This window comes from Canis lupus, chromosome 11 (genome assembly GCF_048164855.1).
Source record: "Canis lupus baileyi chromosome 11, mCanLup2.hap1, whole genome shotgun sequence".
NCBI lineage: Eukaryota > Metazoa > Chordata > Mammalia > Carnivora > Canidae > Canis > Canis lupus.
In genome coordinates this window covers 24,307,242-24,855,445 of record NC_132848.1, presented here as the reverse complement: position 1 = coordinate 24,855,445, position 548,204 = coordinate 24,307,242, and the positions used below count along the sequence as shown (strand labels likewise).

Below are 548,204 nucleotides of genomic sequence, written 5' to 3'. Positions count from 1 at the left end.
GGGCGTCGGGGGCGCCCCCTCCCCTCGGGGCGGGCGGCAGGTTGCGGGGTGGGGGCCGGGGCGCCTGCTGCGGCCGCGGGGTGCACGGTCTCCGCTCGGCTGGGGCTCGCTCCGAGGCTGCTCCCTCCCTCGACCCCCGCGCCCACCCCTGTGCCCCCGTCGTCGAGGGCGACCGCCCCTGGGGGGGCAGCGCTCCCACCGCCCCCGCCCCGGCTCGCACGCTCCGGGGAGAGGAGGGGGCCTGCCCGCCCGCCCGCCCTCGGAGGTCGAGACAGGCCCGGAGACATCCACTTGGAGCCAAAGAAATGGAACTGCTCAAAGCAGAAGTGTGCCCTCATGCAGCCGGTAAATGCCTGTTGAGGCCCTACTGTGTGCCCAGCGGGGCGATGCAGCGGTGGATGGACCAGAAAAGAAGAGATCATGAGGATGGATTAAAAACAGAAGTTCAGGGGATCCCTGGGTGGCTCAGTGGTTTAGCGCCTGCCTTTGGCTTAGGGTGTGACCCCTGAGTCCCGGGATTGAGACCCCCCGGGATTGAGACCCGCATCGGGCTCCCGGCATGGAGCCTGCTTCTCCCTCTGCCCATGTCTCTGCCTCTCTCTGTATGTCTCTCATTAATAAATAAATAAAATCTTTAATTAAAAAAAAACAGAAATTCAAAACAAATGAACTTTTTTTTACCACTCCCCAAAAGACAATGGTGTGCATGTCAGAGGACAGCCCCAGGATCGGCATCTATCTGGAAAGCTCCCTGAGGGACGATGCCACTTCGCAGTCAGTCCTGGCCAGGGCAGCCCATCTGCCGGCTGACCTCTTAGCCAGCCAAGTTCGATGCCCTGAGTATTCAGGGCCGGGGGCTCCGCAGGACAGCGCCGGGTAGGCAGGTGATGGGCTGGGGGCTGGAGGAGCATCACAGTCCTTCCACCCCAGCGCTGCTCTGGCCTGGCCTGGGATCTACACCTGACACCAGTGGGCCTTTGGGCCTGGACCCAGACCCCTGCCCGGGAGGCACAGCTGGAAATAAATGGCCCCTCTCAGCCCCAGGCAGGACGCTTTAAGGGAAGAAAGTTCAGCAAACCCCAAGGCCCATCTCCTTGACAACCACCAATAAGAGCTCCTTTTTTCTTCTGCTCTCCAGGCCCGACTCAAAGACAAGACTTTCCTCTTTTTGTCCCTTCTGCCCGCCTGGGTCTGCGCCTAGCTTTCCTTTCCACCCCAGCTCCCTTCCCTGCCCCCAACACACACACACACACACACACACACACACACACACTCCCCTCCCAACACACCCCGTCAGGCACAGACACATGCTCTCACCCCCCCCCAACACACCCTCAGGCATACAGACACATGCTCTCACACACACACCCCCAACACACACCCTCAGGCATACAGACACATGCTCACACATACACACACACAGTCATACACATCCTCACAGATGCACATTCCTGCACACACACTCACATGGCCTTCTGTAGATAATCACTGCAGTTCTGGAAAGTTAAATCTGTGTCCAGCCACCCATACTCCCAATCTGACTTCATATCACAAGTAACTCGTGGCACTGGCCTGGTGGCTGAGGCAGAGGGTCCCCAACGTGGGGTACCAGCTATGGCTGTCCAGGTAGAAGAGGCAAAGGAGGTACTACTCTCGGATTCCTCTAAGCCTTAGCCTCATCACTCCAGACATTTCCTTCTAGCTGGTAGCTTAATTTGGGACACCCTCCCCCTTATCTTAAAGGCTTTATTTTGTCCTCCTCCCAATTGTGTGGTTTTGGGTTTCGGGGGGAGAAATCTCATTTAGAAACACACATTATCCTGCCCATCAGTAGCAAGGGCAAGCAATGTGAGTTTGAGGGTGAGATCCTTTTGGAGGGCTCCACCTGACTAGAAACAATGTTTTTTTAAGTGCCTGTGCATCGGGGGCACCTCACACCTGGCCAGGTGCCTCCCAAGCTTGATAGCAGCAGGCTCTGTGCCTCTTGATCAAGGGGAGAATGGGCACAGGGTGATAGCTTTTCTCAGACTGTGGTTCCCACAATCCAGGGGCCGCTCTCACTCATACTAAGTTCTTGTCCCCAGCCTGCCCCCAGGAAGGTGTGCAGATGGACAAAACATTGTTCCTTTCAGGAAGACATCGTGGTCTGTGCAGAGGAGCCAGGAAACAGGAGACAGGGTGGGATGGGGATGGATGGAGAAAGGACACACTTGTAAGTTCCCACAAATGCACGAAAGATGGTGGCAGAGAAACAGGTGGTTACTTCTGCTCCTGGGGTGGTCAGGGAAGCATCCTAGATGCCAGAGTTGGGCACAAAGTATAAGAAGGAGATTTTCCTGATGCTCAAGAGAATGTGCTGAGGTCCACTGAAGAAGGTGAGGATCAAGGGGTCAGTGTTCTCGAAGTACCTTAAAAACTGTAAAGCACTGGGCATGTGGGATGGTGACATGGTGGAAAACTGCCCACAGAGATGGTGGCATCTGTGAGGTGGGCCTGCCTGGTGGGGTGAGAACATGTATGCCTGGACTCCAGCAAGGGGTACCTCAGAACTTCTGGAAACTGAGTCAGGAGACTGGAGGCTCAGGGATGACTCCCACTGTCACTTTGGGATGGAACACTTCATGGTTCCCCATCACCTTCCAAGCAAGCCCGGAATACTTTGTGTAGCTAACAAGGCACCCACGGCAGTGCCAGCCTCATGTCACCACGGGGGAGCAGGGCCCCAGAGACATCCTGTTCCCACACCCCTTGGCCTCCCTTTGCCGGGAGCACCCTTCATGTCCTTCTTCACAAAGCTCCCCCCTTCTCCTCTGCCTACACCCTCAACTCCTGTCCTGTAGCCGGGCGTAGGGCCTCCTCTGGGCGCCCCCACACCTGGGGGCTGCCCCAGCAGAGTCTGGCTCACCTTGGGCTTCCCGTCTGCCTCTTCCCAAACTGGGGGTTCCTGAAGGTGGGGCTCACCCCCCATCTGCATCCACGGCCACAGCTCCCAGCTGGGGCCTAAAAAATGATTGTTGAATGAACAAACATAGAAAGAAGACAGACATCACTTAACCAAGAATTCACACCACTTCAGGGAGTGGGTCAAGATTCGTTGGCTATCTGGTGGGGTTTCGGGGAGTGAATCCAGCTGCCCACACCCTCCTGGCCCCATCCTCTCTGCCCTATGGGGTCACTGGGCAGGCTGGCAGGACCGCCGTCCTCTGGGGCCCTTTGGCTCCCCCTGGTGACGCCTCATAGAAGTCCCAGGAAGAGAGGAGGCTGAGGAGCCTTCCTTTCAGCACACACAGCCTCTACGCCCTGGGTGTTCCTACTGACCCCAGTCCTCAGCAAAAGAATACCTTACTTTATTATTATTTTTTAAGATTATTTATTTATTTATTTGACAGAGAGCCGAGCAAGTGAGAACACAAGTAAGGGAGAGGCGGCAGGGGGAGAGGGCCTGAAGGAGAGGGAGAAGCTGGTGCAGGAGGAGCCAGATGCGAGCCTCCCTCCCCGGACCCCGGGATCATGACGTGAGCTGAAGGCAGACACTTCACTGACTGAGCCACCCAGGCTCCCCAAGAATACCTTCCTTTAAAAAGAAAATTTCCTCGAGAAGAAGTCTCTCGATGAATCACAGTTGTGAAAGCTGTTTGAGAAAATAAAGTCCTCTACAAGCATAAAATGTCATTCCACAACTTTTAGAGGCTTTGTTTTCCTTCTTATTAAAAAATGGGGTTTCATAAAAATCCCCGTTCGTGTTGCACACTTTTTTTTAATAGAGAGAGAGGGAGGAGCAGAGGGAGAGGAAGAGAAAGACTCTTAAGCAGGCTCCATGCCCAAAGTAAAGCCCAATACAGGGCTCAATCTCACGACCCTGAGATCATGACCTGAGCTGGAATCAAGAGTCTGACTCTGACTAAGGCGCCCTTGTGTTGCACCCTTCTTTAGACCTTCAAGGAGAATCTCTCTTGCAATCCCTCCATGACCCTGGGCCCCACAGTTGGGTTTTTTGGTTCGAGCCCCCAGCTATTAAATGAGGGTCTCAGCCCCCAGGACCTTGGGCATCTCAGTTCCAGGTCCAGAGACTCCTCTGAAATGACCCATCTGAACTTGGGCACACAGCGTACGTATCCTGACCTCCCTGCTGCCTCCTCTCTTACATGTTACTATAGCTACCATGTATATAGAGTCCCTGAGTACCTGGCACTGTGCTCAGACGTCCTGTGCTTTGTGTCATTTCATCCGAGAGGCCAACACTGCCATCGCCCCCACTCCTACACCTAAGAAAACAGAGACTCAGACCACTTGTCTGAGACCACAGAGCTAGCAAACGGCAGAGGTAGGATCTGAACTGAGGTCTGCATGACTCCCGAAGACATGCTCTTAACCATTACCTGCTAGTAAAACCCTCTCAAAGGCTCGAAGGGCATTAGGGTGCCCCTCTCTGTAAGGCACAAAGTTTTACTTTTTTAGTTTTGATATTGAGAAAACTGGATTTTGCTTAGTGGCCAGACTGTAACAGTTTATAATTTGTGGGACTGATTTTAGGTACCAACCAATTTTATGTTCTCTCATCTTTCTAACAGGTGCAAAAAAATTTTATCCCCATGTAGGATGGCAGTACCTCACTTTTTTTAAATTAAGATTTTATTTATTCATGAGAGACACACAGAGAGAGGCAGAGACACAGGGAGAGGGAGAAGCAGGCTCCCTGCAGGGATCTCAATGTGGGACTTGATTCCAGGACCCTGGGTTCATGACCTGAGTCGAAGGCAGATGCTCAACCTCTGAGCCCCCCAGGTGCCCTGGTGTCTCACTTTTGGGAGGGGGTTGTGTAGAAGTGGAAAGCGAGGGGTTGTATGACTCACTTGCACACTACACACCCCATGCAAATGAATCCCAGAGGTAGCCCAGCCCACACTCCTCATTTTACAGGTAGAGAAACTGAGGCCCAGCCTCACAGACCTGCTGCCTCCCTCAGGCCCCTCTAATCCCCCTGGCCAGGTCATGTCCCATCAGGACTCCCTGCCCCTGGAGTGGCACCTGTCTTCTCTCCTCACTGCCCACATCAAGTCCTGTCAGCTCTGTATTCGTGATCTCTCCTCACCATCCCTTCAGCCACTGGCTTTGTGGAGACAACACCAGCTCTCACCCAAGTGACCCCACAGAGGCTCAAACTCATCCCTCCAGGCTAGCTGGAATCAGCTCCCCAAAGGCCGACCTGACCTCCCCACTCCCTCCTTGCTGCCTACAGGATAACCTCTACCCAAGACCCCAGGAGATGGGGCCCTGCAGACCTGTTCATCCTCAACCCTCTGCCTGGTAGACTGTCATGCTTTCCCTCCACTCCATGCTGCCTCACACCTCTGAGCCACAGCCTGTTCCCTTCCCTCCTCTACCAATGCCCTTCCTGATCCAGATGCCCCGTCCTCAGAATTGCCCCGTTTGGCTCATGGCTTTGGAGAGTAAATCCAGCTACTCACTTTCTCCTGGCCATCTCCATCCTCTGTGCCCCATAGGGAAGCTGGTCAGACCACCATCCTCAGTGGCTCTGAGTGGGTGAGACCTGAGATTCTTTGGCCCTCATGATCCCTCACATGGGTACTAGTTCAGCTTTGAGATCTGGAATTTATTAGTTGATAGATCTGTCTCCTCCTTAGGTCAAGATAAGCAGGTTAGTTAGACTTTCCTGGTCATCTAGTGTCCTTTCCAGATCCAAGACCCAACTGTGAACAGGTGACTCAGGATGGGCCAGTCCTTGTATCCCATGCCCCCAGCCACATAATTGGTCTGGTCAAGGACTTGTGACTAAGCCAAGACAATCACAGTCCTTCTCTGGGAGTCTCTACATGGGCTGGTGGATGTGTCTACTTCCTATGTGGGGATGGAGCAGTAAGGATGGGTGTCCAGCACTGCTGGTCACTGTGGTTCTGCCATGGGGTAGACAGCTGGCCTGAGAGAATGGATCCACCAGAGGAGAGAGATGAGGAGGGAAAGAAAAGAGAGAGAGCAGAGAAGGAGAGAGGAGGGGAATGGAGGGACCCAACAGTATTTGAGGCCCTGGTTGAGTCATCCCTTCTGCTCTTAAGACAATTGTGTTGGTTTCTGTCTCTTGAAGCCAAAAGAGTCCTGCTTAATCAATGCATGGGGGTTGGAATGGACACCATTGACAAATGACACATCCAGGCACTGCTCTGAACACTTGACATGTATTAATTCATGTAATTCCACAATCACCAGATGAGGTAAGGGCTATTATCTTCATTTGCTGGTGTGGAGTGTAGCCCAGAGAGGTTAAGTCACTTGCCCAAGGCCACACAGAAATGAATAAATGGATGAATGAATGAATGAATGAATGAAAGAATTAGTGAGTGGGAAATGTTGCCCTTGGTCACCCAGTCAATAAGAATCAGGATGAGAGGAAGCTGTGGGCTCCTGATTCCCTGTCCAGGGTTCCTTGGCCCTCCCTCTGACCTATAATCTTAGATGATCAGTGGTAGAGTAGAGGGAAGAGCAGGGCATTGGCAGATCAGGACCTGAATCCATGCTCTGTCGGTTACTTGCTGTGTGGCCTTGAGTAAGCCACAGCACCTCTCTGTGACTATCTTCATTGGCAAAACCAAGGATACCTACCTCACAGAGTAGGCTTGAGAAGCTCCTAAGATCACGCTCAAAGTCCCGGGTACAGAGTCGGTATTGAACACACAGTGGCCAGATAGTCCAGTCATTCAGAGGTTGCTTACTGAACACTTGCTTGGTGCCAGACACTGTTCTCGGTCTTGGGAACACAGCAGTGAGCAGGCCAGGCTGGATGCCTGCCCTCATGGAGCTCACCATCCGTGTGAAGGAGGCAGACAACAAGAAACCAGAAACCAGAAAAACCTAAGATAGTGATGAGGGCTTTGCGGAGAGCTGAGGCCAGGTGGTGGGATACAGCTGACAGTGGGGTGGGTGCACTGTAGGCAGTCAGGGGGGCAGTCAGCGAAGCTCTTTCCCAGGAGCTGATATGAGGACCTAGATCTCAAAAGGAGTCACTATGTCAGGATGAGAAGTCTGTCTCAGAAAGTCATGGAGTGGACTTGATATTTAAATTCTCTTAGAATTAATTAATTAATTAATTAATTAATTTAAAGATTTTATTTATTTATTCATGAGAGACAGAGAGAGAGAGGCTCCCATGCAGGTAGCCCAATACAGGACTCGATCCTGGGCCTTCAGGATCACACCCTGAGCAGAAGGCAGATGCTTAACCACTGAGCAAACCAGGCGTCCCAGGATTTTTTTTTTTTTTTAAATTACAATGGAGCTCCCTCTGAGTCCCTGACCAGGATGACCTGCCAGCAATATTTAAACAGCATTGTGGGAGAGGTGCAGGGTTGGGAATGCTTCAGATGCAGGCACGAGTGTGTTCTCACCACATGCCTGGCAAAGAGCTGATTTGCACAGGAACAAACTTTTACCTAAAATTAACACTTTTTTCATGTTAAGAGTTATATCTGTTCAATGCAGGAAAGACCCAGAGAGGATGATAATTAATCTTTTGCTCGATTCCTTTCAGTCCTTTTTCTGTGGGCATTTAAAAACATTTAAAAAACAAAATTAAGATCATGTTACACATACAGCATATTTTTCTGACCCCTGTGTTTGTTTTAAAAATTTAAAAAGATTTTATTTACTTATTCATGAGAGACAGAGAGAGAGAGAGAGAGAGAGAGAGAGAGAGGCAGAGACACAGGCAGAGGGAGAAGCAGCCTCCATGCAGGGAGCCCGATGTGGGACTCGATCCTGGGCCTCCAGGATCACGCACGCCCTGGGCTGAAGGCAGACCCCCAACCACTGAGTCACCGGGCGTCCCTGTTTTAAATTTTTATTCAAATTATTTTTATACAGGCATACTTTACCTAAAAGAAAATGTGCCGGTTTAAGTGCATGGTTTGTTGAGTTAAAATTTTTTTTGTAGTGAAATATACATAACATAAAATTTACCATTTCGACCATTTTTAATTTTGCAGTTCAGTGTCGTTAAGTGTATTTACCTTGTGCAACCCTCATCAACATCTATCTCCAGAACTTTTTCATCTTCTTCAAATCTGTCTCCATTAAACACTAACTTCCCATTCTCCCCTCTCCCTGGACCCCGACACCCACCACCTACTTTCTGTCTCTATGATTTTGGTCCCTCATGTAAGTGGAATCATTCAATACTGGTCCTTTTGTGTCTGGCATTTTTTACTTAGCATAAGTTTTCAAGATTCATCTGTATTGTATTATGATCAGAATTTTATTCCTTTTTAAGGCTGAATGATTTTTTTTTCCCATATAGATAGTACATTTTGTTTACCTGTTCTTCTGTGGCTAGACATTTGGGATGTTTCTACTTTTGACTACCATGAATAATGCTGCTATGAACATAGATGTGCAAATATTGGTTTGGGTCCCTGTTTTCAGCTCTTCCGGAGATTTACCTAGAAGTGGAATTGCTGGATCATATGGTAATGCTATGTTTAATTTTCGAGAAACTGCCAGAATATCCCACAGACGCTGCTCCATTCAGTGAGTTTTGATGAACGTACACACCTGTGTAATTTCCACCACAATCAAAATAAAGAACATTTACCACATTCCCCAAATCCCTACTTGCCCTTCCCATCGATTGCCCTAACCCCCTGACTCAGGCAACCCCACAGCTCTGATGTCTTTGACTATGGATTAGTCTCACCTGTTCTAGAACTTTGTAAAAATGGAATTGTGCACAGGAGGTACTCTCTCGTCAGACTTCTTTTGCTCAGCATGTTTTCTCAGTTTCATTCCACACACAAGGTTTACAACCTGTTGTCTCTCATTTCATCCAGAATCATGAGCATTAAAACTGGCTAAATAGTATTCTGTTGCAAGGATGCACCATACTAGGCCGGTTTAAGCTGATTCCAATTGCTTGCTGTTATAAGCAACACTGAGTGGAGCATCCTTGTACCTAAGTCTTTGCCTGTGTCTCTGATCATTACTCTGAAATAAACCTGGAAGTGGAATAACTGGGTAGAAGGGAATCAACAGATTTTGTCTCCTTATATCTATTGCCAATTTACTTCTCAGAAAGGTGTTACCATGACCTGCCAATTTTCACCTCCTCAGTGTCTCTTGAACCTGTGGACCCCTCTCCATATCTTCAATCTCTTCTGTCCTTTGGGGTCACTGCCCAACACTCTTCCCTGGGCTGCTGCCCAAGATGCTACCTGCCTGAGCTGTAAGCAACCCTCAAAACCCAAGACCATACAGTTCTCCAAGGAAGAAAAACCATCAGGAAGCCTGGCAAGAGCCTCATCGCTGCGGAAAGAGTAGGATCCTTAATTCTAGGTACAGAGCGAGGACCCCATTGGTGAATTAGGGGATCACTAGTCCCCTTCTCTCCCTTCTGACAAGCAGTGCCCAGCAATGGTCTAGCAGAGGAGGCCCAGAGAGTATGTCTCTGGACTCCCCTCAAACATTTTCTTTGGGCTGATTGGTGGCAGCGGTGATATATGGTCAGGAGGCATTGATGCTGGTCAGCGACATCCCAGGGTGGGTCTCCTAAGGTCCAAAAAGAAGTCAAGGGCTCTCCATCCAGAGACCTACAGCTTTCCCACCCTCGGGGCTCTCACCCCGGTTGACTATTTAATGACAGGTGCTAGCCCTTCTCTGGTCCCAGACCTGGTCTAGTTCAATTCAAGAATGTCCCTAACACAAAGGAGGAGGGGCTTGTGTGACCACGATAAAGGTCTCCCACAACCACCCACGCCGGGCTGCAGATGGCTGCGACCGCCCATGTACAATGAGCCATTATGGCATTCTTGCCTGGCAGCCTTATCTCTCAGGAATGTTGGGGGAGTGAAGAAAATTGGCCTGAGAGGCCTTGACCAGGGGACCTGGGCTCTCTGGCTCTGCCCCCAAGGTCAGCTGAGCTCTTTGGTAACTAGTCTCACAGGGCAGGTCATGCTGATAGTGACAATGGGCGTTTGTGCAGGACTTTACAGCTTACCAGACTCATTCACACCCATCATCTTGTTTGATCCTCATAGTCAAAGGCTGAGATCAGGCGTTTCATAACCTCCATTTTGCAGATGGAGAAACTAAGTCCAAGAAAATTAAGTACCTGCCTCACTGCCACCGCCCCCAACCCCAAGCTGTGCTAGTCCTATCTAAATTGTTAGAAAAAGAGCTACTCAGTTATGCTAGTGCTCAACAGAGATGGAGGAAGATGCCTTTCATTTGGAAAGAAAGGATGCCTGATGCTAGAGACACAGGAAGAGATATGGCCTCTGCTCTGATCAGCTCAGGCTGGAGAGGGAGGCTCTGGCACGTGAATGTTGCAGGAAGCAGCCAAGACTCCAGCCAGAGGGCCCTGCTTCCCAAATCCACCCTTGCTACTCTCTGCTATACTGTAGGTCTCTTGCAATGGGCCGGTTGAACGGTTTTAGACGGGGATGGAAACAACTATGTAACTGACTGTGTGCCCTCAAGGAAATTCCTTAGCCTCTCTGAACTTCAGCTTCACCATATGTGAAGCGAGAATAAAAAGCTCTCATCACGGGGGTCCAGTGAGGGAGAGACGAGATGACACATATAAAGTTCCTGGCATGGTTGTTGGCATACAGCTGGCACTCAATAAATACTAATATAAATTTTAGATAGGCTAGAGTGCCAAGAAACATATGTAAAGAAGAGTAGGGGGGGTGCCAATCTGGGTCGGATGAGGAGCATGGCTTGCAGATGAGGAGCACGGTTGCAAGTAACAGAATGTTAGTCTGGATAACTTACAGTACACGAGACCTATTGCAAGAAGGGGGGCACCTTTGAAAAATAAGCGGCGACCTAAAACACAGGCCTCAGAAGGAACAGGATGAGGCAGCTTAAGGGTTCAGGCAGCAGGAACTAGGGCCATGCTCTCCAGCCCAGGATGAACTGGCTTCAGAGATCTCTGCCTTTGTGTCAAGATTCAGGTTCCCAGGAGTGAGTCTAGAGGGTGAAGCTGGGGCCACGTGCCCATCTTGGGCACGGTGGGCTGGAAGCCTTGTCTGATGAACTCACCAGACTGCAGGTTGTAGGAGGCTGGGGAGTTTCCAAAGGGGCACCGCAGATATCTGCTCTAGGAGAGAAGTAAGGAGAAAAAAACCCAACCTGTGCTGAGAACCTACTGTGTGCCTCCAGGAGGGCTGTTTGGAGGAGGTGGCATTGACACTAGGCCTTGGACAGTGGGGAGAACGCTACCCATGAAGGGTGTCGGGAAAGGAAAAGGGAAGCTGTCTTCTTCCTCTCAAGAAGGACCTGCTGAAGGACGCCACCTCCTTTGAGCCTAGGGGACAGTGGCATTTTTGGCAGTCCATTTCTGGTCAAACCAGGGACTGGGCTTTACTTTCCTTTTTGGGTTTTTGGTGCTAGATAATCAGTCCAGTGAGATTGATTTCAATTCTTTCCAATTTCTTCCAGTGAGAAGAAAGTCACATCCTCAAACCACTACTATGAAATCACTGTGCTTTTGTTTGGGAGACGTTCTATTAGAATGACATGCAATCAGTCATTCAACACACGTTTACCAAGTACCCACAGTTTTTGCTGAGCTGAGCAGAGCTGAGCTATGCTGAGCACTGTTCTTGGCACAGTTTCTGTCCTGTGGGACTTCAGACTCCAGTCAGGGACAGAAATAAGTAGATAGTTACCTCTGAGAGAGATACTTGGGGCTTGTCCAAGGGGCAGTTTTAAGGTAGAGGAGGGAGGTACCAAATCAGCAGGCCTGGTAGGATGGGGAAGAGGGCATGTGTGAGGGTAAAATTTCACCAAAGAGGTAATTCGGGTTCTGTAGGATGAATAGGAGTTCGGCAGGTGGCTGGTGACTGAAGAGCATTCCAAACGGAGGAACAGGTGCAAAACATCCTGAGAAAGAGACAACTGCACATATTTCTGTAGGCCTAGAGGCAAAGGCGTGGACAAGGAAGGCCACTCTGGTCTGATTTCATCCTGAAGGTGGTGGGGGGCTATGGGAGGGCTCTAGGCAAGGGAATGGCCTGGCAGATTTGTGTTCTGGAAAGATCCCTCTGGCCTGGGTAGGATGCTGTGAATAGGGTTAAGGCATTTGTTTAACCCTATCCTGAGTCTTCTTTGCAGGTGGTTCTCTCTGAAAGCAAAAGCCCGCTACTCTGGGGAGTCCAGGGGCAGATCCCCTTGGGAACTACCTCACTTTAATCACATCTTGCCTTCTTGGAGAATCGCCCCAGCTGTCAGCCTTTATTAAGGGCTCTAGGAGATCCTGCAGCAGAGATGTCCTATGCTTTTGCTTCATATTGATTTGACCACATTCCCTCACCTCCTTTATTTTAAACATGAGGCACCTATTAAGCTTCTTCGGGACATTTTTTAAAGAACAGCATAGGCCCTTTTTGACCACAAGGGTTTGAAAAAACTGGTTTCAAGTAAACTTTGGGGTCCTCACCACTGTGGACCTTGGAGCCTCTAGATCCCCAGTTGTTCTTTGCCTTTTGGCAATAAGAATCCAATCCAGGGGCTCCATTTTGAACCCAGAGGAAGGGCTAGGAAAATCCGGTAAAGGCTGGAGCTGGTCACCTTTCCAGCTGCTACCATTCACCAAATTCTCCATACCCCCAGCTGGTCACAACCTCACTTCCGTCCTTAAACACCCTTGCCACAAGGTGTGACTATCTCCATTTCCTAGATGGTTAAACTGAGGCCCAGAGAAGCTAAGTGGACATGGCCAAGGTGTTTTAGGGTAAAAACACTGCAGGGTGCGTACCCAGGAGCAAACATGGGTGGACACTTAAACTATTCTTTAGCTAACAGGGTAAAGAATTTGGAAATGTGAAGTTGAGTGCGGGAAGGGGATGGAGCTCAGACCCATCCCAAGCTTCCAGGTGGCCAAGAGAATGAATTCTTGAGGGACCAGAGTAAATGTGCAAATGTGAATTGGCAATTTACAGAGGAGGAATTTCTAAAGCAGAGGGTACTGCTGGAGAAAAAGAAGTCTGGCTCCACTCCCATCAAAGGGGTCACTAGGTCAAGGGGATTGGCAAAAAAGACAAAGGTCAATAACACCCAGTGCTGAAGAGGTTTTTGGGAGACGGGCAGTCCAGAACACTGCTATGGGAGGTAAATTGGAGCAGCATTCATGGAGGGCTTAGCTCCTTCCTCATCTCTAAGGTGGGGGATTGACTGGGAGGGCACACAAAGGAGACTCCTGGGGGTGTTGGAAGTGTTTTATGTCTTGGTCTGGGTGAGATCACGCACATATATACCTGTGTAAAATGTACAGAACTGAATAGTTAAGATTAGCATGTATTGTGCAAATTCATCCAACTGTTGTTAAAAAGGAAAAAATAAAATGCAACAACCTTTGAGACAACAGTTGCACATCCAGGAATCTACAGAAATACTTGCTATAAGATAAAGAAAACTGGAAAACGATCTAAACAGTTTTCAGTCCGGAAATGGCTGAGTAAATCATAACACGGACACAACGGAATATTAATATGCAACCATTGAAAAGCTTCTGGAGAAAACGTTCCTGCTACACTGTAACAAAAGCAAGTTTAAAAACAGGATCGGCTTGGGGAGCTGTGTTTGCAAAAGCACAATTAAAAATCAGCTCTCTGCCTGTGTGTGCCTAAAGAAGTCTCAAAAGAAGAAGAAGAAGAAGTCTCAAAAAGCGACATCTGAACGTTAAACAGCAGTTTCTAACACACTCCAGGGTTAGAAGGGCCCCAGTGGGAACTTTTACTCTCAGCTGTGTACCCATACCTATCATGGAAGAGTCCTGCAATCGCCATTCCTTGCTTTTGCGATCAACAACCAAAAACTCGTAACAATAAAATGAATCTGTAGAGATGCCCGGCACATAGTAGGTGCTCAGAGTCTTTGCTGAAGACAGGGATTCAACTGTGGGCTCTAGGGTCTCATCCCTCAGTTGGGGGTGCGCTGCGGGTGGGCCACACATGATCATGACTGGGTCTGGATCCCTCCCCTGGAGGGCTCTGGGGGTGGGGCGACTGGAGGGGTTGGGGGGCTTGGATGCTTCTGGAATGGATGCTACAGAAGCTGGAAGCTGGTGGTCGCATTTCCCTGGGGGGATGGCTTTCAGGCCAGAGCTCTGTTTGGTTGGTCCCAAGTTTTATTTGTGGGGAGATTAAGGAAAAATAAAGCATTTAAAGCAACTCAGCCCTCCTTTCTGTCCACGGAGGGTGAAGGGTGGGGGTGGGGGCGCTGCGGAATCGCGCCCCAGGGGGCACAGAAGCGGATTCGGTGCAAGGGTCCTCGCAGCCTCCGCCGCCCCCACCCCCACCCCGCCCAGCCGAAGACTTTTTTGAAGTTGATCAATGAAACCTGTTTTATTTACGGGCCCGTTGGGGCAGGGTGGAGGGGTGAGGGGGTGGGGGGTGGAGGGGGGGTGGGGGTGCTCCCCGAGGCTCTCGCTCCGGGCGCATAAAGGAAGAGTGGGCGGACTCGGGGCTGCGAGAGAATGGAGGGAAAATCAGAGTTTCGTCTGCTCCCTGGAAAAGAAAGGGGGAGAGGGGAGGAGGAGGAGAGGCGAAATCGTGGATTTGTTCAATAAAGAGCCCGCGGAGGGAGAGGGCCGCTCAATCCTCTTAGTCCAGACAATGTAGGGCCCGGGCCCGCGGATTCCACCTCGGGATGGAAGGGCCACGGGCTGTTTAAATTGCTACTTAGGTTTCCAGCTGTTTTACCAGTGATTTGCCCAACTTAATAGCTCTTTAAGGCTTTAAACAAGAAAATAGCTCTTCTCACGACTCAAAGGAGCGGCCCTGGTTAGTTCAGACGGCGCCCATTGTCTGAGGCTTAACCTTTCCCTGGGCCCGGCCCCTCCCCCTCGGCCCAGACTTTGTCCGGCGCTCCGAGACTATTTATCCTTTTAACATGCTGGTTTTCTGGGCCTCCGTCCAGAGGACTTCTAAATAAGCACTCATTTGAGGGGACCGCCTGTCTGCGGCCTTTGAGCTTCCCCCAACAAATTCATAACAAATAGTGAGGATAATGATTAGGGCCGTAGCGCCTGCTTTGCGAGCACCTACTGTGCGCCAGACCTCGGGCGCAGCGTGTTTCTTCATGCATCCCACTTCGTTCTCAAACTTGTCTGGGCAGGAGGTGGGTACTCTGCACCGACGGCTGTCTTATGGATGGGGAAGCCGAGGCACAGGAGAAGGAATCACAGCAGGGTCAGGGCTGGTCTGATCTCCAGGCGTCAGACTCTTCATCAGCACCCTGCTGCCGGTTAGCCCTGGAAGCTTGGCCCGGGGCAGAGGGGACTCTTGGGGGTGTGGGGGTCAGGCCTGGTGCCTCTGACCATGGGCACTTAGGGGCGGCTGTGGGGCCCAGTTTCCAGGGAGGCTGGAAGTGGGGGAGGGGCGGAGTGGGCAGGAGAGGAGGGGACCATCCGGAAGGTGGGGGGGGGGAGGGGTCTGACCTCAAGGGCCTGTGTCCAGAACCTGTCTTTAACTGCGTGAAACCAAGTCTCCATCTACCACGATTTGACTCTAATGTGCTATAAACAGCAGTTGTTTCTCCCATCACGAAAGCCATACGCATTCATTGTGAATGTGAGCTACCAGCATCATCATCACCATCCCTGTTATCATGATGGAGATCCTTGCACCTAAGGGCATTTCGGCGTGCTGTGTTTCCTTCAGTCCTATATTTCACATGTGTATACATAATCTTGATTGCAATTACACTATGCCCTACTTTGGATATGTATGCTTTTTATTTTTTTTCTTGAAGATTCACCAAGCCAGAAAGCTTTGATGAAGACTTGTCGATACTCCCTGTTGACCCTATGCCCTTTGCTTCTTACACCAGATTATACACTGTAGATTATGTGCAAGGGCTTATAATTGTGTAAAGGAAGTTATTAGAGAAGGACGGGAGACCTTTACAGGTGAACAAAACATAGAGGAAGAAAAGCACCCAGATAAGGTGCGCGTTCAAATCTCAGTTGTTTGGAAGAGGAGACTGTATCTGGCCAAACCATAGGGGGAGGTGGGGCTGGAGTCTGGAGCCTCAAGGCCAGAATCAGTCCAAGGCCTTAGCTTTACTCCTGCAGGCAGTGGGGAGCCATGGACGATTTCTGAGCAAGGGCTATGAGCAGATCAGTGCTGGATGGCCCATACCTAAGATACCAAGAGAGGCGCCTGGGTGGCTCAGATGGTTAAGTGTCTGACTTCAGCTCAGGTTGTGACTCTGAGGTCCTGGGATCTAGCCCAGCTCAGCAGAGATCCTGTTTCTTCCTTGCCCCTCCCACTCCCCTCCCCTCTGCTCCTGTGCTCTCTCTCTCTGTCTCTGTCTCTCAATAAATAATAAAATAAGATCTTTTAGAAAAAAGTATATGTATAAAAAAAGCATTCAAAGCAACTCAGCCCTCCTTTCTGTCCACGGAGGGTGAAGACACCAAGAAAGGCAACCCTGGGGTCCAGCCTGCCTCTTGGCAGAAAAACATCCACTTCTCCAACAGAGTGGAAATTGGCTTCCCGACCTCCCTTGGCCACAGCTGGGGAGTGAGACCCAGCCCTGTCTTCCCCGGGGTTGGGCCATGCTGGAGGCCCCTGTGAGACTGTGTCTCTGGTGTGTAGGAGAGAGGGGTGCACAGAGATCGCTTCTCATCGGCCCCTGCCACTGCAGACTCTCATAGATCAGATCGATTCGCTGTCATTTGGTGAGTAGGTTTAAAAAGGGTCATTCTCTTTCTGTCCTCTTATTTGACAGATGAGGAAACCGAGGCCCAGAGTGGGGAGGGGGCATGTCAAGTATAGCATGGTAGGTAAGTGACAAAGGCAGAACTGGGAAAATTTTCTTACATTTGTACATTTGTACCACAGTTTGTAATACCCATTCATTCCTATCCTGCTCCTCTCGTACTTTTCTTCTTCTTTTTTTTTTTTTTGTAACACACTTAACAAAACAATGTAAATATTCTAATTCTTGGTGTCGGAGAAGGTACAGGGACACAATCGTTCTCACACACAATTGGCTAGAGGATAAATTGCTGTAACCTTGCGGGGAAGGCAATTTGGTAACATATATCAATGTTTTAACGCAAAGCTCCATCACCGAGCAGTATCACTGCCAGTAATTGTTCCCACAAATATATTCATATATGTATGCAAAAATGTCTGTACAAGGATGTTCATCACGGTGCTGCTTTTTATACCTAAAACTTGGGGGAGGGGACCCAGCAACTCTAAATGACTATAAATGAAGAGTGGGAGGCACCTGGGTGGCTTAGGTCATGATCCTGGGGTCTTGGGATCGAGTCCCGCATCAGGCTCCCTGCATGGAGCCAGCTTCTTCCTCTGCCTGTGTCTCTGCCTCTCTCTCTATGTGTCTCTCATGAATAAATAAATAAAATCTTTAAAAAATGTTTTAAAAATGAGAACTGGTTAAATAAATTTTGCTATGTCCAACCATGAAGTATTACACAGCCATGAAAAGGAGTCGACTAGACCAATTTGTATTTCCACTAACAGTGTTTCAGAATGAGTATTTCTCCAGGAGCGTGAGTGTTTTCAATCTTCTAAGTCTTGGTTAATTTGACAGGTTAAAGAAAAAAGTGGGGATCCCTGGGTGGCGCAGTGGTTTGGCGCCTGCCTTTGGCCCAGGGCACGATCCTGGAGACCCGGGATCGAATCCCACGTCGGGCTCCCTGCATGGAGCCTGCTTCTCCCTCTGCCTGTGTCTCTGCCTCTCTCTCTCTCTGTGTGTGACTATCATAAATAAATAAAAATTAAAAAAAATATTTAAAAAAAAAAGAATAAAGTGTCCTATCATTTTTTGCATGTTTATTAATTATGAGGTTGAACATTTTTCATATAGCTGTTGCTCATTTTAAATCTTTTTTCTGGGGATTTCCTTTTCATATATAGCTTTTGCTCCTTTTTCCTGCTAGGTTTTGAGTCTTTTCCTCACTGATATGAGCATTTTCTAAATTAAAGCAATTAATCCCATGAAATGTCACTTCGTGTGTAGCTTGTGTCATGGTTTTATTTATACTTTTTTTTCTTCACTCAGAAACTTAAAATTTTTATGTCGTCTTACTCTTTTAATTTTGATTTAAAGATTTTATTTATTTATTCATATCCACCCAGGGGTTCCCCCCCCCCCCATCATTTTGAAGCCTGGAAGAAAGCTGGTCAATATTCAATTATATTTTTGGTCAGCCTTTTTAGAATTTGATTTGCTTTATAGATAATTTACTCATCAGTATATGTGAAAATGGGTTTAAACTTATATTTTTCCTTACATGGTCTCCCAACTGTCTTTATTCAATATTCCTTCCGTTGGTCATTAGCTGGAGAAGACACTGTTATCATGGTCTGAGCTAATTTTATGTAGGAAAGATTCTCTGCTCTCTCTCTGCTCTCCATTAATCATGCATTTTAATATTGGAGAGGGCTTATCCTCATCTTTTTGAAAATAATCTTTGGATTTCTCACTCATTTATTTCCTCAAATGAAGTTTATTAGGCCTCTGGGTATCCTGCTTAGAAAGATCTTTTTCCCCCTAAGATTATAAATAACTTCACCTATGTTTTCTTTTAGAGCTTTTACGGTTTGATTTTTTTGTGTGTGGTTTAAATCTTGAATTCATGTGGAATTTATTTTGGTATAAGGGGTGAGGTAGGGATTCAATTTAATTTTTTCCATATGGTCGACTACCAGTTATCTCAATGCCCTGCTTTGACTAATATACCTCTTCTCTCTGATATGAAATGCCTCCTTTTCTCCCCACATGCTGAATTCCCACATGTTTCCACAGATTTCTGTTCTCTGGGCTGGACTGAGTGTCTATTTCTCTCCCAGTACTAAACTTTAAAAATTATTGTACTCTCATAATATGTTTTAACATCTGGTGAAGCCAGTCCTGCTTCATTACTTTTGTTTTTCCTTAGAATTTCCCTGGCTAGTCTCACATGTTTATTTTTCCAGATGAAATTTGGTATCATTTTGTCAAGTTCCACAAAATAAAAGAGAATAAAAACCCAGTTGATATAAGGATTTTCTTATTAATGAGCATAGTTTTATTATAGGTTATTTTTATTAATCCTTTGCCATTCACTTGGTTGTCAGCCTGTTTTTCTCCCTGTCAATTTTTCTCCAATTATTTTAATATAGTCAACCCCATTTTCCTTTCCCTTTTGAAAAAATCTCCTTAAAAATTTTAAAGCTTGGAAACATCCCATTCCTCCAGAGATGTGGTCAATATTCACTTATATTTTTGGCCAGTTTTCCTAAGATTTGATTTGCTTTATAAACCATTTCTATTTTCAGCACATGTGAAAGATGGGAGGCCTGAGTCTAAACTTATGTTTTTTCTGTGCTGCCCCTTCATGGTTCCTTGTCTCCCAAAGACAACGTTATTGAATATTAAATTCTTTTACGTGATAGGGTTCTCCGTCTCCATTCTGTCCCATCCATGCCTGCTCTGAAATTTAATCCAGGGATTAATCATCAATTCTAGCATCTGAGAGGGCTGATTGCTTGTGTTTCTCAAAATATTCTTTGGATTTCTCACCCTTCTATTTCCCAAAATACGCCAGCCTGCGTGATTCATTTGGCCCCACGAGAACCCTGTGAAATCAGCAAGAACCATTAATTCCTCCAGCCGTGCGTCCGCTCTGGGCTGCTGGGCTAGGGGACAGACCAGGTGACATGGTTGTCATAGCTCTGAGGGAACAAAAGCGTTCCTTGAGGATCTGAAATTCCCCCCAGGAAGGGACTTGTCTGGTCAGCAGCAACTTTGGTTGTTGAGTTTGACACAAACAGGAAGAGAGTGGGGATGTGCTGCAGCCAGCATCCGATCCTCAGCCTCGGATGATCAGGGGCTGTCACCTGCGAATCTTCAGTAAGAGCTGCCACCCACAGCTGTGAGTCAGCGTAGGGCGTCAGAGAGGCAGACAGGGAGCCCCATCTGGGCTGGAGCGAGGGTGCGAGGTGGGCTGAGGTCCCCGCACCCTGGAGGCAGCCCCCCACCCTCGGGGACGGATTCGACTTTGTCTGTGTGACCGCAGGTGCTGGGGGTGTCTCCCCAGGGCCCAGAGCATCAGCCTGTGTCCCTGTCATCACGGGGGTGGCGATAGCCCTTGGCAGCAGGGCTTAGGGAGCTTGGTTCTGAGATGAGGGGCCAGGCCCAGGATCCCTGTGAGGATTGATCCTTCATTAGCAATTGCCATCAATATGTCAATACCAGCAGCCCCTGAATGAGCTGGACGGTCGGTGCAGATGGGGTCTCAGCAGACCATTACCTGCCAGGACCTTCACCCAATCTGGGGCCATTAACTCTTTGGGGGAAACGGACCGGATGGTGCTGGAGGGTCAGAGGGGTGGCTACCAGGTCACAGGCAGAGTCAGAGGGGACAGGAGAAATAAAGGGATACTTCCCTCCCCAGTCCTCCCCCAGGCCCCGCCCCGGAGGGCCGCTCTGTCTAGGATCTGGGAGACGTTGTTTATTTCTCTTCTTTATTTTTAGCTTTTATTTTGATCAAACTTCTACAGGCAAGGAGTTCTACAAGGTTTGCGAAGAAAAACAGCAAGTGTCCTGCCTCTGTCCCCCACTCTCCCATATGCCCTCCTGGAGGCAACTATCGCGCCTCCTTTATTTTGGCTGTCAGCCTTAGCAGCTGGCTTCTCCCCCTGGAAGGTGAAGACTTTGCCGTTCCCTGCCTCACCCCTCCCCGCACACACCTGCCCAAGCACCTGCCCGCAGACTGTCAGCGCGCTGCTCGCCTCTGTGTCCCATAATTTTTTTTTTGGTAAAGATTTATTTATTTATTTATTTATTTATTTATGAGAGAGAGAGAGAGAGAGGCAGAGACACAGGAGGAGGGAGAAGCAGGCTCCATGCCAGGAGCCCGACGTGGGACCCGATCCCCGGACTCCAGGATCGCGCCCTAGACCAAAGGTAGGGCCACCCAGGGATCCCCTGTGTCCCGTAATTAAGAGCCTGCATCCCCAGCCGCCTTCCCGGGATCCAGTCCTCCTCCCGCCACTTGCTAGCTGTGGGATCCTGGACAAGTTACTCGACATCTGGATTGATGGGGGTGCATCTTGAGGAGCTGGAACTTTCCATGAGTGAATTCACGTAAAATACTTGCTTCAAATAGGGTCTGATAGACAAGGCGCTCCATAGTGTTAAGAGGAGAAGGCTGGATCGATGACACAACCTCTCTGCACAGTGGTCTCCCTGACCCAGCTAATAATTGTCTTGTTCCTCCTTTGCTTGGTTTTCTCTTTCCTCCTCCTCCTCCTCCTCATCCTTCTCCTCCTCCTCCTCTTCTTCTTCCTCTTCTTCTTCTTCTTCTTCTTCTTCTTCTTCTTCTTCTTCTTCTTCTTCTTCTTCTATTTATTTATTCATGAAAGACACACAGAGAGAGGCAGAGACACAGGGAGAGGGAGAAGCAGGCTCCCTGTGGGGAGCCCGATGCAGGACTCGATCCCAGGGCCACTTGGATCACGACCTGAGCCAAAGGCAGAGATTCAGCCACTGAGCCACCCAGGCGCCCTAGTTTCCTCTTTCTTGATTTATCCCCTCCTCCAGTAATCTCCTGAGGAAGGAAGAGTATAAGGGAAGTGCGATTGATTCTCATTTTTCTGAGCAGTCATTTTAATATAGTCACCAGACAATTGACTCAGCCTATATGGAGCCATCACTCCTGGGGGAAATACAGGGTCAGGTTCCTAAATGTCCGTGGTCATACCATTTTCATCCACCGATCAATGACTAACCTTGTTTTATACATGTTTTATGTGAACTTTCTGTCTGAAGACCACTTAACTAATAGATGTTGTAATTCATTAACATTGAACTCATGGCCAACAGCCACTACACACCACGTCCAAATGAAGCATGTCTAACACACTTATTTTTTCTATAAGGCATGTCACTGTCTTCTTGTGCTTAGAAACACTGGACAACTTTTTAGCACTATGCTTGGGACCATTTTAAACAGCAATATCACCAACAAAAAGCCAAAAAATGTGAAATGTTGCGTTTAACAGACTGCAAAAGGACACTTATTTATGATCTGAGGGCTGGAGCAGAGTGTCACTGGAGGTGGCTCATTTTTTTTTTCTTTTGCCACTCTGTGCCCATCTACAAATGACCACAAATGCACCATGAATATCGATTCTGAGGTTACAGCAATTTTTTTAGTGAGTAGGTGAATTTGCAAAATTAGGAATCTGTGAATAATGAGGGTCAACTGTAAATGTCTCAAGACCTCACATACTAAAAATATCTTCATTCTATCCTCACACGGGATTAATAGCTTGTCTGGGGAAAGAAATCTAGCTTGGAAATACTTATCCCTCAGCACTTTGCAGGCATTGCTCCTGTGCCTGCTGGCAGCCTCTGTTGTCAAGAAGTCCAAGGCTTTTCCTGACCCTCATGGGTGGCCCTTTGCCTCTCCCTGGAAGCTTGTGCTTTGCTCCAGCGTCTCAAGTTTTCACGATGATGTGCCCTGGTATAGATTTCTTTTTATGCTTTGCCCAGAGGGGTACTTGATGGGTCCTTGCAATCTATACATTTAGGTTCTTTTGTTTTGAAAAGTTTCCCAAATTGTTGACGAATTCCTTCCCTCCATCTCCTGTGGTCTGTCTTTCTGGAACTTATTTTAATTGGATGTCATACCTCTTGCTCCATTTTTTTCCTCCTATATTATGAGTCAGGATTCTTCAGAGAAAGACAACCAACCTATATCCGTATCTGTACCTATACCTACACCTAGATCCTACTGGTTCTATATCCTACCATCTATATCTATCTATATATTATTGGTTCCCTCTCTCTCTATCTAATCTATCTTTACTTACTAAATTATGGAGGCCGAGAAGTCCTGTAACCCGCCGTCTGCCTGCTGGAGATCCAGGCAGGCCAATACTGTAGTTTCAGAATCCGATGGTATAAGTTCTAGTCTGAGGGCAGGAAGTCTGTGCCTCAAGGCAAGTCATCAGCCAGAGAGAGTGTCTTCACTCCTTCCTCCACTTTTCTGCTCCATTCAGGCCCTCAACGGACTGGGGACACCCACCCACACTGGGGAGGGCTGTCTGCTTTATTCAATCTACTGATTCCCATGCTTTTCGTATCTGGAAACACCCTCGCAGATGCAGAAATAATGTTTCGCCAAATATGGGGTCTGCTGTGGTCCAGGCAAGTTAACATACAATTCACTATCACACCTCCTATATTTCATCCTTGTCCTTTGCTCTACTTTCTGGAAAATTTCTTCAAATGTATAATCCAACTCTTCTACTGGGTATTTACACCTGTACTACATTTAAATCTAGGGGCTTTTTAAAATTGAAGTAACATGTTCCATGTTCCACGAGTTTCAGGTATACAGCATAGTGATGGACAAGTCTGTACATTTTTTAAAAGATTTTGTTTATTTATTCATAGAGACACACAGACAGAGGGGCAGAGACACAGACAGAGGGAGAAGCAGGCTCCATGCAGGGAGCCCGACATGGGACTAGATCCCCTGGGTCTCCAGGATCACACCCCAGGCTGCAGGCGGTGCTAAACTGCTATGCCACCAGGGCTGCCCGACAAGTCTGTACATTATGTTAGGCTCGTCACAAGTCACAGCCTGGTACAGCCTGTCCCCAAGCCTTTTGGGGATTTGTGATTAAGTCCAGTTGGCCTTCACTTTCATCACCATTGTTTGGAAAAGTCCCTTTACCGTTCTTTTCATAGGGGTTTGGGAGAGAAAAAGTAGATATAGGGATTGTTGGATTCGCCACCTCTACTGAAAGCCCAGTTTATTTCTTTAATTGTGTGTTTGGCTCATTTGCTGTGAATTTCCTCAGGATAAGGAGTGGGTCCAGTTCATTTCCAGGTCCCCTGAGTAAGCATAGGACCTAGCATCAGTACATACTAGTTTGATGTTTTAGAAGAGAAAAGCAGAGTTAGCCTGCTCATGAGATCTCAAGCCAGGAGATCTGAGTTCAAACCCCAGTTCTGCTACGGACTTGGTGGAATTGAACAAGTCATTTTATTTCTCTGTGCCTCAGTTTCTCCATCAGCAAAATGGGTATACCTAGGCTGCCTCATGAAGTTGATATAAAAGAGAAGCAAGAAGAGCTGTATGTGAGCTCTGAGTGAGCATCAAATCACTTTGGAAGTTAGTTAATGGTAGTACTAAAAGTAGGATGATAGCATTAGAAACGAGCAATAGTGAGGGAGTACCGGATGAAGTCAGGAGAGCTGAGCCCCATGTGGGGAAGAGAGATTACTTAAAAATAAAATATTTTTTAAAAATGCAGCTTCTGTCATACAAGGAGCACTTACTATGCTCTAGGAATTTGCTAAACACTGTGATTAGTGTATAATGACATGTATAATTTTATTTGATTGTTACAACAATCTTACGAGGTAGGTTTATTGGCATCACCTCTGTTTTATGTTCAGAAAGTGGAGACCCCAGGTGAGCGATCAGCCCAGGTCAGGATGCTGGGCAGAGGTGGGGAGCAGCTTTGTCTGACTCACTAGCTGGCCTCTCTCCTCTGAGCTTTGCTGGCGTTGGGGCCTTTGGGGCTTGTTTCGTTTCTGTGTCTTGTGACTCTTCATGGGCCCTGAGGCCACATGTCCAGGGACTGAGAGGCCACCTCCGATTATAACTTGGGAAAGTTTCCTTTCTGACCCTTATTTTCACTGGTTTTATATCACAAGTGTTTTAAGGTGTTTTTTTTTTTTTGTAAAGTTAAAATACACTTTCACAAGGTTGGCGGATCTGATGCAGACTTTTAGACACTGTTTGGCTTGGCACAGCTTCCAAACGTCTCCCAGCCACTGTTGCTCCATATTTCTTTTTGCCAGGACCAAGATCAGAAATAACTCAACTGTGAAAAAAATATATAAGCTTGCCAACAGCCCCTGAAGAAGATGAATTGCTGGTGGGTTATTTTTCCCCCTTGAGTCAGAAGTGTGAAGGTAGGTGGGAGAAGGAGCAAGGCTTTGAAAGACCTGTGTATATTTAGGTACCAGGATTAGTTCCATTTTAAGAAAGATGAGCTCTGTCAGACAGTCCAGCTTATTGTCTGCCAGGCCCCTGATGCCCGTCAGCCGGGCCTTCTGGTTGGGGCTGCTGCGGTCCACAGGCCCCAAATTTGGTTGGTGTGATTCCAACTGGCAAGAGGTATTTTCATTTTGTGGCATTAAAACTTATTATTTTGCTGGTCAATTTTGAAGCTTTCTGTGACCATATCCTGCTTGAAATGTGGTCCTCTGGACCAAGGTGGAGCTGTGATTAGCAGTGAGTGACGTACAGACATCCTGCACAAATGCCATCCTTTCTCCCAGCATGCCAGGAGACTATAAGACGGGCCTAGGCCACCGGTTGTACTTGCATAGCTGGAGCAGATTAGACATCATAATGAGGACTCATTTATTGGTTGTCCAACTACCTGCACACATTTCTCAGGAGCCTTCACTAGTTCATTGTCCACACCAGGAGGGAGAACTCTGAACTTCCCTTCCTCTCAGCCCTCGAGGAGCCCATGGGCTTGTGTGGAACATAGCAACAACAAACCCACTGATAATTACAGTGTGACATTGTGTTAGAAGAACAGACTGAAGGCGAATTCTGGAAAGTTCTCAGAAAGAACTTCTGTTTCTGGCACTCTGCCAGGTTAGATACCTTTTGCAACTCCCCTGATTATAATTAACACATTGGATAAAATATATTTTTAAAGATTTTATTTATTTATTTGAGAGAGAATGCACAAGGCGAGAGGGGTAGAGAAGGAGAAGATTCTCTGCTGAGCAGGGAGTCCTATGGAGGGCTCAATCCCAGAGTTCCTGAGATCATGACCTGAGCCGAAGGCAGATGCCTAACCAACTGAGCCACCCAGGCGCCCCAAAATATTTTTAACATTTATTTATTTATTTATTTATTTACGATAGATTTACTTATTTATTTATGATAGATTTATTTATTTATTTATTTATTTATTTATTTATTTATTTATTTATGATAGACATGGGTGGGGGGCGGGGACACAGGCAGAGGGAGAAGCAGGCTCCATGCAGGAAGCCTGATGTGGGACTCGATCCCGGGTCTCCAGGATCACACCCTGTGCTGAAGGTGGTGCTAAACCACTGTGCCACCAGGGCTGCCCAACTTTTTTTTTTTTTTTTTTAAACATGGCTGAGTTGATATGGACGTAAGTAAATGATAAATCTCCAAAACAAAGTGAGGCTGGGAGCTTTTACCTCCTGTCTCTGTAGTTGTGTGCGATGCAAGGAACATGAGGTGAACACTGGGCACCTCTCAACAGGAGGACCCACTAGAAGACCTCTTAGAGCTGGAGTCCAGAAGGACCACATCCAGAATAGAGGAAAGAAGGTAAAAGTAAAACCTCGCTTTGCGGAACACAACAAAAAGAAAACTGCCTCTTCTGACCTTGACATTGAGTTGAGAGAAAAAATAGCTCTCTGGAGAATTTGTAATCACAAACTGGCCCTCCCGTGATTTTCAGTTTGAAGTCACACTACTTGTGTGGTTCAAACAAAGCCAAGCAGAGAATTTAATTTAAAGGGGCCCTGCCTGGTGGTGCCTCCAGTCAACTGGTAGAGGCGGATCCTAAATCTCTCTTGAGGAATTCAACTACACGTCAGCCTTATAGAATATCCACAAATAAAGCTCCAAAGAAAAAGGAACAGTGAAAAACAGTAGGCTTCCCAAGGAGACGAAGAAAGCAGCAGAAATAAGAGACAGTAGAAATAGATCCTTAAAGCATTTAGATTTGAAATGATCATGTGCAAACTACACACAAGTTTAAAAGAACTATTTTTGTGTTCTTAAGGAAATAAATGAGAAGTTTGAAAATATGAACAGGGAATAAGAGACTGTAATGAACAGCCCAATTTGGAAAAAGAACCAAAGAAAACTTACAGAGATAAGAAATAGAATGCTTAGAATTTGAAACTCAATGGACAGATTGGGCAGCAGATGAGGTGCAGCCAAAAAGAGGATTAGTAAACTAGAAGAGCCAAGGGAACTATCCAGAAGAATAGAGAGGGCCTGATGTACATCTATTCAGAGTTCTAGGACATAGTAGAATAGGACAACAGGCTGTACGTAGAGATAATGCTTGATAACTTTGTTGAAATGTTGTAGATACCAAACCTCAGATCCAGAAGTCCACGAATTACGCATAAGGTAAATAAAAAGAAAGTCATATGTAGACACAACAGTAAATTGTGGCACTTCAAGGAAAAAGGGAAGATTTAAAAGCATCAGAGAAAACAAGATTTTCACCAAAGGGTCAATAATTAGATTTGCAGCCGATTTCTCACTATCATCAATAGAACCCAGGAGGCAGTGGAATGATATCTTCACTGTGGTGAGAAAAAAAATACCTGTCATGTTAGAGCTCTATACCGTCCTTCAGGAGTGCGAGTATAATAGAGAAGTATTCAGACAAATAAGAACTATGAGATTTTACCACTGAAGGATCCTTCCAAGAGAAAATTTGAAATCAAATGTACTTCGGGCAGAATAAAGATTATTACAGAGAAAAGGCCAAATATGTAAGGAAAAATGGCAAAGATACTGGAGAATATTTGGAGGGAGGGAAACTAAGAAAAATATGGATGGTATGACTCCACAATAATAAAGTCTAATTTATGGGAGGAAAATACAGGCTAGTACTAAAATACTGGATGACACCATGTAATTTTGGAGGAAGTAGTCAAAATTAAGATTTTCAAGTCCCATTATTTGGGAGGAGGGCAACTATACTGATTAAATGTAGACTTCTTTAACTGCTTAGTGTTAAAATAGCTAGGAGAAGCACAAATAACTAGTCATTGGATGTGTAATGACTGAACAGAGAGAAAAATGAGCAGGAGAAAAATAAGATAAAAATCGTAAATGATTGAAAGGAAGGTGAGAAAGGGGCCTGGGGGTGGTGGTGGCAGGGAATGTTAGAATGAACGGAAAATACATGATAAGACCACAGAAATTTTTTTAAATTTTTTTAAGACCACAGAAATTAATCTAGATTTATAGTCTCAGTAATATACATGGAAAGACTAAACTCCTCAGTGAAGAGATGACTGTCAGACTGGCTTTGTAAAATATCTAGGTTATGTTCTATTTATGAGAGACGTATCTCAACCTTGAGGACCCAGAGCTGTTGAAGGTCCGAGTGCAAAGAAATATCCTAAGCAAATACTAACTCAAAGGAAATTGCTGTGGTTGTATCCATGTGAGATAAAAGTAGACTTGGGTGTCCGGTGGCTTAGTCAGTTGAGTGTCTGGCTCTTGATTTAGGCTCAGGTTATAATGTCAGAGTCATGAGATCAAGCCCCACATCGGCTCCAAGCTCAGTGCAGAGTTTGGTTGTCCCTCTCCCTCTGTTCCTCTCCCTGCCCTTTCTCTCAAATAAATAAGTAAATAAAATCTTTAGAAAAAAGGTAAAAGTAGACTTTAAGAGAGAAGAGCATTATTAGTGATAAGATAGTCATTAGACAATGATGGAAGGTTCAAATCAACCAGAGGACAATTATCATAGCTGCAAGAAATATAAATAAAAATGGAAAGAATAAGACGTATGGACACACCCACCTTCCTGCTGGGATATCTTTAGGCTACCTCAATGGAGATACAGAAAATTTGAAGAACACAATCGCAAGTTTAACGTAAACATATGTAGATTATGGAATCCCAAACACATTATTTTTGGGCTTGCATAGAACATTTAGAAAGCACGCCAGCCTATGTAGCTGACCTCAACAAATTTCAAAGATTAGGGTTGCAGACTGGATCTCCTGGGAACTGACATAGAGATTGGGGTGCAGGAAATGTAGGGGGCAATGGTCCTGGGATTGGCAGCAGTAGGAGGGAGGGAAGGATGCAGGCTGGGTAGCAGGAAATGCTGAGCTGTAATGTAGCACCAACGGAAGTCTGAGACAGCTCTGTGGAGAGCTCTGCAGCAAGGCGGTCCTTTGGAGGGTCCTTGGTTGGGGTGAGGGCCCCACTGATTTAAATGCAGGTCACTATGTTGGAAACCTCTGAGCTGTTGTGTTGCATTAAGGACATTTAGATTATGACTTGGTGAATGAAGAGGCCATGTGGGATCAGCAGGTAGCTTCTGTGACATCTGAACTCCCATTCTGGGGAAGTGAAAACCCTGGGGTCTTTTGACTGAAGGTGTGGTTTCAATACACCCACACAAAGGAAGTAGACTCACAAGATTTGTTACTTCCCAATCTCAGAACGGGACCACAATGAGCCCCCGAAGGACAGCCCTCGTCTCAGGCCTACAGCAAACAGAAGACAGAAACGGGGTAGGGAGCCCCTATTATCTATAAGGTGGTTGAGCAGAGGCCACTCATTTTCTTTTCTTTTTTTTTTTAAATTTTTTTAAAATTTATTTATGATAGTCACAGAGAGAGAAAGAGAGGCAGAGACACAGGCAGAGGGAGAAGCAGGCTCCATGCACCAGGAGCCCGATGTGGGATTCGATCCCGGGTCTCCAGGATCGCGCCCTGGGCCAAAGGCAGGCGCCAAACCGCTGCACCACCCGGGGATCCCATCATTTTCTCAGGCTCAGCTCTGAGTGGTCCTTTTAAAAGATGCCCCAAGAAAAGCAAGGCGGGAACTTGTGGCAGCCCCAGTCTTTATCTGAATATCCAGACTCTGGGTGAGATTGGGGTTGTCTCACCGCCAGATGCCCGGGCAACAGCTCAGATGGTGTTTTCTCATCACAGTTGCCCCTGGAACGAGGCATGGCCTTGGTTGGGCAAGGCAACCCCAAAGGCTGACCGTGACGGGCCACCCTGTGGGAGCTCCCCAGCAGCTGGGGCAGTAAGTCCTTCACCCCTGCAGGGGGACCTGGGCAGTAATTGCAGCATCCAGCACAGTTTGTATACAGATCACAATCCAAAAAAGTCAGAAACAGACAACCAGAAAGATAACTAGAAAAAGCCCAGACTTCTGGGAACTTGAAAACAGACACCTAAAACAAACTCACAGGCCAAAAAAGAACTCATAACCAAAATTAGAAAATACTTGGTACTGACCAATAACAAAAATATTTGTATCAAGCCTTGTGATATGTAACCAAAGCAGTACTTAGAGGAGAATTTTGAACCCAAAACACTTGTATTGGCAAATAAGAAATGCCCAAAATTAATCGTGCTGAGCATCCAACTTACAAAGTTAGAGTGAAAACAGCTAAATAAACCCAAAGGAATCAAGTAATTAGGATAAAAACAGAAATTAATGGAATAGAAAACAGACATAGAGAGGAGAATGACAGGATTCTTTAAGACTAAAAGTATTAGATTTCTTACATTAATTAAGATAAAAGACAGCACAAATCAATAATACGAGGAATGAAAGGGCATAATTATAGATGCAGCATAGATTAAATGGATAACGTAAGGATATTGTCAATTACTTTTATGCCATAAATGTGAAGTCTTAAAGAAATTGTCAGATTCCTAGAAAAATACAGTGTATCAAAATTGACTCAAGAAAACCTGAACGGTCCTGTAATTATCCAATAAATTAAATTAGTAGGTTAAAATCTTCCTATAAAGAAAATTTCAGTGCCAGCTGGGTTCATAGGTGAATTCTGCTAAACACTGAAAGCAGAGTATGTCAGCTTACCCAAATTTCTACCCCAGAGTGGAGAAACATAGTCAATTTACTTGATCTTGATCATTAGGTAAAGACAGTATACTAAAGAAAAATTTCATATTAATTTTACTCATGAACATAGATTGAAAAATTATTTTAACACATTAGCATGGTGAACCAAGATATAGAATCTTAGCTTTAGAGAACAAACTGATGGTCACCAGAGGGGAGGTGGGCAGAGGTGGGGGAAGGGGGGCAAAGGGGTAAACAGGTAATGGGGGTTAAGGAGTGCATTTGTGATGAGCACCAGGTGTCGTATGAAAGTGCTGAATTACCATAATGCATGACTAAAACTAATATTACACTGAATATTAACTGGAACTTAAATAAAAACTAAAAAAAAATATCAGCTCAGCTAATTCAAACTTAATAATTGAAAAAATATAGTACATCATGATTAAGCTGTGTTTATCTTATGAATGCAAGGTTGACTAATTATTAGGGAATTATTTAACATAACTCAAAGCATTAATAGTTTTTTTAAAAAGATTTATTTATTTATTTATGATAGACCTAGAGAGAGAGAGAGAGGCAGAAACAGGAGGAGGGAGAAGCAGGCTCCACACCGGGAGCCCGACGTGGGACTCGATCCCAGGACTCCAGGATCACGCCCTGGGCCAAAGGCAGGCGCCAAACCGCTGAGCCACCCAGGGATCCCAAAGCATTAATAGTTTTAAGGAAAAAACCACAATCACCTCATTAGGAGAAAAAGTTCAATACAGTGCAACATTCATTCATCATAAACATTTCTTAGAAGACAAGAATTACAGGTTAATGTCCTTAACCTGATAAAAGAAACATATCTATCTATCTAGAGATGCTATCATACATAATAATGAGATCTTAAAAGTATTAACTTTAAGATCAGAAACAAATCAATGATGCCATTGTTGTAACACAAGTAAAAGGAATTAAAAAAACCCCATAAAGGTGGAAGGAAGAAATAATACTAATACTATGAATTAATGATAGGATCATCTATATGGGAAATCCAAAAGAATCTCCCAATAAATTATTAGAATCAAGTGTCTAGCAATTTTGTTCAACATATAAAAACACAAAAAGTCGATTTTATATATTTTTAAAGATTTTATTTATTTATTTATGAGAGACACCCAGAGAGAAGCAGAGACATAGAGGGAGAAGCAGGCTCCATGCGGGGAGCCGGATGTGACTGGATCCCTGGATTCCAGGGTCACGCCCTGAGCCGCCCAGGCGTCCCTCCTCCTGCCACTTAGCCCTTTGCTAACTCAGAGGCTCGAGGTGTTATTGCACGTGGCCATAACGGATCCCGCAGCATTGCTGTACAGCATCGTGTATCTGGGATACTCCACCCTGCTGAGTGGTTCCACTGTTGTGAACATTCTGGATGGCTTCCGATCAGGGCGCTAGGAACAATGCTGCTGTGAATATCCTGGGATGTGCCTCCTGGAGCAGAGGTGCACCGTCTTCCTCAGTACCCACCTGGGAGCAGAACTGCTGGATCACCGAGGGTTTGCATCTTCAGCTTTTTGAAGTAAGGCCAAAACGTCCTCCAAAGCGATTGTATCATTATTAGTGTGTGGGAAAGTTCTCGTTATAGCAAATCCCTGCCAACCCTTGGTTTTGCCACAGGTCTTTTTTTAAAAAAAAACAACAGGCAACCCCAGGCTGCCCTGTCACAGGTCTTAAATCTTGTTGAACTGGTGAGCGTACAGCGATATTCCTCAGGCTTTCATTTGCCTAATTTCTAATGTAACTGGTCATCTTTTCACATGTTTATTTATTTTTTAATATTTTACTTATTTATTCATGAGAGACACAGAGAGAGAGGCAGAGACACAGGCAGAAGGGGAAGCAGGCTCTCTGCAGGGATCCCAATGCGGGACCAACTCTGGGACCCCAGGACCACACCCCGGGCCGAAGGCAGGCGCTAAACCGCCGAGCCACCCAGGTTTTCATGTGTTTACAGCCCATCTCGGTTGCTACTTCTGTGAAACTCGTCTTTATTTTTTGACAATTTTTCCATTGAATTGTTTATCTTATTGGTTCTCAGGGATTCATAATCTATTCTGGAGAGCAATCCTTTGTTGGTTATACATGTTGCAGGCATCTCCAACTCTGTAGCTTGTCTCTGTCCTCTATGGACTTAAAAAAAAAAAAAAAAACTTAATGTAGTGAAATTTTATCAGCTCTTCCTTTACCTTTCTTTTTTTTTTTTTTTTTTAAATTTTTATTTATTTATGATAGTCACACAGAGAGAGGAGAGAGGCTGAGACACAGGCAGAGGGAGAAGCAGGCTCCATGCACCCGGAGCCCGACGTGGGATTCGATCCTGGATCTCCAGGATCGCGCCCTGGGCCAAAGGCAGGCGCCAAACCGCTGCGCCACCCAGGGATCCCTCCTTTACCTTTCTACTCAAAGTCATAAAGATCTTCTCTTTCACGTCTTCTTGTACAAGTTGGCTGCTATGCGTTAGTATAACACATCAGATCTGGTATGGTGTGAGGAAAGGATCTATTTTTTCCACATAAATACCCAATTGTCCCGGAGCCATTTCCTCAGTGATCTAAAATGCCAGCTATGCCATAAATCAAATTTCTATATATGGATGGCTTTGTTTCTGGGCTCTGTATTCAATCTATTTGTCTATGTAACACCTTAACTCTCTCAATTTTTATAACTTTGTATTATAATATCTCATAGAGCAAGTCTTTCCCTTGTTCTTTTGCTTCAGGAGAGTCTTAGGTATCCTTAGACCTTCTCTCTTCTACACACATTTTTTTAAAGATTTTAACTATTTATTCATAAGAGACACAGAAAGAAGGCAGAGACATAGACAGAGGGAGATGCAGGCTCCTCGCAGGGAGCCCGATGTGGGACTCGATCCCAGAACTCTGGGATTACGCCCTGAGCTGAAGGCAGACGCTCAACTGCTGAGCCACCCAGGCACCCTGATAGGTGATAAATCTTGAAAAGCAAAGCAGGGATCCCTGGGTGGCGCAGCGGTTTGGCGCCTGCCTTTGGCCCAGGGTGCGATCCTGGAGACCCGGGATGGAGTCCCATGTCGGGCTCCCGGTGCATGGAGCCTGCTTCTCCCTCTGCCTGTGTCTCTGCCTCTCTCTCTCTCTCTCTCTCTGTGACTATCATAAATAAATTTAAAAAAAAAAGAAAAGAAAAGCAGGGCACCTGGCTGGCTCAGTCAGTGAAGCATCCTATTGCCGATTTCTGCTCAGGTATGATCTCAGGGTCCTGGGATCGAATGCCGCCTGGGACTCCAAACTTAGCGTGGAATCTGCTTGTCCCCCCTCCCCCTGCTCCTTCTCCTGCCCCTCCACTCTCTTTCTTTCTTTCTTAAATAAATAAATAAAATCTTCGGGGGGGGGGGAAGCAAGGAAATCAATGAACGACAAAATTCAGAGTAGCAATAACTTGAGAGGAAAGCAGTGCTCTGTTTTCTTGATCTGGGCGGTGAGTGGCTGAGCGTTTTATTCTTATGCTTTGATAGATCTTGTATACTCTTTTGCGTGTGTAATACAGTCATGATTTTAAACATTGAAAAACAGCAAATCTAAAACCAGGACCATCCTCATTTCTTTCAGGAAAAATATAATTGAAAGGGAAGAATGCAGAGGGGAGTCCCTCCTGGGGCTAGATCTAGAGAGTGGGGAAGGGACAAATTAAGATTTGAGCTTTAAGTATGAGCGGTGCCCCCTTGCAGGAGGAGCATGGAATCAAAGGATTTAATCCAGGGGCTCCTAGGTGGCTCAGCGGTTGAGCGTGTGCCTTCGGCTCTGGTCGTGATCCCAGGGTCCTGGGATTGAGTCCCACATCGGAGTCCCCGCAGGGGGCCTGCTTCTCCTTCTGCCTGGGTCTCTGCCTCTCTGTGTGTGTGTCTCTCATGAATAAATAAATAAAATCTTTTTAAAGAAACAAAAACACACAATCTAGGTGGAGCCTTCCACCATCCAGGGATGACAGAGGTGGCACTGAAGCTGGTGCAGCTCTGTGATTCTGACAGTTTCCCCAGCAGAGAAGGTGGGAGCTCACACAGATCCGGTGCAACAGTGGCCATCAGGGAACCGGGAGTGTCACTGGATACAAGGTCCAGACACTTCCGCTCTTCATAAGAGTTGAGACCAAACAACAAATACCATCTACCCGTAAAGTGCCAACTTCAAATGCAGGAACAGGTAGTCCCACCTTTTGGTGGGATGGCCCCCAAAATGTAAGCAGGTCCTAGGGGTCCATGCCCACTCTGAGTCTTCTCCCTGTCGCCACAGCTGGCCCTAGGGGTTGGCAGAGCTGGGTGGCATGGGGCACCACCACCCGGATGGCTGAAATAGAGGGGCCCAGGCAGTGGGAACTGGATGGGGAGACTGAGAAGGGGATGCATGGAAGTGGCCATGACCGTGAATTAGACTGGAGATGAATGATGCTCCCACCCCTGACACTGGGGACTGGAGAGGAAACCCAAGTTAGCCAAAGTGGCTTGCCTCTTCCTCTCCTGCCCTCCCCATCCCTCACTCTTCCCCACATGCAGCAACTCTGCTCCGCCATTGCCCTAACCCAAAGTTTGCCAACTCCTACCATAGTGGCCTGACAGGTGCCAAAAAAGGACAAAGTGAGCTGAGTGTAAGAAACATATGAACACACGTTGCTTGCACACCAGCCCTTAGAAATTGCCTTCTCTCCCACGAAGAAAGTTGTCTCTATTTTTCTTCAAACAGGCAGCCTTCTCTGCCCAGGGGTCTTTCCTGCTTTGTCAGGAGCACATCAGTGCAACCCAAGATGATACGGGGGGTTTATTCTTATGCTTTGATAGATATTGTATACTCTTTTGTGTGTGTAATACAGTCACGATTTTTATAGTTACCAAGATCAGAGACGCGGTGGGGAGTGATGTGGCCCGTGCGTGTTCCAAAGGACAGCTGCGACAAGGCTCCAGCCAATTTTTGTCATCCTAAAAGGTGGGCCTGGGGGGAACTGACAGGGAGTGGTGACAGTCTGGGTGTGGGGTTAGGGGGACACAGAAAAGTTGAGTTTGAGGCTTAAGGGACTGTGCAGTGGTGCCACTCGCCGAGGGGGAAGGCAGGAGAGGGGCTCTGGATGGGCTGCGTCTGTGATTGGCAGTGGGACATCCTTGGAGGTGGTTGGTGGTGGGTCCGGCTCAGCAAGCAACCCTACCATCTCTGAACGATGGTGGGACTTTAGAAACAAGGGGCATGAATTAATACGGTCTCCCAGCCCTGCCTCTGCTCCTATCTTACACTGACATGTGGCCTCGGACAAGTCATGTCAGCCTTTTCTTCCACAAAATGAAAAGTTTGAACTAGTCAGTGGTTCAAGGATCCCTTGATTATTGTCCTCCCATCCCAGCCAGACCCCACGGTGGGAAAGGTCTGTGTTGTCTAAATGTTGGGCAGAAGCTCACGATGTTGCCCGGAGCCTGGGATCGCACGCCCCAGGCCCGACATGAGCACCCCTCCCATGACTTCCCTTATGGGCTCACAGCTCATCTTGGGGGGATCCAGGGAGTAGAGACCTCCTGACCCCGATGGTCCCCGATGTCCTCTGTTCTGCTGTACTTGGGGGTGCTGCTGACCATCCTTCAATGCGTGGGACAGCCCTCAGACAACAAAGGATGATGACCCAAATCTCCATAGTGAGGTTGAGAAACGCTGCTTTATAGGGCATCACTTCTGGGGAGTCCCTGGTGGTCCCAAGCACTAATGCCTCCTGAAACCCAAGGGCCACAGGAAGGTGGGGGGTTGTATGTGGGGGGGGACAATGGTGCTGGAGGGGATGGAGCTGTCCAGCCCAGCTTGTCACTTCAGACAGAGAGGATGGGCATTCAGTGTTGCCAGGTTTTTTTGTTTTCCAAAAAAAGCCTAGAAATATCTGAACTTGGGTATGAAATCTGTTTTTTCTTTATTTTTATGTTTTTAAAGATTTTATTTATTTATTTAAGAGAGAGAGAGAGCAAGAGCAGAGGGGAGGGGCAGAGGGAGAGGGAGAAGCAGACTCCCTGCTGAGCAGGGATCCGCTGCAGGGTTAGATTCCAGGACCCCGGGGTCATGACCTGAGCCAAAGGCAGCCGCTTCACCGACTGAGTCACCCAGGCGCCCTGAAATCTGGTTTTTAAATGCTGGCAACCAGTTATAATTTTTGAAAAGCTCTGTGTAGGTTGAATAAAACTGCAGCCTTCTACCTCTGTGCCTGGCCCTGGCCTCACCCGGACTCTTCTTCCTGCTGGCCTCCGGTCCCTCTGCGCTGCTGGCCTCCTGTCCCTCTGCGCTGCTGGCCTCCTGTCCCTCTGCGCTGCTGGCCTCCTGTCCCTCTGCCCTGCTGGCCTCCGGTCCCTCTGCGCTGCTGGCCTCCGGTCCCTCTGCCCTGCTGGCCTCCTGTCCCTCTGCACTGCTGGCCTCCTGTCTCTCTGCCCTGCTGGCCTCCAGTCCCTCTGCTCTGCTGGCCTCCTGTCCCTCTGCCCTGCTGGCCTCCGGTCCCTCTGTGCTGCTGGGCTCCGGTCCCTCTGCGCTGCTGGCTTTCGGTCCCTCTGCCCTGCTGGCCTCCTGTCCCTCTGCACTGCTGGCCTCCGGTCCCTCTGCGCTGCTGGCCTCCGGTCCCTCTGCCCTGCTGGCCTCCTGTCTCTCTGCCCTGCTGGCCTCCTGTCTCTCTGCCCTGCTGGCCTCCAGTCCCTCTGCCCTGCTGGCCTCCTGTCTCTCTGCCCTGCTGGCCTCCAGTCCCTCTGCCCTGCTGGCCTCCTGTCTCTCTGCCCTGCTGGCCTCCGGTCCCTCTGCGCTGCTGGCCTCCTGTCCCTCTGCGCTGCTGGCCTCCGGTCCCTCTGCCCTGCTGGCCTCCTGTCTCTCTGCCCTGCTGGCCTCCAGTCCCTCTGCTCTGCTGGCCTCCTGTCCCTCTGCCCTGCTGGCCTCCAGTCCCTCTGCTCTGCTGGCCTCCTGTCCCTCTGCCCTGCTGGCCTCCTGTCTCTCTGCCCTGCTGGCCTCCAGTCCCTCTGCTCTGCTGGCCTCCTGTCCCTCTGCCCTGCTGGCCTCCGGTCCCTCTGTGCTGCTGGGCTCCGGTCCCTCTGCGCTGCTGGCCTCCGGTCCCTCTGCGCTGCTGGCCTCCGGTCCCTCTGCCCTGCTGGCCTCCTGTCTCTCTGCCCTGCTGGCCTCCAGTCCCTCTGCTCTGCTGGCCTCCTGTCCCTATGCCCTGCTGGCCTCCGGTCCCTCTGTGCTGCTGGGCTCCAGTCCCTCTGCGCTGCTGGCCTCCTGTCTCTCTGCCCTGCTGGCCTCCAGTCCCTCTGCTCTGCTGGCCTCCTGTCCCTCTGCCCTGCTGGCTTCCGGTCCCTCTGTGCTGCTGGGCTCCGGTCCCTCTGCCCTGCTGGCCTCCTGTCTCTCTGCCCTGCTGGCCTCCAGTCCCTCTGCTCTGCTGGCCTCCTGTCCCTATGCCCTGCTGGCCTCCGGTCCCTCTGTGCTGCTGGGCTCCAGTCCCTCTGCGCTGCTGGCCTCCTGTCTCTCTGCCCTGCTGGCCTCCAGTCCCTCTGCTCTGCTGGCCTCCTGTCCCTCTGCCCTGCTGGCTTCCGGTCCCTCTGTGCTGCTGGGCTCCGGTCCCTCTGCCCTGCTGGCCTCCTGTCTCTCTGCCCTGCTGGCCTCCGGTCCCTCTGCCCTGCTGGCCTCCGGTCCCTCTGTGCTGCTGGGCTCCGGTCCCTCTGCGCTGCTGGCCTCCGGTCCCTCTGCCCTGCTGGCCTCCTGTCTCTCTGCCCTGCTGGCCTCCAGTCCCTCTGCTCTGCTGGCCTCCTGTCCCTATGCCCTGCTGGCCTCCGGTCCCTCTGTGCTGCTGGGCTCCGGTCCCTCTGCGCTGCTGGCTTTCGGTCCCTCTGCCCTGCTGGCCTCCTGTCCCTCTGCGCTGCTGGCCTCCTGTCTCTCTGCCCTGCTGGCCTCCAGTCCCTCTGCTCTGCTGGCCTCCTGTCCCTCTGCCCTGCTGGCCTCCTGTCCCTATGCCCTGCTGGCCTCCGGTCCCTCTGTGCTGCTGGGCTCCGGTCCCTCTGCGCTGCTGGCTTTCGGTCCCTCTGCCCTGCTGGCCTCCTGTCCCTCTGCGCTGCTGGCCTCCTGTCTCTCTGCCCTGCTGGCCTCCAGTCCCTCTGCTCTGCTGGCCTCCTGTCCCTCTGCCCTGCTGGCCTCCTGTCCCGCTGCCCTGCTGGCCTCCTGTCCCTCTGCGCTCTGCGGGCACAGCCAGCCTCCCATAGGGGCCCCGCAATGGCCGGGATGCTGCTGCCCCCCTGTGGCCACAGTGGGGAGGTGCCGGCTATGATGGGGACGAGGGGGTTTGTAACTTTCCAGGGGACCCTTCCCAGGGCCCAGGCTGCTCCCCTGATGGGTGGACGCTGATGGGTGGTCCCTTAGACCAGGCTCTGATTCCAGAGCTTCCCTGCTTGAATCCAGGTCTGGTGTGACACTGGAATGTCACTCCTCCTCTCTGGGTCTCTTTTCCCACCTGAAAAGCTGGGATAGAAGCAGGGGTTTTGCGAGGTTACAGGGATATCAAAGTACCCGGTACCGTGCAAGGTGATTGGTGTGTGTGCAACCCTTCCTCGCTCAGTCTCAGTCCACGTTTGAGGAGGCTGGCAGGGCCTGGGTCAGGGTTGGGTCCCTGTGAGTGCTAACAATGCCCAATGTCCTGCCCTCTGTGTAGAGGATCATCTGAACACCCCCCCTTCATTTGACCCCCCACCACCCGGGAGGCACATGTGCCCATCGTCGACAAGTTAGGTGACCTGCCCAGGGGCTATAAAACAGTGGCCGGGGTGGGGAGCTGGATTCCAACCTGCCCCTTCTTCCACCACGCTTATAGAGAAATGCATAATTTCCCCAGTGTGGGGGGGGGGTCCTTCAGATCCCCCTCCAGGAAGGTCTGCAGATACAGGGAGCGGCCAAGACGCAGAGAGGGAAGGGCCTGGCCTGCGGGTCTGGCCTACTGAGCCCTGCTGGTGGCCAGGGTTGCATCACCATCCCAAAGGGAGGCAGAGCTGTCCTGGCTGCTGCATCCCTGAGACGCAGGTGGACAGGGAGTCTGGTTTGCCTTCACTGTCCAAATCATTCTGGCTTTAGTCTCCCAAAGATGGGCCACCGTGGGAAAACTGAGGATGCCCAGCACTGCTAAGGGGTCTGTGTCTGTGCACATGCTGATGAAGGGAGGGGGGAGAGGAGAATTATAACACTCAGATCAACCTAGGTCTGGAGAATGTCCAGTCTGACCTCTCACTGGGCAGGAGGAGATGGTGAGTCCCAGGTGGCCCAGGGACCACCACATCTTAGTGCAAGATCCTCTTCCCTCTTGAAGGAAGGTGGGCTCATTCAAGGAAAATGGGAGTTGGGTGGGACAGCAGAAGGTGGTCTCTGGCAGACGGTGTTTGGGGACTCCATGTTCTGTCTGCTTATCTCTTTATTTAAAAAATATATTTATTTGAGAGAGAGAGAGAGAGAACAGCAGGGGGAGAGACAGGGGAGGGAGGGAGACCAGGCTCCTCTCTGAGCAGGGAGCCTGATGATGCTGGGCTCCATCCCAGGACCCGGACCCTGAGATCATGACCCAAGCCAAAGGCAGACGCTTAACCGACTGAGCCACCCAGGCGCCCCTGCTCATCCCTTTAGATGGGAGAAGAGCACCTCCTGTTGATCTAACTCCCAGCAGGGGCAGGGACCCCCTGAAACCAGCCTGGGGCCGTGTTAGGGAAGGTGTGGGGGGCCGTTTCTGCAGCCCTGCAGGGGGTCAGCCAGGGACCCCGAACGCTCCTGCCTCCTGGGGCCTGGCCCACCTGGGTGCCTGTCTGAGCCCCACCTCCTCCTGCGGTGGGAGCCACCCCACCTTTCTGGACTTCATCTGATAAACAGCAATCACATCCTTCCTCGCAGAACTGGCAGGGAGGGCAGTGGGAACAGCGTGTGCTCTCTCCTTCCCATTTCCCAGGACATGACCATGCTTGCAATCAGGTGGTTTGCAAGTTGTTTAATCTCAGCTTCCTGTCTCCAGGCACCACAGGGGCCTCGGTTATCTTGTTGGTCACCATGTCACCAGCGCCTCACACAAGGCCTGGCGCTTGGCATGCATTTGGTGATGGACACAGCTGTAGAGCGACACACCTCCGACAGGTAAAAACGTACCATCTGTGAAAGGCACGTGAAACAGCTGTTGAGGGAAACTTCTGGCGGGGGGGGGGGGTGAGGGGTGGGGTGGGGAGAGGTGGGAAGAGCAAACCACCCGGGGGTGCTCAGAGCACACCTGCGTAGGCTGCCTCAGGCCCCAAGGACCAGAGCCCAGTGGCATCAGATGCACGTCTCCCCTGCGCCCGGCAGGTGGCACCCGTCCCTGCCCACAGGCCCGCAGGCGCCTGCTTTCGCGGTGGGTGGCAGCTGGGGCATCCCATCCCCGCCGCTCGTCTGCTCACAGCTTCCCGAGGGCGCAGGGGACTTCTGCTCCTCCTTCGACGCCTGCGCTGCGAGTGGAAGCGACTGCTACTGGGCGGCCAGCCTGGCCCTCTGTTTGAGGAAGGTGCTCCAATGTGACCTGAATGTTGCAATGAGGCTGGGGAGGCCAGACAGGAGGGCTGTGGGCAGCCCAAGGCGGGAGGCTCCCTGGGTCCCATGTGCCATTTGTTAAAAATGAACAGATGTATAAATATATAAAATCATGTTTTTGAAAGGTAATGAGCGCACAAAGGAGGAGGGAGGAAATCCAAGCTTACAGAAGGGCACCAAGCAAAGACTCAGTCTCCCCATGCCTCCCCCCACCCGCCAGCTCCCTACCTAGAGGTCCCTCTGTGGCCCTGGCTTCTTGAACGTTCTCCCAGAGGCATCTGTCTACCCAGACCTGTGTGCTTGCATGCAAGTGTGTGCATGTGTGGAGGTGTGTGCACACAGGGCCACAATTGCGTGGGAAGAAATGGTCCTATCTCGAAAAGCCCCTTATCCAGAAAGGTTTGGGTTCAACTCGAGAAAGACCTTCTTGGCAGTTGGTGCGGGTAGGGAGCAGGGTGGAAGCTGGATCCCCAGCGGGTGCTGCAGGGCTTGACTCTCAAAGCTTGGGGACTGCACTTTGTACTTTGCAAAGCACCCCCCTCCTTTTTATGTTATGCTCAAGATTGGGTTTGGGGCTCCCAACAGCTCAGTCAGGGAATATTACAATTTCCTCATTTCATAAATGGGGGCCAGGGCCAGAAGGGCAAAGGGACAGCTCTAGGCCACACGGCTGGGACCCTGCGGGCAGAGGAGAAGTTGGGGTGCAGGGTTGGGGTGTCCTGATTGCCTCCCCCTCCCCCCACGATTTTCCGGCTACCAGTGGTGAGGTAAAGGGCAGAGGACTTGGGGGCGCCAACCTCTGTGATGGGCAGGTGGGCAGTGATGGGCAGGCAGGTGGGCCCCGAACTGGCTGCCCACACCAGGGCCCTCCCAACTCAGGGGTTCCTAAAGCCACTTAGCGACCAGCCTTCAAAATATTTCCGTCTCCTCCTTCCTCCTCCTTCTCCCTCCTCCCTCTTCCCCGCCTTGTCAGGAATCTGTAAGAAGAGTGGAGAGCGGATGATAATTGCCCCCCACGGAACTCACCTGCCATGAAAGGGTGTTAAATAACACGCAATTTACATGTCTTCCCTGTAGGAAATTATAGAATCAGAGCTTTCAAATTAGCAATAGATTTTTCTAATTGAATCTATTTCCCGTACGGCAGGTGAAGTGAGAAATGATCAGATAGTTTGGCTTCCCCTGCAAATGGACCACCAGACAATTGAAGGAATTAAATGCTTATTAAAAGTGCAGGTAAAATTGATATCATATTTCTGGGAAATATGTCCGTGGAATGATGTTACAGGTGCATTTGTGTCCATATGATCACTTTTGTGACAAGACAAAGGGTGTCTGTGCTCAAGAGGAGAGGGGACGGATCTGGGAGGAAACCCGGGACTGGCTGGTTGCCCCTGGGCCACCTCCCCTTTCTCCAGCCAGTTCTTGGCACACAGCCGGGCTCCAGGATTTGGGCCTTGCTCTGGTGTGTCTTTCTGAGCTTGTTTTTTTTTTTTTCCATCTATGAGTGGTAACCACAGATGGTGATGGAGTCAGGAGTAAGTGAGACAATGCATGTGAAGCACCTAAAATGGTGTTTGGCATACAATAGGTGCTCGATAACATCAATATATCTTCGACTCATCATTATGATGTTCGCCTTGTGTTGTGTGTTACTGCGTAATTACTCACCACATCAGTGGCTTAAAACAACACGCCACTGTTGTGTTAAGATCACACAGATGTGTGATCTCGTGCTTTTTGTGGGTCAGGGGGCTGGGTAGGGCTTAGCTGGGCCCTCCCAGCTTCAGAGGCTCCCACAGATTAAAATCAAGGTGTTGACCAATGTCTGCAGCCTCATCTGAAGGCTGGACCAGGGAAGGATTTACTTCCAAGCACACGTGGGTGTAGGTGGGATTCAGCTCCTCCCTGGCCGTTGGTTGGCGGCTGCCCTTTGGCTCCTTGCTGTGGTGGGCCTGTGGTGGGCCGCTTCTAAGAACACCCCTGCGGACTCCCTTCAGCGTGGGCAGGACCTGTGAGTTGGTTCTAACCCATGGGCGAGGGCAAGGGTGATGAGATGTCACTTCTGTGATGAGGTTACACAAGATTATGACTTCCGTCTTGCTGGCAGACTCCCTCTTTTGCTGGCTTTGAGAAGCGTGCTGCCGTGTTTTGGGCTACCATCTTGGAAAGGCCCACATGGCAAGGAGCCAAAGGGCCCTGTGGCGCACATTTGGGTACAGAGGACTGGCACCTCGGCTCAGCTGGCTGTGGTTCTTTGCCTGTGGGATTACTCAAACCCACATCTCTCTTTTTTTTTTTTTTTTTTTTAAGATTTTATTTATTTATTTGAGAGACAGCACAAGCAGCGGAAGGAGCAGAGGAAGAGGGAGGTGGATAAGCAGATTCCCCGAAGAGCAGGGAACCAGCCACAGGACTTGATCCCAGGACCCTGAAAGCATGACCTAACCGAAGTCAGATGCTTAACTGACTGAGCTATGCAGACACCCCTAAAACCACATTCTTAACGGGTCTGGGCTGTTAGTTGTACTGCCAGACTGGGTTGTTGTCACTTCCCTTGGATGTTTTTCCAGTCCTGGGCCACCTTCAGGCGCAGGGCGCTCAGACTCCCAGAGTGTTTCCTCTCTACCATGTGCCCTGATCTCTGAAGCTCTTTGATGCCAGGAGTCAACACAACATAGGAGAAATGTCACTGCAGGAATCACCAACCCCAAATCTAACTCCCCCACCTTACTCATTTAGAAGTTGAGTGAAGAATCAGAACTTTTCCACCAAATTTAGAGTTTGCAACATCAGTACTTGAAACATTGGCCTTGGTGCAGAAGAACTGCCACCAGAGGAATTGCCACCATGGCAGAAGCCATGATGGACGAGATGTGACACGGCGGAAAAACCATCTGAAAGATGAAACCCCCAGTGAAAATGCCACCGGGCAAAGTACTGATCCCTGTGAAAATAAGCTCAGGGAAGTGAAAATGAAAACAAAAACAATAAACTAGAACCAGTTTAGCCACACATGAGAAGATCAGTCAAGAGACTTAATTTACGGAAGGAGAATCAATCTGGAAAATCTTACGCTTGCAAATTGGTCAGTGAAATTCTGAAAATGTTTTTACTCATAAACAAGAGGTCACAAGGCTGGGCCAGGCATCCTGTTGTCCCTCATGGTTCACACTGTGTCCCCACCAAGCGCCACGTGGACCCCCAGCATGAGGGGCTCGCGGAGATGTGCACGGGTTGTGTCTTGCATCCAATAGCAGTGCCAACCCAGGCACTATTCCCCTTCCTAGATAGAGGGACCTGATGGCAAGGACAGGTGAGCCCCCCCCTCAGGGACCCTCAGGTAGGGGGCCTGGAGTGTGGTGCTTAGGGCTGGGGCAATGACCAGGTGCCCAGGGCAGAGGTTCAGGTGCAGAGACCCTATGGACCTGCCCTGGGCTCACCCTGGAGGACCTTCGTCCTTGGTCCACCTGGTCCTGAGCGCAGGAGCCCAGAGTGGAGGTGTGCAGGTGCCCGGGGCCCAGGGGACACAGGGGGAGGGGGCCCTACTGTGCTCTGGGCTCCTGGGGTCAGCCCTGGGGTGGACAGCTGAGGCTGGGAGATTGGCGGGCAAGGAGGGAAGAAGTCTAGGAAAGAGGGTGAGGAGAAATGACTATTTATTGAGCACTTACTGTGTGCATGGCGCCCATGTCTGTTACCTACTACAGACTCATAACAATCCCACGGGGGAGGCCCGATTGTTCTTTGTCCGTTTTACACACGAGAATGCAGGCTCAGGGTAAGGAACTCTCTGGTCTAAGGCTGCACGATGGGCAGGCTTCAGGCCCACGTCCGTCCGTCCATCTGTCTTCTGTGTCTCCAAAGTCCCCGTCAAGCACGTGGCCTCCTGGTCCAATCTTCCCTCGGGATCCTGTCTTATGGATTAATCCCCTCACCCCACATCCCCCAACTTTCGCTCTCATGAAAAGCACCCTTGTCTTTCCCTTGGAAACGCTCCCCCTAGGGAAGGGCTTCACTCCTCTCTGGCCCTTTGTCCGGGACCTCAGCCTCCAGGCTTTCCCAACCTGGGCCTGGCCGACCCCCACCCCGCCTCCCCTCCTGGGCCCCCTCTCAGGAGGCCCCGGTGAGGTCATCCCTGTGTCAGCAGGAGCGGCACAATAGGGCCGGGGTCTGCTTTCTGCTGAAGAGGGGGACTCGGGGTGGGGGAGAGAGGCAGGAGCCTGCAATTATAGGTTCTACAATGGGGCGCTGTCAAGGGGGCCTCCTCCAATTAGAGCTGCGGCAGGGGGTTGGGGGAAGGGGAGGGCACAGGGGGCCGGCCAGGCCTGCAGGATCAGGTCAGGTAGGCTCCAGCACTTATTGTGTGTCCATCCGTGCATTCATTCAGCCATGCGTGCACATGCTCACACACACATTCATTCAATCTGTTAGTGTAGTCTGGGCACCTACTATGTGCCAGGCACTGTGCTATAAATGGGGACCCAGCAGTGACCCAGCAGATAAGGCTGGGCTCCAAGGGAGCAAACACTGGGGCAGGCAAGACATGCAACAGACAGATAAATACCCATGACAGACAAATGTGTGTGTCACATTCACGAGCCAAGTGCCACCATGAGAATAAGAGAGCATGAGATCACAGAAAGCAGGCGGTGGATGGGTGAGGGGCAGTATTACTGAGGTGGTCAGGGCAGGCTTCTTGGAGGAGGTGACATCTGAGCTGAGACCTGGAAAGCGAGGCATGGTCAGCCCTGCCACAACCAGAGGAGGAGTGCTCCAGGCAGGGGACACAAGAAGTCCACAGGCCCTGAGTCTGGACCATGCCTGGTTGTGTGGGGACCAGACACATGGCCTGCGTGGTAGGAGGATGGGGGTTGCGGGGAGAGGGGAGAAGAAGGGGGGCTGCGGGGAGCTGTGGGGACCTGTGGGGTACCGGAGCTGGCTCTTGTCGGCTCCCAGGAGCCATTGCACACAGCTGTTCCCAGCTCAGTGTGTAGGCTGGTAGCTTGAAATGGACCGTAGGGGGAGAGTTGACACCCTGGAAATCAGCAAGTGCTGCAAATCAGGGCTTTTCCCCCCGGGAACAAACTGTTAAAAGTTCACCAGCGCCCGCTGGGGGTGGCTGTGAGGGTCCCCCCCGTATTGTCATGGAGAGCCAGGATTTTATTCCCATGTATTTTAACCTGATTCCCACCCCGGGAGCGCCAGGGGGGCTCCTGCCCGCTGCACACAGTAGACTGAGGCTCAGGAGGGGAAGATGTAGTCACGGTCATCCGCTGTGCTGACCCCCTGGCCACCGGCTGTGGGGTGCCCCTGGGAGCCCAGGCTTTTCTCTTCCAGGATTTGAGCACCTCACTCTCCTCCTTTCTGAATTCAGACTCTCCAGGGACTCACACGGCAGGTGCATCCCAGTCCCTCCCATGCAGTGGATCCAGGCCCGGGTGGCCTCACCGTCCCTTGGCGACGGGAGCCACATAATGGCCACTGACCCCTGGGCTTCCCCAGCAGTGGAGGGACTGTGTGTGCAGGGGTGTGTGTGCGTGCACGTGTGTGAGAGAGAGAATGCACAAGCATGTGAACGGGTGAGCATCTCTTTCCAGCTATTCACAAGTTCAAGGCGTGAAGTCTTAGTAAGACCGGCATCAATTCAGCTCCTGCTGTTTGCAGACACCCCCTAGACCTCTTCATCTACCTTTACCCACTCGATCTCCACAAAGAGGGCCAGCAAGGTTAAACAGACGAGCAGGTCGCTCAGCTGGGACATGACACATGTCTGCCTGACTCCTCACCTGGGCTTTTCCCACTTTGCCAGGCCTCTGCCCCTGCCACCCTCCTTTGTAACCCCTGCACATGCTGTTCCATGACTATGTCTCATGCCTACAGTACTTGACAAAGTGTTTTCCCAGGAGGGCTCAGGGGACACATGACAGCAAGCACAATGCACTTCGGCTGAGCACTTACTACGTTGCTATGAATGGCCACCTCTCAGCCCCCATCTTGGGCATGGCTCTCTGCAGTCCTGTGACATGTGCCTGTGAGCAGCCCCGTTTGACAAATGAGGCTCAGGGTGGTTCGTCAGGACCCTGGGCCTCCAGGAGGTGCCCTGGCTCTCAGGAGCCTGGGCCCAGCTGCTCCCAGACCGTGGGCTTCAGCCAGGACTGTCTCCTCCTACCTGCCGGGTCCTGGGGCTCAGGACATTCAAGGGGACGTGAAATGGGCCTAAAGGGGATTCTAGGCAGGAGACCCTGGGAGGGGCCTCAGAGAGGACAGAAATTCCTTGTGGCTTCTTCCCATCTGCTCAGTCTGAATGATATACAGCATCATTCATTGGCTCAGACTGCATTTCAGCAGCCTGGAAGGAAGGCCCTGGAAGGTACGGGGGCTCCACTGGAGCCGGAGCCCTGGGAAACTTGAAAGCCCCTACAAGAAGGAAGAGCCAGTTAGGCCAGTATCCACAGCCCAGTGGGAGGGATGGCCACCCTGACTCCACCTGAGATGTGGCCACGGGGCTCCTGGCCTCCTGGGCCACACGGACACTGGGATCAGCTCTTGGGGAGCCCCCGGGGAGCTTCTCTGACAAGGCACTGTGCACGTCTCCCCCTCCTCCTCCTGCCTGGTCGTTTCCAGCTGCCTGGAGAATCTGGGGTGACCTCAGTTTTCTCTTCTGAATCTGACAAAGGCCAACTAGCAGGGTTTACAGGGGTGGAGGTGACAAGTAGAAGCACCACTGCCCCTCCTCTGGACCCACAGTTCCCAGCACTGATGATGACAGTGACGGTACCAACAGTGACATCTGCTGAGTTCACATGATGTGCCAGGTGCTCTTTAACACTTCACCTGCCCTGACTTGCTTAATATAAGGTGGGGCTTCTGATTAGCATTGTCCCATTTTACAGGTGAAGAAATGAAGCCGGGGCACTGCAGGGACCTGTGCAAGGTCACACAGCCGGTGGGTGAGTGGCAGGCCTGGAGGTGCCAGCTCCTGGATTCTTCTCACAGCTTCTGTTTCTCCCATGGGCAGGAGCTCCTATGCCTCACCCACTGGCTTGAGCACAGGGCTTGGCACGAGGGCAGCTTGGTGAAGGGATGAGGGAAGGAAATGAGTCGCTGGGGGAGAGTGTTGACAGTGAGTGAGGGTGGGGGAATGTTGGGAGCACTGGGGGCGGGAGGGGGCCAGTGAGGCCGGTTAGGATAGGGAGCAGGGAGCTGCTGGCCCTGCCCTGCGTTTCTGCTAACCTGCTCCCCCCACAATGTGGGGGCAAAGTGTGTCCCTCCACCCCCACACAGCATACACCGCCATGACCACAAATGGAGCTAATCAAGCTCTGGGGTTTGGGAGGCAGCGAGGAGCCCTGGGGACCGGGGCAAACACACCCGCCAGGCACCTGGGCGTCTGCACCCTCCCCTGCGCTGAATCTGCAGCACAATCTCTCCAAAGCCTCTGTTTGCAATGTAAACAGCCAGCTTCCTGCGTGCAAGCGGCTGCCTGGTCCTGCCTGCCCTCCCTCCGTGCCAGCCAGATCGGTGGGGGGTCCCCTTGGCTTCCTTGGGCCCCTGGGCCCCTGGGCAGCTGGTTGTTTTGAACAGAGCTTCAAAGGGGGGCCGTCTGTGTGACACCAGTGACTGCTGTCAGAGGAGCTCCGCCAGGACTCAGCTGGGGCAGTGTGACCAGCTCCGTGTTGAGACATGTCAGTCCGGAGGCCTCAGAGGGTGGGTGGGATGCAGGCTCACCAAACGAGGGTGCAGCACAGGCCATGGCACGAAGGTGGGTCGTGTAGGATCACATTCATAGGAAATCCGGGGACTCCACGGTGGGCTGAGTCCCTGCTGCTCTGTCCCGGCAGCTACATGGGGGCAGGTCCTTTATCCTTAACTCCCTTCCCATTCTTGTTGGTCAACACCCAACATACACACGGCTCCTCCCTCTCCAGGCCTGGTAACAATTCAAAGGGCAATCCACTTACGCCCTGGGAGACAGGCATAGAAACCCTAGTTTACAAATGAAGACCTAAGGCTCTGACAGGTCTTCCTGGCCTCAAATGATGAGGTGAGCCTCGAGAAGACATTATGGCCAAGCAGAGGCCCAGTTCAGGCTCCTGGATGGTAGGGCTGAGGCCCGGGGAGAGGAAGTCTGACCCGGGCTCCCTACCCCCCACCCCACCCCATGGCCATGACCTTTACTCATCTTATCTCTTGGAGCAAGGACAAGGTCAGGAGGAGAAAATGCTGGCTTGGGCACCAGGGTCTCTGGTCCCAGTTCTGCCTCTGGTTGTGTGTGCTCCTAGATGAGCTGCTTCCACTTGTTTGCCCGTCTGCAAAATAGGGATAACCTTGGCTTTGCTAGGGGGCCCTGGGAATGGCATACTGCTATCTCCCACACGTTTCAGACGCTGGCTCCTTCTAGCCAAAGAGATCTCTGCCCCTGATGGACATTGTGGTCATTGTTCTCAACATAATGGAGAGCGGCTCCTAAGTGTGAAGAACCAGGGGGCACGGAGAGGTGCCCCGCGTGGACGGAGCGTGTCTCTTCTTAGATCCACCGTTCCAGCCCCTTGGGGACCCCCTCTTCAAGGTCTCCTCTGACCTTCTGGTTGTGAAGTCCAAGTTCTCTTACTGAGGCCCTCCAGTACCCGGGCCTGTCCGTCCCATTCTCCTTTGGCTTCCCTGGCTGCTCCTCCCTATTCTTTCTTGCATGCTCCTCTAGAACGCCGGGCTCCTCTGCGGCAGCCCTGACCTCTCTTCCTTTCTAGGCATCCCCCAGGCAATCTGGACCATCTCCTGACCTTTCGGTCTACTTCTGTCCATGCCAGTTCACCCCCACATCCCTGATGGCAGCCCAGGACTCTTTCCCCTGTGGCCACCACCCTCTTGCCTTCTGTCCCTCAGGCTCCAGATGTTTCAGACCAGCCCCTTCCTCCTCTCCCAAGCTGGCTTCCCTCCTTCGATTCCCCATCTCACCCAGCAAGTATGCTGGGCGTCCTGGAACCCTGGCCAGCAGTTTCCTCTCCCTCCCCTGCCCCCAGGGGCTTGGGTCACAGTTTACTTTCTTATTCCTGTCTGCATCCACTCCCCACTCTTCCTGGATCACCCCCTGGCCTGTCATTACCAGGGTCATTGCTCAAAACAGGGACCTTGTCATGTCTGTCCCACCTGGTGCTTGGAAGTCCCCCCACCTGCAGTCAGGGTCCTCTCCCCCGGGGCCTTGCCCCTCATCTCCCTCCTCTTCACCTGAAGCCTATCTGGCTCCCTCCCATCGCAGGGTCTTTGGGTTGGTCCGACAACCGCGGGACACACCGGCGAGGAACACCTTAACCTGGGGGCCCGCCAACCTCCCACCAGTAAAACGAGAAGCCACGTGTTCGCGGCTGCCCCGCCCACAGACCCCCGGCTCTCGGGGATTGGTCAGGCTCACTCCGCGCTCCACGGCCCCGCCCCCCGCCGCGGCTGATTGGTCCAGGCTGGGCACCTGACCCAAGAGCGGCCCAATGGGATTCCCGGCCGTGAGTCTGAAGGGGACCCGGCGGGCCGGGCCTTGGGGTGCGCGGGCAGGTGCGCACGAGCGGTGCAGGGGCCGAGAGTCACCGCCGCGTGGGTCTTCCCCTTCAACACACGTGTTTCTCGACTTTTGTCAACGCAGCCCCCTCCCGGATGCCAGCCCGGTTCCTTACACTCCTGGGGCGTGTTCCGGTTGCAGAGGCTGCGGGCGCAGGTGGCCAGGTGTCCCGCGGCCCCGCCGGCCGGGCTGTGCTGCTCTGCGGCACCCCTGAAGTGGCAGGCGGAGACCCGACAGGAGGGGCCGCTGCCCTTGCCGCTTCCCGGGGGCCTCCACCGCGCACAGCTGTCTCCCTGGAGGCAGGGCAGCAGGAGGACAGGCAGAGGCAGGGCCCTGCGTCTGTCGCCTGCTTTCAACTGTCACCTGCCGGACCAAGAAGAATCCGTTTGGCAGAGGAGGAAGCGAAGTGTCAGGGACTTGAAGGGGGTGATCCTGGAGCCAGAGCTGGGCTCTCGTCCAAGCCTCCTGGCCAAAGGTGTGGGATAGAGATTCCGAAGGCTACTGGCATCTCCGGGGGGATCAGGTGTCCCTGCCCAGCCCTCGGCTGCCGCTGGGGCCTCAGAGTCAGGATGGGGGAAAGAGGTCCAGCCTCCAGGAGCCAAGCACCGCTGTCCTGAAAGGCCAGGCGTGTGCCCACACATGGAGAGAAGCAGCACTGTGAGCAGATGGACGGTGGGGCCCCGAGAACTTCCTTAGACCTGAGCTCCCCACTCCGGAGCCTCCTTAGCCACCGAGTACCCCTTGGGCTGACCATCAGCCAGGCGTCTTCTGGGGTGGGTGCTGTGAACGCGGAGAGGGAGCTTTGACCTGGCTGGAGAGCAGGACCCGCCGAGGAAGTGCTCACCCTTGCTGAGCACGAGGGCCCATGGGGGTTGAATGGAGAGCATTCCAGCAGAGGGGAGGGATTCCACAGACATCCGGTTGTTACCTGGTGGGTTGACAACTTCAAAAGAGGCAGACTGATCCCCAGCCTCAGTTTCCTGATCTGCAACGGGGAGGCCTGGATCCCCAGCACTGACCCTCTCCTCCTTCTGCAGCCACAGGCCTGGGGCTGGGTGCCCGCCCTGCTGGCCTGGCGTCTGTGCCTGAGAACACGCGGCAAGCGGCCGGAGGCGGGTGTGTGCCAAAGAAGCTGCTGGCGCTCCCTCTGGCTGCCTCGGGGTGATGAAAGGAGCTGACGGCTTGGCAGTGGCTCCTGGGGAGGCAGCAGCCAGGCTGGCGGCTAGGCGGTGGGGCTGGTGGGAGGGGGCTCCCAGGGAGGAGAACAAAGAGCTGAGGGTGCTGGGCTCCAGGGGCATCTCAGGGGGGAGGAGCGGGGTGGGCAAGATTCTGGGACTGATTTGGAACGGGTAGCCCACAGGGAGGCCACGGCATGGGGGGAGGAGTGGGCATAGGGTGTAGAGTCTACCTCATGGCTGTGTGAGCCCAGGCAGGCCTCTCAGCCTCTCTGAGCCTCGAGTGCTGTACTGCACAACTGAAGCAGTAATGCCCGCATTGCAGTTCACTGCAGTACTCTAGTGCTTGCAGAAAGGTGGGGCACACAGTAGGTGCTCAATAAATATGTGTGGAGTCAGTGAATAAAATAGAGTTGATGGAGGATGGAATTAACTAATCTGTTTTAGCACAATGCCTGGCACATAGTTCTAAATAAGCGACGGGTGTGTTATTGCTGTTGTGATTATTTACCCCCGCGGGCAGAAGACTGAGCCAGAAGGGAGTCCCAGAGGCAACAAGAAGGAAGTTGGTCAGTGTGTCTGGAGAACAGGGTGCAGGGTGGGGCGTGGGGCGGCCCTGGAGGTGTCCCCAGGACCAGGACATGCAGAATTGAGGGCCATGGCCAAGAGGCTGGACGCTGTGTTGATTGCAGTGGGAGAGGCCTACATGGCTGAGGGTGAGCTGGATCATCGTAGGCACTGGGAGGCTCTTGGCGACCATGTTCTGGCCTGAGGAGAGGGCAGGTGGGACAGGGAAGTAGAGGCAGCATGTGTGGAAGCCTTTTTCAGGAAACGTTGCTGAGAAGGGGAAAGAGATGGGTAGTAGCTGGAGGATGACATGGGAGGGACAGAAGTCTTATTTGTGACAGCAGGAGACATGAGCAGGTTAAAAGGCAGGTGCAGAGGAGAGGGTCCCCTGGTGGTGCTCAAAGATGTGGAGCAGGGAGTATTGGCTACAGGGGTCCCAGGGGCTGGAGGGGCAGTCTGCGAGGGGGCTTCAGGAAAGGCTGCAGCTTTGGGTTTAGGCTGGGGGTTTCGTGGCTCAATGGTGCAAAAAATGGCCATCCTTGAGGTGGGGTTGGTTGAGGCCCCAGAGAGCTATGAAGAAGGGGCTGGTCTCTGGGAAGGGAGGATGTTGTGCATGGACACCACCAGGACTCCCTGGTCAGCTTCAGACCTGACCTGGCAGGGAAGTGACTGCCTCTGTGACACACAGCAGGGCAGAGAGCTTGGGAGGGTTCTTCACAGTGGCTGCCCGGGGTCCCATGCAAGGATCTAAGGCTGTGTCCCCGGGAACACAGGAGGGCATTGTCATTGATGAGCGATGTCTGCTTTGGGCACCCAGGGGGAGGTGGAGGCTGGAGCTGTTCTGGTGCGGCCCTTCTGGCTCAGGCAGCCGCGGGGAGCCAGAGGCCGGGGATGGAATGGGCCAGGACTGGGTGCCACCGCAGCCCTCTCAGGGACTCAAGATGTGACCTCGGGCAAGTCCCTTCTCTCCATCCCTGCTTGTCATAAGAATGCCACCTGTCGGGATCCCTGGGTGGCGCAGCGGTTTAGCACCTGCCTTTGGCCCAGGGCGTGATCCTGGAGACCCGGGATCAAATCCCACGTCGGGCTCCCAGTGCATGGAGCCTGCTTCTCCCTCTGCCTATGTCTCTGCCTCCCGCCCCCTCTCTCTGTATCATAAATAAATAAAAAAAATTAAAAAAAAAAAAAAAAGAATGCCACCTGTCCGGGTGGTTATGAGGATTCAGAGTATAACGTGTGTGCTCAAACGTAGCGGCTTCTGGCCTCTCTGAGTGCACTGCAGCGGCAGGACGTGCAGGGGACCGTGGGAATGGCAGTCAGGAGGGAGGCTGACCGAGTGAAGTTTCATCGGGGTGGTGGCCTGGGGACAGCACATGCACACACAGCCTTCCTTTCCCCTAGGCTGCCTGCAGAGCATTCCATCAAGGATGGGAGCGTGTGCAAGTTGAGGTCAGGGCACTTGCAATGCACCTTTGGTGAGTCACTCACCGGCTCCGACCTCAATTTCCTCATCTGTAAAATGGGTGACTACCCTGATGAATTAGAGTAGTGAGGTTTACCAGCAGTGCCTATGGCCTCAGGCATCAATAATCCCGGATGCGGAATCACAGGAGTCTGTCTTCAGCACCCTCCCCACCCCCACTCTTGACCCTCCTCTTTAAGAACTGTTTATTCTTTCCTTTCATCTGGGGACAGAATATTCCCTCTCCTATGTTTCCTTTGTAATCTGGACCTCAGTTTCCTGTTTGTACAGTGGGGAAATTAGGGTGAGGCTGGACTAGAAGGGCACTGAGATCTCTCCCTACCTAACCTTTGAGGACTCTGACTCAAATATGTTGTTAAGGTGCCCATAAGACTTTGGACACCTCAGACTGGGTGAGGGGTGCTGGGAGAGGGGGGCTTTCAGCAGGAGAGAGATGGGGTGGGGCTTTGGGGTGGCTCAGAGGCTGGCTCCAGGGAGGTATCTGGGTGGTAGGAAGCCCCAGCCTCGCCTGCTGCTGGACCCCAGTCCTGCCCGGCTGCCCCCCTGGCTCTAGATCCCCTCTGCTGGCCATGGGCCGAGCGAGAGGGTGGAGCAGTTACAGTCCCGAGGTGGGCCCAGGAGGGGTAGTTTGGCTGGGCAGGTGCATCCTGGGTGGGATGGGCAGGATGCAGACTTAGGAGCAGTGGGGAGACACCAAGTGTTTCCACGCAGGAGAGGCTCCATGACGGCAGTGAGGGGGGCAGGGAGCTCAGGGAAGGCCGTGGAGGTGGGAGGAGTTGGGTTCGGGAGGCGGGGTGCCAGCCGCTTCAGGAGTGAGGGACATGAGGTGGGGCCCAGGGGTGCCTGGGCTTCCGGGCTCATTGCATTAGAAAGAGGTGCCCACTCACGCTGGTACCTAGGGCCTTCACCTCCCAGCTCCCTGCTCCCTGGGGCGTTCATTCCAACATCTGGCCCACCTGGGAGCCCTCCTGTCTGCTGGATCCTGATTGGGCACCTGTTCAGAGACCCAGGCCTGTGTCCTGAGCATTTTATCCAAGCCTTCCATGGGATTCTGGGTGTGTCTGGGGGCAGCAGTGGTCTGGATCTGGGCTCCCAGAGCCAGAGACAAGACCCCACACTCGTTCTATTCTTGGGTCCTAGGAGCACCCTCTGCTCCAGCACCAACACTGACCCAGCTCTGGGGTCAGACAGTCTGACTCACCTCCAGTGCTGCTGCTACCAGCTCATAGGGATGGGGTCACCTGTGTCCCAGTGCCCACAAATCCAAGCTGGTTTTGGACAAAGTAATTGGGATAGGGCAGCTGTCCCAGACAGACAAAGACACAGGGGATCCAGCGGATGCCAGAGCCACCCCGAGAGAATTCTGGTGAGCTCCAGCAATGGAGTCAAATGTTCCCAAGGACAGAGAGCCGGATTTTCGGGTCTGGTTGACGGTTGACTCCATCCTCACCAGGACCAGGCCAGCCAGTACTTTCTCCTCTTACTCGGTTGAGGATGCAGAGCTTAGGGATGTTTGAGGAGATCCTAAGCTCAGCTGGAGGGGGATGTTGGCAGCCTGCAGACCCCACTGTGTCCCAGTCCCTGCCCACCACTCCACACTGAGCTGGTGTGGGGTCATGAGGATCGAAGGAGGAGACACATGGTAAAGTGACCAGGACTAGCTATTGTTACTATAGCTGTAGGTCATGGAGTCCTGGCCTTGCTACCTCTGGGGTCGGGCGTGGGGAGTCTCTCTGCCATCCTTGTATCCCCACTTCACACCATCTATTGCCCAAGGGATCCGACCAGGTGCACCAGGCCCGCCCTTCCCTGGGGCTGAGCTCTGGACTCTGGAGGTCCTGGGTCCCTCCCTCCTCTACCCCAAGCTCCCTTTGGACTCCTACCTCCCCGTCTTTGCTTATCTCGTCCCTGCCCCAAGAGTCCACTCCCTCTTCCCTTCACCCTTGTCACCAGGCCCTCCCCAAACACCTCCCCTTCTCTGCCCTCTGGGACCCTGTGTTCCCCCAGCCTGAGCTCCCTTCTGCTCATCAGTGTGTGGTCATGGTCAGTTTCCAGGCCCTACACTCTCTGACTCGTTGCTCAAGAGCAGGGCCAGGGCCAGGGTCTCTGCCACTCTGGCTTTGCCTGGCCCCAAGGAGGTGGCTATCACGTCTAGTGCAAGTTTATGGAATATGAGCCACCTCCTGGCCTGCCCCGTGTTGCACCCATTTTTCAGAAAAGGGAGTTGAGTGTGGTATCTCAGGGCTCACAGGGAGCGTAGGCAGTGTAGGGACGGAGCCATGGGGCAGGCTCAACTTCCCATGCTCTCACTTCTTTGATATCCAGGAGGTGGGAACAAGTGGTGGCCAGGAGAGGGATCAGAGCAGTGGCCAGGACCCTGGACAGCTCAGCAGAGCCCCGCAGCCCCTGCCGGAGCTGTGATGGTACCTGAGGTGTGTTGGGGTCTTTAGAGGACTTGGAAGGAGCTGGCCTGCCAACCCAAGTGGGGCAGAGTGGGTGGCGGGGAGAGCAGGTGTTCCGAAGTCTGAAGATTGGCCTTGCAGTCTTTAACATACACTAGCTGGACGGGTCTCCAAGCCTCTCGGAGCCTCAGTTTCTCCATCTGTAAAATGGGCTTCATAGTCTTCCTTCACAGGGCAGGTTGCCCCTAGCTGAGGTCCCAGCCAGGCTGTTGTGAGAAATAAACCAGCTTCAAGGAATCTGGAAAAGTTCTCTAAAAACAATAAAGGGCTCACAGGCAGCGTGTGAGGGGCCGTGGCACGGGTGCTGGGATGCTCAGGGGTGCTGACCAGAGGGTTGGCAATGGTGTCAGGAGGTGACACCCAGCGCCTCCTGCACCCTCCCTGCCCCAGGAGAGCTGTGAGCTGCAGCATCCTCCTGGCTCTTGCAGCCTGCAGAGGGTGGCTGCTCCTGGCTGCGTGTGGCTTCTATCCAGCTCCTGGGGACTCCAAGCCTGGAACAGCATCACCTGGGGCAGAGGACACCATTCCTGAGGCATATCTTGGGCCAATTTTCTAGTGACAAATGCCTTTCCCTCCAGGTTGGTTGGCCCAGAGCCTCCCTGTGGCATGATCAGCTAGCTAGTGTCCTGAAGCTCCCTATACAAGGCCCTTCTCTGTATCCGGCTGTCCGGGTGATGGCCCAAGGGCCGTATGGGGGGAGTGTCCTGGGATGGGGCTTGGGGGGGACTCGTTTGGAAGGCAGCCTGGCTGGAACCTCAGTCAGGGGCAAGAGGAGGGAGCTCCTGGGGTCCTTCCACCTCTTCTCATTTCATCTTTGACCAAGCGTGGGAGCAAGCGATTACATCATTTTTCTCCCTAAGCGGAGAAAATTGAGGCTCAGGGAAACATGAGAATGTGCCAAGGTCCCAAGCAAGTTGGCAGAACTGGGTTAGAATCCAGATCCTAGACTTGGTATCTGGAACCGTGAGAGCGTTAGCAAGCACCACTAGCTGAGCGCCAGCTGTGTACCAGGCACTCCACGTGCACCGCCCTCTTGGGTTGAGATTGTTGTATCAGCTTTATAACAATAAAGACTGAGAGGCCGAGTTTCAGAGTCACGAGCTGTAAGTGGCAGAGGTGGGTTTTGAACCAACGATCAGGGCCTGGTTCAGGAGTTGGGGGCAGTCACTGCAGGTTGTACCTGAGTCTGAGAGGAGGCGGGCAGGCCTGGGCTCCCCAACAGGGCATGGCCTTTCCACCCTGGGCCCTGGGTGTAGATGAAGGGCCTGGGTGAGGCCTGTGTCAGACAGCTGCGTTGCACTTGACCTGTCTCTGGGCTGTGTCAGGATCCAGACAGACGTGGGCTGCCCGGCAGAGACCTTGAAGGTTATAATGGGGCATAGGTGGGGGGTGCAATGCCAGGCTTCATCCTTCCAACCCCAGGGAGCTTCTCCCGACCCCTCCAGCACATACTGGCGTCCCCTCTCTGAGATCTTCTGGCCTCCCCTGCCAGGGTGATTGCTGGGGCCTGACACAGTGCTGGCATGTTGTGGGAGCCCAGCGACTATGTGCCAAAAAATCATACCCTGAACATTGGCTGCATGCCAGGCACCACGGAGTACCTAAGGAGGGCCCGAAAACCTAAGCTCCTTTGTCACTGAGGCATGAAAGGTCCTCCAGGGCACCGGCCTCACCCATGCCTCTAGCCCATCCCAGCCCCTGCCCTACACGCACCCTCCACTCTGCTCATACCCCTCCTGAACACTCTCCACTCTCCATGATATTGGTGATCATAGAAAGGTTGGAGGCTACAAAGGGTCCTATTAATCAAGGGAAAAAAATCACCCATAATCTTATTTCCACGGTTATTTTGCTGGACATTCTGCCTACATTCTTTTTTTTTTTTTTCTCTTTCTTTCTTCAAAACAGAATCAGGAGCATTCTTGTGTGAGCTACTTCACTGGCTCATGGGATGCGTGCTGAGCATAGACCTCATTTTCCTGCCACATTGCATCTCAGCAGCATGATTTGGTTGCTTGTGATTCTCCAGGCATCCTGTACTTTTTAAAACCAATCCCCTCTTGCTGGGCATTTAGGTTGTTTCTGATTTAGGACGATTTTGAACAACTGCAGTTACTGCCTCGGGACGCCTTCCTGGAAAGTGAATTTCTTGGCCAGTGGATGTCCTACCATGCTCTCTTGAGACTCCTGAGCCTTGGTACAGGGTGATCCCTCTGCTGGGCTGTCCCTCTCCTATTTATCCTCCTCCTGAAATCTAATTCCTCTGATGTGCCCACGTAGCCTTCTTCTGACGTGTCTCTGGGCTGCACCTGCTGCCCTTCTCTCTGTCTTCAGCTGCCCTTTGTTTGTCCCTGGTGTCATGAGCATCTGTCAACCTCCTGCCTCCCTGAGGGCAGATAGCCTGGCATCTTCTCCTTCTCTCCCCAACACATAGTAGGCTCCTGGGAAATGCTTCCCAGATGAACAAGCCATCCCCTGGCTGGTTTAGCAGTATGAGATTGTGTGGTGTTTCTATTAGTCTCCATGAACAAGTGCCACTGTGTTATTAAATTTTTCCAAAAGCAGAATGTCTGCTGTGTTTGCCAGTTGGTTGCTCTTTTAGGAGTGGGTCTACCCTGCCCATCCTGTATGCCTCAATCCCTCTTTCAGAGCCCATTCACTGGACACCTACTGCACCAGAGGCCCTGTGGGATACAGTGCTGGGGCCCGGGGCGAAGCAAGAAGCAACCTGGACCAGGGTAAGTGTGGGTCAAGCTCAGAGCTCAGTGCCTGGGACTGACTGGGTGGTGCAGGTAATGGCAGGCCCTTTAGGTGGGGAGCTCATGCTTTGCTCCAAAAGAAGTGCTGAAGTGTCAGGCCTTCAGTAAGTGCTCAATACGTGCATGTCCCAGGGAGGTAATGGATGGTGTCTGGGAGCTGAAGGGAGGGCTGGTGGGATTGGAAGTGGTGAGGAAGCTGGCTTTAGAGGATGAGTGTCACAGGAATTTCTCTGCTCTCTCCACAGGGACCAAGACCAACAATTCTCCACTGTCCCAGACCACATGTCCTCCAGGGTCTCCTGAGGCCACTACCAAGCTGTGGCTCTGTCTTTGGCAGGCAGCAGGTGGATGGACCACTTTCCTTGGAGATGATGTGCTGGTGAAGCCTGCAGCCCTAGGGTGAGAAAGATGCTCCCTGCTGGTTCAGGAGGCTGCTTTATGCTCCACGGGGTTGGGCAGCCCCGCTGGAGGAGCTGGGTGGCTCTGCGTGCCACGAGGGGTTTGAGGTCAGTGGATCTCATCCTCCATTTGCTCGGTAGGTACCAGTCTGGCGCGCTGGTCACAAGACACCACAGGGCATTTTGTTTGAATGAGCTCAGGGGCCCCGTGGCCTGCTGAGCGTGGCCCTCAAGGCCCTTCCCGACCTGTCTTAGGGCCTGCTTGCATCCTTAGGGAGTCTACACCCTCCTGCCCTCCCTGCACATCTCCTCCTGGGCATCTGCAATTCTACCGTTGGGAATGCCCATCAGGCCATCTCCCCAGTCCTTCTTCCAGGCTCAGCCTCAGGCCCTCTTCCGGGAAGCCCTGCTCCGTCTCCCAGGGTGGGCATCTCTCCCTCCCCCAGCCCACACTCGGTTCCAGGCGGGTCTCTAGGCACATCTCCCCTCTGGCTTTTCACTGGCCATGGCTGGATGGCAGGGGCTGCATCTGGGTGCCCCCTGTATCCCTGGCCACCTCCAGGTTCCCAGGACGACACAGGTGTCCACTGGATGTTGCAGCCCCCTGAGCAGTGGGGCTGACAGCAGACGTGGGCCACTGAGCAAGCCTTGCCCTCGGCAGCAGGCCTGTGTGTTTATCTGACTGCTCCCACACTCTTCTCTTCTTGACTTGGGGAGAGCCTTCCCTGGGGCCCTGACCTTCACTAGGCAGGCACACCGAAGCTGGGCATCTGCAAAGGTCAGCGTGGACCCGAGAGATAGAGCGAGTGATCGTGGGGGGTGGGGGTCCTGCCTGGGGGCGTGAGGGCACTGGGGAACCCGCTTTCCAGAACGGACCCTGCGGGGAGACCGAGTGGCGGCTCCCGGCTCTTGAGGAGAAGTCTAGGGGCTGCCGGCCGGGTGTTCCAGCTGCCCTGCCCGCATGCCTGGCTGAGTTTGTTCTTCTAGCCTGGCCTCTGCCCCCTACCCCCAGGATGGCCCCAGGCCGCAGTGGAGAATTCAGGTCCACAGACAAGGAAGAGGAGGCAGATGCTCACCTGAGGTCCCCTCAGCCATTCTCTGTCCCCCTTGCTGGCCTCAGGGCCCCAGCAGGGCTTCCTTCATCTCCCAGAGTGGCCCCTCCTGCTCCTCTGCCCGGGCAAATGAGAAACCTGACCGAGGCATGCCCCTGCTCAAAACCTGCTGTGGCTCCCCACTGTCCCTGATAAAGTCCACCCCCTTAGGCAGGCATCCAAGGCTCTTCCTGATGGGGCTCCTGTTCCTCCCCTCCCCCACCCTCCTTCCCCTCTCCCCCCACTTCCTCTCTCCAGTCCCATTGAAGCTGCCATTCCAAACATGCCAAGGCCTTTGCATGCACTGTTCCCTCTGCCTGGAATGCCTTTTCCATACCTTCTCTCCTTGGCATACACTTTTTCAGCTGGGGTGTGTCCACCTCCAAGAAGCCACACCAGGTAGCGGTCCCTGCTCCTGCTCCTGCTCCTGCTCCGGCACTGGTGCAGGGGATTCTCCTGGGTCCCTGTCTGCCTCCCTCCTGGACTGGGCTGTCCCCGAGGGCAGGCCAGGCCCCAGGCGCCCACACAGGGTGTCCTCATATTGAGTCTGAAGCCTGGAAGAATGCAGGAGTGGGAGCCACCGTGTGATGTGAGTGTGTTGGGGGAGGGGACCCATAAACATTGTTGGGGTGCCTTAGATGGGCCTCTGAGGGGCCACACCCCCCTTCTCACCTCCCTCTCTGTCTGGGAGGTCCAGGCCTGAGCCGTGCCCTGGCTACAGGCCCTGTGGACGCGGCCCTCCACCCGTGGCAGGGCCTGGAGGTCACGGGGGCCTCTCAAACTCCCCAGGGTGGGACCACCGCCTGCGGGGGGTGTCGCTCTCCCCTCTCCCCGACAAGGCAGGACCTTCGAGCCGGGGGCTAGGTGCTCCGTGGCCTTGACCCGCTTACCTGCCCCGCTCCGGGTCAAGCCTCCGCCGGCCACCGTCTGTACCCTGGGACTGGGGACCTGGGACCCCGGGGAGCAAGAGATGGGGGCGCAGGCGGCGGAGCGGGGCCTCCGCAGCCTGCGAGCCGGGGGGAGGATGGGGGGTGGGGGTCCGGGGCCGGCTGCCCCCGCGGCCTCGGGAGGGGGTCCGGGCCGGAGGCGGGGGCCGCGGCGCCCCGGAAGGAGCCGCGCGCGCCCCAGCAGCCGAGCCCGGCGCGGCGGCCGCGGATCCGGAGGTGAGAGCGCCCCCGCCCCGCTCCCCGCCCACCCCGCGCGCGGCCGGGCCGGGGCCGGGGCCGGGGCCGGGGCCGGGGCCGGGGCCGGGCCGGGGCCGGGGGGCGGGCCGGAGGGGGCGCGGGGCGCGGCGGGGCGGCCGCCGGCTCTCCTCCGCAGCGCGGGCCCGCTCCCCCGCCCGGCCGCCCGCCCCGCCGCCCCCCGGTGCCCGCCCCGCTGCTCCCCGGTGCCCGCGGCGGCGGGATGCGGGGCCCGGGCCGGGCGGGGGCCGAGGGCCGAGGCCTGGCGGGCGCGGCGGGGGCCCCGGCGGGCGGGCGCGCGGGGCGGGGGAGGCGGGAGCGAGCGGGGGGGCAGGGCGGCGGCGGGAGGGGCGCCGGGGCGGCTCGGAGCGGCGCGGCGGGCGAGGGAGGGGGCGGCGGGGAGCCCCCCGCCCCCCGCCCCCCGAAGGAGGAGTCTGGCTCCCACTTGCTGCCTCGGACGCGCGGCGCGGCGGCCGCCGCCGGAGGAGCCCCCGCCCCTGCGCGCCTCCCTCCCCGCAGCCGGGCCCCTGCCTCCCTCCGTGCGCGCTGCTGCTCGCGGCCGCCGCGGCCGCCGAAGAGGAGCCCGGGGCCAGGTAGGGCGGGGGCGGGGGCGGGGGCGGGGGCCGGGGCCGGGGCCGGGGCCGGGGCCGGGGCCGGGGGCGGGGCGGGGGCGGGCGCGGCCGGGACCCTCTGGGGCGCGGGGTGACGCCCGCGGCGCGGCGCAGGGGCGCCCGCAAAGTTACTTTGGCCGCCCGTGGCGGGTGCGGGCGCCGGGCCGTGTCCCCCCGCCGCCGGCCGGCCGAGCCGGGGAGCCGGGAGGGGCCGCGGCCGGGGCGCTGGGCTCGGACCGGGGCGAGGGGCGGCGAAACTTTTCCCCGGCTCGCCGGTCTCTGCTGGCTGCCGGCGGAGTTGCGGGAGGAAGGAGCGGACCGGCGGGGCGCAAGTGATGATGAGGGTCCTAACAATAGCAGCCCCCGGTCGCTGAGAGCCTACTGTGCGCCGCGGAGCCCCTGCCGGCACTTGGGGGCGACGGAGGGGGTCACTAATGCGGGGCTAGTGGCCACTTTGGCCGGGCGTTGCTGGAAACTTCATCCACGCATGCATCCACGCGTCCATGCGTCCATGCGTCCACACATGCATGCATCCATCCCTCCGCTCTCTCGTTGCACACACATTTGTTACTATCTGCTCTGTGCCTGGTCCAGAGGATTCAGCGGCTAACCAGGCAGGTCCCAGCCCTCACAGGTAATATTTCCATGCTAAGGAGCAGTTCTGTCTCTTGTGTGTTTATTCTGGGACTTGTTATAGGACAGTGAATTCACTCACAGCCTCCCCTGGTCCAGGTGGAGACAGAGGAGGGTCAGTCTGAGAGCTGATGTGTCCAGGCGTCTGTGGCGGACCACGGCTGGGGGGTCCTAGACCCACCATCTCCCATTCCCTTACATCCTCTCTCCACTCAGGCCGGATGGCCAGAGGCTCCCATGCGGGACCTGGCCCCCAAGTCTGTCCCACTGACCTCCGGGAGATGCGTTTCCCCCCACGCTGGGTCAGACCTCTCCCAGTTCCCCTCCAGTAGCTTGGTTGCCTTCCCTTCCCATCTCCAAAGTCCCTGTTGACCCGCCCAGAGGAGAGCTTGTTCAGTGCCAAACAATTATGAAATTAAACTGGGGAACAAAAGTGGGCGGGCTGGTGGATGTTTGAGCCGGTTGGAGAGGACTTGCATGGTGGGGGGAGACTTGTTAGTGGGGACCAGCCACACGGGGAGCCTCAGTACCCTGGCTGGTCTTTGCAAAAATAAATAAATAAGTAAATAAATAAATAAATACACCAACTTCATGAATAATTAGTCACATTGGCTAAAATGCTCTGGGGGATGTCATTGAGGCCACCAGCCGACTGCCATAGCCAAGTTGGAAGTCGGGCTTGGTCCATGGGAGCCAAGGCACTGGGAGACCATTTGGGGAGGGGGTGGCGGATTTGGCTGGGCTGAAGCAGGCTTCTGGCGGTGGAGAGCACACCGGGGCTTGAAAGCCAGCCGGTGGTGATTGGGAGGCATTCTGGAGCTGGGCACGGTGTACAGGGGACCGTGGTGCGGGAGCCATGCATAATAAACTGTGCTTCACGAGGCTCGGCTCCCTGCAAATTGGCTTTCCAAGTGGCAGCCCCACAACACTTGTAAAATCTTTTTTTCTCAAGATGGGTTTCTGCGAAATGGTTACATCTGTTTGAGTACTCACTCGGTGGAGGTACATTAATTGGCTGATGGCTAGTCGAAAGGCGATAATCCAGTCACAGAGGTTTCATCATGTATTCGGAAGTGGTTCGGCGTGGGGCTGCCTCTCTATTTATTTCTCCACCCCAGACATTTCGCAGGACCTGGATTGAAGTAAATCTCTTTAATGTTGATGCAGGTAGGCTCAGAGCGTCATCCGCATGCGGGGTTCCAGATCTCCGACGTACTGCTGTGCGTGCACGTAGAGTCACTCTCGGGCACCCCAGCTGAGGCCCCGTGGACTGTGTTTGTGGACAGAACATGTCTAAGTTTGGGTAAAAGACCCAGGCTTTGGCGTCTTTCTACTAGTGTGTCTCCACCTGTGTCAGGAATGCGTAGACCAAGATAGAGAATAACCTTTCAAGCAAAGCCTGCTTTTAAAAATTTTCCCGGACCACCCTTGAGACTACGAAATCTTCATCCGATGAAAGCAATTCAAGTTCATTTGTTTTCCTTGAACTTGCTGCATTTCCCTGGCAGTGACAGCCCCTCGTGTGCGCACCTAACACAGGACACATCTTTTTGCACTCGGCTGAGGAATTAAGGATGGTAGCAGGATTTCACTAAAGGGTGGCACTCAAGGAGAAAAATCAGCATTCCAGGCCCAGACTAGTGGAAAAAAGAACTACCCCCCCCCCCCAAGTGCCATCATCTTTTAATCTATCGACATGATTTTGTTTTTCCAGTTTCAGGCCTGCAAACTGATCATGAATAGCAGGGCAGAGGAAAATGATCGGCCAGGCAAAGACTTTTAACAAGTAAATATTATGCACAGAAAAACATGCAATTAGTGGAGGTTAGTTAATGCCTTTCAAGTTGCGGCCGAGCTGCAGTTAGGGGTGGAATTTCTGCGTTATCCCTGAATTGTCTGTCAAAATCTTTAATGTGACAATGTGACATGTCGCTCCCATCGCCCCTCCCTCACCGCGAACAGAAAAAGGGTCTTTTCAAGCATCCCCCCCCCCTCGCCCCCCGCATTCTTCTTCTCTCTGAGATCTCTCTGTTTGGCAATTGGTACCTTTGTCTGCCTGTACCTCTGGATCCAGAGACCCTGGGGAAAGGGGCTCCCCAGGTGCAGGAGCCAGGAACTGGGTTCTCAGGCTAGCTCGGAGCCCACACATCACAGTTAATGGCATCCTGAATGAGGCAGGCTGCTTGTGGGGTCTCCCTCCTGGCCAAACGTCTCACGCCCTCTGGGATCAGACATGCCAAACACTTGAGGGGCCGGGAAGAGAGGGGTGAAGGGTGTGTTTCACGCTGTAAGAGCCATTTAGACTATGCTTGGGTCTCTCTGAGAGCAGATCCCTGCAGCGGTGGGTCCTGGGGTGTGGACGTCCCCATGGAATGAGACCACCAGCTAGCCTCCAATCCAGACTGCCACTGGAATTCTTTGCCTTGAGCCCGAAGAAGTGAAGAACATGTTAAAGCAAAAGCAACCCCAAGGGAAAAAGAGAGATCCCTTTTTTGGGGGTGGTGTTGGAGGGAAGGTATAAATAGTTCTTTGGTTAATTTGATTCACTGTGGCTCTCCCTGGTGATCTGGCCATTCTGCTGCCAAAACAAATGTTTTACTTTATTTTGACTTTTTTTGGGTCCTAATGAGACAAAATTTAGTTCTGTCTTATTTCCATTTAAAACAGCTATGGCAGAGGAGGACAGCCCAACCTCATGAAAAAAAAATCTTAACAAATTGAGATGATACGTTTCAGTTTTGAACTCAGATACGGACTTGAGGTATCCTTCGGTCCTGTCATGCCTTTCCGTCAATTACCCTTTGGGGGCTTGCTTGGACGTGAACTTGGGCACCTTGATGTCACCACTTGGTCACACATGATACATAGAAGCAGCTACAATGGGAAAAGGAAGCGTCCCTTCTGGTTGAGGGTGATACTCAATGAGAGCATCAGAGCCAGGGTCCCTCCCTCCACCACCCAGATCCCTACCTGAGAGTTTGCTTCTCCTGAACACCTTCAGATTTTCATCCGAGAAGGATTTGAGACTCAGCATTGGTGCACATCAAAAGGCTTTTGACATGGCCCATGCTAATTTCATCACTTTAAGGAGCAAATGATGCCTATTTCCAATTTCTAACATTCCCGTCATTTCCCCTTCATTTCCTTCCTTTGCATTTTCTGATAGCGCCACAGCCCGCAAAGCTGCAAAATACATTGCTCCGGTTACCTGAGAAGTGTGAGTGAGTACCTTGTGCCCTGTCTTTCCCCCTTCACAACGAAATGGATTTGGCGTTGCAGTGTTCATTTGTTTGTGGAAAAGGCAAATGTTCCCTCCCCAACCCTAGGCTCCCTGCACAAAGTGGGGAGGGTGGGAGGGTGGGGCAGGGGTGGAGAATTGAGTTTTGCTGTTTGTGTGTGTGTGTGTGTGTGTGTGTATGGCTTTCTTTTTGTCATTCAGGCAGCACATTAGTTAATTGATCATACTTTGGAGATTTAATCCTCAGTCGCAAATTCCCGCATGATCACAAAAAATACTCTGATCATAAAAATGGCAAAACCTCGATCTCAGACTTAAGTGTAGAATTGCCATAGTGCCGATTTGATTATGCTTCAGTGACATCTGTTTAATAGATTTCCATGAGAACTGTAAATCCACATTCACTTTCTTTGCAAATTGTATTTGAATGCTGAGCAGCCAAGACCCTCTTGCTTTCCCCCACTTTCCCGGCCAGGTGGGTCCCAAACCCCCATGACTGTTGAGTGTGACTTGACGTGTATGTGGAAAGGAGATTCAAAATGCTGATTTTTACACATTTACCTCTCGTTTCCTTTTGTGTGTGAGTATGTCTGTGTGTATGTTTGAAACGGATCTGAGCAGCTTCCCATTTCAACTCCGCAGATACGTGAATCTCCAAATGCTTTATTTTGAAAACTAGGACATAGCACTTTGCAGAAGAAAAATCATTCCACTCACTATTATTTATGTGATTGCTGATCTGCTAGATGGATAGAGAAAGCACCAAGAATTATAATAATTTATGGAGCGGAGCGCTGGTTTACAAACATATTTCCCAGCCGGAGCTTTGTGGGTTTCTTGGCGTCTTGGGCCTCGTTTGGTGTTGTGGGAATGGAGAATATTCAGAATCTGAAGACCAGCCGGGTGAACCGACTGCATTCGTATCTAAAATTAAAGGAATAAGTGAGCAGCTATTTGTGGCAGACAGGACATGATCCACTAAGCAGCACTCTTCATCATTCTGAAATAAAAGTACATAATTGGAAAATGAAGCGGCAGCCAGCGCTTGGGGGGTGGGCGGCGAGGAATTAGAAAGTGTAATTTAAAATCATGTAGTCATAATTCAAAATGGGCCCAGCTAAAAGGTTTTTAAGTGGTAAATGCTTTAAAGTCACTCGTGGTTGATCCTTTTTCAAGGAATATGTCTAATTTTCGCGATATTTGTGCGCTCCTTCGTTGGCTTAGCCCATCACTCATTCAGCGTGGCTGCCGATACCAGCTGCAGGCAGGCGCTCTCCGTCCTAGAGACCCACGGCCGGCTGAGAGGCTGGGTACGCGAGAGGGCTGGCATTTTCAGGGTGCAGTGGACTGGGCCCGGTCCCCTCCCACCGCCCCCTCCCCTGGGGGGAAGGAGGGCTGTTTGTTCTTTTTCCTTTCTTTTGAGTTTCTCTACTTTATTATTATTATTATTATTATTATTATTATTATTATTATTATTATTTTTATTATTATTATTATTTTAACCTCTTGGTGACATTTTTTGGGGGGGTGACATTTTTAACTATTGACTAATCACTTGCAGATTTTCAGGCATGAGCAAGACAAGGAAAAAAAAAACAATTTAAAAGTGACTTTTGAGCTTGTGTGGAAGCATGGCTTGTGAAAGGATTAGCCCTCCCCGCCCTTTGCTGTTTTTCTGTTAATGTTATTTCTCCTGTATTTGGCTTAGGGAGGACTACTTAGGTGTTAGCCTGGCTGCTGCTTTTTTTTTTTTTTTAAGATTTTATTTATTTATTCATGAGAGAGAGAGAGAGAGAGGCAGAGACCTATAGGCAGAGGGAGAAGCAGGCTCCACGCAGGGAGCCCAATGTGGGACTCGATCCCGGAACTCCGGGATCACACGCTGAGCTGAAGGCAGGCGCTCAGCCGTGAGCCACCCAGGCATCCCATGGCTTCTCTGTGACATTTCACCACATTGCAGTAAGTACTCGACAAAAGCCTCAGTGAGCTGGCTTTCTCTCAGCGCTGCTCTGGGTGATCGGTGGGGACAGTCACTGGCACTCTGGGCTGACCCGTGGGGGTCCCCCCTGCACTCGCCATGTGGAAAGATGAGGAGTGGGACAGAGATGGCCTTAGGATCCTGGAGAAAGCCCTCTAGGTGTAGGGCTTCTTCAGCATACCGTCCTGGGGAGACAGTTGGGGCAGGTGTTTCTCTGGGACTGCAGACAATACTTGCTGTGTGGTCACTGGTCCTCTGAGTTCCCGACCCAGGACAATAGTGTCATCCTAGCTTCACGGCTCTAGCTGCAAACATGCCAATGACAAGAAGAGAAACATGGGTGCCTTTTGGAGGTGGGTGCCTTCCCGGCCTCAGGTTGGCTTTGTTGATGGGGACCTTTACCCTTTATGAGATTTCCAACTGGGGATCCTTTTGAGACCCAGAGAGGATGCTGGTGATAAAGACCAGCAGGGGACAACTGACATGACCAGGACTGTCCTGGGTCCACCCTGGCTTTGAGGAACCTGAATCGGGTGGAAGTGGATGCCTCAGGCCTCTTGGCAAAGGAAATATCTATCTTTGATCTGCACATCAGCAGTCCCTGGCGGTGCAGATGCTCATGGATTTCCCTCACGTATCTGTTGGACATATTTGGGCTGCCGGAGTGACCCAAGTGTCTCCTTTGCAAAAAGCCACCTGCTGTTAAGATGCTCTGTATAAGCCAAGGCCTTTTGCAGTCTCCCCTTTCTGGGCCTTTGGCACATGCTGGCTGGTCTCACAGTTTGGTGGGGACCTTTCAGGACCCAGAGGCCCCATTCCCTCTCCTTCATCACGACGGGGTTCTGAGCTGCTCTTTTGATCTGTCTGGCTGCTCCTGGGCCCCAAGGCCTTTGTGGATCAGTTACACATCTGAGTCATTTAGGTTGCAGAACAGGGCCCCCCTGGAGTGGGGGCAGTGGGTGTTTCAGGGCTGGCCGGTGTCCTGCAGAGTGCCGGGTGAGGCAGGTGGTGAGGAGCTTGCCTCGAAAAGCTGGTCAAGGGCAGGCTGTGCTGGATGTGTCCGATCACAACATCCTGGGCGGTGAAATAACTGGGGGCTCACTCAGTAACGGGAAGGGAGGGAAGGGGCCAGGAGCCCGGCTTTCAGGCATGGGAGGAGCGTTCCTTAATTATCTGAAAATCAGAATCTCTGTTCGATTCTCCGAAGCTCTGTGCAGAGCTCCTGGGTTTCATCAGAACTTTCTAACCACAGTGGAAGAGACAGTTAGTGAGCACCTACTATGTGCTGGACCCTCAGCCAGGGGCTCTCGCAGGTCCCAGGTCCTATAATCCACCCAGTGGTTCTGGGAAGGAGGTTGAGGGTCCACGTGTTTGTAGAGGAGACACCCAAGCTTCGGGAGGTTAAAGCTGCTTTTAAATCCAGGCTGTGAATTGTGAGGACTTGTGCAGTTTCTCTCATTCATTCATTTGTTCACCAGTGCTTTTATTCTTTGGCTTCTCATTCAGCTCAGACATGGGATCTGTGGTGAGAGAAGACTGGGGGGTTATGAGTGGAGGCACCTGGCCCAGTCTGGGGAGGTCGGGGAGACAGGTGTGTGCCTGGAGGTGGGGTGGTGCACGGCCTTTCAGCAGAGGGAACAGCGTGTGTGAAGGCTCAGAGGTGGGGTTGCTGGTGTGCCGGGGGAAACCTGGAGTGGTGAGCTTGGCCTGAGTGGTGAGACGGAGCCCGGGCACCCAGTGTGGCCTCCTGAGCCGACCTAAGGATCTGGGGCTTTAGCCCAGAGCAGTAGGATGCCTGTGCGGACATGCGGTGAGCACGAGGGAATGGCTTGTTCAAAAGTGCATTTTAGGACCTTCATTCTGGAGCCTGGCCTGGCGCTGGCCTTGACGATGCATAGGAGACCTGACAAGGAGTCGGGCCTCTTTTCTACATACAACCTTTCCCTACACCTGGCGCCTAATGTCTGCTTACCGCTTGGTGCCAGGGCTGACGTCCAGGCTCCTCTTTGAGACCCTGGCTTGACTTGACCCATGGCATCCGAGGACCAGCTAGTGTGTGTCTTTGAGGGGGAAACAGAAAGACAAATCACCCTGTGAGAGAATCAGACTCGAAAAGGGAGCCCTACAAATTGGAGGCAGTCTTTCAACCCAGAAATTCCAAGAATTTTCAACCCTCCCAACTGGGCCGATTGGGCCTTTATGGAGAGACAGGCACCAGGCTCATTTCTGTCTCCTCTGTTAGCCTGAGAGGGGGCTATTGAGGCAGCAGAAGCACAGAGAGGTTAGGTGTCATGCCCAGGGTCGCACAGCTAACGCTCAACACTGGAGACTGAATTTGAACCCACTGCCCCTGACCTGAAAGTTGACCTGACCATTCTCCACTGCAGAAGCCCCAGTGGCCGAGAACAACAATAGGAGAGAGACCATTTATGGATGCTCCCCCTGCCTCAGGGCCTTTGCACTTGCTGTTTCCCCCTGACTTGGTTTCTCTTTCTCCAGGTCTGGGTGTGGCTGGCTCCCCCTCCGCACTCACCTTTGAGGTGTTCAGACAGGCCTTTCTTAGGATCCTGCCGGATTGCAGGCAACAATCTCCTTTTTCCTACCACTACTCAGTATCTGTTACTCCTTCCCCTCTTCTGCCAGGCCCGAATTAGTATCTGAAAAGTATCTTTTCTGTTTACTTTCTGTGATTACTTTATTGCTTCCCCGCCACCCCCTTCCCTGAGGGCAGTGACGTGTTTGCTTTCTTGTTGCTTCTGGAACAGCGCGTGTAGGGCTGTGGTCAGCGGCTGCCGAATAAGTGAATGCATTGATTACTACGTTCGAGAACCCTCATCCCAGTTCTGTTTCCTTCCCAGCCGCGGGCACGAAGGAGGCACCTGTGGCCTGGCCGGGGTGTGGGCATTGCCCGGGGCCAGTGTGCTGCAGGGGGCGTCGGGGCAGGACCCCGGGGTTGCACCGCCCGCCTGCTGTGTTGTGCTGTGGCCCAGGTGTAAACGCTTCCCCCACTAGAAGCCGTTTGTTTGGGAACCGCTGTCCTCCCTCCGCGATCGGCTGTGTTCTCCACACGGCGGCTGACGCGCTGCTGCGGCTCCATAAATATTAAATGGGTATTAAAAGAAGGCTCCGTGTTCCCGGTTTCCCAGATTTCTTCAAGCAGGGCCCATTGCGAACCCCCTTTATGTGAAATGCAGCATTGCACTGCGGAGCGCCTCCCGGGACGCCTCGCCGCCTGCCTTTCCTGGCTGCGTCCCCTGCCGCAGAGCTGTCCTCCTGCCGCTGCAGGCCCGAGGCAGGGCATGTAGGCTCCAGCCCCTGGGGGGCGGGCAGGGACGGGGGAGGCCCCAGACCTCCCCTTTCAGGGGGCTGTGCCCCGCCAGCCAGCCTCCCTGCAGGGTTGTGCGGTGGGTAAGGGGGAGAGGCACCGTGAGGGGTCACCCTCCAGCGGAGGCCTGGGGGCACCCACCCTCTGCCAAGCCTGCACTGGGCGCTGGGGAAAGAGACGGGCGGGACACCTCCTCTGGTCCCCCATCCATCCCTGCATCCTTCCATCCCTCCCTCCATCTATTCATCCATCCATCCATTCATGGATTCCTCCTCCCTCTCCCCCTCCCTCCCTGCAGCCATTCATTCATTAACGAGATGTGTATGCAAGTGTCTGCAGTGGTCCTGGGGTGACAGTAATAATGTCGTGATAATAGCTACCATTTATTGGGCACTCACTATGGGCTGGGTCCTGTGACAAGCAGTTCCCATGTGTCCCCTCATTTAATCTCCATAACTGAATGAGGTAGGTGCTATTTGTCCCTGCGTTTCTTGGATGGGGAGACAGAGCCTCGTGGAGGTGAAGCCACAGGATCAGGGTTGCAGAGCTGGTGGGGGCTGGGGTGGGGGTGGGGGCTGAGCCAGACCCAGGCCCTGCCCCTCCAGGAGAGGAAGGCAGAGGGATCACCGAGCCCTGGACTCAGGCTGCCCGCAGCTCGACCTCGGTGGCCAGCCCTGGGCTGTGCTGGGCAAGAGGCTTCACCTCCCCTAGGTGTGTGCCTTCTCCTCCGTAGGGTGGGAGCTGTAGGGATGTCCGTCTCCTAGGTGGGCGGTGAGCCTTGAGGAAGAAGACTCCTGTGAGGTGTTGAATTGGGCAGCTCCAAACAGGACCACAGGGCTCTGTCGCCGGCGGCCTCTGGGCGCTGCAGGCTACTGGGCAGGGGACTGCACACCAGGTCATCAGAGGAGCCGGGGAGAGCCGTGGCAGGGACTTCAGGCAGGGTGTGATCCTGTTGGCTTGCGTTTGCACACATTTGGGTTCCCCAGGGCTCCTGGAGCTGCCCCTTTTGCTTACAGTGGACACTCCATTCCACAGATGCCCCCACAGCAGGCCCTCGATGTGCGCACATGTCACACTGAGCTGGAGAGCGATGATAATGGTAACGTGGAGGGTTACCTGGGTACTTGGTACCCGCCAGATGCCGTGCTCAGGATCCCCGTTCATTTAACCTGCACAGCTGCCCTGGGAGGCAGTGTTATGATTGCCCTGCCGATTTTCCAGAAGAGGAAACAGGCTCAGAGAGGTTAGGACGTTGGTCTGAGGTCACACGGTGAATCAGTGCAATGCTGGGGTTCAAACCTCTGTTGAGATCTGGATCTTTGGATGCCTGGGCCTCAGCATCTGCTGCCCCTAAGCCTCTCCCAGGGTCACAGATGGGCACAGGCCAGCTGCCACAGAGATCTTGTGAGTCCAGAGGCCAGGACCTCCCCACTTGGGCACCTCAGAGGCCTGCCAGGCCAGTCTCTGCTGGGAGAACCGAATCACAGAGAAACAATTAGCAGGACAAAAGACAGGAGCAAGTGTATCCTGGGGGAAGCAGGTTTTTTCCCTTGTCTTCCCAAGTGGAGAAGAGGGAGGGGTATATGTTGTGAATCAGGATGTGGGGTTTTTTGGTGGGGGTGGGGGAGGAGGAGGATATTGATATTTATTACACCTTGTATGGGCATGATTGTTGAGATTTTTAAAAAATTAATAATCCATTTCTCCTTCGCATGTAATTAAAATGTTCTCCAGTCTCTAATTTTTGTCGTTTTCCTAATCTAATTTGTTTTCTGACGGTGTCGATTCTTCTTGCGTGCGCCAAGCAAGGGGGATTTTTCTTCGTTTAACGTGACTGGGAGATGACTGACCAGGAATAGTTTTAAATTATGTCATTTTCTCCTTAGTTAAATGCAGCGCAAATGGAATCGGAGGGTCTTAATGACCAAAAATTGAAACAAAACGCAACAAAACATCTTCGAGGCCTTATCTGTTTACACAGTCAAAAAAAAAAAAAATTAACAATTATGGGAAAAGCAGGAGAAAGCTAGCTGGTCTTAGAAGGGAGGCATCGGCTGTTGTGTGAAGTGCGGGAGCCCATCGGGGTAGGATGGAGACTGAGCCCGGGCCGCCAGCACCGGTCAGAAGGACCTTGAAATCCAGTCGCTGCAAATGCAGATGGCACTTTGCAAGGGAAGACACGGCAAAGGGAATGATGGCATTTGCAAGCTGCTGTTCTGTGTGGCTTGGAGATTTGACTGGGAACCTCAGAATTCCTGACATCCTTATAAGGCATTTGGGAAGATTTTTTTTTTTTTAAAGTAGATCCTCCCCCACCCCCCCCCAGGGCCACCCCCTGAGCTGAGTTGGTGGATGGCAATCTGTCTGGGAAAATCCCTTCTCCAGGCGCTGCTCAGAGATATCTTTAGGCGACATTGGTGTTGAGGCAGGAATTTGCGCCGCGCTCCCACCTGCTCGGGCTTGCAGGGGTGCGGGTGTGGTGTGTTTGGGGGTCTGTGGGGGGAGTGGGGCTTCAGGGGAATCCTCCCCACTCCCCCTGCTTCCCATAAGTGAAACTTAACCTCACCTGTTTGCGAAATACCAAGCCATTGTCCTGCCGCATCTCTGGTCACCCTGTCCTGAGCATTTTGTGGAAGAAAAAAAAAAATAATGTCTTAAGCATTTAAACGTGTGGGACCACGCATGCATCCGTCCTCGGTGTTGTGGGCTTTTTTTTTTTTTTTTTTTTTTTTTTTGTGGTCCCCTCCCTTCCTCTCCTTTTCTTTTTACCAAAGTATATTCATCAAACTGCTGAGTTGGAAAGATCTGTAATGAGTTTTTGAGCTGTACGACTGTGTTTTTTATTCTCCCCCCCCCCCTTCGTCTTTCTAAATCTTCATCTGACATTAAATAAAGCAAATCCCAAACAGATTAACTGTCGCACGGTTCTGCTCTGTCTTCTCAGTCTGCTCCCAGGCCTGGCTCGGGGCCGGGCGGTGGCGGCGGCGGGAGATGCCCGGGCGGCCAGCGGAGGTCCATGTGGCGCGCTAGGTGGGATCCCGGTGTCCTGAAGGCAGAGGCCCTGGCCCTCCTGCCCTGCGGCCTGGGCATGGCGTTCTCCCAGTCTCACGTGATGGCCGCTCGGAGGCACCAGCACAGCCGACTCATCATTGAAGTGGACGAGTACAGCTCCAACCCCACCCAGGCCTTTACCTTCTACAACATCAACCAGGGCCGCTTCCAGCCGCCGCACGTGCAGATGTAAGTGGGCAGCTCTGGGTGGGACTGACTGCGGACCCGGGGCCCGGCCGTCTCCACCTGTTGGCTGAAGGGCTTCTGGAATCCCAGGATCACCGAGGCTCCAAGTGGGGAGGGACGTGTGAGCAGCTGTGGTCACGGCCTGGGGGCCGATGCTGGCTCCAGTCCCTGTTTCAGTTGGCCAGGAGATGTTTCACAAATATTTAAAAATGAGGTGATGGCACATAAAAAAAAAAAAAAATCCAGACTTCTGGCTTTGCTTTACAAAACCGAAAGGTCTGGCGACTTCAGGCCCACAGGGGCTCCTGGTGATGTCTGGAGGTGGCGAGTTCCAGCTGCCCCCTCTTGGTATTTGGGTTGGTGACTCCTGGGCTAACTCACGTTCCTCATTGTACAGCTGTGGAAACTGAGGCCCAGAGAGGGAAGGGGGCTTGCTCCAGGCTCCAGGCAGGTTGGGACCCTAGTTTTGGGCTGGCTGGCTTCCCTGACCACCACCCCTCCCTTTTGTCCAGACCCGCCCCCCCCTTCTGTTGAGAAAGCAGGGAGGCTTTCCTGAGGGACCGGGGAGTCCTGCCGCCTGCCCCTTGGGGCTGATGGGGAATACCAGGGCTGTCCCAGCAGGGTACAGACCGGATCCCCTGGGACTGCGGGGAAGCTTCCCCCGCCCTGGGTGGTTTCCTGAGGTCTGGAGAGGCCAAGTGGCAGGGGGGAAGCTCCTTGCATTCCTGGAAGACCCTTTTCCTCCTTTATCCTGGACTTCTTCCAAGGCCCTGAGCACCATCTCCAGGGAGCAGCGGTAACGTGGAGGCCTCGTGGCCCTTGCTTTGGGGAGCCTGGAGAATCAGGCTCGTGCACAACTTTGGAGAGTGAGGCCAGGGGCTTTTCACTCCCGGGCCAGGAGTTTGGGGGCAGGTGGCCGCTGCCCCTGGTGACTCTGTGGCTCCCTCAGGAACCAGCCCCTGGTGTAAAGGGTGGATGCGGAGAGGTTCCTCATGGGAGGAAGGGCTCTGGACGGCAGGCGGGCAGCAGGCCTGGGGTGGGCTCCAGCGCTGTCTTCCCTCGGTGCTTGCTTGGGAAAATGCTCATTTCTGTGGGGACTGAGGTCTGGTGTTGTCACTGGCAGCTGACTATTTTTTGTTCCCCATTTCTACTTGGGGAACCACCTCCTATTTCCATGTTGGGGCCAGATTGGCAGATTGGGTCCGGATGGAGGGTCCTGGTTCTCATTACTCGATTTCTGAGGGTGGGGGACCTTGAGGCCTGGTGGGGCTGCTGCAGGGAGGAAGGCCGTCTTCCCTAGCTTGGTTTTCTCTTTTGTCCAGGGGGTTAGTCCTCCTGGGTTGGGCGTGACCAGGCCTGAGGTCCCGGGATGCTGGGCCGGACTCCTGCCCCAGTGGGAATGGGCAAGAGCAGCTGGGTTGCAGGCAGAGCAAGTGGGGCTCATGTAGCCTGTGCCCCTGTGCACCCCCTCTTAGAGGGGTCCCCGGGCACCAGAGATAATACCCTGCAGCACCACGCAGGGCTGTCACTTCCAGTGTCCCTGCCTGGACCCCACAGAACACCCAGCAGGCCCCAGCCCCAGAACAGAGCTAGGGGAACGGGGGGAGGTCAGAGGGGAGGAGGGCCAGGGGGTGGAGGAAGGAGGAAGGACAGGAGAAGAGGACTTCTAGGTTGAGACCCAGAGGAGGCTGAGTGGGGGCAGCAGACTGGGAGGGCTGGGGCACCGGGGCCTCTGAAAACTGCCCAGCCGGCAGGGGGGTTTCCCATGCAGGCCCCTGCAGGCCAGGTTGGGTCCTGAGGCAGCGCAGTGAGCAAGCTCAGGAGAGAGGGGTGATGTCTCCCATTTAACCCACCAGCAGCTGTGGATTCAGGAGGTTTGTAAGCAGCTGCATAGCATGCTGGTTAGAAATGCGTGCTCTGAGCTCTCCTGCCCGGGTCTGAGCCCTGGCTCGGCCACTGACTTGTGCTGTGAATCTTGATGCCTCGGTGTCCCCATCTCTAAAATGCTGAGGACTAAGTAAGTAGATCCACACAGAGGGGCCAGGTAGCAGGTAGCAAATGTTCAGTGTTGTTAGTCCACCTGGGGCTGGGCTAGGTGCTTGGACTATGGGTCAGGGACAGAGCCCTGCCCACGCTGAGCTGACATTCCCGTGGGGCGGCAGACGGTTGGCACACATGTCACACAAGCGTGGAATAGCGTATGATGCTGGTATTGTGGAGGAAATGCTTCCTGGCCTTCTGGGGTCACCCAGCTAGAGCACGGAGAGCAGATTCACCCCGGCCAGCCCCATTGCCATCTCTCCTGGCCTGGAGGAGTGGCTGCGTCCCGAGGCAGGGGTTCCTGGCTCCCGTTGGCAGTGGGGCTCAGGGGTTCAGGTAGTGCCCAGCGAAGAGCATGGGCTGAGCCCTGGTTCTGGGCTCCCAGTCTAGTGCTCCCTCATTGCCTGCTCAGGCCAGCCCGGTTCTGAAACACAACTTTACATAAAGCCGGGTGAAGCCAGGGCCATGCAGGGACTTGGGGGGCTGCTGCTTCCCACCCCCCTTCTTCCAGACTGCAGGCACCCAGCACGAGGGAAGCATGCGGGCTGCTGGCGGTGGCTGTGCAGGTTTCCATGGCGAGTCTCCGTCGAGGGAGAGACAGGAGGATGGATGCCGCTTCCTGACACGTGATTTATCACTGCCCTGGGCTTTGTCTCCAGGGTGAGGGAGCATGGGGGCCGTATTTAATAAATCCACAATTTATATTTAATAACAACAGTGACAACCCAAACATGGCCTCCGATTGAGCTGTGTGATTTATGTGGTTGCCCCCAGAGACCCGGTGGTGATGAGGCCGCCTTTGCCTGAGTAATGAATCTCTGGATCTGGGCCTCTGGGTTCAGGGCCCCAAGACCAAAGACCCCTCACCCTGAGGGCCCAGAAACCCTGTGGTGGCCTAGGGAGAGCCCTGGGTCTCTGCCCTGGGTGGCCTGGTGGCCCGGTGGCCGGTGAGAAGGCTTGATGGACGGGGTTATCCTGAGGGTCTGCCCTGGAGGTGCCTTGGGGGCTGGTGCCCGGCACAGTGACTCTTCCCTCTGGCCTTTAAATGGAATCCTGTTGGTGGAGACTTGCGTCATCCCGGTTAAAGGCCTCCAAGCACGGCTTGAGGAACGTAGCAGTGTGGCTGGAGGGTGGCTGTGGCCAGGCCTGGGGACGCCCCTGGTGTCCGGCTGCTGGACCTCCCAGCCGAGTCAGGTCTGGGCGTCGATCCCTCAACGGTGGGCTGTGGTCCCAGCCTGTCCTCACACTGAGAGGCCCCCAGGAGACAGTGGGGGTCAACCTTGAGCCCAGGGAAGCCGAAGGGAGAAAGCAGGAGAGAGGACTAAGCCTAGAACATTCTGGGCCTCTTCCTGTCTCGAGTCCCTGCACATGCTGTCACTTCTGTGCTGTACCCCCGCCCCCCACGCTTTGTCCTGCCAACACAGACTCATTCTTCAGATCTCACCCAGCTGTCACTTCCTCGGGAAGGCCCTCTGACGGCTCTTCAGACTGGATCCCTGCTTCCCTCGAACCCGGCCCCAGCTCTAGGGTCTCTCCCTGCCACCAGCATGGGGCTGGTCCCTGGAGCCTAGCATGGCGGGCAGATGGGAAGAAGAAAGAAAAGGGAGTGAGGATAAGGCAGGGAGTACGGCCCTGGAAGAGTGGGGGAGATCAGGGAGGGCTTCCCGGGGGCAGCGGCATAACCCCTGGGCTGGAAGGACCAGCCAAAGAAAGGCCCAGGGGAAAGAAGGGAGGCGTGGGACTCAGGAGGGCAGCTTGGTGGGGTCACCTCCGAACAGAGGCCTCGTGAAGAGAGCGCTGGGCAGCTCTGTGACTCTGAGCTGACTGGTCACTGCCCCTCCTCTGGGACTCAGTTTCCACACTGTAGAATGAGGGGATGGGATTGGCAGGCTCTGCTATTTTTTTTATTTTTTAAAAACATTTTATTTATTTATTCATGAGAGACATAGAGAGAGAGAGAGAGGCAGAGACACAGGCAGAGGGAGAGGCAGGCTCCATGCAGGGAGCCCAACGTGGTACTCGATCCCGGGTCTCCAGGATCACACCCTGGGCTGAAGGCGGCGCTAAACCACTGAGCCACCCGGGCTGCCCCAGGCTCTGCTATTCGGAAACACCGCGGTTGATGCCCGGTCGCATATCTGGATGTGTAGTTTGAACCTCATTGCAGGAGGAAGTCCTCTGCCCCCCACTTCTGGCCTTCAGAGCTCCCCATTTCCCTGGGAGTAGAGATGACAGAGGGGATGGCCCCTGGCTTCTGATGTCCGTGGGTTTTGGGTCCAGGAGCCGCACTTCCAGGGAGCCAGGGGCTCACGGGTGATGGAGCCCTGAGAACGGAGCCAGGGCCCAGGGAGCGGCTGCGGGGGGCACTCATATCCAGCTCTCCACCCCAAAGGTCCTTGAGTTTTCACACCTTCTCCAGGAGGGAGCGGGCTGTCCCCACCTTGGAGAGTGGCCTGGAGGCTGGGAGGGTCCAGGGCACGGAGAGGTGACCCCGTGAGGGTGCCAGCCTAGGTCTGGGCGCCAGAGGTTGTGTTCTCTCTTCTGTGCCCTTCCTGCCACCGTGACCCCTGTGTTGGGCAGGGGAGAGGTGGCGACAGGTTTCAGGTCTCAGAGAGAGAGCTACAGGTGTCACTTCTCTAACCCCTGCAGAAATATCACTGTAGAATAACCACTTTGCTTTGTTTTCTCCTGCACAGAAGGCATTGAGGTCAGATGTCCAAATTCCTGTTGTGAAGACCCAGGTTCAAATCAACTCTTTAACGTGCTAGCCAGGGCTTTGGATACGAGACTAACTTTTCCAACCTCAATAACTTCCGAGGGTTGCCATGACTCAGGTGTTAGCCAGGGTTTGGCATGACAAGTGTCAGAAACCCAATGTGAATCGTCTTAAGGATGAAGGAGAGTTTATTGGCTCACCTAGTTAGTGAAGAAGTCCATGTTTGGATCCAGCTTCAGATACAGCTGGATCTAGGGGTTAAATTATGCTGTCAAGCTCCCCTACCTTCTTGGATGATCTCTCTCTTCCTTTCTCTTTCTTTCTTTTTTTTTCTTCCTTTCTCTTTCTTTCTTTCTCTTGACTCTTGTTCTTCTTCACTTCTGAACACTTCCAGTCTGGGTTTCTGGGAGCTCCCTGAGGGGACCTTAGTGGGTATCCTGTCCACAGGCATATCCCTTGTGCGTAGCAGGGGCCTGGCCTTTGGGAGGCACTCAGTAAGCATTTGTCCACAGGTTGACCGAATGAAATGAGCTGGAACTGGAAATAGTCCAGCCGGGTGTGAGTTCTGGAACCAAAAACCAGCTTCAAATTGCAGCTCCACTAACCTCCATGGCTGAGATCCTGGTCGAATGTTTTCTTAGCCTCAGTGTCCTCATCTGTGAAATGGGCACACCCATAGTACCCTGCCCGCCTGGTCATTGTGAGTGTGAAGACAGTGATTGCATGTCTTGCACTTACCTGATGACCAGCTCTTGATCTCTGGGAAGCATCAAGCACCCGTCTCATGACTGTTATTATTTCAAGGTTGAGCATTTGTTACAAGCCAAATAGCTAGAGGACTCTGCAGGGAAGTGAGAGTCTTTATTTTTTTCTCTGGGGATTATTAGGTTTGCATCCTCACTGAGCTCAGTAGCCTCGGGGTGGATGGAAATAAGCACACAGTTAATTAAAGAGCCTGGGCTCCAGCAGCGGGCCAGCCCAACTGGAGCCCTGAAACTCGGGCTGCTCTTGGCTGGCTGATGGCAGGTGAGGCTGAGGCCTGCTCAGGCTCCTTGCTGAAGGGTTCACGGGAGGACAGGTTGTTGGGACCAGAAGCGGCTCTGGAGGTGGCATCTTGCTCCCTGTCTCTCTCTTCTTCCTCTCTCTTGTCTCTTTGCGCCTCTGTCACCTTGTGGCATGCCCACAACCTCAGTGTGTATAGGGGTGAATAAATGAATGAGTGAATGAATCTGATTGGCTCACTCATGTTCCTATGCCAGGACAGGAGCCCAGTAGCAATCGGCTGCCCTTGGTCCAGGCCGTTGTGCTGGGGCAGGCAGGACGTACAGGTGATCACAGGCCTGTACCTGCCACACTGTCTGTCAGAGGGTCAGGGGCGGGGAGGAGGGAAGGGACAGAGGGATGGGAGGGAGATTTTAGCTCCCAGACCAGCTCAGGTCCTACCTCCTCCAGGAAGCTTTTAGGGGGCCCCTCTCTGGGTTTGGGCCTTCTCTGGCTCCCAGCTTCTCTATCGCCCAAAGCTGGTGGCCTTACTGTCACTGCCTGGCCAAGTCTGTCTCCACCATCAGGCTGTGATCTCGTGGCCTGGGATCAGGCCGGGCTCATCCCCCAGCACTGAGCCCCAGGCTGGTCCACAGTGGGTGGGCGGAATGTGCTGGGCTGAATGAATGCATGGATGCATGGATGCAGAGCAAAGAGGAAGAGCGCCCAGGGCCTTCTTGCTGGTCACTATCCGAGTCAGGGAATCTTCCTCTTCTCCCTGGTCACGCCCTGCTCTGACCTGTGAGGGGGTCTAACCTGCCTTGACCACCCCCCTCAAGGGCCAAGCCTGCGCCCTCCCGTCCGGGCACCGTGATAGACGCAGAGAGGCTGGCTTGGCGCCTCCGACTGTGGTGGATAGAGCGTGCTAATGCTCTCTGCACATTAGCATGCTGAACCCACGTCTCTCGTAAGGTGTTAATTAAATTTCTTCGAAGTATATTGTCTGAAAAAAAAAAGGATAATTAGAAAGATGTCTTTAAAAGTATTTATGTAACTGATATGGTACCGCTTTTGGTTTGCCGCATAATTAGATTTAAACACAACTCCTCGAGCGGCATACTCATTTGCAGAGAGCTGCTCGTTGAAATGTCATTGCGTTGTTTTTAAGAGTTTGGAGCCTGGCGAAATCATTCAGCTGAGGAGGCTGAGCGTGGTGGGGGGAGTACTGCACTGGGAAGCACAGAGCTGGGTTCGTGTCCCTCAGTCTACCTTTATTCCCTGGGACGCCCGGGGCCACTTGCTTGGTGTCTTCGTCTGCAGAGCCAGAGGGCTACGATGGGCTTCCCGAAGCAAGAAGTTAACATTTCTGCGGCTCTTTTAATTTTCTGGTAGTTTTTGCTTCGTGAGGTAGCTCCATTTTACAGGCAGGCAGAGCAAGGCCAAGTGGAAGGTCACACATTAGTGGTAAGTGGGAGAGCTGGGGTTCGAAGCCTGGTCTTCTGGTTCCAGGACACTTTTCCTACACATCCCTGGAAAGCCCTTGTTTTTTTGTTATGTTTTTAAAGCTTTTATTTACTTAGAGAGAGAGAGAGAGAGAGACAGCATGAGTGGGTGGGGGGAGAGGGATGAGCAGACTCCATGCTGAGCAGGGAGCCGACTTGGGGCTCAATCCCAGGACACCGGGATCATGACCTGGGCCAAAGGCAGATGCTTAACCAGCGGTGCCACCCAGGTGCCTCTGGAAAGCTCTTGTTTTAAAAATGATGGGACCATCTCAGAGTTTAGAAAAGCCGCTGCCTACCTTTCGTGCCTTGGTTTCACGTGCTCCCATGAAATCCCTGCTTTTACATGGGCTCTCCCCAGATGCTGTGTGTGCTCCGCACGTGCTGGGGTGGGGGTGGGGGTAGTCAGCTCCTTCACTAGGACAAGAGGCTGTAGCCCTTGCATTCTTGATGGGGCTGATGGCACCCCTGAGGGGCGAAACTGGCTTTTGGGGGGTGAGAAAAGCTTATTCTTATTATTATAAAGCCCAGATAGACATACAGTGAGTGCATGAACAGATAGAGAGCTATCTGTGGTGTTAAAATCTCCTGGGAGGGGAGCAAATAGGGAAAAAACATCTAAAAAGGCCCTGCAGGGGGTGATAGGAAGGAGGGTTAGCTGTCACAATCACACTGTGCCCACCTCCGTGGGCCCTCCGAGGGCCCCGTGTTACAGAGGGGACACTGAGGCCCAGGGGACACCCGTTATTGCCCGGCTAGCAAGCTGGAGAGTTGGCACTCAGACTCCTGAGGGTTCGGGGTGGATGGGGTCTGAGCCGACGGGGCTGAGTTGCAGCTTTGGCCACGGGCCAGACACGGAGCACCTGCAGTGTCTTCTCTCCCTGCAGGGTGGACCCCGTGCCTCACGATGCCCCCAAGCCTCCTGGCTACACCCGCTTCGTCTGTGTGTCTGACACCCACTCAAGGACGGACCCCATCCAGATGCCCTATGGCGACGTGCTCATCCACGCCGGCGACTTCACGGAGCTGGGGCTCCCGAGTGAGGTGAAGAAGTTCAACGAGTGGCTTGGTAGGTGCTGGGCAGGAGGTGGCCTTGCTCTGCTGCCCCGTGAAGCCCTCCCTGTCCTCCCACTCTGTCATGCCTCGCCATCTCCTACCCCAGCACTCGATCCTTTTGGCCTGGGAGATGCCCCCGAGGGGATTTTGCCCAGGTTTGTTAACGTCTGCTTGCGTGTCTAGCCCCCCGCACGCCCCTGTGCCTGGTACAGGTAGGTATTCCATAAGTAATTGGTGAATGAATGATCAAATGGGTGAATGAATGAATGACTCTGGGAATGGCGATGCCGGGGCGGGCACTCGGCCATATGGACCACCCACCGCCATGGTGCCGGCTTCCCCTGGGAGGGGGCCTGGCTGCCAGCAGGGGGCCCGTGCAGGCTCCCCCAGGGGCAGCTGTTGGTGGGGGCTGCGGAGCTCTGTCCCACGCAGTGGGCGATGCTGGGCGGTGATTTATAAGCACATCCCCAGGGAATTGTCTTCAGCTTTTTGCTTTCTTCCCAAACAAAAGAGATAGAAATGTGGAGCACCCCCTGGGAGAAGCGGCTTGCTTGGAATCCAGAGAAACCTCAGAGGGGGTTTGTCTCTGCCGGGGCCTGCAGAGGGCCCCCAGTGGTCCTCGCTACAAGCTTCCGGGCTTGGAGGTGTGGGTGCAGAGCCGGCCACCTCCGTGCCCAGCCCGGCCTGCTGGCCCGCCAGCCGGTCCCACCCCCCCGGGTCCCTCCCGCTGCGCTGTTGGCTGGGAGCTTCGTGAGCAGAGGGCCAGGAGCGACGCGGGGAGGCTGCAGTGAGCGAGAGGCCTGGCTCTGCCAGTCGAGACAAATATTTACAAGCAAGGCCTTCCCCTCCGCTTGGCAGACTTGGAGCTTTAAATATTGATTTTTCGAATGGGAAATTCTGATCAAGTGCCTTGCTTGGGCTGAAACGTGTGAAGGCCCGGGTGGGAGAGAGCAGAGAGCTCATGCAGGCTGGGTCTGCCACCGGCTCCTACCTGCCCCCGTGCTGCCTCCTAGGAAGGGAGCCTCGCTGGCATCTCACCCCCCCAGCTGTGGGTCCTCAAGGATGTGAGGCTGCGCTTGACTGAGCCAAGACTCCGTGTCCGAGGCAGATGCCAAGCTCCCACTGTGGGCCAGACCCGGTGTGTCGCTTTATTGTGTCCCCTTGCATGAATGAATGGGCGAATGAATGAATGGATGAATGAATGAATGACTCTGGGAACGGCGATGCTGGGGTGGGCACTCAGCTGTGTGTACCAGCATAAGTGACTTTTGGGAACCAGGTGAATTTGGGGACAGGGGCTGTTTTTGTCCCAATGAGGCAGTAGAGGATGTCGACCGAGGTTTTCAAGGGTGGGGACCGTTTCCGACGAGCCCCGGCCCCCCACGAGGTCCCATCCCCTGCAGTGGCTGAACGCACCCCACAGCTACCTGTGTGGTAGGGACGGTGCCACGTACTGTTGGTGCAGGAAAGGGGGCAGCTGAGGCCAGGCGTGTGGCAGGCATGAGAGGAGTCGCCGTGCGCTGTGGCCGGTGTAAGGGGCACTATGGGTGAGGGCCCTGGAAAAGACGGCTGGGCCGGCCACGACTCTGAGCCTCAGGAGAACTGGGGGTCCAGGGGCCCAGGACCGTAAGGTGGGCATTTTAGAAAGATGGCTCTACCTGCCTCTTCACGGAAGTCGGAACAGTGTGCCACGAGAATTGGGGGGGGGTGGGTGTCTTCATAATTTGCACCTGGAGCTGGATTGATCTATTTGCCTGGCTCGTGGTGAGTGAGGGGTGTGAGCTTACAGAGGGGTCTCCCTTTCAGAAAGGGTTCCTTTCCCCCAGGCTTTTCCCCTTTGCTGCCTCGAAGTGTTGAAGTGCCAAGGCCTGTCATTCATGTGGGGTGGGGTCGGGGGGCTCAGACCCAAGAATGGGGAGCCCCTCTTCTACTTGACCAAGAGGTAAGGAATTCGCACATGAGCGAACATTTAAATAGGAGCGGACTTTTTGGGGACCTGCCTGTTTTTTATTTTATTTTTTTAAAGATTTTATTTATTTACTCATAAGAGACACAAAGAAGAGAGAGAGAGAGAGAGAGAGAGAGAATGAGGCAGAGACACAGGCAGGAGAAACAGGCAGAGGGAGAAGCAGGCTCCATGCAGGGAGCTGGATGTGGGACTCGATCCCGGGTCTCCAGGGTCACACCCTGGACCGAAGGTGGCGCTAAACCGCTGAGCCACCTGGGCTGCCCTGTTTTACAAAAGTACGACTCAGCCTCCGTGGGCTGGCAGTCCGGGTCTCCCGGGATGTGATCGTGGCTGAGAGCTGGGCGGTGCACACATTAGGTCCACATAGGTTCATCCACCCGGGCAGGTGTGCATGTGCTTTTTTAGACAGCTAGTGTTTGATGAATGGTAATATGTGCCAGGCACTGTTCTATGCCCTTTGGGTGTGTCATCAGATCATTTAATCCTCCCGACAACAGAATGAGGCAGGAGGTGTTATCGTCCCCATTTTGTAGAGGAGAAAACCGAGGCCCAGAGAAGGGAAGTGACTCATCCAAGGCCATGCAGATAGTAACCCTGGCGGTTAGTTGGGCTCCGGAGCTGAGCTCTTGCTCACCTCCATCTCCTTTCTTGTTCTTCTTATGGTGAAATGTCTCTGATCCAATGTAAAGGTGTAGACGTCGCCATGTGGGGCAAGATGTCCTGGGTCTGCTTCCTGCCCAGGTAATGACAGAAGCCACATGACCTCTCTGAGCTTCAGTGGCCTCATCTTAGATGCCGGGAGCCAGGCTCCTGTTGCCCTGCCTACCTCTTTGGAGGTAGGTTGTTTGCAGGCTCCCTTGAGTGGAGGAATTGATCGGATCTTGTAAACTGTGAAGTGCTGCTACATGGTACAGTGGCTGCCGCGAGCTGGCATTTCCCCCCTGGGGTGGAGACAGGCGTCATGGGCGGGTCCCACAGGACAGGGGACATCTGGTCAGGAGGTTGAGCCATGGGGGAAGTCGCTGAGCAGTTTGTGCAAAGTTTGTGGAGTTTGTGGGAAGCGTTGCTGTATGTTCTCAGCTATGTCTGCAGTTTACACACACGTGCACACACGCATGCACACACACACACACAGAGGAACGACCAGAAGGAAGGACTCATTCACCCATTCAGTCTGCTTCACTGAGAACCCACCACGTGCCACCTGTGTCGCGGGCTCTGGGGTGACATGGGGCGGGAGGGACCGAGCAGGCTGGCATTCTGGTGATGGGGACACAACTGCATCTGGGGAGGCAGGCTGGTGCTCACATAGGCCTGTGGGCCGGACACTGGAGTTTGGGGTTGATTCTAAGTGTGATGGGGATTTTGGGAGGTTTGTGTGTGTGTGGGGGGTGACCTTTAAAAACATGTTCAAAGGCCTGGGCTGCAGAGTTAGAGTGGAAGCAGGGAGGCCAGTGAGGGCAAAGTGTCTGGAATGTTCCAGAACTGATGTCTGAGCAGGAGGATCATGGGAGATTTTCCTCTTTGTGGTTTTCTCTCTCCTCCACCTCGATTTTCTATAGGGAGCATGTGTTATTCTGCTGGCATTGTGTGGAGGCAACAGTAAGATCTTATTTTATTTTTTTATCTTATTGTTTTTAAAGAAATCTTGGCCTCTCCAGTATCTGGTACAGAGTGTGTCCCAGGATGGGGGTGGGTCCTGGTGTCACCCAGCCACTCTGGAGGTCTCCTGAAGCCCTTCCCTAGGCCAGCAGGGTCCCACCCACCTCACGGCCCCACTGGCCCAGGCTCTTCTCCTCGGGTAAGAAAGTTACGGTTTGAAATTCACAGCCGGCTTCTTCCTTGTTCATTGATGTCATGGAAAACATTTAAAACCATATTCCAGGGGCCACCCCCGGATGGACAAGAGGAGATTTAAAAACTTAATAGAGGCCTTCTTTATAAATCAAGTTTAGGCGCCTAACTGGAGGCGTGTGGCTAAATTCAGGCTGACTCTAATTTGCGGCAGGTGCACTGCCCTGGGCTTGGCTGTGAGTGGTGCCCATGCTTTGCCCACTTGCAGGGTTCTGTGGGAATGAGTTCATTGGAGGGGGTGGCTTTGGGGGGTGACCGGGTTCTCCTGAGACCATTAATATCTTTCCTGTTGGCCATTAATAGATCAAATATATTCATGAAATAGAAATGCCAGCTTGATTTGTAAATGTTCCAGTGAACAGCTAAAAAATTGCTAGGGACAGGCTTTTTTTTGGCTATGAAGAGTGAAAAGAAGGGCAAAACTGGCTGAAAATGGACGAGAATGTGCTAGAAGCTCCTTGCTCCTCCACAGCCAATGATCTCAGTGTCACCCGAGCCGCACTGGCTGACTGCAATCCTTGTTCCCCACTCTTGGCTCATGCTCTCCCGTCAGTGGGGAGCGTTCCCCCTCCGGAGTCCGGCCCACCCCCGGCGTCTGGGAAGCCTGCCCCACCCCGTTTGGCAGCACCGGTCGCCCTTCCCACTGTGCACTCAGAGCTCCCCATTCAGGCCCTGGTGGTGGCCCTCCCCTCGTGGCAGGGAATTTGTCTGTGCCTTCGTGTCCCTGTCCCCCCCAGACTGTCGGTCCCTGGTGGGTAGGGCTGAGCCTCATCCCCAGCAGCGGCCAGCACTGGGCCCTGGACGGAGGCTGTGGGTTCGGGATGACTGGAGTGAGAGGCACCCTGGTGCAGCGGGAGCCCGTCCCTGTGTCCCCAGCAGGGCGGTGTGCAGCGGACTACCTGCCGCTGGGTGGGAACTGCAGTAAGAGGGGCTCAGAGGAGGGCAGGGCTGCGATGCAGAAGGGCGTGAGCTCTGGCTGTCACAACACTGGAACTTAGGGTGAGTCTGAGGAGACCCAGAGTCAGAGCCTGAGTTGGGGTCTCCACGATGAGGCCAGGAGCTGAGGCCCCCAGGGATCTGGAACCCAACCAAGGAGGGCCACGTGGAGATGTGGGGTCCCCCGAGGCCAGGGGTGCTGAGGGCAGGAGGAGAGGTTGAGCCCCAGTAGCACCTACCTCCCAGGGTGCTGGTTGACCTGGGGCCTTGACACCATGCACATTTGACCCCGGGTGCAAACACCGGGCCCTTGGCTCTGAGTGGCGGCTGTGCCCTCAAGACCTGTCAGCGTATGAGCCGAGTTGCCCAGCGCCATGGGGCTCGCTCGCTGACTAGTGGGTGCCGGGCTGGCCTCCTCAGCCCCAGCCAGGAGAGGCCTGCAGCCTTGTAGCCCTCACTCCACCCCCAGCTCCCTGGCCTCAGCCCCCTGCCCGGCCCCGGGAGTGAGCCCCGAGGCTGCTGGTGCCGTGTCCTCACCTCTCCTCTCCTCTCCTGGCTTCTCCTCCGGCCTGGACGCCGCCCCGTCTCCCTTGGGTTCTGCTGCAGCTCCCACGCCGCCGTCCTCTCGCACTGCCGTGTCCGCCCTGTCTGTTCCTTGTATTGCTCCTGAGGGGGCTCCCCGTGGGGCCAGCCTGGGCCCTCAGCTTCTTTCCAGATGACAGTCACTCGGGCCCCCAGCGCTTGCTCCAGCCCAGACCCGCAGCACCTCCAGCCCCCCGTCCGCCGCCAGCTTTCTCTTTGAGATCCAGCTGGTGTATTGTTCACTCTTTCTAGAAGGCACTTCCTCCTGGGCGTCCACTGGAATTTCAGGCTCATTCTGTCCCAAACCTGTGACCTGTTCCCCTAGGCTACACACCCCTCCAGTGTGACCCCCCCCAACCCCATCCACAGATCCTGTGCCCTCTCCCTTCCCCCCGAGGCTGGTATCGGCTGTCACTTAGTGTTATTCTGACCCCACTGCTGTCTGCTTGTCCCCTCCACCTGCTTGTGTCACCTGCTGAACCACTGTGGGGACCCAGGCTCGCCTTCCTCCCACAGGATCCTGTGAGCCCCTGGGGGGTGGACACGGTGCCCCGGTCAGCGTGGGGGGTCTCGCGGCCCAGCCCTACCTGGTGCCTGGCGGGTGTTTGTTGAATAAAGCACGGAGAGGTCTGTATAGCACCCGACACACCAGTTAATTAAGTGGCACTACCCTTAGCAGAATCAGGCAGGGGAGGAAGATGAGGGCCTGGTAATGGAGTATTTGGAAGTTATAATTAACTTTTTACTGGTGCCCTAGCATGAAACGATATATAAGACAATATAAAAGGGGTCCAAGGATTTAGTTAAATAGAGCTGGGTCTTTTGCAAGTAAACCCTTAATTAAAATCTGTGAGGGAGGCAGGGAGAGGAAGGGAAATGCAGAAATCACTCTGAGGCGGAGTCTTTGGTTCCTGCCTCGTCTGCCACCGCATGTTGAAGGCCCGAGGGCCGCAGAAACCCGCGCTGCCCACAGTCCTTTTGTCTCTTTGTGGTGCCGTCCAGCGGCCCATGGAGTGGGCTCCAGGTCGGGGTGAGGGGCCCCGGGAAGGAGCAGGGTGCTGGGCCTCCCCCCAGGTGGGTGCTGGAGGCTGGAGGCTGGAGGCTGCTCCAGGCCACAGGGATTGTTAGAATTTGTGGGAAGTGATGTCTTCCGTGCAGCCGCAGCCACTTCTCTTCCTGGGGCAGCCCAGCTTGTGGCTGGTCCCCGCTCTCCGGTCCACCCTTCCTGTTTTTTTTTTTTTTTAATTTTATTTATTTATTCCTGAGAGACACAGAGAGAGGCAGTGACACAGGCAGAGGGAGAAGCAGGCTCCCTGTGGGGAGCTCGATGGGGGACTCGATCCCAGGACACTGGGATCACGCCCTGAGACAAAGGTAGACCCTCAACCACTGAGCCACCCAGTTGTCCCCCTGGTTCACCCTTCCTGTGGGGAGAAGCCACCCTCCCTGTGTCACCCTCAGCTCGGTCCCCAGCCGTGTAATCCTTATCCCTTTAGCTTGTACTTTCTGCCTTCCACCCTTCCTGCCTCCTCTCACCAAGCACTCCTCACCTGTGTGCAGGTCACCTAGTTGCCGCCCTTAGGCCGTGACCTCACCCCACTTTCACGGCTTCATGCTCCGTACTTGCCACGTGGTGTTCTTCCTGACAGCTGCTGGGGAGTTCTGGGGGGGCATCCCACATTTTAGGTACCAGGCTGCAGAGACAGTACCTGGGTGTTCCCACTCGTGGCTGGCACTGTCCCCCATCCCCGTGCACCCAGCTGTGGAGCGGGATGCTTTCTGGGTTCCGCCAGGCGCTGCCGGCTTGCTCTCCAGGCAACAGAGCCAGTGCACTGTCTGGCAACATGGGGACGGGGCGAGTGAAGGTGGGACCTGGCTGTGGCCCGAATCCCCAGGGGTGTAAGCTGCTCAGGCTCTGCGGGGACAGGGCTCACAATGATCCGTGGTCAGGACCCACAGCCTCTTCACTGAGCAGGGGACGGAGCACTGAGTGGCCAACCTGCATAAAGTGTGACATGTGGACTGTGTGTTCATTAAGACCCTCCTGGTGCTCCTACCCAGCTGTCCAGGCAATAGTGCCCAGTCCACACTCTTGGCTTCTGGGCCTTGGGTGGGTCGGGCCTCCCTGCTGGGCTGGGGCCGTGGGAGGACAGGGGAGGGGTCCTTGCTCACCCCAGTCAATACATGTCTGAACTGCCCATCATGTTCGCTGGCTTGGTGTTGGAGGTTCAAGGATGGCACCACAGGTACAGCCTCTGCCCCAAGGGCCTGAGGACAAATGCAGGATGGGTTATAAAGATGAAACAAAGTAAAGAGACAGGATCGTTTTGGTGATTAGATCAGTAAATCAGGTCAACAAACAGGGGAGGTGATAGTGACTGGGGCAGGGGTTTATCTGACATAAGGTGACCTGGGAAGCCACCTCCAAAAGGGTTCTGAGCTGAGAAGCACCCAGTTCTGAATTGCCTGGTGTGTAGCTTCAGGCCCGCAAGGCTGAGCCCAGTAGTCATGGAGGCCCAGGGTGGAGGCCCAGGGAGGAGGCCCAGGGTAAAGGCCCAGGGAGGAAGCCCAGGGAGGAGGTCCAGGGTAAAGGCCCAGGGAGGAGGCCCAGGGAGGAAGCCCAGGGCGGGGACCCAGGGAGGAGGCCCAGGGAGGAGGCCCAGGGAGGAGACCCAGGCCTGCTAATCGGCAGCCCGCAGCCAGGGTGAAGACATGGATTTTATTCTAGATGTTAAGGAGGCCACTGGGGCTCAGGCAGGGAAGGGACAGGGTCCGACTCAGTGTTTTGAAAGAGTCCTTTGTCTGTTGGGTGGAGCTGGGCTGTGGCAGGCCAGGAGGACACGGGGCACCAGGAGAGCCTATACGGGTGTCAGTGAGAGGCAGGGGGAGCTGGGACCGGACCTGGGGGCAGGTGAGGGGACAGAGCACAGTGCCGGCTTTGGCTGCAGTTTGGAGGTGACATCCACAGGATTGGCTGATGGGAGGTATGGGTGGAGGGTGAGGGCGATTGCTGACCTGGCGTCCACAGAGCCAAAGCGGGCCTGGCGTGAGGTGGGCACTCCACAAGTATTTGTTAAGCAAAGGAAGAAAAGAAAAGAGAAATTTTACAATGCAGTCACATGAATCAAATTGTCCAGCCAACTTTTTTTGTTTTTCGGTTTTTTAAGATCTTACAGTGATCATCACTGAGTACATACGGTAGACCTAAAATGGATCCTGGTTCATTTGCTCGTTAGCTGGACACCATGGCCTGATTCAGACATTTCCAGAAACACGTTATTCTCGCAAAGACTCAAGACTGAATATTTAATACAAAAATATTCTTGGGCTTCGGTCCCCGTGTCGTTTCTGGCAGCTCTGCTCAGGAGCTGGTTGTTGTCTGAGGATTTTGGTTGCAGGTAGCATAGTGGCCAATGTGACTGATGGACGTGTGCTCGCCTCAGTGCAAGGTTGATGCTCAGATGAAAAATGGGTGAATGGTCCGGCAGAGATTTGGTGTTCATTTTAAAAATTGAATTTCTATATTCATAAAAAAAATCATCACAAAGCCAAAGTGTGTTTTGGAGGCTAAAAGAAAGAAAATTACCTTCCAATAAAGATGAAAAAAAAAGGTCTAGAATTTTAAGTTGTGGTCCAATGATGTTAGGTAGCCATAATTACAGTATGTGTAAGTCCCTTGAAAGGTGTGCTTATGTGCTAATTAGCTTTTTTAAAAAGACTTTATTTATTATTTATTTTAGAGAGAGAGAGAGAGCAAGGGGGAAGGGCAGAGGAGGAGGAGGAGGGAGAGAGAGAGGGAGAATCTCAAGTAGACTCCACATTGGGCTTAACCTCCCAACCCTGAGCCAAAGTTAAGAATCAGATGCTCAACCAACTGAGCCACCCAGGCACCCCTTAAGTGCTAATTATTTATTTACAACAGATTGGCTTTGGAAATAAATGAGACCCACTGGTGTGTGTGTGTGTGTGTATGTGTGTGTATTTCAAACATGTTTTACAGTATCACCGTCCTAAAAATTTCTGCCTTAGGTTAAAAACAACAACAACAAAATTATGTTTAAACAAGGTACAGATGAACATCCCTGAAAAGCCTGGGCTCTCTGAAATGTTCTTCCTTTGTTTCATTTTGTTATTTTGGGGGATTTTTTTTGGCTTGCTTATTTATGTACCATTTTGTGCTGAAAGATTTAAGATGGTTTATTTTTATTTATTATTTATTTTTTAAAGATTTTATTTATTTATTCGTGAGAGACAGAGAGGGGGAGAGAGAGAGAGAGAGAGAGAGAGAGAGAGAAGAGAGGCAGAGACACAGGCAGAGGGAGAAGCAGGCTCCATGCAGGGAGCCCGATGTGGGACTCGATCCCAGGACTCCAGGATCAGGCCCCGGGCCAAAGGCAGGCGCTAAATCGCTGAGCCACCCAGGGATCCCCTAAGATGGTTTATAAAAATAGTAAGAATAGTAAAACGGTAGAATATTGATGATAAATTAAAAGCCAAGATTTAAAGAAAAGAAATTAGAGTACTTCAGAAAGAAGGCCCGGGGCTACATGGACCCTGTGAGCTGGAAATCAGAGACTGAGCCTCCTGGGGGCCGAAGTGAAAAGGGAGATGCATTTAACCAATGGCTTTGATGACTGAGAGGAGGAAATGTGCAAGCCCCTCTGACTGATCCATCCCCGTGCCATGTTGGGTGTCCATCTCATTCAGCTGTGAGTATCTTGAACACCAGACATGTGTCCCTATCTTTTCTGTGTAGGAGGATCTTGGTAAAGATTTTTGTATTTGGATAATAACAACAAATATTTGGTGTTTCCCAGTATATTAAATGCGTCCGTTTCTGCCATTCACTGTGTGCCCCACCCCCACCCTTAGGATTGATTGAAGTTTCTTTTTTTCCCCTCTACTGATTTGGAAATTCTACATTCTTTTTCAATTTGTTTAGTGGTTACTCATAAATTTTTAATATGCATCTGACTTAACTCCGTCTAAAATTAATCAACGCCTCCATTCTTCCCTGAAGGTCCCTGGAACGCACCTACCCCATCCCCTCGCTGCCATCTTATATATCTTTGCTGTCTGATGTCTCACCTCTGATTTGTTTTTAAGCCTGCCCTGAAGTAGGCATCATCATGATTATTAATAATAATTGTTTCCAGTTTATACGTGATTGTTTACTCAACATATGTTTGCTGAGTACTTGTTATGGTGCTGGGCATGCCTCTAAGCGCTGGAGGTGAGGTAGTGAATGAACAGAGGACAGGCCATGGGTAAAGAGAGCTCTAGTATGTGGGAGAATCAGGATAAGGGGTCAGGGCAGAACCTTCTGATGAGGTGACATTTGAACAAAGAACTGAATGGTGGAGCTGGTCAGGGAGGGCGTTCTGGGCAAAGGCAGCAGCTCTGAATTAGCAGTGCTGGTGACACCTTTGGGACCCCCTGGGAGGCACATGGCTGGATTGCCATGGAGGGCTTGAGGGAGGAGAGTGGGGGAAGCAGTGGCTGGATGGGGGATGGGAACCAAGTAGGGAAGGCCAGGCGGCTTCATGTAGGAAGTGATACTTGAGGGAGGCCTTGGCATTTGGGCAGTGTTTGGTCAAGTGAAGGCTGGGTTCAGGCCTTCCTGCTCGAAGGGGCAGGCCAACCAAGGGTCTGAGGCTGGAGCTCTGTCTTGCCATCGGTTTGCAATCGTTCACTCACTCAACAAACATTTATTGAGGACCTCTCTTGTCCTAGACCCTGTGCTAGGTGCTGAGGATACAGGTAGCAAAACAAATAAGACTTCCACTAAGAGACGTATATGTAAGAAAACACCATGGCATGATGGAGATGGGGTGAAATGATAGCCTGTGGCCAAGTTAGACCCATCTAGGTTTAAGTCATAGTTCACCTGCTTCCCAGGTATGAGACCACGGGCAGGTGACTTACCTGCCCTGGGTCTTAGGTCCCCGCCTGTACAATGGATCCTCCCAGGCTGGTGGTCGTGGGGAGGAGGGATGACGTGTTAATAACCACAGGGGCTCGGAGGCTTTGCTGGGTTTCCCTCTAGGACCCTCCTCTTCACCCTGCAGGGCATCTTTACTCCTTAGTGCTCATTCGAGGCTGTGGAACCATTGGAGGGAATTGTTGGTTAGTAGAAAAATACCAGCTGGGTCATTCAAGAGTTGGAGAAGCAAGATTTTTCTTGCTGGTGTGCTTCTTTTCTTTTCTTTCTTTTTTTTTTTTCTACCAACGTGGAGAGACGAGTTCGGATATGAAATAAGCCCGTGGGTTTTTTTTTAAATGTCATTTTCATGCTGGACTTCATTCCAAAACAGGAATAGTCAACAGCCAGAACATCCTGGCTAGCACAGAAATGAAATATTCCATCCCCGTGTGCACACAAACTTCTGAAATGTCTGGAAGATCCCACCATTTCCCTGTCCGCACCTTCCCCCGCTTGCCTCCTGCACCCAGACTCAGCATAGACTTTATCGGAAGCTCTGTGTCGGGTTTGGTTTGGAGATTGTGATCACCACCTAGAGAGGGTGTGGAAACGGCCCTGTCCTACTGCTGCTGTTTTTCCCGAGCTGCCCCTGCTCACGGGGCGTCTCCCCACCTGGTGTCTCGCATAAGCCTCACAGCTCGCCCTTCTCAGACTTTAGGCACGTGAGAAGCTGCTGGAGAGGGACTCTTGTTAAAGTGTGGATCCCAATTTTGGCAGGTCTGAGATGGGCTGGAGATTGTGCATTTCTTATGAGCTCCCAGGCAGTGAGTAGTAGCCATAGACCAGCTCGGTCCAGTACGGTGGTCACCGGCCTCATGCAAGTACTGAGCATTTAACATGTGGCTAGTGCGACCGAGAAGCTGACTTTTTTTTTTTTTTAAAGATTTTATTTATTCATGAGAGACACAGAGAGGCAGAGACACAGGCAGAGGGAGAAGCAGGCTCCATGCAGGGAGCCTGATGCAGGACTCGATCCCAGGACTCCAGGATCACGCCCTGGGACAAAGACAGGCGCCAAACCTCTGAGCCACCCAGGGATCCCCAAGAAGCTGACTTTTGTGTTTTAGTTCATCATAATTAATTTGAAATTAAATAGCTACAGGGGGTTAATCGCTATTGTACGGGATGACACAGCTAGACAACCCCTTGAGGTGTCTGCCATTAATGCCTCTGCAGATGAAGAAACTGAACTTGGGGAGGTGAAGAGCTTGCCCAAGATCATACGGTAAATAAAAGTGGAATCAGGATTCTAACCCAGGGTCTATGCTCTTTCTTAAATTTTTATTATTTTTTTTAATACCGAAGGTGACTTTTTTTTTTTAATGTGGGACTTTCCCCTGTGTATCCAGAAAATCCTAGCATTTTCAATTAGCAAATCACTCCTTTTCAAGACTGTTTCGGTATTCGTGACCAGGAGTAACACTTCATAGCATCAGGGTCAACCAACCAAAGTCATGTTTAAGATGCTGACAGGCTGTGAAAATTTGCCCAATACCTTATACTTCATATTCGAAACACATTTTGCTACCAAGCCTTGGTTCCAAGTCTTATAGGGACATAATAGCAATAATGACTTCCTCTGGATGGCTCTTTATGGTTTAAAGGCACTTAACAGTTTAAGGCACTTTACAGTTTAAAGGCACTTTATGGTTTAAAGGTACTTTCATGTTGTTTGCTCCCTCGCAACAAGCAGCCTGGGTTCTTTGTAATGTTGTCCCCACTTTACAGACGAGAAGACTAAGGTCCAGTGTGGGGTTGTGCTTTCCTGGAGGTCATGCAGGTCCTGGCTTTCAAATGACACCTTCTCAGAGAGATCTTCCTTGGATTGGTCAGGCCTCCTACCCCGATGCTTCCTGTCCAGCTCACCTGGCTTGATTTGTTCCGTATCCATTATCCCCACCTGACCTGGTACTAAATTGTTTATTCTTTTATTGCCAACACCCCACAAAGGTCTAGGGAGGGATCCCATTGGGCCCCATGCATGCTTACACTTCAGCACCACGGACAGCCCCCCCCCCCCCCCCCCCCCCCCGTGCCCTTTATCTTTTATAAATTAAATCAGATTCCTTACATGAGAGAGGAGCCAGTGGGAGGGATGCCGCCTTTGGAGCAGCAAGTGGACCCCCTCCCCAGTGCTGCCTGGCCACATGCCCAAGCTTCTGGGCAGCCTTGAGATAATTATTAATTTTATGCCTCCCTGTATTCATCTACAAGTGGGGGTACCAAGTGGGATGATCCACTTTCTTTGTGGAGCTATCATGTGGATTGGATATGACATTGCGGTTGGGATCCTGCCTAACCAAGCACACTGATCTGGAGAGACTGGCCTCAGTTTTCTCATCTGTAAAAGGGGTCTCATGTTGACAGAGCTCAGTGAGGTAAGGGGTGATCTGGGCTCAGCATGGGGCTTGGCACAGGGTAAACACATGGTAGACTCAGCTACTGTTTCTGTTGTGGGAAGTTTGTGAATGCATCTAAAGTGCGGCACAAAGTAGATGCTAAGCTGACGGCAGCTTTCATGGTTATTATTAATATCATCCAATGAGGCCTTTTTTTTTTTTAATGATCAGATATTTAGAAGTTAGACTTTAGTTCTTTGAAATTTCTTTTAAAAGGAAAGCAGATTTTAAAAAGCGTATAGGTTTTTTTTTTTTTTTTTTTTTTTTTCTTTTAAGAAGAAGACGAATTTCACACCTTTGCCAGTGTGCACGATGCAAATGAAGATCTGAGACTCACCGAAGGCCGTTTGGAGCTAATTCTGGGCTGGTTTGACAGCCACGACACTGAAGGGGAAGCATCGAACTGACAAAACGGGGCTTTCTTTGGTAATGCCCAACCTCTCAAAGTAGTCATTTTCTGGACTACCATTTGTCGTATCGGCATTGCAAAGAATTTTTCATTCATTATGCAACTGTGTCCCCTCCTCCCTTAGCACTCTTCATTGGTTCTCTGCTGTCACCTGGGTGAAATCCAGACCTTTTCCTGGTAGGGAGGGCCCCCTGTGGGTGTGATCCCAACTGTCCCTCCCAGGCCTGCTTCCACCCCATTCTCCTGCCCTGGACTTTTTTTTTTTTTTTTTAAGACTCTATTTATCCATTCACGAGAGACACACAGAGAGAGATAGAGGCAGAGAGAGAAGCAGGCTCCACACAGGGAGCCCGACATGGGACTCCATCTGGGGTCTCCAGGATCATGCCCTGGGCCGAAGGCAGCACTTAAACCGCTGAGCCACCAGGGCTGCCCCTGCCCTGGACTTCTAAGCAATTGCCAAATACCTAGCAGGTGGATTTTCCCACCTCCAAGCCTTTGCTTGTATGAAGTGTTCTTGATGCCCCTTCCCTACCTTGTCTGCCTGGGGAGCTGCGATTCATCCCTGGTACATGTTTCTATGATTATGTCTCTCATCCACCGTTTCAGAGCCCTCCCTTACTCCTGGTCAGGGAAAGGAGAGCTGTATGGTTCTGTATGACTTGGTGTCACCCCCACTACAGATCCCAAACTGCTTGCCTGTGTCTTTCCCACACCAGAGGGCAGGAGAAGGGACTGTGTCTGGACTGCTCTCTTCCCAGTTCCCAGCACTAATTAGAGCCAAGGACAAGGATTGTGGAATAAAGGAGTAGATAAACAGGAGTGCAAGATGATTTTACTTTATCTTAACATTCCAAAATGTCTTTTTAGCTTGCAAATGGTAGGTTTTACAAAGAAAGATTTTGAAAATAGGAACCTGTAGCCTTTATAATTTTTTAATACTTATTTCAGTGGCTACTGCAAAGGCCATTGCTTTGGGCTGTTTGTAGCCAGAAGGCACCTGTGAAACCTTTTGGAAAAATATTCAGTGACAGAAGGGCCGTGGATCTGACCCTGTAGTCCTGCCTTTCATCCAGGGCTGTCAAACTCTGGGAGAAATCCATACTGGAAATCTTCTGGTAAGGTGGAAGCAGGTGTGGGCTTCCTGTCCTGAAGCTTCTTGGCCAGGACTTTTCTTTATGGAGGTGAGGGGGCTGAGGCTCTAGATGGCCACTTAGTCCCTTTCCACTTCTAAACCATGATGACCTCTGAAGTTCTAAAATTGTTTGCCTCCATGATCAGAATGATTGGCCTCAAGGGCTGTAAGATTCTAAAAAAGCATTTCTAGGATTCGAAGGTCCCAGGAACCTATAATTTTACCTGCTCACAGTTCTAGTTGTCTGGGATTCAGGGTCCTTAATTTTCTTCCTTGGAGGTTTTAAAAAGATTTTTAACTTGTGGTTAAAATATGCATAACATTTATCATTCTAACTTTTTAAAAAAGTGTGCCGTTCAGCGGCATTAAATACCCTCACATTGTTGTGCGACCATCACCACCATCTGTCTCCAGAACTTTTTCATCTTATAAAACCAAAACTCCATACCTAATCAACTATAAATCCCTATATCCTCTCCCCTCAGCCACTGGCAACCACCATTCTGCTTTCTGTTTTTTTCTTTCTTTTTTTAATATTCTATTTATTTATTCGTGAGACACACACACACACACACACACACACAGAGAGAGAGAGAGAGAGAGAGAGAGGCAGAGACACAGGCAGAGGGAGAAGCAGGCTCCATGCAGGGAGCCTGACGTGGGACTCGATCCCAGGACTCCAGGATCACGCCCTGGGTCAAAGGCAGATATCTGCTCAACCGCTGAGCCACCCAGGGATCCCCCTTGCTTTCTGTTTCTATGAATTCGATTACTCCAGGTACCTCATATAAGTAGACTCATACAGTATTTGGTCTCGTGTGGCTGGTTTATTTCCCTGAGCATATCTTCACGATGCATGCATGTGTCAGAACGAATGCCTTTCCTTTTCTAAGGCTGAATGATATTCCATTGTGTGGATATATTGCCTTGTGTTTGTCTGTTCTCCTATCGATGGACACTCAAGTTGGGTCCACCTTTTGGCTACTGTAAATAATGCTGCCATATGAACACGGGTGTACAAATATCTCTTTGAGACTCTGCTCTCAGTTCTTTGGGGGCATATACCCAGAAGTGAAATTGCTGGATTGGATGCTAGTTCTATTTTTAATTTTTCAAGGAATTGGCATACTGTTTCCCGTAGGGGCTGTTCCATTTTACATTTCCACCAACAGTATACAAGAGGTTCCCATTTCTCCGCATCCTCACCAACACTTGCTTTCTGGGGTTTTGATAATAGCCATTCTAATAGGTGTGAGGTATCTTACCGTGTTTTGATTTGCATTTTCCTGAAAATGTGATGTTTGAACATCTTATGTGCTCATTGGCCATTTGCATGGGTTCCTTGGAGAAGTGTTTATTCAAATCCTTTGCATTTTTTTTGTTGTTGTTGTTGAATTCTGCAGAGTTCTTTATATATTCTAGATATTAACCCCTTATCAGAAATATGATTTAAAATATTCCCCCCATTCTGTGGGTTGCTTTTCACTTGGTTGATGGTATCCTTTGATACACAGAAGGTTTTAATTTAGAGGTATTTTTTTCTCTCGTTGGTATCATAGTCAAGAAATCAGGTGCCAAATCTAATGTCATGAAGCTTTGCCCCTATGTTTTCTTTTAAGAATTTTGTAGTTTTAGCTCTTACTTTTAGGTCTTTGTTCATTTTGAGTTAATTTTTGTGTGTGGCCGGAGTCCAACTTCACTCATTTGCATGCAGATAGCCAGTTTTCTCAGAACCACATGTTAGGAAGATTATCCTTTCCCCCACTGAGTGGTTTTGGCACCTTTGTTGAAAGCCATTTGACCATATAATTTCGGCTCAGGTCATGATCTCAGGGTCGTGGGATACTGTTTAAAGTGTTCTCTCTCTCTCTCTCTCTCTCTCTCTCTCTTTCTCTTTCTCTCTCTCCCCCCGTCCCTCCCCCTCCTCTCCCTCTCTCTTAAAAAAACAAGAAGAAGAAGAAAAGAAAAGAAAAAAATCATTTGGCTATATATGTGAAGATTTATTTCTGGCTTCTCTATTCTGTTCCATTGATCAGCATCTGTATTTAGGCCAGTACCACACTGTTTAATTACTATAGCTTTTTAGTAAGTTTTGAAGTCAGAAACTGTTTGACCTCCAACTTTGTGTTTCTTTTTTGAGACTATTCAGGGTCCCTTGAGATTCCATATGAATTTTGGCTTGGGTTTTCAATTTCTGCAAGAAACATCCTTGAGATTTTGGTAGGGATTGCATTGAATCTTGAGATTGCTTTGGGTAGTATTGATATCTTAACCATATGAACCCTTCCAATCCATGAACATGGGATGTCTTTTAATTTATTGGTGTCTTCTTTAATCTTTTTTAGCACATGTTTTGTAGTTTTCGACATACAAATTTTTTACCTCTTTGGTTAAGCTTATTCCTAAGTATTTTCTTTTTTTTTTAAAGATTTATTTTTATTTATTTATGATAGAGAGAGAGAGAGAGAGGCAGAAGGAGAAGCAGGCTTCATGTCAGGAGCCTGACGTGGGACTCGATCCCAGGACTCCAGGATCGCGCCCTGGGCCAAAGGCAGGCGCTAAACCGCTGAGCCACCCAGGGACCCCCCCCCCCTTTTTTTTAGTATTTTCTTCTTTTTGATGCTATTGCAAATGGTGTTGTTTTTGGCTTATTAGTGTATAGAAACACAACTGAGTTTTTTGCACATTGTTTTTGTGTCCTGAACCTTTGCCAAAATCATTTAATTTGTTCTAAGATCTATATTGCTATTTAAAATGGTCTTCAAAAAAAAAAATAAAATAAAATGGTCTTCAGGGCAGCCCAGTTGGCTCAGCGGTTTAGCACTGCCATCAGCCCTGATCCTGATCCTGGAGACCCGGGATCGAGTCCCATGTCGGGCTCCCTGCATGAAGCCTGCTTCTCCCTCTGCCTGTGTCTCTGCCTCTCTCTCTCTCTCTGTGTGTCTCTCATGAATAAATAAAAAAAATCTTAAAAAAAAAAGAATCCCTAACTTTATTTAAAAAAAAAAAAACGGTCTTCATAGGCTGTTTACAGTGGCCACAAGATCTTTTCCAAAGTATTATGTTATTTAAAATAAAATCATTCAGGGTTACTCATAACAGGAGAGACCTTGTAAGGACTTAAATATATGGCAACAGTCTTTTTTGGAGGAATGTTTCATAAAAACAACCTCTGACATGTGTAGTATGTCCTGGGTGCCACACGGAGGGGAAGTCATGGGCTTCAGCTCAGAGAGCTCTGGGTTCAGATTCCCACTTATGTGCTTATCATTTGTGTAGTTATGTAACCTCATTGAGCCCCAGTTTCTCTATCTTTCAAACATTCTGCCCATTTTGCAAGACTGTTATTTTGAGAGTTAGAAACAGAGCAGTGGGGAGCTTGTCTCAGAATCTCATCAGGTGCTACCTGTGATGTCATTAATGGCTGCTTGACCTCTCCAGGTGAGGAGCTGCTTGACCAGATCACCTGTCTTTGAACCTGGATACCAGAGTAATCCCAGCACTTAGATGCTCAGAATATCAGAGAAATCAGCCAAGTAAGGTTTTCTGCCTGCCTGTCTTTGGGTCGGTCTTAACTGTGCCTTGGTTTGATTTGGGTCTAGGTTTTGAGCAACAGGTAGAGCAAGTGAGAGGTCAGGCTACCCCTGGAGAGAATTAGGAAGTGGGCAAGGATGGGATCCCCGGGTGGCTCAGCGGTTTGGAGCCTGCCTTTGGCCCAGGGTGTGATCCTGGAGTCCTGGGATCAAATCCCACATCGGGCTCCCTGCGTGGGGTCTGCTTCTCCCTCTGCCTGTGTCTCTGCCTCTCTGTGTCTCTCATGAATAAATAAATAAAATATTTTTAAAAAGGAAGTGGGCAAGGAGCTTCTAGCCTCCTGTTGCCTTCTTATTTGATTAAACTTTTATTTGCATTAAAGTAATATGTATATATAGTCACAGCACACTGTGATGCTTATGATGAAACCAAGAGTCCTCTCCCCAACCCCTCTCAGTCCCAATTCCCATTTCCTGTGTGGTCCTTGTTGCTCTCATTACCAAGGTGTCTCTAAGTCACAACCTTATATTATTATCTTTTACTTTTCAATTTGAGATGTTACTCTCTAATTTCTTACAATTGAAAATGAAGATTTAGAGACTCAGCTTCCCTACCACACATCTCTTCTCCTTTTTATTCTAAGACTGTTTAAGGTTAAACGTTTGTTGCACAACTTGCTGTTTCCCCTGAAGGGGTTCATTGTTTTGTGTGCTTGCTTGTTTTTCTGTGTACACATCATGGTTCATACCTGTGTCCTGCAGAGTTTTAAATGCCCCTTCGCAGTGTGGGGAGCTGGGCTAAGCCATCTTCGGCTCTTTTTTCTCTTTTTCCCTTGAGCCTCTGACCCCTGGCCCAGTTTGAACTGTTGGGACCTGCGTATAGCCCTCATCTCGGGATGAGGAGTTCCCATCTTTTTTCTGGCCTGGAGCCCCTGGTTCTAGCACCTCATGGCTTTCTTTTTCTTGGTTTACTCTCTCATTTCGGTGGAATACACCCTCCAGTAGCCTTCTGTGAAAGAATACAGTAGACATAAATGTTTGGCAAAGCTGCATATCAGAAAAAGTCCCTTATTCTGTCCTCAGACTTAACTGATAGTTTGCCGAGCTGTAGAATTCTGGGCAGCACATCATTTTCCCCTCAGAATTTGGAAGGTGTGGCTCCAGAAATTTTCCTGTAGCTTGTGGTACAGCCAGTGAGAACCCCACTCTTGTTTGGATACCTCATCCTTAGTACATGAGCTGTCTTATTTCTGGGCAGTGTGCCTTGGGTGTGAGTCTTTTTTTCATTCATTTTTCTGGATACTCGGGCAACCTTTTTAATGGCTCAGACTTTGCCCTTTAATCCTGGGATATTTTCTCATATTATTATATATACTTTTAATTTCCTTCTTCTTTTTTTAAATTTGTGACGTCTCCTTCTACAACTCATACAACTGATTTTGGTATCTTTTCTCACTGGGTACTCATGTCATTGTCTTTCTGTTATTCTCTGGGAGATTTTCTCAACTTTATCTTCCCACTCTTTCACCAAATTTAAAAAATTCTGCTAAGATTTTCTTTCTTTTGTTAAGAGCACCCTGCAAGAATTTCATGGGTGCAATATCTTCTATGATCTCACCGAGGGTGTTAATTATATATTTAGTTATTTCTCCTGCATCAGTACCATTTTCTCCAATTTCCTTTCTTCCTTTCCTTTCTTCAGCTTGTTTCTGGCTCTATGTTCTGCGTGGAGGTTTTCCTCTGAGGTCTGATGATCCTGTGTGTTTGTGCGTTTGAAAGCTGTGTGTGTGCAGGGGAGCAGCTTGCCATGATGGGACCTGGCTGTCCCTGTGGGAGAACTGCCTATATCTGTGTCTGTAGGTTTTCTCTCCTGCTTCTGTCTTTCTCCCCAGAGAGGGGTTCCCCATTTGTAAGCCTGGCTCCCAGGATTTGAGAATTGAGTGAGGAAGGGACCTGGGGTCTCCAAAGCCACCATGTTTATGCATGTCACTGTATCTCCCTCTTGTTCATCCCCTGCCTTTCTGCCCATCCTCCTTTAGGCCTGATGGTCCCTAAATGGGTTTCTTTGGAACTGCTATTTCCCTTGAAACTAAAGCCCCTTCTTCTGTGGAGACTAGGAGGGAAGGGCCTGGTTCCTTTAATGGGTGTAATGGGGGAGGGGCCCAGACCTACTTGCTCCTACATGGTCTAGGTCAGACCACACACCTGGGTCTGCATCCCTGAGCCACCTGAGCCTCTGGCCACAGCTGGGTTTCCTTCCTGTGATGCTCCCCTCCCCCAGTGCTTCCCTTCCCCCATCCCCCTGCAACCTTCTCCCAAGGCTTAGGCTTCAGTTTCAGTTTTTTCTGCTTAGCCAAGCCAGTCCACTCATCCGTTCTTCAGACTCTCAAACTTTTATCCTTGGAGGTCTGTGCTTTTTTGATTGCTTTACTGTTGATTTCATGGGGTGCCAGCACAAGTAGAGGGATGTGGGCATTCAGATGCCATCCTGTGAAAGTGCCCTTTAGGTCGTACCTTGTGACACCCCGTTGGGGAGCTCCCACCCCTGCATTACTTACACACCTGCCTAGAAGGTGTGTTGAGGTACAGCCATCCTGCTGCTTGGGTTGGGTGGAGGAGGTTGTTCATGGCAGGCATCTTGGAGGAAGCAGCACCTGGGCTGACTGTGTAGGGTGAGTGGAATTGGAGCGGCCTCAGAAAGAAGGGCAGGGAGGGGGTCCCCAGGGGTGGAACAGCAGGAGCAAAAGTCAGGAGGCCTCCAGCAGCCGGGGCACGCAGGGGCAGGGCAGGGCAGGGCAGGGGTGTTGTGCAAGGTGAGGTCCGAGCACCGACAGAGCCTGGCCCAGAGGGACAGAGCCTGGCCCAGAGGGGGCGCCATAGCCTCAAGTGCCGAGGTTTACCTGCCTGGCCCCCACCGAGGCCCCAGGGCCTTTCCTGAACACCTGTGCAGGAGCCTGTTCTTCCAGGCTGTGGCTTCCCTGGAGGTTCACAAGAAACCTTTCTAGCCACATTTGGACTTAGTTTTGGGAGGAAAACACAAAGTTTCTGGTTGTCCCCTTCAGACTGAAGTCATCTACACTCTGCAGTAGCAGTTGAAACAACTGTTTAAAGATGATTAGGACTGAATGTTCCTGTTTTTAAAACATCTCCCATGAAAAACAAATGTTTGAAAGTTAAACATTTTGGCTATTAGGACGGAACAGAAGAAAAATTGCATTTGCCTTTTAAATATGGGCACCAACGCTGAGTTGGGAATCCAGAACCCTCCCATGCCGGACCACAGGCCAGGGTTAGGTGGGCTGGGTGGCAGGGCCCTCCTGCAGGTCAGTGCCAGGTCTGCGGTCCCAGGACAGCTCCTTCCCACCCTGGGTGTCTCCACACACAGCTCTGGGCAGCCTGACCTGCCAGCGTGACCCCAGGCAGGTGTCCTGACCTCCCTAGGCCTCTTTTCTCATCTCTAACATTTCTGGACACAGTGTTTGGTCCTAACAGCCCTGGAAGGCCCTGGTACTGGCTCACATCCAGGTAGTATCAACAAGCCTGTGATTTTCCCTATTCTGATGCTTTGACATCTCGGGGCTTTGCTGAGCCTGGAGGGACCGCGCCTCCCAGGGTGTTAACCAATTCTGGAGATAGTGAAGGACCCACCTTTGAGCGCGCGCCTTTCTTATACAAACCAACCCACTCCCTCCCTTTTAGGATCTCACTCTCAGTCCCTGTGTCCCCCCACCCCCAACCCTGTCACCCCAGGGCCAGGCACCCGATAAGTAGGGGCAGCCCCTGGATGCCACCCACTTCCCCAAGCCTGCCAAAGTTGTTCAAACCTGCCAATCCTAAACGTGCTTACCCTGCCTCCCTGTCTTTTCCCTCGGAAACCACAACAAAGGCTCTGGTCCAGGTTTCTTCTCCACTCCCTCTGCCCCCTGACCGGGCCCGGCTTCCCCGTGTGGCCAGTACAGCCCTGAATGCCACCCATGTCTAGGGATCTGTGAGTATAAATTCCTCATTCATGACAATCGTTTCCCTGTCTGCGTGTCATACTATACCTGATTAAAACAAATCCCTGGGTAAGTGCAGCACAGGTGCTTTACACATCTTTTGGGGGGATTGTTGCAAGAACCCTGAACATTCTTCTTACAGATGAAGATGCTGAGGCTCAGAGAAGTGAGCCTTTTCACCCTAGGCCAGACAGCCAGTAGGTGGAAATGGGATTCAGGCTTTTTCAGCTCCATGACTGCGAGTGAGTACCCCTAACCCTTCGGCAACACTGCCTCTCACCTGGGGAACCAGGGAAATCTAGAAGCCTTGAATGCAAATTGCCTGTTACACTACCTAGCACCAGGAAATGCTCACAGAGTTGCGCAGCAGAAAACAAATTTTGCAGGCACCACCCGTGCGCCTGTTCCTATCACTGGGCTCTGGCCCCCCGCCCAGGCACGCATCTTCAGACCTCTCCTGCCATGCCTGCGACACGCAGAATCCCCATCTCCTCTCATTTGCCGGCCCACGTCCTCGGCGTGTGCTTGGCTGTGTGATTCCATCCCCGGCATTAACGCGCCCGGGCTGTGCCGAGACCCACCGGGGGCTCAAAGCTGAGGCGTGCAGCCTGCTTCAGCCCCATCTTATTCTAGACCGTGCACCACACCAAGAAGCCTGCTAATGTGAGTCTCCCAGACATTGGCAAGTGTTTAAACACAGAACTGTCAAAGATGTACTAAAAATGCAATCAGAGATCGTTATGCTGTCTCTTTATTCCATCCCCCTCTGCCGCGTTCTGTGAGATGGGAATGGGCGGGAAAAGCCGTAAGTGGGCATTTTCCTGATTGTCGCTGCATTTAGAGAACACTAAAACTCTGCCGGGCTCAATGCACCGCTCCGGGAATGGCATAGATGACAGAGAAGCGTGCGCATATCTTGTTGAATTTAACAGATTACCCAGTTTGGAGGCAGCACTTTCTGTTCAATGGGATGGTTAAGTGTTAGCGATAAAGAATTGTAACCTTTTGGAAGGAGATTAATCTTGGAAGCACACAAGTAGCAGAGGTTTTCGTCCGCGTCCCTCGCACACCGTGCACGCCTGCTGCTGGGTGGCATCTGTAGGGGGATGCGTGTCTATTTGGAAATATACGGCAAAGGGAAAGTTAAAACAATATGGTCATCCTCTGCTGCTCAGCCGATTCCTACCTAATGGGCTTGTTACCACCAACAAATCCAGGGCTAGCAAATGCCAGGAACTCAGATCATCTGGCCGGGAAGAAAGGACACCTTTGGGGAAGATGGGCCAACGTTGTTATGCAGAATGCGAAGGTTTCCATGAGGTCTTGGGGCTCTGGGTTGGGACCTCGGGTTGGGAGGTCAGCCACCTGGCCCAGGATCCCACCAGCCCCTCAAGTCCATGCTCCGCTCCCCCACCTGTCCTCCTGTCTTTCCGGTCCACAGCCCATCGGGCAGGTGCCACCAGAGGCTGGTGTGGCCGCTGTCCAGACATCCCCCCGCCTCCCTCGGAGGCTGGAAGCAAGGGCTCAAGTCCCGGCTCTCCATGGTCTTGCTGAGTGACCCCAGGCAGCTCCCCTCCCCTCTCTGAGCTCGTTTCCTCCTTTCCCCACTGTGTGGTGTGGACTGGAACCTCTGTGTGTCCCCTCTGGCCCTGACCTTATGACTGAGTCCTGTGCGTCCAAGTGTCCCTGATGGTGTCTCGACAGGGCTCATGTTCCATCAGAGCTTGTGGATGGCTGACCGGGCTGGGGGTGGTGTTGCAACAGGGCCCAGACTCGGGGAAGAAAGCGAGTTTCTGGCCTGATGGGCTTTTGGGATACGAGGACCGGATTCTTTGCTTCTGAGGCGCTGATGAGGGGAGGTGGGTAAGAGACATTTCGACCCAGCTGTCCCCTCTCTAGGCTTCACCAGGCTGCCCAGACACCTGCCTGAAGAGCATTCCCTCTCCTGGGGTCCGGGCACTTCTGGCACTTTGCCTGGCAGGTGCTTCCGTCAGGCGCCCTCTTCCCTGCTGCTGGGAAGGACAGCAGCAGGAGGGGGCAAAGGGAACAGCGCTAATTTCCTCCGTGTGCTGAAAGGTTGTGGTCATCTCATCCTTTTACCCACAAAGCCCCTGCCAATTGCTCAGTCACTGCAGTCCCCGAACACTCCCCACCTTCACTGCCTAGACGGGAGGGAGAGGCACAAGCTAAGCAAGTAAGCCTGGGGCCACTGGTCACTGGGTGTTTCCCCCACAGTCAGGTTGGGAAGAGCTGCAGGATCATGGGAGCACCTGGAGGCTAATGCAGCCTGAGGTTCTAACAACAGAGGTAGCGATCCTAGAATAGACTTCCCTCCACCACTGCAGGCTGGTCAGGCCTTTCCAGAGCTTTAGTCCTGGCTCCCCCATCCCCACTCCCACTTGGGAGACAGCAGGTCTGATTGGAGACAATTCAGAGATGGACATTTCGGGGTGTGGGGGAGGGACACGGGTCTGCAAGGAGGTTGGAGAAAACATCTGGAGGAAAGATGAGGGAACCCAGGGAGTCAGGTGGTTTAAAGAAGACAGCCAGGGTTCTCTCACGATGGGTGGGTTGATTGATAGACGTGTTCATCCATCTCTCCCCGTCCGTGCATTCATCCATAACCCATCCACCTCTGTCCACCCACCGTCCGCTCACCGGGAGGCTTGGGGTGCCAGTTCTGGATGAGTTTGATGGGGCCCAAGCCCCAAGGTCTGTCAAGCGTCCAGTGCCGTGCGTGGTGATCAGTCACTTTATTGCTTATTTGTGTAAACTCAGGCAACCTCTTGGAGCCTCACCCGGATGTAAGATGGGGACAGTTACGCTTAAGTGTCTGTGAAGGTCACACTCAGCTGGCAAGTTCCCAAGTCCAAGGGACCATCCAGACACTCACGTCTGTGGGTGGACCTCTCACTCAGGGGGGCAACGGTGCTGGACCAGTGATGTGTTTGCCAGTGGTTGCACCCCCTGCCTCCAAGCCACATGCACCCACTTTGTAGGGAGAACCCCAACAGTATCTGAGTGTACCCTGCAGCATGTTGTGGCTCCCGTCCCCACCTGGCTTTAGGTACAGGAGCCTTGATCCCCCCCGCCCCATCCACTTTTCCCCCAGAGGAGGGGAACTCTGCCGAGGAGAGAGGAACAGGGGTGAGCTGACGGTGTCGAGCTCACTCCCCGGTCCCCAGGAGTCGGGAGCAGCAGAAATAAATGCAACTATACAGTTGGAGTAATTTGTTAATTAGTGTAAGTAACACCCCCAGTCAGAGACAGACCGTAAATACATCACTGCGGCTCCGCTCCCCAGGCCGGGGCGATGCTCAGAGGGGGATGGATGCATCAGAGCCTGGAGGTGGGGGGCAGAGGCCACCCCTTTTCCCCCAACTGCCTGCAGTGTGGGAAGGGGCTCAGTTCGGTGGCCTGGCAGCCTTGAAGGAGTCCGAGTCGCTGACCCCAGGTGTGGGATCAGCTGGACCAACCCCCAGTGTCCCCTCCCCTGTGCACCTGCTGTGGGACCTGGGCCCACAGCCTCATTTCCCACAGTTACAGAGCATATCTCAGAAAGTTCCACGGGGAGTAGAGGGACCAGCCTTGACCCAGGATGGCTGGCCCCACCTTGGGGTCCAGGAGATTGGCAGTCTTCCCCGGGGTGTCCTCCACAATGCTTCCCCAGGTGCTCAGGGTCCCCGCAAACCTCCCTCCCCGCAGGTGGCTGGGGCAGGGCCGCCGGAGGAAGGGTTCTCTGCTTCATGTCACCCCGTGGTGCTGTCGGGGGCTTCGTTTGCCAGGCTTCTGCTGGGACCTGCCAGGGGGCGACGAGCAAAGCACACATGTCTGCTCCTGTGCCCCCGGAGCTGTCTGGCCCCTTGGGAAACAAGCAGATACCCCGAGTCCCCCAGGGCCCCGAGAGCCCGTCCCCCCTGCCTCACCGGCAGCACTGAGGGGCAGGTCTGTTCCCCGCAAGTCTCCAGGACTGGGGCAAGGCCCGGAGACCAGATGCCTGTGCGGGGTAAGGGGGGGCAGTTCCTTAAAATGAGTGAGGGGGGCTGGATGTGCATGGTTGGGACAGGAGGGGACCGCAAACCGCCATCGGCTGCCCGTCTAAGGGAGGCACAGATACTCAGCGCTTGACTGGGCCAGGAGCATGCACTTTTAAAATTGATTGATCGATTTTTAGAAAACAAAGAATGGCATTTTATTGGGGATTTTTTTGCATTTTTTTAATGTTGGCAGCCAGATTCAAATAAAAACATTTTGCCAAATGAAATGTGCCTGTGGGCAGGTCTGGCCTGCAAACCGTGGCCCAGGGAAGCTGACACTGTGACTGCCAAGTGCTGTGCGTCTCTGTTCGGTATCTTCTGAAACCCCAGCGCGGTTTTGCAGGGCAGGTGCTCTGCCTGCTTCATGGGTGGGGAAACCGAGGCGCACAGCTGGCTAGTGGCAGAGCTGGGTCTGGTCATTATCTCAGGGCTCCCAAGATTTGATAAACACCAAGGAGCAGAAAACCCTCTTTTCTCAAACTTGTGAAGGATTCTGGGGTGGCTGGAGAGGCAGTGGGGAGCATGATTATGGTTTTCTGCCAATTTTCCAGCAAACTCCTATCTTGCTCCCCTTCTGCCTCGTGGCTGGGCTGGGACTCAGGTGGCCATGGCCACAGAGCTCAAGACCAGGCAGGATGTGGAGGTCCTGGTCTTGGGGATGGGTTGGGCCGTGGAGAAACATAACTACTTTCTGGACTCTTCTGTTCCCTTGTGATTAGAATATAATAGTTATAGTACAAAAAACATTGTTGTATTATTGTTTATTATTATCATGATTTATTGTTTGCCACAAGACTCGCCCTGCCCCTTCCCGGAGCTCACACAGGGCTGGGAAAGCACATTTCTTCCTAGAATGCTGAATCTGACCACCCGTCTGTCACATCCGATCCCATATTGTAGGCGTCAGTTCTCAGTAAGGCAAAATTAGAATTTGGGGCATTTCTGGAAGTGGGTTCCTGACACAGCGCTCGCACAGCAGAGGATGCAGAGGGGCCAAGGGGCGGAAGGTCCTGCTCTTTCTGGACTGTGTTCCACCCCCTGGGGAGCCAGTCACGGGGCAACGGCTCCGTGGAGCCTGGAGGGGTCAGAGAGGTCCTTAGCCCCTAGGGACACCCACCTTGATCAGAGGGGAAACTGAGGCTCAGTGAGGTTAGTTGGCCGGCCCCTTTGAGAGGTACCAGAGCCGGGATTTGAACTGAGGTCAGGCGGCTGCCACACTGAGCTCGTGTGTGTTCTTGTGCGGATCACAGTCACCCAAGATCAAGGAAGATGTGCTGGGAGGCATGGCTCTCCATTAGCTGTGTGATGTCTTGCTCTTCCTTCTCCATGTGCCTGGAGCTGGGAGGCCGAGGACCCTTGGGAGGGCTCCCCTATGTGTCATAGGGGACAGAAGGCCAGGGCCAGAGGCATGGTCATGGCTTTCAGGCGTCAGGACGGGACTCTGCGTCCTGGCCTCATGGAGGGCACTTTCCTGGGCTCTCCCCAAGCAGGTGGAAAGCGTTGGGGTCACACAGGACTGGCTCAGAGGCCAGTCTGCCACCTGTGGGCCGTGTGTCCTCCAGCATGTCACGGCCTAGCTCCCCGAGCCTCAGTTTCTATATCAGCACCATGGAATGGGAGGTGCCTGGCTCAGTGCCTGGCACGGATGCGCTGCAGGAAGCCTCTGGGACCACGGGAGCGAGTCATTTTGCTGAAGAATCTGGGGCGAGAGAAGTGGCTGAAGCGGGTGCGTGGGAGAGCTTAGTGTCCTGTGCTGACTCCCGCAGAAGCCCGCATCAGAGTCATTTAGACGTTGCATCCGATGGCGGCGACTACTTCTCTGTGTGGTAGCTGTGGCATGTCACCACTTTCCTGCCTGGACTCTCCTATCGGAGGCCCGTGGTGGGCTGGCATGTCACACGTCCCCGTCGTGCTTGCCTGACCCACGGGGGCCCGCCCCACCTGGAGGGGTTGGGGGGAAGGGTCTGGGCCTTCGGGCTGGCTCACCTTCACATTGCATTTTTCATCCATGTCAGGACCCCTGGGTGCCATCATGACCCCTTGTCCAGGCCCGGGGAGCCCGGCAGCTGAGGCTCGTGCGAGATGGGGAGTCAGGGCCCCGAGTCTGGGGTCAGGCCGGCTTCCAAGGGGCGGTAGGGACCAGGGGTGGGTGGTGGTTTACTGAGCCCGGGGGGCTATGGTAGCGGGGAAGGGGGCCCCCAGGCAGGTCAGCCGGGAGGCAGCACCCACACCTTGCTCGGGGCATCTGCAAGGTGGGGCCCCAGGGAGGGAGGCATGGTGCAGAGGAGCTGCCCCGGGTTCTGACAGAGCAAAGCTAGAAGGGCCTTTTGTGTGTGTACCAGGATGTGCTATGCACTGTTGTGTTTTGGCTGCACTTGGGCTTGGCCTTGGAACTCCATGGCCGTCGGGGTGGGCCCCTCCCCAAGTGTAGGGTCTCCAGGGGTTTCACACGAGCTCCGCAAAGAGCTTGTGCTTCCGCAGACAGAGGAGCCTGAGGCGGGCCAGTCCCGAGGATGAGGCCAGGTCCCCCCTGCTGGCCTGGGTCTGCTGCTGGCCTGTCACCCAGTCGCCACCGGCGCAGGCAGGCTGCAGGGGTGAGGGTCGGGCTGCCGGCCGCCGCCTCTGATCGGAGGGCGCCAATCGGGGGCCTGCAGCCGGGGCTGCTCTGCGGGGGATTCCCGTGGCTCTCGCCCGCCGCCCGCCCCGGCTGGGTGGTGGCTCCCCGGAGGCCAGCGGCCGAGTCTGTGTGTCTGTGCCCGCCTCCGCAGGCAGCCTGCCCTACGAGTACAAGATCGTGATTGCCGGCAACCACGAGCTGACCTTCGACCAGGAGTTCATGGCTGACCTCATCAAGCAGGACTTTTACTACTTCCCGTCGGTGTCAAAGCTGAAGCCGGAGAACTACGAGAACGTGCAGTCCCTGCTCACCAACTGTATCTACCTGCAGGACTCGGAGGTCACCGTGCGTGGCTTCCGGATCTACGGCTCGCCGTGGTGAGTGCGCGGGGCGCCGTCCCCACCCCAGGCGGGGGGCCGAGGAGCTGGGGTGAACATGCGGAGGGGAGTGGGGCCGGGAGAAGCTCCGGGGAGCTCCAGGTCACCACGAGGAGCTGGAGCTCAGGCCCCCCACATCCCCGTGTGGCCCCCGGTGGGTCGCTGCTGCTCTCCGAGCTTTGGTTGCCTCGTGTCTAGCTGGCAAGTAGTTGTGTCCGCTGTGCCCTCTGCTGTGCACCTCACACACAGCCCCGTACTGTTCTTATCCCCGGTTTCCAGAAGAGCCAACTGAGCTACGGAGAGCATGAGGATCTTGCCAAATGTCACACAGCTAGGAAGAGGCACGGCTGGGGTTACAGCCAGGCACTGTGGTTCCAGAGCCCCCGCGTTCAAGCATTATCCTGTGTGCTAGGAATCTCCCCATTGCCCGTGTCCCCTGACACGCACCAGAGATGCATAGATGAGGGGTGGCGAGTGATGAGCCAGGCTGAGGAAAGGCGGTTGGAATTTTCATGGAAGGCTGAAGACCTGGTTTACCATGTTGGGGATGGCAGTTGTTTCAATCATGAGTACACATCAAGCCCTTACTCCGTGTTGGGCACACAGGACAGTCAGGCCTCATCCCTGGCTTGGCTTGGAGGGGATCAAGGTGAGAATGAGTCATGACTCTTCTATGTGATGGCCAGTGTGTCCATCAGAGCCCTGGTGATAATGACGGTGATGGTGATGGTGATGACAGTTGTGGTGGCCATTATAGTGGTGGTGACGGTGGTGATGATGATGAAGATGGTGGTGATGGTGAAAGTGATAATGATGGTGATAGCGATGATGGTGATAATGGTGAAGGTGATGGTGGTGATAGTGGTGATGGTGGTGATTGTGATGGTGGTGATGATGGTGATGGTGTTGATGGTGATGATGGTGTTGGTGAAAGTGATAATGGTGGTGGTGATGTGATGATGGTGATGTTGGTGATGATGGTAATGATAGTGATGTTGGTGATGATGGTGGTGGTGATGGTGGTGGTGGCGGCAGTAATTCATTCCTGAGCAAATTCAGCAGGCCGGCCCCTGGGCTAAAGTCTCCATGAGTGTTGTTTCTAATTCTTACTCAGCCCTGAGCCGACTGATTTATTGTCCACATTCTATAGGTGGACAGACCAGGTGGCCCTTAGAGGGCTTAGAGCTGGCTGTAGCCACAGGGAGCCAGGTGCTGGCAGGGGGAGGAGGGCACCATACACAGTAAGGAGAGACCACATGTCCTTGGAAGTGTGGTGTGATCCCGAAGGCTCCTTGGAGGAGGGAGGAGGTGAGGGGACCTGAGCTGTGAGGGAGTAGAAGGACGTTCGCAGTTCGGGTGACGCCCGAAGCTGTGCCATCAGAGCAGTACACATGGAGAGGCTGAAGGATGATTTGGGGGCACACGGGACTGTATGGGTGCAGGGACTTTGGGGGGAGCCATTACCAACACCGGGCTGCCTGGTGGATGCCATGTGATGACACCTGGTGGCCAGAGGCTGCAGGCGGGTGTGGGACCTGGTTCCGTCCTGCCCAGGCCTCCTCAGGGGACGGAGCAGAGATGACCCTGAGCCCTGGGTTCTCGCCGTTTCTGGAGTCTTGACCTCCCCGCAGCCTGTGCGCTCCCAGACGAGGACCACGGGGGCCCTCGAGGACGCGATGAGCTTGGTGCCGAGGATGGGAGTGGAGAGGAGGCGTTGAGTCTGCCTGGCAGGCCACTGGGGCCCACACTTGGAGAAGAAGTCTGGCGGAACATACTGGAAGAACTGGAGCGTGAGGTGCAAGAGGGAAGTCAGGAAGGTCGATGGGGAGGCCTTCAGGAGCAAGACGGGCGTCTGCACTGCGCCTCCTTGCCCAAGATTTTGAGCACCCCCCGCCCCTACACACCCACACACACACACAACCTTTTAAAAAAACATATTCTGTAGGAGTTCATGGTGTGGCTGTGGATCCAACCGGCCTGGGCTCCAATCTTGGCCTCACCTTTTATGGGCTGTGTGACCCTGGGCAAGTCACTTAACCTCTGTGCCCTAGTTTCCTTCCCTGCAAAATGGGAGTGACAGTGGCCGTCCCGCAGAGGGTGGTTGTGAAGGTGTCAGGAGGGTTTAGCTGGGCCTGGTGCCTGCCCCACCAAGCTCTCCACCAGCGGAGACCCTGTGGTTGTTATTGCTGCCAAGGCCAGCCCTCCAGCCCTGCCTGGGCCAGAACCAGTGTGTGGGATGGAGGACAGGTGGGGGGGGGGTGACAGGTGCACTCAGTGTCCCCCTCCCCCCGAGCAGCTGTGTGCTCCCTCAGGGCTGGGGGAGAGGAACCCCTGTGACAACCTGTCCTCGGGCTCCTGGGTGTGGGGCCAGCCCTGGGGTCCCCTCTGCCAGCTGGAGGCCAAGTGCTGGGCTCCCGAAATGCCTGCGTGAGGCCGGCGGTTGATCCAACTGCTCTGCGCTCCCACTGCCAGTGGTTCCTGCATTCAGTGTCAGGAGCTCGAGCCCAGTACTGCCTGCGGGAGTGGGGGGCTGGGGGGGCTTGGGACAGAAGGGGCCTCAGGAGGCCCTGGTGAAATCCAGGAGGGCTCCTGGGGGGTGGGGGTTTGAACTGCAGTTTCCACAAGTGGAGGAGGCAGGAGAGGAGCCCTATTTCTGAGCCCCGTTCTGTGCCGGCTCCACCTCTGGATGCTGTTTCGCAGGCTTGGATGCCCAGGGCTACGGGGTACCCTGTCTACGCTCTGCCTGCAGGCTGTGCGCTCGCCTTCCAGCGGCTGCCCTGCTTTCCCTGAGGCCCAGCCTGGGGCTGGGAGCAGCTGCTGGGAGTCCCAGCAGCAGCACTGGCCGGGCAGTTGGTTGGTAAGGGAAGAGCTATTCAAATTGGGACACTGTGCATATCTAGCTGTGTGACTTCGGGCAAGTGCCTCAGCCTCTCTGGTCCCTCCTTGGCCGGGGTAATGGTGCTGCCCGTGGTAAAGGCAGCTGTGAAGTCTGTGCGAGCCCGTCTGGAGGACGGTCTGGCCCAGAGCAAGGCCCCGGAGGTTGGTTGTAATTCCTGGTACCGGGGAGCTCCTGGGGAGGAGGCCAGATGAGGATAGCTCTTCTCCAGCTGATACCCCAACAGCCCTCCAGGCAGGGCCAGGACTCTCATCCTATTTCACAGAAGGGCAGGTAGAGGCCCAGGTGGGATGTGGCTTGCCCAGGTCGGCGTGATGACTGCTCCAGACTCCTAGTCTGGGCTCTTTGTGCTGCTGCATAGAGGCCATTCCTCAGTGTCCCCGTGAGACACTGCTCTGTGCCAGGCCCAGAACAGCGGATGCAGGGTGTGTTCCTGGTTCTCCAAAAAGCCTCAGATGCACCTAGGCCTCCCTGGCCCAGGGGGATACTGAGGCCAGGGGGTCCGGGCTGTGTTCTCCTCGTCAGCCGGGAATGGCCTACCTCGTTGTCAAGGCTTCCTGAGTGCCGCGTACTCTTGTGGGTCCCGGGACGTGCTGTGAACCAGACAGGTGCAGCTCCAGCCTCACGGGGCTACTGTCCTCCTGGGAGATGCATCGACTGCTAATCCCTTGGTTCACAAGGAGGAGAGGGGAGGAGAGGAGAGGGGCCGGGAGCTGGAGCCCGGGAGGGCCTCCTATGGGACAGGGGCCGGAGCTGGGGCCCGGGATGGCCTCCCATGGGACAGGGGCCGGGAGCTGGAGCCCGGGAGGGCCTCCTATCGGACAGGGGCTGGAGCTGAGGCCCGGGAAGGCCTCCCATGGGACAGGGGCCAGGAGCTGGGGCCCGGGAAGGCCTCCCATGGGACAGGGGCCGGGACCTGAGGTCCGGGAGGGCCTCCCATGGGACAGGGGCCGGGAGCTGGGGTCAGGGAAGGCTTCCATGGGTGAGGCAGCGGCTGAGGGGACAAAAAAGCTATGCAGGGGGGTGGGGGGCACTGGGAAAAGTGTGACAGGCAGAGGGAACAGCTCAGGCAAAGGCCAGGAGGCCGGTGAGGCTGTGGTCATGCTGGGGGTGCTGAGGTGTTCCAGGCTGCATGGGTCCCTGTGGGTCGGCTGGACCATCACCCCCAGCGCTCAGCATCCAGTCCATCACGGCCCCCTCTGCCTGCCCCCCTGTGTCATCAACCATGGGGACCCCGCACATCACCCCCGAGGCCCAGAAGGGCCACAGAGCTCATCGGTGCAGGACTGGCAGTCGGTCAAGTGCTGTTCCCTGGGCCCAGACACTCGAGGTGTGTCCCCAGGCTCTGCCTCTCACCCCGTGTGTGACCTGCTGAGTCCCGTGTCTCCGAGCCTCCGAGTCCCAAACGCACAGGTGGCACTGCCCCTCCAGCCTCGTCCGTGCTTTTCCAGGTGAAGCTGCACAAGGGGAAGTGCGTGAACCTGCCCGGGAAAGTGTTCATGGCTGCAGAACCTCCTGGTCCCGTTGCCGATTGCGCTGCTGAGGGGGTTGCACCCCCAACCTTGTGTGGAGGCTCAGCCCCTCGGCCCTACCACCTGGACGTTTGGCGGCTCACAGGGAGGGCCGCCTGCCGAGCTGGTGGCGACTCTAAGTTCTTTCTTTCTTTCTTTCTTTCTTTCTTTCTTTCTTTCTTTCTTTCTTTCTTTCTTTCTTTCTTTCTTTCTTTTTTTCTTTCTTTCTTTTTTTTCTTTCTTTCTTTCCTTATTTATGTTTTTTCTCACTAAGTTCTGATGTTTGAGTTTCCCCTTCTTTTCCCTGCTCGCCTCATGTTGACTAACAGGCAGTGTTCTCTCCAGCGCTAGAAGTGTGATTGTACCCATGGGGGGATCAGGCCTTGCGTGAAGCCCTGGCCACGGGGGCCCCGAATGGCAGTGGCGTCTGGAGCATGTGGGCGGTGCTGGCCCAGGTCAGGGGGCAGACCCGGCCAGTGTGATCTGCGCAGGCGGAGCAGGGGCGCAGGCGGCAGTGGCAAACGACAGCTGTCATCTGTGCAGGAAGCCTATCCCGCAGGCAGGGGCCCAGAAGTGAGGTGACGTGACCTTGCTGAGTGGTGAGCTGCCTATCACAAGGGGTGTGCAAGCGCAGACCCACTGCGTTTGGGCCTGGTACCAGGCCAGCTGCTGCCCGCTTAGAGGGCTCCAGTCCCTGTGCCTGCACGGGGGTGCCACTGACATGCTGTCAGGCGGGCGGGGACGAGTCCTGTTGGTGCTGCACTTGGAGCCGGGGCAGTGCGACCAGGCTGGCCTGGACCTTGAGGACGGCCCAGAAAAGCCAGGAAGGCGAAACAAAGCAAACTCGTGGTCACCACCCACGGTTGGCTTTTTTCCCTAAGTGGTGCCACTAGGAGAGGCTCTGCTTAGGAGAGCGACTCCTTCCAACTTTTGTTGGGCCGCGTGCTCTGAAGGCCACAAGCGAGGTGAGCCCGGCCCCCTGCAGGGCTATACGGACCCAGGAGCGGATCAGGCCTGGCGCTGCCATCCGCGAGCTCAGGATGAGCGTGGTGGTGGGGTGGGGAGTGAGGGGGGGCTCGTACCTGCTGACACCCCATGCTGACCCCGCCTTGGCCCAGGCCAGAACCCGGCCCCGTGCTCGCCCGCATGTCCTCCTCAGTCCCTGCTGTGGGCCAGGGTTACCAGCCCCATCCTGCGGTGGTCAATGAGGCAGAGAGAATAATTTATTTTTTTTTATTTTTAAAAATTTTATTTATTCATGAGAGAGAGAGAGAGAGGGGCAGAGACACAGGCAGAGGGAGAAGCAGGCTCCATCCTGGGAGCCTGATGTGGGATTCGATCCTGGGACTCCAGGGCCACACCCTGGGCTGAAGGCGGCGCTAAGTCGCTGAGCAACCCGGGCTGCCCTTTTTAATTTTTTTAAAAAGATTTTTATTTATTTATTCACGAGAGACACAGGGAGGCCGAGGGAGAAGCAGGCTCCCTGCGGGGAGCCTGATGCGGGACTCGATCCCAGGACCTGAGGATCACACCCTGAGCCGAAGGCAGATGCTCAGCCGCTGAGCCACCCAGGTGCCCCGAGAGAATAATTTCTAAGATAAGTATATCCTATGCAACTTTTGGGATATACTTATGCTAAGAGATTTGTTGTTTATCTGAAGCTCAAACAGAACAGGACGCCCCGTAGTTCATCTGGGCACCCCAGTCCTGAGAGGGTCAGGTTCCTTTTTTTTTTTTAACTTATTTATTCGTGAGAGACGCAGGACTACGCCGTGACTTACTCCTCCACTTGTGAACCCGGCCGCCCTGGCTTTGGGGCCGTGGTGCATGCTCCTGTGTGGCTGGTGTCGTGCCCACCCCTCAGGGTATGGAGACCCGTGCACCCGAACGCATGCCCATGACACGCTCACACGCACCCTTGCGTGCCGACTGTGCGGTCCTGAGGTGGACAGGTGTGCTAGCCCATCCGTCAGAGCGGTCAGGACAATTTTCGTCCCGGCCGGCGGCACCTCACCTCGCGTCCTCGGTGTCGCAGGGCTTCTCGGTTGCGTCCATGCTGCTGTGCTGGCGACCCCGGTGGTTTCGCTTGCTTTGCCCTGATGGCCAGTGAGGCCGAGCGTCTTCCGGGGGCCACTTGGACTTCCTCAAGTGTTCCTGTCTTTTTGCCCGTTTACAAAAAACAATTGGGTTCTTTGTCCTTTTCATTTCTTTCTTTTTTTTTTTTTAATATTTATTCCTGAGAGACCCAGAGAGAGACCCAGAGAGAGACACAGGCAGAGGGAGAAGCAGGCTCCCTGCGGGGACCGTGTGCGGGACTCGATCCTGGAACGCCCTGGGCCGAGGGCAGACGCTCATCCATGGAGCCACCTGGGCGGCCCTGACGGTCCTTTTCGTGTCGGTTCATAGATTCTCCATGTATTCCGAGTGTGAGTCCTTCGGCAGTTGCAACGTGACTTGTCCTTCCCTGTGATTCTCTCCCGGTGGTGCCTTCAGCCGCCGGGGTTCTTGGTCTCGGGGTGGCCACGGCATCTGTGTGTTCCTTCGTGGCAAGTGCTTCTCATGTTCCATTTGGGAAATCTGTGTCCCCTGGAGTCGGGAAGGTATTTCCGTTGTGTTTTCTGGAAGCTTTGCCGTCTAGCCTGTCGTGCTTAAGTGTGGGGACCCCCTGGGTGAGCGTGTGCTGATGGTGAGCAGGAGGGAGCCCGTCCTCGGCGTCTCCCTGTGACGCCCACTTGGCCCTGCCCGGGCGCGGGAGGTCTGTTCCCTGCTGGCCGCTCCTGCCTGTCGCCCGGGCCCCGTCCGCGCAGCTCCAGGACCGCGCTGACCGCAGTGCTCTGGTGACGGCTTCCTCTGGTGCCTCTTTTCCCACCGGGAGGTTTGAGGCTCCACGAGAACGGGACCCGAACCTCTCTCTTGTGGCCTTCATGCCAGCGGCGAGTACGGTGCCCGGCCCATCAGAGTAAATGTCAGTGGGATGCATGGATGGAGGGATGGCTGGACGGACAGACAGGTGACAGATGCCAGGCTGGGGGGACCCAGTCAGAGCTCAGGCCTGGCGTGGCGTGCTGTCCCTGGGTCCCTCTGTGGCCTCCCCCGGGCCTTCCCCCGAGCTCCTTGCCCACGGGGCCCCTCCTCGACCTCCTGCTCGATGCTGGTCTCCCGGGGTGGAGCCTGCCCGTGCTGTCACCCCTTGCCCTGCGTGCCCTGCTGCCCATCACCCCCAGGCTGAAGGCCTGTCCCCATCTCCAGGTCCCGTTGCCTCCCCAGCTCCAGCACAGGCTCCGTCACCGCGGGGTCGAGTCCCGTGTGTGTGTGTGTGTGTGTGTGTGTGTGTGTGCGTGTGCGCACTGCCACCCCAGGGACACTGACCTCCCAGTCACTGGAAGGCCATGTCCGGGCCCGTTGGGACCGTGACGGCTCTGAGCCTTGGGCAGGGCGGCTTAGGGGATGGGGTAGGACCACCAGGCTCGGAGGAGAAGGAGGGGCTCAGCTGTCACAGAATCTTAAGTGCTGGAAAAAAAACTGTATACATCCCGTATTCATTTATGGGTTTTGGATACATTTTTTGTTCTCATTTAACTGAAAACGGCCTTGATTTAAGAAAAAAAAAAAAACCCCACACCAACCAGGAGTGCGGGAGGGAGTGCAATTGGCATGCAGCTCGTCCATCTGGTCTAATTACTTCTGGTATTTTGAAAGAAGGATTGTAAACCTGCTGAGACATTAAACTTTGAGAAGTGGCTGCCGGCCGTTGCCGGGCGTCTGGGCGCGGATCCTGGTGCTCAGCTTGTCGGCCTGGCGCTGCCTCGAGGCGGGGTGCGGGGTGCCCTGCCCCTCCCGCAGGCAGCCCGGGGCCCCGGGCCCAGCCCTCTGTCACCACCCTGCTACAGGCGGCCAGGTCCCAGCCCGGGGATCTGGGGTCAGAGTCTGGGCCTTCCGTGAAATGACGGTGGGGCCCGCCCCCCCCGTAGGGTGGTTCCTAGGATTCCGGGAGGTCCTGGGCCTATACTGCGTGGGACGCAGCAGATGCTCAGCACGCAGTGGCCCCACTCACTGCCTAACCCTCCAACAGCTCGCTGCCTCGGTTGCCCGGCGGAGGGTGGCGGGCTCGGGGTTCCCTGCACGGCCAGGGGCTGCCCACTGAGGGCCAAGCCTTCCACGTCCTTCCCTCTCTTCTCCGTGGGCACAGGGCAGGCCAGCTGGGTGGGTTGGGGGCAGGCACGGAGCTGCCTGTAACCCAAGGGATCCAGGCTCTGCTTGCTGAGGGGACGGTCGTCGTTGTCACTGTTCCTGCTGCGGTCCCTGAGGCCCGGTGCTCCAGCGGTCCTTGTCCCCACTGGACCGCCGTGGAGGCCGAGACCCAAGAGTGAAGGGACTGGCTTAGGGTCCCCCGGTGCTTGAGGGCAGGATGGAGGCTCCCTGCAGAAGTGGGTACAGAGCGATGCTAAAAGGTTTGTTTTTTTTTTTAAAGATTTTATTTATTCTTGAGAGACCCAGAGAGAGGCAGAGACACAGGCAGAGGGAGAGGCAGGCTCCATGCAGGGAGCCCGAGGGGGGATTCGATTCCCGGACCCCAGGATCACGCCCTGGGCTGAAGGCAGACACTCAACCACTGGGTCACCCAGGGGGCACTAAAAGTTGTTTTTTTAACTTCATCAAATAGGTCTTTGGGAGAAAACCGAATAGAGGCCAATAGAGTGAAACCCCAGCTTCTTCTTTGCCCCGAGATGCTCTCACCGGGACGTGGGCGAGGGCCGGGGACCCTGCCCAGGTGCGACGCCGAGCCCGGCCGCCGTCGGAGGCCGCGGGGGTCGTGGGGACGCCGGCCCTGCCCGATCCGGGCCCCTGGCTCCTTCCACGAGTCCCGGCGCAGCGCCAGCCGCTCACCCACACTCCTTTGCTCTTTCTCTTAAGAAAACCCTTAATGTTCCTTCGAAAGCATTGATTCGTTCAGTCTCCCTCCAATGACCGTCCACGGTGTTTGGGGCGCTGGCCGCCCCTGTTCTGCAGAGCGCTGTCTGGGGCAGTCGTGGGCAGCCTGGATTGGGGTGCCCCTCGGACGGGATTGTGCCCGCCCCGGCCTGTGGGTGCGCTCGGTGCGGGGACGGGTTCCTTTTGTTTCCTGGGCCTGCGGGCTCACCCGCCGGAGGACGAGCCGTGGCCCGAGGTCTGGGGTGTCTTCCTCCATCTGGGGTGGCGTCCTGTCTCCCTGTGGTCAGTGGGCAGCCTTTTCTGGCCCCGTCCCCTGCGGCCCCCGAAGCCCTCTGGGGGCCCAGCTGTCCCGAGGGGGGTGGCAAGCCCAGCTCCCCCCCCCCCGGCCCCCTGGGGCTTCCCGCTTGTTACTTCCCTGCATGAGAAGACCCACGTTCCCTGGTTCCCAGGGGGCCAGTGCCTGCGCCCCTGGAGCTGTGATCTTTCCTGTTCCTCTCGCATTTCTAGGGGGTTTTGGCAGGAGGCTGCGCACCCCCCCCCCCCCCCCCCCGTCCGTTGAGGCGGGAGAGGTGGGCCTTCCCTCCCCGCTGTGGCCGAGACCCAGGCCCTGGGGCGGCAAGATCCCCGGGAGCTGCTGCAGCATCGTCCTATTAACCCGCCGCACAACGGGGCACGTGGACGGGGAGGGGAGGCTTGGGGGGCTCCAGCCCGGGGGGGCGGGCTCGCTCAGCTTCGGGGTAGCCTGGAGCAGCCCGCAGGCCTCGGGGGCTGCAGAGCCCAGGAGGGGCTCCCCGGGTCCCTGGGTCCCACTTCTGGGACATCGGCCTTGGATTCTCCCCTCCGTGCAGGGCGAGGTGGGGGCGCCGGGGCCTTGGTGAGGGGCCCTTCCTGTCCTGAGCCAACCGGTGAGGACGGCTGTGTGCCCTGGGGCCGCGTGCTCGAGGGCTGCGACCGTGAGCACTGCCCAGGTGTCCCCCAGCCCCCGGCATGTCCCCCAGGTCCCGGCAGGTCCCGAGGCCCCCACTTGTCCCCCAGGTCCCGGCTTGTCCCCTACCCCCTGGCATGTCCCCCAGGTCCCAGCATGTCCCCCAGGCCCGGCTTGTCCCCCAGGTCCCTGCTTGTCCTCCAGGCCCTGGCTTGTCCCCCAGGCCTCAGCTTGTCCCCCAGGCCCCTGCTTGTCCCCCGAGCCCTGGCGTGTCCCCCGAGCCCTGACATGTCCCCCAGGCCCCTGCTTGTCCCCCAGGCCCCTGCTTGTTCCCCGGCCCCTGGCATGTCCCTCAGACCCCTGCTTGTTCCCCGGGCCCCGGCATGTCTACCACCAGGGGTCTGGCTGCCACCGATGCCCTTCTCCTCCCTCCCCTGCACTCCGACAGTTGTCACCCCCACATCGCAGGCAGCCCACGAATTTTGATATTGGGAAGAAATACCTCACGGTCCCCGGCCCTACACTTGCTGCCTCTACACACACACTGCACCACGCATGCACCTGCACACAGCTACACACACAACCCCTGTACCACACACTGCACACGCAACTACGCACACACATCCATACACACAACCCCCACACCGTGCAGACACATCACACACCTACCTGCACAGCCTCACATTGCACACGCACACCACACACACAAGTATGAACACACACGTGCAGCTATATACACCTACACACACAATTCCCACACCACATATACGCACAACACATGCATGCAATTACACACACACTCCTACACACACAACCCCCACGCTGTGCACCCCACACACATGCATGCACACATATGCAGCTACAAAGATGCACACATCTGCATATACAACCCCCCCACACGCATACCACACACACAGCTATACACACAACCCACACACCACATACATGTACACACGCATGTAGCTACACACACGCACACACCTACTTACACAATCATACATACACACACCATACACACATGCATGCACACACACAACCCCCTGATTGTGCACACTCCAGACTCTCTCTCTCTCTCTCTGTCTCTCTCGGACTGTGTCCTTTGGCCCTTCCCTGTCCTTATCGGTCCTGATTTCGCGTTGTTGTTATCTTCCCTACAGAGGCCCCTCCACACATATGCGCACCATTCTACATGAGATTAATGTTTGAAACGAATTGTCTGCCTTCTCGGGGCTGCAGAGTCCCAGCGAAACAAAAGATGAATGGTTCTGCACCTCGTAAGGGTGGGGGAAATTAATTAGGAATGACAAAGGACCCCATTCTTCGGTTCCACTTATCTTGCTGCTGACTTGCCGGAACTGTTGTGCGCAGGGCAAGGTGTGTGATTGACAGTCCCTGGGGACGTGTCGCCAGCCTGTGGGGCCCTGCCCCCTCACAGGCAGCAGGCAGGTGGAGCTGACCCAGGGGGCTCCCTCCGTGCCCTCGAGGAGGTGCCAGGAAAAGGAGCAAGGCAAACGTCTCTCCCTCAGAGCTGCGCAGGTGGCGGCCGTGGCTCGAACTGTGGGGTGTTCCCAGGTGTGGGGACACCACCTGTGGGGTGAGGAGTCAGCACGAGCTCTCCTGAGCAACCCAGGTATGCCACTGACTCGATTTCCCCCGCAGTAGACGGGAGCTCCGCTCCCCCCCCCCCCCGGGGCAGCTGGTGGGGCCAGTGACATGGGGACCTCCGGGTGAGGTGCTCTGTAGCTGCCCGTGGGGGTCAGGCCGCCGTCCTGCCCAGGCTGCAGCTTTCACCCTCGTAGGAGGAGGGCGGGGTGAGAACGCCTGGCCCAGCACCTGCCAGGGCAGCCGCCCTCCACCCCGGACCTTGGGGCGCAGGCTGCCTGGGAGGCAGGGAAGGTCCCCGAAGGAGGTGAGGCGGCATGCAGAGGGTGTGACACACTGAGCCTGCTTCCCCTCTGAAGTCTCATCTGTGAAATGGGCACATGGGTCCTGCGGGCCGGTCATGGGATGGTGGGGGAGACTGGAAGCTCAGTGGGTGGTGAGGGTCTGTGTCCTGGTGCTTATGTTTGTTGCAGGTGTCGGAGCTTCGTGACTCCAGGGGTTCGGGGAGGGGGTGGGCTCAGGAGGGAGGGAGCACAGAGGAGAGGACAGATGCTTAGTTCTTCCCACCTGCCCACCTGCCAGGTACAGCACCTGGCCGTTGGTTCTATCGTGTTCATTCGTTCGTGCACACCATGAGCCAACCCTCCTGAGTCCACCCAGGCTCAGCCATCCTTTGGGCAAGAGGGATTTAGGGGTGATTTGACCTGAGCCCACCCTGAGGGAGCCACCACGAGGGCACTCAGAGCAGGGAGGGTCACCTGTGCTTGGGGGATGGAGGTGATCAGGGAAGGCTTCCTGGAAGAGGGGCCTTTAAGCCAAGCCTTAACAAATATTGAGTCATGGACTCTGAAGAGAGGCTAAGGAGGGCTTTTCAGGTGGCTGGAACAGCGGGAGCAAAAGCCCCAGAGGTGGGAAAGGCTGGGCTGTGCTCAGCAAACAGGATTGTTGTGGCTGGCAGGTGGTGAGTTCAGTGGGAAATCTGAGCAGGACGGTTCCGCAGGTGGATGGGGACAGAGCCCAGGGACCCTGTGTGCCAGGCCCTGAGGTCTGTGCTGGTCTTCTAGGCACAGGGAGCCATGGAGGGCTTGGGAGTAAAGGAGCCACATGGGGGACAATTGAGGGGGGGCACCAGGAACCAGAGTCACAGGCTGCTTCCTCTCCGTCCAGCCAGGCTCCACGGGGGCAGAGCAGGGCCAGGGCTGGGCTGGGACCTGGCGGGGGACGTTTAGGAGCTACCCACAGGGGCAGCAGGCGGTTGCCATCGAAGGGGGGGGACCTGCGGCCCGGCCACCCCAGTGGGGGCCTCTCTGGGTCAGGCACCTATTGGGCCCCCGATGCAGGAGCCAGGACCCCTGGTCCTGTGTGTCCTCAGGCACACCACTTGGCCTCTCTGTGCCATTGTTTGCTTCTCGTTAAAGTGGGAGCCTCCCAGGACTTTGAGCTGAAGGTTAACTGAGCTGAGGTGTGCAAGTGGCTGGTAAGCGGGGCGCGCAGAGGAAGGGGAGGCAGGAGGAAGGCCTCTGGCATGGAGGCAGGGAGCACGGGCTCTGGGATCACCGTCTGGGTTCGAGCCCTGGCTGTGTCACTTGGTCCCCAGGTAACCCTGGGCAAGCCTGTGACCCTGCCCACACCCCGGTTTCTGCATCTGGATTTGTGCCTGTGTGGCTTTCCCCTTGATGTCGCCGCCACGCCCCTCGGAATCCGGTCAAGGGAACCCCCTACGCCTGCCCTCGGGCATTGTGCCCTGGCCTGGGTGCCCCGCTGGGCTCAGCCCCACCCCGGGGCACCCCAGGCCTCCTCCGCCCACACCCCAGCGTCCCCAGGAAATGGGGTGGCCACCCCCCAGGCTAACTGGCTGACCCCTGGGTACACCTTCCCCGCAGCGCGGAGTGCGCTCCGCTTCGCGATCTCTGCAGACGAGCGTCCCCCTCCCGTCTGCCGTTGGGGGATCCGGATTCACGCTTCAGGGGGAAATCGTTTAATGATTGGCCACGAGGAGGTCATTTATATTGGCTAAGCGGGCTTAATTAGACTGGATTCGAAGGTTACCATAAGCGCACAAAAAAGCTGTTAAGGGGTTAACCTCTGAGAGATTACATTGTATTCAGCGCTCTGTTAAAGTTTGAATTAATTTTTCCCATGGGTTTGTTCACATTCTAATTTTCAACTAAATGAGACATCTGTTTCAGAAAAGGAAAATTTGCTCTGGTTGTCATGGCAACTATCATTCTGTAAGAAAATTATTCCAATGGTTACTTTAGAACAGAAAGACAGAAATTCAGGACGTAAAGCCTCCTCCCATTGCTCACTCGGAATTCTGATTCATCCGACCTCCTTGGGGCCTGTGCGGTGTCCCGGATGGGGTGTAGACGTCGGGCCCCGGGTCCCCAGCGGGGCCAGGCTGGGTGCAGGAGGCGGGGGCTGGGTTTTCGCAGGGGCCCAGAGTCCCGTGTGGGGCACTCAGGGTCCCGGACCACAGCTGCCCCCGAGGTGGGTGGGCCAGTAGGCGGTGGGCTGGGCCCCGGCTGCTTGGGTGGCCGGCCCTGTGGCCCTTGGCTGCCCTGTCCCCTGGCGGGAAACCAGGGCAGCCACGCACTTCACCTCCGGCTCCAAAGGGCCTTACGAGGTGAGGAGGCCGATTGGCCAGACGCTGGGGCCTCTGGGGCCAACTTCCTCTCGGAGGAGGACCTGCGGCCACCCTTTGTCTCCTCTCCCCCTGGAGGAGCTGAATGGACATCAGCAGGAGGGGCCGGTCAAAGGCCTCTGGGGAGGGGGCGAGGTCACCGTGAAGAGCCCGTCTCCACGCGGGCCCTGCTGCAGGCTGCCCTGGGCAAGGCCCCTGGCCTGCAGAGGGTATCCCCCAGCCCACGGGCCATCCTGGGAAATGTCTCCTCTGGATGTCTGCATGAATGATTTGACGCTTCCTTCTCCTAAAATTTCAATAAAATCTAGAACCTCCCCTTTCCCATTGACGGAGCTCCTGGGCCTTTAGGAGTTTTCATAGTGGGAGTGAAACGCAAGCCTCTTCACCCCCCCTTCTCTCCTCCCCTCTGTGCAGGGTCACGGCGGGCAGCAGGGATGCCCCTGCCCTTGGGGGGAAGGTCTGGGGGCACAGGCATCGTTATTCTGCTGGGACAGGTGAAGCGAGCAGCCCGGGGGCCCAGAGCCGGGAGGTCTGATGCCAGCCTCCGTGCCTTGAGCAACTCAGCCGTCAGGGCCTCCCGGCGCCTTCCCAGGATTTGAGGTGCTGTCTTTCCAAGAACGGGGCAGGTGTCTCCGTGGGGAACCGCTGCCCCAGAGGAAGACTCGGTGGTGCTGGGTGAGGGGAAGCTGAGGCCGGCAGAGGCTTGCGGGGGTCTCCTTCTGGGGGTCTGTGGGGTCTCTGATCTATTTCGAAGTGTCTCTTTCAAGAAGCTACCCCTTGCTGTGGCTCACAGGAACTAACAGATGCCTTCTCTCCATGCAGATGAGGCCTCATCCCGTCTTGTAAATATTTGATTAGATTTTTGAAGAATAGATCCCGGATTTGGAAGGCAGTGCCAGAAACGCGTTGCTTCTTTCCCCAGAGGCTGACAGGCCTTTGGGCTCCTGGGAGGACCACTAGGCTTGGCTTTCTGAGTGGCTTCCAGGCTGCTGCAGCCCTTTCTGCAGTGAGTCTGCCCTGGTTCCACCAAAAGGGGGCTTTGAGTGTACCCAGAGTCTTCAGGGTTGCAGAGCTGTGAGCTCAGACTATTAGAGCAGGAGCAGCCTCGGGTGGATGCGGAGTGGGACTGTTAGCCGTTTCTGACCAGGAACCATGGTAGGAAAAGCACTTTACATTGTGACTCACTACATCCATACGTGGGTGTCTATTTAAATATAAATACATTTAACTGAAGTATCCTTCCCTGCTAGGAGGTACTCTTTTTGATGATGCTCTCTTTTCCTTTTAAAAAAATGTTGTTGTGAGCCGTCAAAATGCAGTTTGAAACACTCTGCCTTAGGTCAAAGGTTTTTCATGCACCCTCCATGGGGGGGCTTCAGGAAGGGGCCACAATAATGATAGCGATAGTGATGATGATGGTGGTGATGACGGTGGTGGTGATGGTTATGATGATGATGGTGATCATCATCAGGTGGTGGTGGTGATGATGGTGGTGCTGCTGCTGCTTGTGATGGTGATGATGATGGAGATGGGATGATGATGATGTTGATGATGGTGGTGATGATGGTGGTATTGGTGATAGTGATAGTGGTGATGCTGCTGCTTGCGATGATGATGATGATGATGATGGAGGTGGGGATGATGATGATGGTGGTAGTGGTGAAGATGGAGATGGGATGATGATGGTGATAGTGGTGATGATGGAGATGGGATGATGATGGTGATATGGTGATGAAGGCAGCTACAATGCATTGAACCAGGCACTGTTTTAAGCACTTTATATGGATTAATGGATTTAATCCTTCCAAACAGCCCTATTGAGATGGTATTATTATCCCTGTTTTATAGATGGGGAAATTAAGGCATAGAGAGAAGTCGAGTCACTTGCCAAAGGTCACACAGGTAGTAAGAGGTGGACCCATTCTCACCCAAGTCCGTCCAACCCCAAGATTGCCTTAAAGATGGGTGTAAAATTGTGTGTGTGGAGGGGGGGGTGCATTTTCTGTGGAGAGGACTCTCACCTTTATGCAGATGTGCAAGGGCAGGCCTATGTGGACCTGCCAGTGATAGGAGGTGTCTTCTGAGGGGACTGTCCCCAGGGCAGCCCACCCAGTTGCTATTTCCCAGCCCCGAACACCTGGTCTCCTCACTTGGCAGGTGCTTCCTATGGTTGGGGATCCCTTGGACAGCCCAAACCTGGGGACTCAGCCCTTCTGTGCCTCCTTCTCACCATCTGTTTCTCCTCCCAGAGCCTCAGAGTGCAGATCCCAGGCCCCCACCCATACAGGTGTTCTTCCGGGATCCACTCATATCTAGGTATGAGGGAATCTTTTCGGCTTCGCCTACAAGAACAAGGCAGGAGCCAACAGACCCCTTCTTCAAAGCCAAAACGTAGGTCAGCAGGGGCTTGGGGCCATGGTGGCCTGGCGAGCTCTGCCCGCTTTTAGTGAGTGTTTCTGGGTAGGGCCTGGGGGCTCTCTTGAATATGGGGCATCGTTTTGAGCTTTGAAGTTTAGGCTGCAATCCCAAGGCAACAGGAAAAGTCCTGACATCTGTTAACAGAGGGATTTGTTGATCCAGGCCTCCGTCACTCACCACCATTCCCTAATGCGACATTTATTCCCCTCTGGGCTGCTGCTGGGTGCAGGAGGAGCGGCAGGGTGGGGCAGGCAGGGCTCTGAAGGATACATGTGGCATGAGGGCAGGGTAGGCAGGAGGGGAAGATCAGGGACCCAGTGTTCCTGGCAGGGGTCCCAGATGAGCAAGGCCGGCAATGGAGGGGACTCGGCATGTGTCTGAAATGATGAAAGGACTTTTGGCGCCCAGACAGCCACCGTGGTGCCCCATCTTCCTCCCTCACAAACCTGGGCTCCAGGAGATGGTACTGCAGGCATGAAGGCTGGGGGGACAGAGACTCAGGCCTGGGTTCAAACATGACTTCTCCCCCGATGAGCCGTGTGACCCTGGGCACCTCACCGCCCCTCACCGAACCTCAGTCCTCTTGTCCAGAATGTACCATGGTGGGACGAAATCAGGGTTTTCAAATGGTGTTCCGTGAGGTGCCTGGGGTTCCAAAGAGGTGGCTGGCAACAGGTAGAGCCGTTGGGTCCACAACCAGAGGTCTCAGCCTCACCCTGGAAGGGCGTATGGGCCATGAGAGGGATGTTAGCGGCCACTTTGGGCACGCGACAGACCCTGAAGATGAAAGCCCAGCCTCCCAGCTGACTTGTATGGTATGTGTGGGCAGGTGAGTGGTAGTGAGGTGCCCAGCCTGGGAGTCAGCACGCCCGGGGCCAAGTCTCCAGGTTACCTCACCTCTCTAAGCCTCTGGTTCCTCATCTGTAAAATGGGGATACTGAGTCCTTAATTCACAGGGTTCTTGTAACAGGAAAACCATCCGTGTACTTGGACGGTAGCTGACAAAAAAGTAGGTATGCAGGAGATGCAGGTGATAATTCCTGTTCTCAGTCTCCTCGTCCATAAAACATAAAGAAAGAAACCTGTCTGCCCACCCATGCTGCCTGTGTGAAGGTCCCTGAGGTGGCAGGTGAGGAGGTGACCGTGGTGATGACAGTGATAGTGGTGATGATGCCTGTATCATGTCCTGGGGCCATAGACTGGGGAGCTTAAAACAATAGGCATTTATTCTTTCACGGTCTGGGGGCTGGACGTCTGAGATCAAGGTGTCACCAACATTTGTCCTTTTTGAGGGCCCTGAGAGGGAAGCTGTTCCATGACCCTCTCCCAGCTTCTGGTGGTGCTCCTTGGCTTGTAGACAACATCACTCCAATCCCCACCTCCATTGTCACTGGACCTTTTCCCTCTGTCTCTGTGTTTTTACAGGACCTTCTCATAAGACACCAGTCACTAGATTAGGGGCGCACCCTAATCTGCTATCACCTCATCTTAGCTTGATTATATCTGCAAGGACCCTATTTCTAAACACAGTCACATTCACAGGTATTGGGGGTTCATACTTCAACCTATGTTTTTGGAGGACACAATGTGACCCACAACAGTGGCGACAGTGATGTTGGTGATGGTGAGAGTGCTGGTGGTGATGATGGTATGTGATGATATTGATGGTGGTGATGATGATGATGGTGGTGATGATGGTGATAATGATAATGATGGTGGTGATGATGGTGATGGTGGTGATGGTGACGGTGGTGATGATGGTGATAATGATGGTGGTGATGATGGTGGTGATAATGGGGATGATGGTGACGGTGGTGATGATGGGGATTTTGTAAACATTAAAGGGCTATGTTAATGTGAGATCTTATGACTCAGGCCTAAAGGGAGGTTCTTAGTAGGATGCTTTTGTTAGAAATGGAAGCCCAATCAAATGGCTTTCTTTGGGCCCATGTAAGTGAGAAGTGCAGAGGTATGGTGGGTGACCGGTGCAGTTTTGACCCAGGGGCTCCCCTGGGCCATGTGGTCCAGCCATCGCCCTTTGGGACAGCTTAATAGCTGCTAACAGTTTCTAAGGCAAGAAGCTCACTGGTTGAGACACAGGGTTGACAGCTTCATCTTCCCTCATCCTCCAAAGAAATATCTGGGATTCCCTCCAATGGAAGGATCTGGGTTACACGTTCACCAGTGAGCCAGTTGGCCTGGGTCCCTCTGGCCCTGCCCTTAGAGCTGGGGATGGACGCAGCCTGCTGGGAGCTTCAGGGGAAAGCAGGAATCACTGTCCTCCACTCGGAAGCCACTCTCTCTGGGTGGGGTCCCTGGGTGGTGATGATGGTGATGGTGGCGATGATGGGTGGGGTCTCTACCTGCCCCAGCCGTGGGCGGGAAGACAGAGGAGCGTTTTCCTGGTGAGGGGTGGGTGCGCATGTGCTCTGAGTTTCCTTAGAAGAGCCTGGAGCAAGAGAGGTCATTGGCAGAAGCTGATTCTTTTTAAACTTTCATTTTAAAAAATTATGGAAATAATTCGTCCTAGAAAAACAAAAACTGTGTTGAAAGACGAGGAAAAGGTAAGAGGATGCCAGTGACATCGCCCGGCCCACGAGTCGGTCAGGATTCTGGCTGAGTCCCGGTGGTCGTCACCTTTACTTGAGTTTCGAAGCATCAGGCAGGTCCTGAGGACCTCAGGCCTCCGCCTGCCCCCCCTTCCTGTCCGCGGCCTCTCTGAACCTCCTGCTCTTCTTCCGTAGGCAGCCCTGGTTTTATGGCTGGGGCTTTAACCTCCCTCGAGGCCAAGCACTGCTAGAGAAATGGAACCTCATTCCCGAAGGCGTAGACATCCTGATAACCCACGGACCACCACTGGGTAAGCACCAGGTGGCCATCAGCTGGCCGGCTTGGGCTGGGGGGACGCGGGGGGGTTGGGGGGGCCCCGCCTGAGCCCTGAGGTCAGCCCCTGTGAGCTCCGAGTCGGCTTGCTGCGGCACAGGGGACAGTTCTCCCCAGAGCCCCCCTTGCTTCCCAAGCACCGACTGTCCCCCGTGGGCCCTTCGCAGTGCCCCAGGGAGGGCGGAGTCGTGGCCTGCGTGCTCCACACTGGGGCTGCGGCGGGGCGGGGAGGGGAGGCTGCGCCCTGACTCTCCAGGCCCGCGCGTCCCGGGGCAGAATACTTTCAGGGTGGCTCTCTGGGCTTTGTCCTGCCCCGCGAGACCCCTAGGGGACTGCAGCGCCATCCATCCCGGCAGCCCCCAGGCCCCAGCCTCCTCCCAGGCCCCGCCGCCACCTCCCTGGTCCAGGCGGATGGCAGCACTCCGGTGGCCTAACCGCCTCGAGGCCCCACTGGCTGTCCCGCGGTCAGGGGCTCTCTCAGGCCACCCCTCCCCGTCCCCTCGCACATGGCCTGGCCTCCGCGCGTCCCTCCAATCCCACCTCCGAACTGTGCCCCAGCCCCTTCCTCTCCTCTCCAGCCCTGCTGACCCCACCTGGGGCCGGCGGTGTCTCCGGCCTATTCGATGATTGCCACGGCCCCCTCACTGCTCCCCCTGCCCCCAGTCCTGCCCCTTCCGTTCCACTGTCCCCGCATCCGCATCCGCAGGAGGGAGTCCTCCGAACCCGCAGCTGTGCCATGGTGCCTCTCTACGACCCTTCGTGGCTCCCCAGCGCCTGCTAGCCTCCTCCGCACCCCCACCGCGGGCACGGGACCTGCCGTCCCTCCCGCAGTGATGGGGCCACTCTGGGGGTGCTTGCCTCCAGGGCTTGCAGGCTGCGGGTGGAGGGGCACGGAATGGCCAGGCCCGGTGGGCCCTCCCTCTCCCCCCACCCCCTCCCTCCCTCTCCCTGTCTCTCCCTCCCTCCCCTTCCGTCTTCCCCTCCCTCCTTCCTCCCCTCCCTTTCTCTCCCTCCCTCCCCCTCCTTTCCTCTCCCTCCCCCTCTCTCCTCCCCTCCATCCCTCAGCACTAACACAGCAGGCTGCCTGACCGAGGCCTTGAGGATCCCCCTTCCCCACCAGCAGAAACCTGTTCTGCCCACCCAAACCGAGAGGGGCCGAGATGAACCCCGGTGTCTCGCTTGGAGTAATCAATTATTCTTCGTTTGCGTAGCCATGTGAGGAGAATGAGCAGCCGCCATCTGGGGCGGCTCCGGGAGGCTGGCGGTGCGCGGACCCAGACTCCGCACGGGAGCTGTGCTGCGTGGAATGGACTTCATTCCCTTCATTCCCGGGGTTTTGTGATGTTTGCTTAAGAAGTTTCCAACGTGGAGATCTTGCTCCTGGTGCAGCCCTGCTGCCAGCACTGGGGTGCCCTTGGGCCTCCCCTGTCCCTCTCAGGCCTTGGTTTGCCTGTCTCTGCAATGGGTGGATGGCCCCCTGGAGGCCGCCTTGAGCCCGTGGGGGAGCTCACGTGCCACCCTGAGTGCCTGGCCCACTCTGGGCCCTTGCCAGCTTGGCCCCGCAGAGGACGAGGCTCCCGTCAGGCTTTCCCTCCCCGGAGGCGGGGCAGGGCGGCCAAGGGACAGCTGCGGGGGTCCGGGGGTGGGTCTGCCTGGGGCCTGGAGTCGGGGACCCCGTGACTTGGAGACCCCGAAGCTGCAGCCTGGGGTCTGCGGGGCGGGGCGCCTGGCCACCCGGACCCCGTCCATCACCGCCCTCCCGCCGTCTCCTCACACAGGCTTCCTGGACTGGGTCCCCAAGAAGATGCAGCGGGTGGGCTGCGTGGAGCTGCTCAACACAGTGCAGAGGCGCGTCCAGCCGCGGCTGCACGTCTTTGGCCACATCCACGAAGGTGGGTGACGGGGGCGGGGGCGGGCTCCTCACCTCCGTCCACCCAGTCACCTCCTCCCCCGTCTCCGCTCATTCCTGACACGGGGTCACTGCTTGCCCGGCCCCGGCCGCAACTCTGCCTCCCTGGACAGTCTCTGGGACACGGGCAGGGAGCTTTTCGGAGGAGGGGACATTGGATGGGACACGGAGGATGTGGTAGGTTCGGAGGCACACTGGGAGGCCTTAGGGCTGGCAGCCCGGTCTTGTCGCCCTGCGGCCTGGCATACTTAATAAATAAGTATTAATAAACGTGGAGGGTCACTTGCTCGCCTGAGACATTGTGGTGGCACCTCGCCTCCACCCCCACCACACACACATACACACGTGGCATTCTGGCTCTACTCCCGGGGGGCTGGGGACACCTGCTGGGTCCACCTAGTTGGAATGGTGCGGGGTGTTCACTTCCCCCCAAGGGGCAGCGGGCAGGGTGGCTGTGATGGTGGCGGGGGGTGTCAGTCCAGCCCTGAGTGCCCGCGCCCCCACACCTGCACACAGGGCTTTCGTTATTAGGCCTTGGGCTTCTCACCGTAGCCTGATCGTTTGCACACCTCCTCCTCCTTTTGCTCCCTTTGACCTTCATCCCCCTGCCCCAGGCCTCCCTGGCCCATCCCACCCTACCGGAAAGTGCACAGGCTCCATGGAGCATGGGGACCCAGGTGTTGTTCCCCAGAGTTGTCTTCTGGCCTCCTGAACCTCTGTCTGTGTGAGGCCAGGGCCCCTGGGCCTCACATGTGCCTGGTCCACATCAGATTGTCTCCAGCTCAGAAGCAAACGAGCCTCAGCCCTTTCCCCGAGGGCCGTGCAGGGTGTCGGCAGACAGCAGCACTGATCAGACCGCCCCTGGCCCCACGGAGCTCACAGTCTTCTAGGCAGGAGACAGGCTACCAAAGGCAGAATCTGAGAGGTCAAGGAAGAGGACAACCCCTGTGGGATGTGCTGTGGAATAGCAATAATGGCTGTCATTTTGTGCAGCCCTACCAAGGGCATGTGATGCCACCAGATCTGAGGTTGTGTGTGATCTAGATCACACTTGTATAGGAAAAATGGGGGCACCAAAGAATGGGTAACCTATAGGGGGAGGGGAATGTCCCTTCTGGCTTGGAGGTGACCTGAGCTTAAAGATGAAGATTCTAAGAAGTAGTCATGGTGGGAAAAGGCTATGATGGCAGTACAGGCTAAGACAAGAAAGTACGTGATGATGTTGGTGGTGGTGATGGTGATGATGGTGGTGATGGTGGTGATGATGATGGTGGTGGCGATGGTGATGATGGTGCTGGTGATGATGGTGGTGGTGGTGGTGGTGGTAGTGGTGGTGGTGATAATGATGATGGTGATGGTAGTGATGGGGATGGTGATGAGGATGGTGCTGGTAGTGGTGGTGGTAGTGGTGGTGATGATGATGGTGATGATGCTAATGGTGGTGATGATGTCAGTGATGAGGTCTCACTGTGCTATTCATGTGCTTTTGAAGGACTGGGCTGAACACTGTATGTGGATTATTGTTTTTTAAAGATTTTATTTATTTGAGAGAGAGCAAGTGAGCAAGAGAGAGAGTGCTTGAGGGGAGAGAGGCAGAGGGAGAGGGAGCAGCAAACTCCCTGCTGAGAAGGCAGCCCGATGTGGGGCTGGATCTCAGGACCCCGAGATCATGACCTGAGCCGAAGGCAGACACCTAACCACTGAGCCACCCAGGCGCCCCTGTAGGTGGATTATGATCTCATGTGCTCCTCACAGCAGCCCGAGGAGGAGCATCTGTCATCCTCACCTCTATTTCTAGATGAAGAGGCTAAGTTGAGGGTTTCGGTAGCTTGCCCCGGATGTGTTCAGCCCACTGTAGCGAGTGCTCTCTCACTATCCACTAAGACCACCTCATTGCCCGGCCCTGGCCTCACCCCTCAGCCCTGACTGGCGTCTGCTTACTTTCCAGGCTACGGTGTCATGGCAGATGGGACCACCACCTATGTGAACGCGTCCGTGTGCACCGTGAACTACCAGCCTGTGAACCCGCCCATAGTCATTGACCTCCCCACACCCCGGAACTCCTGACTGCCCCCGCTGTCTCAGCCCTTCCTGCCCACATCAGCTACATCCGCCTGGCCGAGAGCACGGACCCCAACCACCCTTCCTTCCACGCAGACAACCCGTCTGGCCGCGGGGACCAGCCCAGCAGATGGGTTGAGGCCTTGGAATGAAGAAACATTCCCCTGACTCTTCGGCCTCCGTCACCTGGAGTCAGGACCCTGGGGGTCCCTGTCAGGGGTTCTGTGCTCGTGACTGTCTTCTGCGTGTACATTCCCGCGTGTACCTTGTCAAACGACCTAACAAGCTTGCGGTCCTGTCCTGCTCGGGAACTGACGGACTCATCCTTCTCGGTTGGACACCCTTGTGGGTTTGGGAAGCCGCTGCTCCTGGACACATTTTGGAAGTTCTCGCACAAAATCTCCCTCTGAGGGTTTGTGAGCCCACACAGGCTGCGAGCCCCAGGGCTGGGGGGGGGGTAGGTTTTCTAGCCTGGGTGCAAGGAACCCGCCATCTCCTCCCGGGCCGGAGAGGAGACAGGCCTGTGTCACAGCCAAGGCCCTGGAGGGAGCGATCAGGGACGTCTCAGGAATTCGGACTGCACCTGGCCAGGCCAGCAAGCCGTCTGCCTTGCCTTGTGACCCTGCTTTCTTCCTGTGGGCATCTAGCCGTCTTGAACAATGGCCTGAGCATCCCAGGCGCTTGCTTGGAGCCTGGATTTTGGGGGGTGGGGGTGGTTCTACAGAACAAGCCATGTGAGTGCCCAGGACCAGATGGAGGGTCCCCAAGTCATGGACGGCCCCGATCCGTGGGGGCTGCTCGGCCCTGCAGAACTCAGCAGGCTGGAGGGGCCGCAGACGCAGGCCGGGTGTATGTGCCCGTGTGGGGGTGCACAGACCTATACACACACACGTCCTTCTTATCTTAATGGAGTGGACCTCGTGTTTCTCATTACTGCCCTCGAATGGGGTTCCATCCTCATGCGGGTTCCCCACGCACCGTTTGGGTTCTGTGTCTGGGCCCACAGCTGAAGAGGCTGAGTGCTTCCTGGCCCTTGCCTGTGCCAGTCTGTTGTGCTGACGGGAGGGTGGCATGGTGACAGAGCAGGCCCTGGGCTCTGGCCGCTTCACGCAGGGGGACTTCTTTTTTTCCTTTAAATTAGGACTGGGTGGGGGGTTGGGGCTGAATCTGTGAGGGATCCCAAGGGAGCCAGCAGGGTCTCACCACGGTGAGGCGAGAGAGGCAGGATGGCCACGTGCAGGGTCAGAGTCTATCTTTATTCAAAATTTTGATATTTTGTTCATCGTGGCTATTTTTCTGAATAGATTTTGATTTTTAACAACATTGGATTACCTGGCACCACTGATATCTATTGCTGAGCGTTTTGGTGCCTTCTGGAATCTTGCACCAGAGAGGAGGGCTGGCTCACTTCCCCCTAGGCCCAGGCCTGGCAGCCAGCCCCTAACACGCCCTCTTCTCTCATTGTCTCAGGCGGTCCTGCAAGATCGGCATGGTTGGCCCCATTTTAGAGATGAGGGGCTCGAGATCAGAGAGGTGACATAACTTGCCTGAGGGGACACAGCTCAAGAGGGGCAGAAGCAGGCCGTGAGCCTTGGTCTCTGGCTTCATAGCCTCTGCTTTGCCACTGCCCAAAGCTCTGCCCCCACAAGGCCACGCAGGGTCCCCAGGCTCCTTTTTTTCCCTTAAGGGTCCTGTTCAGAGCCTCTCTGATTTGTTGCTCATAGAGAGTCCCTGGAGCACTGTGGGATCCCGTAGTCTGAGCCCAGCGTCCCGGGAGACCCTGAGTCCTTGCCCACTGGCACAGGGCTCCCCACAGGGCGAGGGGCACCATCCGTGAGGGGAGCGCGGCAGCAGCACCACTGCACGGACCGGGGGCCAGCCGCGCCCTGGGGGGGTGAGGACTTCAGGAATCTGGCCAAGCGGTTCCTGGTGGCCGAGGATGTTTACAAGGTCTCTGGGGAAGGCCAGGTGCAGGGCACAGGTGCACGCGCGGGGTGGAGAAGACACAGGCCCTTTTAGTCACCTCTACCGAATTTCTATTCGGACCAAGAACTATAAACTTCAAAAATTTTTTTCCTAAGGTATCTTCAGAATATGGTGTATTTTTATGTGGAAAAGTTATGAAGGCAGCTGTTACTTTGAAAGAAAATTCATTAAAAGTCCTTGAGGTATGAAAGATGATGGCGTGCTCCTCAATCATTTTGGCATAACTTGATTGTGGCTGTAATTTTTTTTTTTTTTTTTTGTCAAGCATGTCAGACAATAAAGTCTTTGTAAAAAGAAAGAGATGTCCATGTGGCGCCTCTTCCTATGCGTCTTTGGGTGTTGTGTGAGGCATGTGGGGGAGGAACGGGGTCCTCCCAGCCCAGGCCTGGGTCCTTGACAGACTTCAGAGGCCAAAAGACCTTCCATGTGGAAGCAACTGGCGTCCTTTCATTTGCTTCAGCTTCCCCAGGGGTGGGGCAGTCTCAGAGGTGGCTGGCACCGGGCCATTCGGTACCCTATGACATTCACGTACTTTGCCTGATTCCTCAAAACAGAGTACTTACATCAAGATGCTCTTAGCGGTGGGCCCTTCCCGGAGGCAGTATGTTCAACCCAGCCCTTATCAAACTACGGTCCAGATGTCACCCAAGAAAATCATTGACAGGTAAAATGACACCAGGTCTCAAAGCCACCTAAGCTGTAAAAGTCTCACCATTTCTATTCATCCATCCATCTACCCACCCATCTGTCCATCTACCCACCCATCCGCTCATCCATCTGGCCATCCATCCATCCATCTAACCATCCATCCATCTACCCGGCCATCCATCCACCCACCCATCCATCCATCCGTCCATCTATCCATCATCAATCCATCTGCCCATCATCCATCCATCCATCCACCACCCACATTCCCATCTGTTGATCCATTCCACATCACACCACAGTCATTCCACTCCACACACATTCCACATCACATTCACTGGTCACTTCCCATGGGGCTGCCTTGGATGAGGGAGGTGGCGCTAGATTAAGGAAGTAGAATTGCTGAGGGGTGAGGTGGGGGGAGTCAAGGATGACAATGGTGTTGGCTGCCAGTCATGGAGGGGGAATGGGAGCTGGAAGAACAGGTTTGAGGAGGGATGGGGAGTTTTGTTGGGACGGGAGCTGGAGGTGCACTTGGAATATGCAGGGGGGGAGGTCCAATGGCTGCAGGGATAAGTGGGCCTGGAGGAGGAGAAGCGTCTCTGAGGATCTCTGATCCTCTCTGATTGCTCTGAGGAGATCTCTGAGGTCAGCATCTGTGAGCCATAACCAAAGCCATGGGTCTGGAAGAGCCCTCCCAGAGGGATGCGTGGAGGGCAGGAGCAGCAGCCTGGGTCAGACTGTGTGTCTCAGCCTCCCCATGGCCCTTTCCTGTCCTCAGACTGCCCCACCTGCCACCTGCCCTCCACCAGGGCCTCACAGGTGCCTACACCACCGTGTCCTGGGCCTCGGCTCTCCATCAGGGGGCCATGAGGAGGAGTCACTTGACTGAGGTAGCCTTGGCTGCCTCTCTTGGCTGGTGCGAGTACAAGCAGGGCACCCGGGCAGGGGCAGGGACCCTCTGTGCCAGCTGCTGCCTCTGGTAGTGCCGTCACGCTGTAGGCCCTCCTGTGGTACACGGGCCCCACGTTCTGCTGAAACTCCAGACGTAGCCACTGCTGAGCCACATGCTCCTGCTGCCCTCAGTGTAGACAGGTCCTCATTTGTCTGGGGTTTGGATGAGTGGTGGTGGTGGTGGGGGGTCCCACAGCAAAGGTGCCAGGGCACATAGTGCCTCAGCTCTTGGTGGCTCAGCATTCAGGGCTCATGTGCACTCACAGCATCTTTGCCCAGGTGACCCCCAAATAGGATGGCATCTCAGACAATCCTCTTATTGTCCACAGGAGTCTAGTGAGCCAATCCAGCGAGCTGTGTCCCCTGCCTACCTTCACTTTCCTGGAGAGACCCCTGCCCAGGCCCCTGAACAAACTGGTGGAGGTGACAAGCTCTGTGGACAAGGACTTCATCCAGAGTTCTCCCCTAATGCCACCCACAGCTCCTGGCTGGGCCCGAGCCTGCTTGGGGCCCTCAGTCCCACCCTCCCATTGAAGGCACAGACTGAAGGTCTCCAAGATGTGCGAGTCAGGCTCTGCTGTCTGGAAGCTCGCGGTGTCCTTTGGAGAGTTCATCTAATCCCAGAAAAGAAGTGGAACCCCTTCAGGCCTTACATGCTTGGGGCCCAGAGAGCGGCAGAGGGGGCAGGTTTGGGGGCCCTGAGGAAGAGCAAGCCTGGTGTATAGGGGAGATAGAGGAAAGCTTCCAGGAGGAGGAAGGAGCACGGTTGGGCCCTGAACAACAGAACACAGTTTTCCCGTTAAAAAAACTTTTTTAAATTTTGAAATAATTTTAGACATAGAGAAGACTTGTAAGGTGGTACAGGGAGTTCCTCGATACCCTTCTCCCAGTTTCCCCTGATGCGAACATATGTAACAGCGATGCAGTTACCAAAACTAGGAAATGAATACTGGTACAACACTATTAAACTATAAGCCTTATTTGGATTTCTATAGTTTTTTATTAATATCTTTTCTCCACTCCAGAACCCAGTCCATGGTGCCATGCTGCCTTTAGTTGTCCTGTGTCCATTATAACTGTTTCCCAGTCTGTCCTCACTTTGCCTGACCTTGAAAGTTTTGAATACTGGTTGACTATTCTGTAGAATGTCCATCAAGTTGGGTTTATCTGCTGTTTTCTCGTGATTAGTCTGGGGTTACGTATTAATGAGAATACAACACAGCTGACTGGTCCTCAAGGCCACTGGGGTAACATGACGTCACCGTGACGTTCCACTGTGGATGCCGGTCTTGAGCACGTGGTGGTGGTGATGTCTGCCAGCTTTCTCCACTGTGAAGGTGCTAGTCTTCCTTTTCCATGCTCTGTTTGTTAGCAGAGAGACACTAGTCCAGCTCATGGTCAAGGAGAGGTGACTCAAGCTCTCCCTTCTAGAGGGAGGAGCAGCAAAGAATTTGTGGACACAGTTAAGATCACCACATTTAAAAAAAAAAAGATCACCACATTAATAAATATTTGGGGGAGGTATATTCAGGCTACGCAAATGTCCCAATTCTCCTTAAAGTTCTGTCTACTAATTTAAGCATCCATCTATGGATCTTGCCTGGAACAATGATTACTGAGGTGCTCTCATGGCAATTTTCTAATTCTTCCTTCCTCATACATTTATTATTTGGAATTGTTCTGTAACGAAGATTTGTCCCTTTTCTGCCATTTATTTATTTTTGATCAGCACAGACTCATGGTTATTTATTTTTTCATTAGGTTAAAATATAGTACTGTCGCTATTTATTTTGTTTACTCAAATTGTTTTAACTTTGCCCTCTGGGAGCTCTTTCAAGTTGGCTCCTGTGTTCTTTTGACATATTCCTATCTTTTGTTTGTTTGACTTCCTTGATTTCTGGCACTACAAGATGCACCCAGCCCATCTTGCATTTTCTGTGCTCTAGCCCTGGAATCAGCTATTTCTACAGAGAGTTCTAACTCCTTTTGTTTAGAAAGCAAGATCTAGGTGATGTGCTAGTTGCTACTAGGATATTACTACTTCTAGGTCCTCACAGTGGTCAAAGCAAGGAAATACATGAGTATACTAATAATCTATAAGCTCATTTATCTTTCCTATGTCTATATCCATCCAACCATCCATTCACCCATTCATCTACCCATTCATCCATCGATCCATCGACCCATCCATCTTACCTATCTATCCATCCATCCATCCATCCATCCATCCAACTGTCTATGCACCTACCTACTTACCTATCTATTTATCTTAAAATAATCATTAGTTCATACTGATACACCACCCTTACCTCAGATTCTAATGCAGCAATGTATAATTTATTCTTTCTTTTCCACCTTGCATATTTGTTACTTCTTCCTTTGACAAGGGGAAGGCTGGTTCCCATATCTGCGATTATGTGTGTGTTCAATCCTAGCACATCCATAAAGCAGTTTCAGAATTTTTGATCTGGCTCCCCCGTGAGAAACATAGTTACCAGCTAGAGTTCAAGGTTCACGTGTAATCCTTTTTTTCTCTTTAGTTTGACAATCCAAACTCTTTTCCAAGGTTAAATTGGTCAGGTCTTCTCTCCCAACCCAATTCAGGGAGGTTATGTCAAACATTAGAAGTACAATTAGATTCTGTTGTCACAGGCTACACTATATCTTAAGATTCCCTGACATCTTAGTTGACTGTTTTAAATTTGCATATAGTCAAGTCACTCTTTATAGTGTGCAGTTCTGAGAGTTTCCAGAAATGTAGACTCATGTATCCACCACCCCAGTACCATAGGGAACAGTTCTATCACTTGAAAAATTCTTGACTCCTTTTACATCATACTATTTTCCAAAATGTGTTTTCACAATCCCACCGGCATGGAATGAGTATTCCTCTTGGTTCACATCTTCATGAGAATTTGGTATTGTTCATTTAAAAAAATTTTTGCCATTTGAGTAGGTATGTCTTGTATTTCATTGTGGTTTTAATTTCCATTTCCCTAATGACTACTGGTGTTGAACATCCTTTTATATGCTTATTTGCTATTCATGTGTATTCTTTTGTGAAGTGTCTGTTCAGATTTTTGTCCTTTTCTTCCTTAAAAACATTTGTTTTGTTTTGTTTTATGGTCTTTACGCTCTGGATACAAGTCCTTAATTGAATATGTGATTTGCAAATCTTTTCTTCTAGTCTGTGGGTTGTCTTTCATTCTCTTAACAGATTCTCACAGCAAAAGTTTCGAATTTTGATAAAGTCCAATGTATCAGTTTTATCTTTTATGAATTGTGCTTTTGGTGTAGTACCTAAAAACCCACTGTCAGGCTCAGGGTCATGCAGATTTTCTCTGATGTTTTCTTGTAGAGGTTTATAGTTTTATGTTTTACATTTAGGTCTATGATGCATTTTAAGTTAATTTTGGTGTAAGATGTGAGGTTTGTATAAGTTTCATGTTTTTACATTCAAATGCTATTTCTCCATGAATTGCCTTTATACATTTGTCAAAAATCAGGTATATTTGTATGGGTATTATTTTGGGTTATTTTGTTCCATTGATTGATAACTTTATCCTTTTGCCAATATCTTACTCTCCTGAGTATTGTAACTTTATGGGTAAATCTTGAATTTGGATAGTATGAGTTGTCCAATTTTGTTCTTTTTCAGAATTGTTTTGGCTATTCTAGTTCCTTTACCTTTCCAAGTCCATTTTCCAATGGACTTGTTGACATATAAAATAGATCTTGCTGAGATTTTGAGATAATATAGGATTTATAATCAGAGAAGTGATATTTTAACAGTTTTTATCATACAGATCTTGCACACATTTTGTTAGATTTATAGCTGAGTACTTCATTGTGGGTATATTATAAACAGTATTGTTTTTTACATTTTACATTGCAGGTGTTCACTGTGAGTACCCAGGCGCATAATTAACTTTTGTGTAATGACTTTGTAACTCACTTAGCTTTAGTCAGCCTTTTTTGTGGGTTATTTGAAATTTCCTATTAGGTAATCATGTCATCTGCAAAAAGAGACAATTTTATTTCTTCCTTTCCATTTTTATTTTTCCTTTTTTCTTGTCTTATTGCACTGGCTGGGACTTTCAGTATGATGTGGATAAGTGATGAGAGAGGACATCCTTGCCTTGTTCCTGATCTTAGAGGAAGGCATTCAATCTCTCATCATTCACTATAATGTTAGCTATAGTTTTTCTTAAGAATCAATGCTATATTTTGTCAAAAATCTTTTTCTGCATCTATTGAGATGATCATTATGTTTGACATGACAGGTCTAAGCATGGATCTCTTTGAGAGTTTATCCTCTTGAAGAGTTTGTTGAACTTCCTGGATACATAGAGTTATGTTTTTCTTCAAGTCTGGGACATTTTGGGGCACCTGGGTGGCTCAGTGGTTGAGTGTCTGCCTTCAGCCCAGGGCGTGATCCTGGGGTCCTGGGATCAAGTCCCACGTCGGGCTCCCTGCAGGGAGCCTGCTTCTCCCTCTGCCTGTGTCTCTGCCTCTCTCTCTCTGTGTCTCTCATGAATAAATAAATAAAGTCTTAAAAAAAGTTTGGGATGTTATTGGCTATTGTTTCTCCGAATATTTTTTTCTGCTCTGCCCCCTCCTCCTGTGACTCCCACTGTGTGTATGTTGGTACGCCGGATGATACTCCACAGGTCTCTGAGGCTCTGTTCATTTTTCTTATTTTTGCTTTTCGTTCTTCAGACTGGATGATCTCAAGTGTTCTGATTCTTTTGCATTCTCAAATCTGTTAAATTCTTCTAGTGAATTTTTAATTTCAGTTACAGTTTCCAGAATTTCTATTTGGTTCTTTTTCATCTCTTTAATACTTTTGATATTCTCAATCCAGTATTCTCATGACATGGGTTCCTTTAGCTATTTGAATATATTTAAAATAGCCAACTTAAAGCTTTTGTCTACTAAATCCAACACCTGGGCTTTCTCAGGGACAGTTTTTATTGATCACTTTTTCCCTCTGTGTATGGGCCATACTTTGTTCTTCTTTATTTTTTTTAAGATTTTATTTATAAAAGAGAGAGAGAAAGAAGAGAGTGAGAAATAAATGAGAGGAATGGGAGAGAGGGACAAGCAGACTCCATGCTGAGCACCAAGCCTGAGATCATGACCTGAATTGAAACCAAGAGTCAGATGCTTAACTGAACCACCCAGCACCCAGGCACCCCCTTTCTTATTTCTTTTTATGTCTTGTAATTTGTTGATAAACACTGGACATTTATTTTATTTATTTATTTATTTTTAAAATTTTTATTTATTTATTCATGAGAGACACAGAGAGAGAAGCAGGCTCCATGCAGGGAGCCCGACGTGGGACTCGATCCCAGGTCTCCAGGATCACACCCTAGGCCGAAGGTAGTACTAAACCACTGAGCCACCCGGGCTGCCCCAACACTGGACATTTTAAATAATATAATGTGGCAACTTTGGAAATAAGATTCTCTCCCCTCCAAGGTTTGTTATTATTGTTGCTTTTTTAGTTCCTTTTCTTAACTAATTCTGTTAAGTCTATATTCTAAGTCTATATTTGTCCTGTGTGGCCAGTGAAATCTCTTCTCAGCTTAGTGGTCAGCTAATGATTGGACAGAAATTTCCTTAAACACCTGGAACTGGTAAATCTCCCAGTCTTTGTTGATGAGCTCTGTGTGCATGTTGAGTCATGTCTTCAACACCGAGCCAGGTATTGACAATGGCCTTAGCTTTCATTTCCTGCTAGTGCAGAACCTTAAGGTCAGTTAAAGGTGAGACCTTAGGGTCTTCTCATATCTTTTCTGAGCATGTACACATCCCTGGGCATGTGCCAGCCTTATGCACATGCATGGACTTCTAATTAGATTCCCAGGAAAATCTTGGAAACTTTTCAAAATCTTTATGAACATCTTATTACCCAACTCTTCCTTTTAAGCTTTCTTAAATTGGTTGGCTCAACTGTCATCCACTACCTCAAGAAGCCACAAAGTTAAAATACTTGTTTGTAATTGTTTTTGACAAACGTCCCCTCTGTACTCTGGGGAAAAGGCTTTTTTGTACCTGAGTAATCTCTGAGTCAGTTCAAATACAGACAGTCTTGCAAATGGAGTCCTCCAGGGAATCACAAGGCAGGTCAAATATGACAACTCTTTGGGAATGAGGCTTTGAAAGTACTCCAGCTCTATTCTACTTCCTTTGGTGACTTTCACTGTGCATTGGGAGTGCAGAGTGTTATTTTTCAAAGCTATCGTGGAGTTGGAGTGTCGCTCTTTGGACTAGAACAAGATAAAATGTCACAAAGTTTGTTCCCCCCCCCAAAAAAAAAAAAACTCCGCTGTTTTTCTTGAATAAATGCTCCTTGGTTACTTGTATAAATATTTGGTTAATTTCTAGAATTTTGAAAAAGTTGATTCTGACAATTTTTGCCCTTCCTGTAGATGTACTGCTGGGTTAACAGTATTTCTGCCTCTCCTCCAGGAGCAGAGCCTTTTATTTTCATGTTCTGCTCCCCCACCTGCACTGGGTTCCAATTAGTGCCCTCGGGCTATAGCTTTGTCATCCTTCTGCATATTATCATTCCTGCTCCCTCTGAGAGATGGAAGATGGGTTCTGGCAGAGTTTCAGCAGTGGCTGCTGCTCTCTTCTAGCCAGCACCACTGGGGAAACAGGAGTGGGGAAGTCTTCTCCTTGACCTCTGTGAACTCCTGGTGGGGTTCGTGAAGGACGCAGACACCACTATGCCAACAGCCCCCAGAGCATTCACATTCTCAGGCTAGCCTTTAGCAATTTGTTAAAAATTTCCAGCTGAATCCTCTTATTGGCTTATACGATGGTTGGGGGTGACTATTCCAGGTAAGCAAATGCTTGGGTCTGCTGCTCTCTGCAGGCACCTGTATCCCCTCAGATTTTAATGAGTTGTGTGTGGTGGACTCCATTCTCAGCTGGATTTAAGAAAAGTCATTAATTTGCATTTGTCCTGTTACCCAGGTGGGAGTGATGCTCTTTCCAGCTCTCTGCCTCTAAGAAGCCAAAAACCACAGGTGCTTCTCAAGTCTCTGTTGTGTCATGCTTGCCAACCAACAGCTCATCATCCAAAACAAGTCACGTGGCTGAGTTTGGATTCAAGGAGTGAGGAAATGGACATCACTTCTTCAGAGACAGGAACTCCAAGATCAAATGCAAGGGGCATGGATATATGAAGGAGAGATGAATGGGGGCCATTTGTTCTGATATGAAGAATTTCATTGGAGGTGGAGAGATGGGGACTTGAACCTTTTAACATGATGGGATTCAGAGGGGATGTTGCACTCAGCTGAGTGTGGCTCAGGGAAGGCTGCCCAGAGCTGAAGATATCTGACTGGGATACAGCGCCCAGGAAAGAGAAGGAGGGAATGAATGGCAGTCCCGTCTGGGATTTACCCATCTTTATTTAGGTAGTAGCCCAAGCCTCTCAGCCTCCTGGCTTTGACTCTGAGGGCTCTGGAGCCCACCCCTCCCTCAAACCCTTGCTAAAATCCTGTGTTGAGGCCTTTGAGCTTAGGGCTGGGGCTCTTTGGGCTCCCATAGACTGAGGGCTTCCCCTACCAGAGCCCTGACCCTCTTCTCTTTCAATTGCTCGTGTCCTACTGTCTTGGGAACTCTAGGGGAGCAGGTCTGTGTGAATCCTTGGCCAGACAAGGGCTGGCCTTGAATGGGCTGCCTGGCTGGAGCCATGGATGGATGGTTCCAGGAGGACGGCAGAGAGGAGTTATATAACTTCATTTTGCAGAGACGGAAATAGAGGCCAGAGGGGTAAGTTGCACAGGGACTAGGGGATGAGCAGGGGAAGGCTGCTGACCTCAGGCTTGAAGGGTCCAGGCATCAGAAAAGTAGCTGGCTGACCTCTTCTGGGGTTAAGGGAAGGGACGGCTAACAGCGCACTAACCCACAGCCCTCAGCTTGGAAGTTCTGCTCTCAAGAAACCTCACCACTGAGCCAAGCCCAAGGGCAACTCACACTGGCTTGAGAAGGAGAAGAGATGTGGGCACTTCCTGGTGCCAAGTTCTGTGCTAGCACTTTCCACATTTGGCTCTCCCAATGTCCTCTGAGTTGGGTTTGAACCCTATTTATGATGTGGAAACTGAGGCTCAGATGGGGTAAATGACTTGGCCAGATTTCATGGTAGAGCTGGAATTTGAACCCAGTTTCACTAACACCAAAGCTGCCCTGAAAATGCTGCCTGTGTGCTTGCCAGTCGTGACCACACGCGGAGTCCTGTTTTGTGCCAGAATGAGCTCTTTGCTTCTCTAGAAGCCCCTTCTTGACCTGGAAGCTCTCCAAACCCTTCAATGACAGACACAAAGGCCACTCGACAGCATGAGATTAAATGTCTGGCTCAGCCTTGGGAGGTCAGGAAAGCTTTCTGCAAGCTGTGGCTCTGAGATGAGATTTGAAGGACAAGTCAGCATTTCCTGAGGTGTAGGTGGGGAAAACAGCAGGTGCAGAGCGTGAGGATGGGAGAGAGCCTGTGCAGGGAAGGCTGAGGTGGGTGCACAGGGTGGCCGGGCACATAGGCAGGGCCTTGAAAGCTGGGGCAGAGGCTCGTGGGAAGGGCATCCCCTTGTGCCCCTCACTCCTAAGAGCCGCTGAGGCCACAGGGATCCCTGATACATGGCACCACTTGGGGGCAGCAGGGGCCACGGCCTCTCTCTCCAGCACCCCGAACTTAGGCTGCCTGAGAGCCCCTTCCCCTGCAGTGGGCATCTTCCTCTGGACCCCCAGGCTCTCTGGGGCCTCAGGGCCCCTGGCCCTGCCTGGTCAGAGCCCCTCAGCTTCATCCTTGATCCCCCTTTGCCAGGCTGGGGAAATCTGACTGAGGGGCAGGAAGCAGGGAGCCAAGACCTCACTCCCCGGGGCCACCCACCACTGCCTGTGCTTCCCACAGGGCTTCCCTCCGCACTGGCCTCAGTATTGCCGTCTCTACAATGGGGATGAGAAGTCCACCTAGCCAGGGGGTGTGGCCAGGGGGACAGAGCACCCACAGCGCAGTTAGCTCTGGCCCCTGTTTCCTGAGAACTCAGTGAAGACCACAGGACAGGGGAGGAGAATCCAGGCCCAGGCCCCTGCGAAGCCACCCTCTTGGTGGCTGCGGCTGCCCTCAGAAGAAAACAAAGTCCTGTGTGTTTTCTTAGGCACCATCTTGCCGAGGTCCTCAGACCCATGGAGGTTTGCTTTCAGCCAAGCAAACTTCCACGACTTCCCCTAGTGTAGACAACCCAATTTAGTTAGTTCAACTTCAGAGAAAATTCAAATGTAGTGAGGCCAAGAGAGGACCCCCCATTGCAGATCCCAACCTGGGGGAGCAGGGGCTACCTGAGGCCGAGCTGGAGTGGGGCTGGCATCCCAGGCCTGTGCCCATCTGTGGGGCAAGCGTCTGGCAGAGGTGGTCTCGTCCTGGCTCGAAGCTGATGTTGCAGCTTCCCCATGAGCCCCCCCCCCCCACTTCAGCCTGGGGTCCGGTCTGAACTGAGGCTAGAACCCAGGACACAAGGAGACAAAGGTGACTGCAAATCCTCTTCAAGGCAAGGGAGGGCCTGTGGCGGCCGGGGCTCCTCTCCACATGCCTCATGAGCTTTGGAGCCCGAAGCCTTCCTGAACTTGGTGCACCTGCGTGGGGGCAGGAGTGGGGGGTCCCGGCCCACGGACTTTGGCACGGCTTCTCCTCTGGAGCTACCTGGGCTGGGGTCACAGCGGGGGTTCCCTGCTCCCACTCCTCCCTGACAGCCAGCAACCACAACTCAGGGGCAGCTATCCTGGCTGCCTCTCCCTAGTTCCTTCCAGAACCTTCCAGAAGGCAGCAAACTCTAGGTCTCCCTTCCATTTGCCTCATAGAAGGTGGTAAGGACTGCAGAGATTTAAAAGTTCTCTTAGCTGTCAGATCCCGCCACATCCAAGGAAGGGTCCCCCCCCTGAAACAGTCACTGATGGGTGCCTCCAGCCAGCTGCTGGCTGGGCTGGCACGAGGCCTGACTCAGACCCGAGCTGGTGCCTGTGTCTCTAGGGGCAGAGAGGCGGCCATGCGGACAAGCCCAGCAGGGGTCCGGATCTGACCCAGGACGGAGGGAGGCCTTCTGTGCCCCCCACCTCCCAGGGCAACCAGCAGGCCCTCAGGAATAAAAGCTCCAGAAATCCCAAGATTTTAAGTATTTTATCACTGGGGTTCTTTTGAAGTCTTAGAATCACTCCTGCAAAGACTACCATCTCTATTCGCTCCAGCGGAGTGAGGGGTGTTGGGGCTCAGCGGGGCAGCCCCCGAGCCGCCCGCTGATGCTGGAGCCGTGGGGCGGCTCTGAGCCTCGGCCGCTGTGAAGACACAGGGCTGGGTGTGTTTCTGGAGACGCTCTGACGGTTCATGACCCCCCCACCCCCCGATGCTACGGTTTCATTCAAGTCAGGGACAGGCCCCGTGGTCCCCGTCGGCCAAGATGCGTCCCAGGTCAGGTCACCTACTGAAGGAACGCCCGCAGGAAGTCGTTGTAGGAGATCTTGGAAGACAGCGTCTTGTCATAATACTCCAGAATGTGAAAGAACTCCTCCTCCGAGAGGTTGATGCTGTACTGTCTCAGGACCTGCCACACAGAGCCCCGCCCATCTTGGTGCCACTCCAGGGGATGCCACCTCCAGTGCTCCCCCAGCTCCCTGCCCCCCCCACAGCCCCCTCCCTCTCCCCCCACTTCCCTCCCTCCCTCCTGCCTCCTCCCTCCTCTGGCCTCACCCCCACCCCCGGGGGCCAGAGGATGCCCCCAGGGTGTGAGACCCAAGACTCTCCCTGTGCCACAAAGCTGGGGGATCTTCCCACTGTCCTCTGCTTAATACCAGCACGGCCCTCGGCGGAGGGGGCTGGTCACGGCCAGACAAGGGATGGGCAGGGCAGAGCAGAGCATAGCAGGGGACCTGGCCCAGGGCCCTGACGAGGGGGAGGAGGGCAGGGCGGCAGGGCAGGGTGCCGGGTGTGGCTCATCTGACAGTCGCACGGCCCGGGGCACAGCTGGCCCCCCAGCCCGCAGCGACTGCCCCCTCCTCCCAGTGGGGACACCCCTGGTCTGCACCAGGCCGCCGACTGGCCGGCTAGAAGGGAACCCTTCTCAGCCTCTCTCGGAGCTAGGAATGTTCTGGTGAGTTAAACCTACGTGAGAATGTGCTGTGGGACTTCTGGGAAGCCTCTAACGGGAAGGCACCTGCCCCTTCTCCTCTCCTCTTTGCCTCTTTGCTGCAGGGAATATGGAAGTGATGCTGGGGCTCCAGCAGCCACCGAGGTCCACGAGGAGACTCGTGGATGGAAGCCGGTGCTGGGGCGGTAGAGCGAGAGCAGTGGCGGCCCCGGGACTGTCCAGTATGGCGCTAGCTCAGGCCTCCTACCCCGGGGCCTGTTTTAGGTGAGAGAGAAACAGGCTCCCACCGCCTGGAAGCTGCGGCCCTCGCCCACCCCACCCCAGCGTCACATGGAGCTGAGACAGCTCCTAATAGAGGGGTTCCCCCACAAGTTACAGACTTCCTATCTATGCTTTGTGTAATAATTTGTTCCTAAGAGAAGACTAGAATGTGGGGCTGGAGGAGCCCGAGGTTCCCCTGGGCAGCAGGGAGACGGGCCCTGCCGGGGAAGCTGAGTTTGGGCGTCCCCAGCACCCAGCTGGTCTCCGACTCTGGCTCTGCTGAGGCCACATCTACCTTTCTAGTAACTCCTCCCTACGCCACCCCAAATTCCTGGGATGCAGACAGGACCCTGCTTCCTTCCCCTCTTGGCTTGGAGACTGAAGGAGAACCCCGGGCTGAGAGGTGACTTGAGCTCAAAGTAAAGACAAACAGTGTGACCTGGAAAGCCACTTGGGGGTCCCTGAGGGCTGGTGTCCCAGGGGCTGCTGCGACATCTCCCCCTCCTCCGTCCTGTGCCCTGTCAGCCCACCCACCAACTACCAACCACAGCTCATCTTCCTGACTCGAAAGGGGAGGGTTTCACTTTTTAAATTTTAGTTGAATCAGAGATGAACCTAATGGATATATTTTTTTGTAAGCGCATTTTGAGATCATAACCTTTTGTCTGTTGGATGTTTTGACTGAGTGTTTTCATGACTGTGACATGTGATTTTTTAATCTAAGGTTTGGACCCCAATTCCTTTCTCAATCTCAGTGGCTGGGCAGGGATGGAGAAAGGGGTGGGTAGGGCGTGGGGGCCAGAATCTGCTAAGCCAACAAGTTCTACATGATTCGGAAAGTAGGAGTTCTGACTCACCCTTGAGGGAGGCCTATTTCTTTGGTCTGGGAGGAATGTGCCCGGGATCCTACAGGAAGAGCCAACACTGGGCCCTGGAGGGGCAGCTGCAGGCCTATGGTCACCAGGCTGCCCACAGTGAGGGGTGCCCTGAGGACCTCGTGTCCTCAGGGTGCTGCACACTCGTGGTGTGTCAGAGGCACCAGGGTTCAGACTACAGACAAGCATGGCTGGGCCAGGCTGTGGGGAGGTGGCTGGCACCACACGGAGGGCAGCTGTGGGAGAGGAGCGGGCGGCCGCTGCCCAGGAGGCAGAGCTGGGCTCTGCTGGCAGAGTGGCTGTGGCTGGGACCCTGCTTTATTTAGCTCCTGCGCTAGGGGTCTTGTGAGGTAGATGCAGGCCCTGGCTCCCCCATGGAGACCACGGTCCCAGCCTTGCGTGGGGTGCAGTCTGGGCTCCAAGAAGCAGAGGCCCCTGTAGTGGGGCCCTGAGGGCTCAGGTCGTGTCCCCACAAGGTTCTAGAAACCTCCAGGGAGGACAACCTGGGGTCCACGGTGGGGGTCCCAAAGAAGTGAGTCCAGGACAGCTGTTCATACTTGGGCCTTTGCCAGGGAGAGGAGGGGTCCTCTTTTGAAGTTTCCTGGCCACTGGCCTTTGGCCACTGCTCCCTGTTCAGATGCAACAAACACTCAAGAGATGAACTCACCTTCCTGAAATCAGCCACGCTTAAAAGCCCTGTCCCGCCCTCATCATAGGCTTTGAAGGTACGCCGCATGGGCCTCCAGCAGTGCACAATTTTGGGCTGGATACGCAGTAAAGCTGAATAAAAGGAAGAAGTCTCAGCACCAGATTCTTTCTGGGGGAAAAAAAATACCACAAAACCAAGAAGAGGTGAGAAAGGAGCTTGTGAATGGGTAGCATGGGGTGGAGGGCCTTAATCCTATCCTTGCCCATGCTCATCCCTACCCTGGGCTCCCCTGGCCCACTCCCCTCTGCAACAGGGCTCGCAACAGGGCTCCTAACAGTAAGATCACCAACCCTGCTGTTCAGAACAAGTCACCTACTCCCCACCCCTGCCCTCCCTCCTTCCCCAACCTGGGAGGAAGGTGGCTCCGTGGATCCCCACAGATGGGGAAGTGGGAGGCTCAGGGAAGTGAAGTGGCAGGACCAGGACAGATCCCAGCCCTGCTCCTCCCAGGTTATGGAGGAGAGAGAGGGCCAGGGAGAGACAGCTGGCCCATTTCAAAATAGTTTGAGGTAAAAAGAGATTTTGGTTTGGGTCTTCTTGTAGGTTATGATAATGAACAGTTTTTTTTTTTTTTTTAAATCACAAGGTTGTAATTATATCTTATAATTAGACAGTACACTACACTGTGATTATTTCATTTAGGTGCTATTAGATTGAAAACAAGGTATTTTAGCATGATTTTGCCCTAACGCATGTCTGAATATCACAGAGGTGAACTGCAGGCAATAACGTGTAACACACTTTGGGAAAGTTTAATTTTAACATGGCATTACGTAAAACAAATTAGTGCAAAGTTAAATTGCTTTCAATTTTTACATCATTTAGCATCTATGATGGAAACTCACCAGATACCCTATAGCTTCAATTAGCTGCCAATTTACCCAATCTGCCGATCTGCACTCGAAAAGGAAAGGATTCCGTGCTTACTGGCTCTTTCCACACCCATGCCTGGCCTGAGAAAGGCTTTTCCCATCCCAGCTCAGTACAACCAAGCCACCCGGAGGGCCTCTGTCTCCAGCTCTGATGGGGAGCAAGAGCAGAGTCCCAGGTGGCCGTCTCTGCTGCTGAAGTTTGCAGAGAAGGCCCCCAAAGAACTAGGAGAAATGGCCCTTTTAGCTTCTCTGTGGAGAGCCAGCTGGCCTGAGCTCTCCTCACTTGAGTGGTGGGGGCCTCGGCAGCCCGTGGGAGGGACGGGACTGGAATAAGGAACTGGGCCAGGCAGTGCAGGGCTTCTGGAGGCGCTGGGCCCGCGCTCTCCTGGGAAAGGCCCCGGGGAGAAGTCTTCTGCGCACTCACACCCAGGGTAGGGATGGGGTGGAAGGCAGGACTCTTTCTGAAGCACAGTGTGGCAGCTGTAGTCTGTCTGGGGGTCACAAGCAGAGCTGGGGGTGGGGAGCACAGGGGAAGTGTGCTGGGATGTCTGCCCAGAGGCATGGCTCCCAGTGGGGTCGTCTTGGAGCACCTGTCACTTCACTGAATACAATCTCAGGAGCCTAGGAGCCAGCTTGTCAGCCCCTTGGGGGAGATGGGCAGTGGGTCTGGAAGCAGGGTGGTCTCTGCACTAGGGAGGGCTCAGGAGGTGTTACCCTTTGCAGGCCTTAGAACCCAGTGGATCTCCCCCTCGTTTACAGAAGGGAACTGAGGCCCAGAAGAGTGGCTGAGGGAGGCCAGAGCTGCCAGCGGCCTTGCAGGCTCTGCAGTCTCCATCGTTCTCACCTCTGCTCCTGGGTCCCCTAGAGATTGACGGAAGACAGCCTTTTCCCTGCTCACAGAAAAATTGAGCTAGAGAAACAACTGTCTTTTAAAAATTAATTTATTCATAAGAGACACACAGAGAGAGGCAGAGACACAGGCAGAGGGAGAAGCAGGCTCCCTTGTGGGGAGCCCGAATTGATCCCAAAACCCCGGGATCACGCCCTCACCCAGACGTCCCGAGAAACAACTGTCTTAATCTTAGGTTTTTCTTCCATAACTTGGCCTAAGCCTTTGATGCAGCTCCGGCTTGTCTAAAGTAGAAACTGCACTAAGATGAGACCTGACTTTGCACAAAATTACATACAAATTCAGTTGCACAGAAACGTTCTGTGTGGGATCAACCATTTTCTGGGTTGACCAGTCATGGCCTTGCTGCTGCCAGGAACAGCGAGGACCAGCTGGGGTGGTCCGGGTCTGTCCCGTGCCCTGATCCCAGCAGCTGAGCCCCAAGGTAGCTGGAATCAGCTGTTCATCCCCCCAGTCGACAATGCCAGCTCTACTTGTTCTTTAATTCAATATTATAGGTGATGGAAAAACTTTGCTTTTTTTTTTTTTTTGTTGTTTTTTGTTATTGTTGCTTCATGTTCTGAAAAGACTGGGGAAAGGTGAGTCAGTGAAAACACTGGTTGGAGTGGGTGTGGGTGAGAATCACAAAATTTATAAATAATTGAGAAAAAAGGTAAAAACCCAGAACAGCCTTCCAACTGTTATTTATGCATCTTTAGGCTCTCATTCCTCTTTAAAAAAAACAAAAAGTAAAATTGCAGACAATGCATTGTGGGTAAAGTTTGTGCAAGAAAGATGATGAGTCTCCTACCCACCTCCCTACACCCAAAGGAAAGGGTCTGGCTTGCGTCAGATGCTAATGCATGAACACCCATTCCTGTTTACGTTAAAACTGTTCCAATCTGCTGTAACCCCCTCACTCAGCTTTGGCTTTTCAGCCAACCGACTGATCACTGCTCCTTGCACTGTATGCGCAGTTGCACTGCTCCTATTTGCCAAACAGGTGTCTTTGGGCTCTGGGGGAGAAGCCACGGTCACTTGGCATCTGCCACCCACATGAGTCTGAGAAGCCAAGAGCCAGGCTACTGGCCCCTAATCTTGGGTCTCCAGGCCCTTATGGGGCTCCAGAATGGAGAAAGGAAATCTCTGAATCATTTCCAAGAAAGAAAAATTTGAGCTGTTCGCAATGTTCTCAATGCCTTTACCTGCACCTCTTGCCTCCCTGAAATACCTACCAGCTAGCTGGCTTTGGGCCCACTGAGCAGACCCTGGTGGTTGTGGGCTTGCCCAGAAAGTGTCTGTACAGGCCTTTAGGTAATGGAGATGGGACAGCAAAGAATTGCTTGACACGTATATATACACACGCATTATACGTGTACATACACACATCATACAAGTGTGGTATACATACATACATCACCTGTGTACACATCCTGGGTGTGGTATACACGTCCACATGCACATCTCACATGAGTACAGTATATGCACACATCACACGTGTCCATATATACCACACACACGTGATATAGAGATATCACATATACCACATGCATGTGATAGGCACATTCATGTGTATAGACAAAAATCTGAGCCAATTTTAAGGATCTTGGGGAGGTGACAGTGAGATGGGGGGACATGTGACAGGTGGGTTCTCGCTGTCCAGTGGCCCCTCCTAGAGTCTCTGTGTCCACCATTTCTATGAAGCCAGATGATCTGAATTTACAACGGACTGAGAGAGGTGAGAAACCCTTTTCGCCTCAGACCCACAGGTTTCCCCAGAGTGACTCCGCATACCATTTTATGTGCATTCTGAATTTTCATCCTCTGCATCAGTGAGGTTTCCTTCGCTTTCAACAGGAGGACACAGCTCTGGATGAAGTTGCAATAAGCAAACTTCCCATTGTTCTTTAAATCATACTTCACGATGAGCTGCTGACATTCCTCTTTGCTTATGTCCAGATTGAATTTCTCCACAAGAGCTAAAGACAGAAACATGGGTTCAGCTGGTGGCAATCTGTTCACCTGCTCGTTTGTTTGCACCTGCGTTCTTTCCTCTCCTGCCGAGATGCCCTCTGTGCTTTAGGCCCCGGCTGGGTCCCTGCTCACAGGCTCATGGTGGGTGGCAGGGCCGAAACGGAGGCAGACAGGTGCACAGCAACCTGAGTGTGGTGAGGAGGGGGAGGCACCCCGCATCCTGCTGGCCCTCACCGTCCTGTGTTTGGAGCCACCACTGCTGTATGGACAGAGCATGGTGGAAGCTGTGGTGAGGAGCCTGAGAGAAACCACAGGACATGGTACCCCTGGGACACGCATGGTGAGGTGGGGCTGGGCTGGGGAGCCTACAGAGGTGGCCCCAAAATGCCTTTCACGTTCCCACTTGCAGAAGGTCATCGGCAGGGCATGGAACATACAGAATGGCCTCTGAAAATTGCTAAGCATGTATTTCTTACAGTATTGAATTTTGGATGTGCTACTAGAGCTAGACAAGCTGAGCAGGATAATGGTTTGGTGGCTTCAATGGGTTCATGGTTAAAAATTAAAACACAGTGATGGTGATGACGACAAGACAAGCTAAGGTTCACTGTCTCAAAATCAAAAGAATTAACTAAAAGCCAAATGGAATCACATGTGCATTAAAACCAACACTGCTGATTTGGTTTCAGTGAAACATGTTATATTAATAATCAATGGAATGATGCTGGATTATTATTGATTTCATATTTGATATTCATTTTATAAATGGTTACTTTTTGTAGGAGGTGTTCACTTAAGAGAGTTTACCCCTTGCTTTGTTTACACATTTTAAGCCATGATTATCATAAAAGGGATTTATATTAATATTGGAGGTTCCTGAAACATTTTCCTTAAAAGTGGATCTAAAGATTAGTCAAGAGGAGGGGGACTGACTGACCACGGTGGGGCGGGGACTCATGCCAGCAGGTGACACTATCCTAAGAACACACCCAGGAATTCAGCCGTGGTGACCTGGCCCTGCTTATTCACATCCTTCTCTTTGCATTCTTTCAGGAACTCTCGCCAGCAGCCCTGGATTTTCTTCTGGAGCTTGCTTTCTATGGGCTCGCAGTTCTGCAAGGGCAGGGTGCCTGGCGCCGAACTGGCACTAGCGGGGGTCTAGCGAGAAAGGAAAAGAAATTGTCTTGTAATGTGAGATTCAAAACAGAAGTAATCATGCAAACGTACAGACCAGGCTCAGGTCTGGGGTGAACGATTTCAGAGGCAGCATTAGCTCAGAAATAAATGAAGAGCAAAACATAGATGGCTATTCTATTTGATTCTTACTTCCATCAGTGGGCCACATTTGTGCCAAAACACAATAACCAACATAGTTTTAGAAATAAATATATAGCCAAGATTCAGGTATAGGGAGATGTTATCTAAATATATGATGTGTGTGTATGTGTGTGTGTGTGTGTGTGTGTGTGGTGACAATAACATATTTTTCACCAGAGGAAATCTTATCAAAGAAAGGGAGTCACCTGTCATTTTCATGGATGTCTAATCCTGCACTCCCTTCCAGATGTCACATATTGTGAAATTATGTGGACCAAGTATAAGGCTGTTCTTTGTCTTATTGTATTTTCCATTTAAACACAGGGAATGAATTGGTGCCCGGGCATTGCCCCGAATGTCCTATGGTTATCTAATACAGGAACCAATTCAATTGCATTCCTGCTCTTTCTCTCAAATCCTGTACCACCTGAGCCTTCCCCATCTGGGTTGATGTAATGCCCTTTTTCCAGGTGCTCAGGCCAAAACCTTAGAAGCCATCCTAGGGTCTCTTTCTTTCAACCCAACACCTAATCTGTTGGGAAATCCTGTTGGTTTCACCTCAAAGACATATCCAGTGTCTAATAAATACTGGTATTAGGGTAAGTATTCTTTCATGAAACTTTGTTTCAGGTACACACTTTTGAGTAACTAAATCATAAAGTCAACCCTATTTCTTACTGCTGGTCAAGAAGCTTAAAAGTCATCGACAAAAGCCAAACTTCCAAAATACCAACCAGAGACCTCTGGTCACTGGCTCCCCATTGCCCACCTTGCTCGGAGCCAGCAGGCCTCTCCCCTGGACCATGGGAGCCTCCTCCCCACCTCCTTACTTCTCCCCGCCCCTCCAGTGCCCACTCCACCCACAGTCTCTATTCCACACACAGAATCCAGGGGAGGCTTTTTAAAGAGGCACACTGCCCATATCACTCTCCTGCAGGAACACTTGCAAGGGCTCCATCCCCCTGGGAATGAAAGCCAAAGTCCTTGCCCCCTCCCCAGGTCCCCCCCCTCCCCCGCCACCAGCAGGGTTCCTGTGGCTACTGTAATAGGTCTACAAACTTGGCAGCTTAAAACAGCACACAGTTGTTCTCTTATGGTTCTGGAGGTCAGAAGCCTGAAATGAGTCCCCCTGAGCTAAAATTAAGGTGCCAGCAGCACTGAGTTCTTTCTGAGGTTCTAGAGAAAGAACCATTTTTTACCATTTCTGGAGAATCCATTTCTTACCTTTTCCAGCATCTAGAGGTGCCCACACTCCTTAGCTTATGGTCCCTTCCTGTACCTTTCAGGTTAGTAGCATCGGGTGAGCCTTTCTCAAATGGCATCTCTCCGACTCTGACCCTTCTGCCTCTGCCTTCCCGGTCTACAGGCTTGCCTTGGGATTGCCTTGGGCCCTCCTGGACACTTCAGAATAATCCTGCCTTAAGTCAGCTGATGAGCACCTTTAATTCCATCTGCAATCTTGATTCTCCATTGCCAGGTAAGGTGACTTATTATATGTCCCAGAGATTAGGCCGTGGACATCCTTGGGGCACTACTGAACCCCCTTTCATTCTCCTCTCTTATCTTCAACTTGCTAAATACTATTGTTTACTGTTTCTTGCCCATCAACCCCAACAAGAATGGAAACTCCACAAGAGCAAGCACCTTTGTCCCCTCTTAGCTCTAGAAAAGGCTCAGCATGTAGTAGGTGTGCAGTAAACATGTGTTCATTGAATGAGCGTCTCTGAGCACTCATCATGCATGAAGCCCAGCAATGGTTGCCTTATGTACATGATTGAGATCCTCTCAAGCCCCCTTTCCCTGGAGACACAGTCATCTTCCTGCAGATCAGGGAAGAGCCACAGGGAGGCTGGCCTCCTTCCTGAACCCCAGGCTGAGCGGCTCAGCCCAGGGGCAGGGTCACAAAGTTAGACAGGCCTTGGTTTGAATTCAGGTTTCTCTGTGTCTAACTTGAGGACACCTCTTAGAGCCTCGGTATCTTCAGCCATAAAATGGGTGTAACACTTCACAGTAGGGCCCTTGCACACAGTGGCTATCTACCACTGGGCATTTGCTTTCTTGCCTGGTGAAACTCCAGCTTACTGACATCTATAGTCTTTTGCCCCCACTCCTATACCCATTTCCACCCCTGAAGGCTCCCTATTCCTCCTTCCACCCTCCAAACCTCCCTTTCACCCAACCCCTTCCCAGCCCTTCCTCACACCTCCTCTCTCCCCCTTCCAGGCAAGTAAGTGCTAAGGACCCACCTGTGACCTCGCCCCAGGCTTCCCATGTCACCTTCTCAGTCACCTGCCCCTTGGGAACTCTAGGTAGGGTCCAGTGGGGTTTGGGGACTTGGGGACCCGGTGCATGGCAGCACTACGAGAGGAGGACTCACACAGGGGTGGCTCTGTGCTTTCAACCCCGCCTTCAGGTCATGAATGGGCGATGATACTGCAGGCCTGCTTCCATCTGAGATTTCAGGAACACTGCTGCCTCTCTGGGCCTTGGCCGAGCTGCCCGTGGTCAATGGTGTTGGCGCTCTCTTGGAGCTGAACATGCTCAGGAGGTCCAGGTACTTCAGCCTCCCCTTGGCATTGACTGGCATCTTGCTCCACAGTCTGTCAAACTGGCAGAGAAGCAGAAGTCAGTCCCAAGGGTGAGTGTCAAAGCCCAGCGGAGTCTCCGGCGGTGCCCATGAGGAGCTGAGGAGGCCAGTGAAGGCCAGCACTCACGTCGGCAGGGGTCTAGGCCCACATTGATTAAAAAAAATTGAAAAAGAAAAAAAAAAAGCCCATTTGGCCGCTGTTTGATGGAGGCCTCCGGAAGACAGGAATGGCAAAGACAAGAGGATTATTCATGGCTTCCTCAGGACATTTTTTAATTGAATTGGGCCCTGAGTGAGCAGTTGAAGGCCATTAAATGTTGTGATTAGTCACAGAGACTGAGCTGCAGTATAGAAGACTCTGGGAGGAAATGCAAATGGAAGTCCTGGCCCACCTCGGTCCCAGGGAAGCCCAGCCGGATTCATTTCTCTTCTGGGCCGGGGCCGGAGTCCTGCCACCAGCTGGCCAGACACCACTGCCCTTGGCCGCTGGGCTCGCAGCCATGGTGGGGGTCCCTGAAGGGCCAGAGCCGCCCCCATAAACTGGAAAGGGAGGCATTTGGGAACCAGAGAGAAGTGTGGGGCTTTGGGCTGGTACTGTCTGATGTCACAGGCCGTGTCCGGACCACATCAGCAGGGATGGAGCCAAGTGACTCCAGCGTCCTGCATGAGCCACTTTTGATGACTGGAGACTTTCAGGGAATTAAGAAGAGTGGTAACTTACTTCCAATTTGGTTTTTAGAGCCCCTCAGAGCTGGTGGGGCCCCAGCCTCCAGCATGAGCCAAGGGGAGTGGTGTCCCCTGAGAGGCAAGAGGAGCGGCAGCCCCCACCTTCCTGTGGGTCTTGGCTGGCGCTTCCAACCTCCACTGGGGTTTCCCTCCATTTGGTTTCCCCCAAATGATGAGAAATTCTATGGGCTCTGTTTCAAATTCTGGAAATGAAATACTGAGGTGTGAGGAAGAGACGGAGAATGGTCCAGGCCCCAAAAAGGAAAAAAGGTTTAGTTTGGGACAATATTCTTGATTAATGTTTTAAACCTTTCATTTCACAAGGGTTGTAGCTTTGCGGGAAATTCCAAGGATGGCTCAGAGAAGTCCCTATCTGTGTGGAAGTGAGACATCTTGAGAAAATGACCATGTAGTCTCAGGGAGACTCCATTGTCACCAAGGGCAGTAATCACCCCCAAACAGGAGGAGGCCATGCTCCCTGTCTCCTTCCAGGAAAGAGACAAACCCCAAACCCCCAGGACAGGTGACCGATACTCTTCTCTACTCCCCCCCCCCACCTTGTGCTGGAGCCCCCTCTGCAGGTGACATCTCCCTGCCTGGCCCTGAAGCTCTCTGAAGCTCGTCTGAGGTTCCTCTTTAAATGTTGACCACCTCACAAAAGAGCCGGCATGCAGCAGGTGCTCTAGAAATGTTTGCTCCACTGCTTAAAGATGATCAGAGGGTGGGTAAGACCTTTTAAAAATGAAGAGAGACAGCCGGTGCGAAGCCATATTGCAATCATATTCATCATGAAGGGCTTTAAGGAAGCAGAGCAAGATCCTATAAGAGGAAGAGGGCTACCGAGGACTCTCCTGTCCTCCTGTGTTAGTGACACTGGGGAGGAAGGAGGAGGAAGGTCATCTTATCAAAGGGAAATGCAAAGCAGGGTGTGAATGCTTATGGATGAGGTGAAAACCCAAAGCATGGAAGTGAGGACATATACCAAACCACAAAGGACAACAGTGGTGTCTCCTGGTCTGGCAGGAGGGGCAGAGACTGACCAACTCCTAATGAAACTTTGTGGTGCAAAATGGAAGTCAAGGCAGGACCATGGAAATCCTCTCTTCACTAAAGGAGCCTCACCACGAAGGGCAGGATGCACACCGGTGCAGGATGGAGGCGGGCGGGGTGGGGGGGTGGCGTGGGGACAAGAGAGGCATCAGAAGACCGGAGATGGGCACCACGAGATGGCACTCCAAAATTACAGGTTTGTGAGCTGGGCACGAAACCCGGGCAAAATTCTGGTGGTTTGTGAATGAGCTGACAGCGAGTAAGTTCCCACTTCACGGTGTCAGAACGTGCACTTGCTGAAATGTCCCCTGCAAACACGGAGCTGGGAACCACCTTCTGAACACTTAAAAATATCTGGCTTTGGGGTCCATTTCTGTGATGTGGAAAGCTCCCAGAGAATCCCACTCCCATCCTAACCAGAGAAAGCCAAATATCCACAAAATCAGCACCGTTCTAGAGCCCATCGGAGAGCTGAGGCTCCAGGGAGCCCAGGGGACTGAATGCCACGGAGCCCCAAGTCTCCAAGACAGCCAGACGAACCAGCTGTCATGCGTAGCAGAGCTCGGGGAGAAATTGGCTAAAACGTTGACAGATTCGTGCAGGGCAAACATGGGCTGGTGCATGAGGCTGCAATGACCAGGGGCCCAGGTACAGGGGATGCTCACACTCACACACTCTCCACCCGCCTCTGCTGCTCCCGAGAATGCACAGGACACGGGACAGATGTGCGACACTGCCCACTTCTCAGACCCTCCATTCATGGGAAGTGAAAGTCTGAAGCTGCTTGGAGTGGATGGTGGGGGGTGGGCATAGCAAACCCACTCAAGACCAAGACCCCCCCCTAGGGTAGGAAAAGAAGAAGCAAACCCTTCTGCCTCTGGGTGGGTAGGAAACCGTCTGTCAGGGCCCAGCCACAGATCTATGGCCCTGGGGGAAGGGTGCAAGCAAAGCCCTGGAGGAGGGGCGGCAACCCCAGGACCTGTACCTATACAAAGCAAAGGTCAGAGGTCAGCTGCCCCTGGAGAGGAGTAGGAAACCCTCTTGTCCAAGATCCAGGACAGAGACAAGGTGGAGTCTGATGCCACAGAGGGGCAGGAACATGGAGAACAGGCCTGGCCTAAACCAGATATACCACCATCCTGCATAAGCCTGACACTGAGTAATCAGCACCAAGAGCAGAGGAGACACATCCTGTGGGCTGAGGTGTAGGGCCCGCTAACAGCTGAGTCAGGGTACTAGTCCTGAGCAGCCGCCTGGCCCCCCCAGGCCCACACCCCACACACAGTGATGGCTGTCTCCTGCTGGAGGAGTCTGAGCCCGTGCACCGGGCACCCTCAGGGTAAGGACAGCAGCGACACACTCCAACAAAGCCCAGCTGCCGACCAGACTGACTCATTAACACCCCCATGCTCATGGCCGGACCGAAGAAGAGGTTGTGCCCATTTTTAGGCATCAACACTATTTATAACTTGACTCTATTCTTCCTTTTCAGATGATGTTGGGTTTCAATAAGAAGGAAAAAAAAATGGGGATCCCTGGGTGGTTCAGTGGTTTAGTGCCTGCCTTTGGCCCAGGGCGTGATCCTGGAGTCCCGGGATCAAGTCCTGCGTCGGGCTCCCAGCATGGAGCCTGCTTCTCCCTCCTCCTGTGTCTCTGCCTCTCTCTCTCTCTCTCTGTCTCATAAATCAATCAATCAATCAATCAATCAATCAATCAATCTTTTTTTTTTTAAAAAAAAGAAGGAAAAAAATTGAGATATACAAACAAAAGGAAAACTGACCCATGGCCAAGAGATACAGCAATCAATAGACAAGATTCAGAGAGGACCCCTTTGTGGGCATTATCAGGGACTTCAAACCAACTGTGGTGAATATGTTAGTGGATCTAGTAGAAAAGGTGTGTAACATGCATGAACAGATGGGCAAGAAGAGATGGAAACTATTTTTTAAAATGCACTGTCTTGGGGCAGCCCGAGTGGCTCAGCGGTTTAGCACCTGCCTTCAGCCCAGGGCATGATCCTGGGGACCCGGGATCGAGTCCCACGTTGGGCTCCCTGCATGAAGCCTGCTTCTCCCTCTGCCTGTGTCTCTGCCTCTCTCTCTCTGTATCTCTCATAAATAAATAAATAAATAAATAAATAAATAAATAAATAAATAAATAAAATAAAATCTTAAAAAAAAATGCACTGTCTTGAGACACCTGGGTGGCTCAGTGGTTGAGGGTCTGCCTTTGGCTCAGGGCATAATCCCCAGGTCCTGGGATCGAGTCCCGCATCAGGCTACCCACAGGAAGCCTGCTTCTCCCTCTGCCTTGTCTCCGCCTCTCTTTGTATCTATCATGAATAATTAAGTAAGTAAGTAAGTAAGTAAATAAATAAATAAATAAATTTTTAAAAAGAAGATTAAACCAGAAGTAGGAGTGGATGACAGATGTGGCTGTGTGTAGAGAGATCTGTGGGACCCTAGTGGTTCCCCCCAACCCCCATCCACAGCACCTTGCCTCTGTCCATGGCCCCTCTGTCCTTTGGGTTCCCATTGTCTATTCCCCCTTTATCCTGTGCACCCAACCTCCTCTGTTCCTAGGCTTTTACTCAGATGCCACCTTCTCAGGGAGCTTTCCCTGACTGTCCTACTCAAATGCTCCCACCCCAGTGCCCCGCCACTACCCTCTTTTCAGTGTTTAGGGGACCCTATGGCATTTCTCACCAACACCCTTCCTCACACATTCTGCTTGCTGTCTATCTGCCCCTAAAAGAGCACAGACCCCACGAGGGTGGGGTGTGCCTGTGGTGCCCACTGGTTGACAACACCTCATCTCATCCAGCATGCTTTCTGCTCCTGCTTCCAGAATGTTCCCTCCACCTGCACTGCTCTCTCCTGTCTCCTCTCAGTGGCAACTCCCATGATCCCAACATCATGTCCTCAGGGAAACCACCCTGACGTTCATTCTAGGCCGGGCCACCCCATCCCAGCAGGGAGCAGTTTGTAATGTACCGCTGGCATGTAACCTCTCTACCCGCTGTGGATGCAAGCTCAAAGGAAGCAGGGGGTAGGCCTGCCTTGGTTGCTGAGGACCTAACATCACCACTTTGTGCACAGAGGACCCCCGATAAGTGAAGGAGCAGATGCACGCTGCCTTCAGGCATTTGCTACATCATTCAGGTGGCTTTGTGTTGAAGAAGATGCAAGAGTGTCCTGTGAGCTCAGTGAGGTGACCGAGGGCTCAAGGTGGATGGGGGAGGCCAAAGTGGGGCGTGGTCAGTTCTGTCAGCTATAGGTGTGGTCAGGAAAGGGTCTCCTCAGCTCAGCTCCACCTGAGTCCTGAGAGTGGTGCCCCCTGAACTAGATGCAAGGGTGCAGGGGCAGGGAGAGATAGCAATGAGCAAAGAAGGGAAAGGCTAGGGATGCCCAGCTGGCTCAGTGGTTAAGCGCCTGCCTTCGGCCCAGGGCGTGATCCTGGAGTCCCGAGATCAAGTCCCACATCAGGCGCCCTGCATGGAGCCTGCCTCTCTTTCTACCTATGTCTCGTGATCATGGTATCTCCCCTGCCAGGTAAGTATTCTACCTATGTCTCTACCTCACTCTGTCTGTGTCTCTCATGAATAAATAAAAATCTTAAAAAAAAAAAAAAAAAAAGAAGGAGGAAAGGCTGAATTGCAGCCTGGTCGGAGGCGAAGGCACCTGGAGCTTCAAGAGTATTGTGAACTCCCGTTTCATAGGGAAAGACAATGAAGCTCAGAAAGGTTGAGTAACTTGCCCAAGGTCACACAGCTGGACAAGTGCAGATGCACAGCACTGAAACCCAGGTCTGCCTGCCTGAAGGGCTGTTTGTTCTTTGCCTGTGTTCGTCTCACCTCCGAGAGGTGTCTGTTTAAGAAATACCAATTCTGAAATGTTCAGAAATGTTTAATGGTTCCTTTCCCTAACATAGCTGCAAATACAGCCAAGTTCTCAGGCAGTTACCAGGACTGATAGAAATTGCCTCACCCAAAGAGGCTCTCTCCATGGGTCCCTATCTTCTTAAGTCATATCCAAGTTAACCCAGTTCCTATGGCCTTTTATATTGTATAACACGCTTTCAGCAGACCCACCAAGACCCATCAGTTTCCAACTCCATCTGCTCGGAAAGTCACTCTGCTTTTCTGAAAGGTTAATTACACCAAAAGGTTTCAGAAGATGTGGCACTTGCCCTACTTACAGAACTCTGTAAGTCAAGAAAGCTGACCTCTCAGATTCATGAGAGGATTTTTTTTTTTTGTAGGACGAGATACTTTTTATAATGCAGATAAACCAAGACACGAGATCTCTACTTGGCTGCTGGTTGACATGGCTGGAGATGCCCAGTATCTACAGGGAACCCTTCTGAATGATGGCAAGAGAGGTCTAGACATGTTACAGAAGCCGAATTACTTCTGTGTCTCCCCTACAGACACTGTATCATCCAAGAAAGAAGGTCACACGGTATATGATGCATGCAAGGAGAGAATATGTGTGGATCTTTGTGGCTTTGGCTTTCTGTGTGCCAGCCCCAAATAGAGCACAATTTCTGCTAATCATCACCCAACTTAAACCATGGTACTTATGCCAGACTTTGATGCCCTTGATGATGCAGACTATATTTGAGATGTGTCTGTGTATTTTTAGAAGACAGCATTTAAAAATAAGTGCTTGATTTTGTTGGAGAGGTGGGGGGCTTGATGTGCTGGGGATGGTGGAGCTTTCCTAGTGGACAATTAAAACCCAATTCTCTGTTATAAATGCCAGATATGCCAGCATGTCATTAATTTATATCGATAATTAGAGTAAAATTTTACTCATTTAGATGAAATGAAAAATCTTTATTATTAAAACCTTTGTTAGTTGGCCCCATAGCATAACAAATGCAACTGGATTAATTTTAAAGGTTTCTATCCATTTATAGTAATGGAGAGAAGTATTTGCAAATAGCGATCTCGCTCAGCTTTGATGATCTATGGGACTAAACTGTTGGGGAAAAGCATTTTAATTTGCTTTAGCAAAAGTGATCATGATGCTTTTAAAAAAAGTGGTATTTTAGGAAACTGAAATCTGACATGCATGTTATTAATTATTAATGAATTCATTCTGTAGGGTGGGGAGTGCAGAGGCCTGAGTGGGGAGAGGGTCGGGTGTGATGATCACCCCTCCCTGTGAATACTCTTAGTCCTTAATCCTGAAACCCCAAGAAAATGAGGCCTCAGGGTAGAGTGACCCAACTTGGGAGCAGAGAGTGACCTTCCCATCCAGGAGTTGCAGGAAGCTACCGAAGCTGAGCCTGAGCAGCATCAGAGCAAGAAAGGAGGTGGGGTTACTTTTGGAAGTATTTTGGATTTCAGTTTTCACCAGAGTTATTCTCTGGGGATAGGGCACTGGCTTGTTCGATAAGTGGAGAATGCTTGTAGTGATGCATTATCTGTTGGGGAGGGAACTCTGCTTCCATGCTTAGGTCACTGGTACTCAGTGTTATCCCAGCTGTTCAGCCACTGGACCATGGGGATGGAGAATGTGGACACTAAACCGGTGACACTACCCACCCACCAGGACTTGTTGAGCACCTGGTCTGTGCCAGGCTCTGTTTTGGTGTTTGGGTCATAGTGAGATTAAGCCACCCAGGAAACTGCCCCCTCAACGGCACTAGCATTTAGTGATATTGACTGGAGTCAATAAGCAAGGCAGGCCCTCAAGATGCCATCCTGATGGGAGCTGCTCTTGGCCCTGGAAGGCCATGGAAGCCCAGTGCAGCAGGTTGCCAGAGCTAGAAAGAACATGGTTCAGTTTTTGAGGAGGAAACTGCTGAGGGCTCTGTGATGGGCAAGAGGGCCTCAGAGAGGGTGGCCTGGGTCCAGCCTGTGGGATGGGCATGTCACCAGCATGCCCGTGGCAGGATCCCCAGGGCATCTGAAAGCACTGGCAACAGAACCTGGGACAGGCAGCAAGAGGGGACGTGGGAGGTCCAGAGCAACTCACAGGCTCTTTGTTGACCTGTTCAGATGTGGGGAGAGACTGGCTGCCTCTTTGGGTCACACAGCCCAGGGATCATCCAGAGAAGGAAGAGGGAGAGTGGTCACCAGGGCTGAGTTTAATCTGATTTTAAAAATAAAAGTGATGCCGGGCACCTGGGTGGCTCAGGCGATGAAGCATCTGCCTTTAGGTCATGATCCCAGGGTCCTGGGATCCAGCCCCATGTCGGGCTCCCTTGCTCAGCAGGGAACCTGCTTCTCCCTCTCCCTCTCCCCCTCCCCCTGCTTGCGCGCTCTCTCTCTGTCGAATAAATAAAATCTTTAAAAAAAAAAGTGATATTATTTGCACCCTGATTGAAAATGTGCAATTCATACTTGTTACACAAACAAGAGGCTCCTGTGACTCCTCTTTCGTTAGCAAGACTGAAAACAAAACAAACCACCCCCCAAGCCCCTCAAGTATTTTCAAAATAGAGAACAGCCCTAAACTCTGGCCTGATGCTCATACAAGCCACTGCTGAGGATGAAGAACCAAATACATTTCTTACTTGCTCATCTGTCAGAATTTGGACATGGCGAGCACAAATGGCCCTGAATTCATCCTTGGAGGCGGTGTACGTTTTCATGGTGTCGAAGTTGTCAAACTCCTGAGCAATCGCATGGTAGTGGGAGCCCACCGCCTTGTGGAGCTGAGCCAGCAGCTCCTGGTTTGCTGTTTCCTTGGGAGGAGATGTGGGCGGTGGGCCTTTGGGCATTTTCTCAGCCCACTCGGCAGCAGTCTGGGGGGGAAAAAAGGAAGATTGATCCATTTAATAAGTAAGAAATCATCTCGTGGCTCTGGGCCCACCATCCCCGGCAGGTCCCAGGGGACCCCCAGCTTGGTGAGGAAAAGTGCCACCCAGATGTGGGTCTCAGACAGGAGCCAACCAGAGGTTAGGACTTGGCTGAAGGGGAGGCCTGGGCTCCCTCGCCATGGGGAGAGAGCCCCAATGAGTCAGGGCCACTATAAGGGAACATGTGGAGCTGGCCCTGGGGAGGGCAGACCTTTATTCTCATCCATTCACTAATTTGGTCTGTCTTTGATTCACTTCACAAACACACAGTGAGTGTCTCCTCTGAGATAAGGGAATGAACACGTCTCCGACTGCTTTTATTTCTGGACATCAGTGTAGTGGATTTATACTCAGAGCAGTTAGGACTGGAAAGGCAGTTTTGATGGTCCTTACTACGTGATGCTGCAGCACCACTGCTGGCTAAGTGTTCCCTTAAGCCTAAAACTTCGAGGCCCACAGGGATTTAATCCTGGCAAGTGCAATTTGGGGGGCTGCAGGTTGAGCGGGGCAGGGGAACAGGTCTCCTGACGCCTGGCATTCTAGACCTCTCCCTGGGACAGTCCGAGGCCCAGGGCAGGGCCTCGGGGCGCTGTCCATGGTGCCAAGGAGCCTGAAGGAGGGACGAGCTGCAGCCTGGGCTCACAGCCGCTTTCTGGAGGGAGGAGGAACAGTCTGTGGGGAAAGGGGGTAGAAATAGACCTTCTTACTGGATGTATAGGTTTATGTGCTGGCAGGAGTGCCAGGCAAGATGAGCAGGGAGGAGCCTGGGGAGGACCACAGCCCACGTTCCATATAGGGTGATGACCACTATGGTGGACAGGCAGGACAGGTGGTGGACAGGTGGGACAGCAGGAATAGCAGACAAGGAAGTTACTCAGTGATCACCAGCTGATGCTAAGATGACAAGGATGTCTGTGTTCACCCTGGGGCCAGTCAGGAGGACAGACTGAGCTCGTGATGAAGCCAGACTTGGGAGACGGGGGCTCAAAGACCAGCTATGCCCTAAGCCTCCTGTGAGAGGCCAGGGGTCAGGGGGGAGTGGGCAGGCCCAGGGAAGCAGCCCTACATCCACCTACTTGCCACGAGAAAAAGGCCCCCAGACCAGACCTGTGGTGGCTGCCTCAGCAGCTCAGCTTCTGAAGTTTGAAGAAGGGGTGAGTCTGTGGGATGGAAGGGGACACTGGGCTCCATGAAAACACACAGCTGATGATGCATGAGAGCGGTCTCCCAACCAGGGTGAATTCTGGAATCTGGTGCACTTCCTCCATCAAAACCTGTCGTGACTGTTAGCTGTAACAGCTCTCATGACTCGTAGCACTGTGCTAAGACCTTTAAAGATTTTCACATTTAATCCCCCCAACTAGTATTAAAACTTGGTCATGTCTTATTTTCAGCAATTCCACAGCAACACAGGTCTTCTGTGTTACTATCCTTTAGGATAGTATAACGCTACTTTATGAAGTTGCATCAAACACAGGATGCTGCTGGAAATATCCTCAAGAACATGACCCCACACACTTGGACCACAGCCTGTCTCATCTTCAAACACAGAAAGGTCAACAGAAGCTTTAAAATACATCCACTTGGAGCCATTCAAAGCAAGTGAATGCCTTTCTTTTCCCATTCTAGAAAATAAGACGGACCCTTTCTGCAGATATGATACATTTCCCAACAGTTACAGCTCACCTTCCATAGCTAAGCACATGGTTGTTTCCCTAAACATTCCAAGGGGTGTTGGTGTTCAGATTGCAAAGAAGCCTCCTCCTCTGGAAGGACAAGTTGTACTCAAAGTCTGTCTTGACACTTGGCACTTTGTGCCTGAGAAGGATGGGCCCCCAGTGGACACAATGGGGAAGGACGTGGGTGGACAAGTCTAGGATGAGGAGGGGGAGGAGTCCTGGGTCTGAGGCCACGTTCTGCTTCTAATATGTTGTGTGGCCCTGTGCAAGCCGTTAGGCCCCTTCCCCCTTGGTTTCCTCATCTATCCAGGAGGAATAAGGGCTAACACGAGATGGGATATGCGAGAGCTCTTTGAAAGTTTCAAAACACAAAACAAATAGGAAATCCTCTCATTTTACCAACAGATATAAGAGAATTCTTACAAAGTAGATTTTGCAACCCTGGGTTAATATGGTTTCAACTCCAGAGGAAACAGAATCATTTTTAAGCACAATAGAGATTACTAAATTTGAGTATTAGAAAGGCCTGAATAGACAGGTACCCATAAAAGAAGCTGAAAAAACTGTTAAAAGAGCTACCATCTATTACTAAAAAGGTGCTAATCCTAGCTGATTTTAAGGGCAAGCTGTATCTCACTTTTAAACAACAGATAATTTTTATATTAGTCAAATTATTCCAGAACACACAAAGGAATATACAGTATTCCAACTCATTATATATTTCCCTAATTCTAAGATATGATAAACACTTGAAAAATATAAACCAACCTAATTTAGGGACACTAATGTGAAGACGTTAAAACATTTTTCAAAGACCATTAGGAATATTTAGCACCATTATTTTTAAATAAAAAATCAACGAGGGTTTATTCCAAGTATAAGAATTCTTCAAGAACCAGCAGTCCTTCCAATTCCTTACATTAGCTCACGTATTGCCAGATGGCAAAAAGGCATTTAATAAAATTCAGCATCTATTCCTGATAGAAATGGTATACAAAAGAATACAATAGCTATACCACATAGAAATGAAATGAAGCTCCTATGTGTAATACTCTCTCCCTAAGTGAGAGGATTAGTCAGACCCCATCTACAAACATATTAAATGGGTAACAAATTAAAGCATTAAGGCATTAAGGTCCGAAACAAGATAGGCACGCTCATTGTCAGTTCTATTCACATTTTTAGAGGCTCCAGCTTTCGAAATAAGACAAGAAGATGAAATAAACAGTATGGATGTTGAAAAACAAGATTCATCAGGATTTGTGGATGTGACTGTACAACTAGAAAATCCTCAGACAGTGAGTAAAGTGGCTGGAATAAAGCCAAAAATACAAAAAAGCCCTACCATTTTTGGGGCAGTAATTATAACTCATTAGAAATTGTATTGTGAAAACAACCTACACTTACGTTGCTGATAAACTCTTGAGTACTTTGGGATAAACTTCATATAAAAGCATAAGATCTACATGGGGACAGCTGTGCACGTTCTATGGAGGGGCTATCATATCAAAGCAAGGTTGGAATACAAAGGGACGTGTACTGTGATCCCAGGTGTGAAGTCTCCATTTCAAACGATCTCAGATTATAAATAAAGTTAATAAAATCCTAATAAAAATCTCAATGACTATTTGGGAGAATCATCAGACACAGGGAACTTAACGTTGATATGGGAAAATAAATGTAGAATTGCCACGAAATTCTTGGGAAAGGCTGGAAATGAAGTTTTTGACCTGTCAGATATTAAAATGCCATAAACTTGATATAATCAGAGTAGAATAGCTTGGTCTAGAAACATGCAAGGAAATCAGTGGCCACCTGCTTATTAGGCTGTTAGTGGGTGAGAAATAGGTCCCTAACTGTGGCTGAGCCAGAACACCACTAAAGTAGTAGGGAATGGTGTGGCTGACTCCAAGGCGGCTTTGGGTAAGAGTGACCTCATAAGCAAGAAAGAACATCCAAGTTCCATAAAGGAAAATTCTTTCTTGTCTTTGACTCATCAACTTCAAACCAGTCTTCTGAGGTCTCTGCCTCAGTAAACGGAGACTGTCTTCCCAGTAGCTTTAGGCCTGGAGTCACCTGTGAAATATCTACCACCACTTCCAAACCACCCACAAGTCCCGGTGGCTCTGCTTTCAGCACATTATCTGGAAGCTGACCACTCCATCCTCACCTCCTGGCCCAAGCCACCATCATCTCTTGCACCAAGGACAGCAACTGTCTTCCTGCTTCCACGCACAGTCATTTCCCTCTGTGGATGATCTTTTTAAAGTAAATGTACACGCACACACACAAGTACTAACACTTGTTCTCTCGATGGAGGGATAAGCAAGGGCAGAGCCATAATCACAGAGCCATAGTCATTTTCCTCTGAGGATGATGTTACTAAAGTGCAAATAAGATCAAGCAAAACCCTCAAAAGCCTTCACTTATTGCCCAGAGTAACAGGCAGAGCTTCACAATGGCCTTTCCCGGCCCATCCCCAATACTCTCTGACCTCACTTGTGACTCTTCCTTGCTCACTCTGCTCACAGCCACCAGGCCTCCTGCTTTGCTTCAAATGCAGCAAGTGCCTTTCTGCCTCAGGGCCTTTGCACTTGTTGTTCTCACATGTCCTTCAGGGTTTTTAGAACATTCCTGAACCACATCCCACATCCCCCTCCCCTCTTCTTGCTTGTGTTCATGGTGCTTATTGCTTTCTGATCCCCTATATATTTACGTCTTAACTGTCTTCCTCACCCTAACAGAAGAGAAACCTCATGAAGGCAAGGACTCTAGTCTTTTGTTCACTGCTGAATTCCCAAGTGCTTAGCACAGGCTTGGCACACAGTGGGATCTTGATATTTGTTCAAAGAAAGAATGAATAAACAATGCATCTATACAATGGAAAACGTCACAACCAATAAAATGAATGAAGTGGGAGGATTCCCTGCAATCTGCTCTGGGCCTGGTTAAGAAGTTCTGACCTTGACACGATGCAAAGACATGGAAATGAAAATAAGACTCAATTTTTTTCTTCTAACACATTGGCACATTTTTGATCGAAGATATCATTACTGGAATAGGTGGAATGATTTATCTGAAGCCATAAAAAGTTCCTACCTTTTGACTTAGAACCTTTCCTTTTAGGACTCTCCTTAAGGAAATAAACAAGGTGAGCTCATGGAATTATGACCATTACAGGATTATTTACAAAACTGACAAGATTTTAAAAAATTGGCAGCACTTTAGATGTCTGACAGTAGGAAAACAGTTATGGATTTCTTTTTTTTCTTTTCCTTTTTTTTTAGGATTTTACTTATGTATTTGAGAGAGTGTACGCCAGTAGGGGGGAGGAACAGACACAGAGGGAGACACAGAATTTCAAGCAGACTCCCTGTTGAGCATGAAGCCTAACGTAAAGACCCTGAGATCATGACTTGAGCTGAAATCAAGAGTTGGGCGTTTAACTAACTGAGCCACCCAGGCCAGGTGCCCCAAGATATGATATTTCTATAGGGTGGATTACAATGTAGCTATTTAGAATCTTTTAAGGAATAATTTAATAATATGGTAAAATGTTTGTGATGTACTAAGTGGAAAAGGACCATAAAGTGGTCCCAATGACCATGTGTGATGTGTGCACACACATACACATGCATAAACACACACATAAACACACACAGAGTATTAACGCTTGTTCTCTGGGTGGAGAGGGAAGCGAAGCAAAGTAAGAAGGATGACTGGAGTTCCCTAGATGGGGGCTTGCTGTCCCCGACAGTTAGGGGTCCTGATGTCTGGGGCTTGGGACAGTCTGGTTGTGAATCACACCCCTGCTCTCCACCTGTGCATAGATCTGAGTAACACCGGAGTCCTAAAGCCCCGGGGGGATGGGTGAGCACCTGTGCTGGGCACACATGTGGCACACGTGCACACACTGCCCTCACAGAGAATGAACGCTCACTGCAAGCCTGGGAGTACTGTCCTGAGTCTTTTGCGAACACTCGTGGGATGTCTGCTGTGTGCCAGGCACTCTTCTAGATACCGGGGAGGTAATCCCTACATAAGATCTCTACCCAGGTGGAGTCTGGAGGGGAAGAGAGACACCAGGGCAAAGTCTGACAGGTGTGCAGAGATTCTAAGCCGGTTGTGTGCACTTGGAAGGGGGCACTGTGCTGTGAACACAACTGGCCTCCCTCAGGAGGAGACGACTGATCTGGGAAGCAAAGGAAGTGCAGGTGCAAGTCAGCTGAAAACCCGGAGCCCAAGGCCACATCCTCACTCGGCAAGGTCAGGAGGCTGAGGACACCTGTAGTCAGGAAAGCAATAAAGGCGGCTGGCTTGGGGATCCCTGGGTGGCGCAGCGGTTTGGCGCCTGCCTTTGGCCCAGGGCGTGATCCTGGAGACCCAGGATCGAATCCCACATCGGGCTCCCGGTGCATGGAGCCTGCTTCTCCCTCTTCCTGTGTCTCTGCCTCTCTTTCTCTCTGTAACTATCATAAATAAATAAAAATTAAAAAAAAAAATAAAATAAAATGTTTAAAAAAAAAAAAAAAAAGGCGGCTGGCTTGCAAAGTCAGGGCTCTTCCCACAGGCCCTGAGCCAAAGCCGGAGGCCCCCCACCCTCTCCTGGGCCAGGAGGGCGGGATGGCCAGGGGCACACACGGACACTCTCAAGGAGAACAAAGCAGCACGATTTCCTGCCCAGGCACATAAGCGTGTGGGTGACTAAAACTTCTCACCAAGGTAGTTTTGCTGACAGAAATGTTCTTCTGGGGCACCTGGGTGGCTCGGTGGTTGAGCATCTGCCTTTGGCTCAGGTCATGACCTGGGGTCCTGGGATCGAGTCCCACATCAGGCTCCCTGATGCCTCTGCTTCTCCCTCTGCCTCTCTCTCTGTGTTTCTCATGAATAAATAAATAAAATCTTTAAAAAATTCTTCTGCTGCCTGCAAAAATAATTATTGTGTGTTCACTGCAGGAAACTCAGGAACTACAAAAACAGTACAAAGAATAAACAGAGATCACCAATAACGCCACTCCCTGCGGCACCACCATCATCCCCTCGGTGACCAGGGATGCACCGCTGACCTGGGGGTCCCTGGGCCCACAGACATGACCGTCCTGCTCCTCTTGCCACGTGGCCCAGAGCTCGCCGGCCTGTCAGGGGCAAAGCCTCCTGGCTCTTCCATCAGGGCACATAGGAGCGGAATCTGTTAGGCGCCCATATTCTGGTTCTCGTCCTGCTTTTTAACAAAGCCACTCAGCCACCAAACAGCCTCGCTCCGAGTGACTGAAGACGCCAGGGAAGAACAGATGGCTCTTGGTCTGGCGCTTTTGTGTCCCTGGCACTTCTCACGTGATCATTATATCTGAATGGGGAAAAAATAGTGCTTTTTTCTATAACTAGAAGGAATGTTTCTCCTAATCAGAAAAGACACCACTATCTTCTGATGCAAATGTCACTTTTCAATACTAACTAGGCTTTCCATAAAAGGCATCCTCAGGCTAGGATTAGAGCTGTGACACCAAGAACTACAGGGTAGGGACCAGGCGTTGGGCACCCACCTTTGTCCACACTGTTGTCTGGAACAGGAACCGCAGAGCCTGCCCCTTGTGCTCCCACCCGTGGCCTCTCATCTGACACCTGTCTGCACACCTGGCTGTTCTGGACACTTTTAAAAAACAACAATAATAATAAAAAAAAAAGTGGAATCTTACATATCATAGGTCTGACCCAATTAGAGAAGGAGTAACATATATTGAAGGAATTTTCTCTCATCTACTCAAGGGCATTCATGGAGCCTTGTTTTACCAAACAATTGTCCCTCTTGATGTTGCAGAGAAATATGGACCACCACGGCCAAGAAAAGAACTCCTGGTCCCTTCTGTGACTTTATAATGTTAGCAGAATATGTAGAAGAAATCAGGTCCCAATAAATGAAGCACACAATCATCAAAGAGCCTATAAATAACACGGAGTGCTTTTCAGTTTCAAATGGATCCATAATCTCATTTAGTAAAAAGCACGGCACAGTTTTACAGTCTAAACCTGTGGTTCTAAACCCTGCCATTGCATGGAATCACCCAAGAGGCTGCCCCTGTGAGTGGGGGTCAGAGGGAGGAGATCTGGGGTGGAGAGGGTCAGAGGGAGGCAGCCTGGGTGGAGGGGGGTCAAAGGGAGGAGGTCTCGGTGGGGGTCAGAGGGAAGAAGTCTGGGTGGGGGTCAGAGGGAGGTGGCCTGGGTCGGTGGGGGTCAGAGGGAGGAGGTTTAGGTGGGGGTCAGAGGGAGGAAGTCTGGGTGGGGGTCAGAGGGAGGTGGCCTGGGTGGATAGCAGTCAGAGGGAGGAAGTCTGGGTGGGGGTCATAGAGAAGCGAGCACGGGCCTACACTGAATTCATCTGGGGCCCATGCCTTCCATCCAGCTCCAGGGCTCTTCTCTGTCCTGCAGCCTGGTATCTCTGACACAGTCTTGGGCACTGACTGGGGTCTCTCCCAGCGCACACAGCTTCCGGCTGAAGAGCTGGGGAGAGCCCTGCAGGCACAGTGCTGGGATCCCTAGCCCATGTCCCTCCTCCCAGGCCAGGTCAGACCTGCCATCTCTGTGTACCTGGCGCCAGCACGTGAAGAAGGGGCCGGCCTGCCCGGCTGCTGCGGGAGCACAGCTGGAGCAGCGGCCCTGGTAACCTCAGTCACAGACCTGGATGGAGTATCGCAGCCAGGGACACTGCTCAGGCAGTGGGTGCCGTGGAGGGCGAGGACAGTCACCATCAACCAAGGGCTCTGGGGCTGGCCAGAGCTGAATGGAGCTAAGCTCTGCCTTTTTCTTGTGACTTGAGGAAGACACACACCCCTCTTTGCCTCATTTTCCTCCCAGGGATAAAAACAAAACCATCTCAAAAGGCAGGCCCGGGATTTCAACAAAATGACACTACACTGTGCTTGGCCCCATGCCTGGCAAACATGGGCCACCGTTCTTGCTGCTGCTGCTCCTGGGGGCTGTTATTCCAGATATTTCTGCCTGAGTCTGACAGACCTGGGTTTGAGTCCCAGCTTCCGGCTAACACGTTTCTATGTGAGTAATCACAGAGGCAACCTGGCCCATGCTAGTGCCTGTAGGTCAAGCCACCTGCCAGGGTGGTGGAAGCCAGGTCGGAGATGTGGTCACGTACCCCAGGAGCCTGGGCAGGAGCCCAGGTACATGAAGCCCTGGTCTTCTGACCAGCTGCCCTGGGCACTGGGCAGCAGAGGGTGCTAGAGGCAGAGTCACAGGCTCAGATTTAGGATGGCTGAGTAACAGCACTGCTCTGATATCCTCTGGCTGGTGACTTCAAGGAAGTCACTTCATTTCTCTGGGGGTTGGTTCTCCATCTGTAAAGCAATGATAGCCACAGCACTGGAAGAGAAGTGCCCTGGAGGAATCATCCAGGAGAAACCTGACACAATCGGGGAGCACACCATCCATTCCAGGAAGGCACTGTACCAACCCGTCTGAGATAAAGATGAATTAGCCTGTCTCTGCTGCAGAAATGCACAATTGAAGGGGTGGGGGGAGCTCCAAGTGAGAAGCTTGCTGACCTAGCCCAAACCTGACCAAACCAAGGGGAGGGAGCAGCACCTGGGGAAAGAGTTAAGCTGATCGCAAGAACCAGCTGGAGACAGGATGTGCTCCAGAGGGTTAACTGGGTTTGTTAGCTCACATGCTATGTATCATACTCTTCTTCCAACAGTTTGAAAAGGGAATGATTCCAGAAAAGAGCCTCCTAGCATCCTGTCAAGTTATGTCCAGCCACGATCTTGGCTAACTCATGAAATCAACTTTCCACTAAGTCATATTCCAAACAACTCTTCTAGATAACAGGAAGAGAGAACACAATACGGAAGAGGTGGACTGTTGTCGAATAATCCAGGAGAGCAGGAAACAGAGGTACGCATACATTATTTCCTGCGGAATACTGCATTCAAGGCTCACTCTTCACAACTCTCCCTGTGTCCATGTCCTTTGCCATGTGACTTTGGGGTTCCTCCCACTGAAGAAGGTGGGAATATGGCTTTGGATTCAGCTATGGGACTTGCTTTGGGCAAGGGAATGTCAGCAAGTATAATGTGGCCAAAGAATATAAAAAGCACTTGTGTGACTGGGCAAGCCCTCCTGTGCCGGGGGCGCTGCCTTGAGAACAGGCCCTGGGCACAGCACTGGCCTGAGGAGGTGAGAATACGTGGACCAGAGATGTCCCAGGCAAGCCAACCGAGCTGGGCTCGCCTGGATCAGCCACCCTACACAGGCAAAAATGGAATAAATGCTCATTGTCATGGAGGTTTTGTGGTTGTTTGTTACCTACTGATAGCTGACCAATACAGCTCTGAAGGTCTAGTTAATAAGAAATAAAAATGGGTGAACTCAGAGTATAGAGAAAAGAAGTAAGCTATTTGGCTCCGATGGTTTTTTGGCTATTGGTGTTCCTTGACGATGGATAGTGGACCCATTGCTTGGGTCCTTTTCGACTGGAGCAAAAGGCCAGACAACATGGTTAGCAAGTCCATTCCAGCTGTCGGATGAGAAATATGCTGGCATATTTCACTATAATGAAGGTTAAAATTAGCTAATCAGACTGCATGATTCTTCCCCTAAGTTTTGTTCTGAATACTTAGGGATACAATTACATAGTTTTTCTATGATTCCTTATAGGAGAAAAAAAAAAATCCTAAAACTCAGAGTAAGAATATAGCAGGTAGCAAGACTCCTAATTAGAAATATTCAGTAAAGAACTCCTCCACTTCCTCTTAAAGAATAGCACAATTACTTCTAAGAATTGAAAAATTGCTTCATTTGATCAAATATTTTGATTAGCAAAGAAATTAATTGTACTGTATCTTCATTTGTATTTACAGTGAATAAATGAATGTTAAAAATAACAACAGTAGCAAAACTGCCTGTCAAAAAACAAAAAACAAAAAAATAGAACATAAAAAACCCAGATGAATATAAAGTGGAAGCTCTGTGTGCAAGCACACTGCCATAGACCCTTACCGCCAGACCGAGAGCCCCCCCCACACACACGCACGTGACAGCAGACTCTTGTCTATCAGGAGGTCTTGAGATTTGAGTGATCAGTGAATTGGTGCTGATAACCCAGCATGCTGTCTGCCGAAGTTGGGGAACGATACTAGAATTCCAGGCATAGACAAGGTTTCCCGGTGGCATGACCACTGCCCAGACCTGAGATCTCTTACCATGCCAGAATTCTTTATGGGCAACAAACAACGGTCAGTTCAAAGATGCTTCCTTTGGAAAGGCTGCAACCAAGACCAGCTTCTGGTCATCTGAACAAAGGTTTCCCTGAGACCCAGTGCTGGAGGCCACCCCTCACTGCACCTCCATCATGCAGCTGCTTGGCTAGGGTATTACAGAAGTTTCTCTAATTCTCGAATTGCCCTGTTGTTGTTTTTTAAATTTTATTTTTATTTTTTTAAAGATTTTATTTACCTATTCATGAGAGACACACAGATTGAGAGAGAGAGGCAGAGACACAGTCAGAGGGAGAAGCAGGCCCCATGCAGGGAGCCTGACGTGGGGCTCGATCCAGGGTCCCCAGGATCACACCCCGGGCTTCAGGAGGCACTAAACCGCTGCGCCACCAGGGCTGCCCTGCCCTGTTGTTTAGACAGAGTAAGCAGGCCTGGGCTTTGAGAGGTCAGGACTCTCCTGCGGTTGGTCCCCAGGCTACTCTCCTGACGGTGATAGAGCTCAAGATGGTCTGATGTCAAAGCTATGCTCTTCCCACTCCATCATGATTCCAGCCACCTACCACATGCATGAGAACTCAAGCACCTACCAGTAATAGGAAGGTGACAACTCACACATACGATGAGGGCTTAGCTGCTGTGCATCAGGCACTGGTCCAGGCCCAGGGAACAGGGTTAGTGGAGGGCAGGCTGACTCCCTGCCCTAGAGGAACTGGAGCTTTTGGAGATGCCTGAGGAAGCAAGCAAGGAGGAGAGACATGCCCTGAGCCTGCCTCCCAGAGCCCTTCTCCCTCTCCCCTCATCTCAAGTCATGCTAGTCATGCCACAGGGTGGGCCTTTCCCCACCTGCGTCCCTGCACATGCGGGTCCCTGTGCCCAGGAAGCCCCATCTCCCAACATCCAGACTTGGCGCAAACTCATCAAAACTGTTTGCACCTGTCTTTGCCCTGATGATGTAGAGTAAATCCTCCTTCTCCTTCGGTTCCAAGCTCACTTCTGTCCTACAGCTCGGCACTCACAAAGGATTTATCTGGATGCCTTTGCAAACGCCCAATTCACAAACCCTTCAGTAGCGTGAAATTGCCATAAAATGCAGAGAAATAAAGCAAACATTGGAGCCACCCCTTCGACCCTTTAATGATTCAATAAACTCATGGATGAAGTCATTTATGAAACTATTAAAATAAATTCTTCCACTCAAATAAATTCCACACCATATAATCACATCATTACTAAACATTAAATGTTACACATGCACTCACCGAAGTAGGAGAGAATAAAAAAATAATGAATGCAAACATTTGGGGTTTGCTCTGTTCAGAACCATGCAAAGCTCTTTCCACATCAACCCACTTAACCCAAGTAGCAGCCCCACGGAGTGGACGTGAGGACGGCTCCCATCTGCCAAGTAGGACTCTTGAAGAGCGTGGGCCTGCTGGCCCCGCACTAGCTGTGTGACCAGGAATGGATGCTGTAATCCCTCTGTACCTCACTTTCTCAACCACAAGATATGGATAATAATACTACCCACACCTTAAAAGGCTGTTAGGAGGTTGGCTTGGACCAGTGCGCGGCTCCAGAGCAATATGCGCATCCACAGGGATGCTGGAATCTGACTGCGGGTGACAAGATGGCCATAACTGGCCAAGTACAATCACTAAAGGGGTGGGTGCCTTGCTCTTTCCTCTTCATCTCTCGGCTTGGGCCATCCAAATTCAGGCCTCCGAAAAAGGCAAGAGATGGAACTTTCTGGTTTGCATACCAATGGTCACAGCCCTTTCTGCCGGAGCAGTAGTCACTCCCAGGTTGAGTGTGTCTACTTTTCTTCCCACCTGCCCAGCCCCCAGGGCGGGTCCAGTGCCTGGCACACATTCTTATCCATTTGTGCTGAATATCGAAAGTTAAGATTCTTTCAGCTGAACGGGGCATCTAAAGCCAGAGCATAAATAGCTCACCTACAAGTTAAACACCTAGGCATAGGACAAAAACGAAGACACTCGTGCCATCTATATTTTGGATTTTCTCCACAAGACTTCTTTGGGACAATGACTTCTTGGGTTGACTCCTGGCTTCCTGATATGGTCATGACCTTGTACAATCAATGGTACAATTCAACTCTGGTTCTTAAATGACTCATTGTAATTAAATTAGACTGTCGTGGCTCTGGAGGGACAAATGAATGGGGGCCTGCTTGGACTGGCCGGGCCACAGTCCATCTATTCTGAATACCTAGGTGCCATCCCACTGAGGCTAGGAATCAAGAAAGGATGCCAACTCAGATTGGAGAGGGCACGCTTGTGGAAGTGTTTTGAGAATGCCAGAAGGAGCAACAGACACAGGGTGGAGCCTTGGAGGAGCTAGGATACAGGTGGACAACAGCCAGTCCCTGCCCCCCAGGAGCACGGAATGTTTGGGTCTGAGAAAATTTACTCAAACTTATAGTAACTACCTTACTAGAGATTCAATTTGGGTATGCCTTCTTCCAAACCTTGCAGACTGGACATGATCACATCATTGTCTGCCTGAAATAGTTTGAGAGGGGGTCTGTTAGATGGAGAAGAGGGGACAACGTGACCACCCAGGGAGAAGCCAGCCTGGCGTGGCGCCCTGCACATTTCTGCCAGGGGCATCAGAAACCAGGCCATGCTCCCTTTGGTGGCCATCCCTGTCCTGCTTCCAGCAGTATCCTACCTGGCAGCTGCTAGAACAGAGCGCCCAGCCCCAAATCCTTCCCGGGAGGTGGCTCCAAACCCAGGCGCCACCCAGGATGTGTGGGTGGAGGAGCCATAACAGATGCAGATCTGGGATAGTTTTTAACCTTGAAAGAAAGATGCTGTGTATGCCAAGTGGCAGTCAAGGTTAGCAGGTTGTACACCTAATTCTTTATCTCTTGGAACAATGTTATTTTCATTCTGTGGCTTTTATCATTACAGATGGCTTTTAGTGGGCTGTCCGCATTAGTGCAAATATTGGGTCAGCACTAGGACTGGTGCGACGCCAATGCTCAGAGGAAAGACATTTGCTTGTGCCAAGGTACCAGGACTCTCCACCAGTAGGGCGGACAGATAGTTCACCAGAGTCAAAGGCCCAGGGAGGGGAGGTGGATGGGTCCTGTCTGTCTGGTTCTATGAGGTGCCACCGATATTCAAGCTTGGGTGATAGTATTCCTCTTCCTCCAGCTTAGGCACGGTGAGCCCAAAAGTCCCTCCCCCTGGCCTGTCACCAAGGCCACCCCAAGTGCCTGAGTCGGCCTGAGCTCCCCCTCACATCCTGCCACATCCTCAGTGGTCTCTAGAACAACATTGGTAAATGTTGGTTGGCAAGTAGAGAGCAAGCGAAATTTAGAGGAAACATTTAAAAATCACTGAAATTATATCAAGAGGACTTACCCTTTTTTGCCATCAGGAGCAAGAGTAAATAACAGTAATGATACATCTTAATACTTTACTTAATTCATCCCCAATAATCTTAGAGCTCTTTCTTGAAAAGGGAACTCCCCCATTTTTTTATCCATTCATTAAAAATACATGGACACCATTATATTTACAATAAAAAGAAAGATAAATCGAAGTAACACTGTTGGCAACTAACATAAATACAATGTTCATAAAAGATTACAAACATTTTGATGGCTTTACAGTTCCTTCTGCGGTTAAAAACTACAATCTTAAATTCTCTCTCGGAAAAGCCCGTCTTCAGATTATTTAACATCCCACTGAATGACTTTGAAGGCTGTATATTATAAACACAAAGTAAGGGAAGATCTCATTGGCTCTCCGTGCAGTATGATGTGACAAAATAATTACTCTGCCTTAAATAAGGATGCGTTTTGTTAAAAAAAATTCCATTATTTCCATGGTAATAAAGTAGAGAGATTTTATATGGGTTTCTGGTATGTCTTTTAAAAATTCTATTTCTGCTCTGAGCGGTATGTTTATATTCACAGAAGATACTGAAAGTGCACTTTAAGACTTAAGAGAAATGTTAAGCAAGAATGATTTTCTAAAAACAAGGTGATCCACTATATTTTGCACATAGCATTTCGAATGTAAAATGTTTTCCCCAGAAGTGAAAAAGGAGTATTTGCCAAGGATGGAAATTCAGATAATGTTTTCACCCAGTTTGTGGGAATCATATGCAAAAGGTACCAAAGCTGTCATTCAGTATTTGTCCTTTGTCTTCTTTTAAACTAAGCCACTGGGTAAGATCTCAGTTTCGCTTCTTTGATGCACCCTAGGTGACCGTTCTCATCTGGGGGTGTGATGGTGTGGCAGGAGCAGGGAGGCAAATGCCTTGCTCCTGTCTGCAAAGAGGGGTCCCCTTCCTTTCCCCCAGCTCAAAGGTCTCTGGGACCACAGGAAACCCTAAGAGTGGCTCTTAAAGCCGAGTGTGGCACCACAGGAACCAAGCCTGGGCTGGGGCAGGTGGATCTGCACTGGCCCCGGGCCTGTGACCCCTGCTTTGAGTGGTGCTTAATGAAGCAGCAGAAGGAGCGAGGAGGAGAACACGCACCACGGTGGAGCTGCGTACCAGGATCCGAAATTAATGCAGCATCTGTTCTGAGAAGCGCTCAGATGATTTTCACATGTCATGTGTGACAGGCATATGAGACAGCAGATCAATAGAAGTTTTGGAGGACAGATTTAGCAGGCTCTCCAATATAAGAAACGTATTGTGAGTAGGTGTAAAATTGTCATCTCTACTCTCTGCATACTTTCAATCTACTCAAGGCCTTACAAAACATGTTAACTACAATTCCAGTTGTTCCTTTTCCAAGAACGGACTGGGTTTGGCGAGGGATTATTCACGGTGAACCTCCTTTGCAAGAAGCGGTGCCGGCTGTCTTAATTACATTTTGGTGATCTCCTTTTAATTACTTGCCTCCCGTGCGTCCCCTAGAGGGAAAGGATGACTGGTATCATATTTAATGAGCGTGAGGAGGATGCATTAACTATTCCTATTATTTGTTACTTCTTTTCCTTCTACTAAAAACACCAGCCCAGGATGAAACTTTAGAAATGTCATGATGAAGACAGGCTCGGCTCTCCCACAGCCTCCTCCCCATTCCAGCCACCTCGACTAAGCTAACTCAAGTCCTTGCTCAGACGTCTCACTGATCTCAAAGGGACTAAGCTCTGGTGCAAAGATCAAAGGGCAGGGGTGCTGGTCTGTCCCTGCCACCACCTCCGCAGCCATCTGCAGATAAGCAGGAAGAAGGAAAACCCCCACATGGCTTGCTCTGCCTCAGGCCGCCCATGGTCACACCACATCAAGGGCCCACACCCCACACTCTCATGCTTTCAGCCTAGAAGTCCCTTGATCTGCCTGTCCTCCTGGCTAGCGCACCTCTGCCCAAGGATAGGCTTCTCAACAAAACCAAGGAAGAGCAGGAGGAAGGCCATGAGGTGGGCCCCAGTGGTGCCATCGGTGCCCCCAGCCCGGGCTCTTCTGGCCCAGTATACCTGCGCCTGTCCCTAAGCACCTTCCCCATCATCACTCACACTTCAATTAATCAGAATGCCTCCCCACAACAATGTTCAGCTCAGTGTTTTCAGAGGTGAAGGAGACGCTTTGAAGGAAATCAGGACACATTAGGGAAGCAAGCTGGCAACACGTGAAGCTTTACCCTCAGTAGGGTAATTCCAGAGTGGGCAGAGATGCTTGTGGAGACCCATGAGGGAGGAAGGCTGTGACCACACTGAGGCTGGAGCCCTCCCTCCACTGGCGGGCCGGATGGCCTCTGGACACCGGGCTGCAGTGAGGACTCCAGACCGTCAGGCACTAAGCCGCTAAGAGGGTCTGGACTCACACTTCCGAGTGCTCACTACTAGGGGCACACCAGCAGCGTTACCAGGTACCTGCAGGGCCAACACCAGGGGACGGACTCAACCCATTAGCACAGCCCTGTTCCAGCAAACCACCCTCTCCTGCTTTCTTCCTTCCAGAAGCCAGGAAACTGGGGTCATTCCTGACCCTCACTCCCTCACATAGCGTGGATCAGCAAAGCCTGTCTGTTGTACTTTGTGTCTAGAATGGAGCCACGCTGGCAGCAGCTCTCCCCCGGGCCGTGAGCTGCCTCCCTGCTCTGGCCCTTGGCCTCATGGTTTCTTCTCCACGCAGCTGCCACAGTGACTTTTCTAAAGTGTAAGTCAGGTCACCATTCTCCTTGGCCCCACATCATGATGCTCCTTCAGCCCTTGCTTCTGTATGTTACTGAGAGTCAAAGGCATGACAGTCATTTACCATGACCCCAAACGACAAGGCGCCTGTCCCATCCCTCCCCGACTGCATTTCCTTCTCTCAGGCCGAGGGCAGCCACACATCAAGCTGATGCGATACCCTCCTTGGACTAGTTGTGCCCCCTGATGCCCCTCCCCTAGAGATCACCTGCTCCCTCCCTCACCTCCTCTGGCTCTCCACAGCAGCCTTTTCAGACACTCTCTCTTTCTGTCCTGCTTTATTTTTCTTGGCAGCATGTACTGGAATCTGCACAGGATACATTTCTCAGTTTGGCTCTCCCCGCTCCCTAGAACACAAGCCCCTGGAAGGCAGGGACCATGTCAGTTTGGTCCACTGCTGGCCCAGCACCAGCCCAGTGCCAGCACATGGCAGGCCCACAGGAAGCACTGCTGGATGGAGGAGTGAGCAGATCCACGCAATGGGATGGCACACATCGAAGGCAATCTACGTTCTAGAGAAGAATCAATAGCATGGAAGAGGCCACTGACAGCGCAGTAAGTGAAACAGCAGGCTCCAGGGGAGACCCTGTGGGGGGATCTGGAGGAGAGGAGGGGAAGCAGGGTGAGAAGGCGAGGCCTCATGTCTCTACCCACTGGTCTGTGAACAGCGTCCGGGAGGGTTGTTTAGGAAACTGAAGGGTGACCCAGAGGTAAGAAGGATGCAGCCACTCTGGAAAACAGTATGGAGCTTCTTCAAAATGTTAAAATGAAGGTATCCTATGACCCAGCAATTGCACCACTGGGTATTTACCCCAAAGATAGAAATGTAGTGATTCAAGGGGCACCTGCACCCCAATGTTTATAGCAGCAATGTGCACAATAGCCAAACTATGGAAAGAGCCTAGATGTCCATCGATAGATGAAAGGTTAAAAAAGATGTTGTGTACACACACACACAATGGAATATCACTTATCCATCAGAAAAAAAATTTACCATTTGCAAACGATGTGAGTGGAACTGGAGGGTATTCTGCTAAGCAAAATAAGTCAATCAGAGAAAGACAATTCTATGATTTCACTCATACTTGGAATTTATGAAACAAAACAGATGAACATAGGGAAAGGGAGGGAAAAATAAGATGAAATCAGAGAGGGAGACAAAGCATAAGAGACTCTTAACTCTAGGAAATAAACTAAGGGTCACTGGAGGTGAGGTGGGGGGACGGGGTAACTGGGTGATGGGCATTAGGAGGGCACGTGATGGAATGAGCACTGGGTGTTATATAAGACTGCTGCTTCACTGACCTCTACCTCTGAAACCAATAATACACCATATGTTAAATAATTGAATTTAAATAAAATTTTAAAAAAGAAGATTTGCAGCAGCAACAAGTTACAGTGACTGCTTTACAGGGAGCAGGGCTGAGGGGTGAAGAGTTGATCCAGTGATCTCTCCTTTTAATGCTCTCTCCACCATTCAATTTCCTCTCCATAGGGCATATATTACTTTGATATAAATACAAAATGATTGTTTAAAAAAAAGAGTCTTGTAAGAATTGAGAAAATCCCCAACAACCCCCAAATTAGCAGCATATACGTTCTGTCCTTGACCCCATTCCCAAAAGATACGCGTATAGAAAACAGGATCAGAAGTAAATATACCAAAATGTTGACAGTGGCTGTCCCTGGGGGCGACTTTAATTCTGTCCTTCAAAATTACTGGAATATTCCAAGCCATGTAAAATGGACATAAGTGACATCTACAAATTATCAGCTTAAACCACATGAAATTGTCAGTACTCAATCACTCATAGCTCTAAATATGGGGATTTCATATGCTTCAACCCAACAGAAAAAAATATTTTAAAAAATACGGGGCTTGGGGGATCCCTGGGTGGCGCAGCAGTTTGGCGCCCGCCTTTGGCCCAGGGCACGGTCCTGGAGTCCCGGGATCGAGTCCCACATCGGGCTCCCGGTGCATGGAGCCTGCTTCTCCCTCTGTCTGTGTCTCTGCCTCTCTCTCTCTCTCTCTGTGCGACTATCATGAATAAAATAAATAAATAAATAAATAAATAAATAAATAAATAAATAAAGTTAAAAAAAAATACGGGGCTGTTTTCAAGATCAATAAAAGTATTCCTATCTTTTGACTTTAGTTATTTTACTTCTTTGGATTCTTTTCTTTAGGAAAGAATCCAAAATGTGGCTATAGATTTACACGTTAGGTGTTCATGGCAGGGTAACTTACAATGGCAAAAGCTGGAAAAAAGTCTTAATGCTTAAAAATCAGGAAGTCAATGGAATGCTACACAGACATTTTAACCCATGTTTGGAAGACCTTCCAGTGACACAGTGCAATTTAACATGAAGGAGAAAAAGCAGGATCCATGGATATGCAGCCAGTGTTGCCTCCATTGTGTGGAAGAATACATTTGCACACCCGTGTCCACGGCAGCAAGATTCTTAACAGCTAGGACGTGGAAGCAACACCAGCATCCCCTGACAGATGAACAGATAAGCAAAACATGGTGTGTCCCTACCATGGACTATTATTCAGACTTAAGAAGGAAGGAAATTCAGACATACGCTACAACATACATGAACCTTGAAGGCATGAGGCTAAATGAAGTCAATCAGTCACAGAAAGACAAACATCGTGTGATTTTACTTACTCAAGTAGTCAAAACCAGAGAGACAGAAAGTAGAACAGTAGTCACCACAGGCTGGGGCACAGGGCTGGGGTGGAGGGGTTTTGGGAGTTAATTAGTGTCTAACAGGTACTGTTTAAGTTTTGCAAGATGGAAAGAATTCTGGAGGACGATGTTGATGGTTGCACTGCAGTGGGAATGGATTCTAATACCACTGAACTGTTCACTTAAAAATGATTAAGATGGTAAATTTTATCTTAAGAGTATTTTGCCACAATAAACGAATTGGGGGGAAATGCATTAAAAACAGAGAGAAAAAGATGTCCAAGGCAGTGTGGCACATAGAAAGGTGGTCAGCTCTGGAGCTGAAGCTGCCTGGTGTCCATGCTGGGGGAGGAGGCTCGGTGGGAGCCTGTCTTTGGAGCCTGTCCGTGTCTCCGTGCCCTCCCCCATCGGGAGAACAGTTGGGGTGGGGGGACTGGCCCCCCACCAGCGTGGCTGTCTTGCCGGCACAGCATCATCATGGGGTTTAGAGCCCTGTTTGCTTTTTCACACATTCCTGTATTTTCTGAAATTTTCACAATGAATATGTCTTTCTTTTAAAGTCAGGAGAAATGGTAGGAAATATCAGAAAGGGAGACAGAACATAAAGACTCCTAACTCTGGGAAACGAACTAGGGGTGGTGGAAGGGGAGGACGGCAGGGGGTGGAGGTGAATGGGTGATGGGCACTGAGGGGGGCACTTGACGGGATGAGCACTGGGTGTTATTCTGTATGTTGACAAATTGAACACCAATAAAAAATAAATTTATTATTAAAAAAATAAAAAAATAAAGTCAGGAGAAAAAGTATAATCATTAAAAATAGTGAGGGTCACCACAAACAGAGAGAAAAGACGAGTCACAGGCCAAGAGGAGGTATTTGCAACTCACATCCCAACAAAGGACTGGAAACCCTTTCACAGCCATGAAACCTGAATGGCTCATAACACAAGAAAGCGTCCAGCCTTCCTAATATTCAGATGGGTAGGAATTAAAACATTTGATGGTATCACGGATTACTGGGGACCTGGAGTGTTAGGAGCTCTCATGAGAGGCTGGCACGAGTGTGCACTGAACGGTACAGCCCTGGGACCCTGAACACACACCTGCTCCCCCAATCCCATGCAGGATAACTCCTGAGTGTCACAAGGGGACAGACACAGAAGGCTGGCTGGTGCTTTGGTTTTAATGGAGAAGACGGCAAACAACCCACACGGTCATAAGCAGGAGGATGAAACTGAATGGGGCGTGTTCACCTAATAGAATATACTCATTTGATGGACTAATTCTATAGCAGAGTACTAGGGAATGAACGAAAGCCAGTGGAATAACATGGTTAAATCTGGAACACATGATAGTAAACAAGAAAAAAGTGCAGAAAACAATACTCGATACTGTACCTTTGATATAAACTTTTAAAACATGCAATGTGATAGTATCTATTGTTTAGAAATGTCCATCTAAATAGCAGAGATGAAAAAAGTCACAACGGCACAGCACTGAGAGGCCTGGAGTTGGGAACAGACTTCTTGCTCACAGAGAAGCTCTATTGCTTGCCATCGGGGTGACTATGCACAGATCACAGGGTCCCCACCTATAAAAAGGGATATTAATACCACACACCGGGTGGTGCATCAAAGAACTGAATGGGTTGGTGGCTCAGCTGGTTGGGGATCTGCCTTCAGCTCAGATCATGGTCCCGAGGCCCTGGGATTGAGCCCTGTGTCAGGCTTCCAGCTCGCTGGGGAGTCTGCTTCTCCCTCTCCCTCTGCTGCTCCCCCTGCTTGTGTGCTCTGACTCACTCTCCTGCTCTCAAATAAATAAATAAATAAACAAAATCTTAAAAACAAAACAAAAACGGACTGAACAGGTTAATATATGTAAAGGACCAGGAAGAGAGGCCCTTGGAAGGCACTATATAGTGTTTGCTGTTGTTATTAGTATAATGAACCTCAAACCTTAAAAATGTTCACACCATTTGCTCTAGTCATCTAGTTTTCAAGAATTTGTCCTTGATCAGTGATCAAGGATTTATGAACTTGGGTATTCATCGTACATAAAAGCATGCAATTAGAAATGATATTAAGTGTCCAGCTGCAGGGGGACACGTCAATATTCTGTAGGACAGGCCTGCTGGGATTTGACTGTTGCATTAGTTTTGGATTGTTCATGTTTATTTTCATCCCCCCATCCATGTAGGCAGGGTCCGTGGCACTTGTGTGTTCACTTTTAGTACAGAACGGTGATCAAAGAAATCTGTGTTGCCTAAAACTAGATTGTGACTGTTGCTAATGATGTTGGTCTATTTACATTTAGAGATCAAGAAATAGCCTCAGAATGAACAATTTGTACAGCCAGCCAGAAATGCAGTCTGGGGGAGGAGCAAGAGCCCTGCAGTCAGCCACACATCCTCTTCCAGGAAGCCCTCTCTGACTTTCCCAGCTATCTTTCCTGCTGCTGAGCCTGCCTCTGTGAAAGCTCACTCCCTTGGGATTCTTGGGTGGCTCAGCGGTTTAGTGCCTGTCTTCAGCCCAGGGCATGATCCTGGAGTCCCAGGATCGAGTCCCGCATCTGGCTCCTTGCATGGAGCCTGCTTCCCCCTCTGCCTGTGTCTCTGCCTCTCTCTCCTCTCTCTCTCTCTCTGTGTGACTCATGAAATGAATAAATAAAATCTTAAAAAAGAAAAAAAAGCTCACTCCCTGCATGTTTCCCTCCACCCCAGGTGGCTCATACATGTCCCAGAGCCCAGCACATAGTGGGTCCTCAAAAAAATGTCTCCCAAGTGAGTCCCATTTCCCTCATTTCCAGCTCAGAGTCTAACATATTGTAGGACTCACTTCCTTGGACATCAGATCATCTTCAGGGATCTAAGCTTCCTGAGAATTCTGAAACAACCAGACAAAAGCAAACTCCCAAACTTCTAATAAAATAAAAATAAGGGACGCCTGTGTGGCTCAGCGGTTGAGTGTCTGCTTTGGGCTCAGGGCGTGATCCTCGAGTCCAGGGATCAAATCCCATATCGGGCTCCCTGTGAGGGCCTGCTTCTCCCTCCACCTGTGTCTCTGCCTCTCTCTGTGTCTCTCATGAATAAAATCTTTAAAATAAAAATAAAGATAAAAATAAATAAAAGTTTTCAATAAAATATACATATTTACCTTCTAACACTCTATGTAGAATTCATACTGAATTTTCATTTGGAATTAGCTAATTACTTGAGGTGATTGCCAATTTACTTGGTATGATTTTAATCAATTATCCATTTTGCAAAAAATACCTTTAGCCCCTTTTCAAAGAGAGATGCTTGTGTGTTGCCGACATCCTTACCTCTTCAGAGAAAGAACTGAAGTTCTGGAGAAAATATTTCCAATTTATATGGGGGGTTAGATGAATTTTCAGTTTTCTCAAAAAATAATGATACTGGTTGTCTGTTAGTTTGTAACAGAAATCCTTAAGAACTTGTCCAAAATCTGAAGCCTTTACAAACCCAGTGTCCTCTTTATCCAATGCAGAAAATGCCTAAAAAAAGAGAAAAGGCAGATGCTACTGTCAAGTGAATATTTCAAAAATATTTTTCTTAAGTTGTGCTTTTCTGAATGCAAATGAAATCAAGCGTATTCAAGTCCCCTGTAAATTCTACCTTCCTAATGAGATGCACCATGATTCAAAGACCGGGACAGGTGAGGCACGGCCCGGTGTGAGAGCTGAATTGCAGGGAGAAGTCACTTCACTGGCTCCTCACTGGATTCAGAGGCAGAACAGCGAGGAGGAGCCCTGGTCCCCTTTCTGCAGTGGAAGCTGCCCGAGCTCCAAGGAGGGCTGTCTGACAGAGGATGGGAGAGCTCTGGGGGTGAAACATGTGCCCAAAGTCCCCCCACCATGATATCCCAGCTCCTTGGAGCATACATCACTTGTACAGGGAGGCTCAGGTGCAAGCCCACCACGTCGGGGTGTGGGGCAGGGTTTCCAGGTGGAGCCCGATGTCGGAGGCAGTGAGGAGGAGGAGTCAACGGACTACCTCATCCCCACCTTGGGCCAGTGCCCATGTGGCCTCGCCTCACAGGAAGACCCCGGCGGCCACGTGCTAGTGCCGGAGGCACTGGGGCAGCCAGTGCCAACCCAGCAGTACAGTAGTCAGACTGAAAAAGTGCAAAAACGTGCTATAAAAAGAAAGCACATTTTTTTCCATCTGTCGAAACAAAATCATTCATTTTTATTGCACTAGGAAATCTGTATCAAGTGGTAGGTTAAGATCTTTTTTTTTTTTTTTTTTAAGTAAGAATTTAATGTGCTTGCAGACCCAAACCCAATTCCCTTGTGGTTAATTCTCATTCAGGGCTAATTAGGCACATCCCATCAGCCCATGGGGGTGGTGATATATGTGTAACCAAATTAACCTTAAAATACTGTCTAGCTTCAAAGTTTTTATTTAGCCTGTGGTAAGAGGACAAAGCTGTGGATAGTAGAAAAAAACCTCTGACTGATGTTCGGAAGTGGACTTTGGACCCTGGCTCTGTTACCTACCATATGACCTTAACCACTCTGAGCTTAGCTGCACTGGTATAAAGAAGAGGGACTTCATAACTCCGATTGTTCTGTTTTACTATAGCCCCAAAACACACCTAACCATGTACGTGGCACACAGTGGACCTCAATAAATGATCATAAACATGAGCACAGTCAACTGAGCATTTGTGTTACAAGTACATTAGAAGGCGGCGTGCTGGAAAGGGAGCACCAAGTGGCGCTCCACGGACCTGAGGCAACCGGCTCCCTCTGGCCACAGGACCTGCACTTCCCCGGGTCTGCGCAGCTTCCCTGTGTCTCTGTCCAGCCCACCAAGCCAAAGGACAGGGGAGAGGATCAAAATGAAGAGGCTTAGAAATCTGTAAAGTCTACAGAAACGTAAGATATTGTTATGTCATTTTAGAAACAAGATGCATCTGAGACGTGTCCAGTGATCTGTAGAGATAGATGCATAAGTGTGCCAGGTGTCCTCTCTGATGGCTATCCTCGCACATTCCTTCCGTTCCTCACTGCCTCAGATGTCCTCTCTCCCTCCAATCCATCTGCCACTCACTTGGCCAGAGACTCTCACTCTCTTGCTTAAAACATCATTGCCTAAACAGTGGTTCTCAGAAGTGAGAACCATGGTTCCCTTCAAAGGTTCCACGGACCTCAGTCTGAGAAACATCCTGATAGATGTTTAGTGGTGCTCCTTTAAGTCAGAAGGGGGCAAAACCATCCTGCAAATGGATTTATTTAGCCGATAGAGTGCTTTTGAAAAATCTGGAATATGTGCTGACATTTAGAAATCAAGAAGTTTCACAGCTTCTCATGAAAAATGACAAGCTTTAGCAAACTGGGGCCCATTTTCGGCTCAGCAACAGTCGGCTGGGGCTGAGGAGAAGCTGCCCTTATGACAGGGCTGTGTCTCCAGCCTGCTATGGTCGCCACTTGGCCCCCTTCATTTATATTGCCCCTGGTCCCGGTGCACATCTGAGTCTGCAGTGCTCACCGGGTGACTGCTAGGCCCAGGGCCATCCCAAGTACGAGCTCTGGTCTGAAAGGCACAGAGGTGGTTTTCCAGATGACCCGTATGATTTCTAGATGACCCACAACATGTTCAGACTAATTTTTATCTTTTGATAATCATTAAAATAAAGACATAAAAATCTTAAATCCTCATAGAGAACTTCTAGATGTGAAAAATGTCTGCTCTCCAGCATAAAGGTCAAATTCACTAACATTCCAGAACTTTCACAGGCTAGCTAGGTGGCACTTGCCTTTCCCCTGCTCTCTGATCCCTTATGCTTGAGCTCCAAAGAACACTTGGCCTCCGTATGCTGAGGGGATTATTCACACGGAGGAGGGGGGGATTTAGTGAACATGGTCCTAGGTTTTTGAGAGGGGCTGTAAGTCCACCTATTGCAAACATAAGGACAGACCTGCTCTAACTATGCCCTGCATCGCACAGGATGCTTTGGATTCACCACCTCTTTCAACTATAAGACCTGCCCTCTGCAGACAGCATTTTCACTTCTTCCTACTGTTGCAGGGGAAACTGAGGGGTGGCTTAGTCTGGGGGAGCATGGCCACCAGGAACATGGCCAAAGCACTATTTTCTGAGGACTCCAGTGTGAGCCACAGAATCATCCCCACATACACAAGACTGTCATATAGACCTTAGTTATAAAATGTCACTGTACTCAGTGTGTGTGTGTGTGTGTGTGTGCGCACGCGAGCGCATGCGCATGTTTTCTTGTTCCTCCCCTGGCTCCTGGTGGCCTTCACAATGAGTCTTTGGGCAATAGTTGGGCCCTGGCCAACATCTCTGAGGCCACCTCATGCTATGGGCCCAGTGCTCTTGGATGTTCTGGGCCTGCACACCTGAGGACTCTGTGATTCACCTCTGCCCTCCTGACCAGGAACCCCTTACCCTCATCCAGACATAGCACTGGCTATATCCTGGGCACCTCTACCTCAGACAGCACGTGCTAGGTGCAATCGTGGTAGCTTCCGGTAAGGCAAAAATGGACACACATTTGCTCAAACACACAAGCTGACCTTGCCTGACCCATGTGAGTTCTGATGCCCCACGAGAGGGAAGAGAGGTCCAGGGGTCTAGGAGGAGGGGAGGGCTGAGAGCCACTTTTCATGAATAGACATGAGCACCAGAACTTCAGTTTCTAGAATAAAAACACTTTCAGTCATACCGTTGACAAAGCCATGTCGGAGGAGGCAACAACTTCCTGGATGTTCTTTACAACCTCCTCTGGGTTCAGTGTTGAGAAACTGATTGGCACACTCTCTTCTTTTTTCTTTGGCTGAGGTCTTGTTGGCTTGCTGCTCTCCACTGCTTTCAGGAAGTCAAGGTAATTGATGGAGTTATCATGCCATTTGATTTCCCAACTTGTCCCAAGAGAAAGACAAGAATATATTAATTACAAAAAAGCCCCTATCACTTACTGGTTCAGCAAAGAGCGGCTGAGCACAGAACCACTCTCTGCCTGTGGGTACACGCATGCCAGTTAGTGACAACAGCAGACGGGCACCCAAAGGTACCAAAATATAATGGAGTGAGGTGAGGGACATGAGGAGTAAGGGCTGCCAGAGCCGCAGACTGTGCTGCCCTGAGGCTCTAGGACTTGAAGGCTGGACAACAGGGTTCATGGCTTTGGGGGGCAGAAGATGGGAAACGGAGGCCCGGCTAAGGCACCTGATCCGCTGACTGGGGCAAATGAAGGTGCCTCAGCAGATGTGATGCTTGCAGAAAGGTGGTATGGGGAGATACACCTGGCAGTGGTGTCAGGGACGGTCTGGAGGCAGGGCTGGGGGGTGTGGGGGTGCAGGGCTGTGATCATCGAGACCTTAGCTTGTGAGCACTGGGCTGAGAAATGGCAGTGGGATGTGGAAGGAAGGGCAATGTGTCAAAGACTGTGAAAAGGCAAAAAGGAAAGGAGTAAAATGGATGTCAGATTCTTTTCCAAGATCGGCAGAAACTAAGTTATCAGACTGAAAGCGCTTAACAGATAGTTTTTACAAAACCTATATAGCTTATTATTTTCTCAAATAGGAATTCTGAGTGCATGTCTCAATGAGGACACACCATGTAGAAACAGAGGCTTCTTGCTGCCCTCAACTCTAATACAGAAGAAAAGATCTTTAAATTCTAGAAGAATATATTGTGAGAGAGGATCTCAAAGTTTCGTAAAAACACAGAGTATTTTTAAAGATGTAAGATAATTCAAAATAAAGTTTAACTGCATTCAAAGTTCACATTTTTGTCACTTAAATTCTCTGGGGATTACTGGCACTGTAACACTCAAACTTTCTAACAGCAGGGTGGAGTGCACGTCAGAGAACAGCGTGGAATGCTGGTAAGCCAGAGTGAGAAGTTTCTAGAGACTCAGAGATCTGCTTCTAAAGAATATGAGCCAAGAGCTGTGCTTCCAACCCACAGCTGCAGAGCGGCCTTCCACGAGCCCTGCGTCGCTGGCTCACATGACGGAGACATGGAGGAAAAGGCTAATCAACTCTATTTCATCAGCAGGATAAATTGCCAACTTGGTATTAAAATTTAGTAATAAAATCAAATGCATATGCTAATCGCAGTATTATTTAGAAAAGTCTATTTTGGATCTGGAAACGAATAATCTACATATAATTACAAATAACAGAGATGTTTATCATCAAGAGGTCTTTGAGAAGAAACAAGCAACCGAGCATTGGATCCTTATTAAGGTTTCAATTTGTAAAAAAGTTGATCACCCCCATTGAAAGGTGGACTACAGAAATCCCACAGTCTTTTTGTTGTTACTTAGAAAAGTATCAAGCCTAAGTATGTTTTAACAAGACTCTCTTACAATCATTTAGTTAATTATTTATCCGGTGCTGTTTTTCTATGATTTATTCATTGAATGCATATGAATTCTCGTTCAGCTGGAAATACATTTAGTGAGAGGAGATCCTGTTCAAGGAAGAGCAGAACATATAGGCATATGAGGATGAAATGGTCCTTCTTTTCATTACAGACACACACACACACACACACACACACACACACACACACACACACTGGCACTGAACTTCTTTTGGGTCAAACACAATGGAGCAGCAGCTTCATTATCTTAAGGAAAAATGATTTTCTCCCTAGGATTCTATGCTCAGACCAGCTAGCAATCTGTGTGAAGGAGATTAAACAACACTTTCAGACATAGAACTCAAAGAATTTGTTTCCTGCCCGCCCTTTTTTAGAAAGTTACTTAAGGAAGTACTCCAGCAAAGTGAGACTGTAAATTAGAAATAAAGAGGTATGTAGTATAGGAACAGGGGATCCAACCCTGTTGGGGAGCAGGAGGGACAGACCTGGGACAGGACAATGTTGGGGCAGGAGGTGGGTGGGCTGTAGGATGAAGGGCACCTGGGGGGAACCTATCAGATGGAATGCTGGGGAAAGCTGAAGGTTGACAATGTTGAATTTTGGGGAACCTGAACCCCATGTTCCTAGAAAACAGCTCCTTATATTCCTGGAAACAGCTTACACAAAGACCCACCTTTCCTCATACGTCTTAGAAAAAATGCACGGATACCCAGGTTTGCCGAGAACACGGTGGATGTGGAGGATCAGGGATGGTGAGGGATGGTGCCGCAGGGAAGAAAGGTAATTACCTGGGCACTGAACAATATGAGTCATAATTGTGAAATGCTGATTAATCGTTTTTCAGTTTCAGAATCAACTTATGAACCAAGCACAGAAGACCTGGTTATGGCTCCAGGACAAAATATTACATTTAACTTTTTTCCCCAGAGTAAAACTGTACCTGACAAAAGAGGGGACATGGAAGCAGCAGAGAGAAACAGCAGTAGAAAGAGGAGGGGGTGCTGTCATTCTGCCCTTACAATAAGAAAAAAGCTGAACAACATGGAAACCAATAGCTTTTTTGTCCCATCAGAGAACTGACATCAAAGGGCAAAACATCACCCCTAAATCTGGAGGGATCCAGGTCAATATAGAGAATTACAGCCAAAGTTCACTTTCCAGGATCCAAAGCCTTTGGAGCAAGAAGCTGGAACACTCCAAGGGTCGCATGAAAAAACCAGTGGAGGCTGTGTATGGATTGCGTGCAGGTGAAGAACTTGTGGGGGCCTGTCTATATCTAGAAGTAGGAGTGAAAATGGGGTGAAAAAGAGGAGGACTGGATGCTCCACATTACTCAGCATCAGGCAAGGACACGCAAATCCAAACCACTATGAGGTATCACTCTACACCTGTCAGAGTGGTTAAAATTAACAACACAGGAAACAACAGGTGTTGGCGAGGATGCGGAGAAAAAGGCACCCTCATGCACTGTGGGTGGGAGTGCCAACTGGTGCAGCCACTGTGGAGAACAGCACGGGGGTTCCTCAAAGAGTTAAAAATAGAACTACCCTCTGATCCAGGAATCACACTACTGGGTATTTACCCAGAGAATACAAAAACAGTAATTCAAAGGGATACATGCACCCCAGTGTTTATAGCAGCATTATCTACAACAGCCAAACTATGGAAGTAGCCCAAGTGGCCACTGACTGGTGAATGGATAAAGAAGATGTGATATGTGTGTGTGTGTGTGTGTGTGTGTGTGTGTGTATAAATAAATATTATTCAACCGTAAAAAAGAATGAAATTTTGCCATTTGCAGCAACATGGATGGAGCTAGAAAGTATTATGCTAAATGAAATATGTCAATCAGAGAAAGACAAATATATGATTTCACTCATAAGTAGAATTTAAGAAACAAAACAAATAAGCAAAGGAAAAACGAGAGAGAGGGAGACGAATCAAGAAACAATTAACTATATAAAACACACTGCTGGTTCCCAGAGGGGAGATGGGTGGGGGAGATGATGTGTGAAACAGGTGATGTAGATTAAAGAGTATGCTTATCATGATGAAACAAATAAATGAAAGAAAAAATAATTATGTCACAAAAAAAGAAAAGAAAAATAGGACTGGCTAAGGGTCTGTGTGGGAAGCGCTGGACCCCATGCCCCTCCTGGAAACCGAGTGTGTGGGTAGTGGTCCCCTCCCCCAGCACACACAGTGGGAACTTTGGAATTCGCACCCTCCAGAGTCAGTGTTTCTGACCTGAAAAGTGTGCATCCTAGTGCAAGATAGGGAAGGTTCTTAACGAAAAGGGGATTAAGTGGAAGTTTATATCCTGACTTTACTACCTAGTTTCCTATGGCTCTGTAACAATATACCACAGAGTAGTGAGTAGCTTAAAAACATCACACACTTCTCTTGCAGTTCTGCACACCAGGAGTCAGAAAGCAGTTTTGCTGGGCCTAGGTCAAGGTGTTGGCAGGACCGTGTTCCCATCAGAGACTATGGGAGAATCTGTTCTTGCCTCTTCCAGCTTTTGGTGGCTGCTGGCGATCCCTGGCTTGTGGCCACACCACACCAATTTCTCCCTCTGTGGTCAGTTCTGGGTGAAACCTCTCCCTGACTCCCTTTCATAAGGACTCTAGTGATCTGAGGCCCACCCAGATAATCCATGATCATCTCCCTATCTCAAGACCTTTAACTTAATCACATCTGCAAGGACTCCTTTTTCTGTATCACATAACATTCACAGGTTCCAGGAATTAGGACCTGGATAGATTTGGAGGGTATTATTCAGCTTGGCATTCCAACTGTTGAAACTTCCAGGCAGCTCCCAGAGTGCTGGCAGCAGGGCAGCAGGGCAGCAGGGCAGGTCTTCTCTGATTGGGCTGCCAGATTTAGAAAAACAAACCAGCAAATACTTAACAGGGCACCCAGTTGAATTAGAATTTCGGGGATCCCTGGGTGGCTCAGTGGTTTGGCGCCTGCCTTTGGTCCAGGGCGCGATCCTGGAGTCCCGGGATCGAGTCCCGCATCGGGCTCCCGGCATGGAGCCTGCTTCTCCCTCCTCCTGTCTCTCTCTCTCTCTCTCTCTCTCTCTCATAAATAAATAAATAAACAAATCTTAAAAAAAGAATTTCAGATAAACAAAATAATTTTAATATAAATTTATCCCAAATACTGCATGGCATATACCTAAACTGAAAATATTGTTTATCTGAAATTCTAATTTAACTGGGCATCCCTATATGTTATGTAGCAACCCTAGTCTCTGGGAAATCTGATCAGCCCAAACGAAAAATTTTGAAGATCCTGATACTGGGGGTCCTCCAAGGAAACCACCTGCCAGATTGCTCTACTACAGTAGTTCAAACCAGAAGTTCAAAGTGAGTAAACTCCACCTATCTGCCCAGAACTTCTAATCTGCTTCTTAGACTCTTCACTCTTACAGTAAGCATATTTTTGAGGAGAGTGTCTAACATGGAAGATAGTAGAAAAAAAGCAACACTGAGGAGAGACCCCTCAGGCGAAGAAAACTTTTTAAGAAATCTGTTGTTAATACGTTCAGAGAAATGAGATCATGGTCCATGACATAAGAGCATGATGCTCTAAAAGAGGAACATCTGAGAGCAAAGACAAGCTCTGCTCATTAGAAATATGATAAGTACGATAGCAGAAACAAAACTCCCAAAAGAAGGGTTGAGAGCTAAAATTGAGGAAATCTTCCAGAAGGGGAAGCAGAAAGAAAAAGATAGAAGATGGGAAAGGTTTTAAAATAGGAAGAAACATCTTACGTGGTCGAATGTTCAGTAAAAATAGGAGTTTCACAAAGAACAGGAGAGGAAGTCGTTATTGAATTAATCCAGAAACTTTCTCAGAATTAAAGAGCATGAAAAAGGCCACCCAGGAGGATGAAGCTGACAGATGAGCTGATGCGTCTGAAAAAAGATTTTACAACTGGGGGCGAGGAGGGGGTTTAATCAGTGATAGTAAGCACACAGAAAACTATGCAAACAGACAAAAAACACTACTAATTCCAGGCAACACAAAATGCTACGTAGGAAAGGAAAAGTGGCCTACGAAGCAGGTCACAATGTTACAAACCCTGAATACCAATCTACCCGAAACTGTGATGCGGCAACACGGGGATCTGCAGAGAAACGTTCGTGGGTCCCCACGGAGAGGTGGAGGCTGAGTGGGGTGAGGTGGTAGGTGCTACGTGATGGGTGAAGGAAAGTTAAACCCACATCTTCCTGGTACGGAATCAACAGACACTGCCTGATCATAGAAGCTTGTCACTTAGAAACGAGTTAAGTACCAAATGGTATCAGTGAAAGCGTCAGCTTTGTTGACTATGGGGACAGGGAGATGCGGAGTGGCAGGGTGAAGGGGCTGCTGTCTTTACCAAGCCTTCTAGAACCATCTGACTCCCACAAAGTGGCATGAATGCCATGGGGAAAACAAAAACTAATGTTAAGAGAAGAGGAGGATGCTGCTGAGAGCCATAGGGAAGAGTGACATGCATCCTCCTTGTGCTGTGGGTTGACTCAATGGAGCCTGGCCACAGGGATGCCCGGAGGTCACTTCAGTGGCGAAAGGCTGTGTGAATGGACAGAGAAGAAGAAGCAAAAGCAATGTGCCAGGTAGTTTTCCAGTCCCGACCATGTGAGAAGCACAGGTAAACCAGTGGAGGAAAACCTGTTCAGAAGATTGGTCAGCTCCTCCTCCTTGAGAGAGCAGCCGAGCTCCTGCAGCACTTTCTGCATCTTGCACATGGATAGGTAGCCATTTTTGGATTTGTCTAGTTTGGTGAGTGCTTTGCTGATATCTTGATAATGGTCCTTAAGCTTATCCCTGAAAGAGAAGACATTTTAGACACACTAAAACCAGGAAAACAAATCATTTCTTTAAAGCAAGAGTTCCATGATTGCTCTAATGATGATTTGCTGGTTCGTCGAAGAACTAATTTTGCAGACGTTCTGCAGCCTTGGTGTAACATTTGCATTAAAAGGTATTCTGGAAAAAAATAATAAGTCTGTATCACTGTTGTTTTATTATTATTATCATTAGCAAAACTGTGTTAAATTACAATCCTTTTTCTTTCTTACTAGAATTGGCACTTTAAAAATAGAACAAGGAATTAAGACCTACAGTGGTATTATAATCACATGAAATATACCTTGATTCTCTCAGTGAAAACCCGCAGAGCACCTCTTATGTGCCAGCTACTGCTCTGGGTGCTGGGATGCATCTAGGGATTCAAACGGGCATCCTTAGAGGAGCTTAACATCCCTGTGGGGTGAGGCTGGCATGAGACAGAAGCGGTCAGTGCAGTGGGTCAGTAGAGACTGTGGAGGGGGATTGAACACTCGCAGTGGGAGAGGGCTGTGAGTTCCATGGGCAGGTGCAGGTAGGTCTCACTGGAAAGGTGGCCCTTGAACAGAGGTGAGTAATCACCAGGGACAGCCAGCGCCAAGGCTCTAAGCCAGAGGTGCAGGAGCTCAGGGAGTGAGGAAGGCAGACAGGCTCTCAGTGTTAGCTGGGGAGAAGGGGTACCCTAGGACTCCTGGCTTTTTATCAGGTACTGTGTTGTTAAGAAACACAGCCACCATCTGTGCATCAACTGGCAAACCAGGAGCTGTGCTGTCTTCACGTACATTCTCCCACTGATGCTTCTCAACAACCCTGCGAGGGAGGTGGGTAACTATCACCTGCTTGACAGATGTGGAACAAGAGTGCCCAGAGCCATGGTGGAGTCAGAGCCCGACCGGGCCCACCCCTCACAGGGACAGAGGCAGTGTCCAACTGCAGCTCCTGCTGGAGGGCAGTTCTTCTTGCAGAACATATTCAAGTTCCTGTAAATTCATTTTTAAGGAAAATTATTCCCTGACCAAATATATATATTATATATATATTATAGGACTAAAGGGACTTTAGTTAAGAGACTAAAAAAGTGGAAATCTTTAAGAATGAACCATCTTGCATCTGACCTTGGTGGACTGATTATAAACTCCATAACCTTGGCTCACCCAGGTCTCTACAAAGTGAGACCTCCTTCCTACTGCCCTGAGCAACGTACTTGCCTGGCAGACTCAGACTAGGGCTCGGCTGTGGGGTTCTTTTTCAGGGATGAAAATGTACTATAAATTCCAAACACAAAATCTCTGCTGGTAATTGTCTACCACCTCAGATATGTATTTGTGGAGAGAACAGTTCCTTGAGCATGCCTAGAAAAAAGAATCCAAAGGACAACAGTCCAGGAGAGTGGAAGTTGCGTGGGAGCACACAGGTCAGGAGGGGGGAGTGGCAATGACTTTGAAGCTATGTGCGGTCATCCGCCCCCTTCCCTCATCGGCCCCCAATTTGGAGCTGGCTGGCTGAGCATTTGAGCAGCTGATGCAAAACAAATGAGTTGCATTAACTGTTCTGCAAATGTATACCAACAGCAGCGACATTTTGGATTCCCTTACAGGTGTATGCTGAATTCAGTCCCATGTCACAAAATGACTACTCGTCATCACAACTATTATATTCCACTTAATCCTTCAAAATGAAAGCAAATGAAGGTATAAAAAAATCAAAACATTCTTTGAGATACATATTTTTAGAAAATTGAGACATTCAGCATTTCTTGGACTGGTTTCTAGGCAGTAATTATTTCCCTTGCAGAGTAAATGTGTGCACAGAGTAAATGAGGGTTTAGAGCATAGATCACACCACACTGCCGAACAGAAATGGTGTGAGCCAACACTCGGGAACGAGCTCCTGCTGCTCCGGGTCCGTGTCTGGTTTGGTCTGGACAATGAGTCAAGGGACCAAAGAGGGCACTGTCATGGCCAGTGGGATGGCCACAGAGCCCTGCCCGACACAGCCTTGCTGGGCTGGGCTCCACCAGATTTGCTCATATACCTCCCAATCTGCATCTCGGAATGGGCCAGGGCTAATGTGGCTAGTACACTACTGCCACTCTGGTTCCAAATCTTCAACTCTGACGTGGGCAAAAAAGAACAAGGCATGGAAAGTAAACGTGAGCTTTAAAAAGGATTTTTCTTCATTTTCACAGTGTATTTAGGGCACTGCCAACAAAATAAATTCTCTTAGATTTAAGAGGCAGATATAAATTTTGGTCACTTTACATGAACCTGACTCTCATCTTTCTCATCAGAGGAGGGAGGAGATCCCGGAAACACTGAATCTTATGAACCACCAGGGAGACACACTGACACCAAACCTCAGAAGCGGGCCATCTGAAGGGCCAAGTTACTTGCCAGTTTTACAATCTGACATCTTTGAGAAAACAGAAGTTGGTCATGCATTTTTATGAAATCAGGCTTGTCTTCTTTGGTAAGAAAACGTGATTGTGGCAAAGAGGACAGGGCGAGTGTGAATTAATTAACTGAGCTTGGCGATCTGAGATGCACGGTCTGGTGGCTCATAGTCGCACAATAAACAGAAACACAGGAAGGGAAAGAATGTGCCGTGAGTGTGCCGAGGATGTGAGATTTCTCTCGGAGCCTCATTACTCACAAGTGGCAGGAGGGAAGACACGAGTGGGTAATGAGGCCAGCCCTGTCTGGTAAAGATAAATTCCATTTTTTCATTAGTTTTATGGCATATTTGATTTATACCAATCTTGCGCATATTTTTACTTTAAATTTCACAGACGTGATTCTCTTCCTTCAGGCTTTGTAACTCAGTAACTTGGACATAATTCAGGGGTACGTTTGAACTGCTTTTCTCTTACAACCCCATTTAGCCATCACATTTCTTCCCTGTGTCCTTGGGAGTTCTTATTTCCTTTGCAGATTCTTTAGCAACTCATTTACTCATTCAGGTGCCATTTGAGGTGGTGGGGACAGAGAGCAGAAGTGACAGACAGGAGACAGACAGACACACAGAGGAGAGCATGGGGCTAAGGCAGCTGTGGAGCGAGGATAGAGTCCCAGGCGTGGCAAGTGCTGACAGGTGACCACCAGGACCTAGGATGGATCAAGAACATCTGTCCCACTGCTTTATGGGTACATCGAATGTAGGAACATTTTCTCCTGTGTTGCACATTTTTTAAAAAGGACATTGGTAACTAGTTTGAACTTTGAAAATGGTGATGTAAGGGCCCACCATCCAAATACAACACATTACCTTTGTCACAGCATCTTTTGGTCCCTGTGGACAGGCACACACACGTTTGACATAGTTCTAATCACACTACCCATACTGGTGAAAATGTCATTTCCAATTAGCCCTTGTCACAAACATTTTTCACAGTCTTCGTGATGCTAAAGGAATAGGCATATACTTTTTCATATTCCTTGGGGCCACACTTTATCAGCCAGTGCACTCACTGGGATTGGCAGGTGTCCCTTGTTGTTGATACACAGTACAAATCGTATCATCCCACCACTTAACTGTTGGCCTCCACCACATTATTTCTTTGGGATATAGTCCCCAAAGTATTGAGTTAAAGAATAGGTCAGTTAGTTCATTTATTCATTCATTCGACAGAGGTTTACAGGGTGCCGATGAGGTGTCAGGTACTGTTTTTGCACTGCGTAAAATCAGGCATGTCCTTTTGGAACTTGCCTTCTTGTTGAGTGAGGGGCAGGGCCCAGATGTGTAGGTTAATAAACACCTAATATGTTCTCAAGGGTGACATACAAAACAGGAATTGTGAGAGACTCTCACTGGATAAGGCGGGGCTGGCTCATAGCTTTTTAGCTCCTTTATAGCCCTGGGACCTAGTGCCCATTTCTAGAATCTGTAGCAGCAAGCGAGTATCATAACTTCACAACAGCTTTGCCAGCACTGGCAGGTACCACTTTGAAACCAGTCTTGCTGCAAGCAAGGGTATGGGTCGAACAGGTGACCAGCTCACGGACCCACAATACTCACGCACTCACCTAACTGGCGCAGTCCTGTCCACGCTCTGCTCTAGCTGTCTGGCCTCCTCTTGCATCTGCTGGGGTTTTGTGAAATGACCCATGAAGTTGAAGTAATCCTCTGCATAGGGCCGATGAATGTCTGCTGAGTAGTTAATCCCCAATTTCTGTAGAAATTCTTGGTAAGTTATGTGCCCTCTTCCCTCGGTGTCATAGCTTTGAAAACAAACAAGACCATCATCAGTAGCCACCATGGGGTGGATCCTCTGGGTTCTGACAGTATCTGCACTGTGAGGGCTTCATCTAGCTCCCTACCACTCTGGTCCCCTCTGCAGACCTACAGTATCAGCTCGGCCGGGGGAGCCAGAAATGTGGGTTTTCTGGGGGGCACCCAGACCTAGTCTGAATCTGCACTGGACAAGAGCCTCAGGCATTCACCAACTCATTGAAGTTGATCTCATCCACAGAATGGTCACACCATTCTGGTGTGAGGTGATCTTGGCCACTCCAGGAGCGAGCAGCCAAATTCATTCTCTTGTCATTCAGCTGGAAAAAATGGTTGTGACCAGAGAAAATTAAAATCAAACCTGCCATTCATTCAACAGTTTTTCTTTCTTCTTCTTCTTCTTCTTTTTTTAATTTTTATTGAGTACCTACATGTAAGGGAACTATGCTAAGGTTTAGAACAAAGTCCTTCAAAAAGCATATTCAATCTTAAAACTTAAATAAATGAATGCCATTTGATTCAAATCCCCCATTTCCTCTTTGAAGAGATGCCAATTATATACAACCAGCGAGCACGACCAGTAAGGAAAACAAGATAAGAATTATGCTATGTACCTTTTATGTCATTTTCTATTATTGAGATGTTTCTGAATTATAATTCATTAAAAAAGGCATAATGGAGGGTTTTTATCTCCCAGCATTATTCAAATAGAATAGAATTACTTCAATAAAAAATTTTAAGGCAAATTGCCAATTTTCTTTAAAGGAAAAAAAAAAGCACTTATTTTTACCAAAAAGATCTTGGTCCTCATCTGACCGATAAAAATGGTATTTGCAGACGTGATTTTTCCCAGGTGAACTCTGAGTTACAAGGACCAAGACTATATTTAAACAATGTTGTGGGCATAATCCCCTAGCCAGCCGGCCGGCCGGCTCTCTGAGCACAAGTATAGCGGCTTTTATGCGGCCGAGCTTTATTCTGCTCGTTAACTGACAAGACGTGGAAAATCTGCAGAATCCACGCTGGCTCGCCTCCGACGCAGAGACCTTTGTGGCTGTTTCAGTTGAGCAGCAGTGAAGAAAATGTATTTATTTACCCGACTTTCTCGTCCTGGAGGGGCGGGTGGTGGGAGGAGGGTGAGGGGCAGGCAGTTTAGGCAAACACCCCATGTACTTGTGCTAAACCTGAAGAGCCGGCGGGGCTCAGCAGTTGAGCATCTGCCTCTGGCTCAGGGTGTGATCCCGGGTCCAGGATAGAGTCCCGCATCGGGGTCCCCATGGGAGCCTGCCTCTCTCTCTGTGTCTCTCATGAATGTATAAAAATCTTTAAAAAACAAACAACCCTCAAGAGCACCCTGGGAGTTGGCATGCCATCCACCCTTCCCCAGGGCCAAGTGGGCTGTTCCCTGAGGTGTCTACAGAGGGTGGGGGGCCCTCCCTCTCCCCTGCTCGTGACTTCTGTGCCCTACACCTCTGCAGCTCCCGGCTTTCTTCTGCCGGGGGTCTGACTTCCAGCCTCCCTATCAGCATCCAGACCGTTGTTATCAGGTACTCTATCCTACAAATAAGGAGATTCCGCTTGGGCGATTGTGAGGCAGCACAGGGTGGAGGACTCCAAGTCAAAGCCACACTCACAGGCCCTGAGACTCTGGCAAGGCCTTCGGGCCACTCTGGGGCTCTGGTCCCTCATCTGTGAGCCACTGAAGGCCTTCCTAGACCTAACATCTCAGGTCAGTGCCCTGATTGATGCTCTTACTATATTTGTGAAACGGTCTGGGGCCTTCCCAGGTGTCTGTTGTTACTGTAACTTTAGTACTTGCAACGCCCGCCCCCCCCCCCCCCCCCCCGGAGTGAATTTGGTTTCTAAAACAAAACAAGGTGACACACCCACAAAAGAAGGCCTGTGGGGTCTCTGGCTGCCAAGGCATGTCCTGTGGTTCCAGGGTTGTGATGCTCCAGGTGGAACAAGGGGCTCTAGCAAACAGCTCTTCCTGATGCTGGTGATAAGATTCGAGCTGCAGAAAGGGTGGTTTATTTTCCATCAATGTCCCTAAGAAGGGGAAGGAGTGCCACCCCTGAGCTCCTCCAGTGATCCCAGGGCCATGCTTCTCCCCCTGAACTGCCTCAGGCCTGACTACCCTGGGCCAAGCAGAGCGATGTAGTAACTCTGCAGCAACTCTGGTCAAGACACCCCTTGAATAAAGCTCACCAAGGCTCCCTATTCCTACAGGGGGGCTCCTGAAAGAATGGTAGGCAGAATGACCCCCCCATCCCCCTTCCTAAGTCAAAAGTGCTCCATTTCAACCTTCCTCTGGATTTCTCTGGGCCATGGTGAGGATCGATGGGTAAATGCACACAGGGGCTTGGACCAGGGCCTGGCACCCAGTGAGTGCTGGTGTTTGTGGCTGCTATTCACCACCCAAAGGCTCAACCACATTTTAGAACATGCCTTCGCTCCCTGCTGCACAGCAAGTTTCTTGAGGAGCAACCATGAGCAACCAGGCTGTGTTAAAACAAACTCCCAGGGCCCAGCAACAGGCCTCACAAAGCTTTGTTATCAATACTTGTCTGCTGAGCTAATGCATGCGAAGGACGTGTGTTCCTAAGGACGCGCTGCCATCCTGGCATGTTACGCACAAGAGATTACTGACAACAAACTCTAAATCATGACACTTGAACTGAATGAAAAGACACTTCTTAATTACTTCATTAATAAAGATCATAAACATTCTATTCTCATCGCAAAGGAACAGAGGACCAGATTGCACAATTGCAACTAAAATATTGTTATGAATGTGAATAATAAGAGAGTTAATTCAGCTTACATAACCTCACCCTTCATTATATAATCCTTTGTGTAACATTTTAAAAAATCAACTTGCCTATAAAGGTTGAATTTTAAAATGGCTCGGCAACAGATGTGCCAGGAAAAATGTGCACATAAACAGAGGACCCATAAAAGTTTGCATTTGCATGTGGCAATGGCCACTAATTTATGATATAATCAGATTACTCTGCCCATTTATTGTACATCCAGCAATTCAGTTATGCACAGGATTTGTGGACTGCTTTGCTTCCCTTGAAGTCTCAGTCCTTTATGCTCAGCTGAGACACGTGATCATTACATCAGTGACAGACCTACCTTCCACCACCTCTGACCCAAGAGTTGGAGGGTCTGGGGTCAGCCTCACTGATGACGCAGGCCAGGCAGCAGAAGGAGACATGACACCTTCTGTGGCTTGGGCCATACAGAATCCTCATAGGTGTCACCTGTGAGGGTGGTCCGATGGCTCATATCCCCACCCCACCCCCGGTACAGTGTCCCCCTGCCTGAGCTGGCCTCGGCATGTTCAGCAAGTCCTGGTGGAGTCACAGGTTCTGGGGCCCTCCAGGGCCGTGACTCCTTCCCCGTGCCCCCCAGTGAGTGGTGGTCTGGCCTCGGTTATGTCAGGAGGGGGACCGCACTCCGTCAGAGGCCGCCCACTGGAGTACCAGACAACTTGGATCCTGAAAAGCTCTCTTAGGAGCTAGGAGCCTACCCAGCCAGTGCTCCCTGAGGGCTTCCAAAACCCCTTCCCTGCTACTGTGTCCAATAGTGTCTTCTAACCTGAAGACCTCACTCATGGACCCTTCTAAGTCCTTTCCCACCTGGGGGTTCTCCTTGTCTGGGTGTCCCACAGCACGGCGCCCAGCCGGCTCTCACCGGGTGCCTCTGAGTCCATGCAGATGATCAAGCTTCCTGGTGACTTCAGGGCTTCTTCCCACGAGTGGGTGCATACGGCACAGGTATCTTTGCACAGTCTCTTCTTTTTATGTTGGAATACCGAGATACAGCTTACCTACCATATCAAAAAGTGTGCAAACACTGGGGACCAATTCTCCCCCAAAAAACTTTCTATCAAGTCCACTTGGTTAGCTGGCTTTAGGCAACTAACCGTACACTGTTAATTTGGAGACTTGCCTTCCTATGCTAGCCTTCTGTGCGTTTTTAGAATTCATTGTCTTCATGGTTTTCAGCAAAGTCTGTTTTAAATCCAAAACAGTTGAACTCTGTCTGATGAAATGAGGCTACAGAAGGTCTTCCGCATGCTGAACACGTCCCCGAGGGAGTGGCTCCCACGGCGGGGCCCTGGGCAGGCCTGTCGGGCACCCTGGTGCCAGTGGTCCCCGGGCCGGACAGGCTCTGGATCTCAGGCTCTGTGCTGGTGGACAGTGTCCTTCCTCTCCCCTCTCAGACATCCCCGCCTCTGGGCTCTGGGCCTCTGCCCCCTGGGATGCGCCTCCCTACCTCTGGATGATGACTGTTTATTAAGACCCAGCTCAGGCGTCGCATCTCTGGAGCGGTGGGGGCGGACCCCTCCCTGAACACCCACGAAGCTCCCACGGCCCGCACCATCATGTTCCGTGCTTACCCTCCCTGCCGAGCTGTGAGCAGCCTGAGACTGGGAAAAGTCTCTGGAACCTCGTCTCTGGAACCCCAGCAACTTAGAAAGTCCCCCCAAATTCCTGCTTTGTGATTGCTCAGATGAATGAAGAAATGAATGAATACACTTTCATCATGGAGTTCATTCTTAGCAAGCTCTCCCAAACCACACCAAACACCCGCTCCCGAAATCTCATCCTCACAGATCCTGATTTGGCTTCAGTGAGCAGGTTCCTCTTCACACCAGCCTCCCTCAGGCTGGAACATTTTGTTCCTTTAATCCTTGATAAACCAGCCTACGGCACGGCTCGCTTCACACTGTGCAGATCGGGCGGCGGGGGGGGGTGCAGTGCCGGGATCCGGCAGGCCCCCGTGAGGTTAGTGGGGCTGAGGGCCAGCCCCGGGCCCCCCCGGCGGGAGGCTGTCACCCTGGGGCGGGAGCCCACCCACGCCCCCGCGATCCTGCAGCTCCTAGGTGCCCCCCCCAGAGCCCCACGAAGCCACAAACTGGAAGTTGGCCGGCTCCTCAAACCACAACTTGGAAGAGAATCGTCCAGGAGAGCTGGTAAACATGCTGGAGACACTGGGTGAGTGAGAAAGGAAACACTGGTGTGCTGCGCCACTGAGATGTGGGGGTTAATTCATTAATTTACTTCCACAGCATAAACTAGACCCTCCAGACTAATCTGAGCCTCTAAAACGGTGCACTTCACAGGTGCTTAATAAATCTGGAGTGAATAATGGATGCTATTCTTTCCTGACTATATTCTATATTCTACCCTAGTTTTTAATTTTATATTTTCTGAAGAGCAGAATGTTATTTGTCTACTCCTGCCTGCCCACCCACTTTAGAGGGCTTTCCTATTCTGACGAGCAGACCCCCGCAGCTGGCGGAGTGTGTCATGTGGGTCCCAGCCGCCCCCGACCTCCTAGTTCCCCGGGGGAGAACGTGCCTCCCATTGTCAGGGAGACCGCAGGTGGACGTGGCACCTGCCGTCGCCAGCAAACACGGAGCGGCTGCGGGGCACAGGCCAGGGTGAATGGGGGTGAGGATCAGCTGAGATCATGGGAATGTGGAGAAAATGGGTGGGAAAGCCTCACCACCAGGTCACCATTTATTCCGTCTGCTGAGTGGGTTACGGCCTCTTCGTTGTTGTCTTTTCTTTCCCTTGATGCTTTTCTGGATTTTCTGAGACTCTTAAAATGAGTATGTGCAATTGGAAAAGAATTTCAAATCTATATGATTTTTCCGCTACCAATTTTTATGCTTCTGTATGCCAGGTACTCTGCATCTATTATTTGGTCCCCACTGCCATCACACTTGATCGATGACTGAAGCCCAGAGAAGGTGAGCCACTGGCCCGTGGTCACACCGCTCAGTGTGGAGTGCCATGGGACCAGGTGCAGCTCTTGCTCAGAGCACAGCCCTTAACTGCAAGCCCCTCATCTGCCTCAGGTTGTCTTCCCAATTTCTGCTGGAGCATCTGATCTCCTCACACAGCCTCTCCTTCTAGGCTGCTGAAGGCTCGCATGCTCTTCCTAACTCTCTCACACCTGTCACCTCCTTCCCAGTCCTCACTGCATTGCCAGGAAAGCTCTCACTTCTCACTTGGACCACTGAAGACAGTCCCTAATTTATCTCTGTGTCTCCCACCCAGTGTCCTGCAAGTCATCCTCCTCCCTGTGGCCAGAGTGATCTTTCTAGAATGCAGGCCTGCCTAGGTCCATCCCTACTATACACCTGGCCTTAGGATAGGGTCCCTACCTTGTCCTGACCTTTACAATTCGGTTCGGCGGACACCGAAGTCTGCTCTCCTGCCCATCCCAGGCTGCCTGCATCCCGGGCACCCAGGTTATTCTGCAGTCCTGCAACGTGACACCTTCCTTTGCCCATTAGCCGGATGTTCACCTGGTAGCTCTCAACCCCATGCTCATCCTTCAGCACATCTTTTGAGTTACGTACTGGGCTGCTCTCAGGGAGGTGTGCCCAGTCAGAAGGGGAAAGAGGGCAGCGCAGGCTGTTTGCAGTGGTGCCTCCTGCCATGGCTGTGCAGCGCACAGTGGCTGAGCTTCTAGCAGATTCTGAGGCAGCGTTGGGGTGGACACATCTTCTTGACCTCCAAGAATTACCCTGTTTCTCTTTCGCCCTCCAGTCCCACGCTGGGGAGCAGTGACCCCCCCTCCTCTCTTACTCTTCGAGCCCATGGGGCTGCAGCCTCTAGCCTCTGAGTAAGACCACATTCCCCCTTCAGACTTCCGGCCCTCTGACATCTTCGTTACCAGACACTGCGTGAAGAAATATTCGAGTGGTTTCTGCTTTCCTGCCCAGACACTGGTATGTACATTCCTAATTTCCTTTGTTTCAAATATCCCTCTTGCTTCTCCCTTGGAGGTAATTCCACATGTGCCAGATGCCGTCATGGGTTTCCCTGTCACCGTTTCTTTCTGTCCCTGGACACATATCCATGCTGCTTTTCCCAGACTCCCTCGCAGGTGGGAACAGCCATGGGAAGGAACTCTGGCCAACAGAATGTGGGCAGAGTGACAGCCACATTTCCAGGCCTAGTCTCTACAAGGCTGACCACATGGTCCTCTGTGCTCTTTCCCTTTCTCTGCAGGTAGACATAAAAGCTCCAGAGGGTGGTGGGACTCCTGGTCCCTGAATGATTTGGCACATCCCCCAACACCCACATGAGATCAAGACATTACTGGGGCTAGCCCCTGAGATGCTGGCCTCGTTTGTTACTGCAGCGAGGCTACCCTAACCAACACACCATTCTAACAAATTTAGAGCAGAGGGAAGCACAGAGAGGTTGAGTAACTTGATAGAGGCCACACAGCTGTAAGGATGGAGGCAGGAGCCACAACCACATGCATGGTGGCTGAGCTCTCCCTCTTAACCCCTCACCATCCATGGGGTGCAGTCAGCTGAGCAAACACAGATAAAATTCTGACCTCACAGTTTTCAGCATAGGACATGTGACATGTGTACATTTAATAATGTCGAGAAATGTATTCAGGAACGTTGGCCAAAAGCAACAGGGAGTATCTCACTCTCATTTAAATGGACATGTGCTCTATCCCACCTTCAAAAAGACAAGTGAGTGTCCTCTTCTCTACATGGGAGCCCTCAAGGGGGATACTTGGCTCCAACAGTCCTCTTTCCTATGGCCTGCGCCCAGCTCAGGAGCTCATCCTGCCCTACCCTGATGGAGACAACAGTCTCCCTGGGCCCACCTATCCCTTCTCTGGATGGGCCTGGGGAGATGAGTTTCCTGACTCATCTTCCTAAAGCATGGCAGGGTGACACGGTGACTCCACTCAGCCTTCACTCTTCCCAGCTTCCTGGCTAATGATGCCTGAAAACTAGGACCATGGGGCCGTGATAGCCTTGCTCCTCCTTTCTCACCCTGAGAGCCCCAGGCCGGGGCTTATGGAATGCCTCCCCGACTGTCCCATGGGTCAGACAGTCCTCCTTCCCCTCCGGCCCCCTGGAACCATTCCAACCTCATTCCTGCCATGACAGCTTCCAGCTCCTCTATGGCCCCCGGCATTCCCGCTTTTATCTCCCATTCCCCTTGCTGTGTTTCCTACTCTGGCATTTATCATAGGTGACACTGTGCCCCAGCATCTGGATTCCTGCTTGTGCCCCCCGACAGGTCCCTGACTATTGGGACCACACAGTCACCTCTGCATCATCCAAAAAGCCTGCAGAGTGGGACGCCCGTATGTGTGCCAGTGTACCCCAACCTTTTGGTTACTCAGTGGGACCTACTCATTTAATCTACTGAAAGAGAATATGAATAAGGAGCCTAAATTGGCCCTGTGTTGGAACTGATCTTAAAAAAATAAGGATTCTGTAAGAACTTCAAGTTGCTTTTCTAAATTAGACACAAAACAGCCCACCTAATTCTAAACTCGGCCAACATTTCAGCCTTCCACTTTGAACAGATGAAAAGCTAAAAAATTACACGAGCTGCTCCGTAAGCTTGCCCCTGAGAGGATGCACAATCCTGGTGTGCCGTCCTGGGGGGATGCGGGCAGCAGCGAATACATCATGAAGACGGAGGTAATTCAAAGATGGATCTGGAACTTGGAAATGGACCGCATTGTTAGTGTACTTTGAAACTCAGACACCTACGTGGGGAATATTGCAACTGGGGGCCTCATCCAAAACAGCTAAATCTAAAATACATTCTGAGAAATGTAACCAATGTTAGATATTATTTTCAGTTTAAGAGACCCTCGGGAAACTACTCCAAGTTGCTGAAAGTTTGGTTATTTTCTTTCAACAAATTACGTATCTATGAAACAGTTGTGCGATACTGAGTTCCATCTTTGGGCAATGGGGAGAGACTGCTTCTCCCCTTAGCTGTTGTGGCTCTGTCTGCTGAGCTGCTGTATTAGGATGACGTCTTTGGAGAGTGATTCAGTTTGGCCTTGAACTCCTGGTCCCTTGCAAATGACAACCTCTCAAGTCTGATATTGGTGGGGAGTGTTTACCCTGATCCTCCATGTTCCCAAAGACCAGACTCTTTTTCCAAGGCTTCCTCGGGGGAGCAAGGATACAGGATAGACACAATCAAGAGGAAACCTTTCTGGACCCCGCACCTCACCTCCAAGTAGCAATGCAAGGCTGGCACTGAATTTCCTACAGCTGGCAACCCGGGATTGTTGGGATGGAAGGGAGCCCACCCTCAGATTCCACTTACCTCATCCAGAGCTTTTCAAATTCCCTCGGTGTCAGAGGAATATCAAATCCATAGAGCGCATTCTTTATATCCCGCCGCCGAAGGATGCCATTGCCCTCATTATCAGTTTCTATAAAATTCTAGAACACGACAACATTTAGTAACATATAAAATGTGTTCATGGCAGTCCAGAGGATTGTCAATAGCCAATAACTGGAACAATATAAAACATTTCTCTCCCCGTCTACCTGCTCGGGTACCCTTTTTTTTTTATAAATTTATTTTTTATTGGTGTTCATTTTGCCAACATACAGAATAAGACCCAGTGCTCATCCCATCAAGTGCCCCCCCCTCAGTGCCCATCACCTCGGGTACCCTTTTTAAATCAAAGTTCCAGATACCCTCATCATTCCCATAAAGAAGGCGACAGAGCAAAACGTGATCAAGTATCACATAGTCAAAGGGACTTGTTTCCCAGTAATAAGTAGTCTCAGGTGTGTGATCTGGATTCTTTTCCTGATCAACAACCTGGGTTCAAAAACTATGAGAAATAAGGGTCAAGCAGAGCATGAGACTGTAGCCCATGCTGCCTGAGGTGTTCATCCTGACAATGGATTGGGCTCTCTGACCGTATGAGGGGGACGAGGTGCAGAAGACCCAGCTGTTGTGACAAGATGACATGGTACCTTCTAAATGACCCCAAGGGGTGCAAAAGGCATCTGGGGATTTGTCAGCCATTTAAGAGGCCCACAGACCAGCAGGTAACTCGCGTACTCAACACTGACTTAATCTGTTTGCACATAATAGTGCGTTTGACCCTTCTAACAAAGCTGTGGAGTAGATACAGTGGCACGTGTACAAAGTCTTCTGCAAACATCACACCCGATGGTGAAGGTGGAGACATTCTCTTTAAGATCAGGAACAAGGTGCTATCCCTGCTGCTCTCTCTTCAACATTGTACTGGAGGTGTCAGCCAGTGTGGTTAAATAAGAAAAGGGAATCAAAGGTGTAACAATAGGACAGGAAGAAATAGAGCTGTCATTATGCACAGATGACATGGCTGTATGTACAGGGAGAAGCCCCAAATAAACTACTGTAATAAGAGAATTTAGCAAGAAATCTGGATTTTATATCAATAGGCAAGCTCATCTGTATTTTTATGTATCAGACACAGAAAACAAAATTTAAAAAGTAATATTTATAATAGCGTCAAAAATAGAAAGTCCTAGGAACAAATCTTACAAATGATTGTAAGACTGCCACACAGAAATGTCTAAAACTTTAATGAAAGATATTAAAAATATCAAAATAAATGGAGATATACTATGTTCACGAACTAGAAGACTCAAAATTGTAAAGACATTATTTCTCTCCAAACGAATATCCCATTAAGTTTCGTATCTTTGTGGAACTTGACAAACTGATTCATAAACTCTTAAAGAACGAGGAGGAAGGACTTGCCTACCATCTAATTAAAATGTATTACTGAGTTCTGGTGACTACAAGAATGTGGTATCAGTGCCAAGACAGATAAAGCAACCAGTGAAACAGAGTGAGGAGCCCAGAGACATGCAGGGGCCTTGATGCAGGATGGTGGTGATGCCATAGATCAGTGAGGGAAAGGATGGGCTTTACAGGGGCTAGACAGCTGGGTCTCCATATAGAAGAGTGGGAGTGGATCTCTGCCTCCCAACACAAAGGAAACATCCAGTGAGGATTTCAAGACCAGGATGTGAAAGACTACACTGGAAAGCTGCTAGAAGGACATCTTCATGACTTTGGGTGGGACAGTTACTTGCACAAGACCTACAGGGAAATGTTAACACATCTGAATGTCTCAAAAAGAAGAACTTCTATTTACCAAAAGATATCCCAGGACAAGGGTGGAAACACAGAGCACAAACCAGGAGAAGACAGTTGCATCACAGATCACTTACAAAAGACCAGTAGCCAAACTGTAACACGAGCTCCTACTGACCAACGAGGAATAACCAGACAATCCCAGTGAAAACTCACAAGCAGGCACTGCATGGAGAAAGGAAATCTGACTTGGGGATAAGTGAAGAGATACTCTCATTAGTAACTCACACATGCTACTTAATGCTACAGTGAAATACCATCATACATCCACTACAGAGGAGGAAGATTAATTGTAACACTACCAAGTGCCACCACAGTAGAGCCAAGGAGCTGGGATTGGAGCTGATGGCCCACGGAGCCAAAGCTAGTCACTATCTGGCCCTTTACACACAGTGTGCGGCACCGTCTAAGACATGGACAGTGTTCTCCTCCTTCATCTGGATGGTGGTGATGTGCGGGATACAACTTGGGATACACAGTGACACTATGTATGCCCTTAACTATGGGACACCTAACTACACATGTACATTGTTATTATGTGTATTAAATATATATGTTCATGTATATTATGCACACATGTATATGTACATACATATTATTTATAGTACATATAATATGTATTAGCATTGTATCCCATCATAGAGCCACAACTTAAAAAATAAGCTTAAAAACAAGCCACTGCAATTGTAATTCACACAATTCTTTAGCACCCTTATTGGTATTTGTACCACAAGTCTCTTGGGGACAGAGATCCTGTCTTTTTTGGTCACAGTCTCTTTACTACCTTACAACAGTGCATAGTTAATTCAAAGTGTTTGCTGAAGAACTCAATGAACTTATTCTCCAGAAACACTTTGGTGGAAACGACCAGGTTAGGCCGCCCAGAATGGGATGGGGGCTGCGCGTGTCTGAGTGTCCGGCTGGAGGCATCCTTGGCCCGGCCCAGCTAAGCGGCTCACCGGGGGCCCTAGCTGAATGAACATGGCTGGATGGCTCAATACTAGAATTCTTTTTTTTTTTTTAATTTTTATTTATTTATGATAGGCACACAGAGAGAGAGAGAGAGAGAGAGAGAGGCAGAGACACAGGCAGAGGGAGGAGCAGGCTCCATGCACCGGGAGCCCGATGTGGGATTCGATCCCGGGTCTCCAGGATCGCGCCCTGGGCCAAAGACAGGCGCTAAACCGCTGCGCCACCTAGGGATCCCCCTAGAATTCTTGTTCAAGTTTCCCACGCAGTTTTACCAGAGACTACATCCTTTCTGATACTTGCAGGTCCCATTTGGTGAATCCTCTACAGCAATGCAGCAGAAGGGAGACGCGGCCCCAGCTTTGCCGCACCCCAGAAGGAAAGAACAGGAGTGTGCTGGTGGTCAGAGAACACCTGTCTCACCACCAGGCAGCCATTGTGAAGGCTCCCGGCCTTATCTACGCCTCCCCGTAGGTTCAGAATTTAGAACGAATGCCTTCAGAGCTTTATTCAAATCAAATCAAGAGAGTGGCAGAGATGTCCAATATAATACTAATAAGACATGCAGGGTCATTCAGTCCTGCAGGGGGTCAGAGAGAGGTGTGGGGATGGGCAGGAGGTGACCCCTGACTCCCAACAAAGTGGTTCCATGTACCCCTATGGAGCTGCTCTGATTGCTCTTCCTCTGTAACCTTTCAAGTCTTCTTCCCTCCCTACACTCCCGGCATGCTCAGTTTCCAGAAGAGACAGACCTGAGGCTGCACTGTTTAGCAGCAGAGCATTCTGGGTCCCCATGTCTCCTCTGAACACACTTGGGGTTCCCCAGAGCTTCAAGGATAAAGAAGACTTTGAGAGGTCACAGGGATCAAGATGTGGAAAGGCAAATGAAGAGGATGTGCCTGCAGGAGTGAACATGGAGACAGAGAGGGGTCACCCAGCTGGAGAGGGGACAGGCCCCAGGCAGGGAGCAGAGGAGGCCCAACAGAACTGCTAGAGAGCCAGGGGAGGAAGTATTTCAGGAAGGATGGGTGCCACAAGGCAGAAACAAAGACCTCTACAGCCCTCTGGCCACTCCCCAGCATTTTCCCCAGGGTGCCCATCTGCTTTGTTAATAATCTGCCTTTGCTCCTAACTGCCACCTGCCCTGCTCTGTGGGCTCCGAGAGGGAGAAACAGACAGGCCTTCATTACCACCAAATCTGTGGCACAAACCCACATGCCCCCCTGAGACACACTGTGTAAACCAAAGTGAGGCAAGACGAAGCTGGGAAGGGCCTGGAAGTGGCCCCAGGAGCCCCTGGGCCCATGGAGAGCAGCACCAGCAGAGCAGAGAGAGGAGGAGGGGACAGAGGTAGCAGGGAGGAGAGGAGGCTGGTGTCATTCAGTGTGCTCTCCATCCCGGCTGGCATGGCTGTGTGGCTGCAGCCTAGCAGCTTATAAGCCCAGAGCTGGCCCTGTATTCCCAGAGGACGGCTCTGGTAGGCCAGCCCTGCCCAGTGGGTACGCGAGGACGTTTCTGTGTGATTTGCCACCCTGGGCCCCACAGTCAACTCTGAGGACAGAGGACTGGGGATAGGCAGCCTGGGGGGAGGCACGGGACTTATAGAACAGGAAGTCATGTTGGGCACAGGCCGAAATAGGCATAGAAAGAAAATGATCAAATGAAACCAAGTGGAGGCATTCTTCACAATAATGTGAAAATACCTCCATGGCGTGGTTTTAAAGATACTCCCTCAGGTGAAGTTACTGTGTCCTTGCTGGATTATGAAATGATGATCCCACATTCCAGACTTCTGGCCGAACCCAGTCCTACATGCTCAGTTCTACTGTCCTGGGGGTACAGCCGTCGTTAGATTATGTTCCGGTCTCGGAATCAGTGTACATGACTGCCTGTTGAGGGCATTCACTTTGTTCAAAATGTGCTTTCTAGAATTTTGGAAGGCAGGAGGAAATACCACTTAAAGATGCATGTTTTTAACTGTGTTGAAAATAATATGACAGTGTCATTTTTTTTCACTTAAATTTTTAATTCATACCAAACCTGAGATTAAAGCTAGGCATTTCTGTCCTACAATTACTCATTTTTCTAAACACTGGTTGACCTTGAATGTGAGAACTTATTTTGAATAAGTACTTGAAGAATAGAAAGAGTCACCGATTAGGTATCCAAAGACTGGATCTAAACAGCTTGATCATCCCAATGATCTGGGAACACTGAAATACATTCCCTTTCCTTTTAAGGAAATAATCATTTTCTTACCTTAGATAAGTCTGACCATCTGGTTTTTGCTTTGGTAACAAGATACTGATGAGCCTGTTCACAAGCTAGTTCTGAATCTGCGACCTTCTGTTTTGGTCTTCAAAGAAAAAAAAATAGCCGTGTTTAAATTTAATGGACTCATTAATCTCCCAAGGGGTTCCCCATCCCCGTTTGTTTCAAAGACACAGCTAAAGTCTGTTATTTCACATCTGGTTTAACTTAATTCTTAAAATACAGTCTTATTACCCCAGCTGCATGTTAGGAAAGTCTTCTTAAATTTTATAAGTCCTTGTTTATTTTCAGATAAATGCTGTTCAACTTTTTCTGCAGCTCACAAAACAAACAGGGCTCATTTATTCTCAGAAGGGGAAAAAACACAATAGAACGGTGTCTTCAGAGGAAGACAGCTAAAAACTTTTATTTCTGAACTCACATACTGGAATGATTGGAATGCAGACTGAGCAACAGGTCAGGAACAACGGGGGAGCATTACTCACTCTCTCCCAGCTGATGTGCAAAGGTGGGGCTCACAGTATGTAAAATGATCAAACTTCTGTTTATTTCCTCACAGAATGATGGACATGAAAGACACTTTAAAAAACACTCTGTGTTTACCACCGGGCTAGGCCACAGTGAGGGCTGTGGTTGCAGCTGGCTGAAGTGCCCTGTAGTCTTCCACTCAGGCAGGGAGGTGTATGAAAACCTATAAAACCCTTCCCGACTTGTTCCTCTGTAATTGCTCTGCTCTGGGGGCACCTATCACTCCATTCCTGGGCACCTGAGCTTTCCACACTCAGATCTGCAGCTGAAGTATTTTCCCTGCAGATACAAGAGCACTCAAGACGTTCTTCCAGCAAAACGGACCATACACACACCACCCAGATGGTTTCCTGAAATGGGATCACATCTGGGGCCCCACTTGGAACCTGCACGTATTCATAGGCAGGTGATACCCACAGGCATATTCATGTGGGTGATAAGCACATCTTGCCTAAGAGTGGTTAAGAGGGACGCCTGACCGAGGCCCATGCAGACATATCCTCATATAAATTTTGTTATGGGACCCAAGAAAAACAGTGTAGGGGACAGACAGCAAACAAGCTCCATGCAGCCCCTTTAAAAAGTATTATACTTCTGCATATGAACTGACTATAAGAAATAAAGTCTAAAGTCAACCACTATGCTGTCAGTTGAGAAAATGCAGGAATTTGTGTTCCAAATGATGGAAGTCAAAGGTTTATGTAATCCCCAATGAAGGGCTGCTTTGACTATGACCCTCCATGTGTGACACTTGGTAGCACTGTGAGGGTTTCGGGGGTAGTGATGACCACCAGGAACTCAGGGACCAGTGAGGTGACAGGCGACACCCAGAATCCTGAGTTTTCCTGGCAGTGCTGGCGTTACCATCCCACTTTGCAAAAGAGGAAGCTGTGGTTTAGAGGGGTTAAATAATTTGCCAAAATCACACAGCCAGTACCTGGGAGCCATTCAAACTCAGGTCTCTGATGCCACAGCTGGCTTTCTCACTACCGTTTTCACTTCCATCTGAAGCTACAGGTCTGATGCTCCTTTAGCTTCACTCTTTGTAGGAAAAGATCCATTAAATATCACTTTTTTTTTTTTTTTTGTAAGTAGTCTCCACATCCAGCATGGAACCCAATGAGGGGCTTGACTCACGACCCTGCGATCAAGACCTGAGCTGAGATCAAGAGTTGGATGCTTAACCGGTTGAGCCCCCCAGGTGCCCTCAAGTATTAAATTTCATAGAGGTGAAGGCCACCATTGATTTTTACACACTGGGGGTCATATTCCCACTTAGCATTTCTGTTTCAATTGAACAAATGCAATGTCGCCAGCATGCTGGCGAGCAAGTGCCAGGCTCGGTGTGAGGGCTGGAGAAGCGGGGCCTGCAGATTCCTCCCACCAGACAAGGATCTCCTGGAAGTTCCACGCTGTCATGCATTTCAAAAGCAGACCACAAGCCAGGTCACGGCAACTAAAATCAACAAAGTAAGCAGTAATAATTGCTCTCCATGTGGCTTCTCCTTCAAATCCCTTCTAAGAAATTCTGCTGCTCCCAGACAGTTGTCCCAGACAACTCCTCCATTCCTTGATGACCTATGGTGTCCAGCACCTGCTAGCCACCTGCTAGTTCACTGTGGCCATCATTAGACCAGAAATCTACCCTGGGCTACTGACCTGTGTGCCACATAGACAAGGTGTTATTTTAAGCATGCTTCTTTGGTGAATTACATAAACTGTGACTCCCACAGTTTGGCAAACACAAGCTCTTGCATTTACTCAGTTGGCAGCGTGTTGACGACGAGCGGCAGATTGGACAGGGTCTCTTCCCTCTTCCTTTGTTACCGTTCAGATGGACCAAACGAGAATGGGCCTGGAAAATGCCAGCTCATGAGGGTACACAGATAAACTACGGCTGGCACACTTGCCTTTATTGAGCCCACCCCAGTCTTTAAATTCACCGACTATTTCTATTTTGCCAAATCCAGGGGTCTTTGCTGACTTCTCTATTCCATGTGTCACTGTTAATCATCTCTCCCTTCTCCGGCTGCCTTCATCATGCTGCTCTTGAAATGACACCATTGAGGGGGAGGAGGACACCTCCCCTGGGGCCAGGCAAATGTGTGCCTTCAGTGTGCTTTCCCCTCCCTACCTGGCTACCCTCTATCCTTGACCACTCCTCTTTTTCCATCCCAAAGTGTATTTACTCTTCTGAAAGGTCATCCCTTCTCATGTTCCTAACCACACCATGATGCCATTTACCCACACATCTGTACCACTCGTGTGATAACCTCACCTCCTTTTCTGTTCCATCTCTTTCCAACTGCCTACCGGACTTTACAGAATCATGGAATTTCAAGGGTGGAAAGGGATCAAAGGGTCAAATAGTCTAATCTTCTCTCACTAGTTCACCATGAAGGTTTTGGAAGGTTGGCAGGATTATGTTGCATTTTCACAGTTATCCCTTAAGAGGATGGTAGGTCCTAATGATACATATTCCCCTGCCTTCACCTTTATGCTCCTCCTAAATCCAACCTGCACCCAGAGATCTCACCTGAACTTCCCCCAAAGGATGCAGATTCTACATCTGCAAAGTTAATGTGTCCAAACTGATCTCACCATTTAAACATGTCTCCAAACAGCCCCTGCCAATCTGATTTCTCTTCGAGTCCATAAATCTTAATTATTTTTTTAAGATTTTATTTATTCATCTCACACACACACACACACACACACACACACAGAGCCAGAGACACAGGCAGAGGGAGAAGCAGGGAGCCCGATGTGGGACTTAATACCGGGTTTCCAGGATCACACCCTGAGCTGAAGGCGGCACTAAACCACTGAGCCACTCAGGCTGCCCAGTCTTGATTATTTTCTTAGGTAACCATGCTCAAGTCAGACTCCTACAATTTTCCCATCCATTTTTTCCCTGTCCCGTTTTACATACTCATCTCCTCTAGAGAGATCAGAAGGTTTTTCTATGGCCTTTTCCAAAAGTCAATGATTTCCTCTCCTATTACCTGGCTCTTTAGAACTTGATAGTCAGGAAGGCACAGTCTGTCAGACACAAACATATACAAACTCTTGCTACATGCTGCTCTAGGGCCTACAGACACACTGACATGGACAGAGCTGACGTCCTCAAGGAGCTCACGCTGCGATGGTGGGAACTTACAGCAGACACATGGGGGAAATGAATGAAATGGGTAACTTCAGGAACTGAAGATGGGTGAGAGGGAATCCTCAGCTGAGAAGACCAGGGAGCAGCTCTTTGAGGCATGAGTGATGATGAGACAGCTGTGTGATCTCAGGGACTAGCACTCCAGGCAGGTTAAAGTCCTGAAATGGGGCTCTGGGCCCAGGTAAGATGGAGTATGCACATTCCATCCTCTTCCTCCCCTGATTACAACTGAAAACTCTAGACTGAATACATAAAGTAACCGAAGACACAGAAAAGTAAATAATAGGAGGCTGATGGAGAAGAAAATCAAAACTTGAATGACTGATAGAGTGTGAGTTTCACGGGTTCTTTTCCACACAAATTCCCATCTTAGGCTTAAGGGCAATCCTAATTCTAGAACTGTGTAGTGCACACAGGCTAAAAAAGTTCCAAAAGAAAGCATGTTCTGGGCACCTGGGTGGCTCAGTTGGTGAAGCATCGGCCTTTGGCTCAGGTCATGATCTCGGCAGGGAGTCTGCTTCTCCCTCTCCCTCTGTCTCTCTCCTTGCTTGTACTCTCTCTCTCTCTGTGTCAAATAAATCTACAAAATCTCAAAAATGAAAAGAAAGAAAACCTGTTCTTTTGACCAAAGAACTGGGAAGGAGGGTCCTGGAGTACAATGAGTATGGGGGTAGAATGCCTCTTTTGTTTCTTTCCACCTTCCTGGTCCTGATCCAAGGACTCCCAGTTACAATATTGCATTTTTGTGACAGGGCCAGCAGGAGTAGTGGCCAAGTGGAGTCCTAAAACTGAAACTCTTCTCTTTCACCCAAAGATACATTCTGTGTTCAAGGATCGTTGGAGGTATCCACATTATTCTTTTTCTCTCACTTAGTTGCCCTGGGGGTGGACCCAGTCATAGGAAGTATATACAGTACAGATAGGCTACAACCTAGTTCCTAGCCATAAAAACAAAAAATAAGGGCCTTTCTGGGGGCTGGAGAGTGTGGGGAAAAATAGAGAGGGGAGATCTGGAAAATGAGATGCCCAAATCTGTGCAGGAAGTCCCAGGTTCACCTCTGCTGTGCACACGTGAGAAACTAATCCAAAACAGCATAGCAGAAGCCTTGAGAACTTGACTGCCATGTAGTGAAGATTTGCCCCAGGGTGCTGCACACATGGGCTGGCCTGCTCATGGTGTTGAAACTAAATTCACATGGAAACCACAGAAGGCAGGTCAAGACTTGCAGTCTGAACCTAACTGGATTGATTTGTCTGCTTAAAAAATAAATAAAAAACATATCAACACACTACTGAGGATTTTCACAGGGCCAGAGGATCATAATATAATACTAAGAATGTCCATGATACAATCCAAAATCACTCGATATACAACCAGGAAAAATCCCAATTTTCAAGGTAAAAGGCAATAGAAACTAAACTCCAAAATGACCCAGATGTTGAAATTATCATATTTTAGAGCAGCTACTATAACCAGGAAGTAACAGTAAATGTCCTTGAACTAAGTGGAAAGACAGATGTTGTGAGCTAAGAAATAGAAGCTTTGAAAAAAGGGCTGGGGGACAACAAAAGCCAAATGGAAACTTCAGAACTGAAAAAAAATACAACTGAAATAAAAATTTCACTGAGTTGGCTCAATGACATATGCAGATGACAGAAGAGTGAGTCACTGAACTTGAACACAGATGAATAAAATCAATCAAATCTGATCAACAGGAAAAAAAAAAGAGAGAATATAGCCTCAGGGACTAATACAAAGACCTGTGATACAAAACCAGAAAGTCTGACATTCGTGTCTTTCAGATACCACAAGGGAAGGAGGGAGAGACTGGTACTGAAAAAATTTTAAATGTGAGGAAATAATAGCTGGAACCCTCCCAAACTTGAGGAAAAACATGAATTTACAGATTCAAGAAGTTTGGTGAACCCAAAAAAAGATAAAGAAAGTTATGCTCAAACACATCATACTAAAACTACTCAAAACCAAAGATAAAGAAAAAAGGTCTTAAAAGCAACTTGAGGAAGACAACAGGTGCCACGTGGGGGGAGGGGAGCAAGACCATCAGAATGACTGGAGACTTCTCACCACAAACCATGGAAGCCTGAAAGCAATGGAACAACAGCTGTTGAAAACTGTGATAACCCAGAATTTTATACCCAGCAAAGATGATCTTCTGTTAGGAATGAAGGAGCAAGAGAGATCTTCTCTGTGAAGGAAATGAAGGAGCAAGAGAGATCTTCTCTGTGGAGGAAAACTAAGACAGTTTAACTCCAGTAGACATGCTCTAAAGGACCTGCTGGAGGAAGTTCTTCAAAGGAAGGAAAATGACAGCAGAGAGAAACTTAGAACTTCAGAAATAAAGGAAGAGAAGCAGAAATGATAAATATAAATATATGATCTTTTTCAGATATCAAAATGCATGAAGCATAAGTGGGTAGAACTGGAAGGAGGTATAGACAAATGCATAACAGTTGTTGGAGAGTTCAACACTTCTCTTTTAGAAACTCACAGAATGAATAAAAAATAAGCAAGAACACAGAAGACCTGAATGCTATTAACCAACTTGATCTCATGAGCACACTCCACCCAGTGACAGCCAAATATACATTCTTGTCAAATATTCATGGAATCCTCACCAACACAGACCATCTCTAGGGTCATAAAATAAAGCTGAACAAATGTCAAAGAATTAAAATCATACACAGTATGTTTTCTGACCACAACAGAATTAAACTAGGAATCAATAACAGAAAGCTGGAAGCTATCCAAATATTTTGAAATGGACAAAAACACATTTCTAAATAATTGTGGAACAAAAGAAAGTCTCTAGGGAAATCAGATATTTTTAACTGAATGAAAATTAAAACTGTAACATATCCAATTCTGTGGGGTGTAGCCAACTCAGGTCTGATAGGGAAATTAATAGCATTTAGCATTTAGGGTTTCTCTTAGAAAAGAAAGAACTCGAATAAAAAAAATCTCAGTTTCCAAACTTAAGAAAATAGAAGAGCAAACTATACTCTAAGCAAGAAGAAAGGAGGAAGTCATAAAGAGGAGAAATCAACAAAACATAAGCAGAAAAACAACAGAGCAAAATCACTGCAACAAAGAAGGGGTCTTTTAAAAATATCAATAAAATGATAAATCTTTAGCTAAATGGATCAAGAAAAAAAGGACAGAAGATACCAACTACCAATATCAGAAATGAAAGAAGGGATATCACTAGAGACCCCACCAATATTAAAAGAATAATAAGGAGGAATACTATGAACAACCATATTCCCATAAATTTAACAACTTAGATGAAATGGACCAATATCTGAAAAAACACAAACTGCAAAAGCCCATTTAAGAAGGAAGAGAAACCATGGATGATCTCACCATTAAATTTATTAGATTCATGGTTAAAGTCTTTCCAACAAAGGAAACTCCAGGACCTGATCACCTCTTTCGTGAATTATATCAAAAATTAAAGGGAGAAATGACAACTCTATATAATCCAGAAATAGAAAAGAACTGACATTCATGACTTTCAGTTTTTCTTAGAGATCTTACAAAGAACAACAAAAAATTATTTTATGAGATAAAACTCATTCTATCTTGCAATACCATATGGGTCCATTGACCCTCATACATACTATAGGGTCTTTAGTGATCTTGATTTCAATTAGACCTATTTCATTATCCTAAGAAATGGTCAATCATACTCATTAATTGTTGTCAATTATACTAAAAAAAAAAAAAAAAGACTAAAGCAGTATTAAGAAAACAAAAAATGGGGGACTTGCCTAGCTGGTAACATGATATTGAAATGAATCACTCTCTAGTCTCCTGATCATGCTGCCCAAAGTATAACAGCATCTTTTGAGAAGGTATAAAAGGAGACAGCAACACCATCTTTGTTATGTTAGTTTTTTCATCAATCACCGTTAGAAATTCAGAATGCTTATTTCATGCTCAAATGGCAAAGGGAAGAAAATTGAGATAAGAAGATGATCAGATGAACCAGAAGAGAAATGTACACAGAACAGCACTGATTCCAGTGATGATTGTGCAACTGATCATATAAGCCAAATCACTTGACAAGTGAATGATATATTTCCAAGAACAAAAGGGAAATTTGGCATTTTAAATTCACCTACTCATTCAACAAGAAAGACCTGATCATACAATATTTTGTGACAAGCTGGAGCATCTAATTTTGCTAAAGAGACACGTGATAGTGTTGTTCCATCTTTTATGATGCACACGCACCAAAATGGACTTGATGTGGGTTGTCAGCAGATAAATGGACAGGCAGGTGTGTTTTAAACAAGGGAACAGATTGGAAGGGAAAAGATGATATAAAAAATGAAACAGGCCAATGGACCGATCATTCTAATTGGTATTTATCCATCTAAAAATGAAAATGTTTTGTGAAACAAACAAGATGGTCTTACTCTCTTCAACAAATTTATAACCCTCAAGGTTTTCAAAAGTATTGTGTTTTGATAATGTCGGTGGAAAGCGAAGGCCCAGAAGGCAGAGGGGCCCCAGTGAGAGGGTGGGATGGTTTCCAGAAAGGGAGGGGATCAAGGTTTGGCTGGTGGCAGAGAGAGGCTGGTATGGTGGGTTAGTGAAAGAGGGTGAGGTCTCTAGGCAGAGAAAGGGGCCCTTCCAAACAGGTACCCTGGGTTCACATCTCGGCCCACCACCCATTACCTGGGTCCTTTATCTGGGAAGTCAAGTAGTAGTGAAGTAGTAGAGTATTAAAGGATATGTCTTCACAAAGCACAGGCATGGGGTCTGGTCAAGGGAGGGTCTGGCTTTTCTAAAGTAGTGCCTTAACTGGGGTCTCTGAGCCATCTTCACCAGAGCCTTGGAGGCCACACTGAGGTCTACTCAGGCTGCACACTCTCCTCCTTTAGATCCATCCACTACTCTGGGGCTGCTAAAGGATCTTTCTGCAGCACAATGTGAGCCCCTCCCTCCACAGCATAAAACCCTCTCCTGTCTGCTGGTAAAGGATGAACTCTTCAGCCCGGTTCTCTAGCTCCTTCTCAGCTGGCCCTCCTGCCTCTCCAGGACTCCCCTCCCAACATGCCCCACCATGCATGCCACTTTTGTACCTGGATCCTCTCCCCATTTCCCCAATGTGCTGGACATTCCCACCTCTAGATTTTGTAAATGCTGTTCTCCGGCCATTTGGTAGCCTGCACCTGACAAACTCCTACTCACACTTCAAGATCCGACTCAGACGTCTCACTTTTCCTGTGCACATCAAGTGGGCTTAGCCATCTCTGTGGCACTTCAGACATCCTTATATTTCAGTGTAGCTCTTTACTTTTGTACCTGTCTCATGTTCAACCATGGGCTCCTCAAAAGGAGTCTTATTCATCCTTGCACCATCTCATCCTGGGACAACATCTAGCTCACAGCAGACCCTCAGTAAATATTTAATGAATGAAGGCATACATACAAATAAGAAGGCTGAGTCATTTGAATGAGAAGATGGCGCTTTGTGGTTGAAATTGTCTAGGTTCATTCTGCATACATTCTCCAGAAAATTCTTTCTGAAGGATATTTTTGTATTGTTTTAATGTTAAGCAATCAAGTCTCATATTAAAACTCCTCAGAACTTGGGCAATTGGAAGCAGGTGTCCAATTCACATGCTACATGATCATTTCACTTAGAAAGAGACTACAGTTGTTTTCTTTCTGGCTGGCTTTTCTTACAGTGCAGGCAAAATAAAACCAACGAATTCAGAGAGAAAAATTAAAGACCAGTATCGGAGGGCCTCTGCAGCCTAGCCAAGAATCCTGCAATCTGGCCCAGCAATGGGGGCTCCTGGAGGCTCCCCAATCCAGGGAGCCCCTTCCTGGTGGAAGGAGTGGGCCACGATTACCTCAAGGGCAGAACAGCCGAGTGAATGTTACTACCATGCAGAAAACACATCTCTGTATTATCATAATAGATGGTAATGCTTCAAAAAATAGTAATATTATACTTGTAACAATTGGTCAAGGCTGAATGGCTTCTTCATTCATGCCTGTTGACAGTCAATAGATCTCAACAGGGTAGATGGTATTGGCACTGCTGTTCTTGCTTAAAGGGGCATGTGCTCTTACTGAGAAAAATGGAGGAGACAAATGGAGTTCTAGCCAGGCTGGACATGCAGACTCCCCTCCTCACCGTGAGGGAGGCTGTTATGGAGCAGACAGGGGCTGGGGGTGGAGCACTGCATGGGAAAGGGCTGGAGGGTTCCTTGCATCTCCCTAAACAGTTTCACAGCTGACTCCAGATTTATAAAAAGAAAAAGATATACAGTCAACCCCTGAATAGTGAGGAGGTGAGGCATGCCAACCTCTACACAGTCGGAAATCCCTGCATAACTTTTGACTCCCCTCCAAATTAACTAATAATAGTCTTACCAATAACATAATGCATTAGCCAATATTTTGTATGTTATATGTATAATACACTTTATTCTTACAATAAAGTAAGCTGGGGAAGAGAAAATGTTAAGAAAATCATAAGGAAGAGGAAACACATTTATATACTATATGGTACTTATAAAAAAAGAAATCCACCTCTAAGTCAACCTGCAGAGTTGAAGCATCTTGTGTCGTTCAAGGGTCAACTGTGTATACATGTTTACATTCATAAGAAAAGACTGAAGTGATACTCAGTTTCCACCAATTACTATAAGGTGTTCTATGGTTCCCGCATTCATACGGATTGTGTGGATTGCACGGGCTGGTGTGCTAGCGCCTGGACTAGTGTTCTCTTGACAAGCAGCCCCCCACGGGCCCCCCACAGCTCAACAGGCAGGGTGCCGAGAGGTCTTGGAAGGCTGAGCAACATGCATATACATCTGACCCCAGCTTTGTAAAAGAAAAAAATATAAGTCCATGCCTGTAGTTGTGTGCCTGGAAAGAAGACTGGCATGATTCATGGTGAAATGCCAAAACAACGTTCATGGGGGACTAGATCAGCTATACCTTCTAATCTGTGCCCGTATTTTCTAGCATTTTTACATTGAACACATATTCCTTGTGTGGTTTTTCCTGAACCCCAAAAAAGACAAAATAATCGCTCACGGGGGGCAATTCTGTGCCCCACCCCCTCCGTGGGCACGGTGGGAACGCAGGACCTCGCGTGGGCAAAGGCGCTGAGCTGCACTGCCCTCTTACCTGATTAGTCTTTGAGGCGCGTCATCTGTTCTCAATGCTCTCTTCTCACACAGATTTCGAAATTCCCGAAAATTGAGAGTGACGCTGAGTCTCAAGCCAAGAAGGCCCAGGAAACGCTCAAATTCTTTGTCTTTAAGATTGAACAGTAAGTGCAGTAACAATCTGTGAAGATCATGCATGTTGATTATGCCATCCCTGTCAGTGTCTATTTTAAAGAAGGCAGAGTAGGGGTCCTAAAAACAAAACGCACACGTCAAAGCACTTCCTTCTGAACCCCGACAACCACACACTTAACAACCCTGCACAAACGGGCTCCTCTCCAAAATGAGGAAGGGCCAGTGTTCCCACTACTGCTTTACGGAGAGTTCACTCCTCCAGGAATATCCTTGGCATGACAGGTTTTTCCAAGATGATGAACCATGTTCTCCGGTGCCCTCTTTTAGGATAGAGCCCAGGAAAAGGGGCAAGAAAAGGCTCTTCTTTCCCTCCCTTCCACTTTCTGTGTTTATGGAACCTCTCCTTCTAGCACCAGAACTAAGAGGATGCTGGAGCTTTTTGGGGCAGAAAAGAAATCTTGCTCTTAAGGTTTCTACAGAAGTTTCATGATGTTTGACAACTTTTGTCTACAGGAAAACAAGGGCAGTACTGGATGGCACACTGAGGGGCCATTCAGAGGCCAGGGCTCAGTTTTTGAGAACTAAGCTGAGGAGCCAGCGCTGTCTGAGATCGCATGCCTGCTGCACCTGAAGGACAGGGAACACCTGCTCTGTTGGTGGTGTGGCACGAGGGCACGGCCATCTCCATCCTGAAGGTGAGGACATGGAGGCTGCAAGGGAACATGTGATTTAGAGGCCATGCTCCAACACCTGGAGGCGGGTTGCTTAGTTTGCTTAGGTTGCTTAGTTTCCAGCTCTGTCACTTAATATTGGTGTAAACTTAGGCAGGATATTTAACCTGGCCACACTTCCATTTTCTCATCTATAAAATGGGAATTGGGAAAGTCCCTACTTCCTAGGGCAGTGGTGAGGGTTGAATATGTAATATATACAAATCCCTGGCATGTTTTCTAAGTGCCCTAACATGTTGCCTGTTACTATTACGGTTGCCTGAGACCATACAGCCAGGGCCTGGCCCTCGGGCTTTGAACTGGTTGTCTTGGCCAATGTCCATGCTTCCGCCATATGTACTTCCTAAGTCTCAGGCTTGAAAAGTCGATGATGTGGCCCCACACCCCTCATTTCCATCAGTACCTGACACAGCCCCCACCTGGAGGTTCGTCTGGTGACTTTGGAGGCCCTGAACTCATACCTGTATCTCCCAGGATCTGCCTTAAGAGGTTACAACAAAGCAAGGCCCACTAGGATTCAAGTGTCTAGTTAAGATGTTTTGGGATTTTGTGGAAAGATCTATCTTCACTCACACATTCATTCAGCACCTAATATGTGCAGTCACTGTGCTAAATAGTACTGGGACCAACTTAAAGTGCAGCCCCTGTCTCTTGGGGGCACCACCATCCGGCAGGCAGGGGCCTGTGTCTCTAGTAGCACCACCACCAGGGACTTGCTCCGGGTGAAGGCCATCTCTTTGCTGCTGATTCCCTAGCGGGAAATCACGGTCAGCACCAGGCCCTCCCACCCGCTCCAGGCTCACATCTGCAGTGGCTTTGGGGCACCTCCGCTTGGACACCAAACCAAGCAAGAAGCAAGTCCCAAGTCAAACCCTTGACCTCCAAGCCCCGTCCTCAGCCTGCTCCTCCTAGGCCTTCCCACCTCTGCAAACCTTGGCTTCGTCCCCGGCCCCTCCCTTCCTCTCCTCTGCCACAGCCAGTGTGTGCACACAGATCCTGTCTCCACCCACCCCCCTGCTTCTCCCCATTCCACCAATTCTCCCCGAATTCCATAGAAGCTCCCAAGGGGCTTGCAGTCCCCACCCCTGCTGCCACCGCCTCCTAGCACAGCAGCCGGGGTGATCCCACTGCAGCTCAGGTCAGAGTCTGGGGGCTCCTCTGCTCCCTACACTGGCTCTCCACTGCACGCAGAGTCTGATCCTAAATCCTGCCATGACCCCCAAACCCTGCAATCCCTCTGCCCTCCTTCCTCTCCTTTGCCCCCTTGCTGTCCTGTGGACATGCCAAGCCTGCCTTGGGCATCTCGGGAAGTTCTCCACAATACCTGCACCCTTTAGCGTGTCTGCTCCAATGTCACCTCTCAGGGAGCATCTCCTGAGCCCTGTGGACAACGGCACCCCGATTGGTCCCTGACACTCACCCTGCCCTATTTTTCTTCATGGAACATGCCACCACCTGACAAACGAGACTTGTACATTCATGGTTGGCTCCCTTTCTGGAAGGTGACCATGTGACCAGGGCTCTGATCTGTTCCTTGTACCTCCAGCTTGGAGTGGTGCTTAATACACATTGTGGAATGAAGCTGGTGGGTCTGGAGAGGGCAGCAAGGGTTTCCTGAGCACCTATTATATGCCAAGCACTTTGCTGGGCAGATACCTGTTGTAACTACAATATGGTCCCTGATATCAAGGTTCTCAGTCTAGTGGGGCAGAAAGGCCTGTAAGCCAGGCATGAAAGCCGTGCTCACTGCCAGCCTGGACTGCCGGATGACAGGGACAGTCCAGATGCCATGGAACCCACATTTACAATCTTCACAAATCTAAAAACCTCCATCATTCCCCACACCTCGGTCGTTGGCTTCCCAGAATGAAGACTCCTAATTTTATTGGAGTCACACGGATGCAACCTCTACTAGACATGTGGCTTTGGGTAAGTTTCTCCCCATCTTAGACCCCTGGTTTCTCCATCTGTAAAATGAGGATGCCAAAGCCTACTTGACAGGGTAGTGTGAGGATTTAAACAGATGGGGCCACTTATGTAATCTTTCCAGTTCAATGTCTGGCATGGAACTGGAGGTTTTTTTGATTCATTCAACAAACACACATTGATCACCTATTACATGGATGGCCCTGTGGTGGCCATTTGAGGTACTGTGGATGGTTCAGGAACAATGCAGCCCTAATGTCTCAGAGGATCACAAGTCCACATGCGCTTGTGCTGGGAGGAGGACGGCCGGCAGCCGATCTCCCCACAGATCTGAAGGCGAGGAGGGAGGACCGAGGACTGAAGAAAGATCAGAGCTCCAGCAGGAGTTAGGCTGATCAAAGGGGTTGGACTGGCAGTCCAGGCAAAGGAACAGAATGTGCAAAGACATGAAGGGAGGAAGAACACTGGCTGGAGTGTGAAGTGAGGAGGAGAGGAGTCAGGTTACAGTGGGAGAGGCGGCCACAGCCAGTGCAGAGCTGGGGACCGCAGGCCAGTCAGGCAGGGACGGGGGCTGGTCCTAAGGGGACAAGCAAAGGGGACACTCTGATCAGGCCTGCATGCCGAGGCCACTCCGCAAGGTCTGGTGTTGAGGACAGACCGTGGGGTGAAAAATGAAGTTGGGGAATGTATGTATAGAATGATGCCGTGTGTGTGTGTGCGTGTGTTTGTAGGGGGTGGTTAGATCCTGATGGTTTAAAAATATACACCTGAACCCATGGACACATGCCTGACCCTGCAGAGATGTTATCTGGAGGGTAAGCCCTGGGCTGAGGGAGCCCCCAGGGCACAGGGAACCTGTGCTCACGTCGTGTCCCCGGGTCACCCAGGGCCTCTCTATGCCTGCTTTCCTCACCAGGGCAGGGAGAAAAGACGTCCCTTTTTCGGTCACGATGTCTTTCCTCAACTCCATGGTCTTCGGCCTGAGCTGTGGGCGTGTGACTAGCTTACCTGTGACCCCCGCTGAGGGCTGAGAGGGCCTCATTTGGCTACAGAATTACTGGGCAGACAACAGCAACAGCTGTGATAGTATCTTACACTAATACAGGTTGGGTTTTTCATTATTGCTGAGGAGAGACTTTCAAGAATTTCGCACAAAGAAGAACTCAAAAAAAAGTAAAGCGCTTCCCTTCCCATTCAAAAAATCAAGGCACACACTTTGTCTCATTCACATATACCTGTGAGGAGAACAAGCAAATCTCCAGTGACTTCAAGTGTCACCTGAATCCTAGGGCGGACCTTGTAAACTCTGGCAATTAGAGGTTCACTTCTTTGTCTCAACCACTAGATTATACATTCTTGGCAGGATAGAGTGGGTGTTAGTGAACGTTCATTGAATCAGTTCATTATGTAATTATTTAAAATAAAGATCACTGGGAAATATGGGACACATGTGCACTGTCACCAAGCCACATGTATACCAAAGGTAGGAAAACAGTGGTGTTAGTACAGAGCATGGCTCTGGTGTCCCCCCACTGGGAAAGGGGTGCAGAGGAGACAGGTGGAGGGCAAGGCCAGAAAAAGGAGGCTTGCAACAGAGTGGGTGAGTTAGCACCTGGGGTAAGGGCAGCAGAGGGGTGCTGGTCTGGGACCCGGGCCCCTCCAGTGCTCTGCTGACTGGCACAGAGGGAACACTTGCTCCTGGTGTCTCTCTGCTTCCCCTTCTGCCCTCCTGCCCTACAGGCAGGCCTTCCTTCTTCAGAACAGCAGGCTCTCAGCCCTCGCCCGACCCCTGTCTGCTCCGTGCTCCCCTGGCCGGGGCACTAGCTCAGATTGAACACTGAGGACCAGCCCTTCCCTGCGCACGCTTCCGGGGACTGTAGATTTTCAAGCCCAGGATTAGGATGCATGGTCTGACGGCAGGACAGAATGTTCAAAGTCAGAACCATCCTGCAAATCCACGCCAGACAGTCATCATAAATACATTTATTTTTAAATGAGAGCTTGGTAACCAAAATGCATCTCCACTTGGCAGTCAGTGCTGGGAAGAGGTTTCAGAAACACAGGGAGCTCGGGCTGCCCCTGCCACTCGGGGCTAGCTCCACCCCCAGCTGCTCCCCACCCTCCTCTTCTGGATTCACCGCCCCCCTCCTGGCCTACTTGCTCCTGCACACCCTGGGGCCGCCGCCCTGCAGCAATACAGGCTTATTAAATTGATCTCCCCCCTTTAATTGCTCTCTTACTTCTCAGCACAGAAGCAGTTTGGATCGTTCTATGCCTGCCTCTGTAGATTTCTCTCGTCTTATCCATTACAGCTTCCACATGCAACCCGTCCTACCAATCTGCGAGCTTCTCCCTGAAGCCCAGGACCTGTCCGCCACCTGCCTTCAGCAAGTTCCCTCTTCTATTGTTTGCTCCTTTCTTTTTCCAGTCGGCACATGCTGAGGGTTTAGGATTCAGTTCAGGGGCCACCTCTGCCAGGAAGTCCTCCTTAGTGGGGTCTTTTCCCTGTGTCCCCATGGCACACTACTGTTCCCTCTACAACAGGCAATCCAATCCCATGTGTCTGTACTTGGATGCAGATCCTACCTTTCATCCCCAGCTTTTAGCAGACATTCCAGCATATCCTAAGCATGTAATACTCATCTGGTGAGTGAATGGGTGGTTTAGAGAGAATGGACAAATGGATCCTAAATTACCTGTAACTCAGGATGTCCTGACCCATCCCTCCCCACCGCCCCTCCTTATTTCTCCAAGGCCTTTGAGAGGCAGAAGGCAGACCCAGCAAAGTGGCAGGAGGGAAGGACCTCAGGGAGGGGAGGGGATGGCAGAGTGAGGCCCGCCCGAGTCCCCTTCCCCAGGAAGGAGAGAAGGGGTGAGCCTGAGTCTATGGAGAGAAGTGCTATGTCCCGTGATGAGCAGAACATGACAGGCTCCAGGAATCAGAGCCAGCATGGCTGAATAGCTGGGAGCAAGGTGGGTTGGGGGGTGTCCAGATAAGCCAAACAGCAGACAGGTCATAATTTACCCGGAAGGCTTCCTTCAGTCTCTGGGGGAACTGCTTCAGGCACTCTTCAGCGGTTATAAAGTATCTGTCCAAATTAGTCTTGGAAAGAACTGGAGTCTGCAATGGGATCACTTCTGGCCTGCTCATTTTAGCATCTGAAACAATGACATAAACCAGAAGACTTCCATTAGTGGCACACATACCTCTTTATTTCTGTTTCAATACTGCATTTCTTCCTGCCCCAAATCCTGCCAAAATACAGAAATAAGGCTTGTGAAATGAACTTAAGCATTAACGTTGTTATGCTCTGGTTTCTTTTCCTTCAGTGTCTTAGATATCACTGCAAAAAGAACTTGTTCTAGATGGCAGGGCCGCGCTCCTGTCCAGCACACAGTGACCACCATGCCTATTCTTCCAACAGGGCAGGACTACACCTTGCTCATTTCTCATTCCCAGAAGCAGCGAGTGAGAATTACTGCCTGGTTTTGGTTCCTAGATTCATGTCCCAAACATAGCAATGTGTAAGACAATCACATTTGTTAATCCGCCAGGTGTTTCCTGACCACATATCTGCTGGACACTGTACGAGGGGCCTTCAAACATTTTTTGGTCTTTCAACAACCTTAAGAGGTAGATTCTCTTCTTGTGCTTCATTTACTCACAAGGAAATCTATGATTACGCCCATTTTACATATGAGGGGATGGAGGCACAAGGGGTCCCCCCCCCCACTTCCCCAAGGTCACGACAGCAACGCTGAACCCTGGCCTGCCAGATTCCAGAGCCCTGAGGCTAATTACTGGGTTATATCCTTTCTCTCCCCTAAAACTGAGGAAGAAACTATAGTCTCTACTTAAAAAACAAGCCATTTCAAACAAACAAACAAAAACAACAACAAAAAAAACCACAAGCCATTTCCATCAGGTTGGGATTACTGGAGTGTGGCCTTGTTTAAAGCCAGGCTATAAACCTAGGACTTTATTTTAGATGTGGTTCTCTGCAGGTGTCACAACCACCCTCTCCCCACTGCTGTGGTCTGCAGGATAGACGGTGGGCAGTGTCAGGAGCTCATGGGCATCCTATGGTCCAGTCTCCTTGAACCTGGCTTCTATGTCACCTCCACCTGGGCTTGGAGTGGCCTCCCTCAGGTTCACTCCATCTGGCAGATAATACTATCTACTTAAGTCCCCTCTGCCATGCACACCCCAGACCCCTAGCCCGGGGCCAGCTGGGGCCTGGGTCTCTATCCCCACCCCTGTGAGCACCTGGCTATTAGAGGAGACAGGTAGCGCTGGGAGACTGATGAGAGGTGGAGAAGGAGGAGGAGAGCGGAGGGAAAGAACAGAGGTGGGGAGGAAGCCAAGAGCAACTGATGGCTATTGAGTCAAATTTCCATCCTGTAAGGGACTCACCGCCCCAGGACTCTGGGCAAGTGACTGATACACCCGGGGCCCCCATTTCCTCACTTGAAAAATGAACTCACCTAGCATACTGGAAGCACTAAAATAAATGTGAGTTCCTTTTCCTTCAAAAATGTCAAAATATATACCCAAAGTGTCACCATTCTAAAATTCTATGGCTTCTCGAATTGCCTGTTTTCATGCATGTGGGACCTCTTCTCCCCTAGGATAGGACAGTCAAATGCTCATCTGCCATGGTCAGATGGGTCCTTTGCATTTTCCCGGGGAGAAGTCCCAGCTGCCAGTCTCTCTAGGAGAGACCCATCACACTGCCCAGTCATCTCCCAGACAGAATGTGGGAAGGATGGCAAAACGCAAACAGGGCTTCTGCATCCTGCTCTGTCCAGTCTGCAGTGCATTCGCTGCAAAATCATAGAGTATTCCATCAACATGTTTGTGTGATTTCTGCAGCTTTTCTAGAGGGCTGATTTGTCCATTTAAATGTCAGCAAGAGTGGAGACCAGGGGGAGGATGACTCGGCGGAGAGAGGGGAGGCCAGCTGCTCATCATGTCTCTGCCAGGTGTGTGGCCAGGGGAGAGTAAGAGTGGGTGACAACAGCTTCCAGGCCTGAGCGTACCGCACGTGAAGAATTTCCTGGCAACTGCTTTGGGGCAGCAGGAGGTGAGGGCCAGTGGCTGAGTGATCTTGGGCATGTCATTGAATTTTTTAGCATCTGTGTGTCCTTATCTACAAAAAAGGAGGAAGGATACTTGCCTTGTTGGTATATGGGTGCCACTAACCACAGACAAACAGTATCTATTCTCAGGAGGAAAATCCCAAAGGACAGGAAGCGTGATTGAAGAAGCATAGGCTTTGAAGCAAATTTTAGAAACCATTTGTGCTCTAAGTCTGTAGAAGGCTCTGTCAGGCAAAATTCTGCACTCACAGTTTGGTTTAGCGAAAAGAAAAGGCCGAAACACAGTCAGATAAAATCAAACAAAAATGTCTGTTGCCAGTCTTAGAACACACACTGTTTGAGCATCTCAGCTCACACTGCTTCAACCCAGTGGCCTCGAGGCAGGGCTCAGGGCTCGAGGCAGGGCTCAGGGCTCGGGATGACTGGTGGCGCTACCAGTGTGTGTGTGTGTGTGGGGGCTCTGTCCCTGCGGGGCTTGCGCTGGTGATTAGCTACCTTCAAATCCTGCTGCAAAATCAAGATAACTCATCCCTTCTCTCTTATATCCTATTTTTGCCGTCAGCAGAGCGTACTGGTCATCATCCATGGGCATTCCACTAGCTTCCAGTACCTGGCAAGGAAGAAAGTGGAGGGAGAGGCAGTTAGGTTGCGGCAGGCTCCCTGCCTCCCTGCCGGCTGAGCTCCTCCAGCCCCGCAGCCACCGCCCCTAAGCTCCAGCCTGTGATTGTTACTTGTCTGCCTCCACCCACAGTCGCCCTGTGGGCGGGGCCCGGGTGGCCTGGCTCCCTGGCCCGGGGCAAGGTCTGTTTGTTGAGTGAGTGAGTGAACAAAGGAGTAAGTGGGCTCCCAGCCTTGGTCTCAGTGGGCATGGCACTAGGGGCTGCAGTTGGCACTGCAAACCTTTCCAAAGGCCATGCCTTCCAAGACATCTAAATTCACATAGGCTGTGACTGCAGTGAGTTTCGAGTCTCCTAAGTTAGATTTATATTCACATATACCCTAGGAAACATGAACAAAATAAAGCAAGGTGGTTTGGGGAGGGAAAACAAAAATTTTTACTCAAGTTTCATTATGATCTTCAGTTGAAACTGCAAGCTACAATGGTTTTTTGTGGGGGAGAGGGCATCCACGGACCCTTTCCTCTCCTTATGTGAGTGCACTCACTGAAAGTCATCCATGAATTCCCTTCATTCCACCACACAGAGCCCACTGCTTACTAATGGTTTCCATTTTGTGTGAGTAGTGGTGGTGGTGGGAGGACAATTGAAAAAATGCACTTCCCTGCATTGCAAACAGTGAAGCAGAATTATCTAGTAATGCCTTCCTAGAAGAAACTGATGAGTTGGACTGTTCAAGAAGCAGATGATGTTGGCACCCCCTTTGTCAGTGGCCAGTAGGCCAGCAACCTGGCTGGTATTACCTGCCATAGGTAAATTCCCCCCAGAAGGGATGCTGAGGAGAATATAAGCAGGACAAAAGAGACCATCCCTGCTACTCTCAAAGCACCACAATTTAAATTTGAAAACATGGGTTTTCTTCCAAAAGAGAACACTGAATCACACTTTAAAATGTGTTTGTGCATCAAAGGGCCAAAGACATCCAGCATGACTGAACTCGCCCAGGACAGATGAAGGAAATCTGTCTGGGAGAGCAGAAGAGTCTGAAGACCAGTTTTGAAAGAAAGGTTAGTCTGTGTTTTGAGAGGAAAGGGGGCAGGAAATACACAGACCAGCCATTGACATATGTCGGGGGCTATGATGCCACAGGAAGCCACAGCAAGTTGGAGAGCAGAGGACAGAAGGGTCAGCATCACACTGACTGCATTCTGTGGAGGAAGCTGAAGGGGTAAGGAAAGGGGGTGAGATGAGACAGTACTCATCACTGCTACCACCAATTTCATTACCATCATCAACACCATCATCACCATCACTACCACCTTCACCATTATCACCATCATCACCATCATCACCATCATGACTTCATCACCACCACCACCATCATCATCATGACATCATCACCACCACTACCACCATCATCACTACCAACACCACCATTACCACCATCACCACCATCACCATCATCATCACCACCAACACCATCATCACCACCGTCACCGTCATCACCACCATCATGCTTATTCTGTGTCACATGTCAGGATGGTACTGAGGCCTTTACAGATACTGAGCCTTCTGCTACGTCCTCTTCAGACTCGAGCTGCAAAATGTAAACCCGCTGAGCGGCAGCAGGGTATCCACAATTTGTGTGCAGTCATTGGCTCCTTCTGTTTGGGCACCTCCTTCTTGGTGTACGGCACTAGGACCCAGGGGGCTGGCATCATTGGCTGGTTCTTATTCTCACTGTCAGTGTCAGTAATGCACGGAATGTGACAGTGGCTCACTGTATCTGCACTGGCCCAGTAGGTCAGGCTCTGGCCTTGGCTTGGCTTGTGTGTATGAGTTGATGTCAGCAAGCTGCAGGATGTGTTTGGTGCAGGATTGGAAGCCGGGTGGAAAGGGAAGGGAATGTAGCCATGTGGTGTCGCCTATAGGGACTCGGTGGAGAGCAGGGCTAGAGTCCAAGGCTATCCCAAAGGCCTGCCTGGGGACCTGTGCAGGCAAGTGCTGGCTGGGAATGCTGACAGCTCCATGCCGTCTGCACACACACCCTGTCCCAGCTCTGTGGCAGAGCCTGGCCCAGTGCGGGACGGCATGAGTGTTTCGATGGAAAGCTGCGGCCCACGCAGAAGCACCCAAGTGGCAGCAGGGGGACTCCAAAATGGATAGATTGGTTGCTTTCTTTGAAAAATAACTTTATATTTTGAAAACAATTACACATGAATTATTCATTGCAAATTCCTCCTGCTCGGTCCTTTCATAAAAACATATGCAATGGATAGTAAGGAAATGTCTGTAGGCAAATGTCTCACAGCCTGCAGGCTTGTGAAGCACCAGGGAGGCTGGGCATGCCGTAAGCAGCCGGCCCAGAGGTTGCAGGATGCAATCCCTTATGGGCACAGAGAATCACACAGGACGCAAAACCCAGAGGGTGTGATGGCTAGAAGAGGCACTATGCACTTTACCAACACATGTCTCTAGAGCTTCCCCTTGCACACTCTCATTTCTAAGATGAACACAACAGCAAATCAACTAGATTTATCATGACCCTTGGAGACAGTTTACCATACAACGTAAACCTAAACCGCAGCATTAATAAAGCAGATTTCAAAATGTTTAACCATTCAAGTCAAGTCCTTTCGTCTCTTTAAAGAGGCATTTCCCTAAGAAAGTTCCTCCAAGAGTGACAGTCCGTGGCCTAGAATAATTTGATTCACAAAATTGTCACTTCCGCCATCCCTGGGATGTCCCTTAGATTGCAGACTGCTTCTCCCACACGATGCCACATCGTTCCGTGGAAATACTGCTGGCTCTCTTGGTGAAGACAGGCATTCTCAAGTGGTGCCCACAACAAGAAGTTGGGTGACTGACTCTGTCTTTCCAAGCCCAGCCACTGCAGAGCATCTGAGGAGAGAAACATCCACCAGTCTCTGTGTGAAGAATATTTGTTTGCTATGCCTCTTTGCATCTCCTTTTTGATGGTTGCTCTGGGGATTATAATATAGACCCCTACCTATTCACAGGCTATTTAGAGTTCATATTGAACCACCTCACATAAAATGAAGAACTCTTGCAACCATATAGGCCTTACTCTGCCACCTGTCCACTAAGCTACAGTTGGCCTTTGTTCTAGATCTACATAGATTATAAGCCCAAGCAATGTTACAATGCTTGCTTTAAGCACTCATATGCATTTTAAAAGATTTTTCCATTTATTTATTTGAGAGAGAGAGGGAGAGAGAGAGAGAGAGCGCCACACAGAGGGAGAGGAGAAGCAGACTCCCCACTGAGCAGGGAGCCTGATGTTAGCTCAATCCCAGGACCCTGAAATCACGACCTGAGCCAAAGGCAGATACTTAACTGACTAAGCCACCCAGGTGGCCTTCATATACATTTTATAATTACAAAAAATAATAATAATAATAATAGTCGGGATCCCTGGGTGGCTCAGCGGTTTTGCACCTGCCTTTGGCCCAGGGCGCGATCCTGGGGTCCCGGGATTGGGTCCCGCGTCGGGCTCCCCGCGTGGAGTCTGCTTCTCCCTCTGCCTGTGTCTCTGCCTCTCTCTCTCTGTCTATCATAAATAAATAAAAATAAATCTTTTTAAAAAATAATAGTCTTCTATATGTAATTGGATATATACCATTTCCAGTGTTTCTTATTCCTTCTTGGTCATCTGAGCCCCACCCAGACTCAAACTCATTCATCCTGAAGAGCCTCCTTCAGCATTACTTACAGCAAGTATCTGCTTGCGTGTTCCACCTGACAGTGGCTCAGGTGTGAGAGTTCAAGCTGGCAACCATCTCAAGCAGAGTCCCAGCACTGACAGCCTAATGACAAGGGCCAGAGCTGGTCTCACAGCCACTTCTCAGGAAGCCCACTCCTTCCTGACACCAGGTGGTGATGGAAACTTCACAGGTGTCATAGAGAAAGAGACCGTGGCTAAAGTTCTACTAGGTGCTGGCCGCTGTACCCAGTGATTTCCATACATTATCTTAAACTTCACAGTGCTCCTCGACAAAGCTATGACATATTCCGTCTTACAAATAAGGAGATCAAAGTTTAGGCAGAAGGCTCAATAAACCAACTATTTCCTGGAGACACAGCTGTTGAGTGGCAGAGCAAAGGTGTGGACACATGCCAGCTGGACACTGTGGGACAGCATTGTCTTGTGACTCAGCATGGGGAGGGGAGTCTGATAGCATAGCTGCCACTTTACCTCTTACCCATGAGGAACCCAGAGCCCAGGGCTACATGGGAGTAGTATGCAGACACTCCAGTGACTCAGGTATGGGCTACTGCCCAGAGATGCTTGGTGGCCAGTGACAACAAATCAGCACTAGTGACTGAGTCTGAATTCACAGTTGTAGCTCTAGAAATAACAGGCACAGCCGCAGGCTGGGAAGTGTGTCACTCCCCATTCAAATGACACAGCCTGGGCAGCCTACATAGGACTGGGTTTGGGTGTTCCTGAGCCTTTATGTACCACATGTTTGGAAACTCCATGAGCCAGCTTATGCACGACAAAGCCCAGTGGCTGACAAGAAAACAAACATTTATTCTCACACTTGTGGGTATGCAGGTCAAGGGCAGTTTGGCAGATGTAAGATGGGTTTCGCTAGGTATTCCTGATGCAGGCTGTGGGTTGACTGGGCTTGGCGTCAGGCTGCAGGTTGGGTTTAGGCCTGTTACATGTGCATTCCTTCTGGGGATCAGACTAAAGGGATGAGAGCTGTCTGGGAAAGCTCTTCTACCAGCAGGTCTCTGGGGCATAAGGCCACCCTAGAGCACACAGCAGATCTAAGGCTGCTGCTCAGGTCACATCTACCACATACCATGTCAGAGAAAGCCACACACACGACCAAGCTCAACATCCCTGCCCACTGAGATGGTGAACAACAGAGGAGCTGGGGTGAAGAGGGGATCATGGCAGGTATATGAGCTCTGAGGGCCTTTCCAACTCTTTGCATCTATGAAAGTCCATACATTTGGTGACAGTGCTGTGACCACCAGAAACCTACCATGATCATAATCCGACCACACCTCAAATCTAGAAATTTCTAGTCTATAGGCTAGATCTGTCTGGTCCACCTGACCTAACTCCACCTCATCCCCCAGCGATGGTACTGCCCTAACATTTTCAAAACCAATCCTTTCTCCAACCTTAGCGCCCAACTCTGGACCTTCGGGACAGAGGAATGCCTTGTCAACAGTGATCACCAAGTGGTAAGACAGTAGTTTTTCTTTTCTTTTTTGCTGCAAGCATGATGATGACAATCATGATTTGGTTCAGACTTTTAAAAATACATTATCCTTGTAGAACCCAACAAGACTAAAATTGTGTTCCGATCGCTCAGAAGGACAAAATGCTGAACCAAAATTAACCTTCAAAAATTGTGAAATGAGACAGCCTCAGTCTGAGAATATAAGACACAGTGATTTGACAGCTTTTCAGGGTCAAGCAGAATTCCAGGTGTAACGAGTAAATCGACCAGATGCGTAATTTTAGAGGCAAATATCCAGAACCTGCTCATTCTTGCATACATGTGTAAAACCTTAGTGTTCCATGAGCAGATGAGTAACGGATTGTGATGACTGAAGATAAGGGCAGATGAGCCATTCCTCCTTCAGACGGGGCTATTCTCAAGTCCCAGGGTCAGATCTGTGGTCCAAAGGGCAAGTGGACACAAGTTGTGAGTCCCAGAGCTGAGAGCCAAGTAGAGTGCAGCAGGAGAAAGGGACACTGAATGGCCACACTCCCCTGTGGAATGACAGGCTCTCTGCTCTTGTCTTCTGCACATTCTGTTACGTTCTCTCTTCCTGATTTCAAAAGCAGATACGTTTTTAATAAGTTTAGTGGAAGTCCAACTGTGATCCTAATAATGCATTTAGGGAGATCCTAATAATGCAAATGGATAAAGTTCATATGGACAAATATAAACACGGCCTCAGAATAGCCAAAAAAAATGTAAAAAGGGAGAAAAATGAGGAAAGATCAGTTTCGCTAAAAAATAAAAGCAAAACCCCACCACATTGCATCGATATGGAAAAGATGTATAGATCAGTGTAACAAGGTGGAAATTTCCAGACTTAGACCCAAGTATAATGAGAATTTCACAAATGATAATCCAGCGGGAAAATATAAAAGACCCCCATCTTACACCATATACAAAAACTAATTCCATATGGATTAAGCATTTTATTAAAAAAATAAAACAGTAAAAATTCTCGCAAGAAAGTTCAGGAGATTGTCTGTAAAATATGAAAGAGTGGCCTGGGGGCTCGAGGCATGACACTTTATTAACCAAGGCTACAAACCCAGAATCTATTTTTAAAAAAAGAAAATAAAGAAGACAGGAAAGAAGACAAATATACTTGGTTGTACAAAACTTAAAACATTTTAATGGAAAAGATATAAAACAAAAAGATGAATGATAGATTTGAAAATATCTTTGTAGTGCAGTAGACAAAGTGTTGATCAATTAATTAATTCAACAGATTTTTTTGGACACCTATATACCAAGTACTGTTGAAGGCAGTAGGGATACAAGAGTGAACCCAAAGACCAGGCCCTATTGGAAGAGTTTACACATTGTACTGAGTTGAATTATGTCCCCCCAGAAGATGTGCAGACATCCTAACTCAGGTTCTTGTGCATGTGACCTTTAATGGGAACAGGGTCTCTGCAGATGTGATCAAGCTAAGATGAGGTGTACTGGATTAGGGAGAGCCCTCAACCCAATGAATGCAATCCTTCTAAGAGGAAACTGTGGACTTAGACACACAGAGAGGAGGCACCAAGTAGAGACACAGAGACACCAAAGGAAGATGTCAGATATTGGATTAATGGCAGCTACAAAGCCAAGGAATGTCAAGGACTGCCAGCAACCATCAGAAGCTGGAGGAGTAAAGGAAAGGAAGGATCCTCCACTACAACTATGGCTGCTGATACCTTGACTTCAGACTTGTGGCTTCTCTCTGTGAGAGAATAAATTTCTGTTGTGTCAAGCTATCTAGTTTGTGGTAATTTGTTACAAATCCCTAGGAAACTAATGCATATATGTGTGCTCATTTAGTTCTAATAACAATTCTATGATGTAGCTACTACTATGATTTCCATTTTAGGGATAAGGAAACTGAGGTCCAGAGAGGCTTGCCCAAGGTCATGTAAGTATTAAATAACAGAGCTGTGATTTCAGGTCTGGTGGCCTGGCTCCAGAGTTTACATTTTAAACCAAAACACTATCATGCTTTTCAAAACTGATTGAGTTCATTCAAAAAGTATTTATTGAGCACTTAAGTGCTGGCCCCTGTTTCAGATGCTGGAGATGGGGCAGAGAATGCAAAAGACACAGACAACTGCCCCCGTTGACCCCACATCTCAGTGAGGGAGATGGGGCTATGGGGAAGCAGTGCCCTCAGGAGAGAACCAGGCTGGAGCCTGTCAAATGGGAAAGTATCAAAGAAGAGCCATAGAAGCTGGGAGGGCAGAGGCTGGGGTCTAATTAAGAGAGATACAGCACTTTACAGGGAGAAAGTTCCAGGGGTAGGAATCCAGAGGATGGGGAAAAACTGGGAACTCAAAGCTTCTTAAGAGCACAGGATAAAAAATGATATCTATAATAAACATTTCTTAAATGTGGACAAGAGGGCAAAGGATGTAAATAGGTCACTCACAGGAAAACAAATCCTAATAGCAAAAACATTATACATTTACAAGTAGTCAGGGAATAAATACAAATTAAAGTTAAACTGAGCTATTACTTTAAAACTACCAGACCAGCAAAAATTTAAAAGAGCTATCATGCCTATTGCTAACAGGGGTTGGAAAAAAAGATACTCTATTACATAGCTATCAGAAATAATAAATGCTATAGTGTGGTCTTAAAAAGCAAACAGGGGCATCTGGGTGGCTCAGTCAATTGAGTGTCCTACTCTTGATTTCGGCTCAGGTCATGATCTTGGGGTTGTGAGTGGAGCCCTGCATGTGGTTCCATGCTTAGTAGGGGGTCTGCAGGAGATTCTCTCTCCCTCTGCCCCTCCCACATGATCTCTCTCTCCCCCAACCCTTCTCAAATCAATCAATCAATCAATCAATCAATCAATTAATCATTTTTTTAAAAGGCAAATAGACAACATGTATTTATATGTATTATGTCAGACCAAGCAGTCCTACTCCTGGGATTTTATTCTATAGAAATAAACACATTAGCATGTTAAAGAAAGATAGTTTAAAGAGATTTTAAAAAGGAAAAGAGGGGACACGTGGGTGGCTCAGTGGTTGAGCATCTGCCTTCGGCTCGGATCATGATCCCAGGGTCCTGGGATTGAGTCCCACATTGGGCTCCCTGAAGGGAGCCTGCTTCTCCCTCTGCCTGTGTCTCTGCCTCTCTGCCTGTGTCTCTCATGAATAAATAAATAAAATCTTAAAAAAAAAAAGGAAAAGAGAAGTGAATGCTCATCAAAAATGGAATGACTGATGTTCTGTGTGTTGGAACAACTTTCCTTACAGTAGGTCTATGCTTCCAGTGAGAACAGAAAATCCAGATAAAATATAGCAAAACATCTCTTTGAAGTACAGAAAGCTGCTGAGGCAACTAGGATTCAAAGGGACAATAATCTGAGAGGAGGGGGAGCCCTCAGAACTCTCCCTCATGCATTGTGGGGGCAGGGCAAGAGGCTTAGGCTGGGGCTGGTGGTCCAGGCAGTCAGTCACTACCAGCAGGTGGAGAAGCAAACAGAACTTGTGATGAGTTCATGGAACCTGACAACAAAACCAGAGACTTAAATAGATGATTCATGAGAAGGGAAAGCAAAGAACTGAACCCAACACTGCCTGTTATCCCCTCAAGATGTTTGCTGAGTTTGGAAGCTGTGCAAGGCAGAAGACTAAGAATCAAGGCAGAAAGTCTCTAAAAGAAAGATGGGATTTTGTTTGTCACCTTGTGGTCCCGAGAAAACAAAGGTTGAAGTTCAGGATTTCTCAGGAGCAAGGGCTCAGAGAATAACCCAACTTCTCTTATAAACTTTAGAGGCTATATTAGGAATAGGAGGTTAAAAAAACCCCAAGCAAATGGAGCCTTGAGAAACTGCAATCCAGCCTCAAATCAACTCAGTCCCTAACTAGGTTAAGGTCATCAGTCCCCACTCTATCTGATCAGCAGGGAAAGGGAGCCACTATCTAGAGCTTCTCTACTTTCTTAACACAATATCTCATCTTTAATAAGAATCTGTCTGCCATTCCAAAAGACAGGGCCATGTGACCCAAAATCAAGGGGATAAAAGGACAATAGAGGAAAATCTACAGATGACCCAGATTCTGGAGTTAGCAGGAAAAAAAATGAATTTTTAAAGGAGATATAAATATGTTTAAGAAAATACAGGTATATGTTGAGACAACAGAAGAAAAGACACAAATATGGAATGTATTAAAAATAACCAAATGTAAATCCCACAACTGAAAAAAATACTAAAATTAAGAACTATATGAATAAAATTAACCACAGATTAGAAAAAGTAGAACACAGAATCAACGAACTGGAAGACAGGTCAGTCAATGGAAAATTCTGGGACTGAAGCCCTGAAAGAAAAATAGTGAACAGGTCTAACATACATATCTGGAGGCCAAGAAAGACAGACAGAACAGGACCTAACAAAGAAAAGAGACAAGAGCTGGGAATTTTTATTAAACACATCAACCTACAGATTCAAGATCTGCAAACCCCAGCAGAATGCAAACAAAGAAAGCCACACCTTAACACATATAGAAAGCTGCTAAAATCCAAAGACCAAAAGAAAAAAACCTAAAAACTGCTAGAGAAAGAAAAAGACACAATCCACTTAAATGTGCAACATAAGACTGATGGTTTATTTATCCACACACCTGATAGAAGCCAGAAGACAATGGAATGATATCTTAAAAATGCCAGAAGAGAGTAATCGCCAACCTAAAATGCTATTATTCCCAGCTAAAATATCTTTAAAAAGACTGAACTTCTGCATCCAGATTTAACATGTGAAGAGTTTGAAAGTTATCACTTCCATTGTTACAACAAGAAAAAGTCTGAACATACTGAAAATCAGTAACTTTTTAGAGCCATCAGAGAAATCTGATATCTGGAAGACAGGTGAATACATACAATCACAGCCAAGATCAGCTAACCTGGAACAGAAGCCATTAGAGCCACAAACTGGTAGGAACATGTAAGTGGTAATTTTGGCAAACTGCTGGAGGGTGAGCAAGGATTAGCCTAAGACTCAGAAACTCATGGGGAACCAGTCTTTGGAGGTGGCCATATTTTCACAGATTTTACCACTAGGCCTTCTACCAGGTTCTCAAGGTGAGCCTGCCAAGAAGAATCCCCTTATGTGTCAGGAAAATTAAACCCCAAGGAAATAAAAATAAGTAAGTAAAGTAGAAGAAAAGAAATGAGATAAGACCAGAAATGACTGAAATAGAATATGGACAAACAATTGAGACAATCAATGAAAACACAGCTTGTTTTATAAAAAGGATCAATAAAAGTGATAAACCATCAGCTAAACTATTCAATAAACAAGAGAAAAGATTTTAAAAATTTACCAAAATCAGTAGTAGAAAAGGAAACCCTATTAATGATCATACAGACATTTAAAGGATAATGAGGCATGAGTGGATACTGATATAAACAAGTGAATCAATTGATACATGGGATAGAAGATACAAATCTCCCATGCAGAAGAATTCCAAATAATTTATGTAGATATTCTCCCTTAAAGAGGTGGAGCATAATAGGTTCCCATTCCTTTACTGTGGGCTATGCATAGTGACTTCTCCCCAAAGAGCACAGAATGCAAAGAGAGAGAGAAAAAAGAGTAAGTCTACAGTGGAAAAGAATGAAAGCTCAGCCAGGTGACCAAGGTCAATATCAACAGTAATCAGCCATGTTGATGGCATATCCCCTGATAGAATGCAATGAGAAGGGGTACTTTACCTCTGGTCTTCCTTCCAAAACATTACTTTGGTCTAATCATGAGAAAAGTATCAGGCAAATCCCAACAGAGGACATTCTTCAAAATAGTTGGCCAGTAATCTTCACAAATGCCAAGGTCAGTCAAAAACAAGGGAAGTCTGAGAAAGGAACTGTCAGAGCCAAGAGGAGCTAAGGAGATGTGACAATTAAATGTAAGGTGGGGTCCTGGAGAGAAAAAGGATGTGAGGTAAAAACTAAGGAAAACAGTGTAAACCATGAAAACTCAGCAAGATAGCTGTCAGTACTCTTGCATTAGCAGAAGGACAAAAGGGAAGTCTTTAAAATAAAAATGAGCGTAGGTGCTAGCACAAAAATGTAAGATGGAAAGAATAAGAGCAGCATACACACGTAGACACATATGGCAGCTTATTTACTATAATAATGGTAATAATAATAGTGTCTTGTTTAACCTACATGTATAATTTAAATGCACAACAACAATAACACAAAAGATAGGGGTAAGTGAAATTAAAGCATTTTTAAAATTTAGCATTTTAAATCTAACCCTGTTAGGGAAGTAGTCAACATAATAATCTGTGTTTAACTACAAACTATAAGACAAGGATGCATGTTGTAATCACTAGTGTAGCCTCTATACCAGTGGCAGAAGAATGTTCTCACTGACAAGCTAACAGAAGGGCAAATGGATTAATAGAAATAGTAGGATATTCTAAAGAAAGGCAAGAAGACCCATGAAAAAGCTGGGTCAAATAGAAAAAAATATTAACATGAGAGATATAAAACCAACAATATTAGTCATTAAATACTCCAAATAGAAGACTGACTGTCACAACCTAACCTTCTAAAATATCAGCTATATTCTGCCTATAAGACACTAACTTGAAATATAAGCACCCAGAAAGTTTGAAGTGAAAGGACAGAAAAGCAGACACTATGCAAACAGGAATCAAAAGCTGAAGTAACTATGTTATTATGAGACAAAAATAGGCTGGAAGGCAAGTAGCATTACTCTGTATCAAGAGTCATGTCATAATGATAAAGGAGATAATTCACAGGAAGTTGCAGCAATTCTAAATCTATGTGCACCCAATAATTTAGCTTCAAAGTGAAAAAAGCAACAATCAACTGAATAAAGAAGGATCTTCACTAGACAAATTCACAATCAGATGGAAGAGTTCAACACACTTCTCTCAATAGCTAATGGAGTGAGCAGGCTTAAATTTGATAAGGATACAGAAGTTCCAAAAAAACACAATTAATGAAATCAATCTAATTGACATACTTAAGAAAACTGAAGGACCACGGTGAAGTATGCATTATTTTCATGGGCTCATGGAACATTTACCAAAATTGTTTATATGTCAGGTCATAATCCAAGCCTCAATATATTTCACAAGATAGGTTGAAGTCATTTAGACTTTAGAATTTACTCTCTGTTCACAATGGAATCTATTTTAACATCAATAATAAAAGTGAATTAGAAAATACCAACTGTGTGGAAATTAAACATTACACTTTTTAAATAAACCACTGGAAAAAAGAAATCACAAGGGAAATTATAACATATTTTAAACTGAATGACAATGAGTGATATACCAAAATTTGTAGATATGGCTAAGCCTGTACCTAGAGGGCAACGTGTAGCCATCGAGTCATACACGAGAGAAATAAAGGCTAAAGAGCAACAATCTAACATTTTATCTCAGGAAATTTGAAAAAAAAAAAAAAAAAGCAAATTAAATCCTGATCAAGTAGAAGGAAAACAATCATTGAGGTAACAGCAGAAATACACAAATGTAAAACAAATATAAGAGAAAAAAATAAAGTTATTACTTGGGAAAGACTAATAAAACTGGCAGACTTCAACTGGTTCAGGATAGGATGGAGTAATTCCTGGTGTGCTAACATTCCGGTTGAAAACAACTATAAGATAAAATGAAGGCATGGGAGAGCCAAGGAAGCCATGAGGTCTGAGAGATGGAAGTTCCAGGTGAGAAGGACTCTTCACGGGGGATCTGAAGCTATGCAATTGTGTCTTCCCTGAAAGAGCTGATGATTCTGGGAGTGGAACTGAGGCTGAGAAGCAGGGTTGGGCCAGGCAGGGGCCCACTTAGCAGAGCTCTCACTAGGTTGGTGGTGGTGCTGGAGTGGCTACACTGGAGACTCGGACTGGTTCTCCCCTTCCAGACTAGCACTGACCTCGAGAACTGAATGCAAGTCCCCACACTGTGGTACTTAGGAGACAAAGGCCATCCAGGAAGAAAAGCCCTGAGAACTCAAGGAAACATGGAGGCCCTCGAAGTGTGGTTGATTGACACCAAAGGTCTGCAGCTGCTCCTGCCCTGGAAGATGTAGCCAGTTGGGGCACAGCCAGAGGCTGCGAGAGTCTAGTTTTGGCCTCTGGCAGAGGGTGATGGCCAGAAGATGGAGAAATACAGACTTCTAATGGTTGCGTTGGCACATGGTCCAACAAAAATGAACATGTGAGGGACCTGGAACACAGGGCTGGTCACCCCTTAAAACATGAGCACCACTGGGAAACTAAAAACCAGATCTACTCATCTGGTCCCCACCACCAGTCCTCAAAAGAGCACTTCATCTGTTTCTCCCTAAGTGTTTCTTGCCGGAGTCATGAGCAACCCCCCCACCTCCAGCAAATATAGAGAGCTGGTACCCCATGTGCTGAATCTGATGGGGTCTCAGAGCTAGCGTGGAGAACTCCTCTTTTTTACCTACAGTAGTCAAAATGCAACATGACCTCAAAACCCTTTAGCAGCAAATGTGGGGAGATGACCCCATGAAGATCTCCTGCTCTCGGGGTCTTGGATTCTATGTGAATGTACCTGCATCTCTTATTACAAAAGTTTCTGTTTGTCCTTTTTTAAACTTTTTAAAACTGAAGTATGATCGACATACAGCATCCTAATAGTTTCAAGTACACATCACAGTGATTTGATGTTTTTTTATACATTATGAAATGATCCTCACGTTAAGTCTAGTTACCATCTGTCACCACACAAAGCTGTGACAGTATTATTGACTATATTCCCCATGCTGTACATTTACATCCCCAGGACTTAACATATTTTATAACTGGAGGTGTGCAGCTCTTCATCCTCTTGCCTTATGTCACCCCCCCCCGACCCCCCTCCCAGGCCTCTCCACCTCTGGAAACCCAGTTTCCTGTATCCATGAGTCTCTTTCTGCTTTGTTTTGTTTGTTCCTTTGTTTTGTTTTTTAGATTCCATAGGCGAATGAAATCATATAGTACTTGTCTTTCGCTGACTTATTTCACTTAGCCTAACATCCTTGAGATCCATCCATGTTGTTGAAAATGGCAAGAATTCAGTTTGTCCCTGTTATGGTTCCCTCATTTTTTTTCTTTTTCCCCTCACAAAGGTGACCACAACACACAATAAAAAGTTTTTAAATACTTGTTTTACTTACCAGAATTGTATGCTCCCAATAGAAGTTTTAAAACCAGATGGAAAATATTTACTACTCGACTGTAAAAAAACTCAAATTCTCCTTGAGTCACCATAGTCACTTAATTTGTTTGATTAACCACACCCAAGGCCTATGAGATGCTCAGTGGTGTTTATGGGCTTGGTTTATATCCTAGTCCCTGACCCCCAAGGGGGAAGGGCTGTGTGATTAGGAAGTGATGGTCAAGGGTGGGAGGGAGCTGATTTCTGGACATGGGAGTCTGACCAGCCCCCAAAGGGCATGGGGTGCTCTGCTGGGAGGAGGAAGGAAAGGTCACCTCCTCCCAGGTAAGGCAGGTGTGAAGCAAAGAGCCACGGGCATCAAGAATCTAGGGCGCTGGGTTGGGCTGTTACAGACTCTTGCTTCACTAATATGCGTCTCAGGGGCTCTGTATGTTTGCTGAGGAGCTCTGCAGCCCCATGTCTCTCTCTAGGGGCCTCAGCTGGGACTCCAGGGATGAGACTAAGGATAACAGTGAACTGAACAATGTACAGTGTATTTACTGAGGATAAAGAACAGTTTACCATCAGGAACAGCCAATGACAGGCAACTGGAATGTAAAGCTGCCCTCAGATTTCTGATGGATGGACTAGCTCAATTAGTCTAATTACACAATTAGACTAATCTTGACTTCTGTGTCCTTGGATGTTTTGTCATTTTATATTCCCTGTGGGTCACTGGCCCCAAGCAATGAAACTTCTGCTTTCTCCACGTCCCCATGTGGTTTAGTCCTGTACCAAGTATGGAACAGGCATCCTCAAACTGTTTACTGAGAGAGAGGATGGCAGGGACTTACAGCTGCCTGCCTGATGTATACTCCCTCCTTCCCCCCTACGAACAGAGAGCTTTGCTTTTTATAAAGGTAGTTATGTACCCAGCAAAAAAATAAAAAATAAAAATTTTTTTTAAAAAATCACCCTTTTCTCTCTATAAAATCTCTATGTAACAGAGCCTGGTCAATAAAATGAAGCTGCTGAGAGAAGCTTCCAACAAAGCCTTTAAAAAAAGAAAGACTTGTCTGGCTCAAGCCTTTTGCCTACACCTTTCCCCTTCTTTATGCCTGGAACATGTGTGTGATGGCTAGTCCCAGCAGCTGCATTCCAAGCATGAGAATGAGGCTGAATGAAAAAGTTAGCAGCGGCCTGGGCCTCTGCAGACACTGTAGAGCTGCCTCAATGGCCCTGCACAGACCACGTCTGGACTCCTTATCATGAGAGAGAAAAACAGTCACCTCTCTTATGTAAGACACGGCTTTGGGGCTTTGCGGTTAACTCAGCATGTGTGAGAGAGGAAGACAAGAAGGAAGAAGCATCTAGAGGAGGAATCTAGAGTCTCCATCACTCTGAAATTCAAAAACGGTCTTCCTGCATCATCACCAGTTCTTGACTTGTCATTTAAATAAAACGACACATTATAAACTATGCAAAAGTCGTAGGCCATGGGGTATAGTGGCCAGAGCAAGCAATGAACCAGGGGAGGGGACATTTCCTGGGAGAAAGAATATGCCTTCAGGGTTGTTATGAGAGATGATTTAATGTCGGATGCAACATACCCAGACCCGGGCTAGTGCCATTCCAGAAAGAGCAGTCCCTCGGCCTCTTCCCGATAGGAATGACACATTTAACCAAGGAAAGTACACTGAGTCCATTAAAAGCCCGACAGCTCTGCCTCTGGCAGGACTGGTGGCTCAGTGTGCTGTGGCTGGTCACCTCACACTCTCCAGAAACTCTGATACCTTTTACATTAAAGAGAGGGAAAAAAAGGCGGGGGTGGGGGCAGATCATTAGTAAACAAATCTGTATAGCAGACAAAATCTTCCTGATCATGGTGGTGAAAACTAGTAACAGTGTTCCCAGCAATGACAATGCGGAGACCCACTGGATTTGGTGACCCACGAGTTCCCACCCGGCTCCAGACCCTATTACAGCTCTCCCTCATTGACCCTGTACAGCCAGCCACCTTCTGCCCCCGCCACAGGTCAGGCAATGGCTGGTGAGGATAAATATTTAGCACTTCCAGTTTAGAGTACAAGGTATCTGGGCCAATGGTAAGCGCTGCCGACACTCAAATTATGAACAACTCCAGGCATGCATAATTGGGCAAGCAGGTATATGTGGCCGAGAGCCTCATTCCCAGTTCCTCTGGGACGAAACTCAGCGACCACTGCACCACTAATTGGCCTGAGACAGATTCGGGGAAGACAAGGGCAAGAACACTGCATATCCACGACCAAATGATAGGGAGAAGTTAAAGGACATTGTTATTAAAATTAATGTCCTCCTCTCAAAATTCTGAGGCCAGATACAATCTCAGAGCTGCCATCAATTACACCCAGGTAGCCAGTACTGCAACCCAGCTGGTGCATATTACACCCAGCAAGCCCACATTACACCTGGCCAGCCCATATTATACCCAGCGAGCCCATATTATACCCGGCCAGCCCATATTATACCCAGCCAGTCCACATTACACCCAGGTAGCCCATATTATACCCAGCTAGCCCACATTACACCCAGCCAGTCTGTCTTACATCCAGCAAGGGTCTGAGGTTAAGAGACTGACGTGGATCCCAATCCAAGGGCCTGAGTGGCTTACTAGCTGAACAACACTGAGCCACTATCCTAAGCCTTGGCCTCCTCATTTGTGAAGTGGGCATAGTATCACGTACGCCCCACAGGGCTTCTGCGGGGATTAGAAACAATACACGTGAACCAAGGTCCATAGAGCCAGAGGCCACAGGGACCCGATCACTGGCGTGGCGGCTGTGGTGATGAGTACTTTCATCACCGCCGTTTTCCCAGGGACAGTTGTCGTCATCATCACAGTACTGTAACCACACTTACACAGTTGTCATTCGTCACTTATACTTAAAGATCGCAGAGAATTCAATTCCAAAGGCTTCATCGCCACCGAAGTTCGACATTCCCAAACCTTCAATATCTGGGTGCCCTGCATTATGTCTAATTTGAATTCGTGTTTCTTTCTACGGCGTAAGATTTTGATTTCTCTAGCTCGACCTCACTGGTCCAAGAGGCACCCTGATCTATAAACAACCTCTTCAATTAACAGTGAAGTTTATATTTACATAATGCTTTGAAGTTATCAGCTTATGAAGTTCAAAACCAGGTTCCCAGTGGACTGTTTAAAATCATCCCAGAGTTGTTGATCTTTGGGCTAAGAGGTTGGTCACAATAGCATGTTTCCCAAAGCTTAAAGCCAATAAATCCCTGGGGGAGGGAACCAGTCAACAATCTGCCTAATTGAGTTCAGAGCGAATTGGTGATTGACACAACAGCAACTTTTCTCCCTGCACGTTGGTCCTGTCCTTTCATGGCTTCACCGTTCCTTTCCTCTCACATGGGCACGTCTTCAGGAGGCAGGGAAGTCTGTAGGAGGCCAGGAGACTAGAGGGAGGGGGGAGAGGTATGCAGGCGCCGCCAGGAAGCAAGCAGCAGGACAACCGTGCAAGTAGCTGCCCCTCAGGGTCAGCTAGAACGCAGAGCAAGTCAGGGGCAGGGAGGGGACGAGGGTGGGCTCGCGAATTGCCACGGACGGGTGTGGGAACCAGCCTCATGCCTGGGAATCCCGACGGGCTTCTGTACCTGCCTCCCTCAGTTCCCAGGTGGCACCCATTCTGGGCTCTACTAGGGATTCTAGTTACTCTTCAAATTCATCCATTCATTCAGCCAATGTTGGGCCCTGCCTTGTGCCAGGCACCTGGGATGCATCACTATCCAAAAGAGAGAGATGTCCACCTTTGGAGCACGTTTTATTGGAAGAAGTCAAGCAACAGCAGAATGAAGAAATGAAAGGAAGGATTCTAAGCACAACATGCGTGGCAGCAGGTGATAACACCGAGAAAGAAAATGGGGGTAAAGAAGATCGAGGTGGGAGAGCAGGTTATATCTGCCCTGGGAATGTCAGTGACACCTCGAAGTGCAGGTGGACAAAGGCTTGGAGAAGGTGAAGGGGACAGTCATGCAGCTATCAGAGGGATGCCCTCCAGGCGGAGGGGACAGCCAGTGCCAGGTGGTGTGAGGCAGGGCAGGAGGCTGGTGTGGCTGGAGCGAGGTGAGCAGTGGGGAGGGTGGTAAGAGTGGAAGTCAAAGACACAATGAGGGGCTGGGTAGTGTGCTGGACCCTCTAGGTCCTGTGGGGACTCTGGTTTGTATTCTCACGAGGTGGGGGGCCATGAGAGGGTTCTGAGCAGGAGAGGCCCCCTCTACAGACCTGTTGGGGAGGAGGACTCTGGCTGCTGGGTTGAACAGACCCTGTGGCAGGAAAGGGCAGGTGCGGGGAGGCCAATGGGGTGGTGATGGCTGGAAGTGGCAGAGATGGGACAGCAGTCACTGTGTCCTGGGGAGACTTTCAAGGGGCTTTGTTGATGCACTGGGGGTGGCTATGACAGGAAGGGGAGAGTCCAGGAAGACCCCAGAGTGGAGCCCCGAGTGACTGGGAAAGGGCTCCTCTTGAGAACGGAAGGGCTGCTGGCAGACTGGCCTTGGTGGCAATACACCTTCTCCGGACGCCTCAGGGAAGAAGTCAAGTGAGCAGGTAGGCACCTGAGACTGCAGTTTTAGGAGGACGGTCTGGGATGTGAAGCAGAGATGCCAACAGGAGAGCCAGTGGCTTAGCGATGGCAGAGAAGCCCTAGGATGAAAGAATCTGCGGCTGAGCTTACAGACTTGTGCTCAGGTGAGCAGAGGTAAGCAGCGGTCCTTGCAGTCTGTGGTCTGGGGTACTAGTCCCTGCTTTGCCACCACCTCCTGCCCTTCCCTAAGATAACCCTCGAAAAATCAGTGGCAGCCTAATGGATTCTTTTTTTTTTTTTTTTTTTTAGATTTTATTTATTTATTCATGAGAGACACAGAGACTGAGGCAGAGGCACAGGCAGAGGGAGAAGCAGGCTCTAGGCAGGGAGCCCGACGTGGGACTTGATCCCGGGTCTCCAGGATCACGCCCTAGACCGAAGGCAGTGCCAAACCGCTGGGCCACCGGGGCTGCCCAGCTTAGTGGATTCTTGATCTCCTGGGAACCTATGAACTGACTCTGTGAATTAAGATCATTGACTGAACCATGCTTGTTCAAGACAGCTGGGCATGAGGGGTCAGGACTGGCTGGTGCCAGGGGACTTGGGGGCAAAAGAGTCTAGGACAAGGTGCCCTGGGAGTGTCAGGTGATTCACACCCACTTACCACCACCCACCCTGCTGAAATGGGTCACTGGAGATGTCAATAACTGACCATCAGCCACCCAGTACCCCAAACCAAAGATCCAGGAGCCGCTCCTTACCCATTTTCCTCTTTCTTGTCTGTTATCCCTTATTCCCAAATATTTCCTGAATCTGTCCTCCTCACCATGCCCTGTGTGCCCTCCACATCCCCCAGTCTGGGCTTGGGGGGGCGGGAGGTCTGGGCTGGGTTGGTAGCTACCCAATCCCATCCCTGTGCGTACACAGCCCTGCTCTCTCCTCCAACCAGCCTCAGGGACGCTGCCAACTTGGAGATAAAATAAGTACAGAGCCTATTGCAGCGCCTGGCACGGGGGCAGGCACTAGATAAATAGTAGCTACTAATATAATTATTCTCTTCTTGGAAATATATTTCATTTCATTCTTCTAAATTTGTGCACACAGACACTGCTATGTATTAGCTGAAATGCTTTCCTTAAAAATAGCTGAAGATGATTAGCTAGAGGGGTCGTAACAGGAATTTTAAGCAATCACTTAAATTAATTCCTTGAGAAGTCTATGCAGAACCCTTCAAGCGGAGTCCTTTCTGGCACAACCTCCTAGTTCCCATCAGCACTCCAAGCTTCCCGTTTTTACTGCCAGATTCTTTTTTCACTTTCTCGAGGAGCAAACCACAGCCCTGTTATCACAGCCTCATTGGGACTCCTCACCATTGGGGAAGGGGCCGGAGCAGCTTTGCTGCCCATCCCAGTTCTGCCCCAGGTGTACTTGAGGCGCCAAGCCTGGGGCCAGGTACTCCCAGCCAGCCTGCCAAACCCCACATCCACCAACACTCTGTCTAGACAAAGCTTAAATGCCAACAACTGGTCACATCCATACCAAAAGTACTCTCCGAAGAAAGTTGCCAAAGATGTTTTTGGCCAAAAGAATCCTTTTACATTGTTGGAAGATGCCTCGAAATGGGTCCACTTTGCCTGGAAGGGAATAAACCCTTGCTGAAAATATACTGCCCGTCCTTGAAAGCCTGACCTTCTCCAGGAGTGAAAGAAATAGAGAAATACACGGACACCCATTCTCCTACCTTCTTGAAGTCACGCACATGAATTTTGCCAGTGAGCTCCTTGCTATAGTCAAGAAAGAATTTTTTGAATGCTGGGTCCCGCTGCTGAATACAGTTTTTTAGTTTTTCGATCACTTCATCCTTCGTCATTTTCTTGGTCGAGGTGCTTCTGTCCTCCACGGGCTTGGTTCTAAAATCACAATCAAGCATTTAGATCCAGCAGAGTGCTTCCTAGAGACCTCGCCCAATTTCGATCGGACCCAGGACAACAAGGAGGTCCACCGGCCCCTTTCTCCCAAACCAGGAAACAGATGCACAGCTAGATGGCATGACTTGAGAACCTTTCACTTGCCTGTGTTCCAGAAAGGCCCACAGCACTGCATCCATCAGGTGAAAGCTCCTCCTGTCGTGCTGGTGGGGCCACAGGCCAGGACAGGGAGCTTCAAGGTTGTGGATATGGTCATCCCTGTGCTAAGCCCTCCAACTGAGTTGATGCTGGCTGAACAGGCGTGTGACTGGGCAGACAAGGTGGGGAAAATAAGTATCTGTGTGAACTGGGAACATAAAAAGCCAGAGCCCATTACCAAGCTTTAAATGAAATGGGCTGTTTTGTGGTAACTAGGCCAAAGAAGTCATCGAACATTCATGGGAAGGAAGGGAAGTTCCCAATTATTCCAAGTTGATTTATCCAGTCAACCGGATTTAGACAATCTAGATTTTATGTGATGTGCTATGTGTATGAGAGAGATGGAGTGTGATGATGAATAATTATTTCTTCAGCTCTCTCGGAGTCTCTGGGACCCCACCGGAGTGGGAGGAGGAGAGCCCGAGTGACAATCGTGGAGAAAGGACTTCTCTCCTGCTGCTTCCACCTGCAGCTTTCAAGAGCTCCACAGGAATGCCCACATTTTAGAATAAGCCTAATTGCCATTACTTTTTCCACTGGTTTTAGGAGGCAGACGCATCTCATCACAGAATATTTAACCTTTCTCTTAAAATACCATCCCTCTGCCCATTTATAAAGCAGCTACCACTGAAATGCCCAGATATTCAAATTTCATTACCATAGCATTAAAATATTCCCACTGCTCGATACTTAAGAATTTTTTTAAAGGGAAATGACAGAGTGAAGTCGGCTGAATAGGTCTACATTTTACCTTTCTTCGTGGATTTATTATAAGCTATGAACCGGCAAGTTAAAATAATATCTTTTCATTAGACTAAACCTATATTTTTCAAAATGAGGACAGGCTAGAATATTCATCAGCCCAATGTTTAACAGATTTGCTAAGCATGTTTTATTGTTACAATTCAATTTGGTGATCATTTGAATAATTCTATCATTCATGTCAGAAAATGTTAACTGGTTTAATGGGGATGTTTTGCCATAAATATTAAATGGTGGTGAGGAGCCTAAGTTTCTGGAAAAGAACAAATGTGAACCCAGGCATGTAATGGTTGAATGGCAGACAGGTTCTCTGGGATCCAAAGACCCTGGGTTTTCTTTTTAAAATTTTTTATTTAAATTCAATTTAGTTAATATGTAGTGTACTGTAAGCTTCAGAGATAGTTCAGTGATTCATCAGTTGTATATAACACCCAGTGCTCATTAAGTGCCCTCCTTTAAGGCCCATCACTCAGTTACACCCCGCCCCCCTGCCTCCACCTCCCCTCCAGCAACCCTCGGTTTGTTTCCTAGAGTTAAGAGTCTCTTATGGTTTAGTTCCCTCTCTGTTTTTATCTTATTTTTTCCTTCCCTTCCCCTCTGTTCACCTGTTTTATTTCTTGAAGGTCCTGGGTTCTTAACCCAGGATGGCCACCAAGTTTGTGAATAACCTGAGGCCAGTCCTTAGACCTCTCAGACCTCAGTGCTTTCATTTCCAGAATCAGCAGGCCACATAATAATCCCAAAGATATCTGCTTGCTCTCAACTCCCCTGGCCCTAACCGCTGTATTTATATTTTGCCATATTTCCTCATTTCAATAATAAAATATTAAAACACTCATTTAGTCAACAAATATTTACTAACCACCTCTCCCACAAAAGGCATGGTGGTTTCCATATGCGTTTGCATTTCGTTTTGTTTTACCTTTCAGAAAGATCCAACTTCCGCTGTTCCTCTCTTTGAAAATGGTCACTCAATAGCTGATCCTTTGGAGTAATAACCGGAGAGGGGGGTGGTGGGCCACTCATCCCCATGGATGCCAAAAATTTCTTATAAAGGATTCTTCCTGAAGCAATATCCTGAAACCTACTACAGAGTCTGGAATTTAAAAACAATTCGAATACACCCATTAGGTTGGCTAAAATGAAAAGGAATGACCCTACCAAGTGCTGACAAGGATGTGAGTACATACAGCTCTCTCTCACTGCTGGTGAGGCACAGAACAGTGCAACCACTCTGGAAGACACCTAGACTGTACACCTTGAATATACACTCACCCAGAGGAACCAGCCCTTCTACCCCTGGGCATCTATCCAAGACAAATAAAGATGGAACACTGGAAACCACCCAAATGCCCACCAAATGCTCCACAAGATGTACTAATGAATGGAATAGTACTTAGCAATGAAAAGAAACCAGTTGTGCATTCAGGGAACAACCGGAATGAATCTCAAACTCGTTACGCTTGGGGAACAGAGCCTGACAAAAGAGAACATCTTGCATGCTTTCATTTATATAAACCACTAGAAAATGCAGTTATCTGCAATGACAGATGCAGGCCAGTGGTTACTAGAGCTGCGGAAGAGATGAACTGCAGGAGGACACAAGGATGCTTGAGGTGGGGGTGGGAGGGATGAAAATATTTGCTATCTTGATTGATAACTTGCAGTGGTTTCATGGATATATATACATGATGGAGATGCTCAAACTATTTTTTAAAGATGTACATGAAGGGGTGCCTGGGTGGCTCAGTTAGGTGGCCGATTCTCGATTTTGGCTCAGGTCATGATCTCAGGGCCTGGGATCGAGTTGGGCTCTACAGTCAGCGGGGAGTCTGTTTGGGATTCTCTCTCTCTCCCTTTGCCCCTCCCCCAGCTCAGGTGTGTATATGCATGTGCGCGTGCGCTCTCTCTCTCAAATAAATAAATGTATGCAGTTTATAGTTTATAGGAATACTGTAATAAAGATACGGCACATGTAAAAAGAATAAATTTTCTGAAATTGCAAGTTCTGGGATGGAATTGTGGAAATACCTATACTGGAACTTTGGCACATTGCAAGTATTTTAGAAAACTGTAGGAAACTACTAACAGGACAAGAACTACTTTTTTCCTTTTCAATATTTTGTTTGTTAGTATTTTTCTAATCATAAAAGTTGTACACACCCATCATAGCACACTTGGTAAAGCCTGGGGACCAAAATAAAATGCCACATATTTGTTAGAACCCATATGGCAGCAGAGCATGTAGCTGTGGGTGTGGGCCTGGAATCGGCCTCCCGGGGCCGGAATATCAGCTCTGGGCCTCACAGCCCTACGAGTGAAGGCAGCGTTCACGAGGTGTGGTCTGCAGCTGCTCCTGGAACTTCGGGAGGCCCAAACCATTCTCATATGGACACGAGGAAGTCTTTTGCCTTTTCTACCCTGCACCTCTGGAGCACAGTGGGTTTTTCGGAGGCCTCATAGCATGTGACCAGAGGGAAAGCGTGCACAGACAAGTTGTATTCTCTAACGTTTTCTAAGACTGTGGAAATGTTTCAGGTACAAACGAGGAGCTGGAGTGAGTTTTCAGAGATTAGCTCAGTTTCTTTGCAGCCCTTCACTAGCTCACGACCAGCTACCTTTGGTTGCACCTGTTATAATTTCTGTAACCTCCTTATCATCCAAATAAGTCATTATTTTGAAACTCCAATGTTTTGTCTGAGCCTACAGGGAAACATAACAAGAAAGTACACATTCATTTTTGTTTTCTGCAATAACATTTTTAACATCTCACTTTTAATTTCTAAGGCAGCCTTGTCCCCAATAATTTTTAAGCCTATTAAAGGATTGAGAATCACCAGCTGGCACATCATCCTTTCTCTGCTTTAGTTTCCTTGTCTATAAAATGCACCCACCTCAGAGGATCACTATAAAGTAAGAGGATCCATAGAAAGCTCCTAGCTCTGGGACTGGCTGTATGTACACAAGCTCCATAAACTGCAGATGTAATAATCACAGTACGATTATCACGATGCTGCTTCCCACACAGCCAGGGGCAGTTCTGGAAATACTAGCCATTGATATCATTGCTTCAGGAAGTATTTATGCTGCAGGTACTAAGCACGGTGCTGAGTAGTATGGCTACGACTGTGAACAGACTACATACACAACCCCCGCTCCAGGGAGCCAAGTGGTTGTGAGAGTGTGCATTCAGAACCGAGGGAATGGGCCATCTAGAAGTCCAGGGGTGAGAGAGAGCATGGGGTTTTCAGGAAACAGCAGCTTAGTCGGCACTGAGTAAAGAGCAACAGCACCAGCCAAAGCAAATGTTTCTTGAGCTCAGTACCGGGTGCAGGGCTCTGCGTCTAGGATCTCCCTTGACCCTTACCACACTCTCCTAAGTAACGTTAGTGTGACCAAATCGGGGCTCAGAGTGGGTAAGTAACTTGCCCAAGGGCACAGCTAGTCCGGAGCTGAGCTGGGATGTGAACCCAGGCAGTCCAGCTGCACAGCCTGAGCTCTGGAGGGTACGAGGATCATGAGGAGCCCGGGAAGCCACTCTTAAAAAAAGCATCTGGATGTTTTCCTAACAGCAGTAGGACACTGGGGTGTTTTCTGTAGGGTTTTAACATGAGTAGATCTGTGGTTGAGACAGATAAGCCTGGCTGCATCATGAAGAAGGGATTAGAGAGGCTTCTATCAAGTATCCAATTACCTGCATGACCAATCCACTAGATTTCTTTCTTTCTTTCTTTCTTTCTTTCTTTCTTTCTTTCATTCATTCATTCATTCATTCATTCATTTCATTTCAGTCATTCATTCCCTCACTCAACACTTAAGCAGCCCTGACCATGCACCAGGCACTGTTCTAGCACCGGTGCAGGAGCTTCAGAGGTGAATCCAATCCTCAACACTGCATTTCCCACACTCCTTGCACAGTCACTGGCACACTCTGGGTCCACCTTGCCCCTCGCGGCCTGGTGGGGCCCTCTCCCACCCGCCCCTCTCCTGAGGCTCGAGGTCACTGATGAGCTGGCGGTGCTCTGCTAGGTCCGACCCACGCCCTCTCAGCTCAGAAGGCTTGCTATCTGCTTCTAGATCAACGCCTGCTGAACGAGCGCTCAGGCTGTCAACGTAAGGAGAATCACGTCGCAGCGCAGGCCGCCCTCTGCGCCCACGTCCTCTGGAAGTCTCCTGCTGAGGTTTCACTCGACCTCCTCCGTGTTTCCTAACTCCAGTGACACTGCCTCTGGTCATCATCTGAGCCCCCTCCCTCCTTGCGCCCTCACTCCCAGAGTCACTGAGTCTTATCCTTCTGCCAAGCTGGTCACAGAGCCCTCTGCAGAGCCACTGCCACCCCCTGTGCCACGTACCTGTCCTCTTTGCCTCTCCCTGCCACAGTACCTTCTCCACACTGGGGCCACAGTAACCCTTATAAAGCACGGATCAGATGTCCAAGGCCACCTCACAGGCTCCTCACCCCCTGGGCTGTGCTTCTCCACTATGGCTGCACATCAGAGCCAGCGGGGACTTCAGTATAACACTGCCTGGCCTGGCCTGTGAACAGGGCATGGGCCTTGGGATTTTTCAAAGCTCTCCAGATGATTCTAAGATGCTGGCATGAACCAGTGCCCTGCCAGATGGCCCCAGTTCCTCACCCGTCCCTCAGTATCATCCCCCTGCTGTTTCTCCCTATACGACTGCCTGCCCCAATGGTCCCAGATGGCTTGCCAGTCCCCACATGTGCCCCTACTCCTCTGTGCTTTCCCCACTATCCTATGTCCTGGAATGCTCTTCTTTTTCTCCTTTGGCCTCAGGCATCATGTCCGAGAAGCTTCACAGATTCCCTCCTGCCCAGCTGTACGTGATCGTTCCTCTGAACCACGTTCACATGCCATGCTGGGTTTGTCTCCATCTCTTTCCCCCACACTAGAGCTCCCTGGAAATAAAGGGATTTCTGTTAACCAGTTAAGCAGGAGCAGGAATGCAGGAGGCACTCCCTAATACCACCCACGGAGTGGAAGACTAGGTGAAGGAATCAGTGGGTCCCACTGCTCTTGACTGCACAGACCAAAGGCCATAGCGGTTGAAGCCCCTGCAGCCTGGCTTCTTGCCCCACAGAGGCCTCGTCCAGGCCCCCTGAGGTCCCTCTAGAACCCTGTCTCTTGACTTGCTGCCCCATCTCACCCCCTTCCTGGGTTTCCCACGCTCCAGCAAGCTGGCCTTTCTGCCAACGTTTGAGAAACGGACAAATGCAAACACCACGCTCTGTGTGCCTTCTGCTCAGGAAAGCCTTGGCCTCACCTCCTCTTGTAAACCCTTCTTCTCCTGCAAAAACCAACCACAGGAAAAATGGGTAACAAAACACAAACATTCACAGAAAAGAGACTTGAGTGGCCAACTACTGCTAGATCAACCGTGTCACCTGAAATCAATGTAATCAAAAGCAACAAATACAGGATTTTTAACATTCTAGTCAGAAGAACTGAAAGAAAATCAGAGTAACCTTCTTCCCTGCGATTCAATCGGATTTCCACCCAGCCTCCAGATCACTGTCCATAGTAGGAAACGTGGACCAAATGGTCTCTAAGGTCAGGTTCTGGACCACAAGCTTGAGCACATGGTGGGGCATTTGGTGGTGGTCAGGGAAGCAGGATTCAAGCTGAAGGTTCTCAAGGTCACCACAGAGAGGGAAGCAAGAGGGCTCTGTGCCCCCAGAGCAGCTGAGTGGGGGTAATGGGAGTAGTGAACAAGACACTCAGCAGGAGACCTACAAGGCCTTCAGGGCTCTGTGCTCTTCTGTCTCTTAAGATCCTTGTCCCCTCCCAGCTTCGCTCAGTCGCCACCAGGTAAGCTTTACTTTTGTTTTGTTTTGTTTTCTTTTAAATATTTTATGTACTTATTTGGCACAGAGAGACTGAGACAGCATGAGCAGGGGGGAGGAGCAGAGACAGAAGAAGGAGCAGACTTATTGCTAAATAGAGAGTCTGATGTGGGGCTCAATCCCAGGACCCTGAGATCATGACCTGAGCCAAAGACAGGTGCCCAACTGACTGAGCCACCCAGGTGCCCTGGGGTAAGTTTTAAACTAAAGTAAAACAGAACTATAATTCCAGCCTCTGCACAGGACGGCTGATGGCAGCCTGGCACCCTGGGAGGTAAAACAGTATCAGGGTTAAGAGCAAAGAGTCACAGAGACCCGGGAGGCCTCCTAGCTACGTGACTGTGAATAGGGACTTCTTCAGACCTCAGTTTCCTTATCCACAGGAAGGAAAAGCAGCCACCTTCCGTGGCGGTTGTGAGGACTAAATCATAGAGCGTGTGGCAAACTCCCGACCAGTGTTCTGTGTTAGTAAGGACCCAATAAATAGCAATTATCAATATTCCCTATCGATACTGCAAACACACATAGAAAAAGTTTTAGGATTATAAACAGACTCGATGAGAGACATGACCCGAATTAATTTCGTTACCAGAACACTCACTTCAGTAAATGTTCGATTGTTAAAAATGGGCAGAAGATGCGCATGATTTTCTTGAAATTATTTCGACCAATGAGCCCTGTGTCTCCGAGGTCATATGACCGTAGCATTTTGTAGAAGGCTTGGAGATTCCTAGCAATTGAGTCCTGAATGATTTCTTCCACCTAACACAAAAAACAAACACATTTAGCAAGCGGGACCTTTGTAACCTGGGACGGTAGCACCCTGGGACCACACGAGGGAAGTGTTACTTACCGAATCCCAAGCCAGGAGGAGAGGCACCTTGGTGTCTGCAGAGGAGGAGAGTTTTTGTATCTAATTGGGAAAGAGAAAGTGTGTAAGTACGAATCTCTCCTAAAGGCAGTAGGAGCCTTGGAGGCAGACACATGGCTTTGTCCCTTTAGCCAATTAACTCTTGAGGTCATAAGCAAGGGAGTTTACCCCCTAACCCCCATGTGGAAATGGGGATCATGATTTTTAACTTACACTCATGAAAAAAAAAAGTACTATAAACATGAAAAAAAAAAATCTATCTCCCAGCCTAAATAAACTCAAAATAAAAGAATAGTGAGTTGGCATTTTTGCCTTTCAGAATGGTAAAAATTAAAAAGGAGGCAAATTGCCAGTGTCAATAAGGGATACCATTAGACAATCTGATAATCTACAGACTCCAGGGCAATAGTGACCGCCTCTGGGGAATGACGAGGGAACAGAGCTAGAAGAAAAACTTACTTCTCACCATGTTCCCTTTTGTATCTTTTGCATTTTGCACTTTACACATATATTCCTCTGTTAAAATAATAAAAATAATTTCAGGGATAAAACGTATATTCTTTGACCCAATCATTTCTATTTCTGGAAATCTGTAAGAATGGAATAATCACAGAATGGTGCAAAAAAGCAGGCACAATATCCATTGTAGCAAGATTTAGAAAAGTGGGGGGAGAAGAACATGTAGTTTACAACAGGGAATAGTTTACTCTGTATCTTTTAAAATCACACAGCAGAATTTTTATTGACCGTGTTAAGGACATGTTAGGGACAGCATGGACTGAAAAGTCATTAGTTATAGGATCTCATTTTAAAATAAAATAGGTATCATATATGAAGGTATGTATCCAATCTTCAAATTGCATACATCTGTGCAGCTTTTTGTATATCAATTATACCGTAATAAAGCTGAAAACAAAGTGCGTGCAGGTATACAGCACAGGTACAAGGTTCAGAAGAATGTACAACAAAGTATAATAGTGGGTAATGATCCCTAGATGTTAGAACTAGTGGTGATTTTCTTTTTTTTCTATTTGCAAAACTGTGTTTTCTAATTTTTCTCCTTCATTCCTGTATGTTCATTCATTCACTCACCACACTGTTTCATGAGTTGGCCTGGCACTGGGCTAGCACTCACGGGTACAACAGGCAGTAAAAACAGAAAGGCCTGTCTTCATGGAGGCATGACCACACAATGACCAAGTTGTGATACTGTGACCGGGCAGGTGTGTGAGGTCAGGGGCTGTCAGACAGGTTTTGGCAGAGGTATCACGGAAAGTTCCTGAGAAAGCTGTGGGTGCACTGAGACCTGCAGAGGAGCATGAAGGGAATCCTGGCAGGAGCCACTGCATGGCCAGGAGGCAGGAGGGGCCTGGGGATACCTGAGGACCCGAGCCAGTGTGGCCCACGAGGATTCTGGGAAGTGGTCAGCAGGGCTGGACCACATGGGCACTTGCCATACTGGTTCGGAAGTTCTGCTTTCTTCTAGACCCTGGACAGCCACCTGAGGCTTTTAAGCATTGCAGCCAGCAGGACGTGGTTTATTTTAAACAAAGATCATGTCACTTGTCATGTGGAGAGCAGATTGTTTACATGTCCATATTCTGCTTTTAGAGAAAAAAAACAAACAAACAGCTATGTGCTGGGACAGCCAGAGGCCACAATTCTCAGGAGCTAACACAGCGGAGTTCAGTGAGAGGTACAATTATTCTTTTCTGTGTGCGAGAGCCCTGCGACTTAATTTCAACCTAGGGTTCAAGGAGGACCAAATGACACTGGTTTAGGATGTGGTCACCACTTTGCACAAGGTGGGCGCTCAGGAAATCATATTAGTGAAAAGCTAATTTGTACCTGCGAAAATAAGTCTATAACAAACATTGCAAAAAGAATCTGTTCATGCCAGAAATCTCACAGAGGAAGACATAGACATGGCCAACACGCACATGAGAAAATGCTCTGCATCACTTGCCATCAGGGAAATACAAATCAAAACCACAATGAGATCCCACCTCACACCAGTGAGAACGGGGAAAATTAACAAGGCAGGAAACCACAAATGTTGGAGAGGATGTGGAGAAAGGGGAACCCTCCTGCACTGTTGGTGGGAATGTGAACTGGTGCAGCCCCTCTGGAAAACTGTGTGGGGGTTCCTCAAAGAGTTAAAAATAGATCTGCCCTATGACCCAGCAATTGCACTGCTGGAGATTTACCCCAAAGATACAGATGCAGTGAAACACCGGAACACCTGCACCCCGATGTTTCTAGCAGCAATGTCCACAATAGCCAAACTGTGGAAGGAGCCTCGGTGTCCATCCAAAGATGAATGGATAAAGAAGATGTGGTTTATGTATACAATGGAATATTCCTCAGCCATTAGAAATGACAAATACCCACCATTTGCTTCGACGTGGATGGAACTGAAGGGTATGATGCTGAGTGAAATAAGTCAATCAGAGAAGGACAAACATATGTTCTCATTCATTTGGGGAATATAAATAATAGTGAAAGGGAATGAAGGGGAAGGGAGAAGAAATGTGTGGGAAATATCAGAAAGGGAGACAGAACGTAAAGACTGCTGACTCTGGGAAACGGACTAGGGGTGGTAGAAGGGGAGGAGGGCGGGGGGTGGGAGTGAATGGGTGACGGGCACTGGGGGTTATTCTGTATGTTGGTAAATTGAACACCAATAAGAAATAAATTTATTACTAAAAAAAAGGAATCTGTTCATGCCTATCACATTCACTACCTGACACTAATTTTTAAAAATTATTAAAAAAATAAATAAAATAAATAAAAATAAAAATTCTTAAAATTTTTAAGTGCTAATCATTATTGAAGTTATAAAAAGCATTCCGAATAATAAAACCGTCAAGTTTTCAAAAACCTAGTATGGATCACTAGAGGTAATAAACAGTTATTTTTTAAAATGGGTAACTAACAGGGTTACTGGGTGGCTCAGGTCATGATCTCAGAGTCCTGAGATGGAGCCTCATGTCAGGCTTCTTGCTCATGACGGAGCCTGCTTCTCCCTTTCCCTCTGCCCCTCCGCACCGCTCATGCTCTCTCTCACTCACTCTATCTGTGTCTCAAATAAATAAAATCTTTAAAATGGGGAACGTAAAAACTCTTAAAATATTAATGAGAACCAAAGGAGTAATTAAAAAACATGTCCACGCAAGACATGGTTGCAGGAGGAGTGCTGCAAGCACAGTGTGAAAAGAAGGTACATCCTGTACACACAGGTGCTCTCATCCCAGGATGGGTTTCCAGAAATGTCAAATATCACCCTTCAATATGATTTAGACACTGAGAATTAAAATCAAACAACTCAAACACTTAACTCTTACTTAAAATGAAAATTAGAGTAGCTCAGTTGGTTAAGCATCCAACTTTTGATTTCAGCTCAGGTCATGCTCTTGGGGTTGTGAAATCGAGCCCCACATCAGGCTCTGGACTCAGTGCAGAGTCTGCTTGGGACTCTCTCTCTCTCCCTTTGCCTCTTCCCCCATGCACACTCTCTCTAAAACAAATAAATAAATCTTTTTTTAAATGAAAATTAGGGACACATGGGTGGCTCAGCAGTTGAGCGTCAGCCTTTGGCTGAGGATGTGATCCCAGGTCTTGGGATCGAGTCCCAAATCAGGCTCCCTGTGAGGAGCCTGCTTCTCCCTCTGTCTATGTCTCTGCCTCTCTCTGTATGTCTCTCATGAACAAATAAAATAAAAATCTTTAAAAAAAAAAAATTAACTCAGCTGAAAAACATGAAGTCCTCAAGACTATTTCACCGACCACCTCTTATTTCACTAAGAATACTTGAGTTTCGCACCATCAACAGAAAATCAAACATGAAGTCATCATAAAACTCACCTTAGGGGTCTCTTCAAGCAGTTCAATAAGTGTGTAGATGTTAACCCATCCGGTGTCCCCAGGGTCAAGCATTTGCATGAGCTCTTTGAATTCTGAATCACTGATTTTTACAACCATGCAATTTAGAATATATCGCAATTCTTTCCCCGTTATCTGTCCATCAGGTTTCTGAGCATGAGAGCATAAGAGAATCTCATTAAAATAGGAAAAAGGAAGGAAATGCATTCCATATACTAAGCATCACTGAATAAAGAGTGAGCTCTGGCCCAACAGAGTTATGATGAAGCAAGAATCCCTCAGGTGGCAGTCACTCTATAACACTGTGAGCCAAGAGCAGTGTGCTGGGTGGGTGCCGGGGGACTAAGTCTTTTCCAGGGACTGTCTATCAGGATGTGGGCAGGAGATGGCCCCAAGTGAGGAAAGAGGCCAATGCTACAGGCACAGGCTGACCGCTGCCTTGGACTCGGGCTGAGTGCTGGCTGTCTCAGCAACTCCTGCCCCATCCCCACCTGAGGACTGCGTGGCTCAGCAGCAGAGGGCACAGAGCTTCCCGGCAATTCAATTACAACTTGCCAATTTACTAAAAATATTAATTATGCTTATTTTAACTCCCACCAACCTCATCAATTACATAAATGGACAATTACTTAGCAAGAAAAATTTCAGCCATGCTGCATAAAGAAAACGTATTATAAGCAAAATACTGTGAGGCAAATTCTTCCCCCAGAATAAAAAATTACCAATAAGCAAATTGAATATCAAAATAAAAGATACTGTTTACTGGAAAAACGGGGGAAATAAAGAACCCCTACCTTTCTCACAGAGAGACACTGTAGCTATTAGTGTGACAAAGGGGCTAAGTCATAAAGCAGCATATAAATGTCAGCCATTACTTTGGGTCCAAAATCAGAAAAAGATATAAAGTTGGTTTAGGGAAAATTAACTAATTTTAAATTATTTATTTAAAAATAAATAATATGCCTGCTTGCTTTTTGGTTTGGGAGTGATCATCAAATTTTTAATGTCCAAGTAGGAAAATTATGATTCTTAATAAATTTACAGCATTATGAAACCATCACCATTGACTGGTTCCAGAACGTCCCATCATCTCATGTCTGTTTTCCCAACCTAAGGTAACTCGTCTATTTGCTGCCTCTCTGTATTCACTTTTTCCTGGGTATTTCAGGTAAACAAGCATACACTATATGCATCGGTATGCATTGCGCATCTGGCTTTTATCGCTTAGCGTAACGCTTTTGAGGTTCATTCAGGATGTATCATGAATCAGTATTTTGTTCTTTTTTTATCCTTGTTATCATCCCACTGTATGGATATGCCACATTTTGTTTATCTAATCACAAGTGGATAAACATTTGGATTGTTTCTGGCTTGGAGATTAGGAATAATGTTGATAGGAACATTTGCACTCAAGTCTTTGTGTGGACATATGTTTTTACTTCTCTTGGGCAGCTACCCACGAGAGGAACTACTGGATCATGTGGTACATTTCTGTTTAAATTTTAAAGAAATGACCATGTCGTTGTTTTAATGGCAACTTTACCACTTTACATTTCTACCAGCATGAGAGTGGTTGAGAGTTCCATCTCCACATCCTTGTCAACACTTATTACTGACTACGTGGGATGATTATCATCATCCCAGGGCTGGAAATCCCAGGGCTGGGAATGCCAGGGCTGGGAAGTGGTGTCTCAGTGTGTTTCGGACTTGTGTTTCCCTGATGTCTAGTGATGATGATGATCTTTTCATGTGCTTGTTGGCTATTCATGTGTCTTCTTTGATGAAATGTCTATTCAAATATTTTGCCTTTTTTTTATGATAGAGAAAGAGAGAGAGAGGCAGAGACACAGGTAGAGGGAGAAGCAGGCTCCATGCATCGGGAGCCCGACATGGGACTCGATCCTAGGTCTCCAGGATCGCGCCCTGGGCCAAAGGCAGGCGCCAAACCGCTGCGCCACCCAGGGATCCCTATTTTGCCATTTTTTACACTGGGTTGTCCCCTGAGTTCTAAGAGTTCTTATATATTCTACATGCAAGTCCTTTACCGAATATATAATTTGCATACATTTTCTCCCAGAGCATGGCTTATTTTTTGGAGCACAATTTTTTAATTTTGAGAAGTCCAATTTACCAGGGCTTTTTTTCCCCTTTATGGATCATGCTTTTAGCGTCATATCTAAGAAATCCTTGCCTAATACAGGTCATAGAGATTTATGCATATGCCTTCTTCTAACAGTTTTGTCATTTTAATTCTTATATTTAGGTTTATGGCCCATTCTTGGTTAATTTTTGTGTATGGGATATGGTAGTTCATCTTTTTGCAAATGGATATCCAATTGCCTCAAAACCATTTGTTGAAAAGATGATCCTTTCTCACACTGATCTTGTAAAAAATAAATTGACCATAAATGTCAGGGCTTATTTCTGGACTCTTAGTTCTGTACCATCAATCAATATGCCTATCCTCATGCCACTGGCACACTCTCCTGATATCATAACTTTGTACTAAGAATCAAAATCTGGAAGCTTAAGTGCTCTAACTTCATTCCTCTTTTCCAAGATTGGTTTTGGCTATTCAGCAACCTTTGCATTTCCATATGAATTTTAAGGTCAATTTTTTAATTTCTGCAAAAAAATCCAGTTGGCATTTTAATGGGGTTTGCAGCATTGAATCTATAGATCAATTTGGAGAGAGCTGCCATCTTAATAATATCGAGTCATCCAATCCATGAATATGGAATGTCTCTTTGTTCACTTACATTTCATTTAACAGCGCTTTGGAATTTTCAGCATTTAAGTTTGGTGCTTTTGTTAAATTTATTACTAGGTATTTTAGTCTTTTTGATGCTATCATAGAAATGCTTTCTGAAGTTCATTTTCAGATTGTTCATTGCTAGTTTATAGAAATATAACTGATTTTGTATATTGATCTTAGATCCTACAACCTTGATGAACTCATTATTTCTAGAAGTGTATGTGTATCACATTGTGAATAAAGACATTTTTCTTTCTTTCCAATCTGGATGCTTTTTCTTTTCTTTTAAGATTGCGCTGTCTAGAACTTCAATACAATGTCACATGGAAGCAGCAAAAAGCTGACATTGTTGTGTTTTTCATGATCTTGGGGGAAAGTATTCAGTCTCTCTCTTTTTTTTTTTAAGATTTTATTTATTAATTCTTGAGAGAGAGAGAGAGAGAGAGAGAGGCAGAGACACAGGCAGAGGGAGGAGCAGGCTCCATGCAGGGAGCCCGACATGGGACTTGATCCCGGGTCTCCTGGATCACACCCCGGGCCGAAGGCAGGTGCTAAACCACTGAGCCACCTGGGCTGCCCAAGTATTCAGTCTCTTAACATCAACTATGGTTAGCCATTAGTTATGGGTTCATTGTAGATGCCCTTCTTCAGTTTAAGGAATTTCCCTGCTATTCTTGTTGAAAGTTGCTATCATAAAACAATGTTGGACTTTTCAAATGTCCTTAATTCTACTTATACTGCACTACTATATTAACTGATTTTTTGGAAGTCAAACCAACCCTGCAATCCTGAGATAAATCCCACATGGTCAGAGCATTTAATCTTTTTTATATTAGTTGCTGAGTTTGGTTCACTAATATTTTGCTGAGAATTTTTGCAACAATATTCATGAAGGATGTTGTCTTTGATTTTCTATTCTTGTAGTCTCTTTGTCTGGCTTTAGTATTAGGATCATATTGGCCCCAGAAAATGAGGTGGGAAACACTCCTTCCTCCTATATTTTCTGAAAGTTTGTGAAGGATTGTTATTATTTCTTTTATTAGGTATGTTTCTAGGCATTTGATTTTTTGAAAGATGTTGTTAGAAATGATATTTTAAAATTCTTTTTCTAATTTATTGTAGTTTATAGAAATAATATTGATCTTCAAAACAGTGACCTTGTTTCCAATGACCTTCTAAATTCTATTACTAATTCTAATATTTTCTGGAAGATAATTCTGGACTGTCTATTCAGGAAATAATGTAAGCTACAAATAATAACACTGAGAGTAAGAGTGGGTGAACAGGCAGGGTACAAATGGTTTCTGGGTGTTGGAAAGGGAGCCGTATCAGGTTTAAATGTGAGTGACTGAGATAATTGGGTCCACTCAGAGGGAAAGTGGCAGGGTGCAGAGGTAGCACATACAGCTACTTGGGATACATGAGTTGGAGCAGATCTAAAGCAGTCTTTCCTACAATAATTCTGCATCCCTCTCTACAGCAGGAGTGGGACCTGCTTCCCCCTGTTGTCCTCTGCAGCCAGGCAAAATGCCGTTTCCTGCCTACTCTTAGTCCCAAAATGTGCCCAAGACCAAGGCACATGGTAGGGGGGTTGGGAGTCCCCATGTATCCATGCACTCTGCATGCACCATGCACTGTGCAACTCCACGGTTTCTGATGGTCACTGCTGTTATGTGACACTCTAGAGTGTGAGCTCATCATTGGCAGGGCCTTTGTATTACTCATCTATGTGTTCAGTGTTAAGTGCCCAAGGCTGGGCCCAGCGTGGGGCAGGTGCTTGATTCCTCATTCACATGACATGTTTGTTGATCAGCTCTGTTTGTACATCAATAACTGGTAAATAGTCCAATATTTGGAGTGGTTAGCATGATTACAGTCCTCCATTAACAGAGATGAGATTTCACTATTTTTGATTAAATTACTTTAATATACCATAGTAGGTGCTGAGGCGGATAAACACACAAAAACCTTCATTTATCTCCAAGAGGAAGCCCAGCCAGCACACTCCCAGGCAGCTCTGCCCAGGGTAGTTGGTTTGAATCCTGGCCCCACCATTCACTAGCTGGGAGCCTGAGGCTGGGTACTTACTATTGATGCTCCCTTTCCTTGGCAAATGAGGGCAAATAGAAATGGTCAAATGGAGATAAAATTAGTGTCTACCTCACAGAGGTGCTGAGAAGCTGAAGTGAGTGAAGACAAGTAAATCACTTAAGACGGTATCTGGCATATTGCAAGCATGCGATATTCTTGTTTGTTCAATAGAAGAGACCAAATCATATATGTCTATAGATTAACTAGTACAGCTGAGCTAGCTAAAATGTTCCCCCCGTCCCGAAAACAGAATCCCAAATCTCTGAGTCTACGCTATGCTCAGAAACCCTAAGCAATGGCATTCTAGATCAACAGGGGTGAGGAGTCTCCAGTACAAAGAGGAAACCTCTTTGCCACCTCCAGGCCATGTGGGCCCCTTCCCATAATGCTGTCCTGTAGCTGTCTTTATAGGAAGACTGCCACTGAGGCCAAGTACCTCCTCTTTTATACACAGTCATACTTGAGTCTGAGGCAAAGCAAGTCCCTGGACTTCTCCAGATTTAACAGATTCAGTTACTGAATATACTTAGTAAATAACAAACTTGGGAAATGTTGCATGTTTCAAAAGTATCCAAATGCTGCTTTCTAAAATAAACATTAAAGTGGGACAGGAGCTAATATTCTGAGCAGGTTACAAATTCAAGAATTAGCCTCCTCTCTGTAGTACAATTAAACCAGGTAGGCTCTTTGGAACAAAGAAAACGTTCCTGTGATGGGCTACACATTGCTATGAACCCACACACTCTAGGCTGGGGTGGGGAAGGTTCAAGAGGTTAAGATTACTCATCATGGGCAGCCACTGTCTCCTTAATGACCTTGCCACACTCTGTTCTCTGCCCCTGGCGTCTCCCTCACTACCAGGCAGCACATTTTATGTCATCTGATCCCCTCAACTACACCCAACTCCTGAGGTCGGGCCCTATAGTCCTAAATGCTCAGAATAAGTCCTCGCATATGATAGGAGCTCAAAAAATGCCTGTTAACTGGATAAATGAATGAATATACAGCTTTTTTATTGGCCTTGTTCTAAGTGTTCACATTCTGAGAAACAATGAGGTTTTCCCCAGAGAAAGGTTTCAAAATCTTACAGTGTTGGCGATCAGGAGTGCTTTCTTCAATGAAGTATAGTGATCCTCTTGTCTAGATAACTTTGTGATAATGTTTTCCTTGCAAGATTGATCTCTAGAAGTGATTCTACAGGAGGGAGAAGAGGAAAACAGGAATAAGGTTATGTTCTTGTGCTTTGTTCTTTCTTAATGCAAAGGGGGAAAAAAGCATCTTACTGTATCATAACACTTTATTTGTGGCTCTTCTTCCTGAAGGTGTAATGTGCTTGTGCAGGCCCACCTGTCATTCAGGGGGGTGGTCTCTGACAGGGGACAGGGTGTGGACACCATTACTCTTGCTGTGGCATCACTGTTCTCTCCCCATGCTGGCTAACTGTGGCCAGCCATCTTGCCAGTCTGTGCCTTTAGTTTCAAAGAGACCAGGAAAGAGGCACCTGGGTGGCTCAGTCAGTTAGGTACCTGACTCTTGATTTTAGCTCAGGTCATGATCTCAGGGTCGTGGGATCAAGCCCTGCGTGGTGCTCTGCACTGGGCATGGAACCTGCTTGGGATTCTCTCTCTCCCTCTCCCTCTGCCCCTTGCCCTGCTCACTCGTGCTCTCTCTCATAAAAAGAGAAAGAGAGAGAGACACCAGGAAAGAAAGTGTGGTCACTGCTGAGACCATCACCTCCCTGTGTGTACGGGCAGTATCCTGAGGCACACTCACCTACATGATAACTGGGCACACGCTTCCCATGTTAAAGTAGTGGGAATGTCAACCTTCACAGCCTTCCCTTCCCTGTTGACAAGGGCCACAGCCACCTACATTATTGGAACTCTCTCCTTTTCTTGCCCCTTCCATCCACCCCCTGAGTGCAGAGCCATCAGCCTACACATGTGCCCCTGAAGGCTTATGACCACCCACTCTGGAGACCAAAGCCAACTTTACTCTGGACTCTGATCAGAAGAGGGCTGGCTGCAGAATCCTGTAATATGAAACTACAGATGCCTCAGTCAGCCTCTGGTTTTCAGTGTTCAGTGGGACAGGATGACATTTCCCACCAAACAAAGAATGATGGTGAATCAGCTGAACCATTCTCAAATTTGTTGGGGGGATTTTATTGCTGCATCCACACAGCCATCTTAGCTTTTTCCAGTTGTATAAAAACTTATAAACACACACACCTACTACCATTTTTAAGAAACATATAAAGTAGCAGAATTCATGACTCTGAGTTGCTCATGTGACTCACCGGAGCCTTTTTTCTACAGATCACTAGCATAGGAATGAAGGGAGACTTCTGCGGTAATTATTACCTTCTACAATACCAGTGATGTTGGGGCCCCGTAGTTCTATGGGGGGTGTGTGGGGGGGTGGGGACTGTCTCATGCACTATGGGATGTTTAGTGGTATCCCTGGCCTGTACCTGCTAGGTATCAGTAGTATCCCCAACCCAGCTGTGACAACCAAAATGTCTCAGGAAATTGCTAAAGATCTCCTAGGGGGCCAGGGTTGCCTCTAGTTGAGAATCACTGTTTCAAAGTAAATAAAATTCACATTTTAATTCTTTCCTATCTTTCAGATAAGAAAATCATTTTAAACCTCCCCCTCCCCCGCCCCACACACAAAAATAGAAGTAACTTCACTTAAGAAATAAACTCTGAGAGTTGTATCTCAGGGATTGGAATGGGGGTGTGGGGGGTGGGGAGGAAGCTAGAGCTAGGTATTTAGAAATACCTAGAAGGCTGGTAACCAGGGCAGTTCATCAAATATTCATAAATCTGTGAGACAGGAATAGGACCTAGTGAAATGGGAATTAACTCTGTGGTATATTTTACTTTACAATAGAGCATAGTGCTTTCAATGAACGTGCCAAGATTATAAAAAGCCTGTTTTTTCCTTTAAGATTTATATAGGGCGATCAATACAGGACACACATCAACATAAACAAAATACTTCTTAGAGCAAAAGCCTAAATTCTAAAATGTCATATTATTAAGTACTTTTTTAATATTTTGGGCCCTATCGCAGTTTATGTGATCATATAAATCTGAAGTTATAATAGATATTAAAGTACAAAGGAAAAGAAAAAGAAAAGAAAAAAAGAAAAAAGGAAAAGAAAAAGAAAAAAATAAAATACTTGTCTGCCTTCAAAAAAAAATAATAGACATTAGAATGAAAATAGAAATAATGGTGCTCAAGGCAAATAATCCTCCCTGACCTGCAATACCTGCATCATGCAGAGAGGGGTCAGGAAGCAAGTGAACATGGATTGTTCCTTTCTAAAGAACACTTAACCAAGCACGCTTCCACAATTTTCCAAGAATACACTTAAAGCTCAGTATAACGTTGGGAGTGTTGATATGCATACCTAAAACATTCAAGCTCCATTTCTGCCTCCACTCACCAAGCATATCTAGTTAAGACCCTTATAGTCTTATTTCCTCATTTAGAAACTATAAGTATACCCACCTTATAGCTTAAGGCCATTTTAAATAGGAATACCGTATGGGAAATAACTGACAAACTATAAATCACTTTGTAAAGTTCATAATTATCCAATGAAGACTAATTTGTTATTCAAAAAAATGAAGAAAAAGTAATTCAAATATGTGTAAATAAAATTTAGTTTTTGTTTTTTTTTTAACATACCTATTTCTTTTTGTTGGAGGAACTGTATTGTTGACTTCCAACCACTGGGGTTCATAAAGTGATGTTAGAAATTGTTTCCAATTGATTTTGGTGGTGGTTTTAAGTCCAAATCTAGATTTAAAAAACATGTATTATTTTAAACATTTTTTCTATTATGCTGCATGGATTAGTTGCTTGATAATGAATTGAAGATGGCAGGAAATGAATTTATATGAAGTTTCAAATCTAAGGTAAACAAAATAATTTAGTAAAATTTTACTATAAATTGACTTTCAAAAAGCAAGGAAAATCAAACTCATTCTCCATGTCTCTGTATTCCCTTAGCAGTAGCAGACGTTGAAGGAAGAAACAAAGCAATTTGAATAAAATTCTCATGCCCACCAAATAGTTCTTTCAAAGTCACTATCTGGAGAGCTCAGTCACTGTGGGAGGCCGCATAAAGGCCCAAGGCATGCACATACTGATTCCTGGGATCTGTGAGTGTGACCTCAAAGGGCAAAAAGAACTCTGCAGATGCTATTAAGGATGTGGATGTGGACATGGGAGAGCACCCAGCTTACCAGGTGGCCAATCTAATCATAGGAGTTCTTAAAATCAGAGTGTTTCTCCCAGCTGCAGCCAGAAAAAGATATGAGGACAGGGGAGAGGCCAAAGAGGAGGCTGCAGATGCAGGAAGGGCCACATGCCCAGGAACACAGGTGCTTCTAGATGCTGGAAAAGACAAGAAACAGACTCCTCACTTCTCCCCTAGGCTTGTGCTATTTTGTTATGGTAGCAATTGAAAACCAGTACAGATTTTAAATCTCAGCAAGAATAAGTACCCGGAAAATTGTTCAAGAGCAAATGGCCAAAGTTAACATGGCCCCATCATTCAGGGCCCAGGGATATCAGCAGAGCAAGATGCCAGCGGGAGCAACCTGATGAGAGCTCAGAAAGACCAAAGTGCGAGTCCCTGCTCCTTTGTTCCTTACCTATGCGACCCCAGACAAGTTGCTTACTACTCTAATTGTCTATTTTTCTCATCTATAAAATGATGAGAACCCTCCCTTACTACTGGGAGGGTTGCTATAAGGATTAAAGCTGCTAGATCAACAAGCCCCTCCTGCAGTACTAGATCACCAGCACACCCTTCTCTACTGTCCATGTGGCTTATACACTACTCATCATCCACACTTCCATAACAGGGGAGCAAAAAGTATTTGGGCTGAGATCCTTAAACAACAGCGTGAGATGCAGAAGCAGGAGACACCACAAGATGGACCACCCTGTTTTGATTGCTAAATTTCGTGGCTGTAAGGAAACTGGTCTCATGTAGATCAAATGTGAGCCACATGAGAAAGTGCAAGTGTGCACGTGCATGTGTACATGCACGCACACACACAGTCATACAGCCATGCTGGCCCTTTGGTTCTTCAGAACGGTTGGTCCCTTACGTTTGCTGCTTCCTTTGCCAATTGCCACACTCCCCACCCTGCTTCCCATGCTTTAGTTAATTCTGCACCTGTTTTAAGTTCAACTTATTCATTACTTTCTCAAGAAAGCATTCTCCGATTTCCATAACCAGGGCTCTTTGCTCTATTACCTTGTCTTATAAGGAGGCACTATGCCTCCTTCCTTTATAGCATTTATCACTAAGGATTAATATTACTAGCATTTAAAACTTGCATAGCACTTTGATCATGTTTGTGATTATAGCACCTAATGCTTGATAAATGGTTATTACTTCCACTTCTGATCTTAGCATCATATACGTATTCATGAGAAAGAAAGATATTGACTGATTGATTGATTGGTTGATTTTCATTAGGTATACATGGCAACATCAATAAGTACACTGTGACAGTGGCCTAATGCCTTGCTGTTTACATACAACACAGTTTCATCATTTGTCCCCAGCCTGCCTTCCTCACGTTGCCTAAGATTTTGATAGTTTGTTAATACTATATATTTTCATCTTAAATTTGAGCAAGTTAGAAATTAATTTTCTATAATGGAAACACTGTGCCTACCATTAAAAGTAGAATCAGCTTCGTATATTATGTTTAGGAAATTACCTTACTCTTTGGGAAAAAAATCAAATTAGATCTTCGTATGATACACTAAATTAAATTCAAAATAGATGAAGAAGTGAAAACATAAATGCTAGGACCATTAAAAAAGGAAAATCCATGTACCTACTCACCTAGTGTTGGAATAAGAAAGGGTTTTTAAGCAACATTTAAGAGGGGGAATCACAAACTTCCCCAGTTAATAATGTCAACATAAAAAAAAATCCGTATGCCAGAAATATTTAAACATTTAAGAGCCAGACTTGCAAAAATTATCTATTATTATGTATAACAAAATGGTGATTTTCTTAAAACATTGTACAAATTAATATAAAAAAACTAAAACTTTATTTCCCTTCCCAGGATCTCCAGGATCACACCCTGGGCTGAAGGTGGCGCTAAACTGCTGAGCCACCTGGGCTGCCCAAACTCTTCTTAATTTATTCATAGTTATTTAAAGCAAAAAAGAAATAACATTGTTTTGTGATGTTTATCACATAGGTAGGTATAATACATATAGTACCCACAGTATAAAGGACACGGGGGGCAGAATGTAGACCCATATTGCTTATGTAGGTTCAACAATTTATGTGAAGTGGAACAGTATTAACTGTACACAGGCTGAGAGCAGTAAAAATGTATACTATAATCCCCATGAAAAATTATACAAAGGTGTATAGGTAAAAAGACCATAAGAAAATTAAAATTGAGTTCTAAAAAAATTCCAATATCTGAAAAGAAGAAAACAAATCTGAAGACCAAACAAAAAGCAAAAAAAAAAAAAAAAAAAAGGAAAACCCAAATCCAAATATATCAATAATTACTTTTTTTTCAATAATTACTTTAAATATTAATGGACTAAACATTTGAATTGGATTTTTTTAAAGATCCAAATTTATGCATTCACAAAAAAGGCACTGTGTTTTGTTTTTGTTTTTTTTTTTTAAGAGAGAGAGAGAGTGAGCACATGTGTGATGGTGGGTAGGGAGCAGAAAGAGAAGTAGAGTGAAAATCTTAATCAAGCTCCACACTCAGTTGGAGCCCGATGTGGGGCTCAATCCCAAGACCCTGAGATCATAACCCAAGCCCAAATCAAGGCTCAGACGCTTAACTGACTGAGCTACCCAAGAACCCCAAAAGGCACATTTAATATAAAGACATAGATAGGTTGAAAATAAAAGGACACTATCTTAAGCCACATGGTCAAGGTCAACCTCAACAGTGACAAGTCATATTGATACCATGCATCCTTGATACAATGTGACAAGAATGATACTTTACCTCTGTGGTCTTTGAAAAACACATTACCCCAGTCTAATCAGTAAAATTCCAGTTGAGGACGTTTTATAAAATATCTGACCAAAAATCCTCAAAACTAGCAAGGTCATTAAAAAAACAAGAAAAGTCTAAGAAAGTGTCAGAACCAAGATAAGCTTAAGGACACATGACTACTAAATGTAATGGGGTATCCTAGGTGATAATCCTGGAACAGAAAAAGGTATTAGGGGAATACTGAGGGAAGATGAATAAAGTATGGACTAACAAAATAGTTATCACTATTAACATAATATTAGTTACATCAATACATCAATATTAGTTCATTAACTGTGAAAAATGTACCATACTAATGTAAGAGGTTAATAATAGGGGAAACTGGGTGTGGGGTATATGAAAATTCTCTGCACTATCTTCATAATAATTATATAAATATAAAACTGTTCTGAAATAAAATGGTTATTTTTTAAAAGGATAATGAGGGAGGGCAGCCTGGGTGGTTCAGTGGTAGCGCCTGCCTTTGGCCCAGGGTGTGATCCTGGGGGCCGGGGATCCAGTCCTGCATTGGGGTCCTCCCTCCGTGGAGCCTGCTTCTCCCTCTGCCTGTGTCTCTGCCTCTCTTGCTCTGTGTCTCTCATGAATAAACAAAATCTTAAAAAGAAAAAAAAAGGATAATGACGGAATATTATGAATAGCTTTGTCAATACATTTGACAATTAAGATGAAATGGAATGTGTTGAAAAAACACAAATTACCAAAAATGACCTGAGAAGAAACAGAACACTTGAATAATTCCATATTTAATTTTTTTAATTTAAAACATTCCCAGAAAGAAAACTTCAGACCTAAATGGCTTCTCAAGTGAATTTTATCAAACATATAAGGAAAATAAATAATGCTGGTTAGAAAGTAGAGAGGAAGAAAACATTTCTCAACCGATTTTCCAAGGTCAATGTTAATCTGATCCCAAACTGAGGGAAGTATTTTACAAGAAAGGGCAACTTTAGACAAATATCACATGAAAAAAGATGCCAAAAAACTTTTAACAAAATTATAGCAAATAAAAGCAAATATACAAAAAGGATACTATATTATGATGAAGTGGGGTTTAATTCCAGATGCAAGTTGGCCTAACATTTTGAAGTCAATCAATGTAATTCACTATTTAATAGAATAATGGAAGAAAATGACATGATATCAGAGTAGATGCAGAAAAATCATTTGACAAAAACACACATGTGAAAAAAAATTCAACAAAATAGGAATAGAAAGGATTCCCTTAACCTAATAAAGGGCATCTATAAGAAATCCATGGCTAACATCACACTATGGTGTAAGATAGAATGCTTTCTACCTAAGATCATATCAGAAAAAGGCAAAGATGTCTAATTTTGCCATTTGGACTCAGCATTGGACTTAATGTATCACCCAGTAAAATAAAGCAAGAAAAAAAAAAAGGCATAAAGATTGCAAAGGAAGATACAAGCTTGCCTTTATTTACAAGCAAAAGGACTGTATTTCAAAACATTAGAAAAATCTATTAAGAAGACATTTGAACTAACCAGTGAATTTAGTAAGGTCACAGAGTTCTAAGTTAATATACAAAATTCATTGTATTTCTAATTATTGGCCATGAATAATTAGAAAATGAAATTTTAAAACATTTCATTTGCAACTGCATAAAAATACTTAGGAATAAATATAATACATAAGATTTGAGCATTATAAACAAAATCTTGCCTAGGGAAATTAAACACCTAAATAAATGGAAAGATATACCATGTCCATGGAGTAGAAAACTGAATATGGTTAATGCAGCAATTCTCCCCACTATATTCACAATTAAATTCCTAACAGGCTTATTTTTTTTAAGCATATTGAGAAACTGATTCTAAAATGCATAGAAAGGCAAAGACTCTAGAATAGTCAAACAATTTTGAAAGGGAAGAACAAGTCTGGAGGAGTTGCACACCTTATTTTAAGACTTAACTATTTAGGGATCCCTGGGTGGTGCAGTGGTTTGGCACCTGCCTTTGGCCCAGGGCGCAATCCTGGAGACCCGGGATCGAATCCCACATCAGGCTCCTGGTGCATGGAGCTTGCTTCTCCCTCTGCCTGTGTCTCTGCCTCTCTCTCTCTCTCTCTCTCTGTGTGACTATCATAAATAAAATTAAAAAATAAAAGACTTAACTATTTAGCTACAGTAGTCAAGACCGTGTGATATTGATGTGAGAATAAACTTATGGAATAATGGAAGAGACAGAGTCCAGAAATCTACTCACACTTATATAATCAGATGATTTTCAACAAAGGTGCAAAATAGTTCATCAGAGAAATGGCAGCCTTTTCAACAAATGATGCTGGAACAGCTGAATATCTAGACAGAAACCGAGTGAACCTCCACCCTTACCTCACACCATACACAAAAATCAACTGAAATGGATATCCCGTAAAAATTATCTGTAACAGATTTTTAAGTAGATAAAACAGACTTCATTAAAATTAAAAACTTTTGTACTTCAAAATAGAGCTAAGAAAAAAGAAAAGCAAGCCACACTGAAGGTAAATAAGAAATCATATCTAGGATATGTAAAAAACTCTTACAAATCAATAATAGGGACATAAACCATACAATAAAATGGACAAAAGATCTGTACATATACTTTTTTAAAAAGATTATTTATTTATTTATTTATTTATTTATTTATTTATTTATTTATTTATTCATTTATTTATTTATTCATGAAAGACACAGAGAGAAAGGTAGAGACATAGGCAGAGGGAGAAGCAGGCTCCCTCCAAGGAGCCTGATGCAGGACTTGATCTCTGGACCCTGGAATCACACCCTGAGCCAAAGGCAAACACTCAACCACTGAGCTACCCAGGCGTCCTCTGTATTTTTTTTTTTTAATTCATGAGAGACACAGAGAGAGGCAGAGACACAGGCAGAGGGAGAAGCAGGCTCCACGCAGGGAGTCCGACATGGGACTCGATCCCGGGACTCCAGGATCATGTCCTGGGCTGTAGACAGGCGCTAAACCACTGAGCCACCCGGACTGCCCTGTATATAAACTTTTAAAAAGAATATATATAAATGGCCAATGATAACATGAAAATAGGTGCAACATTATTAGTCATCAGGACAATGCAAATTAAAGCAGAATTCAAAAAAAAAATAAAGCAGAATTCAATATCTTTACACACTACTCAAACAGGTAAAATTAAGAAAACTGGCAATACCAAGCATTAATGAAGATGTAAAGCATCTGGAATTCTTACATGTTATTGACAGAACTGCAAAATGGTATAGTTACTTTGGAAAAAAGTTTGACACTGTCTCATAAACTAAACATACACTCAAGCCTACAATCCAGCAATTTTATTACTAGGTATTTACCCAAGAGAAATGGAAACATGTATCCACACCAATAACTGTACGTAAATGTTTACAAAACATCTTCTGTAATGACCCCAAACTGAAAATAACCCAATTGTCAAATGGTGAATGGATTAGCAAATTGTGGTAAACAAATAATGACAATAACAATTAGAAATGTTAGGATATGTAACAAGATGGATGAATCTTAAAAACATGGTAAGTGAGGGGGTACCTAGGTGGTGCAGTCAGTTAAGTGTCTGCCTTTCGCTCAGGTCATGATCCTGAGGTCCTGGGATTGAGCCCCGCATTGGGCACTCTGTTCAGTAGGGAGCCTGCTTTCCCACTGCTTATGCGGTCCCTCTCTTTCACCCTCTCTCACTCTCTTGCTCTCCTTCTATCTCAAATAAATAAACAAAATCTTTTTTTAAAAAAACATGGTAATTGAGGAAAGTAGTCCAACACAAAAGAGTACATCCTGTATTATTCCATTTATGAGAACTCCTAGAAAAGTGAAAACTATACTGACAATGATATAGAATGATCAGTGGTTGCTGGAGCTGAAAGGTCAGTGAAGGGGGTTGGTTACAAAGGGCCAAGAGTAAAATTGTAGGGTCAGGTAAGTATTCTATATATTTACTGTGGCAGGGGTTAGATAAATAGATATAATTGCCAAATTCATTAAACTATGCCCTTGAGAATGAATTTTGTTTTATGTAACTTATATTCGAGTAAAACATTTTTAAAATGTAGAAGATGGTTAGAGGACATGGATGAATAATTACTCACAGAGAAAGTATGTAAGACTTTTAAACATGAAAAATGTGCAAGCACAACATCAACCAAGGACCCGCAAATCTAAACAGCAGTAGGGAACTCTCCTTTCACCTGTCAGATTCTCAAGGATCTAGAAGTGGCAATGTGGAACGCCAGCAAAAAGCCTCTCAGAAGCCACCCTTGTAAGAATAAATTAACACCTTCCTGAAGTGCATTTGAGCAATATATAATGGAAACCTTAGAAATGTTTAAACCTTTGACTCAAGGGTTAACAAAACATACTGTGGCCATTAAAAATTAATTTCAACAGCTTTTTAATGACATAAAAAATGCTCCTGATACAATACCGTGTGAGTAAACAGACCACAATTTGTACCTCAAATGACCTCAACGATGTTAAATGTGCATGGAGTGTGTGTACATGTGCACACAAAGAAATTCTGTAAGAAAACATACTAAAATATTAGTAGCAGTTATCTTTGGCTATTATGATGGGTAATTTCTTTTTCTTTCATGGTTTCCCCTATTTTCCAGTTGGAGCCTGTACAGCTTTTTTCAACATGAATAAACACATGAATGAAACAATTTTTGGAAAATCAGCACCAATTTTGCTAGAAATCACATGAATAATCATTATCCAAAGGTCACAAAGATATAGCTGAGTCTTTTAGTCTTAAAAATGTCCCAAGGACTTTTTTTTTTCTTTTTCTTTTTCTTTTTGTTTTGCTTCAGCCAGCTCTCCCTCTGGATTCTGATGTTGGGTGCCCAGGAGCATTCCCATACAACTTTCCCATCCCATGAATTCAGGTAGAGACTTACAGCAGCACATGGCTCCATCTATGGAGAAGGGAACAGAAAAACACAGATGTGTCATGTTGTTCCAAAGAGTCTGGATTCCATTCAACAAGGGGGTGCTGTCAGAGGACGCGGCAAAGAGAAAAAGGGTGGAGAAACTAATCCCATGAGCCAGAGGGACCAAGAAGTTTCAGCTAAGAGGAGGGTCATCAGAACTGAAAGGATGGGGAGACCTGCGACAGGCAGGGATGATGATGGTAAGAGACAAAAGGAAGATGTAACAAGTGTGGGGAATGAACCTCCGTTCAATCTCTAATGCTAACAACGCCCATCTCTCACTCCTCTTCTCTAACCACATGCACTCTCTTGGCAACTTCTTCTATTCTCTGGCTTTAGGTACCATCTACATTGATCTATAACAAAGCTGATGCCCGTATTTCTGTCTCTAGCCTGGACTTCTTTTTCTGAGCTTCCAACAACCTACTCAGCATCAATAGTTTGGATTTCTAACAGGCATCTTAAACTTAACACATCCAGCATTAAACTATTTTTGACTTCTGTCCCCTAATCTGTTTTCCTTCCTCCCATCTTCAAATACACCAAGTTTCCACTTCCATGAAAGCCTCTGCATAGGTCTGTTGGCCTGGGATGCTCTTTCTCCCACAACAAATACAACATGACTGATGTGCTCTAAGTTTGCACAACCCAGCAGACTTCCTTTCTTCATGCCTGATGCTTTAATGAAAAACTCATCTTAAATGCCAGCTCCCCAAGAAGTCTTCCCTGATTGCCTCATCTGGGGTAGGTTTGCCCTATGCATCATGGTTTAGAATTGGTTTGTTTCTAAGGTAATGATGTGTGTGTTGTTAAGAAAAAGCACATTCAATGACTTTAGTGAGTGTAGAGGTGAGCTATGCACATTGCTCCTAGGACCATCTAGGCCAGCATCATTCTGCAAACAAATAAGTTTGGGAAATCCCACATATTCCCCTCATAGATATTTATGATGTTGAGTTAACCTATTAACAGCCATGAGGTGTCCTCATAGTTGGGAGTTGGGAAACTTCCTTCTATAGCTACACCTTGGGAGTTCTTACCACAATAAGCTAGGGAATAATCAGGGTGTTTCAACCCACAAAGTTGTCTGGCACTAGCTATCTGAACACAAGGTCCTTAGGAAAGACCAAGGTGCTGCCTGGTATTTACAGAATACAGGGAAAATTCTAGGTCTGATGGGCAGAAGCCTGACTTGAATTGTTAAAGTGGGAATTCATGACCTGCTGCTCAGGTCACAGAGACCAAAACCAATTCACAGACCCAGAGCCCCTTAATTAAGGGGGAATCTGGATACTTGAGGAACAACCCTACCATATAGTCATATGCATATACTGTAAGTCTTCCCTCAAACCTTGCCTAAAAGATCCTTCAGCCATTTACCAAAATGACTATGCATTAAGGGCAAGAAAACACTGAGACCACTCAAGGTTATTAAATAGTAGCTCTGAACTAATGATAATCCATGGAGAGCCACAGTGCCAGCACAGGCTGCTCGGTCAGAGTGGAGGGTTATGGGGGATAGATGAAGCCTAAGTCTATGTCATAGTGGGCCTGGTAAGGGTACAGGCTCATCCTGTGGTTACTTCTCCAAGATCAGAATACATAATGGAAATAATCATTCTTAGTCACTGCAGAGCCCTCACATTTGTTCTTTGATCCATGAAATAAGGGGCTATGATAGTAGGAAGGACCAAGTGGAAGACCCAACAGATAGTTTAAAGAGTATACCACCTCCCTGGAGTGCAACAAAGATTAAAAGATGAGGGCAAGAGGTTGACTTCTACAATATTCCATCTAAATTACTGTGTCCCAATGTAAAAGCTACTTGGATATTTGAAAATGACTGTAGATTATTGTAAATTTAATCAAGTGATGATGCCAATCACACATGCAAATCAGCATAGCCTCTGGCATCTGTGATGTAGCTATAGATGTATCAAATGTTAACTTTCCAATTTCTTTCTAAAGTTTCCCTTTATGGGGGCAGGGAGATCAGTGTACCTTCAAATCTTATCTCAAGACCATGTCAACTCACCTGCTTCCTGCCATAATATAATGTGAGGGAATATATATTCATTCATTCACTCATTTAGGGTGAGTGAGCAGAGAGGAGGGGCAGAGGGAGATGGAGAGAGAGAATCTCAAGCAGATTCCATGCTGAGCATGGAGCCCACCATGGGGCTTGATCTCATGACCGTGAGATCACAACCACAGCTGTAATCAAGAGTTGGACACTCAACTGACTGAGCCACCCAGATGCCCCACCAAGTAGCTATATATTGTTATGGGTGTGACAACAAACACGCTGGCCCAATGCATGATGATATTATATTAACTGGATTTACTAAGGATGAAATTACAAATACCCCAGAGGCCTCAGAAAGGGAAAGAAGATAAACCCCATGGAATTTTAAAGTTCTTCCAGTCTGGTAAGTTTCTAGGGATCCAGAAGTCTAAGGTATGCTGGAATAGTCCCTCTAGGATGAAAAACCAATTAATTAGCCTTTTGCCACCCATCACAAAAAAAGACTCATATGCTTGAAGGGTGTCTCTGGATTTTGGAGACAATTTTGTCATGCTGTTCTGATCTGCTGTGCTGTTCTTGGGTAACCCAGCAGTTCTGAGTGGGGCATCGAGTAAGAAAAAGCAATCTGCAAGGCCCAGGCTGTAAATTGTCATCTAGCACAGAAAAGCAGCACAGCTTATAAAGGTATTTATGTCGTATGTAATGTCCACTGGGAGGCATCCATGGGGATTATCAGGAGGAAAGCTGACCTATTCCTGAAGGTGCAGGTCTGTCACTTTGCCCAGGTAATCTGGCACTTGTTCATGGGCTTCCATACAAAAGTGGTCACAGAGATAGGAACGGATACTGTGCATTGGTTTGAAAATAGGGACTTCTCATCACTAAAGCTGTGCTGACTACTGCCCAGCTAAGTACCCAGGCTGCCAATGGCAGGGGCGAACACTGAGCCCTTTTATGTCCCCTTTATCCAGGTGGGCTTTCCAGTCACCTGGCAAAGATGACATTGGACCTCTTTCAACATGGAGGGAGCAATGATTTGTCTTGACAAATTTCAGATACAAATTTGCCTTTCTGACTGAAACACTTCTGCCATTTACCATCATCTGTGGACCTCCATAATGCTTTTGCATCACCAGGATGTCCTGCGCATCACAGAATTGAACTAAGGGACTCATCTGATGGTGGTGATGGTGTAGCAATAACTTCAGAACCACAGAATTCACTGGTCTCCCCACATATCCCATCGCCAGAACAGACTTATTAGAACAGTTGGTACCTTGCTGATGACTCATCTAGAGTCAGCTGAGAGGAAATCCCCAGGGGTTAAGGTGCTGTTCTAAAGAACTTATCATGCCTTAAGCCAGTTGAGGCAGCCAAATGAAGAAATGACCATCAAGCACTGAGATCTTGTGAAACGAAGGTTGGGCACCCCAGCAGGTGAGCAACACTGTCCAGCAAGATGCTGGCAGAGAAAGTAAGGGGGACACACAATGGACACTGTAGTTATGACCAGTTACAGTTATGTGAGTTTAGAAGCTCCTTCATATGCTGTGTCTTCCTATCTCTCCCACTGCTCTATGTAAAAAGCAGTAATTGTAGGTAACACTTTAGATTTCAGGGGACTGGAAAGCAAGAGGAGAGAAGGCAGGCTAGTTACACCCCCAGCCCCCTCCCTGCTGAGCTGTAGCATGGCCATGGCCACATTCTACCTTAGGCCTTCCCTGCCCTCCAGTGACCTCCCCTTTAGCTATCCATCTTGTTCCTTTCAGTAACTGCTCCCTTTCCTGCCCTTTCAGGCCTAGGAGAGAGAAATGCTTCCCCATCTGCTCATTTCATTTAATCTTGCCCTCACATGAGTAAGTGGTCCTTCAATAAACTCATGTCCATCTGCTTTCTGCCTAGACTCTGACCAACGTATGACCAGATTATGATGACCTATGGCAGGATACAGAACAGCTCCCGTACCCCCAAAAAGCTCCCTTGTGCTGCCACCTGGAGCCACACGGTCCTCTGCTCCTAGTCCTGGAAATTACTGATCTCTCTTCTGTTCCTATTGCTTTGCTTTTTTCAGAATGTCACATAGAGATTTGGACAATAACGGAAAATATACCACTGGGTGCTGCTTCTACACTTTATGTAATTTGAGCTAAATGGCTTATTGTTTCTGCTTATATAGCTTCTGTTGGGCTGTTATTGTTACCAGGATGAATGGGAAAATTCTCACCAGAAGATGTTTCTGAGCAAGAACCTGCTTGTGTGATGGGTGAGGAAGTATCTCCAGTGAATACACAAGTCATAGCAAATCACTGCATTTATTCCATCCTCTCAGCTCTCCCTCAAACCCCACTCTTCATGTTTAAACACTGATTTTATTTTTAACAGATGTATTTTATATAAAAGGCTAGGCAACATTGAAAAGCACAGCACGTTAGCAATAAAGGTCAACTTAGCTGTTCAATTAAAGTCTACCATTACATTAAAATATAAATATATATGGAGAATGGCTTTTTAAAGTCTCTGAAACATTATTTGGGTCAAGATTTTATGCCTTATTAGCAAGATGTTAGGGTTTTTAATTTACGCCCTTGAGTATTTTTTACGAAATAACAAATTCGAAGGATGTCTTTTTTCCCCCTATACTATCCATTCTTGAATTGAATAATCATTTCTCAAAACCATGTTATTATGAAGGTTTAGATTTTATTTTACTTCCTGCTTTATTCTTTCCTGTGTTGTTTGCCTTTTTAAAAAAGGATGTATTTTTAAATTTTATTTCTCAAATTAAGATGCACTAAAACGGACTTTTTTTTCTCTTGGTGTACACTTTCATGAGTTTTAACACACATACAGATTCACGTAGCCACTGCCACGCACAAGATGCAGAGTGGCTCCATCACCCTACAATCTTCCTCGTGCTGCCCATCTGGAGTGAGGCCTTCCCCACCCTGAGTCCTGGAAACTACCGACCTCTTCTTTGATCCTATTGGTTTGCCTTTTCCTGAATGCCATATAAACAATCCTACAGTCGCAGCCTTTGAAAGTGGTTTCTTGTGAATGTCTCTCAGATTCATCCATGTTGTATGCATGGAAAGCTGATTTCTTCCTTTTGCTGAGAAATAGGCCATCGTATAGATGGACGAGTTTGCTTATCTGGTCACCTGCTGAAGGACATTTAGGCCTGTCCCCATTTGGGTCAATTATGACTAGGGCTGCTAAGGACATTCTTGTACATTTTTTTAGTGAAATTTGCAAGCATTTTTAGATACAAATGTCATACAGGATTTGCCCAACACAATCACAGGCCCATGACGCTGGGAGCGCAGGTCAAAGGGAATTCGGGGCACTCACTTGTAGCAACATCAGGTGTGTTCTTGTCCCCACATTGTCCCTCCTACTGTGCTCTGTACTGTACCACCTTCTTGGTGGCTGAAGAGGAGAGCAAGGCAGAGAGCAAACAGCACTACCCCAGGGCCAGTGCCACTCACTGCCACTGGGGGTGACACTAGTCTCACCTCTGATGACTGTTTCATGGGTGCCAGTGCTGTCATGGTAAAATCCAGGAGATCCTCTAGTCCTAGGACGCAATATAATTAGTGGTCAGTTCCCAACAATCACCATCTAAATTCAAGAAAGCCACTGTGATAGTACAGGAAACCCAGTGTTCTCTCTAAAGGTGAGACAGAAAACAACAGGGCAGGTGGATGGACCAGCACAGGCAGCATAGCACAGAAACATCCATGTACAAAAGAACGGTAGAGCGATGGAATGATAGAACGGACTAGAAGGACACATTCAAGCAAATCATGGAGAGAATTGAATGTATGACAAAGCAGGCATTAAAAACAATGGGGAAAGAATAATAAGTGGTGGTGGTAAAACAGATTATCTATTTGGGAAAAAAATGTGAATTTGGATGCCTACCTTATGTCAGGATGGATTAAAGTGTTTTGTTTTCAAAGAATAAGAAAAACAAGCATAGTAGAAAGCGTTTTTACATCAAGTCTGGGCAAGAATGATGAATTTATAGATTAAGCAACAGAAGACATTCCAAAAGAAGATTAATGTATTTGATTATATTAAAACGTAAACTTCACAACGATGAGGTGTCACGTGAACGAAAGGAAAGCAGCAAGCTGGGAACAATACTGTGTGGGAGTATCCTGCTTACAACAGAAAAGGGTTATCTTTTAATAATTAATTATAAACAATTATTAAACAAAAAGGTGATAAAATTGACTTAAGAAAACACCAGTGAGGGCATTACCCAGCCAGGACATGAGGCAGATTCACATCAGGAAAGACACGATCAGCGCTCAGGCTCACAGAAATGTCCAAGTCCAATGTTGCTCCAAGAAGTATAAATTAAGAGGATAATGAGGCACCAATTTATACCTCTTAAGCTATCAATATTTTAAAACTATGTTAATATTCAATGCCAGAAGGAATATGAAACTAGAACACTCATACAACATTGATGGTAATATAAATCATTATTATCTTTTCACAGAACAATTTGGCAATCCTTATAAAAATGCACATAAGTATTCACACTCTGGCCTTGAATCGGATGCAAAACCTGTCCCTGACCCCTCCTTGACAATGGCCACAACCCCAGTCCCCTCCCAGGCTCTTGCCCACCCTCTACCCCACCTCTGGCTTCCTTTTGCCCACTGACTTCTGCGAGGCCCCAAGAACCATGGCATGGAGGGGCTGCTCGTCCTGGGGCTCTTGTCATGGCACCTCAGGTCTCTGTTTAAAGCTCACCTTTGCAGAGAAGCTTTCTGAGGTCCTCCCTGCCACTCTTACTATGGCTCCGTCACACTGCACACCTCCTTTCACCCTGGGTGTGTCTGTGGACTGTCCTCTCCTCTGCCAGCAGGTAGCACTCTGAGGGCAGGGATCATGTCTTCCTTTCCAATGAGTCCCTAGCACCTAACACAGTGCCTGTCCCATAGTAAGGGCTCCAGAACTCTCTGTGGATTGGCTGAGCAAATAAATGAACAAACAAACATATGCAAATCTAAAGAAACTGAAGACTTGGGGCGCCTGGTTGGCTCAGTGGTTGAGCATCTGCCTTTGGCTCAGGTTGTGATCCCAGGGTCCTGGGATCAAGTCCCATGTTGGGCTCCCCACCGAGAGCCTGCTTCTCCCTCTGCCTATGTCTCTGCTTCTCTCTCTGTGACTCTCATGAATAAAGTCTTTTAAAAAAAAAAAGAAAGAAAGAAACCAAAGACTCAACAGTGAAATGGTCAGAAACATTCTGGGCTATTGAACTAAAGAGCCCGAACAAGCGGTCATTACCCCATCAACTAGCCCCTGTGGAATGCTGCTTGTTCCTTCTGGATGGAACGTTCTTCTCCAGCCACCCATGTGGGAGACTCTTCAACTCTTGAAGCTTCCACTCTGCTCTGTTTACTCTCTGGAGACTTTTCTAACTTCCCAGCCAGCATGAACATATTAAGGTAAGATTTCTGGCAACACAGTGGATCTCTCCCCAACCTCCTGGGTCTAACCATAGAAATATATCAACAAATACATCAAATATATCAACACCTACTGGAATAAGTATATCAACGAAATCATTTTAAACATATGGTGGAAGTTGAAACCAAGAAAGGGAAAATCCACAGGTGCTGGATGCTGAAAGCATGGAGGGAAGCAACTCTGGAGCAGAGAGAATGTGAGTTATTCCCACAAGAGCCCGGGGAGGGTGTGAGACCTGGATGCAGCAAGCTGTGTTAACGGCAGCCCTGGGATTTCACGCAGGCAGTAACAGGCTGGGGTTTAATGCCCACTGGGGGCTAGGAGACCCACCACTGCAAGACTGGGAGAAGACCTGGCACAGATGACAGTTAATAAAGCAAAACAGGGATCCCTGGGTGGCGCAGCGGTTTGGCGCCTGCCTTTGGCCCAGGGCGCGATCCTGGAGATCCGGGATCGAATCCCACGTCGGGCTCCCGGTGCATGGAGCCTGCTTCTCCCTCTGCCTGTGTCTCTGCCTCTCTCTTTCTCTCTCTGTGTGTGACTATCATAAATTAAAAAATAAAAATAAAATAAAATAAAATAAAGCAAAACAGTCAAGGAAAACAGTCAGGATGAAGCCCGGACAGATAAAAACATGGGAAATGCAAGAGAGGCTAAGAGCCAAGGAAAGTGGAAGGAGGAGTTTCAACAAATATTTAGTGAGACCCAGAAGAAAAGACTGGCAAGGAAGGGTGGAGGCAATACCTAAATAGTAGCAGCTGGGAACGTTCCAGAAGTTATGAAAGATACGAATCCTCGCCATGAAGACGGCAGGAGTCCGGGGAGGTTAGATAAACAGACATCTCTAGCAAGATGCATTGTAGGGAAACTGTAAAGTAACAAAAATAAAGAGAAAAATCTCAAAGGCAACCAGAGAAAGAAAAAAAGAAAAAGAGATCACCCAGAAAGTATTGGCAATTAGACAGCCGACTCTCAACAGCAACACTAGAGGCCAGAAGACCGTGAAGAATGTCTTCAAAGTGCTAAGAGAAAATAGCTCTCAGACAAGAATTGTACTCCTTGCACAATCTTCATTAAAGAGTAAGTGGAAAATAGACATTTTTTAAAACAAAGACTACCTTCCCCCCACACACAACAGTTCACTTAAAGGACTACTACAGGATATACTTCAGGAAATTGAATTCTGAAGGAGGGGTGAGATGGAAGAAGAGTGATGAGCCAACAAACTGGTAAACTTGGGAAAACCTAAACAAACACAGATAGTAAAAACAAACAAACTACTAATAGTGACAAATTCAGACACTATCAAAATAAGGCTGGATTGAAACACTAGCCAGTGGTAACATGTACATTGAAACTGCTTGTTTTATTCAGGACGGTAGAAACATTGTGAACTTTCAGCTTTTTAAGTTCAGAACGCATGTTAAAAATTTAAGGGTAACTTCCTCTATAAGAATAGAAATAAAATATTTAAGTCTCAAGACAGTGGAGGGGAAAATGTGTGATAAGGAAAACTGAGATGGAACCAAACACAGTGGAGGAGGGAAAAAGGAAAAGACAGAGCTGAGGAAATCAGAGAGGTAACAATAAAGCAGAAGGAAAAAACTCAAACATACTTGTCACATGCTACACTTGACCGCTAAAAAGGCAACGATGTTCATTTGGAATGTTTTAAATACAGATAACGCTATTTTACAAGAAACACACCTAAAACGTTGTGATGGTGACAGTAAACGGTGGGAAAAAGATATATCAGACAAACACTCATCCAAAAAACTGTTATGGGTATTTTAGTATCAGAGAAGATAGGCCATAAAAGCCAGAGGCATAGAAAGGTAACTACATAATTATAAAGGGAAGAGTTGACCAGGAAGATGGGACAAATCTTTACTTGCAGATGTGCACCAGAAGATAAACCTAATTAATAATTCAAAATATCAGTATTTGGGTATTCACCTTGTTATTGTCCCTTGTGACCAGTTCTACTAGGAATTCTGGGTGAATGCGACAGAGGGCACAACTCAGAAATCCCTGGGTCTCTGGTTAGAGCAGATTGTCACAAGGCACAACCCTGTCTGTGTCCTTAGTGTCCTACCATGTTCACTTTGCAGGCCCATAATAGTCTTCACAGCTGCCATCGCTCTGGTGGTTCCTGCTGCCCTGGGACTATTTGTTAGTTATTTCTACATTCTTAGCACCTCTCACAATGTCTGGCATAGAAAATGATTCAATATGCACCCATTAAAATATAATTTTGAGGGTACCTGGGTGGCTCAGATTCTTGGTTTTAGCTCAGGTCATGATCTCAGGGTCCTGGAATTGAGCCCCATGTTGGGTTCTGTGCTCAGTGCTCAGTGTGGAGTCTGCTTGAGATTCTCTCTCTCCCTCTGCTCCTCCCCCTCCCCTGCTTATGCTCTTTTTAATAAATAAACAAAATCTTAAAATAAAATTATAATTTTGAAGATGATGAAGCCAGCAGAATGAGTGTCTGTGATACACATTCCTATTTGAAAAGCACAATATAAAACTGTAGATGTGCTTTAATTAAAAATACATAAAAATTCTTTATGCATGTGGATATAGGTGAGGAGTGTGAAAATGTGAAAGCAATAAATTTGTTACATAAGGTGGATTGTGACATTTTGCTTTTTATTTTTATTATGGCTCTTAAATATTACTTGCATAATTTTGAAAACGAAATAAAAAGAAATGACTCTCAGTCATCCAATGAACTGTTTCCTAAAAATTGTCACCACATATAGATAGAACAACGGAGCTGTTTTCTGAGCCATGGAAATATTCACTCCTAGGGCCAAATCTTGCCTTTGACTCTAGAAGCCACAGGGGCAGGACACAGTGATCCTCTCTAGATATAGAGAGGGCCAAGAAGGAAAGAGGAGACTGTGAGGAATGGCTCTAGCTGGCCCCACTTAATACTGTTTCTCCCGGGGCACCTGGGTGACTTAGGCAGTTAAGCGTCCAACTCGATTTCCATTCAGGTCAGGATTTCAGGGGTATGAGATGGATCCCTGTGTCAGGCTCCATACTCAGAGACTGCTTGAGATTCTCTCTCCCTCTCTCTCTACCCTTCCCCACTCCCTCTCAAAAAAAAACCAATTCCCACTCTCTCTTGCCGTTCCTAGGAAATGTTAGATGTCCACCAATGATCCAGGGTTTTGCAGAATAATCTTTCCACTAGCCTCTACCCTACTTCCCATGAGACAAGGTTCTCCAAGTTACCTGGACAGAACACCAGGTAAATTAAGGACAGTATTTCCTATGCAGAGTCTGGTCTATGTGTACCATTTCCAAAGGAAACAGGGATCCTTAGAGAAATGGCTGATGCCAGGTCAGGAGCAAGGAGTGTACCCAAAGAGCCGGGTGCACATCAGAAAGCAGGAGAGCTGTTGAGGACCATCAGGGTCACACTACTAGGATTGAGCAGCCAATATGAAAGTCTCCCACTGGCCAAGATGAATATTAGTGAGAATAATGATGAACTTAAATATAGCACATATGTATATGTTCATGAGTTTATGATAATCTTTTTTTTTTTTTTTTTTTTTAAGAAAAATCACTCATTGCTCACTTTTAGAGGATGCTTGGGAACCAATTCATTATTCTGGAAGGCAGTAAGTGAAGGGAAAGTATTTTCTTAGACTGTGTGTCATTGTCACTAAGCAGCTTAAGAGGGGAAGCTGTCATTACAGAAGTACTCCAATCAATAAAAGAAGAAATGATAGATGTGGCATTTCACCACTTTTTAATCCCCAGTGAACTAACAGATGTAAGTAGGACCAACCATGGCCGCTAACACTGCGAAAAGAGAGACCAATAAGGCCACAGATGCTTGCCACCACCTATGAGGTATTCTTGCCAAGATGACTGAACATCTATGTGTTTATCTATTCATTCAGAGGCAGAGGGGTTGGGAGAGGGAGACAGGAGGAAATGCCAAATGTCACTGTAAATCAGTCAGATGTAGGTTGTAAGAAATTCCATATAAAAAATACACCATAACAGATACATCATAAGGGAACAAATTAACAAATGGAGAAAGACCCTATAGACTAAAAGCAGTGGGGCAAGTCAGTCGATGGCAATGTAGAGACCTTATTTGGATAATGATTCAAATAGTAAAAGAAAATCTGTGACAATAAGTTAGATTTGAACCGTGGTTGGACATTTAATACTACTGATAATTCTATTATGTGCAAAACCAGTATTTCTCCCATGTTTTTAAAAAGTGTTCTTATATTTTAGAAAGACTTAATGTGAACTTTTTAGTAAAATATGATATCTGGTATTTGTTTCAAAAATATCTGGGGTTGGGGCGCTGGGTGGTTCCATCAGTTAAGTGTCTATCTTTGGCTCTGGTCATGATCTGGGGGTCCTGGGATCAAGCCCCGAGTTTGGCTCCCTGATCAGCGGGGAGTCTGCTTCTCCTTCTCCCTCTGCCTCCTTCCCCTGCTTATGTGCTTGCACTCTCACTCTCTCTTATGCTTGCGCTGTGTCAAATAAATAAGAGCTTCAAAAAAATATCTAGGGTTAATGGAAAAATAGGCAGGAAGAGAAATAAGATGATGGACCATGAGCTGAACACTGAAGCTAAGTAGTAGGTACGTTAGTGGATTCATTATAGTATTCTCTTTACTTCTGCATGTGTTTGAGATTTTCAAGAAAAAAAAGTCCAAGGCATTAATAAAAAATAAGTGAAGCTGCTCCTTATTCTCATGGTTGACGTTTGTGCGGGGGGATGTCAAGGAAACAATGGGACTCTTACCTTTTCATTAACTGGATAAAAATTCTCCTTGGTAATCGGTATACAAAGGTGTCGAGGACAATCTTTAGGTAATTCAAAGATACATATCCACTTTTGGAGGGGTCCCCTGCACTCAGGGCTTTTTCAACCTTTTCATAGCACTTGGGAAGCTGCAGGGAATGAAAATTCAAGTGTTGCATTCATAGAAATCCACTTCACAGAGCTGTTCAACCAGTTTATTTTTACCAAAACCTCGTCACATTTTCCCCCTCCAAAAACTGATCAAAAAGGTTACGATGGCATGTACTGAACTTCAAATGTTTAATTGATGAGCTCACTACAGAACACTATCCCCAGTCACAGCTACTCAACTGACAAGGCAGACAAGTTTCTCAGGGAAAAACAGCCATATAATAGCTCCACCTCAAATTTCAGAGCTAAAAATATTCAGTGGATCTGCCAGTTTGATACATCTTTCTTAATATACTTTCAAGCCATTCCCACTGTGAGCCCATGCTATGCTTCTCCTGATTAAGTCAGGTCAATCAAACAAAAAAAGCTGGCAACATTTTATTAAAACACAAGTAGCTTTTAGAGTAAGGAAAATCATTAATGTAAAGATTATATAAGCAGAATACACACTGTACATTTCTTTAATTATTCTTTTTTTTTAAATGGGGAATCACAAAGGATCATGGTGAATGAGCTTTGCTTATGGGACTTCTAAAATTCAGTAAAGTAGGTTAACCACTGATTTTTATATGACTCATAAAAATACTATGAAGATTGGTTTTAATTCCAAAGGTTTTCCTGCTGTTTATTATTGAGTAATAACAATATTCTCCAATATTTCCAACCCTCTCCACTTTGTCTGAATTCAGTTTTTCCTGCTAACTGCAATGAGAAACAAAATAACCACACCTGGTACATAAGGTAACTTAAAAAAAACCTGCTGGAACATAGAAATATATGCACAAGAGTCTCCACCCACCAAAGGAATAAGAGGTGATTCACTGAAATTTCCATAGGGTACACAAGCATATTGGAAATCTAATGGGAAAATCTTTCAAAATATTTACAGAATTGCAGGTCCTAAACTTTTTAGAAAGTTGCACACACAAAAAAAATTGCACAAAACTAGCCCAAAATGTGGCTAAATTTGCCCCTATCTCTTTCAGGGAGGTGGATTCACAAGAGAAGTCAAAGCCAGATGTGGAGTACAGTTTCAATGTGTTCACTGGATTAATGAAATCCACTTTCAAAATCTTAATGATATTGGTTTCCAATTAGTTTTTTTTCCAGGAGAATGTTTTTGACATAATCAAGAGCTTTTAGGGAAAAAAAAGCAGGGAGTGAAACAGAAATAGTATCTTGGTGACATGTATAAACCTTTAAGGGATTCTCACTGTGACTGTTTACAATGACACAAAAGAGAAAAATGCAAGCAATTCAGCAAACTAAAAAAAAGGACATAAAGATATCTAGAAGTTTTTCCATCCAGTTTTTTTATAGTGTTTCAAAAACTCCCATAATGATCATATAAACATATAATTTTACAAAAATGCGATCATAGCTATACATTCAGATTTGACAGGTGCTTTTTTTCATTTAACAATATATCATATTTTTTCTGTAAGAACTTATATCTACATCATTCTTTTAAATGATGAATGATGTGTGGCATGCTATCATGTTATTGACAGACTAGAGAAAGGTATGCTTATTTTGTTTGTGCATTTAATGTATGTTAATGTTCCACTGATCTCCAATCTAAATGAGGTTCTTTTCTGTATTTATTACATTTATGAATGTGTTTAACACCTATCTCCCTGATGTGAGTTTGTGTAATCTCCATGAGAGCACATTCTATCTGTTTTGTTCACTAATAATTACCTAGAATGAAGCAGAATTTTGCATGCTGTAGGCACTCAATAATTATTTAAAATGAATATATTTTTTATCAAAAATGTTTTTTTTAAGATTTTATTTATTTATTCAAGAGAGACACAGAAAGAGAGAAAGGCAGAGACAGAGGGAGAAGCAGGCTCCATGCAGGAAACGTGATGTGGGACTTGATCCCAGGATTCTGGGGTCACGCCCTAAGCCCAAAGCCAATGCTCAACCGCCGAACCACCCAGGCATCCCTATCAACAATGTTCTAAAGAAAGGTTGCAAAATGTAAAAAGCTATGACACATAAAAATTAAAATCATAGCTGAGATGCCATTCTATGTGCATCAGACTAAAAAATTTGAAAGTCTAACAACATAGGGGCACCTGAGTGGCTCAGTCAGTTGAGCGTCCAACTCTTGTTTTCAGTTCAGGTCATGATCTCAGTCGTGGGATCAAGCCCCACGTTGGTCTCCATGCTCAGTGCAGAGCCTGCTGGTCCCTCTCCCTCTGTTCCTCTCCCTGCTTGTGTACACTCTCTCTCTCAGATAAATAAAGTGTTCAAAAAAAAAAAAAAAAGTCCAACAATATCAAGTGTTGGTGAGTAGAGAACACAATAGGAATTCTTTCTCATATGTTGGGAGTGTAAATTGATATTTGAAAAGTAATTTGATACGGGCAATGAAAGCTGAGGAGCATGTCTGCTGCAACCTAGCAAGTAATTCTACTCCTAGGTTTAATTCCTAGAGACCTTTGCACACGAGCTCCAAAAGATGCGTATGCAACCACTCACAGTGGCATAATTTGGATTTAGCACAAAACAGGAGGCAATCTAAATGTCCACCCATAAGAGAATGTGTCATTTGTGTATATATGTAGGCAATGGAAAACTACAGGATGAAAGAAAGATCTGGTAAAACACAAAGAACCTAGTCTGTAAAGAAACATAATATAAAAAAATATATAAACACATCACCTACAAAGGTTTCATGCCATAAAAAGAAACTAAGAATATGAATTCATTATAAGAAAAGCTTGAAGTCAGGATGATGAAACAATGCAAAGAGAAGGGATATTTCAAAGTGAGGAAGATAGAAAACAAAAATACTATCATTACAGAAACTAATACACAAATTAGAAACAGCAAGCATAAAAGGCAAGGTGGAGATTCAAATTAATAATAAGAGAATGATTTGAAAGAATCTCACCAAAGGCAGAGGAGAAAGACAAAAGTATTGGAGCAAGTTGGGAGCAGGTGCTAGCTGTCCAGGACAGACCAAGAGGACCCAATGGGAGGGTAACTGGGAATAACCCCAAAGGAAGGCAGGACGCAGGGAAGATGGAGGGAAGGAGGGAAGAAGGAGGAGGGAAGGTGAGGGAAGATTTTAGTGACTCAGACAGAATAAGTTTTCTGGAAATGAAGGAAGGACTGTCCTCCATCGAAAGAATACCCTGTGTTCCAGGAAACTTTGACAAAATGCTTAATGTCAATATGGCTTAGTTTTGCTTTTCTAATTTCAAAGATCCAACAAAAACCCCAAAAAACAAAAGATAAAACTTAGGCATCCAGGTAGTAAAAAGGAATCATCTACAAGAGGAAAAAAACTGTTGACCTCAGGCTTCTTCTTCAGAATGCCCAGTGCCAGAAAACAATGGAGCAGGGCTTACAACATTTTGAGGAAGAGAAAGCAAGATGGAAGAGCTACACCCAGCTACACTGTTCCAGTGGGAAAGTCAGAGGCAGATAGTCTCAAATATGAAAAAACAAAGGGAATAAAGCACCCATGAGCCTTTCTTAAGGAAATTACTTGACAATGAAATCCAGCCAGCCCCAAAATAAATCAAAATAATGAACTCTGAAAGGGATTAACTATGGTAAGCACTGGAGCGTAGTGACGTGCATTAACTCCACGTAAATACAAAACAAAGGCAAAACAACAGAGGGAATTATAGAACAGAACTGAGTGTAAATATCATTGTAAGCCCCGACTAAGAACAAAACAGAAATGACGAAACTTGTGAGGTGGGATGTAGGGGTGGGAAGGAACACAGGAAGTGAGAGCCCACCCTGTGCTGCCTGTAATTGAAAGATCCTTCAAAAACACCATCATTTCTGGGACTCTTAATGACTTTCTTAATCTCTTTTCTTGTCTTGAAGTCCCTTTTGGGACCTAATATATCTTGTGGTAGAGAAATATTTATCCAAAGTGCAGAAATATCTTCAGCTTCATTTGAAACTGGACTTGGCAAGCACTTAGCCTTATACTTCACTCCAGGCCTTACTGGCAGGATAATTTTGGGCTGGTCATTGAACACCTACATGCCTCAGTTTCCTCAAGTTGAAGCTGGGATGATAACAGTGCCTCGCTCACAGAACTGCTATGAAGGCTGAGGAAGGGAATGCCTAACACTGCCTGGCACACGGGAGGGCCCCCAGGAGGGTTAATGACAAGGGCGGCCATGTCTCCCTTACTTCTGGTAAATTCAAAGACATTTAAGTTAAATATGTCTTATTTGTAAAAAGGAGCGTGATTCTCTTCTTATAAAATTATTTCTATCTATGTATCCACCCACCCACCCACCGAGGCAGCCATCCTTCTATATATATGAATAAAGACAGACCTAGAATTATGTTCGCCAAATGTTGCCTTTGATTATTTCTGGGTGGTGGATTTTGAATAATTTATACTTTCTTCTTTGTACTCTTCAGAATTGCTTACTTTTTTTGTAATGCTAATGTATTTTGTAATGGTTCTGTTTTTATGAAAACAATAAATTTATTAACAACAATAACAGAAAACAAGTTTTACTAATTTACCAACACAATATTACATATACTCACTTCTCCAACACCTTGATCAACACTGGCTTTTGTTAGTTTTTTCCTCATTGACATTTTTCTCTTGAAAATTTTATATTCATTGTTAAAAGTTCTACATACCTTTGGAATAGTTATGATTTATCTCTTGTTTATGTGGCACATATTTTGTCAAGTTTCCCATTTGTTTATACAAAGTTTTGCTGTATAAAAGCTTTTCATTTTAATGTAATCAGATGTATCAAATCTTTTTCTTCATGGTTTTTGGTCTTCAATTTCAAGATTACAAAATTTTCACCCACATTATTTTAAAATTTAAATAGTTGACATATATAGAATTTATTCTGATGTGAAGAAGGGAAGGTTACAGGGATGCCTGGGTCGCTCAGCAGTTGAGCATCTGCCTTTGGCTCCGGGTGTGATCCGAGAATTTCGGGATTGAGTCCCATATTGGGCTCCCTGCATGGAGCCTGCTTCACCCTCTGCCTGTGTCTCTGGCTCTCTCTCTCTCTGTCTCTCATAAATAAATAAATAAAATATTAATAAAAAAAAAAAGAAGGGAAGGTTACAAAGCTTTTTCCCCAAAGGGCTGGCTAGTGAATTATTCCCATAATAATTATTGAATGAGCCACTCCCCAGACCCAAAACACTTTACTGGAATGCCTAATATTATATGCTAAATTCACATATAAAGATCGATCCACCACCTAACAATAGTTGGGTAAGACAGTGCCATGCTGTCTTAAATATTACACCTTTAAAGGTTTTGTTTTTTTTTAAAGATTTTCTTTTGGGCAGCCCCAGTGACCCAGCGGTTTAGTGCCACCTTCAGCCGGAGTGTGATCCTGGAGACCCGGGGTTGAGTCCTGCGTTGGGCTCCCTGCATGGAACCTGCTTCTCCCTCTGCCTGTGTCTCTGCCTCTCTCTTTCTCTCTCTCTGTGTCTCTCATGAATAAATAAAATCTTAAAAAAAAATAAAGATTTTCTTTTTGAGTAATCTCCACACCAAATGGGGGCTTGAACTTACAACCCTGAGATCAAGAGTTACATGCTCTATCTACTGAGCCAGCTAGGCACCCCTATAAATTATTTTTTATATGGTACTGTAGGTCCTCTATTCCTAACTTTTCAGAAGAAAATATACATATATTTCCATCCAGATATAGGGAAAGCAAGTATTAATACTGAATCTTCCTTTCCAAAAACCAAAAAAGAGCACTTCACTTACTAAGTTTTCCTTTATTTTACTCAATAAAGTTGTCTCATGTCTTTATGGAAGTCTTGAATATTTTTTACCAGATTTAGTACATGACTAGCACATCAGAGGTACTTAAGAATCAGCCTCTCATCACCATTACTACCACCAATGGACTATCATCAGAAGTTGGAGGAGGCCTCGAGGTTTGGGGAGATGGAGGTAGGATCAAAATAAATCTTAGAAATCACATCCAGGGCAGCCCCCGTGGCGCAGCGGTTTAGCGCCGCCTGCAGCCTGGGGTGTGATCCTGGAGACCCGGGATTGAGTCCCACGTTGGGTTCCCTGCATGGAGCCTGCTTCTCCCTCTGCCTGTGTCTCTGCCTCTCTTTCTCTCTGTGTCTCTCATGAATAAATAAAATCTTAAAAAAAAAAAAAAGAAATCATGTCCATACCTAATGGTTTTCCACAACCGTCAATCTCTTCTGTTTATGCTTTAGAGAACCCTGCCATTAGAGAGACAATCTTACCTCTTGGCAAAAAGTTCTCTCAATTTCGTCTAGGTTGTAGTTTTTCCAGACATCTTCAGATGAACCAGAACTGTGGAGGCACTCCCCTTTGGAATTTTGGACTGGTTGATTCTTCCAGGAGATATCTATTAAAACAATAGAATTTTCGCTTATTAATGTTGTCAAAGGTATATTTAAATAATCAGTGTTCCCTTGTCATCCCAACCAAACTGGTAAACATTCAGACTAGAATGAACCAAAAGCATGATGAGCCACAGAATAATGGTCTCGAAATAACTGGCCAAACATTTTAGAAAAAAGTTACATTAATCTTCTTGCTATCTCGTGCTAGGATAAGCCTTAGAGTAAAAAGTACACCAAGTAGAATACTAAAACCATGAAAGCAGAAGAAAATTAAGATGAATATTACACAGTGCACAATTTCTATGTGCAAAATCCTTTCCAAGGAATGCATTATAGCCCCCAAATCATTTAAATAATGGATAGGTCTGACAGTATAAATATTTATTTTTTGTTTGGTTAAAAACACACACAAATCACAATGAAAGAAAAATGAGTGAGAAACACTGTAGGTTAATTACCATGACGCATGAGTAGCTCTTACAAATCAATAAGATAAATACTTAACAGAACAATAGACTAAGGTTATGAACAGGTAATTCACATAAAAAGAACTAAAAAATCCAACAGATACATGAAAAAGTACTCAAACTCACTGGTAATTGTCTAATGAAAATAAGTTAACAATTTTTTTCTACTTGTCAAAGAGGCACAGATAAAAGGGAATGACAGAGAAAGAAATCAGCTCTAGTTTATGTATAGAAACCCCAATACCTGCATACTCTTAAGTCTCCTTCTAGAATTTTACAGAAATAGAATCATAGACTACTCAACAAACGTATGTAAGGATATTTTCTGAACTGTTTAAAGATTTTAAAAATTGAAACAATTTAAATGCCCATTAATAAAGGATTGATTTTATAATTATGGTTCATCAAGCCTCTAAAATACCACCAGACATTAAAAACAAAGATGCCTATCTAAATTAACAGGCATGGAAATTTTTCCTTGATATATATTGTTTCATGATTCAAAGAAAGGATGACTAACATAACTTAATTTTCATTCTAATACTTATGTTGTGTTTTTGCAGGTCTATCCATCCATATATCCTCCCACCTATCCATCCATCTATCCATCTATACATCAGAAAAGAAATCTGGGAGGATAATACACCAAAAAGAACACAGTGGTAGGATTCAGGTAGTAGGATTCGTGTTTTTGTGTCTTCTGCCTTTTTTTGCAGCAAGCATGTATTACTTTTATAATAAAAGAGAATAAAATAAATCTAAAATATAGCCATTTTCTTTCTCAAAGTCGACTGCTAAGAATCACAAATGGTTTCCCAGATTTATTTCCTAAAATGTCTGCAAATAAGCTTCACTCAAATTAAGCATACTTACAACGATTCAGCTGCAGTTAACAAACTGCCAGTCATCTGGAATTCCATTTCCTACCTCAAAAAAGAAAAAAAGAAAAGAAAAGAAAAAAGTAAAAGAAAAACAGCCTCCCCCAGTGGACCCTGCTGGCTACATGATGAAATACAAAGGCAGAACTTGGTCTGGAATTCTTTGGCCTTGGTGGGCCAGGTATTTGAAACTGGGATCTGTGAACATGCACACTGAAGAGCCTCATATCGAGTGATGGGGAAACAAACCCACAGAACAAGGCTCTGACTCAGTTGGGCACACAGAGCCCAGTTTTGTGACCCTGCATCCTGTGTGGGCTCCACTCTGGGGCACTGATGCTCTAATAGCGGTTCACAGGGACACACAGCACATGGAGGGAAACCTATTCTTGTTCTATAAACCAAAGGCCAAGCTCTGGAGGGTTGTGGGGGCGGGGGTAGCTGGGGTGTGAGGCCTGCCCTCGGGGAGCTCCCATCCAAGGACGTGTGCAATTATACTGCTGCCCCAGGCTGGCTTACAGAATTCAGCTTTGCCTTGTTCAAAAGTATGCCTCTCGTCACAGTCATGCCAGGCCTTACCCATCAGCCCAGCTTCATAATTCCTGCCACCTGCTCATTTCCTCCAAAGGGGCTTTGCTGATGTGAAATGGGGTAGAAAGAACATCCAAAGCTTGCACTTATGTATGTCATAGGTGCACCAAAAGGAAACCCAACCCCCAATGTCATTTCTTCAGCTGCCAAATAGAGCTTTTGACAAACAAGATAATGGCTTATTGGGCAGACCCGGTGGCCCAGCGGTTTAGCGCCGCCTTCAGCCTGGCGTGTGATCCCGGAGACCTGGGATCGAGTCCCTTGTCGGGCTCCCTGCATGGAACCTGCTTCTCCCTCTGCCTGTGTCTCTGCGCCCCCGCCTGTGTCTCTCAATGAATAAATAAATAAAATCTTTTAACAAAAAAGATAATGGCTTATAAAGAATATAAACATAGCAAAACCAGAAATACCAAAGTTAGTAAGAAACATTGTTCCATATATTTAGAAAGTCAAAAGATGTGGTTCCTGCAAATATATGAACTAGAGATTCCCTGATATGGGTGAGAACAGCATCAAACCCACCAACAGCTCCTGGCAATGAATCCTTGCTTGTAAAACATTTTCCCCAAAAGGAACCAACATGAGGAGACTGTATCCTTATCATTTATAGTTCATAGACAAGAGAAAAGCAGGAGTTCGTATGAGAAATAAAAACGGATATAAAGAAGTACGTGGAATCACGTGCTTACTTAAGAAAGTGAAATTTTGGGAAAAAAGTGCAAATAGGTGACAAATTTTTTTAAAGATTTATTTATTTATTTATTTATTTATGAGCAAGAGAGTGCAATCAGGGGGAGGGAGAAAAATGAGTAGATTCCATGCTGAGAATAGAGCCTGATGCAGGGCTCAATCTCATGACCCTGAGATCATGACCTGAAACAAAATCAAGAATTGGAAGCTTAACCAGCTGAGCCACCCAGGCGCCCCGAGGATATATATTTTAAAATTACTGCTCCCTTGAGAATATCTTCCCCAAACCACCATATAGAAAATGAATATTATTAAAATGCTAGTAAAAACTTCAGTCTAGAAAAATCAGCAATACAGAATGTACTTATCTGTCCATGTGCTTTAAGGTTGGAGTGCCAGGAAAAGAATTTCTCAGGGGAAGCTCTGAAGTGAGTACGATTCAGAAACTCTGAAAACCATATAAAGATGAGGAGTACTCACTCTGGTTCCGATCAACTCTGCAACCTTTTGTTAACTAGCTACGCAGGCTTGGGCTTTTGGGTCCTCATGTGCAAGAAGAAATGGACAGAAATGCCCCCAGAGTTGCCAGGAAGATTTGCTGTGGTGATGAATGAGCAGGCCTGGCATTCACTAGAAACTCAGCACGCATTAGCTATCTATTGGTTAATGAGAAATGTTTTAAATGATAGGAGACAAGGAAGAACAGTACCAATCAGAGCTTGAAAAACTGAAATTAAATGATAGAGCTCTGAAGCAAATTAGAGATAAAATCATCTCAGAAACAAAGACTGGACTAAAAAGAACCCAAAGTCAGAAAAATAAAATGCTGAATCAAGTAAGTAAAAAAGAAAAAAAGCAGGAAGGAAGGCTTGCAAGAAAGTTATGGTCTCAGAATGCCCGGGTGGCTCAGTGGTTGAGTGTCTGCCTTCAGCTTAGGGTGTGATCCTGGAGTCCCAAGATTGAGTCCCACATCAGGCTCCCTGCATGGAGCCTGCTTCTCCCTCTGCCTATGTCTCTGCCTCTCTCTCTCTCTCTCTCTGTCTCTCATGAATAAATAAATAAAAACTTCAAAAAAAAAGTTATGGCCTCAAAAAGAAGATAGGAAAAAAGAAATTCAAGATACATGTAAAAGATATAACTGGGAAGAAAATCTAACAACGGAATGGTTCGGATAAGTCACTGGTAAGGGAAATAAAGCCAGATGTCATCAAACTTTTCTTAGGAAAACTTGGAAGTCACCAGGCAATGGGTAGAGATACTTAAGATCCTTAAGGAATGAAAATCTGAGCTCAGGATTTTATATCCAGACAAATTGATTTTTTAACTGTGCAGGCCATATACAAACTGTCATGAACATGCAGGGAATCAGAAACATCATTTCCAGGAGCACAACACAAGAAATCTTCTAGAGGACAAGCCTCAAATAACCAAAATGATGAAAGAGCCCTTGAGTGGATATGATAAAGTTTCACTCCTGATACGGCAATCATACAGAAGCAGGGTCAGTGGCATGGGAAGATCTACTTTTTTATGACTTACACATGGAGAAATTAGATGAGTCAAAACCTCCAAATGGCCTTTGAACTGTTCTATATAATGTCACTGTCTTCATTGATTGATACCCTGAGCAACTATTTGGATCCTTGGCTTTTCCCAAAACAAGTTAGTAAGGTGGGACCATAGTCAACCTATGGTCAAAATAAAATCATTTCCATGATGGGTCAACCCAGAAAGGATATGCTGATACTATAATATTCAAACTATGGGGCTGAGGATTCGGAACTGATAGGATGGCAAAGGGGATAATGACAAGTTGACACCATTGATTCATCCTTCCCCACTATACACCAGTAAATAGACCTGTGTGTTGACAGCCACAGTATAGAGCTTTCATATAATGCAGCCCATAGCCCCAAATAACTACAGCTGATCTCTGAACAGCATAAGAGTTAGGGGTGCCAACCCCCACACAGTCAAAAATCTACATATAACATTTGCCTCCTCCGAATTTAAATACTAATAGCAATTAGAACTTGAGCTAACACTGCAGGAACAGAAATATACAGGAGAATAACCAGACATCTATCTCATAATGAATCCAATCAACACTGCCTCTCATTGTGAGATGCATCATTTTATGTATCCCTAACAAACAAGTTGCCAATTATTGATAATAAAAACAATTCCACAAGACTTCCAATGTTGGAACTGAAACTGTATTATTTAACTTACCTACTTAAAATTCCTAATGAAATAAGCAAAAGAAAAAAATAGCAAAAATTAGAAAACAATTTTACCAGCATAGACTGAAGCAAGAAGAAACTCTGAGTTTGGGCAGCCAGAAAGTTTTGCTTCCAATTACAGTGGATTGAACCTATCCTCACAGCGGATTAACAATTATAAACTCTGGCCAAAATATACACCAAAAGCTATCTGAAGGCAATAGAGAGCAACTGACATAAATTGGAGTTGACACTCGGAAAAACAGTAACACCTGATGCATTTCTTGATATCTGGCTTTTTGCCTGAGTGCAGGTCTCAGCCGACATGATGCTAAATAGACAGAATTCAGACATAAACCCAGGGTCCTCCTGGCTTTAGGAATCAGAAAACAGAGTTCAAGACTCTACAGCAGCTGGAAAATAAGAAAGTAAGGAGAGCTCAAAATAGAAAAGCATGGAGGAGGATTTCTAAAGTTTGTGCATAGCCAGGATCTCTGGCTAACCCCTGCCCAAGATGACAAGCTGTATAGAGCAGTCAATAAGACATCATGCTAAAGCGACAGGAACAGAATAAAGAGTTCCAGTGTGAAAGCCCTCAGGAGAGACAAAGATTAGAGTCCGAGTGCAGCCAAATAAACTGGCTAAAACAAATACTTAAATTCTTCAGAGGCACGTAACAGAATCTACAATCTCTACAATGCAAGATTTACTATATCCAGGATAAATTCCAAAATTGCTAGACATAGGAAAGACAAAACAAAACACGAACCTGTGATCTCTACTCAAGAAAAAAATAATCAACAAAGACCAGACTCTGGGGGCGCCTGGGTGGCTCAGTTGGTTGAGCGTCTGCCCTCAGCTCAGGTCATGATCCCAGGGTCCTGGGATCGAGTCCCACACAGGCAGCCTGCTTCTCCCTCTGCCTATGTCTCTGCCTCCCTCTGTCTCTCATGAATAAATAAATAAAATCTTAAAAAAGAAAAAAAAAAAAGACCAGAATCTGAGATGACCCAAATGTTGGAATTAGCAAGATGAAAATTTTAAAGTATTTAGAAGCTTAGATTTCAAAATAATTGTTTGAGAATATATAAAGGAAAATACACCCTTAATGAGTGAACAGAAAAATCTCAGCAGAGCAACAAAAGCTGCACTCTGCATTGACAGTGTTTGTAAAATTACAACGTATAACAATATAACTAAAGACGGGAAAATACTGGTTGTGAAGTCCTTATACTTCATGTGAATTAGTATAATATTATTTGAAAGTAGATTCTAGTTAATTAAAGAGGCATAATAAACTAAAAAATTATCAATTTACCCAATGGTCTTGAAATTATGAAAATTCTACTCAAAAAGTAGGTGTAGGTGAACTAGGAAGGAAGGGAGAGGAGTGTAAGGCAAGAGGCAAAGATCCCATCTTGGAATAAACTGGAAAAGGCACAAATTACTTCACAGTACATCTTAATAAGAACATACATCCAGTAGAACAAGATGATAAAACAACAAAATGAGAGGGAAAGTAATATCATAGATCAAAGAAATGCCATGATAGAAATAATAAATAAAGTAGAAACAGCACAGAATAAGAGACCTTGGCAAAAATCAAATTACAGGTATAGCTAGAAGACCTGAGATGATCATTGTGACCACAAAGGAAAAGCGAAGAGAGGATACAGCACTTTGCCATAATTTAACAGATACAGAAGACAAAGACTATCCAACATTAAGGATAATTTGTATCACTTAAGTTAAAGATTAGAAAAATGAAAGCAAAGATTTATTCAAAGATATATAATATTCAAAAAAATCTTGAAATGAAAAAATAATTGGATCTGCAGATTAAAAATACACTGTGCTTTGGAAAACACGCAGAAGGCTCAACAGCAAGACATATCTTAGCTGTTTCTGAAATTCAGGGACAAATAATTCTTTTGGGCAGCTAGCTAGAAAAAGCACACCATGAATAAGGGAGAAAATGAGGCAAACCTCAGACTTCTCTATAGGCAGACTCAGTAGCAGAGGCAGTGGGTTAAAGTGTCGGATGTTCGGGAGTGGGAAAGTGTGACCCACGGATATTATAGATATCTTCAGTTTCATTTCAATTCCTATTCTTTAACACTCAAGGAAAAGCAAAAACTTAAATAAAATAGAATCTATATGAACCCATTTGTACAAATATATTTCCTCCTATCTGTCTCTCCGCTTTCCATGGATCTGCATGGAAGGATGCCAGGAGTCATGCTGACAGTGGTTAATTCTGGGTGGTAGGATGGGCTTGTTGACTTCAATCTTCTCACTTATCTGCCTCACTGCCTGCCTCCCAGGGCTGTGGTGAACACGGGAAGAGACAGTACAGGAATGAGCTTAGCCTAAGGCCTGGCATGAAACAAACGTTTGGCAAGTGGGGTGGAGTATTACAGTTCTCAAATTAGGTCTATAAACTTATTTGTAATGAAAATTCTCTATAATCAATCAAGACACCACCCTTATATCCCACTTGGGCAAATGCACGGTCCCTGCTTCAGCCCAACAAGTCCCATTAAGAGGCCCTTGGACTAGAATGTTTTCATTCCCTCCATGCTTGTCACATGCATCCTGTGAATTTTGGTCCTCCAAAAGTGTCTCCTCCCTCTTACTCGAACACCCGTCTTCCTTGGAGCTAAACAGTTCAAATCTCAACTCCACCAAAAATGACCTATATGACTTTGGGGCCTTCATATAGCACGCTTAGGTCCATGTCTCATCTAAAATAATGGGACAATAATACCCATCCCAAAAAGGTATTGAAAGAAATAAAAATTAAAATAAAAGCATATACAGTATCTATATAAAGCACAATAAATAAATGTTTTGTGGGCAGTCCCGGTGGCACAGCAGTTTAGTGCCTCCTGCAGCCCAGGGCGTGATCCTGGAGACCCTGGATCGAGTCCCACATCAGGCTCCTTGTGTGGAGCCTGCTTCTCCCTCTGCCTGTGTCTCTGCCTCTCTCTCTGTGTCTCTATGAATGAATAAATAAATAAAATAAAATCTTTAAAATAAAAAAATAAATGTTTAAAAAAATGAAATAAATGTTTTGTTATTATTTTTTTTAATTATTTTATTTTATTTATTTATGATAGGCACACAGTGAGAGAGAGAGAGAGGCAGAGACATAGGCAGAGGGAGAAGCAGGCTCCATGCACCGGGAGCCCAACGTAGGATTCGATCCCGGGTCTCCAGGATTGCGCCCTGGGCCAAAGGCAGGCGCTAAACCGCTGCGCCACCCAGGGATCCCTTTGTTATTATTTTTTATGTGACTTATTTTATGCCTTACCTGCCCTGTTTTTTAAAAATACATACACACACACACACATACACACATGCATACACTCCTTAAAGACAGAGTATGTTCCTTGGCTTGGAACCCAATGAAGAGCCGAGTGGTATAAGGGTCTGCACAAGAACTAACAAAACATAAGGAGGAATGGGTCCTTTCAAGATCACCTTGCCTAGTAATTCCCAAAACTTGAGAGGCTTGAAGAAGAGCCCTGGAGTCTGCTATCAGTGATCCTAGTGAAACCAAGCTAAAATCGGAGAATTTGTCATTGTTAAATTTGCTAGTGAGGCAAACCTGAGAATCACAGAAGACACTCAATGAATAGCTGCTGTACTGACTTACACTGAAACCAGACAGTGACAACTCATCTGGAATGAGCATTTGCCTCAAATGACCAAAGGCCTAGAGGTGTGCATGTGTGTGTTGGGGTGGGTGGGGGGGTCTTCATAAATTCACCCTCAGGGAACTGGACTCTGCTCTCTTCAGAACTGTTCAGCAGGTCAACAACTCTGGGCACTTTGTTGATAAGGCTGGGATAAATGCCACCAGCCCCAGGAAGAATTTTCCTTCTCAAGGTTATATGCCTGTGCAAGCCTGGCTCTAATATAGTGTATAAACTACTCAGCTGTTTGCTCTTTTAGATTAAGATTTTTCCCATCATTAAAGGAGTAACATGTTCATTAAAAATTTTTCTGAAAATACAGAAGCAGCAGAAAGAAGAACCAAACAACACCCAGAGATATACTATGTAAAAACAATCTGTTTTAGAATTTCTTTCCAATCATTTACTAATACTCTGCATACACCTTCCATTTACCATTAACTTTATGGAAATCATTGCTCACAGCTCCACGTTTTACCGGGTAGGTAAGGTGGATAAGATACGCTGTGACTCACAGAACCCTTTTTCTGTTGTTAAACATTTATGTTATTCTTCTAAATAACAATGCCATGGCTATCTTTGTGCATAATGCAGTTTCCATATTTGAAAGTATTTCCTCAGAACAGATTCATTGAAGAGGAATTATCACGCCAAAGGATATTGCAGCAATCTTTAGCAATATAAAACACTCACCTTGGTTTCCCATATAATATCTAAGGTTCAAGTCATTATTTGCACTGAGGTTCTTCAAAAAAACATTGTAATCCACTGCAGTATCTTTATCAATGTTGTAGTGTTTTGCAAACCTGGAATAGAAATGTTCTTTGGTAATCAGAAATTATGATACAGAGAATCTAAAATGAAGCAAGGGTATCCTTTAACACAGGGGTTGGCATTCATTTTAATGTGTTTCTAGCTAGAGCTGAAATTAAAAACTGAACCCTAGGAAGTGTTACTGTAAGATTAAAATACACAGACACTTCAAAGGAGATCACTGTACTTGGCCTACCGATGCGTGCCGAAGATTCTAACGGTACAAGCCCTTCTCAGGCAGGAGGAGGGGGCCACCAGGACTCAGGCTGCATTCAGATGGCAAAAGCAGGTCTCACTTGCTTTTAATAATTAGGGGGCAATGATCTGGACCTAGGTCAATTGGCAAAAAGCCTCTATAGCCAGAGAAATCTAAAGCTGGGGTTAGGGGAGAACATGACCTACCCTCTTGACAGCATATCACAGAGATAAACTGAGGCCTAGTTCACTGCAGCAGGGGGAAAACTTTCCTTGGAGCATTCTAGGATTTCCATAGAGAAAAAGAACATTTTAAAACATTTAACCAGGGACGTCTGGGGGGCTCAGTGGTTGAGTATCTGCCTTCAGCCCAGGGCGTGATCCTAGAGTCCTGGGATCGAGTCCCACATCGGGCTCCCCGCGGGGAGCCTGCTTCTCCTTCTGCCTGTGTCTCTTCCTCTCTCTCTCTCTCTCTGTGTTTTTCATGAATAAATATATAAAATCTTTTTTAAAAAGTAAAAATAAATAAATAAATAAATAAATAAATAAATAAATAAAACACTTAACCCAGTGTTTTTCCCTGAAATATACGGAGATACTCTTTTTTTTTTTTTTTTTTAAAGTGCAGAGAAAGGGCAGCCCAGGTGGCTCAGAGGTTTAGTGCCGCCTTCAGCCCAGGGCCTGATCCTGGAGACCTGGGATGGAGTCCCACGTCAGGCTCCTTACATGGAGCCTGCTTCTTCCTCTGCCTGTGTCTCTGCTTTTCTCTCTCTCTCTCTCTCTGTGTGTGTGTCTCTCATGAATAAATAAAATCTTTAAAAAAAAAATAAAATAAAGTGCAGAGAAATAGGATGTTTGGATTTTTTTTCCTTCTTATAATGAATTTTCTATTATTCAAATCTGCCACTTGATAAATGGTTTTCTAGATGATTTCTGCATTATTACATTTATAAAAAATTGACAGTTTTTAAATGTTTGGTTATATTATCTCCATATGTGTTGGTTTCTATAATTACCTAATTTCATGCTGCTTTCTAAAAATTTAGTAATTATCACTTAAAGTATTTGTTATTTTTCTGTTTTCCAAATTTAACAAAGAGTAACGTCATGTATTCATTTCAATGCATACCTTTTTTTTTTCCCACTTTGATGAATCTTGCCTATTGTTCTAATGAGAAAAATTATCTGGAGATAGGATAGCTGCCAGATGCTAACACTGAAACTCCCCCAAATAGCCACATCTTTCATCCACAGTCTCTGCCTTGTGAAAATACGACTGTAGGCTCAGGGACCCAGGAGGCTGACCTACTGTGCTCCTTTCTGTTTGAGTTGCTGTCCTATAAGAAGCGTTGACTACTCTGCTGCCCCAGCAACATGTCAGATACTGACAAAAATCTTGTCCCCAACTTCCCTGTTTTCTGTAAAAATCCAACATTGCTTCAGACTGGTATCTCTTCCTAAGAGAGTCCTAACCTCTCCTAATGCCCAGCCCACCTGTCTTTAGAATACTGACCACATATTCATTGAGGACAGACAGACAAAATTCCATGGTAGTATTTCCTACAAATAAAAATCTCAAAAATCAAGCCTCAGTACTGCCCAGGCATGCAGTATCTCAAGGGCTTTGAGGCAGAACTGTTCCTGAGATTAAAGGGCAATGGCCATTTTCTCAGAGATCTGTGCTTGGAGCAAGAGAGCTCACACGTCTGCGCAGACCCTCAGGCGAGTGGGTCATGCAGGAAGGCCAACTGTAGGGTGAAGGGAATGACACCCATAGACCCGTAAACCTCTCCAGTACCACACCTACAACTAGCCTTGGGCTTCACTGCTCTGCTCAGGCAGCAGGCTGACCTCCTGAGAGTGTTGGCTTTTCAGGCTGCTCATGCATTATTTTACTGGGATTCAAATACTTCAGCCTGGAGGGCAACAGAGAGGAGGATGTGAGAGATGGGAAAGGGAAAAGAAACCCAGTGGGTCCCAGGGTGGTATGATGAAGTATAAAATCAGCGATGATTTTCTTTCTCGCCTCTTCACACACACTGCCTGGTGTTCTGTAGCCTAAGGGGAAGTGTTTTCCAAGGAATAAAGCACATTCCCAGAAGCTTTATGAACCATGACAGAGTCACTGTGGGACAAGAACCTACTATGTGCTGGGCGCATCACAGGCCTGCAATGCACATTACGGGGAACCTTAGCACCAGCCCTGCAAGGTTGGCTCCTCAGCCTCCACTATTTATGAGAAACCTGAGTCTCAGAGAGCCCCAGGAGCTTCCCCAGGCCCTAGAACCTGGGAGGGAGCCACACAGACCTGACCCCCAAGTGTGCCCGACTCAAAGGCTAGGCGCTTTACCACCACCCCAAGAGCCAGAGGCTGGTATTCAATAGGAGGCTGTTTTCGATAAAAGAAAGGATTCAAAAATGCATTGTGTCTCCTGCTCAAAAACTAAAAAGGCCAAGCTAATACTGAAGCAGCTTCTCAAGGAAAGAGTATATTCTTGAGCTTCAATAAGAAAAGCATTAAAGCAATCGAAGAAATGGTCTACGTTTGATCTTCTGCGTTTCTATTCTAAAGAAAAGCAATTCTATTATGTTAAGTTTCTCAAGCCTTATCATGAAAACAGTATTGTTTTCGAGGCTTAAAAAAACCTCAAATAAAAATTTGTGGAGTTCTTTATTATTCGATACTTACGAGATGGGGAAACAGACAGTAACATTTTTTATAGATTTACTAGGTTGGAGACTGCAGTGCCAAACACAAGGTTTATTGTCAAATAAAACACTGTTTTGTTTTTTGATTGCCTGTTTTAGAAGAGTGTTGCTTCTGTTCTATAATTGCGTGCACAAAATTATTTAATTTGTTTTGTTTGGATCTTATTCTGGACACTTTCCCAGTCGGAAAGATGTAAAAATTAAAACATCTATTATGTCCTTTTATATTCTGAGGTGGGTTATAAAGAGGAAAAAAAGAAGAAAATATCCCAAAGACCAGGAAACACCTATTTTTAAAAAGTCTCCTTGCTTCTCAGACCCCACAGTGCCTATGCCATGGTCACCTGCCCCCATACACTTCCTTGCTGTAGGAACAAGTTCTTCCTGTCCTTCCAGAAGCAACATTGTCTTTATGGACACCATGCGAGCAACCACAGCCACCAATGTCACAGGGATTTATAACTGCAGTGTGATGTGAAACTCTTCGGCTCAGAGTGAAATAATAAGGCTTGGTACTTCTGTTAACAGCCTGGGGGATACTTTTAAAAAGTAGGAAGAGGAAGAGAGCTTCTTGGCCAAGTACCACAGAAATGAAGTTAAACCCCCTTCTAGTGGCTTCCATTCAAAACTCAGGTAGCTACAGAAGCCAGGCATTTGGCTTCTTCTAAATGATCTGGAGTTTATTGGAGACTCAGGAAAAAAAAGAAAGAAAAGAAAAAGAAAATATGCCCATGCAGGCTTCCACACATGGCCCCCGAGTCAGGAGCAGGTGGTGGTGGGTTTCAAAAGCTGTGAAGCAGTGAGATGTTCAGTTTTTCACTGTCTCCCTGGCTGCAGTGCCCCCTAGACCCCAGCAACAATGGTCCTTGGAGGAAAATTGCGTTTCTGTTATTATATCAGGATGGAGAGCCAATAGGGAGCACATCAACCAATGAATAAATCCTGAAATTTGTTCTTCTGTAACCCCAGGCTTTGAGTAAAAGTCAACTGGGAACTGGGAACACGGGGGATGGCGGGTGTGGGGCCAACCAGGAATGGAGAGACAACTGGTGATGGATTACTTAAATAATCAAGATGTGTTCAGATCTGCAGGCCAGATGACTGCCACCCTGGGGACTCTCAGAATTAGAATCATTAGCTCTTGAATTTGAGCACTTGTAGAGAGCACCACAAACACAGGAGAAACGCCATGAGTGCCTCTTCTAAAAACAGTCAAGACAGAGAGGGCAGGAGGGGACGACGTCTGGCTCCACTGCACCTGCCTGGTCCCACTTTGAAACGGGGCTAAGTTCTACTGAGCAATCTCTCACCTGACCTTCGTTTACTTACTTTTTGTATTCATCATCTTTCATCTTCAAACAGAAGGTCTCGAGAACTTTCCTCAGTTCACAGGACTGGATCAGACCAGTCTTGCTAACATCAATGAGCTTGAAGGCTTTGAAAATAGTTTTAATGTTTCTGAAAATCTGTGCAGAAGAAGTGATTTAGGAGAAGTCAAAAGACCCAGTGTTAAAAACCAAAATGATCATTAAAAAAAAATATGAATGTTTTTAAATACTTCTGGTAAAATAAAATGTTTTCAAAGACTCACACTTGAGGTATTGCAAAATGACATGTCTATGGAAAAAAAGAACACTTTGTATTTATTGAATGTTTGTAAAGCCATTTTCTCTGTAAATGGTCTCAGTAAGTTCTTAAAAAGTCTTTCTGATGTAAAGCAGTAAGTCTCATAGACAATTCATTCCCTTTTAGAGCCATGAGAAAAATCTTTTTTGTTAATTGGTACTCAAAAACTATAGTTCAGGTAGGACTGAACTTGCACTATCTTCATTTTTCATGGCCATATGCAAACTGTTTTTACTAGGAGCTGCAAAATATGACTATACATTTCAACCCCTCTGAATTTTTTAAAAATATTATAGAAAAGTTGTATAGACATATTTCCCAAATTCAGCAAACGCATATTTATTGGGCACATAAATGTGACAGGCATTTGGAGCAGCCCTGTGGAGATGCAGAGTACTAAGCTGTGTGCTTACCCCAAACCTACTTGTACCCAGGACAGGAACATCCACCGGGGCTCATGGGTGCCAAGCTCGGAGCTATGTCATTGAATCCCCCCAACCCACAGGAGGAAAGTACTGTTCCCCAATTTTTAGATAAAATGGAGGTTCAGGGAGGCTACATGAGTTACCCGACATCACCTCCATCAACAATGATCACCTGGATTCTAATGCAAGTCTACCTACCCTTTACCCACACTTCCCGAGGAAAAGACAGGATGTAAAATAAGTGTTTGCTGAAGCTGAGCTGTGGAAACAAGAGCCAGAGAACAGAGAATGCAGAGCTGTAAGCCCTTTCAGCCTGAGTCATCTAGGAGGCTTCCTGGAGGAGGAGGCATCTAAGTTGAGGGGGGTGGCTAGGGCAGGACAGGACGGCATTCCGCACAGCAGAACACAAAGGCCAGGGTTGGGATTGTAGAGGAAAAGTGATGAAGGTCTGGCATGACTGGGCTTCGGCAGGTCTGACTCTGCTGCCCTGGGCAAGGTCAAGTCCATGCCCAGTCTAGACTCGGGTATGTTCGGTGCCTCCCACGAAGAGGTCAGGGGAAAACCCTAAGAAGAGCAGGTTTTCTTCTCTTTATTAACATCACCTACTTCCTCAACACTCCTCTGTGGGTTCCCTTCACTGGACTCTGCGTGACGTGGGAGGAACCCCTGACAGCGCTCTCCTGGGGTGGCTGCCCTTGTGCTCACAGCTGAGGAAGCACTGGGCTGGTGGGAGGATGGCTGCTGCTCCCTCTTCTCCCCAGCTGCTTGGACCTATGAGCACCAGGCCTCCCGGCTAGGCTGTTAGCCCCTGACATGCCAGCCCTGCTCCCAGGACCACTCAGGGCTCCCTATGGACAACCTCTGAGCCTAGGTCTCTTAGCTCCTGGTCCTCCTCTCAGCCAGAGGTCACCGTTGCCTGCTCGGACTCCACACCGTGTCATCCCCAATGACTGCCACTCTCCAAAATCAAGCCCCATGCTCCAACCACCCCATCCCTCTTCCTCTTGCGCCTTGCTCAAGCGCATGACCCCACAGCCTTCTCCTCAGCAGGGCCCCCACCTGCCGCTCAGTTCCTGTGCACAGCTCCCCCTCGCTCCCTCCCAATGGCTCAGTCTCTATAATCACCACTGCATATGTGCTTCCTCCTCCCCCCTCAGCCCTGGCAAGCCCCCATCCCTGGTTAAATCCAACACACTGCCTCTTCCAAGCCCTGCTGTGGCCACAGAGGGTGACCCTCCAACACTCAACTGGGTCCCCTCACTCGAGGGCACTGTGTGATCCTGCTCCACTGCCCGTCACTTGCCACCCCATCCAGAGCTTCTCACCCCTCCCAACCTCCCTTCTCAACCCCTGCTCCCCTCTTCCACCCACTGAGAACCTCGCTCCTTATCTACAGGAAAAACAGAAATGGTTATAAGACAATGGCCGGTGGCACCATGCTCCCGGGCATCTGTCTGACTCCAAACCCACATGAGGGGTCTCCCCTCCTGGTCCATGATGCTACCTATCAGACACTCATGAGCCAGTCCCCCACGACCACGCTGCCTCATTCACATCTCCCCACAAGCTGTGACCTGCCAGGCCCCACAGACTGGCCCTGGCAGCTCTCCCAACTCATCTCCCCTACTTGTCCCCTGGCTCGCTGCTTTCAGGCCACACCAGGTCCTTTGCTGCCAGGCTCCTCCTGCCTCAAGGCATTTGCCTTTGCTATTCTTTCTGTCTAGAACATTCTTCCCCAGATACTAACTGTCCCATTCCCTGACTTTATCCAGATCTCGGCCCTCTTGTCATCTTATCAGAAAGGACTTCCTGACCACAAGTATAAGTAAGACCCCACCCTACACACTCTGATCCTTGTCTTCAGAGTACATCTCACCAACCGATTTAATACTCATCTTTACTATCTCCCTCCAGAATGTCAGGTCCCCGGAGTTGGGTTCAGAGCTTCGGTTCCGGGATCTGGCTCAGTTAAGTGTCTGAGTGAATGAATGAACCTGCCTTTTCACCTGCTTAGGAAAAAGCCACATTCTGAGGAAGCCTGGTTATACCTCCTCAGGGCCAATCCTGAATGTAAGAATGGCTCGGTCTGCTATAGATGGAATAATGATTGTAATATCATAACTGAACAAATATTAATTGGATGTTCTGTGCAAAGCCCCATGCTAAATTCTATATACACCTCTCGCTTCTAACAACCAGGGAACACTGGCTGAAACCATCTTAATCTCCCAAACTGGGAATGCCCAGCAGGGAACAGTGGGAATTGCATCCACCACCGTGAGGCTGGCTTGTGCGTCCACCCTCAGCCTGACCGCTTTGTCTAAAAGAGCGGAGCCACTTGCTCCGTGGTCAAACAGAACCCTCAGCACCTTGTCTGCTGCCAAATTTCGATTCACCTCTTTTGATCAAATGGGGGACAGGAGGCGATGCGCTTTTTTAAACCCCCAAAGCAGCCCATATGGGTCTCCAGCGTGGAAAGCCAGGAAGCAGCAAGTCTGGCACAGAACTCACACCCACCAGAGGTATGTCTCCAAGTTTCTTATCATTTGTCAGACTGAAGTTTGGCAAGATCTGAATTGAGCTGCAGATGGTAGGGCTTATCGGAGGCAGGGAAGTTAGGGCCACGGTGTACAAGACTCGTCCCATCCAGGACAGGAGAGCAGGAAAAAGCATAAAGGAATCAAGTGGCTGGGGTCAGGGGAGTGACCGTGTCCATGTCCCACCCCATTTCCCTGCTCCCTTGAGAAGGGAGGAGAGGCAGGAGAGGAGAAGGTAAAGACTGAGAAACAGGATGGCGTGGGCAGCATCTAGCCCCTTTCTAGGCCAGCTAGACGTGTGCCATTTTGGTATAAGTGGGACATGTCTGTATTAAGAGCCACCATCTCTGAGCCTCCTGCTTACCCCCCACGCCAGCTCCATATCCCACAAAATCACCCCCTCCCACAGTCCCTGGGCTCCAGCCACAACGAACTACTCAAATTCACCAGCACGGCAGGCTCTCTCTTACATACTGGAAAGTCCTCACCCAGCCTGGCCTGCGAAGCCCTAGTTGATCTGCCCTAGTCAATCTGACCCCCACTACCTCTTGACCCCGCCCCTCCATCCCTCCCCTACTCTCTCTGCTCCAGGCCTCCTTGTTCTCCCCCACCCCTACCAAGCATGCTCATCCAATCTCCTCCTCCTGATAGCTATCTCCGGCCTTCATTCAGGTGTGTCACACTGCCACCTGCTCCAACAAGCCTTCCTCCATGGCCCACACGAGAGCCTGCACTCATCCCTTTCTGATCCCTCACACTTTCTCTTGTATTCATCTACACTTGGATCACTTCCTATTTCTTTTGTATGTTTATTGTCTTCCTTCCTCCACTGAAATGTAAACTCCACAGAGAAGGACTTGGTTTTGCTTGCTGCTATATCCCTGGGGCTTAGGACAGCACCTGGACAGAGTGGATGTTCATGAACATGTGCAGAGTGAGTTAGCATGCTGTGTCTGCTGCCCTGACCCCTTCTCTGGCCCTGCCACTGCTCCTTCGGGGTAGGATCCTGTGCACTGCCTCTGGCTTTCCCAATTACACTTCCATCCCACTGGCTGCGGGACTTTGATCTAGTCATCTGGGCATATTCCTGCCTGCAACTAGTCCCCAGCTCCCTATCTGGCCTCTGCTCTCCTGGGCTCCAACCCTTAATCCCCACGGCTTTGAGGGAGTAGTAGTCCTGAGGGCCAAACCCATGGACAGAGGCAAAAACTGGTGCACAGTTAGCAAAACGAGAGGAGCCACTGCTTCTCGTTTCTTCCCCCAAACCCAGGCTGCTTCCCAGGAAAGAAAATGTGCTCTCACTCCCCTTACCGCACAGAGATAGGCCTGAAAGGGGGTGCTCTTCTCTCTTGGCTTCCTTGCCTAGGAGGCCTGACTACCTTTGCGTATTCGGCATGCAGCAGACTCCTGCCTACCACCTATTTTTGTATCCCTGTAAGCTAGAAATAGTTTTTACATTTCTTAATAGTCAAAAAAAAAAAAAATCAGAAAAAGGGTATTTGATGACAAGGGAAAGGGGAACTTCAGATTTCGGTATCCATAAGGAAATATTATCGGTGCCCAGGCAGGCTCACTTGTTTCCACATTGCCTCTGGCTGCTTCCCCTACAAATGGTGGCAGAGTTGAGCAGTTGGACAGAATGTCTGGTCCATAAAAACAGCAAGACTCACTATCTTTCCAGAACAAGTTCATGACCCCTGTTCCACTCTCCCCCATGCACTCCCACTTCTCTCTGAAGGTGGTGGCACATGTTGGGGAGCTTTCTGTGCACAAACACTGGAGGAGAAGCCCCGAGGATTTAAAATAAAATCAAAACAATAGCTACTTACAACCTTAAATTAAAGACAGGGAGCCAGGATAAAGACAGGGCCTGAGGCTATGAAGAAGCTGCTCAAAGTCTTCTCTTCCCAACCATCTTCCCCATCCTGGGGAGGAGGGGAGCAGACTTAGTCCTGACACCCTCCCCGCCCATTCTCCCCAGCCCAGGCCCAGGAAGGAGCTGCTTCCCCTCCACAGCCCCGGCTCTCCACCCTCCACCCCCCAGCTAATCCTAGCTAGCAGTCTCGAACAGCACCCTGGCCTGCCACTTCTCTGCTCCTCCTCCCCAGCCCCCACTGCACCCAGCCCCCCTTGCAGTACCACTGACCTCCAAAGCAGGGCAACATGTGACCCTCTCCATGTTCTTGGAGCCCCAGGCTGGGGAGATGCCCAAGGAGGAGGGGGATGGTGGGTGATGAACCCAATATCTAGGAAGGGAACCAACGTGAGGACAGACTAAAAAGCCTAGATTCCATGTGGACAGTAGGGCTGGGGAAAAGCCGGCTGGAAAGCTTTAAGTTCTGCAGGGTGCCTACACAAGCCAGGACTCATTCACCTAACATTTCCAGAAAAGAAATGAAGCCCTATCTCACACAGGAGTGAAGTGAAAAAGAGGAAGTGCTTACTGAAGTGGGAGGAACAATCAGAGCAATATTAAAACACTCAAAAAAAGATTTAGGTGAATTTATGGAGGACAGATTCTTAAGTGCTATTACAAGAAGCAGAGAACGTCCAACTGTAACAAGTAAAGCGGAGGCAGGCATGATGGTAAGCCACACTGAGAACCATAGAAACTGCTCTGGGCTGCAGCCAGCCCCCACCCTCACCACAGCACTGGCACTTCAATGCTCCCCTCCCTCCCTCTCCACAAGGGACCTCCATGCAGTGTGGCGCATGGCCCGACAATGGCCCTGACATGAGACTTCAAATCCCAGCTCTGCGCTATTTTTCAGGTCACCTTGGAACAGTACCCTGACAACTAAACTTCAGTTTCCTCATCTGTGAAATGGAAATGAGTAAGGACCTGTGTCAGAGTGTGGCTGAGAGGAAACAAGCACATGTATGCAAGTGCCTCATGTGGAACATCATACATGGCCGCATGATGGGGATTGTGGACTGGGACCAAAGGTTAAGGACAGAGTCTCAAATAACCACACACCCATGTCAAGAAATACTGAGTAGCACTACTCTCTCCCACCCCAGCCAACTCCTCTAACCCCTTCACTGCCCTCCTTGACCAGCCTAATAGGAGCCTTGAGAGGATATAAGGTCTTCGGTAGGCAGGAGTCCAGAACCAAAAAAAGGGCCTGGACTAATGAATATTTGTTGAATGGATGAATGTATATATGTATGAATAGATGGGAGGATGGATGGATGGAAGATGGCTAGCTGGCTGGATAGATACATAAATGGGTAGATGGAGAGATGGATGGATGATGGATGCATGGATGATGGATAGATGAATAATGGATGGTTGGATGATGGGTGGATGGATGATGTATGGATAAATGAATGGATGGATGGTGATGGATGGATGGATGGATGGATGGATGGATGGAGTGACTGCAGCATTCATGGGGAAGAAGCTTTAGCAGGCTAAGGAAATTCTTGTACAGACAAGGGCAGACACCTGAAAGAAGGGATATGTAAGCATCTCATTTCCCAGTGGATTCAGTGATCCACGGTACACCTTCCAAGGAAAAGAAACTGAGAATTGGACAGAGATAGCAGAATAGAGTGGGAGGGGCAGATGAGCACAGTGTGCATGCCTACCGTTGGCAGAGATGGCATGTGTAAATTTTCAGTGGGTTAAGTGGAGACCAAAAAAGGCAGAAGGCCTGAGTTGTCCTGCTCCCAGAGGGGCTGCTCCTCAGGTGAAGGGAGCCACACAGCCTGAGGATATGCAGAGAACCACCAGGAGTAGAGCTGACCCTCCTCATCAGGGAGCCACTTAGTTCAGAGGCCCCCAAAACACGGTCCTAATAATTCCCCATGGGCTCCATAAGAGAGTAGCCTTTACATGCTGCCCAGAGAGGACACCAGTGAAGGAAGAGAAAGACACACTCCCTTTCCTCAACCCTCAGCACAGGACAAGTGCCCCAGTGAAGAAGGAGAGGAGATGGCCAACTGAGCTGGATATGAGCTCAAGGTCCGAAGCTGGATTGGCCTGTAGTAGTTTTATTTATAACTAAATGTGACCAGAAAGCCACAAGATCCGCCTATCTGATACCCTTAGGGGATGAAAAGGCAGATTTGCTAGCGCCTGCTTGAGAACAGTGAGAAGAGAAAAATCAAACTGCTTCATATTTGTATCCCACTGAGTTCAGATGGTTCAATAAACTGCTAACAGTGGCTGTTATTAGTACTCTATAGTTCTTTGTTTAAAATTCTTTTTATAGCACTTTAAGCTCCAGGAAGGAAAGCTGTGAACCCAAATAAATATGACCACCCAGACGTTAAAGGAGGTGAGAAGAGGCCCAATGTTGCCTCCCAGAAGGCCAGGATTCTCAGCCAGGCTGCAAATAATCCTTCCCTAGGCCCAGCTCCGATGTGGCCCTCCCAGACGAAGGCCAAGCCTCTTCACGCCAGAGCACAACCTGCACAGTAAATTAACTTAAACTGTCCACAGTGTTATCTTACTGGCTCCTGCTAAGCGGTCTTCTGTGCAGTTCCTCCCCCAGAAGCAGCCTTCCTTGCCCAGTTTCTAGCAGAAGGGGGTGAGGACGCCATCCCCCCTCCCCCCACCTGCTTAGGGACTGAACCCCAAGGGGAGGGGGCTTCTAGCAGCCTCTAGGTCTTGGCTCTGTAGCACAATGGAGGGGTTCAGCATCCACGGCTGTCAGTCTGGCACCTTTCTGTCACCACGACTACATTCATTTTAAATTTAAGGAGTAAAATTTTTAAATGAAACCGTGAAAGAGGATTTTTCTTACAATAAACACATCAATGCTCATTTTCCTTATTATTCTACTTTTGGCTATTTCGTATAAAATCTTTAATTAAAGTTTTTCTTTGAAATTGTCATTATCAACCCAGAAGAAAGAAAGAGGGGAAAAAAAGAACAACACAGCTGTGCAGATATGAAGCGCTATTCAGGACTAAATGAACTGGAACGAAGCAAGTAGCTTGACTGTTATGTTCTTACTTTTGGCTCTGTATTCTCCATAGCACAGTCTAGCTTGTCACTTTATATCGATTCCATCTGTTTACACTCTGCAGAGTATTGGCTTCCTACCGTGAACATTTCCTATTTACCAGCTGGTAGAGATGAGCCAAACCAGATAGGAAAAAATTAGACTACATTCAGAACCCCATAAACACAAACTTTCAATTTGGGGACATGTGGGAGGAGCGGTGGCCGGGCACTGCTCACCTTTAACAAAGGCTTTGCCTCTCTGCCCGGGGCTGATGCTTCCTCTCACTGCTCTGGCGCCTGCTCCCATAGGCCCAGGATGATGCCGGTAGTTATTGAACTCATACAAATTCTGCCTTTACCAAAAACTGAACAAGCTTACATAAAAAAGACATCTAAATGAGATCCATGGAAGCAGAGAAAAAGGAGCTTAAAAAAAAAAAAAAAAGCTAAATAAAGCAACGTAAAAGTCAGAGTTGCTACAAGGGAGCAAAAATCCGAAAAATCTGGCTTTGGGTTTCCTTGCAGCCAAGGTAAAGAGGGAAACTTGCTGTTACATATTCCACAGGCCATGTAAATCTCCTCCCACATGTGATTTTTATTTTCAAAAGGCTTCCCTATAACATATAAAAACTTCTAATAAATTTTAGCTGTCACTGAACTTCTGGGTCAGAAGTTTTAAGCCCTAAGTCTAAACACCAAGGCCTTTTAACATGCGCCCAAACTAGAGGAATCATTTCCTGTACCTTCTTTCTTTCTAACCCAGCCCATGCTCATAGGATGGGAGCTCCATCCCAGGCACTGCACGAGGAAAGCTGAGGTCCCTGTCGCCGTGACCCCAGACCCCTCACAGGACAGAGCTGCACACACCAGGAGGTACAAGCTCACTCCTTCCCGGGACTCCACGGTATCCCCCCAACACCTGAGGTGTTCAACACATGCAGGCTGCCCCTGGTGCTGAGTGACCTCCAAGGCCTACTACCAGATACCTCAGATTCCAGCTGGCCTCCACGACACTGCTGACAGCCATCTCCAAAACATGCCCCTCGTTGTGGGAAATCGGCAGTGAACCTCCAGCACCACCACCCTGGCCCCATGCTTTAGGGTTCACACCTGACCTTCAAATAATTCCATCTTTTTCTCCATTCTACCTTTCAAAAGTGTTCTGTCCCACCCTGCCTGGAGAAACAGACCTCTCCACAGGATGGTCACAGAGCTTGTCTCCCCATGGCCCGGGCCACATCTCCACTGCCACCGTGCCCATGTCCTCTTCTTGTGCCAGAGTGCAATCCTGAGAGCTACCCCACATCTCAATCCCCTACTCCGGCCTCACCACACTGAAATACCATCCATGGCCCAACTCAAGTGCCAGTCTCACCCGTGCCATGCAGTGTTTCCTGGCTACTCCGACTACTGTGAACTTTCCCAATGGAACTGTTTAATCAGTCGATGTTTCCTGAGGTCATGTTAACTGCCAGGATCTGTTCAAGGCACTAGTTACAACAGCGGGCAAGACAGAGAAGGCACCTGCTCCCAGGGAACATAGATCCTAGTGATAAACAAGTAAACAAAAATCTCAGGACAAAAAAAAAATATCTCAGGACATTCCCAAGTGTCAGGGAAAATAAGGAATTTTAGATAGATTAGTCAAAAAAAATCTCCATGATGAGAGCCATAAGCCAGGATGTTTGCCTGATGTGTCCTCAATGGGCAACCCAAAGCCACAGGACTCTTAACCAGAGGAGTCTGATGATATCTGACTTATACTTTGAACAGATAATTCTGGGTGTCATGTGGAAAAGAGATTGTGCGGGGCATGGGCAGGAACCGGAAAGGCAGTCCATGAGCTCCTGACAAAGCACAGGCTGGGACAACGGTGGCAGTGGATGAAGAGGTAGATGGGTTCTGGGTATGGCACATAGGACACAGCAGACGGGACTCACCGATGGACTGGATGTAGAAGCGGGGCCAGTAAGGAAACGTAGGAATCAAGGCTCATCCTAGCTCTCTGTGTGAACCACTCCATGAATGGTAGGGTAAAACCATTCACCCCAATGTGGAGCTGACCAAGGGAAGAAGGCTGCCTGCGAGGGCGAGGAGGACCATCAGAAGGTGTGGTTTGCTCTGCCGACAACAGTGAGTCCGGAGCCCAGATGGAGATGTAAGTGTGGAGGGCTTCAGCACACAGCCCTTGCTGTGGCCTCAAGCCAGGAGTGACCACATACTGTCATTTCCCCTTCCACATGACAACTCATGTCTTATCTCCTCCAAATGCAAACTCCTGCTGTTTTGAGTAATTTCTATGGCCTGGCACTATGGTAAGATCATTTTACATTGATTCTCATCAAAAATCTCAAAAAGATTGGAAAAGCTTTGCAATATTCTTTCCCCATTTCACGGCCAAGGAATTGGCCCAGAGGGACTGGCTTGCTCAGAGGCACGTGCACAGTGAGGGCTGGTGCTCGATGCACACCCAGCTGGGGAAGCCCAAGTGCACTAGCCAGTGTCCCCTATGATCTTGATGGAACTACTGAACATGTGATAAAAAAAAAAAAAAAAAAAAAAAAGATAAACTTAGTCTGAAATGATACAAATTCTGATATAACAGAATCTTTGCTTTGGCTTCCTGATGAAGCCTTTAGTAAATTAATAATAGAACAACCAAAAATAGGTCCTGGGGTAGAAGCATTTTTCAATATAATTTTTTTCTAAAATGCCAACTGATTATTTTGTTATGTGAAATTCTCTAGATCAAAATGTAAGCACTCCTCTTCATTTAGTTGCACACAGACATGCGAATAAGAGCTGTGACATTATTAATCACTATATTCAGTTATGATTGATAGGCTTTTCTGCAAGGAGGAAAAAGTGGCTCAGATACAATCTGTCCCAACAGCTCTACGATATGCTAATATTTTCTTCAGATGAAAGAGGAGATGTGTTCAAATACCTGCTATAATAGGCAATTAATACCAAGTGCACCAAAGTAGAGCTGATAAAAGTGGGATTAGGAGAATATTATAAATTAACCAAAAGCTTGTATGTTTTAGTAAATGGCCTCATTTTGAGTTTGACACAGTCTTTTTATTAGGCAAACAGACTGCATTCCGGTACATTCGTTCATGCTAATGTGGTGTTATAATGTTAAGGTACGTTTATGAAATGGTTGCGATTCTAATGACTATTTCTTTATTTCTCAAGCAATAATTTTTTTAATTTCTTTTTCAGGAAAACCTACCTATTTAAGAAAATGAATCTCCCCGTCACTTTTGTGCCTTCCATGCGAGGATATTACAGACCAAGTGAGCAGCTTAGTACCTCTCATTATTTACTAATTGCTTCCGAAATGACTGAGGCTGCATCTATACAATTCCAAGGCACCAGGGTAATCCCATAAAAAGTTGTATCAGATCACTTGGTGTCCAACAGACACGCTAGTCACGGCTGACTTGGTGGACCAGATGTTCTGACATCATGGTGCCCAGGCTTAAGAAAGCATCCCTGACTTGGGTGGTGACGTGGTACGAGAACAAACAGCCTGAGGCTTTGGATGTCTTTAACTGAATTAATGTCTTTTTTTTTTTTAATGTCTTTAACTGAATTATACATTCTTGAATTCTAATCTTAAGAAGAGTTCATCTGTATGTAGGGGAGGCGGGGAAGGGTCCTGACAGTCCCACACATATTACTATGGTCTCTCGGTAATTCCCTATTCACGACTCCCAATGAGCCCCACCTCCAGTAGCAAGATGAGATTTTCTGGCACTTTACCCTCCTGCGAGGAGTTGACAAAAGATACAATGGAGTACCAAGACCAAAACTTGGTTAGCCCACCAACACGCTGAAGCTTTGCTTTGGTCCTTTCTTTTTCCTGGTAGGTTCTTCACCTGGAGAATGTGAAGAATCTAAGTCTCAGGCTCTGGCCCCTGCCACCACTGCAGAAGGAAGCTGGGGACCTGCAGGACAGGCAGGAAGTGGAAGACTGAGGATGTGGGAAGAAGTGTGAGAGGGCAGGATGTCAGGGTGAGGGAGGGAAAGAGAACTCCCAAGTGCCCACTTGAAGCAGATGCTACATAGATGATAAAAAGGACCCTGTGGTCCAAACAAAAAGTCCACTCACAGGGCACCTGGGTGGCTCCATCAGTTAAGGGTCTGCCTTCAGCTCAGGTCATGATCTTGGGGTCCTGGGATTGAGCCCCACATCAGGCTCCCTGCTCAGCAGGGAGTCTGCTTCTCCCTCTCTCTCTGCCCCTCCCCTGCTTGTGCTCTCTCTCTCTCTTTCTCTCAAATAAATAAAAAATCTTAAAAAAAAAAAAAAAAGTCCACTCGTGTCCGGTAAAGGTGTGACTTCTCTGTGATGGACTGGGTCTACCTGCAGCATAACAAAGAGTCACATTTGCTGAATGCAAAGGGGGCATCAACACCTTCTGTAAAGGGCCCTCCAAGAGGCAGGATGGCACTGGTTAAGGGCAAGAACTCTGTAGCCAAACTGCCAAGGCACGAAATGCAGCCTCTGTGCTCACCGGCTGTATGCCCTTGATCAAAATGCTCACCCCCTGCTCTAGTTTCCCTCCATGTCAATGTGGGATAAGGATGGCACCTGCTTTGAGGGTGGAAATTAAATTGTTTAATACCATAAAACACCTAGAACAGCCCTTAGTAAGTGCTCAATCAGTGTTATTATTTTTTTAAGATTTTATTTATTTATTCATTAGAGACACAGGGAGAAATTGAGAGGTAGAGACACAGGCAGACGAAGAAGCAGGCTCCATGCAAGGAGCCCGATGTGGGACTCGATCCCAGGACTCCAGGATCATGCCCTGGGCAGAAGGCAGGCGCTGAACCGCTGAGCCACCCAGGATCCCCAGTGCTATTATTTAGAGAGCTAGCAAAATCCAAAAAATTACAGGGTCCACTGTCACCTTCTGCAAATTCACTCACCCCTACCCCTCCTCCTTCTAAAAAAACCCTCCATCTTTCATTTTGTTCAGCTGTCTACCCTCTGGTGGCCCGGTGCTTCAGGGCAGGGAGCCAAGCCACCACACCAGTTAGTAATCAGGGTGGCTTCAGGATACTCATGGTGACCAATGCCGTTACCAGGGATTGGTTGAAGTGTGGGACATTCTTCTCAGCTGTGAGTCAGCAGCAGTCTCCCTGTGTTTATAGAGTCATATTGGAAGAAACGGCATCTGGAAAAAAATTTGACATCACAGTACCTGAATGGTAGCAACATCCTGGTAACCAGAGAAGACATGAGTTGGCTGACCTGCACTTGTGCTGCCTTCTGACTTCTTAGGTGAGAAGAGAAGCACCATATGGTCTCAGCTAGCTGGGCTGGGGGGTTGCAATTTCTTTCAGGGCAGAGCAACCAAACACCTCCATGGCAGAGGCGGTGTGACCTGGTGGCAGGAAAAGCCTACCACAAGAGAGGTTTCAGTGGTGCCCGACAACCATCCTCATTCACTACAGATGGAGGAAGGGATTAACATTTACTGAGCATCTACTGTACACCAAGGGCTTCCTGTCTATTAGTCTCGTTCATTCCTGTAACTACCCTGACAGGTTGCTGTCTCCATGTCAGAGATGAGGAAAGTCAGAATGGCAAGAGACCTGTCCAAGGGCCCCCGTAGGAGCTGCAGAGGCTGGACTTCAGCCAGGTATGCCTCATTCCCCCTACATGCCTCTGCTTCCCTAGGACACTGTGAGAGAAGAGAACGCAAAGATCGGAGAACTCAAGGACCTCTCAAGCAGATGCCAAGTCACAGCACAGAAGAGGAGCAAAGGAAAGCTCGTATCTGGGACAGGGTGGCTCCGCGGTTTGGCACCTGCCTTCAGCCCAGGGCCTGATTCTGGAGACCCGGGATCGAGTCCCATGCCGGGCTCCCTGCATGGAGACTGCTTCTCTCTCTACCTGTGTCTTTGCCTCTATCTCTCATGAATAAATAAATAAAATCTTTTTTAAAAAATTAAGAAGGCACGTATTTGTGACTAAATGAAAAGCAAGGGCCAAGGGAGTAAGAGCAAGTGAGGTGAGCACAGGACTCAGAGTGCTACTAAGGGGGACCCATGCAATGCCAACCAGGGACCGGGACCAGCTAGAGCCAGATAATGATGCTCCGAGGACTACCTGGGCTCACGGTGCTTCTCTTCTCCCACATACGGAGCCATGGATCACAATCACCAAAAGTTGGGAGAGATGGGACCCAGTCTGGCCCCCAACCCATGGCTTACAGAGAAAACGAGGCTCAGAGACCCCAAGCGTTCAAGTGGATAATGAGAGGAGATGTGAACATATGTTGGAGGGTCCAAGTGCATGTGAGGAAGGGAAGGCCAAGGAACCAGCCATCGGACCAAGTTCACTGCAGAGGGAACACAAGCACTGGGGTTTGATAGGTTTGGGGTGCCAACTGTTAATTATTTGTTGGTTTAGGAAGGCTAGACCACACATACATTTAGCAAAGTCTGGCTCCCAAAATTCAGAGACATTTGCATGCATTCTTGGCTCTAGCAAGCCATGTGGACTTATATTTAAAACAAAATAACGAGCATTCTTGCATTCCCAAACTATATAGATCACCCAGCAATGACAGCATATGTCTAAAGAGAGCCTTCCTTTAATAGCTCCCAGGTATTCATCGTCTCAGTCTCCAACACTCGTGTGTGGACCATTTGCAGGGTAATACTGGAAATACTCTACTCTGGAAATACTCTACTACGCACAGCAAACAGGTGAGTATATTTGGTTCGTTCTGTTTGTTTTGGGAGTGGGTGGGAAGGGATGAGAGTCCCTGGTATTCCTACCTTCCTTCAAAGGAAGCTGCAGTGATAATACCAGTGATAGCTGGCACTGCCCAGCTGTTCCGAGGGCTTTATGCTGGACATTTTAAGCCACCAACGGTGCTTCTGTTAACTAGGATGCAATGGGAAGTTACTCAAATAAGAGGGCTAAAAGCTGTCAGCAGAAGGGAAGAAGGGAAGGGACAGAAGCAGGGAAGGAACATGTTTTGTTTGCAGAACCAACACCCAACTAGGTGTTTCACCTGAGAGCCCCTTGTTATGTGTGTTTTGCCTGACAGCCCCTTATGTGAGCCAGTTGGAGGTGGACTGGAGTGGAGGACCTATGCAGATGCCCCCAAGTGGTCCCGAAGTTACTTTTAGCTCATTATATTACTGAGTCCCCTCCCATGGGCAGAGTTTTCCGCCATTTTGGGGGGGGGACATCCGATGTATGCACTAGCATATTGACACACTAGGTATGTGCAATTGAACCAAAAGTGCCTGTGCGAGCTCCCTGCCCCTGCCCTCAATACATGAATACAAGGAATAAAAGCTTCCTTTTTTTTTTAAAGATTTTATTTATTTGTTCATGAGAAAAACAGAGAGGAGGGGAGCAGGCAGAAACACAGGCAGAGGGAGAAGCAGGCTCCATGCAGGGAGCCCGACATGGAACTCGATCCCGGGTTTCCAGGATCACACCCTGGGCCAAAGGCAGGCGCTCAACCGTTGAGCTACCCAGGCTGCCCAGAATAAAAGCTTCCTGTAGTAACCCCTCAGGGAGACAGTGCTTTGAGAGCTATCTCCCCGTCTCCTTACTTGTAACAGGTAATACCAACTTCTTTGCTCTCAACAAAGGCTGTGTGTTCAATTTGATGCACCCCAAGGGGTGAACCCCTTGAGTTTAGTTGTATTTCCAGGTGGGTGTTATTATCCACACTAATGGATGAAGAAACCCACTGACAAGAACTTGTAAGGCCTCCCGGCTGGTAACAAACAGAACTCCAAGATGGAAACACAGATTTAACCCGGTCCTGGTCTCATTAAAAAGAAAGTTATAGGCGGGGGCACCTGGGTGGCTTAGTGGTTGAGCGTCTGTCTGCCTTTGACTCAGGGCGTGATCCCAGGGTCATGGGACCGAGTCACATCGGGCTCCCTGTGGGGTGCTTGCTTCTCCACCTGCCTGTGTCTCTGCCTCTTTCTGTGTCTCTCCTGAATGAATAAATAAAATCTTAATAAATAAGTAAATAAATAAAAATAAAGCTACAGGCTCTCAATGGAGTCACCTGTCCTCAGCATAGCAAACCAAGACTTAATTGAAGTTTCAGCTTCTCCAGGACCGGAATTTTAAACCAATCAATCTGGAATTTGCTGGTCAGCACCAATGAGGTAATCTTGTCACATGAGCCCTCTCGATCCACCCCCCTGCCCATGCTTAAGGAAAATGAGGTAATCCATCTAATAAGACCCCTTGTCCTCCCCCTGCTCCAGGGGAAGGTGACCTGTCCTGAAAAAAACCTTTGTTTCCTTTGTTAACAACCTCTTGCCCTGCCCTCCTCTCCCCGTAAATCCTTCCCCTTTGTACCTCCCCTCTACTTTGCTTCATGGGATGCTGCTCAATTCATGAAACTCAAAAAAGCCAACTATTAGATCTTCAAATTTGTTCAGCTGTGTTTTGTTTTGCTAACAATCCCAAGGTCAGTCTTGTCCTACTCCACCTGCCTGCCCAGAGTTGGGGACCCAGGTAGAACTGGGGCTGCAGGTGATGCTGGCCAGAACGCCTGGCAAGGAACTCCCCGCAGCCACCCCGGGATTTAGTGCTTCCTCAATCACCCTTCCCCAGCCTCTCCCCAGAAGTTGCTTCAAAGCTGCACTGGTAAGCCCACTGATTAACTCACCCCTAACCAGTGGGAGGGCCTCCCCCACGGTTAGGATGAGAGGGAGGGGCTGGGACAAAAGAGGAGTTAGGTGGAGGGAGGGCTAGCAGTGGAGTTCCCTTGTAGCTTTCCTCATGGAAGCCTTCTTGGGAATTGAGAATCCCAGCCGAGGTCCGTACACACCACACTCACTGAAATTCTGCATTATTGATCCATGACAGTGTTTATGTTGATATGATGATTGTCATAAAGGGTTGACTTTCCCGGGAGTATTTCATGATTAACACAGTTTAGGAAGAGACAAATTAAAGACGTACCATAAATAACATCAATCACATTACATATTTCTTACAGAATAACAAATGAACCACAAGAGAAGCGGCAAATAATTACACCGGGGTTCTTACTAACATATAGTGACACCAGATTTTCAGGAATATATAATGCTAAAAAAGTAGCACATTAAGACGAATTTTCTGGTGTTAATGGTATCAACCAGGAAAATTCAGACAAACATTTTGTGGATTTCTGGCTATTTTTTATTTTGAAATGTATGAAAATCTCAGAAGAGTTCAAAAAGGAAAGAAAATTTGTCACATTTCAAACCAACATATTGAATCGAGTAAATTGAATCATGATTCTCAAACTGCTCGTGTAACTGACAGGCTCAGATGCATTTTTAAAAGGGGTCTGATTCCAACCCCCAAAAGCCACGAGCATCTCCTCCCTCCCTAGCTGTGGGCGATGATGTCTAACCATAATCAGCAAGAGGGACAAGGCTATGTGCTTCTCTTCTAAACACATGTAGTAGCTTCTGTGGCTAAATTACTCAATACTTAAATATACATCACTTTGAGTTTTACTGGTTATTTTTACCGTGCTGCTTTTGATTGGCATTTACTGCTAAAAAGCAGAAGTTTTCCCTTTCTAAAGAAGATCCTTGCTTCAGTCTTAGACAAAACCAGAAAGGGCAGCCCTACTACTACTGATTTAAAGTTAATACAAAAGTGATTAATATTCCAGGACTTCTGTTGGTGTCATTCATCCAAAGAGACGCCACGGAAGTCATCTGAATACAAGCTTTCACAGGGGCTCCTTACAGGATCTATTCGTCAGACGGCTTTGACGGGAGGGCGCAGACGACAAGATGTGGCTCATTCTGCTTCATCTACCTCTCCTAACAATGACTTTTGGCGAGGGGGTGGGAGGAAGAATTTTAAAAGATCTCTATTACCTTTTCTCCTATTTGTTTTTCAAGTTCTTTTACTGTCCGACTGCAACTCATTTCATTCCCACCTCCCCTTAAAAAAAAAACAAAAACTTTTTGTTAAAATGTTTTAACCAAATAAATGCTTATGTAGGATATGCAGAGATCAAGATTATAAGGATTTCTAAATTATTTTCAAATGCAAGGTATTTCTTAGGCACTGCCATCTGCCGGCACTGTGTCAAGTCCTTAGCTTCTCCATGCCTCCGTTTCCTCAACCATAAAATGAAATATAATAACATTTATTCCTCCCAGGGTAGTGTGGGAGCTGAGTAATTACAGCTGACACCTAATGAGCATGGTGAGCCCCATCTGATTTCATCCTCACGACGGTCAGGGGCCATCATCGCCCTATTTGCAGACAAGGAGTCAGGGAGACAAAGGTGCTGGGTCACACTCCACCCCTAACCCCTCCTATGTAGCACTTTGTTCTGACCTCTGAGGGGTTCCCAATCCACTCTGGAGGCACCCTTAGCCACTCTGTAAAGGACTTCCTGGTGGATGTGTGCCTATACCACCATCCTCTTGGCTCTTTTTTTTTTTTTTAGATTTTATTTATTTATTTGAGAGAGCACATGCACGTGTGTACACACACACACATACACACACACACGCCCACGCGCGCGCGCATGTGCGCGCGCAGGCAGGGGGAGGGGCAGAAGGAGAGAGAACTTTCAGCAGATTCCCCACTGAACCTGCAGCCCAATGGAGGGCCCTATCTCATGACCCTGAGATCATGAACTGAGCCGAAACCCAGTCGGAGGCTCAACCAACTGAGCTATCCAGGCACCCTGGCTCCATCTGCTTTTAGTAACTATTTTTTATTTCATGTTATTCATATGTCTATAAACTACATCAGAGCCCCTCTTTGGAACAAGCTGGTAGACACCCACAAGGTGAGGAGCCAGGGGCGATCCACTGGAAGGAAAAGCTCTCTGGACAAAGCCAAGGGAGCACACAGTGGCATGAAGCCGAGGGGCCTGGAGCTCAGCACATCCCAGCGTCGCTACTGTCAGCTGGCCAGGGAGGCCAGAGCCTACCCAGCAGGGCAGGGGACACGGCTGAGTTCCGAGATGGAAGTGGTGGTGTGGTGCTGACCTGTGGTGGTGTGGCCATAAGGAATCTGGACTTCACACTGGGGTAAGGGGAAGCCATCAGAACATTTTAGGTAGAAATGAACTTCATTTTACACAGGGAGAAACTGAGGCTCAGAGGGTCAAGTGCCCAAGTTCGAGGCGGAAACTCACCAGGAATCCAGCCTTACGATTCTATGTTAAATGTAATATTGTTTAGGTTTTTATTGTGTATTGAATGGACACAGGACACTACTGCTAACATGTTTAGGATTTAAAGAACAGAGATCAGACAAATGCCTGTGTCCCCGCCATCAGCTGAAGAGACAGGGCAGCTGCGCTCCTGGCCCCTTTGGGAGCCCCGCACACGCCGCCCCCCCAGCCCCAGGGCAGCTCCCCAGCGCAGCCCCACTCTGGTCCTCTTCCCCTCACAGCTGCCTCCCCAACTCCATCTCAGTGTCGCCTCTAGGAGACACAGCTTATTGTCTGACACTCAGCGACACAGCTTTCGTGAGATGAGTACTCACTGGAATGGTAGGTCTTTAAATCCTTCCACTTTTAACCCTTCTGTAAAATTCTGTTTAGGTTTTTCTCTTAGTGGATTTTACTAGTTCTTATCTAATCAGACCATCTCTGTCTTTTAAGTGGACCATTTATCACAACTACCCACATACTTGGGATTTCTACTAGTTCTTCCTATTCTGAGGCTCTTTGCCGTCTTTTTGGTCAATCCTATTTTTATTCCAGTTTGTTTGTCTGTCTCCATTTGTAAATTTAGGACTCAATCACTCCATTTTTAATTTTGTGATAGCTGCTCGGGAAATTATAACCTGCATATTTTTCCAAGTCTCAAGTTAACCATAATTTTTTTTTAATTTTTTTAACCATAATTTTTAATCTTCCTGATGGACAAGGTAACAACTCTAGAACATTTTCACTCCAATCCCTCCTCTCTGTATAAATTGCTACTGTCATATATTTTAATCCTATTCTATTTTTAAATTCCCAAAGTCCTCATTATTCCCAGTCCTTAGCGCCCCCTGAGGTCAGCGGGAGCATTTGGATCTAACAACACACTCTCCACCCTCTGGCCCGCATCGCCTCCAACTGTCCGTCTAGGAGTGTTTTCCTTCTACCTAAAGTACACCCTTTAAAGTTCTTTCACTGGGTCTACTGGGGGCCAAATTCTATTTTTGTTTTACAGTATCTTTATTTCAACCCTGAAAATACTGAAAGATCCCTTCTTCACACATATTATTTTTTTTAAGATTTATTTATTCATGAGAGACAGAGAGAGAGGCAGAGACACAGGCAGACAGAGAAGCAGGCTCCATGCAAGGGGCCTGATGTGGGACTCGAACCTGGGAATCACACCTTGAGCCAAAGGCAGGGGCTCAACCGCTGAGCCACCCAGGCGTCCCCACACATAACATTCTAAGATGGTAGTGATTTTTCTTTCACCACATTGTGATGGTGGATTCGCTGTCACCTGGCTTCCCCATTACCACGCAGAAGTCCCCTCTCTGCATGCTGCCCTCTGGCTGCGCTGAGGGTCTCTTGGTCTGTGGGGTGGTTGCGCCCCCACCTCCCATCTTTAACTTCACCTGGGGTTTCTTGGGCTTCCTGAATGGGTGGACTCAATCCCACCCTCAGTTCAGGAAAGCCCTCAGTCACTGTTCCTTTGGGTGCCTCCATCCCATCTCTGAGGACTCTCTTCACAGAGCTCCACTTACACTTCTATGTCTCTGGGCTGCACTCGGCTTATCTTTCTCTGACCTATCTTCCAGTTCACTTATTTCTTCAGCTATATCAATTTTGTTTATTAAATTTATTGAGTTCTAAACTGTTATTATGAAATAGGACTTATAGGTAGTAACATACATACAATATGTGTGCATGTTTAATCATAAGGCAAATGCCAATTATCCAAATCAAGAATTAAAGCCAAACCCAAAGGTCCCCGATCTTCCTCCTCCACCTGGAACGCTCCCTGCATCCTACACAGATGGTTACAAAGAAGAGGCAGGCTTTGTAGGATGAAGAAAGAGAGGATCAGCTGGAAGGTGACCATGAACACGGCAGGCAAAGGTGCCACATGTTTCTCCTTGTCCCCACAGCCTGACATCAGTCCTTGAGGCTCAACTATGACAAGAAGAGGCAAAGGGCCCCTGCGTCCCCACAGAAAGAGATCTCAGTCTCACAAATTCTAGGCTGGCAAATGCTTCATTCCCAGCGTGTGGGAGAGATGGTCCCACTGTCACACTCAGACGTCAGCTTCAGTCTGAGTGTCGGTCCTAAGTCAACCGAGTACCTCCTCTCACTGCTTTACTGCTCTCATGCTGACGTTGACAATGGCGCTCCGCGGTCTTACTGTGACACATCTACACGGCCATTTCTTTTCATTCGTCCAGCTTAAGGTTCTCCACCATCATCCTTTCGAATATTGGCTCTTCCCTATCCTTTCCTCTAAATATCTGGAAATCCAATAAGAAATTTCTTAGAATGCAGCACCTGAGTGGCTCAGTCAGTTAAGCGTCTGCCTTCAGTTCAGGTCATGATCTTAGGGTCCTGGGACCGAGTCCCAGTCCCTCATTGGGCTCTCCTCAGTGGAGAGCCTGCTTCTCCCTATGTCCCTCCCCCACCACCCCTCACTCATGCTCTCTTCTTCACTCTTTCTCTCAAATAAATAAAATCTTTAAAAAAGAAAGAAAGAAAAAAAAAGAAAGAAAGAAAGAGAGAGAGAAAAGGAAAGAAAATAAAAGAGAAAAGAAAAGAAAAGAAAGAAAAGAAGAAAAGAAAGAAAAGAGAAAGAAAAGAAAGAAAAGAAAAAAGAAAAGAAAAGAAAAGAAAAGAAAAGAAATGAAATGAAATGAAATGAAATGAAATGAAATGAAATGAAATGAAATGAAATCTAGGCCTCCTCTCTCCCTTCCATGTCTCCTATACTTGTCCTCTGTATTTTATCTTCCTTTGTCTTTGTGTGGCTTTCTGGATAACAGCTTCGGACCTATTTCTACTCCCCCAATGCTCCTTTTAGCTGTGGTTCATCCACTTTTTCCGCCCAGCCACCAAATTTTATATCTACGGTTATCTTATCTTTCACTACCAGAAGTTCTGTTCTGTATTTCTTCAAAAAATTTTTTTGCTTATTTCATATTTATATATGAAGTCCATTCTTTGATTTCTCCGAACATACTAAAACAGAGATTCTAGATCTGACAGTTGCAGGATTTCACATATTTGGATATCTGATTGTACTGGATGTTGTTTCTACTCGTTTGCAGTTCTCATTCTTTATCTCTGCATGTGTTTTCAATATTTTGTGAGTATGGCCTGATTTTACTTGGCACTTGATCTGTGGAAATTTTTTAAGGTCTGGGTTGCAAACGTATTCCTCTACAGAAGGGCACACTTAGCCCAGCCCCAGTTTTAAGCAAATCTTAGCCTAAGACTTTCCAGACCACACAGGAAGCATTATTTCAGGCACAGATTTGCATAAATACTGACTTATAATTACAATTTTGTCCTCTATTCACCCAGCAGCAGTGTGGAATTAGGTAGGTTTCCTTATGCCCTTCTGGGATGCAAGTTTATATTTGTAACCTATCCTCACATGAGGGTTTAGGTGTCTCAACTTTATATATCCTGATCTTCTATTAGCTTCCTCCACCTTAGGCAGGTCCTCTAGGTTTTATCCCCTGTCTCCTTCACTCCAAATAGCCAACCAGACTGAAACACAAATTCACCAGGATTTAGCCACTATTTTCGAGGCAAAAGCTGGCTTTATAGAATGCTCACCTCTCTGGATTCCATCTCCATTTCATGTTGGCTTCTAGGGGAGTACTTACTGTCTTGCCAGTTCTCTAGTGAAGGAAAATGCATGTATACATTTTACCTTCTATCAGTCATTTCATTTTTTTCCATGGAAGTGCTATTCATGAAAACAGTCTACCATGTCACCCAAAGAAGCAGTGTCCACTCACTATAATGCATCATCTCCAAGAGTAAAGAAAATTCAGCCCCACAAATAAGCTGAATCTTTCAAATTTAGTTAAAATATTTAATCTTTTATATTTAAAGTGGTACCTTGTGATCCTTTTCATCTCAAATGAACTATTAGACTGATATTTCACAGTTAAAGGAACAAAAACAAAAGACAAAAAAAGAACTCTCCTGCTTCCAGTTTTTCTAGTCATTTAGCTTTTTCGACAGAGAATCTTCAAATCGGTTACGGTCCACCCAATAACCTTATCACAAATGGGGACTGTTTTAGGTTCAGAGTATGAATATATAGTTTGTAAAACAACCAATCATTCTTTCGAATAAACCTGGAGATTATCTCAGCCCCCTACTCAGGGATCGTTAACTAAACACAGCACAGAAAAGCCCCCGACCATCCAGGAGATACTTTGTCATTCTTGTTGGAGCTGTTGCACTGATTCTTTTTTTTAATTGTGGTTAAAAAACAAAACTGAAAAACCACCCCCCAGATAACATAAACTTTTCCATCTTAATCATTTTTACGTGTGCAGTTCAGTAGTGTTGAGTATATGCAGTGTTGTGCAACACATCTCTAAACCTTTTTCATCTTATAAAACTGAAACTTACACTCACTGAACACGTCCCCATTCCCTCTCCCCTCTGCCACACAAATTCTTACAACTACACTGTGTCCATGACAGACTTAGGCAGGAAAGCTATCATACCAAAATCTGCTAATTTTTCAGGATCAAATTTAACTCCTATTTCCACAATTCCTGAGAAAATGAGGTTTATTCATTTAGAGTCAGACAGTCCGAGTGAATAATTTTGGTCATTCCTAAATCGGATGCCAGAATCAAAGACCTTTCCAGCAGAGACAGACATTAAGAGTTCATACTCTAACACTCGTTTTGCAGTTCATAAAACAAATGAGTCCCATTCATATGCTACAGTTGAGACACAATGGAGCTCGTACAAAGATCTCTTTAAAAAAAAGATTTCATTTCTGGGGTGCCTGGGTGGCGCAGTCAGTTGAGTAGCCAACTCTTGGTTTCAGCTCAGGTCGTGATCGCAGGGTCCTGAGATGGAGCCCCATGTCCAGCTCCACACTCAGTGGGGAGTCTGCTTGAGATTCCCCCTGCCTTTGCTCCTCCCACTCGTGCACACTCTCTCTCAAAAATAAATAAATCTTTTAAAAAGATTTTCTTCTAGCTCTAAAACATGATCACTTTCCAATGAAAGATATTAATATTCAAAATTAACATTTATTATTTCCAAATCTGAAATATATTGCATATAATATATGTTTATCTGGTTTTAATTTGTTATATTTCTATTTTCAATACAATATTATTTCCTTTATTCTGAAATATATCCTACATAGAGGTTAGAGTCTTCTCAAAATAACTTTTTGACTGATGATTAACTCCATTAAATTCTATACAGACAAACTCTACCAATTCCTCTTCCCTATATATCTGTTGACATGATTAGCTCTCCTGAGCTTATGCCCTCTCTTTTATCATTCCAAATTTCACAGTTTCATATGAGGGGGAAAAAAACTACTTACCTCTGTATAACATTTATACTTAGGTCCATTCCACCAAACCAGGACAGGAATTCAAGGTATGGAATGGCCCCAGAGCTGGTGAGGGGGATCTACATTCGAACAAGAAGAATGATGGCCAGTTAGAGGATTCAGATCCAAGTAGTAGACAGCACAGGAGCTTTCATGATGGAAGACAGGATACTATTACTGAGATGGTCATTCTAGTAAACACAACCACTTCCCCCAGGTGTCTGAGTTGACATGCATCCCCAGTAAACCAGGTACAAAAACACCTAAATGCCAGAATGCCAGTTTGTGCTCAATTAAAAGTCAACAAGTTATCTATAAAATTTTCTGAAATCTAGTTCTATCTACAAACTAAGGTTGGTAGAAATATATTCTAATATACATTTTATATATGTATATGTATTTATATATGCATACATCACATATATTTTTTCCCCAAGAGGCTTAAGGCCATGACATAATTTTACCCTCTGAATGGCATTTGAACTTTCTGTACGTTATATACTTTCAAGGTAGAAAACAGCCATTTTTTAATTGAAAATTCTATAAAGGACATTACTAGATCCAGTAGGTCAAAATGGGCTATAGATTAAGGAATTATCTCAAAAAAAAAGAATTAGGGATCCCTAGGTGGTGCAGCGGTTTGGCGCCTGCCTTTGGCCCAGGGCGGGATCCTGGAGACCCGGGATCGAGTCCCACGTCGGGCTCCCGGTTCATGGAGCCTGTTTCTCCCTCTGCCTGTGTCTCTGCCTCTCTCTCTCTCTCTCTCTCTGTGACTATCATAAATAAAAAATAAAATAAAAAATAATTATCTCAATGTTTAATTTACTAATGTTGATAATGGTACTGTGATTATGTAAGAGAATAGATCTTATTCTCAGGGAATACACACTAAAGTATTTGGAAGTAAATAACCACAATATAAGCAATTGCCTCTCAAACAGTTCAGAAAAAAATTATGTATACACTACATACCCTGTAAACTGTTTGCAGATCCACACATACCCCACATGGATAATGAAAGATCACAGAAGCAAATGAGGTTAAATGCTCACAACAGGCAAATCTGGGTTAAGTGTATGTGGGTATTGTATGTATGTACCATATGCGTACTATTTGTACTGTTCTTATACATTTTCTGGAGGTTTGAAATTATTTCTTTTTTTCAGACTTATTTATTTGAGAAAGAGAGAGAGAGCATGAGCATGAGAGGCAAAGGGCAAGGGAGAGAGAATCTCAAGCTGACTCCACACTGGGTGTGAAGCCTGATATGGGGCTCAATCTCATGACCCTGAGATCAGGACCTGAGCCCAACCAAGAGTCTGATGCTCACTAAGACACCCAGGCGCCCCTGAAATTACTTCTAAATAAAAAGTCAAAATTTTTTAAAAGTGAAAATAATTATTTCCCAAAAAAAGGATTATGAAACTAAAGTTAAAACATATAATCAATACAGATGTATTTTATTAAGCTTCATGCAAATACACAAAGTACAATTTCCCATACAGCTGAATGGCTCCCATGTCTATATAATCAAGTGTGATGTTCACTTAGCCCTTAAAATTCAGCCTCAAAGCCGGGCATGGTTATCTCCGGGCTCCCCAAAGGAAAAATTTCTTTTTACTACTAAAACACATATAACTAGGAAATGGGACCAGAGGGAGAGCAGCTCACAGGGTGGGCCTTCGTGAAGCCTTGTCCTGGAAAGGACATTCATGATTTCTATTTCAGATGTAATTTTGGGTAGACACCTCAAAGTCTCCCTAGCCTTACAGCAGAAGGGCAAGAACGGGGTATGTGTGTTGCTCCAAGACTAGATGCCCTCATGGTTTTGGTAGTTAAGAGTTTGTGAGGAGGGAAAGAAACATACAGAGCTCATACTCAGGAGATGGGCACAAGCTCCACTCTTGATGTTTTACATGATGAGTTAACTCATCTAGTCCCAAAACCAGGTCCTCAGGCTGTGGTCGTCTCCACATTTCGAGGAGCAGAGATGCGACCTCCCTGCATGGCACTACCATCATATGCCTCCAGAGCCCATGTTCCTCTCCCTACACTAACCACAAAAAAGAAAAAAGAGAGAGGAAATCCATCAACCTATTGAAGCTTGTCACATTTCATATTATTACTTGTGGTCTAATAAAAATTCTAATGTGGTAGATACATATTTGCAAAGTTCAGTCTCCAAAGCTAGTAACCCCTTTAAACAACTCACAAATCTTGTCTAAAAGGAGAAGCAGGGGACGCCTGGGTAGCTCAGCAGTTGAGCATCTGCCTTTGGCTCAGGGTGTGATCCCAGGGTCCTGGGATCAAGTGCCACATGGGGCTTCCTGCATGGAGCCTTCTCCCTCTGCCTATGTCTCTGCCTCTCTCCCTCTCTCTCTCTCTCTCTTTCTCTGTCTCTCTCATGAATAAATAAATAAAATCTTTTAAAAGGCTCTGCCTGTTTAAGAATCATAATCATCCAAAGATGAATCGCTAAAAGTAAATTCTTAGAGTGGGGTACAGGAGGGTAGTGTTTAAATCCACGTCCATCGTGTTGATGAGTGTCTTCAAAGACGTCTCTTTCCCCAACCCAGCACAACCACTAGGACCAGAACAGAACTATGTTTTTCTTCTCCGGAATCTCTTTGCCAATTCGTCCTCTTTTATAAAATTTTTGTTAATTTTTAGAGACTGAGGACACAGCTTTTTAAAAAATTCACATTACCATGAATGGAAACTAAGGTACAAGACAGATTATTGTAAGCAATGCCTCATTGTTCATGCCCTGATCAATCATCACAACACTCTGACGTTCAAACATACTCAACATGGTTCTTAAAATAAAATTAAGGCTAAAGCAAATTCACTCTAACTGGAAAATTCTTTTCTAATTTTAAGTGTGAAATTCCCATGAAGTGTTCTACAAGTTTTATGTTTCCAGTTAGGCTTACATTCACCATTGGAAAGGGATTTGTTGGTAAAAGATATTGAAAACTCACACACACTCTGAATTCCAGCTACTGGAAAGAGAAATCCTCCCCTTCACTCACTGTGAACTTGGCCTTCTGAAAATGCACCACATTTCAGCCTCCTTGGTTTACACGTGGGTCACGGAAGCTTGAGGTTCTAGAAAACCTATGCTTAGTATTTCAGATAGACTACCAGGACTTGTTTTTTTTTAGTCTTTGAAGCGCTACAGTTCTCAGTGACTTCTTTTAAAAACAGATGTAGCTTTTAAAAACGGATACACATTTCACATTTTCTGTACTTTTCCCCTTCCTGCATAGTTGATTAGCTTGGGAAGGTTGTCAAAATTTTAAATTAACATTAGATCATGAATATAGGGAGACATTAGCAGGAAAAATATCTTAACTCTCCATTTGGTATAAATAAAGTATCAGTTAAATCAAGCTTATAAGGAAACTGATGCAATGTTTGCATGGACAAATGTTCTTTACAAGCAAGAGAACATTACCAGTTACACTCATCATCAGGGACATGCAAATCAAAACCACAGTGAGATACCACCTTGCACTTGTCAGAATGGCTAAAGTCAACAACACAAGAAACAACAGGTGCTGGTGAGGATGCAGAGAAAGGGGAACCTTCATGAACTGTTGGTGGGAATGCAAACTGGTGCAGCCAGTGTGGAAACAGTATGGAGGTTCCTCAAAAAGTTAAATATAGAGCTGCCCCATGAGCCAGCAATTGCACTACTAGGTATTTACCCAAAGGATACAAAAATTATTTATTGAAGGGATACATGTACCTCGATGTTTACAGCAGCATTATCTACCAAATTATGGAAACAGCCTAAGTATCCGTCTATTGATGAATGGATAAAGAAGATGTGGCATATATACACAATGGAATAATACTCAGCCATTAAAAAGAATGAAATCTTGCCATTTGCACCAACATGGATGGATCTAGAAGGTATAATGCTAAGCAAAGTAGGTCAGTCAGAGAAAGACAAATACCATGATTTCATTCATGTGGAATTTAAGGAAAAAAACAAATAAGCAAAGGGGGAAAAGAGAGAGAGAAAGACAAACCAAGAAACTGACTCTTAACTATAGAGAACATACTGATGGCCACCAGAGGAGAGGTGTCTGGGGTGATGGATAAAATAGGTGATGGGGACAAAGGAGAACACTTGTGAGGAGCACTGGGTGTTGCCTGTAAGTGATGAATCACTACATTGTACACCTGAGACTAAGATTACACTGTATGTTAACTAACTGGAATTTAAATAAAAACTTAAAAAGAGAGAGAAAGAACATTACCACATGACATAGCAATTCCACTCCTAGGTATGTACCTTAGAGAAGTGAAAGTATACACCCACACAAAAATTTGTGTATGAATTTTCATCACAACCTTGTTCACAAAAGCCAAAAAGTGGAAACAACCCAAAGGTCCATCAACTCATGATAAAAAACACAAAAAGTTGTCTATGCATATACTGGAGTGTGATTCAGCCATGAAAAGGAATGAAGCACTGGTTCATGCTACAACATGGATGAACTTTGAACACAAGATGCTAAATGAAAGAAGCCAGACACTAAAGATTATGTATTGAATTATTCCATTTATATGAAATGTCCAGAAGAGGCAGATCTTTTGTGACAGAAAAGTATATTAATGGTTATCAGGGACTAGAGGAAGGGGAAAAGGGGAGTGACTACTAATGAATATGGGGTTTCTTTCTGGGGTGATGAAAATGTTCTGGAACTAGACAGTAGTAATGGTTACCCAACCCTGGATACACAGAAAACCAGTAACTTGCAAATTTTTAAATGGTGAATTTTATTACATATAAGTTCTATCTTAATAAAGTTCCAATAAAAATGTAGATACAGTAAAAAAAAGTGACATGTGAAATCATTAGTATGTATTATTTGTGAAATTTTTAAGTGAATAAATGGGAAACTTTTTTAAAAAAAGGAGAAAAGCTCATCTTTCTTCCCTTCTTTCCTGTCCCCTCTCTAATAAGTCCTAAAGTCTGATGGGGAAGAGAAAAACAGTGTCTGCCACGTTGAGGGAAGCCATAGGAGTCCAGAGTGGGATGTAACCCAAGTGGAGGGAAGAGAGCATCCACATGGCAGGGTGGGGCACTGGGGATGGGAGATGGTCTTATACCAGGGAAACTGATCAAATAAATAAATATACTAAGAATAACAGAAGCCAAGTGTCTCATCTGAAAAGGTAATTACAAATCTGAACAGCAAGGGCAGCCCGGGTGGCTCAGCGGTTTAGCGCAGCCTGCAGCCCAAGGCGTGATCCTGGAGACCCGGGATCGAGTCCTGCATCGGGCTCCGTGCATGGAGCCTGCTTCTCTCTCTGCCTGTGCCTCTGCCTCTCTCTCTGTGTGTCTCTCATGATTAAATAAATAAAATCTTTAAAAACAAAAGCAAAACAAAACAAAACAAAAAAAATATGAACAGCAAGAAAGCTGGAAAGAACCCTGAGGTATAGGATTAGGATTGGCAGTACTGGTGTGAACTCATGGTTTTCAATATAGGGAGAGGTTGATATAGAAATAAATGTATATGTAAATGTATATCTGTATGTGTGTGGGTACGCATGTGTCCCCTGGAGCTCTGCCCACTGTGAGACCTGGGGTGTCATCCCAGTGATAATGGGCAGCCCCAGTGCCCAGACCCTGGATTCTGAATATCTTTTCATTTAAAGGAACCAGAATTTTCTGGAGAAATGGAGGATTTCAGGACCAAAGCAAGGAAAGTAGAGATGAGTTTAGAATATCTTATATCATAGAGCAAGTGCTCAAAGAATGACGGAGGCATGTCAAAAGCACACAGAAACCAGCTTGAAGGGGCTCCTAGTAGCCAAATTACAGACAATTTAAAAATCAAAATGCAAAATGAACATAATGTATCACAACCACTCGATAAAACATGCAACCTTGAGTCCCTGCAAATATAAAAATAATAAATGAATGAATTGAAAGTCTAGTAAGGAATGAGATACAGTTTCAAAGTTTCTCCACAAAACGCTTATTAATTACAAAGTGGATGAAGAGTCTCTTACCATGAGAAAGCCTGACAGATTCCACTTTAATCAAGTGATCGAAGTAAACAGCAGCAAAGGGACAAACTAGGATCCCGTGCGATCGTAAAACACAATGAGAATACAGCATTTCTGTGATACTCCCGCCAAAGATGCAAGCCTAGACCTAGTCATCAGGAAAACATCAGATAAACTCAGATGGGGGACATGCTGCCCTCTGCAATCTTCAGAGTGGAGGGTCAGGAAAACTAAGGCTGAGAATTGTTTTGAAGTGAAAGACACTTGGAATTCACGTTCTGACCTGGATCATACGAGACAGGCATGGAATGACCGGCCCAACCAGGCAGGGGCCCGGGGCTGAGATGGTAGTAGTGAGTTCATGTTAATATCTGTATTTTGATGGTCAGACTGTAGTTATGCAGAACACTATCCTCTTTGAGAGACACGTACACTGAAATATTTGGGGTGATGAAACCACTTACTCCATAATGGTTCAGGAAAAAAACTCCTTCCCACTAAACATCCAACTTCTCTGTAACTTTGTGGTTGCTTTTTAAAAATGATGAAGTAGGGGATCCCTGGGTGGCTCAGCGGTTTGGCGCCTGCCTTTGGCGCAGGGCGCAATCCTGGAGCCCCGGGATCAAGTCCCGCGTCGGGCTCCTGGCTTGGAGCCTGCCTCTCCCTCTGCCTGTGTCTCTGCCTCTCTCTCTATGTCTATCATAAATAAATAAAATCTTAAAAAAAATAAGAAGAAAATAAAAATGATGAAGCAGAAGTTGTGGTAGAGACGGCTCATAACAGACCAACCTCCCACAGAAAACAAAGTGGATGAAGAGTCTCTTACCATGAGACAGAAAACCACCATAAATTCTGGCAAACACAAAAAAATTTATAACTATCTAAAGACCTTGGAGAGTAAACAGAAACAGGAAGACTTTGGAGAAATTCAAAACACAGAAAAAGGGACGAGTATTGAGGGAGTTTCCTATTCATAATAGCTTTAAGCCTGAGAACAAGCCACACTGTCTCTCTGGCCTGAAGAACTGGCATGCTGAACCCAAAGCAACCACAACCACTAAAAATGTGAGGGAAATCTCAAACAGGAGAGACAGAGGAGACCCACTTTCTGTGTATAAATTCTGTCCAAGTTTCCAGCTGATGCCCAAAGCTGGCGTGTGCAGGTCAGACTCAAAGAGAAAAGAGACCCACTTAAAGATAAAAGAGCCAAACTGAGATGCAAGCAACTGCTCACTGCAGGTGAGACAGAGTTTGCAGGTTAATTCCTGCCAGAGCAGAAGCATCAACAGTCTTCAGAGGAAGGTAAGAGGATCCAGTCTCCACAGCACCGTGTTCACAATGTTTATTCCCTGTACTGTCTAATGTGCAGCCACAGCCACATGTGAATGTCAAGCACTTGAAACGTGGCTAGGGCAACTGATGAACTGAATTTATTTTAGTCATTGTTAATTAATTTAAATTTTAAAATTAATTCAGTGATTAGAAAACCTTTAAGTATGTTTGTAGTGACCAGGTATCTGAATCTACTGTTTCATGAAATCTAAATAGACATCAAGTATTTCCAATGGAAATTTAGTGTGTGAACTGAAGTCAGCTGTAAGTATAAAGTATACATCAGGTTTAAAGACTTAGTACACAGAAAAGAATGCAAAATAACTTATTGTCAATTTTTAATAGTGATAACACATTGAAATGAGATAATATTTTAGACATATTAGTTAAATAAAAATATTATTCAAATTAATTCTTTTTAACTTTTTTCATGTGGCTACTGGAAAGCTTAAAATCAAACATGAGCGTCACATTATATATTTTTTTATGATTTTATTTTTAAGTAATCTCTACAACCAACATGGGGCTCAAATTCACAACCCCAAGATCAAGAGTCACACATTCCACTCACTGAGCCAGCCAGGTGCTCCTAACATTATATTTCCATTAGACAGCACTGGTCTAAGATATAATCCAAATATACTCTAATATGAAGAACCAGAATAATGTGACTCTTGCCTGTCAAGAGTAAAAAAAAGAAAAAAAGAATCAATGCAACCCAACCCTGAGACAACCCAGATATTAGAATTATCATTCAAGGACTTTAAAGCAGCTATTTTAACTATGCTTAATGAGTTAAAAGAAACACACTCATAATTGAAGAAAAAAATAGGAAATAGATAAACATGAACTATAAAAAATATAAATAGAAACTATAAAAAAGAACCAAATGGAAATTCTAGAACTGAAAAATACTATATCTAATATTAAATATTCACTGAATGAGCTTAATGGCAGAACAGAGACATGAAGAAGGGGTCACTGAACTTTGAAGACAGATCAATAGATATTATCCAATCTTAAAAATAGAAATAAAAGACTGAAAAAATGAAAAGAGCCTTGGGATGAGCCTTGGGACAATACTGAAATGTCTCAGGGAGGATGAAGTAAAATATATATATTTAAAAATAATGGCTACAAGCCTCAAATTCAGTGAAAAAAGAAAATTAAAGGAAGAGAAACCCTTGAAATGGCACCATGGTATGCTCAAGAAGAAACAACAAATAGACCTACAAATATTTTTTTCCTAAATCTGTGAAAGGAAGGAGAGCCAGTCCCTGAGGTGGCCTGGAATTCAGGAATATCTGAAATTCCCTGGGCTGTTTGTTTTCCTGCCACATAATTCCCCTGTGGTAGAAGTAAGCAAAGTGGGTTGGGTTGACGTAGTCAACAAATTCTAGAAGGAAACAGACTTTTAAATATTATGGAATGCTCTGATTAAGAAGTATTGAGTAAACACATGTGTATTTCTGTGTGTGTGTGTGTGTGTCTGTGTGTGCATGTATATTAGTTAGTGGGTTACTGGGTTGAAGGCACACTACTGATTTTCCCACTTTGGTATTACTATATTGATCCCTATGGATTTATTCTGAGTGTTTAATTCCTCCTGTACTGTGTATTCCATTGTTAAAGGCCCTGACGGCTCAGACCCCACTAAATGTCTACTATTGATAGCCCCCTGGTAGGATACCCACCAAGGGCTTGTCCTCCATATCCCTCCCCAAGTACTTGCATCACCCCTGCTGCAAACCCTTCCGTGGGCCCTACAGCTCCCAGGACTGAGTCCCAACTCTGTGTATGGTACTCTTCAGGCCTGGCCCCTCTATCCACAACCTGACACATATCCCCTCGCTTCGGGTATAAATAATACTACCCTGTTCCCTGAATAAACATGCCATGCTGATCCAGACATCTAAGCTTTCACTTGAGCTGTTACTCCCTCTACCTATAACCCCCTTCCATTTTTCTTTCATCTGGTTAATCCTACTCCTTGGTCAAAATCTGCCTAAATACACCCCTTCCTCCCTAAATGCTGCCTGGACCACCACCCCAATTTTAGATAGCTCTCCCTCCTCTAGCTTTCCCTCCTACACGTACCAAACACATCTCACTGGGCTGAGACCCCCCTGGAGGTCAGGCCCGTGTCTGCCTGCTGTCTCCCTTGGGTCTAGAATACAGTAGGTGCTCAATAACCATTTGATACAAGAACAAATGCCAAAATACTAAGTTCCAAAATATAATACTTCTATACGGAAGCTTAAAAAAAAAACACTAAAGAAAATGGCAGTACCAGTACTTCACACAAAATATGACCCACACACATGTTGATCATCCCATCCACCAGAATTTCACTGAATTGTGAAAAATAAACAAAACTGTAACTGCTAACTTAGAACTATCGGGTGGTAGGGGGTGGAAACCCAGAATAGATTTCATGCTCCAGTAACTGACTCCAACTTTTCTACAGCTGGGTTTGGGGGGGGGCGGGCAGGGGTGGTGAGGGGCAGAAGGAGAGAGAGAATCTCAAGGGTACTCCCTGCTGAGCACAGAGCCCAAGTTGGGGCTCAATTTCACAACCCTGAGATCACAACCTAAGCTGAAATCAAGAGTTAGATGCTTAACCAACCGAGTCTCCCACGCACCCCCGTAGTTGGGTTATTCTAAGTCGCCATGCATACTGTACCTGAGCCAGTACATCCTGAAACTGTTCTCTCGTGAGAGGCATCAGGAAGGTTGTGATAATTCTTCTCAGTTCATTCTTTGATACCGTCATGTTGTGACTGGTGTCAAGCAGCTCAAAAGCCTTTTTCAACGCATATCCTTTATCAGTGATTTTTTGAAATAAAAGCCGTTTAACATCTAAGAAGGACAGTATCGGATTTGCAATAGCTGTGGCTATAGAAGAGATACAGTTGTTTATTAGATGCGCTTAAAGCCAAGATCCCAAAAACCAACTTCACTGTGGACTAGAATCCAACAAACTTCCAAAACACTATTTCTCCTACTGTATTCATTGCTTTATGCATCTAAGCACTGCATGACTTGCAATGGCAAATCCATGGTCATTTTTTACCTCTGAAATGTGGCCAATGTAAAATGAAAATAGTAATGGTAAAAGGAAAAAAAAAAGAGAGAGAGAGGAAAGATCATCCCCCCTATATAGGACATGTGTCATGACAAGCAAAAACATGGATTTTGGAATAAAACTCAGTTAAGAGCAATATCACTTCAAACAAATCTTTAAAATATATTAACTTTTCATCCCCTGGCCAATTTTTGAGGGGAAAACATGTAATTCTTAATCTAGATTATTTCCCTCTCCAAGACAAGAGATGAGAATGGCTAGCCCCTTTGAAAGGTAATGAAAGAATGTTAAAAGGCACCACATAAGCTTCCGGGAGGCCTGCACTTCCTGGGAGGAAAAGCACTCAAGTGGGACTGTGGTGCTGTGGGTCCCAAGGGTCCCCAAGTCACCAGGGGAGAGACAATACACCCCAGCCTCCTTCCCCTCTAAGATGAAACAGCCATAGAAATAAACACAGTAACTGCAAATCAACTCAAGGCATGGACTAGTTTCATAAGCATGGAAATGTGATTATTCCACTTTGGTATTTTGTAACCTACTAGAGAAAGAGGAGGCTAAAAATACAAGTGGTTTGGTAAATCTCTTCTATCTATTTATGAGATTGCAAAGGCATGGTGACAACTTATTTAGTAGCTGTCTTACAAAGTAAATTCTGAATGTATATTAAATGCCTTTAATGCTGTTTCATCTTTTATAAATTCATTTACAAACAGGACCTAAGGAAGGATGATTGTGGTTATTTCCATTCAAATGAGAATTTCTTATCCAGGTATTGAACCTTTCTGGCACAAGCTGTCACCAATGTTCATCTTCCCTGACACTCGCCAAGCACACAGGAGGCCTGTGCCAGGTGCTAGGGATGCCTTTCACTCATGATGCCTACTGCCTCTTTGGGTAGGGGCATATATAACCAGGAACACATTGGAGAAAAGACAGTGGCTAGTTTGGGGTGACAGGCTGAAGGTCTCAGGAAAAGTTGCTTAGAAGGAAGAGGTGATACTTAGAAGGAAGAGCAAGAAGGGCTGGAAGTGGGGGTACCATGGAGGACAGCCAGTGGAGACAAAGTGGGGAGAGGACAAGTACAGGAGGCATCAGCTTTAGAGATTAAACCACAAAGTCAGGGATCCCTGGGTGGCGCAGCGGTTTGGCGCCTGCCTTTGGCCCAGGGCGTGATCCTGGAGACCCGGGATCGAATCCCACGTCGGGCTCCCGTTGCATGGAGCCTGCTTCTCCCTCTGCCTGTGTCTCTGCCTCTCTCTCTCTCTGTGACTATCATAAATAAATAAAAAAAAAAGATTAAAAAAAATAATAATAAAAAAATAAACCACAAAGTCGCCAGGAGCCAAGTCCCTGGTGCTCCCATCCAGCTTTGTGCTCTGGTCATGGGACACCGAGCTGGGACTTCCATCAAGAGGATAACATCATCCAATTTTCGCCCCAACATCACATGTAGGAGGGATAGAGAGGGGACAAAAGTGATAGTCTGAAGACATGTTGTTAACTACAGCCTGCTCAGACAAGTATTAATGGAGTTCTACACCAACATGATGAGCATGGAGGGAAAAGTAGAGGTGAATGAAAGAGAAGTTGAAATAGACCAAGTAGAGTCCATGGAATCTTCTGATTAGACAGGCAGGGTAAGGCAGTGGAAGAAGATATGGCTTGTATATGTGGTGTAAGCGGCCAGGTGGGTGGTGACACTCTTCGTTGGGAAAGGAAATGCTATAGGACGTGGCAAAGGCATTTTCCAAGATGGCCACAACCAGATCCCCGCCACACATGCTTGTCCTACAATGCCATCCTAACCCTCCTCCCATCGAGATGTGGAGCGTATATTCCTTCGCCTTGAATTTGGGTGGGCCCGTGACTAGAGCAGAATGATCTACATGACTTCTAAGAAGAGGTCACAAAAGGCGTCGCAGCTTGTGCCTCATCCTTGTAAGATGCTCATGCCAATTGCTGAGATGTGAGGAAGTCAAGAAGTCACACAGAGAAGCCACATGTAGGTGTTTCGGCCAACACCCCCGCTGAGGTTCCAGCCCACAGACGAAGCCAGACTTCTGATGATTCCAGCCCCAGGTGTCATTACCCACTGCCTTTGCACCTCCCCTCACGGAACTGCCTGGAATAGAGGCAAGCTGTCCCTGGGACCTGCTCAAATTGCAGATCTGTGAGCAAAATAAATGATTCCAAGCCTCTATGTGTGGAAGAGTTTGTACATAGCAATAAATACCTGGAACAGGAGAAAAAAAGTTTGTGGGAAAGCTAATGAATTCAGTTTGGGATCTCTAAGTGGAGATGTCCATTTGAAAGGTGAGCACCAAAAAAAAAAAGAGAAAAAAAAAAGGAAAGAAAGAAAGGTGAGCACATAAATCTAGAGATCAGAAGTGGATGCCACTGGACGTGCAGGTGTGGGAACCAGCCACGTGGAAGCCATGGGAGATGCATGCCACGCTGGAAGAGAAGGGAGACTTGTGAAACACTGACTTTTAAAGAAGGAGAATTCATTCATTCAAAAAATATTCACTGAATACCCGTGATATTTCGGCACTGCTCTAGGCACTAAGGGCTACAGTGAACAAGACAGGTAAGATCTGCTCTTGTAAAGCTGATAATATGCAGGGGAGAAGAAAGACAAAAAACAGATAATACATAAAAGATAAGGTAATGGTAGAAAAGATTACAAAGACAGTAAGAAAGAACGGGTTGGAGAGAGGCTGTTTTAGGTGGAGTAGTCAGTGAAGTCCTCTTGAGGAGTTTGATGAGCTGAACCAGAATGATAAAGTACGGCAGCCAGAGAAGCAGTTGGAGGGGACACAGCACCAGTAAAGGGTCCCTGAGCAGGAATGAGCTTGATGTGTCCAGAAAAGCAAAAGGTAGACAGAGCATGTGTTTGTCATGTGAGACAGAGGGCAGAAATTGCTAAGAGTGGGGTGGGGTGATGCTTTAGTGTCAGCGCAAGGACTGGGGCGGTCTCCACATGCAGTGGGAAGGCTCAGGAGAGTTCAAGCAAGGCACTGATCTCCTCTAATATATGCTTGTGTTCACAAATCACTCTACCTGCTATGTAAAGAGTAGATTCTAGAGGGGCAAGAAATGAGGGCGGAAGCCCAGAGATGAGGCAATTCCAAGGGTCCAAGAAGAGGTGACTGTGGCCTGAACCACGTAGCAGCCCTAGATGTGGGGGCGGGAAAGGGGAGGAAGCAGACTAGAGGTAGCCTAGAGACAGAGCAGATGAGGTTTTGCTGATGGACTGGCTCAGCAGGGCAGGGCAGGAAGAAACCAACAATAACTGAGGCCGGGCTAGAGGAACCACATAGATGATGGTGCCCTTTCCTGAGAAGGAGAACACCAGGAACCAAGAGATCTGGTTGGCCGGCTCACGTCTGAGACGCCCAGCAGATGAAGCCCAAGCAACTGGAGACCTAAGCTGAAGCTCAGGAGGGAAGTCTGGATGGGGCTATCATTTCCGTTATTCATGGTATGTAGGGACGTGGAGCCAGCAGCTCGCCTAGGAGGGGACAGACTCGGGGGAGAGAGCTGGGCACACAGCTTGGAGGGAAAAGAGACTTACATCTCCCACAAGACTCCCAGGGATCCTGTCATGCTCCCCTCTCCATTTCTGACTGCTGCTGGGCTCTCAGAAGCAGCTGACTCGCAGGGAGGAGCTGCCTGATGCCACATGGGCTGGGGAACACGATTTTTCCCTCTGCGCACCCAGCCCAGAACTCCTCCTGCTGCCTCCAGTGTTGTAGAGGGAGCCTCTCCTGTTAACTTTTGTTCACCTTGAAATCTTTTTTCAGACTTTTCGTATATATTATTAGTTGCTTTCCAAGAAGCCGCATCTTTGCAAATCAATAATTCTAATTTAAATGTATCATAAATATTGGTTTGAAACTCCTTGGCATTTGAAGTGAAACTTTTTCTTTCACGTGCCTAAGGCACTTTCCCAGATTTAAAATGAAAGCAGTAACCACACTTGCATAACCTGCTGGTGGGAGGACAAATTGATATAATCTTTCTGGAGGGCAATTTGACAAAATCTTTTACATCCGATTAGAATCTACAGTCACAACAGACTGTCACTCTCACCCTCACAACGAGAACAAGTGGGATAAGCTGAAGTATATAGTTTTTAAACCCACCGGAGAACTGAGGAAGGTAAAGAACCTAGAGATCCCAGAAAGGGCAAGCCACTCCTCCAAGAGGAACAACCCAGAACACTTTTATCCTTACAGAGTCCGACGGAGTAAAGCAAATTCATTCTAGACTAGGGTGCAGAAAAGAGAACCAGCTATTTAGTGGCCACACGTGGACAGGTGTGATGGGTTCAAAGGCCGGGGGGCTTCAATCCACAGAGCGAATCCGAGCCCAGCCTCTTGGGTCTTCCTGTGGGGGTAGAAGTGGTAAACCAGAACTGCGGGCGAGGTGCAGAGCTGTGCAATGTGGCCCCAGGAGGGTGGGCTTTTCTGGAAGTGTAAGGCAGGTGCTCCCCAAAGGCTGAGGACAGGGCAGTAGTATGGAGGCGAGGCCTTCTGAGGCACCCTGCCCTTCGTGGAACTGACCTCAACGGCCCACTGAAACCTGGGGGTAGTAGGATGGCAAAGCAGAGAGAGGCTTTCTGAGGTGCCAAAAAGTAGGAGCTGGGCGGGGGGACACAGAGAGGCCCCCCCCCCTCCAGAGACCCTCTAAAACCAGCAGGGTGACTGTAATGCAGAGCACTCTCCCCGATGGGCCAACCCAGAAGGAAGCAGAAAAGCCTAGAGTCTCACCAGGGCTGTCTCTAGAGTGCTGAAAGGCAGTATTTGAAACCAGTGGCAATTGCGACCGAGTCCAGACACAGCTCGGTCTGGAGATGAAACCACGCCAGCCAAGCTCATGTGAAGCCTAAGAGAAGAGGCATCCTCTTTCCTGGCTGTGCTAGTCACTTGTTTCCACTGCGCTTCATACAAATGTCTGCTATTAGATCTTTTTAAAAGTGCAAGACAAATGAAATGAGGAAAGGTGACCTAATCAAGAGCAAAAACAGAGGATCCAGAGAGAGAACAGATGGAGGAAGGATCAGGTATTTAAGGGAAGAATGGTAAACACGTTCAAGAGATTACAGGAAAACTTGACAACGCGTTGCATGTACAGGGGATTTCAGCACAGAAAAGGAAACTGTTTTGTTTTGTTTTGTTTTGTTTTTTAGAGCACACGTCAAAGCCTGAAATTAAAAATACAATATCAGAAGTGAAAAACTCATTTGATCTGCTTAACAGCAGACTATATGTGATAAAGAATAGCCTAGTGAATAGACAGACAGGTCAATAGAAATTTTTCAAATCTGAACATAAAACAAAAAACATTTTAAAAGGAAACAGGTTATCTCATCTGTGGTTTACTCTGTGAGCAGTGCCAATTTAATATACAAGTTACACAAGTATGTCACCTCCATCTACACGTGCACGCATGAGAGAGGGACCAGCCAAATACCTCATGGTGACCACCTCTGGGGAGGCAAATGGTTCTAGGAGACTTAATTTAAACAAGAAAAGATAATTCAGTATTGAGAATTACCATCAGTAAAAATAGAAGGCAAATGACAAAAGGGAAAAAGAGACACTGATGGCATGTAAGGCAGATGAAGGGTTAACACCTCCCGCACAGGGAGAGCTCCTACAAATCACCAGAAAGACCCACTGCAGGTAAATGGGCAAAGGGTTATCAATAGGCAGCTCAGAAAAGAAACTCAGAAAGCTGACAAACTGGAGAATCAAAACTACCTTGACTGTTACAGAAAGGCAAGAGGAATCACAACAGAATATTGTCTTTGCACATCAAGTGGAGACGATGTAAAAGATAATAATCTGTGTTAGGATACTCCAGGACAAACCCTTCTAAGTCTTATTTGTGGGCATGTGCCCAGGCACACACTTCTAGAGGGCAGCGTGGTGGAGCTCATCAAGAGCCTCAGTGGCGAAGCCCTTTGATCCAGCAATCTCACTTCACTCCAGACTTCTCTGTAGGAGCAGACAGGTGAACTCAGATGTGTCCAAAGTACACTGTACTGTACACGTGGAGCTGCTGAATGGTGCTAGAAGCTGCTAGCTGAATCCATTCTCCCTTCTTCCCTTAGAAACAGAAACCCTGTAATCTAGGGAGACATTCATCCATCCTGAGGTCTGTATTTCCAGGCTCCTGGGTAGATGATGCCTGTGACCATGTGATTCAAGTCTTGCCCAGTGAGGAAGCACAGTGTCCAGTATGACTTGACTAGAATGCCTCCCCTTGGCCCCCTCACAAGGCAGATTTCAGGGTATCCTTGCCTCTATCCCCTTCGAGGTCTCCTAGAGCCTCAGGGTATGCACCCACTGTGCTTGCTGTGCACAAGCTTCTGTTCTGGTAGCATCTGGCTCACGCAAGGAAAATTCTTTATCCCCCTCTCTAGACCATGAGTGCCTCCTGGGCAGGGGCTCCACTGGACCCATCTGTTTATCCTCAGTACCTACGACAGTTCTTGTCACATATCGGGGTTTGGAAAATGTTTATTGCAGTTTTATTCACGATTGGCCAAGATGTGAGAGCAACCAAGACGCCCTTCAGGAGTGATGAGATAGGCTAACTGGGGCACATCCATAAAAGAGAATATTATTCAGAGATTAAAAAGTGAACTATCATACCATGAAAAGACAGGAAGGATCCCTAAGTGCACACTTCTAAGTGGAAGAAGCCCATCTGAAAAGGCTACGTACTGTACCACTCCAATTCTAGAACATTCTGGAAAGGCAAAACTCTGAAGACAGTAAGATGACCAGTGGCTACTGAGACTAGGGGCAGGAAGGGATGAGCAGAAGGAATATGGGGGATTTTTAGGGCAGTGAAACGATTGTGTGATACCATAATGCTGGATACATGTCCTTAGATGTTTATGAAAACCCAGAGAACATACAACACAAAGAATGAGCTCTACTGTACACTACAGGCTTTAGTTAATAACAATGGATCAATAATGGCTCATCCATGGTAACAAAGGTACCTCACTAATAACGCAAGGTGTTAATAATGGGGGACACCGGAGGTGGGAAGTGAAGGGGTGTATGGGAACTCTCAGCACTTCAGCTCCATTTCTCTGTAACCCTAAAACTGCTCAAAAAATTGTCTACTAATTAAGAAAAACTAAGTGAGGAGGTATAGTAGTTAAGTCCACAGATTCTGGAATCCCACTGTCTAGGTTCATATCCTAACCCTGCCTCTTTTAAACTATGTAACTTTTGGGCAAGTGGTTTAATCAACCCATCTCAGTTTCCCCATAAAGAACACAAGGACAGTAACAGAATCTACTTTGTAGCTCTACTGCGTGCGGTTAAATGATATGCAAAGCTTTTGTGGAGTCTGGTGCATACTAAACATTTTTAAATGATATCTACTGTTAGTGTTATTGCTTCATGAATACTCACTTGAAGAAGAAGGTCTGAACATATTTTGGAAACTGTTCCTTGAATACACTCTACATGGTGAAGAATGAGGTCTTAAATTCTTGAGCTTTCCTGTGTGAGGATACGAAGTTTGCCAATCTGGTATAATTGCCATTTTGCACATTAAATCCCTGTGACGTAAAAGAAAACAGATTACATTATCTTTAAGCACACATTACAAAGGTGGCCAACCTCTGATCTGTTCCTTTTCTGAAAGGATTGCTGGAGACTCTAAAAATGCTAGTCATGACCTTCTTGCCAACGTTTCAAAAACTCCTCTTAAAGTGAATACAAAAATCATGATTTTAGACTCGTTTCTAGCAGATCCAATAATTTTCAAAAATGGGAAAATAAAGAAATTCTCTAATAGGAAAATCCATCTGTCTCTGGACTACCACTGACTCATTTCTTTGGTGGGCAATTAAGGTGGAAAGTTGGATTCCCTATGGTCTCTCAAACTGCCTCACTGCCTATCCATCACTGTCAGAGGAGAGCAGGAAACAACAGCACCAAAAATGGTGCAATAAGGACCTCTGAAGATCCTCTCTTCCATGAAAATAATAAGAAAACTGGCAAAAATGGTCAGAACCAACTTTTTCAGAACTCTGGAAATTAACCAAAGGTTTAGAGCAATCTAAGAACACCTTATTCATGAAATATGGTGGTATCTCAGTATGAACACCAAGTTCTGTGACATTTCAACTTTCCCTTGTCCTCACCTGCCCCTGCCCCCAAATCAGCAGAAGCCTAGAAACTAACAGCCTGTAATTTCAGTGACAACCCAGCAGTCTTCCCATCACTGGAAAGAGCAGAACAGAGTTGGAAGCTCCTTCAAGCCCAGAAAATGATAAAAGGCATTTGTTGAAAAAAATCAGACACGACTATTGTCTCAACTTCTGGGCTGCCTGAGGAGGTAAACAGATGGAGCAAATAAATAATAGACTAACCAGAAACCTTCAAGGACAAGTTGGGGAATGAAACACCCACATGGGCTTTGAGAAGCTCTCACATGTCCCTGGACCTAGAAAGCCACTCACACATGCAGAGTTGTAAGCACGCCCAGGGCTGCCCAGGACTGTGTGCTTGCTCTTGCTCGGGAAAGAACTGAGCAAGGCCTTATGCTCTCACCTATCGTTGACCGTGAGGCTCTGCACAAACAGGAAGTGAAGCCTAAGGAAGGGGTGTGAACTGCCTGGCAAAGGACTAAAGGAATCTCCAACACACTTGAAGGGCCCCTTGGCGAAGACTGGAAGACTGTTGTTTACAGGCATTTAAGGATATATCTCTCTGGTCATAAGCTGACCACTCAGCTAATCCATCACACACTTCAGTGGCCATCCACGACCAAACCTACAGACTTCACAAAGTTGGTTTAGAAGAGTCAGAAAACAAAATCCAAAACATGAAAAGTGGAAAGAATATGATTTCAAAAATTGCCATGTTATTGAAAGTGTCTAGTTTTCAACAAAAAATTTATGACATGCAAGAAAAAAAGGAGAAAAGAAGGAAGGAAAGAAAGACTCATACATACTTACCTTTAGGAACCATGCAAGCAAGAAAAGAGTGGGGTGAAATATTTAAAGTATAAATTTTATATTTATATGAATTTACGTATATAAATTTATATATTTGTATATATACATAAACATAAATATATAAAATATATTTTGTATTATATAAATTTCTTTATATAATGAACAAATAAAGCATATTTTCTACATTTGAAATACAGAAAGAAGAAAAACCCACCAACCTAGAATTCTGTATCCAGCAAAACTTTCCTTCAAAAGTTAAAGGCAACTAAATACCTTTCTTATACAAACAAAAACTAAGGAAATGTGTCACCAGCAAGCCTGCTTTAAAAAAAAAAAAAAAGAGAGAGAGAGAGTTGGGGCATCTGGGAGGCCAGTCAGTTAAACGTCTGTTTTCTTCAGGGTCCTGGGATCAAGCCCTTCCTGCTGAGCATCTCCCTCTCCCTCTACTGCTCTCCCTACTCATTCTCTCTCGGTCTCTGTCTCTCAAGTAAATAAATAAAATATATATTTTTTTAAGTTACAGTCTTCAGAAAGAAGGAAAAATGATACAGGTCAGAAATGCAAATTTACATAAAGAAAAAAAACATTAGAGAAAGAATAAATGAAGGTAACATAAACACATATGTACCTAAGAACAGAGCCCCAATATACATGAGGCAAAAACGGATAAAACCAAAAGGAGAAACACATACTTGCACAGTAACAGCTGAAGACTTCAATGCCCACTTTTAATGGTGGACAGAATAACTATATAGATCAACAAGGGAATGGAGGGCCAGAACACCATAAACCAATCAGACCTGACAGGAATTTAAAGAACACTCCACCCAACAATGGCAGGATATACATTCTTCTCAAGTGTACATGGAACATTATTCAGGATAAATCATATGTTAAGACATAAAACATATCCTGATAAATTTTAAGACCTTGAAATAATCAAAGTGTGTTCTCTAACCACACTGGAATGAAATTGAAATCCATCATGGAAAGAAATTGAGTAATTCACAAATATATTGAAATTAATACACTCTTAACTAACCCCAGAGGATCAAAGAGGGTAAAAAAAAAAACTCATAAGTGAAATTAGCAAATATTTTTGGATGGATGAAAATGAAGGTACACATGCCAAACATTATGGGATGTAATGCTTAGAGGGGAATTTATAGCTATAAATGCCTATAGCATTTTTAAAAAGAAGAAAACCTCAAATTTATAACAATCTTCTTTCTTAAGAAGCTAGAAAAATAAGAGTAACTAAGCCAAACTAAACAGAATAAAGGAAATAATAAAGATCAGAGCAGAAATGAATGACATTGAAAAGACAAAGCCAACAAAATGAAGAGGTAGTTCTTTGAAAAGATCAGCAAAGCTGACAGTCTTACCTAGATTCTCCAAGAAAAAATGAGAAATATTGCATATACAAAAATCAGGAATGAAAGAAAGAATATTACTACAGATCTCACAAAAACAAAAAGGTTAAGGGAATACTGAAAACAATTGTATGCCCACATATTAGCTAATCTACACAAAATAGAAAAATTCTTAAAGACACAAGCTACTTAAACTGACTAAAGAAGAAACAGAAAATCTGTAGACCTATACCAAGTAAAGAGATTAAATTAGAAGTCAAAAGCTTCCTACGAAGAAAGGCCAGAACCAGATGCGTTTCCTGGTAAGTTCTACCAAACATTTAAAAAAGGGCAGCCTGGGTGGCTCAGCGGTTTAGATCAAGTCCCACGTCAGACTCCCTGCCTGGAGCCTGCTTCTTCCTCTGCCTGTGTCTCTGCCTCTCTCTCTCTTTTAAATAACGATCTTTTTAAAAAGTTTAACAAAGCATAATTAAAATCAATCAATCCTTCAAAAAACAGAGTAAGAGGGAACACTTACCCACACATTCTATGAGGCTAGTATTACCATATCCAGATAAAGACATCAGAAGAAAAGAAAGCTAAAGATAGGGGGAAAAAAATCTCTGACAAATTGCTTGCAAATAGGGCAACCTGGGTGGCTCAGGCGGTTTAGCGCCGCCTTCAGCCCAGGGTGTGATCCTGGAGACCAGGGATTGAGTCCCACGTTGGGCTCCCTGCGTGGAGCCTGCTTCTCCCTCTGCCTGTGTCTCTGCCTCTCTCTCTCTCTCTCTCTCTTCTGTGTGTCTCTCATGAATAAATAAATAAAATCTTTTAAAAAATTGATTCCAAATGGAATCCAACAACATATAAAAAAATGAGATGTCATGACCAGGTGAGATTATCCCAGGAACTCAGGGGTGGTTAAACATATAGAAATCAATCACTATAATACACCACATTAATACAATCAAGAAAAAACATGACCACCTCAATAGATGCAGAGAAAGCATTTCACAAAACCTTATACCCTTTCATGATAAACACACTCAATAAGCTAGGAATAAAATGGAACTTCCGTGACCCAACAGAGGGCATCAATGAAAAACCAATAGCAAATATCATACAGAATGGTAAAAGAACAAAGGCTGAAAGCCTTCCCCCTAAAATCGGAAAAAAGGCAAGGATATATTCTCTCACCATCTATTCAACATTGTACTGAAGGTTCTAGCTGAGCAATTAAGTAAGAAAGGAAATAAAAGGCACCCAGCTCTAGTGCCACAAGGAAAGCTTTACAGCCTCACTCGTCTGAGGTTCCCAACTTCGCAAACCTTCTCAGGAAAGAAAAAGAAAAGGAAAAGGAAAAAGAAAAAGAAGAAAAGGAGGTTTTCCCTACTGGACTTCACATTTAAATGCAAGTGCATAATTATTTAATATTCAAAAATAGATGGATGTGTGTGGCACTATTTCAGTATAAAGAATCAGTTGACAATGGCACTAAAGTGCTAGACTTTAAGAATCTCAAGTTTACAGAGTTAAAGAAATGAATCAGAATTTTTTTTTAATGTGTAAGAAATACACACTGGATGGTGCTCTGGTCTACCTCTCTTTGGGCAGTCCCTGACACCCTGGCATGGTATGGGTCTAGATTTGTCTCATATGCACAGGTCCCTGTGAGCAGGGGCCATACCAGGGCTGAAGCCATGCGCATCTGACAGCAGAGTCCCACATGCATCTTTCATCAAGTAGATAAATTTATCTGAAACCTAGAATCATAGCATGGGTAAATTTCCAGAAGAACATGGCTTAGTATGTGTCCATACAGTCAAAATACATTTATTGAGCTTCCTTCTAGAGGTTTAGGGGTCAATGAACAAAACTGGCAAAATCATGGACCTCATGGGCCTTTTATCCTAGGACTGGAAGACAAACAATAATTAAGGAAATGATACAAGTTAAAAAGTACTATGAAGATACACAGAGCAGAGGAGAACAGATGACACTGAGCACAGGTAGGACAGAGGCCAGAAAGGGAAGGATGCATTAAGAGGACAAAGAGGCAAAAGGAGGCCAGACAGAGGAAAGCCGGGTAGGCTCTGGTGACGGGCTCACTCCGAGAGTTATATGTGAAGCCATATACAGAGAAGAGGGCCAATTAAGTACAGGGTTATGATCTGGCCTTTGCATTTAAAGGATCCCTCTGGCCATACATCAAGAATGGATTTAGAGGGGCAGAGGAGGAAACAGAGGCACCAACTATAAGTCCACTGAAATAATGCATGCAAGAGAAGATGGTGGCTTGGATAGAGGTGGTTTCGGTGCAAGTGTTGGGAAATGTGAGATTCTAAGTATGTTCTGAAGGCAGGGTCAATTGTATTCTCTTACAGGTTTGATCTGGCTTGCGGGAGAAGTGGTAGTCATTAACTGAGAGGGGAGAGACCCTGGCAGGATAGGTTTGGAGGGGAAGATCAGGAGTTCCACTCTGCGCATGTTAAGTCAGAGATGCCTGTTAGATCTCCCAGGGGAGATACTGAATAGGCAGCTGGATATACGAGCCTGAGTTCTGGGAAGAGACCAGGGCTATACGAGCCTGAGTTCTGGGAAGAGACCAGGGCTGAAGACACAAGTGTGGGGACTGTCAGCACACAATGGACATGTAAGGCGCAAGAAGGTGTGAAGAGAGAACATGTGCCAGAGCTGAGCTCTGGGGTGCTCCAACACTCAGAGTTCTGGGAGATGGAGAGGAACTAGCAAAAGATGACAAAGAGCAGCCAGTGAGAAAGGAGCAAATGAGGAGGAGACTGGAGTGTCCTGGAAACCAAGTGAGGAACATGTTTCAAAATGGAGAGATGGTGTGTGTCCAACGCTACAGTGATCAGCACAGAAGGTAAGGACCAAGAATAGCTTTGGATTAAGCCATGCAGGTGGTCCTGGGAACCGGAAGAGGCGCCACACTGGTGGAACAGGGCAATTTCGCATGTAAACTCAGAGGACTGTGATAACTGGGGCGGGATAGGGCTCCAGGACAATGGGGAGCACGTGTGAATACTCCAGGTAGCAATCCAGCAGGAGGCACAGTACGGGCGGGATGGAAAGGAGAGGTTGCCCGGTCCCCCGGCTTCACCAGTGAGACAGGATCCCAGCTCATGGACGAGCCCTTTTTAGGAGCACCATCGGTTCATGGCTCCTGATGGAGAAGGCGGTGGACACAGATGTGGCGACGACTGGGTGGGAGGGTTCCCTGGGGCTTGGGCCTGTTTCCTCCGGGAAATAGGAATCTGGCCACCAGTGGCAAGCAAGAACAGAAGAGGCGTCCAGGATTGAGAAATGACACAAAAAGTCGTCTAGAAGAGACGGCCAGGGGAAGGTGGGAGAAGTAGAACGGCGAGCAGGGAGCTGTAAGAGCACATCTGAGGTCCATGGGCATCAGCTCGAGAGCCAGGCCCGGGGGGGGGGGGGGGCGGGTGCAGAGTGCTGGATCCACCCGGAGGCAAGGTTTTGAAACGTGGGAACGTGGGTGTGATACAGGAAGGGGCGAGTGTGTGCTGGAGAAGGGATGCCATTGTGCACATCCTGCTCAGAAATGAGCCCTGAGAATGATGGCAATTCTCAGTATAACTGAAATAATTGGAAGGGACCGAAGAAGTGAAGAGACCAGAAACTCAATCAATCTCATGAAGAATTTGAAGAAGGAAAAAAATGACTAATTCAATGAGCATCTACCGGCGACTATGAGCCAGGAAACGTGCTTAAGATTTATGAAACCCCATCACTGAAGCCTCCTCATGTCCAACCACTTACTGCGCTTCCCATTTCTCCGGGGAGGAGGCTGACACTCGGAACAGGCCAGCAAGGTGCCCAGGATTGCGCAGCTGCTGAGCAGAGCCGGGTCTGGGAGGAGAGCTCGTCCCAGGCATCAAGTTCAGACGGTCACCGTGACCAAGGCCTTCCTGGTGCTTTTTACAGAACTCATAACATGCTCCTTGCACAAGGTGGCACATCTCTGGCTCCCCAAGCTGCCTGGCTGGTTAGGAGCGCTCGTCCCCTGCCTCAACCCACTCTGCAAGCACGTAGGGAGGACCTGCTGGAACTGCATTCCTGGTTGTGGTTATTGCTGATGCAAATAACCACTTGCTTTATTTTATCCATAAATTCCCTTCCTAATAACAATAAGGCATGCCAGGGCTTTGGCCTCATGCCTTATTACACCACCTGAGGAGTGAGATAATCACCCAGAAATGTACTGCCTGTTGTGCATTTTATTACTTGAATACAAAGTGATTCAATTCAAGAAACACTTAGTTGAAGACAGCATGAAAAAAAATAATAATCATATGAAAAGTAATTCTTCCTAATGCTACTGAGCACACTGCAGGGAATAATCCTCTTCCAGCAGGAGAATGGTCTGGATGACCTGTTGGGTCTTCTCCAGTTCTAATTTCTACCGATTGCAGGATCATAAAAGCCAGTGAGACTTCACTTACAATGTGAATATTCCAGAGAGCCAGATCCAGGTAGTTCTGACAACAGAGCCTATTTGGTACTCGACCTGAACATTCATGGTATGGACATTTTCCAAGCAACTATCCTCTCAGCGATTCACTCATTCTTCAGCAAATACAGCCAGCCACGCATGGGTGAGGGTGGAGGGATGGAAGGAGAAGTATGAACTGCCCGACTGGCAGCAGCTCACCGTCTAACTCAGGATTTTTGGAAAAATGCAACATGCGCTTCAAGTACAAGAAAGGGTATCCCCACTGTGTGAACAACGATGCTGACGCAGCAGGTAGAAATGCAAGTGTCCTGTCCTCAAGTGGCTGAGAATGTGACCTAAATTACTCTCTCTCTGGGGTTCAGGACTTTTCCTGAGAGATGCCATCTTCAGTTCACCCCAAGGAGGAGAAGAGCTAGTCTGTCTGTAGACACCTCATGCAGAAATAACATGGATTTTTATTGTCACAAATAGTATTATTTTAAAACACATTTCCTTTCCACCTTTAAAAATTAGTTTTAAAAGGCTATTGAAGAAGACACACAGGGATCCCTGGGTGGCGCAGCGGTTTGGCGCCTGCCTTTGGCCCAGGGCGCGATCCTGGAGACCCGGGATCGAATCCCACATCAGGCTCCCGGTGCATGGAGCCTGCTTCTCCCTCTGCCTATGTCTCTGCCTCTCTCTCTCTGTGACTATCATAAATAAATTAAAAAAAAAAAAAAAAAAAAAGAAGAAGACACACAGATATGTACAGTAGCTTTTTTTTTTTTTTTTTTTTTTGTACAGTAGCTTTAAAAGAGTGGTTCTCAGAGCATCTGGGTGGCTCAGTGGTTGAGCGTCTGCCTTCGGCTCAGGTCATGATCCCAAGGTCCTGGGATTGAGTCTGCATCAGGCTTTTCACGGGGAGCCAGCTTCTCCCTCTGTCTATGTCTCTGCCTCTCTCTCTCTCTCTCTCGGTCTCTCATGAATAAATAAATAATTTTTTTTAAAAGAGTGGTTCTCAAAATATGGTAGTCCCCCAACCAGTAGTACCAGCATCACCTAGAACCTTCTTAGAAATGCATTTTAGGGCAGCCCGGGCACTCAGCGGTTTAGTGCCGCCTTCAGCCCAGGGCCTGATCCTGGAGACCTGGGATCAACCCCATCACTGAAGGGGTTGGTTCCCTTAACACGTCAGGCTCCGTGCATGGAGCCTGCTTCTTCCTCTGCCTGTGTCTCTGCCTCTCTCTCTCTCTCTTTCTCTCTCTCTGTCTCTCATTAATAAATAAATAAAATCTTTTAAAAAATGCATTTTATCAGGCCCTGCCCCAGGCCAACAAGAAACTCTGAGGGTGGGGACCCAGCCATTTGTGTGTTAACCAGCTGAGACCACTGCTTTAGGAGACCCTAAAGTTGATGTATGAGTCTATAGTCTTTGAAGGAGGCTCTGTAAAGTTCCCTGCGTAATATCAAAATGAAATAAAAGACCACAAGTTTTACATTGAAGCAATTCTAGAAGATGCGCCTAGCAGTAATTGAGTGCCTATTTTGCTGACCATCAGTTCATCATCAATCCTGTGACAACCCTGTCAATCAGATACCATTATCCATATTTTTAGAGGTAGAGAAATTAAACCAGAGAGAAAAGCCAAATTCACTCATGAGGCCCCAGACTTGAACTCTCCTGAATTTAATGCTAGGCTTTTTGCCAGCTGTGCCAGGGGTGTGTGTGTGTGTGTGTGTGTGCGTGCATGCACACTTGCATGGGTGCACGAATGACTTGTGTGCCTTCTCACATAAACACAAAGATGAGCACAATGAGGTCTACATATGTTTATAGAACAATAAGAAAACTTGCTCATACTCAAGGGATACCTTGTGTTTGCCAAACAGTCTAACAATTCTGCAACCCACTCAAAAGAACATGTAGAAAAGCAAAAGCAAGTCATCTACATAACAATCTAATCAACTATTAGGATTCTGGGGTTTGTGCCCCCTCCCGGATCCCAGCCTCACACTCCCCTCAATATCCTAGACTCGGCTGGCAACCCCTCGTCTACTGTTCTAAACATAGGGATTGTAAGAATGCAAGCTGATTTACAAATATATTCCAAATGATAGGGTATCGTAAAAAACAATTTAGCCAGTCAACTGAATTCAATTTAGCAGAAAAATCTGTGGTTATAAAGTGACCTGCCTCCGGGGCCTGCAGCCCCACGTGTCTGAGCCACAGGCTTCCTCCACCAAGGGTCTCCTCTACTCACGCGCTCCCCACATCCCCACACGGGTTCTCACCTTCCTCCTGAACCTCACTTTAACCAATATCACCTCTTGCAGCATACATTCCAAGCCTACCCCCCATCACACACACACTACAAGACACACCCACACAAACTCAGAAATCAAATTCAAAATACAACACAAACATCTCAACATTAATATGCTTTAACAGAGTAGTATAAATAATGATTATAAATATGTTGAAAAGTAAAAATGTGTTTAGGATGATGTTAAGAGAAAAGGTACAATGGGGTAGATAACTAGGAACACAATGACAGAAATGTCCTCCCTCCTGTTTTCACGGGAGGACAGGGGCCACAAAAGGGACAAAAGTGGCTATGTGACATGGGGACGGCGGGGGGGGGGGGCAGGGATCTTTTCTATTTTAAAGGTCTTTAATAAGCATCTCGCAGCATGTTAGAAAAAACATGGGGATCCCTGGGTGGCGCAGCGGTTTGGCGCCTGCCTTTGGCCCAGGGCGCGATCCTGGAGACCCGGGATCAAATCCCACGTCGGGCTCCCGGTGCATGGAGCCTGCTTCTCCCTCTGCCTGTGTCTCTGCCTCTCCCTCTCTCTCTCTCTGTGACTATCATAAGTAAATTTAAAAAATTAAAAAAAAAAACAAAAAAAGAAAAAACATGCCTACCGGGCCGCCCAGCCAGCCCGTGGCCTAGCTCCTGCCTCCTCACTCTCCCCTCCTGGCCTCCCACAGTCTGGGGGTCCCTCTCGCCACCCAGTAAACTCCTGGTACCTACAGATTGGGATGTGACCATCACCTCCTCGGCGAGGTCTCCTAGATCACCCTGTCTACGTGCTCCTCTGAAGCCTCTCATCACAGCTGGCCCTTCCCGACACTGCTCTCCCTACAGCTGGGAGTCACACTCGCATTTGGGAAACAACAACCTGGATTATACGCTCCGTGAAATAAAATGGGGCTTTTACTACACCTCTGAACCCCCAGCCCCAAAGTTTAGGGTCACCTGGATCCCGTTTAGGGTCATCTCCCGCCTTCTCGCCACCCAATGCAGAAGTTTCAGCATCACTCCTGATTTCTCACTCTTGGTCCCTCCGGAGAACTGGTGACCAGCATCAGAAAGGTCTCTTCAATTAACACCCAAGACCCTTCTGACTGTCCCGTGCCTGTCTTCCCTGTTAGACGATTAACATCATGACGGCAGGGGCCACATCTGATTTTGGCAGTCCAAAAAATAACGAACGTTAAGTTTAACTGAACCGAGTGTTGTGGTTTTGTGATAACTTCTATCAGCGGGAACACAAATCCTAAAGAAAAAGCTGACACCATTTTGTTTGTAATGTGCCTTCTAAATCACGGACACAAAAATCTAATTTCAGAAAGTGTCTCAGAAAATCCACTACCTAGTGACCATGCTCAGTCTCACCCCCACACCTAACTCGATGACAGATACGGCAACAGGCAGCAGACAAACAAGTGGTGTCAGGAAAACTGACCGCCCGTCGGCTGTCAGACAGCTGTTCCCATCTCAAAAACTGTTTCCCTGGCAGCCTTTTGAAACGGACGAGCTGGAAACCATTCCGCTCCCTCCCCCAGCTCCTGTGAGCAGACAAGGAGCGGTTAACACATCCTATTTATAGTGCAGCCAGGCCCAAGCTAGTCCTAGGATGCTGGCAAGGCAAAGTCGCCACGGTTGCCCACCGAGTTCAGCAAGGGAAAGTTTTGCTGCTGCTGCCACCTATCGGGGGAGCTGAGCGTGTGGCCACCGGGAAAACCTGCACCGCTGGCCCCGTGGTGAAGCAGTTTTCTGATGTCCCCAGACTTGTGGAGTATTTGTAGTCACGTTGAGCACTGAACTAAGAACACTCAACTGTAAGATGTATAGACACTTGCAGTTCTTAGACAATTTTGGCCCCAAAAATCAGCATTTAGCATGTGCTTGCTGCACAAATGACACAAACCAGACAGAAATGATACTATCATCATCAGCTTGTAAGAAAGCACTTTCTCTCCAGGGAGGCCTTACACCCAACACGGGTACGGCGAACTGGCCACCTTCTGCCCCGCCGGCTGACACGAGCGGTCAGGGACGCGAAGCGGCTCACCTGGCCTTGGTACTGCAGGATTTGGTGCTGTTGATTGTGGAAACGTGTGTTTTGGTGCTATTCTGTTTCATTTCCTTCAAAATTAACGACTTCTGAATTTGTGGATTTTGAAAAATAAGAGAGCAATGAGTTAGCACAGATTGGCAGGCAGATTTTCTTATTTACCTTACCAAGCTGCAAGAATGGAGTCTCTGGAAAAAAAAAAAAAGAATGGAGTCTCTGGGTCTGCAAAATAATCAGCTGATTTTGCAATTTACTAGAGAATTGTGTCAAAAACCTGAGGCCAGGGGCACCTGGGTGGCTCAGTCCGGGAAGCGTCTACCTTCAGCTTGGGTCATAGACCCAGGGTCCTGGGACCAAGCCCCGCATAGGGCTCCCTGCTCAGCAGGGAGCCTGCTTCTCCCTCTGATGCTACCCCTGCTTGGTGCTCTCTCCCACACTCCCTCTCTCTGTCAAATAAATAAAATAAAATCTAAAAAAAAAAAAAAAAAAAGCCTCAGGCAAGTCCTCTAAACGAATTCATACTAAACTGTTGGTTTCCCAGGGGAGTGATCTTATGTCAACACAGTAGGAGCACCACTCATCTGCCCATGTGTAGATCACACACACACACACACACACACACCCCACAATCACACACGTAACCCTACAAAGTCCTTCATGGTATCACAAGGCCATGCAGGACGACCCTTGCCTACTTCTCCGTCTGTCGTACCCCTTCCCCTGGCCTTGGTACTGCAGGATTTGGTGCTGTTGATTGTGGAAACATGTGTTTCCATTTCCCTGAGCCTTAGCCACAGTGACTGTTGGCTGGCCCTCGGACAAGGTCTTCCTACACCGAAGCTCTGTTTTCAAGGGTGGTAGCGCCCCCCTCCAGGCCACTCATCCTTGTCTCGGGTCTGCCTAATTGCACTCTTCCTCCTTGCAAAGATCAGTGGGTTTGAGCATCCATCAGAACCACCCAGAGGGCTGGTTAGGAACAGATGGCTGGGCTCCAGCTCCAGATCCCAATCCTAGATCTAGATCTTGGGAAGGGTGGGGCCTGAGAACTCGCCTCCCTAGAAAGTTCCCAGGGGATGCTGCTGCTGTTGCTCCCGCCCAAAACCAATGCCACAGATGTCAGTTCAAATAACACTTCCTCAGGGAGCCTTCTTTGGTACCCCCACATTAGGCCACGCCCCCATTACACACTTCCACAACGACCTCTGTGGTCCTTTGTAGCCCTTCGCTCAGTTTTATCTGTATGAGGATAATATAGTTAATGCCTGTCTCCGTAGACTTGACATTCCAAAAGAGCAAGGGCCAAGTTAATTTATGTCATCAGTATACCTCCGGATCCCAGGCCAGGGGCTAGCAGTCAGGGGTATTCAAACTCACTGAGCAAAAGAATGAACTTGCTTCCACTTTCAAACCTTGGTAAATCAAGGCAGGAATCCCTGTCTTTGATTCTGGCCTCCAGCTCTCTGACCAATTAGCAAAGACCGTCAATTTACTTGCAAAACACTTGTCTATCTATTCCTTGTCCCTCTCCACCCTTAACATCACAGCTGCATTCACTCTCACTCATCTGGATTCCAGGAAGAGCCCCACACATTGCTTCTGGGTCCCACCTTCTCCCTGTAACCCATCCTCCCCCGTTCCCACTATTTATCTTTCTAACACGCAGAAATAGTTGTGTTACTCCCTGGCTTAAAAACATGCCGTGCAGAACTCTACATGTGTTAGAATCTCACAGAACGATGTGCCGAGAGGAAAAAAAAAATGAGTGCATGTCAAACTACTGAGACTTGAATCCAGTCTGTGCTTTAGTGACGAGTGCTGTCCTGATGGCGTCATCCTGATTTTGATCGTTGTACTATGATTATTCTGTAAAATGTTATCGTGGGGGCAGAGGGGAGACTGGGGGCACAGAGGAACTTTCTGTACCAATTCTGCAACATTGTGAGTCGAAAATCATTTAAGTTTAAAAAAGAAAAAAAAATGCAATACTTCTCCAGGGTATCCAGAGTAGTCAAAACCCTAATTGTGGGGGGAAAGATCATTCATTCCCAACATTAGTGACCTGCCCCCTCCCTGAGCGACCACCAGATGCCAGTGCTCCACGAGGGCTGCCTTTTCACACAGCCCTCCATGGGGGCCGTGTCCTTCCTCACCTCTGAGCTTGGTTCATGCTTTTGCAAGGATTCCCCCCAGCTCCCCTGCCTGCACACTGCAATTCACTGGTCAAGATGGAGGGCACAGCCCCTCCTTCGTGAGGCCTTCCTTCCTGTCTTCCTTAACCGACACTAATCATGCTTTTACAGAGAATTTGGTCTCATCATTTTGTTCTGCCAGTAGTTTCATTTAATAAAGAAAAGGACAAAAAGGTCAAAAATACTATAATCCCAGTCCTTTGCTGTGGGGCCAGGTGGGACAAAAAGCATAAAGTAAAAGTATGGGTACCTCCCAGGCCATCGCTCTAGCCCTACTTCTATGTTCACTCTGACTCTCTGCTTCCAGACCTTTCCGTTGGCTCTTCAACTGTGGCCCTTGCTGATTGGTGAGCCCCTCCAGTGAAGGGATGGGCTGCTCTTCACACCCGGTGCCTACCCCACAGCCAGGTACTCAGGGAGCTTTGTTCTCGATGGACCACAATGGACAACACCTAACACTGCGAGGGCAAGAAGACTGGGCTAATCTAACTCTTGATTCTGGAAGCTAAGCAGTGCCCTGGGCATAAGTGTGGCACTCTGATGAGTTCTATAGGTCATCACTGGCTTCACACCACTGCAGTTTAGAATTCTCTGTATTTGGAGACATTAATTAATGACTTCAGGGGTGCCTGGCTGGCTCTGTGGGTGGAGCATGCGACTCTTCGTCTCGGGGCTGTGGGTTTGAGCCCCAGGCTGGGCACAGAGATTACTAAAAATAAAATCTTTTAAAAAATTACTTCAGAACTTGGTGAGGTAGAAATTAAGAAGGCTTATGAATCCAATGCCCCTACACAAGCACCAAGTCAGAAACCATCAAATACACTTCTTAGCCACAGGCAAACACAATTAGAGGGCTATTTCACGGATACATTTGTTTATTTGCCAGATAAGTATTAATGTCCAGTTTTTAACAGATGCTATTTATATCAGAATCATAACAAAAGTGCCATCCATCTGCCTTGGCATCCAGAGAAAACATAATTCAACACAAGAGTAAGAAATGTGTGCAGCCAAACAGAAATGGCATCAGAAGCAAAAATTGTTGGAACTGGTATCATGGGGTAGGAGGGGAGAGATTGTCACTTGGAAAAAGTTGCAAGCAACACAAAAGATTTTGGCAGCTAAACCCGAATACTTGAGAAAAATCTTTCTGCTTGTCTAATCTGATATCATATGGATGTTTTATCATATTTTGGGACACATCCCCTATAAAGTTCTCTTTTTAGCCTTCCATACACTCAGTCATTTACTGAGCATCTACACTTTGGACAATGGAAAAAACAAAGAGTTTAAAGTTAAACGTGGGGTCCAATTGGTTCCACTATTTCCCATCCAGCTCCCAAGTTAATTAGCTTCCCTGGACCCAGTTTCCTCATTTGCAAAACAGAAACAACATCTCTCTTAAAAGCAAGTATTCTTAACCTGGAATTTAGGGTCCATGTGCGTGTTTCTGGAGATCCTCAACCCTCTGAGATTATTTTTGTTTAAAGATTGATTGATTGATTGATTGATTTGCAAGAGAGTGCAAGCAGGCAGAGGGAGAGGGAGAAGCAGACCCCCCGCTGAGCAGGGAGCTTGTGTGGGGCTCAATCTCAGGACCTCAGGATTATGACCTGAGCCAAAGGCAGACACTTAACTGACTGTGCCACCCAGGCGTCCCAAACCCTCTGAGATCAAATGCAAAAGTGTTGTGAAATTTTCTAGAGAGAGGATATATTGCTTTCACCAGCTTTTCAAAGGTCAAGGGAACCAAAAATGGTTAAGTGCCAGTGCTCTTCAGGCTGCAGAAGAGTCCGGGATAACGTATCTAAATCACAGGACACATAGTAGGTTGTGGCCACTATTTGGTAGCTGCTGTTATATTTATGTCCTGGGAACACACAGAACGTGGATCAGAGGCGCAGAAACATGCACAGTTACGGCGTAAGTGGTGAGTGTCCTCTCAGGGTTTTATAAAACCACAAAGGAGGGAAAAACTGAAGTTGGCCCAGAAAAAACCCAAGCTGTAGAAAGTGACAGGGCAGAGGCATCAAGAATATCAGGACAGTGACGTGACCCTCACTGCAGTATCCTTGATGCCTAAACAGGTCCTGGCATATAGCAAGGGCTCAATAAATAACTGTTAAGTAAATAAGCAAACAAATTACTAGAACTGACCCAGGGTACAGGACAACAGTATTTACAAAGTCCTAGGGGAAAAATAAAATTCAGGTGTTACTGAAAACCATTAACCATGCAGAGTTCTTTCATCACACACAAATGTAGTAGTTCACCTCCTCTCCCTAACTGTGAGGACATGGAGCGTACACCTTAGCCATTTGGTAGTAATCAATCCCTGTCCAGGCTTTGTGATCAAGACCTACACGTTAGAAAAGCTTTAGTTTTCCAGAGGAATTAAAATGCTTGATTTGCAGGGCAGTGCGGGGGGCACCTGGGTGACGGCCAGGCGGCTCTGACTCTTGATATAGGCTCAGGTCGTGATCTCAGGGTCATGAGATCAAGTCCCACATCGTGCTCTGCACTCAGAGCAGAGTCTGCTTGTCCGTCTCCATCTCCTTGCTTGCTCTCACTCTTTCTCTTTCAAATAAGTAAATAAGTAAATAATTTTTTAAAAGATGCTTTAGTTGTCTGGACAAAATAAATTCAATTTTCTCTCTCTCTCTCTCCTAACTTTCTTTTTTCTTGAGTTTACAAGAAGCACACAACTAAATTGGCTACCCAACTATACTAACAATTATGGACAATCTGAGTATTTTCTCTCCTCCTGATGTTACTTTTCTATTCTATTTGTAGTCTTCGTGAGCTTGATTACCATGTGTTTATTTTATCATATTACGTTTTTTTTTAATTTTATTTATTTATTCATGAGACACAGAGAGATAGGCAGAGACATAGGCCGAGGGAGAAGCATCTCCCTCCCTGTGGGACTCAATCCCAGGATCACAACCTGAGCCAAAGGCAGATGAGCCAACCATATGCCCTACCGTATTACATATATTCTTAAAGGTCATCTCGAAGTCTTGGGGGACTAGAGAGCATATAAATACTTGAGTGCCAAAGCACTAGTCAAGAACACAGACGTTCTGCGATCCTGGAGTAGAAGGCACACTCTACCATCTCTCTGCTTGGAAGATCCTCCACTTCTCTGAGTCTCTTGCTTCATCGACAAAATGAAAAAAGCAACTGTTCCCTTCTGGAAGGAGGTGGTGAGGACTGAACTTGAACATGGACATGAGGCCCCACCAGGCTGTGCCTGGAACACAGTAAGTGCTCGGTAAGTACTAGCCAGGAATAGCAGTGGTCACTGTAGGTCTAGCAGCAGAAGCAGAAGTTATAAAAGTACAAATAGATGCAGAGAAGAAAAACAACCAAAACAAAGTGAACCAAAAAAGAGATAGTAAAAGGTCAAAACCAAGAGATAAAGAGGTAGAAAACAAAGCTCCTCAGTACTGGAAGTTGAACATACTGATTGTTCTGTTTAGACTTTTCTCAAACAGAACCCTTTCCTTTAGAGCTCCTCTCCCAAACAGTGTGGATCCTGGGTAGTATTTCATTGAAGCTGAATTAATATTTAAAAGTTACAAGAATCAGGGACGCCTGGGTGGCTCGGTGGTTGAGCGTCTGCCTTCGGCTCAGGAGCTGATCCCGGGGTCCAGGATCGAGTCCCACATCAGGCTCCTCACAGGGAGCCTGCTTCTCCTTCTGCCTGTGTCTCTGTCTCTGTGTGTCCCTCATGAATAAATACATAAAATCCTAAAAAAAAAAATGATAAAAAAAAGTTACAAGAATCCAATCTCTGTGATGGTGCAAGCCTACATCTAAACACACTTCACAAAAAGGTCAGTTCGCTTGTGTATTTGAAGGAAGAGAGCAACTGTTAGCTTCTTGCCTCACTTGCAGTTTCTCGCGTGCATTGTACAGTTTATCTGACAATCCTGGCAGGCGAAGGAGCCTCCAGGAAGACCTACAGTGACTCCCAGCAACTGCTACCCTCCAACGTTTACTCCTGATACACACCTGTGAAGAAGCTGTATTAGAGCAACTGTCTTGTCAACAGCCAGTTGCCTCCCAGTGGCTTCCTGCGCTGGGCGGGCACCGGCCCACTGAACATCCTCCTGGAGCTGGTTCTGTCTCCATGTGCCAGTCAGCTGCAGGAGTCACAGCGAGAGCACCGGAGAGATCTCTGTGCACCGGGAAACAGGTGGATGGCTGCAAAAAGGGGAGGGAAAGGCCAAAGTTGGAGAGCAAATTTAAAGTCTCAAGTAAGCATTTCTTGACAGATGTCTGCAAGCACCTCCCGTGAGCCAAGCACGAAATCGAAGGGGGAGGGAAAATGAAAGTACAAATAACAAAAATAACCCTGGGGCTCTCAAGAAGCTCCTAGTAGGCTCCAGTGGGAGGCAAATGTTCCCAGATAATCCAAGGGGCCATGCTTGTTCCACTTTCACAACACCTCGCCCCCCACAACCAACCAACCTAGCCAAGGAAACATTGGTTGAATTAAAGACAATAGATAAAAGAGTCGAAGGGACTATGGCATGTGAGAGACGAGTTCATTTACAGCATTTCTGAAAGTCCACCCATTTAGAGGCACATAGGACTCGAGAATCATTAAATTGCCTTTAAAAAAATTGATAAGAGACACACAGAGAGAGGCAGAGACACAGGTAGAGGGAGAAGCAGGCTCCATGCAGGTATCCCGACAGCAGGACTCGATCCCGGGTCTCCAGGGTCACACCCTGAGCCGAAGGCAGGTGCTCAACCGTTGAGCCACCCAGGTGTCCCTAAATCTCTTTTTTGAGAAATAAGTAAGAGTCCTCTTAACTGGGACAAGGCATTCTGAGAGGCAATGATTTTTAGGAGGGAAGGAAAGGGAGGAAGGAGGAGGGGGAGGAGGGGAAGGAGGAGAGGGAGGAGGGGGAGGAAGGGGAGGAGGTGGAGGGGAAGGAGAGGGAGGAGTGTAAAGAGGGGCAGAGGAAGGGGAGAGGGAAAAGGGGGAGGGGGAGAGGAAGGGGAGACAGAGGAGGGGGAGACGGAGGAAGGGGAGGAGGGGGAGGAGGGGAGGGGGGAGATGGATGAAGGGGAGGAGGGAGAGGGGGAGGAGGGGAAGGAGGGGAAGACGAGGAAAGGGAGGAGGAGAGGGAGGAGGGGAGAGGAAGGATGGGGAGAGGGAGGATGGGGAGAGGGAGGGGAGCGGGAGGAGGGGGAGGCTTCAGCCAATGCTCTTCACGCTCTGGGCAACAGCACATTTCAGAAAGCGCTTTCCAGATAAACTGTCTGAGGGAGACCAGGATGATGGTGCTCTGGGTACACAGAATGTTCTAGAATGACCAGGGATGATATATATATATATATATATATATATATATATTTCTTTTTCTGAAGCACGTGACACAAGTGCCAGGTGTGCCGTCTGGCCCTGCAGCTCGCTAGCTGCGGGAGTCCGGGCAGTGCCCTTCTCGCGTGGGCGCAGGACCCCTGTACCAGGGGGAGGTCACGATCCTTGAGACCAATGAGGTGGGGGCGCGAGAGGGCGAGGGCACCGCCAGCACTTCTCGTGGGGCCCCCGGGACCACGGCGACGTCAGCCCGTGCGGGGCCCGCGCCGCCGCCCGCCGCCCGCCGCCCGCAGGAGCGCCAGCGCCCACCACGGCGGCCGACACGCGTGCGGGCCGGCGGGCCCCTCAGAGCCGCCCGCCCCGGCCCTCCGCCTGCCCTCGGCCAGCACGCGGTCTGGGCGCCGAGCCGGGCGCCTTACCCGAGCCCCCTCGTCGATCCTCCGCCTCGCGGGGCCGCCGCACAGCGCGCCCCCCAGGCCGCGCGGCCACAGGAGCCCAGCCCACTCGCCGTCTCTAGGACGCTGTTGCCCGAGCAACGACGACACTCGCTGATTGGACGAGGGGTCCGCGTACCCTCCAAGAAGCGGGACTCCGATTGGGTAAGCTGGCTTGGCCCGTGCTCCGCCCCCGCGGGAGGCACTTCCGCCGGAAGCCTGTGCCTGGGGCGCGGGAACCCGCGGAGGGTCCCGGCCACGGGCGTCATGGAAGCGGGTTTGTGTGACGTGCCTTCGCGTTAGCTGGCGGTCGGGCCGGCGTCGAAGCGCGGGGCCTGGGGTCGGGAGGGAGGGAGGCACGTGGGTGCGGCGCGGAGCACGTGCCGGCGGTCTTGCGACGGGCCCGCGGGAGGCCGAGAGCCGCCGGGGGCGGTGGGGGGGACCGGCCGCCCCCCTCCCCTCCCCTCCCCTCCCCCCTCCCCTCCCCTCCCCCCTCCCCTCCCCTCCCCTCCCCCCTGCGCGCGCAGCCCCCCTCGGACCCCGCGCTCCGGGACGGTCGCCCTGATGAGTCCCATTTGGCAGATGGGAAGCCGAGGCCGGGGAGGAGTTAGAAGCGCAGCTTGCTCGCCGGTGCGCAGGGGCGTGCCGGGGCGGCGCTGCCGAGGAACCCCCTGCTCCTTCGGGGCCGCGCAGGGGCGCCGGCCGCACACCGCGGGGCAGGGGTAGGGCCAGGGGCAGCGGCAGCGGCAGCGGCTCTTCCCTCCCTGCGAGGGGCTCGCCCTCCGCGACCTCCCGCGCAGCTGCCGCGGCCTGGGCCCCGCAGCTCCCGAGGCGCGCATCTCTTGTGCTCTGGTCCCAAAGGAGGCCAGCCCTCCGCGTGTGCCCCGAATCCCACGCCCGTTGGCCATCCCCATCCCTGGGACCTCGTTGCCCAGCGCGGCCACTGTGCGCCCAGAGTGTGCCCTGGGAGCCCCTGGGGGTCCTGAGGCCCTTGGGGGTCGGGGGGGTCCAGAATCGGCAAAACTAGTGTCAAGGGGGCCCCTGGGGGCTCAGCCGGTGAAGCGTCTCTGCTCTGAGCTCAGGTCCTGATGCCAGAGTCCTGGGATCGAGCCCCGGGTTGGGCTCCCTGCACAACGGGGAGTCTGCTTCTCCCTCCCTCCCTCCCTCTCTTGCAAATAAATCAATCAGGTCTTTTAAAACAAGACTTTTCACAGTAGTATGAAGATGTGCCTTGCCTTTTCACTCTTATTTTCTCGTGGGTGTGTGCATTAGCGTTTTCCAGAAGCTTCAGGATGTACGACACTGCCACAGATTGAATGCAGACGAAGACCAGAGAATCCAGCCGTCTTCTATCAAGTCAGATATTAAAGAGATTTACAAAAATCTAGAACTGCCTCTCTCTTCACTAAATGTTTTTGGGAAGCGTGATAATTTTTCTCGAAAATGTTAATATGGTATGGGTTTATTAGTATTTTAAATGAATTTGTAAACAAATACTTAAAAATGTTTATCCGTTAAGCTTTCTGATAACGGCAAATATTGACAGAACTTGCAAACATCAAAGCTCTTCGGGGTCCCCTGGACTTATCAAGGGTGTAGATAGAACCTGAGGCTGAACGGTTGGGTCCTTAGATCAAAACTTAGGTCACTGCCTCTCTCCCGTAATGACCAAGAGTCTCCTTCCATCTCTCTTTCTCTCTCTCTCTCTTCCTCTCTTCCTCCCCCCACCTCTTTCTCTCATAAAAATGCTCTAGAATCTCACATCTTTACAAAAAAAAAAAGGGGTGCCTGGGTGGCTCAGTCAGTTGTGCCTGCCTTAGGCTCAGTTCATGATCTTAGGGTCCTGAGATCAAGCCCTGCATCGGGCTCCCTGCTCAGCAGGGAGCCTGCTTCTCCCTCTCTTCTGCCCCCCACACTTGTGCTCTCTCAAATAAATATTTTTTAAAAAAAGATTTTCTTCTAGTTTCCACCCCATTTCTCTGCTCCCATCTACCCCACTTCTCTGTAGAGTTGTCTATGCTTGCTCTCTCTTGTGACCATTCACCTTTGCTCAGTCTTACCCGATCTACTCCCTGGGGCCTGTTCAGTGTTCATGAACATTTCCTCTGTATCTGACTTTGCCTCCCTTGACCTCTCAGTAGCATTCAGGCCAGTTGATCACCCTTCTACCTGAAACACGCTCTCATCACTCCTCTGAAGCCAAACAATCCAAGGTTTCATCCTAAATCACCCAACTACTCAGTTGTCAGTCCCCACTGTTGATTTTTCCCCTTTGCATGGCCTTCGGACCCTGTGGTTCCTTTGGCTCTGACCCAGGTGGTCCTCTTACGCTTATCGCCAGCCTCTGTCCCTCCATGGTGTGTATTAGAGACTCCCCGGGCTTCAGCCATTCACACAGCCCTTGCTTGATCCTCTGACCTCCCTCACTGTTACAATCTGTGGCACCACTCAAACCAGGAAGCCTTGTGGTTATCCATCTATGATCATTGCCTCCTCTACATCTAGTCCTTCAAGTCCTCTTGGTTCTTTTTTTTTTATGATTTTATTTATTTATTCATAGACACAGAGAGAGAGAGAGAGGCAGAGACACAGGCAGAGGGAGAAGCAGGCTCCATGCAGGGAGCCTGATGTGGGACTTGATCCTGGGTCCCCAGGATCACACCCCAGGCTGCAGGTGGCGCCAAACCGCTGTGCCACCGGGGCTGCCCATCCTCTTGGTTCTAACGCCAGATGGAATATGTATGCTGTGATCTTGTTCGTTCATTCTCTCCAGCCTCCCCACGCTGCCCTGCCCCCTGAGGAGCCTTCACTGTGGTTTCCAAGGGAGAGAGCCAAGGCAGGGTCAGCAGGCTATTTTGTGTAGTTTCAATAAGACCTTTATTACCTATGAAAGTGGCTCACCCTGGGAGCAATGCCCACTACAGTGTTTGCAAGTCCCATGATGTCAAAGCATCAGGAAACACAAAAACAGGGAAAATACATGTTATCCCTTTGTCTATTGATGGGCACTTGGGTTGGTCTTTTCCCTACAACCAATAATGCTGCTATGAACACTGGCATACAAGTATCTGTCTGAGTCCCTCTTTTCAATTCTTGTGGCTGCATATCTAGGAGTATATATCTTTTGGGTGTATATCACTAGGTCATGTGATAGTTCTTAAGTTTTACTCTTGGAGGAATCACTAAAGTTTTTCTATAGTGACTGCAGCATTTCACATTCCCACCAACAATGTGTGAGGACGGTTCCAGTTTCCCCACATCCTCACCAACACTTGTTATTTTCTGGTTTGAGGGTTTGGCTTTATTACTACCACAGCCATCCTAGTACCTTGATGTGGTATTTCATTGTGGTTTTGATTTGCATTTCCCTAAGTCATTAGGGAACGCTGTTGGCCATCTTTTTCATGGGCTCATTGGCCATTTGAAGATCCTCATTGTAGAAATGTTTATTCAAGTGAATAAATGGGAAACTTTTTTTAAAAAAGGAGAAAAACTCCTCTTTCTTCCCTCTTCCCTTCTTTCCTGTCCCCTCTCTAATAAGTCCTAAAGTCTGATGGGGCAGAGATAAACAGTGTCTGCCACGTTAAGGGAAGCCATAGGAGTCCAGAGTGGGATGTGACCCAAGTGGAGTGAAGAGAGCATCCACGTGGCAGGGTGGGGCACTGGGGATGGGAGATGGCCTTGTACCAGGGAGACCGATCAAATAAATAAATATACTAAGAATAACAGAAGCCAAGTGTCTCTGTCTGAAAAGGTAATTACAAATATGAACAGCAAGAAAGCTGGAAAGAACCTTGAGGTACAGGATTAGGATTGGCAGTACTGGTGTGAACTCATGGTTTTCAATATAGGGAGAGGTTGATATAGAAATAAATGTATATGTAAATCGGGCAGCCCCGGTGGCTCAGCGGTTTAATGCTACCTTCATCCCAGGGTGTGATCCTGGAGACCGGGGATCGAGTCCCACATCAGGCTCCCTGCACGGAGCCTGCTTCTCCCTCTGCCTGTGTCTCTGCCTCTCTCTCTCTCTCTCTCTCTCTCTGTCTCTCTGTGTCTCTCATGAATAAATAAAATAAAATCTTAAAGAAAAAATTAGGTTTCTATAATCAATTAAAAAAAAAAAGAAATAAATGTATATGTAAATGTATATCTGTATGTGTGTGGGTACGCATGTGTCCCCTGGAGCTCTGCCCACTGTGAGACCTGGGGTGTCATCCCAGTGATAATGGGCAGCCCCAGTGCCCAGACCCTGGATTCTGAATATCTTTTTCATTTAAAGGAACCAGAATTTTCTGGAGAAATGGAGGATTTCAGGACCAAAGCAAGGAAAGTAGAGATGAGTTTAGAATATCTTATATCATAGAGCAAGTGCTCAAAGAATGACGGAGGCATGTCAAAAGCACACAGAAACCAGCTTGAAGGGGCTCCTAGTAGCCAAATTACAGACAATTTAAAAATCAAAATGCAAAACGAACATAATGTATCACAACCACTCGATAAAACATGCAACCTTGAGTCCCTGCAAATATAAAAATAATAAATGAATGAATTGAAAGTCTAGTAAGGAATGAGATACAGTTTCAAAGTTTCTCCACAAAACGCTTATTAATTACAAAGTGGATGAAGAGTCTCTTACCATGAGAAAGCCTGACAGATTCCACCTTAATCAAGTGATCGAAGTTAAACAGCAGCAAAGGGACAAACTAGGATCCCGTGCGATCGTAAAACACAATGAGAATACAGCATTTCTGTGATACTCCCGCCAAAGATGCAAGCCTAGACCTAGTCATCAGGAAAACATCAGATAAACTCAGATGGGGGACATGCTGCCCTCTGCAATCTTCAGAGTGGAGGGTCAGGAAAACTAAGGCTGAGAATTGTTTTGAAGTGAAAGACACTTGGAATTCACGTTCTGACCTGGATCATACGAGACAGGCATGGAATGACCGGCCCAACCAGGCAGGGGCCCGGGGCTGAGATGGTAGTAGTGAGTTCATGTTAATATCTGTATTTAAAAAAAAAAAAAATCTGTATTTTGATGGTCAGACTGTAGTTATGCAGAACACTATCCTCTTTGAGAGACACGTACACTGAAATACTTGGGGTGATGGAACCACTTACTCCCAAATGGTTCAGGAAAAAAACTGTCCTTCCCACTAAACATCCAACTTCTCTGTAACTTTGTGGTTGCTTTTTAAAAATGATAAAGCAGGGCAGCCCCAGTGGCCCAGCAGTTTAGCACCACCTTCTGCCTGGGGTGTGATCCTGGAGACCTGGGATCGAGTCCCGTGTCGGGCTCCCTGCATGGAGCCTGCTTCTCCTTCTGCCTGTGTCTCTGCCTCTCTCTGTCATGAATAAATAAATAAGAAATCTTAAAAAAAAAAAAAAAAGTTTGCCAATCTTTGGTCATTTTCATGAAAGAGAATGACCAGTAGTTTCCCTTTTTTGTAATGTTCTTATCAGATTTTTAAAAAGATTTTATTTATTTATTCATGAGAGACATGGAAAGAGAGAGGCGGAGACACAGGCAGAGGGAGAAGCAGGCTCCATGCAGGGAGCCTGATGTAGGACTCGACCCCAGACCCCAGAATCATGCACTGGGCGGAAGGCAGGTGCTCAACTGCTGAGCCACACAGGTGTCCCTCTTATCAAATTTTAATAACAAGGTTATACTAGCCTCGGAATCAGTTGGAGAGTGCTTCTACTTTCCCAGCTCTGTCCAAGTTTATGCGATATTTGTGTTTGCCTATTTTTCTCTGAAAATTTCGGGAAATTAACTGGTAAAGGCATTTTGTCCTAGAGTTTTCTTTGTGGGAGGTTTTTAAATAATTGGTTCAAGGTTCTGTGTTACAAGACTACTCAGATTTTCAGTTTCTTCTTGTGTATATTTTGGTAACTTATGTTTTCCAAATATTTTGTCTACTTCATCTTAACTGTCAAACTATTGGCATAATATTGTTTGTAATGTCCCTTTAGTATAGTGTCTGTGGATCTAGGGTGACCAACCAAGGGATAGGGGGCTCTCCTGGGACATGAGTCCTTCAGTGTGGTGCTAGACCTGGAACAGTCCAGGCAGATTGGGACAGTTGGTCACTGTAGTCAGATCCAAAGGGATACCTTGTCTTTCTTTGGTTTATCAATGGATTAGACTTTTCAAATAAAATCACATCATTGAGTTTTGCTCCCTATTTTTTTCTTCCTTCTTTCTTTTGGATTTAATTTGCTGCTATTCTTTTCCTAGCATTATGATATATATAAATCACTGTTTTTTACCCTTTCTTCTTTTTAGGGCATGTGTTTAAGGCTATAAATTCTCTATAAGCATGATTGTACCTGCATCTTCTAAATTCTGATAGGATAGATTTCAATTAATATTCGATTCAAAATCTTGCTTGAATTTCCATTGCAATGTCTCTTTTGACCCATGGTAGTATAAAGCTATATTAAATTACAAACATTTTGGCATTTTCTAGCTACATTTTTGTTATTGGTTTTCAGGTTAATTCCACTGTGGTCCAAGAACACAAAAGTGAGATTTCAGTGTGTTGAAATTTTTTGAGACTGACTTTATGGCTCACTATATGATCAATTTTGGTAAATATTCTATGTGAACTTGAAAATAATGTGTTTTCTGCAGTTGTTTAGTGAAGTTGTTGGGTTTTTTAATACAGTCAAGTTTGTGAGTTGAAGTTTTCCATTTTTCTACTGATTTTTTTGTTGTTGCTGTTTATACTTTCAGGTTCCATCAGAAATGACACTAAATTGTATTTAGTGTAGGTCTGCTGGTAATGAATGAATTCAGTTTTTATCTATCTGAAAATGTGTTTATTCACCTTCACTTTTGAAGGATCATGTTCTGAGTGTAGATCTCTAAGTTTGCAATTATTTTTGTTCAACATCTTAAAGATACCATTTAGCTATATTCTGGTTTCCATCATTTCTGCTGCAAAGTCTTCTGTGTCATTGTTACTCTTTCTTTTCTCCAGAAGTCAAGATGTGCTTACATGTGGTTTTCTGTCTTTATCTGCTTGGGTTTTATAGCAAATCTAGAATTTGTGTCTTAATGTCTTTCATCAGCTTTGACAAATTCTCAGCCAGTATCTCTTCAGATACTGCTCTGCTCCATTTTCTTTTCTGTGGCAGTGAGCCTTGTTTTTAAAAATATATTCTGTGGCTCTTTGTAATCTCCAGGATTATCTCACTATTGTTTTATTTAAAGTATGCTTTTGAAGGCATATTTAAAATGACATCTAACATGTCCAACACCAAAAAACACAATGGCATAGCCTAGAAATTTACTAAATCTGTGTTAAATTTCTCTCTCTGTCTTTCTCTCTCTCTAATTCCATCAAATGTCTGCTTGTTCAAAACCAGCATAGTTGCAGCAATATATTGTTCAAAATAAAGTGTCATGATAAGCTGCTACATGAGAGCCTTTGTAAGGATTCTAGTATTTAGAAACACTCTTTTCTGAGGGAAAATTATAAGTGAAATATCCTGATAGTTGCTGTGTTAGCAAACAAGGAATTTAGCAGGGACTTAATATATGTCTTTTGAACTGGATCTGAACTCAGTAGGTGAGTGAAACATATAATTGGGGTAACATAGCCAAGAATTGGGAAACTCAAAATCCTCGTTTATTTCCTTGAACACAAGGATGATTTTTTTCATGAATTTAGGTGACTAATTAGATCAATCTGACATGAGATTTAGTCACGTTTATCCTCTTTTTCTTTTTTTCCTAAGAGCATCTTCACTCCAAAGAGTTTTCCCTGATCCTGGAAATTTTTTCACTTCCACAAAGAGTTAACTTAGGTGTTTGTTAGTTACAAGATTTCAATTAACTTCACTTGTTTATTGTCCTGATAAGCCCCTAAAGTCCATTAGATTCGGTTTGGTCTTTGTTCACCCAGACCAGAGTTCTGCAATGTGACAGTGGCCCAGGGAGTTTGCAGAACACTGCTGTCTTCCTTGACTATACCTTCCACAGAACATTGACAGCTACCTTAGATGCCTGTAGTAGATCTACTTTCAACAGCGCTGAACCTATTACCTTGGTCCAAAATACCATTTGGCATCCTTTAAATTTCTAATGCTCCCTGCCCAAGGAATCACTACAGTCTCCACCACTTATTCCTATGCAGGAATCTGCTGCTCAAAACCTTTAATGGTAATCTGGAGAAGCAAGCCATGGGAAGTTGGAGAAAATATTTGCACACTTTCAACAGCCAACAGACAGCTCATCCCCTCAGCAATCAAGAGGAAGCTCGGGATGACGGAGAGCTGTGCGGCAATAATCCTCGGTTCCTCCCTCCAGGTTTTGAATACTCACCACAATTCTGTACACCTCAGGGACTTAAGTTCAGCCTGAAATCATTTCACGTAATCAATAATGATGTTGTAAATGGAAGTTATGCCTTCATGTGGAGAAATACGCAGCAGGAACTGATTAACCCCTAAGAAGTTAAGTACTGTTTTCCACTTTCTCTATTAATAAAGGAAGGAAGGAAGTGCAGACATGTGGTAGAGATACATAATGCACCTAAATGAGAGTTGACAACTTCCCTGGAAATCCACTATGAAAAGATTGCTCCGACTGCTGTCCTTTTGATGGCCTCATAAAATGGAGATCAGAGTTTTCTGAGCTGTCCTTTGAAGAAAAAAAAATTAAATAAAAATAAATGAGGTATAAGTAGCTCCTTTGGAAAAGCTACTGTGGTTATTTTGTTCTTTACGAAAATAGATGCTTTCTCTGATATTTACCTTGACGGCTGCTGCAGCTGCTCATTTTAGTACAATCTGCCAGAAATTAAATGGCACATTTTAAACACTGTCACTACAAATAATTATTATTTGTAAATGGGGTCATTTTTGCCCCTGCTTTAGGGTGACGCGTGGACAGAGACTATGTGCAGGCTCCGTGTAGCATGTCTGCATGTTTTCATTCCCCTGCGGTGTGCTAACGCACTCATGAGCTTTTGATTTCCTGTAACTGGTCGTCTCCTTTCATGGAACCAAGAATCAAAACATCAAAATCCACTTATCTTAAAAAAAAGAAAAAAAAATCCACTTATCTTGCTCCTGAACAAGACTCCACAGTGTGGAATACTGGCATTTAGAATCTTAATGAATCCTGCCCTCTGAACATTATGTTACAGCAATCTTGGAAGAACGGCCCACCCCTTGGAATAAAGCAGCAGTTGGAAAATAATTTCATGTTCCTACACCTGGGCAAACCCCCGACAATCACAAGTAATTCTCTTTGCTAAGAGCCAGGATCTTGCAACAGCTTGTAATTAGTGCTGTTTAGCATTTAATTTGCCTTTAGTTAGGTAACAAGCATTTATTGATTACCTGATAGGAATGGGGCACTGTGCTAAGCACAGCGTGGTGACAAAGTGACAAATGAGCACCGTCTCTACTTACATCTACTTGGGGCTGAGAATATAGATCTTGGAAAGGAAGCCTGAAAAGTTACAAAATGTTTTCTTAACAAATGTAAGCCAATATACTATTCCAGGGGATTAACACTCCTTCAGAATTGAAGGTTCTAACACCTGGCACGCTCTATTCTGGGGAGAAAGGTGCTGGTTGCCGCATCCTGTCTCAAGGTGGGAGTGGGACACAGCAGTCACCCATTCTCCAGGCTGAGGACGCTTCTGGCCTTCTCTGGAGGCCTCACGTGTGGCAGAGACTCCAGGGTAGAGGCAGCCCCCAGCCACTGAAGGTCTGGCTGCTATAACTGTCAGCCCTCCTAACATCTCTGGTAAGCAGGGAAGCCCCAATACCTATAGGACGGCAACATTGGTGAGCTAAGACTGAGTCATAACAGCCTCCTAAAGGTTGAGATTTAAGGCCAACTCAGATTAGGTGGTAGACATGAATCAGCAGCCCTTAGAGGTAGCAGGGAAGGTTTTCCAAGAGGGCAAAGTAGTCCATCGGGGGTGGGGAAGAGAGTCTTGGGAGTGTAGGTCAGGGCGTCGGAGTGAGCGGCAGTGCCAGGCCAGAGAGGGCCTGCGTGGCAAGCAACAAATGATGTGCTTGCAGTCAGAGATTGTTGGATGACCAGGTGTAGCTGAATTCGGCAGTCAGCGGGCACAGTCCTGCCATCAATGCTTCACTGGCCACTGCTGACTTCACCACCTCTTATGAGCTAACTCCTTCATGCCAAGGAAGAGCCATGGCCTAGCCTGAAGGAGCATGTTATGAGAGGCAGCATAGTGGCTCCGACCCCCTGGCAGTGCTCAAGGAGCAGGAGGGGGCCATCGGGGTTCTTGAATTAGGACCATGCCTGTACTGAGCTCAGAGCCTAAATCAGCATCAACCACGTTATGTTGAGGAATGGCAATACAGGCAGAGGGAACAGCCTCAGTGTGGACCCAGAAGTCCAAACAGCCAGTGGTTCTTGAGCAGAGTGAGACGAGTTCCAAGCCACCAACGTATTTGAGATTTTTTTCTGGAAATCACATGTACCATGGAGTATAAAGGAGAGAACTGAGAGACAGGAGCACTAGGGAGAAAACAAGATCTTAACCAATCCACTTCAAAGTGTTTTGGGGATGCATAAATCGGAGGAGAGAGAGTCTTGTTGGCTCTGTTGAGAGTCTTTCCTTCTGCAGAGATGGCCTTGCTTGGGTATTTTAGGACTTCTGTTCCCAGCTGGTGCTCAATACCATGGAGATATGCAAAGATTACAACTTTCAGGAGAATAAAATGCATTTTCTGGTTGGTTTTTACATTTTAAACACATTTAGCATTCTCTGCTGTTTGAAGAATGCTTTTAATAGAGCACAGATTCCTTCCGTCAATGGTGAGGGGCTGATTTAGGGACTGTGGCTCAGACATCCGGTGCCAACTAGCTCACAGGGATCCAAGTGTGAGAATCAAGTTGTCATCTGATGTGTAGATTTGGCAAAGGCTCAGCAAGCCTTGGAGATGGCGGTCGTAGGCTCAAGCTGTGTGGCAGGTGTGTCTGTGACTGATTCTCTGCCCTTGCTAGCAGAGTCCATCACTGGCTTCAAGTTCACCGGTCTCCCCCATTCGTCAGCCCCACCTGGGTGGAGTCAATGGACAGTTGGACCACTTATGAGTCACAGAATGTTTGTGCTGGGTGGAATGTCAAGACTCTTGGGTCGAGACATCCCCCTTAGGGGAGGATGAAATGGGGCTTCCCTCATGGTCCCACAGATACTGGCAGAACCAGAATCAGAGCTGGGGTGCCCGACTCATTTGAGTGTATCTTATTTCTTTCTACCTGGCGTGCCTCCTGCTGGCCTCTGCCCCCATCTACTCCCACCTGTCTCCAGCCCCAGCCCGTGGCCTGGTTCTGACATGAAGCAGTCTGCCTGCTGTCCTTGGTGGCACCTCTCTTTGCTTTGGATCTCCCCAGTGCTGGCTCTCCGCACCACTCCGCTTGCCATTTGTCGAGAAGCTGTGCACATACGCTGGGAGAGCCCACTGAGCCGAAGGATGGAGACCTGAATGAGCACAAGAAATCTTAGAGACTGTTTACTACAAAACATCTATCTGGGAGGGATGGAGACTCAGGCTGAGAGAAGGCAGCTGGTTTGCCCGGGTCACACTGCCAACCGACAGAACCAGGACTCCAGAGCCCAGGTCCTCAGATCCCCCACCTGGGCTCTCTCCATAGGTATTTGGGTGATAAATGAGAGCAGAGGCCCCAGGGAACAGAGCAGTGGGGTGCTCAATTTGAAGGGGAGAGTTACTGTAATCTGTGTCTCCAGGACCCACACTGGGACAATACAGTGTAGATGCTCAATAAACACCCAGAAAGGAGATGAAGGAAGAGGGGGAGGTGTGCCCAGCGAAGGGTCTAAGCCGTTCTTACAGGTCCTGTGTTTCTGGGCTTTGAGACAGAGGGAGAAAGACGGGGATAGGATGGGCACCAGAAACTGTCCCTCCCACAGTTACACCTACATCTGAGAAGCCAGTGATTTGTCACGAAGGATGTTCCGGGGAGGGCACCTCAGATGACCAGAGCAGGGCCCGGTTAACAGCAAAGAAAGAAGCATGTAGTGGAGGGGGCAGAGGCCCAGAGTGGTGGCTCGGGGTGGGCAGACAGGAGAGCAGCCCGGCTCTCGTCTCGGAAGACACAAGCTCAAGGGCACGCAGCAGAGAAGGTGCAGGGCAGACAGTTTCAGAAAAAGCAAAATCCACCCTAGCAATGAAAGATGCCACTTCCTCAGCAATTATTAAGTGCTGATTATATGCCAAACTCCAACCTATGGAAAGGCCTGGCACGGCCCTGCCTTTGGGCGTCACTGTCCACAGGGGGAGACAACGGCAGCGCAGTGAGGTGGGGGAGGACCAAGGCGGGGGCAGCGGAGCAGAGGGGCCGCTCCCCAGGTGAAGGCAGGGCTGCTGTCCCGGCGAGGGAGGCCGGAGCAGAGGCCCAGGCTGGGGCAGGGGCCGGAGGACGTGGCTGAGGGCACCCCAGCAACAGAATGGCCATCGCAGGAGGGGGCAAGCTTGTCAGGGACAGGGTGACCAGCCGTCGGGGACGTCAGAGGGCACTCCTCGGTGGGCGAGGCCAGGCCATCCGACCAACGTGCCACCGCAGTCTGAAAATGCTCATTCTACAAGGAAGAGTGGGCGAGGATGTTGCACGGGTGGGGGCAAGCCCTACAGGACAGTGACACTCACGGTGCTTGCCCAAGGACCCGAGGACTCCCTCCACCTGTTTCGAGCAGCAGTCACCCGCTCGGAAAAGTGGGGACCTGTCGCACACCTGGACCTGCCAGGCTGGGGACTGCAAGCATGGCCTGTACGCGCGGAGCTGAGGCCCCACAGTGGCGGCAGGGCCGTCCCAGCGGTGGCCTGATGAGGCTCCTGGCGGACGGGCCGCGGCCACGGGGGGCATCTGCCAGTGGAGCCAGCTCCTGACGTGGCTGCTATTTCTGCTCAGAAGCCACCTCGCTCCTTGTGAAGAAGACCCTTCTGTGAGGGGGACGTGGACGGAGATGGTCTCCCGTGTAAATCATGACACCGGATCAAACCAGCTCGGTGGGGGATCCCTGGAGGGCTCAGTGGTTTAGCACCTGCCTTTGGTCCAGGGTGTGACTCCTGAGTCCCAGGATCGAGTCCCACGTCGGGCTCCCTGCGTGCAGCCTGCTTCTCCCTCTGCCTGTGTCTCTGCCTCTCTCTCTGGGTCTCTCATGACTAAATAAATAAAATCTTTAAAAAAAAACAAAACAAAAAACCAGCTCGGTGGCTGATCCGCTGGGGTGGGAGGGCTGCTGCGTCTGCTCGGAGGCCTCCCCACTCCTCTCAGGGGAAGCACCTGGACGGGTGGAGGGACACCCATGTTGTATCCCGGGTGGCACGGGGTCAGAGTTAGGAGGACCCTGGGATGGCCCTGCCTGCCGAGGCCTGACCCCGCTGCGCGGGAGCAGGACCCTGGGCTGGGCCCTGCGATGCTTCCTGCGTCCCGCTGGTCTGTGAAGCCAAAAAGCTGGGCACCCAGCCAGCACCTGCCACTCGGGACCCCCATGGCGGCTGGTCTGGCCAGACTGCTCACCCTCATGGCTCTACTCAGATCCCACCTGCCCTCACCGGCCACTCTGCCCCATCACTCGTCCTCCCCACCGGCTCGGCTGGCGAGCTTCACGCACCCGTGCCTCAGATTACGTCCCCCTGGCCTTGGCTCCAAGTGTGCAAGGCAGGAATCGCAGATAGCGCTGAGCCTGGCACACGCTGCTCACGAATGCTCAGACCACCTGTCAGGCCAGGGGGACCCCCGGGGGGGATCTAACACGGCACCGCCCCCCTTTCTGCGGCCTGAGTGAAACCCACAGCCAGGACCAAGGCCCTCAAGCCGTCCAGTCCGGGGAGCCTGTAAAAATGCAAACCAGACAAGTATTCCTCTGGTCAAACCCTCCCGGGGCTTCCGAGTTCCTACTACCGGACCCCAACTGCCAGGACCCGAAGGCCCTCGGAGAGCTGGCTCCTGGCTGCGCTCCCACCAGAGCTCCTGCCGCCTCAGCCTGCCCTCCCGCCCTCCCAGGCTCCCAGCCTGGCCCTGTCACTGCGCCCCGCTCCCTGCTGTCACGGGTCCCTCTGGTCCTCGAGCTGGAACACATACAGGGGTTGTGATGGGGACTTCGACTCCCGCCGAGTGGGAGCCGGTGGGGCCGGGCCCTCCTGTGCTTCCTGCTGGACTCCAGTGCCCACAGCAGCACCGGGGCCTCGGAGGCTCTCGTGCTTCCTGAATAAATGAGTGGGTGACAGGAGCGACGCAAGTGCGCGGGGCCGGGAGACACCGGCCGCCCCTGGACTCGCGGCTGACTTGCAAACGGCCCGGGAGTAGAGCCTCTGGGGCAGCAGACCGGACGCTCCACGGACTGACCCGGGCCCAGGGCTCAAGGGTAACTTCAGAGCCCAACTTCAGCTCTGGGGGTTCCCCCCAAGACCTAAGGGAACTGGCCTGTTTGAAAATAACACAACAGGAAGCCCGAGCTTTGTCAGGTCAGACGACATCCTGGATGCTCCTGCCACTGGCAATCAGGAAGGTGTGCTTTGGAAGTCAAAGTGGGCAAGTGCAATCGGCCGGGCCCGTCTCCAGATCCGGAACACGAGACCCTCCCGGGCAGGCCCTGCACCCCATCTCCTTTTCTCCACCCCCCTTCAGCTTCTAAGAAAGATCAACAGTGAATGGACAAACAGTGAGGGAGATTCACCGCTTGGAACGTCTGGATTGGAGGGAAACAGCCAAGACAACGCGGGTCTGCGACCCCTGTGGTCAGCCCCAGGGACCTGGCGTCCAGGGTGCCCACATCGAGTTGCCCTGAAATACGGCCCCTCTCACCCATCAGCAGACGCTCAACACAAGGCATGGGACGTGTCTTTATTAAAGATGCAAGCAAGCACAGACGTATCATGTGTGGTGCTCAGTAATATCCATACAGTACTAAAAATAGAAAAATAGAAAAGAAATTTCACAGAAAGCAGCCTCCCTCACAGATACACAGAAAAGGTGCTGCCAAGCCCACCATGCGATGCTGCATGCCACCTGCCCTGTTCAAGCTGCTCCTTTACAAATAAAACACGGGTGCGTTTCCGCACCTTTTCCAAGACAGCAACGCAGCACGGAGACCCTCACACAGCGGCGACCCTCCCGCCACGTAAAGATCCAGGACAACGCCAGTCCCACCAGCGCGGCGACACGCATCTGAACTGGCTGCCGGCCCTGCTGCTACCTGGCCGGGTCTCGATGCTTCTCCAGCCAAATGGGGGCCACACAGTGAAGCAAGGTTAAGACACCCCCTCTGCTCCCTCAGGTACACCGAGGTACAAAGGTAAGATGGCCAACCAGTCCGAGCGAAAGAGGGCGTCACACCCGCCAAATGGTTCTCCCGTGGCCGAGAGCCGCAGGTACAGACGGAAACACCGAATGGTGATCAAGTCTCAGGAACTTACTGTCAAGCATCTGCTTGCCTGCAGAAATGGGTTTCTGCCTCAGGGAAGAAGAGCTCGAGCGGAATGAGAACTCAGATTCCGCACAGGCTCGGGGGCAGCTTCTTCGGTCACTGCATTAGACCCCGTGTGCTGGCCTCACCGGACAGGTTCCCTCAGGGAATGTTCCACAGGTTCCTCGGGACTGGGCCTTTGAGGCCGCCCGCTGGGAGTCACCAGAGGGGCGTCCTTTCTGCAAATGCCCAGCGGGCAGTCTCTGCTTTGTTCAGGAAGGTTACAAAGAACTGAACTCATCAAAAAGAACAAGCGCCCCCCACCCTACTCATCCTGTGTCCTCACCCACATCCCGGGCCAGGTGAGAACAGAAGGTCTGTGCCTTGCAGAACAAAACTACAAAAATAAAAGAGTCAGCCCTGAGATCTCTCTACCATTCGGGTGTGGCTCGCTCCTGAGTCCCCTCGGAAATGAACTTTTATTTGGTTTACTGACATTTATTTAATTTCCAGTGAAAAGCTCTATAAAATACAATAAATAATGTGGGGTTGTAAAAGGTAGACATTCTAGCTGCATATGTTACAGACTTTATACTGATGATACGGGCCATCAGAACTGCGCTCTTTACCACGTTTGTAATCAGACATGTGGAGACTTCCAATCCCCAAGGCAAGACAGCTGCTCTGGGTCGGAAGCAGGGCCCCTCTCCCTCCGGCGTCTCGGCTGCTTCCCTCCCTCCCCTGGGCCTCACTGCTTCCGGAGTTCGTCCAGCAGGGAACAAATGAGTGCATACGGGACTTTTAGCTAGTAGAGTGTCTGGGTATTGTGAGCATGCAAGTTTGCTGTTGCTGTTATTATAAATAAAAGTCAAACGTGAGGTCACACTTTCCCATCTTCTGTTTATACACCAAGTCAAACTTCTCGTTCATGGAGACGGTGAAGATGTCCTTCCACAGCCCGACTCTTCCTGGAACACAAACGAGAGCAGAATTTGCTGAATTCACTTGCTGTCGGGCCAGACACCGAACCAAAGGAAGCCTTGGAAGTGGTTCTAGAAGGTTCCAGATCTATCCCCAGATCCCTCTGACCTTGGCCTATGGACAGGACAGGCCACCTGAACCAACCATCGTCCTGAACCACGGACGAGCTGAGCTCATTTCCCTAAGTCTGGTTGTTGAGGTGTCCCTTCCCTGCCGCGTGAGCCCAGCAGCACAAGTATGCAGAGCTGAGGCTCCCGAGTGAGGAGGGCCTCTGCTCTGTTCCCTGGTGTGTCGCTGGCACCCAGGCATGCAGAGGGTGATTCATGACACCCCAGAGGATGGACCCTGTCTGTAGAATGGATCTACAGCTCTGGGCATCATGTGCACTGGGGTCCTCCGTGATATCATTACTCACTCACGACTCAACAGCTCCACCAAGGCGGCATTTGGTTCTGGAGAATTTGAAAAGGAAAAACAACAACAAAAAATCATCCAAAAAGGCAGAAACCTTTTATGGTGAGTAGGATGCCTTCTGACCGGGTCAAGGGTGAAGATTTTGAGAAGCATGCCCATGCAGCCTTGGGGAGGAATTTAAAGGGAGAAGAGTCGCATTGTAAACTGGCTTTTGGCAACTAGATGCCAGAGGTGCTCTTGGCTGACTCAACCCCCACATCAGTGAGTCCGGGCCGAGGCCCAGCTGCAATGCGCAGCTTCAGCTCAGGGAGACTCGGCCAAAACAGACACCTCTCCGGGCTGACATGCAGGAGCCCGGGGCCTGCGGACTAATGAGGGGGCACGGGCTACCTGTTCACTTAGGAAGGCTTAGCAGGGAAAGTCAGCTCAGGATGCCCGAGGCCACCAGACCCACTTTTCTTGTAACTACAAAACCTTCAGATGGTCTGGTCAGACACGAGCGGCGCCCGGGAGGATGTCAGGAGCGGGGGTTCCGAGCCCCCAGCTCCAGGAGCAGTGAAGACCATCCCCCAAGCGTCGCCACCGGGCTTTTAACAGCCTCAGGGGACTGAAATGGTCGATTCGGATTCCTTCCCAGTCAGCATCTCTGAGGTCAGAGCCCTGGCTGTCTGCAGCAAATATCCTTCATTAGGTCCCTTATTAACAGAAGTCCTTGTCCCGGCAAGACCTCAAGTATGAAACTGCAACCCCGCAAACGCTGAGCCGCCAGATCTAATGTGCCAACAGCTTCCTCTCTGGTAATGAAAAACTATGTCGGTGTCAGAGAGGGAAAAAAAAAAAAAATCCAAGAAGAGAAATTGTTCTTGCTACCCTCTAATGAGAACTCAGGGACAAAATGAGAAGCTTCTAGACCAACCACACTATATATATATTTTTCCCTGATTATTTTTCTCAGCTGAGAGCTCATCAAAGGAGTCACCCACCTGGTTTAGGGTTTGGAATCAAGACAGTGCAATTTATGCTGTGATATGAATCAAATCTAAGCAATGCAGCTGGCTACTCCAGCCCTGCGTTCTCACCAACGAAAGGAGGTCTTCTGAGCAAAGAGGCAATGTGCTAAAAGAAAACAAAATCAAAGAACTGAAATAAAGCAAAACCAAGGTAAACAATGATAAAGCAAACACATCAGAAGGAGCATATGGGCACGCAGTATGTTCTTGACACTTCTTTACCACGCAAATGAACCAAAAGGGGTATTTTGGAGAGAAGGTCACATCCAAGGATAACAAAACACAGCAAAAGCAAAACTAAAAAATAGCAAATAAATTTTAAATAATAAATATTTGTGAAGATGCAGCCAGGAAATCACTGGTGAGGTACCGTGGTCTCATTGGATCGCTCACCCCCTGACCTTCGGAACTGCCCTGTCAGCCAGACAGCCGCCCCCACCAGCCCCTTGGTAGAGAAGAGCACTTTCTAGAGAGGAGCTGGAGAAGCTCCCAAGGCCCCTCCAGGGACACGGGGCCCGGCCCCGCCCACCAGCCCAGGCTGCGGGCTCCAGCGGCACCTCTGGCCCGGTGCCTCAAACACTCTGCCGCCCGAGGAAGCTCCGAATCCACACAGCTGGGAACCAACGGCAGGTCCACAACACCGAGTGTCACAGGGAATCCATACTTGCCAAGAGGGCGTTTATGTGGCCACGGCCACCACCTAGGAGTCGAGCCATTCTAAGGCCTGATGCTCCACAGTCAAGCCGTTTCGAGTGTCCCGAGCCTTGAAGGACGGACAGCACTCCAGGCAGATCCGCAGGGGCTCCTGCCTGGCCTACGTCCCTGCCTCAAAGGGCCTCATGCGCAGGAGAAGCGAGGGCCGGCCTCCCCGGGAGCAGCCCTGGGGCAGCCCCGCGACAGGCCACCCCGGCGCTGGACCCACCGTGCGAGCACAGGGGAGCGGCAGTGCCCGGCATGGGGCCGCGAAGCTCCCCAGCCCCAGCCCCGGGCTGTGCCCCGAGGGGCTGTCCGAGAGGGCGCCTGCTTGAAACAACTTGCCAACGAAATCCCGGCCGTCACCCCGCGTGCCCCACGAGGCCACTTGCACAGCCGCAGGTGCAGTCCTGGCCACGGGGCCCCCACACGGCTCTTGGAGGACCTTCCTGCCCTCACGGAGCAGAGAGCCCTGGGGAAACTGGGCCCAGGGCAGGGAATGCTGCTGTGGGGGCCCCAGGCAGCAGTAGGGGAGGGGGGCAGGGCGCGTACCCCGGCCCACGGGCAGGGCCTCAGCGTTGCAGCACTGGTCCACTAGCTGGTGGCAGTGCTCGCTCAGGGCCTCCAGCTGCGCCTTGTCACAGGACACCCCCAGGAATCTGGCCAGCTGCTCCACCATCGTCACCAGGTCCTGGAACACAAGAGCAGAGAGAGGAGCCTGTCAGAGGAGGCGCCTCTGCCGACCTAAGACTCTCGGCTGGTCTCTCGCCAGGTACTCTGCACACACTTCCTTACTGGGTCCTGGAGACGAGCCTGATAGTGGTCTTGTCTGGAAATAAACTCAGGTTAAGAAATTGCCCCCAGGCACTCAGTTCTCAAGTGGCAGGGCTGGAATTCAGACCCCAGGCCTCTGGGGGACTTGCAGCAGACGTGAGGTCTTGAGAGCACTGTGGTCATTTTAAAACAGCAGTAAGACGTAAAAATTCACTTCCGAACCGTGCCAGGGCCCAGACCGGCTCACTCTCTCCTTCCCCTTCCTTCCATGCAGTCAGCTGGAAAAGCAAGGAGGCCCCTGGGACCCCACACAGGCCCCAGGGCCAGCCTACCTGGGCCAGCAGGAGGAGCTGACTTGCTGGGAGGATTCAGTTACGCTGGACTCGACGGACATAAAGCCATGTCTGGACCCTGACACCCCACCCTTCGGGATAGTGGGAGCATGAGGGACACAGCCTGAGTCTCAGGAGGGGCACACACCTGCTCACCACACACAGCCCTTCCCCATCGCCGCTCTTTTCCCTGGGAACTACCAAGGCGCCTCATATTCTCAATCTGTGCGTGGCTAAATGTTGTGCCCAGAACCCTGACCTGCCACCAGGCAGTCCCCCAATTCTGGCAACATCCAGGTTCCACTCAGGGAAACGCTGGAGGCTGTTGCCTCCTTGGTGGTTTATAAAGCAGCTAGCAGAGTAAAGCCCCTGAGAAGTCCTATGATAAAGAAACCCATTTAATTTCTTTGCTGTGGTAATTTGCAAACCTTAAAAAAAAAAAAAGGTTCTGGGAGAGCTGAAGGTTCTGGGGATTGAGTGTCGGCTTCTCTCTGGATTCCCTCGGTAATCACCACTGGGCTCTGCGCCCTGCTTTTGCAGCTGTCCCCGCTCAGGGGCTCCCACCGGGCAGAGGCAGAGGCGTAGGTGCTCGGCTCTAAGCCCTGGGCACATGGTTGGCCAGGATCAGAAGCGCCAGAAATGTTAAGATAAAAAGGAAGAGAAAGAGTTCCTCTCGCTTGCCCTGTCACCCAGTATCTGTAACTGAAAATAAAAAAGCAGCAGCAGAGATTTAAGACACCAGCCCTCAGAGGGGACGGCACAGGAGAGGGACCCAGACTGCTAGAGCAGCCAACGGAACCCTAATGGGGACAACACACCACTGGTGTAACATCCACCCGGGGAGGAAGGCACGTTCACCAGCGTGTGCCCAGCGTAGTTCCGGGCAGCTTGCAGGACCTCTCAAGCTTCATGGCTCCAGCCCCAGCACGGCCACCTGGTCATAGTCAAGACTCCTCACCTGTGGCTGGCAACAATACCTCACGGGGGACCGCAGGCTTTGTGGGGTGACACACCAGGGCAGTCCACAGCACAGGGTGAGATGTAGGAGTTCCTGGGGGAATGCACCGGGGCAGGGGAGGGGGGGGAAAGGGGGACAGCAAGAGCGCAGGTGCTAAGTACTATCATCTAGCCCCAAGGTGAGAACGTGCCAGGCCTGTTCACACTCCTGGAGACCAGTGATGTTCACTTGGGGGCTATTTTTTTGGAATAAAATGTAAACAATGTGAATTCCTAAAAATGGGACGTACAGTCACTTCATTTCTATTAAACACATCCAGGCCCTTACCGAGGTTTCTGGAAAAAGAGTCAACAATTAGAAATGATGACCTTGACCGCAAGAAATGCCATTTGGTCCCTTTGGCATTGGAAGCACCGGTCCAGGCGGAGACAGGTGCAGGTGGGGCTGGCGGTCTGGATTTCAATCGAAAGCAGCTGGTCTACATTTTTCCCTGAGGGGCCTAGTAAGGCAGAGAGTGAACACTCACCTTTAACCGCCTGGCCTGAACCCAGAGGAGGCAGGCACAAACCTGTGTTTTAGCTACGGAGCCTACATAAAGGTGGCGTCCCACTCCCGATTGCTTTAGTAACTACAACAGCCAATTCTCCTGCAGCTCTGGGAAGAAGCTGGTCTCCGGGCCCCTGGTCCCTGCAGCTGTTTGCAGCTGCACAAGCTTCTTCTTCCACACCAGGCCTGCAGCCCGGGAGTGCACAAGGCATAATGTAAGCAGCGGAGCTGCACGCCCAGCCTCAGCACACCCACCCCGGGTAGGCACCCAGGGAAAAAGAAAGCTTACGTCCACCAAGATGTGAGAACGTTCACAGCACTCCACTCATAACCACCCCAAACAGCAACACTGAGGGACTGATAGGCAGTGGCGATTCCTGCTGCAATGGAACAAATACCACGGGGACAGGAGAACCACCCTGCCACACAAAGCACACGAACCTCAAGACGCTACACTGAGCAAAAGCAGCCAGATGTCAGCGCGCACACCCAGGCGCCCATTCCTGGGAGGTTCAAAAACAAGCGCAACTAATCTGAACCAGCAGAGGTCAGAAGAGTGGTTGCCTCTGGGAAGCAGAGGCGTTAACCAGAAAAGGCCAGAATGTTCTGGATCTCGATCTGGATGACGATCTGGATGACACGCAGATGTGTGCTTCTAAGAAGTCTAGCAAGTTGTAGACTTGCAGTCTGTACACCTGACCTCAAGTGTGCGCTGCAGCTCCCTGATGGGTGGGAAGAACAGGGACAGATGCTTGCTGAGGGCCCACCAACTGCCAGGCCTGCCCGCGTCAGGCCCTGTTCCAAGATGATGCCTCCCGATCCTCCGTCTCGTCTCCCGGCTTACAGGGCCCACACGGGTCCCAAGGTGAGATGTCCACTTCCAACACCAGGTCAGCCCCTGCACCCTCCTGGGGCCTGGGAACCCCGTGGTGGCCTTGCTCACATGCCTGTCAGCCAGGCAGGGCTGGCGGCTGGGCCACCTATTCTCCTCCCCGTGGCGTCCCTATGTGTTCTGCAAGGGCCAGCCCCAGCACACGGGCCCCCCAGCCCCTGCTTGCAGCGTACCTATCCAGGTCTCCAAACTCCCGTGGCCCAGCCCGGCGTCCGTGTGGGAGGCTGCATGAGGACACAGGCAGCAGAGGCAGGACTCACGGGGGGTCCCAAACCACTCGCCCCCTTTCTGAGCTTGGGTCATGTGGTCTGCTGCTCACGGCACCCCTGCTTTGCCTTACAGTCCCCGCACACTTAGCAAGGCCTAAAGTGAGCTCTCTGTCTTCACATAGAGCCTGCTCTTCCTTCCGTGTTTCCCAGCGGATCTCCAGTATGATCGAGTCCAAATTCCACCCCAGGCCCTGCTGACCTTGCCCAGCGTCACTGAGTCCCCACTCCCACCACCAGGAACCACGGGGACTCTCCCGGACCCAACAGGCAGATGAACGCCTTCACCTGGGCCACCGCCTCGGTCAGGACACCAGGCTGCTCGGCCTGGTGCCGTCCTCCCTGCCTGCTCACCACCACCAACTGCAGGGAGTGGTCAGGGCCCCGGCAAGGAGCCAGACCAGGCCCTGCTCCCCCACCACCGGTCCCACAGCTCCCCGGGCCCCTGGCTTCCTAATAGGGAGAAAGGGCTCCTATGGTGAAGCCATCCATTCGACCCACAGACACTCCCTGAGAATCTTCTGCGTCAGGCTCGGACTTAAAAGCATAAATAGGCTCCCAAACTCATAGCCCCCGTGGAGCTTATTCTGGTGGAGGGGACAGTGAGCAAAACACAGACACAAAGAATAAAATACAGGATGGGATGGTAAATGCGGCAGAGAAAAATGCGGAAAAGAGAAGTGCTGGGAGCGGAGGGGCCGATTTCAAGTGGGGACCAGGGGAAGGGTCATTGACAGGAGCCAAGACCCAGATGAAGTTAGGGAGTGACCCGTGCGGACACCAGAGGGGAGGAACATTCCAGGCAAGGCCACGTACAGGTCCTGAAACAGAAGTCCACACACCAGCTGAAGGAATGGCAAGCAGGCCAGCGTGGAGCCGGACGCCCAGGCACCGGGCCACCAAGTGGGCCCTGACCTGCACCCAGAGCAACATGCAGCCAGAAGGGGCGCGATCTGACCGGCGTGGGCACCAGCGGAGCAGCCGAGGCACAGTGCGCAGGCCTCAGGGGACGCAGGGAGAACACCCAGGAGTCCACGCAAGCGATGATCCAGGCCTGAAGTGATGCTGACCCGGACCATGGAGACTGCAGGACACATGGTCAGATGAGGGAGTATTTTGAAGACAGAAGCCGCAGGATTGGGAAGATGGACACAGGGTGTGAGAGGAAGTCAGAAGTCGAGGATGATTCTTGACTTTCGCCCGAGTGACACAGACAGGCTTGGCTGCCACGACCTCACATGGAGGAGCTATGGAGGATGTGAGGGGAAACCTCTAGCTTGGTTTAGACACGCCGAGTTCACAGCCTCCACCAGAGGCTCACGGGGAAAGGTGCAGGGGGTTCCAGTGGAGGGCGAGTCTGGGGAGGGGCCACATCTGGCCTGGGGTCACCAGGAAGGGGCGAGGATGGGACAAGAGCCATGGCCTGAGGGCTGGGCTTCCATCATGGAGCACCCACGAGACAGCAGCCGGGGACACAGGACCGTGTGGTGTCCCGAGTGCAGGGGGAGGCCAGGTGGGATGACGTGAACACTGCCCGCCAGACTGAGCAACATGGAGCGGCCCTGGTGCTGCATCCTGGGGGGGATGGGGCGAAACCGGCCAGAGTAGGCTCAGGAGGGGACAACTCCGCGGGGACTGACAGCAAAGTGGAGCAGAAGCCCCAGAGACGGAAGGTACACGGGGAAGGCTTGTCTTTTGTCTGTCGTAAAAAAGAGGAAACCTGACAATGTCCCTCCAGAGATGCTCCAGCCTCAGCAGAGAGGGTAAAAGGCTCCTAGAACTAAGTGAGCCAAAACACGCACAAAGAACTTCAGACAGGACTCAGCACACAGTACCTACGGCCCTCAAAGTGCTAAGGGCAGTGACGCCGTGGCGTGTGGCCTGTGTGGCCAGTGGGCCCCTTCACATGGTGAGGTCTCCAGGGCTCAAGCAAGGTCCTGCCTTCAACTGCTCCAACAGCACGGCCGAGCCTGGAATGTTAGGTGGCAGCCACCTCATGCCATTCCCTCCCCCAAGCCCCACACCAGGCACTGACGAACATGCCCCGTGTGAACAGCCTGATGCTGCTGCTGTAAGGCCAACAGGCCGAGAAGAGAAAATCGGACCCTGCCACCTCAGCCCTTAGCCTTGGCGCCTGGAGCAGGGTCCCTCCTGGGCCAGCACAGCCCGAAGGCCACAGCACCAGCCCGGGAGCACTGTGGGCACACCTGGAACTTCAGACTCCTTTCTCTGGAAGCCGAGGGATCTGGGAGAGGCTGTGCAGTGCAGCCTCCTGCATTGGAGCTCAGGGCCGGGGCGCTGGCCCGCACCCCTGCCCCCTGAAGCACTCACCCGGTGCATGTCTTCATACTTGAGGAAAAGCACGTTCGAGTCCATGCGGTGCTCCCAGAACTCCTGCACGTGCTCAAACCAGGAGCCGTAGCCTACTGTGGAGACAAGGGGACAGGTGAGTCACAGCCTGGGGGGAGTAAACATGCATAAGTGGGGTGGCCTGGCCCCTGCCTTCTGGAAGGCTCCCCTCTTATGGCCCAGGAGCTGTGGTTCAGGAAGAGAGAAACAAGCTCTCAGCTCCAGGGGCATCCCACAGAGGAGCCCCTCCTCAAGTCCACGTCCCTTAGGCTTCGTGTGCAAGTCTCTCCTGCCACGAGTTCCCAGCCTCCCTCCCGCCCCCACCTCCTGGAAGCCTTGAAGACCTGGCCACTGGGCAAAGGCCTCTGCTCACGTGGGGGATGGATGCTACTGGCACCCAAGAGTTTCTGTTTGATATGTGGTCACTGGGAAGAGATCGACGCCCAGTGGAACTGAGACATAGGGCCAGTTGCTGCTGCCGGCAGAGGTGTGGGAGGTACTGAGACCGGAGCATGAGGCCCTGCCAGGCAAGAGGACTCAACGCTGAGTAGAAGAGATGAAGACAGGCAGCAGGCTCCATCCTGATGCACGAGGCTCACACCCCTCACCACAGCCCCTGCACTCCCTACACTCCTCAGGGCTTTGGTTTGGGGTGAGGGTCACAGGGGCAGGTGGGGGATGTGCCAATCAGCATAGCCAGGCCGCTTCAAAACGTTCTTTATAAGAACTAAAGATTCTCACCCAGCTACTCACGCAGAGATGAGACTTCCAAGGGGGCTTCTGCATTAAACAGAGGAAGGCCTCTGCCAGAGAATGTCTGGCCCCACCGGCCACCAGCAAGCAGCCCAGCTGCATACCAGGTGCCAGCCAGGAGTGGTGGCCCTTCTGCCCTCACCCCGGCTCACCTGGGTGCCTGTCCACCTCACAAACATTGGGCCTATGGATCCCCCTTCACAGTCGGGCTCGAGAAGTTCCCGGCCCTGGGGGAATCTCCAAGGACACAGGTGGTGAGGATATGGAGTGACCACTTCTGGGAGGGGGGCACAGAGGGCCCACCCCACGTGAAGACAAACCCTGAAGCGTGCACAACAATTGCAGATGGGCTTGACGGTGTAAGGAACACGGGGCCATCAAGGTGGCTGGGAGCACAGTGCCCAGGTCAGAGAGACAGAGGGAGCACAGCAGAACAGCAAAGGACACAGCCTCTGTGTTCTGCACTGGCCGTGTGACCTGGACAGGCCGCTTCAGGTTCTGGAGCCTCGTCCTCCTCAAGGGGAGTGACACAGAACCTGCCTCCCGGAGTGGCTGGGCGCGGCGAGAGCGCATGGGCCTGCGGAGGGAAGCGCGAGCTCCGTCCCCTCTGGCAGGACTCACACTGGGTCCCGAGGGGTGGGGTGGCGGGGTGGCGGGGGACTGCTGCTGCCGCTGCCAGGGCCACACCTCAAGCAGAAAACGCAGCCTCCAAGAAGCTTGTAGACTTAAACACCTGACGGAGGCTGCGAAAACCCAAGACCACCACCGGCCGCCTGCCGTCTCGCCAGCAGGTGGCAGTACCGCAGCAGCCTGGCCCCACAGCCCAAGGGAGGCGCCGAGGCTGCCCTAAAGGCGCGATCTCAGCAGAAAGGGCCCTGCAGCCCAACCAGACCCCAGCCGGCATTTTACGAGGAAGGAAGCAGGGGCTCTGGCACAGTCAGGGGACAGAGGCAGAAACGACAGAACAGAAGGGACAGGGATTCAGCCAAAAGGCCTGGTTTGGGACCCACCGAGGGGTAAATCCTGGCCTGCGAGGGCCTCGGTCTCCTCACTGAAGAGGTCCAGCTGCTGGGCCTGGGGTCCCCCTCACTGCAAACACCCTGGGGGGCCCTCCTTCCCACTGGAGGGAAGACAAGGCGGAGGCCAGAGAAGGCGATGAGGACCCACTCACCGACAGGCTAATGGTCACGGGGGCCCCGAGAAGAGAACCGGCCTCCCGAGTCGGGGCCCAAGCAGGCACGCAGTCCAGGTGACCTGAGCCCTGGGACAGAGCAGGAGTCCAACAGCCATGAACACACAGGCTAAGAAAACCCTGTCGTTCCAAGGGGCTGCGTGAGAAAATTTGCAGAACAAGCAAGCAGAGCCCACAGGGGACACCATGGGGGCTGAGCAGGAGGGGTGACGTGGGGACAGTGAGGGCTGAGGAGAGCGGTCGCTGCACACGAGAACACAGGTGGTGGAGACAGGGAGGCATGGGGACAGTGGTCACTCACACGGGGTCGGTGATCACAAGGCCAGCACGTGCCTGCGTCTCTCCAAGCTCTGGTTAGCAGGTGCAGAGAGGGGTACAGACCTTGCTGGCAGGGACACCGCCTTTCCCACTCAGGATGTGTCACCCTGGGAAGGCACCCCCTGCCGCCGCCCACCTGGGTCCCTCTGCTCCTGGAGCCCAGTGTGCTCACCCCAGCAGATGATCTGAGGGACCAGCGGCCCACCCTGCCTACAGGGCGAGTCTCCCATGCTCCTGGCCCCTGGGCATGCAGCCCCAGGCACCCCCCACCCCAGTGCACAGGTCACAACACCCCAACCATCAGCGGGTCCTCCAAGCTCACTCTATGAGTAAGGATGGCCGTGCCACTGCTCCTACACCTCATTCTTCAAATTCTTCAGAACCACAGGAGAGAATGCGAGCCTCCAGGGCCCAAGCTGCAGTACGCTGGCAGCCAACACTGGGAGACCCGAGGGGATGTGGGGGAGCTAAGTGTGCGTGTCAAGAGGCTTTGGTGGGATCATGGCAAGTGTGTGTGACCTTGGACTTCAGTGTTGGGCTGGGACCTTTAAAACATGGAGAGGCCTGAGGAGGACTTGTAACCACTCTGGCCTGAGCAGGAGGTAATCTAAGACCCACACTGGGAGGCAGTCTGAACTTGGTGGCCACCTGGTCTTCCTGGGGCGCCGTCCCCGTGCCACTCGCTGCTTCTCTAGAGGCAGGAGAACATGCTGAGACTTAAGAACATGGTTGTGGAAGCCGCAGTGACGGCTTCCTCCGAATGTCAGGCAGACCATGAAGGGCCTGAGCCAGACGGTAGGGAGGCCGGGCGAAGGGCAGGCTGGGCAGAAGGCCTTCCAGCTTGGGGGCGGTGGGGCAGGTGCTGTGGCCTCCTCCCCTGGGCCCTCCCCCAGCACCGCTGAAGCAGATTCGGGGGGGCTCTAGCACTGAGGGCCCCGGGAGCCCCAGTGCATGCATGAGGGTTGGGCCTTCCATCCCGCTCGGCCGCCTGGAGCTCATCTGGGGCACTATATTCCAGGCTTCACCCCCCTGCACCTCACCCCAGGCTGGCCACACAATCTCACTGCAGAACCTCCAACTGGGACACAACCTGGACAGCGGGGCCAAACACTAAGACTTGAGTTACAAAATAAAACAGAAAGTGTATTTTCAGACATGGGTATGGAATCGTCTCAGTCCAGATTTAATCAAAGTGCTGATGTGGCCATCTCGGGCCTTCCGGGTGCAAGCCCCCACTGAACTCCCACTTGTGGGTCCTGGAAGGGTGCCTGGAGAAGCCACGGATGGCAGCAGGGGAGCCACCTCGGGCAGGGGCTGCTGACCTCACCACCAAGGCCGCTGTGCAGTGGGTGTGACCCGGTCTCTTCCTGCCCCGAGGAGGGGAGATGCAGAAGGGCCCTGGCAAGCTGCCTCCCCGCCCCGCATCTGCTGCAGATCACTGCCTGGCCCCTCACCCAAAGCACACCTCGCCCATCATTCAGCCCGGGGCTGGGGGCCACGTCTCCGGGCCTCTGTCACCAAGAACAGAGTTATCCAGGCCTCTGCTTTTACTGTCCGAAATCCAGGCAGGAAGAGGAATGCTTCTAACTGGGGAACGTTTCAGGACCCCAATGATGCAGATGAGAGAGAAGGGCTTCCGACTTGGACGCCCGCTCTGCTGCACCCTGGCCACGACTCTTGACGAGCTTCCCAGTCACCCCGCAGCCCTGCTCCTCCACCCGACAGCGGGAAAACAGGCCCAACCTGCGTGGTCATCACAGGACTTGTGGGGAATGTGGGCAAAGTGCAAGGACACACAGGGGTTCAGTGAAGGAGCCGTCCGCGCAGCCTGAGACACTTACGCTTGTCGTTCATAAATCGCCGGCAGAACTCCTGGAAGGTGCCTCGGTAGCTCATGGTCCGCAGGGAGCGGTGGAACTGGTAGTAGGACACCACCAGGTCCTTGGGGTTCCGAGCCATGTATATGACCTGTGGCGGGACAGAGGGACGGCTCAGGGGCTGCTCCTCCAACCCACTCTGAACGGACGACCCACCTCCAGCCCCGAGGTCAGCCCCCAGGTCAGCCCCAGATGTGCACAGCCTCGGCTCCAGCAGAGGCTCACCCTCCTCCGTGTAACAGCATCTGGTAGAACCGTGCCTGAGTGTGTTACTACATTTCTGTCCTACACCACGACTTTACAATGAGTGGGACACAGAAACAGGCCGGTCCTGACATCGGTGATGAGAATTAGAGGCCTCATCACGCTGAGAAAATGAGAAGAACCAGAGACCATGAAAGCAGCGCTGGGGCCTCAGGCTAACACAGGAGCAGACGCTGGACTAAGGCTAGTCAAGCCCAAGTTCGACTGTAAGGAAAAACCCAAATTAGAAACATGGACAAGGGACGCCCAGGTGGCTCAGGGGTTGAGCGTCTGCCTTTGGCTCAGGGCGTGGCCCCGGGTCCCAGGATTGTGTCCCACATCAGGCTCCCTGTGTGGAGCCTGCTTCTCCCTCTGCCTGTGTCTCTGCCTCGCTCTCAAATAAATAGGTAGGTAGGTAGATAGATAAATAAATAAATTCTTTTTTTTTTAAAAGGAAACATGGACAAAAGGCCATATAAGCTCAGGGACGGCCTCTGCTGGGTCTCCACACACCTGTGCCTCGAGGAGCTCAGGACGGTTGCCCAGAGCACCGCTGGGCTGGCTCTGCCTGTCGGGAGCTCTGCCAAAGGGGGGTGGGGAGTGGGGTTACCTTAGAATCACCGTTGTGGAGATCAGAGGGCAGGAAGCGGTAGGGAAGGTGGCTTTTGATGAGGCGGGGAGACGTCAGCTCCTGCAAAGGGTCAGAGGGAGAGGCATTCAGAGGACATGCAGCTGCTCACTTATCTCAGGGCCTTTCTAAGGGTCAAGACCCGCACTCCACCTGAGAAACTTCTCACCCGAGATCTGGCTGCCCTCCAGACTGAACAGGACATAGTCCGTCCCTGGGCACACGGAGCATGAGCCAACCAGTCACGGTCATGGGGGTCTGCTCAGGGGGTCTGCCCAGACCGTGAAGGGCAGCAAAGGAGGCCGAGGCGCACAGCAGCACCGCTAATAACTCAGTCACATCAGCGTTGGGTCTTCCTGCTGCTCCTGGAACGTGCCAGGCCCACGCGCACTGCTGCCCCTGCCCCAGCTCGCCTGCCCAGCCTTTGAGGACCGTACTCAGCTGGCCCCCAGGGAGGCCTGCCGTCCTGTGTCCTGTCCCACGTTGGTCCCCACACAGTGCTGACCACCATGTAACCACGGCTTCTTGCTCTTCCTCCCCTGCTGGTCTCCCTCCCCAGAACGCAAGTTCTCTGAGGGTCACGACACAACATTGTCAGTTTTGTCCTCGGCTGCACCCCAGTGCCAAGGGCAGCGCCCTGCTGGGTGCCCAGCAAGGATCTACCAAAGGGCTCCACAGATGCATCAGCACAGGTTGGAGGTACACACTGGGGTGCAAACACCCAGATGCAGCTGGACGAACACTGGAGGCTGGGGTGCAGGCAGAGACGTGTAGACAGCCTCTGGACTGGATACTGAGAGCAGTGAAACGGGGGCAGAGGCGCTCTCAGAGGTCTACATCAGAATGCTCACCTAGTGAGGGAATGGACAGGCAGTCCACGTGGGAAATGAGGCCTGAGCTTCGAGGTGACAAGGATAGGAAGGGGGTGGGGACGATCCCAGCTGCATCTGAGCACCAGGATGGACAGCCCTTCGGGATAATGTTTATCCCATTCCTGATACCAAATGCTGGATGCAAACGCACCCTCCTCAGCTCCCACGACAGATGGGGTGAGCCACAGTGGGGAGCCTCCTTTGTACCGCCAAGTCACCCACATCACCCACTGTTCCAATCTTAGGGTCACTGCCAAGGGCTTCAGGCCTATAGGTCTCTCACCTGGCTGTCACTGGGAGCTCTCTGCCCTCCCTCCGCCTGTGGGCCCCTGTGCAGGAGCAATCATCACTCAGGGTCCCCAGGGGATCCCCAGGGCTGGGTGCCGCTGGCCCAGAGAGGTACCTTGATGATGTCCAGGCCCGGCTGCGGGTACTCCAAGACCGGGAGCTGCTCATCAATGTTCATCAAGCCGATTTCATCAGGGTCGGCCCCCTGGCTCACCAAGTAGACCACCTCCTGCAGCAAGCTTGTGCCTGAAGGGAGAGAAGCCCCAGGGAGCGGTGCTCAGAGGAAGCCCAACGGCCAGCCCCGCTCTCTAGGCAGCACCTGCTGCCCCAGAATCGGGCCTGAAGACGCGTAGGTTGATCACACACCTGGCCAGCCACCAAGTGCCACCAGAGCCCTGCTGAGTAGGACAGCCCAGGGACAGGTGGGACACCCCACCAAGAGTGTCACCCCTGGGAGGAAGGTGGCTCCTGGTACCTCTGCTGGGCCCTGTGTGCAGACCCCACTCTGCCCAGGCTTTCAGCTCCAGGTCACCAGTGAGCCCAGGGCTATCCCATCATCACCCCACCTGACCTCTGGGAGAAACAGCTACGGCAGGCTAGTGCCTCTTCCTCAAGACTTTGGTCCTTTTACTCCAAGGATACTGGTCTGTCCGTAGTTCCTCATCTCCCCACCCTGAAACACCGACTGCCCCAAACACTGCCTCAGACCCCTGCTCTCCTGGCTGCTTGTGCTCCCCAGAGGGCCTCATACTGCGTCCCCCGAAAAGCCAGCTCCACCCTCCACCCAGCTGTCCGCCCAGGAGCACCCGCCACCCCTTGCCCCACCGGGACCAGGCCTGCCCTTGCAACAAACGGCCAGCCTACGTGTGCCCTGATTGGGTCTACACCTCAGCAACCTCTGGATCTGCCGTCAAGGTGAATGCAGAGCTGGCCCTTCCATCCCAGACCGCGCAGTGAGAGCCTCCCATAGTTCTCTGCTTCGGCCCAGCTCCCCCCACCTGTCAGTCTGGTTTCAACAAAGCAGATCCACCATTCCAACATGGGCGTCAGACGGCATTAGCTGGCATCCCTCGTCCACGACGACCATCCGCAGCGGCCTCACGTCTCCTCAGAGTAAGGTCTTCCCCACGGCCTGCAGGCCCTTCCTCCCTCCCACGGCCCTTCAGGTGAGGACTCCCCGCCCCCCACGCCAACTGGCCAGGAACAGCTGCACATTCCTTTACAGGCTCCCACTCTCCTACCGTAAAGCTTGGTTCTTTGCTGTACCGGGAGAGCCAGCATGTGGCTGTGCTCAGTTCCTGTTTTCTGAAGCAAACCTTGGGTGCTGAGTAATCAGAAGAAGATAACTTGATCCAGGAAAACTTCCTGGAGGAAGCAGCTTTGGAGCAAAGGCACTGAAGAAAATAGTGTGATGGTTTTTAAAATTCAAACAGAAATAACTTTACCTGTTACCCACAGGATCCTCCCACCAGCCTGAAAGGTGGAGACTGTGATCACCCCCATTTACAGATGAGAAGCCCGAGGCCAAGCTGTGCCCCAGGTCACACGGCCAGTGTGTGGCTTCCACCCTATTCCTCCTGGGGAGGTCCATTCACCCAACAGCCCAGGGCACCTGCACTGGGGAGCCCATGCCCCCCGAAATCAGTGTGTGGGCAGAGTCCCTGGCCTGTCTGGCGACATCCTCAGGACCTATTTCTAGTGCTCCCTGCCCCCACAGGCAATGCCCCAGACAGACGCCCTGCACATTAACATCATCTCACATCGACGTATCAATTCCACAAGCCCCATCCTCATCTCCATTAAGTACCTACGCCGGAAGACCAGCCTCGTTAGAGCCCATGGAAGCTCTCCCCTGGCCTCCCCACTGGCCTGTCCCCACCGGCCCCGTCCAGCACGTCCACTTCCTGCTCAAGCAACTCGGCCTGGCCTTCCCCAGCCTTCAGCATAAGCTACTGGAGGGCCTGCTGCGTGCCTCTTGCCTCCGGGCAGCCAACGGGGCACACAGGACCAGTACGGCGAGCAGCCCCTGGCCTCTCCAGGGCGGAAGCCAGCTGGCAAGATGTGACAACATGTTCACAGGAAAAAACCAGCCAGAGATGATGATGACAATGACACTGGTGGGTCACCATAACCGAAGACCAAACACAGGCTGCGCTGTCCACGGGGTCTGCACCAGGTGCCAGCTGCACCCATGCCTCTCCCCGTGGGCCTCTCCTCTCCACGTCCACTGCCACCACCCTGGCGGTGCCCCAGATGACAACATGAGCCCAGCTGGCCCCTCTCCTGGCATCCTTGGCTGCGGCGACCCCTCCATCTGCCGTGTCCCAGAGGCTCTCGGCCCCCTCCTCTCTCTCCACCCCTCTGGCACTCTGGGCTGTGGCCGGGTCTCCCATCTCCCCCAGAACTCAGCACCCCGTGGCCCAAGCCTTCAACAGGCCGCCCTCCTGCCTCCAACTTGGACGTGATCTTGGAGCTGCAGCTCCCAGAAGCCTTCCCAGGCACCCCGTCTCATCTGTGCCCCCCCAACCACACCCCCTGCCTCTTGTCTTACTGCATTTGATGCACTGGGCATGAGCTTTTGAGGACAGAGAAGGCGTCTTGATGCTTATGGCTGCTGCGGCTTCCAACAACAGCTACCACCCCACAGCTCTGGAGGCCAGAGGCCAACACAGGCCACATGGGGCTCAAATCAGGGTGTGGGCACCACTGCTCCCCTCCGGAGGCTGCAGGGGCAATTCCTTGTCTTGCCTGCAGCTGTAGCCACACTGATCGCCCTGTCACCTTCCTCCTCTGGCAGGAACCCCTGTGAGCACACCCAGGATAACCTCCCATCCGAACGCAGCCTCCAGCCTCCTCAGCACAAAAGGTGAAATACTCACAGGTTGGAGCATTAGGACGTGGACATGTCTGGAGGCCATTACTCTATTGACCATACTCACGTCACAATCCTAACGTGGTAGGTGCTCGGAAGCCCATGGGCCTGACGACTGAATGAGACTCTAGAGTCTCCCCCACCCCACCTGGGAAAAAGGACTGGTCGTGCGTGCTTGTGTCTGTGACCTCCTGCAACTTCCACACATCCTCAGCACCCAGTCAGCCTTCCCCTGTCTGAGCCCTTCCCACCCTGGGCACCCCAGCTCCCTGCCCAGCTGTTGGGACACCCCCACTCAGTGGAGCCATGTGTCTCCTACATGGCAATTAGGTCAAAGTCCTCACTTAGGATCTGGTGGCCATTCAAGGGGTAACCCCCACCCTCCCCTTTATTCATTTAACAAGCCTGCACCAAGGGCTGGCCCTGGGGGTCCCTGCTCCCCCACCAGAACATGTGGCAATGCTCCCCCCTTCTTCACAGGCTGTTGAGCACAGGGCCAACGAAGTGACCTGCTCCAAGCCAAAGAGGCTCAATACAAATGAGAATCTCTCCGAGCTCCTAACGCCGTGACAGGCTCCATTTACCAGAACCACCCACACTTGAGGACACAGCACAGCCTCCTGCCAACCCAGCCCACCCTCATCCCAACAAGGGACACAAGCCGTCAGGCCCTTCGTGTCAAAGCCACGTCCTGAGCCAACACGTGACATGGGGGGCAGCTCCTGCACAAGTCAGGAGGAGCGTTTAGGAGCACCCCTTACACCAATAAGGCCACAGAATCTCAGAGTTTAGGTTACTAGCCTGAAGTCACTGAGCTGGGAAGGGGAGTGCTCCTCTGGAGTGGGGGACCCAAGTGTGGAAGTCCCCACCTGCCCCCCACCCCCGGGGGCCGCTGAGCTTGCCCAGTGGACATAAGGGCAGAAAAGCCAGCCCCGTGTGAACCCACCACGTAGCCTGCAGGGAAACGGGGGTGAGGAGGTGCTGCAGGGGCTGCATCCAGGCCAGAAGGCCCTCCACTCCTGCAGCCACTGAGCCAAGCAAGTGGGGGTGAGGTGGGACCCGGCACCCCCAACTGTCCCACGGCAGCGGGAGGCCAGTGGGGGAGGCGGGCGCAGGAGGAACCCAGCAGCAGGAGCCAGCCTGACTGCCAGCAAACCCAAGGTGAGGCAGAGGAGAGCCAGGCTTTCAAACCTGGGCCCGGGAGGGCGGCAGGGCAGCGCTGCCTTCCTGGGGGAATAACGCCTCGCGCTTTCCAAATCCACTGGACATGATCCTTTCCGGAAGTGCTTCTGGGGACTCCAGCCAGATCCCTGCTCCCACGGGCAGGGGCAGTGTGTTCTGACCCTGGGATGCTGGGTCCAGACCCCTCGGAAGCCAGTGGCATTCTGGGTGGAACTCCCCAAAAATCAGTCCTGCCTCACCACAAGGGGGGAGAGCCCATCAAAATTCCCACCAGAATGCTGGGGGCAGAAGGAACCACTCACTCCTCCAAGGCCAGGACCAATCGGAACTGGGCCCCAAACCACCATGATCCTGGGGCTGAAACCCTGTGGCATTCTTTTATTTTCACTGTTATCGTTTACTAAAGAAAGTCACACACATACTTGTTTAAAAACTCACAGAGCACTAGCGGGCGAGGAACGGAAAACCCAGTTCTCCTCCCCACCCCCAATCCCGCGCAGAGCAAACCGCTGGTTGATTCTTCTCTTACCCTCAATTTTCTGATGTGCTTAGATCTTTCACAATCTTTTTTTTTTTTTAAAGATTTTATTTATCTATTTATTCAGACACATAGAGAGAGACACAAAGAGAGAGGGAGAGAAAGAGGCAGAGACAGGCAGAGGGAGAAGCAGGCTCCACGCATGGAGCCAGACATGGCACTCGATCCGGGGACCCCGGGATCACATCCTGGGCTGAAGGTGGCGCTAAACCACTGAGCCACCGGGGCTGCCCATTCTTTCACAATTTACACGGTTTCCACAGGCTACTGATTTTCAACAGAGGAAGACAAGGACTTGGCCAGGTTCACTCACACGAGCTTCCCTCCTCCCGGCGTGGGCCCAGCAGGAGCGTGGTCTTACCTGGGCGTTTACCGCGTGTTCTGCTCCACGGTAGTCCACACAGCGATGGCACTTACCTTCTCGGCCAAGACTTCATTCTCCTAGAGTAAATCACCGCTCGTCTGCTTGCTTCGTTTGCCTTGTGGCCACTCGCAATCCTGTCCCGGGCTGCAGCAAGTCCTCTGGATGCTCTCAGTCCCACGGGTGACCCGGGGTCTCCTCGGGCTGGATGCGGCCACTCCCTGAGCTCCCCGCTGGGGTCTCCCACGCGCTGCGGAGCCCACCCTCTCGCTGTGTCCCAAGCACGGGCCTGACCAGGACGAGCATCGGCGTCCACCTGGCTGTGCCCGGCTGTTCGGCTGCGCAGAGAATTCAGGGCTGGAGAGCCTGGGCCCCAGAACCGCGTCCCGACTCCCGGCTGCCAGTGCTGAGAAGTCTGGGCGCCCGCTCCCCGGTCCTCGACGGCGGCCTGGCCTCTGGAGCCCAGAGGCTTCCCAGGAGCGGGCTCCATGCTCCTCCTCCCATCTGTCCGTCTGTCTGTCATGCCAGGCACTGAGGGAGGGGGGCTCCCTAGCTCCTGCCCTCGGGTTCTGGACACCCTGGGTCCCTAAACGTTCTCTCCTCCTACTCTGTTCTCTTCTCGGAACCCCGAGATCTTCCGATTTTCTTGTCTCTGCCCCTGTCTGCCCTCATTCCATAAAGACTTTTCTTTTACTTCGGGAGATATCTCCCCACCTGCCCATCCAAACCTCAGCACGGGGTTGTCAGACCTTCCACGCCCGAACTCTCAATCCAGGCTCTGTCAAGATGTGCCCTGGCTCCCGTCTATCCTCGGGGAGGCACGTCTGTCTTCACTCTCCGAGGCGGCTCCAGAGACGCAGGAGTACAGGGGGGCAGGGGGACTGCCCTCCTAGGTTTTCCTCCGTTTGTACGTCGCCCTGGATTCCTCCGAGCTCCCTTTCCACCTTTTGAGTTTGCAGGTCTCTGTCCCTCGTTTTGGAGACTTGAAGACCCGGTGCCTTGAGTCCGTCTGCAGGTAGGATGAGCCCCCAGACGCAGCCATCTGGGGGGCCTCCCGTGTCCATGGCAGCACACTCCCAGGGGCATGGCACTGCTACAGCCTCGGCTCGCCGCCCTGGGGGAGCACCTGCCTCCCGGGAGCCAAGCAGCACTTCTCTCACAAGGATGCAGCTTGCCCCTGAACCCTACTTCCGATATGGCACTGCATCCCAGCCTACAGCTGTCTGTGCTCGACATCCCCGAATCCACATCCCGGTGCTGTGTCCCCCCCGCAGCTGCCACCCCTCAGCTGTCCGGTGCCCCCCGCTGCTGGAGCCCCGCAGCTGGAAACAGTTCATGCACCCCTGCGGCCCTCCTGCCTCCCGTGTCTCGACCCTCCACCTGCTAAGTCAGTGACATTCGTCCACCGCATCCGATCGTGGGGTCCACGGGCATCCGGCACCCCAAGTCCCTGCCTCTTCTCCTCTGAGGGTTTCAGACCTTTCGCCTCCTTGATCATCACACAGTGAGGTCTTAAGAGGAAGCAGACATGAGCTCACGTGTTCAATGGGCACCCCCCCATCAATGTGCCATGGTCTGGAGTCACCGGACAGTGACGTGTTACAGCTGGGACTGTCCAGGAACACCGACAGCCAAGCATCTGAAGCTGTACCCCAGAGTGGGCCCGGGCCACCCAGGACCAAGGTGCTCCCAGGCCCCGCCCCAGGCTGTCCCCACACAAGCTGAGACGGCCCCCAGGATGCTCCTGCCCAGAAGAGAGCACAGGGATGATTCACAGCCAGGTAAGCTCCTGTCGCCCCTCCTGGGAGCCTTCACATGTGCCCTCTCAGCTCTCACGGGAACCTCCAGACACATGAGGGGACAGCGTGCCCCAGACAGATGCAGCCCAGTCCCTCGGCTGCAACGGGTACAATGCGAGACCAGAAGCACTCCGTGGCTCACACAGGTGCCCGGTGTTACCTTAGCAACAGTGGGAACGGTGCTCAGCGTCCCAGGCACAGTCACAGCAACTCAGCCATGTCCTCATTCGACTGTCACAAGCCCCTCGGTGACCACCACCATCAGATTTCACACGCGAAGAACCAGCGCAGAGGTGAACTGCCCCAGGTCGCAGACGCCAGCAGGCCAGGAACCCAGAACCCAGCCCCTCAGCTTGGACCCCAGAACCCAGTGCTTCCTCACACACACCACACACACACACTCATACACGCCACCACATATACATATGGCACCCCGCACACCACACACATTCATACACACCACACACACACGATACACACCACACTCTATACACCGTCACTCATACACGCTGCACACATATACACATCACACACACACCACGCAGAGCCATAAACACCATACACACACACACAAATGACATATATACCACATGCCACACATTCATACACACCACACACATACGTGACACACACACCAGACTTATACATACAATACACACACACACCTTCATACACATCACACACTTACATGACACACACACCACATTCACACCACACATACCACAGTCATACACACCAAACACATGACACACACACAACACATATACACTATATACAACACACATACCACACACAAAGATAACACATATGTATACAAACACTGCACACATACACGTTACAGATAAACACACATACACATACAATATACATACACTCCTCCAAAGCTTACAAAGCAAATAGGCAGCAAAACCAAGGCTCTGAGCCACGTGTTCTCACTTCCAGGCCTCAGCTCTCACCCTGAAGCCCCCACAGCTGGGGATGGAATGAGGCTGAGGCAGAGGGAGGAAGCAGCTGGGACTGCCCCCCACCACTGAGGGAACTTAGCTTCTCGGCCCACAGAGCTCCCCATGCCAGCATCTGTGCCCCTGCTGGACACAGCACACACACACACACACCCCCACTGAGATGACAAGGTGTCTGTAGCACACCTGACAGCCCTGGCTTCCCACAGTCCCTGTCTGATGAGGCCCCTAGGATCTGGGGCCCAGACCTCCAGCCGAGCTCTTCCTTCAAGTCTGGCGGGCCTGACACGGCCACCACACCTCTGGCCCTCAAGCTCCAAGCAGGAAACTCTCCTGGGCTTTGAGTTCCTGGGATCACAGATGTTGACACAAGTCCAGGCCCCTACACACAAACCCCTCCCAAGAGGGTGCCGGTCCACCAGGCAGATGCTGCGGCTCCACCCACGAGGGAGAGGCCCCACCTCCTATGAGGGCCCAGCAAAGTCAGTGGAGGCTCCTCTTAAAAAGTATCCTCTGACAAAGGACCCTCAGGACGGGACAAGCCAGTGAATCATAGGGGACACTATGGTGGACAGCAGTGGGAGCCCCCGTTCTCCACCATGCCCCACCCACACTCTGCCATGTGGCCTCACAGCTCCTCCTGAAGAAGGCAGCGCCTCTCTCTGATGCTGGGCACAATCAGTGGCTCGCTGTGGCCAAGCAAGAGGCAAAGCCACAGAACTCTGCATACTTCTGCCGCCACCGAGAGGGGGACATTCCCTGGCTAGCCCACACGTCGCAGCACGAGGAGAGACACCTGGAGCAGAGCTGCCCCGCTCAGCCCAGCCAGGCCTGAAGCCTCCACTTGACCCGCAGGCGCGTGGGGGTTTGGCCGAGACCAGCGACAGCAGACACTACAGCAGGCTATAGTAACAGTCTTGTTTCAAGGCACTGAGTCCAGAGGGTCTTTCACGCAGCAACAAACCCAAGATGTTCCAGGTGGAGCTGACACGAAAGAGGGACAAAGAAAACAGGGCCTAACAAAGTACTAGGCCCAAGCAGGGCGCTACAGGCACATTACCACATTCAACCCTCCAACCGCTCTGCGAGACAAGGCACATCACCCCCACGTCCAGGAGCAGGATGCAAAAAGGGTGACGGCCTCCCCCGAAACCGAGACTCAGGCCAGGTGGCTGTAAGCCGCCCTGCCTGCAACAGACCCTCTCAGTGCCCAGCCGCCCACCCCAGCCACCCTGGACGTCATCACCTGCAGCTCAAGCAGACGGGCCCCACACAAGAAGGCTCTCACTTCCCACTCAGAGGGAAGTGCCAGGAGCCAAGGCCCCAAGCACCCTCACCTGCTGAGAGACAGGACTGGCCGGAGAGCACTGGCCTCCTCCCCTCAAGAGAGCCCCTGGGCCATATCTGCACCCTCTCTGGAGCCCCCCGCAGGCAGAGCCCCAGGACCCACGAGGGCACCACTCCTGAGACCACCTCCCACCTCACTTCTCCATTCAACCCCTGCTTCAGGCTCTCCGGGACCGGAGCACGCCCCCTCCGGGGAGAGGCAGACCAACCAAAGGCACGCCCCTGGGGCACGGGCTTATAGACGTTGTGTCTGAAATCCTGGCTCGGCCACTCCCTAACACCCGGATGCTGAGCAAGAATGAGCCCTGAGCCCCTCTAGGCCTGTCTCCCCAGCGGCATGGTGAGGACCACCACGTGGATTGCATGTCGTGATGTCTGCTGCCGAAGGCATCAGTGGTGGTGACCGTGGGGCTGACCATGGAGGTGGAGTAGGTTTGTACCCAACACATGGCCCTGGGGGCCAGCCCGCCCAGAGCCAGGGGCTCTACTGCCAGCACCTGGGCCGGCTTCTCCTTAGGCCGGCCCAGGCCTTCACTTCCTCACCTGCAAGTGGGCCTTCCTCACCTGCAAGTGGGCCTCCTTCCCAGTGAAGCTATGGCACCCAGCACAGATACAGGAAATGCTCACACCTCCTGGTCCTGCTCTGAGGCTTGAGAAAGACAAACAGCCATGGCCCAGTCCACTGCCCTGTCACCGGCGGGTGGGGAGTGCAGGCTCAGGATGCCCTGGCTCATTTCAGGCTGAGCCAGGCCTCCTGAGAGCTAGCTGTGCACCACAGAACACACACAAGCCCAACCTGGGGTCTCTGGCTTTCTACTCCTTCTGGAAATGACTTATTTGGCTCCCAGAAAACTCCGTAACTCTGCAAAGCATGCCCTGGGGAGGTTCCACATCCCAACACCCCCTTTGCTAACCTTTATGCCCTCCATAAGCCTGTGCAGGGTCCTCGCTCTCTACTAACAGCAGAGATCATGTGATACAGCACACCACCTGATGTTCCAGAAGCTGCAGGCCTGCCTACTGCCTCATCTGACTGTCAAGACACAAGGAAGTGGTGCCGCTTCCCCCAGGGTACAGGGAACTGGGAGAAGCATGGCTCTACACTAACAAGGAAAGACTAGATGGACAAGATCCTCCCCTGACTCCAAGTCCATCAGACAGCTAAAGCTGCAGGACCACCAAGAAGCAGAAAATCCTGAAAGACAGGCCCTCCAGATGGTCAGGCAGAGACGCAAGGCTCCTTGCAAGTGGGAAAGAAGAATTCAGGTAAACTACTAACTGCAAAGACTAAACTGTGAGCTTGCAGAGCCAGACACAAGGAGAGGGCTGGCATCAAACACACTCAGGTCTGGTTCTCACAAGGACGAGGGCTGGCAGGCTGGAGACAGAGTGCCTCCGTGCTAGGGCTGCAGGAAAAGGGGAACCGTGCCAGGGTCCTTCTCTCTCTCTGGGAAAAATGCTTTAAGACACTGGAGGAAGAAGAGCCAATCCTGTTGCCCCAAGAGCCCCAGCTGAAGAACCAATGTGGCTTTTGAATGGGTTAAAGAAAAATACCTCTGCCCTCAGTGGGGAGCAGAAACCATCCCCGGGGCTCTATCAGAGACCCCTAAATACTGCAAGAGAGAAGTAAAACTCTCCTGTGCAAGATCCACCATCAAGGCTGAGTTGGCTGCTGCCGGGGTGGTGGCAGTTGCGGGATCTCTGAGAGCTCCACCAAAACCCAGGAGCTCAGAACCTGCCTAAGCCTGAAACTCTAAGGCTGCAGCTGGACCAGATGACAGAGCACATCCCTCTCAAAATCCTTCCTCTGTAAGCCAGCAAATCAGAGCAACAAGTAACAATAGTTTACCCCTGGGGGAAAGACAAGGGTGTGGGGATCAGGAACAACAGGGAAAGAACCTCCAGAAAAGCCCCATGCTAAGCACAAGGTGATGCTATAGGAATTAAGACGAGTAGGTCATTCAAGTGACCAGAGCAGCAGTAGAACCCAAATACAGCCCAACTCATACCAGACTGACTCCCCTCCAATGCTAACGGTGTGGCAGAAAAAGGCAGGCCCATTTCCAAGCATAAATACAACTGACCTTTGTCTCCAGAGTCAGAACACTGTGTCCAGCATTCAATCAAAAAGTATACTCCTTTTAAAAAGACTGAAGAAAAAGAAATCAATCTCATGTCAAGAGACAAATCAATCAAAAGAATCAGACTCTGAGAATTTAAAATAAGTCTGTTTAACATGCTAAAAGACTTCACAGAAAAGGTGGACACCATGCTTGAACAGATAAGATATTTTGGCAACGACTTGGAAACTAAAAGTGAAAAAGCCAGAGGAAAAATCAAAACACAGAAACAGAAACATAGAATGCTTCTGAATGGCTCACAGACTTGACCTCATAGATCTGACACAGTGGAGGAAAAAAATCAGTCAACCGAAAGAATGGTCAACGGAAATTTTCCCAAAGAGAAAGAATGAAAAAACATCCAAGAGCTATGGGACAATATCTATCTCACACATACGTAACTGGAATCTCAGAAGGAAAGAGAGAGAACAAGACAGAAGAAATATCTGAGGAGCTAATAGCTGAGAATTTTTCCAAAATAATGAAAGGTAACAAACTGCAGATCCACAAGGCTCAGAGAACCCCAAGCAGAAGTTATCAGCCCCCCAACCAAAAAATAGATATCTGGATATATCATATTCAAAGTGCTGAAAATCAAAAGAGAAAATCTTGAAGGCACTCAGAAGAAAAGAGACCCACTCCACAAAGGAACAAGGAATTATAACCAAACTTTTCATCAGGAATGATGTAAGCCAGAAGACAACAGGGCGACTCCTCTAGAGTGCTGAACGACACAAGGAGGGGGACCCAGGAAGGAGGACAGCTGGTCCCACACTTAACAGATGAGTAGCACCATGAAGGTGAGAAGTCCTCATCAAGATCAGAGGGAAGGGGAAGGAGGAGAGGGACGGGGAGGGGAAGAGTACACCAGACACAGGAGCAAAGGCAAGAAAGAAAGAAAGAACCTGGTGCCTTCCGACGGTTCCACGGGCCTGGCAGGTGAGGAGTCCAGGTCCCAGGAGAACAGGCTACGGAGCTTATCGTTGCCTGAAGCAAAGAAGAGTCAGCGAAGATGTCTAATGAGGGAGCAACCAGGATCAGGTTTGTTTCTAAGAGGTCACTTCAGCTACAGAGTGAGAGGTAGACTGAAGGGGGGAGGCCAGACGATGTTCCAGGTGAGAGAGGGAGGATCCCAAGATGGGAGCAGGGGTGGAGGGGGGCAGGCACACCTGAGAGCCCACTAGGTGCGGTCCAACAGGACAGCCACGGGCTACATGCAGTGACCGGGCACCTGGGATACGGCAAGTGCTCCTGAGGAACTGAATTTCTACTTTTGCTTCATCTCGATTCCTTGAATTTAAAAAGCCACATGTGGCTGGAGGCTACTGACGTGGGCGGCGCAGTCTAACCTGTCACCTGAGCTGAAATGTCAGAAACACAGAAATACTCTCAATAGTGGAGCGCTGCAAAAAAACCAGGATCTAATTACTGCTTTAACCACCAGAAAGGCCCGGCCCTGTGAGCCCCAGCTCCTCATCAGTGGGGACAGGGAGGGGACAAATAAGCAGACCGGGTAACAAAGTGGATAACAAAGTGCGTGTGGGAGGAGAGGCAGGAGAAGTCGTCAGAGCTGAGGAGGAAGGCGCAGTGGGGAATGAGGATGGGGCCCTGGAGCTGGGGGCGGGGGAGGGGGTGTGGGGCTCTGGGAGTCTCCTCCTATTCCACAGGAGTCAAGGCGCCCCTCCTCCTTTCTCTCTCCAGAGCCCTGGGGGCCGCTCTACCAGGCCCACGCAGCGGTAAGGAGAGAGGTCCCCCTCGCCAACCCAGGAACCTGGACGTGCCACCCTCCTCCCCATCCCCATCCCCAGTGTCCTGCTTACATGGAGGCGGCAGGAGAGGAGCAAAGGGAAGGAGCAGGGGGAGAGGGAAAGGAAAGAGGAAGGGCACAGCTGCTGGGGAGCAAGGCCTCGCCCTTCGAACCCCTGCCCGGCTCTCCGGGACGCAGGCCACCAACTGCCGTGCTGAAGAGCACTAGTCACCCTGCGCGGTGAAGCTGAAGGGCAGGGGCCGGCACGCTGATCCTGGAATGAACGTGAGCTCTCAGTGGAGACAGGCCCCCCAACGTGTCCTAGCCTGCCTCCTGGTCCACGCACCGAGGCCGTGAAGGGCCTTCTCCCCAGGCTGTGGGAAAATGATAGGAGATGCCATACGTGAACACCTGGGACACACCTGGGCGCCCATCGCCACTATCTCTCCTCCCACTCTCTGGGGCTCGATCACCTCCACCATCAACAGGTAAAAACTGCACACTCAGATGCCGGTTCCACCTCTTCCCCTCCTCGCCCCTCACTGGACTGTATCCATCTACAAAAAAGAGACAATCACAAGAACACAGGCTCACTCTGAGGCTCAAAAGAGGTAGACACTGGGACTGTAGCTGTATTTGGTAATCCCGCCCAGCCCCAGGCCACCTCCTCCATGCAGTCCTCCAGTGATGCTCCTTCTTGAGCCTCTGACTTGACCCTGAGAATAACCACCCCACCCTGACACGTCAGTTAGCTTTCAGCATCAGGAGCCCGGCTTCCTAATGTCGCTGTCAGCTCCTTGAAGAGAGTGTCACCACATTCACAACACTCCCCAACCTGCCTTTCCTAGGCTTGGTGACATGTGCATATAAAGAAAATGATGTCATCCACGTAGCCTGGGACCTGCGGGTCTCCCCCGCCAGCCTCCCCATCCCAAGCTGTCTTAAAAGTTCAGACTTAGATGCATCCATCAGGTCCAATCCCCTCATTCTTCGTGGGCAAACTGAGGTCACACGGCGACAGGGCCAGAACTGGGAGCCCGGTGCTCTTACCCCCCAGCGGTGATTCACTTCTTCCCTCCGAGTCAGTGACAGGAGAATGTGGATGCCCTTCAGAGCTGGTTGGAACCAAAATGAAAACAACATCAGGAAGCGGGCGCTCTGGCTCAGCCAAAGAGCATATCCCAAAGCTGATGCTCCATGACTTCAGGGAACCGGGAACCTGCTGACAAAACCAACAGCAGTGCTCACTGCCGCCCAGCACGGACAGCTGCTAGATGTTTCCACAGATGACCAGATTTAACACAACCATCTTGGGATCAAAGAGCAATAAGGTGAACGATGACAGACAAGGACAGAGATAGAACAGGCCTCCTCAGAAGGCACAGTGCCTCCCAGTATCTGGACCACGGTTTGAACTGGTGCCATCCCAGAGAACTGGCCACGATGGAAGCTTCTAACATCCCTGTAGTCTAATATGACAGCCACAGGCTACATGCGGTGACCGGGCACCTGAGACATGACAAGTGCTGCTGAGGAACTGAATTTCTACTTTTACTTCATCTCGATTCATTGAATTTAAAAGCCACACGTGGCTGGAGGCTACTGACCTAACCTGTCACCTAAACTGAAATGTCAGGAACACAGAAACGCTCCTAGAGTGTGGTGGGTGTTGAGGGAAAAAACAGGATCTAACTACCACCAGAAATCCCCCAGAGCTGTGAACCCCTGTTCCCATCAGCCAGGGGGCAGGAGGAGACACGGGGCTCTACAAGCCCTTCCAGCTCTGGCCGCTTGCAAGGCCATTCCGACCTCCCAGACTTGGGCACTGAGAACCCAAGGGGCCCCGTGGGCTCCCTCAGGGGCCTCTGCTAGCCCTGGCTACTTGTCCCGATTCTGGCACCAACCACCCCGCTGTCCCCCAGCAGAGGGTGAGCTCACTGAGGGCAGGCAGGCAGCAGACAGGACTTCTCCCTGCAACCCCAGCACCTAGAAAAGCATCTGGACACAATGGGTGCCAGGGAGCAGAGGCCAGCATGAATGACAGGACCCTTCCTTATGCTTACCATGCACCTGGCACGGGGAGGGGCGCTCATGCATCATCCCACTTCCTCCAAAGATGGTACAGTGGCCTCCCCTGCCCCAGTGGAAACCACGGCCCCAAGGGGTGGCAGGGTACTTGGCATACAGGACTCCATAAGCGGCTGCTCACCTACTCCCAAAGCATTCGGGTCCATCCCAAGCTGCTACCGGCCTGTGTTCAAGAAAATGGCCCCCAAGACCCAAGGGCTCAGCGACTGCGCAATTTAAGCTGCAAATTTCACGGCAGAGGATGCCAAGGCTCGGCCTAGCCCAAGGGCAAGGGCTTGCTGGAACCAGCTCTTCCTGCTACCGGAGGCCACTGGCAATGACTTCCAGGGCCCTTTTCTCTGGTCGAGAGAAAAATCTTCATGGCCGACTTTGGGGACTGGTTTTTACACACACACACACACACACACACACACACACCCCGATCATTCCATGTAACAAACTTCACGAACAGCGGGGCGGGGAGAATGAAAGCCTTTGGAGGCACTGGTAAGAGCCTGGAAAGGCCATGAAGGGCTTCAAATTTTTTCTAAGTTTTAAAGAGGTGGCTCTCTAGGGCTCTGCGTGTAGGGATCTCACACAAAGCACCAGGGGCTCAAGACCACCACTGGGTTTTCTGTCACCAAGGGAAAGGGCCCTGTTTTGTCTTCTTATTAAAAAGTCTAGCATGTGCTTTTGTCTGTCCTTGAAAGATTCAGTGACAAACATGATTTGAGTTTGGGTCCCCCAGAAAACTTCTTTAACAACCGCATTCCCCATCAAAACAGCCAGAAATGTCCCTGCAGAGCCAGGGTCCCTCTAGAGCATCCCCCACAAGCCCCAAGTACACAGCGTTCCAAGTGAGCCTCCTGGCCTGTGCCTCCTCCCCCTCCAGCTTCTTAACTTCGTAAAATGGAGGAAAGGAACGCCAAAACCTCCATCCCTCATCTGCAATTCAAGGGTCCTAAATCTGTGGCCAAACCAAGTTTTTCACAATTCATCTGGAGGCAAACCCTGTCCTAAACTGACATGAGATGACTTTTAGTCTTTATTGCTCCCACGTTTAAGGTGGGGGTCCAAGTACAGCCCCACCCCCCGGTGGGGGTGGTGGTCTTTCAGCTGTATGTTATATGGGGCTCTGAAGTGGGAAAAACGCTGAGCCCCATACCCATGGGGCTGTGGGGCTGCAGCAGAAGGAAAGCCCCTGGCCATGGCACGCGTCCTGGGTGCACCTTCTCCCCTTCCCCCTTCCCAAGGACAGCCTGGCAGCATTTCCAGATCTTCAAGCTCCCCCCCTCCCCGCCCCAACGCGATTCCCCACCCTCCCCAGCACTGCTGGCCCCTTCCCCAGCCTTCCTCAGAGAATCAGGCCTCCCCCTCAGGGGTCTGGGACCCTGCAACAGCTCTTCCAGCTGAGAGCCACGCATACAGCTCGCCCAGCAAGCTGCACGGCTGCTGATCCCACATGACCTCCAGGCTGGCCACCTTCTGGCCCAGGCTGTGGACACGCTGCACGGCCTGGATTCAGGTGTCTCCCTCCTTCTGCAACACAGTGGCAACAGGGGAAACCCTCAGCTGTGACCGAGAACGGGGAAGCTGCCTCTTTTCCCTGCGAACCTCAGAAGAGACACTACATAATGATCTCTGACACCAAGTCCCGGGCAGACCGGCCTGGTTCTAAAGCGCAGCTCTGCCGGTTCCCAGCTCCAGCTGTGTGACCTTGGGCAAGCCGCCGGCCGTCTCTGAGCCGCACCGCCTAGACTGGAAAGGGAAGATGACCGACCGTCCCGTCCCTTCCCTTCCCTTCCCTCGCGGCTGTCATGATCTGAGGTCAGGTAACGCCGGGAAACAGGAACGCCCTGGGTCCTGCCTGACGACACCGGCGTGCGGAGCCTGCGGAGCCGGCGCCGAAACAAGGCAACACCGGGCGTGCACTCGGAGCACGGCGGGCCCATCCCCCACCCGAGCCCACGCACAGGACGAGGGCCCCGACGCCCATCTCAAGCCCCTTCCCAAACCATCACCGCACTTTGCGCGCACCCGAGGCTGAAGCGGGCCCGGAACAGAGAGGCTGCGTGGCTGTCCAAGGTCACACAGCCCGCCCGGGGGCAGGGGAGGCAGCGGAGCGGTGGCCGCCCGGGCCTGTCCCCCTGGCCGCTCCAGGCACACGGGCTGCATCCCCGGGGGCCCACCTCGCAAGGTCTCCGGCCTCGGTTTCCCCAAATGCCGGCCGACCCCCCCGCCCCGTGGAGCTCCGGCCCCCGCCCTCCCCGCGCCCGGCCGGGCAGCCCCCGCGCCGGCGCGCCGCAGAGCAGGGCGGGTGGGGTCGGCGCGGGGCTCACCGGACTTGGGGTAGGTGACGATCCACACGTCGCTGGGCCGCACCGGGAAGTTGGCGATCTCCTCCATCTTCCCGCGGCAGAAGGGCGGCAGCCGCACGCCGTGGAACTCGAAGTACTTGCTCTCGAACTCGCCCGGGGTGCTGGGGGTCTCGGCCTCGCTCTCCGCCATGCCGCCGCCGCCGCCCGGCCCCGGAGCCGCGCCGCCCGCTCCCGGCCCGCCCCGCGCCCGCGCCCCGCCCGCGCCCGCGCCCGCGCCCGCGCCCGCGCCCGCCGCCAGCCGCCGAGCGGCGCTCCGCAGGCGTGACGTCACGGCGCCGCCCGCACCTCCGCCCCGCCCAGCCGCCGAGCGGCGCTCCGCAGGCGTGACGTCACGGCGCCGCCCGCACCTCCGCCCCGCCCAGCCGCCGCCCGGCGCTCCGCAGCCGTGACGTCACGGCGCCGCCCGCACCTCCGCCCCGCCCAGCCGCCGCCCGGCGCTCCGCAGCCGTGACGTCACGGCGCCACCCGCACCTCCGCCCCAGCCGCTGCGCGGCGCTCCGCATGCGTGACGTCACGGCGCCGCCCGACCCCCCCCCCGCCCCGCCCCAGCCGCCGCGCGCGGCGCCCCGCAGGCGTGACGTCACGGCGCCGTCCGCATCCGCGCCCCGCCCCGGCGGCTCTCCGCGGTGTGACGTCATGGCCCCGCCCGCCGCGCGCCGGCTGCCCTCCGCAGACGTGACGTGGTGGGCCGCCCAGGCCTCGCCGCCCCTGCGTGCCCTTACCCTCCTCGGATGGCCCAGGCCCCGCCGCCTCGACCTCCCCGCCGGTACCCCACATCCCCTCCACCGCGCGTTCGTCCATCACCCCGCTGACCCCATCACTCAGCAAGTGCTCGACACAGGCCTGCAAACACTCCCCCTGCCAGTGACCTTAAAGATTCACCCCACGAATATTCAGGGACCCGATCCGGCCCGGGCACCGGCCCAGGTTCCCGAGGTACCACCAGGCAGAAGCCCGGCCCTCTCGGAGCCGACATTTGCCAAGAACCAAGATAGTCTCAGGTGGTGACGGGTGCGTGAACAACACGCTTCGTGGCCTCCTGCGGGCGGGAGCCGGGGGGTGTTAATTGCAGATTCCAGGGCCGACCCTGGACCTCAGGAGACAGGCTCTCTGGGGATAGCGCCCCCAAAACTGCATTTAATAAGGTACTTCTTTTTCATGCTGCAATTTGAGAGCAACCGAATTCTAAAGAGGTTTTAGTTTAACCCCTCATCCAGTTATTCACTCAACAGGCGTGTGTTGAGCGCCTACCACATGCCTGGTGCTGGGGAACAGAAGGATGAAAACAGTGGGGTCCTGGTCTGATTCTCGGCGTCTAGATGTCCTGGACGCTGGAAAGGGAATAATAAACTCTACCCCTAGGTTCTATAGCTGGGCTGGTGGACACAGATAACTACACCAGCAAGAATCCTGAGTAAATGAGGTGGGCAGGACCTACGTGCTCTGTCTCCTTGCTCTGGAATGAGACACTTGCAGTCTAGCAAGAGAGACACACGCAGCGGCACCTGGAGGGCTCAGTGGTTGAACATCTGCCTTTGGAACAGGTCGTGATCCCGGAGTCCTGGGATCGAGTCCTACATCGGGCTCCCCGCAGGGAGCCTGCTTCTCCCTCTGCCTGTGTCGCTGCCTCTCTGTCTCTCATGAATCAATAATTAAAATCTTCTTTAAAAAAGAGAGACACACACACACACACACACGATCTGGGAGGCATAGGCCATGTGTACATGTTGGACGGAGGGAGGAAAGAGCAATTAACCCCAGCTCTGGAGGCTTGTGGGTGTCTTTACCAAAATGAAGGAGGACAATCCAAGCACCCGAGACATTAAGAACAATTAGGTAATGACACAGACAGCTAGCCAAAGGCTGGAGGAAATAGGCAAATGAATGAAAATGTCCTGATGTTTCAGATGAGAGGGCTCTCACTACTGGAGAAGGCAAGGGAGATGGTCTTGGGTTGGAATCTGAGGTATTGACATGAATTTGTTATTTTAAAAAATACCTATTTCTTTGCTGCAAAGGCCCTTAGGTACTGGTATTCCAGTTATAACTAGGCACACCCAGTGCCCAGATCTTGGTTCCTAAACACTTCCCCACCAAAAGGAACTGGGCTTTCTTGAGAAGAAAAAAAAAAAGGCCAATTCTAGGGCTGGAGGGGAAAAAGTACAAAATGAGCCTAAAACATCGTGTTGGGCAAAATATTAAATGTCAAAAAATGATGGGATAGTTCAAGAGGAAACGGGCTAGCCTGAAAGGCCAAATTAGGAAAACTCTGTATTCACTAGACAAAAATAGGAAACAGCTCAAATGTCCATCAGTGGTACACTGGATGAATTGTCATATATTTATACAGTGAAAATATTTACTAAATAGCAATAAAAAAGTGCACATGCTCGTGTGTATGTGTATGTGTGTGTGTATGCTGGTGATGGTGTATGTTTGTTGTTTTGTTAGTTTTCTATTACTGTTGTAATAAATTATCACAAACTCAGTGACTTCAGACAAAAGTTTATTGTCTTATAGTTCTGTAGGCCAGACATCTAGTGAGGGTGTCACTATGCTAAAATCAAGGAGTCCCCAAAGCTACACACTTCTTTCTGGAGTCTCTAGGGATGTATTCACAGTCTTGCCTTTTCTAGCCTCTAGCCCCTGGCACTCCTTGGCTTGTGGCCCCTTTCACGGTCTACAAGGCCAGCAATGGCAGGTATAGTCTCGCTCTCATTCTATTAAGCTGACACTGACTCTTTTTTTGTGTCCTCTTCCACTTTTAAGGACCCTTGTAATTACATTGGACCTACCCAACAATCCCGGATAATCTATATTAAGGTCAGCCAACCAGCTACTGTATAATTCCAACTGCAACCTTAATTCCCTTTGACATGTAACATATTCATAGGTTCTGGGGATTAGGGTGCAGACACAGTGGGGGATAAGGGAGTGTGTTATTCTGCTTACTTCAGTTGTATGACTTCTCAAAATTTTTCTATAGGTTCAGATTTTTTAAGAATAAAAATCTGAAGAAAAACCCTTAAAATAGAAAATCCTGGGGAATTCTACCCCAAAATCTACTAAAATTAATAAGTGAGTTTAGTGAGATCACATGCTACAAGGCCAAAAAACAAAAATCAATTCCGTTTCTACATACTATCAACAAACGGTTGGAAATTTACATTTTTAAAAATTGAAATTTAAAAAATATCATTTGCAATAACATCAGATAACATTAAAGGGCTTAGGAATATATCTAAGAAAATATGTGCAAAATTTATATAACAGAAGCTACAAAACATTGACAAGAGAAATTAAAGAGAATCTAAGGAAATGGAGACATATACCCTGTTCGTGGATTGGAAGTCTCAACATTGTAGGATGCCCATTCTACTCAGAGTTATCTATAGGGTCTGTACAGTCCCAGGCAAAACTCCAATGGGCTCACTTGTAAGAATTGACAAGCCGGTGATCCTGCGGTTCTGGGATCGAGTTCTATATTGCGCTCCCTGTGGGGAGCCTGCTTCTCCCTCTGCCTATATTTCGGCCTCTCTCTGTGTGTCTCTCATGAATAAATAAAATCTTAAAAAAATAAAAAAATAAGTATAATCTATATGGAAAAGTAAAGAACCTAGAAATAGTCAAAACAATTTTGAAAGTGAATAGTAAAGTTGTAAGGCTCACAGTACTTGTTATCAGGACTTACTACAAAGCTTTTAACCTTAAGACTATGAATCAAAAGAGCATGGGATTGACATAAGCACAGACATATAGATACATGCAGCAGGATAGAGAGCTCAGAAATAGACCCATACATAGATGATCGATTGATTTTTGACAAAGGTATCCTTAAGGAGAAAATCAGAAATTTCTTGCGAGACCAGCAAGGCCTGGTCTACCCCATGAGTAGTGAAGACCCCACCTCTGGAGGGGTGTAGGAGGCCGGGTGGCCCTCTGTCCTGCGCAGACCCCTCCTAACCAAGGTGGACGCACCAGGCCTCAAGCCCGGGATCCCTAAGCTGCCCAAGCGGAGGGGAACGGCCGCGGGTTGCTGTCCGCGGTGCTGAACGCGCACGGTTCCCCGATCCTACTGCCCTCCCGGTCTGAGAGGCTGGATAACCACGACTCCCCACGACCCTCGTTTTCTTTGTTATATGTTCCGTTTTGTTGCATATTTTCCATTTGTCTGTGCTAATAATTTTTAAGGCTAAGTGCTCACTTATTATGGAAATATCAAACATATACGAAATTAGAAAAAAGTTTAGTCAATTTCTATGAACTCATCACCCAGTGTCAACTGTTACCAACCCACATTTCATCAATGCTCAGCCCCCCCCAGATTATTTTGAAACAAATCTCACGTATTATTTCATTCAGAAATACTTCAGTAGAGATCTCTAAAAGATAAAAACTCTTTGAAACCCACGTTCCCTATATATTAACACAGCTAAAAAATAATGAATGTTTCTTAACATCACCAAATACTTGGTTAGGTTAGTATCCAAGATCAGATTTATGGGTGGGATTCAAAGCCCAGAGGAGTTGAGGTATCTTCCTGGGGATGCCCAGTGTAACCAGGACTTAGTGCTGGGGCAGAGGTCAGCCCATTAGCATCACGAAATCCCAGCCATAGATTGGCACATACCAGCCTGCTTGGCACAGATGATATTAAGCAAGTCTGAGGCACAGATTGCTGGCTCAGGCAGGTAGTCACACCCACGGAGTGGTCCGTGAGGACACCAGTGCCCAGGGACTACAGGCTCCAACACACTCCTACCCAGACAGACGTCTAGGTCAAGATCAGTTACATCAGAATTTCTGCAGAAGGCTTCCTCAGTATTTCCACTCAGCATTCTAATGTTCAGACAGAACAGAATCACAGCTTGACCTGGGATTGAATGCTACCCCCACCACTGACTGGCTGTGGAACCTTAGACAAAGCACTTCACCTCTCTGAAGCTCAGATTCCTTGTGGGTTTAACTTACCATAGGCCACCCCCAGTATGCGTTTGCATCTACAGTGTCCCCTCCTGGAATAACTTGTTTGCCAACCCAAATTTTAGGCTCCCATGAAGAGCTAGTTCAGAAACCACTGAACAGTGGTTCAGTTCCACTGTGGTTAATCCCCTCCTGGAATCATCTCTAATATGGTGGTATTGTATGTGTTTGGGGCTCAGAGCAGAGCTGCAGGCGCCTTAGAAACCAGCTGGTCCAATCTCTGATTTTAAAGACAGGAAATGAGGAATTGATCAAGGACAGAACTTGCCTGGCATCACAGAGCAGGTGAACAATGAAGCTGTAATGATCGAGGGGTCTCTCTGTTTCCTGGAGCACAGATTTGGGCCTTTCCAGTTCTACCACTTACCAATCAACATAACCGTTTTGCACCTCCATTTCCTCATCCATAAATTGCAGAGTATATCTCCAAACTCCCAGGGTTGCTGTGAGAACTGAGATGATGGGCTTTGAAACATGTAGAGTGAGTGGTCTTGTAAGGGTTAGATTCCCTATTATTTCCACAGAAATAACAACAGAGGCATATGAGCTTCTTGGGGCAGGGATCTGCCTCAGGCACCTGGATACACTCTGCAGACAACAGGCTCTCAGAAAGCCAGCATGGGGCAGGGGTTTGCAGTCAGCCTGGGAAGGTGGATTGAGAATGAGAGCCATGACTGTGTCAGGGCTCCAAGGCCCAAAGAGGTCCTTGGTTGGAACATTGGGAGAAAGAGGATGGTGGTGGACACATGACTTTAGCTCCGATGATGGGAGACCATGGCATGATAGAGCTCTGATATCACACAGGTCTGGGCCCCATCACCACTACCCTGAGTTTTCTCAGGACTATTCCCCACCCAGCGGTGGTGTGAGGCTCAGAGGAGGCCCAGTGGTCCTCCTAGTCTGGTGCCTAACAAAGAGCAGATGTGAGGTTAGTGCATTTCACTTCCTGCTTCCTCTTTCTGGGCAGTAATTCCTACCATATGATGTAGTCTACAAGGAGCATTTACTTTTCTCAAATAAATATTTCATGAGGTACATGCTGTTATCTCCATTTTATGCAGGGGGGACCCAAGACTCTAAGAGGAGAGGGAATTTTGCTAGGTTACATTAATGCTCAATTGTGGAGATGGGACTTAGACCCATGTGGACCTCAATTCAGAGTCCTAGATCCCTCCTCTCCTCTGTAATGCCCTGGGGCTCTATGCTGGAAGGCTGTATGGGTAATAAGCCAGGGAACTCTGACCTGGATCAGCTCCTGGGCTGTCTGCTTTGTCAGCTGAGCCACCTCCAGGCTTAAGGGAGAACACAGCACTGTTGGTGGATGGTAGCTCAGTGAAACCCACAGGAGTTGCCCAGGCTAAGCCCATTCATTCTGAGACTACATTAATAGAGGAGGTGACCAGGAGGTGAGAGGTAAAAGGCAATTTAGGTCCAGTACTGGTCATCTCATATCATATCAGGGGCAGCACTGGACTCCATACTCCTAGGGAGACTTGAACAAACTAGGGGTATGGGGTTGTAGTTTACCACGCAGCAAGTCTGGGTTGGGGATGTCCCTGATGAGTGGTGGTAAGGCACAGGCTATTCACTGCAGAAAAGAGCAGCCTCTTTTATCCTTCTATCCCTTCTACCCTTCTACCCTTCTATCCCTGGCAGGCTGTCCCCAGGCAGAGGGAGTAGGCAGGGTGCATTGGCCCAGAGCACAGAGCTGGGATCAATGGAGAAAGCCACAGGCAGTCGGATTTTTTTTTTAAGATTTTATTTATTTATTCATGAGAGATACAGAGAGAGAGGCAGAGACACAGGCAGAGGGAGAAGCAGGCTCCATGCAGGGAGCCCGATGTGGGACTCGATCCTGGATCCTGGGATCACGCCCTGAGCCGAAGGCAGACACTCAACCACTGAGCCACCCAGGCGTCCCCTGCAGTCAGATTTTAAAGCCACATGAGAAAATGTCTAAGAGTTCAATAGGAGAGAAATCGGGGAAGTACTTATAAACTGTAAAGCACTGTGAGTGATGCATGTGAATAATCTCTGCAACCACAAGTTGTGAAGACATGACCCTGACTCAGGAGCCACAAATAATAAAGACAAAAAGAAGTGCTCAGAGCAGAGTATTATCTGCCACTGAGATATTCAATCAAATAAGCTAGAAACATTTAGCAACATGCTGTCAGGAAAAGAGGATGAAGATGAAGATGGGAGAGGCCTATTATCTTTTTCCATCTAAGACACAAAACAAAGCAATGGGGGCAAAGATGGCCCTAGGGAAAGCCCCAAAGAACCGGTGAGAGAAGGGGTGATAAAGGGAGGTCTGTGGGCACATAGAGGCCCATGTCCTTGATAGGGGATAATTCTCAGAGGCCTCCTGAGCCTCTAGATCCTCAACCTGGAGCCCCAGGAGGCCAGTCCTCCCCTCTCCACAGGCAGGGGAAATCCCAAACCCAGTGCCTGGGAGCGAGGACAAGGCATCCCAGGTCTGTGGAGAGAGGAAACTTGGGGCTTGGAGATCACCTGACTCAAGTTAGGACAGCCCCCTTCCTGCTGCAGGGGACAGTATCTGTGCCTGCCCCCACCCAGGTGACAGCAAGAGGGGACAGAGGCCAGCTCAGCCCCAGTGGGTCCTGGAGATGAGTGGGGAGGTGGACCCTCCCACAAGTCCTCGCTCTCGGTAACCTCTCCTCTCCCTTTCAACCTCCCACCCTGACCCAGGCCCTCCTATGCTCTGCTCTCTCACTCTGCCCTTGGCTTTTCACTTCTCTGCTCCCAACACCTCCCCTGACTGCCCACATCCGAAGCTCTGATCACCGTGACAGTGGCCTCTGCGACCCAGCCTCTGCCTACCCTCCGCCTGCCTCATCACGCTCGGTGCTCCCCATCGCTTACAAGGCCCCGACCACACCAACTACTTGCTGTTCCCTCTGCTTGCAAAGCTCTTCCCCCGGCTGTCTGCCTCTCATCTGAGGCCCTGCCCCTGATGTCACCTTCTCAGAGAGGCCTTCCTGGACCACTGACCCAATGTTGCTCCCACCCTGACCGCCGCTGTGTCCATTCTCTCTCGCTCTCTTCACGCCACTACTGCTCCTCAGATCATCTCATTTTCAGCTTCTGGTTGGCTGTTTAGCATCTCCTTCCCCTTACTTGCCCCAGAATGCAAGTTTTGTTCACTGCTGTGACCCTAGAACCTACAACCCATTAAGCATAAATCAAATGAATGAATGAATGAGTCATTATCTCTTTTGTTTGGATTTATTCCTCTGCTCTTTTTTTCTCTTGCTGATGTCTCCATCTCCCCACCCTCCCCATCCTTACTCAGGCTGAGTGTGTCCTAAGGGACTAGCCAAGATACAGTGTGGGTTCTACTCTGAGGACAAGAAGAGGATCGGCTCCCAGGAGAGGCCAGAGGGCTAGGGTCCCAGTCTCCTCTCTGCGAGAGAGGAAGGGACCTGGGGGTGGCGTGTGTGGAGGCACTGCTACACCATAAGCCTTCCTGAGGAATAAGGGGGTGGCGCCACAGTGCTGGCAGCCAGGGGTCCCGGGCACCCCAGCAGGACCCACGTAGGTGGGATTCTGAGAAGATTTTGAGCCCCCTCTCTCTTTCCACCTTCACATTCCCTGCTGGGGGGTCCCCGCTGGATGGATGAGTAGGAAGTCAGAGATCAAGGTTGCTAGAATGAGACAAACCATGGGGTCACCACGGGGCTAGTGCAGGACCAAGGAAGTCAAAGGAAGGGTCTGAGGGGAGGCACACCCCAACCCATCACTTCCATCTGCCTTCTAATCAGGAGCACATGGCACTTTCACTGTCTTCTGCAAAGTGCTCTGCAAACAGCTCAGCAACAGCATGCGGACCCTGCTCAACAGACGCTGCCCCTGAGTCCCCCACCACAGAAATTCAAGAGCCAATTTGTGTGTCTCAGCTCCTACCTTCCTTTTTCCCTCTGATAAGTCAGGGGCCGGGTGACCTGGATACAGTGACCAAGGGACATACCAACCAGCTGGGCCTCTCCCAAAAAAGAAGTCCCCGGGCCCCCGGGAGACACCCCTTCTCTCACTGGTTCCTTGGCTCCAAGGAACAGGGGCTCCAGGGGAGCTGGTGGGACCTGTTCTGGTTCCCGGGGGCCACCCACCCACACAATCACGGGTGAGTCTGAGAGGAAAGGGAGGCTGTCCCCTCAGTCCTCCACTCAGCAGATAGCACCACTCTGGGCTCTGAGCCTCTGGAAGACTAGTCAGGACTCAAGGACTGGGAGCAGATGTCGGCACAGGATGAGGGCCAAGACGGGGACCAGGGGAGGCCAGACCCTGGGCTGGCCCTGCATTGTGCCCCTCAGGCCTGATGGGGAGGTCTGGGATCCTTGGCCAGGTCCACGAGAGGAGCTGCCCCAGGCTGGAGGGGGCTGGTGACCGGCAGGCTGTGGAGGAAGCAGAAGCCGGGGAGTACAAGCTTTTAGAGCCCGGGGAAGGGTGAAGGTCAGGGTGGAGCCACGTGGGGGCAGCCCTCGCATTCAGAGAGCCCTGGGTCCCTCTTCTCCCAAGATCCTGCCACAAGGAGAGCCCTGAGGCCCTTATTCTGGCCCCGCTGAGACGGGCAGGAAGGTTCCAGGGATGGCTGTCAAGTAGGCTGGAAGGACACCAGGGCCTCTAGCCAGTAGGGAGGGCAGGTTGAGGAGAGACAGCAGACCCAACTCAGACCCCACACAGGACAGGCAGGGACATCTGGAAGGCTGCTGGAAGGCTGCTGGGGATCTGGCGGGGCAGGGAGGCCCACTCGTCCTCTGGGAGCTCAGGCTGCCTCGGTGAGCAGGTCCTGCGCACTGACCAGCGTGACTGGTCAGCTCCTACCTCCGGCCCAGCATGGGCCTGGCCCCCAGTGGTGACCAAACATGTGCCAGGGCCTGCACGGGTGGCTGGAGAGAAGGACATGGACAGCGCGGACCCTGCCCAGGGTCCAGAAAAACAGCCGGGGCCTTTCCCCACAGGGGAAGCCTTACCCGCTCCGACCCAGGCCACGCTGCCCACCTCACCTGACCAGCCTGAGGAGTTGGTCCTTTGACCTGGTGTAGATCTCAGCAGCCAAGCTCTGCAGCACGCCCTGCATCCACCACACGTCGGCTGGCATATCGGGCAGCCACGCCACCAGCCTGGACGAAGGGGCAGCAGACACTTCGCTCAGCTAGGCCAGAGCGTGCAGCCAGCCGTGCCCTCCTACCCCAGGGGCCCGGAGCAGGGAGCCAGAGGCTCCTGACCCCGAGGCACCAGGCCTAGTGGAAGCCGAATAGGGGGCGAGAAGCACCCAGCAGCGTTGGCCCCGCCACAGAGCTGGCTATCGACTCCACCGGGGAGTTGGGCAGGAAGGGGCAGGGCTCTGGGGCCAGGCTGGGGTCCGGTTGCCGCCCAGCTCCCCTGCTCATCGGCTGTGTGACCTGGGCAGGTCAGGGAACCTCTCTGGGCCTCAGCTTCCTCACCTGCCAGAAGAGGACCATGACCTTGCGTGCAGGTGCCCTGGACCTGCCCTCCCTACTCTCCTGGCCTCCAGTCTCCTTCCTCTTAGCAGCCAGTGACTTCCCTGAAATACAATCCGATAGAGCCTTTCTTGCTCAAAACCCTCCCATGGCTCTCCGTGCGAACCCTGTAGGGTCAAGAGGACCAGGCCATCCAATTGTGGCTGAGACAGTGCCTGGCTGGGCACCTTCTCCGACTCATTGGGCACGGCAGAGCCTCCCCCCAATATGTTGCCTTCAGCGGAGCCTCTAAACAGGGCCTCAAACTAGCAGACAGTCCACAGGGTGGAGTATGAGAAGCAAAACGTAACCTGGACCATCACCTCCCTTGCTCTGGACTGTCTGCCTCTATTATTACAACCTGCATGTTGAACATGTACGTTACAAAAAAAAAATACTAAGTATGAAGTTGAATTTCCCTGTGACCTGGATAGGTTTCTCCATCGGTGCTCATATAGAGACTTTTTTTTTTTTTTGAGCTGAAAAGTCTAGACTTTGCACTTCTCCTCTTTGACTCTGACCTGTGGTTTCAATCTAACAGCTCAGCATGAGGAGAATCTGAATTAGCGGAAAGCTCTCTTCCTGGCTTTGGGCCGCTGGCAATGCCAACAGCAGGGCTGATCCAGTCATTAACTCATCGTGGAGCGAAACAGAGACCTGTGGTTCATCGTCAGAGACCTTTTAGGGGATAAAGAGTTTTTAAAAATACTCTTCTCCATGGAAACGCTTTGCTGCCTTCCCACTGCTGTTAGGATGCAGACCACACTCCTCGCCTGGCTGCAGAGCCCTGCGTGTCTAGCCCCTGCCAGCCACCGCCACGTCGCCTCACCCCTGCTGCATCTCGTCCCGGACTCTACCTTTTGGCTCCTGCCATACTGGCCTCCTTTTCTGCTCCTCCAGTGAGCCTTACTGCCTCTGCCTTCTACCTCATGACCTTTGCACATGTTGTTCCATCCCTCTGGAACTCTTTTCTCCTTCCCTCTTTCCCTGGACTCCTACCCATTTTGTCTGGTGGACTTCTACCCATTCTTCAGGTTATAACTCCAAAGTTACCTTCTTTAGGCAGCCTTCCCTGACCAGAGAGCCCCCAGGGTGAGCTATCTCGGTTCACAGCCAGTGTAGACCTCTTTGAGGAATCACAGCCAGTGTAGACCTCTCTCGGCATCACTAGGCACAGGTGTGATTGCACAGATGAGCATGTGACAGTTTGTGGGTTGTGAGCTCCACAAGGCCGGGGACTGGGTCTGAGTCAGTGCTGCCTCCTTATCCCCAGCCAAGGCCTGGCCCTAGGTAGGCCCTCGATAGCTATCGGTGGAATGAATGAACAAACAACGCAGGTGATTCATTCATCAGCAAAGTCAGAATGGTTAGTGAGGGCTTAACCACAACCAGTCTGCCCTGGAAGGGCCTTATTTTATAGAAGAGGAATTAGAGGCCCAGCGGGGTCAAGAGACCCGGCCCAGACCACACAGCAAATCTGAACCAGACCAGCCCCTAGAGTTATTTCTCCAGAAGCAGCACATTTCCTCTGAGCAGAGCAAAGGGCCAAAGGTCCTAGAGACAGGGGAGGGCCAGAGCGTTGACCAGGACGTCCCGTTTCTGATCCACCGGTCATCCCCTTGATAGCCCATCTCCCCATCAGTCCCATCTTGCAGAGGAGAGCACCGAGACGCCTCTGGGTTGTGCAAGCAGCACCATGCAAGCAAGCGGAGGCCAGCCAGGCTCTGCCTACCCAGCGTGCCAGCTGCCCTTCCTGCCATGGGCGCTCGTCTCTACCACAACCTGGGTGACAAGCCAGGCCCTGTCCAGGGCCGCTGGCTCAGCCTCACCTTTTGCTCCGGAAGTAAATGTACTCGAAGGGTAGTGTGCAGGGCAGCAGCAAGTAGGTCAGTGCCCGGCCGGGCCTCGACCGGCAGAAGCGGGCCCAGGTGCTGGCGTCTCTCGTACATGCCTTCTGCAGTGCTGCAGGAGAAGCCACGGCATGACCACCACCCCTCCAGCCAGCCCCCTCACCATCACCCCCTCCGCCTCACATGGTCCACAAAGCATGCCCACCCCCCCACCTCATCCCCATCTGCAGAGAAAGAAGCGGCACTGACCAAGCCCCTAGTCTGAGCCAGCAGAGGGCTAGGCACTCGGCCTGCACTCTCTCACTATTGTCCCCAAACCACAGGGCGTGCCCCTTTCACAGATGAGGAGACTGAGGTTCAGAGTGGGGAAGTGACTTGCTCAAAGACCATCCCAGGAAGTGGCAGGGGTCCCAAGATGGAATCAAGGTCTCAGGCTCTCCGAGATCTTTCCATCTCTCTCACCCTTCTGCAAAGTCTGTTGTGGCCTCTCACCCCAGGATGGGACAAGTGCCCATGCCAACCTCCCTTGATGACAGCAACACATCAGTGTCATTAGCAACAGCGGCAGCAAGAATGACATAACCACTTCCCGAGCCCCCCATCTCCTGACATGACCAGGGTAGAAGAGACTGGCATCCTGGTCAGGGCAGCGCCGGAGCCCAAATCCTAGTTTTCAGACCAAGTCTCAGCCTCCAACCCGGTCTCAGGCTAGTGCTGTCGGGACAGCCCCTGAGAGGGGTCACAGACACCCCAGCTCAGAGACCAGCTCCTCCTCACTTACCTGCGTGTGTCCCAAGATGCAGGCAGACACGCATGGATTAAGAGAGGTCTGCAAGGGTCCAGCAGGTTAACACCTGTCCCAGGGACCAGCGGCCTGTGCGGCCCCATCACGAAGGCGGCTCTCCGGTGCCCCCAGGTGGCCGCAGGGATGCTGCCTTGGGTCCAGAGCTCCAAGCTCAGACCTCTGGGCTCAGCACAGATCCAGGCCTGTCCCTGCACACCCCATATGGTCTCCGGTGCAGAAAGAGACTCCGTCTCCATCCCCTCGCTCACCCAGACTGTCCTCGCTCTAACCTCAGCCACTGTCCTCTCTCCTCCCAGTCTCCCCCCACCCACAGCCCGTCCCCTCCCAGCCAGGTGCAGAAAGCTGTATCTAGACTTCGGAGCAGCCGTGAACTCTGAAAAGGAGGGGCTGCCCCTCGTAAGCTTCCCCCCACCTCCAGTGCCTCCCCATCTCCCTCGACCTGCAGCTCTCAAAGCCACCTGCCTGACGCTCCCAGCCTGCCAGCTTACCTCTTCCCTTGCCCCTCAGCCACCACGCTGCAGCCACGGGGCCCTCCAGCAGCCCCCACCAAACCCAGGACATTTGCACACACTGTACCCTCTGCCTGGATGCTCATATTCCCCCCCTTTGTCTGGCCAGCTCCTCCTTTCTGGTCTCACTTAGATGCTGTTCAAACCCACATCCCCACCACCATTACACACACCTAGACTTTTCTGCTGCTGCATTGTGACTTTTGGGTCACTACGAAGGAGGGCAGAGTAAGTGGCTCAGAGCAGAACTCCTGCTTGGGCTATTTGTTAGCTGGGTGACTTTGGACAAGTCACTTCACCTCTCTGTGCTATGGTTTCCTCATCCATACAATGGGGACAATTCAGTGCCATCCTCAGAGTATTGGTGGGAAGAAGAAATGAGCCCATCTCCACGTGGAGAGTCCAGACCCCTCTGTGTGGGCCTCTCTCACGTCCTCAGTACTTTCTGCTCTTCCCTGGCCTTGTGGGCAAAGGCCTGGCTTTCTGAGGCACAGATTTGGGTCGGAATTTCCCAATTGCCTCTCCGAGCTTCAGCGTCCTCATCAGTGAAATGGGGTAAGGAAAACATGTAAGCCCACGGCTGTGGTATGGAGTGAATGACACCACTGTATAAAGGTGCTGGCGCCACACTTGGCACATAATAGGTGCTCAATTAAGGAGTCCTGTCCTCTTCCAGCCCGTGAACACCTGCAGGGCAGGGTCTCTGCCCCCAGGCTCCTGTGTGCAGGGCATGTGCTAGGTGAGCAAGCACATGAAGGGGCAGTACCAGCCTCCAGCTCTGGTGAGAGCTGCTCAAAGTTGGGCACGTCCTTGACCAGCACATTGGGCACCGCCCAGTTGAGAGACAGGCCCCCCTCCTGGCCTCTGTTGTGGCCGGTGTCCTGGCTCCCATCAGCTGGGGCTGGAGGCTCCTTAGACACCAGCATCCAAAGCACTGGCTCCTTTGTAAGTCCTGGATCAGTGGAGAGGAGGGATGTGACAGATCAGCACGTCTGGAACCCCCTGGTGACACGTCCTGCCTCTCCATGCCACCCGAACCTGCCCCAGTTCCCAAAGCCAGCTCTGGGGACCTGCTTGGTCCAGGGTGGACCCCTGGCTCCTCCTGAATGAATGGCCTCTTCCCGTTGTCCCCCGGGCCTTCTCTGATCCTCATTTCCTGTGTACTTTCTAGTGGCTAATCAGAGCCTGGACCCTGAAGACACAGCCCAAGGTTCAAAACCCTGATGTCAGGCAGCTCCGGTGGCACAGCGGTTTGGCGCCGCCTGCAGCCTGGGGTGTGATTCTGGAGATCCACGTCGGGCTCCCTGCATGGAGCCTGCTTCTCCCTCTGCCTGTGTCTCTGCCTCTCTCTCTGTGTCTATGAATAAATAAATAAAATCTTTAAAAAAAAAAACAACAAAAACCCTGATGCGAGAGCTGCTAGCTCTGCAACCTAACTGCTCTGTGCCTCGGTTTCCCTCTTTGAGAAAGTAGAAAATTAAAATCTGCTTCATGTGGTTGTTCCGAGAATTAAAGAAGACAAGTACGTAAAGCTCATGCCAGATCCGGGCATGTGTCAAGTGCTCAGCAAATTCTCTCCTGCTGCTGTGTGTTTGGGGCTGCAGCATGGGGGGCAAAGGGCGTGGGTTCTGGAGCCAGATGGCCTGGGTTCAAGTCTCCGCTCTACACGTTGGACAGCATTGCCCAGTGGGATGACATGCAAACCCTCCAGCTGAGAAGACCCCCCCACTACCCCACGAACACACACACACACACACACACACACACACATACACACACGCTCTCCGGAGGCCACACTGAGTTATGGTGCTGGCCTCCGTTCCTTTGCTGTTGTTCATCTTCCCTCTGCTCGGAATGCTCTCTTCCCGTCTTCAGCCTTTCCAGTCTTTGTAACTCATCGAAGCCCAGCTTACCCGATGCCGCCTCCAGGAAGGCCCCCTTGCCCACCTCCTAAGCTGGGTCAAGCGCCCCCTCTGGGCTCCCATAGGCCTGAGCATCCCTCCATCTCCATGGGGAGAGGTCTCCCTCTTGGTCTGTCTCCCAGCACCAGGCTCAAGGCAGCTCAAGAGCAGGACGCACGTGTGATCCTCTCTGGGTCCCCAGCCTCCAAGCAGAGGCCAAGCATAGAGCAGAGGCTGAGCATAGAGCACAGTGAGGGATCTGAGGTCCCCAAATACCAGGAAAGCGGGTTCTACTTGGGGCTCACAGGAAGCAGGATGCCCCTCTACTCTGGGGGCTGCCACCTACCGCGTCTCTCCAGGAACCTGAGGGCATCCAGGTAACCTTGTCTGCAGTTGTCCGCTGCTACCTGCAAACACACAGGTCAGGATGGGGTGGGGAAGGCCTGGCCCTGCCCCCTGAGCTGTGTTCACAGGCCAGAGACTTGTCTTCACCTGGAAGCCATCTCTGCCCAGCCTGTGCTCCCCAAGAAGCCCCTCAGCAGGACTCAAGGACCCGTGCTAGGCGGGGATGGTGACAGGACCGCAGGCAGGACAAGCTGCTCCATCAGCTGCCCTCCCCGCAGCTCCATGTCACCTCCCTCCTCTCAGACTCCTTGGTGGGGGCTCTTGCTCCAGACTCTTCTCTCTGGTCTCAGTGCCCTCCTCTGGACAACACGGTAACTAGGCCTGGCCCAGGATGCCCGGGGCGTTCCCTGGATCCCTATGGGTCAATGCAGGGTGGTTGCCTTTGCCCTTTGCTGTTTATTCCCAGAACCAGCCTGAGATAGCAGAGGACCCCAGGGGCCCACACCCTGTCTCAATCAGGGCTCCACTGGTGGAGAAAAGCCACCTGCAGGTCCAGGAGGGAGCCCTGCCTTCCCCCGCTGTGTGGCCTCAGGATGGCCACACCACGTCTCTGACAGCCTCGGCTTCCTTGTCTCTAAGATGGGGCTGAGATTTTCTGTCCACCCCACAGCTATAGGGAAGATCAGAGTAAATGAACATGATCTTGTTTCATAACTTCTAAAACACAACAGAACCAAGGTGCCTGGCTGGCTCAGTTGGTAGAGCATGGGGCTCTTGATCTCAGGGTCATGGGGTCGAGCCCCACGTGTGGCATAGAGATTATTTATTTATTTATTTATTTATTTATTTATTTATTTATTTATTTATTTATTTAATAAATTTTTATTTATTTATGATAGTCACACACAGAGAGAGAGAGAGAGGCAGAGACACAGGCAGAGGGAGAAGCAGGTTCCATGCACCGGGAGCCCGACGTGGGATTCGATCCCGGGTCTTCAGGATCGCGCCCTGGGCCAAAGGCAGGCGCCAAACCGCTGCGCCACCCAGGGATCCCGCATAGAGATTATTTAAAGTCAAAAACAAAACAAAATGCTACAGAACCATAGAAGGTATGAAAGAGTAGGAGAGGAACAGGACATGGTTGAGGTAGAGGAGCATGTTATGGTGATTGTTTGTGGTCAAATTACCCATTTTCCAGAAATATCAAGGGAAAAAAGCAAATGTAGATCTATTGTCCATTTTTGTCTATGCTTTTGCCTCCCCTCCACAGGAATAGTCAACTGGCCACAGTCCAGGGCCATAGTTAGGAGCATGGGTCGAGGCTAGCTGAGGATTTGGAACTGGGCTTTGCTGCCTCCAGGCTGTGTGACTTTGAACAAGGTGCTTAGCCTCTCTGAGCCTTGATGTCTTCCCCCTGAGTAACAGATGGTAGTAGTATCTTCTCACGGAGCCTGACCCAGAGGAACACCAGCGGAGGCCTGGCTCACACCCCAGCTCTGCAGGGTTGGCATTGATGTGGGGCCAGCTCAACATTCACTCAAGCAGCGGAAACTTGTAAGGACACAACCTGACTCCTGTGCCATAGGTTCAAGAGCTTGGCTGTAAGACTCAGAGCATGTATCCCAACTGCCCTGAGGTGGGGTCGGGGGAAAGTCTGACTCACAGGATCCTTGATCACGGTCAAGCCTCTAATACCTTCAAAGTGGGCACTGGGGCCAGGCCTACCTCAGAGTTGGGGGATATGAGGCAACTGAACCCCAGGAAGAAGTTCTTGGTGGAGATCTGGAGACTGGCATTGAAGGCATTCAGCTCATGTATGTTGGCCGAGGTGCTCTGGGGGCAGATGTCCACCGTCCCATGGAAAGGGGACACGGTGATTGTGGAGGGCGAGTCCGAAAAGGGAAGGTGGTTGCTCAGAGCCCCATCGATGTAGCGCTGCAATTCAGGTGGGTTATCTGCTCAGGATCCCTGCCCTCTTCCCATGCTGCAGCTGGTGACCCCTAGCTGCCCCCGAGCCACGAGGTCTTCTAGCCCAGGATGCTGTGAGCACCCCCCAGGAGCAGAGGGAGGGCCTGGCACACAGTAGGTCCTCAAGGAGCACAGGTTCCCTCCAACCACACGCCTTTCAGCAGTAGGGACACTGGATACCCAGAGCACGGGGCAGGGACTCAGTCATCAAGCCCCCAAAGTGCACTTACCTCCCCTCTGAATTCGGGGGGAATTATCCCACAATAGAAAGGAAAGTACACGGTGCAGATCAGAGCCTGGGAAAACAAGTCAGGGGAAACACAGTTGTTCATGCTCCTGGCGTTCGGAACGTGCTCTGGGTGTGGTGTCTAACCCCAGAGCAGCCTGCAAAGTTTGTGGCATTAGCCCTGTGTTCAGGGGAGGGAAACGAGGCCCAAAGAAGTTGCCATGTCCCAGCCAAGTTCTCAAGGTTAAGAAGGTATTTGAATGCAGAGGCCTGCATGACACCCACCCTCCTCTTGCTTCTCATGGGTCCTTGCTCACTCGATACCGCTGCTGGGATTTTTTTCCCCCTAAAGACAATTTCTCCTCCACCTACCTGGAAGGAATTCTTCACCAACAATCTAGATATGTCTCCCAAAGTGTGTTCCCTGACCCAACCAGATGCATCTCAAACAAGAAACCTTGACTTCTTTATCCACTTGGAAAACGCTGTCCATTCTTCCCAGTAGAGGCTCTGACAAGTCCAGCAGTGAAAAAGATGCTTACCATATTGACATTTGGGGCTTGAGAAAATTCTGTCTTGGGAGTAGGGGACGGATGGAGTGGGAGGGTGCTGTCCTGTACGAATGGGATACTTAGCAGCATCCTTAGCCTCTACCCACTAGGCGATAGTACTTTGTGCATGCGCGTGCACACATACATACACACACACACAGTTGTGACAACCAAAAATGCCTCCAATGTTGCCAAATGTCCCCAGGGTGACTACTGGCCTAGAGCTTACCAAACTCCTAGAGCATAGAAACTTGTCTTGAGGTCTACTTGGAAACATCCCTCCAACCCTCTCTGAGGGACACAGAACTCATCCTGGCTCTAACCAGTTGGAGATGCAAGCGGCAGTATCTCATTCCCCCAGATTAATAATAATAGTGACAGCAGCTAATGTTTACTGAGTCCCTACTGTGTGCTATGTGCTATGTGCCCTACAGGCAAAGATGCTGGGATAACTTTTAGGGTCCCTGACTGGCTTTCTCGAGAGCCCATGGACATCAGCTCACAGCAAAGGATGTGGCCCCTCTCCTGCACACACTAAGAATTCCGATCATCACAGACTCAGAAACAGTCCCCATGTTGGGTGCTGGGGTCACAAGGTGAAGCAGATCCCACATCAGGGACCCTAGTCTGGGTGTCAGGCACAGACCGTGATAAGAATGGGGAGCAGAGCTCTGGGCCTCCCTCCCGGTCTCCCTACCTGCCTGAGCCCTCCCAGGGACCCAACCCACGTGACCACTCCCACAGCCTGTCACTGGCCTCCCTCCCTGACCGTGCAGCTCTCTGTCACAACCTCCTATTTTATAACAATCCTGAACTGTTTCCTAATCTATGGCAGGCAGGCACTCCTTTGGAAAAACAGTACCTTCAGGGACCCTGAATACCGAAGCCTGACTTTGCCCCCTCCCGAGCCGTTCCCTTGTGTCCAGCCAAGGGGCCTTCCCAAAGCAAGCTGGGAGTCTCCGTACTCACCCTGCGGCCCCTCTCTGTAGCTCTTACAAATGAGAGATGCAAATGTAGACTCTTACAAATGAGAGCCTTAAGTGACACCGCCCCCCTGCCCTTGAAGGAGGGTCTGCCTCTGGGAAGCACCTGGAAGTTACTGCAGAGTCGAAGCCCACTCACCTGCCTCCAGGCCCTGGGTCCTGCCACACACTCACCTGGATGACTTCATTGCGGGTTGCGAAGTTGGTGACAATGATGTTGCGGCCATCCGACCAGCGGGTCATGGAGATGCCCAGCCGCTGGGAGGCCAGGATGTGAATGTTGGGGGGCAGGCTCTCCTGCAGCTGCTGCCTAATGTGCTCAATGGGGGCGAAGGCGGGGTGGAAGATGCCCAGGCTCAGCTGCTCCAAGTGCTTGACCATGCCCAGGAGATTGGAGCAGCAGAAATCTGGGGGCGTGGGGAGAGGAGAGAGTCCTCAGACACCCAGGGGGCCTGCTCACGTCTGTCCCGAAGACTTGACCTCCCTCCCGGGTACCTGGGGAGTGGAGAGTCTTCCCCTCTCCGGCTCAGAATTTCTGTGCCCAGCCCTGCCTTCAACGCTCTGTCCACCTTTTTTGATCTTGGGAACAGCCTCCCCAGCTCTGATCCGTCCCCCGAGAAACAGGGTAACCCTACCCCGAGTCCTCGGGGTTCTCACGAGGGTCCAGTGGGCGCATGCTGGATGTAAGGGGCTGAAACCGCGTCTCCAGCGTGGGGCCGGCGTCCCCCGCGCCCCCCGCCCGCGCCGGCCCCCACGCACCCAGCGACTGGTCCGCGATGATGCTGACGGCGTTGAGCGCCCCGGACGAGGAGCCGTAGATGCGGCGGGCGCCCTGGAGGAGGCGCGGGGCGCGCTCGCGGAAGCAGCGCGTGACGCCCACGTGGTAGAGGCCCAGGAAGCCGGCGCCCGAGAAGGACAGGTTCCAGCTGCCCTCGTCTTCGTAGCAGCGCATGGCGGCGGGGCCGGCGGGGCTCGGGTGCCGCACCCGGGCACAGGACTAGGGCGCGGGACACACGGCTCCGAGGAAAAGCTGCAGCTGCAGCCGGGGCCCCGCCCCCTCGGGCCCCGCCCCCTCGGGCCCCGCCCCCTCGGGCCCCGCCCCGCCCCGTGGCCCCGCCCCCTCGAGGCCCCGCCCCCTCAATGCCCCCGCCCCGCCCCTCGGGGCCCCGGCCGCGTCACCCGCCGCGCCAGCCAATGAGGTCCCGGGGCCGCGACGCCCCGCCCCCCGGGTGTGCGGCAGGTTGGCCCCAGAGGTGCCCGCTGGCCCCGGGCGGGCAGTGGGCTGGGGGCGCCCCCGCACGGCTGCGGGGGGTGGGTCACGGCCCCGAGGCGGGGTGACCGACCCGGGGGAGAGGCGCCAGCGCCCCGCCTGCTCTCTGGCAGCGGAAGCAGATGAGGGAACCGAGGGCCGTGAAGGAACGTGCTAGGCTGGAGGTGGACCTCGGGGTCCAGCTGGACTTCCTTCCGCAGCTGTGCTGGTTCGGGTACCGGGGACAGCCAGCGTCAGCCGCCGCGAGCTGTGTGGCTTTGCCCATACTCCTCCCTCTCTGGGCTGCAGTTTTTCTTATACTATGAGGGGCTTGGGTGCGAGGACCTGTTCTATCGCTGCTCCTCTGGCCCCGACTCCCTCCCCATCGACTGGCCGGGGCGGGGCGGGGGATGGGGTGTCGGCTGGGACAGCGGGCACAGGCACTGAGCTGAGTGCCCTTTGCAGTCACCTGCGCAAAGCTGTGTGGGTCAGGACCACTGTACCTATGTTCATTTGGGGACACTGAGCCCTGGAGAGGCTTAGACACCTGTAGGGCCAGGAAATGCCTCCCAGAAAACTTGCCCATGCCCTGAAAACTGGGGCAGTGGTTCTGGAAGTCAAGCAGGCAACGGGTAAAATTAAGTTTTAATTTTAAACAAATGATCTGACCCGTCCAGGAGGGTGTTGCAGGGGAGGGCGCGAGGAGGAAGCGTTGCCTGTGATGGTTCGTGATAGGTGACTCTCCCCACCGCTACTCCCTCCCCAGAGAACGGATGAATAACCACAATGGGACAGTTCACGGAAAGTCATAGAGCATCAGATGTGATGAGCAAAAGAAGAATGAGGTTTATTGCCTGGCTCATTTATGCAAACATGTAAAAACATTCCCAACACTTTGCTATGTATTTTTTAAATGATATATTAACAGCCTGGGAGATGGATTGCTAGGTCACACCTTATATATGTGTGAAAGGATGTGCCCTTGGGAGTGGAAGGCAAGAGAAACAGGTGAGGGGAGGGGCAATGAATAAAATAGTACAATAAGGGATCCCTGGGTGGCGCAGCGGTTTGGCGCCTGCCTTTGGCCCAGGGCGCGATCCTGGAGACCTGGGATCGAATCCCACATCGGGCTCCTGGTGCATGGAGCCTGCTTCTCCCTCTGCCTGTGTCTCTGCCTCTCTCTCTCTCTCTCTCTGTGTGACTATCATAAATAAATAAAAAAATTTTTAAAAAAAATAGTACAATAAAACAAATGTGCATGGGGCGCCTGGGGGGCTCAGTGGCTGAGGTCTGCCTTCGGCTCAGGTCGTGATCCTGGGGTTCTGGAATCAAGTCCCGCATCAGGCTCTGCATCGGGCTCCCCGCAGGGAGCCTGCTTCTCCCTCTGCCTGTGTCTCTCCTCTCTCTCCCTCTCATGAATAAATAAATAAAATCTTTTTTTTTTTTTTTTTTTTTTTTTATTTATGATAGGCACACAGTGAGAGAGAGAGGCAGAGACACAGGCAGAGGGAGAAGCAGGCTCCATGCACCGGGAGCCCGACGTGGGACTCGATCCCGGGTCTCCAGGATCGCGCCCTGGGCCAAAGGCAGGCGCCAAACCGCTGCGCCACCCAGGGATCCCAAATAAATAAAATCTTAAAAAAAAAAAAAAAAAAAAAAGATGTGGACCTGAGGAGCTAAAAAGAAGGGGGGGTACACAGCTAGGAAACAGCATCAGAGTGGGACCAGAGGCCCGGGTCAGCCAGACTTGCACGCAGGCTCAGACCTGTGAAGGCTGACAACCTTTGTTAGCAAGCATTTGCCTCCTGCCTGACACTGTCTCATGTTATCCTCACAGTACCCCCGTGAGATAGACGATACTACCAATCCCATTTTGCAGATGAAGAAACTGAGACATAAACCAGGAAATCAAAAGAACCCAGCCAGAGAGGGCTGAGTTGGCACTCCACCAGCCTCCTTGTCACCTTAACAGGAGAGAAGGGTGGGAGTAGGAAGTGGAGTGGGAAGGTCTAAGCTTCAGGCCGGGGGAGTCCACAGAGACCAGGGCATGAGGTTTCACGACTCGGGAGTGGAGGTCTCTCTGCAGGAATCAGAGCAGATCCCATTAGGCTGACCCTGGAACATTTTCTTAGGCCAAAAAGCAAGAGAGTGTTTGAAAAGTGATGAGGACATGTCCAAAGGATACAGGAACCGGCTTTGATAATGCAGATTAAGGGACATCCTACTAAATAACCTGCCTGTGCTCTTTTAAAAAATGTTACGATTGTGACAGATAAAGAAATGCAGACCAATGAAAGCTAAAGAGATGGGACAACTGGGTGCAATGTGTGCTCCTGGATTTGACCCTGGCCTGGGAAGAGAAAGAGCCATGAGGATGGGGACAATTGACAACATTTAATGTGAACCATTGGTTAAATCATAGTGCTGTTTTGATGTCACATTTACCAATTTTAAACATTATACTGTGGATACACAAGAAAAAGTCCTGTTCTTAGGGAACACACTGAGATAGGGGTACAGAGGCATGGTGTCTACAACTACTTTCCAGTGGTTCAGAAAAATGCGTCTAATTATGTATCTGCTGCTACTTTTCCCTCTGCATCTATATACAGAGGAAGTGAATGTGACAAGTGTTAGTGATCCAAGACTGAGTAAAGGGGACATGAGACTCTTTTCTTTGCACAAGGCGTGCCACCTCCTTGAAAATGTGAGATTGGCAGCCCGGGTGGCTCAGCGGTTTAGTGCTGCCTTCAGCCCAGGGCGTGATCCTGGAGACCCGGGATCGAGTCCCACATCAGGCTCCCTGCACAGAGCCTGCTTCTGCCTCTCTCTCTCTCTCTCTCTCTCTCTGTGTGTGTGTGTGTGTGTGTCTCATGAATAAATAAATAAAATCTTAAAAAAAAATAAAACGTGAGATTGTATCAAAATAGAAAGGAAAAAAGGCAGCAAGTAGCTATTTCCTTCTGGTCTGGCTTGTGGGAATCTAGAGGGTGTCCGTCGCCACCATAAGTGGTGAGTTCTGCCCAGCGCCAGTGTTTTAGAGGAGCCTTGAGATTTGACACATTTCAAGGATCAACAGAGGATGCAGTGGTGCCTCCATGAAAAGCAGGTGAGTGGATCTGACCTATGGCCAAGTCTCCTCTTCCATGGATTCTGCAGAGAGAGGTGGCTGCAGAGGCAGTAAATGTCCCCCAAGAGAAGAAGAGTATAAGAGTGAGGGTGAGGAGACCCGTCGGTCACTCCCTAGTTGAGCAAGAAGGAAAAGAAGGACAAGGAGGCCAGAGCTGCTGTAGCTGCTGGATGGGGACGGGGACACCAATAAAAAGAAAAAAGGGAGGAAGAGGTTTCAGAGCCATGAAGGCCACTTTAAGGAACAGGGCATAGATCCCGAAAAGGGTGGAAAGTTCCCGAACATTGTACTGCTACCAGACACTTGGGCAATGCTCCCACGTTGTCCTGTTTTAAGAAATGGGGTGATGAGGTCGGCCTCTTGTGCAGCTCCCCTTGGCCACTGGGGGCTTCCCCACACCCCGCAGGCCTCCAGACCCCCTCCTCGCTGGGGAGCAGAGCCGCAACCACATCTGCCTGCACATCTGCCCAGGCTGCACAGTGCAGAGGCACCAGGAGGGCCTGGGAAGCTATCATGCCCTGTGCTAGGTGCTTGGTCTAGCACGAGCTGTGGGGTCCACCATGGGCCAGGGGCTGCTCAGGGGTCACCGATCATGGCCTTGTGGATGCGCATCGCCAGCATGATGCCACGTCTGTTAACAATGACATGGCGGTCACTGACAGCAATGGTGCCCTCAGGTTCATGCAGTTGTGTAAATGTTGGGACATGAGAGCTTCCACCTGTGACAACTGGAAATCCCACATGAGCACCTGTAGCATCACATCCATCTGCTGGAAGCCGCACGAAGCGTGTCTGACTGTCTGGAGAAAGAATGAGAACATAACACCAGGGATTGTTTCCCATGACCCAAGGACACCTACTGTGGAATTGTTCTCGAAGATGCTGCTTCTCTGAAGTGTATGATGAAGCAAAGGAGGTGTTGGGCCAGACTTTCTGTGTCCCTATGACTCTGATGAGCACAGCAACAACAGCGTCGTCTCAGAAGGTTTCCTGAAAGCGAGAAGGGCCCTATAGAGAAGATGTAACCCAGACTGGCAGCCCCAAAAAGAATTCAAGCATCAGGGCAGGTGGGGGAGACTCCAAAACCCAAATGGAAGTGGTCAGAAGACTGTAACATGAGGAAAAATGCTGCTCCACGGAACTTACACCAGGCTGATGCTCTCTGTCTGTGGAGAAACAGACATTCATGAGGTGGGTGATCATTTCTTGGGCAAAGCCTGGCCGTTTTAATGTTGGTTGCCCTCCTAAAGCTACAACACCACAAGTAGCAAGGATCTATCTCCCAGGAAGGGACATGAAGGATGATGAGCACGACAGAAGGAATGCCTAGCGCAGCAGAAACAGACCCAGGGTTTTAAACTTTTTTTTTTTTAATATTTTTTTTTATTTATTTATGACAGTCACACAGAGAGAGAGGCAGAGACATAGGCAGAGGGAGAAGCAGGCTCCATGCACCAGGAGCCCGACGTGGGATTCGATCCCGGGTCTCCAGGATCGCGCCCTGGGCCAAAGGCAGGCGCTAAACCGCTGCGCCACCCAGGGATCCCCAGACCCAGGGTTTTAATTGCCTGGAATGACCAATAATATGACACTGAACTGATATATGTACAGTCGGGCATATGAGGTTCCCACCGTCAACTGCAGAAGAGCAAGTGATCAAAAAGGCAGCTTGGCATCTGCTCATGGGACAAAGACCCCGGGGGGTTTCAGGTGAGTCAAGGTCATTCTGAATTCAGGGTGACCTGGCTGAGAGTCTCAAGACAAAACAACAGAGCCAACCAAGCAAGCAGCAGTAGTCTTCAGCTGCACTCCTTGGGGGTGGGGGGGTCGGTCCCGCCATAACCTCTGGCACACGGGTGTGACATTCCAAGTGTCGCAGCTGGGTCTAGCGAGACATGGAGAATCTGGAGTGGTAAGATGGAGTTCGGAGAACAGATCACTTTACACTCAGAAAGCGTAAATTCTTTCCACCCAGCATTTATGGGGTGCCTGTTAGAGTCTGAGACATGCATGCCTCTCAAAGAGCGATTGAAGGGAACAGATGTTCCACCCGAAGAAGAGATGATTGAGGACAATGGGCTATATGCCCGCCAAGAGTCTAAGAGCTCTCATCCATCCCACAGAAGGAGGTTGTTGTCTTTTGCTTTGAGAAGAGCATGAAAACCAGTAAAGAGACCAACAAGAAGGCCACATTGGACTAAACACTAAGAATAAATTTATTTTATTTTATTTTTTATTTTTTTCATCATGAACCGTGTACTCTTGAATCCCCATCGCCTACTTCGCCAGTCCCTTCAGCCACTTTGAGAAGAAATGTTTAAATACCCCGCTGTTTAGACTCTATCCAAATAGATCTGCCGATAAATGTATTGGGATTAAATTATGGGATGATTTACAGAGGAGGGTTACAATATCTGTTGTAATGTTGCAGCCAAAGGTTTTATCTCTACCCCTCAGGAATATTCCAGAAGAGGTTGTCACACCAGACTAGACCACACGCAGGGTCCTTTTGTTGCGGACAGAAGAGGGAAGAAAATCATGTAAGGCAGACTGTCGAATAAAAGGCAAGAGGCGGGGAATGGCATAGTTTTGAAATATATGTAATTGGAATAAAAGGATCACATGGCCTGGAGGGAAGACTGCTCTCAAGGTCTCAAAGTCCAGAACATGGAACAACCCTGTTACTATGATGCCAGTTAAATTCAACCCTGTATGCCCAGTGAGCCCACTGCCCTTCTACTGTTTAATTTCAATGATTTCTTATTGATTGCCAAAAAAAAAAAAAAAAAAAAAAGGAGAACATGAGGGATGAAGGACGCAGATTTGACACCACTGACAGGCAGGGGAGCCCGCCCCTCCCGCCCTGTGCTGCCCCGGCCACCGTCCCAGGCTGCTTTCAGCATCCCTGAGCTCTCTGGTTTGCCTCTCTACCCGCGTCTGTTTTCTGAGCTTGTAAAAATGAAGCCTGCATGGTTGGCTGGTGCAACCAAGCCACGCCGGGCACAGGGTACGGTGGTCTGTTCTGGTGTCAGAAAGCCACCCTGTCCTGTGGTGCCCGTATTGCCCTTCCAGGGACAGGTGCTGTCACCTGCCCCTCTGGCCTGGCGGCCTTCCATGCTCCTCCCCGCAGCTCCTGCGTGGGGCCTCGATCTCCTGAGGTCATCACAACACAACCCGTGCTTGTGACGGAAACCAGGTCATACCCTCCTAGCCCCTATTTGCTTTTAAAGGATGAAATTGCTCATTGCTGGGAGAATAATACAGTAACTTTTGCTTATTACGGTTTACTCGTCGAGGTTTTGAAGTTACAAAGAGAAAAGAGAGAGCAGGATGGAACCCACAAGGGCCTGATGGATCACGATGGGGTGGCGCAGAGGGCATGGGTCTTTACCAGCCCAGCAGGCCTGGCAGGCTGGCATTGGCAGGAAGGACCGTGGCCGGCGGCAGGTGGGAGGAATGATCTGGAAGACCATGAGAAGCAGTGGTTTAAACTGGAGAGGTCGGGAGATCCCTGGGTGGTGCAGCGGTTTGGCGCCTGCCTTTGGCCCAGGGCGCGATCCTGGAGACCCGGGATCGAATCCCACGTCGGGCTCCCCATGCATGGAGCCTGCTTCTCCCTCTGCCTGTGTCTCTGCCTCTCTCTCTCTCTCACTGTGTGCCTATCATAAATAAATAAAAATTTAAAAAATCTTTAAAAAATAAAATCTTTAAAAATAAATAAATAAATAGGAGAGGTCAATGAGCAATGTGGTCCAGGCCAACAACAGAAAGAGTGGAGGCGATGGCATTAGCAGCTGGCAGCTTCTGTTTCCTGCCAGCCCCGGTTCCCACCTCCACCTGAGGGGCCGCACCCAGATCCTAGTGAGCCAGGATCTCCAAGGAGGTCATCTTACCCAGGGTGCAAGACCCAGATTTGAGAACCGGGCTCCTGGCTACTTGAACCCTGGAGTGGACTCTGCCCTTGAGGTTTGGGACAAGACGCTTCCTCTCTGGGCTTCAGTTCCCCTGACCTATAAATCAGGGATATTGAACGACATCAGCAGACCCCAATATTTTCAAGAATGAAGGACCTGCTTAACACACACAGGCACATACACGTGCACACAAATGCCCGGGGTATCATATGACAGTTGCTGTCATTGGAACATCCACTGAGAAAACACCGAGCAACTAATTGCTGCTGTGAATTCAGTAACACTTCGGAGAAGGTAAGCAGTTTCTGGGTCACAAAGAGCGTTGGAAGAACATTCGTCTGGGTGTGTCAAGAATTGTATTGACAAATAAATAAATAAATAAATAAGTAAATAAATAAATAAATAAATAAATAAATAAATAAATTGTATTTACCTGCCCACATGGCTGAGTGGTGCGGACACACAGTGCAGGGCCTCGGCGGGCTCCCCCTGGGTGCCCGCTGCCCAGCACGCAGCCTGGTGCACACGAGGCGCTTGTGAAGTGAACGAGTTGCCCCCGATGAAGTCCGGAGGAAGCAGGCCGGCGGTGGGGATGCTGGCAGCCTGCCTCCAGACCCACCTCCCCGGAGAGGCTTTGGAATCAGAAGGCAGAGCCGAGCCCCACGATAAGAAGCCAAGAGGAATGATTTCCCGTGGAATATTTAGAAAAAGGCTGCAAAAAAAAAAAAAAAAAAAAAAAAAAAGAAAAAGGCTGCAGGCCAACCAGCTCAGAGGCTTTGCACTGGAGATAAGTGGAGGCTGAGCTATTCTGGACAAACGGGACTTGTTGGGCTAGCAGGGCTGTCCACAAGCATTCAGGGAAGACAGACAGACAGGCTCACTGCGAAGGCAGGGGAGGGGCTGGGATGGCGCCTCAGACCCCTTGAGGACACTGGAGTCGACCTCCTGATTGTCCCAAGGAGGAGGCCAAGGGTAGAAGGTCCTCATGGGGTGGCTTTCCAGGGTCAGGCGCTGGGCAAAGGGCCTTCCCACGTAGTCCCCTAATCCTATGAAGCAGGGTTATTATCCCCATTTCCCGGATGAGGGGGACTGGAGCCCAGAGACACCACGGGCTTTGCCAGAGCGGCCCAGCTGGTTAGGGCCAAGGTGAGGCCAGACGCTGGGCCTGCAGACATGTGCTGTCCCCCAAATGCTGACTCAATTCTGCGTGGGAAGGTGCGACCAAGGCTTCACAGCGTCACCAAGACTCAGCCCCGAACGGCCCTGGGAGCGACCCTGTTACCAGCACCCCGAGCCACGCCAGCCTTCGTTCCCACCCCTGACCTCACCCGCCCCTGCAGGGCCAGGTGCAGCTTCTGCTTCCCTTCACGAAGCTGGGGAGCCGACCTGGCTTCTGTACCCCTGTCCCAGCCTCGAGGAGGGGCCACCTGACCCGCCATCTGACCCGTACCCACCCCCTCCTCCAGGACCTGATGAAAGGGAGCCCTGGTCCTAGGAGGCCCTGGCCATGAGAGCTGGGAACTCAGGGAAAACAGTATCCACCCATTTTATAGATCCAAACACCAAGGCCAATCTTCCTTCCTTCCTTCATCTACTGGGTCCCAACTCCACCCAAAAAGGACTTAAGGGGACTTAGAAAACACGTCCTAATTGTGATTTTTTTTTTTTAAATAAGGGAAGTGTGGGCAGGGGAGACATACTAGAGATGAGATTGAGGTCGACAATGAGGCCCACGGGAGTGGATATCTGAGCTTTGCCCAGAGAAGAGCAGAGAGTGTTTCAGGGAAAATCTTGTGGGCAAACACCCAGGAGTGTGAATACTGAGCTGCTGGGTTTCGGAGCTGCCGGTGTCTCGGGGCAGCCCAGGCTGACCCTGGAACTCTCTTCCCATGGGCACCCTCCCCTCCCCTCACTGTGGTCACCCCTGAAAAAGCATCTGGGCTATAGGAGCTCCCAGGAGGGGCCTCACTATGGGTGTATCAGGGTAGGCTGCCTGGAGGAGGAGTCTGGAAAGGGCTTGAAGGGGGAAGGATGGGGGGAGGTAGAGATTCAAAGAGGGCATTCCAGAGAAAAGACACAGCAATGGGAAAGCACAGGGTTTGTCCAGGCCTCAGGGAAGGGAGCCACGGTATAGAACAGAGGGCATGGAGGGGAGGGATTTGAAATAAGACTGGCCAGGTTGTGGCGGTGGCGTGGGGTGGACATGGGGGAGCAGGGATCTGAGCCCCAGGGCCCTCAGTCCTCTAGCACCTGGCTTTCACGCGGCCCTGCGTGGCTACTCCCTTTGCACAGAGGGGACACTGAGTCACAGACAGGCAGTGGGCAGAATTTGCATGCAAGCTGCTGGCTCAGCCCCAGCCCCAGGACCCCACGCACGGGTCAGCCCCTCTGGGATGCAGGGCCCAGAGCTCCAAGAAGGGGAGCAAGAAGGAGTCCCCAGCAGCCGCGAGGTGCTCAGCTTCCTGGGTCTCTCCTCCACTCCAGCCTCCACCCACCCCCGGCCCCCAAGGGTGAGAGGCTCCTCTCCGTGAGCTTGTCTGTAGGTCATTGGTGCAAAGGAAATAGCAATGGTGTCTCCACCTGGCAAATGCTTTGCAACATGTGCATGCTTGTGGGGGCTGGTGACTGGGCTGGGGTCACCTTCCTGTCCCTGAGCTAGGGATGCACCATGGGGAACCTGGCTTGGCGGGGGGGCTTTGGGGTGCAGGAAGGAGAAGGGCCAGGACAGCATGCTCAAAACATGACACACGGCAAGCTGTTTGTAAGGAGCAAGTGGGGCTGCGGGCTGGGCTGCCGTGGTGGGGGGAAGGGGCGGGCAGCGTACCCCTGGGATGGCCCCAGGTGATTCAGAGCCCCTGCCCTTGTGCCCGGCCAGGTGACTGGTCTGACTGGTCCCACGTAGCCAGGTGCCCCCCAGCTCCCACCGAATAAGCTGCAGGAATGTCTCTAGTGCAGGACCCAGGCAAAGCGAGGCCCCACAGAGGTGAGCCTCCATCCTGGCCCCACATTCTCATCCTGGTCTTCTTCCCCTTTCCTCCTGGAGGAGTCAGCCCTCTCCCACCAGCTTCACATACCTGCCCCTGTCTCTCTTGCATCTGTACCTCCAGCCTTGCCTCTCAAGCTCCCGGCCTGGAATTTTCCATCACCTGTATCAATACCCCCACCTCCCTGCCTCCTCCCATCCCTTCCCAGTGCCAGGCACCACTGGGCCTCTCCCTGCCTCCCCCGCTCATGCCCTCACTCACCAAGCCCTCACCTCTCCCTCCTCACCCACGCCCTGCTCCATCACCCTCTCACCCCATCACCTGCAGCAGCTTCCAATCGCCACCCCAGCTCGTCCCTCCCACACACACTGCAAGGTGGCTCCAGTCCCTGCCTCCCAAACCTCCCTCCAAACTCCCACTCATGCAGGTATAAACCCAACTGTGCCAATACCCAACTCCCCTGGCATCTCCAGAACCCATTCCTCCACCCTTGCCCCGGGCGTGTGGGGGTGGGGGCTGCTGCTCTTGCTCTCAGCCTTGCAGAGGCAGAGCTGGTGGGAGCCTGGGGTGCCACGGGAGCCACTGACTCAGTTCTCCCACACTGGGCAGCACAGGCCAGTCACCCCTCACCCCGAGCCTGTTTTCTCACCAGGTAGGGATTGATAACACCTGCTGACCTCACCGCCACCAGACAATGGCCTTCCAATTTATGAGATTTATAAACCCCTCAAAGAACAACTCAGATCATAGAGGGAAAGATTAAAACAAGAATCACTGAAACAAAAAGGCAGGAAAAACCGAACCCAGCGGACAGACCAACAAATCCGAATCCGAATGGATCAGGCTTGGGCATAAACACACCACGGAAAAAGAAAAAAAAAAAAAAAACACACCACGGAAGGTTCCTTAGCTGCGGAGAAAGGGGGGCGGATCCACGTGCACTGACAGGGACCACTCCCAAGAGAAATGCCAATTCTTTCAAAGTCCCTGCGCATAAGAGTCAACCACTTGGGTGATTTTTCTTAAAGGAGGATTTTAGGGGCACGTGGGCAGCTGAGTGGGTTAAGCGTCTGCCTTCAGCTCAGGTCATGATCCCGGGGTCCTGGGATGGAGCCCTGCATCCGGCTCCCTGCTCAGCAGGGCATCTGCTTCTCCCTCTCCCTCTGCTTCTCCCCCTGCTTGTGCTCTCTCACCTTCTCTCAAAAAATAAACTTTTTTTTTTTTTAAAGAAGAATTTTAGGGAACATAAACATAAGAAGATGGAAGGATAGAATGTCTCTGGAAAGATCCACAAGGGGTGAGAACACTGGTGCCCCTGGGAGCAGGGACTTACCGGGAGACAGACATGTATTCTCTGTGTACTTTTGATTTTAGCATGTGCATGTATTAACCATCTTCAAAGAATTAGAACACAGGGGATGCCTGGGTGGCTCAGGGGATGAGCGTCTGCCTCTGGCTCAGGTCATGGTCCTGGGGTCCTGGGATCGAGTCCCATGTCGGGCTCCCCGCAGAGAGCCTGCTTCTCCCTCTGACAATGTCTCTGCCTCTGTGTCTCTCATGAATAAATAAATAAAATCTTTTAAAAAATTAGAACACAGGACAATAGCATCTTTCTCCCGGAACTGCAGATTACACGAGATCCATACAGATTCCCACTGAGAGGCTGGAGAGGATCAGCAAACCCCAGTAAATGCTTTATAAACTGTAAAACCCTATGCATGTAGCTATGGAGTGATTAAGGGTCCCTGGATTCTAATTCCATCCCCAGCACTTATTGGCTGGTGACCTCAGATAATTTAACCCATTGGGGCCTCATTTCCCTCACTCTTCACATAGGATAATAACACTACGGACTCAATAGGACTGACATGTGGATTAAACATGTCAATGCAGGGAAGGTATTGGAGCAGCCCCTGGCCATGGCAAACAGCCAGTCTGGGTTTCCTGTTATGGCATCAGTTATGTGGCACACATTTCGAGGCCTGTGAGGGTGGGGTCCATGCCCTCACCTGTGTGTAGAGGAAATAGGGCCCGAATGTTTGCAGACTGAGTGTTTGACATGCTGCCTGGATGGGTCACTTCCACAGGAAGAGGTGGAAGGACTCACTGCCCTTGGGCACATGAGAGCCAGGGACTAAGTTCAGCTTACCCTCATGAGCACTGGGAGCAGCAGGCACTGGCCCGGCGTCCCTCCCGCCCAGGACATCAGTGCTCAGCTCTGCCTGGGGCATCCATCTGGTGCGGAATCCCTCTTCCCTCCTGCTCAGCCCAGCGTGAGCGTCTCCCAGTGAGCAGTTCCAGTAATGGCAGGTGCTTGCTGGTGCTGCTTCTGCGCCCTCCCCCAGGCCAGGTGCAAGCCATGGAGATGAGGCTGACCCATCCCTGGACGTGCTCTGGTGAGAGTGGATGAGGAGGGAGGGCAGGCTGGGTGCATTTGCTCTGTGTGGGACCTGTGTGGAAGCCTGAACGCAGATGTGCCAGCAGGAACAGCAGACAGAGGTGGTCGGAGGGCCCGGTGTTGTGTGTTCCATTGCACACAGGTGGACAGATGGGAGCCCGTAAAAGAGGCCATGTGGGAGGTAAGGGAAGGAAAGACTCCCCAACAGGTCATCTGAGGGGACCTGGCATCTGGGCCTGAGCACTGGGATACAGGCAGGCAGCCCTGCAGGGGATGGAGGCAGGTGGATTCAAGGAATGTATCACTCGGGGCCCAGGCAGCTTGGTTGTGGGGCCCCTGGGGAGCAAGGGGAGCATGCTCACTCTCTCTTGTTATTTGGCAGGACTGATTGGCCACCATGGCTCCATGAGGACAGAAGGGACACTACTGGGGATGCACAAAGCAGAGGTGCACTGAGGGAACCAATGTCCAGGCAGTGTGGACCCCCACTGGCCGTCCGTGGCAGCCATTATCCTTAACTTAACAAGACCAGCGGGTATAGGCATCAGGATGGAACTTGTCCGTCCACAGAGTCATTGGGGTGACAGCTCTGAGGGGTATAGACAGCCACAGAGAACCTCAGAAATATTTGGGGAAATGGACCTTCCTCTAAGTCAAGCAGATGGAGATTTGGGTGTCAGATCCAGATCTTAACATAAGCATGATTTCCAGTGGGAGAAAGGGGAGAGGAGCGAAACCGGGGCTGGGACTGGTGCAGTAGGCAACAGAGGGGAATGTGATGATGGGGCTGAGCTTAGGATAGCCACTGTGGAGGACGCTCTGCAGGAGGAAGGAGCCGAACCTGCACCTGACGACATGGGGCAGACACGGAGGGATTGGTCTGGATGACTCCCCAGTTTCTGATATGGGTGATGGGGTGAACAGCAGTGCCATAGGTTGAGATGGGGACCTTGGAGGCAGAGCAGCTTTGGGGGGTTAGGTGATGGATTCAGATGGGGTCTGTCTCTGGGATTTAGAAAACACCTGGTGTGGGGCCTGAATTTCCCACTGAGGCGGGTGGAATGCCCCAGCTCACATAGCCAGGTGCTGGCAGCCCCCAGGGGACTCTCAGCCCCACATCCTCACTATTGTTAAAAGGGCCTAATGAGCAGACAAAGCAGTGTGGCTTCTTTAAATAGAACCCCAGTCCCCAACCTCGTCCCAGAGGCTGCCCCCTTCACCGCACATCTGTGGCTCACCTCTGCAGAAGGGCGGTGGTGCGCGAGGCCCGTGATACCAACCTCCCTACTGGGGCCACGGCTCGGCCATTTCTACAATTAGCAAGTTCCACGCAGACAGGCCTCGTGCGTGAGCAAATATCCTACTATTCCCCTTGTGAATCTCACCGTAGTCACCGCTCTGGGGTTGGACTCGGCATTTCACAGGCTCTTCATCCACCCCACCACCCTGCTCAGGAGCCAAGCTGCCTTGGGAAGCCTGGGTGGGCAGCACCCTGTCCTCCACTGACTCACACATGCTGGTGGCAGGTGACCCCAGCTGTCTCCAGAATGGGTCCTGGCTTGGGGGCAATCGGAGGCTGGTTCTGGCCCTGTGGGGTGAAGTGGGAACCAGACCCAGGACCACTTCACCCCACAGGCATGGCTGTGCTGGGCCTCAAAAAGCCTCCACCTGAGACCTCAAAGGACCCTGAGAACCTACAGGGACCCAGCTCATTCTCAAGCCTCCTGGCCATCACCCCAGGTGTCCCCCGGCCTTGCTTGAAGACCTCTGTTGACAGGGAACTTCCTGTTGGTGAGGAAGCGAGCACTCTTTCCCATAAGAGAAATCAAAATGTTAGAATCGACTTACATGTGCTTCCACTACTGGTTCCAACTCAACCCTCTGGGACTCTAGACTTGCTCCCTCTACTTGGGGCAGCCTTGAAGAGGCAGGCACCCAGCACCTCAAACAAGTCCAGTAGGTCCTTTGAACCTGTTCCAGGTGGTCAGTGGCACTCTAAGATGCAAAACCCAGAACAGAAACCCTTACTCCCGGGATAGTCACAGCTCTGACGTTCACCTCGTTCATTATGGACACTCTACTTCTGTTAATGCGGCCCCAGGTCTCATTAGCCTTCCAGGAAGCCTTATCACACTGACATCTCACAGGCAGTGTGCAGCCACTTAAATGCTCAGATTCTTTTCAAAAGGACCTTTTCATGCCTTCTCCATTTTCTACATGGGCAGCTTTTTGCCCCCCTTAAAGTCTAGAACAGCACAATCCAATGTAAATGTAATGCAAGTCATAGGTGTTACTTTTAATTTTTAGCCATATTTTAAAAAGTCAAAAGAAAGAGGGGAGATATTTTCAATAATGTATTTTATTCCATTCCCTATATCCAAAATATTATCATTTCAACTTGTAATAAATATTAAAAAGCCATTGATAAGATTTTATTCTTTTTTCCCTAACATCTTTTGCTCTTAAAATATGTCTCAATTTGAATATTAAATTCTCAACAGCTAAAGTAAAATGTAATCCTACCAAAACAATAAAAGCATTTCGTGAGAAAATTTTACACAGCTTTTGGCTTGTCAATTTACATTTTAATCACTGAAAAATAAAACAATGTAGTTCCTCTGGGGCATTAGCCCCATTTGAAGTGCTCAGTAGCACAGGTGGCCAGCAGTGACCATATTGGAAAGTGCAGATCTAGAATTCAAGAAAGAGAAACTGGCATCTCCCAGGACATACTGCTTCCAAGGTCCCTGGTGTCTCTGAGAGGAGTGAGGAGGTGGCTGCCACCAGGGAGCCCACCATCCACGTATGATTGCCTGGCGGCAGGCGGAGGCACACGATGACAGCCAATGTGAGTCCAGAAGAAGGGGGAGTTCAGGGGCCAGGCGTTCAGGGGAGATAAGCCCAAGAGGCTCTAGAGAAAAAGCAACATTGGAGTTGGGCTTTGGAGGTTGAGTGAGGATTCACCAGGCAGGGAAGAGGAGACAAGTGCTGAGGGGAGAGCATGAGCAAAGGCCCTGAGGTCAGGAGGAGCAGGGAGGGGTGAGAACCCGGTCAGGCAGGAAAGCAGGCTTTGGGGATTAGGGGGAGAAGGAAGAAAGGTGAGTGTGCATTTTGTGCTTCAGGAGTTGGGGTTTGCAAATTTGAGGTGGCTGGCAGAGGCCTCCTAGAGATAGTTACCCGAAGACCAGTCTTGGGCAGAAGCACATCCAAGGGGAAGTTGGCTTTGCCCCCACAGAACACCGTCCACACACACACAGCCCGCCACCGCCCTACACCTGCTGCAGCCAAGCTTGCTTGAAGCCTCCACTCCTACCCCTGCACACACTCCCTCTCTGTTCCTGGGCCCTCCTGCCAGCCCCCACTCACATTCTGTCCGTCTCTCCAGGGGCAGGTGACTGGGAGGAGGAGGGGGCTCTCTGGGTGATGGAGATACAGCATAGTTCCATCTGACTACATGAGTGTTTCCTGGCTGTGCATTCACCGTCGGTGCCCCCCCCCCCACAATCATAGGTATATCACTACCCAATAAAAAAGCTTTAAAAATAAGCCCCTCCCCCAGCCCCCCAGCTCAGTTTGTCCCCTCTACCTTCTGGACCCCTCCTTTCTGCCTTGGGAGCCCCTCCATCCCCCTCCATTTCCTGGGATAGAACAACCTGCTGAGGGCCCATTACTCTGCTCAGCACCCCCATGTGAACATCATTTCCAGAGCCTGGGCTCACATTCTGGTTTCAACAACTGTTCACCACGTGACACCTTCCTATTGCTGGACGTCAAGCACCCCAATTTCCTCCATCTGTAAATGGGGATGCAGAAGGACGTCACTCATAGAGTCATCAAAAGGATTAAAAAGGGTGATGTTTGTAGAGCACTTGGCAGGTCCCTGGTCCATTTAATCTTTGAAAATCCCTGTCACGCCACGTAGAGAGGTTCTGAGCACCTGTTCCGGCCACAGTCTGGGGGAGTTTAGGTAAACAGGATCCAGTTCCAACTATCATCCAATCTGGGAGACAGGTATAAATAGTCAGTGTGGCCCGTCCTGTGACAGCTCCACAGCCGGACCAGCCGGCTAGTAGGGCCCTACTACGGTAATGCCCTGCTGAGGGCAGGGCAATGGGTGATCGGGACGGGGCACCTCGCTGCCTCCCCATACGTGAGATGGGCATGAGCGTCATGTCAGCAGTGCCAAGGCTGTCGTGAGGGCTGGAATGGGGCTTTGGAAACTATAAAGGGCTGAACGAATGTGCACCTCCCTCTGTGTCCCGGCTCAGGATAGCCAAGGCACCTATCTGTTCCCATGTAGACCTGGAGACGGGGAGGAAGGTGTGGAAATCTGGGGGTGGGGCAGGGTCTCTACTGAGACCCCAAAGGCATGAACCACTAACTACCCCAATCTCAGCTCCTCTGAGTTTCCCAAGGGCAGGTATGGGAAAACATGCTTGGAGGCACCCGTGGGAGTGGGGGAACCGGGCACCCACCACGTGGGCAGGGGACTCCTGAGCAGTGTGCGTGCCATCTCCAGGCGGGCTGTGGACGGTGAGTGGCCAGGCCACTTTGGACCTGCAGGGTGGCCTTGGAGAGGCCAAGGATGGGGTGGAGGAAGGCTACTCCCAGCTCTCCAAGGCCCGGGTGGGGGGCGCTGCTGGGGCCACGGAAGAGTAGTGATGGGGCAGCGATGGGGCAGCGACCGGCCGTGGGGCTCTGGGCGCACCGCCACCGGAGTGGGACGCCCCTGGCGGTGGAGCCGGACTCTGGAGTCCCCGGAATAGGGTAAGGAGCCAGGGACGGACCGGCTTCCCCACTGGGCGGCGTCTGAGTGGGCGGCAAAGGCTGAGTAGGCATTCCCCAGACAGACAGCCGGCTGGGAGCCCAGGACCCGACCTCCAGCGCACGACCGTGGGCGCTGGGCAGTGGGCCCTGGGCAGTGGGCGGTGGGTCCTGGGTGGCAGGCGGTGGACCCTGGGCCCTGGGCGCTGGGCGCTGGGCGGTGGACCCTGGACCCTAGGCGCCGGGCGCTGGGCGGTGGACCCTGGACCCTAGGCGCCGGGCGCTGGGCGGCGGGGGTGGAGCAGTGGGGCAGGGTCCCGCACCCCCCGCCTTGGCCGCTGGGTCGGGGGTCGCGGCGGCAGGAGCGGTCCTCCAGCCTGTCCTCCTGAGGCCAGTGACGTCGGAAAGCGGGCGGGGAGCTCCCGCCGCCTTAGAAAGGCGCCACATTCCGCTTACGGAGCGGAGCGGAAGGGTTGGGAAGCCGGTTCGAATCCCAACGCGGCCGCTGGGGATGCGCCGGCGCGGCTGGAGCCTGTGGCGGGGTGTGGCGGCCCCTGGGCTTCTCCCTGGCGGGGTGACCCGCTGCCCGAAAGCGCGCGCCCCGCACCTCGCCGCGACCTCTCCCCCGCGCGGGCGCTGCGTGCTGTCCTCTTCCTGGCCCGGGCCTCTGGCTCCCGCAGAAGAGCCGCTGGCTACGGGATGGGGACACTGGGACGCCCAGGGAGGCCAAGGTCAAGCCGCGACTCCCGGTTCTCCCTCCCACTCCCACTACTTCCATGCGCAGGTGTGGATGGACCCCAGCTCCCCAGCACCCGCCGCTCAAGTCTCCCCTGCGGCCCGGAGGCCCCGGGGGCTGCACCAGCACCAGAGCAAGTCCGAGGGCTGGACGGGGCTCCATGACACAGAAGCCACAGGAGGTGCAAGTGCAAGGACACGCCCCCCCCCCCCCCCCTCACATTGACAGGTAGGGAGGATGCCAGCCCTGCTGTGGCACCCACAACCCCAGGCACGGGCCGGCCCAGCGAGGAAAGCTTGCACAGCCTTCTCAGTTGGGGTCACAGAACCCCACTTCCACTCACCCCTGACCTGGGCACCCAAGTCCCTTCCCCCGTGTCTAAGTCCAAACATGTCTCCTGACCCCTTTGAATAGTGCAGGCCTGCAGGCCACCGGCTCCTGGACACTGCCAGGAGTGAAATAGCTCTTCCAGCCCAGGGCACCCCAGCTGCCAGGACCCAGGCCAACCGGGCCCTGAAGCCAGGAGCACCAGCTGGCACTGCTGCTACTTCATGTCAGAGGCCTGCCCTGGGATGGGGTTGAGGCTCGCAAGTGGCCGAGTGAGCAGTGTGGAGATGGGAGCTGGCCTTCTCAGAGGGAGGACTCACCTGGCCCCGGAGCACCACTCTGGGGGTCTGAGTCCTGGGTATGCAGCTGAGACCCTGATGGGGAGGGCCCCTGCTCTCATGGGGTGCCCATCCTCATGGGGCAGACAATAAGCAAATAAATACACTTTTAAAAAATCAAGTGAGCAAGAGATGGCTCAGAGAGTAAGGAGAGCAGTCACCGGAGTACCGAGGAGCAGCTGCTGTATGTTATGTATCATCCGGGAGGCTTCCTGGAGGAGGTGAATGGGAAGCCCAGACCTGAATGGCGTGGGGGAGAAACATTGTCCTAATATGGTCAGAAGGGCATGGAAATGGGCAACGGAAGCCTATGAATTGTGACAAATCCCATTAAAATAAATGGGGGGGGGGAGAAGGACTTGGGGAAGAGGGTGAGGGTCCCCCCAGGCTTGGGAAGCAAGTCTGAGTGGGCCTTTGAGCTGGGCAGGGCTCTGGGACCCCCGCCCAGGCTGGTCACCTCTTGCAGAGCTAGTTCACAGGGTGTCTGAAGACTGCACCTGGCAGGGTGGGAAACCCCAGGGCTAGTTTTCTCCCTCCTGATGGTTACTCAGCTCATTGTACTTTACATATTGTGGATTTTTGTTTGTGTGTGGTATTTGGGTCAATCCAGAGTTTCATTTCTGTCTTTGGGTTTGTTTAAAAAGCTCAGTTCAAGGGGCGCCTGGGTGGCTTAGTCCATTGAGTGTCCAGATCTTGGTTTTGGCTCAGGTCATGATCTCAGGGTCATGGGATCGACACCAGTGTTGGGCTCCCCGCTCGGCACAGAGTCTGCTTGAGATTCTCTCTCTCCCTCCCCCTCATCCCTCCCCCTGCTCACTCTCTCTCTCTCTCTCAAATAAATAAATCTTAAAAAAAAAAAAAAAAAGCTTACTTAAAAAAAATTGAAAAGGAGATTCATTCACAAAATTACTCCAAGGTTCCTACCATGTGCTTCCAATTTCCAATGAGGGGTGACTTTAAGTGGCCCCCCATCCCTTCCCGTGACTCTGTCTACAGGGCAAGCAGGGCAGGGAGTGTGAAAGCTATGACAGGTGGCGTGGTCCGTGGAGAAGCCCGCTCACCAGCGCAGGGGCAGGTGCAGCTCCCAGGTCTTGGCTTCCTCTCAGTCCTGACAACTGTCACCCTGCATTTCCTAATCTGGAGTTGGCACTTCGTGGGATTTGCCTGCCATGCCAGAAGTCTGGGGACATTCAGCAGCCAAATCCCCGATGGGTGGCTTTCAAGTGGACTCTCAGGGCTCCCCATGGTTGGTTGTCTCCTCTCTTCATTTTGAACCAGTTGTGCATGGGCTACAGAGTGGTGCCAAGCGCCAAAGCGGAAAAATAACAAATAGCATGCTGCTTCGAAACCCACGACTGTCCTTTCCCCATCAACAACATGCTTTTCCTCCCTTTGCTCACCTTCTTCACTGAACTGGGCCTTTTTCTTTCTTTCTTTCTTTCTTTCTTTCTTTCTTTCTTTCTTTTTTTTCTTGAACTTTTTGTTTTGGAATTATTTCAGATTTTTTTTTTAAGTTGCAAAGATAGTAAGAATTCTCGCAGACCCTTCACCCAGCTCCCCTGATGTTAACATCCTGCAGAAACATACGGTCGAAAGTGCTCTTTGCCTTTTGAAGTGAGAGCTGCTCTTGTACAAAATGAGATGAAGGGGGCGCCTGGGTGGCTCCATGGATGAGTGCCTGCCTTTGGCTCAAGTCGTGATCCTGGGGTCCTGGGATCGAGGCCTGCATTGGGCTCCCCACGGGGGGGGGGAGCCTGCTTCTCCCTCTGCCTGTGTGTCTCATGAATAAATAAATAAAATCTTAAAAAAAAAAATGAGATCAGGCCCCTGCTCCAAAGTTTGCAGTTCGTGTCCCCTCCCTGCTGGGTCCTACCCAGGCCAGACTATGCAGTGAGGTGACCGGGAGGTTCTGAGACAGGGAGACCCTCAGCCAGAGGCTGGAGGCCTGGCCCAGGGCAGGAGCAGTGGGCGCAGAGGCAACCAGGGAGTTGGGCTGGGCAGGGCCTGCTGGATGGGTGGGCGGGGAGGGATGGGGTTCAGAGGGGTCAAGGGAAGGCTCCAGGGACCTCCTTTCAGCATTCAGTGCCTCGTAGTTAGAGCCCTTGGCCGTAAGGGAAAGGTGGCTCTCTTGGAGTGTGAGGGGGATGCGTGATGTTGTTGGGGGGCAACGAGGGGAATGAAATAGAGGCCCTCTCGTTGTGGCAACACAAGGATGTGCCAATCTCGGGGCTGAATCCCTGCTCTGCCACTGTTATCCTGGGCAAGACCCATGACCTCTCTGCATCTGTGAGATGGAAAGGACGCCACGCCTGGGAAGCAGGGTGAGCCTGGCACGGCACCTTCTCTCTGTCCCTGTCTGTGTCACCTCGGCTGTGCCCAACCTTCCCTTCCATCCCTGCTCTTCTCCCGACGTCCCTATGGAGACATGGGAGTACAATTGCTTGGCGCACTGGGGAGCAATTGGAGGTTAGGTGAGCATAGCTTACATGGATTGCGTTCCACACCCAAAACTCTTCTCGTGCATTTATTTGTCAAGCGTGCCACCTTCTGGTCCTCTGAAATAGGCCCTGTTGCCGTCGGAGGCCTACTTGACAGAGAGGTTACGTGAGCTGCTCCGGTGGTCAACGAGGCCGTCCTGGCCTCCTGGTCTGGGCCTGGAAACAGCTTCCCTCCAATCCTTCGGCAGGATGGACGGTGCAGGGACCAGGGCCACGAGCTCTGGCTTGTGGTTAAAAAAACCCCACAAGAACTGTGCAAAGAGGGCTGCAGTGTGTAGATGAGGCTCCTGCCCTGTAGCACCCCACGTCGCCCGCCCCCTGGGCTGGTCCTCGTTGTCCCTGCTGATTGCCTCTTCCAGCTCAAGCACCTGTGTGCGCTCATGCCCTCTGCCCAGGCTGCTTTCCTTCTCAGTCTGCAATAGGCTGTGCGTGCAATTCTGAGGCCACTCTGTGGTAGACAGCCTGTCCCACGAGGCCCCGATGTGTGTTAGGTCCCTCCCTCCCCACCTGCAAGCCCTTGGAAAGTGAGAAACAGCCTAGAGCAGCAGCCAAGACATATGGTTAAGTAAACAGAGCAGGGCGGGGGTTGTAATTTCCAAAAGATGGTAAAACCTAAGTGCTGCTAGACCTCAGTTGTTTAAAGCACTAACTATCCAAGAGACCACGGAGGAGGCCTGGATGGTCTCTCCCAACAGTGATGACATGAGGACCAGGTAGCCGCAGGGACGTGTGGACGCTGGGGAGTGCAGGAAAGCAGGCCACGGTGGAGGCGTGCATTCGATCCACCTGCACTCCGCAGCGGTGAGCGGCCCACGAGCAGCCCACGCCTGCACTCCTGGGGCACGCGCGATCTTTAACCCTCACGAGAGACCTGACTGGTAGGTTCCTTTATCCCCATTTTACAGGAGGGAAAACTGAAGCAAGGCACTTGCCCCTAGCCACAAAGCTTTGGGGTCAGGCCAAACTTTAAAGGCAGTCTTTCAAAATAAATGTTGAGGGTCAAAGGTACAAGGTCATTGGTTTTCTAAAATGTCCTCTTCTGATTCTATAGCTTCAACAATTAAATTTTTTTTTTTTTTTAAATAAAAGGGCAGTGAGTCATCAGGGAGACTCAATAGCCTTTGGTCCTCTCCTTCCCTGGGATCTCTTTTTAGGATCCTCGGAAGCGTTATGAGATTTGCTTGGAGGACAAGCATGGGGGCACCCCACCCTTCCTTTAAATCAGTGTGGTCCTTTGGGGCATCTCCTGGGCAACGCTCAGAGCTGCTCCATGGAGGATTGCCATCTCTCTAAGTAGGGTGGACGACCAGAAAACCATCCTGATATCACAGGGCTGCCTCCAAAGAGGAAGTCGCTGACATGAGTGTCTTAGTCATGGCTGCAGCGGGGGACTCCGAGGGCCCTTGTAGCACACAGCACCTTTCCAGTTCCCTGGCCACGGGGCTCTGGGTGAGTGTGGACTGGCTCTAGGATGTTGGGCTAGCTGAACAGGTTGAGCACTCCTGGGTAAGTCTCCCTCATAGAAATCATGCCGGGGGGGGGGGGTGGATTGGGGCCTCCCTGGGCCTCGCACTCTGTCCCTCTGTCAAGATACAGAACATCACCATCTCCCTAGGACAGTCGCCATGGCCGCTGATCTTCTGTGTCCCTCACTGGCCGCCGACTGTCTGGTGGGAGCATGCATAAGCTCCTGCGTGAGGTGGTCCCCCTTGGGCAGAGAGTAATTCCTGGGGAAGGCGGCCAACAGTTACAGGAGCGGGGGGGGGGGGTGGAGGGGACAGTTGCTCTGCTCAGTGAAAGCCATCAGATGGGGAACAGCATCACCTGTAGATGCTAATAGAGAGTGAGTGACATGTTGGTATTTTTAAACCTGTGAGCCCGATGCCTGGGTGACTCAGCGGTTGAGCATCTGCCTTTGGCTCAGGGTGTGATCCTGGAGTCCCAGGATCAAGTCCCACATTGGGCTTCCTGCATGGAACCTGCTTCTCTCTCTGCCTGTGTCTCTGCCTCTCTCTCTGTGTCTCTCATTAATAAGTAAATAAAATCTTAAAAAACAAACAAAAAAACAAAACAAAACTGTGAGCCTGCCATGGTTGCGATAAACTAGGGGGAGGTCAGGGAAGGAACACCCTTCTCTACACGATACCAGCCAACAGACACAGAAGGAATAGCAGAGGTAGGAAAACACTGCTGTGTAGCCCATCATGAAGTAGTGAGAGGCGTGCACAAGGGTCACTGAAGGGTTAAAAATCGCTCCATGGAGGTAGTTGAGGGAAGGATCTCCACAAGGCCTCCCAGTGTCCCCCAGTCACTACAAGAGGAACGTGGTGCCTCAAATGCAGGTGGGCCCAGGAGTCCCGCCTCCCCCGGGGATCCACCCTGAGCACTGTCAGTGACCAATGACCATGACCGCTGGCACAGCCTGATGTCGTCGGGCCTCCTCACACTGTGTGGCAGGAAGCAGGAGGCCGCTCTGGGGCATTCTTCACGAGGGCCTAGAATCCGAATCCTGTCATGGGGAAGGAACCGCACCATGTGGCCAATGGACCTGCACTCCGAATAAATGGAAACAAAAGACAAGATAGATGAAAGAATTGAAACTGAGGTTATGAAAGATTTGGGGGGACCATGAGGGAATTAGGGGGGCCGGCCATCTGTCAGCTGATTGTGCCGGGGAGTTGCTGTGAAATCTCACTGGGTCATCCTCCTTCTTCCTTAGGAAATAAATGCTGGAGCATGTGGGGTAACACATGCTGTCCTTTCAAATGGGTACATGAGAGAGAAAGGTATGTGATATGTTGTATGTGATGCAGGTGTGCAGAGAGAGAGCATACATGTGCAAATCAACAAAAAGTGTTCCCTGTTGTAAACTCATGAAGGACACTCATTCTTCTAGACTTGCAACTTTGTAGCTGTGAAAATTTGAGAGCTGGGGTAAAAGATCAAGTGAGGAGGAGAAATCTGTCCCCGTTGGGTTTCTGGGTTTCCCTGAGCTGACCTGAGAAAACCTCCTGAGGAGCCACGTGGTGTTCACCAAGCACCAGCTCTGTGCCTCCAGCAGGAGGCCCCTTGGGGGATTCAGAAGGAAGCTATCAGGAATTGCTAATATGTATTGAATATGGTAATATATATTTGTGTTGCTAATATCTTCTGGCTCCTCCCGGATCTCTCCAACTCAGCACTATTGACATTTTGAGCCAGATGGTCCTTTGAGGGGGAGGCAGGAGGGATGCCACCCTGTGCATTGCAGGATACTCAGCTTAGCATCCCTGGCCTACACCCACCAAATGCAAAAATGCAAGGTGGCTTCCACGAGGTCCCCGATGTACATGCTCCCCCTGTCAAGTTGTGATAGCATTTAAAAATGTCTCCAGGGGCTCCTGGGTGGTGCAGTCTGCTGAGCATCTGACTCCTGATTTCTGCTCAGGTCATGATCTCAGGGTCGTGGGATCTAATCAGCTGCTCAGCACAGAGTCTACTTCTCTCCCTCTGCCCTTCCCTCCACTCATTCTCTCTCTCTCTCTCAAATAAATACAGAAATAAATCTTTTTAAAAAAATAAAAATAGAGGCACCTGGGTAGCTCAGTTGGTGAAACATCTGCCTCCAGCTCAGGTCATGATCCCAGGGTCCTGGGATTGAGCCCTGCATCAGGCTCCTTGCTCAGCAGGGAGTCTGCTTCTCTCTCTGCCTTTCTCCCAGCTCAAGCTCTCTCGCGCTCTCTCAAATAAACAAATACATAAAATCTTTAAAAATAAATAAAATTAAAATACATTGAAAAATAAAAATGTCTCCAGACGGGTGCCTGGGTGGCGCAGTCGGTTAAGCATCCAGCTCTTGATCTCAGTTCAGGTCTTGATTTCAGGGTCACGGTTCAAGCCCCATGATGGGCCCCACGCCCATTAAAAAAATGTGTCCAAATATTGTCAAATATCTCCCAGGGAGGGAGGGGAGAACAGAATGGCTCCTGTTGAAAACAGTGGACTTACTCTATAGATTCTCAGGTAGGTTTTGTTGTTGTTCCCATTATGGAAGATGAGGCATCCACAGCACAGAGGGGTTAGGTGACTTGCCCATGGATGTCACTTCTGATCTGTCGCAGGACCTGGGGGATCTGTGTTATCAGGGCTCCCTGGATCCCCTCCTATTCCTGGAGGACTGGAGCCAGGGGCTCAGGTGTCCCCTCCACAGGGGCATAGGCTGGACTTGCAGGGAAGCACGGCGGCCCCTTGTTGTCTAGACTCCTGCAGATACGCAAGGTGGCCGTGTCCCAGCGGAGCCTGGTCACAGAGCCTTGGCTGGAGGAATACTGGGAGAGTCCGAGGGAGGGCCCTTCCCCTCCAGTTGGGGAGTTGGATCAACTTGGGAACTCTCATCAAGAAGAAAGTATTCCTGGCTGTCCTTCCCCAGGGCTCACCAGCTCTGATGAACAGGCCACAAGGAGCCTTCGCTGCTCGTAGCCATCTGCTTGGCCTTACAACCCAACTGTTTCCCCAGCCCCTACCTTTTGGTCTCATTCATCTCTTTATTTCCTAAGCAGGTCTTCTCATCACTTTTCAAACTATTAGCTCTTCTAATCCTCATAACAACTCTAGGAAATGAGGCATTCAGATGATCTGCATTTCACACTGAGGCCCAGAGAGATGAAGTCACTTGCCCACGGTCACACAGCTGAACACTAGCAATGCCGGGGCTGGAGCCCAGGTAGTCTGGCTTTAGTCTGTGCCCTGCACTGCTGTGTGTCCATGTGTCCAGAAGGCCCCAACCTACCCAAAAGCATTGTGCATGGGTGGGCTGGTCCCTCCCCTGACCCCAGAAACTCTTGCCCTGATTACCTTTACTGGCTCTGTTGTAGGGCCGTAAGCAAGGGCTCTGGAAACTGGCAGATGTGGTTCCTAACCCCAGCTCTGCCATTTGCCAGCTCAGAGACTTTGAATAGGTCACTCTACCTGTCTGAGCCTCCATTTCCCCATCCGTAAAGTGCGGCTGATGGGGCTCCTCCTTCCCAGGATTGTTGTGAGGATTCACGAAATAGGTAATGCACAACAGCAGACAGGTGCTTAGGAAGCGACAGCCCCTGCCCATGCCCCAGCCTCCCCAGGGCCCCCCCCCGGAGGGGGGCAGTGAGGATGGCAGCTGTCTACTCTCTGTCCTGCCCGCAGCAGGCTGCTTCACCTTGCACTGCCAGCCATGAAAATAGTCACAGCCACCAACTCTGGTGCCTTCGGAGGGCTCAACGTCATGGGGCATTTAAAGCCCAAGAACCCTACCAGTTGGTAGGTATCTTGTCCCCACCCTAACAGTGAGCAAACAGAGGACCTCTGTGTAAGTGATCCAGGGCCCAGCACCAGGAAATGAGCCCTGATTTGGGTACAAAAGTGGTCAGCATCTTTCAAACACACTCCATGGGGTCCCTTTGCCCTCTCCCCCAGTCTCCTGCCTGCTGGCCCCATACCCACTGAGCAAGCCCAGTCCTCCTCCACAGCACAACGGCAGCCCTGCCTCAGAAGGCCAAGAGGAGGGGGCAGAGGCCACTGCAGACCTGCTCTCAGGGACCCGGGGTATCCAGCCCCAGCCCCACAAACTCCCGACCCCCAGCTCTCCGTCTCTGTGGACTCCTCATGGGTGAGGGTGGGATGAGCGTGGCTTCAACTGACAGGCTGGCCAAGGGGACTCAGACAGTGGGAGTGCCAGCCTTCCCCTAGCTGGTGTGCCAGTCAAGCCAGGCATGGTCTGGTGGCCCTGGGAGTGGGCAGGGGACCTCACGGGGACAGAGACAGCAGCTGGGGGGTGAGGGGCCAGTCCCAGCCTGCCAATCCCATGCAGACTTCCAGAGTGACCTGTGCAGAGCCACACTGCAGAGCCACGCTCCCCCCGTAGTGCTCTCTGCCCTTAGTGCCCCCCCCCCCACCGGCCTCTGGCACAGAGTAGGTGGCCATGCCTGCAGCCTGTCCTGCCTGCTGTCTGGATATCTGGGCAGGCCCGGCCCATCTCTGGGCTGTTTCGAGGGGGCAGAGTACAGCCAGAAATTCCACCCCAGGAGTCTCTTAGGACCTGACGCTCTTTGCATGGGGGCAACTCTTTGTGTCCAGCGTCTCCCATCATGACTGTGCCCTGTGCACCGGGTGAGCCCAGCTGCTACCATTCTAGTGCTGCCTTTTCTCCCAGAAAAGTGGGCCAGGCACCCCGGCCCTGTCTTGCCCTCCTGAAGGCCTGTCTGGCCCTGAGATGCCACCCAGAGGACGCCAGAGTAAGGGACATTCGGGATCTGCAGTTGGCATGGGTCCTGCTCTGAGTCGTTCTACGGACGGGCGTGTGTGAGTGTGTGTGTGTGTGTGTGTGTGTGTGTGTTCTTAAAGCTGGTTTCGCCTCCTCGTCCTCCCTCTGCGGCTGTCTTCACAATTTCTTCAAGGGGAATCTGTTTCCTTCAAATGCCTCCAGGCAACTATAAATAGATAGAAGGTTTTTTTTTTTTAATAAAATTATGGGGACACCTGGGTGGCTCAGCAGTTGAGCATCTGCCTTCGGCTCAGGCCCTGATCCCAGGGTTCTGGGATCAAGTCCCACATGGGGCTCCCTGCAGGGAGCCTGCTTCTCCCTCTGCCTGTGTCTCTGCCTCTCTATCTGTGTCTCTCATGAATAAATAAAATCTTTAAAGATAGAAAAGTTAAAAATAAATAGATAAATAAAATCATGTGTATCTATGTACCAATCCACCTGTTTGAAACTCAAATTCTAATCTTTTCATTACACCTTAAACTATGCCAGTTTTTAAAGTTGGATTTCAAGGTGGAGGGGGGCATCAGAAGGATTGGGGTGCTTTCCCCAAACCACATGGTCCCTGCACTCTCTGCTACTTCAACACGTACACACAGCTTCTCACATACCTGGCGTCACCTCTCGCTGGGCCCCTGCCCCGGCCACCTGCCTGGGCTGGTGATCAGCACCAGGGTGAGCCCGGCAGACACATCGCGGCAGGAGTGGACTGGGGACCCGGGTTCACGGAGATTCACAGTAGAGGCAAGAGCCAGCAGGCCAGTAGTGCAGAGGCAGGGCCCAGCTGAGGTCTCCGGGAGGCGGGCTTGACTGAAGTGGAGGCGTCTGAGGCGGAGGTGGGGTGGGAGCCGGAGTCAGGAGGAGCTGGTTCTGTTTGCAGTTGTTGCAGTTTTGTTTTTTTAAAGATTTTATTTATTTATTCATGAGAGACACACACAGAGAGAGAGAGGCAGAGACACAGGCAGAGGGAGAAGCAGGCCCCATGCAGGGAGCCTGATGTGGGACTTGATCCTGGGACTCCAGGATCATGCTCTGGGCCGAGGGCGGCGCTAAACCACTGAGCCACCAGGGATACCCCTGTTCACACTTGTCAACACACATTGATGATCCCTTTTGGCCTTCCAGCAGGAACACCGCCTCCTCCCAGTGAACGTACTGTCCTGTGAAAGTCTCCTGGTTTTTGTTTGTTTTGTTTTGTTTTGTTTTGATAACCCTTCTTGCCCAGACGGGGTTTATGGAGTCAGGTGCCCTTTTGAAGCAGAAAATGTCCAGAAGGGTTGAACAGAGGGTGTTCCTCTTTCCCACCCTGAATGTCCTGCGCTAGTTCCTGAGAGGGAGAGGGATGTGTATGTCAGAGAGGCCAGGAGGGGGCTCACTTGTCAGAGGAATTGGGGTGTCAGCGATGGGGTGGTGGTGCACCTTTACACAAATCTTAGATACCTAATGAGACCCAGAATGTTCATTTTCACCATCATTTTCCCACTGAATTCCAGATAGGGGAGACTTGGGCCTCTATGTTTTCCTCGGAGATGAATGCAGAGTGCCCAGGCGCCATGTGCTAGGAATCTGTCCATTTTACAAATGCAGAAACTGAGACCCAGCAAGGGTAGGTGACTTGCCCAGGCCACAGTGAGTCGCTTGCAGAATGAGCATCCATTCCCACTAGGATGTGTGGGGCCCCCTGGCTTGGTGAGGGAGCTGAGGAAGGCTGGAAGAAGGGCCCAGGAGAGTGGCCGAAGAGGTAGCTATAGCTCAGCCCCCGAAAGCACAGATCGGGGATAAAGATGTGGAGGTGACGAGCCCAGAGCCCGGGACTGTGTTTGAAGTGCTCCTGCATCGCCACCACGTCCAGGGCAGACCTCAGCACTCTCCCTGCAGCCCCCGGCCAGCCCTACCTGGGCCGGATCTTTGGGGCTTCATCATCTTCTTGTTGGAGATCATGCATAGGGCACAGATGGGGATCACCATCTCCTCCACTCTCATCCTAGAAGCGTCCCTGACGGGGCTGCTTGCGGGGACCCATGGGCTCCATCCAGCCCAGGTGGGAGCACGGAATGCAGCGGGAGCCAGGCATGCAGCACGCACACCTGCCCCGATGCATGCAGCGTGTGCAGAGGAGCGGAAGACAGAGCTGTTGGCATCCTAGGTCTGCCCTAGATTGCCATGGGGGATGTGGTTTTGTGGCTCATGCCTTGCATTAAAAGACCTAGGGGACAGCAGGTGATGGGGGAGGGGGCCACAGGCTGACCTGAGCCTTTGTAGGCCCCTTCCCCACACTGCTTCAAACCCGCGCCGCTCCCCAAGGTGGCTAGGGCCTTCAGTCACACCCTCCCCAAAGTCCCTGACATCTGAAACAAAGCCATGGGCTCCTCCTTTGGGGGGGGCAGGCGGTGAGGATGCTGTCAGCTGGTTCTTATCGTCACCATGCCCCCTGACCGAAGTCCCTGATCTGTTTGCACCCCTCGGGAGGACAAGTTTCACACCACTGAGTGTGCTCAATGTGTTCTGCTTACAGATTTGCTGCCAGAAGCCTTTGTCTCAAAAGGGTGCCAGCCTGAGCTTGGCTGGTGCTTCTTGATGGGTGGCCTTGTGTGGACGGTCAGCCGTGCCCTCCCCCAGTGGCCACTCCATGCCAGCCCACCCCTGCTCCGGCCAGGGAAGGGAGGGGTGCTCCAGCATCTCAGGGGTGCTTTATAAAGCAGCGCAGGGCAGCCCGGGTGGCTCAGCGGCTTAGTGCCTCCTTTCAGCCCAGGGTGTGATCCTGGAGACCGGGGATCGAGTCTCACATCGGGCTCCCTGTGTGGAGCCTGCTTCTCCCTCTGCCTGTGTCTCTGCCTCTCTTTCTCTGTGTCGCTCATTAATAAATAAAATAAAATAAAATAAAATAAAATAAAATAAAATAAAATAAAATAAAATAAAATAAAATAAAATAAAATAAATAAAATAAAGCAGCGCACTCAGCCGCTGTGCTGAAGCCTACAGGGAGTCGCCCTTTGATGGGTCCCAGGGCTCTGCGCCTCCTGAACTGCAGCCTCGTTGGAAGAGGGTTAGGTGTCCGAACTCACCACCGATTCTGACAAACACTGACACACCTGTCTCAGGCCTCACCCCTTAGCAGGTGACCTTGGCTACTTTGGCTCCTTCATGAGAAACCAAGCCCTGAGTCCCGAACTCCCGCTGCTTGGCTCTCTGGGGCACCTAGAACACTGCGGCCCCATTGTGCCCCACTCTGCACATACTCTGTGCCCTGCTGAGCCCCCTTCCTACTCTGACCCCCCACCGTGGTCGTCAGCAATCCCTCCCATCCTCAGCCTCTGCTCCCCCACCCCACCGGGAAGCTGGGTTCTTTCTTGCTCCTCACCTCTGCTTCCAGTCTCTCCTCTTTGTCCTTCAAACCCCCTGTGCTTTCGCCCCCACGCCCACTTCACCGGCCATACCTGAGCCTGTCATTGCCAACGCCTGTTGACGGCCTCACGCCCTGGCTCGCTGCATTCTCTCCATACCCTGAGCTCCTTAGATGGCCTCGCCTTCCACCCCACACTCCCATCCACCCATAGTCATACCCTCACGTGATCATCACCACCGCTAACCGCTCCGCCCCTGGGGCCCCATTGCCATCCTCCCATCCCAGGACCCCCACCCGCTCCTCTGCAAGCTGCTTCCCCGCTCAGCCCTGCTGCAGCGCCACTGAGATCCCCAGGCCACTGACCCTACAGCCTTGCCACCACCCGCAGCCCCTTTCAGGCTCTCACATCCCTCCTTCTCCTGCTTAAATGTCGTGGCCCACCCATTAAAAGGTAAACTGAGGCAAATTTAAATTGTTAAGAGTTTATTGAAGCAAAAATGGATTTGAATTGAGCAGTGCCAAACGTGAAGTGGTTAGGAGTGCTCCCCAGTCGGAGCTAGGGACAGACTTTACAGAGAGGACAGAAGCAGAGCAAGGGCTTTACTTACATTGGCTGCAGCTTAGGTGGCTGGCTTACTTAGGAAAGCCTTGTGGGTCATTGTCCTTGGGTTTGATTTCTTAAACTTGAGACATCATGGGTATGACTGCTAAGACCTTGGCATCACCTCTCTAATGACCTCTGTGTTTAATTAACCCAACCTACCATTCTACCCTTTTCCTTGCAGATACCTTCAGTCTCTGTCCTCTCTCCCTCCATCACGCCACCCGTAAAAAAATCCTCACCCTCTCTAGGTGTTCTACTTTTTCACAAGAGTGGGCAGACACTGCTGGAGAAACAGATCCAATCCCCAGGCTCACTGTCAATGAATGGCCCCTGGGCTCTCACGCTCGGCACCCACACAGCCCTACCGACTTTGGAGGAAACTCTCTGTTCCCATTTGTGTGCACCCTCCTGGGAACCTACTCTCACCCAGTGTCCTCATCCTTGCAAAAAACACATGCAATCCCACGTCATGTTGACAGCCCATTGGGCCACACTCATGGCCAATGGTTGACTGCTTCTCAGCCGTGTCCAAAGTCATTTGCCCCCCGGGGAACCTTCCTCCTCCCACTGGGTCCTCTTCTCCAAGACCTGTCCGGCATAATCCCCTCTCTCCTTGATCATCATCTCTCCTGCATACAAATGGGATCGCCAACTCTTTAAAAAAGTCCCCCTCGACTGCCCTTCGTCCTTCCCTCCCTCTAGCTTCTTCAAGGAGCTGACTCCACCAGTTGTCCCCATTCTTTCCTCCACCCATCCCCAGCCACTTCTTGTCCTGTGTGCACCTGCCAAAGCTGCCCCTCCCTGTTCTTCCTGGGGAGTCTGTGACACCTACTTTCTAGACTCTGCCCTTACCCCCCAACCAGCACCTCCCCCATGTAGGCCTTCCCTGCTTTCTCTATTTACCCCCCACTGCGTGGTCTTCTCCTGTGTCTTGGCTTTAACTGCCACCTCCACCCCAACCACCCAGAAAGTGTGTGTTCTGGTTTCTTCTCGAGCTCCAGGCCTGTAAGTCTGGCTGTTGACCTGATACTTGCATCTGGTTGTCTAGCAGGCCTATCTGGTTCAGCGTGGCTGAGGCAGGATCCCCATTTACCTCTATGAGTTTGCCTCAATACGCCAGTCAAGTCCACTTTCTCTGCCTCCCAAGTAGCTCCTTCATCCACCCACCCCTCCATCACCAGCTCCCGCCCACTCTCAGGCAAGTCCCCCCCCCAAGTGGCCCCCTGGTTCCGGTTCCAGTTCCACAGGTCTGGAGCCCCTGCTCTGCAGGTGGCCAGCAACTCGTTTCTAACAGGGAAACCATAGTGAAGCCAATCACCCCTTCTCAGAAGAAGGCTTTTAAACCCTTGAAATGAAATTCGTAGAATTACAAAGGACACCACTTATTTTCAGGTCCAATTATCAAAATATGTTTGAATCGTGATTTAATAACAGACGTGCTTTTTTTGTTCATGCATTAAATATGATCTCACACGGAGAGGGAGTCTTTTCAGACACCATAATTTCAAAGTAATAAGCATAAATATGATCTTGAGCTCCACAACGTAATGTGATATAAAAAGATCTGTGATTTCTATAAGGAACAAAGTCCCAGGTAATTCTAATAATGTTACCGTTGTTTCTTCCCTACATTTGTGTCTGGAGGAAGTACTAAATTGCAGTTAGAGGCAGGGAAATGAAGGTGTAACTCCCTCCCATCTCAGAATTCAGCCTGCTGAATTTTTTTTTTAAGATTTTATTTATTTATTCATGAGAGATAGAGAGAGAGAGAGAGAGAGAGAGAGAGAGAGAGAGGCAGAGATACAGGCAGAGGGAGAAGCAGGCTCCCTGTGGGGAGCCCGATGGGAGACTCGATCCCAGGACCAGGATCACACCCTAGGCCAAAGGCAGACGCTCATCCACGGAGCCACCCGGGCGTCCCAGCCTGCTGAATTCTACCCACAGGGTTTTAGACTTCACGTGGGTATTCCTGATCTGACCTGTAAATAAGACCATCACTGCCTCCCGAAACTCTCCACTTTCCATTGCCACAGGAATAGAATGGAGACTCTTTAGTGGCCCCATCCAGATCCTTGGGACCTTTGCCAGCGTCCCTCTGTCCTCCTCCCATTCTCTCACCACCCTCCAGCCTTGGTGACTTTTTGCCTGGTCTTGAACTTGCCAACCTCATTTACCCAGTTCACCCATCTCCCTCTGGCTGGCTCCCTCACTTGGTCACAAGGCTCTTCCTTCTGATCCATCTGTTGTTAGGGCACCAATGCTCCAGGAAACCTTCCCTGGCCATCCCAGCCAACAGTGCTTCATCTCTAGCCCAGCATTAAGAAGAAATAACAGGCTCAAAATGGAGTCACTTGTGCTAACCCCTGGTCATCAACCCAAGACTTAATACCTAAGCTAATTTCAGTTTCAGCCTCTCTCAGGAATATAACCTTGAACCAGTTAAGCTGGTATTACCCGGTCAGCTCTAGTGAGGTGCCCATTCCACACCTTCCACTCCCCTTAGAAGGGTGACCTTGCCTAAAACAATGCATTCTTTACTAATTATTTTCTTTCTTGGGTCTCTTCTGCCTTTAAAAATCTCCCACCTGCTCCCCATGGCATGTTGTTTCTGTTCGAGGACTCCAGCGGGAGTGAGCCTTGTTTGCCCCCACTAGTCTCCTGCATCTAAGACCCCTCCCCTGCCACTATCACCCCTTCCAGTATGTCCTGGGATCACTTTGCACTGGAATCCTGGTCTCTGGGTCAGCTTCTGGAGGAACCCATCTAGGACCACACCTAAGCTACCAAAGAATAGTCAAGAAAATGTGTAGGTCTGTGAAGGTGGTTAAATTTGGAAGAGCATCCATGTTTAGCCAGGTAAAAGGGGAAAGGGTAGCACTTTAACTTTCATTTACTCATTCATTCATTTACTTGATCGTTCAACAAACTCCATCAGGGCTGGCTGGGGGGCTTGCTGCCTGAGCAGGAGTCAGGCTATCTTCTCTGGCAGGTGGATGGTGCTGGTCACTAGCAACGCAGCCTCTGGTGTGTGGCAGGGGGTGCCCATCTAACTTCCCCACAGCTCGGCGACCCTCAACATTACCCAAGTCCTCCCAAGCTGACTCCATGCTCTCCCAGCACTGCCGTGGGAGCAGTTCTGTTCCCCAGGAGCCAGGACAATTGGAGGGAATGCATGCTTGACACAGGACATCCTAGGTCCTGTTTTGGGGACAGGACAAACCTGAAAAGCACCACTGAGGACCTGTGTTGAAGCGTGGGGTCCTGAGACCAGGATGGAGCAGCAGAGGTGTTTATTCGGAGATGCAGAAGTGAATCATGTGAATGGATGAACATACATGGAATGTATTGAAAGCAAAAGAAGTATCTTTTTTTCTTTTAAGTTCTTGACTGGGACAGGTGAGAGAAGCACAGAAATGCATTAATATACGTTATGGGACACAGGAGCCTTCGTAAGGAAATGAAGACCCAAAGGAAAGGTTCAACCTGAGTGTTTTAATGCTTAGTTTAACGAAGAGTGGAAAGTCAAGGGAAAATGTGAGAGGACAAAAGATAGGCGCTAAGTGCAGTGAACACGAGTGGAAACTTAGCAAAATCCATTGGTTCGATTCCTTTCTGTCCCTGCATCTTCGGAGAGAAGCACGCTCCTCTCCTCTGGCCACAGGGAAGGCACCTCTCACATGAGGATCTACGACCCACTTCAGGGGACAGTTAGAGCCCTTCCTGTACCTGTCATTTCTCAAATTCCTTCAGCTTAAGGGCACCTGGGTGGCTCAGTCGGTGAAGCATCTGCCTGTGGCTTGGGTCATGATCCTGGGGTCCTGGGATGGAGCCCCATGTCGGGTTCCTGCTCAGCGGGGAGCCTGCTTCTCCTTCTCCCTCTGCCTGCCACTCCCCCTACTTGTGCGCTCGCTCACTCTCTGTTAAATAGGTAAATAAAAATCTTTAAAAAAACTCCTTCAGCTTAAAATATTCAATATGCCAAGATGCTATATCTTGGGGTAGTGTGTCCTGTACCCCATCAATACCTACAACGGGAAACCATTCAGCCTTAAAAAGGAAGGAGATTCTGGTACCTGCCCCAGCATGGTCAAACCTTGAGGACATTGAGGTCAGTGAAGCAAACCAGCCATAAATGGACAAATACTGTGTGGTTCCATTTTCTCTGAGGTCCCTAGACTAGTAGTCAAATCCGTAGAGACAGAAAACAGAATGGTGGGTGCCAAGCTGTGGGGGAAATGGAAGAGGGGATGTTTAATGGGAACTGAGTTTCTGTTCTATGAGATGAAAAAGTTCTAAATGGATGGTGGTGATGGCTGCACACACTGGGAATGCATTTAGTGCCACTGAATTGTACATTTTAAAATTGTTAAAATGGTATATTTTATGTTCTGTATATTTTATTACAGAGGAGGAGGAAGAGGAAGAGGAGGAGGGAGTGAATTATAGCCAGGGCTGGAAGACCGTGCCCGGGGTGGTGGGCTGAGTGGTTACTCGAGGCTGACACGGGCCTGGTCAGAGTAGCTACCTGAGCCCATCAGTGGTTAGGAAATGTCAAACATGAGTATGGAGGCAGAAGGGCAGAAGCAAGCCAGAGGCATTGAGTGGAGGACGATGAAAGGATCAGGACACCTGGGTGATGGAAAAGCCAAGGCCTCCCTCAGGCTCAGTCCCCAGATTGGTAACTGGGTGAAAGATGCCTGCCCTTGTGTTGCCCAGCATTGCAGGGAGGAGGTGAGTGCAGTGAGTAAACGCAGCCAGAGCAGGCAACTCTGGAATGCATGGAGCCCACGCGCTCCCCTTCCTGGGAGTCCGGTGACCTACAGTTGGTCCTCGTGAGTCACATGGTTCCACCGCTGAGAATTATGTTTATTATGCTCGGTGAGTGACCGCTGAATCATTATTCCTACAGGAAATACGGAGTGAGGTTCCTGTGTGCCTTCAGTCACAGCTCTTTCATCAACTAATCAATACATGACCTCAAGTTATGTGTATTTTCTGTTTAAAAACACCTTGCTTGAGGGATGCCTGGGTGGCTCAGTTGGTTAAGCTGACTTAAGCTCAGGTCACAGATCTCAGGGTCCTGGGATCGAGCCCTGTAGCGGGCTTCCTGCTCAGCTGGGAGTCTGCTTCTTTCTCTCTCTATCGCTCCCTACCACTCATTCTCTCTCTCTTTCAAATAAATAAATAAAATGTTTTTAAAAATAAAAAGGGGATGCCTGGGTGGCTCAGTGGCTGAGCGTCTGCCTTCGGCTCAGGTCATGATCCTGGGATCCTGGGATCGAGTCCCACATCAGGCTCCCCACAGGGAACCTGCTTCTCCCTCTGCCTGTGTCTCTGCCTCTCTCTCTGTCTGCGTCTCTCATGAATAAATAAATACATAAAATCTTTAAAAAAATTAAAAGTTAAAAATATTTTACAAGCCCACCTTACTCGATATATCTTGGTAAGACATTAACATTGAACTCACAGCCACTAGCACAGTAACTTGTGCCTGGATAATGCATATCTAATACCGATATTTTTTCTGTAAGGCATGACACAGCCTCCTTGCCCCTGGGAACACTAGACAGCCCTTCAGTACTAGGCATGGGGCCATTTTGAATATTAATATCACCAACAGAGAGCACAAAAATGTGAAATCAATCAGCAGATCACAAGAAGGACACATGTTTACAGCAGGGTTGCTGAAATAAGAAGGCCAGACATCACCTTGTCTGACCCTAGCTGGACATGAGCATATGGGGCAATTCCCTAGTTCCCAGTTCTCCATCCCTACAGGCCCAGGCTCAGCCACAGCAGGGGAGGCTTTGGACTTGGGAAGCTTTGCGGGTGGGGAGGTCATGCACAACCCATGTGTCCAGGCGCTGCACAGATAACATTTGACCGCAACTGTCATTTTCAGATGAAACACTGAGGCACACAAAGGGGGAGGCCTGATTCCAATGCCCACACTCCCTGTACTCCCCTAGCCGTCCTCTGCAGAGGAGGGAGGGGGTTTCTCTGTTCACATCAACAGGAAGTAGGATGGCCCAGGAGACTGAGATTTCTGGCTTGTGTAACCCTGGACAGACAGACGCTTGACCTCCTTGCCCGGGCTGCTGTGGAAATGCCCTGTACGGTGCACACAGGTCAAGGGGCAGCTTAGGCACTTCGCTTCCTTCGGGCACCAGCAATGATCAAAGCCCCCCAAACTCCCGTGTTCCTGCACTGCACCCTTTCCCCAGCCCCACACCAGTTATTCCCAAATTTTACTTAAAAAAAAAAAGATATTATTTATTTATTCATGAGAGACACACATCCGCCAATTTTTACTTATAAGTGAAGCTTTGAGGGGATCCCTGGGTGGCTCAGCGGTTTGATGCCTGCCTTTGGCCCGGGGCGCGATCCTGGAGTCCCGGGATCGAGTCCCGCATCAGGCTCCCGGCATGGAGCCTGCTTCCCCTCTGCCTGTGTCTCTGCCTCTCTCTCTCTCCCTGTGTCTATCATAAATAAATAAATAAATCTTTAAGAAAAAAAAATAAGTGAAGCTTTGAAATGGAAACTTCATGTCACTATCTCTACCACTTGTCACTAATTGAAACCATCATGCAAAAAAAAAAAAAAAATTGCAGGAAAATTAAGCAAAGCTATTCAATTTTACTTACACTGGTGCCTGCTTAAGGTTTGCTCTCCCCTGTGGAAAGGGGATATCAAGGACCTAAGAGGGGGACGCCTGGGCGGCTCAGCGGTTGAGCGCTTGCCTTCCGCCCAGGGCGTGATCCCGGGGTCCTGGAATCGAGTCTTGCATCAGGCCCTGTGTCTCTTCCTCTGCCCGTGTCTCTGCCTCTCTCTGCGTGTCTCATGAATAAATAAAATCTTTAAAAAAAGATTTAAAAAGGGCCTACGAGGGCCAGCTCCACTTTCTCCCAGACTTGAGAGCTGGCGAGGAACAGAAAGGGAGCTGCCTCTAGGACATCCACCACCAGGGGCTGGAGGATTGGTCCACCCCGCCGGGGGCAAGGTCCTCCGCTCTCCTCCTACCCCGCCGCAGGCCCCGCCCCGCCCCGCCCCGCCCCGCCACAGGCCCCGCCCCCGGGGAGCGGCCCGCGGCTCGGGTGCCGGCCCGAGGGGGCGGGGCCGCCGGCTGACGTCACGCGGAGAATGCCTGAACCCCGGGCGGAGGCCGGGCGGGAGAGCGCCGCGGCGCCGAGCGGTGCAGGGCGGCCTGCACACGGGACCCCACGCCGCAGCCCTGCGCGCGGCCGAGCCGGCCGAGCCCCCGCGAGCCCCGCCGAGGCCCCCGCCGCGCCGCCGCGATGTACGACCCCGAGCGCGGCTGGAGCCTGTCCTTCTCGGGCTGCGGCTTCCTGGGCTTCTACCACGTTGGGGTGACCCGCTGCCTGAGCGAGCGCGCCCCGCACCTGGTGCACGACGCGCGCATGCTGTTCGGCTCCTCGGCCGGGGCGCTGCACTGCGTCACCATGCTCTCCGGGATCCCGCTGGGTACGACCCGGGCCCGGGCCGCGGCGGGGCTCGGCGGGGGCGGCGCTGCGACGGGGCCGCACCTCGCGGGGTGCTGTCGGGGACCCTCCCCGGGCAGAGGCTCCCTCCGCTGCGTCCTCTCGCCCGGCGCCGGGGGTTCTCTGTCGCCAGCCAGCCCGGGCGGGGGGGGGGGGGGTCGCCTGGCGGGGCAACCCCGAGCGTCTCCGCACCCCAACCCTGCGGGCAGGAGGGAGCAGGACCGTGGATGGAGCTGGTCCCCGCCGGCCCTGCCATCGGCTGGGGGCTCGGGAGGCGCTGGGCGATTTGCCCCCCGGGGGTGGGGCGTGGGGGGCATCTGACCTGGAGGGCATTGTCTTGTGTCCCTGGGCAGGCGCCTTTTCCCCTCTGGCGTCTGGGGAACGCTTCTGGGGGGTGGGGCTGGACCGCCTTTCAGGTAGAGAGCAACTCTTCTGAGTCCTCCTGGGCAGTCTTACTGGTTTGGAGTCTTAGGCGACATGGAGGGGGGGTGGGCTTGAGGGGGGATTTGTGTGTGTGTGTGTGTGTGTGTGTGTGTGTGTGTAGGGGCATGGGGGGCACTAGACCCTTCCTAGGGGCTGGGGTGGATCCCTGGATATGCCCTACACCATCCTTCCACCCACCCCCACCCTGTTCAGTGCCCCTGGAAACGAGGTCCTTCCTGTGCTTTTGAAATCCTGTGCTAATTAAACATCTGTCTATGTGGGTGGCACTGGGAGGGGAAGATGTGGGGTCTGTGCCCAGCTGGCCCAAACTTGGGTGTGCCCTGGGGTTACTGGTCCAGGGAGCTGGATGTGGGACACGTAGCCATGGGAGCTGTTGGCACCCAAAGGTCCCCAGGCAGGAAGAGTGCACCTCATCAGCCGCTGTTTGGCTTCCTTAGCGATTTACCCTTTGCTCTAACTGGGGACTGGCAGCTTGGACTCCACCAGCAGGGAATGACTTTCTTCCTGGTGGCCAGAAATCCCCAGCCAGTAGGTGCAGCCTTGCAATTGGATAGGATCAGTGAGCAGACCCTGGGCTGACTGGGAGGTGGGGATTAGGAGATAGGCCCTGGCTGCCTTCTTCATGGACAGGAAGGGGGCAAAGGGCAGGAGATGTGGCCTTAGGGAGGATTAGACTGGCCACATGGCCCGTCCGCCTGCTCTGGGCTTTGGGAGGGATAAAAGACAGCTCTTGTATGTCAAGGTAACCTGCACTGACTCCAGTACAGAGGAGGTTCCTAACTGGCAGGGGACAGGTGCAGCCTGGGTCTGTACCCTGTAGGACATGGGGAGACTCAGGAGCCACCAGGTCCTCGGAAAGTAGGGTCTGGAAGTTTGGGCAGGAGCTGCTCCCCAAATTCCAGGAGCCCTGATTTCAACTCCTGTCTTATTTGGGGACCACCGAGGAGCAGCCGCTAGGGCTGCACCTTGGAAAGAGTTCCTGTGAGTGCTTTTAAGCCAAGTACTCTGCACAAGAGGCTGATGGAACATTCCAGCTGTGTGCAACTTTGCCCTCTTCTGCCTGGGCTCGGTGGGGCCACACATGTAGGGAGAGTTAGGCTGAGGTCAGAGGTGGGCCAGGACAGGCTGGCTTATGTCCCCTCTTCTGCATCTAAGGATTCGTGACGGGCTAGGTCTCAGGCTGGGACCGATGGTCCTGCATGTCAGGGCAGTGCAGAACAAGCACAGGGGTCCGGGCCAGTGAGTGAGGCCTCACGGAGCACGGATGTGGCCCGTGCCCATTAGACCGCGGTCGTTCTGGTGTCAGAGGCTTAAGGGTGAGTCTGGTTCTTTGTTAGGAGCCTCCTCCGGGTTGAGTACCTTACAGATGGTAGTATATCTAATCCCCTCCATCCGCAAAGTTAAAAATGCACAGTCTGAGATGGTGAGGGGCAGTGAAGTGGCTTTCTGAGGTCGACTGGCTAGCGAGGGGTGGAGGCGGGACTCACCCTTGAGCCCAGCCTGCACCGATCCTCTGCTTTCTATGGTGTTAGGTCCTTTGTGCTAAAGCTCTGATTATGAGGAGTTTCTGCCTCTGGCCCTGGGGGATGGAGGAGACAGAGGGTTCTCCTGGGCCTCGGGAGGCTCGTTCCTGTGGGGGGACCTAGAGCGGCACTGCTGGGGAGCAGTACCATGTAGCCGTGAGTGTCATTTAATATTTCCCACTGAAAAAAGTGAAAGACACAGTGAAGTTGATTTCCTGTATCCCAATATGGCCAGAATATTATCATTTTTCACGTCTAATCTATAAAACATTAATCAGATATTTGATTTTATTTGTATGAAGACTTTGAATTCTGGTGTGTCATCTACACACCTCAGATTGGAGTGTCCACACTCAAAAGGGCTCCATGGCTGCACGTGGCTGCTGTATTAGTGCAGGCTTGGAAGAAGGTTGGCCGCCTCCTTGCCACCTGGTATCTGGTCTTGCCACAGAGCGCTGCCATCTCCAGGGTGGCACAGTTCTTTGTTTGTCTGTCTCTTGCCCCCCAGAGATCATCATACAGGTCCTCATGGATATAAGCCAGAAGGCCAGGAGCCGGAACATCGGCATCCTCCACCCCTCCTTCAGCTTGGGCAGGAACCTCCAAGAAAGCCTTCAGAGACATCTCCCAGACAACGTCCACATGCTCATCTCTGGCAAAACATGCATATCACTCACCAGAGTGTCCGATGGGGAAAACGTGCTGGTGTCTGAGTTTCAGTCCAAAGAGGAAGTTGTGGATGTAAGCAGTCTGCTTATCTGGGCATTGCCAAATAAACGCTATTTCGTCTTGGAAGTAACACAGAGAGGGCTGCCGTAGGCCACCTGCCTTGTGTCTTAAGATGCAAAAGACCCTGGTTTCCCAGGTTCGCTTCCTGCACCAGTGACGTGAGCTCTGTGTGCATCCGATGGTCGGTGGTCTACAGCGTATAGGTTTCAGTTTCAGATACTACTACTTTCCCATCTTTCAAGACTTGGCTCATGACCCCCTCCTCCAGAGACCCTGTCCCACGTGTGTCCCTCCTCCCACGATGTATATTCCTGGCACGAATAACCAGTAGCATCTCAGCAGCCGGGGTCAACCTCTCTATCTGACCTTGTTTCCAAAAGCTTTTTCTAGATAGCCAGTTCTGGTCCATTCCTGCAGGGGAGGGTTTTCTCAGTAGGCCAGTCCTGCTTCCTGCCCCCTCCCTCACCACCAGCCCCCCAACTCGGTACTTCTCAATGTGCTGCCGGGACCCCCAGCATCAGCTGGACCTGGACGCTTGCCCTGCCTCCGGGCTCTCAGGTCCCTCCAGCCTGCTGCATCAGAGTCCTGGGGTGGGTCATGGAGTCTGTGGTTCACAGGCTTTCCAGGTGATTCTAATGAAGGTCAGCCTTTGCAGAGCCCTGGTCTGGTGTCTTCCCAGTCAGCCAGCGCCCAGTGCAGCTGTTGTGGGGAGAGGGACCGGAAGTTGATGTCCACAGACAGTGTCATTAGGAGCTTCTACTTAGGCCTGAAATAGAAGTGTGTAGGTTGCTTTGTCATTTGTTCAGCACGTTTATAAAAGCGCACACTTTGCAAAGAGCATTTCAGCCCGTTGCTCTGTTTATCTGAAGAAGGCTTATGTGGGGCCCCCAGGGGAGCAGAAGGCAGGCTGTTGGGGCCCGTGGTTTCACTTCTTTTTGTCTTGCAGGCCTTGCTCTGTTCCAGCTTCATCCCTTTCTTCAGTGGCATAATCCCTCCTTCCTTCAGAGGCGTGGTGAGTCTGCTTTTAAACTGTCTGCGCAGCTCCTGCCTGCTGGCACCCTGGGGCACGTCCCCAAATGCCTTTCACACAGAGGTTCCCGAGCTAGCCCCCTTCTAGGCTGCCCAGGCAGCACAACCAGCTTCATGTAGAATTAATTACCTCGCTATCTGGAAGGTAAGCTGATTCACTTAATCTTCACCTGAGCACCCAAGAGAGGCCCGGCTGGCCTGGTTAAAGTCGGAGATGCTTATGAGTCTGTGACTTGCTTAAGATAGAGCTTTATTCTCAGGGGATGCGAGAGTGCAGCCCACTTTGGGTTTGACTTTGCCCTTTGCAGCCCATGGCCTTGTCAGAAGCTGCTGATCTGGCTTCGATTTGGTTCCATTCCACAAATGATGTGTTTTGGCCGACTGCTGAGCCCTGCCTGGGATGGCGAAACAGGAGGCAAAGTGTCTGTTCTGCAGGCTTTGGACCAGGTGCTGGGTGATGCCAGGCCATTGGAGCTTTCTTCTAGGGCCAGGGTGATCTCCCCAGGGTGATTCTTCTTCTTCTTCTTTTTTTTTTTTTTTTTAAGATTTTATTTATTTATGCATGAGAGACAGAGAGAGAGGCAGAGACAGAGGCAGAGGGAGAAGCAGGCTCCCTGAAGGGACCCCAATAGGAGACTCGATCCCAGGACCCTGAGCCGAAGGCAGCCGCTCAGCCACTGAGCCCCGCAGGCGTCCCACCCCGGGCTGATTCTTCCTCGCCCCCGGGACAAGGTCTAGAGACAGGGTTGCCACAACTGGGGAAGTGCTGCTGACATCCTGCGGTGCACGGGGCCAGCCCTCTCAACAAAGAATCATCGGTCTCTAAACGTCAGTGGTGTCAAGCTAAGAAATCTCGCCTTGAGAGAGAACACACAACATCCCAGTGTCCCAGAGCAGAGCTTCTGCAGGCTGCAGAGCGGAGGCAGAGGCATGTCCATCTAGCCTCACTCGCGCCCTGGAGCAGCCCCATGACAGACACGTGGTCCCCGCTTCTGGATGAGACAACAGGCCTGGAGCGGTGCAGGGGTCACCCCAGATGGCCACGGCCGCTGCCTGGCAGACCGACCTGGACTGAATCCCTCCTCTGGCACCTGGTAGCTGGACCGCTCTGGACACATTCCATAACCCCTCTGAGATCGGTTTGCAAAACGAGGGTTAAGCACAGTGCGGCGGCACAGAGGTGTCGTGAGGATCACGCGAGCAAGGGCCGTGAGGTGCTCGGCACAGAGCCTGGCGTGGGTGAGCCTGCAGGAAGGGGGGCTATTTCACCCCCCACAGAGTTGCTACCGTCTTGCCACTTGGCCGGGACTGCCCAGCCCTCGGGGTGCGGGTGGTGCATGCAGCACACTCCAGCGAAACCCATGGAAAACCAGAAGAGCTACTTGGGATTCCACTGAGCAGACTCAGAGCCCTTCTTTTTTTTTTTTTTTTTAAGATTTATTTATTTATTTATTTATTCATGAGAGACACACGCAGAGACAGAGAGAGAGAGAGGCAGAGACACAGGCAGAGGGAGAAGCAGGCTCCATTGCAGGGAGCCCGACGTGTGACTCGATCCCAGGACTCCAGGATCACACCCCCGGCCGAAGGCAGGTGCTAAACCGCTGAGCCACCCAGGGATCCCCAACTCAGAGCCTTACTACAGGAGAGTTCAGAGGGGAAGGGAAAGGTCCATGTGATGGGGCGCATCGGACCCAAGGATTCCCTTTGAGAAACTGGCAGCCTGCTTCCGCCCTCCTTTAGGGTTCCCTAAGGTTCCAGACCTTCCCTTCCTTGTCCCAACCTGCCCATGAGACTTTCCTACGTCCTCCATGGAAGTTGTGGGGCTCCCATTTTGAAAATACCGCTGTGTGCACCCCCGATCATTTTTGTGGAATCTCTGGATGGCGAAGGCGTGGCTGAGCATGGGTGCTTATCCTCTGGACTCGTTTTAGGTCCCAGGAAGGACCGGCTGTGCTATTTGAAGGCCTTTGTCTGTGGGTGCCGGCGGCTGGGCTGGGGCGGCCTCAGATTTGGGAATCATTCCAGACATTGCTTTGATCGGTGCAGACTTGGCCCAAGTCATACCCCAGCCTGCCTGGGCCGGCCTAAGGGTGTCAAAGCACACGGATGCAGGAAAACATGCTCACCATAGCTGATCCCAAATGCTATCAGGTTGTGGATTCAGAAGGTGTTTTCCAAGGGCTGCCTTGGCCCCGGGTTCACTGCCATTTAAGTCTCCAAAGCTCTTCAAGGTGCCGTTCTGATTTCCAAGCAGCAAAGGGGTGGGGTCTGGAATTGAACCTTCTGCCTCTTTTAGGGGACTCTGTCCCCATTGCACACAGAGCCCCTGCTCCATACGGCCCCCTTCAGGCAGATTACCTGGGCACACCTGTAGGTGAAGCCCCACCTGGGCTTCAGACTTTGCCACCACAACACAGGCTGGGCTTCACCTGTCTGCCTCTTGACCAGGCACCTTTTGTGCGGTGCACAAACTCCACAACAGTATATAGCAAACTGAGTGCCTGCCCAGAGCCTGGGCTGGCAGAGAAATGCTCAGTAAGGATTGGTTGAAAGAGTGGTTCCAGAGCCTTGTCTTCCCGCAGTATCAGCCTGTGTCTCTGAGAAGCCTCTACCCCTGATCTTAAAAAACAAAAACAAACAAAAAACCCACAAAAGACAGCCCAGAGCTTGTAACACTATGTCCTTTTTTTCCTTCCTGTGAAAGCGATACATGGACGGAGGAGCAAGTGACAATGTCCCTTTCTTTGATGCCAAAACGACCATCACTGTGTCCCCCTTCTATGGAGAGTATGACATCTGCCCTAAAGTCAAGTCCACGAACTTTCTTCAGGTGGACTTAACCAAGCTCAATCTGCGCCTCTGCTCAGAGAATGCCTACCTACTCATGCGAGCGCTTTTCCCTCCAGATCTCAAGGTGAGTTGGGGGCTGTGTGTTCGAGGGCACAGCTCTTTGCTTCCCTGTTTGCCAGTTCTCTCCACAAACAGAAGCAGATCCCCCTCACTGAACAGGAACTCACAGAAGAGTTTCTGGTTCTGGAAGCTCAGTGCTGCCCCACTCTGACCGCTGGAATCACCTGGGAAGATTTAAACAGCCCTGTAGCTCAGACCCCACATCCAGGAGGCTAGGATTCAAGTAGTTGGGGTGTAGCCTGGACGGTGGGATTGTTTTTTGTTTTTTTTTGCGTTATCCTGATGATTCTTATTTGCAAGCATGGTCAAGAACCACACTGCATTTGGTGGTTTAATCTTTCTTGAGTGTTGTTGTAGGAGGTCTTATCTCCCTGATATAAAGAAAATGTGTCAACTGTGTACACTCAGGGTTCTCCGGGAAGAGAGAAGGCGTTGTGTACACTGTACCCCAGGATCATGTGCTCCAGGAGAGGGAGCGGAGGCTGTAAACTGGTTTGCATGTGTGGTGTGTGTACAGACGAGTAGAGGAGGCCACTCTTAATTGTCCCGGGACAACGGGAACAGGCTCTTGCATTTGTTAGGGTGGAGGCTCCTTCAGGGACCAAGGGAGCCCAGAGACAGCAGTGCCTGGCATGCCTGGGCTGCCAGCAGAGGCTCCGTGGAGGGGATGTCATTGGAGCCTAGTCCTGTGTGAAAGTGGAGCCCTGTGTCCAGCCTCGCTGTGGCTGTGCGGGGCCGGGGGAGCAGCTCAGCTGGGAGGGTTCTCTGTTGCCTTCAGAATGGCTCCCATTGCAGTCACCCTTACTTGATTTGTTGCCAGGTGCTTGGAGAGATTTGCCTTCGAGGGTACTTAGACGCCTTCAGGTTCTTGGAAGAGAACGGTATGTATGGGTGAGGTGGGGGCAGACGTGGCCTTTTTTTTTTTTTTTTTAAGATTTTATTTATTTATTCATGAGAGACACAGAGAGAGAGGCAGAGACACAGGCAGAGGGAGAAGCAGGACCCATGCCAGGAACCCGATGCAGGACTCAATCCCGGGACCCTGGGATCACACTCTGAGCTGAAGGCAGACGCTCAACCACTGAGCCACCCGGGTGCCCCCAGATGTGTCCTTTTAACAAGCTTTTCGTTAGCATCAGTAACTGGAGGTTGATGTTAGAAACTCCATGCCCAGTGTCTTCCCTTAGCCTCTTCTCAGCCGACTCATTGGCCCTGTGAGATAGGAAGTCTTTGTCCCATTTCATAGCCGGGGAGGCGGGGAGGCGGAGGTGAGCCAGGGCCCCCATGCTGCTCACTGAGGGCTGGAGCTGGGGCGGGACTCGGGGACACAGGAACCCTCTCCTGCACGGCCACCTGCCTGTCAAGGCAGTTCTGTCCGTTGTGTTTTGTTTTCTTTTTTTCCTGTGTGAACTGTTTTGAACATTTAGATAAACAGAGGAAGTTAAGCAGGGTTTCTGCCCCCGGGCCCCAGGTGGAGCAATCAGAATACTTGCCTCCAACCAGGTGCAGGTCACACCTGTGAGCCCAGCTGTCCTTTCTGGGGCAGGTTCCTGCCTTGGGAGTCATCTGGCTGGTCTGGGCAGTGGGACTTGGGCTCTTGAAATATTAGATGTATTTGGAACTGCTTGTCTTCAATGTTAGAAGTCGGTTTCTATTTTTTTTTAAGATTTTATTTATTCATGAGAGACACACAGAGAGAGGCAGAGACACAGGCAGAGAGAGAAGCAGGCTCCCTGTGGGGAGCCCATGGGGGACTCAATCCTGGATTCCGGGATCACACCCTGTGCCGAAGGCAGATGCTCAACTGCTGAGCCACCCAGGCACCGCCAGCCCTTGGTCATTTTACTCAGAGGTTGGGAGCCTGAGGGAGCCACCCCCTGCCCAACCCAGCGTGCCAATTCTACGAGAACAGGAGCCACTGACTGGGATAAGCTACTGAGCCCCAGCATCTAAGGCAGGGTCTGCACAAACTCCCACACCTAGCGCTGCTTCCAATGCCACACAGCGAAAGGGTGTCCTCTATAATGTTGGACCTGGGTTCGAATCCCACTCTTCCGCTTCCTGGCTATGTGGCTTTGGGTGAATCTCCTAACCTATTCTGTGCCTCTGATTTCTCAGCTGAGGTGACGAAGCGGCCTGGAACGTGGGTTTAACCAGTGCTTTAGTTATTATAAATCCATTATAATTCTTATCTTTCACCTGCATGAATCCCCATGTGGCCGTGGAGCCCAGACAGCTAGGGAGGGGTGGAGCCGGAGCCAGACTCCCATCTCTCTTTGGCTTCAAAGCCCCACACCTCCTTCTGTTACAAAAGCCTGAACGCCCGGCCTCATGGATGCCTGCCTCCTACTTCGCCCACAGGCCCGTGGCTTCCCCAGTGGTTGCCCGTGCCCCTGTCGTTCCTGGGTGGGTGCATGCGTCGTGCCTCCTGCTGCCCACACTGACCTGGTGGTTGGTTTCCCGTGTCCTTGGCAGGGATCTGCAACAGGCTCCAGCCGTGCCTGAATCTATCCTCGGACGAGATGAAGAATCTTAAAGTGGCCTGGGAACCCGGGAGCCCGGAAGCTCCCCCGAGGGTGGCTGCCGGCGGGACGAAGCCCGAGCCAGACGAGCTGCTGGACCACCTGCGCCTCAGCATCCTGCCCTGGAACGAGGGCATCCTGGAGACCCTGTCACCCAAGCTCCTTGGAGGTGCTGACTCCCCAGGGGTGCGGAAGGCTGAGGATGTGGTTTCCTGTGACAGAGAGAGAAAGAGAGAGAGGGAGAGAGAGAGACTGAAGGGGCTTTATTCTCTGGGTTGTGGAGGAAGGTAATCTTGCATGTGGGATACGGGGCCTGCTGGGGCTCTGCTCCTGGCACAGACCCTTGCTCCATCTCCCTTCCCAAGGGGTCACGGCCAGAGGAGAGCAGACTCCAGCTGAGCCTGTTTTAAGTGAACTGGGCACACAGTATTGCAGGGGGCCGCAGGTGGGGGGCCGTTCTTCCAGAACCCTCTCTGCCTGTCCACCCATCCCTAAGCCTTCTTTCTTGGGGAGCCCCCTTTCCCCGATTTCTCCCTGCCTCCAAACCTGCAATTTTGAATCTCCACGGAGTGGGGATGTGCTTGATTACGTGACCAACTATTAGGTGGATGGGAGTGTGCAAACCAGCTTCCAGTCGGTCATTTGGAGGAATTCAGAGGGTAGTGGGACATCATCCCATGCACCAGGGCATGAACCGGCAGCTGTTGGGGCTAATGTGATCTGAGGTATCAGGAGGTCATTACAAAAGGGAGTTAACAGGCCAGAGGGTTCTGGGCAGAAGGACACAGGGTCCAGCTGAAGGTTTGGGGAAAAGCTCAGAAGTCGATGGGGTATTTTGAGAAGTTTGTGTAGCCCTCCAAAGATAGTTCTTGAAAAGAGAGTCGTTCAAGAGAAGAAAAAATAAAACAAGATGAAATCAGAGAGGGAGACAAACCATAAGAGACTCTTAATCATAGGAAACAAACTCAGGGTTGCTGGAGGGGAGGGGGGTGAGGGGACGGGGTAACTGGGTGTCAGGCATTAGGACGCACATGGTGGAATGAGCACTGGGTGTCATAAGATCGATGCCTCACTGACGTCTACCGCTGAAACCAGTAATACATTATATGTTAATTTGTTGAATTTAAATGAAAATGAAAAATAGATTTTAAAAAGACAGAGCGAGCTGTGCACTGAGAAGCCTGCATGCGGGGGGCTGTCCGAGGCCTGTCCTGGGCATACTCCTCATGGGACCTCCTTGGGGAGCGCTTCGGATTCTCCGGATGCCAGGATCTGAGTATTTCATAGAAATTCCAAGCACCACCTGGGCCAGGCGGTTTGGCTCTTACACTGCTGGGAGACACCTCCAAATTGTGTTTTTCAGATCTGAGTAAAGCAATTAAAATCCAACGTGGATACATGAGCAAGATTTACAACTTCCTACCAGTTAAGGTCGTGTCCTATATGATGCTGCCCTGTACGCTGCCCGTGGAGTCTGCTATCGCCATGGTCCAGAGGTGGGCATTTTACGTGGCTTTTGCGCTTTCCTCCCGCATCGTTGGCTGGAGGTGGAGGGAACCCACGTGAGGGCCTTAACCTGTGGCCTGGCTCCTTGAGGGGCGCGACGGTGCTCCCTGGAGACCCTTCTCAGCCTCTCTTCCCTACGCTGTCACTTCTTGCGGCTTCTTGGAGGTTTACACTTCCAGCCTGGGAGTTTATTCGCAGCACGCCGGGAGGACGTGAGGCACCGCTTGGATCCTGGCTATTTGTTTAAGCTCTGCTTCCTTTAGATTTACGGTGGCGTTTACAGTCTTTTTAGCGAGTGGATCAGCATGGCCTTTGGTCCATCTTTTAGAGGCCAAGCCATCCCTCAGAATCTGGCTCGGTTCTCCTGTCCAGATCCCCTCCCCTCTACCAAATTAATCACCTACTCCCAGACACCCTTGCCCCGGGGAGAGGTCTGGTCAGGCATTTACAGGGCTTGCCACGGGGGGCCTCTTGTGTGTGGGGTGGGGGAGTCTGCAGGGCTGGGGTGGGGGGACGTGCTACCTTGACTCCCAGATTCTCTGCATTGGCTTCAGTGTGCACCTTGCCACATGGAGAAGCCTGGAAAACTAAGCCCAAGCCCTTCCCCTCTTATTTCCACGCATATCCCTGGAGCTTCCCGCAGCCCAGTGACCTAACTGCTTTAGGGCTTTTAGGTAGGTTTGTCTTTGGTATAATGCGCCCGATCCACCTCCTGGGATTGATCAGATTAGGATTAGATGGGACTCTGGTGGTTTACCTGGACAAAGGGCATGGATGTCAGATGCCTGCTTTTTCTTTAGTTTGTGTGTGTGTGTGTTGGCTTGTTTTCACGCTGATAACCTGTGTGTCTCTTTTTCTTATTCCTGCAGACTGGTGACATGGTTTCCAGATAGGTCTGAGGACATCCGGTGGCTGCAGTGGCTCACCTTGAGTATGTGTTCTCGGGTGATGACACAGCTGTTCTCCATGTCCAGGTCAGTGATCTGGCCGCGGGTGTGTGGGTCTGGTGGGGACCTTTCATCAGTGGGCTGGGGGTGCCTATTTATGCAGATTCTCATCGGGGCTCAGACTTGCTCAGTCTTGGGGGAGCCCTGGGGGTGGAACCCAGCATCCTTGGGTTGCTAACATGGCCTCAGGGATGCTGCTACTTCTGAGTTCTAAAAACGTATTCAGAGCAAGAAAGGCCTTGTTCCAGCTACAAGGGTTGGGTCTAGTCCTGGAAATCGTGAGCCTTGGTGGTCTTATGTGTTCCCTGTGGGTGACCTTCATTTCTTCCCTGGGTCTCGGTCAGGCTTTTGGGAGCCCCTGGCACAGTACTGGAGACATGGTGGGCACTCAGGAGAGGATATCTCAGTGCTATTGGCAGACACGAAGAGCTGTAAAGTAGGGGAGTGGAAGGGTCTGGTTTCCACTGGGCAATGACTGTAGTGGCCACGGGAAGGAGGTCTCATCACCCGGCCCTAGGGCAGCAGGTTCACCAGCCAGAGGGCAGCTGTACTGGTCCAGGCAGGGATGAGGAGGGCCGGCCTCACTAGAACCTGTGGGCCTGAAGTGTTCATAGGCTCTAGGGCCAGAAGGAGGTGCCAAGTGCAAGCCCTGGGGTCTGCCTGGATTCTGAGGGAGCAGGGCAGCTGGTCAGAAGGAGGAAGCCTGGGGATGGTGGTGCAGGCTGGTCAGCAAGCTGGTCTATGTGGAGGAAACTGATAGGCTCCACTGGGATGCCCAGTGGGAGGGGCCCGGGGGGCTGGAGGGCTACCAGCTTAGAACCCAGGATGGTGACCCTCTGGATGCCCAGGAGGGAGGACGCTGTGGCTTTGGACACCACCACCGTGCAGTGCACGGAGTGGGCATGATGGCGCACTCAGGGTGGGCTGGTGGTGTCCATCCATCCTTGCTGAGATGGAAGACCTCAGGGCAGCAGGACAGCGGCTGAGTCAGTATTCCTTTTGTTTCAGATCCCAGACACCGGCAAGCAGCCCGCAGCCTTCCCTGAAGAACATGAAGGCACTGCTACCCTCCTGGCTGTCCAGTAGGTGCCGGAGCTGAGGCGGCTGGGCAAGCCCATCCTCCTGCCTGGCCTGGCTTTTCCGGGTTGGAGTTGGGAGGGACTCCTCCTTCCCCGCAATCCTATGGTGCAGAAGCGTTTCGGAGTCATTTGAGGAGACGAGTCTGGGACATTCTTTCAGAAGTGCTTTCTGATCTTTCTGCAGACGCGTCTGTGCTGGCACTTAATGTCCTGCTGTTCTGCCTCTGTGCTCAGTTTATAGTTCACTGAAACCAAATGGCAATCTGTTATTTTTACGAAAAGCTAGGAAGCTACTTTTGGTGTATGTGGTGGTCTGGAGCATAAGGAAGTTTAATAGTTAAGCTTCTGGGTATGTTAGCTTAGTTGGCTGGGAAGCGGCAATAGGAAGGCCAGCGTGGAGGGGCATGGCCAGTCAACCTGCAGTTCTCTGGGCACTAAGTTTCTAGAATAGCAGGTGTTGTGAGGGATCAGGGGTGTGTGTGTGGGGGGGTGGGGCTTGTGGCCGGCGGGTGGGCTGCCCTCTGTACAGTGTTGGGGTTTGGAAGGAAGAGTGATGTGATCCCATTTCCTCACATGGGAAATAGTCAGTGTAGCTGGGGCAGGTGGCAGCCTTGTCCAAGGGGGGCCACTGGGGGTCATGGGCCGTTAAAAGATGCTAACTTATTTGGGAACACTTTTCTGACCTAGCTTAAATATTTGATAGAGTTTTGTATAGAATATAAAGGAATCTTATTGTTTGTTGCATTTTATGTCACGTGAATCAGGAAGGTGTTAATAAGCCTTATTAAAAAAAAAAAATCCAGTGCACAGGCTGGCATCCCAGGATACCAGGCAGTTGCCCAGCACAACAGAAGGGCTTGGGTCCTGCGCACCTTTCTCAACATCCCCTGCCCTTCTGAACTCCCAGAGCCTTAATGGAGATAAGCAAGAGATGGGGACCTACCTTCTCCCTAGGTGTGATTTGTTGGCAAGCACAGAGTAATGTGACTCCAGGTGAAATATAATCACGCATTTGCGCGTAGCAAGAAAGAAACAGCGATAAGCTCAAAATCCTCCACGTTGGCACAGGAAGCTGTAGCTCTCACCTACACTGTGCAAGGACGTTGGGAGTTGAAGAACCAGAAAGTTCAGACAAAGCACTTTGTTATAAAGACGTGTCCTCGAAAAAAGAATGTGGTTCTAGGGGCAGCCTCTACGTGAGCTCCTTCCCTTGAGCTGCCATGAGATTGTGGGCTCCTAGAGGCAGGCTCCTTGAACATACGGGGCCACTTCCCAGGGCACAGAGCCGCCCCCCCCCCCTTTGTGGCTCCTCGCAGGGTCCTTGTGTCTCCGGGATGGGAGTACTGACGAGGCTCCTGTTCTGGTAGCACTCGCTTCCTAAGGGAGACAAGAGCTGGCGAGAGGTAGGCTCTCCCAGCTGCTTAAAGCTCCAGAACAAGGCACTGGTCCTTGCTGAGCTGGCCTAGGGGTGGGGGAGGCCAGGCCTGACACCCCACCCACGCCCCCGGGCTCCTCCGAGCCCTCCCTCACACCTGCCCCTGAGCCCCTGATTCTCGAGTTCCCCTGATCACCTGTCTTCCATTGGATGTGCAGCATGGGCTGCAGCAGATCCGAGCACGCTTCACCAGTATTTGACAATAACTGCCACCTTTCTGTAGACCGTATACACATGCTAGTTCTGTGACTGGTAGAAAGAAGGAATTATTTTAACAGCTCATGGGATTACATGCAACTGTTTTTTTTTTTTTTTTTTTACTACTTTTTGAACTGGTTCCACCTTCTCACAATGAGCATGTGTTTTATACTTTTTGAAAAATGTGTGTTAAGACAAAGAAGTGTTCTTTCAGAAATGGCCAAGGCCCCACCCACCACCTGTGCCTTAATACCATCCTACCCCCACCCCATACCTCTCCAGCACGGCTGAGGTATCTGATCGGTGCGTCGGAACATTCTTGGGTTCCTACTACCTTATCGAACAAACCTCTTCTTCTTTATATGGCACATTTATGCTCTGGAATACATTCCACTGTCAGGAATAATAACTGTGTAGTCTAGGTAATGACCAGGGAGCAACAGCCTTGGTGAACAGATAACAAAACTTGGTGCTGAGCATGAGCCTCGTCTTGTTAATAAATAATTAATTAATTAATTAATTTGTGGGTGTGTATTGTGCACAGAGCAAAGGCAGAGAACGTACACACCCCAGTACTGACAGTGGTTGTTATCATCCCTCCCATAATTATAGTTCATTTGTTGTGCTGGTATGTGGTTTTCAAATTTCTATGGTAAATATTTATTACTTTCATTGGAAAATAACTCATAATAAATGTGACTTTGAAAACGTTTTCCCTTGTTTCTGGGTCCTCTCTCAGGAGCCCCCCTTTCTTTCCCTTCCCTCACAGACAAGTTCCTTCAAATGACACCCCCCCCCCCAGGTTTATGGCTGGCCCTTCCAGCCAGGTGGTCTCCACATGTTCTGTCCTGGACAACTGGATCAGCACCCCCTCCTAGAGTCCCTCTCCTTCCTCTGTGACCCCACGCTGTCCTGAGTGCTGGGCTCGTCCCCCTGCCTGCTGTGCTCAGAGTTCACAGTCGTTCCGGGGGGAGGGGTGGGGGGGGGAAGAGTTCACTCCGAGGAGCCCCAGTCTCTAGCTCAGGTGAGGGGCGAGCCCACCTGGCCACCTCCACCTGGCTATTCCTTGGTATTACCGAGCACCTCGACATAACCCCTCCAGTGCAGAGCTGCCCTGTATCCGTCAACTTCCAAGTCCAAGGAGCCAGACCCCTGAGCACCTCTTCCCTGGCTGACCCCGCCCCCTCCAGCTGGTCCCAATCCTGACGAGTCCACCTCCACTTAAGGCCTCTTGTCCCCAGCCCACTCCCTGGAGCCTATGCTACACGGAGAGGTGAGTGACCCCAAGGGCATCTGTGGGAAGATCGGCGTTCCTTCCCTATGACTTCTGAGACAGGTGTGATTTTAAGGGAACCAGTGTGGTCACTGAACTGCATTTCTACTACTGATGGGGCCAGATTGATACTGTGTAAGGCCAACTTTTCTCAAAAGCTGGCATCCTTGCAGGTATCACTAGGTGATTCTATCAGTTAGGGCAGGCTGGGCTATGCTGCATTTAACAAAGACTCCCCAGGTTTACTTCTCATACTACAGACCCATCACACTTGGCTAGCCCAGCCTGAAACTGTCCCCTCATCTGGAGGGTCACTGATCACAGTAATGGGGGTGGGGTGTAGGGTGTTCTAAGGTTGTCATCCACACATACCTATCCCTTCTGCCTACAACCTGTTGACCAAAGCAAGTCATGCAGATGTGGGCAGGGAAATAGAACCGTACCTTTTGCCCAAAAGGGGAGCACCAGAATTACCAATGAACACCACTGAGGGCCAAAGAGCCTCAAGAACCCAAACCCAAAAGTCTCCATGATCCCATTAATTTAGGAAATCCTGGGTTCAGGAAAGTGAAACAGGTACAGGTACTGCAGAACTTCTCAGAGCCTTTAATACATGAGTATAGGCATTGTGACTGTCAGAGATGGTGCTTGAGGATGAAGCTGGGACTGTGTTTCTGATGTGTCTTCTGTCACCTTGTCACCAGTGCCTTGTACCCAACAGACTCTCAAATATTTGACTCCGGACTCTTGTTACAATCTGTGGGTCGGGATGCCTGGTGGAGCGGGACGCCTCAGTGGTGGAGCGTCTGCCTTCGGCTCAGGGTGTGATCCCAGGGTCTTGATCGAGTCCCACGTTGGGCTCCCTGTGTGGAGCCTGCTTCTCCCTCTGCCAGTGTCTCTGCCTCTCTCTGTGTCTCTCATGAATAAATACATAAATAAAATCTTAAAAAAAAAATCTGCGGGCCAACCTCATGGCCCATCTTTGAGACAAGGCTTACTCAAGAGACTAATGAAGAAGAAAATGCAGGGAGGGCCTGGTTTGTGCAGTGTTTACAGGGGGCCAGGTCCCATGCCTGATGGAATCCTCAGCAACTGCTGCCATCCCCACTTTAGGATCAGGAAGGAGGAAGTGGGAGCATGATTCTGAGCTAAGCGTCCAGCTTGGGTAACCTGTGCTTAAAATTTGCTCCTAGATTATCTTCGAAGGTCTCTGTCAAGAAGTTTTCTCCTCCAAAACAGCCTTCTGAGTCTGAGCTGGGGGGTTGCGAGACCCCTGGTGGTGGTGGTGGTGGTGGTGGTGGTGGTGGAGGGGGGTTGGGTGGGAAGTGGGGAGGCAGATGGCTAGGTCAGCCTGCAAGGGGTGCAGGGAGGGAAGGACCGGCCCGGCAGGTGCTGACGTCTCTCTTCCCACGCGAGAAGGGTACCAGGGTACCGTGGACCCCAGGGATGCTGGAGGCCTGGGTGCTATTTAAATGCAAAACGGGAAAAAAAATAAATGCAAAACGGGGGCAGCCCAGGTGGCTCGGCGGTTTAGCGCTACCTTCAGCCCAGGGCGTGACCCTGGAGACCCAGGATCGAGTCCTGCGACGGGCTCCCTGCACGGAGCCTGCTTCTCCCTCTGCCTGTGTCTCTGTCTCTCTCTCTCTCATGAATAAATAAGTAAAATCTTAAAAAAAAAAAAATGCACCCCGGTGTCAGGAAGTCTGGGAAGGGGCCTCGGGGGAGAAGCGGGGGTGGTGACGCGAGGCCCTGAGAGCAGGAGGCAGTGGACGCCCAATGCTGACCGTCCCTCACTCGGTCCCTTGGCGGTGTCTCCCCGCATCTGCCACGCGTGTTGACTCCTTACGACGTGGCCATCTTCTGGGGGGAGGGGGTGTTTCCCGCAGCAGAGTGAAGCCCCCAGCCCGTCCCGGGACCGCCCCGCGCTAGTACTTACAGGCTGCGGCCGCGGCCTCTGATGCACCGGCTCGCCCTGGCCCGTGCCGGGCGCGGTCCCACGGCGCTTGTTCCAGTCCCGTGACGCAGAACGACCGTCACGTCCCCTCTACCGGCGAGGGCTCGGGCTCGGGCTCGGGCTCGGGCTCGGGCTCGGGCCTCGGGGGCCTCCGCGGCCGGGCGGACCCGGGCGGCCAGCAGCCGGGAGCAGGTGCCTCTGCGACCTGCGCCGGCCCCGCAGCCGGGGGAGGCGAGCCTCGGCGCTCCGCGGGGGCGTGGGCTCCGCACAGCACCCGCCGGACCCGGGCGCCAGCGGGGAGGCGGGCGGCCCCCGAAGAAGCGTCGGCGGACCCATCCCGGTCGGCTCTCTCCCGCGCCGGCTCCCAGCGGAAGACCCGCGCCCCAGGCGCCAGCAGCCGCGCGGGCGTCATTGGACGCTCTGCGCTTGCGCGGTCTCCACGCTGCGTCCGTGCGGACATCCGGTCACGGGTTCCCACGGACCAATGAGCGAGAGCACCGTGAGCCAGGGGGCGGGGCATCATGGCTGCTCCCAGGGCGCCGCGTCCAGAGGCTCGCGGGTGCTGCGCTAAGTGACAGCTCCGCCACCGCGGGCCCGCCCTCTGCCCTCGCCAGCCGCGCCGTGATCACGCCCGGGTAGCTGTGCGAGGCGGCGGCCGGAGAGGGAGCCATGGGCACAGTGCACGCCCGGGTAAGAGGCCCAGCGACCCGCGGGCCGCGTGACCTCAGGGCGGGCGCCGCGGGAAGAGACCCCCCCCACCGGGAAGGGGCGCCGAGGGCGGCGGGGCCTGCGGGCCGGGGGGCGGCGGCCGCACAGACGGGCCGGCGGGTCCCGCAGGCCCCGGAGCGGGAAGCCGGTACCCGGAGGAGGGACGGGACTCGCCCAAGGTCACTCAGCCGGGCGCTGCCCCGGGCCGGAGCCATCCGTTCTCCTTACGCAGCCTCCGCCGCTTCGGGGTCTTGTCTGCATCCCGGCCACCTGCTGGGGTCCTGCGGGGGTCCTGCAGCACCGAGTATCCCACCGGGGGGCCTCCTTCCTCCTGCTTGCAGACCCCACCTCTCCATGCTTCGCTTACTCCTGGCAACGCGGAGGCTGAGACAAGTGAAGCTGAGGTGCTGAACTTGGGGACTCCGTGCGTCCTCTGTGATGTGCCAAACTGCTCTCCTTTGTCCTAATCTTTTTTTTTTTTCTTTAAAGATTTTATGTATTTATTCACGAGAAACCTAGGAAGAGAGGCAGAGACACGGGCAGAGGGAGAAGCGGGCTCCCTGCGGGGACCCCAACCACTGACCCACCCAGGTGCCCCCTTTGTGGTCATCTTAACTGAGGGCTAGAGGATGGCTGTCTGTCCAGGGCCACACGTGTTTAGAGCCTCAGGATGTTCCGAAACTCAGACATACTCAGACACCCCCCCCCAACCCCACCCCACCCCACCAGGCTGAGGCCCAGGCCTCAGCATTACTTTCTACTACAACACGGACCGTTTAGGACCGTTTAGAACCTTTCAGTAGTTTCACGGTGGCTTTCCCAAAGAATTTAGCACAGACCCCCCCCTGGGCTTCGCATGGGGAGGGGGACTTCACCACACTTCCCAGGTCATTCATTGGAATGGAACACGGTAGGTGTCCCCACACACTCCTTGGGCTGTACTGCTGTCCAGCAGTTCCTGCCTCACCCATCAACAGCTACCGAGATAGTCCCACCTTCTTAGAGCTCCGCTCAGGTCACTTCCTCCACAGACCTCCTCCTCATCTGCCCTCATTTGGATGTGCCGCTGACTTCTTGACGTAGTCTCCCTGGCGCCTGTTTTATCTCTGTTTGGATTTTTGTCTTAACTCTTTTCCAGTCTAAGTCTCTTTTTCTTTTCTTTTTTAAAGATTTTATTTATTTATTCATGACAGACACAGAGAGAAAGAGAGGCAGAGACACAGGCAGAGGGAGAAGCAGGCTCCATGCAGGGAGCCCAACGTGGGACTCGATCCTGGGACTCCAGGATCACACCCTCAGCCAATGGCAGGCGCTAAATCGCTAAGCCACCTGAGAATCCCCCAGTCTTAAGTTTCTAGATGTTACAGTAGGAGCTGAATCTTACTTGGTTTGCATCCCTTGTAGCGTCTTCAACGAAGTAGGCAGTCATTTATTTTTGTGACCTTTACTGGGAGTCTCCTAGATGCCCAGCACGACTGTAGGTGCAAGAGATACAGACAACAACGACAAGTCTTTGCTCTTTTGAGCTCCTTTGGAGCTAAAGTCACTGCTTCTTTGATTAATATGTTGGCCAAAAAAAATATTCTTTTAATTTGAACTTTACAGCCTACTAACCAATGTTATTTGAATACTTTGGCAGGGATTCACAGTAAAAAAACATTTTAGGCTTACCATCTGGTACTCTCACAAATACATGAAACAAAAATTTTGTGAAACAATATCCGCCATGAGTATCTGTTATGTTTTCATACATTTTCTTTTTTTTTTTTTTAAGATTTTATTTATTTATTCATGAGACACACAGAGAAAGAGAGAGAGAGAGAGAGGCAGAGACACAGGCAGAGGGAGAAGCAGGCTCCATGCAGGGAGCCTGATGTGGGACTCGACCCTGGGTCTCCAGGATCACGCCCTGGGCTGAAGGCGGCGCTAAACTGCTGAGCCACCCAGGCTGCCCATGTTTTCTTACATTTTCTATTTGATCTTAGCTTACACCACTTTAAAGATGCTGTTTAGAACTCATTAAATTAATTGCATGTTCTGTCCCTTCAATTAGCACTGCTTTGCACAGTACCTGCCACATGGTGTTCAAGAAAACTTGCTGGGGGCCCCTGGGTGGTTCAGTTGGTGATGCATCTGCCTTTGGCTCAGGTCATGATCTCAGAGTCTTGGGATGGAGCCCCAGGTAGTGCTCTCCACTCAGTGGGGAGCCTCCTTCTCCCTCTTCTGCCCCCCCTTACTCTCTCTCGAACACTCTCTCAAATAAAGCTCAAATAAATAAATAAAATCTTTAAAAAAGACAACAACTTGTCAACTGGCAGGCTAAGCTGCTGAAAGGATAGAGCTAGACCCAAATATTAATTTTAATTCATTTCACCAAATACTTAACCTATATGTGTTCTTCTAGACACTGGAATATAAATTTATGAGGGTGAGGATCTTGAAGGTGCTTGCCACATAATAGGTTCTTAATATTCTGTGAATGAATGAATATTAGTAAGGCCATTATTTTAGGACATCAAGCTTTGATGTAACCACGAGTCATAAAAACGTCATCTCTTAAAGTTTGAATTTCTGATTAAAGTATACAAATAGGCATTTTTTGTGAACTTTTTTTATGCTTTGAAATTTTAGGAACCGAATTGGGATTTTTTAAATATCTGGAGTATATAAGCCTTGGCCCAGACAAAGTGTACCTGCTAAGTGTTCAGATCCAATAGGATGAGTATGTGCACGTGTTCCTAACCATAGTATATACTCTGCATACAGAATCGGGACACATTTAATATACTTTTTTACGGTACTGTAGAAAAGTAAGCTTAAGTAAGCTTTGATGCAGGAAGCTTAAACACAGGAAGCATATTTGTGAACGGTGCAGGTAAAAAGTTACTGTTTTAATTTGTTAATATTTTGAGAAAGTATATTATTCCATTTTTAAAATACTTTACCACAAAAATGAAAAGATGATAGGAAACAAACGCTATATTCTTTGCCCAGCGTTATCTTCCCTTCTTACTTGTGTAAACACTCTGTTCTGACCACTGCGAGGCAAGGACTTGGTCTGTCTTGTTCGCTGCTGCATCCCCAGCTGTTCGCCCAGTGCTTGGCATGCAGTGGTATAAAGCTCCAGTGTCGAGAGGTGTCCCTCCACAGGAGGGACTGACTCTGCCTGAAGAAGCCAGGGATGGCTTACAGAGACGACATTTAAGGCAGATGCTTTAAAGGAGAAAGTTATTCTGGGCGGAGAGAACAGGTGTGCACAAGTAGGCATGTGAAGGGGGTGGTGGTTGAACTTGGGCAGAGCAGATATGGGCCTTATGGTGGGGTTCCTCGTGCTAAGGAATCTAGCTGGATTCTGTACCCCCAGGCACTCTTGAGGGCCATTGCAGTCCTTCGCAGCAGGAGTGGGAGAGAGGATGTGTCAGGACGTTACCTTTCCAGAGAACCAGTGACACTATGGAGGGAATACTGATGAGTCTGTTGAGTGTGTCTGGGAAAAGAGGATAGTGTCCCAGAGTCCCCATTGCTGCACATGCTGCAGACATCAAATGCGTACACTTAAAAAGTGCTTGTTTGTAGAAAATTGGTAGAGTAAGGAAGCAGCCAGATACTGGTTAGGACAGTTCTCCCTGAATTTGGTGTTTGTACGAGTGCCTGGTGCCACACTAGACCTTCTGAATCCATTTCTAGGAGCATCTGGGAGTCCCTGTATTTAAGCCAGCGTGTAGGTAACATATATTGTATGTGTGTTACACATTCTATTTGTCTCTGTGGAAGTACGAATACCAGCCACAGCCTGTGGAATCTTTATTTAGAAGTTGCTTTAATGCTTTTGGGATAAGCTCAGTTCAGATTGAAGAAAGTGACTGCTTTCTGGCACATTTTATGAACATACGCAGTTCCTTTTAATGTGTGAATAAGACTTTCAGGGTACAGAAAAATATGTTTTAGCAATTTGAGTTGTCAATGTAGTTATCCTAAAATGTGTCTGATTTTGGTTTTAAAAATTAGGATACTTTCTATAACAAAAAAAAACAATTTTTCTATAACAAAAAAGCTATTTTTTCTTTGCTTTGATAAATGTCTTTTTTAAAAAATATTTATTTATTTGAGAGAGCGTGCGCACATGCACCAGAGCAGGGGCGGGGCGGGGGGAGGAACAGAGGGAGAGGGAGAGAGAGAATCTCAAGCAGACTCTGCACTGATGCATTGCATCAGTGCAGACCCTGATGTAGCGCTCTATTTCATGACCCTGAGATTATGACCTGAGCTGAAATCAAGAGTCAGATGCTTAACCAACTGAGCCACCCAGGCGCCTCCTGTGATAAATGTCTTTGTGGCACCTTACTTTTTAACTATTTTTTTGTCTTACAATTGGGCCTTAGGTGTATAGGCTCAAATAGCCATAGTCCTGTAGACCTCAGTTCATGACACAGTCGTCATAGGTACATGCCTGACCCTTTCAGTTAATTTTCATCTTTGTTTTATTTATTAATATACACCGGATACCAGGGAGCTCACCACCAATCCAGGACTTGTACATCAATGGCACTTACATCTGTCCTTTGCTTCCCAGCCTCCACTCAACAGAGAGAAACATGGTACTGAGCTTTCTGGAGCACCATCTAAAGAGAAAATGCAAAGATGTTTGGGTTTTTATGTAAGTTTATTTATCTGCATCTTCTCGCTCCCTTTCAGAGTTTGGAGCCTCTTCCAGCTAATGGACCTGATTTTGGAGCCTTAGGAGAAGAAGCTGAGTTTGTTGAAGTTGAACCTGAAGCTAAACAGGAGATTCTTGAAAACAAAGATGTGAGTTTCTGCTGATGGGCTTGAAGTGGCTCCTGCCAGAGACGTTTGCTTCCCCAGACAGAAGTAATTAACCTGTCTCAGTGCCTTCATTAAAGAAGACTTGGCAGCCAGCTACGTTCTAGAAAGGCAGGCAACTCTTAGAAAAGTAGTTTCCGGTTTTAGAGAAATAGTTTATTTATGTGGGACATTTAAACTTATTTTTGAAAAAAACAAATGTATTTCTGTATTTATGATATAAAAAAGTATTTCAAGGACAAACTCAGATTATAATTAAGTTTATATTGTGTCCAGAAAAAAGAGTAAAACTTTTCCTAAACTCTCTTGCCTTTGAAATTTACATCCAACTGAAGAAGTGAAAGCGCGTTTTCAGTGGTTGTATAATTAAGATCTTCTGTGGGATTCTGATCACTTTCCATTATGCCTTTCCCTAATATTCCCTATTATCCCTGCTTTAGTTTTCTCGGTTACTCATTACCATCTACTGTACTATATATATATTGTCTATTTCTACCCCCGTTAGAAGGTAAGCTCCATTGAGTCAGGAATTTATGTCCTGTTCACTGCTATATCCTCAGTGTTTAGAAAAATACCTGGCTGTTAGGTGATTGGTGCATTGTTTATTGAATGAATTAATTAAATAAGCTTTTACAGACAGTGAGGTCAGAGGTGCAGAGCCAGCATTTATCATGTTTACTGAAATGTGCACAAGCTCTCTAGCAAGGTGCACAGTTTTTAAATTGGGGAATCACGGCATCAGCCAGGGGCCAGTGCTTCAGGAGCATGCTGGGAATGATATATAGGGGATCTCTGTGGTCTCCCTGGGTTTAGGATTGATGTGGTACTTGGCCATCTGGCTACAGAGACCTTGTAAGTCTTGGTTGCAGGAAGTATAGACCTGGCAAAGGATAGGTTCAGGTAACCGATTTTCTAAAAAGGCAGGAAGATAAAAAAAGTCTGGAATCGAGAAGCATGGATCATTAAACTTGAAAAAAAATCCCTGGATTAACTTTCAGACATTTGTCTTTAGCCTTGATGCCTACCTACTCTTTTGTCCTGTATCATACTTTAATAATCAGTGTTCCTGCAAAAGAACAAAACTGGACCACTTTCTTCTACCATACACAAAAAATAAACTCAAAATGGATTAAGGACTTAAATGTGAGACCCGAAGCCATTAAAATCCTAGAATTACACAGGCAGTAATTTCTCTTGACATCAGCCATTACAACTTTTTTCTAGGTAGGTTCCCTGAAGCAAGGGAAACAAAAGCAAAAATAAACTATTGGGACTGCATCAAAATCAAAAGCTGCTGCATAGCAAAGAAAACAGTCAACAAAATGAAAAGGTGTGCACATAATGGGTGAAGATACTTGCAAATGACTTATCAGATAAATGGTTAGTAAAGAACTTACACAACTCAACACCAAAAAAGCAAATAATACAATTAGAAAATGGGCAGAAGACATGAATAGACATTTCTTCAAAGAAGACCTACACATGGCCAACGGACACATAAAAAGATGCTAAACATCACTCATCATCAGGGAAATACAAATCAAACCTACAATGAGATACCACCTCACACCTGTCAGAATGGCTAAATTCATAAACACGAACAAGGGTGTTGGCAAGGATGTGGAGAAAGGGGAATCTTCGTGCACCGTTGGTGGGAGTACAAACTCGTGCAGCCACTGTGGAAAACACTATGGAGGTTCCTCAAAACTAGAATTACCCTATGATCCAATAATCCCATTGGTATTTCCCCCAAAGGATATGAAAACCTTAATTTGAAAAGATACATGCGCCCCTATGTTTATTGCAGCATTATCTACAATAGCCAAACTATGGAAGCAGCCCAAGTGTCCAACTGATGAACAGATAAAGATGTGGTATAGATATACATTGGAGTATTACTCGTAAAAAAGAAGAAAATCTTGCCATTTGCAATGATGTGGGTGGAGCTGAGAGTATGATGCTGAGTGAGATAAGTTAGAGAAAGACAAATACCGTATGATTTCACTCGTGCAGAATTTAAGAAACAAATGAACAAAGAAAAAAAGACAAACCGAGAAACAGATTCTTAACTACAGAGAACACCTGCTGGTCACCAGAGGGGAGGTGGTTTGGGGGTGGGGGAAACCGGTGACAGGGATGAAGAGTACACTTAACTGTGGTGAACACGGTGTAATGTATAGAATTGTCAAATCACGATATTGTACACCTGAAACTAATTGAACACTGTGTGTTATCTACACTGGAATTAAAAAACAAAAGACCCAGCATTTAAAACCTAAAAAAAAAAAAGTATAATAATCCATGTCCCTTCATCATATTTAGGTGGTTGTTCAACATGTTCATTTTGATGGACTTGGAAGAACTAAAGATGATATCATCATATGTGAAATTGGAGACGTTTTTAAGGCGAAAAACCTCATTGAGGCAAGTAGTCTCCCTGCTTGGCATTGTTTCCATTCCCTTCTGAAGAACCTACAAATCTCTTGTCTCAAAGCCCCGAGCTCCCACCCCAACCTCTCTGCTGATGACCCTGCCTCCCACCTAGAAGGGAGCTTCCATTTTCCCAAGCTGAGCCCCCCACCCCAGTTCCCTGGATGCCTCCCACAGACCTAACATGTTTGCATTTACCCTTCCCTCCGGCCTTTCTTACACAGAGGCCGGTCCATCCATGTGTTCTTCACAACCACCCAGCCTTGTAATAGGAGCTGAGCACGTTGCTTGCTGGCCTCCTCCCTGGCACCCCACTTAGTGCTCTAGCGTGCTCTCTTATGGGGTGGGTGCTCTGTCATTCTGACTCTTGCTGTCTCCTCAGGGTCCTTGCTCCATTTATCTGCCATCTCCGTCCTCTCCTTGGTAGGTGCCTTCTGTCCTAATGCCCTTGGAGCCACATGCCAGCCAGAGTCTCCAGCCAGCCTCCTGGAGGCCAGGTCCAGGTGACCCCATCAGTACCCACGTTCCTTGATCTTTCCACAGTCTGTGGCCATTCCCACTTTAAAGAAAATTACTATATTTTTTAAAAAGATTAAAGTAATATGTAAGCAGTCTTAAGAAAGCATCTAACAATCCAGTATACAGAGGATACTGAACTGAAAGGTAGGCATTTCCCTCCCCACTGGCCATGGTCTCCCCAGCGGCCAGCGGGCTGGGGCTTCTGTGGGGCTTCCACATGTGTCGTGTGCACACGTGTGTAGACAGAGTAACCCCATTCCCCTACCTTTTAAGGCACCTTTCATTTGGGTTACTATACGGAGATCTTTTCACAAGAACACGTTTAAAATTCTTCCCCCTCTGTCAGGTGAAATACTCTGTCCTTGTTTCCACTGGGACTTTTTCCCTGTGAATGAGATTGAGCGCCTTTTCCATGTTTACTGGTCATTACTGGTACTTGATGAGTTACCTGTTGGTTTCCCCTGTTTCCCATTGGACTGTTCGGCTCTTGTTTCTTTATAAGAGCCTCGGAAGTGATGTCTGTCACTGATGCGGAATACATTTCTCTTGCTCTGTTGTCTTTTGAGATTGCTTCTATCTTCCTGCTTTCTCAGCATTTTCTCTCTCCTGGACTCCCACGAATCCTGCACTCTCCTGGGCTGCTTGTCCCTCTCCTCATGTTCACTTCGGCTGCACTGTCACCTTCTCTCCCTGTGACCCTACTCACGTGTTGCTTCTCCACGTGAGGATCATCTCCCAGGGGCTCACTCACACCCCAGGTCTCACTACAGCCTGTGTAGTAGGGCTTCCCCACCTCTACTCCTTGCCAGGCCTCTGTTGCTGAGCTTCAGCCCCAAATGTGTACCTGCCTGCTAAGCATGTCCTCACGGGATCACCACGCATCTGCAGCCCTGTGTGGCTAGGGACGGAACACATCACCTACCCCCTGCCCCCAGCCCTGGCCCACCCACCCTTCTAATGGTACCCAAGAAGCGCTTGGCCCAGAGCTGAGAGTTGGGATAGCCTCCTATCTCTCCTGCAGTGACTGTCCTTGGGCTCTGCCTGCAAAATGTGTGTAGTCTGTCCTCCCCCAGTACTGTGACCTGTGCTTGTCAGCTTCCCTCCCAGCTGCGGGGGCTGCCAGGAGCAGCTCCTCCTGCCTCCTTTTGTCCCCTTTCTGTTTCTCCGTGATGATCAGGGCTCTCTCCTGAGGACATTCCACTCTGTCCTCCACTGGAAACTCCAAAGTCGCTCCCCTTTTACCTTCAGGACAAGCTCTAAACTATGTGTATTGTGAATCCTACCCCCTCTCTGCTCCCCGGGAGCCTTTCCTGCCCTGCTCTTTTACTGCTTGTCCCTCCAGGAGAAAAGGACTCCCGGCACCAGAAAGCACTGCCATCAACATTGAAGAGAGGAAAAAAAAAAAACCAGAACAGTGGTTAGAAAATGCACGCAACACAAAAAGGCACAAACACAACACAGTCTCTCTTGCACCAAACACAATCGCTGTAACAACAGACTGTCATCCCTGCAGGGAATCATGCTGGGCTGGTGCATTTTGGTTAGCTTTTTTGTTTCTGTGAAACTGTTAATGCACTTGTTAATGCACTTTGCTTCCTACGCTTGTTCAGGTTTTACTCTCCTGAGTGGGGTTTTGTTGTTGCTTGTGCTTCATCCATCCCTTCATGTGTCTGGTCTCCATGGAGCTCTCTCCTTGGTGACTCCGCACCAGTGCTACACCCCTGGCCTGGTCTGACGGTCACCAGCTGTGTTTCTGTCCTGGAGGAAGACCTTCTCTTTTTGTCCTCTCTCCTAGGTGATGCGGAAATCTCATGAAGCCCGTGAAAAATTACTTCGCCTAGGAATATTTAGACAAGTGGATGTTTTGATTGATACATGTCAAGGTACCTGCTGTGGCATAGTGTCTCTGATTACCCCTCCCAGCCATCCTGCAGAATCATGAAAGCTGAATGGGTGGCCAGGCATGGGTTGCACCTGGAGGTTTATCAAGCACAGAGGTCTTGGTAGTTAGCAGTCCTAGGGGGGTAATTGAATTTTTTTTTTAAATGTCAGGCTGAGGGAAGATGGGTGAACTTTGAAGATCCTGCTGTCTGAACCAGTAGATGGTGCAGGCGGTCTGAGAAGGATCCCAAGGGAGGGAGCCAGGTTTCATCCAGGATAGCCCAGCCCAGCCAGGCTCTTGTCCAAATGGGCTCTTGGCAGACAGGCTCCATCTAAGTGTGTGCTTTAAACGGGAGGGCACCAGGCATCCAGATTTCACTCTCAGTTTATGCTCATTTGCTTGTTTGCTAGCCAACTTGTACTCTTTGGTTGATGAGCACCTGCTATGGGCCAGGCCCTGTGCTGGGTACCAGGGAGAGTCCAGCAGCAAGCAAGGCATAGTCGCCTTCTGAAGGAGCTTTGGGCCCAGCAGAGCAGGGCTGGGGGCGGTGGGGGGGACGCCAGCCCTTCCTGTACCCTCAGTGCGAGCTGGAAACTCCAGAGTTGCTCCCCTCTTACCTTCAGGACAAGCTCTAAACTGTGTGTATTGTGAGTCCTACCACAATAGTCAGCAGCGCGGCCGTACCTGGGCGAACTCTGTCGTAAGCGTGTGTATGCAGGATCCAGCTGAATCTTTGCTAAAACCTGGGGAAAGTGACTAGTGCTATTTTATTTTTATTCTTTGCTTTTTAAAAAAGATTTATTTATTTACTTATTCATGAGAGATACCGTGAGAGAGGCAGAGACACAGGCAGAGGGAGAAGCAGGCTCCCTGCCGGGAGCCCTATGAGGGACACAATCCCGGGACCCCGAGATCACGCCCTGAGCTGAAGGCAGATCCTCAACCGCTGTGCTACCCAGGTGCCCCTACTAGTGTTATTTTAGAAAATATGTTTTCCAGCGAAGGAGACTGAGGCTCAGCGAGGTTTAACTTGCCCCAGGTCAGAGATGTAAGTGATAGAAGTGGCCCTTCTGCTATCTGGAGTGCTTTCCTTGGGGACAGGTCTTGTTGGCAGTGTTTCAGCTTAGCGCCCTCCTGCCTACTGTAAATGTGACTGGTATGTGGTCAGCGCGGGCACCTCTGTCGTGCTCCCCCCGGGCTGCAGCTAGAATTACCTGGGAACTTGTGGAAGAGAATGGTTAGGGAGGTAAAACTGCATGATTCTGTAGTGGGAGTGCCTGGCAACATCCATCCGTCAGACCCTCTAGAATGTATGACACCTAAGAACGAACCAAGCAAATCATACTTTGGTTCCTACTGAGGTCTCACTCTGGGTTTGTGACTTGTGACAAACGTACCACACTAGTGCAGGACGATCACAGACAGGAATGTGTATTGGTGGGAGAGAGGCTCTACAGGAACTCACTATACATTCTGCTCAATTTTTCTATAAACCTAAAGCTTCTCTAAACAATAAAGTTTATTAATTTTTTTAAAAAATGAGACCAGAGCTCCAGCCTGGGCTGAGTCTGAGTATCAAGGAGCCAGTGTTGAGGCTGTTCCTCATATGCAGCCACTGCCCTGCCAGGGTTGCAGGGTCAGCCGTGCCTTTCTGTGAGAGGCCCCCAGCCCTCCGCAGAGGCCCCGTGGTGGGTGCTGAAGCGGCTGCTGCAGACTCACACCCTCATCATCCCAAAGCCATCGCACCCCTGGCTCACAGAAGGACAGGGGCAGTCACTCTTGTATTGAGTTTGTGGCTTCTCTTGTGGGGTTACTAGAGTCCTTCTTGTCACAGAAATTCTATGGTATAATGGCAGTTGAATTGCAGTATTCTCAAGTATTCTCAAGGACTCCCTAGGAGGAGAACAATTGCCCTTAGCAGATAATGTGTGCTTAAGCAAATGTCACTGCTCAGAGTTACCTCCTCTCAGCAGAGTCTGACTGCAGTGTGGTATCTTCTACCTCAGGAACCAGACGCAGATTTTTAGGTGCAGAGGTGTATTGTGATTTTGTGGTGGAACGTTCTCGAACTTTAAAATAGAAGGCGTGTTTGTAAAATTAAACGAAACTTCAGGTTGCTTTTTGCCTTTTTTATCAGTGGGGTCTAAAATAAAAGCACATGTGCTAGCTTTCTTACTGTTCAATATTTCTTTGTGTATATAGGTGATGATGCGCTTCCAAATGGGTTAGATGTTACCTTTGAAGTCACCGAATTAAGGAGATTAACAGGCAGTTATAACACCATGGTTGGGAACAACGAAGGCAGTATGGTATGTGCTTCCTCGGAGCAGACCTTTCAATAAAGAGCTTTTAAAATGTGACTGTTCTAAAAACTGAGGGTAGTTCTGAGACTCCTTCAGACACCTTCATCTCGGTAGGCTAGTGCATGGTTTCTCACGAATCTTCCTAGAATCGATCATAGTACTCTTTACTTTTTAATTTAATTTAAATTCCAGGGAACACGCAGTGTTGGATGTTTCAGGTATACAGTACATGATCCACCACTTCACAGACGACCCAGTGCTCATTGACGAGTACCCTCTCCCTCCCCCCTCCACACTGTTTCACCCCATCCCGATTATAGTATGTTTTAGATTGTCTGAAAACCATGGTACCATCCATGGTTAATTAGAAACGATCTGGGGAATGTTTGTATTAAATTTCTTATTCAAATTCCCTTGAATTCCAAATCTGTACAGTTGGTTTTCCTGGCTTTGCAGTCAGCAAGCGAGCCTGCCCCTCGCCATCAGGCATGTGTTGGGGGCACATCCACTCAGCAAAGGCGCATTTTAAAGAGTAAAAGCGATTACAGATGAAAGACCCAATCTGCAGTCCACTGTTTTGTCCTGTTTATGAGGCTCCCTGAGCCAGTGTAGTCCTTCCTAACACCGTTTCTTCTGTGTAAACCACTGCTGTTTTTCTGCTCCTCTTAGGTGCTTGGCCTCAAACTCCCCAATCTTCTGGGTCGTGCAGAAAAGGTGACTTTTCAGTTTTCCTACGGAACCAAAGAGACTTCGTATGGCCTGTCCTTCTTCAAACCGCAGCCTGGAAACTTCGAGAGAAAGTAGGAAGCCAGATAGATGATTGAGTACAGTGGCCAGGTTATAAGTTAAAGTACAAGCCTTGGTTGTGAAAAGACACTTGGCTGAATCTGCTGGCCCTTGCGCAGTGTCACACATGCCGTAGCTTTCTTCATGAAGATGAGCCCCAGGAGTGTAATTTTAGATCTGTTGATTTAAATGTGTGCAAGTTATAATCACTGTTTCTGCATTTAAAGCTCTGTCCCATTGTCTCCTAGTTTCTCTGTAAACTTATATAAAGTCACTGGCCAGTTCCCTTGGAGCTCGCTTCGGGAGACAGACAGAGGAGTGTCCGCCGAGTACAGTGTGAGTAGCCCTGTGTCCTTCCCTTTGTGCACTTGAGGGAGAACAAGGTGCCTGTTTAGCTGATCGCCAGGGTCAGCAAGAGGGGGCGGGCCTGTCAGTCTGGCGCTTGGAGCGTGGGCTTCATGGCCGGGGTCACCCTCTGTCCTTTGCCCTGCTCTTGGTTGCCTCCTGACTGGGTACCTCTCCGTGAGCCAAGTGCAGACTGCCGGGGCCAGAGAGTGGCTCAGCTCCCAGGTGGCAGCTCTGCTTCCGGCTTTCTGCGATGCCGTGTGTTTGTCCTTTCTCGTGTGCATGGAGGTCAGTAGCTTCTGATAGCCAGCAAGGTCACTGCAGGTTACTGAAAGCTTTCCTTGTTGGTTGGCACTTGTTTACTTCTAGCAGGATCTGACATGATGCAGCAGATGGAATTCCTGCCATCTGACAACCTTTTGACCCCTGCCCTGTGTCCCTTCCTTTCTATACTGTGTGGCTCCTCCCCTCCCGTTCCGGGCTTTGGTAAAGGAGGGAAGACCTGGACGCATAAAGCCATATAAAATTAGTTCCCCAAGTGTGGCCCACAGATCAGCAGCATGGCCTCATCCGTGAGCTGGTTAGAAATGCAAGTTCCTGGGTCCCGCCTGTCACTGAACCAGTGTCTAGGGGAGGATGCCTCGCATGTTCTCTCCATCTGCACCCCAGCAGTTTTGGTCTAGGAGCCCCTGCTGGAGCCCGAGCTTGAGCCCACTGTACTGCTCAGCCCCTTGTGGGCACTGGAGACACTGGCTACTCACGCATCTTAGCCTTGAAGACAGACCAGGGTCATGGAAGTCCCCAGCACGGAGGTGGGTTGGTGGCTCCTGGCTCCGGATGTGACATGAGTGCTTGCAGTTCCATTTTCAATTCTCCATGTGGCCACCTGTCCTCGTCTGACAGGAGTAGCCCTTGATGCCTTCCTGCCCACAGCGAGGGGAAGGGGCTGCCTGGCTAGCACTGCCCTCCCAGCCCCTGCCCTCCAGCAGCTCTCCCTCCCCATCTCTCTCCTGTGTCCCTCTTTTATCCTTTTTTTCTAAGTTTTTTTTAAAGAGCAAGTTCTTAGGAAACTTAGAGCTTGTTTATGCACAGGGCATGGAAGAGGTGAGAGGGCAGAAGGAGGGACAGAGGGACAGAGGACTGGGAGCTAGCAGCCGTGGGTTTGAGAGATGAGGTTCTGGAGGAAGATGGAACCTTCTGGCCCCTGCCTCGTCCTCCTGACCGTGAACACAGAGACAAGATGTGTCTCCTCTGGGCAGTTGTGTTTTTCTTAGTTAAGAGCTGCCCTAGGAGGAGGGAAGCAATGATTGAGGCCCGCAGTGCACCTTCCCCAGGCTTCGGGGGAATAGCCGAGTCTCACGTGGCCCTCAGTGCAGAAGTGGCAGGCGGGCAAGGCTGCCCTGTATCACGTCTGCTTCCCCAGCACCTGACACGGTGCCTCGTGGGTACTTGCTGAGAGCTGGAGATGGGTGGCCCTGAGTTCTCGCCTTGGGAGCCAGACCAGAGGGCTACGGAGAACAGCTGGCTAAATACTGCTCCACGTCGTGTGAAGTGACCTGGCTTCCTTGTAGGAGTCACGTCATCACACTTCTTGAGGTCACCAGGCAGTGTTCACTGTTCAGAAGCAACCTGGGTGTCTGTCTGTGATAGGGACCTAAGATGGGTGGGCCTGACTCTAAGGGCCCCTAGGTCAGGGCAAGAGGCAGGTGCCGTTTACCCAAGGGGTCACTTGGCTCAGGCCTCTAGTGGCCGAAGGATGCTCTTTATTCATGAACACCTTGTCTCCTCCCTCTTCTCCGGGGGCTGATGCGGGTTGCTGCTGTCACCAGGCCTGGCTTTGGAACTGGGGCTCGGAGGGCCGAGTGGGTGAGTGTCAGGTTGTCATAGGTCAGGAGAAGAAGCCTGCGGGTTACGAAGCTGTGCCCTGTGTGCAGCGTTCACGCAGGTGACCTGTCTCCTTGCCAGAGCACAGTCCTGCTGCTTTGAGCAGGATCACAGCTTTGTCCCCTTCTCCATCCCTTCCTTCCCCTCCTTCCCTTCTTTTCCTCCCTCCCACCTACCATAAAAACAAACATACAAACAAAAACCCTATCTAAGGTGTTAAATGGAATAAGATGCCCTGTTCTGATACCTGATTGGGAATGACTCCTCCATGTGTACAGCACAGAAGGCTTATCCTCCGTGTCCTTGCAGTTTCCCATATGGAAGACCAGCCACACTGTCAAGTGGGAGGGCGTGTGGCGGGAGCTGGGCTGCCTCTCGAGGACGGCATCCTTCGCTGTCCGGAAGGAAAGTGGGCACTCGCTGAAGTCATCTCTTTCGGTAAGGGCTTTCCTGGTGTGGCTGTGCACTTAGGTGCATTGGGAGAATAGCGTTCGCCAGCACTGGACGGACCGAGAAGGGTCACTGATTGGGTGGCTGCCGGCCACTTTGTGAGTTTATGGGAACCGCACCATATTACTCTGTTGAAGCCCCGTCAGTGGTGACAGGGCAGTGTGCCTGGGAGCTGGGAAAGCTGGCAGAGTTCACTTAGGTCAGGGTCAAGCTCCTTGAGAGGACGGACCCGTGACAGGTGGTAATCTCCCAGCGGTGACTATGAATGGTCTGCTCCGCCCGCCGTCGGTTCCCTCACCTGTGAAGTAGCGACAGGGAGCTACCTTCCCAGAGGGCTTTTCTGAGGGTGAAGTCAGGTGATTGGGCGAGGGGCTGGCACAGTGGCCAGGAAGTGCACCTGCTTGAAGCGAAATACCTCGCCGCACGTTTCTTTCAGCACGCGATGGTCATCGACTCGCGGAACTCCTCCATCTTGCCGAGAAGAGGTGCTTTGCTGAAAGTTAACCAGGTAGCGATCCTTCACCCGCGTGCGACCTGCTGGCTCGGTGACCTGGGAGGGGAGAGAGCCCCACACTGGAGGCACATTTTTTAGGGGTGGATTAACGCTCCGACCCGGATGGGGTGTCCCTCACTAGGCCGGGAGGAAAGCGGAGATTTGGTTGAACCAACCCCTTGGTCACCTCAAGGCAGAGAGGGTAGCCCTGCGCCTGAGGGCCCCCGGGGTGGATGATGCTCTGTCTGCCTGAGCTTCAGGATCAGGGGACCAAGTGGAAATCAGATTTTTACATCACATGTGCCCAATTTTGCAAGACTGGCTAATTCCTTTTTTCAAACAGTGAGTAGGCCAAACAAGCCCCGGCACGCAGCGGGATGTTCCTGCGGCTGGTATTTCTCACTCACGTGTAGGAGTAGATTATTCTACAGCATCAGTGTGTTTGAGGATCCTGCATTTCTGTCGGTCCCCCAGGACCATCTAGAACAACCAGAGTAACAACTAGAATGGAGCTTCTAGGGGACAGACAGAAGCGACCTCCTGTCTTTTTAAAAATACCAAACAAGATTAGGCAGTACTTGGAGTGACACGGTCTCAGAGCTGGCGTAGTACGTCTGTTTGCTCCATTTCCACCTGTGGGTCCTTCGCCCACAGGAACTGGCCGGCTACACCGGAGGGGACGTGAGCTTCATAAAAGAAGATTTCGAGCTTCAGTTGAATAAACAACTTGTCTTTGATTCGGTGAGTATCCAGCCACAACCTTCACCTGCACTTTTATCCTTTATTTTAGGGAACTCCATTCCCAGAGAGTGAAAGCACAATCCAGAGGAGAAGCCCAGAACATTAGTGCTTGAAACTGAAGTGCTTGGTCTTTTCAATTTAGCCAGAATTAAGGAAACTTTGGTAGAAGTGATCATTTTTCTCTGCAAGAGGAACATTTCGGTCATTTTGTGTGGGATTCCAGGAGAGCCCCTTCCCCATTTGTCAGCTCAGGGCCATCATGTAAACATGTCTGGAGGGCAGACATGTGCCTCCTTTCCCTCTGAGGTCATTTAGTAGAAATTCTCAGTCTTCACCTTCTTAGGCTGAGTCTGCAGGGCCCTGGGCACTTCCAGGCATTTTTTTTTAAATCTTTAATTCCATTTGGTTTAGTTTCTCCTGATTTGTTCGGGAATGAGGAGTAAGGGACCTGATTCTGACCAAGGCAGAGGAGCCCCTGGCTTGTTCTCCAGTCCTCTTGGAGGCTGGTGACGGGGAACAGCTCTCTGTGCTCCCCCACTGGACACACACAAACACACACCCGCCTGTGCCCTTTGCTATCATAAGACTCGGAGCAAGGAGTGAGCTTTAATGAGATGATACACATGTCTATTTCTAAAGTCTCCTATCACTGCTCCCAGTCAGCCCTGGAGTCCTCGCTCCTTGAATCTACTTCCTGCCTTTTCCCCGCCGCTGCTGGGGCCCCCGCATTGTCCAGTCGGCAAGCTCCTCCCGGTCTCCCCCCTCCCCTCCCCACCATGCTGACACTGTCCTCACTGGACTCCATCCTGCCTGCATCCTCCTTCCATGTGTCCGCTTCCTCTTCGTGGGGTCCCTTTGTGGCTTGCCATGCTGCCGCCTTGCAAGACTCTCCCCCTAGATTGTCGTGGAAGTGTCCTGCGCTGGCAGTCTCCCCAGAGGATCTCGTGCCCACCCCACCCCATGGCTGCAGCCTCCATCCATGTGCTGTGTTGCCAGGCATCCCAACACCATTCCTTACATGGACACTTCAAATTCAGTGTGTCTGAAACCAACTGTTACTTCCCTCCCAAATCTGTACCCTGCACCCGGGCTCCCAGTTGCACTGGCTTGCACAGCTTTGGCCCCAGTGCCCTGACCTCCCTGACTGCTCGGAGGAGTCCTCACCCAAAGGCCACTGAGCACCAGGTCCACCTCTCTGCCCACTCAGCATCACTCAGATTCCAGGCTGTGCTTTCTCACCTTGGTGGTGATATCCTTTTCTGCTCCCCCTTTTCCTCCATACTGCAGGCATGCTGGTCTTTCTCAAACGCAAGCCCTAAAATCTCCTGTGTGAAGCTGGCACCATTGGTGTGGCACACAATCTTTGGCCTGGTCTCTCTCCCCTTCTCCTTGTGCTTTGGCTCAGCTATTTCTCATTTCCCTAAAGGACTAGGCTCTTACTTCCAGGCTTGCACTTTGTTCTCTGCTGGCTGTAAGTCCCTTCTTTCAGCTGTTCCCTGGCCCCTCGTTCCTTGCCTTTTTAAGACTTCGGCATAGGCGATCTCCTATAGGCCTCCTCTGACCTCCCAGACCAAGGTCAGGGCTCCTGCACTGTGCTCTCAGTTCCTGTGCTTTTGTCCAGGTATCGCTCTTCATGCACCCACTCACCTACCCATCCACCCACCACATCTATATCGGCTGCCCAGTACTGCCTGGGCGTTAAAAATACCTCAGTAAGTAAAACAGTTCCCACTCCCTCACAGACTAGTGAAGGGAGACCCATGAGTAAGCAGCAAGCACGTGTGTATATACAGTTTAGCAGGTAGCAAATGTAACAAAGAATAATAAAACAGAGTAAAGATAAAATGGCCCAGATGGGGTGCTGTCTTATTTAAGATGGTCCAGGAAGGCATCTGCAGTGGGGCAGCACAGCCCAGAACAAAGCAAGGAAGCCAGCCGTAGGCTCTCTGGGCAGGAGCTATGGCACTGCCAGGACGAGCCAGGGGGCTGCCATGACTGGACAGAGTGAGGAGGAGGGACGGCGCAGAGAGGACAGAGGTCGCATCAGATGGTAGAGGACTTTGGGCACCGTATTGAAACTAGTTTCTGTTTGGAGGGAGGCCCAGTGTGGCATGACCGTCAGGGCATATGGGGGCACCTGTAGGAAATGGGAAGCACTGCTGGCAGCTCTCCAGGCCTGCTAGAGATGGGGGGCAGATGTAAAGGCGCCACTGTCCCCTCGCCAGATGAGGTGTGTCTCCCACTGTGCCCAGCCTCGCTCTTCGTGGAAGGGGTGGGGCTGCCCTCTCTGGGATGGAAGCCAAGGGAGCCATGCCTTGCTTGGGCTTTGGGCTTGTGTTTGCTGGTGTTTGCTATGTCTTCATGTGAAATTTGAAGTTGCAGGTTTTTAAAGTACCCACAAAACACTGTCAGCTGTAGCTCTCCAACCCCACAATCAGATGTTCCTGGTCTGTCGCCCCTGCGCTCTGCCCCAGAGCTCTTTGCCAGTGCCACGCCTGCAACCAGATCTCCGTGCGGTGGCCGCCCGCTGATGCTCATCGCAGGGAAGGGGCACTGAAGAAACGGTTGTCTGTCTGTGTTTCCATAGGTTTTTTCAACATCTCTCTGGGGTGGGGTGTTGGTGCCCATTGGTGATAAACCATCAAGTATTGCGGACAGGTAAGGAATAGCAAGTGAGTGGGTGACTTGCACATGCTTGTCTTTGGCTCTTTTTGGTTGGTTCTTCATAAGTTATTTTAGAAAAGCATAACTAGGAGAGCAAATATTTCAAATTTTACTTCAGTTTTTATGTTTCAGGTAACTGGTAACTATTTCAGGTTACGAGTTAACTTCGTAATATTAAAAATCTTACATTCCCTTTTGAGAATGAAAGAATACAGTTCATACGCATCACCAAAATATAAAGACAGAAAAACATTTAAGGAAATTTAAAAAAATCCTGCTCAAGGATAAGCAGAGTTAAACACTTGGGACTATTTCCTTTGAGTCTGTTATTTGTGGATGTGTGCTTTTGTGTGTGTATACATACATAAAATTATATATATATGTATATTAAGTTGTTGATATACTGTAACTTACAGACACTTTTGTGTTTCCTCTGCTTTTGATTTTTTAACTTTTTAAAATTTCATTTTAAAGATCTTATTTTTAAGTAATCCCTATACCCAGCATGGGGCTTGAACTCAGAACAGTAGCACTCCACCCACTCAGCCAGCCAGGCACCCCTGTGTTCTCCTTGCCTTTTAAAAAGGTTTAAGGAAAAAACAGAGTAAACCCATTCACCAAGTCATGAGAAATTGTTTAAAAGCTGCATTTTAATTTTTCATTATTTGCATATAAGCAACCTCGTGAAACATACGACTTTGTAAAGTGTTATTTATTTTCTAAGGAAAGATTCCTAAATGTGGAATTACTGTCTCAAAAAAATATGAACATTTTTTAAAGCTTATAGAGAATGTTGCTGGAGACTGCTTTTTAGAATGCTTATGGTAATTTATACTCCTATCAGCAGAGTATGAAATTGTTGCTTTGAAATACTAATAATTGTTCATGAGGGCAAGAGACTTTTTTTTTTAACATTGCATTGGTTAAAATGTTTTAGTGTAAACTAGTTTAGCCTAGTTTTTGGATACTGTTCGGAAATATAAAAAATTTTAATTTGTAAGGTCTGGGAGCTAACACTTTCACCTCTCCGAATTTAATTTGCAGAAATACATTTATAAATGTGTAGGAGGTTTATGTACAAGGCTGTCCATCGTAGCATTGTTGATAATAGCAAAACTTTGAAAACTGCAAGACAGAAATTATTAAATTCAAATATGGCCATTCTAAAGAGACTGCAGTGATTAAAAAGAACGAGGTAGATGTCTACAAGTTAAAATTGGCAGGTGCTCACAGTTAGCGGATTGCTCTTGGATCAGGGGCAAAAGCTCCCGTGTGTATGTGTTTGCATGAATAACACCAAAGGTCTTGAGGGTCAACCACCAATCCAGTGATAGCAGTCAGCTCTGGAGATTGGGATGGATCTGGGTGGATGAGGGAGGGGGAAAGGACTTCTTGCTTTTTATGCTTCCTGGTTCATCTTAATTATTTCCAAAGAGTATGTGCGAGTTATCATTTGTTGAAAAAAGCAAATGGAGCTTGCTGTTTGTTTCCATAATTAAGGGGGCATTCAGAAAGGCGTTGCTTAGAAATCCCAAATGTTAATGTGGCAGCCCCATTAGAAAGAGTACACACCACTTCGCTTGTTATTTTACTTCATTATTCAGTACTTAGCATGGTCTAGAGTTGGCTTCTGATAAGGTGTTAGGTTTCACAGAAAGTGGATGGAGTTTCTAAGTAATTTTTAATTCATACCTTTAATTTTGTTCAGTTAGTGTTTAAGAGATTGTGATAACCCAGTCCATTAGGAATATGAGAGCAATTCATTTTTTTTAATTGTAATAATTTTTTTCTGATATACAATCACTGTAGAAAATATTAAAAACATTTAGAGTAACAATAATTGTTTTGTTCTGTTTTCTTCTAGCATTATTTTCCTCTTTTTGTAAAATTGAGATCATACTGTTATATAATTTTTATTTTGCTTTTCTTTTTTTTTAAGATTTTTATTTATTTATTCATGAGAGACATAGAGAGGCAGAGACACAGGCAGAGGGAGAAGCAGGCTCCCCACGGGGAGCCCAATATGGGACTCGATCCCAAGACCCCGGGATCACATGAGCCAAAGGCAGATGCTCCACCACTGAGCCACCCAGGCATCCCTTATCTTGCTTTTTTTTTAGACTTAATATTTTATGTGAGCACCTAGGAGGCTGTTTTGCAACAGAGCTGTTACATAATGAATTCTCATAGATAACAGATAATTCCTTTATAATGGACAGTCCACATGTCCCTCTTTTCTAAAGAAGGATCCTTATTTTGCCTTTTATCTCACTTACATTCCCCAAAAGTTTGAAGTGTTTAGATTCTGGTTTAGATTGTTATGAAAGTCACCTTACCTTCTATGCACTTCCCAATCCTTAAAAGTTTTGCCATGTGACAATGTCGACGACAATCCAGTATCAAACATGAGCCTCACTTGTGTGCTTTCTGCACTTTCACTGGATTTTGTAGGTTTTCACTGGTGGCTTTCTTCTGACATCTGCCTTCTGTTGTAGGTTTTACCTTGGAGGACCGACCAGTGTGCGCGGGTTCAGCATGCACAGCGTTGGGCCACAGAGTGAAGGTCAGTCTTTCTGCCATTAGACCACCAAGCCGAAGTTTCATATCTCATTTGTGAAAGCATATACTCTAGACTCTTGAACGACAGAATGGGGAAGAGGTTGGGGCACCAAGCCCCCACTCCTCAACCTCACAGTTGAAAACCTGAGTGTCATTTTTGTCTTTCCAAACACTTAGCTACCAATAGCCTACCGGAAGCCTCACCAGTAACATGACCAGTTGACACCAGTTCTGAAGGTTGTATGTATCATACAGTATGTTCTTACAATGAGGTGAGCTGGAGAAAAGAACGGTTCACAGAGGGTTGTTCAAGGGTAACTAAGCTTGTTTCCGTTACCACAGTAATAGATGTCTGTATTTCACCACCACAGAATTAGCACCCCACAGAGCATTTATCACATGGCAGGCACGGACAGATACATGTTGAGCGAACTGTAGGAAAATGAGAAAATATAAGCAAAAAGTGCCCGGCACTGACCTCTGATCCCACTGCCCAGCGACGATACATGGGAGCATTTGTTGTTTAAGCAAGCATGCCTCTCTGCTTGCGTTTGGTCCATTTGCCTACCGTGTGCTGACCTGCTTCTCCCACCGCCCTCAGTAACAGAAATGAAAAAGATTTTTACAGGAATGAGTACTTCATCATTTTTTTTTTCATCATTTTTAATGACAGTTTATTTCATCTTCTTGACATACTGTAACTTTTCTAAAGTAATAGATTTTGATTTTGAGAGCAGTTTTAGGTTTACAGGAAAGTTGGGCAGAAGGCTCCGAGTTTCCATGTACACTGCCCTAGCATCCTCGATGATTGGCGTCACGTTAGGCCCACTGGTAGCAGTTGGTGCGTTAGTATTCACTGCATCCTGTAGTTCACGCTCGGGCTCACTCTGTGCTTTGCAGTTCCCTGGGTTCTGGCAAATGCGTGTGGCCTGGACCTACCGTTCCAGCACCCTACAGATTCCCCGGCTGCACCGTCCACCAGGGTCCACTTCCTCCTCCCTCCTCCCTCCCCCGCCCCATGCCTGACAGCCCCAAGCTGTTTCCTCTCCGTGGTTGGAACCATCCAGTGTGTGCCCCTTTCAACCTGGCCTCTCTGAGCAACATATGGAAGGTTCCTCTGTGTCTTTTACAGCATGAAGGCTCATGTCTTTTTTAAAATTTAATTAAATTTATTTATTTGAGAAAGAGAGCACAGCAGGGGGAGTGGCAGAAGGAGAAGCAGACTCCCCACCAAGCAAGGAGCCCAGTGAAAGGCTCCATCCCAGGACCCTGGGATCATGAGCTGAGTCGAAAGCAGATGTTTAACCAACTGAGCCACCCAGGCGCCCCAGCTCATGTCTTTATATCACTGAACAATATTCCATTATGTGACTGCCACCGTCTGCTTATCCATTCACCTAGGGGAGGGTATCTCAGTTGCAAGACATCCAATTTTTGGCAATCATGAGTAAAGCTGATATAAACATTCACGTGCAAGTTTTTGTTTGGACATAAGGTTTCATCTGGGGAAATAGCAATTAGAGCAGTTGCTGGAACGTATGATAAAGCTGTGTTATCTTTGTAAGAAATTGCCAGGCTGTCTTCCAAAATGGCTGTACCATTTTGCATTCCCGCCAGCAGTGAATCGGAGAGAGAAAAACTCTGTCGTTTTTCATGGCTGCATATTTCATCTTGTTGCCAAATTGTAGTCTTTTTTAAACCAAATCCCAAATGTTGGACATTTAGGCTTTCTTTTTTCTTATGATCATAAAGCAGTGTATCTGTGAATAACCTAACTGAATCTTTGTGCTCATCTCTAAGTTTTACTTTATAATGTAAAGTCTAGATGTGGAATCCCTAGATCAAAGGATTTTGAACATTTTGAAGCTTTATGTTGCTCTCTGGAAAGCCTGTTTCAATTACTCCTGTTTCCTGGACCCCTCTCTGACACTTGACATTCTATCCGAGGCGTTTCCACATGTTATTAAAATCTTCAAAAACATCATTTAGGGTTGCCAGGTGGCTCGGTGGGTTGAGTGACTGTCTTTGGCTCAGGTCATGATCACAGGGTCTGGGGAGCCTGCTTTTCTTTCTCCCTCTGCCCCTCCTCCTGCCTCATGCTCTCTTTCTGTCAAATAAATAAAACCTTTTTAAAAAACCCACATCACTAAAATGTTTGCATGTCATTCCATTATAAAATATTCTACCCTGATTTTCTGACCTTTTGTTCTTTTAACAAAATCTTTGCTGTTTCCATTTCTTATTACTGTAAATAATGACTGTCTTGTGCATAATTTTTGTGCATAATACACATCCTTGCCACTTGTCTCTAGAGTACTTTATTAGTGTGTCATTTTTTTTAAAATTTTTTTTATTTATTTATGATAATCACAGAGAGAGAGAGAGAGAGGAGAGAGAGAGAGAGAGGCAGAGACACAGGCAGAGGGAGAAGCAGGCTCCATGCACCGGGAGCCTGACGTGGGATTCGATCCCGGGTCTCCAGGATCGCGCCCTGGGCCAAAAACAGGCGCTAGACCACTGCGCCACCCAGGGATCCCAGTGTGTCATTTTTTTAAAAGAGAAGTAAAACATTAGGGATAGTCTTGTTCTTTTTTTGTTGTAAGGAAGTATTATATAGTGCCTGTATGGAAGTTTAAGAGTCTACCACATGCCTGAAAATTAAAACACAATGATATTCCCCTTAGTACCCTATTAGGCAGGCCATCGGTGAGATACTATGGACAGGAATGCAAATTGCATGACTTTTCATGAAAGCAGTTTGACAGTGTATATCAATCAGGAACCTAAAATATGCAAAGACTAATAATAATAGCTCCATTCTGAACACTAGAAGCCCAAATGCCCATTGACACTAGAGTGGGCAAATAAATGGTCTCCTCACACTGTGGACTGTTCTATAATGAGGAGGGTGAGCGAGTTAGAGCTGCTGGCTGAATACAACATAAATGAGCCTCAGAAACGTGCAAGACCAGTAGCAGCAAGGCCAGACCCAGAGGAGGCTTCAGGTGTGATTAGATCCATGTAAAATTTAGGGATGGGCTAGAGTGATCTGTGCTGCTGGCCAGCAAGGGAGTGGTTAGCGAGGAGAGCAGAGCGTTCTGGGGGCTACATATGCTTGTGTCTCCAGTCCCTGGAGGGGAGTTACCGAGCAGTTTACTTCAGATGTGTATATTTTTCTTTATGGAGATTATACTACAAGACAAGGCTTTAAATACATGTGTGTGTGCAAGGAGACTCGTGACGGCTGATGTCTGCTCTCAAGAAAATAGCAACATGACAGTAGACGAGGATTAGGTAAGCATGGTCCACATGTGATTGATTATTCAGGCATCTAAATCACATTTCCAAACAATAGAAGGTATTAGATGAAAGTGCTTACAACATATTAAATTATTAAACCAGCTTTTTAAAAGCAGGACTGAGATATATATCTATGGACCTATGTACGCGATGACTCACATTTTATTTCTCAATTATTCATCACAGTTCACTGGATGAAAGACACGAGAAATGTTATCTCTGAATAGGAGAAATTAATGGATATTTTCCTTTTTTTTATACTTTCCTTTTACTTACCAGATTTTCTACAATGAATATATATCCCTTTTATGACCAGAGTAAAATGTGTTATTTAAGAGGTGGGCAGTTACTAGGAAATGAAAAGCAAACACAACCGACCTGTTACTTGTATGTTTTTGTTCCCTCTAGAACTTTGATACTAAAACAGAGATTGAGGAGATGGCTGGTCTTGATGTGAACAAGCAGCTTATTCTTTGAGGTTAACCTTGGAGACAACTCACTTTTCTTTTTTATGATCTGTCATTTTGTATTAACAAATACTAAGACACTTTCCAAATAGGATTTTGCAACAAAGTATAAACATTCAGGGCTATTTTTGTTTTGTTGATTTAGTTTTATAGCTATTTGTAGTTAAAATGGAATGGATAGAAGCATTTTTTAGAAATAATATGTTTAAATACTCAGCAGATAGTCTTGAGTTTTGGCAAAAGTAACCATGGGCAAAAATAGACAACAAACCCTACGTGGTCATGAACCTTCAAAAATGGGCCTCTTCCCTGGACACATTGAGCTGGAATGCTGCTTCCTTACCTGGTGGACAGTAGACATTCTGTGCCTTTTGACTGATAGCGTGTCCAGCCCTTTCTGGAAACTGTAGAGGCCCATTCTGCATTCTGTCACCCATCTTTTGGTCTTGAAATTGTTGCCAAGGAAACCGTTTCATCTGCCAGGTGGCCGTGATCTGGTCATCTGCAGTTGTGGAAAAGGCGACTTCCGTGAGTTCACTTGTTTTACTCCAAGCATTTTACAGCTTTGATAAATTTGTAATTGCATTCTTTTCTAAACTACACTAGCATTTTTCCCCCTAAAGCTTATAAAAGGAACCAGGCAAAAAAGAAAGACTTTAAAGTGAGGCTGACATCAGGAGTTAGAAGAGCCACCACTCAGAGCCTGAGCCCTCCGTGTTCTGCACACAGCACACGTCTCCCTTGTAGAGTGTGTGGAACTTCAATGTGATTCTGAATCTGAGAGCTTCTGTTTTGTTCTGCACCTCTTCCTTGTCCAGGAGACTACCTGGGTGGAGAAGCATACTGGGCCGGCGGTCTGCACCTGTACACCCCACTGCCTTTCCGGCCAGGCCAGGGTGGCTTCGGGGAGCTCTTCAGAACACACTTCTTCCTCAATGCGGGGAATCTCTGCAACCTCAACTACGGTAAGCCCAGGGCTGCTTAGAGACTGTCAGGGCACAGTTGCTTTTGTGTTTAAAGTACAGCACCTGTTATATTACAGAGTCTTTACTTATAGAGATGTGCCTTACTTTAAAAAAATTTTTACAACACTTGATAAAGGTGCTCAGAGTGAAGGTGTTGAATGAAACACACAAAATAGTATTTTGCAACAAAGTAAACATTCAGGGCTATTTTTATTTGTTTTCTTATTGATTTAGTTTTATAGTTATTTGTAATTTAAATGGAATGGATAGGAGCATTTTTTTTTTAAAGATTTTATTTATTTATTCACGAGAGAGACACAGAGGCAAAGACACAGGCAGAGGGAGAAGCAGGCTCCCTGCGGGGAGCCCGATGCGGGACTTGATCCCAGGACCTCAGGATCACGACCTGAGCCAAAGGCAGACGCTGAACCACTGAGCCACCCAGGTGCCCCAGGAGCATCTTTTAAAAATAATATGTTTACTACTCTCAGTGGATGCTCTTAAGTTTTGGCAAAAGTAACCTTGGGCAAAACAGACAATAAACCCTAAGTGGTCATGAACTGAAGGCCACACAGCAAAGAAGAGAGCCAGGGCTTGCGTGAGGACAGCTTATGTGAGGGGCTTCCTACTGTTGGTCACATCTTCTCTCTTTTCAGGGGAGGGCCCCAAGGCTCACATTCGGAAGCTGGCTGAGTGTATTCGCTGGTCTTACGGTGCCGGGATCGTCCTCAGACTTGGCAACATTGCTCGGCTGGAACTTAATTATTGTGTTCCCATGGGCGTGCAGAAGGGTGACAGGTAGGTGCCAGGGTTCTTCCCCACAGTTACATTGTACCACCTAGAAGTTGTGTTTTGTTGTGAACACGGTTAAACATTTTGTCAGTAGCCTGTAAGAATCAAGATTTTAGGAGAAATTGAATACTTAGCAAAAGAATGAAAAAATATTTTCTTCCATTGGATTTTTCTCCATTCATTTTGGAGGATGAATATGACGTGTTCCCACTCCCCACCTCTCTCTCTTTGTACTCACTGTGGCCAAATAATGGCAGCTCCTGCATGGGTCTGGCTGGAGGAATTGAGGTATTATTGATCCTGCTTGTTAAATATGGAATGAGGTGTTTCTGGTGACCAGGTGACGTTGCAGGCCAAGAACTCAGAATTGGATTGGACAAGGCTTTGCTCCTGGCCACAGAGGACTTGTTCTCCAGCACCTTCTCTGGGGAGCAGAGGAACCTGCCCTCTTGGCCTTTCTCTAGTAGTCCTCTTAATGAGCAAGGTTTGCTAAATACTATGTGGATGGGGATGGCATGAGGCCATTTACAGTTACAGAAATTAATTCCATCTCTTTCTTAGTGTGTATAGTATCCGTTGTATACATTTTGTGAAATCCAGAAGTGTGGTCTTGGTCTGTCTTAGGTGAGGCTGCTCTAACAAAATACCACAGACAGGGGGCTTAAACTACAGACATTTAGGTCTGACAGTTCTGGAGGCTGGAAGTTCACGATCAAGGTGCTGGCCGTGTGACAGCTCTCTTCCTGGCTTGTGGATGGACCCTTCTTTCTGTGTCCTCACATGGTGAAGAGAGAGCAAGCTAGCTCTCTGATGTCTCTTTTTATAAGGACAGTAGCCCCACCATGGGGACCCTGCCTTCATAATGTCATCTAAACCTAGTGAACCCCCAAAGGCCTCACCTTCAAATACCATCTCATGGTTAGGGCTTTAACATGAAGTTTAACATGAAGTTTATGGAGACATAAGCATTCCACCCCTAACAGTGTTTATATCCTCTCGTTATTTTCATGCTAATACATTCAGGACTCTAGGCTGTATTTTTTTCCTCTGTCATTTGTCTACAGTTACTTGGCCATTGAGTGGTGCTGTCTGAGACTCAGGCATGACGTTGGAGTTTGTCCTAGTTTAAGGAAAAACAGTACTGGTTTTACTCCCACCATCTTCTGCTTCAGTGTGGTAGGTGGTGGTACTTTTTCAAGGGTAGCCACTTTCACAGGCTTTTAAGAACGCACCAGTTCTTAGGATCTGTCATCCAGATTCCTTACAGTTACCCGGTCAGTAGCATCTGCTCCTCAGTCTACCTGGGAGGCTGATTCTGGCTGTGGGGCTGCCCTGGCTCCCGGGGATGTTGGAACCCTTCCTTCCAGTGCCCCACAGCCAGCAGCTGCTCTGATGACTGTTAACTCTCCTCCAGCCTGTGCCTGTTCTCCTCACAGCCAGGGCTGGAAAGGGTCTAGTTGCACAGGCTGTCTGTGCAGGAGCCCAGCTGTCCAGGCGTGGGTGCCAGCTCGGCCACTCTGTGACTGTGTGACCCAGGGTGAGTGACTCAACTGCTTCGGGTCTTAGTCTTTGTGCCCAGAGAATGGGCGCTAGCAACCACGCCTGAATGAATTCATGCATGTGAAGCACTTGGAACAGTGCTCGGCATTTTGTTGGTAAATGTTGGTTCCTGCTCCTGCTATTGCTCCTGGTGGACTCTCAGTGGCCTTTTTCACATAGGAAACAAAGCAAGTTCCCTTTGGAGACATTTCCCTCCACTATGCATGGGCTGCCTCCTGGCTGTGTTTGAGACACACTACAGGTGGGATTTTGTTTCCCAATTTCAGAGATAATGAAATGTGAAAACAGGCATTTTTCTCCTAGAACAAGATTGGTGCATTAGGTAACTTTTTAGCAGACTCCTCACGCCTTTACAGTCTCGGGTAAATGAACATAGTTTTGCAGGCTGCTTTCTGCAAAGCCATATTCACACCCTCCAAGTGCTAATTGGGAGCCCCAGAGGGGCAGGTGTCGAGCCCATACCCACACCAGGATGAAGTCACTTGTGGGTGCTGAAGCCACCTGAGCCTGTGCTTCTCAAACTGTAACGTGCCTCCGACTCCCCCGGGCGTGGTCCTCTGGACCCTGCATTCTTAACGCATTCCCTTGATGAGGACCAGCCACGCTCTGAAGGAGACTGACTCTGGGTCTCTTCTGAGGGCAATCACAATGTTTTGTGAAGGGAAGGCGATCACTGGCGTTTATTGAACACTTACCTTGTGTGAGACGCCCTGCTAAGGACTTGATGTTATCATGGAAGCCTCCCAACAGCTCTGTGCAGGGAGAGTCACCCCTTTCTCAGATGAGGACAGCGAGCCTTGGTGCAGGGGCTGTGGTCAGCTCAGCAGCAGGACCAGGCCTGCCTGGGGCCAAAGCTTGCACCCTTTCGCCTGTAACCAAAACTTGCAAGCACGGAGCACCAAGCCTCCACCTCCCTCTTCTGAGAGCCCAGGTGGATGTGAAAACACACCATTCCTTCCCCACGCTGCTTTTTCTGCACCTCAAGTATTAATTGCAGAAAGATGAAAATCACGTGTTCCTTCTTCATTTTGGAAGGTCTTCTTATTCAAACGAATTCTATATGCACTTTCCTGTCTCAAAGATTGTATAGCGTGTGTCCGTGATGATCGATTTGGATTAACTGTGTTAATATTAGTGCAAGTTATGTAAGTAAATACATCCTAAGTATTTATTACAAAGAAAACTAGAAGTTTTTAGCTGTAGCTGTGTTGTCTGTGTCACCGAATGATCATCCACCACCGAGAGAGCTGACTGCTTCCCTCTCAGCCGCAGATGTGGGGCCATGTGGCCAGCCCTGCTCTGTCTCTCCCCCACACCGGCCATGTGACTTGGGCAAGTCCCTGGGGCTGTAGGCCTCCTCTCCTTCCACTCAGCCTGCCTGCTGGAGTCACCATGGCCGCAGTGTTGTTCAAGGCCACTGGATGTCACTGTGCTCCGCGGATCCATCACCCAGCTCAGGAGCCCTGAGTCTTTCCCTGTATTCACAAAATCTTTACAGAGAATGCTTCCTTCTGCTCACCTTTCAGCTTTGCCTCTCTCTAAATTGAAAAAATCTGTTTCAGAGATGAATTTCAAATGTGGTTTCTTCTGGAAGGCAGAAGCGTACTGTGCACATGACATTTAAAGACCGGAATAGAAGGAGGCTCCCCAGCCCTCTAGCCATGGAGCGGCTCTGCTTCATGACCTGAGCGTGGTGATTGCAGCAAATGCTTTCTGTGTCCAGTGTCCCCTGCATGGGGTCAGCCTGGTTACCCTTGAATGTGAAACTTGCTTTTACTCTGTGTGTGGCTTTGTTTGAAGTTTTATCATAAAACTGGGAATTTTGTAAAGTTTGGGTAATATTGTTAGAATCTTATTTTCATTTCTGAAATTAGTAGCAGGACAGAGGAGTATGTGTGTGTGAATCACCTGTAGGTTCCCCCCCACACACACACTCTTAATGCAGATGCTCTCTAGTTAGGATTTTGGACCTTTACACAAATGGAACTAGCTTTGAAATGCTGGCTAGATTTTGTAGTGGAGGTGATTCAGGGCAGGCCCTGTTGTCTGAAGCCTAACTGTTCTGTCGCTCTGTGCTCACGGAGTGCAGCCTCAGGAGACTGAAGGACAAACGAGGCCGGCTCCTGAGAGCCACTCACCGTGAGTCAAGGGAAGAGGAGAAAGAGGCTCATCTTGCCCAGTGAGGGCTGGTGAGGCCTTCCTGGGGAACATGGTTTCTGGGCTGGAGCTTCCTGACTTGGACGGCTGGGGACTTGCTGGGGAGGGCACTCTGGGCTGCAGAAGACCCGGACCCAAGGTGTGCAGGCACGACAAGCGAGGGGCACGTGGACTGTCATTTTATAGGAGCAAAAGGGAGGTTTGGGGAGGCTCTTGGTCCCAGTCACTCGCACCTTCCATCATTTCTGGCCATTTCACTTCGGGCACACACCCAAGGTCTTTGAGTTCTGGCCCTTGTCTGCCCTGTCCTCTGCCGGGTTTCCTAGCCCCAGCAGCACCTGGTGTCCCTGAGTGACCGCTGGGGGACCGTGTGCAGGGTCTGAGGGCCTAGCAGCAGGAGGGTGTGACTTCCATGGAGTCCCCGTGGTGACCCTCATGGTGCGGAGCAGAGCAGGAGGCAGTGGAGGGCGCACAGCAAGGCCTGTTGGGGACCCTCCTGGTGGGAGGGGGTCCTGGAGAGACCTGGAGGACCTCTGAGGTGGACACACGATGGAAAGATAGGTGTTTCAGTGATACTGCCTCATGGCTCCTGCCTTGTGTAATGCTGAGACATTTGTGTTGCTAGCAGGCACCTTTTCTTCACTGTGCTCCTACGAGCCTGTGCTTGCAGGGCATTCGGTCTCTTTACAGATGGGAGAAAATGACCCTTGTCGGAATGCCCCCTGGTTCCTGAATCACATGAGCTGGGGGGCTTGGCTGACTTTGTCTCCTGGCCTATTTTTGGGCATTTTTCTCAAGAATGAAAGCAGTCATGGACCTGATGGTGTAAAATAGAGAAATCCTTTAGATTCAAACAGAACTTGTACAAATGCAGCCCTGCTTTTGGTTGTAGGTCTTTGCCTTTCTAAGGATTTTGTCATGGTTTTACCAGAGGTCACCAAGTACTGCCACCATCCCTCCTGGCTGGAGCACTCCTGCTACTGCAGGCAGCCAGGGAGCACTTCTGTCCTTCAGGGAATCCGAGCAATGGGGACAGTGGCCCACCTTGAATCTCTTAATATCAGGTGTTTTACGCCATCACCCAGAGGTCAACAAAGAGAAACTTCCTGCTGGTTTTCATACGCTATCAACCCTGAAATTGGGCAAGGGCACAGGCTATGACAGTAAAATTAGCAAGTTTCCTCTGAATGTAGGAGCTTTTTTTTTTTTTTTTTTTTTTCCTTAATTTTTAAGTAATCTCTACACCCAGCATGGGGCTTGAACTCACAATGCTGAGATCAAGAGTTGCGTGCCCAGGACGCCTGGGTGGCTCAGTGGTTGAGTGTCTGCCTTCCTCTTAGGTTCATGATCCCAGGGCCCTGGAATCGAGTCCTGCATCGGGCTCCCTGCAAGGAGCCTGCTTCTTCCTCTGCCTGTGTCTCTGCTTCTCTCTGTGTGTGTCTCATGAATAAATAGATAAAATCTTAAAAAAAAAAAAAAAAAGCAAAGAGTCACATGCTCCATTGACTGAGCCAGCCAGGCTCCCCTGAAGGAGCCATTCTTGTGTCCAGGTTTTCTGGAAATTGTCCACAACTTGCAAAGATGCTATGTTCCACAATGCACCTGTCAGCTGCTGTTTGGGATTCAGAATGCCCTTCTTCCTTGATGCTTATGCCTCTGGGGGCTGATGTCCCCGGGCCAGGCCACAGACATCTGCGGTCCAGCCCCTGGGCACAGCCCCCGGGTGGACAGAGTGGGAGTCTGCCCCTACCATGCACCAGGCTTCTTGATTCACAGTGCACTGCATCCCTGTGGCATCAGCAGTCCCGCTGCCAGCTGTGGCCCGGGGGCTCTCATTCTGGGGGTAGCGGGGCTGTGGCCCAGGCCTCCATGGAGGCAGGAGGCCCGCGGGTGCTCTTGCATCCAGGCCCAGGGGCCCGCTCTCCTCCTCCTGCTGGGACTGGAGCCTCACCACTCATCCTGCTTGTTTGTCTGAATGTGAGCTTGGTGCCCTGTCAGCGGCACATGGAGTAAGACCCACAGAATAAAACCCTAGGGCATCAGTGGGTCACCAGGATTGTAAGTAGCGTGATTCCTTTGCACCCTTCCTTTTCCTGGGTCAGGGGCAGGTGCTAAGAAGTGGCAGGGGGACCCCTGAGGGGCAGTGATGCTGTCGTGGTCCAAAGCCCCCGGAAGCCTGCTGGGGTCTGGGCTGGCCCAGGTTCTGCCCCCCTCCTGGCCCCCTTTCCATCCTCCTTGTTTCTCCTACTCCGTCTTCCCTCCCTCTGCACCCTCCCTGTCCTCCTTGTCCCCTCTTCCTTCTGGGTCCTCCCACCACTCCTCCTCCCTTCTCAGTCCCCTAGCCCCCTCCTCTGTCTACCCACTCCTTTGGACCCCCTGCCCTCCTCCATCCCCCCTGCCCACTCCTCTGTCCCCCTCCTCCTCTGTCCTCCTCCATCCTCCCCCCCCACTTCTCCACCCTTCCATCTCTACCCCTCCCCCCCACCCTTCCCAACCCCACTGGGTGCTGTGGTTTGCCAGGTGCACAGCCACCTCTGTTGCTTCCAGCCAGGACACTTCTCTTGTCACTGCTCTGCTCTGCACAGAAAGTCTCTTATAACTTGCTCCTTGCCTGTTAGCCTTAGAAATAAACACAAAACTATGGGATTTTTTCTCTCGGGTTTTTATTGTTCATAACATTTCTTTCCTGGGTCCTTTTCTTTTTGTCACTTGAGTCAGAATTAGGGGAATGTAAAGTAGGTGGGGAGGGAGCAATAAAGGGGGCCCTGTGTCCCCATGTGTCACGGTGTTTCTGTCCTCCAAAGGCTGGTTCTTAAGTCAGCAAAGGAAGAAGCCATAGGGCTGGCGGATAGGGATGGGCAGAAGGAGCAGAGGGCTACAGGCGAGGCACCTGGGATGCAGGGAGAGCCAGGCTGCGGGGGCCGGCTCCCAGAGAGGCCGGTGCTGGAGGCAGGGCTGCCTGCAGGCTTGGCGAAGGGAGGCGCCCGCTTGTGGGCTTGTGATGATGGGGGTGAGCAGAGCAGCCAGTGTTGATTTTCTGCCCTTTGCTCTTTTAGGACATGCGATGGTGTCCAGTTTGGAGCCGGGATAAGGTTCCTGTAGCCGACACATGTGCTCTGGACCCTGCAGGAGGAGCCCTGGGACTGGGGTGGCATGAGTCACTTGGTGCCACGTGCCCTCTCGCCAAGTAAACACGTCCTTGCCATCCTCTGCAGGCCTGGTGGGAAACCACGTCAATAAATTTTAAAGACAAACAGAGGCATCATGGATATGATTTGCTTTCCCCTGCTCTGTGTCCCACGCTGGCTTTTCCAGAGGACCACATGGAGGGGGCGGGACGTTTAAAGTTGCCATATGTTCTTCCGTGTGGACCGGCCAGATGGGAGGTCCCATCAGACAGCGCCCCGGTTGCTTTCCTCCCAGGCTCCTGGAGCTTCTGAGTCTGGGTCCCGTGCACCAGAACCGCTCTGCAGGGCCCCAGGGGAAGCCCAGGCCGCTGGCGGGGGGCATGGGGGCTCAGGCGGTGCCGAGATGGGGACCACGCTGGCGGGGGCTGCAGTCACAGTCTGGGGTTAGAGCGCTGTAATGTGGGTGGCTTGAGGAATCCTGTGTCGCGTTGGGGGCACTGAGGCAGAAAGGAAAATGTGTTCTTCAGAGGTGACAGTATTGATAAGATGCGTATATCAGCTCCCTGACGCTGCTCTAACAGATTACCACAAACCCAGCGGCTTAGAACCACACGCACAACCGTCTTGTGGCCTGGAGGTCAGGCATCCAGAAGGGCCTCACTGACATCACTGCCAGCGGCACTGTGTTCCTTCAGGAGGCTCCTGGGGAAAATCGTTTCCTGGCCTTGCAACTCCCAGGGGCCCCACATCCTGGGCTGAAGGTCCCGTCCTGTGTTTTCAAAGCCAGCTGCGGAGCATCTCCGAGTCTCTCTCTTCTTCCCTCCCGCTGCTTTTTCAGATCCTCGTGAGTACATTGGGTGCCCCTGGACAGCCCAGCTACTCTATTTTAAGATCAGCTACCTCATGTCACTCAGTGACCTTAATTCCCCCTTGTCATGTTATGTGATGGTCACAGATTCCAGGAACTGGAACACGGACATCTTTGGGGGGCTGTTATTCTTCTGCATGTACCTTGTATCTTCAAAGTGATATTTTCAGGATATACTTCGTTAGTCATGTGAAAAAAGTTTTGTTTTGCAAGTTAAACCTCCTTTGAATTCTTCCCATAGAAATGTCCAGGAAAAAAAAAAAAAAAGAAATGTCCAGGATTGCAGATGGTGCCTGGGTAATATTTTACTACTGGATTTTCCCCTCTGCTAGCTGGGGCTGAGTTCCTGTCACTTGCAGTCCTCCCTGGAACATGTTGTTTGTTGCCAAGTGAGCTTGGGTTTCAGGTGCCGCTTGAGGCCACGGCCCCATGTCATCCTGGGGCCAAGCTCTTGGGTGTCCCAAGGACTGCCTTGCCCCCATTGCCTGTGGGAACTCTGGGGATTTTGCAGAGAATATATAAGAAGCAACACAGCTTTACCTTTCTGATGAGTTGGGAACGTGGGGAAATATGCTCTTTCCCCTGAATTGCTTTATTGTTTACAATGTCACATTTATGCCTTTGGCAAAATAAGCCCATGCTGTAACACTGTCATGTTCAGACTGTAAATTAAGAACAGTAAAACCCGAATAATTCTCTCAGACGCTGTGACCTTTGAGAATTCATCTACCATGCCAGTGGAGAGCCCGAAGAAGTCATTTTTGAAAGGGTGCATGCCTCATCAGGCCCTGCCCGGGTCGCTGGCACCAGCCCTTAATTAAAGTGCACAGGCCCAGCTGTCGCTGTGCACAAGGGGTGGCGGTTGTTTGCACACGCTGCCCCTTCTCGCGGCTGCATGAAAACAGTGGAGGCGCTGGGTAAAAATGCAAAGTCTGTTCATTCCCAGGTGGAATTCAGTGGGCAGACTAGAGCCTGAAGCCACAAGCGCTTCACACAGTGCTTCCCGTGAAAGACCAGAAACCGGAGAAGGTTCGTTGTGGGAAGTAATTTTTCATAGCTACTATTTTAGGGCATCAGCTCTGATGGACAACCTGAAAAGCTAACAGAACCCTCCACAGAGTACCACCCTGCCTCCTCGTGCTACTCCATTTTTCTGTAAATACCTGCGTGTTCGGGACTGGAAAGGAGCTGGATGTTTCATTAACCTCTGCGGGGGGTGGGGGGGTAGGGGGCATGGGGCATGGGCCACAAAGCCCACTTCTCTGTTCTGACGGAGAACGCTGCTGCTTCCCCTGCTGGAAGCCTGCTGGGGCGGCCAGCTCCCACTTGTAACGAGGACACTAACTTTAGGGAGCCTGTTTTTCGCGGGCGGTGAGGCCACGGTGATGGATCACGTCCTCCTTTCCCGTGAACTTGTGGTCTCCGTGCACACGCTGAGTGACCTTTACACGCAGCTTCACCGGCAACATGCTCCCTGGGCAGCACCTGTGGCTCCTCGGGTGCCCATCGTGTCTGCAGATTTATGATCTAGCCAGGGAGCAGCCTGTTCTGCCAAGTGCTGCAGTTACTGGAACAGAGGACAGCCCCACAGGCCCCAGTGACGGGCAGCTGCCACCTGCACACTGGGTCACATTTCCCCTTCGCCGCTTCCTGCAGAGGCCCTGCCCTCCTCATAGATGCATCTCCATAAACCAAGAATTCTCTTCAATTTGTGGCTTTGCTTTATTTATTTATTTCTCTAAAGACCACATAAGCTCACCTCTGGGACGGTTAGATGTGTTCAAGTACACGGAAGGTTTAGAGGTCACCAGAGAGGAGAGGATTCCCTCGTCTAGAAAATAAGCAGAGAGCTGCACTTTATTTTAATACTTAGTTTTCTTTCTTTCTAAGATTTTATTTATTTATTCGAGAAACACAGAGACACAGGCAGCGAGAGAAGTAGGCTCCATGCAGGGAGCCCAATGTGGGACTCGATCTGGGGTCTCTGGGAACAGGCCCCCCCCCCCCCCCGCCGAAGGTGGCGCTAAACCACTGAGCCACCCGGGCTGCCCTAATACTTAGTTTTTCTAAAGCGGGCTCCACACCCATCGTGAGGCTTGACCTTGTGACCCCAAGATCAAGAGTCACTTGTTCCACCAACGGAACCAGCCAGAGGCCTCAGGAGAGCTGCGTTGTAAAGGAAGTGCTTAAGAGCAGGCAGCTGTGTTCCAAATTCACATCTCTAGCTTCTCTCAAAAAACTGGGTCTGGGGGACGCCTGGGGGGCCCAGTGGTTGAGCGTCTGCCTTCAGCCCAGGGCCTGATCCCGGGATCGAGTCCCATATCAGGGTCCCCGCAGGGAGCCTGCCTCTCCCTCTGCCTGTGTCTCTGCTTCTCTCTCTGTGTCTCTCATGAAT

At 49.7% G+C, this 548,204-nt stretch overlaps 6 protein-coding genes and 7 long non-coding RNA genes across 38 annotated transcripts; 5 read left to right on the top strand and 8 right to left on the bottom strand.

Moving 5' to 3' along the window:
• Positions 1–58,296: 58,296 nt before the first annotated feature.
• Positions 58,297–61,731, bottom strand: LOC140642704 (uncharacterized). The gene is made up of 4 exons (XR_012039133.1): positions 61,611–61,731; positions 61,058–61,274; positions 60,706–60,819; positions 58,297–59,786 (listed from the first exon to the last, which is right to left on the bottom strand). It is a non-coding gene; the product is annotated as an uncharacterized lncRNA (long non-coding RNA).
• On the top strand, positions 61,178–139,112 carry MPPED1 (metallophosphoesterase domain containing 1). 3 transcript variants are annotated; one of them, XM_072843619.1, is made up of 7 exons: positions 61,178–61,309; positions 74,631–74,926; positions 83,050–83,231; positions 112,822–113,047; positions 132,720–132,835; positions 134,637–134,750; positions 136,716–139,112. In XM_072843619.1, the coding sequence occupies exons 1-7, from the start codon at positions 61,283–61,285 to the stop codon at positions 136,832–136,834; spliced, it is 1,080 nt and encodes a 359-aa protein (XP_072699720.1). In that variant the 5' UTR covers positions 61,178–61,282; the 3' UTR covers positions 136,835–139,112. The 3 variants fall into 3 exon arrangements, with proteins under 3 accessions (XP_072699720.1, XP_072699722.1, XP_072699721.1); XM_072843621.1 differs by lacking the exon at positions 61,178–61,309 and adding an exon at positions 61,867–61,883; XM_072843620.1 differs by lacking the exon at positions 61,178–61,309 and adding an exon at positions 62,369–62,494.
• On the bottom strand, positions 67,035–71,132 carry LOC140642705 (uncharacterized). The gene is made up of 3 exons (XR_012039134.1): positions 70,895–71,132; positions 70,334–70,421; positions 67,035–67,307 (listed from the first exon to the last, which is right to left on the bottom strand). It is a non-coding gene; the product is annotated as an uncharacterized lncRNA (long non-coding RNA).
• Positions 139,113–150,582: 11,470 nt separating the features above from the next.
• On the bottom strand, positions 150,583–384,697 carry EFCAB6 (EF-hand calcium binding domain 6). 6 transcript variants are annotated; one of them, XM_072843612.1, is made up of 33 exons: positions 384,551–384,696; positions 382,811–383,002; positions 376,602–376,693; positions 364,870–365,018; positions 357,029–357,240; positions 346,975–347,063; positions 340,318–340,384; positions 322,223–322,359; positions 317,870–317,982; positions 308,508–308,632; positions 302,097–302,245; positions 281,476–281,586; positions 278,865–278,970; positions 272,913–273,080; positions 269,031–269,090; positions 268,779–268,939; positions 263,237–263,410; positions 261,168–261,336; positions 240,318–240,432; positions 237,748–237,881; positions 231,950–232,182; positions 221,070–221,166; positions 216,003–216,121; positions 206,664–206,858; positions 202,465–202,620; positions 196,115–196,310; positions 192,726–192,917; positions 169,349–169,579; positions 160,838–161,068; positions 158,133–158,301; positions 156,964–157,148; positions 153,367–153,516; positions 150,583–151,020 (listed from the first exon to the last, which is right to left on the bottom strand). In XM_072843612.1, exons 3-33 carry the CDS (start codon positions 376,670–376,672, stop codon positions 150,898–150,900), a joined length of 4,587 nt encoding a protein of 1,528 aa, XP_072699713.1. In that variant the 5' UTR covers positions 376,673–376,693; positions 382,811–383,002; positions 384,551–384,696; the 3' UTR covers positions 150,583–150,897. The 6 variants fall into 6 exon arrangements, with proteins under 6 accessions (XP_072699713.1, XP_072699716.1, XP_072699717.1 ...); XM_072843615.1 differs by having other exon boundaries at positions 153,367–153,479; XM_072843616.1 differs by lacking the exon at positions 160,838–161,068 and having other exon boundaries at positions 384,551–384,697.
• Positions 211,514–248,860, top strand: LOC140642701 (uncharacterized). Of its 12 annotated transcripts, XR_012039123.1 has the most exons (9): positions 211,514–211,877; positions 212,572–212,638; positions 213,444–213,625; positions 232,003–232,094; positions 232,579–232,760; positions 241,410–241,506; positions 241,589–241,667; positions 245,605–245,662; positions 247,115–247,448. It is a non-coding gene; the product is annotated as an uncharacterized lncRNA (long non-coding RNA). The 12 variants fall into 12 exon arrangements; XR_012039128.1 differs by lacking the exon at positions 247,115–247,448 and adding an exon at positions 247,562–248,860 and having other exon boundaries at positions 241,410–241,667; XR_012039126.1 differs by lacking the exons at positions 241,589–241,667; positions 247,115–247,448 and adding an exon at positions 247,562–248,859.
• Positions 384,420–385,955, top strand: LOC140642702 (uncharacterized). 2 transcript variants are annotated; one of them, XR_012039132.1, is made up of 2 exons: positions 384,420–384,730; positions 385,838–385,955. It is a non-coding gene; the product is annotated as an uncharacterized lncRNA (long non-coding RNA). The 2 variants fall into 2 exon arrangements; XR_012039131.1 differs by lacking the exon at positions 384,420–384,730 and adding an exon at positions 385,055–385,195.
• A 5,598-nt stretch (positions 385,956–391,553) lies between these two features.
• On the bottom strand, positions 391,554–396,183 carry LOC140642699 (uncharacterized). Its single transcript, XR_012039118.1, has 3 exons — positions 394,354–396,183; positions 393,329–393,364; positions 391,554–393,215 (listed from the first exon to the last, which is right to left on the bottom strand). It is a non-coding gene; the product is annotated as an uncharacterized lncRNA (long non-coding RNA).
• Positions 396,184–399,413: 3,230 nt separating this feature from the next.
• SULT4A1 (sulfotransferase family 4A member 1) lies at positions 399,414–432,932 on the bottom strand. Of its 2 annotated transcripts, XR_012039116.1 has the most exons (8): positions 432,711–432,932; positions 415,492–415,622; positions 414,199–414,279; positions 413,310–413,436; positions 409,188–409,282; positions 403,641–403,779; positions 402,369–402,501; positions 399,414–400,958 (listed from the first exon to the last, which is right to left on the bottom strand). XR_012039116.1 is itself a non-coding variant. In XM_072843610.1 (7 exons), the coding sequence occupies exons 1-7, from the start codon at positions 432,877–432,879 to the stop codon at positions 400,846–400,848; spliced, it is 855 nt and encodes a 284-aa protein (XP_072699711.1). In that variant the 5' UTR covers positions 432,880–432,932; the 3' UTR covers positions 399,414–400,845. The 2 variants fall into 2 exon arrangements, 1 of the variants encoding a protein (XP_072699711.1); XM_072843610.1 differs by lacking the exon at positions 402,369–402,501.
• On the bottom strand, positions 415,629–430,714 carry LOC140642698 (uncharacterized). The gene is made up of 3 exons (XR_012039117.1): positions 429,355–430,714; positions 428,778–428,861; positions 415,629–428,678 (listed from the first exon to the last, which is right to left on the bottom strand). It is a non-coding gene; the product is annotated as an uncharacterized lncRNA (long non-coding RNA).
• Positions 432,933–440,962: 8,030 nt separating the features above from the next.
• Positions 440,963–453,425, bottom strand: PNPLA5 (patatin like domain 5, triacylglycerol lipase). 3 transcript variants are annotated; one of them, XM_072843607.1, is made up of 9 exons: positions 453,134–453,425; positions 452,549–452,781; positions 450,845–450,910; positions 450,372–450,581; positions 448,648–448,708; positions 447,167–447,352; positions 445,066–445,198; positions 442,760–442,876; positions 440,963–442,147 (listed from the first exon to the last, which is right to left on the bottom strand). In XM_072843607.1, the coding sequence occupies exons 1-9, from the start codon at positions 453,324–453,326 to the stop codon at positions 442,063–442,065; spliced, it is 1,284 nt and encodes a 427-aa protein (XP_072699708.1). In that variant the 5' UTR covers positions 453,327–453,425; the 3' UTR covers positions 440,963–442,062. The 3 variants fall into 3 exon arrangements, with proteins under 3 accessions (XP_072699708.1, XP_072699709.1, XP_072699710.1); XM_072843608.1 differs by lacking the exon at positions 447,167–447,352; XM_072843609.1 differs by lacking the exon at positions 450,372–450,581.
• Positions 453,426–492,185: 38,760 nt separating this feature from the next.
• PNPLA3 (patatin like domain 3, 1-acylglycerol-3-phosphate O-acyltransferase) lies at positions 492,186–507,472 on the top strand. Its single transcript, XM_072843605.1, has 9 exons — positions 492,186–492,418; positions 494,911–495,143; positions 496,078–496,143; positions 498,868–499,077; positions 499,894–499,954; positions 501,549–501,764; positions 502,959–503,091; positions 503,971–504,075; positions 505,057–507,472. The coding sequence occupies exons 1-9, from the start codon at positions 492,232–492,234 to the stop codon at positions 505,145–505,147; spliced, it is 1,302 nt and encodes a 433-aa protein (XP_072699706.1). The 5' UTR covers positions 492,186–492,231; the 3' UTR covers positions 505,148–507,472.
• On the bottom strand, positions 494,677–510,482 carry LOC140642695 (uncharacterized). Of its 4 annotated transcripts, XR_012039115.1 has the most exons (5): positions 509,970–510,464; positions 506,071–508,949; positions 503,859–505,372; positions 500,567–501,807; positions 494,677–500,483 (listed from the first exon to the last, which is right to left on the bottom strand). It is a non-coding gene; the product is annotated as an uncharacterized lncRNA (long non-coding RNA). The 4 variants fall into 4 exon arrangements; XR_012039112.1 differs by having other exon boundaries at positions 494,677–501,807; positions 509,970–510,482; XR_012039114.1 differs by having other exon boundaries at positions 494,677–501,807; positions 506,071–509,497; positions 509,970–510,481.
• SAMM50 (SAMM50 sorting and assembly machinery component) lies at positions 510,461–545,067 on the top strand. The gene is made up of 15 exons (XM_072843604.1): positions 510,461–510,677; positions 515,391–515,501; positions 517,839–517,940; positions 520,261–520,348; positions 522,550–522,656; positions 523,320–523,450; positions 523,685–523,772; positions 525,975–526,103; positions 526,552–526,623; positions 527,263–527,349; positions 529,937–530,007; positions 532,509–532,576; positions 537,158–537,304; positions 537,961–538,102; positions 544,870–545,067. The coding sequence occupies exons 1-15, from the start codon at positions 510,657–510,659 to the stop codon at positions 544,913–544,915; spliced, it is 1,410 nt and encodes a 469-aa protein (XP_072699705.1). The 5' UTR covers positions 510,461–510,656; the 3' UTR covers positions 544,916–545,067.
• Positions 545,068–548,204: the final 3,137 nt, after the last annotated feature.

Bases quoted from the DNA above. Each gene is read 5' to 3' on its own strand.
- MPPED1 (XM_072843619.1), top strand. From the start codon at position 61,283: ATGCAGGAGTGGGAGCCACCGTGTGAT. The intron at 83,232-112,821 runs GTAGGTGCTGGG...CCGCCTCCGCAG, and splicing joins GAAGTTCAACGAGTGGCTTG to GCAGCCTGCCCTACGAGTAC. The intron at 132,836-134,636 runs GTAAGCACCAGG...CTCCTCACACAG, and splicing joins AACCCACGGACCACCACTGG to GCTTCCTGGACTGGGTCCCC.
- EFCAB6 (XM_072843612.1), bottom strand. From the start codon at position 376,672: ATGAAACAGAATAGCACCAAAACACACGTTTCCACAATCAACAGCACC. The intron at 237,882-240,317 runs GTAGCTAATCAC...TCATTGTTTCAG, and splicing joins TTTTGCAGCAGGATTTGAAG to ATGCTAAAATGAGCAGGCCA. The intron at 161,069-169,348 runs GTAAGAAATGTA...CTTCTCTGCCAG, and splicing joins AAATTCTGACAGATGAGCAA to TTTGACAGACTGTGGAGCAA.
- SULT4A1 (XM_072843610.1), bottom strand. From the start codon at position 432,879: ATGGCGGAGAGCGAGGCCGAGACCCCCAGCACCCCGGGCGAGTTCGAG. The intron at 415,623-432,710 runs GTGAGCCCCGCG...CTCTCCCTTCAG, and splicing joins CGTCACCTACCCCAAGTCCG to GCACAAGCTTGCTGCAGGAG. The intron at 414,280-415,491 runs GTACCTCTCTGG...GACCCTTTGCAG, and splicing joins CGGGCCTGGACATCATCAAG to GAGCTGACGTCTCCCCGCCT.
- PNPLA5 (XM_072843607.1), bottom strand. From the start codon at position 453,326: ATGCGCTGCTACGAAGACGAGGGCAGCTGGAACCTGTCCTTCTCGGGC. The intron at 452,782-453,133 runs GTGCGTGGGGGC...CCACGCCCCCAG, and splicing joins CATCGCGGACCAGTCGCTGG to ATTTCTGCTGCTCCAATCTC. The intron at 445,199-447,166 runs GTACTGCCCCTT...CTTCTCCTGCAG, and splicing joins CTCACCAGAGCTGGAGGCTG to CACTGCAGAAGGCATGTACG.
- PNPLA3 (XM_072843605.1), top strand. From the start codon at position 492,232: ATGTACGACCCCGAGCGCGGCTGGAGCCTGTCCTTCTCGGGCTGCGGC. The intron at 495,144-496,077 runs GTAAGCAGTCTG...TTTGTCTTGCAG, and splicing joins CCAAAGAGGAAGTTGTGGAT to GCCTTGCTCTGTTCCAGCTT. The intron at 496,144-498,867 runs GTGAGTCTGCTT...TTCCTGTGAAAG, and splicing joins CTCCTTCCTTCAGAGGCGTG to CGATACATGGACGGAGGAGC.
- SAMM50 (XM_072843604.1), top strand. From the start codon at position 510,657: ATGGGCACAGTGCACGCCCGG. The intron at 523,773-525,974 runs GTGAGTAGCCCT...GTGTCCTTGCAG, and splicing joins GAGTGTCCGCCGAGTACAGT to TTTCCCATATGGAAGACCAG. The intron at 526,624-527,262 runs GTAGCGATCCTT...CTTCGCCCACAG, and splicing joins CTTTGCTGAAAGTTAACCAG to GAACTGGCCGGCTACACCGG.